General features: G+C 40.4%; 2 protein-coding genes, 1 long non-coding RNA gene and 2 pseudogenes across 20 annotated transcripts; 2 read left to right on the forward strand and 3 right to left on the reverse strand.

Moving 5' to 3' along the window:
* Nucleotides 1-22,331: 22,331 nt before the first annotated feature.
* Nucleotides 22,332-68,175, reverse strand: LOC147825118 (uncharacterized). The gene is made up of 3 exons (XR_015441408.1): nucleotides 68,010-68,175; nucleotides 32,557-32,640; nucleotides 22,332-32,227 (listed from the first exon to the last, which is right to left on the reverse strand). It is a non-coding gene; the product is annotated as an uncharacterized LOC147825118 (long non-coding RNA).
* LOC147825119 (V-type proton ATPase subunit e 1 pseudogene) lies at nucleotides 35,886-43,133 on the reverse strand (annotated as a pseudogene).
* Nsun7 (NOP2/Sun RNA methyltransferase family member 7) lies at nucleotides 67,782-109,682 on the forward strand. Of its 5 annotated transcripts, none has more exons than XM_004849814.4 (11): nucleotides 67,782-68,434; nucleotides 74,843-74,901; nucleotides 76,579-76,709; nucleotides 85,014-85,166; nucleotides 85,671-85,854; nucleotides 87,286-87,493; nucleotides 102,137-102,280; nucleotides 102,699-102,800; nucleotides 104,826-104,943; nucleotides 107,572-107,695; nucleotides 108,167-109,682. In XM_004849814.4, exons 1-11 carry the CDS (start codon nucleotides 68,122-68,124, stop codon nucleotides 108,800-108,802), a joined length of 2,172 nt encoding a protein of 723 aa, XP_004849871.2. In that variant the 5' UTR covers nucleotides 67,782-68,121; the 3' UTR covers nucleotides 108,803-109,682. The 5 variants fall into 5 exon arrangements, with proteins under 5 accessions (XP_004849871.2, XP_021118080.2, XP_021118081.2 ...); XM_021262421.2 differs by having other exon boundaries at nucleotides 68,122-68,434; nucleotides 108,170-109,682; XM_021262422.2 differs by lacking the exon at nucleotides 102,137-102,280 and having other exon boundaries at nucleotides 68,122-68,434.
* Nucleotides 109,683-111,952: 2,270 nt separating this feature from the next.
* On the reverse strand, nucleotides 111,953-458,442 carry Apbb2 (amyloid beta precursor protein binding family B member 2). Of its 14 annotated transcripts, none has more exons than XM_087187843.1 (18): nucleotides 458,309-458,391; nucleotides 425,417-425,510; nucleotides 390,583-390,736; nucleotides 303,446-303,560; nucleotides 271,706-271,775; nucleotides 261,558-262,373; nucleotides 215,694-215,902; nucleotides 207,821-207,883; nucleotides 207,342-207,427; nucleotides 207,197-207,257; nucleotides 178,848-178,994; nucleotides 176,630-176,757; nucleotides 127,994-128,108; nucleotides 125,628-125,715; nucleotides 124,896-124,979; nucleotides 123,057-123,172; nucleotides 121,273-121,452; nucleotides 111,953-115,458 (listed from the first exon to the last, which is right to left on the reverse strand). In XM_087187843.1, the coding sequence occupies exons 5-18, from the start codon at nucleotides 271,722-271,724 to the stop codon at nucleotides 115,291-115,293; spliced, it is 2,280 nt and encodes a 759-aa protein (XP_087043969.1). In that variant the 5' UTR covers nucleotides 271,725-271,775; nucleotides 303,446-303,560; nucleotides 390,583-390,736; nucleotides 425,417-425,510; nucleotides 458,309-458,391; the 3' UTR covers nucleotides 111,953-115,290. The 14 variants fall into 14 exon arrangements, with proteins under 14 accessions (XP_087043969.1, XP_087043970.1, XP_087043968.1 ...); XM_087187844.1 differs by lacking the exon at nucleotides 458,309-458,391 and adding an exon at nucleotides 454,964-455,164; XM_087187842.1 differs by lacking the exon at nucleotides 425,417-425,510 and having other exon boundaries at nucleotides 458,309-458,442.
* On the forward strand, nucleotides 325,009-325,107 carry LOC147825120 (U6 spliceosomal RNA; annotated as a pseudogene).
* Nucleotides 458,443-552,385: the final 93,943 nt, after the last annotated feature.

Here is a 552,385-nt window from a genome sequence, read left to right on the forward strand (position 1 = left end):
CTCAGGTTTAACTGCCTTATGAAGAAGTCCAGACTGCCTGACCACAGAGATTGACCACAGGGAGGAAAACAGAAGCACCTCAGCTGACAGCCAGCAGCACCATGGGAAAGGTGGCCATTTTAGAATCCATTTCCAGTCAGACTGTCCCAAGAGACACCACACAGGCCAGAGATGAGCCAAATCTGCTGATCCCTGCCCCAAATTCTGAGTCTAAAATTTTAGATCACTGATTCTTTTTATTGTGCTAAAATATATGTAACATGAAATTTACAATTTTAACCATTTCTTTGGTGTTGGGTGTGGAACCTAGTGCCTCATGCATTCTAACCACGTGTTCTACCATTGAGCTATACACCAACCCATTTTAAACATTTAGTAGCTTTAATAAATCCCATTGTTGTGCAGCCATCCCAACCATTCACCTCAGAATGCTTCTATCATACCACGCTTAAACTCTGTACTCTTTAAATGATACCTTTCTATTTTCCTCCTCCCCTGGTAATCATGGCTCTACTTTCTGTCTCTATGAATTGAAGTCAGTAAGTTTTAAGAGGGTTTGCTAAGTAGTAACATTTAACTTTACATAGATGCTAAGAATTAATAGTCTACTTTAGAATATATTAACATGCTTTTTATTTTATTTTATTTTATTTTATTTTTTAAGGAAACAGTGTCATTTATTTCAATGGCTTAAAAATGTTGATCATCCTTTTGTTTTTATTAATTAAAAAAAATTTTTAAAATATATATATTTATTGGTACATTTTAGGTATAAAACACATTTACATTGTTTATTTTTAAATTTAAAAGTTTTTATTAGTACATGTTTGCAGTACATAATGATTACAGTCATGGTGGGGAATGGGTAGATGTGCACAATACATCTCAATTTTTCTTTTCTTTCCCTTCTCCTCACTTGTTAGTTTATTGTAATTACTTTTTTTTCCCCCTTTTTTTGGTACCAGGGATCAAACTCAGGACATTGCGCTTGCAAGCCGGGCACAGTGCCACTGAGCTAAATCCCTGGCCCTTCACTTGTCAGTCTATTAAATGTCTGAATTGCAGCAGCATTAGAAACTGCCCTCCCCCCAAAAGAAACCAGCCCAGAGCTTTGGTTTTTTGTCTTTTATACATTTAATTCTACTGTGTCATAACCTACAGTATTATAGGCAAAATCATAATTGTACTTAACATTCACTTTGAAGTTGAAAGAACAGCTTTACATTTATGTATTTTTTATTTTTTTTCTTGTTCTTATGTATAATTTTTATCTTTCATAACAGCCTAGTGAAGTAGAATTCTTTCACTTTGCATTTTATGAATCAAAGGACTGGGGATCAAAGAGTTTAAGCAACTCGAGGGTCAGAGAATAGAATGAGTTGGTCTGCAGCTCTTTATTAATAAATCCTATTTGGGAAAGGAACTGGAGAAGGAATTCAGAAGACAATTTGGCAGACTGACTGGAGGAGAAGATTCAAGCCTGGACTTCAGAGAACATCTGTCCCCTGGGAAACACCCTTGTCTGTGACCACGGGAAAGTCCTTTGCTGAGACCCAATACCAACCAAGATGGTGTCCAGCACAGTGTTTCATAGGGTATGGCTGGGACCCATAGTAAGAAGCAAGGGCTAGGGATTTAGCTCAGCGGTGCTGCCACCTGCCTCACAAGCACAGGGTCCTGAGTTCAATCCCCGGTACCAATAAAAAAACAAACAACAGCAAAAAAAAAAAAAAAAGAAGAAGAAGAAGCAAATATGCTTAGCAATATTTAGGGCAGGAAGAGCATGATGAGGTAAAACAGGTACTGCCTCATGGAGTAAGGCCACAGAATCATGGCCCCCCATACAGAATGGGTTCCTAAAAAATCTTAAAAATGAAGCAGCCCAGTCAGTTGCAATAGTGAGGACCAGTGTTTTTCTGTGGACTTTATTTCAGTCCTATATATGTACACATATATCTGCCTCCATAATTGTACTGTTTGGGAATTGGATCATGGTATGAAATGCATTTCTTAGTGTGGGGGCTGGTGAAAGGACTTGCTAACCACTGACCCGGCCTACTGATCTCCCAGCTACAGGCCCTTCAAAGTGCAGAAATACCCTACAGTCTGGGGAACTCCACCCTATCCCCACACACCCTGTCAAACACAATACAGAGACAAATACTCCTTCAGCCCAGGGATTGTGATTGGAAGGCAAGTCTGGAATGGCTCACCTTGTGGCAGGTACAGTTTTGCCCCTGCACTCAGGGTGATTTCATGTCCAAGAGGCATGTGGATACCATGCCCACACCCGGGGAAACCGAGGTTCCAGTCTCAGTTCTCCATTGAACAACTCTGTGTACTTCCTTGAAATATTCCAGGCCTCCGTTCCTCCATCTGTGGAATAGAAATTATCCTTAGGTCAAGTCTTCTACCAGGCGAAGGATGCTGAGAAGGTTCATGTCCCTGCCTCCTCATTTTCTCAAGGGCAATCCTTGGGATGGGACATGGAGAGGGGAAAGTCTCTTTTTAAAAGGTAAGTCCCATTTTTTGTCTGTTTATACTTTTCCAAAGTTGATAGCGGACACACAAACACTATCTTTGAAAGATAGCTAGAGTGCCTTTCAGCCCTGAGGCAGGGGATTATCTTTAGCACCCACCCAGGTCTGATTATCCTCAGGAGCTTCACATCACCTTGGCCCCACCAATTACATAAGCAACGTAATGCTGCATGTGTGACAGTATAGTGATGGCACTTTGACCACGTATCAAATGCTGTCCCTATCTCTGAGTCATGTGTGTGAAGAAGTACTTGAAATTCCTCACGAGTTACAAGCACATAGCCATGGTGATCCTTTATACTGAGCCTGGAAAGCAGGAACTCTCTATTGTCCGAAGGATTTCAATCCTGGAGTCTATGTAGAAAGAGGGCAGCTGGGCAGTGACCACTCACAGGTCCTGGACACACACAGCAAAATCTCCTGGCAGAAGAAAGGGGGCCCACTTCCCGAAAGAATTAAAACCATCATGCCACAGGGATATATGCATACCCATGTTTATAGCAGCAGTTTGTAATAGCTAAATCTTGGAAGCAGCCCAAATGGCCATCAACAGACTAGTGGATAAAGAAGATGTGGTTTTTTTATACAATGGAGTACTACTCTGCCATAAAGAAGGATGAGCTTCAGACATTTACAGCTAAATGGATGGACCTTGAGACCATACTCTTAAGTGAAATAAATCAGACACACATGTTTGAATACCACATTGTTTCTCTGTTGTGAGAAAGCAAAAATGGAAATAAGGACTGAAATGTACAATGGATGTTGGGAAATGGGAAGAAAGTGTTCAGATGGGAAGGGGAACAAGGGAGGGGGGAGGGAGGGAGGAAGAGACAAGAAAAAAGTGAAAATAAAAGGAAAAATGAAAACAAAGCTTTTTTTTTTTGGTACCAGGGATCGAACTCAGGACCTTGTACTTGAGAGGCAAGTGGCGAAACCACTGAGCTAAATCCCTGACCCCAAAGCTTTTGTTTATAGGGAGGGGAGGGGGTCTGAGGGAGGAATGGGATAAAATAAAATAAAATATATTATAAAAAGAAAAGAAGAAAGGGGGCCCAGAGGTTGGTGGCAACCATTGTTCATTTATTTGCTTTTGCGGTGTTGGGGATCACACCCAGGGCCTCGTGCATGCTAGGCAAGCACTCTACCACTGAGCTACATCAGAAGCCTGCCATAGTTTTTTAATATATTAGAACAAAAAGTCACAGAGCCTCAGCAACCTGGCTCTGCTTTGCCTGTGTCATCCGGGAGACCAGCGCACCAAGTTTGGAGACTCCTGTTTTCAGCCCCAGTCGGGGCCCTAGAAGTGTCCCAGGCCCCTGCGCTCTTGACTGTAGGCTGAATCTGGAGCATTTCCAGCTATCCTTGGGTGAATCCAGGAGTGATGTGAACTTGGCAGCTTTGTTTGCAACTTAAGAATAGATATTGTTCCTGTCAAACAAAGAACATCCTTGTCCATTTGCATTTCAAACAAAATAATGCTATTCAGGACTGATTCAGGCAAATTCATCTTCACTGGGAAACTCCACATGTTTGTTCAGTTTCAGAACAAATTCTCAAATTGTGAGTTTGGGTATGAGAGGAATTGTTCAAATCATTTCATTTATATTTTCATATATGTTACAGAGAAATATATGTAATTTGATGGCTGACTTCTGTTCATGGTAATTTTTTTAGTAGAACTTTTCCAAACAAGAAACAATTAAATAGATTTGAATACTACCCAATTCTCTGGATATGGAAAACAATCACAAAAGGGCACAAATTTGTGTGGAAATTTTTTTTTTTGGTACCAGGGATCGAACTCGGGACTTTGCACTTGTGAGGCAGGCGGCAGAACCACTGAGCTAAATCCCTGGCCCAAGGAAAGATTTATTAAAGGCAATGAATTATACCACAAGAACGAGTGACTGTTCCTTCTCTCCCCCCAAAATAACCCCAAGCCCAGTTTATCTGAGTAAACCACGAGAAATTTAATCTTTGCCTTTACTATATGTTCAGTACATTCTGGCTGACATTTTAAACCCTGTTGAAATCTGGTTGGCTTCCAAGCACATGCAATACTAGAATGGAGAAATAGTACAGATAACTATCTCATTTCTCTCTCTCTGAAATGCTGACAATGATTCTTTGTAAAATGTCTCAGAACTCTGAAGGAAGTTATCGAAATGTTTTGCAGGAATCTGTCAAGAAGTGATTATACCATTCGGATATTCATTATACAACATGGATACTCCATCTCACAGGCTTCATGTGTTACATGATTGAAATACATGTGAAAGCCAGTGTGCAGCGTGGTCTCCCAGCTGCGGAACACAGGAGTGACCAGGAGTCAGGGTGAGAGCTCACACTCTGGGGTTTTCAGCTGCATGAGGACAGGATGATGACTGCAGGTGACCCAGGGAGAAGGACAGATGCACCCTGCTCTCCCCGCAACCAGAGGGAGCACAAACCAACCAAATAGGAGAAATCTGTACCTCTTCTGTTTCCCAGAAATCCTTGCACATGTGCTAGCCAGCACAGTCACCTGGATTTCATAGAGGAACCCAAAACCTTCTATTGGCTGTTTCTTTCTTTTCTCTTCTTTTTTTTGGTCCTGGGGATTGAACTCAGGGCCTTGCGGTTGCGAGGCAGGCAGAGGCACCACTGAGCTAAATCCCTGGCCCCTATTGGCTGTTTCTTTTCAGCTAAATTGGTTTTGCCAAATCTTTTATCCAAGCCAAGGGCCACTTTCTAAGGACTCTACCCTCTCTCCCATCCATCCCCAGCCTGCAGAAGGATCCACTGAGCTCGGAAATCCAAGGCAGGAGTGAGAAGACCACACTGTACTGTCAAAAGGTGCAGCGGGTTTAGCTAATTCTCAGAATCAACCATCCAAAGCAGCTTTAGATTTTGTTCTTTGATAAGCTTCAAGTCTTTTTAATGCAGGGAAGAAACACATAGATCATTTAATTCTACTTGCTCTAGGGTTTTGGTTTCATATTTCACCATCCCCATCCACCCTTTTCCCCAGAAGCAGTGGACCATTCTAGTAGCTTCTCTAGATATACACATGTAATGCATACTTACAAAGGACAAATGAACACCAGGGTACTGGCATCTTGCTCATACTCCTCAACAAAGATGATGACATTTTCTTTCGTAACTTATACTTTAATACATCAAAAATTTTTTTTTTGAGACAGGGTCTTGCTATGTAGTTCAGGCTGGTCTTGAACTCACTGTATAGCCTAGGCTGGCCTCAAACTCATGAAGATCCTCCTGCTTTAGCCTCCTGAGTGCTGGGACTACAGGCTTGCACCACCATACCCAGCTTTAGAGACATAACTTTAGGCACCAGGGCTGTGTGAATCTTTCTTTTTCTTGGGGTGGGGGATTCAAATAAATTAAAAGACCGATGATATTCAATATATCTGTGCCATAAAAACACATCGATAATTGAACATCTCTCAGTATGAAGGTTTCCATAGAAATGCAAAGTCCAAAAATGCATAATAGAGACTCCTTTCCTCACCTCTGTTGAGCTTTCCTTTCATTCCTGCGAAGGGAGGTCAAGGTGTCATATCACAGGGCACTGAGAGAGACCCCCGGGAAGGCTGGGTCTCTAAAGGAGCTCTGTGCACCCATAGGGCGGTAGCATTCACAGAGAGCACGCCTCCTCACGGGATCTGACTTCGCCAAAACCCTCCCGGCTGCTGTGTTGGAAAACATCTTGAGGCTGGCTTTATGCTGTGGACCACGACGGAAACCTGTTCTTTGAAGAGCTTGTGTATGACTCAGTTGCCCACGTATTTTCCAGATGGATTATAATGCTTCTCCCTAGACAGGTTTCTATCTGTTTATTCCCAGTCCTCAGATCTTTAAAATGTAAGGTCTGATCGTGTCATCATCCCTTTCCACTTCTCAGCCTAAAGCATTGAATGGCTTTCGCTTGCTCTAAGGAGAAAGCCAAACTCCTTTCCCTGACCTGAAAGGAGCTGCTGGACCTTGTCTTTGCCCACCGCCCTTCCTACTGACTTCCTGTCGCTCTCTCTGCTCCTGCCTGCGTGGGCTCTTCCTGTTCTTCCCGGAACCTGGTGCCCGACCGCTGCATCTCCCCCATCTCTTCGCGCCCATGTCTGTACTGTTCATTCCCGCATTCTCTACTGGAGGCCTCCACATATTTACTGAATTAGTTAATTCATCAACGAACTGTGCTGCATAAAGGGAAATCACTACCATTTACAGTTATTGCTTTTTAAAAAACTTTCAGAGAATTTATTTTCAAAATTTTATTTTTATTAGTGCGTGTTTGCAGTATATAATGATCACACTCATCATGAGGAGTTGGTACACGTACATAACATAGCTTAATTCTTTTTGGTCCCCCCCCCCCTTGGTCCCCTTCCCATTTGCAAAAGATGGGATCTATCTCCCTATTTCTTATTATCCATCTTTTATTTTGCTCTTTAAGGAATTCTGTTTTGAAAGAAAGCTCAGATTTTACTACTACTGAAATTCCTTTCAGTAGTATTTTAAATTATGTAAGTATACATGATATTAGTAAATTATGTGATTACATTTCATAACACCATTCCTAGGTACTATAATTCTAGTTCATTTTCACATACCATTACCTCATGATAAACTGCACGAAAAGCCTTGTTCCATGGAAGGCATGGAGGAATCTTAAGGGCATTCAGTACTCACAAGGGCAAGAGCCCTTCTAACCCATTTGCTATAAAGGGCAAAAGTATGGAGACAGTAGAAAGACCAACAGTTGCCAGAGGTTGGAGGAGATGGTTTTAAGGTAGTGAGAATACTCTGTGGGGTAATGTAACGGTGGGTACACATTATTACAGTATAGATTTGCCCAAACCAATATTACATTCAACAAGGTAAGTGAAAACTCATGCAGACTATGGGTTTTGGCTAGCACTGATGTCCAGTGTAGGCTCAAGAGTCCTAACAATGCACTGCCCTGGTGGAGGACACTGGTAACCGTGGTGATGGAGGTGTACACATGGGGTCAGGGGCCACGGAATACCTCTGTACTGCACCTTTCCCACAGGGGAGGAACGCGGTATTCCTTTTTTTTTTTTTTTTTTTTGAATGTGGTATTTCTGTGCCTTTCCCTCAACCCTGCTGTGAACCTAAAACTGCTCTAAAATTTTCTTTAATTTATAAATATGCCAGGCATGGTGATCCCTGTCCATAATCTCAGCACTCAGGAGGCTGAGGCAGGAGGATTGTCATGAGTTCAAGGTTAGCCTGGGTTACATAGTGAGTTCAAGGCCAGTTTGAATCTTACAAAACACAAAGCGCACCACAAAAAAAACCCTACTGTATATATAAATATATGTATATTTATGTAAATCTTACATATTTAATATACCATTACTTTGAAGGAACTGGATTCCTGTCTTATATAATTCAGTATTTATTCAAGGGTTTTCATGTGTTAGGCCCTTTTCAGCCCTCAGTAAATGGAATATACAAAGATCTAGACTTTGTAGTAAACAAATTCTCTTATACAGTTGCCCCTCAGTATCCATGGGGAATTGGTACCAAAATTCAAGGACACTAAAGGCTCTTATATAAAATTTATATATAGCCTACCTGGGTCCATCCATACAACATACTCTAAATCATCTCTAGATCACTTATAATACCAATATAAATGCTGTGTAAATGGTTGTTATACTTCTTATTTGGGAATGACTGCAAGAAGAAAGTCTACATGTGGTCAGTTGAGATACTCTGTTTTGTTTCCTTAGCTATTTTGTACAAGGTGTTGTTTAATGTCTGAAGGTGCAAAGCAGAGGGCAGATGCACCACTTGCAGAAGACACAATAGAGCATTGTTCCCACAGGCAACAACTCACTGCTGTGATGCCTCCATGTGCCAACCCTCCAAAGGAATGGTCCAAGAAAGCTGATAGTTAATTGATTAGGTAATTTTTTCATAATGAGAGTTTTCAACGTAAGGAGTTACACAACAAGCACATGCAAATCAATGAACTTTCTCTTATTATTTGCAAGGCAAATTAGTATAATCTGAAAAATATTTTTGCAATAAAATGTCTTCCAAACTGTCCCACATACCCAAAGAACTTCACATAGGTGTTTCTCACGTATCGGTTTCGTTTCAGCTCAAAGAAATCAGAGCCCAGCATAATTGCTTTAAGCAAGGGAAGTCCCAGGGCTTGGAGCTCAGAGTTTCTTTCCTTTTTTTTTTTTTCCTAAATCAGCGTCTTGCCATGCAGTTCAGGCTGGCCTTGAACTTGCAATGATCCTCCTGCCTCAGCCTCCCTAGTGCTGGGATTACAGGTTGTGCCACCATTCCTGGCCACCAGGGCTTCTTTTTTTTTTTTGGTACTGGGGATCGAACTCAGGACCTTGTGCTTGCAGGGCAGGTGGCAGAACCACTGAGCTAAATCCCTGGCCCCTTAGGGCTTCTATTTTTAAGACTCCTTCTTTAACTAGTATCTCCTATAGTAAAAATTTCAATAAACCATTAATCTGAAAGACAGTTCCAGCTTGCAGGCAAACTCTTGGTCACACACAGTATGACCAAAGTATAGTCAAAGTGAGCAAAACACGGAAACTTTTTTCCCCTTTTCAACTCTCATTCTACAAATGTAAAAAACTAGAAATACTAGCTAGACCTGGAGGAAATTAATGCACAGCAAACTGAACCTTTTACCTGCATGATCTCTTTCCGTGTGCCATAAATAGATACAGTTGAAATGTGGCCAGTTAGCTGAGTCACTCAGTTAGATGACTGAATTTTCCTTGAACAAATTGATTGCTTTTGTCTTCCACCGCCAGTGATGTTGCTGGTGCCATTCCTGCCTGCGTCCGTACTTCCTACTTCCGGTTTATGGTTGACGTGGCCAAAACTTTGAGACTTTTGCCAGAGTGCTTAGTGGCAAGTTTAGGGATAGAAGTGGTGGCAGCGGTGAAAGGGCAATGGCATGCAGCATGTTTTGGCTGCTCCCACAATCCAAGGCTTGGTTGAAGTGTGAAAATTTGATATCCAGAGGAACCAGCACTGGCAAAGGGCCATCCTTGTCATTCTAATCTAGTTCAGGCAGATGCTGAAAAGCTGCAGTTTCAGCTAAGTTTTCAAGTTAGTTGGCAGCAGGAATTCTCTTGTCAGGATCAGCTCTGGACTGGAGCTATTCAGGGTCTGTCAATCTGATTTTGAGATTGGCAGAGTTCCCTTCAAGGACAGGCACTTTCAATGACCACAGCAAGGCAGCCCTGCCCAGCACTCACTTCCAGTCCTGCTAACCTAAGCCCACACTTGCCATGGTCTTCATCATGTCTGCACCAGGATCTCTATTTGCTCTAAGTGGTATTTTGTGTTTTTATGTTTATTTGCTTGAACTGAACCAAAGACCTGAAGCATCCAGATCATGCACTGTAGCAGTGAGCTATACTCCCAGCCCTTTAAGTAATATTTTTAGTGGAATAAAATAAAAGTGTATATGATTTTAAAACAAACTACATTGGTACGACATTGGTCCAGTTAGCAATTTTTTAGTATCTAGTTTGCATGTGCTTGCTTATTAACACATAAAACAATAAGACTGGGTCTTAATAATTATCATAAACTTGAAGAAGCTTAAGTGATATTTCTAAGTTATCTACAATAATTGTAATGTGGTATGCAAATACCTGTGATTTCTCTTAGTGAAAAGTTTCAGGTGCATTTAATACTACTGTGGTTTCTCAACTACACTGAAAGAAATGATACATTTTATTTAGATGTGGTTGAAAATGAAAATTTTAATTTTTCATTCATGATCAGCTGGGATTCTACGGATGGACCTGGGGCCAACAGTCCCTGGAAGGTTTGAAAACAAAAAACTAAGGGAGAATTAAAGAACCAGCCACTACCTGAATGAAAATAATTCCAGGCTGGGGATGCCACCTCTTTTCTGACCATTTCACTTGCAAATCTCAGTCCTGGTTACCCAGTGGAGGAATCCTTTTGCTCTCTGTCTCCTGCCTGTCATGTTTTGCAGTATGTTCTGGTGTTTCTTGACCCTGAGTAGATCCCTTCCTAAAACAGACTTGCCATAGAAAGACAGTTAGGCAGATAGTCTACTGCAAAACTTCCCAGAAGTTTTAGGGAAAATACGGACACTTATCTTACCAATTTATGCCCATAAGTCATTCTGCTTCCAGCATCTTTAATTGTGAAAAGTCTACTTCAATTAAGAGCCTTTTGTCTCCAGCCCAATATTCTTTTATGAACCTACAGTAAGAGGTCAACATATGATGTTCTAGGAAAGCCCAGTGTTGGATGATTCAGATTGGATCACACTGAAAGTCCCAAGGATCACAATCTTAGAGTTATCTTTGATACTGGTTTTAAAAATTTTATCCTAGTAGCAGAAATGAAACAGAGTAGTAAAGAGAACTGCTGCTATCAACAGAAATAATAACAGTATTAACTACAATAATAATGTCAATTAAGTCATTATCCTCACACAATGAAAATAATGCCACAAAAGTCAAGAAGAGAGACTTTGAAGACTGTTCAGGCAATGATTCTCATTAAAATAAATTTAAAAATCTCAAATAATGGATGAGGAAAAATAATTTCATTCATATTTTTTATAAAAAAGATACTACTGTGTATTAACTCAAAAGAAATGAGAGTTTTCCTTACCAAGTCATATGAAAGTATGACTATGTAGTTACATTTATAAATGATCACTAAATATATCGGTCAGGTATTCATCACTAAGACCGAATATCTGACATACACAACTTTAAGGAGGAGATGTTTGTTTGGTTCACCAAATTCAGGATTCAGTCTATGGTTGGCTGATTCCAAGGCAAGAATGTCATGGCAGATGTGTGTGGTGAGTAAAACTGCTTAGTTCATGGCAGCTGGGAAGGAGAGAGGGCAACTGTGCCAGAAGGAACAGGCCAGGGACCAGATACAGACCCCACGTCACACCTCCGTAACCCAGCCAGACACACCCAGAAGTGTGCTTTACTAATCCCCTAGGCAGCTCCCAAGCCAATAAAGTTGACCATCCAGCTTTCCCACCCCTTGCCAACTTGACACCCAAACACATACCTAAGCCATCCTTAATCTCCAAATGGAGACAAGGTCATAATTCTGCCTAACATGACCTAATGTCCTACGTACAACCAAAACTACAATTAATCCCTTCCTCCAATGTCTCAACAGTTCTAATATTGTTCAAAAGTCCAAGTCCAATGTCTCTTCTGAGTCTCAAGGCAAACTCTTGGCTATAAACCCCTGAAAATTTTACAAGCAAGATATATATTTCCAATATACAGTGGTACAGGGCAAACATTCCCATTCTAAAAGGGAAGGATAGGAGGGTAGAAAAGAATAGAACCAAAGTAGGGCTTAAACCCAGTAGGGCAAACACTAAGGCCTACAGCTCCATATGTGGTGTCCAGAGCATGTAATGGTGAGATATGAGTCTTAAAGGGCTTGGGCAGCCCCACCCCATGGCCTTGCCATTGCAGCTCATGTAGCTTCTCTCTTGGGCTGGCTCCACTCAAAACCTCTAGCTTTCCTCAGCAGATATTCCACATTCCTGGTATCTTCAACTTCCAGGAGTCTCCACTACACCTCTGGCTTCACTCCCACAGCTTCACATATGGCCCTCTCAGGGGAACATTGCCTGGTCTCCCAGACCTTCCTTTGAAATCTGCGTGGAAGCTTCCACAACACTACAACTCTTATATTCTGTATGCCAGTAAAACCTGCATCATGTGGATGATGCCATGGTCTGCCACCAGCAAAAGCAGTAGTAAAGCCCCTTAGGCCATGGGTGCAGTGGCCTCTGAGTGCCTAGATGACTGAGCATGATGAAATGAACCCCACGGAACCAATTCCCTAAGAGGCTCTTCTTGAGTAGGAGTCCCAGGGGCTCTTTTCTCAAATGAAGGGGTTATACTTTTCCACCTCTGAGCCTGGAATGGGTGGGGTTTTGTTGTTCCCTTGGATGCCATCAAAGCATCTTTCTTGTTGTCCCAACTCAAAATACTTAGGTTTTTTCCTAATGACCCTAATCTCTTCAGCAACAACACCTCCTTTGGCCCCAACATTAGCAGGGTTCTTTTGGGGCCAAATTTTAGGTTTTTCAAATAATTCTGCTCTGCTTTTTTTTTTTTTTTTTTTGGTACTGGGACCTTGTACCTGTGAGGCAGGTGGCAGAACCACTGAGCTAAATCCCTGGCCCCTTTTTTTTTTTTTTTCAGAAATATTCTTTTTTTTGGTACTGGGGATTGAACTCAGGACCTTGTGCTTGTGAGGCAGGTGGTGGCACCACTGAGCTAAATCCCTGGCCCTGCTCTGCTTTTTTTTTTTTTTTTCACTAGTAAATATTACAATTTAATTTGGAACTTTAGCACATTCTTGTTTACTTACTCTCTTCTTTTCTCCATTTCTTTTTTTTTCTTTTTTTTAATTTTATTAAATTCTTTTATTGGTACATTGTAGGTATACAACACAATTACATTTCTGATTGGGAACTGTACCTTTACATGATGCATCTTGGTTCTTATTTTTTCCCCATTCCTAGCCCTCCCTTCACCCCCTCCACCCTTCCCTATTTACAAAGACTTTATTTCCATTTTTTCCATTTCTCATCATTTTTCCTTTCCCTTCTTTCCTTTCCCCTGCCCCTCCCACTACCCTTACCCCTTTGGACCTTTTCTTCCTATTTTGCATTATCGATTATTCATTCTAATCATTGGTACATTTTAGGTATACAGTATAATGTCATTCATCATTGGAAATTTGCACCTTTACATAATCTCTCTTGGTCCTTATTTTTCACCCTTGCCCAGCCCTCCCTTCAACCCTTCCAGTCCTCCCTATTTACAAAGATTTTGTTCCTATTTTTCCATTTTCTCATATTAATCCCATTCCCTTCTATCCTTTCCCCTAGCCCTCCCACTTCCTTCCCCTTTGCCCCTTTCCTTCCTATTTCACATTACCTATTCTACATTTAGTCCTTATTTACACTTTCAGTTTCTCACACCAGAGAAACTATTTGGTATTTACACGTGTGTCCTATTTATTTCACTTAAGAGTATTGCCTCAATGTGCATCCACTTAGCTATAAATGTCTCTAATTGCTCATTTTTTATGGCTCAGTAGTACTCCATTTTATTAAAAAACCACATTTTCTTTATCTAGTCACCAGTGGATGGGCATTTGGGCTGTTTCCAAGTTTTAGCTATCACAAACTGTGCTGCTATGAACATGGGCACACATATATCACTGTGGTATGATTCTTTTAATTCTTTGGGGAAGATCCCCAGCAGTGGAATAGCAGGGTCAAATGGGGCATCCAGTCCTAGTTCTTTGAGGAATCTCCATACTGATTTCCACAGTGCTTGCCCCAGTCTACACTCCCACCAGCAGTGGAGCAGGGTTCCTCTTTCCCCACAGCCCCACCAGCATTTGTTATTGGTTGATTTCATGATAGCAGCCATTCTTTCTGGAGTGAAGTGGAATCTCAGCATTGTTTTCATTTGCATCTCTCGAATGACCAGTGATGTTGAACATTTTTTCATGTATTTGTTTGCTATTTCTACTTCTTTGTCTGAGAAATGTCTGTTCATTTCAGATGCCCATTTTTGGATTGGGTCTTTAAATTTGGGAGGTCTGATCTTTTAAAGTTCTTTATAGATTCGAGATAGTAGACCTTTGTCTGAGGAAGAGCAGGTGAAGATTTTTTCCCACATTGTGGGTTGTCTCTTCACACTGCTGGTGGTTTCTCTTGCTGTGCAGAAGCCTTTTAATAAGAAGAGATCCCACTTGTTGATTGTTTGAGCTAGTTCACGGGCAACCAAGGTTTTGTTCATAAAATCTTTTCCTACACCGATGTCTTCAAGGGTTCTACCTAACCTCTGTTCCAACTGGTTCAGAGTTTCTATTTTAATATTTAGATCTTTAATCCATTTTGACTTTAGTTTAGTGCATGGTGAGAGATACAGGTCTAATTTTAATCTTTGGCAAGTTGAAGCCCAATTTTTCCAGCACCATTTATTAAAGAGCCTATCTTTCCTCCAGTGAGGCTGTTTGGCTCCTTTATCAAAGATGAGATGGCTGAGTGTGTCTGGCTTTGTTTCTGCATCTTCTAATCTGTTCCACTGGTCCTCAGGTCTTTTTCTTTGCTAGTAACATGCTGTTTTTATCACAGTAGCTTTGTAGTAGAGTTGCAGGTTGGAGATTGTGATACCCCCTGCCATGCCTCTGTTACCTAGAATTGCTTTTGCTATTCTGGGGTCTCTTCTTGCTCCAAATGAATTTTTGGATTGTTTTCTCAAGGTCCATGAAGTATGCTGCTGGGATCTCAATTGGAATTGCATTAAATCTATATAGCAGTTTTGGAAGTATGGCCATTTTCACTATATTAATCCTTCCTAACTGGGAGCAGGGGATGTCTTTCCATTTTCTGATATCATCTTCAATCTCTCTTTTCAGAGTGCCATAGTTTTCAGAGAAGAGGTATTTGATTTCTTTTGTTAGGATGATTCCTAGGTATTTCAGTTTTTTGGATGCTATTGTGAAAGGAATTATTTGCCCTATTTCTCTCTCAGTGAGTCTGTCATTGGTGTAGAGGAAAGCTATTGATTTTTGTGTGTTGACCTTGTAACCAGCTACTTGACTGAATTTGGTTATTAAGTCCAGAAGATTTTTGGTGGAGTTCTTGGGGTCTTCTATATAGAGTATCATGTCATCTGCAAATAATGACAATTTGACTTCTTCATTTCCTATCGTTATTCCTTTTATTTCTTTCTCTTGTCTAATTGCCGTGGCTAATGTTTCCAGAACTATATTAAACAAGAGTGGTGATAGTGGACATCCTTGTCTTGTTCCTGATTTGAGTGTGAAGGATTTCAGTTTTTGACCATTTAGTATGATATTGGCTGTTGGATTTTCATAGATGGCTTCTATCAGTTTGAGGTAGAGACCATCTATTCCAATTTTTTGTAGGGTTTTTATCATAAATGCATGTTGGATTTTGTCAAATGCTTTTTCTGCATCTATGGAGATAATCATATGGTTTTTGTCCTTGGCTCTATTGATATAGTGTATTACATTGATTGATTTGCATATATTGAACCATCCCTGCATCCCTGGGATGGATCTCACTTGATCAGGGTGTATGATCTTCTTGATGATCTGCATTCTGTTTGCCAGTATCTTATTAAGGATATTTGCATCTATGTTCATCGGTGAGATTGCCCTATAGTTCTCCTTTTCAGTTGGGTCTTTCTCTGCTTTGGGGATCAAGGTGTTGCTTGCTTCCAGGAATGAATTTGGGAATATTGCTTCCCTTTCAATTGCATTGAAGAGTTTAAACAGTAGTGGGAGCAGTTCCTCTCTCAATGTCTTGTAGAATTCAGCAGTGAAGCCATCAGGACCCAGGCTTTTCTTAGTTGATAAGTTTTTAATTACATTTTCAATTTCATTGGTTGATATTAAGTTGTTCAGCATTTTTAGGTCTTCTTTGTTCAACTTTGGTAATTCATATGTATCTAGGAATCTGTCCATTTCTTCTGTGTTGTCCATCTTATTGGCATATAGGTTCTGGAAGTAGATATTGATGATCCTCTGGATTTCTGCTGGGTCTGTTGTCATTTCACCCTTTTCATTCCTAATTGCATGGATTTGGGCCTTTTCTTTCCTTTTTCTGACAAGGTTGGCTAAAGGTTTGTCAATTTTGTTGATTCTTTTGAAGAACCAACTCTTGGCTTCATTGATTTTTTGTATCGTTCTCTTAGTCTCCATTGCATTGATTTCTCCTCTGATCTTTATAATTTCCTCCCTTGTATGAGCTCTGGGGTTGTCCTGTTCTTCTTTTTCTAGAAGCTTGAGGTGCAGCATCAAGTTGTTTAATTGGGCTTGTTCTGTTTTCCTAATATGCGTATTCACTGCTATGAATTTCCCTCGTAAGACTGCTTTCATTGTGTCCCATAGATTCTGATATGTTGCATTGTCATTGTCATTTAATTGAAGGAACTGTCTGATTTCTTCTTTAATTTCCTCTGTGACCCATTGGTTATTCAGAAGTGTGTTGTTCAATTTCCATGTGTTTATGAAATTTTTTGAGTTACTTTTGCTATGGATTCCCAATTTCATCACACTATGGTCTGATAATATACAGGAGATAACTTCAATTCCTTTGCACTTACTTAAACATGTTCTATGTGTGAGTATGTTGTATGTTTTGGAGAATGACCCATATGCAGCTGGGAAGAATGTGTATTCTGATTTTGTGGGGTGGAAGACTCTGTAAACATCTGTTCAGTTCATTTGTTCAAGAGTTCGATTGAGTTCTAGTATTTCATTACTTATTTTTAGTTTAGTTGATCTATCTATTTGTGACAGTGGGGTGTTGAGGACCCCCACTACAATTGTATTAGTGCATATATGACTTTTCATGTCCGTTAGTATTTGTTTTATATAGTTGGGTGCACTAGTGTTTGGTGCATAGATATTTATGATTGTCATCTCTTCCTCTTGGATTCTTCCCTTTACAAGGATGTAGTGTCCTTCTTCGTCTCTCTTAATCAGTGTTGGTTTGAAATCTACTTGATCTGCAAAGAGGATAGCTACTCCTGCTTTTGTTTGGGTTCCTGTCACATGGAGTATTGTTTTCCACCCTTTAACTTTCAGTCTATGAGTTTCCTTTTGAATGAAGTGTGTTTCTTGTATGCAGCATATTGTTGGATTTTGCTTCTTGACCCATTCTGCCAGTCTGTTTCTTTTGATTGGTGAGTTGAGACCATTAACATTGATGGTTATAACTGAAACATATTGACTTGTCATTGCCATGAGTTTTTCTTTTTGTTGGGTTCTCCCCCTTTCCATTTAATTTCTTGTCATGCCAGATGGGTTCATTCTGCTTTGCTTCCTGGGGTTGTGATCCTCAATGTCTGTTCCTAGGATATTGTGTAAAATTCTTTGGAGTGTTGGTTTGGTATTCACAAAGTTCCTAAGGTGCTCTTTGTCATGAAAGTATCTTATTTCTCTATCCATTTTGAAAGATAGCTTTGCAGAGTACATCAACCTTGGTTGGAGGCTGTTTTCTTTTAGGGCTTGGAATATGTCACTCCAAGCTCTTCTTGCCTTGATGGTTTGTGTTGAGAAGTCTGCTGTGATTCTGATGGGCTTTCCTTTGTATGTGATTTGTTTCTTTTCTCTGACTGCTTGGAGAACTCTGTTCTTCTGTTGTGTTTCTGGAATCTTAACAATTATATGCCTATGTGTAGATTTATTTTGATCAAGGCTATTTGGAGTCTTATATGCCTCACTTATCTGTATGTCAAGCTCTTTTCCCCTGCTTAGGAAGTTTTCTGCCATTATTTCTGTGAAGAGATTTTTTTATGTCATCTGCACTCTCTCCTGTTTCTTCATTGAGCCCAATCAGTCTTATGTTATTCTTCTTTGCATCATCTAGCAGCTGCTGGATTGATTTCTCATGTTTCCTTATAATTTTGAAGCAATTTTTCTTTTCCTGGTCATTAATTGCAATCTTATCTTCTATATCTGAAATTCTGTCCTCACATTGGCTCATTCTGCTGTGTAGACTTTCAATGGAGTTTTTCATGTCCTGGAAATCTATTTGCATCTGTTTTATGGATTCCATTTGTTTCTTATGTTGGGATTCCATCATGTTCCTGAGCTCCTCTCTGGATTTATTAATCATGTCTTGCACTAGGGGCACCATTTCTCCTGTTATCTGAGAAATTATTTCTCATTTCATTTTTTCCAGATCCCCTTTTGTTGCCAGTTCAGTGGGTCCAGGTGGTTGAGTATCAGAGTGTTCCATCTCATTTCCCTTTGGGGTTGCTGTAGGTGATCTGGAAGTCTGGTTTTGAGACTTATTTATGTGTTTTCTCATTTCAACTGGGGTGGGGGCTGTTGGCGCCTGCACAGATTACCTCCTCTGAGCTGGGAGAGGTGGGACAGGGGCTGGGAGCAGCAGTAGGGATGGTGGCCCAAAAGCCCTTTCCTGTGGGCTGGGAGCAGTGGAAGGGATGGTGGCTGGGAAGCCCCTTCCTCTGGACCAGGAGCAGTGGGATGGCAGCTCAGCAGCCCCTACCTCTGGGCTAGGAGTGGTGGGAGGGATGGTGGCCCAGAAGCCCCTTCCTCTAGGCCAGGAGCAGTGGGACAGTGGCTGAGAAGCCCTTACCTCTGGGCTGGGAGCAGCGGGACTCAGTAGTGTGGTCTGGTGGTCCGGTGTCCTCTGCATCTTTGTAGTGTGGAACCAGGTGGCTGTACAGAGGAGCAGGGGTGGGGGTCCAGTGGATTGTTGCTGGGGGGTGGGTTGATTCTGAGTGTTCCCTATGACTTGGAACCTCTGTAGGGTGTGCGCAGATCTGCCTGTCTGTAGCGGGCTTATTCTGCATGTTCTGCATGACTCGGGACCCCAGTAGGGCATGCCCCTGCTCTGCTTTTTTAAAAAACAGTTTTTTTAGACTGCAGTTCAGGTTGGCCTTGACCTCACTACATAGGCCAGTCTGATGTTGAATTTGTGACCATCTTCCTGCCTCAACCTTCCAAGTGCTGGGATTATGTGTGTATACCACCATGCCTAGATACTCCTGCTCTGTTTTTTACTCCTTATTCTCATTATACAGTTGGCCAAGAGCAGCTAGCAGTACGCATGCTGCAGCCTGAACATTGAGCTGCCTTGACATTTCTTTCACTAGATCAAAAAATGCTTTTATATAGAAAAGCTGTTGCTGCTATTGATGAATGACATACTGCTATTATTGGTCTTTTTATATAAATATAAATATATATATATATATACATATATATAATTTGAATTTTGGGGAACTTTAACTGTGCTGTCAACTTTGGAAAAAGTTATCCCAGCTTACTGTGTTGAGTTGGCATTGTACAGAAATTAACAGCCATATTGGTCTAGAAATGTTAAACTTAATTTTTTTTCCATTTGTACAGGTGTAATGCACTGTATTAAATATGTAAAGTCTTATCTACATGGGTTAGATTACAGACACTAATAAAGTATTCTTTAAATAATGAAAAAAAAGCTTTTATAATAATGACTGCCCATATAAAAGAACTTTATTCTTAAAAGATATTGATCTTGGGCCAGGGATTTAGCTCAGTGGCACCATGCCTGCCTCGCAAGCACAGGGTCCTGAGTTCGATCCCTGGTACCAATAAAAAAAAAAAGACAGAGATATTGATCTCACCTGGGGCCTTCCTTGTTCTTTGAAAATAATATACTGACTAATTTGAAAAGTTTTTTTAAAAAACTATATCAAGTTGTGCTTGATATAAACCTTGACATTTGCACTAGGTTGGCTGAATTCTGGGTATAGCTATCTAGAACGACCTTCCTTGGTCATGAAAAATGCAAATCAAAACCATGAGATACTACTGTATACCCATTAAAATGACTAGAATAAAAAAGTGGAAAATAAGTGTTGCTGAGAGTGTAGAAAAATAATAACCCACATACAGTGCTGGTGGGTATAAGATAGTGCAGTTGTTGTAGGAAACAATTAGGCAGTTCTTCAAAAAGTTAAAGATAAGTTACCATTTGACCCGGCAATTCATTCACTTTTAGGATATGCCTCAGAGAAATGAAAACATGTCCACACAAAAGTGATATGTGAATATTCTTAGCAGCATTAACCGTAATAGCCAAAAAAGTAGAAAAAAATCCATCAACTAATAAATGGACAAACTGGCATATTCATAGAATGCTATATTATTTGGCTAGAAAAAGGAATGAAGTAATGAGATATGGTATGACATAGATGAACCTTAAAAACATTATGCTAAGTGAAAGAAGACAGTCACAAAAGACCACACATTTTCTGATTCCATTTATATGAAATAGAACTGGCAAATTTACAGAGATAGGAAGTAGAATAGGGGTTGTTTAGGGCTGGAGGAGATGGGGAGGTTTTGGAGGGGGATGATAACTAAAATGCACAGCGGTTTTCCTGAGGAGGGGGAAATGATGAAAATATTCTTAAATTGATTGTGGTAAAGGTTGCACAACTCTGAGAATAAACTAAAAGCCATGAGTGGATAGACTGTATGGTAGGTGAGATATATCTCAATAAAACAGTCACACAAAAATAAAATGATTCAAATGACTCATCATAAAATCAGAGAGATGATTAGGTTCTTACGAAAAGGAGCCAAGAAAAATTCATTCACAAATTGGCATAGGAGAGAGAAGGGACGGCTTAGCAAATAATGCACTTGAAAAGCCAGTGGAACATAATCCATTAAGAGAGACCCAGTAGGCAGCAGAAATATTAATCCTTGTGTCAGGAGAGAAGTTAACACTGGCGACACACAAGTCTATACTGTAGATCCAGGGGTCATAACCTAATTAGTCAGAATTATGCATGGGTAAAATATTTGCAAGGCAGAATTTTTTAAAAATTGTGCCAAAAACATGACAAAATTTATCATCTTAACCATTTTTAAGTGTCTGTTTAATAGTGTTCAATATAGTCACATAGTTGTGCAACTCGTCTCCAAAACTTTTCATCTGGCAACACTGAAACTCTGCATGAATCAACTACTACCTATTTCCTGATATCCCCAAGACCTTAATAATCTGACTGCAGTAGACACTTCACAGAAGTGGAAAAATTGTACAATCTTTGCCTTTTTTGTGACCAGCTTATTTCATGTAACATAATGTCTTCAGGGCTTATCCATGTTGTAGCACAGGTCAGAGTTTCATTGTATTTAAAGGTTGAATAATATGCCTCTGTGTGTGTATTATCACATTTTGTTTATCTAGTCATCCACCCAGAGAAACGGGGGGGTTTCCGCTTCCATCTCTCGGTTATGGTAAATGATGCTGCTGTGGATATGGATGCACAACTGTCCATTGGAGACCCTGTTTTCAACCTTTCGTATAGACCCAGAACAGAAATTGTTGGATCACATGTGAATCATTTCTCATTTTCTGAAGAACTAACACGTTGCTTCCTGTACCAGTGACACTGGTTTACCTTCCCACCAAGACATAGCAGTTACAATTCCCTCACATCCTCATTATTACTTGTTATCTTATGGTTTTTTTGATCTGGGGGGATTGCTTTGTTTTTAAACAATAATCATCCCAATGAGTATGAGGTAACATCTCATTGTGATTTTTTTTCAGTGCTAGGGTTGAACCCAGAGACATTATACCACTGAGCTACATCCCCACGTCTTTCTATCTTTTTTTGAGACAGTGTCTCACTAAATTGCCCAGGCTGGCCCCAAACTTGTGATCCTTCTGCCTCAGCCTCCCAAGTAGGTGGAATTATAGGTGTGTGCCACCATGCCTATAACCATGCCATTTTGAACTTGATTTGCATTTCCTTGATGATTATTAATGCTGAACATCTTTAGGCTTCTTTGGAGCCCCATCAGCTGAAGTCCTCTGTCCACTTTAAATCAGGTGAGCGGCTCGAGGGCTGTTGAGGAAGTCTTCACATAATGTGCATGGACTTTGCATGGTGTGAATGGCTCGGTTTTAAACAGTCACAGAGACCTGGGTACTATGCATGAAACTGTATGTGTATATCATTTTTCCCCAGTCTTTAGTTCTCATCAGACTTATTTTCCACAATGAAAAACTGCCTTAATTTTTTGATTAGGTAAATAATGCTCATAGGGAAAAAAACTGAAAAGGATAAAATTATGTTTCCAAGCTCAGTGGCACTGTGCCTGCCTTGTAAGTACAAGGTCCTGAGTTCAATCCCTGGTACCAAAAAAACAAACAAAAAAAAGAGTAAAAGTTTTTTAAAATTATGTTTCCAGTTCTGTTGTTTGCCTATGGCTTTGTCATATTTTCTGTCATACAAAGACTGTCATTTTTGTATAGTTCAATATGTTTATCTTTTCTTTTATTCTTTTTTTTTTGTTTTGGTACCGGGGATCAAACTCAGGACCTTGCGCTTGCGAGGCAGGCGATGGAACCACTGAGCTAAATCCCCGGCCCTTGCTGATCTTTTCTTTTAGTTTCAGAGTTTTTCAGCCTAAGTGAGAAAGGAATATTCCTTCACCTTTTAGTAAAAGGCAGAAGATGAGTAGAAGAGAAACCAGAGTATGCCCTTCCCCTTCAGACTGAACATACAATAACCTAGATTTCTTTGTGTGATATCTTCTTTGTGTTTTTACATTTGAATTTTTTTTTTTTTGGTACTAGGGATGGAACTCAGGCCCTTGGGCTTGCCAGGCAGGCGGCGGAACCACTGAGCTAAATCCCTGGCCCTTACATTTGAATTTTGGATCTTCCTGGAATTTATTTTGTATTGGTATACACAGTGTTTATCGTCGCTTTTGTTGTGGTTGTTATTGTTGTTCTGTCTTACAAACAAGGTTCTGCTATGTGGCCCAGGCTGGCTTGGAACCCCTGGGCCAAGTGATTCCCCTGCCACTGCTTCCTACATCAGTGCGACTACAAGTGTGTACCACTGTGCCCCAATTTTGCATTGGTATAAAGTAGGGGTCTTTTTTCATTTCCCTCCCTCCCTCCTCCTTTCCTCTCTCTCACTCCCTCCTTCCCTCCTTCCCTTCCTTTTCTGTGTGTGTGTGTGTGTGTGTGTGTGTGTGTGTGTGTGTGTGCTGCAGATTGAACCCAGGGTGTCATGTTTGTGAAGCAAACATTTTACCACTGAGCTACATCCCCAGACCTTTAAATTTCCTTTTTTTCTAGTACTGGGGATCGAACCCAGAACCTTGGGCTTTTGAGGCAGGCAGCAGCACCACTGAGCTAAATCTCCAGCCCTCCTTTTTTTTTTTTTAATTAAAGCAAAACATTTATTGGTACATTTGAGATGCACATAATGATAACATTCACCATAAGAATTTGTACCTGTACATGACATATATTGCTTCTTTTTTTTTCCATTTCCCCCCTCCCTTTGACCCCGCTTCCCCTCCTTATATATAAAAAAGCTTTGTTTCCACTTTTCCCCTCTATTTTCTTTTCTTCTTGTCCTTTCTTTCCTTTCTCCTCCCCTCTCTCTTGTTCCCCTTCCATTTGAACACTTTTTCTTCCCATTTCCCAACATCCATTATACATTTTAGACTTTATTTCCACTTTCAGTTTCTCACACCAGAGAAACAATGTGGTATTTAAACATGTGTGTCCAATTTATTTTACTTAAGAGTATGTTCTCCAGTCGTATCCACTCAGCTATAAATGTCTGAAGCTCATCCTTCTTTATGGCAGAGTAGTACTCCCTTATATAAAAAAAGACACATCTTCTTTATCCACTTGTTAGTTGATGGGCATTTGGGCTGTTTTCAAGATTTAGCTATTATGAACTGTGCTGCTATAAACATGGGTGTGCAAATATCACTGTGGTATGATGCTTTTAATTCTTTCGGGAAGATACCAAGAAGGGGAGTAGCTGGGTCAAGTGGAACCTCCAGTTTTGGTTCTTTGAGGAATCTACACACTGATTGTACCAGTATACACTCCCACCAACAGTAGAGAAGGGTTCCTTTTTCCCCATAGCCCCTCCAGCATTTGTTATTGGTTGATTTTAAATTTCATTTTGAGATGGAGTCTTGCTGTTTCCCAGCTGGCTGCAGACTTGTGATCCTGTTGTCTCAGCCTCCAGTAGCTGGGATTATAGGTGTGCGCCACCACGCCTGGCTGGTAGCTATCTCATTTTTTATTGCAATAGTGTGTGTCTTACCATGGCATATTCACTTGCTGAGTTTGGCTCATCTTAAGCATATTTACATAGTTTCCTTCTATTCTTATTTTTCTGAGATATTTGATGTGGAGTGGCTAGTGAATTCTATCAAATAAGTTTTTAGCATTTACAGTGGTACCTCAGCTCATGAACTTAATTCTTTCCATGATTCTAGTTGCAAAGCAAATTGGATTAGAACCGAATCAAATTCAATGGTTAGGTTCAATGTTGACCTGATGGGGAAATTTTATTCAGTTATTGTCCAATTAGGTTTATGATCAGAATTGTAGACAGAATTAAGTTCTTGAACTGAAGTACCACTGTATTGCTACGATTATATTTTTCCTCTTTTAGTATATAGATGCAATAGATGTGTAATAGATTACTTGATAACAAACCATTCTTATATTTCTGCAATAAATCCTGTTAGGTTATAGAATATTGTTCTTTAACAATAAAATATTGTTAATATTTTAATTCTATTTTTTGCAACTATATTTATCAGTGAGTTTGGTTTATAGTTTTCTTTATGTTCTTGTCTTAGTCCATTTTGTGCTTCTATAACAAAATAGACTGGGTTATTTATTTTAGGGTGTTTTTTCTTCTTTTTTGAGACAGGGTCTCAGTAGGTAGTTCAGATTCGCCTTGAACTTGATACATTGCTCAGTCTGGCCTAGAACTTATGACCCTCCTGCCTCAGCCTCCTGAATGCCTTGATTCCAGGTGTGCATCACCACACCCAGCTGAGACTGGGTAATTTCTAAACAATAGAAGTTTATTTCTCACAATTCTGGAGGCCGGAAAGTGCCAGCAGGTTTGGGTACATAGTGAGTGTCTCTGGTTTCACCCTTTGGAGCAGGTGGAAGGCTATGTGGTGGAGAGCTGAACACCTAACTGATCTCCATGTGCAGCCTGTTTCAAAGGGACCTTAATCTCATTCACAAAGTAGGAGCAAAGTGACTTCTTAGGTCCCCCTTTACTACTACTCCATTGGCAACCCTTGAGCTTTGAAGGGGACACCATTTTCAAGTTTGGTATTAAAGTCTGATACGCTATCACATTTTTCCATGCTATAATTTTTTTTGTGGTGCTAGAGTTCGACCCCAGTGAGGGGTTTGTGCATGCTAGACAAGAGCTCTATCATTGAGCCATAGCCCTGGCCCCAGTGTGTGTTTCATAAAGTGGGTTAGTAGTTTCTTCTGCAAAGGTAAATAAGTTTGTTGTTGTCTTTTCTTTTAGAGCCCCAGCTGGGTAGCCATGCGGGTTTTTCTGGTGGGATTTTCTAATAGATTTCGAGTCACTTTTTCAATCTCTTCTACAGTAATTGACCTATACAGACTTACTTTTGTCAGCATCAATTTTACTTACTTGTTTTCTCATCAGGAAATCATTCCTTTCCTTGACATTTTCTAACTGTGGCTCTAGAACTGCATGAAGATGTCACTAATCATTTCCTCAATCTCTCCTGTATCTGCGGCTCTGACTCTTTTCTTACTCTTCTTTTTGTCACTTTCTGTTCCTCTGATATGTGCAAGGAGGGGGAAAGGGTTGGAGAGATATTCATTTCATTGATCTTTCTTTTTCTTTTTTAAATTTCCATTTAGACAGGGTCTAACTGGCTTCTGGGCAGGCCTCAAACTCATATCCTCCTGCCTCAGCCTCCTGACCAGAGGGGATTAGAGAAGTGTGTCACCACATTCTGCTTCATTGATCTTGTCAAAGAACCAGAATTTATTTATCTCTCCTTGATCTGTGATGCTGGGGCTAAGGTGCCTTCTACCAGTAAGTGACATCCCTAGCCTCTTCTCTGTTTTGTTTGTCTGTTTATTTTGTTTTTGTGATTCTGGAATTAAACACAGGGCCTCACCCAAGCCAGGCCAGGCTCTAATACTGAGCCAAATCCCCAGCTGCTATCTTTTCAAAAAATTTTAACTGGTTTCAGCTTTTATCTTAATTATCTTTTCCTTATTTCTTTGGTTGTTTTGTTTTCCTTTTTCTCATTTTTAAAGATAGATTCTTCATTCTTAGTTTTATTTTTATTCTTTGATGATGGTTAAGTCCACGGTAAACTTTTGTTCTTTATTTTCATAATAAATAAAGTTTACATGGTTTGGACTTATTTACGTAATTGATACCATTACATAATGTTCTTCATCTTGTTTGGTGCTTTCAATCTTAACTTTGTCTGATACTACTATTACCAGCCCCGATTTATTTTTCTGTGCATAGGCTTCTTTGATATTTTAAGCATGTTAATTATCATACACCTGAATTCATACTGCTGAATTTTACTTTTTAACCAATCTGGTAGTATTTTTTAAATGAGTACATTCAATTCATCAGATTTAGTATTCTATATTGATCAGTTTAATTTAGATTTTGGTTTATCTTATTCTCTCTTTTTTGGCAGTTTTGTAATTTTATTTCAAAGTTAGTTCTCATCCACATTCACTCTCTGGAGATTTTTGAATGAGGTACCAGGGATGTAGATTGACAACATACAGAGCTTGTTTGGTGAATCTTCATTCTCTTTACATTTTCTGGATCAACCCTACATGGACACAGTATGGGACATTGCTTATTCCTCTGGCCCTCACAGCTTCATTGAGCCTGGTATCAATTTGCACATCTGGAGCCCCATTTCTTTCTTGGATCTCCCTAAGTGCCTGAGGGGTGCGCTTCTTGAAGCCCACTCCATGGATGAGGTTGGGGTTTTTTTGTTGTTGTTTTTTTCCGCTACTAGAGATTGAACTCAGGACCCTGTGCTTGCCAGGTGGGCTCCAGCACCACTGAGCTAAATCCCCGGCCCAGTGCTTGTGAATATTGATGATGTGTCCTGCAGTCACCACCTCACTGATGGCCTAACAGCCCTTCTTGCCACCCTTTTTTTTGTGGGAGCCATTTTGCCTGGCCCAGGTTGGAAAGGAAGAGCACAAGGGATTGTGGGAGGGACTGGTTTACCTTATTCTATATTATTCAGTTGAATTTAGATTTTGGTTTCCTCTTCCTTTTGTCCTAGGTTTGTTCATTTCAACAAATTACTATACTTTTCACTTTTTCCTTTGTTAATATTTTTGTGTGTGTGTGGTACTGGAGATTGAACCCAGGCCTTCACAGGGAGCTACATCTCCAGCTCTTTTTTATTTTTTATTTTGAGACAAGGCCTCTCTAGGTTGTTCAGGTTGAGCTTGAACTTGTGATCCTCCTGCCTCAGCACTGCAGAGGACTGGAATTACAAGTGTATGCCACCACCCTAAGCTTCCCTTTGCTAATTTGAAGTATCTCTATTAAGTGTTATTTCTCTTTCTCTGCTTTCTTCTTTTTTTTAATGTGTGGATGTTTTTATTTTTTTATTTTTTTTAATTTTTAAATTTCTTTTTTCCCCATTAAGTTTATTGGTACATTTTAGGTATAAAGTACATTTACATACATCATTGGGATCTTGTACCTTTACATGACGCATCTTGGTTCTTATTTTTTTCCCCTTCCCCTGCCCTCCCTTCACCCCCTCCACCCTTCCCTATTTGCAAAGACTTTGTTTCCATTTTTTCCTTTTCTCATATTTTTTCTTTTCCTTTCTTTCCTTCCCCCTACCCCTCCCACTTCTCCTGCTCCTTTAGACCTTTACTTCCTATTACACAATATCAATTATACATTTTTAAATTACAATATCAAGACCTAGGATACATTACCACAGATTTTACAGAATTTAAAAGGATATAGAAAGCATATTTCAAAAATATGTTTTGAAATAAATTTGACAACTTCTAAGAAGTACCTTGGAAGACAAATTAATGAAACTAACTCTGGAGGAAATATCAAATTTGAATAGCACCTATTAAAGAAAGTATATTCCTAGCTTGAAAACCTACCTATATGACAACAACAGGCTCATATACATTTTAACTGATAAATTATATTGAACATTTAAAGCAGAAAAAAAAAAAGGAACACTTCTCCCCTCATTTTAGGAAATCAACATTGTGCTAATCCTAAAACTGGATAAAGATAATAGAAGAAAAAAGTATGAACATAAATAGATATTTGTTTAACAAAACAAGCTATTAGAAGTCAGATCTAGCAGGATGTAGAAAGTGGTTTTGTTATAGGGCTGGCAGTGTTGGTTCAGCATTGGAAGGAAGATCCACCCCCAAAAGTCATCATTTTAACAGAGGAAAGGAAAAAGCCATATGATTCTGTCACTAGTTGGAGAAAAAGTATTGAACTAAATTCTACAGCTATTCATGGTACAAGCTATCAGGAGACTAGAAGTAGAACAGAACCTTCTTAACAGATTAAAGACATGAACTCCATACTTCCAGTGAGAATGCCTTATATGAATGGAGAAGATACAATGCTTTCTCCTTAAGGTGGGGAACAAGGGCAGATATACTTACTCTTTATCTGTCCATTAAACTTTGAAACCTAGGCCCCACCAAAACAGTCTGGCAATAAAATGACACAATTAGGATAGGATTGGCAAGGCAGAAGCAAAATCTTTATATGTAGATGAAATGATCCTCTTCAGAGAAAATACTAAGAAATCTCTAGGAGCCCCTAGAACTTGTATTTGAATTTAGCAGGATTAGGAAACACAAAGTATATATAAAAATTCAGGTCTGTGTATACTTGCTATAAATGAAGGATTGGATATTGAAATTTAAAAGTTATGTAGGAGTACAAAGGACCTAGAAAAGTTAAAAAAAAAAGTGTTGGAAGACATTTAGTACCTAATTTTAAGGCTTCTTCTAAAGCTACAGTAATCAAGGCAGTGTTAGTGTAAGGAAAGACATACAGATCACTGGAATAAAACAGAGAGTCTAGAAATAGAACCACACATACATGGTCCACTGAGTTTTGAAAGATTATTTAACATTAGCATTTTATGCAATATAAACTCAACTCAAAAGCCGAGGAAAAGATAGTGTTTTCAGCAAATGGCACTAGGACACCTGGTATCCGTATATAAAAAATTAACCTCAACCTTTTATTTCCATACATAAAAATAACTTGAAAGGATCTACAGACCTAAATATGAAAGCTTAAAAGTATAAAACTTTAAGAAGAAATTATAAGGGAAAATGTTTATGAATTTAGGGCAGGCAAGAACTTCCTAGGATACAAAAAACATGATGTATAAAAGAAAAAATTTGATAAATGAGATTATGAAATTTAGAACTTTAAATGACATCATTAAAATGAAAAGTAGTCCTTAAACAGACCATATTTACAATGCATATAAACCATGACCAGAATATATAAAGAACTCTTACAGCTCATTAATAGACAACCCAATTAAAAAGTAAACACAAGAAGATGATAAATAGCCAGTATAGCACAAGGAAAGGTGTGCAACACTAGAATCAGAAAAATACCAGTCATGAACAATAACAAGATTGAATTATATACTCATTAGGTTGATGAAGTTAAAAGTTTTAAAAGCCTTGTCATGACTTTTTCTTTTTGTTGGATTCTTCCTCTTTGTGTTTAATTTGTCACGCCCAACAGATTCATTCTGCTGGGCTTCCTGGGGTTGTGATCCTCACTGTTTTTTCCTAGGATATTGTCTATAATTTTTTTGCATGCTGGTTTGGTATTCATGAAGTTCCTGAGGTGCTCTTTATCATGAAAGTATCTTATTTCTCCATCAATTTTGAAAGATAGTTTTGCAGGGTACATCAATCTGGGTTGGAGGCTGTTTTCCTTTAGGGCTTGAAATACATCACTCCAAGCTCTTCTTGCCTTGAGGATTTGCATTGAGAAGTCTGCTGTGATCTGATGGGCTTTCCTTTGTATATGATTTGTTTCTTTTCTCTCACTGCTTGTAGAACTTTGTTCTTCTGTTGGGTTTCTGGAATCCTAACTATTATATGCCTATGTGTAGATTTTTTTTGATCAAGGCTAGTTGGAGTCCTATATGCCTCACTTATCTGTATGTCAAGTTCTTTTCCCCTGCTTGGGAAGTTTTCTGCCAGCACTTCTGTGAACAGCTTTTTTATGTCATCTGCACTCTCTTCTGTTTCTTCATTGACTCTAATCAGTCTTATGTTATTCTTCTTCACATTGTCTAGCAGCTGCTGGATTGATTTCTCATGGTCCCTTACAATTTTAAAGCAATTTTTCTTTTCCTGGTCACTATTTGCAATCGTATCTTCTATATCTGAAATTCTGTCCTCACATTGGTTCATTCTGCTGTGTAGACTTTCAATGGAATTTTTAATCTCCTGGAAATCTGTTTGCATCTGTTTTATGGATTCCATTTGTTTCCTATGTTGGGATTCCATCATGTCCCTCAGCTCCTCTATTTTTTTATCTGTATCCTCTCTAGATTTATTAATCATGTCTTGCACTATGGGCACAATCTTTGCTGTTATCTGAGAATTATTTCTGATTTCATTTTTTTGAGATCCTCTTTTGTTGCCAGTTCAGGGAGTCCAGGTGGTTGAGTATCAGATTGTTCCATCTCGTTTCCCTTTGGGGTTGCTGTAGGTGATCTGGAAGTCTGTTTTTGAGGCTTGTTTACATGTCTTCTCATTTATGGGGGGTGGGGAGGAGGGATGCTTCTGGCACCCGTGTGGCTCACCTTCTCTGCCCTAGGAGAGTGGAATGGCGGTGGGGGAGCCTCTTCCTGGCCAATGGGATTGGCTCACCTTCTCTGCCCTAGGAGCATGGAATGGCGGCAGGGGAGCCTCTTCCTGGCCCACGGGATTTGCTCACCTTCTCTGCCTTAGTAGTGTGGAATGGCGGTGGGGGAGCTTCTTCCTGGCTGAAGGGATTGGCTCACCTTCTCTGCCCTAGGAGCATGGAATGGTGGCAGGGGAGCCTCTTCCTAGCCCATGGGATTGGCTCACCCTCTCTGCCCTGGGAACGTAGAATGGCGGTGGGGGAGCCTCTTCCTGGCTGCTGGGATTGGCTCACCTTCTCTGCCCTAGGAGTGTGGAATGGTGGCGGGGGAGCCCTTCCTGGCCGCTGGGATTGGCTCACCTTCTCTGCCCTAGGAGCATGGAATGGTGGCAGGGGAGCCTCTTCCTGGCTGATGGGATTGGCTCACCTTCTCTCTCTCTGCTTTATATATCAGCAAGATACCTTTAGTATTATCAAAAAATGTCCCTGAGAGGCAGTGTTTTCCCCACCACATGTTCTAAACCCAGGTCTACTGTTTCCAACTCCACTCCAAGCACAGACTCCTGTTCTCCCCTTCACAATGGGGTATCCGGGACTCTTCCTCCCCATCTTCCACAGATGCAAGAGCCAGGTCAGCCTCATTTTCTAATCTTCTATACAAGGTAATTAATAGGCCTAACCTCACCCATTTCCTGAAGTGACTGTAGTCTACAAAGAGCAAGCTTCTGTGACATGGAACACCACCAGCAGGGACAGGACTTGCACATGGGGTCTCAGTGGACAGTCATCAGCAAAGTGTCGCAACAGTCTCTGTGTTTCTGTCCCATGAACTAGAAGGATTCCAGCTGGGTGATTAGATCAGATCACCACTACCAGAGGCTGACTTCTCTCAGCTAAGGACATTTGTTAAACAGCAAAGGCATTTAATGGGTGATATCCTAAGCCAGCAGAATCTACTAACAACCTTGGGACACTAAATGTCCTGCTGAAGAGGAAAGTTCTGATGGGAAGGGACAGTTTTGGAGTTTTGCTTGTTGTTGTTGTTGTTTTGCTTAAATTCTTTTATTGGTGCATTTTATGTATACAATACATTTACATTTATCATTGGAAACTTGTACCTTTACATGATGTATCTTGGTTCTTATTTTTTCCCCATTCTCTGTTGACCCTTCCCTATTTACAAAGACTTGTTTCCATTTCTTTCTTGTCTCATGATGTTTTTTGTTTTTTTGAGACAGGAACTCACTTTGCAGTGCAGGCTTGCCTTGAGCTCACTATGCAGCCCAGGCTGGCCTCAGACTCTCATCAATCCTCCTGCCTCGGCCTCCTGAGTGCTGGGATCACTGGTATGCATCACTACACCTGGAAGGAAGCAACAGTTTTGAAACATGGAAAACTAAATAGCTCTAAAGAAGGTGTCTGAGAGGATGAGTTTCAATCAAGACTACGAGGGGGGCCAGGGATTTAGCTCAGTGGCACCATGTCTGCCACTCAGTGGGAGATTTAGCTCAGTGGCACCATGTCTTGAATGCACAAGGTCCTGAGTTCAATCGCCAGTACAAAAACAAAAAGACTGTGAGGGAGTAGAAAGTACCTAAAGAAATAGAATATAAAAGAAGAATCAAGGAAATCTGGGCTTTTTCATGGGTGTTGCCTCCTACCCCTGACGGTTGAGAAGTTTGTGGTGTTACCTGGTCTCACACCATGACGAAGACGCTCTTCAGTGCTCTCCAGCAGAAATACAATGAGAGCCACAAGTGTTGTAATTAAATTCTCTAAAAAATAAAAAAAGCAAAGAGAAATATATAATAAATATTACCTATATACTGTAGTTTAACATGGCCACAATATTATTTCAGCATGTCATCAACATAAAGATTATCAATGAGGTCTTTTGCATTCTTGTTTCCTTACCAAGTTCTGGCAATCTAGCCTGTGTTTCACACATGTAACACATGTCAGTTTGAACTGGTCACTGAGCATTTATGTGGTCAGTCACCACATCTGGCCAGTGGCCAGCTGATCAGATAGCTCAGCTCCATGGTGAGGATGGCAAATCCAGCATGACGCTGAGCTCTGCCGCCCCTCGTTTCCTGCGGAAATTACTGGGCTGCCCAGGCAGCCACAGTGCCCTTTCTTAGTTCTGGTGTGGTTAGTCTCATACTAGAGATTGTACAGTCTCTCTGTCAATGCTGACACCCAGGCAGAAGCTCAACCGTCACAGAAGGTCAGCTTTGGAGGGCAGAGGTTTGGTCTACTATAGGCTGGACCAAGAACAGGTACCAGTTGTGAACCAAAACCTCCAAGTCTGTGTGCTCCAATAGGCTTCTCCTGTTTTTAAGTTGATTCCCTTAGATACTTCATTATGGTAACAAAAAGCTGAGTAACAACTGGAGCATTTTGCTCACTCCCATATCCCTGCATCTACAGCAGTGCCTGGAACATAAAGGACATTTAATAGCCTTATTCAGATAGAGTGGTAGAGTTAGTGGGCACTGCTCATCTCTAACAAATTACAATTGCCTTAGAATAATTTTAAATCAAACTTAAATGTTATAAGGAGGGCATTTTCAAGATTGTAAATTAAAAGAATATTCCATTTTGAAAATTTTCTTTTCTTTTCTTTTTTTGGTTTTGTTGAGACAGGCTCTCACTATGTAGTTCAGGCAGGCCCTGAACTCACTGTGTAGCCCAGGCAGATCCTTCTGCCTCAGCCTCCCTAGAGCTGGGATTACAGGCATGGGCCACCACAACTGGCTCTTAAAAGAATATTCTAAATCAGTTTTAAAATTGAAAAGAGCCAATTTCTGTCTCTTTTTACACTCATGGTATTTCTATTGAACGAGAATTCTAACCCTTAAAAGGTTTCCTTGTAGGCATTACACCATAAAAAACCAAAGAAAATTGGCCCATAGCTATGTTTGTTACAATCCTATAAATCATATTATTTGCTGAGTATGTTATGTAGTACTATATAATAAAATCTAAACATGTTGCAGCGTTCTCTATAATTTTGTTTGTTTGTTTGTTTCAGACAGGGTCTTGCTACGTAGTTCAGGCTGGCCTTGAACTCACTATGGAACCCAGGCTGGCTTTGACCTCAAAGCAATCCTCCTGCCTCAGCCTTCTGAGTGCTGGGATTACAGGCATGTTCCACCATGCCCAGAAATTCTCTGTAATTTCAGTCTATTCCTAAGCAAGTTTCCATAAGAAATATGAGGTCAAATGAGTAGGCTTATGCACAGCAATTGACTTCAACACTTCAGGCTTCAGTCACTGCATTTTTAGGGTTTAAAAAAAGGTTCTCAAGAATTTTAATAATTATTATCATTGTCATGATTATTATAATAACTATTTATTGTGTGCTTATAATGATCTAAGAACAATGCTAAGTTTCACATACATTATCACATTAAAGCTTTTAGAATAATGTTAATAGACATTTGCTTAAAGTCATCCAGCTAGTATAAAAATAACTAGCCTTAGAATCCTGGTCTGCCTGACTTTCAAGTCTGGAATCTTGTCCATCCACCATCCTCATTTGTGTAGATGAGCATATAGTCCAACTCAAAAATTTGGTTGTCCCAGGTCACACAGCTAATAAATGACAGGACCAGAAATCCTGGGGCCATATTCTCTCCTTTATAAAACATAGTTTATGCATAAGCAAAACACAAGACATGTAATTTATTTAAGGTTTTTTAAATTATTAATTAAATTAATTTTTCTTTTTGTAACAGGGATCAAACTCAGGTCCCTACGCTTGTGCAGCAGGTGATGAAATCACTGAGCTAAATCCCCGGCCCAAACTTATTTATTTTTGTGGTGGTGGGAATCAGACCCAGGGCCTTGCACATACTAATACTGTGCTTTTATCACTGGGCTATATTCCTAGGCCAAAATAGACATATTTTTTAATCACTGAAATTAACTCTGATCTCCACAGAAAGAGAAAACTAGTGACTATTTATTTTTATTCTATTTAGCCATCAATGGCAAACTATTCAGCAGCCAGGATGGCAATTAGGAAAGGAGACCTGAGGCACTAAGCAGGGGACCTAATCATTCATCCTGGTCCCCAACTAAGCCAATGAAGAGAAGCATTAGGTGTGACAGTGGTTAGTGATTAACTGTTACTATGGCAGAGGCCCTGTAGTGTTGCTCCCAGAAGAGCCTAGAGAGCTTTGGTTGGAGCTAAGAAGCATGAAGGACAGGTTAAAAGGAAGAGAGCTGTTCTGGGCTTTTCTAGTGGTAGAAAATGTCTCCCCAGCTCCTCCAGAGGGCTCCTCCTCCCTTCTCTCCGTACCTGGGAGTCTCCAGCATCTGGCTGGCTGGGGACCAAGGCCCCAGAGTGTCCCAGCCCTGGGCATTTTCAAGCTGACCTGAGCATTCTGCTCTGGAGAGCAGCAGGTGTCCTGCCAATCTCCTAAGCCCCAACAGAACTTAGAACAATGGCCTGCTCAGTCCTGGCTGCTGTCCCCAAGGCCATTCCCTTGCATTTAAGTCTCTTTTGATTGAAGTCAGTTGAATGCTGTCTTATCCGCATTAATGGGTTTGGGCTACTTGTGGCTACAATGAAGTTTTTATGCCACACAAGCATAGAAAGCTCATTTCATTTCCTAGGTCTCACCATTCCAGTAGGTTTGTGACCTTGAAGTTTGCAATTAATTTTTGGTCAGCAAATGAGGAGAGAAAAGGAAAACTAGACACTCTCAGTGAAATATGAACTGTGTGACATGGAAAGTCTGGGGCAGGACACACGGTGACTAATAATCAATCATTAGAGGTGTGTTCATAAGTCTTAGAACAAACAGCTGTAACTGTTCCTGTAACTCCCCTTGCTGGCCACTGCGAAGAGTGACAGGAGAAAGAAAGCTGCATACTTCCTACTCCCACTCATATCTCCTTCTCTTACCTCATGTTCAAATATTTCAAGGTTAGAAAAAACAAAATACGGTGGTGGGTGGGGAGGCAAGAGCAGATGGAACCCAGGCCTACCAGGTTGGGCTCGATTCCCAGCGCTGCAAATGTTAGAAATAAAAATAAAATAAATCCGATAGCTTTGTTTTCTCTAGTTTCAGGGAGGGTCAACTATTCAAGTGGGAAATGCAGTAAGACCCTTATTAGGAGGAAGAAACATGCTCTTTCTGGTGTGCACCTCCCATGCCAGTCACCTGAACGTGCCTCATAAATGGACATAGAAGTCACAGGGACAGGACTGGCATCCAGCGTCAGGGAGGCTACGTGTACGAACCTGTGACACCCAGCTAACGGAGTTATATTCGTTGACTCTAGTACTAATTGTGATGATTGCAAATGCAAGAATGCCATCAATCCTATTACTCACTGATATGACATTTTTAATTCACAAACAAAATTCCAGTTATGGGCACATATGGAGAAATTAAAACATGGGCATGCCACTTGTCACTTAGGCAACCAAAAAGTGGCATGGTGATAAGTCCAGCAGCAACACACATTCTGAGAGCTGTACTCGTGAGGGTGCTTGGGGAGAGGGATGAAGGTGTCAGCTCTAAAAACCAACTGTCATTTGAAATTAAAGTGATGGTTCCCCTGCTGTCGAGGCTCATATTTAAACAGCAGATTTACGCTTTCTTGCAGTTCTGCCATCAACAGTCCCATCCCTAGGTCAGCTTCTAATCAAGTGGCATGAACAAAATCTGTATAATCTAAACATGAGTCTTCTCCCACCGGCTAAACTATTCAGAGAAGAAAAGCCTCTGAAAGCCACTTGGAGGTTTCACATGAAGTCTCTGAAGTTCTCCCTGTGCTACTTAGCACTTTTATGCTCTTCTAATAATGTGCAAGGCAATATCCTCAGGACAGTTACATTTCCTACTGATGAGGAAAAGTGGCCCTGTCTACTGCAGGATGCCCATGCCTGTCCACTGGATGTCCCTCAGTTAGGCGGGCAGGGCAGACCTTGCCCACTAAGATGCTGAAGACCTGCCTGTCTCTCCTTCGGCTCATGTACCCTGTGTCAACAGTAATGATTCTAGATCCTTCTGAGGATATGGGATGCTGCAACCAGTAAAGCATGACATCTAAAGGAAGGACGATGCTCCTCTGGCTTTTGAGAGTCAAATCGAGCTGGAGCTTGTAGAAGATGTGTAAGACAAGGGCTTTGTCTCTGAAGGCCACATTCTAAAAGGAGTGCTGCCACATGGGAGTTGCCAAATTGTAGAGATGAAACCAGGACAGCACAGAGACACAAAGCCTGGGGCACTGTCCCCTTGCATATCACCAGCTCCTGTCTTCACCTCTTGCCCTTTATAGTTCAGGCTCTGCAGCCGATCACTGCAGCTGCCTCTTGCAAGCAGCCTTTGTCACTCTTACCCCATCTCATCCCTCCATCACAGTTGCCAGGCAAAAGCTTGGTGCTGGGTCAAAGCACCTGTCCAAGTCTCTGCTGGGCTTGTAGAACTCACACGCCTGCAGACATGGATTCCACCAGCGTCATAGGCTCCCAATTTTGATTGGTTCCTGAAAATAATGTAGTGGTCATCTTATACTTTCCCAGGCAGCTCTGTCTCTCTGTGTGCTCTGTTTCACAGATTTCAGCTGCTTCACATCCCTCAGACCTCAGGCATCAGGTTTCGACCTGCCTGTCTAAATATACAGGGCTGTTCACACAGATGCCCCCTCATGTCCTTCCTGCTCAGGGGGCTGGTGCTCTAGGGTCAGAATACAGGGAAATGCGGTGTGTGTTTGCTAAATAGTCTCACTGTGGCTAATAATTCCAGCTATTAATGTGATGTTAGCCAGTTTGTAAATTCCTGAAATATAACTGGGGCTCCTGTGAGCTAGGAGGATCTCACTGCAGCACCCAAGGCAGGAAGCCCAGGAGTGTGAACTCATCTACAGGGGGTGGGAAGAGCGCGCTGTTGTTCTTGTCCTTCTACACTGTCATGTTCTGTCCACTGACCCCCTTTCTCCTGTATCTTCAACTTCCCTCTCTTCCTTGGTGACTTCCTTTTCTCATCAGCACTTAGGCATTAGCACTTAGGTTAACTCTGTCCAACTTTTCTTCTTCTTCCTCTTCCTCCTCCTCATTGTCCTCCTCCTCTTCTTCTTCCTCCTTCTTCCTCTTCTTCTTTGCTTTCTCCTTTTCCTCTTTCTTCTTCTTTTTTTAAGTACTAGGGATTAAACCCAGGGCCCTTGCACTGAGCTATACCCCCAGGTCTTTTTATTTTTTCTTTTAAGACAGGGTCTTGTTAAGTTGCTGTGTTATCCATGCTGGGCTCTAACTTGTGATTCTCCTGCCACAGCCTTCCAGAGTGTTGGGGTTATAGGTGTCTACCACCAAGCCCATCTGAGACTCATTTGTTTTAAGCAGAAAAATAATTTATTCCAAAAGATAGCAGATGTAAGAAATTCATCCTGAAACTATAGTTTGGTGCAAATCCACTGGGACAGATCTTTCTGAGCACAATCTCATACTGACTGCCCCACTGGAGTCTTATTTGTCTTGCAGCAGTTTTTCAACACATTTTTGATTCCTGTGTTGTGAGCTGGCAGGAGCTATCTTCCAATCCACAGATGCCATTGTGAGAGTAACAGAGTTCTGAGGGAAAAGGTGCCGTTCTGAGGGAGAAGAGTGCATATACATTCTGTAGAGTCAGCACAGCTTAAATTAGGTAGGCACATCTTTCATCAAAGTGTAAAAAAGATGAAGGAAAAAAAAGCTGTATTATACAAAAAGATCTTCAAAGATGGTGTGAACTTAGTTTAAGGCAGCTGATGTCCAAAATAGACAAGTCAAAGAAGGTGGTCTGGGTTTGGAAGTGCTTTTGCATCGAGAAGGAATTTTCTTCATGACCTCAATGACTGGGCATCATCAAGCATGTCTTCTTTCTCAAGGCCAATGACATCTCAGATACAGGTGGTTTCATTTTTTAACTGTGGTCCAAAGAGAGGGTTGAGTTGGACCAGAATTGCAATCAACCAAAAGAGGGCAGCAAATTGAACAGGTCACCAACATAGTGATGATAACTCCCCAGTTGAGACCTTTAGGAATGATGCCGGGCATGACAAAGCTGACAAAGCCCCAGAACACACTCATCACAATCAAAGGCACCATAAGGCCATGACACGCCATGATGGCCACTGGAGCTGCCAGCCCCTGCCGAGCAGCCTCACTTTTTAGACTCATTTTTTTGGTACTGAGGATCGAATTCAGGTCCTTGCACTTGCGAGGCAGGCAGCAGAACCACTGAGCTAAATCCCTGGCCCTAGACTCATTTTTTAAATAGAATTTTTTACACTGCCTCATCTTCAGGCTACTTGTCCACTTAGTGAAATCTAGGTTTCCATGGAAATTTCTAAGTTACAAACAACTTCCTTATTACTGAATTCAAAAGAAATTTTCGGTTTCTGTCCTATTGACCTCTCTCTCCTCAGCATTAGACACATTCGCCACTTGTTCCTTTCCTTAGCTCTTGTGACACAGTGATCCCAGGACTCTGCTCCTTCCTCTCAGCCACACCTCTGTCTGCTTTTCAGGCTCCACACTTCTGTGGGCTTCATACTTGTTTCTGCTGGATCCCAAGATTCCATCTCTTCTCAAACACAGCCCAGAAAATGACGAACTGTGGTAACTATTAATTTTTTCTTTCCTGGTACCAGGAATCAAACTCAGGACTCCGGGCTTGCCAAGCAGGCACAGGGCCACTGAGCTACATCCCAGCCCATGACTATTAATTTGCCACCTTTAATGGTATGAACTATATTTGTGTTTATATAACAAAATCTGTAATGAACCAGAAAATTGTACACAGTATATATGCCCTCGATGTGGTGATTTTACCTTCAGGGGAGAAAATTTAAAAGGGGTTAGAGGGAAAAAATAGAGAGAAGAAGAAAAAAGAAGAAGAAAAAAGAAGAAGAAGAAGAAGAAGAAGAGGAAGAGGAAGAAGGAGAAGGGAGGAGGAGGTGAAAGGAGGAGGAGGAGGAGGAGAAATTAGACACAAGGCTGAAGAACAAAGGAAGATAACATGAACTTTGGGAAACTGATGAAGACAGGAGAGAAAGAGAAAAGGAAGAAATAAAAACAACAACAGAACAGAACAACAGTAACTAAAAATCCAGAAATAATATTCACATTCATATAAAAACAAGAATAAACCAATCAAGAAAAAACAAAACAAAACAAAAACAGAAACAAAAAAAGAAGAGAAAAATGTCCACCTCAAAGCATATCTCTGCCTTGGTAGAGGCATTGGTAGACAGAGTGGGGAGACAGAGCCCAGATCTGTGTTGATTAATCCCAGCAAGCCAGGGTAGTTGATAATCTCAGCAAGCCCACACCTTTAGTTCCACTGAAATTCAGACTGTTTTCTGGCTGTGAGGCTGGAACCTGATTTGTTCCGCCTGCAACACTCTGTGTGCCTCCGGCTGGGTTCAACTGGGCTCCTTGACCTCCAGCCAACTTGAACTTGGTTCCACCCCACCTTGACACTGGGAGTCACTAGATGGAGCTAGCCCATAGTTACTCTGAGTTCTGAGCTCAGTTGGCCCCTCTCTTGGGGCCTCTCCTTCGGATGTCTGAACCCGAATAACTCACCAACCACTGCAGTCGGCTGTGTCCACTGCTGTATTCCACTGGTGCATTTCTCCATGGAGGCTTCTGGGGTCACCGATATTCACTGTGCATCTGCATGTTTGAGCCACCCCTCCCACGCAGTGAGTCAGGTCTCGGGTAGAAAGTGCTGCTTGCCACCTCTTTCTTCTTCTTGTTCTTGTTGTTGTTCTTCTCCTTCTCTCTTTATTCTCCCTGTGGGCTTCAATTCTCACTTCCGATCCTTACTGCCTCCTGGGGACCCACTTCCCTCCTTCTTCTTTTCCTCATGTTGCTATATTCCAATGTCTGGACACCAAATCTTGGAGAGGCTGTTTCTCTGCTGTTCACCACTCCATCATCTTCCCAGAAGTCTCTATTATCTCCCCATCTGACTTCTTCCAGGATCTCACCTCCTACTATGGCTTCAATTTCCATTTTCAGGTTGATTTCTGTGTTAGCTCTCTGTCACTATAACAAATACCTGAGCTAAACAATTTCAGAGAAGGATAGGTTTGTTTTGCCTCATGGTTTCAGAGGCTTCCATACTTGATTGCTTGGCCTGTGGTAACCAGTACATCATGGCCAGAGTACACGGTGGATGGAGAAGGCCTGCTCATCTCATGGAGGTAGGACAACAGAAAGGGACAGGAATGGGCCAGGGTCCCCAAATCCTCTTCAAGAGTGTACCCCAATGACTTAATTCCCTCCAACCAGCTCTCACCTCTTAAAGGTTCCATGACCATCCCATCACGCTATAGGATGGGGACCAGGCCTTAGTGGGATATTTCAGGTGTAAACTATAGCAATGACTCACGGGTCTATGGCCCTAGGCCAACCCTTCTCTAGAGCTTAGACATGTAGCACTCACCTCACAATCCTATTCATTTAGATAGGTTCAGAGGCAGCTCAAGCCTATTGTTTCTAGAATTGAAATCTTTCCAGATCTCTTCTCCTTCTGTAAAAGAAGACAGTGAATGGCCCCAGATATCTCATGCCACAAACTTGGAATAACCCTTGATTCCTTCTCTGATGTCTCATTCCAATTGCTTAGCTAGTTCTGATTCCACCTCCAACATACCTTTCCTCTGTCTGCCTCTCCCTGCAGGATTGCCACCACCCTGGTTGCAGGCCTTTCTCTCACCAGGATTATACTCTGTGTTTCCTAACCAATCTCCCCGCCTCACCTCGCCAGCATCCATTCTCCATTCTGCAGCAGTGCTCAGAAACTAAAGCAGATCATGGGCTTCCTCCTCTAAACCTCTTTATGGCGGTGCATTGTTTTATCACACATGTGACCTGACCCCTCATCCTGCTCTTCCTGCTTCCCACCCTGGTCCCATTGACCTAACTTTTCCCAGTTCCCTAAGTACACTGGGCACTGTTGCATCTCTGGGCCTTTGAATATACTGTTTACTTTGCCAGCATCTCAGAGCTAATGTCCTGCAGCTCCCAGCCCTCTTTCTCTGACTTACTCATTGTTAGAAGTCACTTCTCACATAGGTGCTGCTGACTCAGCTCCTCTTTGCTCATTGCATTTATCAAGCTGAACTGCAATGATTATTTTAGCTGTCAGTCTCCCGCAGAGACATTAACCTCCCCCGAAGACAGCAGTCGGGTGTGTTCTCTTCACCTTGATTTTAAATCAGCAAATCCAATCCATTAACAATCACCCTCCCCATTCTGCCCCCTCTACCTCCTGGCAACCACTAATCCACTTTTTGTCTCTGAGGAATTCAAACATACTCAGCAGCTGACAATGGGAAATACTGAGCCTGGATCTACTACTAACTTTTAAAATAAAAATATTCAGTAACTAACTGTTGTAGTCAGGATTTTGGCAAGAGAATACATTTACTAGAAAACACATCATTTATAGGATTATTTTATGATCATTATCCAAAAATTCAAATGCAAAGGAGTCCAAGAGAGATTAACTGCACACTAGAGGTCCAAAGAATCCAACTGAGGGCCTGGATTCCAGCAATTTCCCACACAAGTCCAGCTAAAGACTTAGAGTCCAAGCAATGTCTCGTGCTTGTCCATATTGAGGATGAGCACTTGGAAGGCCCAAAGGCCAGTGGTGGAAGCCAGAAAACCTATATCCGGTGAGATGAAGGATTTGTGCCGCCAATTGGAGCCAGGAAGTGATGCTCATGGTAAAGATCAGAATTCCCCCCATGAGAACAGCAGCCATTTTCAGTGACAGCAAGGCCCTAAGGTCCTACAACGATGAAAACAGACTAGTTTGCATCAGGGAAACCATCCTCAGCAAGCTTCTCCTAGAAAATCATTAGTCCTCGATCTTCCCCTCTAGTTCTCTTTTTATGGCTATTGGTAACAATCCTCAGGTGGATCCTCCACGCCCAACCACCCTGATTCAGTTCAACTGAGCATTACAAGTTGACCATTAGTTAATCCACTACACTAACGCAAGGCAAATTATTATTATTATTATTATTATTATTATTTTATTCTTAAGTTCTTTTATTGGTACATTTTAGGTATTCAATACATTTACATTTGTCATTGGATGCTTGTACCTGTACATGATGTATCTTGGTTCTCATTTTTTCCCCATTACCTGTGCGCCCTTCACTCCCTCCACCCTTCCCTATTTACATAGACTTCATTTCCTTTTTTTTTTCTTTTCTCATAATTTTTCTGTTCCCTTCTTTCCTTTCCCCTTCCCCTCCCATCACCCCTACCCCTTTGGGCTTTTCTTCCTATTTCAAATTATCAATTATTCATTTTAATCATTTTAAGCCTTATTTACACTTTCAGTTTCTCACACTAGAGAAACTATTCGGTATTTACACATGTGTATCCTACTTATTTCACTTAAGAGGATGGCCTCAATATGCATCCATTTAGCTATAAATTACTCTAGTTTCTTGTTCTTTATGGCTGAGTAGTACTCCATTTTATTTAAAAACCACATCTTTATCCAGTTTCCAGTTGATGGGCACTTGGGCTGCTTCCAAGCTTTAGCTATTACAAACTGTGCAGCTATAAACACGGGTGCACATATCAATATATGTGGTATGATTCTTTTAATTCTTTTGGGAAGATACCCAGCAGGGCAATAGCTGGGTCAACTGGGACCTCTAAGCCTAGTTCTTTGAGGTATCTCCTTACTGATTTCCACGGTGGTTGCACCAGTCTGCACTCCCACCAACAATGGAGAAGGGTTCCTTTCTCCCCACACACCCACCAGCATTTGTTATTGGTTGATTTCTTGATAGGAGCCATTCTTTCTGGGGTGAGGTGGAATCTCAGTGTTATTTTCATCTGCATCTCTCAAATGCCCAGTGATGTTGAACATTTTTTCATATATTTATTTGCTGCTTTTACTTTTTGTTCTGAGAAATGTCTGTCCATTTTTGAATTGAGTCTTTCAGTTTGGGGGGTCTGATGGTTTTCAGTTCTTTATATATTCTAGATAGTAGTCCTTTGTCTGAGGTACAGCCACTAAAAATTTTTTCCCACATTGTAGGTTGTCTCTTAGCTCTGTTGGTGGTTTCTTTTGCAGTGCAGAAGACAAGACAAATTATTAAATCCTCTTCTACCTTATTTTCCCTTACTTTAAAAGGATGCCTTCTCACTCAAAGTCCCAGGCTATAAGATGGACTACATTTTTCAATAAATCATCTGTATGCCAATTGACTTTCATACAAAACTTTGTGTAATTTGCTAGAATATATTTCCAATTATATAAGTGCTGGATTCTGAGGCTGAACCTCAGAAGGATTGCAAGTTCAAGGTCAGCCTGGCTAACATAGAAAACTGTCTCAAAAAAAAACAAAAAAAAAGGACTGAGGATATGTAGGTCAGCACTCCCTGGGTTCAATCTTCAGTACCATCCACACAAAAAAAGTACAAACAAAAATTAACATTTAAAAAACACCCACTGGGCCGGGGATTTAGCTCAGTGGTTCCATTGCCTGCCTCGCAAGCGCAAGGTCCCAAGTTCGATCCCCGGTACAAAAATAAATACATACATACATACATACATACATAAATAAATAAACATCCCCTGCCGTATTACTCAGTAGTTCATTTATTGTTTTGGTTAATTCACAGAGTTTCTAGTGATTGAATGCTCTCAGAAGGCTTTGAAAAACCTTCCATGGCAACTATAACTGTCCCACCCGTCTCTGCTTTCTAAGCCCCAAATCTTCTCTGTTTTCTCCGTATGAATTTCTCCCACTCTGATCTCAGGGAAGTTGGATTCTTGCAAGATAGATAAGGTCTAAAAATATATCTTAGAATATCATGTTGTTTCTATCCAAATCTTTTTTAACTAAAAGGCTTTTTAGGTTGTAGTTTTTTTTTCAGAACTACGTAATGAAAAATAACAGTGAAGAAATCATAGATATTATTATTATTATCATTATTATTATTATTATTATTATTATTTTTTTTTGGTACCGGGGATCAAACTAGGGATCTTGCGCTCATAACATTATTTTAAAGGAAAGATACTTGATGCCTCTCCAAGAACTTGATGCCTATTTTGTGGATTGTAGTTAGAGAGAAGGGCTAGTTAATCATTTCCTTAAAACATCATATATAATGTTAATTGAAGAGTATGAGGTACCAAATATAATGTTGAACCTTTTACTTTCGTTACCTTATTTAATCTCAGGGCAACTCAACAAGGTAGGAAATATTGTTATATTGATTTTACAGATGAGGAAGCTGAGACCTACAGATTAAATGGCTTGTCCTGGGTCATGCCTCTAGTAACTGATTATAAGCACTTAGGTTGTTCTCTGATCACAGAAGCCAGCATCCACTTGGAATATCTCGTTGATAATAGAGAAATATAAATATGTATTTGTGTGGGACCCTGAGGAACATTTGTTTGTCCTGACCATAAATTCTTTTCCTCTCAGATTGTTAATGTGGTTATCATAGGATGGACAGAGAAAGAGCTACTTAACAGCTTACCAGATTATCACAATCACTTCCTATAATTTCCTTCCTATAGTGCTAAATACACATTGCTAAACTGCCTAATTTTCATTTTTGTAATATTCAAGTTACTGGGAATTAGATGCCTAGCACATAGTAGGCACTGGCTACATATCTGTTGAACAGTCTGATGTGTTTGCCCCTCTGTGAAACTGTATCACACTCTGCCAAGGGCAGGTCCTGCAAAAAGAGAACTGTGGGATAGAGGAATCCCAAGGAACAATCAGGACTGTGATTCTATGAACCTGGGCATGTTATTTGGTCCAAAAATACATACCACAGTTGCTCCCTAACTGCTTCAGTTGCATTAGTCTTGTTTACTTAACCAGACTTCAAGCAAAGTCTGAATGATGATTGTCATTCAATTCCTTTTTTTGGGGAAGGGTATTGGGGATTGAGCTCAGGCCTCCCAAGCACACTACCATGCCTGGCTTATTTAAACTTTCGGTGAAGTCCAGTTTATCTTTTTTCTTTTGTTGCCTGTACTTTTGGGATCATATCTAAGCAATATCACCTAATACAAGGTTACAAAGGTTTATTATGTTTTCTTCTAAGGGTTTTATAATTCTGGCTCTTAAATTTGGATGTTTAATTCATTTGGGGTTAATATTTGAACATGATGCATATATTAGTGCTATAATTTGGATGTGGAATGTCCCCCAAGGCCTGTGTGTTAAAGTGTTGGTCCCCAGCTTGGTGCTATTGGAAGGTGGTGGAAACTCAGAAGTGGGGCCTAGTGGGAGGGCTTCCAGTCATTTGGGGGAAGCCCTTGAAGGGGCTGGTGGATCTCTCTCTTTCCTCTTTCTCTCTTTTGCTTCCTTACCAGGAGGTGAGCTATTTACTTTGCAATGCAATCCCTTAGTAATGTACTTCCTTGCCACAGGCCCCAAAGCACTGAGGTCCACTATTCACAGACTGAAACGTTTACCAGGGTTTTGGGCGCTGTGCCCTTCCCAGGGGTCCTTTCAAAATATTGGTCAGGAACAAAGTAGCAAGATTTTACATTTATTAAAGATATTAAAGGTAAGAAAAGAAGGGAGAAGAAGTGCTCTGCAGGGTGAGTGTGGGCCAATTAAAGTAGGAAAAGAAAAACGCTCTGCATTGTGCAGGGCGGGACACTGAGAAAGAAAGAAGGCAGTAGCCAGGAGGTCAATGGCTGCCATCTTTTATACCGCCATTCTGCCATCATATCCAGGCTGCCCTATCAAAAACCTGCTTGATCTTGTGTGGGAAGGACTGAGGATAGCATTCTCTGATTGTACCAGGTGTAAGGCTTGGAAGCTGCTCTGTGCGTGTCCTGGATCTCCAGGATTCACAGATCTCGCCTATCTATCCAGTTGCTTTGCCATATCCTGATCTCCTGCCTCAAAACTGCTAATACTGTGAGCCAAAATAAATCTTTTCTCTTTATAAATTGATTATCACAGGTATCTGTCACAGTAACAGCAAGCTAACACAACTAGCATTTAGATTTTCTGTGTATAATCATATGCTATCCACCATCATTTATACAGAGGGAATATAAGTGATTATAGATTTAGGCAGTCCAAAATGATGAATTTCAAGTATTGAAGCTTATTGGTAGGAAATTACAGCAAATACAGTCAATTTTAACAAAAAATTAATCAGAAATTGTCTTCTCTTGAGGGTATTAAGTGAAAATATAAACTTCTGTTGTATAGTACATTCAATTCAGTAATTTTCTCATAGCATTTGCATGATCTTTATCTGTATATATTTCTTCTGTAATATTTTGAGTAGTAACAGGAATTTTGATAAGCCTATAATACATTGTCACATATCTTCAGAAACAGCCAATTTTAAGTTGTTCTGTCCAAATGAAATAGAAAGAAGAAATGAGTGACATCTGAGATATTTCTTTCTTCAGAAGTTGATATTTAAAAGTTTATTAGATGCAGAGTAATGTCAAGATACCTATTCATTAGGAACACTGAACACTTTTCATGATACAGATTCAATTTGAACGTATTTTAACAATTTAACTATGTAGCTGAGAAATGGCACAGGTAGCAGCAGGATTCAAACAAAGATCAAGTTGGTTTGCCAAACAGTGGGTTACCGTGTCTCAAAAAGCCAGGCAGCTTTGTAGCAAATCCATTTAGAAGTTTTCTGAGTTTACAGTGCAAACACACAGCTCAGTTTAAAGATGAGGGCACTGTGACACGACTGGGTACAATGTATCACAGGTATAGACTCCTGTATACTTAGTATTGTTTATTTCCCAGAATCAGAATTTATAGTGATCCTGTATTAAATCCAGCTTTCTGGAGGGAAATTTACAATGATTAAAAAGGACATTCTTTTAGGTAATATTTTTTAAAACTTAATTAACAAAAATTAAAAAGGAGAGATTTTGCTTAGAGACCGAAGCAGAAGCTATCTTTAAAATTTTCAGTAAAATTAGAAAGTTTGGCTTTGGGGCATCAGTAATGTTCTAAAATATTACTGGCTTTATAATAAACCCTTCCAGAACTACACATTTCATCCTCAAAGGAAAACTCTCTTATAGCAACTTAATCATGAGAATATTTTGTTCATTCGTTTGTTTTGAGACAGGGTTTTGCTATGTCGTCCAGGCTAACCTTGAACTTTCCATGTAGCTCAAGATGGCCGGAAAATCTGACAACCCTCCTGCCTCAGCCTCCCAAATGCTGGGATTACAGGCTCCCAAATGCTGGGATTACCATGATGACTAGCAAGGGTGAGACATTTTGATACAGCACATATACAGAATCACGTGTAGCACTGTGGTTCTTTGAAGGCAGTAGTTCCCAATCATTTCTCACTGTCATTCTAGTTGAATATTGAGGATGTGTTATTAGGACATTTTTTCCATTTAGGGTGACAACAAGCTGACAAGACTGTATAGGCTTTGCTGGGGATGCTCACTCTAGGTTTTCTTGCTTCACAAAAGCTGATGAGTGTGTCTTTCCTTGGGGACTCTAAAACACTACCAGGGGACACTAACGCATGTGACCTGGGACCATACTATTCAAACTGGGGTGCAAGTGTAAGCTTCATGAGGGCCCAGGGCAATGTGCTCCTGCTATGCCTCACATCTGGACACTGTGCTGGACTTATAGAGATGAGTGAAAATGCCTGGCATAAAGTGCACTTGATGGGATTAGCAGTAGATTAGACAATGGGATTAGCAGTAGATTAGACAATGGGATTAGCAGTAGATTAGACAATGCAGAGGGACAAAGAGGGAAAAATGACCTTATGACTCAGTAAATACTTTTCTAAGCTTTGGTTTCTTCATCTCAAAATGAGAGTTGGCTCGGGATGTAGCTCTGGGGTAGAATACTTGCCTAGCATGTGTGAGGCTCTGAGTTCAGTGCCCAGCACCACGATCAATCAGTCAACCAGCCAATCAATCAATCAATCAATCTATAGAGTAATGACAGAATCTCTCCCATAGGATTATGACAAGTACTAAAAGGGTGCTATGAAGAGTCAGGGCAACAACATAGCGGTAAAGTATGTGAGTTCCAGAATTAGATCCCCAGGCTTTGAATTCCTGCTCTATATCTTAATATCTATATGACCTTAGGCTGCTTACCAATGTTTATATCTAGTAATAATACATAACTTACGGGGCGTGATGGTACATGCCTGTAATCCCAGCATTTGGGAGGCTGAAGCAGGAGGATCGCCATGAGATTTAGTCCAGGCTGGGCTTCATAGTGAGTTCAAGGCCAGGATGAACTACATATCAAAAAATGTCTCAAAAAAATAAACAAAACAAACAAACAAACAAAAAACTTTAACTCGGAGGTTTGTTGTGAGGATTGATGGTAAATAATTCTTGAAAGTGTTTGGATGTGTTTTGTACACAGGAGCTTCTCAACAGATGCTATTTATCATCATTATTTGTTATTATTATTGGCCAAATGGAACCAGCCAGGGTAAGTCAGATATTTCTTTCCTTTAAGAATTTGAAAATGGGGCTGGGGATTTAGCTCAGTGGCATCACCCCTGTCTAGCAAGTGCAAGGTCCTGAGTTCAATCCCTGGTACTGGAAAAAAAAAAAAAAAGAATTTGAAAATGACGGTGTTCTAGGAGACTAACAGTCCTCAGAAGTTTCAGTCATTTCACAGCAGTCAGCTCTGAGACTCCACCGCCTTGCTATCAGTGAGCCCTTGAGAGAGCCCCAGCTTGCTGATGATACTGTCCTTTAAGCTTTGATGTCCATGTCTAAGAGGTGTCTGAGGGAGTAGCTCTCAGCCCCGTCCACTTGGTCTGTGCATTCTATTTCTGCTAATGCCATTCTTTCTACACGTCTCTATTAGTAACGTTATAGCCTAAGTTTCAGCCCAAAGCGTTTCCACACATGCTACCATTCAATTGGGTCTTGCTTGTTCTTTAATGGTTAAGGTTTTTCATAGTTGTTATAGTACATTCTTGTCTTTCATTATCATGGCTTGCTGTCCACTGTACCTAAAATATTATTGCCATCATTTTTTGGTGGTGTTAGAGATTGAACAGAGGGTCTTTCACAAGTTATGTACAGTTTCTACCACTAAATTATATCCCCCAACCTGCCTAAATAATTTGGAGGGATAATTTGAGGCATGAATAAAAAGTCCTTTCCTCCGAAGCAGATTTACATTTGTTTTTATTAGACCCCTAGGGCCACAATCAACAGGAGACCAACTGGCCTATGACCTGAGATTCCCTAAATCCCACAAAATCTGCATGAAACCTCATTTACTTGTGGCTCACTTAACCCCTGAGAGTACAGGCCTTTGGGCTCCCAGCCTGCTGTGGGGAAGGAAGTTCTCTCCTTAGGCTTTCCTTCTTCCTTTGGCCCTGAGGTTTCATTTCTGACCTCCTTACCCAGCAGGCCACCGAGATGAAGGCTCTCATTCATTCATTCATTCAGTCAATCAAATACCCTCCACACAAAAGCAGATGCTCAGCTCTGCTTGCCTTTCTGGGCTCCCAGTTTACTTTTGATTTTAGCCTTTCAATTCTGTATATTTTGTCCGCTCTTTGAAGCCTCTGTCACCCTAAATAACAGAGGGATTGTCCAAAATGAATGAGTTTATTTCGGAGTAGCAGAGCATGGCAATGTATATATTTAAGGAGGCCAAGCAAAGGGAAATTTTAAAGCAAAAGAAGGAGGATTATGTAAGTTATTTTAAAACAACAATCCTTGGGTACAAGGGTAAATAACAAAGCCTGAGTGTTAGCACTGATGGGCAGCCATCCCTGCATGAGTACTTCTGTAAGGCTGAGGCAGGCTTTGTGCAGGCATGTGGTTCCAACAAAGCCTCTCCAGATAGTTATGACCAGACAGGCGCATGAGATGCCCCCTCCATAACAACTTCCTGCTTTTTTACCTATTTTTTGTTTGACACAAGTGACTCCATTTTGATTTTGACAACTTCCACACTTCTTCGGTTGTTTTCATATTTTTCCAGAATATGAATCCTCCCCAAAGAGTATTGATTTTAAAACCGGGCCTATCATTATGGGAAAATGTGAGTCCACCCATACCTACACCAGTTCTTTGAGAAGAAAATAGATCCAGGGCCAGGGATTTAGCTCAGTGGTTCTGCCACTGCCTGCTTCGCAAGTGCAAGGTCCTAAGTTCAATCCCCGGTGCCAAAAAAAAAAAAAAGAAAAAGAAAAATAGATGCAGAAAAAAATCAACCAGAGTTTGAGAAGAGCATTTGAAGTGGAAATAAACTTCACTGTCTGGGTGGCCAGGCAGCAGGCCCTGCAGTGTGTCTGGAGCGGCCCAGGAGGTGGGCCCAGGAGGGAGTGTGTGAACCTGGGGAGAGGAGGCCGAGGGGCTCTGGAGGGTCTCTGGGAGAAGAGAATTGTCAGTAAGGAAGCTTGTGTGTGTGTGTGTGTGTGTGTGTGTGGGTTCAGGACCGAACCCAGGGCCTTGCAAATGCCAAGCAAGCACTCTAACCCTGAGCCACATCCCCAGTCCAACAATGAAGACTTTAAATAGCAGCTATTTGTACACGGACCCTATTAAATGTTTACAAGACTAAACTTTCCATGTTGGCTTACTTCTTTAAAGCAGTCACTCTGTGACTGTGCCTCAGAAACCACTGCAGCTGATTACAGAAGAGGAAGGGAGAGAGGACACAGGATAGAAGAGAAAAGCAGAGCCACAACAGCACGGATAGGGAAGGCACATCCGGTTCCAGTAGTGCTCAGCTCCTGAGGCAAGGCAGGGCAGTTTAAAAGTTAAAGGCATCATGTCCTGTGTTCTCTAGGCGGTCACTGTCCAGTGAGGAGAGAGAACAATATGTCATCAAATAATTCACATACAATCCACATGTAGCCAAATTTTGATACAGTACCCTTTCTAAGAAGGGAAAAACCCCTTGATCTCCAGAAACCAGCTTTAAACTTGTAGCTGGTCAGCAGCTGGCCTGGAGCTCACAGCTCGGCCATTATTCTCCTATTGGAATCATCGCACAGACTCCCAACGCTGGTCAAGGTCACACTGAGATCATAAGGGAATGAGAAAAACAAGATCACTTCATATTTTATCTAAGTGCAGACAAAAACAAGGTCACTGTACAATTTATAAAATATCAAATAACTCTTCTTCCATCTAATAGGAGTCACTACTGATTTGTTTCCTTTAGAATTAGCCTCGATCTCATCTGCTGTCCCTGTGAACATTCAGGTACGCAGTCATGGGTTGTCCTTGCATGCTGACGACATTCAAGCCAGAATGGACTCTCATGTTCTTGGCCTCACCTACAACTCCCCGGACTATTACTGACAGGCAGATTAGGCAAAGGTAGCAGGCAGCTAGAGAGGCACTGGCCTGAGCCAGAGTCGGGATAACCAGGCCTTGGTTAGATAAGTAGGAGCCTGAGGTAAGAAGTTACCAAGAAGCAGGTGGACAAGTAAGTCCAGGGATGTGACAAGCGAGGTGACAGCAAGATGCTGGGTAACCACTGTGACAGCTGTCCCTACCTATCCGGAAAACGTTTTTTCCTCTCATTTTGTTCTTTTTTTTTTTACACCGGGGATTGAACTCAGGACCTTGACCTTGCAAGGCATGCACTGAGCCACTGAGCTAAATCCCCAGGTTATTTTGTTCTTTAAATAAACCACTTAGATAGGACAGAGGCCAAGAGGCACCTTCAGACACAGGCTTGCTATGTGCCTCCACTCCTCAGAGGCCCAGTTTAAGTCTGCTTGTTTTAATCTTTTGGGTTGACCTTCAGCTCTGAGCTCTGGCCACTTTTTGGAATAAAAACTCCTAGACAACAAGTGCCCTTGGCAAGTCACTTTTGGGTCCCTTTCCAACTATTGGGAGCTATTCTTCTCTTCTTAATCAACACTCCTCCTGTCTATTTCTTTGCCCTCACTTTTATTCTTTGACTTCTTGAGATATGGACCAACATCACACTGTTATAGAAACACAGCCTGAATCCAGTTCAAGGCCTTCTGACACCCTCTCAGTGAGATGTCCCACAGATCCCAATGGTGCGTGTGAATACTAAACCCAGCATGTCCAATTTTAGGTGTGTTCTGGGTGGGCTTTGGCTAGAGGGCACTGTCATTCAAATATATTCTTTAATTTAATCTCATAAGAAGAGCATAATATATAATCCACAGGTGATCTTAAAGTTACTAAAGGTTAATTTAGTTCAGAATTACAAACAAATAGTTAAAGCTGGAATTTGAATACAGGCTCTTTGAATGCTTTTCATGACTTTGAACAACTGAATACAGGGATCAAGAGAGAGAGAGAGAAAAAAAGGAAAGATGCCCAAAATGAGAAAAAAAAAGATTTTTTCTCAGTACAATTGCCACTTTGATGGAGTAATGTATCCCTCTTGAAATATTTTATAATAGAGGTTTTAAAGTCTCTGGACTTTGCAAGCAGAGGAAATCATTCAAATACAACCAAGATTTAAGAGAATATATTTTCTTATTTGTTCCATAAGCAAAATAAAATTAATCCATTAAATTGAAATCCATAGCTATGATGGAAGAAATGTCCTTTGTTGTCATCTGCCATATTTTTTCCTGTGAGAGACAAGCTTTCTGCATGCTCTCCTTTAGAATAATGTTCTTCCTTAAAACAACTGAGAAGCTCAAAGGCTATAATGGTTTCTTTTACATCAAGGAAATTTGGGGTGCCAGAAGGATGGGGTGAGAGACTTTTCACTGAATATTTTTGTATTTTTTAAAAATTGAAAACCAATGGACTGTATCGCTAATGGCAAACAGAAGGTGTAGTCAGTGGCAGAGAATGCGCTTAGTGTGCACAAGGTCCTTGACTTGATCCTCAGCAACAAAGGAAAAATGTGTAAAAATAAAATATGTGTGTATAGCTCTTTAAAGACAAGTAGAATCCGCAACTAAGGTACTGTGGAGAATGCAATGAATTTGCTTTTGGTTTTTCATTCATCAACTGTAATTGACTCAGATTGCTTAGATGTGAGTCTGTAGCAGGAGGAGAAAAATACGTAAAATAGGAAAAGGATCTCAGTTAAGAATAAACAAAGCTACATTTGATATATGCTACAGTTATGTGGATGTGAACCGAGCAATTCTAAATACTCGTGTTATCTGGATTCCTAGAAAACATTTCCTGGAAGGATTATAATTCTACATGTAATATATCAAAAATTCAAATGTAACTGGGTATCCTCTAAATTCTCTAGCAACCCTAACTATACATCCATTTAAAAAAAGATAACATCAATTTACCAGCAGATGGCGCCCCAAATCTAGTTTAGAACGCAGAAGCACGCTCAAACCTAGTAACAAATCATATTGTTTCAGGGTTTTTTTGTTTTGAGTGGTTGCATGATTAGTTTGATTTGTTTGGATTCTTTCTGGGGGGATGTAGAAATTTTTATCTAGTTATATAAAATATTGAATGTCTTCTTATCATTTTATATGACTCTTTTTCATGATCCTTAACTTCTTTTGCTCTTTTTTCCCTTCCTTTCATTTCATGCTTTTTTTGGGCAGCATTGAGATTAAACCCAGGGGCTCCTGAGCTACATCCATAGCCCTCCTCTTTTCTTTTGAGACAGGGTCTCACTAAGTTGCCCAGGCTGGCTGTGAACTTGTGATCTTCCTGGCTCAGCCTCCTGAGTAACTGGATTACAAGTGTGAGGCACACCACACCAGGCACTTTTTTCTTTTTAATTAGCACACAATAATTACAGATAGTTGTGGGGTACAGTGTGATATTCAACACATGTATATGATGTGTAATTATCAAATCAAGGTAATTAGTATTTCCATCTTCTTATCATTTCTCTGTTAGGAAACTGACTTCTTTTCTTCTAGTTCTTCTCAAATACACAAAGGTTACTGAAGACTGTAATAACCTACTGGGCAGCAGCCCGCTGGGACTTACCACTCCTGTCTAATGGCGCTGCAGTGCACATCTTTCCACCTCTGCGTGTGCACTTCCTCCTGGCCCTTCCCGGGGTTCATTGATCGCGATTCTACTCTTTTCTGCCCTGAGTAAACTTTTGTCTTGCACATCAAGGTGAGAACATTTTTTTTAAAAGATAGAGTCTCCCTATGTAGTTTACACTGGCCTTGAACTCACTATGTATCCCAGGCTGGCCTCACATTCACAGTAAACCTCACCCTCTCAAGCACTGGGGTTACAGGTGTGCCTCACCATGCCCGGCTATATTTCCACTTTTTATGTGAGTACTGTATATAAAATACAATTATATGAGGGATGGGGATTTAGCTCAGTGGTTCTGCTGCCTGTCTCACAAGCACACGTTTCCAAGTTCGATCCCCAGTACAAAAAACCCCTCAAAAAACAATCATATGTTGGATTTTTAAAAAAAACCTCTATCCTATAGTATTCATTTTTAGTTCCCTATTGATTTTTAAAAACCCTTTGAACACCATAAGGGCAGGGTGAGCAAAGTTACCCTATACTAAGAGCTTTCCTGTGTTGCAAACAAACCAGGCTGGGGTGTTCTGGTGCAGCACTATTTTCCTGCCACAAGCAGCTGGATACCTTAACTGACAAAAACATTTTAACTGGCACCATTTTACCAGATGGGTATCAAGCCTGGTGTTAGACATGAATTTATTAATCCATGTACTCACATAGCTTTAACAACTTATTTTACTCTCTTTATTGCTTCTTGCTTCTTCAATCAGGGCCTAAACACGGAGAGGAGAGCACTTTCTATCCCACATCAGGCTGTCTACGCCTCTGAAATATTTCAGTTGCACTTTGCTTGTGCTCTCTAGGGCCTCACTGTTGCTCAGCAACCTAAAGCACTTATTTCTGTTGTCTTGATTTCCTTTGACTTCTCCCTATTGGCTACAAATGCTTCTCAGTCTTTTGTTCACTCACTGATTTCTTGGTAAATAAATCATAGGCTTAAACATATCAGGAAATTACTATAAAGAATGCAGAGATTTACTGGTGTTATGTAACTAATTCATGACAACGTTAGGACTAGAAACCTGAACATCTGACTCTAGTTTCAAGATTCCCATGCTGCAGTGCCATGTGAATGAGCTGGATTCATCTGCGACCTCAGATTTTCTGAATTTTGGGGGGCTTGTTCTGAGTTTCATGTCTTTCTTCCCTCTTGGTTTGGGGGAATCACTGTTCCCTAACTAACTATTGGACTCAGATCTATAAGTGCACTGTTTTGTAAGTGGTAGGGCCAGTGCTGCTGAAGAGCTGGCAGATGACGGGAAGTGGTGTGTAGATTCAGGGTCAAACGATATTTAATCATGCAGTTAGAATGCAGCTTTAGTCAATGTTCTTTCAGTCCTCTGAAGGGGAAAAAGTCTTGTACTAAGTTTAACACTCTTCTACCATTGCCCATCTCCTTCTTCAACAAAGCACAACTACCCTCACGAGGCTTGGCACAACCTCTCCTAGCTAGAATTTAATAGTATTGTTTTGTTTTTGTTGTGGTTATTTTCATTGATGAAAAATGATGCTGATTTGCTCTTTTTTAGTTTTCTCTTTAAGTAAAATAGTAAATCTGATTTAGAATAAAACATTATGTAAATAATGTCCTAGTTACTTTCTCATCACTGGGACACAATACCTGACACTTATAACTATAAGGAAAAAAGGCTTTCTTTGGCTCACAGTTTGTAGAGGTTTTAGTCCACAGTCAGCTGGCTCCAAGGCAGGGTGGCATGGAGAACGGGCATGGCAGGGGAGAACGAGCTCATGGCAAGGCAGGCAGGAAGCAGGGTTGAGACCAAGGGAGAAGGAGGGATATAGACCAGTCCAACTCATGCCCACAGTGACCCACCTCTTCCCAGCAGGCTGCACCTCCCAACATCACACTCAGCTATAAACCCACCAGTGGACTAATCCAGTATCACACACCCATGATCCAGTCACCTCTCAAAATTCCCACCCTTGAGTGCATGAGGCTATGGGGGATCATCTAGATATAAACCATATCAAATATAAACGGTAACAAATAATAGTTTAAATGACAGTATATATGGCTAAAAGGGTTGGGGGGAATCATGAATGTAGTGCTTGAGTAATCAATCTGGGTTGACTATGGCAACCTTGCTTCTCCTAGAACACAAAGGATGATTGAGGGCCAGGATGATAACTCTCCTGAGTCCCCTTTTCCCCTTGTATCCTAGGTGACTCAAACTCTTCCTTAGTTACTATCATAATTTTTGGCTTCTAAATCTCAGAATGTTGTTTCTAATGTGCTGTCCCTGAACTGCTATGGTCTCGAGCTTTGCTCCTCTGAACATGCCTCAACCTTCAGGAATCTATGCTCTACTTTGGTCTGTTGCTTTTAAAGTAAAGGAGCTTTTCCTTCACTAAAAGTGATGATATCTTCTTTTGGCTAGTCTTTGATGGTACCATGTTGAAGAACCCACAATCATATTTTGATTTCTCCAAAGGGAGCATTTCATTATCAACTTACTGGGTTGCTTAAGTTGTTCAAGACTAGTTTCTGAAAGGACAGAGCAGAGCACATTTGAGTAATGATGCCTTTTAGCATATGCAAAGCAATCCTCCACACCAGCTCTCATGTAGCACAAGAAGGTGCTGTTCACCTACTTCTGGTGGTGCCTTCTCAGGCAACTTGGTTTATTTTTTTGCTGCTATGACAAAATATTCGAGGCTGGATAATTTGTTAAGAAAAGAGATTTATATTGGCTTTAGTTTCTGGAGGCCAGGAAATCCAACAGCGTGTCACCTGCGTGTGCTTGGCTTCTGGTGAAGGCCTCAATTTGTGTCAATTCATGGCAGATAAGTGGAAGGGAAAGAAAGGGAGTATGAGTGCAAGACAGCGAGGGGAGGTGCCAGGCTTACTCGGTAACAACCCGCACCTGTGATAACTAATGCACTCAAGGAATTATGTTAGTCCCTTCATGAGGTAGAGATCTTTGATGCAATTACCTTTTAAAAGTCCCACAGCCTCTCAACAATGTTCCACTAGGGACCAACCTCAATAGGAGTTTTGATGGGGATGAATCACATCCAAACCAGAGCACTGGGAATCTATATTCTCTTCTAGGGCAACTTTCTCCTTCCATCCTCTGGGGATGGGATAGTTCAGTGTCTGACCATCAATCCCTAATGGGCCCTTACCTACAAGTCCCTGAGGATTCTTCTACAAATCAGGTTCCTTACGGCCTGCCTTAGTGCCCCAGAGTTCAAGTTGGCTATAGCTTAAGTCTCACAATAGAACACAAGAAAAAAGTTTTTTTTCTTGTATGGGAATTGAACTCAGGACCTTGTGCTTGTGAGGCAGGCACAGTGCCATGGAGCTAAACCTCTGGCCCAGAGCACAAGTAAATTTTGTAAAATAAAAATGAATAAGAAAAAAAAAGTGCTGCAAAGAAAGCCAGCCATATAATAATTACGTATGAGACCCAGAGTTTAAATACCACAAGTTAAATTTCTTTATATTTCAAATGCTTTTTGCATTTCTGTAACAAGTGTCAGTGGTACTGGGAAGTTTTCTATGCCCAGATCAAACTGAGCCAAGTGAGTTAATATGTTTTGAATATGTACACAGCTAACATACACTACTTAGTACTCTAGTGCAAGGAATGGAAATTTACACATATTTTGGGGCTGGGAATTTAGCTTACTGGTTCCAGCGCCTGCCTTGCAAGTTCGAGTTCGATCCCTGCTACCAAAAAAAAGCAAAACAAAAACAAACAAATTTACACAGATTTCAAATACTTTATACCTTGGGAAAAGAAAAATCACGTTTTTGAGTTCTGTTGGCAGACATCTCCAACTAACTATTAATTTTCTACACCATCTCTGATTTAATGTTCTGATCATATTACAGAGTGTGACTTAAAGACTAGATTTTTTTACTACCTTGCTTTCAAGACAGTTGAATTCACACTTATCTCTATGGTTACTTTTTTTACAATGTACACTGAAATTTAATATATTCTCCTCTAGTCCTCTTCTCCAATACCTTAAGTTCACCTGAAGCCATAAACCTGATAAGGAAGCAGGATTATTCACATGATTAAAATGAATGGTAACCAAGAATTCATTTACCCACAACTATTTGCCTAAGTTCTATTTTGGGAATATAGATTATCTTATTAAATCTTGTTTCAATACAGTGAAGTGTCACTTACATGGAACTATTATATAAAAAACAAAGCTCCTCAAATCACATTTTGAAAGACAGTATTTTGCAGTTTATAGCTTTTATCTCACATTTTCTACAGATTATATCATGCATCATGTGATGCATAATAAATACATCATGAACTCCAAGACACCTTCCATATGTGTAATCTGCTGTAAAAGACAGTGATATTTTCCTAGCACCTAGAAATAAAGAGATATATAATAAAAATTAAAAGTCAATAAAGGTCTAACAAAACTATTTTACAGTGTGTGTAGAAAGATAAGGTGACTTCTGGGAAGATGGTGGAGTGGTGAACAGCAGAGAAACAGCTTCTCTGAGATTTGGTGACCAGATGCTGGAATATACCAATGTGAGGAGGAGAAGAAGGAGGGAAATGGGTTCCCAGGACCCAGCAAGGATCTGAAGTGAAAACTGAAGCCCATGGGGAGAACAAGGAGAGAGACTTCAATGAAGAAGGAGGTGGCAAGTGGCACTTTCTCTCTGAGCCCTCATTCACTGTGTGGGAAGGGTGGCTGAAACTGCAGACACACAGTGACTACTGGTGACCCCAGAGGCCTCCATGGCGAAGTGCACCAGTGGAACAGAGCAGTGGATACAGCAGAGTGCAGTGGCTGGTGAGTTATTCAGGTTCAGACCTTCCCTAGGAGAGGGCAATTAGCAGGTAGTCATTTTGGAGAGGGGCCAGTTGAGCCTGGAACTCAGAACAGCTGTGGGATGGCTCCATAAGGGTGAGGTGGAATTGAGTTCAAGTTGGCAGGAGGTCAAGAAGCCAAGTTCAAGCTGGCAGGGAGCCAAATTCAAGCTGGCAGGAGACACAGTGTGTTGCAGGCTGAAAAAATTGGGTTCCAGCCTCACAGTCAGAAACCAGCCTGACCTTCAGAACTAAAGGTGCAGGCTTGCTGGGCTTATCTACTACCCCACCATAAATTTATGGCTGGGTTGGTGGGATTGGTGAACATGGATCTGGGCTCTATGTGTCTAATTTGTCTACTAGTGACAGCAGAGATGCTCCTTAAAGTGGATTTCTTTTTCTTATATTTTTTTCTCTTCTTGTTTTTGTTTTATTTTGTTTTTCTTGATTGTTCTTGTTTTTATATAATTGTGAACATTGTTTCCAGTTTTGATGTTGTTGTTGTTCTATGTTGTTTCTGTTTTATTTCTTCCTTATCTTTTTTCCTTCTATCTTTTCACCAGTTCCCCAAAGTTTGCAGTTTGCATAATCTTCCTTTGTCCTCCAGCCTTGTTTCTAATATCCCCCTTTTCTTCTGTTTCTCTACCCCCTCCCAATCTGTTTTAAATTTTCTTCCCTGAGTGTAAAATTGTCATGCTGAGGGCATATTTACTGTATACAATTTTCTGGTTAGTTTTAGGTTTTGTTATATAACCACAGAAATAGTTCATAAAATTAAAGGTGCAAATAAATAATTACCACAGCTTGCCATTTTCTAGGTTGTGTTTGATACTAATGTTATTGCTGATTGTACTACTTTAGCCAAGGTGACATAATTGTGCTAATCAGTTGTTCTTCCTGGTACACCAAGACTGAGATTGCCTAAGAATCTTAAATAATACTATAGGCCAATGCCAAAGAACTAGGGGCTAGGCCAAGTAGGCAGCAACTTCTCATCCCCAATAAATTAAGGAGGTAGGATATTGCAACAGACTCAAAACCTCAAAGCCAACTACATCTGGAAGACACCTTTGAGAAGTAGTCATTTCCTAAGGGTTCTAAATACCAACAATAAAGCTACTCACCATAAGCAATTTACAAGCATCAACCCAGGAATTAAACTAAAAAAAAAAAAGAAAATGAGAAGACACTCAAGCAAGATATAACCCCAAACTTCCAGCTCACCAAAGGCAAACCTAGGGGACAATGAGGTGTAACAATTTGAAAGACACCAATCAGGACTCTCTGAAGCTGTAAGGGTGAAAGTAACAAAGCAGATGAATGAGGGTCTAGAAAAAATCAAATCAGACATAGTTTCACAGAGATGATGACCATAATAAAAGAGAAGATTGGTGACTCTAGAGCAGATACAGATAAAAAAATAGGGGGAGCTTAGGAAAATGAGGGAAACCATGAGCACCCAACATCAGGAAGAAGTGGAATCCATGAAACAGATTCAAATAGATACGTAGGAGATTAAGAATTCCACTGAAAGTATACACAGCAGAATGAGCCAACATGAGGACAGAATATCAGATATAGAATACAAGATTTGCAGTTAGTGATCATGAAAAGTATGATCTCTTAAAAATAGTAAGGGACCACAAAAAAAATTGAACAGCTGTTAGATGATGCAAATAAGAATAACGTAAGATTGATTGGAGTCAGTGAAAAGCAGATGATGCAAATGACATAAAAAACTTGTTCACAGAAGTAATGGTAGAAAACTTTCCAACCAGGGAAAAAGAATTTGACATACTAATAAATAAGGCAAATAGAACACCAATAAGCTGTGATAAAAAATCTATACCAAAGCATATAATTGTCAAGATTCCAGAAATTCAACACAAGAAGAGACCATTAAAAGACGTTAGAGAAAAGAAACAAATCACCTATAAAGGAAAGCCCATAAGAATCACAGCAGACTTCTCAAAACAAACCCTCAAGTCAAGGAAAGCTTTGCATGAAGTATTTCAAGCCCTAAAAGAAATCAACCTCCAACCCAAATTTATGTACCCTGCAAAACTATCTTTCAAAATTGATGGAGAAATAAGATATCTCCATGACAAAGAACATCTGAAGAAATTCATGACCACCAAACCAGCCTTCCAAAATGTTCCGAAGCACATTCTAGAAAGAGATAACAAGGACTACAGCTCCATGGACCCGAACAGAATGAATCCACCAGGCAAGCCAAGCAATTAAACAAAGGGGGAAATAAAGGGAACCAACAACAGGAAAATAATATGATGAGGATAAATCAATATATATCAATTATAACCATCAATGTAAATGACTTCTGAATTCACCAGTCAAAAAAAGAAACACACTGGCAGATTGGATCAAGAAGCAAGATCCAATAACATGCCACATGTAAGAAACATATTTGGTTTCCTTTTCCTCTGGGCTGGTGGGCTGGCTGGCGCAGTGCGCGGCAGTTGTGGCGCCTGACAGACAATGAGGGCGGCGAGGGGCGGGGCGAGAGACGCCAGAGCTGTGGGTCCCGAGGGCGGGGCGGGGCGCCAGCCATGGATAATCAGTGCACCGTACAGGTCAAGTTAGAGCTGGGACACCGAGCCCAGCTGCGCAAGAAGCCCACCACGGAGGGCTTCACCCATGACTGGATGGTGTTTGTCCGAGGCCCTGAGCAGTGCGAGATCCAGAACTTTGTGGAGAAGGTGATCTTCCAGCTGCACGACAGCTTCCCCAAGCCCAAGCGTGTGTGCAAGGAGCCCCCCTACAAAGTGGAGGAGTCGGGTTGTGCTGGCTTCATCATGCCTATTGAGGTGTACTTCAAAAACAAGATGTAGAAGACAGGAGTAGCTCAGGGTCCTGGAGGAATGGAGGATGTCCAAGTTCATCCAGGGTTCTCTTAAACTCATGCAAGTTTCAAACTTCATATAATGCCGCAAATTAAAAGTAGAGCTAGTGCACCTGGCAAAACAGACTTGTCTCCCTTCCTCAACTGACTCTAGATGAAGCAAGCACTCTGCTAAGAGGATAATATTTTACTAACTATGGAGATGGGACTCCCTATGACCATATGACCAGCAGGGACCTTGGGTCACTGAACAGTCTCTCTCCATCTTTTGTCAATTGCAGAATACAAAGTAAGACAAATTTTACATTAACTTGCACTCTGAGTGTTTATGTTTTACCATGAAAGGAGAAATTGCCTCAAAGCAAGCTTCAGTGTTTAGGAACCTGGATATTTAGCCAGTTTACTATAAAAAATCTTAAATTGCAGAAAAATATAACAATCTATGTTTGTTAAAAGCATATAAAGGACTAAATTTTACAGTTATGTGGAATTAATTTACATGATTCTGAGTCTCTGGAAATTTCGACTTCCTTAGACAAAGCAGTTGTCCCAATGACAGTGTTGCAATGGTAATTTTCTTGGACAAGGTTGAGGGAGTCAAAGTGGTGAATATTTAGAATAATATCATCATTGAGCTTGTTGGTTGGCAAGAACATACAGTGTTAGTTGTGAGTTTTCATTTTTGGAGTTATGGAAATAAAATACTATCAGTGGGTTTAGTTTGCTTAAATCAGAGTAGTGCATAAACTAAGATCAAAGTGGATTAAAGATCTAAATATTAAAACAGAAACACTAAACTTGCTGGAAGTAAGGTAGAACTCTTGAAGACATTGGCATAGGAAAAGACTTTATGAACAAAACCTCAGTAGCACGAGAACTAGCACAAAGAATCAACAACTGGGATCTCATCTTATTAAAAAGCTTCTGCACTGCAAGAGAAACCACCAACAGAGCTAAGAGACAACCTACAATGTGGGAAAAAAATTTTAGCAGCTGTACCTCAGACAAAGGACTGCTATCTAGAATATATAAAGAACTGAAAAAAATCAGACTCCTCAAATTTAAAGATCCAATTCAAAAATGGGCATCTGAAAGGAACAGACATTTCTCAGACAAGTAAAAGCAGCAAATAAGCATATGAAAAAATGTTCAACATCACTGGTCCTTCGAGAGATGCAGATGAAAACACTGAGATTCCACCTCACCCCAGAAAGAATGGCTGCTATCACGAAATCAACCAATAACAAATGCTGGCGGGGTTGTGGGGAGAAAGGAACCTTTCTCCATTGTTGGTGGGAGTGCATACTGGTGCAACCACTGTAGAAATCAGTATGGAGACACCTCAAAGAACTAGGCTTAGAGGTCCCATTTGACCCAGCTATTCCCCCGCTGGGTATTTTCTCAAAAGAATTAAAAGAATCATACCACAGCGATATAAGTGCCACACATGTTTATAGCCACACAGATTCTACTAGCTAAAGTTTGGAAACAGCCCAAATGCCCATCAACTGGAAACTGGATAAAGAAGATTTTTTTTATATATATAAAATGGAGTACTACTCAGCCATAAAGAATGAGAAACCAGAAACATTTATAGCTAAATGGATGGATATTGAGGTCATACTCTTAAGTGAAATAAATAGGACACACGTATAAAATACCAAATGGTTTCTCTGGTGTGAGAAACTGAAAGTGTAAATAAGGATTAAAATGATTAAAATGAATAATTGATAATTTGAAATAGGAAGAAAAGGTCCAAAGGGTTACAGGAAGTGGGAGGGGAAGGGGAAAGAAAGGGAGGGGAAGGGGAAAGGAAAGGAGGGAAAGGAGAAATTATGAGAAAAGGAAAAAGTGGAAACAAAGTGTTTGTAAATAGGGAAGGGAGCACAGGTACAAGCACCCAATGATAAATGTAAACATATTGTATACCTAAAATGTACCAATAAAAGAATTTAAGCAAAAAAAAAAAAAGAAACATATTTGATTCAAAAAGAAATTCATAGACTGAAAATTAAAGGATGGAAAACAATACTCCATGAGACAGGAACCTGAAAAAAAGCAGGAGTGGCTATTCTATTTGGAGACAAAGTGGATTTCAAGACAAGACTGATTAAGAGAGACAAAGGTCACTACATCTTGGTAAAGGGAACAAACAATCCAAGAGGAAGAGATGACAGTCATAATAAATACATGCACCAAGTACCGGCACACCCAACTATATAAAACAAATATTATCAGATATGAAAAATCAAATAAACACTAATGCAATTATAATGGGAGACTGCAATACCCCACTGTCACAAATAGATAGATCAACTGCACAAAATGTCAACAAAGAAATATCAGAATTGATACCAGACTTTTGAACAAGTGGACTTATTGGAAGTGTACAGAGTATTCCACCCCACATACACATTCTTATTATTATGTATATCTAAAATGTACCAATAAAGGTTTTGCTTCAAAAGAAAAAGAAAGAAGGAGACGTAATACAGATGTGTACACATATGTTTATAATAAAAATTGAAAGGTCCCAAAATATAAGTATCTCCATTCATTACTTTCTTGGGAGTAAGGTCCCTGATTGTTCTTTACATTCATATTTGATTCCCAATACTGAGTATAATGATAGGACACAGTGAGAATTTCATATATACTTGTAAAATTAATGGATGAATGCATGAATGTATGACCAACACATTAGGGGAACATGGAAGAGAATCTTGGCGTGCCAGGGATAACGGCAGTGGGTGGATTGGTGGAAGAAGAGGTCAGGGGATAGAGGTCTGTTAATTTCTTCCCATACTTCTTTCTCCTTGTTATGATTTAGATTGGATATGGCCCCAAAAGGCTCCTTGTGTTGAAAGCCTGGTTGCTGGTGGGCTTTTGGGAAGTGATTGAATCATGGGGGTTCTAACTTCTTTAGTGGATGAAATCACAATATGATGTTATTATTGGGAGGTGGTGAAAACAGGAGTACACCTAACTGAAGCGAGTGGATCATGAGAGTGTGGTCTTGGGGACTATGTCTGGTCCCTAGTCCTTTCTTCTCTGGCTCTTTCCCTTTCTTGCTTCTTCCTGGCTGCCAAGAGGTAAGCAGCTTTGCTCCTCCATACCCTTCCCTATGATGTTCTTCCTCACCTCACGTCTACAGCAATGGAACCAGCTGACCTCGGACTGAAACCTCTGAAACTGTGAGCCAAAATAAAATCTTTCTTCCTTTGTTATTTTCCGGTATTCTGTCACAGCAACAGAATGCTAACACAAACTCCCTTCTTTTATGGTAACTCATCACATTGTCCACCATCCTTTGCTGTCATGTGACTAAGTTCTGGCCAGTGGAATGTAAGCAAGAGTGATATGTGCACCTTTCATGTCTCTTCTCCAAAGGAATGGGCATGCCCTCTCTTTCCCCTTTATCTTTCTTTATTACTGGCTGGAAATAGACATGGGGATGAGCCATCTTGGACTAAGCAGAAGGGGAAATCCCTTAGCTACAGCCCCAATTAGGAGTCTAGGTCCCTGACAAATTCATGGAGGAGTACCTTTATGTGACACTATGGGGCCCAAAGTCAGGCCATGAGGAACCTTGTATGTGTAAGCATCCTTACATATGGGTAAGGTGCCTTTGGGGCCTAATGGTCAGATACTGAAACATCTTCACATGAAACAGGACTTTAGGTGAGAGATAAACTTCCATTTTGCCTAATCCCATGGTTATTTTATTGTTTGTTTTTTTTTTGGCACTGGGGATCAAACTCAGGACCTTGCACTTCCGAGGCAGGCACCAGAACCACTGAGCTAAATCCCTGGCCTCCCATGGTTATTTTAAATCTATGTTTTAGCAGCTTAATTTATAGCCTAACAAATGCAAGCACCAGGAAAGGCTTCAATATAGGTGATGTTTGTGCTGAGTTTTAAAGACTGAGTAGGAGTTTGCTAGGTAAACCAAGAGGGAAGGGTTTTCAAGACTTAAAGGTCAGCATGCATAAAGATACAAAAGTTTGGGGACTGGGTGAAGGATGCCAAGCAATGAAGATGGAAAGGGAGGCCAGGCCCAATACCGGAAGATCCTGTCCTGCTCTCTCAAAGGTTTGGATTTTACCCCGTAGCCAAGAAGCTATTGCATGGGAGGTGTGGAGGATGGAAGACTCCAATATCACAACTCATATACAAAATAACTAGGGATAACCAATCTGGTTTACAGAAGAAGGAACAGAAATTTCAGAAAGGCTGGAGGACCTTTCCAAGTTAGAGATTGAGGTGGGCTAACTATACCACTATAATATTTTCCCACTATAGTCTGTGGGCTAACTGCATCAGCCTCCCCTGGGTTACCTGCCAAAAGTGCCAACTCCCGGTCCCATTCCGGAATCCCCGAGTCAGAATCTTTGCAGATGAGTTCTAGGAATTTGCATTTTCGTGATTAAAAAATACAGTGAATGTTTAATTTTAAAATGTATTATAATAAAAGACACATTGCCTTAATCCTGCTCAAAATCCTTTCCTCGTTTCAAACACACTTATCCTTTCTTTTTTTAGAAAGGGGTACATAATGATTATAATTATTGTGGGGAGTTGGTACATGTACATAATAATCTTAATTCTTTCTCTTCCATTTTTTTTCATCCCCCGCCTCTCTCTTCTCTCCCTGTTCCTTCCAACTCTTGGCTCCCTTCCCATTTGTAAAAGCGTTAAAAATGGAAGGAATTTGCATTTTGAAACAAGGAATTCAGGGAGCTTGGTAGTTGAAAACCACTGAGTTTTACCAGACTGCTTAAAAAATACATATCTGAGCGTTTATAAACAAGACCATGCGTGGGTGGCAGCGGTTTTGAAAAGGGACCGAAGCAGGTGTCGCGACACGGGAGGGCGCGAGCCAAGCACCCGGCCCAATCTTGCAGGAGCTTCCGGTTCTGCGCCCTCCCGGCGTCCGGTTGCCCTGGAGACACGGCGTTGGCGCCACTCACGGCTGGCGACGGAGGCTGCCGCGGTCCAGGCGCGAAGGCTGCACCGCCAGGCAGGCGAGGCCCCACGGAGCGCCCCCCTCCGGCGAACCCGAGTGGACAAGGCCCGAGGCCGCGTGTTCCCTGGGAAAACCTGTACTTGAGCCAAACAGTCTTCGCGGGGCACCGCGGGGCACCGCCGCCCGCCGCCCGGGCTCCCGAGAGCCCCTGACCAACACCAGCCTCGGTGCCCCAAGTGCTGCGGCCACCCCGGGAAACATCCGCCCTCAGGGTAAGGGCGGGATCGCGGGAGCCCGAGACAGCGACACCGGTTCGGGTCCCGGCGACTGGGGGCCCCAAAGAGCCACGGCGAAAGTCGCTGTGTGGGGAGGGGGTCGTCTCCAGCGCGCCTCCACCTCCGGAAGTTTCCCTCAGGGACCTCGGTGTGGGGAGCGGGCGCAGACCAGGAAATGCCACCTCTTGGTCTCCACAACCACCGAGAGAGGTGCTGCAGCAACGCTCACTTACCGACGTCTTTTTCTCTTCGCAGAGAAGATGCTTAAAATACGAGCAAAACCCTTCCGGTACCATCTGAATTGTAACCGAAGCTTTTTGAGTTGGGACAGTCAAGGGCGCAAACATGGTGAACTCCATCAGCGAACTGGAGTTTTCTAACGACAAAAGTACCGAGGAGCTCTCCCAGGTCGCGCTCCTGCAGTTGTCAGATGACGCCGCAATCCGAGAAAAAAGTTCAGCTGGTGTCCCGGAAAAAACTGGCTACCCGGACCCCGTGTACGTGATGGCAGCGAACGTTTTTCAGGGTATTCGAAAGGAAAAGTCGCCAGAGAAAGTCATAATAAAGTACGGGAATGAACCCCTGCGGTCCTCGGCGCAGTCTGAGGATGAAACCTTCAGGCGTTTGTCCTATGAGCTGGCCTTCAGTGCCCTGAAATGTGAGTAGTACCTGCCTCAACGATCGACCTTAAAGGGTAACCTGAGAGTGTGGGCTGCAGCCCCCTGCCGCCCGCATCCCACACAGCGTTTTGTTTCTCTCCAATCGCAGTCGCTAGTTAATGGCAGCCTGCAGAGAATTCGCGGAGTTCAGTGAAACTAGCAGTTTTTACCGCGTGTTCCCCCCACCCCGTTCCTACCAGTGTTTTGTCCTTAGGTATTTGTACTGCAGTCATCAAAATGAACAAGAAACAATTTGATAAGCAGAGAGAACAGGATCCAGTGTGAGTGTGTGTGTGTGTGTGTGTCTGTGTGTGAGATTGGGGAGTGAATCTAGGGCCATGGAGCATGCTGAGCTACATCCTCAGTCCTTTTTTCGTTGTTGAGACAGGATCTCCTCATTAAGTCACTAAATTGTCCAGGCTTGGCTCAAACTTGGGATCCTCCTGCCTCAGCCTCCAGGAGTGGTGAGATTACAGGTGTTTCCCTTTCCTTATGTATTTGTTTCCATTCCCTGATTTTACACCTTGTATTTTGGTTCATGAGCTTTAACAAATAGAAATCCATTAAGGGAATGAGAAGAGAGGAACAGAGACAAAATACAAAGAAAGGATGCAAATATTCGAAAAATGAATATCAAAATTAAGCCAACCCCAGTGAAGATCATCCCACTCTTAACCCACAGCTTTGATTTGGGGAGCCAAACATGAGTAGAATTTCCCCTTCTGATTTGTCTTCTGGGTTTCAGACTCAGTGTTTGCAGTTCCCTCAGTAGTGTTTAATCTGTCAACTAGCGTGTGGAGCTGGCTTCAGGGAGTGACCAGCTGTGGTGACTATGAGGAGAGCTGTCAGAGGGCCTGGAGCAGTTTTTTTTTTGGTACCGGGGATCGAACTCTGGTCCTTGCGCTTGCGCAGCAGGCAGCGAAACCACTGAGCTAAATTCCCGGCCCTTCACAGCAGTTTTGACTTTGAACTTTAGACTAGTTTGTAAGCAGACTGAATGCATCCTGTGAGGATTACAGAAAGGCTGAATGATGAGCTTGTGGCTCCCCAAAGAGACGCTGGAGGGGTCAGCACTTCCCTGCATGCTTAGTAGGTGATGCCCGTCTTTGCACGTAGGAGGCTGGGAAAACATTGTGAGGTGATAGAACGGCCCATTCATTATTTTAAAATCATTTATTTTAGGAGTCTGCAGAGATGATGCAGCTCAACTCTGCAGTCTGGAATTTGTCTTCATAAGGAAAAATTTGAACTTCCTTTTGTCATCTCTGTGTTTTCTTCTCCTGTTGATTTTTTGCTCTTTAAAGTCTGTCTTAACTGTTTTCTGCCTCCAGTTTTATCTTTCAGATTCTGTTTCCTTTCTCACCCTCCCCTTCCCACCAACCAAAGTGTTGCCCTTTACACAACAAGTCACATTGCAGCGGTGAAATGCAGCCCGGGCAGCTGTGTCGGTTAATTGGTATTTAATGTTAACGCTAGAATTCTATAATAGCAGTTTCCCTAATAGAATATTGAATTTTATCTTTAGAAATCAATAGTGAGGCCAGGCATGATGACAGATACCTATAATCCCAGTTCCTCAGGTGGCTGAGGCAGAAGGATTGTGAATTCAAGGCCAGCGTAAGCAATTTAGTGAGACCCTGTCTCAAACTTTTTTTTTCAAACATTTTTTTAAAAGGCTGAGATGTAGCTATGTGCTAGAATGCTTGCCTACAATTCACAGGGACCCGAGTTCAAATCCCAGTGCTGGGGGTGGGGGGAAGAAAAGGAAGAAGGAAGGGAGGGAGAGATGGAGAAAGAAAGAAAATAATAAAGACCTGAATTAGTGTATATAAAATTAATGCATTAACTAGATGGTTGCATTATAGAGCTGTTTTGAGTAGACTATCTTTTTCTTCCTCTCAATTCTGTTTTCTATTTTATGAAAGGGTCTTGTGACTATCTGATCTTAATGATTCAGAAAATCCTATTCAGATAAATAATTATCATAGTCTTCACAAACCTGCCTTTCTTTGCAACATTCTTTTTGTTTGTTTGTTTGTTTGTTTTGGTACCGGGGATTGAACTTGGGACCTTGGGTTTGTGAGGCAGGCAGCGGCACCACTGAGCTAAATCCCTGTCCCCAACATTCTTTTTTATTAATTCAAACTTATAAGATAATGTTGGTTGTTTACTGGTTTAAAATATTCTTATACTATATTCATTTAAATTATCACCTCAGTAATTTTGGAATATCCAGAGAGAATAAAATAAGAATTCTGGGGGCTGGTGAAATAGCTCAGTGGTAGAGCACATTCTTAGCACTTGCCAGGCCTTGGCCTCTGTCCCTCTAGCACCACAAAATCAAAATCAAAATAATCAGAAGCCCAATGTAGTGAATTTTCCAACATAATTAAGAACCTGATTTTTTAAAATATTGGAGGCTTTTGTGCATTTTGCTTTTATCTCTGTATTATCAATGTTCTGGCAGTCCTTTCACTTGTGAGATTTTGTAAATCCACACTTGGATTATACACTTTAGGCTCAGCGAGTCAGGTTTTAGAAAGGAAAATTCCAGATTTCTTCCCTAAGGCCTTAACGAGTTATTATTGTACAAATAAAAGAATGCTTGGGTAATGGTCCTTTTTGTTTGTTTGTGAATAGGAAGTTAGAACACACTATCATATTTTTTTGGAGAAAGTAGGAGAAGGAAAAAAATAACAAAATTTCTTAAGTATACAAAAGTTAAGTATGTCCTTTTGGTTCTGTTTTATACTTTTCAGTTTTATTGTTTGTTTCTTTATTGGTGTCCATTGTGTATAAGCTCTTTTAAGCAGGGTCTACATTTATCTGATTAACTTTTTAAAGTTTTAAAAGGCTCAATATAACGTTCTTTGAAATGAAGATTGCCACTAGTCCTGCATTACCAAATAATTCCACGATCAATTTTCTGCTAAACAAGATTACTAATGAAGAAACACTTATTCCTGTTAAGTTTGACTTTTGTCAAAGAAGTGGAGTACTATGAGGTAGTTTATTTTTCAAAGAATCTTTGTGTGTTTCAAGGAATACTAAATATTTAAAAAGAAAAACTGGCAAAAATTATTTCTTGAGAAATGATTGAGCAAATAAAGAAAAGCAAAGAAAGATCCCTGAAGTTGCTGATCTTTTTCCTGGCTTAATTGTGTCTCCAGCTTCCCTAAGTATATATAGTACTTGGTAAACTCTCAGTCCCTGATCTCTGTCATTAACTGGTCATTTTGAAATCATATAACTTGTCTGTAAAAAACCTAGTAAATGCTTAACATTTACTGGTTACTTGGGACTTAGTAATTTTAGTCAAGGGATCTCAGGCTCACCCCCAGATTCAACAATTCCCTAAAAGGACTCTCAGAACTGTGTGAAACTTTTGTATTCAAGGAGCCGTATAGACACTGCTTAATTGTCTTGCTAAAGATATGTGTCAGCAGGAATGAAGTTTTACCAAACAGGGAATCTCACCCTGCTTTCTGTCTAGAATTTTTCTTGAAGTCAGTCTCATAGGCAAAGCGTGCCCATGGGGCTACCTTTGGTTACTCAGTCTCTAGCTTTTGCCCAAGTCAGGTTGTTTCTGCATGGCCCAAGGCCCCAGGCAAACAAAAACATTTTATCAGGCAAGATATTTCAAAAGCTTAGAGTTAACTCCAAGGAGCTGATGAAGGGCCAAACCTTTCTGTAGAATATGCAGAGTTTGGCCACCCTAGCCTGCTGAGTTAATTACAGACTGCATGATGATTCATTAGGGAAATGAACCTGATCAATAACTTCTTGTGCGCTGGTTGTCACCTAAGAGGTTAAAACAATTCACTTCAGTGACAATAGTAGTCCCTTATATTTGTGTAGCTCTTTATAATCCACAGAGTACTTTATTTCATTTGATATACAAGTCCTCTGAGATGAAAGATTCTCATTTTGCAGATAAAAAATATTGGAAGATTGGGAGAAGCTTAAGAGGATAGTAAATAGTGTACCTAAAGAAGCCAGCAGTGAGGCTGAAGAAAAGAAAATATCATCTGGCTGAAAGGTGGTCAAGTAACAACCTCCATCCATAATTCTGTTTTTTTTTTTTTTTTATGGTCCTACATTTTAAAATTTTCTCTGCATAATGATTGATGGCAACTTCTTTTCTCTATTATTACCCCTGCCCTCTTTTGGAGGCAGGGCCTCACTATGTAGTTCAGGCTGGCCTTGAACTCACTAGGTAGCCCAGGCTTGCATCAAGCTCACAGAGATCCTCCTGGCTCAGCCCACTGAGTGCTAGGATTACAGGCATGCACCACCACGCCTGGCACCTATTACATACTTCTGTCAAATATTTTTTCAAAAGTGTTAGTGGCTAGTCCTATTAATTTTGCCAAGAAGGCTGTTAAATAATTTTTCCAAGTTTCCCTCCACATCCTCCCACAAAACATCATGTATCTATATTTATAATTATAGGTGGGCCTTGGCATTCATGAAGTGAAGGCTCTAGAAGTCCTTTCTATGAAGGGATTATGAAAACATAATAAAGAGGGAGAGGGAGAACTTAGGGGAGAGTCAAGAGAAGAAACATCTTCCATCTTCTTTCTAGAATGGGAAGAATGACCAGATGAACTGTGAATGTTTGGGCCAGTTAGTGACATTTCTCCTTTGCATCTGAGTTTGGAACCAATTGAAAGAGATAATGGCTTTAGATCTCCAGTTAAGGGGGCTTACAAATTCTTTACTCCTGAACTAGAGATTCCCATTTAATCCAGGGTGAGCTGGGTCTCACAGACCTCTCCACCCCTGGAGTGCGTGTATATTTCCTGTGGACAAGCTGGCAGGGAGAAAGGGAGGGGGACAAATGCCCAGTTTCTTCTTCCAAATTCACTGATCGAATAAGCCCAGTTTTGCTTTCATAGGGAGTGGCGAGCAAAGGGTAGGAAGAGAGTTCACAAGGAATGGAGGTTGAATTCCATGTAGCAAACTGAAAGAATTCCCTGTAGCTTTAATTATTGGAAGGAGAGGGATAACTGGAATTATTGGGCTGAATTCTAGGATAGACAAGGTTTGCAACCTTTAAATCCTACAACCTAAATCAGACATTATTTGGCTAATTGGCTTTGTTAGAAGAACGTGAGGAAAGGCAGCAAAATATTGGGAAGAGAATGCACTTGGGTGCCACTCCTTAACATTGATATTGCTATGTGAGGATGTTATGTGAATTGTAAATATACAGAGATAATGCATTCTTTAGAATATCAGAGACACTAGTTTTGACAAGAGCCCTAGAAAACAAATGCAATGTTGGCAAAATCATGTTCTGCTTTCTGGCCCTCCATTCTGCCTCTGCTGTCCTGTCGGTGTCCAGCACCCTGTGCTCACAGCTCCATGGCCTCTGCAGTCTGTCCCGTTAGAAGCCGTTCATCCTGTGGCTGCATTTTCTGGGATTTATGATGGGAAACAATGAAGTTGGCAGGAATCTGTTTGCAAGTTGGAGGGGTGTGAAACTCTGGAGTTCATTCCACTACGAATGAAATGGGAATATTACCTTGTGCAAACATAGAGAGTGATTCTTAAAAGATTCCCTAAGAAAATTGAAATCGGTGTTACCAAATTAATCTTCTTTCTAGATTTCTCATCTCTCAAACAAAGATTAAAATTGAATGTGTATATTTCATGTAATAGGTTTTCTATGAATGCTGAATAAACTTAAGGCAGGCCTTGCTTTCTGTTTGACTGATTAAAGCATCTGCTCTGTGATGCATATCTAGTTAAGTACTTGTGTCAAAAGAGAACACTCAGAACCCTGTGGAGGTTTTCAAATATGTGCACTTGTTTCTACCTCGTACTTGTGATAAGGCATTTATTCTCCCTGCCTGGACTGTGGTTCCTACTAGATCTTTATGTGGCAACTCCTTGTCATTTAAATCTGAAATTAAATGTCATCTCAGTATCTTCATTAGTGAGTTCTACCAAATATTTAAGTTACAAATAATGCCATTCAAATTATAGACCAACATCCCTCATAAACATAGAACAAAATCCCGAAATAAAATCTTACCAATCCAATCCAGCAGTACTTAAAGTGGATAAGAAAAGAATGTTATTTAACATTATTAATTAGGTCCTCTTTAATGTTTTTGAAAGGCTATAAGTTAAAGATCAGAATTCCTTTATTCTTTGATTATTCATAGTCTTTGACTATGATTCTACATGGAATCATGGAATCATATGGCCCAGGATTCATAAAATTTATAAATATTTCATCATGTCCTTTTAATTTGTCTTTATCAAAATCAAGAATTGAGGTTTATTTTAGATAAGAAAATAAATTTATTTACTGACATTATTTAAAGTGTGTTTTGATTCCAAAGTTTTCATTTTCAGCTTTGGTATTTTTAGTAACAGGCATTTCCCTTATCTTACAGATCAAGATATTTTGGAAACTATATTAACAGACAGCTATATATTCCCAAGCACCACAATAGTAAGTAGACAACTTTTAGAATTAGCATGTCTCATTATTATTATTATTATTGTTTTGTTTTTTTGATACAGGGTCTCACTTTGTAATTCAGGCTGGCTCTGAACCCACTATGTAGGCCTGACTGGCTTCCAACTCTCAATAATCCTCCTGCCTCAGCCACCCGAGTGTTGGGATTATAGGCATGTGCCATCATATCTGGCTATCATGATTATTTTTAAAGAAAGAATTAAACAGCTTTCATGTTTAAATAGTAACTAGTTTGCTTAATGTTGAGACTTCTTCAAAATACAAACTGACAAACTGTTTCCTACTTCTAATACTTCTCACACTGACCTTTGTTCTTTCATTTTGATGAACATATCAAAATTTTCTTTTTTGAAAGGCTTATTTTTTTTTACTGGATTCCCTATATATATATATTTTAGCAGATTGACATAGTGCTTTATTTAAGCTGTCTGTACAAAGGAAAATATTGTGCATCCCTATCATATATGTGTAAAAATACTAAGGAGGTACAGTGTACAAAAACAGTTTCTTGTAGTTATTTCACATCCTTGTGGGTCATATGCTTAAGGAAAGAAACAGTTTTAGTATGACCAACAATAATAGTAATAGTTTCTTGGGTTCATAGTTGCTTCTGCTTAAAATCCTTAACCAGGTGACCGAACCTTTTGCAGATCTAATGCAAGAGCTAGCAAGGTCAAGAAATGTCACAAACTATAAAACTATGGGGAGGTAATTCAATTACCAATTTAGAGGTTTTCTTTTTATTTAAATAAATACTTTACATTTCATGCTTGCCTGTAATGCACTACCAGGAGCAAGATAAGGAAGTTCTACTGTAGACAGTACAAACAGTAGCAGCAAGTGTGCACTGAGGTGTAGTATAAAGACCCTGAAGTTAGTAAGGGAGGCTCTTACTTTTGTACTCTAGAAGAAGCAAGTGGCCCTGCAAGAACAGTCAGCTTTGAGAAGGCAGAAATCAGGTGTGGGAAATGGAAAACATTCTGGAATAATGCTATGTAATTAGTATAGAAATCAAAGCTATGAGCAACCCTTGCTAACAATCTAAGCAGAAGTGGCTGATTTCCTCCAAGATGGCTGCCTTGTGATGATGAGTCAGTCTTCATGACAGTACAAGCTGGAGTCTGCAAACTTGGAACTGTATTTGGATAGGATGATTCCTGGTTTTCAGCTGTTCTACCTGCCAGAATCCTAAACTACAGCTATGGGCAACTCAGGGAAGTTTCACAATTTCCCTTTGCACACCTTTCTGTGCTCTTAAGCCTTCATGCCAGATGACAGAGATCTGGGAGTGAGAGGGAGGGATTTTCGAAATTGAAACCAAGAACACACTTTCAGTGACACTGACAGTCTCAGAGGGGATGACTGGGCCCTGCGAATGGCTGGGGACTGAGGGCCAGCTGTGAGGAGGGGCCAGCCCCGAGCACTGTCCGCGCCCATCATTAATCTTTACAAAGTATCCTTGGGCAAGGTCATGGAAATCACTTTAAGATTCCCCTCGCCCCATATTTTGAAGACCTTTCCTATTTTCAGATTAACCAGACTGGGTAAAAATTGTCATAATCCTCCTGGTTATGAAAAGTAATGGAATATAAAATATTGCTATTAGGTATTGTTTGTATACTTTTCCTTGTATGTGTTTTTCCTTGGTAGCCAGATCATTTGAGCAGTCTTATTATTGTGATGCTGTATGATTTCCAAGATAGAAAATTTCAAACTCGTGTCCTTTCTGAAAATGAAGAGTTCATATCAGAAGTTCAAGAAGTGGAGAACCTTCTTAACAGGTAATGATAGAAGAGAAAAGGAGTTTTTATATGAAATCAATACTAGTGTTGTCATTGGTAAAATTGTGTACAATATAATGTGTAGATAAGTGTTAAAAATTTATGGAGAGGGCCGGGGATTTAGCTCAGTGATTCCGCCGCCTGCCTTGCAAGCCCAAGGTCCCGAGTTCGATCCCTGGTATCCCCCCAAAAAATTACAGAAAAATTTATGGAGAAAATATATAAAAGTTTATAAGTTTATTGAGCTCCTTGAACAGAAACAGTATTCTATTCAAAATCAAATTGCAGGGCGGGTGTTATGATGCATGCCTGTAATCCTAGCACTCAGGAGGCTGAGGCACCAGGATTGCTGAGAGTTTGAGGCTAGCTTGGCCTACATAGTGAACTCAAGGCCAGCCTGAACTACATAGTGAGATCCTGTCTCAACCCTGCCCCCCAGAAACCCCCAAAACAAAGTCAAATTGCTTTGAAAGCTTGAATTGCAAGACCCAATGTATAAGCATGTGGGGAATCATTAAAAATCCCTCATAATTTTTAGCACACACATAAATTAGACTTCATTAGAAACAGTTATTATTTGTTTTTTAAGCTTTATTTGTAGCTTTAAAAAAATCTAACATACTATATGAGAAAACCTCAACAGCAGATAATTCACTATTTTGCCAAATTGAAAAAAAATCTAGTTCAGAACATGGTGGCATGTTTTAAATTTGTTTTCTTTTTATCCTATATCAATAGAAGCCTACTATGAGGATAAAAAGTGCCTTCCTTAAAGGTTAGCTAGGAGAACTAATTCAACTAATGCATGTAAAATGTCCAGCTTAAAACCAGACCCATAAACAGTCAATAAATCATAAGTGAAAATGGTTAATAAATCATGAGTGTTATTATTTGCTGTGGTTTGAACATGTCCCCGGAATTCATGTGTTGGAAACTTGGTCCTCAGTGTGATGGGATTGGGAGGCGGGGCCTAATGGGAGGTGTTTAGGTCATGAGGGCTTTGCCTCTGTAATGATTGACACCATCATTAAAAGGGTTTTTGGGAACTGGGGTGTGGCTTAGTGGTAGAATACCTGCCTAGTAGCACCCCCTAAAAAGTGGGATGCTTTCTTGAGCATTTGCCCTTCTGCCTTCCACTATGTCATAATTTGGCAAGATGTCAGCTCCTTGGTCTTGGGCTTCCAGAACTGTGAGAAAATAAGTTTCTGTTCTTTATAAATTACTCAATCTCTAAATGTCTATTATGGCAACACAGACTAACACACTGTTGGTTATAGCTTTTGTTATTATGTTGTTGAACTTTAATAGAATGCACACACAGCAACAATGAAGATTACAGGAAAATTTTTATCTATTGAATAGTCTGACATAGTCATCTGTAGGATATCTGGTTTTATATTTTTATGGGTAATTTGAGCCATTTCATTTAAATTATTGAAAGCTGAGAATAGAGGACCCAGGTGATAGAGTAATCCTAACAGCTTTATTGAACACTTAGTATGTCTCCATCACTCTTCTAAGAAGCTCTTTATATAACAACTTTATGAGTTAGTTACTGTTAACAACCTGTAATTTTACACTGGGAAACTGAGCAGCAGGCAGATTAAAGGAGCCTACCTGAAGCCACAGAGCTAGAAATGGGAGTAGCCAGAAATCAAGCTCAGGCAGTCTAACCCCAGAGTCCATGCTTTAACCATTTAGATGCCACCACTCTTTCCACTTATAATTGTGAGGCATGGCTGAGGGACTCTGGAAGATTAAGGATATGGCTTAGGCATAGCTCCTGTCAATAATAGCCACTGGGATGGAGAAGAACAAAAGCAACTCGATAATGTGTATTTTCTGTATTGGATAAGTAGGGATCCAGCCCCTGCTTACTGTTTGGATTATGGGGAACCACCTCACTGGCCATACCCATATTGGGCAACCTGCCTCCCAGGATGGCCATACTGGATGGATGCAGAAAACTGGATGGAGCAATATGCCGTGGGACAGGTTGTGGGTTTCAGTCTTCCTGAGCATCTCTCAGGTTCTGTTTTACATGGCCCACACTTAGGACTTAACTTAGTCTCAGAGGGGCTGAGGAGAGCTGAGGTTAGGTAGAGTTAGCCAGGAAAGCCACAGGCTCTAACCAAGTGAGAAAGACCAGACTATGGTTTCATCTGCAGTACACTTGGGCTAAGGATGCTAATGAGGCAGATAGGAACAGGTCAAGCAAAGTGTATGGCTTTGGAAGACTAAGGAGCAGGAGTTGTTACTGTTTAAGTATTCCTGACACCCCAGAGTTTTCCCTTTTTCCTTAATAAACACTACACTGCTGGTCTTAACACAGATCTGGTTATATTGTTGTCAGTGCAATACTACTAGACCCATAGAGGTTAATATAATGTAGATCATACTCCAAAACTAATCAATCACATTATACTTAACTATGAAACTCAATTCATAAGATGGTATAGGAGAAATGCCTGTAGTTAGTGATTGAATTTCAGAAAACAGTAGCACACAGATAAAGCCATAGTATTTTATTCAGGAGTCTTAGTTTTCAACTAACAGAGGCCATCTTCAGTTAGTCTGAGCCAAAGTGGAAAGTGTTCTTAGGGAGATACTAACATAACTCAAGGACTCAGGAAGAGAATGAAATCAGGAACTGGAAAGATGTTAGGATTTTATTTTCCCTTCTATCTTTTTAATCTCTGCTTTCCTCTTAGTATCTACCTCATTCTCTTTTTCTCTGGACATCTGCCTTCTCTGGCCCATGTGGGAAAAGCCCCCTGCTCCCCCTAGTACCTGAGCTGATAGCTGATAGTTGTGCACTAGTTTCTTTCTTAGACTGACTTCTTACCTCCGCGTCCCAATTCTACATTCCCATGAGAGCAATTTTGATTGCCTCCATGTGGGCTAGGGCATTCTCTCAGACTGGTCCCCCAAAGCCTCTGCAAACAAGACATCTGGGAGCCACCCCTGTGGATCTTCCTGGGCTAGAGGGTGGTCACTGTTGTTCCCAGGGAGACAGCACAGCAAGCTCAGAGTATGCCTTAGTGTGTGTCTCCCCAGAGGATAAAGGCTAAGTTTAAGAGCCATGGAAGGAGTAGTTAGGAGGAAATTGAGTGATTTCCTCCTGATAAATATTGTTGTCCTTCCCACGGATTCTTCCCTTTTCTCACACTTCTAACCCAACTTGTATCTTTTGTTTCATTTATTTATGGCTCTCGCAATCAAGTCAAAATGGCGCTGTTACCATTTTTGACATATGCAAGATCTTCAGGAACCCAGTTCCTTGTATCAAATGAAGATGCCTTTTAAATACCATGTGGCTGGCTAAAAAAGACCACAGCCTCTTCTTTTCCAGTCCCTATGGGTTCCCATCAGCCCAGGGTCTGCTTCTGCTAAATAATTTGTTGAACTTGTAAAAGCAAAGAAAAAATAGAGAGGCAGCCAGGGCAGGGTGGTGCGGAAGACTGAGTGAGTCCATCCTCACAGACCATCCAGAAACTTTTGAGCCTGAAGTCTTGTGTCGTTGAGGCACCACCGTGTGCTTAGATGGCAGCCTTGTCCCCTTTCCACCCCTGCACTGCACCCTACTGTAGTTAATGCATCGAGTCCTATGACTCCAGATCAAGACGCATGCTAATCTGTCCAGTTCTCTCCTTTTCACACTCCTGTCCAGCGCCACCATAGTCTGTCACTTGTACTGCAGGGATAGCATCCTCATTGGTTTCCAAGCCTGTAACCCTTGCTTCCCACAATGCACTCCTCATGGCAGGAGGAGTGGTATTTTAAATGTGTAATTATTTGGTATAATGTGTAATTACTGGGTTGGACTTGTTCTCTTTAGAAACCTGGATAAAACACATGAGGTAAAGGTTTTAGATGTTAGACAAGAAACAGCATAGGAACTTGATACCTGAGAGGACAAAAACAAAAGTGTTGAGCTCTAGAATCATCTTGGCTTTATGCCTAGAGGCACTTTCCATGCTGCAATTCAGGAAGTGGAAAATGGCAATCAAGGGAAGTAAGAAAACAGATCAGCATTTCAGCATTTCAGTTGAGCATTTACAACTGAAATGGTCAGTTGTAATTTGCTTCCTTATTCTATTAGGTGGAAAGGTAATTTGCATTGAGTGATTTATGAATGTTAGACCAATCATGCAGCTAAATCACATCTGCTAGACATGTTGTTTTGCTTATCATTTTCAATTGTCACATTGCCCATAGTGACCTGGAGTTTCTCAGCCAAAATGGCACTTAAAAAACTTGTTGAAGAGGTTTTTCTTTTAATCTCTCATGTTTGCTCCAGTTCTTTGCTAGTTTCACTTACCTACCTAGCAAAGAGTCTGAAACTGATGTCTGTATGGTATCTGATTTTACATTTTTCAAGCAGAGAATTACCTTTGACGTTAATATTCAATTTATGCTCAAAGAGAAAAATTTCTGATGTGTTAGGCTTTAATAATGGTAGTGGTAAAGAAAAAATTTCTGACAATTCTAAAGCCTAAAAGGAGTAAAACCTATTTCATTAAAAAATAAACTATGGGAGTTGGGTATAGTGGTGCATACCTATAATCCCAGCACTCTGGGAGGCTGAGGCAGGAGGATGACAAGTTCAATCACAGCCTGGGCAACTTAGTGATTTAGTCATACCCTGTCTCTATACATACATACATACAAACGAGGGCTAGGGATGTAGCTCTGTGTGAAGGCCTTGGGTTCAATCCTCAGTACTGCAGGAAACAAATAAGCAGAAAAAGGGCTGGGGCATGTCTTGGGTAGAACCCTTGCCCCTTGCCTAGCATATGTGAGGACTTGGCTTGGATCCCTGGCTCCACACACATAGCTAAAGCTAACTAACTAAATAAATGAGGGAAAGTGCTATATTAGGATTTTTTTTTTTTTTTGCAACTGATAGATTGAAAATGAAATAATTGAACATGAGGATTCGGGCAGGGCAGTGACATAGCTCTGTGTCTGCTAACTAGAACCCCGCTCCCCATGTAGCATCAAGACTCTTGTTAGCTGTAGTCTGTGCTACAGAACTTCCCTATGATGGGAAACTTGGCTACCAACACTTAGGTTTTCCAGTACTGAGCACTAGAAACACTGGCTTGTCTTTCTGTTCTACATCAGAAACATTACTGCTCCAGTGTGCACTCATGGCCATTAGTGGTGGCCAGAGACAGTCAGTTAGGGACCCCTTGTAAGAAAATGATATGAATGGAGGCGTGGAGGGACATTTTTTTGAAAAATTTTGAAAAAAATTTTTTTTTCCTAGTACATGGTTTCAGTACATGCAGTTTATAATCATCTTGGGGAGTGGGTACATAACACAGCTTGATTCTTTTTTTAAAGTCCTCTTCCCTCTTGCCTCCCTCCTTCCTCCTCTAAATCCTCTTTCCCCATTTTCTTTCTTGTTAATATTATGAATCTTATCTCATATTTATGACATATAATGTTTACATTCATTTAGGGCAGTGGTGGTGAACCGATGGCATGTGTATTTGTTTTTCTTTTAAGACAAAAGATGTTAATGTATGAGTTGTTTTTTCTAAACTAAAACCTCAGCATTCAGGTTGAATTGCAGTGTTGGCACTTTGCAATAAGTAAGTGGTTTTTGGTTGCAGTTTGGACACTGATCTCTAAAAGGTTCGCCATCACTGATTTAGGTTATTGGGTTCCTGTATGCAGCATATCTTTATTCTACTTATTTCCCTTTAGAAGAAGGGAGTTTCTATTCCCAGAATGGACAGAGTACTTAGAGGTCAAACCAGTAGGTTGCTACAATAAGGAAGAGCAGTGAGAGTAACTTTTGGGGGCATTGTTTATAGATTTATAGATGGTACTGTGACAGACTACAGTATGTAGAGTTGGATAGTACCTACGTATAGTATAGTTTCACTTGCAGCCCACAGTGCTGTTAGTTCAGTGAGTTGATTGATAACTTCTTTACTCTCTACCTTCTATTTCCTGCAGAAAACATTCCAACATCCTATGCATGGTGTATACATTAATTTTGATCTGAGTGCTCCACCCTCTCACCACTCCGCTTAGAAAACATGCTTTGCTGTGTAACACCTCCGATTCTCTGTAGTGTTCTGCCCTCCGTGGGTCTTCTCTCTATGTCTGGAAAACTCATGCTGTCTCTACCTCTTCTCTCCTCTTGTGATCCAGAAAATTCTTGCTCCTCCTTCAGTAGTAAACTCAAGCCTCCCACTTCGAGGTCCCTTTGGGCTGATTCTGATGCACCTTTTTCTGTACATCCACTCTCTTCTTTATCTGTGTGACTGTAGCACTTGTGCTGTCATTATTTGTTTTGTGTGTAGATTTCCCACCAAATTAGAAATTACTTAAGGGTAAAAATTCTTCTTTAATCTTTATAGTTCCAGGTCTGACCACAGTACTTAGTTAATAGCAGAAAAAAAATAAACATATTAATTATAATATTTTCTTGACTAGCCTGACCTTAAGTAAATTTCCATAAGCATCTTTGTAATAGCGCTGTAAATTAGGTACTAATTCCTAGAGTTTAGAAGAGTACAATAACTTGCCTGAAGTCACATAGCTGGTAACTGGTGGAAGTAGAATTTGAACCTGAGTCATTTAATTGTAGTCTAAGTTATTGGAGGAATATACGTCATACATATATATGTGAGAGAGAGACCTGGCAGCTTTTGGACTGACGTACCATAGCTATGTGGGGGATTGTGGTGGGAAATAGATTTATGGATGGTACTGGTGAAATTGAGGCAGGAAGAGTTGGTTAAGTTAAATTATTAATATCCTAGTATATCATGATAAGGAATTTAGATTCTGTTCTGTGGTTCATGGATTTCATCTAAGATTTAAGCTTAAGAATTACACAATTATAATTTAACATTTAGAGAGAAAGCTCTGACTGTGTGTGTAATGGAGCTGTTAGTAAAAGATAATTGTTATATGAGCTGGGCATGGTGGCACATGTCTATAATCCCAACACTTAGGAGGTTGAGGCGGGAGTATCAATGTGAGTTCAAGGCCAGCTTGGGCTACATAGTGAGTTCAAGGCCAGTCTGAACTACAAAGTGACCCTGCCTCCAAAAAAAAAGATAATTGTGGTACCACATAAATTCAGTAATTCAGTCAATAGAATTTATTATGGTAAATTTGAACCACATAGGAATTTAGAAAACCTGTTTTATCAAAAAGTCTCTGTAATCCAACATCTCACAATGTATTTTCAGGACAGTATCTCACCACTTTAAATTCATTCTTTGGTGTGAATTAATGTACTATGTCATTGCTCTAACATTTAAACTAGAAACAAACAAATCTAATTTTATTATAGTCCGAAGAGGCTTAACGTATGCTAACTATTCCCTCTTTTTCCCAAGTGCTCCTATATTCTTTTTCTCTCTCTCATATCTCCTCATATATTCTGACATAAACACTTTTATGGGTAAGAAGTTCTTAGTCTATTGAGGGAGATTATCAGCATGAGAAGAAAGCAGTATTTAATAGTTGGTGCTAAGAACAGAACTGAGCCACATTGCTCCCCCTGTCCAGCTCCCAACCTTCTTTGGAACAGTTTCGCTGTCCTGCCCTCCCCAGTCAGTTCCCAGGGGATGTCCACTCCTTTCTGTTCCACACAGTGGGTGTGATTCAAGTGGTACCCAGATCCCTGGGGCAGGCATCTCTTCCTCATTTCCAGCTTACACTGGAGGTTTATTTCAGTTAAATTCCTCCTGTGAAGATACTGTAAATGTGGGTCAGGATCAAGTGCTGTGTTCTCATTTATTAGAAGTGTATTATGCTTTGCTGGTAGTATGAGCCAGTTAGTTTTCTTTGCTGCTATTTGGAACTTTGAGACATGGGCTGTTTGGAACTGGACTGGGCTTGATACAGACTCGTGAAATATCAGCACTACCATTCTATAATGCTTGCTTGCTGTGTGCTCAGCACTGCTAAGTGTCTTGCATGCAGGATTCCTAATAAATACGTTAGTAGCAGGGTAATTTGCCCACCTTTACAGATGAGGAAGAAGCTGAGAAAGGAGACTGAGTAACATTCCTGAGGTCACACAACTAGTAAGTGATAAAACCTGGATTTAACTTCAGGTTTGTCAGACTCTAATACTTGTCTTTCAATTAGCAATTGATATAAATATTTGAGGCATGTACAACTATACAGGGACAGCAAAAAACAGAAGAAAGGTGTGAAGATCATTTGGATTTCTATTTTCAGATATGACAGTTTTTTGACTTCAAAATGTAAAATGGAACTGTAGACAAATTTATTAAAATTCATCAAAAATGGATTTTCTATCTCTAGTTTTAAGACAAAATTGGCCGCAGCATTGGCAAGATGTCGAATCAAACATGATGCCCTTTCAATTTATCATATTCTGCCGGAAACAGTTAGAAAACAGGAACTGAGAGCCTCTACCCTGCCACTTTATGCTTGGATAAATACTTGTAAGATAAGGTGAGAGTTTAATCAGATTTTTAAAATAATTCATACTCCATATTTCAAGTCTCCATCTTTTAAAATGACATCATAAGAAAGATTATCTTTTTTTTTTTTTTTTTAGACAGGGTCTTGCTATGTAGTTCAGACTGGCCTTAAATTCACTATGTAGACCAGGTCTGTCTCCAACTCTCTGTGATTCTCCTGCCTCAGCCTCCTGAGTGCTGGCATGTGCTACCACACCTGGCTAGAAATATTATTTTTTTAAGGGTAGGCGACACACTAGGGGAATAATTATGGAGTTACAATTTAATTCCAGATCTTATCACCAAATTACCAAAGGTAATTGCATAATTATGTTAACTTCTCTGTTTATATTTTAACTTCTTATTGGCTAAAATTATGAGTTCCATTAGATGTAACATATTCAGTATTATTTTGGTGCAGGAAAAAGGTGTTAATGTGGAATACGTTTTAAATGTATTATATTTGTAATTACACTCTAATATTGTATATTTACAGCCCTGAAGAAGTTTATATTAATTTGAGGAAAAAAGGCTATAATGAAGTCAAATCTGTATTGCATATTGATGATAAAGTCTTTGCTGTGGACCAACATTGCTATGATGTCTTAATTTTTCCATCTCATCTGAAAAAAGATCTTATAAATATAGATCTTTTCAAAGATTATAAACTTATCTTTCAGGTAAACTACTATTTATTTTCACTGTAATTTTCAGCAATTCTACTTATTCAAAGAATCCCTTTGAACACTGTTTATATTTTTAATGTTTAATGTATTATTGTGGAGGTTATAAGGGCCAGTTGTCCCCGTGAATAAATTGATACCTCTTCAATCAGTGCTCCTTTTATATCTCGGCATCTTAGTATCACATGAAGTTGTAAACAACATATTCTTGGGCTGGGGATTTAGCTCAGTGGTTCCGCTGCCTGCCTCATAAGCGCAAGGTCCCAAGTTCGATTCCCAGTACCAAAAAAAAAAAAAAAAGAACATATTCTCCTCTCCAGACTCCTAGATGGTGGAGTTGTTTGCAGCTGAAAGGCTTTTTTATTTTCTCCTAAGGGAAGATTCAAGGGCAGCTACAATGAGACCTTTTCTTTTTTTCACTTCCAGGGAAGATACTTGTGCCATTTCACATAAGAAAAGGCAGTGCTTAATACTTCTCAGACTCTCTTTAATATAGTCTTACAGATTTGATTTGGAAGAGGTATATAATGGGGATCAGTAGGAAAAGAATGAGAGGAATAATGTGGTTTCAATAGAATGGAAAGTAGATGGTCCAAATTATTAGGTTAAATTCATTTTTATATCCTTAGATTCTAGTTCTGGCCTGAGATTCACTAAAGTTTATTCCTTCCTCACATCCACGTTCTTGGGCAGAATGTCTTACCTTATCAAGTACTGAGATCAACAGTAGGCTTATCTTCTTTTTATAATCTTTTCAAATATCATAATTTTAATCTTTCTGAGGGGTTAAATGCAATGAGGAAGAAAAATGCAAGAGCAGATGAATGTTTTTTTTTTTGTTTCTTTGAATGGCTTTTCTTGAAGGAATAAGAATGGGAGCTAAGACATTATTAATCTGTTAATCATATTTTAGTAATTTGTGTAGAACAAAATCTTTGTTATAAATATATTTAGCAGTTTTCTTTGTTAACTTTTTTTTTTTTTTTGGTACTGGGGGATCGAACTCAGGTCCTTGCACTTGTGAGGCAGGCGGCGGAACCTAAATCCCTGGCAGGAAATTAACTCAGTAATTTTTTTTTTTTTAGCGGTACCAGGGATGGAACTCAGGACCTTGCAGGACCTTACAATTGTGAGACAGGCAGCGGTACCACTGAGCTAAATCCCTGGCCTTTGTGAACTTTCTATTTTTTGGTACTGGGGATTGAACTCAGGTCCTTGCGTTTGCGAGGCAGGTGGTGGAACCACTAAGCTAAATCCCCGGCCCTGTTAACTTTTATTTAGACATATATTGAGATGTTTTAAACTAAAATAGGTTAAGTATCTCCTCAAGATCTCTACTAAGTACTTTCTTTTATCTAAAGCAAAAAGAAGTCAATTTATGTTTCTAGTCAGACCCTCTGAAATTCTAATCATACTGTTTTCTTGTAGGACAAATCTCGAAGTCTTGCTGTCCATTCTGTAAAGGCTTTATTAAATATCGATGATGATATCTTAATGGTCAATACAGGTTCATGGTACACGGTTGCCCATATGTCCATCTTAACAAGTAACAATACTTCAAAAATATTTGTATGTGGAATACAGTCACAAGCCAAGGATCCTGACTTGAACCTTTTCAAAAAAATGGGATGTAAAAGTATGTACAAAGAGATATTTGTTTGGTGATTATTGTTCTACAGGACTTAAGAAATTTAAAAATGTTTGAATTTATAATGTTTTGGGGATGTAAAATCTCTATGCTATATTCTTAGAATCCTCACTATATCAGGCTGTTCTTATTTAATGTTGGTTTAACAGCTGTAGGTTAATTAGCATGTTGGTACTTTCGAATCATCTTTAATATTTAGCTATGACATAATTTGAGGCTCAAACATGTGGTTGAAGACAAGTATCTTCATTTAATAAATAAGAATACACTCACATAAGGAGTTGATTAACAAAGATAATATCCAGACTAGAAACCAAGTCTTTTAGGCTTCTTGATTTTAAAAATGAGTATCCACTGGATCATGCAACCTAAAGACCACATTTTATTTATACACTCAGTGGGGCCCAAAGATTAAGCAAAACTTTTGACAGAGTCATAGGACCAAGGAGACAAAAAGTTGAATTCAGGAATTGACCAGTAGAAGTAGCCTGATAAATACTCAAGATTTCGCTTTTTTTTGGGGGGGGGGGTAGCGGGGATCGAACTCAGGTCCTTGTGCTTGCACAGCAGGTGGCAAAACCACTGAGCTAAATCCCCAGCCCTAAGATTTCACTTGAAGTGTAGAAGTAAACTCTGGGTGGTGATCAGTCCTCCAAAAAATTGGAGCCCAAATTGTAGTCATCTTATTCCTAATTATATTGAGATGATTTGGGACTGCTAGTGCCCTAACTAGGCCCACTTTTTGTCTGCAAGAAGCAAAAGCTAATTTTCTCTAAAAGCAAATAACACTTCAAGTTTCCAATTATCTTCTAAATTTTTCCAAATCCAGTGTTTAGCACTCAGTTAAAAAAAAATGGACAAATATTAAACTGAGACCACACTTAATCTTAGCCAGAAAGTGGTAGGTATGATTCAAGTAAAGACAAGACACTATGTAGAATCAGACCCACAGAGACTCCAGATACTGGACATATCCAATTTGGACTTTAAAATAACTATAATGTGCTAAATGCCACACTTTTACATTTCAGTGCAGAACTGGAAACTGTAATAAAAAAAAGAGCTAAAAGAAAATTCTAGAACTGAAAAAACAATATGTGAAATTAAGAAGTAAGTAGGACTTTAGTATAGCTTAGTAATAGAATGTGAAAGTACAAGGCCACGGGTTTAATCACCAGCATCAAACAAAAAGAGAAAAGAAAGAAATGGATGGATTTAACAGTAAATTAACAAGGCTAAAAGAAACAATAAGTAGACTGATGACTGGAAAAAAATATCCAGACCAAAACATGGGTAGACAAAAGAATGAATACCTTGGAAGAGGTCACAAGACACACTCAAGACTGAGTGATCCAGTGATCTCATGTGTTCCAATTGGAATCTCAAGAGAGGAAAGAGTTTCTTAGGGAATGGGAAGGGAATGATATTTGAATTTCAGGCTGGGAATTTTCCAACATAGATAAAAGACTCTAAGCCACAGGTTTAAGAAGACTTGAGAACTCTAGTAAGAATAATTGTATGGGGGCCGGTTATTTAGCTCTGGTTCCACCGCCTGCCTTGAAAGCGCAAGGTCCCGAGTTCGATCCCTGGAAAAAAAAAAGAAAGAAAAGAATAAATGTATGGGAAACATACTATGGTGTGAAGTTTTGACCCCCCCATTCATATGTTAGAATCTTAACCCCCAAGGTGATTGTATCAGGATTGGGGTTTGGGGAGGTGATTTGGTGATAAGTTCAGAGCCTTTGTGAATGAGGTTAGTGCCCTCATGAACAAGACCCAGACAGTTTAACTAGCCCCTGTCCACCATGTGAGGCCACAGCAAGAAGGGGCCAGTTATGAGAAAGTGGGCCCTCAGACACTGAGTTCCTAGTACCTTGATCTTAGCCTTCACAGCCTCCAGACCTGTGAGAAGCAAATTTCTGTTATTTATAAGCTATTCATTCTATGATATTTTGTATCCTCAATAGAGAAACATAATATCCTAGGCATATGGTAGCATAATTGCTGAAAACCAAAGGCAAAGAATAATGGTAAACAGCCAGGGACAAAGATACATCCTACCATCAATTAAATGGCAATAAAGCCAAAAACTAACTTTAACAGAAATGATTGATGCTAGAAGTCTGCTTAACTGTATCTTCATAGTGCTGGAAGAAGCTTCCAGGATAGACTTCTAATCCATAAACACAGAATGGGCAGGTGTGGTGGCCCATGCTTATAATCCCAGCATTTGGGAGGCTGAGACAGGAGGATCGTCACAAATTTGAGGCCAACCTGGGCAACATAGTGAGTTCAAGGCCAGCTTGAACTATATAGTGAGATCCTATCTTAAAAAACAGAAAAAACAAAAAAACAACAAAAAGGAAAAAATTAATTTTGGCATATATCATACATGATCACAGTTATTAGAAAATTAGTAAATGTAAATACCTGTGTAAGTAAAAACACTAGTAAACTCAATTTAGCAATATGTTAGTCAGTATATTATAAAGAAGCTGAGTTTATTCTAGGAATGCAAAGTTGGTTTAACTCTTAAAAATGAATTTGTACAATCACATTAATAGAAATATTATTGATCATCTCAATAAGTGCAATAAAGTTTAACACTTGTTCATGACATATCTGTAGCAAACACATTTGGTGAAATGTTCAGAAGCTTTCTTTCTGAACATTCTGAGGAACTGAACAAGCGTTCTTGTCATCACTGCTTACAATCAACATTTACTGGAGATCATAAGAAAAGCAAGAAAAGGGAGAAATAAAACTGTCTCTATAGATAACCTGATTATATATGGAAAATCCAAAATAATATACAACTAGAGTTAACATGGTTTTTAATTATAGTATAATCTTTTTTTTATTTTTGGGGGGTACCGGGGATCGAACTCAGGACCTTGTGCTTTTGAGGCAGGCGGCGGCACCACTGAGCTAAATCCCTGGCCCTAGAATTAACATTTTTGCAAGGTTGCTAGATACAAGGTCAGCATACAAAAATCAAATATACCAACAAAAACTTGAAAATGTTTTAAAAACAGATACCTTTTAAAATAGTATCCCAAAACATGAAATATTTAGCAGTGCTTCTAACAAAAGAGTGTAAGACCACATCAAACCATAGAATATTATTGAAAGGAAAAAGACCTGAGTAGATGGAGGAATAGACCACGTTCATGAATTGAAAGACAATCTGTCATAAAGGTGACATTTCTCTCCAAGTTACTCTACAGAAGTTCAATTCAGTCCCAATAACAATTCTAGTATTTTTTTGTGGAAATCCATTTTTTTTGGTAATACAGAGAGTCAAGCATACCCTCTGAAAATTCTGAAAATGAACAAAGTTGGAAGATTTGCTTCACTGGAAGGTTTTTTTGGTTTTAGTGAGACAGGGTCTTGCTGTGTAGTTCAGCAGGCTGGACTTGAACTCACTATGTAGCCCAGGTTGGTCTCAAACTGATGGCAGTCCTCCTGCCTCCAGCCTCCTGAGTGCTGAGATTACAGGTGTAAACCACCACACCCAGCCCTCATTGGAAGTTTTGATAAAATCTAAAATGCCACAATATTTAAGGCAGTGTGAAGGTGGGTAGATAGATCACAGGAACAGATCAGAGTACAGAAAAGACCCAGACATACAGAGTTGCTTCATTTATGACTAAAATGACACTGTAGAGTATGGAGGAAGAGATAAAAAGAACAAAAAAGGAGATGAGCTTTTTGGTAAATTTTGCTGGAAAAAAAGTGAAATTGACATTTCATAGCAATGCACTAATCTGAAATCTTTTAGAATTTATTACAGAGAAATGGGTCATGACCAGGAGGTAGGTTAAGATTTCTTAAACAATACACATAAAGTCTTAACTATAAAAGAAATGGTTGATAAATTGGGCTACAGAAAATTCTTTTAAGCCAAACTTCTAGGCATTAAAAGAGTGCAAAGAAAAACCATAGAGATGTACACAAAATGAGGAAGAGCTTTCATCAACAGTGTATGAAGAAATCTTATAAATTAACAATAAAAAAGAGATACTTCAATACAAAAATGTGTGAGAGACATGACCAGGTGTTTCACAAAAACAGATATCCAAATGCCAAACAAGGTAACTTACATAAAAAGGCAAAATCCCATTATTCATCAGAGAAGTGCAATTAAAATCACAAAAACTTGCTACTACATACCACAGCATGATTAAAATTTAAAAGACTGGCAGAGCATCTGGAATGGTCACATGCTGTGGGTGCCAATTACATTTGTATAGCCAGTTTGGAAAAGCAGTTTTATTGAGTGAAGTTGAATATATACCTGCATTATCACCCAGCCTTTCCTCCCCAGGTTTATTACCCTCTTCCCTTCCCCTAAACAAGTGTATATTCATTGTGCAATGGTGAATACTGCTGCTAAGCACCATCCAACGGAAAGGCAGGGATCTTGAATACAAGAAGCATTGTGTAGAACATTAGTAACAGTGTATGAATGACATGTTTCAACTATGGTTCTATTCAAAGCATGTTAACAGCAGATTTGTACTTGAGGTGAATGAGTGCAGAATTTATTCACATGTTTTGACTGTTGAAGAAAAACAATAGGTTTTGCCAATTTCATTGGAGTTATGTGATTGGGCTGCTTCAGTTTCCAGCTTTTTAAGAAACCTCATCAGGCCATTCCACCACTCCCAGCCCAGAGAAAGGGGCTTCTGGGGCGCCATTCCACCACTCCCTGAACAGAGGAAGGGGCCTCTAGGCTGCCATTCCACAGCTCCCAGCCCAGAGGAAGGGGCTTCTGAACTGGCATTCCACTGCTTCGAGGGCAGGGGAAGGGACATCTGGGATGGCATACCACCATTCCCAGTGCAGAGGAGGTGAGCTGCGTGGGCACCAACAGCACACCCCACTCCCACCCCGTCAAAATGAGAAGACACATAAATAAGTCTCAAAACCAGACTTCCAGATCACCTACAGCAACCACAAAGGGAAATGAGATGGAACACTCTAATACTTAACCACCTGAACTCCCTGAACTGGAAACAAAAGAGGATCTGGAAAAAATGAAATCAGAAATAATTTCTCAGACAACAGCAGAGATTATGCTCATAGTGCAAGACATGATTGATAAATCTAGAGAGGAGCTGAGGAACGTGATGGAATCCCAACATAGAAACAAATGGAATCCATAAAACAGATGCAAACAGATTTCTAGGCGATAAAAAACTCCACTGAAAGTCTACATAGCAGAATGAGCCAATGTGAGGACAGAATTTTGAATATAGAACATAAGATAGCAATTAATGACTAGGAAAAGAAAAATTGCTCAAAATTGTAAGGGAGCATGAGAAATCAATCCAACAACTGCTAGACAATGCAAAGAAGAATAACATAAGACTGATTGGAGTCAATGAAGAAAGAGCAGAGAGTGCAGATGACATAAAAAAACTGTTCAGAGAAGTAATGGCTGAAAACATCCCAAGCAGGGGAAAAGAACTTGACATACAGATAAGTGAGGCATCTAGGACTCCAACTAGCCTTGATCAAAAAAAATGTACACATAGGCATATAATTGTTAAGATGCCAGAAACCCAACAGAAGAACAAAATTCTACAAGCAGGTAGAGAAAAGAAACAAGTCACATACAAAGGAAAGCCCATCAGAATCACAGCAGACTTCCAAATGCAAACCCTCAAGGCAAGAAGAGCTTGGAGTGATGTATTCCAAGCCCTAAAAGAAAACAGCCTCCAACCCAGATTGATGTATGCTGCAAAACTATCTTTCAAAATTGATGGAGAAATAAGATACTTTCGTGACTAAGAGCACCTTAGGAACTTCATGAATACCAAACCAGCACTCCAAAAAATTTTAAACAATACCCTAGGAAAAGACAATGAGGATCACAACCCCAGGAAGCAAAGCAGAATGAATCCATCAGGCATTACAAGAAATTAAATGCAAAAGGGGAGAATCCAACAAAAAGAAAAAGTCATGACAAGGATAAGTCAATACGTTTCAGTTATAACCATCAATGTTAATGGTCTCAACTCACCAATCAAAAGAAATAGACTGGCAGAATGGGTCAAGAAGCAAAATCCAACAATATGCTGCATACAAGAAACACACTTCATTCAAAAGGAAACTCAGACTGAAAGTTAAAGGGTGGAAAACAATACTCCATGTGACGGGAACCCCAAAAAAAGCAGGAGTAGCTATCCTCTTTGCAGATCAAGTGGATTTCAAACCAACACTGATTAAAAGAGACAAAGAAGGACACTACATCCTTGTAAAGGGAACAATCCAACAGGAAGAGATGACAATCATTAATATATATGCACCAAATGCTATTGCACCCAACTATATAAAACAAATATTAACGGACATGAAAAGTCATATATACACTAATACAATAGTAGTGGGGGACCTCAATATCCCACTGTCACAAATAGATCAACTAGGCAAAAAATAAGTAATGAAATACTAGAACTCAATCGAACTCTTGAACAAATGAACTTAACAGATGTTTACAGAGTGTACAACCCCACGAAATCAGAATACACATTCTTTTCAGCTGCACATGGGTCATTCTCCAAAATGGACCACATACTCGTTCATAGAACATGTTTAAGTAAGTGCAAAGGAATTGAAGTTATCCCTTTTATATTTTCAGACAATAGTGCAATGAAATTGGAGATCAATAGCAAAATAAACCACAAGAATTTCATAAACACGTGAAAATTGAACAGCACACTTCTGAATAACCAATGGGTCACAGAGGAAATTAAAGAAGAAATCAGACAGTTCCTTCAATTAAATGACAGTACAATATATCGGAATCTATGGGACACAATAAAAGCAGTCTTACGAGGGAAATTCTTAGCAGTGAATGCTCACATTAGGAAAACAGAGCAAGCTCAATTACACAACTTGATACTGAACCTCAATCTTCTAGAAAAAGAAGAGCAGGACAAACCCAAAGCTCATACAAGGGAGGAAATTATAAAGATCAGAGGAGAAATCAATTCAATGGAGACTAAGAGAACGATACAAAAAATTAATGAAGCCAAGAGTTGGTTCTTCGAAAGAATCAACAAAATGACAAACCCTTAGCCAACCTTATCAGAAAAAGGAAAGAAAAGGCCCAAATCCATGCAATTAGGAATGAAAAGGGTGAAATTACAAGACACCCAGCAGAAATCCAGAGGATCATCAGTACATATTTCGAGAACCTATATGCCAATAAGATGGAAAACACAAAAGAAATGGACAGATTCCTAGATACATATGAATTACCAAAGTTGAACAAAGAAGATCTAAAAATTCTAAATGGCCCAATATTAATGAAATTGAAAATGTAATTAAAAATTTACCAACTAAGAAAAGCCCAGGTCCTGATGGCTTCACTGCTGAATTTTACAAGACATTTAGAGAGGAACTACTGCCACTACTGTTTAAACACTTCAATGAAATTGAAAGGGAAGCAGTACTACCAAATTTGTTCCTGCAAGCAAGCATCACCTTGATCCCCAAAGCAGAGAAACAATCAACTGAAAAAGAGAACTATAGGCCAATCTCACTGATGAACATAGATGCAAAAATCCTTAATAAGATACTGGCAAATGGAATGCAGAAGATCATCAAGAAGATCATACACTCTGACAAAGTGGAATTCATCCCAGGGATGCAGGGATTGTTCAACATATTCAAATCAATTAATGTAATACACTATATCAATAGAGCCAAGGACAAAAACCATATGATCATCTCAATAGATGCAGAAAAAGCATTTGACAAAATCCAAAATGCATTTATGATAAAAACCCTACAAAAAATTGGAATAGACAGTCTCTACCTCAATTTGATAAAAGCTATCTGTGAAAAACCAGTATCATACTAAATGGTCAAAAACTGAAATCTTTCACACTAAAATCAGGAACAAGACGAAGATGTCCACTATCACCACCCTTGTTCAATATAGTTTTGGAAACATTGGCCACAGCGATTAGAAAAGAGAAATAAAAGGAACAAAGATAGGAAATGAAGAAGTCAAATTGTCATTATTTGCAGATGACATGATACTCTATATAGAAGACCCCAAGAACTCCACCAAAAGTCTTCTAGACTTAATAACCAAATTCAGTAGAGTAGTTGGATAGGTCAACACAGAAAAATCAATAGCTTTCCTCTACACAAACAAGAGACTCACTGAGACAGAATTAGGGCAAACAATTTCTTTCACAATAGCATCCAAGAAACGGAAGTACCTAGGAATCAACCTAACAAAAGAAATCAAAGACCTCTACTCTGAAAACTATAGCACTCTTAAAAGAGAGAATGAAGAGGATATCAGAAAATGGAAAGACATCCCTTCCTCCTGAGTAGGAAGAATCAACATAGTGAAAATGGCCATACTTCCAAAACTGCTATAAAAATACAATGCAATCCCAATTGAAATCCCAGCAGCATACTTCACAGACCTGGGGAAAACTATCCAAAAATTCATTTGGAACAAGAAGAGACCTAGAATAGCAAAAGCAATATTAGGCAATAAAGACAAGGTAGGGGTTATCACAATTCCCAACTTGAAACTATACTACAAAGCTACTGTGATAAAAACAGCATGGTACTGGCAAAGAGACAGACCTGAGGACCAGTGGAACAGATTAGAAGATGCAGAAACAACTCCAGACACACTCAGCCACCTCATCTTCAGTAAAGGAGCCAAACACCCTCACTGGAGGAAAGATAGCCTCTTTAATAAATGGTGCTAGGAAAATTGGGTTTCAACTTGTCAAAGATTAAAACTAGACTTATATCTCTCACCATGCACTAAACTAAAATCAAAATGGATTAAAGATCTAAATATTCAAATAGAAACTCTGAACCAGTTGGAACAGAGGTTAGTTAGAACCCTTGAAGACATTGGTGTAGGAAAAGATTTTATGAACAAAACCTCAGTTGCCCGTGAACTAGCACAAACAATCAACAAGTGGGATCTCTTCTTACTAAAAAGCTTCTGCACAGCAAGAGAAACCACCATCAGTGTGAAGAGACAACCCACAATGTGGGAAAAAATTTTCACCTGCTGTCCCTCAGACAAAGGTCTACTATCTAGAATATATAAAGAACTTAGAAAAATCAGACCTCCCAAATTTAAAGACCCAATCCAAAAATGGGCATCTGAAGTGAACAAACATTTCTCAGACAAAGAAGTAGAAATAGCAAATAAACATATGAAAAAATATTCAACATCACTGATCATTCGAGAGATGCAGATGAAAACGACACTGAGATTCCACCTCACCCTGAAAGAATGGCTGCTATCATGAAATCAATCAATATTAAATGCTGGTGGGGCTGTGTGGAAAGAGAACCCTGCTCCACTCCTGGTGGGAGTGTAGACTGGTGCAACCACTGTGGAAATCAGTGTGGAGATACCTCAAAGAACTAGGACTGGAAGTCCCATTTGACCCAGCTATTCCCCTGCTGGGGATCTTCCCCAAAGAATTAAAAGAATCATACCGCAGTGATTTATATGCACCCATCTTCATAGCAGAACAATTTGTAATGACTAAAACTTGGAAGCAGCCCAAATGCCCATCAACTGGAGACTGGATAAAGAAAATGTGGGTTTTTTTTTTTTTTAATAAAATGGAGTACTAGTCAGCCATAAAGAATGAGAAAGTAGAGACATTTATAGCTAAATGGATGCACATTGAGGCGATACTCTTAAGTGAAATAAATAGGACACACATGTGTAAATACCAAATAGTTTCTCTAGTGTGAGAGACTGAAAGTGTAACTAAGGACTGAAGGGTATAGTAGATAATGTGAGACAGGAAGAAAAGGGGGAAAGGGGAAGGGGAAGTGGGAGGGCTAGGGGAAAGGAAAGAAGGGAATGGAATTAATATGAGAAAATGAAAAAATGGAAACAAAGTCTTTGTAAATAGGGAGGACTGGAGGGGTTGAAGGGAGGGCAGGGGAAGGGGGAAAAATAAGAACCAAGAGAGATTATATAAAGGTGCAAATTTCCAGTGATGAATGTCATTATATTGTGTACCTAAAATGTACCAATAAAATAAAAATTTAAAAAAAAGAAACCTCATCATAAATGATAAAACTGAAGTGTATAGTTATGATCTTGAGATCAAGGTTCAGAGTTCTCCATGGAAATCAGCCAGTTCTTGTGTGAAAAAAGCTCGTCAATCAAGCTCCAGCCTCAAGGTGATGTTGATTTACCTTGATGAAATTGTGCAAGCTGAGTTTGTACCCAGGAATAATGCTGAGAACTCTGAATATTATAAAGGCTTTTTGGAGCATTTAAGAAATGCATGAAGAGGGCCAGGGATTTAGCTCAGTGGTGCCATGCCTGCTTGGCAAGTGCAAGGGCCTGTGTTCGATTCCTGGTACAAAAAATCAAAACAAAAAAGAAATGTATGAAGAAAATGGCCTGAGAAATAGGCAATTGGTTTCATCCTTTATTATGATAACACCCTAGTCACACATTGCCTCTGGAACTGCAGGTTCTGTCAAAAACATTATGATGTGTCCTCACCTGATGTGGCACCATGGGTCTCTCAGTTTTCCCCGAAGTCAAAATGAACATGAAAGGTAAATATTTTCACTTGATCAAGAGATTGAGACAGCCATGACAGTGCAACTAAAACCACTTCCAGAACTGTGTCAGAAAGTGGCAAGAACAATAGAATAAATGTGTTTGAAAAAGGAGTATTTTGAGGGGGGTTAATGGCACTATCTTTTACTCTATTAAATATTTTTAAAATTTAAACATTCACCATATTTTTTTTTTTTTAGTTTTTTGAGACAGGGTCTCATTATATAGTGCAGGCTGTCCTCGAATATGTGGCAATCCTCCTGTCTCACCCTCCACAGTGCTGGGATTACAGGCATATGCTACCATGTTTGTTCGCCATACTTTTTAATCACACCAAAGCTAAATGCAGAAATATTCATAGAAGTATTATGTTATTAGCCTGTTTTCCTTTGCTATACAAAATACCAGAAGTTGGTAAAGAGGTTTATTTAGCTCACAGTCTTGGGGGTCCAAGACCATGGCACAACTGCTGGCTCTAGTGAGGGCCTTATGGTTCCATCACAACATGGCAATGGTGTAATTGTGGGAACACAGGCCAGGAGAGGTTGCACGAAGAGACAGGAAGCCAGAGACTGAAAACAGACAAGTTCCACTCTTGTAATAACCCAATCTCAGAAAGGGAGACCCTCACCAATCCCTTGAGAAGACAGTGTGCCTCTTTGGTGACATGATCACTTCCCACTGCCTTGCCTCTTAAAGATTCCACTACCTCTTAATATTGCTGCACTGGGGACAAGCTTCTAACATACAAATCCCCGGGGGATGAGCCATATCCCAACTATAGAACATTATTTGAGATAGCCTCAAAGTAAAAATAACCCAAATATCTATGCAATAGAATTCTATACAAATGGAACTATTGCCACACCTGGCAACATGAATAAATCCTACAAACATATATTATAGATTATAAGACAAAGGGTTAGTGGGATGGAAAGGAACACTATTAATGAAATAAACCAATAAAAAATCTTAATGACTTATTCATTCAACAAATATATACCAGGGTTTTGTATGCTTTGGGGGTACAGCAGTGAAGTAAAATCTCTACTCTTCTGAAGCTTACAACATATTAGGAGAGGCAACAAAACATACACCGTGAAGAAAATAGTAGGTTACAGGGGTAGAGAGTGCTGTGAAGAAGTTGCTCTTTTATTACAGCTGGTGGTCAGGAGAGGCCTTTCTGATAAACGGGTGTTGGAGAAGACTTCAGTGAAGACTTGCCTGAGTCCACATGAAGGAGAAACACATGTGGAGCATGTTCAGAGTAGTGATAGCAAAGCCCTGAGGTCATAGCCCGCTAGCAAGTTCCAAGAACAGTCAGAGGAAGGGTGGTTGGGGCAGAGTGAGTGAGAGGTGTGAGGAGGTCACAGGATGTGTTGGGACAAAAATCGGGCATTCTGTGCCAGAGGAAGGGCTTGGATCTTGGATGAGATGGGGCTGCATCACGGAACTTCTAGTGGAGGAATGACAAATGTTAGAGCATTTGGTTAGTCCGGGGGTTTGCAGAGGTGACTGCACACAGGCCAGGTGTGATACTGACTTCCCCCAGGTGGTGGTATGGAGGTTGTAACAAAGGGAAGACTGCGTCTGTCTGAACCGTGTGTTTATTAGATTGCACATGAGCTGAGGGAAGATGCAAGGGTTGGGATCAGTGAAGGCTGTTGTTTGTTCAGCTGGAAAGGTGAGGCTGCCCTTTCCCAAGATGGGAAGACTATAAGAGTTAGGTTTTGCACAGGTTAGGTGTGAGATGCCTGTTCACCACTAAGTGGCAGTGGCTATCAGGCATTTGGGTGTAGATATAAATCTGGAACTACAAGGAATCAACAACTGGGATCTTAAAAGCTTCTGCACTGCAAGAGAAACCACCAACAGAGCTAAGAGACAACCTACAATGTGGGAAAAAATTTTCAGCAACTGTACCTTAGACAAAGGACTGCTATCTAGAATATATAAAGAATTGAAAAAAATTAGACCCCTCAAATTCAAAGACCCAATTCAAAAATGGACATCTGAAATGAACAGACATTTCTCAGACAAAGAAGTAAAAGCAGCAAATAAATATATGAAAAAAGGTTCAACATCACTGGTCATTTGAGAGATGCAGATGAAAACAAGACTGAGATTCCACCTCACCCCAGAAAGAGTGGCTGCTATCAAGAAATCAACTAATAACAAATGCTGGCAGGGGTGTGGGGAGAAAGGACCCCTTCTCCATTGCTGGTGGGAGTGCAGACTGGTGCAACCACTATGGAAATCAGTGTGGAGATACCTCAAAGAACTAGGGCTAGAGGTCCCATTTGACCCAGCTATCCCCCTGCTGGGTATTTTCCCAAAAGAATTAAAAGAATCTTACCACAGTGATATATGTACACTCATGTTTATAGCTGCACAGTTCGTAATAGCGAAAGCTTGGAAGCAGCCCAAATGCCCATCAACTGGAAACTGGATAAAGAAGATGCGGTTTTTTAATAAAATGGAGTACTATTCAGCCATAAAGAACAAGAAACTAGAGACATTTATAGCTAAATGGATGCATATTGAGGCCATCCTCTTAAGTGAAATAAGTAGGACACAAATGTGTAAATACTGAATAGTTTCTCTAGTGTGAGAAACTAGGAGTGTAATTAAGGATACACATGGATGACATGGCTTAATAACATATTTCTTAGATTGTGTTTCCATCACATCGTATGACTGTATCGAAATTTAGGGAGAAGTTTGGCTTATGTGGAGTCTGCTCACTAACTGGAGTTTTTTTCCAGATCATTATTTGTTCAGTGTTGGTTTTGGGGATCTTTCTGAAACAAATCACATCCTCTGGTGTCTTGTTGGTGCTTGAGATGCTTTTCTAACTTATATGGAAAAATGTTTAAGTGCTTTTCAGTTTTGTTTTGGTTGAGTTCTACTGTATTTGAGTATTATTGTAGGTTTTTTCCCCTTGCATTGTTCTTCTTTGAATGGTTTTAATTTTTTGTATGTGTGTGTGTTTGATAATAAAGTTATTTTAAAAAAATCTGGAACTTGTCATCATGTAGATACCATTTAATGTCATGACTCTTGGAAAGAAATCCTAAGACTGACACCTGTACATGCCATTACAAAAAGGGCAGGAAGCTGAATAAGATGAATCCACAAAAGAAGAGGAATCAGGAAAAAGTGGGTTCAGAAACTGGGCCAGTTATCACTTTCTATCGCCTCTCAGCTCCAAGCCTGGCCAGCTGGCTCAGCAACATTCGCCTCTACCCTCAGAGAGCGCTGGAGAGGCTCCCCAGGACTGCTCTCCCTCCAAGTCTCCTTTATCCCTGGTGGCTGTGCAGGGTCCTGGCAGTGTCACCCAGAGGATGTTTCCTTGGTAACCTTGCCTTTCCCCCAGAGGGTTGGCCTTAAGGTAGGGGCACAGATGGTTGTAACCTAAGGGAGGCGGACACTCTGCAACAGAATGACAAGTCCTTAGAGGGATGAATAGTAATGTCTACCAGTCTGTACGGGTTCGGCACCTTAGACTGTGCCTTTTAAATGTTCTTGATACCCATTTATTTTTCTGGGAATGGTAGAATATAAAAGGGGATGAAAATGGGAGAGCATTTACAGTCTATGAAATACTACTCTATGCTTAACTACTTTGTCTTGGTGTTGACCACAAGTATATAAGGAAAGCATCCCATTTTATGCATAAGGAGATGAGGCTTACAGAGCTTAGGACACACAGGTCACAGATAATGAAGCTGGGAGTCAAACTTGAGTCTTTCTGCTTCCAAAGCCCATTTCCCCCACTGTCTCCTACTACTTCAACTTGAACCTGAAGTTCAAGATAAAAACAGTAATTTTCAATTTCAAAATCTTTCTCTCAGGTGGAGAAGGCACTTTATTGAGAAAATTCCTGCATTGACTTTGGGACATTATTAGAAAATAGTCCTCTTTTCTAACTACATTACAATGAGTATTTGTGGGGTGGAGGATTTAAAAATGAATAATACATAGATAAATTCAGATTTTAAATTAATATTTTACACTAAGTTCTGGGGTTTTTCTCCCAGATATTGAAATACTTCGTGAGACATTTGTTAACATTGAATCAAAGGACCACAGGTTACGGAAAGTTAAAGTGATCCTGCTGCTGCCTCGGTGTTCAGGAGTGGGTGTTAGTAATCCAGTAGAGTTTATTTTAAATGAACATGAAGGTAATTGTTTTAATTTCTAAATTATTAAAATTAATTGAGTATAGCCCATCAGTTTTTAGAAAATGAATTTTATTCTCTCTTTTCTGTATTCATTTCCAGATTGATTTCATTCTTTCTTCCGTGCCTAAATGACTGACATGGCTACTTGGATGACTATTTCATAGAGAGCTGAAGAAAAATACTATTAAATATTTTCTATGCTCTTTTTGAAAAACAGTACTACAACTAATCATAATTACTTTTATTAATTTTAAGTTGACATTTAATATTATCTGTTTAGTTTTGATAGGCACTTTCCATGAAAATTTTCATTAGTAGGCAAAATAATTGAAAAAATAATTGAAAAATAATGTGATAATAGTAAAGAGTACCTCACAGGAATATATTTAAAGGTATTTATTTACTTTTTAAAATTTAGATACAGATTTACTTAGAGATCTCTCCCAAGGACGCACATCAGAAGATAAACTTCAGGTTCTTGCTCAACAGCAGTATGAACAGCTAACACATGCAATGAAATGTAAGTTTGTCATTAGTACAATGTTTAGAATCTTGTTAAAATACAGCGTTAATCTTAGAAACATGAATATTTTATTATGTTAAAGTAGTGAAGCGTGAACCATAATCAAATTTTCCAGAACATTGTTTTAGTACCTTCACATAACAAAATACTTATTTTTATCAATTTAATATGTCTTTAAAACTATATGCATTATTGTTTTAAACATAAGTTAGCTGGCAAATTTAATTATCTTAGTGCTGGGGTGAAATGGTTATGCACATCTATTACTGTACATTTCATCCTTCCTGTTTCTGCCTTAGACGTCTTACTTGGTGGAATTTTTCTGCTGTCATTTTGCCTATCTGTAAGAGCTCTTCCACAGTCCAAGTTTTAATCCAGCTCTTACCTCTCATAGTGCTGAATTGAGAACAGAAAGGTGTCATTATAGATGAAGCTTCGCTCTCTTGACTTGAAGTCTGAATAACAAGGCTCATTAAGGATGACTTAGATCACTGCTTCGGTCACTCCATTTAGATTTGAGTACCATTCAGATTTTGAGTACCACTGCACTTCCACTGGTGGACATAGAAATCTAGACGTCTCTGAAGAATTATTCAACTTTCATTAGTTCTGAGTATATTTGTCAAGTACCTACACTGGGTTGGATCTTAAGCTGGGTGTTAGGCTGGTGAACGTGAATAAATCCTGACAAAGGCTCCAAGACGAGTCTGTGGATATAGATAATTCATTACATAAAGATAGACACGAGGTAGGAATATGGCACAATGGCACAGAAGAAGTTTGCCCTTTTGGTAGATGTTGGTGACACACAATCATTTGAGTGTAATAGTATGGATATGAGCTATTGAAATAAATTGGCTGGACAATCAGGAAATTGAGAACATAGCTCCCTGCCTCTGTCCTCGTTTCCTTTGCATCTCCCCTGAAACATATCATCACCTACTTCTATGTATTTCTGTCTTACTGTCTTTGTGCTGTGCTAGCCAGTGAGCTCCACATGGCGGGGATTTTTGTCTTTTTTGCTCACCCATGTATCCCACACCCTGGGACAGTACCTGGCATGTGACAGGGACTCAGTAACAATGAGCAAATATGTGAGTTGTAGGTCATGGTGGTACCTCATTTTACAGACACAAGATTTGAGACTGTAATTTTCCAAGGTTCACACAGCATTCAAGAATGGAGGGGTCGGGGATTTAGCTCAGTGGTTTTGCCGCCTGCTGAGCGAGCACAAGGACCTGAGTTTGATCCCTGGTACCAAAAAAAAAATGGAGTCCCTCACTTTTAAAATAAATTTCTCTCCTAATGATGACTTGAGCCCAGCTGCTTGATGGGTGAATCAGCAGAACCTGTAGGGTCTTATATGGAATTGACATTCTCTATTGTAATTTTGTTGGTTTATTTTTAAATTCTTTTTTATTTTCACTGGAAAGGAAAGATGATGCACAGTTTTAAACCTTCAAAGTGTACAAGTGGCTTTGTTACAATAAAACTACATGTGTTAAAAAAACCTAAAGAATGGAGTCCTTAAACCAATTAGATGATGAAACATGGAGAAATGGCTGAAAGCGTCAAGCTCATGGCAGTCTCCAGTCTATCTTTGTGTTTGTAACCAGTGGGTCACATAGACTAAATTTTCAGTCTTGTATAATCCAGTTGGATTTACTTTAATTATTGGCTTCAGACTACATCGTTAATACAATTTATGCTTTAAAGGAGAGCCATTGCAGAAATCATTCCCATCAAAACCTGGTAATGCAGCATGTTGGCACACGCCTGTGATCCCAGAACTCAAGAGGCTGAGGTAGGAAGGTTGCCATGAGTTTCAGGCCAGCTTGGGCTACATAGTGAGTTCAAGGCCAGCCTGAACTACATAGCAAGATCCTGTCTCAAAAAACCAAACGAATAAACAAACAAAAAAGCCTGGTGGTATTCATAGCAAATACATGTCTGGAAACATAGTAAATGTGCCTTGGCTTGCTAATGAGGCCATTATATTGATTCCATCTTCCTTAATTATAGTTCCTAAAGTGCAAGCAGTTGTTTACTGCACATGCTCAGTTTATCCAGAAGAAAACGAAGCTGTTGTTAAGAAAGCACTGGAATTTCAAGATTATGGGGTTAAAGTGCCACCCTACAGGTAAGAAAAGGATTCTAAACAACTTAAACATCTTTGACAGTGAAAAATGTGATTTTCTAAGTTGTATAAAGATAGTCTCTTTTCTTTTTATTAGGCTTTAATAGCCTAACTTCTTTTTACAAGTTTAGATTCTGTAGTGGCTTTGCGTGAATATCCTGGAGCTTGGAATGATCTCTCTCTCTCTCTCTCTCTCTCTCTCTCTCTCAGACAGGATCTCACTATGTAGTTCAGACTTCACGCTGGCTTTGAACTCACTGTGTAGCTCAGGTGTCCTTGAACTCAAGGTGATCTCCTGCCTTAGCCTCCCAAGTCCTGGGATTATAGTGTGCACCACCACACATGGCTTAGTGAACATTTTCTTATACATAAAAAGATTCTTCAGTTTTTGTTATTGTTAAAGGCATTTTCTCTTTGACTTGATTGGTTTCTGCATAAACTGGGTCCAAATTTCATGTGTATATATGCATGTCTCTGTAGAAGAAGAACAATAAGCACTAAACTATTGTTAGCAGGTAGATAGAGAGCTGGATGTCTATTATCTGAAGACATACATTTCTTAAGCCCTTCTAGCCTTTGGCTCCCACCAGGATAGAGGTAAACATAGCCTGGGATCTCCAGTAGCCTCAGGGTAAAACGTTACAGTGAAGTATGGAGTCAGAAAGAGCACTGTGCCTGAACCGTTGTCATCAAGGTAAAGAATAGCTTTAAGAGTAAGTGTTGCCAGTTAGCTCCTCAAGACTGACGATGGATAAGGGATTTTAAACTTCTCTTCTAGTTTTGTAACTTGGCTGTCATGCTGTGAACTCATCCTCAAATTCTTGATGTGTCTATGGTCTGCTCCCTCCTTTTAGCTTGTGATTTTCCTTTGCCATCTCACAGTGGACATGTGGATCACAGCCTCAGCTTCCTTCTTGATGACTTTCTTTGCCTAAAATTTTTTTGGGTGACTGTATGTCTTGTTCATCTCCTAAAGTTGACTGACGACTAACCTTTTTCTTCATGTTTAAATAGTTGCAAAATACATTATTTCTAGAATATTATCTTATATATGTTTAAACATATTGCTATTAAGTATAAAGATTTTCATTAATTCTTTGGATCTGTAGATTTATCTTGTTTGATTTATGGAAAAATGTTGAATTTCTTACTAATTCTTTGTCTAAACCACATTTACCTTGCAAAAAAGTCTGCCTTAATATGATTTTTTAATTTACTGATGAATTTTAAGATACATAGAAATAAAAAAGGGAAAGGAGGGAAGAAATACTCTCTTTAGAGGGAGTACTTGAGAAAAACTGTTTAAGGACCTGTGTTCTGGACTCCTCCTGACTCGTCAGTAAGCAGGAAACATGGACAGCCTCACTAATGGAGAAATGAACTTTGAATCGACAATGAAATCTCATCTTTTCTTGGATTGGTAAAGATTTACAAGTCTAATAAAACCCAGAATTTGTGAAGCTTCAGGGAAACAGATTTATAAAAATAAATATTTTGGTGGATAATTTACTAATACCAATGGGAGGGGAGGGAAGGGACGTCAGAAAGAGAGGGAAGGAGGTATGTGGTTCAGGAGCAGCTTTCTTAAAGATGTCTTGGCAAACTGCCTTGCCATGAGAAAAGAGAGCCATGTCCCAAGCTGTTCGTCTGCTTAGCATCTGGAGATTTTAACATCCCAGGACAAGGTGCTAAAACAAGCTGGGTAACACTTGTGCCTCTTTTGGCATGGTTAAACGGGAGAAGGGTATTGTGAATGGAGACAAGGGAAACGTGGACATAAAATACAGTCAGTGATATTGCCTACCTCATGGAGCCTTTCTGCAGATTGACTGAATTAATACATAACAATGTGTGGCACACTGTAAATGTTCAATAATTCTCGTCATCATTGTTATTAATATGTAAATTATATGTTCGTGTACTTTGGCACTTTTTCATAATAATAATCTTTTTCTTCATCTATTTTTGGTTGCATATTAGGGATATTGCTTTTATATAATTACAAATATGTTTAAATTGTTTATTTTTTTATATTTTAAAAATTATTTTTATCTAATACATAAAATAGTGCATATTAAGGGAGAACCATATAATGTTTCAATACATATATTCGTTATATGGCAGTTAAATATATCTGTCTCCTCAAGCATTTATTATTTCTTTATGGCAAAAACTTTCAAAATCCTTTCTTCTAGCTTTTTGAAACGTACACTGCTGTTACCTGTAGTCAGGTTCCTGTGCAGGAGCACACAGAACTTCTCCTTAACTATAATTTAGAGCCTGTTGATCAGCCCTTCCCCTTCCTTACTCCTCACGGAAATTTCACATTTTTGTGTAGATAATTATTCTTGGGCTGGGGATTTAGCTCAGTGGTTCCGCCATCTGCCCCGAAAATACATGGACCTGAGTTTGATCCCTGGTACCAAAAAAAAAAAGCTTGTTATTCTAGCATAGTTATTTAAAGATGGTGAACTTGAGAAGTATAATAAATTATGATCTAATATGAAATATTAGAGCCTTTAAGTTTTACAAAAATGATTGGGGAAACAGAATTATGTTTAGTTGCAAACTGTTTTCTTTCCCTCTGGGGGAGGAAGACTTGCTGCTGATGTCTGCTCATTTCTGTTGCAGGCTCAGTCCTCCTGTTCTCCCCCTGTGCTCCTTGAAGGAAATCCATTTGTCTACTGATAAGTTTTTCAGAATGGAACCATCTGAGATCACCAATGGTTGTTTTCTTTCTATTTTAACAAGAGAGGTAAGGAAAAGAAAAATCCCAGTTTGTGTCACACTTTCGAGTTGGGAAACAACAAAGCCCCAAAAGAAGCAGCTGGGAATGTTGAGCATTTTGCGCTGTGCTCAGTAGTGCAAGTGAAGGAGAGAGCATCATCGCTGCTTGTGAATAATCCCCATTCTTTATTCTCCTGAACGCTCCTCTTTTGCCTGCCCTCAGCTCTTGCCTCACCAAGCAGTTCATCAACATCTGGTGCATCTGCTCTATCCAAAGAAAGTAGCAGTATGATTCTTTTTACCAGGGTTATAAATGAGAGAGTTGAAATTTTAAAAAGTCATTTGCTGAGGCTTGTGATCTGTGTTAGGGACTATGGCCTAAAAACCAATTATTTTAGTATAATAAAGACACACTATTTTCCCGGAAACACTGGCCCGCGTTTCTAATACACACAGTAAGAGCCACCTCTCACGCTAACGAGTGCCTCTTCCCTTGCAGCAGGATCCATCTGAGGCTGTGTCTGTGAAAGATGTTTTGGCCCGGGCTGCAGCGAAGGGTCTGCTGGAGGGGATTGAGTTGGAAAAATCATCAAAACGGGAGAAGAAAAAGAAGAAATCAAAGACATCATTGCCCAAAGCTTCTGGTAATGATAATTGTGGCATCCAAATGAAGATCGCTGAGTTCCTGAGTGGAGAAAATAAAGCGAGCACCAATCAATCAGAGATATTAACGACAAAAGCAGCTCTTCCACAGAAAAATGTGATGCAAGTGGGTTCTTCCACCCAGATCAGAAAACCCAGCAAGCCTGCCACCAACCCTTTAATGCCCACCTTGATGAAGAAGTCCTGTCCCTCCAGGCCATGGGACCAGCAGACACAATTCAGGAGACCTCGACCGGAAGGCAAAATGGTTGCTCTAAAACCTGTGGAGATCGTTTTGCCCCCAGTGATGTTTCCATTTTCAAATTCTCAAGGGATCCGATCTCAGATGCCAGCTCCACATTTCTGTCGTTGGATTGGACCCAAGACTAGAATGCCCGGCTGCCTTCCCACCCCATTGGCATCCAGTAGAGGGGAGAAGCCGAAGGAAAACTCCCCTTCCTCCCTGCTCCGGCGTCCCCGGCCATGGCTCTGACTGCCCTGTGCTTCTCACGTAGCCAGGAACAGGTGATTTCCCTCACAGTCTGGTATTCTCGGAAGGTTAGATGTAGCTATGCAAGATGCTCATCCTTTCATCACTTAGTATTTTCTAAATGGGGTATTACCTCCTGAGAAGTCAGACAGATGAGAAACAGTACTGTAGGGCACTAAGAGAGCAGAATTCACAGATTCCAGCAGCTCAGCGCTGATCTGTTTTAGAGCTGGAGATGCCCAGTGAGCTGTTAGATCTGCCCTGCTCCTGCCTCCAGCCTGGGTTACAGCTGCCAAAGTCTCTCGGAAGGGAAGCAGTTGCTTTGAACCCTTATAGAAAGCAGCAGCGGACGCCAGGCACAGGCCCTTCCCGGCAGGTGTGGGCCACTCCTCAGTACCCAGGCAGCTCAGCTGGAGGTGAACTTTAAAAATCATGATCAAGGTTGATTTTCGCCTTCAGTATCAAACTATTCCTGAAACGGCATGATGTGAGTTTTTGTAATGGTACTGAGCTTGAGTAGGAAGTGCAGAAAGACCCGCTCACTTGGCTGAGCGTGAACTGTTTCTGGTGGGAAGAGCTTCCAGCATTTGAGTAGACTAAGCACGACCCTCCTGCCCTCCTGCCTGTTTATGCCAAACACTGTTCTGAAAAATGGCTGTGAGCAAATTTCCACCTAAATATTCCTAATTCGGAGAAAAGGGTGAAACTGTTGGACACAAGTGATACCTGTTGTTGAAGAAACCCATAAAGATTTCTGGTCCTACTCAAAGATCAGGTGATAGAGCAAAATGTATGAGCCATTTCAAATGGCATACGATGGTAATCAAACTTCGGTAAATCATTTTTTGATGCACAATTAAAATATATTGTTACACTCTGTTAATTACTTTAAATCCCATATTCCTCTTGAATCTAATTCCTAACAAATTGCCTACAAATATTACCATGATTATATTTCTGGGTCTACTTCGTTTTTTCATCACACCAACAGCAACAGTTCCACATTAAATAGAGTAAGTCTACAACTATATATCTTAACTGTTTAAAAAGAAGTTCAGACACCTCCAGTTTGAGTTTAAAGTTTTATTTCCAGAATTCAGTTGTGTAGAAGTATTAGTAAATTCCTAAATGTTCAATTCACGTGACATGGTTTTAGTGGTTAGATCTGTTTTAGTTCTTATATTTGATTTTTTGAAGTGGGGAGAATAGTGAATTTCATTTTCATAGTACTGTTTGTTTTAGCTGAAGATTTACATTTTTCAGGAAAATCTTTAAGTGAAGACTTTTTACATTTTTGTAACAGGCTTCTTATATTTTAAATTCTCGAATTATTGCTTATGATTCTACAGGATGTTTTAAATGCTCGGTTTATTTTACTAATTTTAAAATATCAGAAACTGTGTACCTCAAATTACAGCATGTGTTTCATTCTGTTATCTCCACCCAGGTCTGGTTTAGAGCACCCTATGCTGGCAGCAGGGCAGTGTAGCTTTGTTTAGCATTGTTCAGTAAAGAGCTCAAAAAAAAATTTTACCTCAAAAATCTCGTTATCCCTTCCCTACTCTCAGCCCCACCCCAGGCTGAAAAGTGTTGCATGTCTGAAAGTAGCAGGTCTGAGATTTTTATTTTCAAGTGCATTTTCTGGGTTGTATTCTGCAGTAGCCCAGGGATTATAGTGCCTGTGATTCACATCACAACTCAGAGCCATTTATTTCCAGTATCTCCTATTGTCCATCTTGGCACTAAATTATTTTTCTCTTTAGAAGTTTATGGAGATTCTGAATTAAGCTGTTCATTAACTAAGCCTGGATTTTATTCTTTGAGCATTTCTAAGGAGGTCAGGATCAGTTATTTAAAGACTTTGATAAGAGTAAAAAGGGACATATTTTTAGGATAAAAGCAAAACAAGAGAATTCCAGTAAAGAATATTGAATATTGGTCACACTGACCTTTTTCTGTGGCATTTTAGTTGTTTGAACTTTTTTTTTTTTTTTCCCCAGTACCGGGGATTGAACTCAGTACCTTGTGCTTGCCTGGCAGACACGGCACCACTGAGCTATCGCCAGCCCTTGAACTTCTTAAAGTATTGCAAAAACCTAAAATAATCAAACTATGAGTACTTAGATATTCCAATAGCACATTTGGGTTACAACTATGAAAACCTTGAAACCAAAGTGAACTTTCGTTCCTTGAGAGTCAGTGCCTCTGAAGGTGTGAGAGAGAGGATGCTGGGAGAAGCACAATGAAAAAGGGGCGGGGCTGTGTGTCAGAATTTGTCCTCTTCCGTGTGTCCAGTTACCCAGAACCACAGCCAGCTGAGTTCCCAGCTGTTTCATTTCAGATTTAGTGCCTATACATGTCTGTTCTTTGCTCTCTTTAGTTAGCTTCTTAATGAGCTTCTTGTGCAGAAAGTTTAATTCTAGAAAGACTGCTACATTGGTGACTACTTGGGCTTCTGTGTCCAGAATGCCTGCTGTCTTTCCTCATCACCAAACAAGACCCAGGTAATTACTCAAAATTTACTTTCCAGTTCTTGCCAGGTGGAAAGATGCAACCACTAATCAGAGCTGAATCTACATTACCAAAATGATTTGTAAAACATTTGATGATATAAAAATAAAATGACTAGTGTTGGGACACTTTATAGTTCTGTTTCTCATATATACAACTGAGTTGTCAAAACAATGAGCCAAGCATTTTATGCAGCTAAATTTATTCTCACAACATATTACATTTAAATATGTAGAAGTGGCCAATAGCAAAAGGGGTAAAAAAGAAAATGAAACATCCTTTAGGGGTGAACAGGCTGCTCCGGATGCCAGGGACTGCTCTCTCTGGTGTGTGTGAGGATCTTTGCCCTGAACCTGGAGTAACTTCAACTTCACTTTACCAGCTGTCAACACATGTGTAAGGCATGGTTTAGGTTAAGCCTGGCCAACCGGAGAGCTAATGTCCTGTTAAATTGAGCTAGTATTAGTTGGGGATATGTTTTCCATGTTGTTTAGGAAATCTTGTGTTGTGAAGCTCGTCAAATGAGTGTGCCATTCAAGAAAAAGAAGCTTGGAGGCTGTTGGTAAATGGCCTTGTGTATTATTAAGGTGTGCATCTTAAACTCATAATATGGATTTTAAAAAAAAGTAGCAGCGCCAACAGTTTATCATCAAGAACTTGTTTTAATGGAAATGAGTTTAATGTCCCTTCATGCAGTAAGACAGACAAAAAACGATGGCCCTAAGTACTTATGGGTGATCTCATACCCAGGGGAAAACAGGGAATGTGGATATATGTATATATCTCTAGATGACATCACACGCGTTGTGAAGGATATAAAAAGGAAGCACGGCACAGTGCTTTAGTCTACAAAGTAAAGTCCTTAGCCATAGGCATGTCGGCTATTCCCCTTGACTCGGCCAAGGGGCACGCAGACCAGGTGGCAAGACTGCGTCTAGCTAGCTGCTCTTAAAAAATAAAAGGAACTTTAAGCATTTTGCCTTTTCTTCTACATATTCCAATAGAAATGTGACTACAAATCATTACAAAACCACCATTAGGCAACGTATAGTTCACTGAGATTACTTAGGCCTGGATACACTGAGACATAATACCCAGTAAAGATAATACATTAACACAATAATGCAGTATATTTCAGTAAAAATAGAATAAATAAAATAAAAATATTTTAAGCTGTATTTAACAGGTTAATTACAAAAAATGATAAGACATACAAGGCATAGTGAACATGGCTGCCTGTTTACCAAATCACAGATATAAAGAATGCATAGGTAACTGAAGTATCACTAAGTTCTCAGGTAAAACATTGGCATCCTTTCACAAACACACACATACTTTCATACATACTTTTTGGCCATGGCAGAAAGTGTCTGAACATACTGTTTAACATAATAAATTTTACAAAATTAATCTGCATTTAGTATGCAAAGCTATTTTCAAAACAAAATATCTGCAGTACAGTTTTCAATATGTAAAGGCTATCATTCATCTTACTGCATCCTATAATTGCATATATAAATCAGTTTGCTACTTAAAGCTAGCTCAGTATTCTTGATCCTGAAAACAAACAAATGTATCCCTTAAAACATGAACAAGAGGGGCCGGGAATTTAGCTCAGTGGTTCCAGGACCTGCCTTGCAAGTGCAAGGTCCCGAGTTCAATTCCCAGTACCAAAAGAAAAAAAAAAAAAAAGAACAAGAGGGTTCTGGTAGAGATTTCCTGTAGAAAAATGGGTTGTTTAGAATATTGAAGGGTATCACACTAAAACATTTCATGGTGGAGATCAAGATGAAAGATCACTGCAACTGAATTTTGAACAGCAATTCACAGGGCACAGTAAGATTTTCATATTGCAGCAATTTCCCACAATGGCACTGGTTAGTTCAGAGAGAACAGTATGCAAGTTGGCGAGAAGCACAATGCATTTCTAAAGTAGCATCATTTCAGTTATGGCATCAGGGTGCCAGGAAACACCTCCAGCCCTGCTGTGCCCCCTCCATGGCAGGCAAAGGCCTCCCACTCGTGTTCTCTGGTGGGCAAGGGCCATCGGTGAGGAATGCCTCTACAAGGACCTCACCTCTGGAAAAGCTTAGGTTGGAACAGGCTGCACCCAATGTGGATGCCTGTCCTCTACAGCACATTTGAGGTGCGCCACAGCAACCAGCCCTGGACTGTGAGAAGACGGTGGTTTGTGAGGGATTTGATACCCCTGCCCAAGGAACACGGACAGGCTTCTCTGCTTCTGCAGGGGATTCTGGGACTGCCTGACAGTGTGTGCTTCCATGTCTGCTTGTTGTAGATGCCCAGAGTCACTGGGAAAGGTCTTCCTGATTGGGTGGAGGGGGAATAAGACAGCAAGAGCTAGGGGGTGGAGGTGTGGTCCTGTTTCTGGCCCTCACGAGCTTTGGTGAGATCTTAGGCCAATGGGTTTAGCCTCTTGGTACTTTGTATTTTATTTCTCTAGTGTGTTTAGTACCTTTTCTACCATATAAGGCTCAAATGTGATAAGGATGTGGAAACCATCTTGACAAGTACAAAACTGTGTATGAACATAAACTGTTATTTTTATAAGTGGATGTCGTAAACTTTAATTTTGACATTACAAAGTAAACAAGACTAATATTGAGATTGATCTCCTTAGCAACTTCCTTTTAAAACACTGTCAACAAGAGTCTAAATTTGAATATCTTTATAGCTGTTTTTTATCCACATAAAAAGCAGGAAAATGCTATTTTTTGGGAAACCGTTAAATAGTCCATCATTCCTACGTATACTTCACTCTGATATGAAATTTTTAAGTCTTGAGAATAAAATGGAAAAAATATAAATTTAAAAATATATCCTGTTGGATCCAACAAATTCTAATATTAAATACATAAATTCAAAGAAAGTTTCAACTAAATGTAATTTGTTGCCATGGACAATATGTAATGGACAGACAACTTTCTGGACAAAAAGCATTAGAATAAAAATGAGCCAGATGGGAAATTCTAGCAGAACATTTACCTCTAGGATGTGGACTAACAAAAATAATGTGGTGGTAGAAATCTAAAATAATAGTGTGTGACAGAGATATAAACGACATTTCCTCGACTCCAAATTGTATATTGGCTAATTATCAAACTAAGGATGAGAGGTTATGAGGAGTATTTCATCTAATGTTTGTGCAGAGAATGACCATAGTGAACTAACTATAATTCTCTAGTTGTATCGTACAATGTAAGGCAGAAGTTTGAAATATGTCCCACCCAAAATGCATTAGGATCTTGTTCATCTTTTTAAAATAATCAGTTTGGAAACCACCTGAAAAGGCTATTTTTTGTTTGATTTTAATTTCTCAAATTTAGTTTATCATTAAAGATTCACTTTTCCCCCCAACCTCCCACTGACAGTGGTAGACATGAAATGGTGTCCGCGTGTCAAAGCTCGCCAAGGAAAGCTGCCCGCTGGTTTCTACACTGACGCCAACAGCCATTTCCGTCAACCAACACGTTTGATTTTATGGAAAACTAAAACCCATCCTATCTTTACAGCAATTCAGTGGCATCCGCTCTGCAGCGACCTCCGCGTTTCCAAGGCTGAAAACGGGCAAGGCGCTGCAGGCCTGAGGCTGCTCCCGACAGATCAGCCGAGAAGCTGGGAAATGACTCTAGCAGCGTCTTCTCCAAGGACGCAGTGTTCATTTGCCAGGCGGGCGTCTTTTTCCGTGTGTGAAGCCAAGTCCACGATATGTACAATAAGAAAGGGACCTTCCACTGCTCATGATGTAACTTACAGCAAAAAAAAAAGGATTCATGCTTCTTTTCATATCACATGGTGGTGGCAAGACAGAGAACATGCTTGTCTAACACTGTTTGGGTACAGATAAACTCTCTGGAGACAAAGCATCAGCAACTGAATGGAAGGCTGGGCGCAGGTCCTTTTCTTTAGTGTAGCTCTTCAATCCTCACGGGGACGCCAGAGTCCTCAAACGTGTGCAGCTATGGCGTCTCCGAGACAGGGCGTTTCTGTTTCAAAGTGTCAATGAGGGATAAGACCCCTCGCTTTACATTGGTTGTGACTCTTCTAGTCACCGAGTCCGCTGGCGGAGGAGGTGGTCGGACTTTCTGTGAAGGTGGCCTGGCTACCAAGCACTTCTGATAGCGTAACTGAAACAAAGCAAAGAAAATATCCAAGGTAATGTTATCACACCTTATTAATAGGGCTTTAACTCTTCACCCATACAATGACTCCAGAAAGTTAACAACCTTGCTTTTACATCCAAGAGTTTATTTTTAACGTGTGTGTTTTATATTCCTCAGTAGACTTGAAGGTGTTCTGCCTCTTGCTGCCTTTCCTCCCCTCCATTCCCATCCTTGACTTGTTCTCTACCTTCACAGGCTATGACAAATACACCTCACAGTCCACAAGCCGAGGAAAACAAAAAAGGCCTCAGACAGAGGGTGTTCCCTGAATGTTCATCAGAGACGTGCACTCTGAGCAATCCTCACGGCTCCTGAGAGACAGCACGGTAGAGGGTGCAGTTTGCATCCAAGCTCCACCACTTTCTTTTTCTTCTTGGTTTTTTGAGACAGGGTCAGGGCTGGGGATTTAGCTCAGTGGTTTCACTGCCTGCTGCGCAAGCGCAAAGACCCGAGTTCGATCCCCGGTACCAAAAAAAAAAAAAAAAAAAGAGGCAGGGTCTCACTATGTAGCACAGGCTGGCCTTGAACTCATTATGTAGCCTAGGCTGGCCTCAAACTTGCAGTGATTCTGCCTCAACCTTCCAAGTGCTAGGATTACAGGTAGGTGCCATCACGCCCAGCTTCAGGCTCTACCACTTTTGAGCTGTGGATTCCAGGCAGTTATTAAATCTCCCTGACTAAATCTTCTCAACTGTGAAGTGGCTGAAGAGTGAGAGTTCTTACAGAGTGGGTTATGATTGAGCAAGGCATACTTACAGAATGCCTGAAATAGGCCTAGCAAAATGCAGTAAATGTTTGTTTCCATCCCTATTTCGTGCTTCAATAAAAAAGAATGCTGTATTAATAGATTTGGGGATCTATTTTACATTCAAGTCTAAATCCTAGTGGATTGGTTTTACAAAAACTGACAATTTCTAGGCTTCAGGAATATAAGAAAAAAAAAGCCCACTTGCTTTTGTTGGGAAGAAAAATAATTCTTCAAAATTTAGATGAAAAGTTTAAAACTTATCCAATGTTTTTTTTCTTCTAATTAAAGCACCGTGAAATACTTCCACAGCTGATTTTTAAAACTGACTTAAATACTAACAGATTCCTTGATGTAGTTATGGAGCAAGTTTATGTTACTCCTTAAGAAGCATAAGGTATCACAGTGAGACTCTAGGGAATGATGGATCACAGTGTCCCATCACACTCCACAGGCCGGAAACTGGCCCTGCCAACTTGATCATATGTAAAAGGATGATTTATTACATCTGCTCTGTGTAAGGCATCTTGCTAAGTCTGCATCATAACTCAAAACATGCACATCCAAAGCATGAATTTAGACAGGCAGGTGTGGTGACCTGAGACCCTGGAGTTGGCATTTCAAACAGTTTTGTATGCACAGCATGAATCAAAATTGCACTTAACTGACAAATTCCATAAAGGATTCCTGTGATGGTTAAGCTTGGTTATGTCAACCTGACTGGCTTGGGAGCTGCCAAGGGGATTAGTAAGGCTCACTGGGTAGTTATGGAGGCGTGGCCTTTAGTAGTCCATATGGCGCCTGGCCCCTTCCTCGCTGCTGTTGTTCCCCTGCTCTGCTTTCCGGCCACCAGGAACTGGGCAGCTTTGCTCTGACCTTCCCTTCTACCATGATGTTCTTGCCTTAAAGCCAGCCAACCACAGTCTGAATCCCCTGAAACCATGAGCTAAATGAAAGATCTCCTCCTTTAAATTGTGGGTGTTGGGTATTTGTTCCAGCAATGGGAAAGCTGACTAGTGCCATCCCTCTCTGTCTTCTTCTGAATTTCATAAGAATTTCATCAGATGAGTCTACACCACATACCTGCAACATAACACCTAAAAATTAAGTAGATTCAGAAGAATGTGTGACTAGCACATTTCAGATAGGGTAAGTTCACATACAGACATTTCAGATGGAGAATCATACAAATCTAAATCAAGAAGAGAGCCACTGTGCTAGAAAAGCTGGATTCAGGGTGGGATGGAGGGACCTTCGACTTTATCCATGTGCCTTACCCTGGGTTGGCTGAGCTACTCTGGCTGGTACACTAGTACAATTAAAATAGGAAGCAAATGAGGAAAAGCTGTTTCCAAGAGAGAAAAATGAGTCTGCAAATAAAAAACAAACTTCAACTAGTAATAAAGCTAATTATTTAATTGGCATTGTATTTAAGATGTATAATTAAAGCCTGAAAGCCATTCATTTTATGACCAAAACCATCTGCTATGATCTGCTGCAATTTCACAGGACATCTAAGTAGCCACCATCCATTTGTGCTTGACTGAAACTACCATTCTCTGCTTGCCTCAAATGGCCCTTCACCCCACCCATCCTCATCCTCACACCCGGTCGGGGTTCACCTCGCCTCCTCCATCCCACCCTGCTCAACACCCAGGCAAATGACAGTCAGGATCCTGGCGCCACTGTCCTGGGTGGGGTGTGTGTGTGTGTGTGTGTGCGTGCGCGCGCGCACCTGCACTATATCTTTAATAAGGGGCTGTGGTAAGTGGAAACTGGATCTCAGGTATAGACACCTCTACATTAAAGGTATCTTTCCAGACAAAAGTCAGTGCCTTTGCCATCTCCCACCTCATCCTTTCTCTGTCCCATCTGCTGTCTCTTTCTTTTTTTATGGCAGTGATGGGGATTGAACCTACAGCCTTCACATTGAGCTACACCTTCAGGCTTGTCTCAGAGTGCAGTGAGAGCTCTCTAATCAGGTAAAGGCCTCTTCTCTGCTCTTCACTTACCACCATTTTCTGTCAGTTTCATGCTGCAACTATGGTTGAGCATTTGCTGACTGATGGGGAAACATCACTTGGTGATTTCATCTTTGTATGAGACCCCCGTGTATGTGCCCAGACCGAGGTGGGGCAGCCGACTGGGCTGTAGACTGGACAGCAGGTTACTGTACTGAGTACAGTAGGTGATGGGCACACAATGACATCTGTGCATCGAAACACAGGCACAGTAAGAACACGGCATGCATGGTGCTGCAGGGCTGGAAGTTGTTCTGGGCGTATGTGAGTGACTGTGAAGGCCGAGGACACTACTCTTCCGTGCATAAACACTGTTATGCTGCACACTTGGCCTACACCAAATTTATTACAACTTTTTCTTCAGTAATAATATTAACCCTAACTTATTGTAACTTTTTGGTTTATAAACTCTTTTTTAAGATTAATTTTATTGGTACATTTTAGGTGTACAATATAATGACATTCATCATTGGGGATTTGTACCTTTACATAATCTGTCTGGATTCTTATTTTTTCCCCCTTCCCCTGCCCTCTCTTCAACCCCTCCATCCCTCCCTATTTACAAAGACTTTGTTTCCATTTTTTCATTTTCTCACATTCATTCCATTCTTCTTTCCTTTCCCCTACCACTCCCACTTCCCCTTCCCCTTTGTACCTTTTCTTCCTATTTCACATTATCTATTATACATTTTGATCCTTATTTACACTTTGTTTCTCACATATTTGGTATTTACACGTCTGTCCTATTTATTTAAGAGTATCGCCTCAATGTGCATCCATTTAGCTATAAATATCTCTAATTTCTCATTCTTTATGGCTGAGTAGTACTCCATCTTATAAAAAAATCCCACATTTTCTTTATCCAGTCTCCAGTTGATAGGCAATTGGGCTGTTTCCAAGTTTTAGCTATTACAACTTGTGCTGTTATGAACATGGGTGCACATATATCACTGTGGTATGATTCTTTTAATTCTTTGGGGAAGATCCCCAGCAGTGGAATAGCTGGGTCAAATGAGACTTCCAGTCCTAGTTCTTTGAGGTATCTCCATACTGATTTCCACAGTGGTTTCACCAGTCTACACTCCCACCAGCAGTGGAGCAGGGTTCCTCTTTCCCCACAGCCCCACCAGCATTTGTTATTGGTTGATTTCATGAAGCAGCCATTCTTTGTGGGCCATTCTTTGATAGCAGCCATTCTTTTCTTTTCTTTTTCTTTTTTTTTTTTTTTTAACTTTTTGACCCTTTTATAATAACCCCTAGTGTAAAACACAAATACCCTGTAGGTGTCAGGAATTTTTCAGCTTCATTATAATCTGACGGACCACTGTCATATTCATGGTCTGTTATGGGCAGAAACATCTCTGTTAGGCACACAGAGTGTACGTGTGACCCACGTCAATCTAGCCTTGCTGGCTCATCTCCCTCAGGCTAAGAAAGTATGCCAATCACTCCCATCCTAAAATGAACCAACCAGTAAACCCGGCAGTGCTGCCCTTTGATGATGGGACCTTCTGAGTCATCTACTTCCAGGGCCTCCTTTCCTCTTTCCTCTTGGTTCCTTGTCAATCCAGGGAGTCTCACACTTGTATCTGTAGCCCTTCTCACACTACAATGGGACTTCAGTTTGCGCGTCTCATACACCACGCCTAAGCTTCACAATGCAAGGGTCAAACTGAGTCAGGCTTGAGCATACTCGGGCTTGTCCAGCCCACAGATGCTGAGTGGAGAAATGTGGATGACCCAGGCCTCAAGCCCGGCCCCCTCTCTCAGGCCACGCCAGCTGTACGGCGCCTCTAGATCCTTATCCACTATGTGTCCCCAGTCTGTGATCGCGGCTTGTACTCGCCTTGCCCCTCCTCTGGATGGCTGACCAGCCTTGGAGTGGATCACTCTGTCCTCCACATGGCTGTCTTCTTTTGCCTTTTTTGCTGAAATATTCTTTTAAAAGCTAAATATGATTAATTCACTTCCCTGCTTAACAACCTGGAACTCTGGCATGACACCACGGGGCATAGACCTTTCACAACACAGACTCAGCCTCCTGCCACTTGGTCCCACAGCCCAGCTGCTATTGTTAGAATGCACCACAGGCTCAGGCTTTGGGGCTCCAGTATTCACACAGCTCTTCGCTCTGTCTTGCACTCTTCCAGTGTCTGCTGTAACAGGTGCTCAAAGGTATGTGTTCAATATGAGTGGGTATCTCTGTCTCAAATCATCTTTGAGGTGAAAGCACCCTGGCTTTGTGATCTAGAAATGGCAGCACAGGGCTGAGCCTAGGTCCTGTCACTTTCCAACTCTATGCCCTGCAGCTCATTTAAACTTGTGTGAGCCTCTGTTCTCATAAATAAACCAGGGCTAACAACTACACAACAGGGCTGTTGTAAGGACTGCCCTAGCAGATATAAAGTAAATAAAATATGTAAGGACAATGAATGTAAAACAACTATGTGAAGTAAAAACCACTCCATATATTTCTTCTTATTTCTAAAGTACTGAGCTGAATGCAGGCAGTAACAGCTCATGCATGACCAGCATTTTCTGATCACATACTGAAATTAATTTGGGATCAGGAAAGGATAATCCTCAAATCCGTATCCTTTCCAACACTACTGCAGTCTACAGAACCTGGCTCTATTTGGTCCGCTTCATTCATCCTCTTGAGATGCAATCTGCTTCTCATAATTGACTCAGTAAAGCAGGTCTTTAAAAATTCAATTTCTCTTTCTGCTTTAATTTTTTTAGGCAATACTTGAGATTGAACCCAGGCTACTGCACTGAGCTATATCTGTGGCCACTTTTTTATTTTTTATTTTGAGGCAGGATCTTGCTAATTCACCAAGTTGTCCAGGCTGAAACTGTCAATCCTGCATTGGCCTCCCAGAGTATTGGGATTACAGGTAGGACCTCCGCACCCAGCTCTCTCTTTTAAATGAGCAATTCTCCCCAAGTTTATGGTGTATGGAAGCTGAGCAGGGCAGGGAGGCTGAGCGCCTCACGGTGGCCATCACTCACCATGCAGGCGGCCTGGACTGCCTCGGACACGTTGGCGGCATTGGGTTCGCACCAGAACACATGGCACTCAAAGCGCTGGCTCCCTGTGTCCATGATGAAGGCAAATGTGTGGATGTCCTTCCCGACACCCATGAAGGACAGGAATCGCACTCGGCACTCCACCAAAACCTCCTCTTCATTCTGCAAGAAATACCATTCAGCGTTCAGTGTCACACTCCCCAGGAAGCCAGGCCACAGTCACTAAAATGTTCCTGTCTTAAACAAACCATAGAAGTCAGCAGATAAGATCTGGTATTAAAACATGGTCAGACTGAATTCAGAAAGGACCTGTGACTGTCTAGAAAGGTGGAACTGCCTAAATGTCCAGGAGGCCCTTATTACTTTGGGCATCTGCTGATATCTCATCTAGCTCTATGCTGTAATGCTGTCATGGTATGTGATGTGTGTCCCATGCTCGCCCACTGTAACCTGTGTCTGTGCGCTCAGTGTGGGGAGGAACAGTGTCACATGGCCTTCTAATATACAGTCCAACAAAGGGCGCCCAGCGGCTCAAAACCATTGTGTCCACATGAAGCGCACAGATACCAGGAGGAGAGGACTCACTGCATTGCTCTTCATCTGGCTTCTCTACCCAAGGAAACTGCACACTGAATCACATTTCTACCTAGATTCATGTGAAATAAAAAGTTGCCAAATCAACATATTTGTCAAATCATTTTTTTTCCCTTTCCACAAACTGGGATCCCTATGAGGCAGCACAAAGCGATGCCTTTGATTCATTCTTCTATAAAGGCCACATCCTTTGCAGCAATCACATGCATTTTTTGAATTAGTAAACACAGCCAGAATGTCAGTTTCAGGTCGTAATATCTTGACTTACTAAATAGTCACTCAGGTCCAAGGGGAGTGTTTAATGGGTACACTACGCTGGTCTGAGAGCTCAGGGGGGATTTCCCAGGAGAGATGTTGAAACTGGGACCTGGAAGGAGTGGCCCTGGCCAAGACACAGAGACCTAAGGGTATGGAGACATGCTGGAGTGATGGAAGAAAATCCAGCTCTGCACGCTAGATGCGCGGGCAGGTCACTGAGCACCCTAGTCTGTTCAGAGATGAACAAGCATTTCATGAAGGTGACCTGCTGGTGGGCAGGTGGAAGCACAAGCAGGCTGGTGACCTGGGGTCTCCCCAGGACAGGTCCTTCACAGGCAGAATGGGAAAGTGGTAAGGAGTCTGGAGCCAGACTGCCTCATTTTGAAGCCTGGTCCTCTACTTCCATCTGTGTAATACTAGGCAAGTTGCTAACCTCTCTGTGTGTCCATTTCCTCAGCTGATTTGGGTTGAGTTTGATGCTGTCCTCTGCCAAGATGACCAATGACCCTTCTATTGCTCCCAGAATGAACCCCTGAGACTTCCTTCACTGAGATACCTTCTGTGTCCAATCCCTGCCAACACGGCCCGGTCCACATGGAGCCCTGAGAGGAATTGGCCAGAACCCAAACCTCAGTGCCACACAGTTGCCTCCAACATATGATTTCAATCTCTTGGGCAGACGAGGAAGACAGAATCAGGAGCACCAGGATAGAAGATTCCAGGTTCAAGGGAAAGCACAGGTGAGGCAGAGATGGAGACAGAGGCCAGAGCCTTTTATGAGCCTAGGCCATGTGAATCACACCAAGTGCAGCTCCCAGGAGCTCAAGCGCTGGCTGTTTCAAGCTTCACAGAAGACCACTGCATCCAAAGCCTCACTGCAGCCCAGACAGGCCAATGTCCTGCACGACCCTCACCTTCTCACTGATGACAGTCACCGTGGCATCGGCCACATTCATGTTCACTGACGGCCAATCCTCCTTATTGGATACGGTCGTCAGACTTTCTATGGCACTGTTCAGGGTCTCCATGCCTGTGGATGGAAAAGAGGATTGAAAAAGCCCTAAAGTTGTTGATGACTCTCTAATGTGGGCCCAATCACCCCACTGACAGCCAATCCCAGGTTAATCTTTCTTTGTAGCTACAGAAGACACTTCATACTTTATTCTCATGTTTGCCCCAAAGCAAAGAAATGCCAGACTTTGCAGCAGAAAAAAGGGGCATGAGCTCCTTTGGAGATCTGGCTTGAGGTATCTTGTCTGATCAGCCAAGGCATTATAATCTCTCTCTCTCATTCTCTCCAAAGACTCCTCAGCCCGGGGGTGTGAACAGGCTGGCCTATGTCTGCACAGGGGCTTTGGGAAGGAAACCCTGCAGGAGCCAGCATCTGCTGGAGCATCCAATTATCTTGTGTCATACTTGACATCTAAACAAGGCCAGGTCTGATGGCCCCTTAACATGAACAGCATGTGCTTTTCATGGGCTCCCTTTGTTGGGTCTTCCACAGGATTTTGCCAGAGACTGGTAGAAGAAGTAACAACTTCATTGTGATATAACTCACATAGAATTCACTTAATTTAAGAGTACAAATTCAATGGTTCTTAGTATATTCACTGAGTGTAACTACCACCAAAATCAATTTTAGAACATTTTTGTCAACCCAGAAGGAAGGCCTGTACCTTTCAGGAGTTACACTCTTCCCAGGCAACCGCTTACTGCCTCTGTCTCTAGAGATTTGCCTATTCTGGATATGTCCTATAAATGCAATCACACAGCATGTGGATTTTGTGACTGACTCCTTTCACTTGGCTTAACATCTTCAAGGTTCATCCACACTGCAGCGTATTTCAGTACTTTGTTCCTTTTCACCTCCAAATAAAATTCCATTATATGGAAGCATCATGTTTTATTTAATCATTTGTCAATCTATACACATTTGGATTTGTTACCTTTTTAAAAACTATTATGAACAATGCTGCTAGGAGCATCTGTGTACAAGATATTGTGTGGACAGATGTTTTCATTCTCTGGGTAATATGTACAGAAGCAGAACTGCTGGATGAAAGGCAATTGTGTTCAGCTTTTTTATTTTGTTGGTACCAGGGACTGAACTCAGGACCTTGCACTTGTGAGGCAGGTGCCATGCCACCGAGCTAAATCCCTGGCTATGTTCCACTTTTTGAAGAACAGCCACACTGTGTGTCAAAGCAGCTGCATCATGTTCTAATGTCCTCAGTAGTGCATGGGGGTTCCGATTTCTCCCAGACTTTTCTAGCCAGGGAACGGCAACACTACCCCGGCTCTCTACAGCATGGTAGAGCTGAGTGACCCAGTTGTGCCACTGAGAGGTAAACTGGAAGCTGTGGGTGTTTCTTCTGGGTCACAGCCTCAGTCCTTGCTCCCTGCCCCCAGACAACAAGATTGGAAGCAGAACCTGGCCTTGGAGATGGAAGCCCCACTGGACAATGGCAGAGGACACCCACAGTCCTCAGCTCCCATCTCTGGATGGCTGGGTAGATTAGAAACACACACCTGTCTTGCAAAATCCCTTCATGTTAGGGTCACACATCCAATCTGCTTAGCCTGTGGTTTAAGGCTCATTGGATCAGGATTTTTCATGAGCTCTGGCTGGTGACAGCACAAGGGCTTGATTCGAGACAAGGCAAGAGAGTAACACAGTAGACCTCACCCCTCCCATAGCCTGCACTGCAGAGTGGAACACTGCAAAGTGGAAAGACAATAAAAGTTTTACGTACCAACTGGCCTGTCTACAGGTAACATGCCCAGATACTGTACGTGGAACTTCTGGACCAGCTCAGTCTTTGGTGTTGGAAAATCTACTATAGGGAACAAAAGCAATACATCTTTCTTAGTGCTTCTTGCATCCCAGTGAAAAGCAGATATCACTCCAGATCTAGAATGCCCAAAACACCATCAGTGCCTGATGGCCAGTTTCTGGATGTTGTATAAGGATATTTCTTACTCCAGACATTGGGATACTGTCAGAATCCTATCCAACTTCCACTTCAAGGCAGGGAAGCATTTGAAGGCAGCAACTGGATGTTGTCAAGGCTGCTATTGTCTCTGGTGTGCGCTAAGAAATAGCTTTGGATGCCCTATTTGTTAGGTGTGGCTGATGCCCAAAGAAAGTGTAGTCACAGGGCACAATCACAGACACAGGAAAAAGAACTGAAGAGTTCCTCAAGTAACAATCCATAATTTTTAACTTAGGCAGTTCTTGCTCCAGGGTATATATGACCTATAAAATGACTGACAATAATATTCTTTAATCTTGTCCAAGAGCAACAAAACCAACCTGCCCTTTACAGCTAACCCTACTGACACAAAATTAACTCTGCCCCGTCTCTGTGTTTGTTGAGTTCAAAATGCCTGTTAAGGAGACTTGAAACACCAGAGAGGCACCCGAGACCCTCTGGTCCTTGTCCAGGTGAAGAGCACCACAGGGAAAGGGAGATGGCCTCACCTACCTTGCAAGGGAACATCGAGATTCACGTTTGTCCTCTCCTGTAGGGAGCTGCAGGCCAGGGCTTTGGCATTCTTACGTTCAGCCATGATCTAAAGGGTAAATGAAAACCTAGCTGTGGTTCATGGTTCAGGCTCCCAAGTCTTCAGCTGGTCCAGCCAGTAAAGGGACTGAGCTGACTTCACTTCCAAGTTAATTGGCTTTGGTCTTTTCCCTGATGTCCTACCCCCATATCTCTAGGCTCCATATGCAGTTTGAGAAGTCTGCTTATTCCCTGGAGATAACAGGTGAACTGTTCATCAGACTCACAGCCCTCTACTGTCTGGAACTTACTTATTATTTGGAACTTACAGCACTCCTCAGCTGAAAACAACCCAGCAGGTAACCTCTGGTCCAGGCTGCCACTGCCCCACAGCAGTCACAGGGACACAGAGCAAGGGACCTGCCCCAGTGCTCCCAGATCTGCTATTTAGATACTCTTTTCAGGGATCTGGAGACAGAGCACATGGGTTCAAATCCCGCCAGTGCCACTTACTAGCTGTGTGACCTCGAGCAAGTCACCTGGCCTCCTGTGGTCCCTTGATCACACGTGGGGATGACTGTGGTATTCATGTCACAGAGGGCTCAGGATGTCAGCTGGGGTTGTTGTTATTCTCAAACGTTTCCCTTACTGACATCTGTACTCAAGTCCCCACCAGTTACGTGTGCTGGGGGCTCAGAGATAGGAAGAAACTCAGCGTTCAGTGACCTTAGCAGTAACCCAGCCTGCACCCCAAGCCAAGCTTTCCACTGCAGCGGAGTGAAAGTCACGTCATCCCCGAGCTCCAGGATGCCCAACTCTTGAGATCTGTGCCTGGGACTCATGCAGGAGTGCTGCTAACAGGAAAGCTGTGTGTTTCTTGGTACTTCCTCTGAACCAGGCCAGGTTCCGAGGGCTTTGCACTAGAGCCTAAGCTTCACAGGGAAGGACTTTTCCCTATTTCGGACACTGATGTCTGCCCAGTAAACAGAACAGCACTTGGTGTGCAAATGGCATCCAGCTGTATTTGTTGCATGAACGAAGGAGAAAAGTGAAAGCCAGGATGTGCGACATGCTGCCAGTGGTGTGGCCACACTCCGGTCCTGTCAGCGCGAGGATGTGAACACAGGCTGCTCTACAAGCCCTGTCCTGGGTCAAACTAGCTCAGGAGAAATCACAGGGGGATGCTAGGTAATGACAACGGGGTGATGGCAAAATCTTGCATTTAGATTCTGTCAATTAAGCGAGTTTGGGGAATGGAGAGCTTAGGATGAGGGAAGCTGATAGCCGTGTCCTGGGCATCGGGCTCACCACCAATGGAATGAACAAAAGTTGGGGGGTGGTGTGATTGCTAGGAAAGCCAAGAACCCCAACGCGGTCTTGGAGGTCAGAGGACAGAGGAACTCACCGTCCACTCCCCGCTGGCTCACTCTGGGGGGACCCAAGAGCACTCACCAGAGGAGGATGTTAGGGGCCTTCCGCAGCCATGGCACACAGCAGGGTTCCTGTGTCTGAGGCCTGCCTGGTGGACACAGCAGAGGAAGCCCTCTCTGCTGTTACCAACTGCAGTTATGTGTGTGGAGGTTCCAGGGAAAGACTTCCGGTCAGCAGAAGAAAGCACACTGTCATAGCCGAGGTGCTCAGCAAGGGAACAGACTTCTGGGAAGTCAGAGGCCCCTCCCTGGAAGTCCAGGGTCATGCTGGGGGTGGCAGTGTTGCTGTGCGGGATACTGTGCTGGAGGTGAGGGGACCGAGGCAGCGAGTGAGGGTGGACTGCTGGGGCCAGGCTGGCTGCTCTCTCTGAGATGCGGGGACTCTAGCTGAGGAAGCAGGATCTTTACCAGCATGGGCAGGGACCATGGCCTTGCCTCCCAGCTGGAGAATGAGCTTCTGTGAGCTGTCGTGGGTCACTGTCCAGTGAGTGTGTTCACGGCAGCCCCAGCTACCTGCACTTCCACACACCCCTGATGGTCTCTCTTTCCTCCTGTCCTGTTCTCTACCCGAGTTTACTCTTAGGAATGCTGTGTTCCCAAACTGCCCTTTCCCTGCTTTTCTGGGGATGCATGGCCACCACTGTACCTAACCACTTAGCCGACCTGTGTCATACAGATACAGCTCAGCCTGTGAAAGGACGCAGCTCTCCGTGTTGTGTAGAGAATGCCGCTGAGGCAACACCTGCCCACAGCAAGAGCACCTCGGCCCTCAGTGTGAGAGGGTTCTTAATGCCATGGGCCCAACAACCAGTCTGCTTCTTCCTGAATTCAACATGCAAGGCAACTCTCTGGCCCTCCCTCATCCCTCTATCTGCTCAGGCGGTGAGAAGAAAGAGAGGTGGCCCTCGCCCACCCTACCTTGGAACAGATTTCGTGGAGACTTGTGGCGATGGCTTTTGCTGGTGTGTCACATCGAAATACATGACATTTCAAAATTCTTGTGTCTTTGTCTCTTGCTACATAAGCAAAATCTCTGTGCAAACAAAAATTTATCAGGATATCAAAAAAAGGAACCTTAAAAAAAAAAAAAAAAAAAAGGAACCTTTTACCAACACAAACTCCAGTTAGAAACGTTAACGGAGCTAGCAGCCAGCATGTGAGTGGTGGACAAAGTATGCAATGATCTTCTAAAAAACAAAATTACGACAGCTAGAGAACACAGAAGCACAGTTTTATGGATATGAGGAACTGGTTTCTAAGCAACATAAGTACAATGTCCTCCAAGTCCCGTCTCTCGGACTCTTGGAATTGCTAACAACACTGAACGAACACTGGATTTTGCAGTCCATCTGGTGTAACAAACATCACAATTACCCTCAGAACACAGGCTTGGAAGAGTACAAATTGTATGAGTGACACAAAGACAAACACAGTGGTGCAGCCGAAGCAAAACAAGAGGCTCTGATGTGTGAATGGAGGACGGCCAGACCTACAGCTGCCTGTGAAAGTCGATGGGCGATCAGAGGGAGCGTGGGACACAAAGCCACAGGGGCTGGAATCCCATCAAAGGCACTGGATTTCCAGAAATGCTTCTTGCACTTGGCCTCCCAGGGAGACAGCAGCAGTGTCGCTCTACATCCTGTTAGCTCAGACTCCAGGGTGGAGCAATAGCCGCTGGATTTTGGAGTTTGGTTTACTGATGAAAAAGGATATCAACTACGGCATTACTTGGCTTCACAGAATCATACGCTACAATTAAATTTCTCCTTATTACCCCTGGAGGTCAGTGGTTCAAAGGTGAAAGTGGTCATGAAAAACAAATGCTCAGCTTTCCCATCCGGTCATGGATCACAATGACTGATCTGCGCATGACGCTGAGCCAGGATACTGTCTGCTGATGGAACTACAGATGAATTTATGTTTGAAGTATTTCTCTTAATGGAAGAATTGGCAGTCTTTTCATAGATTATGACAAGTCCTTTCCTCAAGATAGCCATGGTTTCCGCAGAAAGGTGTAAGGATCTACCACTGAGGCAAAGGATCTTTGTGAAGGTCTGGCCAGAAAAGATGTGCAGTTCAGGTGAGGGAGAGTGGATGGGAGACGGACTGCAGAGGAGCCCATTTCCTTGCCTTGCGTGTCCTGGGTGGCGCTGCAGGGGGCTTCCTAACCCAGGCTCCATGTCAGGCCATCTTGACCCACTGCCCTGTAGGTGCCTGAACCCCAGCCTGGCCACACCTGACTGGGTGTCTGCCCTGCCCATCCCCCTGGTCTAGCTCAGGTAGCACCCTCTGCACTAGAACCAGATCCCCATCTCGGCCTCCATCCCCAGTGTACCACCTGGAAATCTCCTGAACACTCCGTTCCCTTTCCAGTCCCCCAGCACTCAGCATTCTATGCAGGTCCTGGCCTCCGCCACTGTTCACACTGTCTCCACCCACCTGCCACTGCTCAGCCAAGGCTGGGCACCCCAGCCTTATGCTCACAGTGGGTCCTAGAAGGGTCCAGTCCATCTCCCTCCAGTCTGTGAAGCTCTGCGAAGAGGACTGGTTCCTCACCAGCACCTATCACAGGGTCTGGGAACGTCTGCTGACAGTGCCCCCTCCGCCCTCAAGTGCAGGCCTTGTTCCACCCATCCCTGCTTCCCACAGGGAAGGCTGGCCCTAGGGCAGAGGTGTGAATGGTTCCACGGTGGAAAGAGGAGGGCTGCATCTGGGTGAGGAGTGGGACTCAGAGTATGAGGGCTGAGCACAGCCTTGTTCCATGCTGGGTTCCTGAGACCCTCTCATCCTTGTCCCAACCACCAGCAAGGTCGCTCAGAAAGAAACAACCCACTGTTGCACACCAGGCTCAAGGGAGCCCTTGTCTTTGGTTCCCCTCCCACTGGATCTTGTTTCTGAGGTGGATCATCAAGTACCACAACAGGGTCTCACCACACACACTCTTCCTTTGACACATTCATGGTGGGGCCATACATAATTCATGTCTCACTGACAGCAGCTTGAACCACCCATGCTACATGCATGACTATCCATCCCATCGGGTGGCTTTTCATTAACTTTACTAGTAAAAAGACCCATAAAAGTGATTAGATCCATTTGTACCACCAGTGACTCAAGTTGGTGGGAAGGTGTTAAACACCTAAGTTCAGCAGCCATTTTCCTAAGGCCAAATCCTTAAAGCTCCCCATGGTCACGCACACAAAGTTCAAAAACCTTTGAATTTTAACAGTTGCAAGATTTGCCCCACCAATCTTCTGGTGTTACTCTCCAACTGAGGAGCTCTCCCTCGGCTCCATGTGGGGCTCTATGTCCACTTGTTGTGGGATCGTCCCTTTCTCAGGGACCACCGGCCCTCCCTGCACTGTCCAGAGTGGACCTACGTTCTCAGGATAGTCCACCTCCCAGGCCCTCCTGGCCCTCTGGCCCTCCTCGTCCTGCCTCCGTCTAAATGCTCACATGAACTCTGCACCGCAGAGGAAAAGTGCCCCTAAAGATGCCCCATCTCTGGTGTGACTGTACAGGTCTCAGCTGTGTCTGTCCTCGCCAAGAGACAGAAGGAAGCAGTCAGCGGGGTGGCGGATCAGGATTCAGGCAATCCAACTCTGAGTCTCATTCATGGTCCGCCTTAGAAACAAAGGTCGAGCATCCCAAATCCAAAATCCAAAAAGCAAAACTCTGAACTTCTCTGGGCACTGACACGATGCCACAGTGGAAAATTTCACACCAGGAAACTGTTTCATGGACAAAACTATTGAAAATATTTTACAAAATCACTATGTATACCAGTTATATATGAAACAAATAGGAAAGTTCCCCTTCCTAAATTATCTCATAACATACATGCAAATTATCCAAAATCTAAAAAGATAAACCCAAATCTGTAACACTTGTAGTCCCAAGCATCTTTGATAAAGGATGCTCAAACTATACAACCTTGGGCATGGAATTCAACCTCATCTTTAAGTGAGGGGGTTGAAAAACTTGATTTCCAGGGTCCCTCCCTGGCGCTGCCGTTCTCTGGTGTCAGCTTCCCAGGTCTAGCACTGCCTGTGACGCCAGCAGGCCTCAGGGTCCTGATCCTCAGGTCACCAACACAGAGGATGAACAGACCCTGCTCATCCTATCAAACTGCAGCTGTGTGTCCTCTCTTCCTTCACACGTTACCCCTTAGGCATCATTTTAAAAAGTAATATTATTAATCTTCATTTTGTGTTCGCTCTGGGAATGGCGATGCATGCCTTCAGGGTAACCATCTGGAACCCACTTCTTTCCAAAGGAGAAATTTAGAAGCCTCAGACTTGTAAGAAGAGATTTTTTTTTTCCCCTTGAAGCAGCCTTATCTTTTCCTGGTTGCTCTCAGGTACGAGGCTAATAGAGGAAAGGGGGCAGAAATCTGTGAGACCAGTAATGAACCTTCTGGAGACTTCATCTGCTTCCCAGGAAGAAGCAAGTTTTTCCTCTTTTCTGTCTTCGAGGGTCAAGAGATTTTCATGTCCCTATCTTATCCTCAAGGAACACACCCCAAGTGTCCCTAAAACAGCTGCCAGCCCCCATCGTGGAGGGTTGTGGGATGCAACAAGGAGCAGGGACGAGCTGAGGGACTTCCTGTGCCCTGTGAAATACATGGCTATCTAATCTGCTCCTTATTCAGACTGAAACCCAAATGCCTCTTAACTGCTTGCTCTCAAGTCTGTTTTTCAGTACCTGCCTTCTGAAGAAGGCTGCTGTGGCAGACACAAGGCTGACTTCCCTCCTTGCCCCAAAGGTGTTCTCGTCCTAATCCTTGGAATCTGGGAAAGGGGCCTTCCCAGACGTGCTAGGCTAAAGCTCTGAGACGGAGGTTGCTTGGATTATCTGAGTGGGCCAGTGAAATGGCAAGGGAAGGGGAGGTGCCTGCCCTGGAGGTGAAAGGGCTGAAGGGGCTGGGAGCCCAGGGAGACAGGGAAGGGAAGGGAAGGGAGGGATCTTCCCATAGAGTCTCTAGAGGGAACCAGTCCGGCTGACACTGTTGCGTTTTTAGCCTGAAAGATCCATTTTGGATCTCTGACCTCCAGAACTGTAAGAGATTAAGTCTTTGTTGGTTTACGGCACTTAAGCTTGGGATAATTTACTACAGCAGCAATAGGAAACCAATACAGCTGCCATTTGGCTCTATATTTTAACTACACCACGATATGGCAGTCAAGATTTATATTTTTTAAAATACTCAATTCAATTCACTTCTTCAACTACCCACAGCACTGTGGGTAGGGTCGCGGTGTGGCTGTGGGGATGGATGGTGTCCAGGACTCAAGTTGGTCTGTCTGCACAGCGCCTTGCGCCTAGCTAGGAGTCTGCCCCTATTCTGGACCACTCAAGCCTTGCAACATCACATGTGAACACCTGGCGTGTGGCAGACAGTCCCTTCTGGTGAAGCCAGGTGGGCTGAGGATCAGAGGACATTTGGGGGCTGCCACTGTGGTCCAGGCGAGGGAGCACGAGCCAGGTGCAGGCAGAGTCAGCTTCTGTGAGAACCAGGGAGAGGGCACTGATGGGAAAGAGGTGTTGGAAGGACGATGGTGGGACAGATAGGCGTGCGGATGAAGGAGACAATGGAAAACACCCCTGAGGTCTCTGCTAGGTCAATTGAGTGTCCCAGCGGCTGGGGTCGGGGAGGGGGACAAGTAAGGGGGAGGCGCTGGAGAGCAGCGGGAGGAAGCTGCCCATGCAGAGGGGCAGGTGGACACTTGGTCCCTGAGCTTAGGCCTGAGGTGTGGGCGGGTGACATGGATCTGGGAGGCAGCTGGAGTCACAGGAGGAGACGAGTGTGGAGGATGACAGGCTACCCAGGGCTGGGGACCTGAGGAAGGAAGACATTCAAAGGCCTCTCTGAGGCAGATGGGTCAATGAGAACGTAGAGGATGAGTGCTGGGGAAGGAGACAGGGAAGGCCCAAGAGAGGCTGAGTCCAAAGACATCGAGGAAAGGGCGGTTCTGGCAGGAGGCGAAGGTTTCCTAGGACTGAGGGATAGAGCGCTAAGAGACAAGACTTGCCATGGCACCAGCTAGGCAGGGCCCACAGCGGCTGACACTGTGTGGCGACACAGGCTGGCCAGGCAAGTGCAGGGACATTTTAGGAACCTTCACAAGGGCTCCCTGCCACCCCTACCTCTCTCCTCCTCCCATGAGGGCAGTCCTGGCTTCCACAGAGCTGAGTGTCCCAGCGTGGAGATGGCTTCCCTGCTGCTCCTAGGGGACCAGGTCCCACACACAGCCAGGCATCTTCCAGGGACCCAGGACCTCACCTACAGGGCCACACGGCACCCTAAACGGTTGCCAAGCTCTAGTCAGAACACGGTTCCTATTTTCCCAACAATTATTCTGGACACCGTCTGAGATGCTCTATCTGACACTCAGCAACAGGAGTCATTTTTGTCCTTTGTTCCAGCTCTCACCATGTGCAACACAGGACCAGGAATCATCTGCAAAAAGAGCTACTGGGCAGGTCGCCCACTGCCCACCTGTGGAGTCTCACTTCACTTGTTTCTTACAGTGATGGCAATCAAGCACTTTCCTTCCAAAATAAGGAACTGAAAGGTTTGCAGCTGTAGCTTCTTGGGTGTCCTCCTTAAACCATTAACAGAAGCAAGTGCCAGGAATCAACTACCTTTCCCCATTCGATTACTGAGCTCTTGTGTTTCCACCTTTTTTGGTTCTTGTCCATTTTTCCCCAGTAACTATTCCCCCAGAGGACCAGCCTCGAGTTCTGCCTTGGAAAAATGTCAGCAATAAGACATCTTTGACAGCCTCAAATTTCTTAATGGCAAAGAAAAAGGACCAAAGGTTGCTTTTTTTTTCTTTCTCTCACTTGTACAGCATTCTAATCCCCCTCTAGGGGCTTGATCCATCTTTATGGAATGAATGAATAAACAGTTCTTTCTTCACATGGATTGTAGTAAAGAAACAGCCAAGACAGAATAATCCACCCTTTCCCTAAATCTCTTCCCTGCCTTTTAGAGTAAGTGAAATTTGCTGATGTTTGCTTCTCCTCCAAATTTGAGAGATGGCTGTAGACCTCTTAGCTGTCATGTAGGCTGACTTCAAAGTTCCTTCTTCAGAAGCCCCAACACCTGGAATACGTAGAGTAGGGTAGGGATGTGAAATCTCATTCAAGAGGTGTCAGCCTGCCCTGTTGCTGGAAGGCTCCCAGTGAACCAAAATGTAGTTTTTCTAACTGAGAAAGTGAAACTTGCCTCCCTGCTGTCATTGCTGGCTGGATCTAGTTTTGCTTTCTGGCGAGGCCCCGAACAAGCTGACCTTGTCAGCTACAGGACAGCTCACGGAACTGGCAGTGACCCTGCTTCTGCCTGCCTGCCCTGTTAGCCTCATTCTCCACTTGCTCTCTCCACTTCTCCTCTGCTGCTATTCCTTACCCCGCCTGCACCATTTGATAACATCTTTCACATAATTCATATCTGCTCAGGTCAAATACTTGCTTTTATGCAGGGAAACTGAAGGGTGGCATAGGATAGGCATTGACAAATGGCAGTTATTATTATGAGGGAGAAGAAGAGAAAGCCCACTTTGAAATACTGTCTCCTTCTCCGTGAGGGATATTCTAATAAATGTCTGCACTCATTTGAATTGCACTGAGACTTCCTAAAATGGTCCCAATTACCCTTTCCTCCCAGCTTGTCTGTTTGTTGAAGCTGTAAGCCCCCTGAGTTGTCCCCAGCACAGTGATGGTCCCACCTGCAAACAAGGATAAAACAACAGAAAAGGGACGTGGACCGAACCAAACAGCACGTTTCTAGCCCTTTTCGACACAGGGCCCCCTCCTCTTTGTTACACCGAGGCATTCCACGTGGGATTTGGCAAGGGGCCCACAGGAGGACACAATGGACTTACAGGGCTCTGAGGCTGTACCAAAATGTGGTTAATAAGATATATAAGGCCAGGAAAAACAAATGAGTCCTGTTTCCAAGACTCTCAGCTCGTTTCTGGATTACACTCCTGATGTGGGGGCAGGAAGGACAGGGAAGAGGGAGGAAGAGCACGAGACCCCTCATCCTCCTGCATGGGCAATCCAGAATGTCTCTCTGGTGGCGTTTTTCTTGTGCATTTTACCCACTCTCACATACACCACACGTGAGCACTCCTAATCTCACAAAGCTCAGCCCCTAGCTCTTTTTCCCCTTTATAAGCTTGAGAAGATGCTGAGTTCTGAAACTCTGCGAGGCATCCCAGCAGCCCGGTAGCTGGGTACACCTTCTTCATGGGGAATTCTTTACTGGGGACTTCTGTGAGACGCACAGATTGGATAAACAGCAGATTTGACATCTGACCACCTGTAATTATCAGCATGCCTTGAGCGAACCAGCATTTATTTGTAGCCCTCTCTAGCCTAGAGGCTTACTGTTAATATTCAGAGCAACCGTCTCCCTATGAGGAGACCTGAGTACACAGAGGGTATATACTGTAACAAGAACCTGAAAATACCCTTACCAGTGACTCCTTTCCTCAGGGGAGGTAGCTCGGGGCTGCACACTCAGCCCTGGTCCTCCAGAACCACCTCCCTGTGCCATGACCTCCACAAAAGGCCTAAGTTCTCCTACTCACACCTCTGCAAGTCTGATCCTGGAAGTGTGTCTGCTGACTCCCTCTCCTTCCAAACCCCCAAGCAATGACAGCAGGTCACGGCAAGGGGGAGAAATGACAGCCAGTCTGGATGGTCAAGACACCCCAGTCAGGGGCAGGAAATTGCGGTCAACACTGGAAGAAGACTCGTCTTCATTTTCCAGCTCCCAGCCAGGCAGCGAGTTCACTTGTGCTCAACTCCCACGCAAAGACTGGCTTAGTGTCTCTTTACTTTCCCCAGCAATAACCACCATCATTCTTCCAAGGAGAAAAATCTCAAAATGCCCTTCTTCTCTCAAAAACGGAGTTTATAGGAGGTAACAGAGCTAGACAATGGCGGACCTTAAAGCTTCCAAATAGTCAAATGGGCAGGTTGACATTCAGAGCACTGGAAAAAGGCATCTGAGGTATAAATATGGCTCACTTCATGCTTTCCATGGTTCTTTGTTCTAGCTGGGAAAGGAGCAGAGGTCCATATATCTTGGCTAATAATTGATAATGAAATTGGCTCAGTGCTTCTGGCTATTAGCCTAATGCCAAAGATTACTAACAAAACTTTAGAAAATATATACGCACTAATATTAATTCTTCAAAAAGCACAAAAATCCTCCTTGTATAACATGATATGCAGCCCAAGCATTTCTATCCCATTTATTCCCTTGCACGCGGATCAGGGTATTCAGCTGTTAGTAAGCACTGAGTGATCACAGTGCTACCACACTTAACTGCTCAGCCCATCACCTTCCCCAAATAGGGTCAAACGCAGCAGGGGATTAGGGTCCCACATGAACTCCAGGCTCTGTTGTGAACAATGGAGACAAATGGTTAAACAACACAAAACAAAGTTCTGCCTGTCAAAGGCAAGGATGGCTGTGAGGACGGTGATGCGTATGGAGAAAGCAAGTGAGCTTTGCCAGACACAGAAGACACCACGAAGGGGAAGAAGTGAAAATCGGCTGGTTACCTCTCTCTGAATCCGGGAAGGCATGAAGGAACAGAACAGAAACAACACGTTAGCATTCACATGCATCCGGCAAATAACACAGCAACTCTGAGCACCAAAGGCCCATCATATTCCCAACTTTGCAGCAATTAATAGCCCTTCGGTGCTTATTTTAGCTGAACTCTATCCCCCAGAAGAGTGTATTTTGAGCCACGTTACGATGAAGCCAAGAGCTTCCAGCTGAATCTACAGAGGCAACATGTCAACTGGGGGAGGTAATCACGTTGAAAATATCACAGTCAAATACGGGAAGCTGCAGTAAACACTGGCAGAGGACTTATCTTCACTTTCCACCTCTATCTGCTCCCGATAAAAACCACACAGCAACACTGACACAGCCCAGCCTTACCTGTTCACAAGGCTTCCACATTCTGATAGAGCCACAATACGGAAATGCATCCCTGCTCTGCGCAGCAGTGGGGAGACAGGACAGAGGTAGGAAGGGCGAGAGCCAGCAGACCATAGCTCCAAGGGGAGGCGGCAGAGAAGTCCAGGGAAGAGAGGAGAGGAGCTGGGAACAGCCTGGGCTTTGGAGGTGGCACACTTTGGTTCCATCCCCAGAGCTGCAGTGGATGCAGTCCTTTAACCTCGGCCCACAGTTGGCACCGGGCCCAAGGGAAGATCCCCCAGAGGAGTGACACACATGCGTCACACAGACTGGACTGAAGAGGCGGGAGTGCAGGACAGACAATGAAGACAGGAAGAAAGCCATGGTCACAGAGGCTGCTGTCGCCTGCACCTGGCAACTGGGGTCACGGAGTGACCACTGGGGCCTACGGGGCTGAGGGCTAACATCACAGCGAGAGTGCCCTGCACGCCAGACAGCGAACCATGCAGCCGTGAAGCGGAAGGGCAGAGCCGTGCACCAGACACAGACCAGTGACCATGACACTGTTAGGTGGGGGGAAGAACCAACAAGCCCAAGCGGCAGTTACACAGTCATCTCAAGTGAAAACCAACAAGGTTGAGCATCTACTTTAATATATGCTGGGATTATAGGCATGTGGTGCCTCACTCAGGTTTAACAATTGCCCTAATTTACTGAGCTCTGGCTCTGTATGCCCCCTAATAGCAACCTGCGGGGCCAATATTACTGATTTCACTGACAAATGAGGAAACAAGTTCAGAGAGGTTGAGGAATTTGGTCAAAGTCACACAGCTAATATTGGTGAAGATGGTCTAAATACAGGCTGCAGGATTCTATTCTAGTCTTCCTCCATGTCCCTGTGATAGGTGTCTCACACTTCTACGCAGCCGTGCAGAGCCCGCTAATGGTCTGTCCCCCTGTGACAAAGCCAGAAGGTCCCTATGCACAGGTGCTTGAGGCAGGTCAGAAGACGACTTCGGCAAAGAGCTTAGGACACCTGAGGAACCAGCACCCTCCCTGCCTGGAGCACAGTGGGAGAAGAGGAGGCTGGTGTCCCAGGAGAGGCCTCAGGCTGAGGAGAGGACAGGCCCGTGCTCCTCTGGGTTGGGTACCCACCTTCTCCTTGCTCACTGAGTGTCCACTTCCTGGGCTCCCCTCTGTGCTGGGCACACTGAGCTAGAAGAGTGCCCCCGTGACAGATTCCTCCCCAGTGCAAGGAGGACAAGGACACTGGCTCAGGGCCACCATAAGAAATGTGCAGAGCACAGAAGCAATGGCCTGGATCGTGAGCGCTGTCAGCCCGAAATCATCAGGTGGGTTCAGGGTCAGCTGGGCCGTGCCGCTTGGCCCTGGAGATGACTCTGCATGGAGGGACAGTCACTGAGGGAAGGGGCTACGGCCACTCACATTTGCCGGACACCACATCCCACAGGAGGATGCAGTCACTTCCAGCTCAGGCCCCTCTCTACTTCCTCGGCCTCACATATGGAGGTTGATTCCTGGCAGGAATTCAGCTTCACAGCAAAGGGTCCAAGGGCCAGGGTTCTGTCTCAGTTCAAGCACACAGCTGTGCACCCTCGGCAGATCGTGAGCCTCCCCGAGCCCAGGCCTTCCTATCTCATCTTATTGCTATCAGAAAAAGATGTCAGCGCTTTGAGCCTGACGACAGAGAAGGGGCAGGCAGTGTTCCTGGACCAGTTCTTGGTCTATGCCAAAACCTTGAATTTCTTACTCCTAATAAAATGCCTGTCTGGTGTGTGATAAAAAGAGCCCAATAGTCCTGAGTCTAAGGACCTGAGAATACAATCTGTTCCTTTTGTGTATAGTTATGATTGTTGCCTGGGATATTTTAAATGTGACTCACTGCCATTTATTCACGTAAGGAAATAACTAATATGTGGCCACTGTGTTTCTCAAAGGCAGAACTTGGAAAAAAGATACTGTAAACTTTGAATACTGTTAGTTCTTTGGGGGTTAATAGACACTGCTTGATTTAAGTTTGAGGTGAAAACCAGTCATAAAAAGGAATTTCAGAGGATCTCTGAAATATCACTCAAAAATCCACAAGGGTCACAGACAGTGGCAGCTGCTCCGCCTAACTCAGCACCTTGCACATTTACTGGACAAAAGAAAACCATCAGCCCAAAGCTGAGCTTCTGCACAAGACAGGCCATTCTGTGAGTGCAGAGGCTAAACTTAAGAGTTAGGCACAGGCTTGCTGCCTCCTCTCTGTCCAAGATGCCAGTGGAAGAATTAAACCCCAAGATTAATTCCTCTGGCGCCACATACCCCAAGGCTGCCTGCTCAGCGTGCTCTCGGGGGCTGCTCCTTGGGAAAGTAAGTGCATGAGTAATTGGCAATGTTTCCTGCATATAAGCTGGAAGTAACAGAACTACCTGGCAAGTATAACTGGGCATCCAAACAACAGGAAATTCCTAAGAAACAATGGTGTGGTAAAGGCATGCACACCAGGACGACAAAGTCTATCGTGTCTTTCTGGGAGCGGGCACCATGGTCTCCTCCTTCCTCCCTGGCCAGGCCACCTATGTCTTGCGCAACACACAATGTTCCCTTCTGATACTGAAAACACAGCCAAGGCCTCTCCAGTGCCCTGCTCTGCTTGCAACTGTGTCTGTGGAATTCTATGATGCGTGGTCCTTTTTTCTGCATGGGGGTTGAGGGTGGAGTGGAGGAGAGCCATGGGGTTGAACCTAGGCTCTTCACAATGAGCTATATCCCCAGCCCTTTTAAAAAATGTTTTACTTTGAGATAGGGTCTAACTTGCTAAATTGCCCAAGCTAGGTTTGAACTTGTGATTCTCCTGCCTTAGTCTCCCAGAGTGCTGGGATAACAGGAATAAGCCATTATGCCTGGCTGCATGCTACTTTTTGATGTTTGTCAATGTCATGAAAATTCTTATGCTGGCTTCTGTACCTGATGGCTTATTTTTTTCCTCCAGCTTTATGTTTTTCCCCCTTTCATAACTGATAGTTTTTAGTAGTTTGCCCTTGGCGGGAGGCTGTCTTAGTCTCTTTCTTCTTCAGTTTCTTCATCTGTGAAGGCACACTAATGGAGCTCACATCCTAAGAGACCTGTAAGGATTGCATGAGTTAATTTATGGAGAACTCCTGCGTGTTGCAGGAGTGGCTTGCAGTGTAGACTTGGGCAGGTTAGGCCTGTGATCACTTTGACATAGGGGGAGGCTGGCCCTGGGGAACATTCTTAATTTGTTTTGTTTTGTTTGTTTGTTTGCTTTTTGGTACCGGGGATCCAACTTGGGACCTTCCACTTGTGAGGCAGGCGGTGGCACCACTGAGCTAAAATCCCTCACCCTCTTAATTTGTTTTGAATTATTCCATTTTTTGGAATCTGATGACAACAATCCAGAAAAAAATTTGCCCGGACTCAATTTTATACATAACTTTGAACGGCGCTGGAGCTGCAAAGTTTCATCGATCCCCAAAACTCATTCCCAGAACCCTGTGGAATCTGCACCCCACAGGTGAAGCACATCAGAACTGAAGTGAATGCTAAATTGACACAAATTTCCCATCTGGATTCCGGTGGAATTCAGAGGCTTCAGCTCAGGGAAAGGGCCTATCCTTCCCAGGACCAAAGGGCGACAGGAACACCTGCCCTGGACCGACTGTGCTTCCTTTTCCAAAGCAAGCTCCACTCCTACCTGCTTGGCCTGAAGCACCATGCAGAGCCACAGCAATTAACCAGGCACCAGGGAGTCAGAGTTCCAAGGGGGTTAAGTGTGATGCCTGTGGATTTAGAGCAGTGTAAGGTTATTGAAATTCAAGCCACGTTCTTCTAAACAAAGACCTTTCTCATGCCATTGGAAAGAAGACAATAGTTACCAGCCAGCTTGCTGGTGAGAGGAAAGAAGAACATTTAAAAACAAGCAGGGGATGAGTACTTTTTAAAAAGTCCATCTTTGAAGACAGCAAGAATTAGCAAGCCTCAGGTTTCATCTGTGCTGTATTACAGAGTAAAAACACAACACAAAATCTTGCTTCTTTGTCTGAGAGAATGGAGACAAACACACAACTTGTATTTAATTCTCAAGTGAGGGACAGCTCAAGCCAAGTCAGGGCTTCAAAGTAAAAAGTTTAGGGTAGTTTCAAAGAATAAAGTTATAAACATTATACCTAAATTGTGGAACCATGGGCTGGCTTCCTTCCCGAAAGTAGAGATGGGAAAATAAAAACCCCAGAAAGAGAGATGCCCAGAGGGTTCCTGTCTGACAGGGTACAGGAGTGTGTGAAGGCGCAGAGACTCTGATACAGAGCAGGAAGATGACAGCTCCCCAAACTGACACAAAGGCTTCCGTACAAGAAGTGCCCGAGGGCACAGCTCTGGCAGGAACAGACCTACACAAAACCCCATAAAATGGCAGCTATGGGCTGGGGCTAGCTCAGTGCCTAGAGCATCTGCCTCGTATGTACTCCAAACAAACAAACACACACACACACACACAACAACAACAAAAAAAACCCCAGCCCAACCCAACCAACCTAAAACTCCACAGTCTGCAGAATGAGGGTGAGACTGTGGTGAATTCCCTTCAACTCTATGCCTCCTGTGGACAAGCCATGCCTTACACCAGTTTCTAGGTTCCCGAGGAGACTTGGGGTGACCAGCATATGGCCACCTCTACTCCCCATTTCTTTGTGCAGCTGGAGGGAGACCAGGGTAGATACCACAAAAGGCTGATATGCTTGGCCTTCATTTGAATTTTGTTAACTTCCATCTAGGTACAAGTATTCCTGACATTCTGTACACCCAGTAGTATCTATAGGAAAGCAGCGTCAGTGCTAGCAAGACTGATGGCTACTAACATAACAATTGCTACCTGCATCTATTGAGCGCCTCTCCACAGCCTGGCTCTGCTCCTGGCACACACCAGCCATTGCCAGGCCTCAGGTACCTCGGCAGCCCTCTGCCCTGTCAGTCTTATTCCGGGGAGCATCCTGACTCTCACTGTACACAGGAGGAATCTCAGGTTCAGGGGATTGAAGTGAACCTGCTCATGCCCAAACCCAGCTACTAAACAGGCTGAGATCCTCCCTCTGCCAGGCGGTCTAGCTGGGGCCAGGTACTCCTCCCTCTAATTAGCCAGCCCTGCTGAAGACACTACTCCTCGCTGGAGAGATGGCCCAGCGCTCCCCTTCTCTCTCTGTCTACTGCTGGTGCTATCAACACTAACTTCATGCTGTTTCAGTTTAAATTCTTTCCCGTGCTCCCTGGCTTACATTCACCACCAAACTCCCAGTATCCACTAACCTGGGCTCGAAATTACACAAGTTGACCCCTGCCTTGAAGCCTTTGCACTTGCTATTCCCCAGGCCTGGAGAGCTCACTGCCCCACGACCTCCAGACTCCTTGTGATCAATGCCACCTCCAAAACACCTGGATGGATCCCCACAGGGTCAACCCTCAACCATCTAAAATCACCCTCCTTATCTGCTCAACGCCTCTCTTCTCTCCACCAAAGCAGTCAAGTATGAGCAGGGGCCTTTCTGCCTTGATCATACATGCCTGCCAGGCACAGAGGAGGCAATCAATGATCACTCTAAAAGAGTGATGAATATCTGAATAGGATAAACAAGAGGACTGCCTCCCTGTTCCTCTTCTCTTCCTGATCACAAGAGAGAGTTGGCTGGGTATCTTTTCCTCCTATTGTTGTTTGTCATGGACAGCATTTTAAAAATGACTTTAGCTCCTATTCCATTTTCATGTCATCTGAAGCAATGTCAATAAAACATATTTCATCAGAATGGGCAGGAGGCAGAGTTCTTGGAAGATCATTAATCTCCTGTGACTCTATTTGAAATCAAAGCAAATCTATACTCTGATTATCTCCAGCAGAAATGACAATGGTGATTCTAGGGCCCCTAAACTGGATTCCTCTTTGGGACATTTGTCTAATGAAAAACAAGTCCTCTGCTCCTAGAAATCAATATAGAAATTTCCCTTGTATATTAACTTCTATCAAGATTTACTAACTCCATAGATAATTTTCTTTATATCTGTAGTGCTTATTACTTGGGGAACCCAAGACAATACATCCCACAGGAGCTGAGCCAGGGGACAGCCGAGGGCCACGTCTGGAGGCACCCAGAGTACCACCCTACAGGGACATGGAATCCCCAGGAGCAGTCTTCTTGGTGTGGTGCGAAAGACTATACCTTCTTCCTCTCTAAAGACCTTAGTTTTTATAGGCAGCTAGATTCCTGTTTCAGCATTTTGTTTTTCCTTTTCAATTAAATATGATTTAAAAAAACCAAAACCCTCCGACGTTACCGCTGTACCATCTCGCTGTTACCATCCGAGTCTGCCTTCTTGTCATTCTCCATACTTGTCCATATTTGACAACTAGGATCAATACACCATCCTAAAGCAGAGGCTCACAGGTGAGATTAAAAGCTTGATCATCTGCCAGAGTTCTCTTTGGGGACTAGATTTTAGCATACCATGGAGCTAGCCAAAGTCGACTGAACCTTTTTACTTCTAAAGGACAGAAAATTGTCTGGATTCCATGCAGGTCCTTTAGACCAGGGTTAGCAGCTATGACCTGCCAGATCTGCCTTCCTGTAAGAAAAGCATCACTGCAGCACAGTGATGTCCACATGCTCAGGTGCAGGCTACGGATGCTTGCATGCTACAACCTCAGAGCTGAGTAGCTCCAACAGAGACCACACAGCCCACAAAGCCTAAAATAGTGACTATTTGGCCTTCATGGGAAAAAGCTGCAACCCCTGCTCTTGATGGTGATCTGACTCAGGCATGCAGCACACAATATGGACAAGCACTGGTTAGTTTGCGGAGCACAGTACAAAATGAAAATGCAAAGCTCCCTGTTACAAAAATTTTTATAATTTCAAGACAGTAACAGCAGAGTTTAAATCAAGTGTGGGGCCCTCTGACTGGCTCAGGTGGTGGAATAATTCTTACCAGTACTGACAAACTTCAGGATTGTCCAGAAACAATTCCACTAACTGCGTTAGTCCACCGTGTGTTACTGTAACAATATCCCAGACATTGAGTATTTTATACAGAAAAGGGGTTTATTTAGCTCATGGTTTAGAGGCCAAGAACATGGCACTGGGATCTGCTTAGCTCTCTTGAGGGCCATCTGACTATAACGCAATACAGTGGATGGCACGGTGGGATGTATGTGAGAGGAAAGGATCAGGAGAGGTGCCAGGCTCACTTATAAAAGCTGCTCTCACAGGACTTCCTTCCAGCATGAATCTCTCTGGGGCCACTGCCCCCATGACCTAGTTTCCTGGCAGTAACACCCATCTTTCAAGCTTCCACCATCTCAACACCAACATACTGGGGACCCAGCCCCAGCACACCAGCCAGTGAATCCTTGGGGTCCATACTCAAACAACAGCAACCAGGACCAAGGAGTATAAGCCTTCCCAATTGGAAAATTCTTTAGAACTAAAAGATAAGGCTGGGAATGTGGCCCAGTGGCAGCATGCTTGCCTAGCATGTACAAGGCCCAGAGTCTGATCTACAGCACCAAAGAAAAAACAAAGCAAAAACCGCTCTTTGCTTAACTGAAATCTTGCACAAATGCCTGACATGTGAAAGCATCCATATAGATCTTTGCCCCAGCCATTTCACTTCAAAAAGGTCACCAATAGGCTACGACTCTTTGAATGTTTCCAGGGGGTAGGGGAGAATGCAAAACAAAGCTGCCAGACTCCTTGAAAACAGCATTCTCAGGTAGCTTGGCAAACAGACGCGTGCTTTGACGTGACAGAATCAGGCCAACTCTGCCCCAATTTTCAACTGTGCTCTCAGCAGCTGCTTTTCTTCTATCATAATTATTTCAACTGTCATAATGTATTCATCCCCAGACAAGCTTACATGTTGTAGAGTAACCAGCCTAGGCTTCCAGATCAGAAAGGCTGGCAGCCCCATTCTTTCCGACCCCTTCCCATCTGTTCAAAACACTGTAGAAAGAATATTTTCTGCACTAGTATATTTCTTGCAAAATCAAACCAAAGTTGTTTTCAAAACCAAACTTCCCTGACAAAGATGTCATATGCTTTCAAGTTCATAATTCTGCAGCTAAAAGGAGAGGGCAGAGAATGCCCTCAGAAACTTAAGGACAGACAATCCTTCACTTACAATGGTCCCACTTGACAATTTTCCAGCTCTATGATGGTGTGAACATAATATGCTCTCAGTGGAAACTGTACTTGGAATTTTGATATTTTCCCAGGCTAGCATGGTATGCAGTATGATACTCACACTCCTTTGGGATAGTGGGCAGCAGTAGTAAACCTCGGCTCCCGGTCAACAATGCGATCACGAGGGAAAACAGCCAACGCTGCACTGTGTTGCTAAGCTAGGATGCTCAGTGGTTGGGTGTATTAAATGCATTTTCTACTCAGGGTATTTTCTTTTTTCCCCTCAGATTTTTATTAGTGCATATTGGCTGTGCAGATTAATAGGTGTCATTTTGGCAGATCTGTAGATGCACACAACATACTTTAATCATTTCTTCCCCTTCATTCTCACCCTGGTTTTACATTTGGGTGGGATATTTTCAATTTAAAATGGGCTTATTGAGATATAACTCCCTTGTAAGTCAAGGAGCACCTATATTTCATTTTTCTACCTTACACATACAGAAGACAACTTTTCTAGTTGCCAAAATGCTCAGTGAACTTCCTGCAAAGTTACTGAGGGAGTCAATTTCTGATTTGAAATACCCATCAAGCAAGTTTTATTTATGAAAGAATATCAGTTGTCAGAGGATACTACAGGCAAAATATAACTTCAACTGCAATTATCAATGGTTTCTTATAAAACCGGAAGAAGTAGAATAATTTCCTATAACTTAAGGCTTAAAATTGTCTTCTTTTCTTATTTTAACCCTTAATTTTTATGCCAGGAAAATGCTCAAAGTTCTGCTAGCCAGTTGAAAAGAAGAGTGAGGGGACTGAAGGGTGAAAATGTCTAAAAATGTCTAAATGTGTACTACATCACTGGGTCTGCCTGCTCACTCACAGTGCTAAATACATAACATAACATAAATTTAAAATGAGTGGTCTCAGTGCTTAATAACTCTGTCCTTGAACACTCATTATTTCTTTTAATATGTATTTCCAGCAGAAATAACCAACGACTCGCTCCTGGGTCACTCCCCTTCCTGCACCTTCTACAGTCAACCCTGTCAGTTCAACGTCCACCATTTTCCTGACCCACCTGTTTTTCTGCATGCCTTCTACTGTGTGATCTCTCCTGGACCAGGACTGGCTAAGTGGACCCCCGCTTTCCAATATCCATCTGCTTAGCAGCATTCCCTGAGATTTGTTTCTACTTTCTTTATGAAATAAAAGTGGATGGTGGCATTCCTTTGATTACCACTCCTCAAGAGCTTTCTATGGCAATCAAACTTTAACCTTCAACTGCAGTCCAAGAGCACTGTATGATTTTGTCCCTACCTGCCTCACCAACCCAGCACAAACCATGGGCCTCCTTGCTCCCAGCTCCGGCCACAGTGGCCTCCTCCTCACCCTTGAGCATGCAGAGCACTCCTCTTCCCTCAGACCTTGCTACTTGTTCCCCACAAGGCTGGCTTCTTTTCAGCCTTCGGGCCTAGCTCAACCATCCCAGCCTACACAGGGCTGCTTCCTGGTGGCCCCTTCCTGTCTAATCAAGCTTCAAGGAAATCAGCATAATCTACATTATCTTGTATTATCATGCTTCCTGAATTGTTTTTCTGACTTATCTCTTGCTTCTTTGAATAGGACCTTGTCTGTCTCATTCTCTTGTGACTTATTAAGGTGTCTGACACACAGTAGATGCTCCATATGTGCTAAAGAGCAAATTAACTTACAGAAGACAAATGTCAAGATAGTCATTAATTAAACCCCTCAAACAGACAATTAAATATTTTCATCTACACTGATTCATCTGCTCACTCAATAATTCAATGATTTATGGAGAACATTGTATGCCTATACCAGGTACCTAAGGAATTCAAAGGTCTAAAACTTCAAAAATGTCATATCCTGTGTTCAACATTGGCACTTAAAAAAGAACAAGTTATGCTGCTATTTAGTATGTGATCCCAAGTATTTGTGGAAAAGTTGGAACACTCAGATGAATATGAAGTTATGAGCCATCAGTCCATCCTCCAAGCTCATGAAAAATATACAGAGAATAAATAGAGGCTTTCCCACTGGGCTCCAAGTCCTTTAACGTCTTTATCTTTTAACACTCCAGAGACTATGCTCAGTCAGTGGAACATGATGAAATTCATTTTCTTGGGGGGCTGATCAGGATGATCAGGGTGAGAGTAGAAAACTGCATGACTGACAGTTTTGGCAGCAGACTAGTATTATCATGTCTAAATAAACAATGCCACTGTTCAGACTCTTTAGAACTTAGCGCTGCCCTAGACTTCTCGGCGGAGAAGACCGACTCCTGTCCAGAATAACACTGGTTTGTGTTACCACCCCCTATGTCCCCCCAAGCCCCATGCAGTGGAGGTGACCTGGGCTCCACCTGTTTGCATCTCCAGCCTTGGGCTCAGCTGACCTCCAGGATAGCAGACAGCAACAACATCCTCTTGTCTCCCCTCAGTGTCACCCACATTGCTGACCAGGAATGCTCTGGTTCAGAGCCCCGAACACAGGCCCTATCCCAGCACAGTGAGCTCCAAGAAGCAAGAAGTACCTGTTGTGCTTACCACTAATCCCCAGTGCCAGGGCCAGCAGGCAGCAGATGCTCAGTAAATGCTTGTTAAAATAAATGATCTCCACTGCTGAAAAGTTAGTACATGGCTCAAAAGCTAGTACTCTAAAATTGGCCAGTTGTTATCAAAGTGAGGTTCGCGCTGCTGAGCCAAGAATCACAGCACCGTCTTTGCAACACTGGCTGATGCTTTGTGGGAAGCCTTTTCCCATTAAGTGTTTAATTCACATTCCATTTGGAAGAACACGGTCAGAGATAACTTTCACAAAATTACAGAGTTACAGCTGGATTTCTGGAGCTGTTCTTCTAACTTCTTGAGAAAGACCTTGGGACAATTAGTAATTCCTTTCTGATAGCAAGTAAACAGATCCAAACTTCAGGGAGAAAACTTACAAACTGCTTCTGTGTCAGAGAAAGGTTGGAGGGGGGACAGACAACTTGATGGTCTAGGAAAACCCAAAAGGGAGCAAGGCAGAAATTTTCATTCATGATCCAGGTCAAAGCCAAGCTGCAGTTGCAGAGTTATAAAAAGAAGGAAAAAGACTAATGGGATTGCCTCCTCCTCCCGCCTTCTCTCATCCAAAGCAGTAATGAAGATTCACAGCTACACATTAATTAGGGGTCGATAGATGTGCCTGGATACAATTATTGGTATAGGGAAACAGATAATAGCTAGAAAGGGGACAGATTCCCTGAGAATCTAATCAAGTGTGGTAAGCAATATTTAAATTGTCACAGTTTTCTTTTTGAAAACACTACGTTTTCAACGCCAAGAGCAGGCACATGATAAGTTGGCGGTGTTTCTGCATTTTGAGAATTTGTGACATTTTCCTCATATGGAAGTCACACCAATATTCTAAAATCATGTAACTACAATTATTTGGAAATACAGTCTTCATGCACCGAAGGATATTGCTTTTAATTCAAATACTGGATTAACAAGACCCTGCAATATTTCTCAGTGCTAATTTAGAAGACACAAACGTGCACTCCCTGGGGGGCACGTGAGATGAATGCACTCTTTGATTCAATTGTACAAGGCTGGCTGTGTCAAATGCCGGGTAGAATATCAGTAGTGCACCATGGAACGGTTGGTTTCCTGCTGGGCTGGTAAATTGGGATCAAAGGACGCCTCTCTCTCATTTTACACAGTCCTCAAACTCTTCCCCCAGTCAGGGAGAAAGAGCCTCCCTCAGCCCTTCCAGCTTCCCTGCCCAAGATAGTGCAGTTAAGCGCTAACTCGGGAAAGGAGGGCGCAGCCTTTGTCCCCCGGATATCCAGGGCCACCTCGCTATATGCAACCCGGTACCTCTGAAGACACCCACAAACAAAAGCACGCAGCCCCTGCCCAACTTGCTCACCTTTGTCTCCTGGCAGGGCAGGGTACAGGCACCAGCACGCCTGAAGCAGTTGCTCAACCCAGCAGCAGAGCGCTCCTCTCTCAAGTTGGAGGGAACACATCCACGCCTCCCAGCGCAGGCCCGCCCCGCCTGAGCTGCCCGCCGCAGCCCATTGGCTGCTCGGCCTCCGGCCGCCTGCTGCTCCTGCCTGCCAGGTGCTCCCGCCAGATGTTCCCAGCTGCGAGGAGCCATGTAGGACAGTAAAGAGAAGGACGGAATCTTCCCCTTCCTGCCCACATATGCATATTTCCCTTTTTAGATTCTCAGGACTTGGAAAGTTCATTCTAACCCCACTGGGGAGAGCGGTGGGGGAGATGCTGCAGCCCACAGCCAGAAAGCCTTTGCAATGCCAAGAAAAAGCAGACAGCAGACAGGGATCCGATCCACAGCTTGATAAACCTCAGTAGCTGGATTTCAAAAGGCTGCAAAGCGTGGACAGAGCTAGAAGGTATTTCTTACCTTCCAATTGACACAAAGCACTTAACAGCAGCTCAGTTCTACACACAATTGTGATCCCTGCCTCTCTTAAAGCACCTTTAGTTTACCGCTGACTTGTAGTCAAGATCACACTCAGACTCAAACACTGTCATCTCAAGCTGACAGCCCCTTCCCCAGACACACGGAAGCCGGAAAGTGTCTAGTGGGCCAAGTGACAGCACTGTAAATGAGTGCTGGCCAGCCACTGGCCAAAACAAGAGTCTGAAAGGAACATTCAAGATCCTTTGCTGATTATATTATGTGCACTGAAAGTACTCCCTTTGCTAATTGTTTCTGGGCATGAATAAGTTATTTGATAGACCAATTAACAAAGTGAAAAAGGGAGAGGACATTAGCCATGTTTTCCGCTATTTTCAAAGCCCCACACGGTCCTTTTATAGGGATAGAAAATAGGAAATACATGTGGAAAAAAAATCAAGGGATTGTGTAACTAGATTTTTGTCTGGGTTTGGTATAATACCCCACACGTATCTGAGAAACTTTTTAATGTCCACATTTTAAAACAGGCCCAAACATCTGCTCCCATGTTCAACAATTACGAAACACCCCCTGAGTGCTAGGCTCTGTGCCAACAATATTAGATTAGGCTTTTCTGGTTAACTGTTGTCTTTCTAGAGAGTGTATGGTTTCACTCCTAGTGTATCTAAATTTAAGCCAGCAACACCTCCATTATTTACAAGAGTTATTTACAATGAACTGCTCTGGTGACCGCAAATGTTTGGAACACACCCCAGACTGGAAGTGGGGGTGAGGTGGATTTGAGGCTTGGGGCTCAGCAGCCAGAGCAGAATTGCCAAGTCTGAAGGTAGTAAGCCAGTTTCACAGGATTGCACCTGTCACCCCTTGAAAGGCCATCCCTCCTTCCTCACACACAATTCTAATAAGTTTAGTTATGTGATTCTCCACTTATAGTGGGGTGGAAGCAACAAATCAGATGGGACTGCCAGATGCCACAGGGTGACAGCACAGTATAGTAGCCGGGAGTCTACTGGCAGAGAAGTCATGCTTGACAAGTCCTGCCAATGCCACCTCCTACTGCTCTCTCAACTTGTCCTCCTCTCCAACTTCATGCCACTAGCCTGGCTCCAGCCACCATCTCTCATCAGGTGGTTACAGTCGTTTTTGAACAGTCTTCTTGCTTCCCTTCTTGTCCACAACAGGCTACATGCTCATGGCAGCCACAGAGATGCCCCTTTAAAAAAATCACAGAGATGAGCATCCATGTTCTTGCTCTGAGAACCCATGGTGGCCTCCCACGGCACTGGAATGAAGTCCGCGGTTACCTTCAGGGTTTCCAAGGCCACCTGGGATGTGGTCCTTGGCTTTCTTCTCCAGCCACTGCTGCAACCATATTCTCTCCTCTTGCTCTCTGCTGCGGTCTCATCTTCTTCCCATCTGTGCAACATGCAGGGCTACCTGCAACCCTCAGAGCCTTTGCACAAACTGTCCCTTCCTCTGAAATGCCCTTCCCTGTAATGCTTACCCGGCCATCACTCTCATCCTTCATCTTAGTCCAAATGCTGATTCCTGTGGAAAATCTTCCTGACCTGCAGCACTCTCCTTCACAGCATCACAGGTTTTTCCTTCATAGTCCTTGTTGGAACTTGGCATCATATATTCAGATGATCATCCATTTATTGCTCACTTCCTTCACTTTATGGAGAGCTTTATAAATTTCTAGTAGAGTATACTGTTGTTTGTGTAAAGAACTTAGCCTTGGTCAGAGAGAAGTGGTATTTGCCCTGGGCTTCTGGGAGGTGATCTCTAAGATCTGTGCCTGCTAGGTACACAGTTGTCTGCCTCAGAGCCTTGGGTGCTACAGCACTGGCTCCATCTCTACAGGTGCCACATGAGCCCCTGAACCGTTCAACCATCCCTACTGGTAGAGCCTCAATAAAAATTCTGGACACCCAGAATCAGATGAGCTTTCCTGGTTGACAATACTCCATGTTATTGTCACTCAGCAAAACAAAGTTATGCTGTTCACAATTCCCCAGGGAGAGGATAGCTGCAGGCTCTACACTGGGACTGGGCTGGATTCTGCCCATGGTTGACTTTAATCTGCATCCTTCCGCTGTACCAAACCATGACCATGAGTGCAGCAGTATTCAGTGAGTTCTGTGAGGACTCTAGCAAATTATCAAACCTGAGGTGGGCGATTCCTTGCTCCATTTATAGCAGTAAGCACATTTTCTGATGGACAATAAGCATGTAATACATTCACTAATCGTTAAATTTAGCAAGTTAATACTTTTTTTTTTTACTTTTTAAATGACCACGTAATTAGAATGTAATGCTTTTACAATTTAAAGAATAAATTTCCAGTTTGCAAACACCTACTTAAGAAAGAAGGTCCAGATCACTTGTTACCTCTTCCAAGAGGCTGTCCCTTCCTTCCTCAGGACTTGCATTCCTGCCTTATGTTTTCCAGCCCATCACTCTGTTTTTGCAGCAGATGCTTTTAAAGCAGGCTGAGGCCACCAACTCTGAGGCCCTAACATCAGGCGAGTACCTACACAGGGCTGGCACATAAAAGATGTTTACAGAATCAAGGCAGTTTTTTAAAAAAAGTTTAGTTTATAGAAAAAATAGGTTTGGATATATGTGAAATTCTAGTAGCTATCACAGCTCATTCCCTGATACATAAGGTAGCCATTGCCAAAGTAACTGTTATAAGGTGTTCTCTATTCTCTTTCCAAAACTAAAAATTCCTTAAGATATCTGCTTTAAAAACCTTTATAAAAAGCTTTATGAAAATATGGAAGGTCACCAAATTTTAAGTCATCCTACTTCCTAATTAGAATGACATCACAGTTTATTTGCATATTTTTAAAAAACCAAGCCATTTATCTTTCTTTCTCCCACACAAATCTAATTGAAAATTCACCCAGCATACCAATAATCTACGATGTCCCCAAGTAGCATAGAAAAATCAATTTTATTTCTCAGACCTGCATTTAAACTGGATAATAAGTGGTACAATGTGCAATAGACATAATCCAATTTCAATTTGTTCATTAGATGAGTATACACATTAAAAAAGAAAGTCATGGGATTGTCATAACAGTATTCACACTCTTAACTCATTATAGAACAAAGAATTATCATTTGCTCTTGGAAAACATGTGACTAGAAAATACATAAATATGAATTTGAACTATCCTTAAACATCACTCACAAGCCCTCTCTATTACCTCAGCCCAAGATAAAAGCAGCTTTGAACAAGAAGCCACTTCAAATTCTCCCCCAATCTAGGAGAAGGAAAGCCTGGCTGATTCCTTAAACACTGGAGACTATAGGTAAACAGCCCTCTGTATCACAGTGCACTGTCAAAGCCTCATCCAGGCCAGCGGCTCTCAAATTAGAGTGCACATAATAATAGTTAAAGTGAAGGTGCCAGGGTCTCAGCCCAAGACTCAGTAGGTCTGGAGCAGCCCCCCTTCTGACCAAACAAGGGCTGTGGAGGCAGGGGGCCTGTGGACTGGGCATTGTGGAGTCTGTCTCCAGAGAAGGGGGCTGGCACTGCATGTGGTGAAGGATGTCAAATGACAACAGAACACTGTAGCCCTTTCTGCATCCTCTGTCACACTTAGAGCCTTTGAAGGAGGCAACTATGCTTGTTTATTGGTGTCCAGCTTGGCACCGAACACTTACTAAATTCATTTGTAGCAAAATAGCATGCTCCCACACTCACACCTACATGGACACTGGGAACACTCCCCGGGGATACAATTCTGAAAGTCATACAGGACCCTAAGCTTATCAACAGAACAGGCAAGACATTTGGGCAGGATTTCCTGCCTCATGACCTTTCAAATTTCCATGTGCAAATGAATTCTCTGGGAATTGGTCAAAATGCAGATGTTGGTGCGTTAGCTCTGGGCCAGAGCTTGCATTTCTAAAAGCTCCCAGGTGATGCCCATGGTTTTATTTAGAGATCACATTTTGAATAGCATGAACCCAGATGAAACTTATCTAAATCATACTCATCCGACTATCAGCAGAAAAAAAGAAAAAAAAAAAAAAGAATTCAATTCAGATCTACAATGACCCTAGACAATCAAAGCCAAGAAGGTGTGCACAAGAGTAATATTTCCAGCTTATTTGACAGAACTGGGTCCCCAAATGTACAACTGGAGGACTCTGTAACACGTATTGTATTTGTACAAGGAAACCCCTACTGCCCCACAAAATCTGTCAGACACAGCAGAAGCGTGGCTTGCATTCACATTAGGATGTGACCTTTATCTAAAAGACCTCCAGGTTTTACTAGTGTATGTATCTTTTTAACTTAGGCCTCACAGAAAATTTGAAAAAGAAAAAAGTCTCCTGCCCAATGGCCTAGAGTTTTCCTGCTCTGCCCTATAAAACCAAAGGCTATTTATAATAAATGTGTACAACAAAAGTCTTTGTATGTGAAAGACTTCCAAGCCCTAGGCAGGCAGTGTAGCTCATTTTCTTTATGCAATATTCAGCAGACAAAACCTCCCACTAGACCAAAGACTGCAGGGCGATTCCCTGGCATTCACTGGGCTACTGCATAGAGATTCAACTTATCCCCTCCCCACCTCAGCTCCCATGTCCCCAAACTGCCAGCTGGTGGGGGCGGTGCTGAGCAAAAATCATTACCCTCTACCATTCAGAACCCTAACAGAACCAACACAAGGGTCTCTTCATGAAATGCTCAGCCCCCTCCCTACCCAGCCTTCTGGCTTTTCTCCCTCGAAGCTCAAACTGCAGAAAAGGGCAGGAACACTACAAGCTTAAGGATGAAGACAGAGTCACTCGGCAACAAGAAAGGAGGACCAAGGGGGAAGCCGGCTGTCTAGCAATTTCCACAATTACAGCTACAGAAAAAGCATGCTTGCGTTTCTGTACCACAAAGCCAAGCTTAAATTGGTACTGAATCCATGGTTGGGAAGGGGATGGCAGAGATAAGCAGGTAGAGGCTAGCAAAGTGAAGCCAAGAGACATTCTTAGGGGAAAATTGTATTTTCCTTCATCTCCTGCCTATTGATGGTCTGGCTTTGCTCTAATAATTCTGCCTTTTCCAGAATGTCATATAAATGAGATAGTATACTATATGGCTTTATGCACCTCACATCTTTCACTTAGCATAACTGTTGATTGTATCAGGAGTTCATTTCTTTTTATTGTTGAGAATTCCATTGTAAGAATGCACCATAGTTTATTCATCTATCACTGGATGGATATGTGCTTCATTCCCAGTTTGGGGCAATTGTGAGTGAAGCCAGTAATCAAAACATCAACACCTGAGGTTTTGAAAGTTTGAACAAATACTTTATCAAAGAAAATAGTTTTCATAAGCACAAAAAAGATGTTAGGAAAATGCATATTAAAACCACAAGGAGTTACCATTTTATACATTTTACAGTGCTAAACAGCAACAACAATAAAAACCCTCAAACAAAACTCTGCTAACACTGGAAAGGATGCTGAGTGGCCTACCTCTCTCTTGCTTTGCTGGTGAGGCTGCAGTGTGACTCAAAGAGCATCTGGACAGTTTCTTAAACATACGGCTAGCACACAACCTAGCAATCCCACTCCTAAGCATTTGTTCAGGAGAAGTGAAAACAGGTTCGCATAAAAAAAATCCGTGGCTATTTAGAACATTCATGGATCATGATTAATTTCCCTTTTAAGAAGTATGGGCAATTATCTTTTGATGGGTTTCCTAAAACTTTTTGGCTCATCTCACTTTTCCACATTCACAAACTGAAGCACATCAGTCATTTTTAAAAAAAATAATTAAGAGATCACAAAATAGAACCACTTCAATTTCTTGGCATTCATAAGACTTTGTGAACTTTGTGGTTGAGGCTGGGTCCCAAAGAAGTGTCGTCAGAGGAGATGACCTTATCATCACTACTTCTGGTGCCAAGAGGCACACAAAGAAACAAGCTGGAGTTCTGAGTTCTGCCTATTCTTTTTTTTTGGTACCAGGAATCAAACTCAGTACCTTGCGCTTGTGAAGCAGGCGCCGGAACCACTGAGCTAAATCCCTGGCTCTGCCTATTCTTAATGATAACCTTCTCCTTGTCTACTTTGCTTTTCCTAGGCCACCTTGTACACCCCAAAGAGATTTCAGCTTCACCAGAGAACTACAGAAATGAAAGGAGATATATTTTGAACTAGCATTTTGATCCTTTAGTGGTGAATTTAAACAAAAACATCTTTTGGGGCTGGGGATGTGGCTCAGTGACACTGAGCCTGCCTGGCAAACCCAAGGTCCCAAGTTCAATACCTGGTACAGGAAAAAAAAAATTCCCCAAAATCTTTTATTGTTGCTAGTACCCATTTGATCGTCACAATCAATTGGAAGTTCCTAATTTGAAGGGCAGTGCCATTTTAGATCAATTTTGGCATATCATCATACTGTACCTGTTTTTTTGGTACTGGGGATCGAACTCATGCACCTGTTTTTATATAAAACATTTATTTGAAACATCCATGTGGCTTTCATTTATGTCACATATAAGGCTGCATTTGCCTAACAATGACAAACTGAGTAAGTAGCAAAGACAGACAATTACCCACAAAGCCTAAAATACTCACTGTCTGGCCATGTGCAGAAAAAGTTTGCTGACTCTTGATCTAGAAGAATGGTCTTTTTTATTCATTCTATTAGCTAGTAAACACTAACACTGGGTAGCATTTCCTGTCTTCAAAGCATCATGTCATTTTAGCACCCTACTAGCCATATCGACTTGGGTATTAGTAATGACCCTTTTTACAGGCAAAAGAGGCTCAGAGGGAAAGAGTGAACTCAATTATAAGGGGTGAAGCCAAAATTTGAACCTGTCTCCTCCAAAAAAAAAAAAAATCTGCTCTTTTCACAAATAAATTGATGCAACGCCCCCTCCCACCAAGAGCAAGGTGGTCATTTAGCAAATGAGCTAAGATCAACCTGAATTTTCATCTGCTTAAATGCTACAGAGGTCACAACTAAAGTTCATGTATGAGGCTCAAGTCCTCTGAAATGATGTCCCCATTTGTCCTTATTCCTGATTGCTTAATCTACCAAAAAACTTTGTTACAACTTGCATTCCTTTTATATGTATCAGCTAATTGTGCTAATCATCTAGATTTTGTGGGACCTAAAACTCAGGACAGTATCTGCAGCCTTCTTCAAGAAAAAGAATATAAAAATATCTTCCTTTTAAAAGTTTTACAAAAATCATATGTCCTCATTTCTAGGCCTCTTCCCAAGGGTCTTGAAGAGGACTCTAAAATTTAAACTTCTTAAATTCTTTGTGCTTTATCTTTCCACCTCAATGATAGGAAACTCATATATTCCAAATTGAGTTCCCAGCAAAAAAGTGAAGCCTTGTAGCTGAATAGACTGGTTATTGAAATCTGCCACCCTCATCACCTCTCAAAGCTGCAAGACAGAGAGCAATCATGCCTATTCTTGGCAAGTTCTCTCTTCAGCCTAGGGAAGCAGTTTTTGAAGTGTGGTTCAGACAGAATTAGTATCACTTGGGAACTTAGAAATGCAAGTTCTCAGGTACCAGTCCAGACCTGCTGAGACTCAGAAGCTTGGAAGATCAGGTATAGCAGGCTGTATTTTAGACTTCCAGCTGATTCAGATGTGTGCTCCCATCTGAGCATCTTTGGTCTGCCAGACCACAGATTCTATCTTGTCCACTCTCATGACAGTTAAATTGGAATGCCAACTTGATTGGCTTCAGAGCTACCTAGAGGATTAGTAAAGCACTTCTGGGTGTGTCTGGGTGGGTCACGGAAGTGTGATTTTGATTATACACCTGGTTCTTGGCCCCTCTCTCTGACACTGTTCTGGTGGTCTGCTTCCATGAAATGAGCAGCTTTATTTGGCCAAATCCTTCTGCCAAGATTTCTGCTTGGAGCCACCCAACCATGAACTGAATCCTCTGAAACCATGAGGCAAATAAAAGCTCTCCTTTTTAAGTTGTGAGTGTTAGGCATTTCGTTCAGAAATGGGAAGACTAACACAACTCTTTTTTTTTTTTTAAGATGGAAAATTACATCATGAAAGCAAGATAATTTCTTTTAAAGAATACAATAATCCAGTGGCCAATTTTAGCAGTAAGCAGTCCCAATTTTAGAATTTCAGAAAAATATGGCATGTATACTGTTATGGTTTATATCTAGATATACCCCAAGGCCTCATGCACTCATAGGTGGGGCTTTTAGGAGGTGACTGGATCATAGGTGTGTGATACTGCATTAGTCCACTGGTGGGATTATAGCTTGGTGTGATGTTGAGAGGTGAAGCCAGGTGGCAAGAGGTGGTCACTGTGGGCGTGGGCTGGACTGACACACATACACACACACACACACACACACACACACACACACACACACATATATCCCTCTTTCTCCCTTGATCACTTACTGCTTTTTGCCTGCCATGCCATGAACTGTTTCTGCTCTGCCATGCCTGCTTTGGAACCAGCCAACTATGAACTGAAACCTCTACAAACTGTGAGCCAAAATAAACCTCTTTTCCTTTAACTTGTAGATACTAGGTATTCTGTCCTAGCAGTAAGAAAGTAACTATGGCAGGCTTAACCTAAAGGAGAGAAGTAAATTCTCAAGTTCAAAGTCTACTTTGATGACTTCTGACTGCATTGATGATAAATTAAATGAATTCATGACTTATTAATTGAATGGAAAATGTATATTTTAAAACTCCTGATATATTCAGAAGACTAAATCAGTAGTTCCAAACTCCAAATTGCCTTAGAAGTTGAAGAAATTTTCCACAAGGGAGCTAAATTACTTACCTCAAGCAAAATTTCTCATTTTTAAAGAGCAGTGGTTGGACCAAATTGGTCCTTTTAACCACCAGTCATTTTATTACTTTAGCCGCCAAGGACCTCTAATTTTAATACCCATTTTTTTATATGTATGTTGCTTCAATCTGCCCCCACACTTTTCTCTATTTACCAAAGGGATATTTAACCACTAATTAATTAATTAATTTACAGCCAGAGTCTCACTATGTAGTTCAGGCTGGCCTTGAACTCAGTATACAGCCCAGGCCTTCCTCAATTTGCAGCAATCCTTATGCTTTAGCCTCCCAAGTTCTGGGATGACAGGCGTGCACCACAACACCCAGGCACTGATCAAATTTTCAGTATAAAATAACCCGGGCTGCCTCTCAGAGTTGATATATTTCATTTCCCACTCTTAGCATTTTAGCAGGCCTGTGCAGCATACGTTGCACAAATGTGTGATTTCCCCTTGGCCTCTTCTCATTTATAAAATACAGACAATAAAACCTGCTCCTGAAGGTTATTGTGAGGATTAAAATAAAAAACAAAACAAACAGAAAAGCAAATCTAATTCAACTAGCACAGTGCGTGGCACATGGTAGGTATCTAAATATAGCAGCTGATTTTCCTTTGACACTTAGTGAAGCTGTTTGAAATTCTGCTATGAATTCTACAGGGGATACTTGCTGGCTTACCTGTCCTGTCCCCTTTCCTGGGAAATACCACTCCACCACAACCCACATGGCAACAGTGGCCTCTAGCTGGCATTTTGTATGAGGTGGGCCTCATACAGTTAATCAGATCTAAGTGGATGCCTGGCCTATGCTGGGTTATGATCTCTTCCTTCAGAAATTTAGCAAGAGACTCTAATGCTGGCAGGAAAAGAGAAGTACATGGTCATTTATTATTATATAAAAGAGTTAAGGAAAAGAATGAAACCAAGAAGAAATAAAAGGTAGGAGTATATCTTGATACTGTATCAGCACCTATACTGTTTCAGGGTTCCATAAAGTAATCAAATTGTCTCTTACTTTAAGATTGTTCAAATTGCTTTCCATTGCTTGTGACCAACGATCTTCATGTTAGCCAGTTTTCTGTTACTACAACAAAACATCTGATCATCAATTGATAAAGAGAAACCTGGCTCAGAGTTTTGGTGGTTCCGGTCCACGATTGGCTCCATTGCTGTGACCTGTGGTGAGGCAGCACATCATGGCAGAAGTGCACAGCAGAGCAAAACTGATCACCTCATGACCAAAAAGCAAGAGAGAGCCAGTGTCCCACAGTCCCCTTTCAAGGCACACCCTGTGGCCTAAAGACCTCCCACTAGGCCTCATCTCTTAAAAGTTCCCACCCCTCCCAATACCACCAAGCTAGAGACCAGCCCTTTAACACATAAGCCAAACCAAGGCAGTCTTTCAACACCTGTAACATCCATGGTGGCGCAGGCCCCTAAGTCTGAGGTCAGTCTCAACTTTAATAGCATATGACGCCAAAAGCATCCACTGCCAGGTGGTGGTGGTGGTGGGGGGGAGGGGTTCCATCCTTAGCCCACATTCAGGTAGAGACTCTGATATGTGGAGGTCCAAAAAGGAGAATGGTCTTTAGACAAAGAATTGAAATTCAGCCTGTCAGACTTGAAGATTTCTACCCATCCAAAGGCTGGTTGAAGAAGAGGTTTATGAAAGAGTTTTATGCTGGGATCTCTCACCTCACAGTTGTAAGATCCTGTTTAATTCATTTCCCCTCCTGAGCCTCAGTTTCCTCTAAAGTATACAAGACAAGGATGGCAACAATAATAGTAATAACAATAGTAATGCTTACCTAGGGTTTATCAGCAGTACACAGCAGGAAAACAATGCTCTAAATATTTGAAAGGGAGGAATTCAATAGAATGGGTGACATGGATGAAGGAAGAGTTGAAAAGCAAATGAGACAGTGAGGTGCTCAGGCACTAGCAAGAGCAGGGAGCCATTGCCACTCTGAGGCTGAAGGGAAGAGGTGGTAGAACCACAGCCCATGGGCTGGGGCTACTTGGAGAAGCCACACCATTGTTGGCTTGTGCAGAGGTAGTTGGAGCTCTGAGGAAATCCAGCTGCTGCAGGTGATGTAACCCAAAGCACAAAGGGAAGAGGTACTGTGGCTCCTCCTTCCTCCAGCACCTCCTACTTGCTGGCAAAGCCTAGAGACATTCTGCAGGGGCCAGAAGGCAGGAGTGAGGACAGGAACAGAACTGAGGTCCTAAAGACGAGGGCAAACCATGTATGTGCCAGACACTGTTCTCAACTCTTGACAAGAATCACTCATCACTCCTTGGAGGTTGGTAATGTTATTATCCAATGAGAAAACTGCATATCGAGAGGTGTAAGTAAGGAGCCCAAGAACACAAACAGTGGTACAGCTGGTTTTCAAGTCTTAAATATCTACTCGGCTCCATTCAGTGGGGTGGTAAACAAAAACAAAAGGCTGCATTGTTGCAAACACCATGTGTCTGTTGTTAAACAATGCAAATGTTTTAAAGATTTAGTATTCAAACAGTGCATTTAGGCTATTTACCCAAAGGAATGTACCCGGTGTTCTTGGTCATTCTGAACACTGCCTACCATGCATAAGCTATAAACTATGGCCCTTGTGATTCAGAATCACTTCCTAAAAGAGAGCTTTTCCTTTAAGCAGTCATGGGGTTCCAGGAAGACAATTCTCTGCTATCTTTCTTCCCTTAGCTGATAACTCATCAAGAAACTACTAAATTTCAGAGAGTGTACCATGATAAATATTCAAGAATTAACCTTTTTTTTTTTTTCAGTTCTTACCTCTCTTGCATAATAACAATTATTAACCAATGATGCTGGGGAAACTTGACAGTGTAAGGGCCTAAGGGAAGCACATTTCAATAACTACCTGTCAGCAGTCATGCTGTGATACCTCTATGTCACACTACCCTACAACCATGGCAGACATCACTAACAGATCACAGAACTAACAGATCACCAAGCCTAGTGTTGGTCACACAGTTCTTCACAAATCTGCACCATAAGCTCGTCATGTCATTATGCCAGACATGGCACTTCCCATCCTGTACTTACTATCCTGGAATAGGAAAAAAATGTTCTAAACGTAAGGCAAGTGTCTAGAGACTGCTGCATGAAGAAACTAGAGCAGAATTTTAGATTCTGAAGGGGGGTAAAGAAGATACTAAGAAATCATCAAAACTTCTGAGAAAAAAGTGGCTCTTATATTTCTTGGTTTGTACCTTTTAGTAATTACCTTGCCAATTATACAATTATTTATTTTTCTTCGGAGTCTTATTACCTAGAAAGATTTATTAATGAAAAGATTTATTACTAAATACCTAGGATTTAGGGAATACTAATATTTATTGGAATTCATGAACATTAATGTATCAGGTTCCATATACCAGTGAAAGAATACGAGGTCAATGAGTGCACCAGTCGGCCCACAGTGTCCATGTGCATCTGCTGAGATGGAGTATGACTGGATATGCTCTGTGTAACATTAGGCTCCAGTTCAAACTACAGAGAGAAAAAACATCCAAGTGTCTAAAGACTTAAGACATCACATCATGTTATACATCATTTTGGGAGAAGATACAGTTCTCCGGCAACAAACTGTTCACCCATGAAATGAAATAACCTTCTAGGAAAGGACGATAAATTATTTCACAAACATTGTGTGTTTTTAACTTCACTGGGAGAAATGGAGGAGGTACACAGCAGCCTCAGGGAGTGCAGCCTCTGCCCCCAACCACTACGCCCAACACTGTGGGCGGCCAAGGTCGGGGAGGCTGAATAGAGCAGTGCCTGGTGGGGCAGGATCTCTACTGAGGGCTCGTTAGTGCCCAGTTGCCTGTGCCAGGCCCCCTTCCATTTATAATTTCGCAAGCCAGCTGCATATAAGTTCTAAAGCTTCTGTCTCCTGCCAGAAAAGACCAAGGCACAGCAGGTATAAATTTCCCGGAGTTATGCAGTCACGGAGAGGCAGATCTCAGAATCTACCGGGACTGCATCTGACTCCAGAGATCCTTCTGGCAGACCACATCATCTGCACCACTCAGAGGGAAAGAGACCCAGGTACAGAAGACAGAGGAGCATGGCAGGCGAGAAATAACCTGGGGAGCAGCAGGGGTCTCCACCATCCTAACTGTAGCAGGCTTAACAAGGACCCCAAAAAGACCAATCCTCACCCTGGAAGCTCCAAATGCTACCTTCCAGGATAAAGGGTCACTGGAGATGTGACTAAGCTAAGGCTTCTGATGTGAGGATTATCCAAGTGGGCAGTGAATCCAGTCCTGAGTGTCCTAAGAGTCACAGAGAAATGACATGCTGGAAATGCAGAGTGGTGTGGAGATGGACTCAGAGACTGACATGCTGTGGCCTCAGTCAAGGATGCCAGCTGCAAGCAGCAGCTGGCAAAGCAAGGAATGGACCTCCTGCAGCTTCAGAGGACTGCAACCCTGCTACCACGTATTCTGCCCAGGGAGAGTGGTGTGGAACTTCTGGCCTCTAGACTGTGTGCGAATACATTCCTGCTGTTTAAGATAATGTCTGTGGTCATTTGCTACAAAAAGGCAGCTACAGGACAGGAATACACTGACCTGCTGAACACAAGCTGCGAGTTGTTGCCAGACACCCCTCAGTTTCTCTGGGACCCACATTGAGGAGACATAGCCCTGTTCTGGCCAGAGATTTGCAACTCCTTTTCTGAACCCTCCTTTGCCCTTCCCTTGTGGGGTTAATCAGCAGAAAACTGGGATGTCCACATTAACAAAACTGAGGAGGCCAAGCTTTGGTCCAGTAGTTAGAATTCAAGGTTTCAGATAGAGCTCAATCACTTTTTTTGGATTTGTTTTTGGTTTTGTTTTTTGAGACAGGGTCTTGCTATGTAGTTCAGGCTGGCCTTGAACTCAGGGTGATTCTCCTGCTTCAGCCTCTTGAACGCTGGGATTATAGGTATGCACCACTACACCACTACACCACTACACCACTACACCTGGCTTTCAACCACTTTTGAATGCAACACTGAGCAAGCCATGTAAAGTTTGCGGTCTCAGTTTTCTCATCCAAAGAAAGACAAAACATGCTGCCTGTCAGGAATTCACAGTCTAACCGGGCAGACATACACACTTGCATTGTTAAGTGACAATAAAGGGCTGAAAACACTGGGCACTATTAAAATATACAGACTGAAGAAGATGAAAGACCTCACAGGGCGTGGTGTAATGTGAATATCCAATCCTTTCCTAGGGAAAGGGTATATTTTCTCGCCTCTCAAAGTCAGGCTTGCTCATGCATCTTGCTTTGGCCAATGAAAGGTGAGCAAAAGCGGTATGCGTCACCCACTGCCAAGCAGGAATTTTAAGTGCGGTTGGAAACACTCCAGTCTAGACTGTGACTGTATCATTTGTTTGGACACAGAATGAAGACAATTAGCATGAACGTTGTGTCTCTGGCCAAACTATACGAGACTGAGCAGAAAAGGAGTTGTTTTAGGTTGGGTGAGTGTTACTGTAGCATAGCTGGCCCATGCTGACTGACAGAAAGCCTAGCAGAACAGGTGGGACTGGGACTAAGTCATAAGGACAGGGATGTCATGTAACACTTGCACAGGACTTCACAGTTATATTACAAAGTGCTTCCTGGGACTCAAGGCCCCATATAATCACTTGCCTGTTCCACTTAGTACATCCCATGAGGCCAGGGACCAGGAAGTTCTCATTTATGCCTGCATCTGGGGCCAAGCACAGTGGATGACACATGATGAGGATGAAGTGGACACTGAATGAATCCTCAGAGAGGCAGATCAGACCGTGATAGAGGAAGGAGGAAGAGAAGGAATTCCAACTTGACACTTCAAGTTAGGGATGAGAACGATCTGGTCTGGGGCCCGAAGAAAGCCAACGTTGCATCACATCACTTAAAAATATACAGGAATGAGTATGTCTAAATTGTAATTGAAAGCTGGAAAAAATTACAGTGGCCTTTTGGATGATCACAGCCTTTTCTATTTTCCTTATTCTGTAATTAGTATATTTCTTTGGTACAATTGCTAGCAGAAGGGCTCCAAGGTTAAAGAGAATTATAATTAAGAGTGACTTAAGTTTTGAAGACTTATGATGCATACCATCTTCTCTAACCCTCTCTCTTTTGAAGGACACTCTAATTTGTACCGTACAGATACATACACACATTATCTTTTATTTTACTTTCAATACTTAGTGAATTTAATAAATAGTATTAGGTTTCAACTTCCTTAATAAATATCTTCTATAGCTTTCCTTATGTCAATAAAAAAGACAAAGCAACTCTTAAGCTAGAAGTTATATAGAGATAAATCAGAACATTTCCTTTAGGCAAGAAAGGGGGATAGACATTTACTCCAGGCCACTGACTCTGTAGAGGAACTATATTAAGAAATTTCACACCACCCTTTAGATATAACACTTTTAGTAATCACTGCTTATCTTTGTAATGGGATTCCTGATGGTGGAGAAAGCTATTTTGCAAGCAAGTACCTTTAGGGCCTAGGTGATTTCTGTGACACTATTTATTATTCTCTAACTTATAATGACAACCAAAAATGTCACTTGGGTTGGTCAATAAATATTAACTGGCTGTACAGATATATTTTTAACTTTCTTGTCCTTCTAGTTACTGAAGAAGTTTACAGGAAAGAAGTAGCACTTCAAAAATGTTTTCAGATTGGTAATATTTCCCAATTACTGAACAACAGGGCAGTCAGAGAAAAACTGCCTTTTAAACATCCTCTTGGTTAATGGAACATTACAGCTGGACTTGGTTTATTTTAATGTTTTACAATAAAAGACAATATTTTATCAGGTGCTCAATTGGAAAAGTAAAATTTAAAACCAAGTAGTAGGAAGAGGAATTGATTCTATAAATTGACTAAATATTAGTTGGAATCAACCATTTCTGATTCACAAAAATGGCAATGTCATATAGTTCCATCTAAAATAATCACTGTAATGGAGAAATTAACTTGAAATTCCTTAGCAAAGAGAAAACATGACCAACTAGGCAGTTTACACTATTAACCAAATTCTCACATGAAAATTCTTTAAGATACAATATTTTCTAGACCCAAAAACTCAAAAGAAACTGGAATGTCAACTTTCCATACAAGGGTGATTGTACAACACAGTAAAAAAAGAGATCTTCAATGATATTCTCATAGGGTCATCACTTATAACTGTACTTTGTATAATGAAAGCTGTGTTCATATGAATACAATATGTTTTGGTGAAGATACAAAGGGTGAGGGGCCAAGCAAATGAAAGTCTAAAACTAGAGCTTTGTGCTAATACAACTTGGTACTATAAGGTTATCACCCAGAATCTAGAGACCAGCATTCTCCAGGTTTTTCGGAGGTGGCAGGCTCCAGAAATGCAGGTCCTCTTGCAGGTCACTGGTATGAAGCACAATGTGAGCTTCACGCTCACCGAGTATTGTGAGCAGGACAGCTCAGAGCCTTCAATAGCTTCGACCTGTGTTAGGGGCTCTCTCTGAGAGCAGAAATTGCACACAGTTGGTCCTGAAATTATTGGAACCTTTATGGAATCTTTTTCTTTAAGCACCAGTTTAAGACGCTCAGCTAAAAAACTTTCTGGGAAAGTTGGGCAAGATTGGTGTTCTTCAAACTTTGATCAATTGGTGGTCACAAATAGCATTTAAGTGAAACAAATAGAACAAGACCACAAAGGAAAAACAAAAGGCAGAACACCCAGTGAAGGTAAGTATGCTGTGTGAAATTTTTGTTAGTTATATTTGAGAATGAGACTGAATATTAAGTCATGCCATAAACTATATTTCTTATGTTATGACAAAACAATTTGAAAATCAATGACACAAAATTAAATGACTATAAAGAATGTAAGAGCCTACCTAAAGTTTTTATATAAAAAAATCTAATAACTGTTATGATTTGGATAAAAAAATGTTCTCCAAAAGGCTCAGGTGTTCAAAGAAGGGGCTTTTGGAAGGTGACCAGATTTTGCAGGGCACTAACCTCATCAGATCAACCCCATTCTGAATGTGCTGCTTAGGAAGTGGAGCCTGGTTGGAGAAAGTAGCTCAAAGTAGTTGGGGGCGTGACCTGGAAGGGGATATTCTTGCGTCTTGTTCTTTCCTCTCTTCCTTGCTCTCTGTGCTTCCTGCCTGCCATGAGATGAGCAGTTTTCTTCCACCATGCCTTTCCACCATGACATTTCTGCCTTGCTGTAAGTCTAAAATCAATGGAGCCAACCAACCATGGACTCAAACCTCTGAAATCATGAGCCTTTCTCCTCTAAGTTGTATATGTTAGGTATTTCATCCCAGCAACAGAAAAATGGCTAGTACACTTTCCTTGTAAAATCTGTTTTTATGTGAGAGGAGACATAAATAAGCATAGAGTTACACACAGCTTCCTTCACAGAAGCAAGGGTATAGGTTTCCACAGGCTGCTATTGTGTCCAGGGGAGGAAGAAAGAGCCTGTGCAACATAAGGAAACCAAGGATTCAGAAAGGGGCTTTAAGGAAAGGGAGCTGGGCAGGATCACTGAGCCTGGCCTGTCTGGGAGTTGGGAAGGAGGGCTGAGGCCTGATCTGTCACACCCTGGGTCTTGCTCCATCCTGTAAGCTTCAGAGAACAGCAACAGTCAGGATGACTTGGTTTACAGGGTGGCAGGTTTTTGAGGATGCAGAGAGACAGACAGCAGTTAAGGGTTAAGGACTGGGAGTAGAGAGACAGGTATTAACTGATTTAAAAAATCAGCTAAAAAAATATTAGCCAAAATTTGGATATAAAGCAAAAAGGGGTCTATATACTGCTCAATGTCACAGTGGACAAATATTTAACAAGCTTTCCTAAGGATTATTTAATCTCCAGCAGTGCTGCCCCACAGAAATGTAATTCAAGCCACATGAGTATTTTAAAATTTCCCTAGCAGTCACACTGCACAAAGGGAAAATGGAACAAGTGAAATTAATTCTAATATTTTATTTAATCTAATATGTCCAAAATATGACCCTGTTCACTGTGTAATTAACATAAAATATTGATATGAGATTTAAAAATCTTCCTTTTAATACAATGCCTTTGAATTCTACTCTGCATTTTACATTTTACTACACATCTCCATTCAGGCTAGCTACATTTCAAGCTCAAGGGCCCCTGTGACTTGCAGCTGCCAAACTGAACAGCCAGAGTCTAGCAAAATATTTCTTTGTGCAACTTTTTGCTAGTGATGAGGCCTCAGAATCTATGAAGTTAGCCATTAATTTATAGAACATTAATACATTTTATAAACTACAAGTAATTTCTACAACTTTCTGCTAAAAAAAAAAAAAAAAAAAAAAAAGAAGAAGAAGATAATCCCAAAGGTGAAGGTTTTTCTTGGAAGTGGAGCATCAGCCAGTTTTGTGTGTAACTTAGAGATTGATTTCAGCGCCTCCTTTTTCCTCTGCTGCTGTTGGGATTTTTGGTGAGACTTTCATTTTAACCACTGGCTGTGCCTAGGCTGGTGGGTTTGCATATGTAACTCATCCTGCTGAAGGGGCTTTCTGAGTCTTGAAGCGCAAGTGCCTCCTGGTGGCCTGGTGATCCATTCTGGAGGGTTCTCAGCCTCTCCCATGCTTCCCTTTGGTATCTTGCTGGTGTCCCCGTTCACGAGTTAAATAAAACCTTTGGCATGTACTCACTATGTATTTTTAGAAGGTATCTTAAACAACTTTATTGAGGCATCACTAACATTCATATTTCAAACACATATAAATTCTGCCAGATTCTCATTCTCATTTTCTCCCCCCCCCTTTAATTTTTACATGTTATGATTGACTCAGGGCAATATTTCCAGGAAATATTACTATGTTAATAAAGATAGTACCACTGGAGCAATGCATGGCACTTCTCTGAAAGCACTTCTGTATTTCTAACAGCACAGAGGTAACTCCCACTGCAGGAGAGATCAGGGTTCTGAGTGAACGTCCCCTCACCTCAAACCCTGATTAAGCTACAATAGTAGGACTCTCACTCCAGTATCCTTTCTCTTGATCTCTCCTAGCTCTTTAGAATTTATCCTAATTGTACACAATGAGACTTTCTGAGTTTAACCAGATGTTCTTAAATTCTTAGGTTCTTAGACACTGGACTCACCAGGAAGCCAAAAATCTCAGGACGATTACATTTGAGTTAAAAAGGTTCAAGGCAACAACTTGAGTGTAAAGAGCAGTGACCGCACATTCATTTGCAATAATATGAGGCTTTTAGCAATTCTTCAAGCACCTAATCACGGACTGGGCATCTGCAGAATTCCAGAACCCAAGAGAGGCTCTGGTTGTAGCAGTTCCAACTTCCTCTGTCCTCAGGCACTCATTCAGGGTTACAGGGGTTGTTTGGCTATTTCTCCACTAAGCCCACTCTTTCTTGTCCTGGATGCTTCGAGTGGTCCAAGAAGATGATGGTACTTTGGGGAGTGGCACAGAGAACTACTGTGGCCAAAAACACGTGATGGCCTCCCACTGCATCCACAGAGGCCCATTCTTCACCTGGCTCAGGACTCTGGAAGTACAGGAGGGAGGTTCTCCAGGGACCATCAGAAATGGCTGCTCCCTCTACACACAAGCAGCATCAAGTTCCATGCTTCACTGGCTGGTGTGCAACATGCAGAGGAGAAACTGGATGCTGAACTGAGCCAGAGTTATCAAAATGGATGACTGTCTCCATCTGCTCACCAATAGCCATGGCACTGCCATGAAAGATGTGTTTGAAAATGCCCTCCCACATGCCTCGGAGGGGAACTTTTCTTGGACCATTACTTACAATGTCTTTCCTTAAAGGTTATTCTACGCTAAAAGTATAGCAAGCATCCTGGCATTATTAATAGAAGATAAGGAAGGCACTTTTAAAGAGATAAAATATAGCCAGAGTGTAAGTCAGCAAAAGAGCCAAGTAAATCCTGATCCCCCTGCTTATTCTGGGGCTGTATTAAAAAGAAATTAGCTCCAGAGGTCAGGACAATACTGCAGCATGGGGAGAGAATTACTGTTCGCTCCCAGAAGACTTTTCTCCCTGTGGCAAGACAGCGCACACCCTAGATTAAACTTTCATCAGCCATCCTTGGAGTTCCATCAATCTTTCATTACTGTCTGGCTTGGAGACTCTTACACTAGATGTCATTAGGAAAATGTCTGCCAAACAAGGACTCACCAAATTATACCTAGGAAAAGCAGCACTGGCTGAGCAAAAATAGAGATAACTTTCAGATTAGCTCAAAAACTAAGAACCCCATTATTTCTCTATTGTCTCAAACAGACATGCCCTTTATCAGGGACAGTTTCTATCAATTTAGAAAGGAAGTCTCCTTGGAACAAAGTACTGCTGTGTCAGCTGCTGTGTGGGATAGCTAAACAAAAGAACGGCCACACTTGCTTGATCAAAATCTCATCTGCTATAGTTTGGCTCTCACATATCCTCCAAAGGTCCATATGCTGAAGGTTTGAGGTCAGTGGAGCTACTTGGAGACTGTAGGACCTTAGAAATTACACCCTCATGGAGGTAAGTGAGGTCACTGGGGTGACCTCTATGCCCTTTATGAAATGGTGAGCCAAAATAAACCTTTCCATATTTTAAGTTGATTATCTCAGGTTTTTTGTCACAGTGACGGAAAGCTGACTAATGCATCCTCCCAATGATGGACATGTTCTCTGCACTGTATAAGTGGCCTCCTCCCTTAGCCTGTGCTAATTGAATCTTAAGAATAACAAAGGAGGGGCTGGACAGGACCAGTCAGGAAAGAGAAATAGTACCAGCTTTTGAACAGAGAGAATATCACATAAAGAACTGTAACTAATGATGCAAAGGGCAAAAAGGGAATAGGAAGATGTATCATGGGGGTAGCAATTGCAAGAAGGGGCTATGACTTACAGGATTGGAAAGAGATTAGCATTATTACCTCTAGGATGATGTGTACAAATATCAGAAACAAAGGAAGGTGTAAGGTCCTCTTCCTTCTCCAATATGGTGGTCTCTGTGCTGCCCAGTCATCAGAGCCTAACAGATTCAAACCACAGAAGCAGAAACATGTTTTGCAGTCTCAGCCCTGGTACATCACAAAAGAGAGGAGGGAGCAGCGGGTTTGGAGCCGAGAACTACAATTTAATAAAAGGGGCCCAGGTCATGGGGTTGAGAAACTTGAGTTGATGTGTTTCACGCTGTGTCCGAGGCCAGTTGTTTCACTTCTTTTTTGGGAGACGTTTTGACATGGCAATTGTCTGCCTAGCCAAGGACTCTGTTTCCCAGTCCCTTGCTTCTGGCCAATGGGATGTGGACAGAGTGTGGCTCAAAGTGACGTCTGCAAGTTTCAGGTTGTCTTTAACGTGGAAACAAGTCCTTGTCCCAGAAAGCCCAGGATGATATCTGAGGGAAGGTATAGCATACACCTTGAAGGAGCCTGAGCCCGAGTGGCCCAGAGCCGCCCTGACAGAGGGTACAGCTCACTGCAGACTGCTGTGTGAGAACTAAGCTCTAGGATACAATCCAGAGGCCTTGTGAGCACATGCAGCAGTGGTACATACATGCAGCAGCGGTGCATACAGGCACCCCAAGAGCTAGAGATGAGAATGTCAAAACATTGCTCTTTCTATAACAACTTCATATTCACAGCAACCACAACATTTACCTAACTGGTCTGCATGTTTGTGATTCTACTGTTCTTTCTGTAAAGATCCAGGCCATACTATGACTCCTAGTCTGGGTTCATACTTTTCTTTTCCTTTTCTAAATAATCACTTAAACATAAAAATCATTCCTAGTTCATGGGCCATCCATAAAACAGGCCTAGGGAACACAGTTGTCAACCTCTGCTTTCAAGGCACTTACGTATTCTTCTCTCCTCATGAGGAAGCCAGGTCCTTGAGGACAGGAAAGACCGCAGCCTTCGCCAGTCTCCCTGCTGCTGCCTGCTCCAGTACGGATTTGGTACACACTGGATCCATTTCTCTCCACCTGCTGACCTTCGGTTATCTAGGCCACTGAGCAGCTCTTGTTGGGATTAAGACAGTAACTTCCACTGGGATAGGTGAAAACACCTGGAGTCTCCTCTTGCTCTGCTACAAGCTAGATGGGTCACCTCAGAAAAACCACACTCTTCTGTCCTAGTTTCCTCATCTCAAAACAGACTGAGAGCTACTGCACTTCACACTTAAAAACCTATGAAGTAAAGTTACATACATTCTGATTAAATAACCCTGGTGTTCCTCGGGACCCCTCCCCTCATAAAAAGTGTTTTCAAAAGAAACAAAACAGGCCAAATAACACTGGCAAGAAAACAAAAGCGTGGACCAAATGTGGCAAAAAGCCTCTGAACACCTGAACCAGTATCTTTTACAAAACCGGTTGGGAATATCCTAGGAGAAAAGAATATTAAATAAAATATTCCATACAACTGGGACTAATTATATTCTTCAGATAAAGTTCTGGAGATAACTGCATAAAACATTAAACCAAAGGTTAACTCTTTTGGAAATTTATAAATAACATACTACACAGAAAGATCTTATTAAAAATTGTTCAACAAAACCAGACAGGAGATGGATAAAAAAACTTCTTGGAAGGGAAAGTTTGTTATAAAGACCGTAACCATATACATAAAGAATATTACAAGGCAAGCATTCAAATGAGAAAGAAAGTGCTGGTTATTAAAATGTGCTTGTGTGTGATGGCAGCTGATGGCTCCTGCTAATTGGGAAGGAAAGTTTATCTTCATTAGAGCAGAGCCAATAGGGTCTCCAATTACAATAGTTATTTACTGAAAGTAATTCGAATTTTTCTTAATAAATAAAAACAGCTACTTGATGTTCCCACTGATTTAAATGAATGAGTTTACTAACCAGAGCAGTATTGTCCAAAGTGTTCCGTGAATAGAATTTCCATGCAGCAAAGTGCTATGGCCTGGATAAGTGTCGTATGTTAAGGGCTTGGTCCCCAGCCCATGGCACTAGAGGGAGGGCATGGGAACTTGAAGAGCTGGGATCAAGTTGCAAGTCTTCTGGTCATACAGGGACATGCCCTTGAAGGGGACACTGGAAGCCTGGTCCCTCTTCTTTTACCTCATGCTGCTTCCCAGCCAGCATAGGTGAGCAGCTTCCTCTGTCTCCGTCATCATGTGCTTCCACCCGATGTGCTACCTCCCAAAGGCCCAAAGCAATGGGGCCAATAAGCCATGGACTAAAACCTCCAAAATCATGAGCCAAGATAAACTTTTTTCTCTTTAAAACTGATTATCTCAGGTATTTTGTTATAGTAACACAAGTGGGCTAATGCAGCAAGGCTTCCAGTCAAGCCTGGATGGAGTTTGCTTAGAGGGTTCAGTGCACACTGCAGAGAGGGAGAGCCCAGGGGAAAGGGGCCCATCATGCTTTATTTAAGCCAGTATCCCAGGTGAACCCAGAACCTTTTTGTTTTCTGTCAAGGAAAGTCTACAAATATCTCACCTGGCTATTCTCCCATTGTACACTGCCCGATAATGGGATCTGAAACCCTCTGACAATTCTGCCCACCCATTTTCCTTCCTCATGGGAAGCCAAAGGGTTTAGCAGGCTCCACTGCATGTTGCTTAGTGGACACAAGGATCTCAGTGCCCCTTCCTAGAAGAGAGACACATACCTGCCTCAAGGGAAAAGGAGAGTCCTGTTAAAAGACCCCTACATTCAGTGATTACATTTGCTTTTTATTTTTTATTTATTTATTCATTTATTTGTTTATTTTTGAGACAGGGCTTCACTGTGTACTTCAGGTTGGCCCTGAACTCACTATGTACCCCACGGTGGCTTTGAACTTATGATAGTCATCCTGAGTGTTGGGATTACAACTGTGAGCTCCCACGTACAGCTACATTTGTTTGTTTTTGACACTTCTGTAAAAGATAAGCAGAAAGATGCTCCTCAGGATCTGAGTGAATATGAATAAGAACGCTGAAGCTGGAGGTCAGCGTTGGTCTCTGAAACGGGGAAGTGATGTCCTTCCCACCCACCCTTGGGATGGTGGCCTGGAAGGGCCATACAGACAATATGACTGGGGACAAGCCAGCCACCTGTCCTAGCTGTTGAGGGCAAAACCCTAGCTCTAAGACTCAGAACTCTGCATACAGCAGTACAAACAGAATGGGTCAATCTGGGGCTGCACTGGGAAATGTAAGGTCTCCGTCTGTGAGACCCAAAGGAACCAAAGCGTGGTGTGGCCAAGAAGGGAGGCAGCCCTGCTGTGCCAGGCAACAAAGCAATTGAGACAGGGTTAGGACAACACCTGAGTCAGAACTGAAGCGCCACAGAGAACCAAGAGGCTTTTGCAGCTCATCCAGGACAGTGTGGGGCATCCCCGCAGGTCACCTCCTCACTGACAGTAAACTCACTGCCTCAGAAATTTCTTCAGAGCAAATCTGCACCACTTGAAATTCTTAAGAAAATGCCAAACCCAAACACTCTCTGAAATTCTGAAGTTACATGGCTAAGGGAAGAAAGTACATTGCCTTTGCAGGGAGGTTTTGTGCCCCCAGTGCCTGGTATACACACTTTTCTTATTCATTTTAACCACATCAAGAAATCCCCTAAGAGATTCCATTTTCTCAGCAAGGAAAGTTACAAAAAAGAATGTAAAATGGGCTCATTTTCCCCAGCAAAATGAAATGCTTTTATGTTTTATTCATGCAAAGTGAAAACTTCTTTCCTTTGCTGCATTACAAACTGAATTTGCTCTTGTAAATTGCTGTATATAAGAAAAAAAGAATCAAAAGCAAAGGAAGATTTAAAAAAAGCAGGAATACAAAGGTCCTTTATAGGGAATAAAAACTCAGGGAGCCAATGGGGAGACACAGACTCTTTCCCTGGCAAACATGCTTCTCTATTTATTGCTCCAGAAGCAATGCCACTCAAGGGTCCCCCACAACCACAGAGCTTGCTGAGGCCGTGACAGCCTGCTGGGGGAACTCTGAGTATATTTCTATATTATACTTCTCTGCCAACACCAAGGAAGAATAAGTGACCTATGTTTCTGAAAATGCAGCTGAGGCGATCCTAGCTGAATTACCCCAGCATCACCGGGGGTGGGCTGTGAGGGGCTCCTCCTGCTGTGTAGGACCTCTGAACTCATTCTTGTTTGCAACAGCCTTTTATCCTCTGCCTCACATCACAGACCATCCCCGGAGCCTCCCCAGGGGCTGATTCTTCACCCTCAGTATTTCAGAAAGGAAGCCATGGAATCAGCCGTATCTCCTAAGTGTATTTTGCTTTAAAAACTCAAGGGCAAACATTCATTACACATTTTCCATGTCTCCACCACTGTGCCAATTATTATACACACACACTTGCACATATACACATGTGTTGTGCTCCCTACAATGATTATCCTTTCTCAGATGAAAGACAATGAGGGTTAGGGAGCTTGAATAATTTTCTCAACTGGGAATTTGAATAATCCTTCCAATCACATAGCATTTGGACTCATTTTAAAGTGTTGGAGTGGGCTGAAAAATCCTCATCAGTGAAATCCCCTAACAACTAAGACTTAAAAATACACAACCAGGCTTGAGGTATAGTTCAGCATTTGAGCATTTGCCTAGCATGTTCAACATCCTGGCATGTTCAAGCCTCAGCATCCAAAAACAAAAACAAAAACACCCGCACTTAACCACATTGGGTCGTACAAATCTTGGCTCCTGCCTTAAAAACAAACTGGGGGACGAGGAACCTGGCAAGTACCAAGCATCTTGTACCTAGCACCTTCCACCAAGACTAAATGTTTTCAAGGATTACCCAATGTCATCAGAGAGTGCCCTTGTGAAAGTATTCATGGGATGTCAGGGCATCAGGTCCAGGGGTACAGCGGTGCCCAGCAAGCGAACGACAGATGCATACGCAGAATCTATCCACACGTTCACCTGCAGCACCCATCCCAGTGGTCAGCACGCATCACTGTTACAATAATCTCAAAGATATACTCCGTGCCCAAGAAGGTTCATCCAATCAGCAGAGAACACTTCTCTCTTTTGTAGATTAATATTTAGCCACAGTCTTTCCTTTCTAGTTTAGAGCGTGGAGCTGAGTCTGAGGACAATCAAATGCATCAATGCCCACCGTTCATGGAGAAAGGCTGCAATGAAACAAGGCAGGACCCCTTTAGAGAGGACCAGGCAACCTGATAAAAAACCAGAATGCCCAGGAATGGACCCAGAGCCTAGGTAAACCATCTGTCATCTGGAGTTTTCACCCGCTTTTGTAATGCTCTTGTCCATTTTCAGCAAGCAATACCCATACATCGTATAGCTTGTCCTTAAATGCTAGGAGACCCTCTAAGACCTTGGGAATTGCCAAAGACTGATGATTATAATTTAAGGTTAACTGAATTTAACATAGCCCAATTACTTATCAGTGGTCTTCAAGTATGATGCCTGTGATAACTGTTGCTTAAATTATTAGTTACAATATGTTCTTGAAAATTGGGATGTTCTTGTTTCCAGGCGTCTTGGAGAACAAAAAATTCACAACACATTTACCCATTAATAATACATTTTCAGTAGAATTTCACAAAAATACACTTGGAATGCAATTTCGATATAACCAAACATTTTAAGTGTTAACAGGTTTACGTAACCCCAACCCTAGAAATTCCAGACACTCATGATTTTGTGATCTAAGGTTGGTGATTAAAGGCTGTGTGACCTTATCTTTTCAAGGAAGCCTTCCATGACGAAAATGCCACTGGGCAGGCATGTTAAGTGGCTGGGATTCAACTGATTGAAACAGAGTTGGTTAGAAGAAGACTGCAGAAAAGAGAAAGTAAAGGGGTTCAGATTGCCAGGAGAGCTGGGAATGTAGTAGAACGAAGATGACTGGGAGGAGAAACAGCAGAACTCAAAAGCAGGAGCCAGAGCTGACAAAAGGTTTCAGCTACCGAAAGCAGGAAGGGATGTGACTCGAAGGTTTCTGGGCAGGGAAACAGAGATGTGCTTTACTTTATTATATTCCTAATCAGCTTTCTGTCAAGTTTCATATTCAGCGAGGCGTTGTGAGACCACATGTCGGTATGAAGCTGAAACTGGGCCCACAGTCGGGACAGGGACAGGGACAGGGACAGAGACAGCCCTGAGACTCACCGGCCGTTGTCGCGGCCCACGCCCCACACGCGAATGCTCACGATGGGCTGGGAGTGCAGCACGGTGCGGTCCATGGGGTCCACCAGGCTGAGCATGTCGTTCTCCAGTATCAGGTACATGTCTTTGCCCTGGGATGCAACAGAAACACGCTGTCTCCCTTACGGAGGCTCCACGTCCTAACCACAATTACTGCCACCTCGGGGCATTGTTTCAGTGCCCCAAAGAGGTCTGCCCTTGGGTCAATAATTTGTTTTCCCAATAGGGAGCCATCCTTTCCAGACTAAAATATTCATCCACTCTCCCACCCCGCTAGGACCCCTACCCTTCTCTTGCTCTGAGTCCTCTGAAGTGTGTCTCCAGCTGCTTTCTAGCTGGCTCTTAGTTTTAATTATTTACAGAGCTGAATCTTTAAGAAGAAAGGCAATGTAGAGGCCTGGAGAATCTATTCTCTCACATACTCCATACATATCAGACTCTGATAAGCATTCTCTCCCACTGCCCTGGTCAGACCCTTGCAGGCATCCCGTTGGCCTTTCAGGACCTGCAGCCATGGCTTCACTCTTCCACGTTCACATCATGCCATGTCCGTGTGGTGCAGCTGGCAGCCAGCAGGCAGGGCTCTGTGACATTTCTTGGTGCTGATGGCTCACATTTATATGCCTGTGTATCCCATACACATACTCTGGGTGCTTGAAGTGTCCTGGCTCAGGAACTCTCTAAATGATCCTAGAAGAGCTTGATTTATTATTATCTCTGACTAACACGTGGGGAAACTGAGGCTGAGAGGTTAAGGGACCTGTCCGAGGTCTGACTCAGAAGCGTGCTGGGTGTTGCTGTATCACTGAGACAGGGCAGTGTCTGGGTTTCTCAGCTCTTGTGCTGCAATTCAGGTCTGGAAGCTTTGGTGTTCCATGTTCCCATAGCTGTTGGGCCTCTGAGGACAGGAGGATTATTCAACTTCATTCCTTCAATGTGCAATCCTCAGGTAGCATAAAGAGGCTTCTTGGTGGGTCTTCTCATACCAAAGGAAGACCAACCAATTGCTCTCTGGGAAAGCTCTTATTTTTTTGATACAGGGTCTCACTATGTATGTAGTCCAGGATGGCCTCAAGCTCACTGTGATCCTCCTGCCTCAGCCTCCTGAGTACTGGGATTACAGGTGTGCACCACATCCACGAGAAAGCTCTTGAGAACAATATTTGAGATTCCTATCGAAGGTTCTCAGAATGAATGCAGCTCCACTGGAAGGGTTGGGAACCTACCTCCCACAGTGAATGGATTTCCACACAGCCCAGTCTGGAAGCAAAAGTTCGCTCTCAGTTCCTGCTAACTGGACATGGACAGGGCGGAGCATCTTCATGCAACAAGCACTATGCTAAGGTCCCGTAATTTTTACAGGTCTTAAGCACAGTAGGAATATGGCTTTTCCTGCTTGATGTGACTTTTATACAAATAATGGTGTTCTTACCTATTACTTTCTTCTCTGCAATTATTTCAGCTAACATTTCAAAATGGAATCATTTTGTGGAAAGTAAGAGAGAATATATGGGCATCAATTCCACAACTCATGTACAATGTTGATTTTCAGACTATAAATAAAGGTGCACTATGAAAGGATTAACTAGTCACCTTCCAGAGTTGGGGCATCACTATTCTTTTGCAAGTATGCATGGAATATACTTTGAACTTTGGGAGGCTGTAGGCAGAAGAATGGCAAGTTTGTGCCCAGCCTGGGCAACTTAGTGAGAACTTGTCTCAGTATAAAAGCACAAATAAAAATAAAAACAGGGCTGGGGATGCAGGCCCTGGATGGTTCAACCCCCAGTACTGCCAGAGGAAAAATGAAAAAAAAAAAGAATATACTTTGAGAAAGCAGTGTGTCTTCTCTTAGGAGATGTCCCAAATAGACTGGCATACCAATTTTGCACGCAAAATTCAGAGGCTTCTGGAACCCTAAAATTCTCCCAAGGATCTTTGAGGACTGGAGGATATCAGGAGACTCTGAGAAATACTCTCATACAGGGCCTCAGTCCACAGTGGGACGTGGCAGAGCAGACAGTGGTCACACCCTGGTCACCCGGGTGTGCCGTGCGGACACTGTCTGCCTTTGTGGGGAAACATAGCCGACACACACCCAGCCCCTCGGCCCCACGTCTCATGGAGCTGCGGGAGGGGATCTGGAGGGGTCAGTCATTAATTATGTCCACATGCTACTTACCTCTCCCCAGATGCCAACTGTGTCTCGGATGTCGTTTTTGCAGTACGAAAGCTGCCTGATGCAATTGTTGACAGCCACGCTGCTTTTACCAGGGGCGAGGTCCTCCTCTGCCATCTCTACCCATCCCAGAGAGCGCACAGCAAAACACTGGAAGACAAGGCAGAGGCAGGAAATCAATCTCTGGTCCACGTCAATCCACGTCGGTTCACACCAAAACCTTGGGGCATCACCGGTATGTTTAATGCGCCTTCAATTGCCTCACTAGGTTTGATCATCTGATTTGGTTAACAAATCCTCTAATTGTTGGAAAATCAAATTATGACTCCTCTTTTGCGATGAAAGAAATGCCAGGATGATGTCCTTGCTTAATGTGTGCAGTGTGTTCAGATGTTTTCTCCTCAGATTACCAGGTGTACCATTATAGGGCCAAGTAAGGGGTATAAAAATTTTCACACTCCTGTGATCTATGATAAGGCAGGTTCTTTTTTTCAATAGTAAGAAATGCAACCCCATGAGACCTGTTAAGCATCTAGGAAAAGAAACCAAGAGAGAGAACATACATGTGGAGTGCTTTTTTGTAGTAACAACGCAACACAATGTGTAACACCCAGAAAGGGAAGAAAACGGAGAAAAAGCAACAAGTAGGCCTGAGGTGAAGCAGCACGTGTTATAGGAACGAATCCTGGAGTGCCCATGGGATACATGGTGTTGTGAGATGCCTCAGAGCACGAAGCTCACTTGCTCTCCACCCTTGAGAGGTATTTTCTCTGAGACCATGCCCCTAATTCCTTTTTCAAGTTCTATTATTCATTTTCCCCTTTCATTTAAAAAGCACTGTTTGCTTATTTGAACAAGCCTAAAACCCAAAGACGTATATGGCAAAATCCCCAGGATATGTGCGGGGTGATACAGACTACAGCCCTGTCAGGGCTGCTGGCCGGTGGGCCGGTCTGAGCTGTGGTCTCTCACCTCTCCCTGAATCCCCACGGCCCTTCTAAACTGCACATCTGTTGAAGAGATCACTTACCCAGGATAGAAGGGACAGATGAGCAGCCCTACTTTTCCTCAGGAGCCAAAGGATGGCTCCCAAAATCCAGCTTATAAAGTTTCCAAAAGTGAACTTGGAAACAGACTGAAGAAATGTAGTCAGCTGTCCTAATGTGACCAACACTGAGTCCAGTGTTATTCTCCACACTGGGAGACTGGGCACCTCTTTCCCAAATTGCTAATCACGCTTTATCAGGGACCCCCCCACTAAAATGCCAACAACAAAAGCAGCAGCCCAGTGAATTGCTGGAATGAATTGCTCCAGTCCCAGAGGCGAAGGCTGGGTAACTGCCTCAGATGTGAGCACACAGTGCCTTCTACAGATGGACCCAGGAGAGGGGGCAGTGCCTGTGGCGGGGGGAAAGGCTGTGAGAGCCCCACACAGTTCCCCTGCACACTTCAGGGATGCTGCCTGAGGGGACAAGGACATCACAGGTACCAGGCTGGCTTGTGGCTCAGACAGGGCCAGCCCTTGGTCAGAGCAGAGATGCTTGTCTGCTAGCCTGCCTGCCCCTCCTGCAGCTCCCTTCTTCAGCTCTGGGCCAGACTGTTTCTCCAGGCAGATACATCAGCCATGCCTGGATGCACACCCCCAGCCCACCTCACTGTTTATTAAAGCCTGCAGCCCCCTGGGTCTGAGCTCTGAGTAGCCACCTCCTTGACTCTGCATGAAGCAGCCCACTGGACTCTGCTACTGGCTCCCCACACAGGCCCTACCCACTCCCCTCAGCCCGCCGCTCTGACCTTGTTATTACCCTCCCATCTCCAAAAAGAAGCTGAACTCTTTTTTTTTTTTGGTACTGGGGATCAAACTTGGGTCCTTGCTCTTGCAAGGTAGGCGGTGGAACCACTGAGCTAAATCCCTGGCCCTGAACTCTCTTGATCTGGAGAACATTTATTTATATTACCCCTACTTTAATAGCAGAAAACAGGCAAACACAGTCATATCATCTGAGACTGATCCCACATCAAAGTTTACCTCACTTACCCTCACCTTCATGATAGGAAGTCAGTGTATCCACTTCAGAGTTGAGGAAACTGAGTGATGGGCAAAGCTAGTATGTGTGGGGGCCTGGGCTCCCCCAATCACTTGGTGATATGCCTCTGAGACCTTACTACAGGCACAGTGTCACATGGGGCTAGGCCTGCAAAGAAGGCTCAAAAACAGTCTACAATATGGCAACAGTTTTGAGCATCTATGGCTCAAGAGTAAGGGCAGCCTGAATTCTGGTCTTAGCTCTGTTTTGCAGATGCTGTGGCCATGGGGAAGTCATTTATTAATGTAAGTTCTCAGGTTTTTAAATTTTATTACTGTTAATATTTATATTAACAGTAATAGTTACCTCACAGGGTGGTTATGAGGAGAAAACAATACAATACAGGTAAGAGCTTGGCACACAGGAAAAACTCAATGAACACTTATTGAAGGAGCAGACATGTATAGTGCATCTAGATCTCAGCTGGAGTCAGCAAAAGGGAAACTGACAGAGGCAGAATATGTGCAGTTAGGATGACCACAAGTCTCAGTTCTCCCCCATGACCTGGTTCATGCAGGTCATTTTGGCAAAATTAAGAGCAGCCCTTTTCCTGGCAAAAATGTTCTGGGTTGGATAATGGATGATATGTGCAACTTAGAATCCCAGTGAACTCAGCCCCTGGAGTGGGCATGAGGCTGGGATGGGGTACTGTGACGTGCTGATGTGGAAAAGGTTCAAAATGGGTAGACACTGCTCTCAGCCCACATTTCAGTGCCCCTGCCAGGGTGCCTAGGACAGGCTACTGTGGGAGGGTCAAAGACTCTTAGATCCAGAAGACAGGACCATATTTCCCACTGTCTCTTGCTGCCTCTTAGAAAATCTCCAACCTGTGAATACTCACAAGAATTCATCAACAATAAGAAAGGGAAAAGATGTGCTCAGGTGGGCAGCACATGTATTTAAAAAAAGAAAAAAGAAAGGGAAAAGAATATGGCTGTCCTTTGTCCCAGTGGATTTCAACCTAAACAAACTCAAAAAAGCCTGAGTATCTTTCTTGGCTAAGAAATACGAATCATCCAACCACCCACAACACAATCAGGATATTGCTTTGTCACGATGATTAAAAAGCAAACAAATGCCCAAATTATATTCTGATTATACTGTACTTTTCTCGTGCAATACTGCAGTTGTTATTTGCTTAATTTACTTTCTGAGCTAAAAAGTGTTGCCACCATTCCCTGTGGCCAAACAAGAAGGGAACAGGTGCAGGAGGAATTCTGAGCTCCACCAAGGGGTCAGTAAAGCTTCTCCTGAAGAACAGAGCAGCTAAGAGCAACTGGAACTGCTTGGTGCTGCCCCTGAGTGGCCAGGAAGGGTTATAACCACCACCACCACCACCTCCTCTTCCTCTTCAATCAAGAGTAGCTTAGTGGAATCAGCTCTGGGAACAAACACTCATTTTAGGATATTGGAAGAGCTAAAAATATTTAATCAAATCATCTGCCTTTTAAAAACTTCTTTGAGTTCTGAAAACAAAAAATTAACATGCATTGTGATTGCTCATTCTTCAATAGCTCTTAACCCAATGGGCACCAGTTTGCTGGTGCTCCTGCCATTTTTGTTAGTTACTAGCATGTAAAGGGTGTCATGGTTGAATTAGAAGGGAGACAGGTTTGGCTTGGCTTCCTTCTTTCCCATTTGTTCTCTCTTCCCCCACACCTCCACTGAAATCAAAATCTTAGCTGGAATACATTCATCCCATTTCCAACTTTCATTTCTGAGTCCTACATATGCCTGAAGGAATCTCTTCCTAAAATATGTGTAGTGGGGCAAAACACAACACAAAGCCTTGGTTTTTATGGCCAGGGTGTTAGGTTCGAATTCCTCCATTCCAATCATGGGGTGCTCAGCCTCCACAACTCCCAAATTTATGTAGGAGAAAAGCGATGATGCTATGAGCTCACAGATATTCCACGGGAATGAGGACAGGAAAGTGGCGGGCATATTTAGGAACTCAGCTGATGTTCACTTCCTTCTCTCTGGCTCCAGAAGACTCTACCATTTCTTGCTTTGTTTTGTCCAGAGTTCCCCTTTCTCCTCTCCCCAGATGAACTCCTAAATCTGCCTCTTCTTTCCCCGGAGCTTTAATGGAGACAAGCTGGGACAATGCTGGGGGAACTCATTCCCCGACAGAAGTCAGGTGAAGGTGAGATCAGGGCTGGGAGCTGGAGAGGTACAATGCAAGATCTGCCTCCCCAGCAAGCCAGCCTGGGTACAGCACCAAAGATGGCAGCTGAGGTGCAGGCGTCACACGCCAGGTCCACTGCACACTCAGTGCTCTGTAACTGCTGAGCAAGAGGGGCACAAAGGAAATGGTGCCAGAATGGAGAGCAACACTAAATTATGGATACTGAAAAACTAAAAAAGTTCACATAGAAAAGCTAAAATTTGCTTTAATGCTACAAACGTAACCCTAATTATAGTCATTTATAGGAATAACCATTTAAGCCCAATTACTGAACAGCACAATAGCATCTGTATATTCAAGTCCATGAACATTTATCAAGTGCCTCTCTGAACCTGGAGGCCTGCAGAACTCATCACACACAGTGTACCGAGAGGCTTGTGATGGGTTATTGGCATTATTAGCAGGGACCTAGAGTTTGGCACCATGAAATAAGGGGACTCCAGTGTTGGGAGCTTATGGAAGAGTCCTTTATTCAGAGAGGAAGTGGTGGACAGCTTCCTCAAGGACAGGATCCCGTAAGATGGTAAGCATCATTCATTCACAAACATTTACGACTATGTGCCAAGTACTGGAGATGCACCAATGAACCAAATGGACCACTCTGCTCTGAGCAGTATCTCAAAAGTCTAGAAGGGGATATTCATTTGGCTGCTATGCCAAAGGCTCTGAAGCCCATCACCCTGGACTGAGACAAGGTCCCACTGTATGAAGGGAAGGGCAAGTGAGTGTAGTGGCTGGGGCTCAGGTTAGCAAGCCACTCACTGGGATCAAATCTCAGGCCAGCCACATACGAGCCTTGTGATCTGAGACAAGTCACTGAGTCCCAGGAACCTCAGTTTCCTCATCTGTTACAGCAAGGATAACAACATGGACCTCCTAGGTGGTGGCCAGGTGAAATCGGAGGGCTTCTGCTACGTAATGTGCATAAGGCCTGGCCCAAGGAGGAAGGCCAAGGAAAGGCAGCCAGTATTTTCTCTGAGTCTAGTATGTGTCTGAGTTGGGGGATGCCACTGAAAGCCAGTTATGCCAATCCGGTTTTGTTCTGGACACTTCAGGAGGAGAAGTGAGGAGGAGACACAGGGCCTGGTGAGGAGGCAGGGGCTCCGTCCTCTGCACAAGGGCTGGTTCTGTCTCCTCAGCTGACTTCCGGGGCTTTAGATAAGGATCCATAGCTGAGCGCTCACAGATGAGTTTCAGGAAGTTCTAACCAAAACTGTGTGCATGCATATTAGGGAAAGGGGCCAATGCTTCCAGCAGTTTTCCAAAGGCTATGAGAATATGAAGTACCTAAAAAGATTTCCAAGGAGATTGGATTAAGACATTATTGATGAAGACATCAAGTAAAGCGTAATGTATTGAGGTACAAAAAGCTTACTAGACAACATCAGAGTTTTTTTTGATTAATGGATGAAGAAAATGGTTAAAGGCGCTATTTAAGAAATGACCAGGAATTTGGAGATAAACAGAAATGGGCATAGGAAATAGAGAAGGAAGGAGAATGAGCTGTATAACTTCTGAGGGAGCTTGAGCTGCAAGTGGGTCCAAATGATGCATAAAGGCGAGGGGAGCCCAATACCCAGATTTTAATACAAGTATCCATTGTGGATATACACCTACCTGATATTACCTTGATGCTTCAGAAAAAGCCTGTTACAAAGAGATGACCCTCATCAGCAGAGGAATTAAAGGAGAAGGGGTATGACCCTTCCTCTGGGGAGATGCTTGGCAGAGAACATAGAAAAGCTCCTGAGTGAAGAGGAATTTAACATGAGAGAAACAAAAGCCCTGAGGAACTGGCAGACCTTCCGGGAGGACCCAAGGACTTCAGCAGGGCAGGCAACTGGGATTCAAGCCTGTCTTGCTAGATCCTAAGAACATGGTGACCCCAGCTGCTGCCCAGTTATGTAAGCTGCTCCATGGAGACCTCCACATCCGTGAGGTTGTGAGGCTGCAGTCAGGTGGAAAAGATATGAATTCCTGCTATGTGTACCTATGAAGAAGAACATTTAGAGAACTCATGCAGGGCACATGTGATTCAGTTCATGCAGAACCAGAATAACGCCCACATAGAGCACAGTCATTCCATTTGATCGCTCATGTTCTGTGATGTTTCTCTGAGAGTTAAGAACAGGCCTCTCCCCGTTCATTTCCCATAGCTACTGCAAGCATTAGAGACAGCAGCAACAGGGTCTGATTTCTGCCCAGGGCTATAGCCTTTTGACCATCTAGGATTCACCAAGACATAAAGCAGTGGGTAAGCAAAGGCCTTGATTTCAAATGACTTTCACAGAATCCCTTCTAAAAATGTGCAGCTTCTTCAAGGTCCAAAATGTCCTGGTTGGTGCCTCCCTCACAGGAAGCCTTTAGTAAATCAGAGTCTGTGGTCACTACATGCAGGCATGTAGATTACTGTCATTAAGCACATGGTTTTAAATAAAAGCAGGCTTTGCTACTGCTTTTCTGTGAAATACTGACATGCTTCCCAGGTCTGGGATATAGTAATTCTACACGGTCAGGTGTCTGGGGATTCCCTCGAGTGGTGTTTGACTCAGTTCTCCATCACAAAGGAAACAAGGAATTAGCCTGGTGAATTATTCAACATGGCAATGACCTTGGTGGCCACGGAGGACCAGAGCGCATCTCTGCCCTGTCCCCAGCACACATCAGCTGTGCCTGATGTTTCCTCAGACCGTCTGCAACATGGTGGACATTCGGGCAGAGAACAAGACACATGGCCCTTTGGGGCCCAGGGCACACTAGTGCCATTTACTTTAAGTTTCTTTTTTATTTTTCCGAGTACAACAGCCCTATTGGAAAAGTTCACTGCATGCTAGTATTTCACGGGCCCTTCCACAGAGGGTGCACTCATACTAATAGTTGATACCACCAAGCATTTCCAATGGCGCCAGGCTCTATGGGGTGAACTCTAGGTGAAACACCATTTGCAGTGTCCACCTTCTTGCCTCCTGCTCACTCACTACAGGCTGGCACACTGTGGGCAGTGATATCCAGCCTGGCTCACCTCTGCCCGAAAATCACTTACAATGACTGGTCCATGGAGACTCCTATTCATCTTCTGAGTGAGTTATCACTGTGTCATGAACAAGTTATAGAAATTTAAAAATAAGACCAGAATGTCAACTAACTAGTTTACAGAGAGGAATGCAGGTCGGTATCACTCTGACCTGACCCTAGGGTTGGCTAATGAGAAGATCGGCTCTCTGGGGAAAATCCACTCTAGGTTTTAGTCATCTGCCCACCGCAAGCTGAGCAACAAAGATGCAAGCAGAGGAGCCTGAGCCAACTTCTCAATGGCCTGGTTCTTGGAGATTCTTGGCTCGTGCCAGGGACAGGCCTCCAGACTGTGATTTACTAGAGCCATAGTTAATTGCATCAGTCACTTCCTGCCCAGGAACCAGGATGGCAGGATGAGGCCCATTTTTATCAATGGGAAATTTGAGCAAAGGTGGATTTAACAGAGAGACACAGCCCAATGTTCCCAGGTTGTTGAGGAATAAATTAAGTGCATGTGTGTATTTAAATGTAAACTTGCAGGCATTTCACTGTAGACACATGTAATCTGATGACCACACGCAACGGTCACTGGCAGTGACCAGGCAGGAGAGCACAAAACTGAGGACTGGTATTTACTTATTTATAGGTCACTTTCTGGGTGCCACATGCTTGTTAATACATACCATAGCATGTTCTCACAACAACCCTAGAAAATAGGTGCTGTGTTTCTTACTTTCTAAATCAGAAACTGAGGTGCAGAGAGCTTAGTTGTATTGCTCAAGGTCATCCAGTACATCACAGCAGAGCCTAATCCTCAGGTGGATCACTATCTGCATTTCACAGAAGAGGAAATTAGCCCTGTGGAGTTCAGCCAAGTGTCACCATTAAGGAGCAGAGCCAGCCCAAGCCTAGGGTTGATCCCACCACCCTTTGCTCTGCATTAGGTGTTCTACAAACAGGATGCTCAGCCCTTGGCTCCTGGAGACCAAGGCCCTGTATGCCACCACCCCAAAGAGGGCCCGGCACAAGTGGCACACTCAATAAACTGTCAAATGAAGGCGCTTAGGCTTGAGACAGACAGAAGTATCAAACAGGGCTGGAGTAGACCTGGCTGCATTCCTGGACCTGAACTCCCTGGCTGTGCCCTTTGGAGCTAATCATCTTCTGCATCCCTGGAGGGATAAACCTGCTCCTGCAAGCAGTAATAAGGATTCACAGGAGTGTGGACCCCCTGAGGAGGCCCAGCACAGCCCAGGGGAACAGCTGGTTTTATTCCAGCAGTAACAAAAACGTATGTAGCCTCAACTCTGAACCCTGAGCACCCAGGTTTGAATCACGCTCCAAACTTAATTCCTGAGTGACACGGGGCCAGATAATATGCTGGCCTGTGCCTCAGTTTTCTAATCTATAAAATGGAAACAGATGTAGTATTTATGTTCTAAGGAATGTTGGGATCAATAAATGGTATTGCACAACTGAAGTGCTTAGGATGGTAAGCAGCCAAAGTGCTAGCTTTTATCATTATTAGCTCCAAATTACCAACAAATCTTGATGTAAGTCATGTACAGCAATATAAAAGTCACATACAAATATTCATTTAGTCAGTAATGGGACAGGTAATGGGACTGGGTAATACGTTTGACTCCAAGTGCCGCTGTTGTAGACCAGAGGACCAGTTCTTCCAGTGAACTTATCCCTGCCTAGAACCTAATCCAGTCCTTGTCTGGCTTATCAGGAGCTCCATCTACAATAGCTGATGGGCCTCTCAAAATAGGCCCGAAAGCTGGGCGTAGTGGTGCATGCCTGTAATCCCAGCACTTGGGAGGCTGAGGCAGGAGGATTGCTGTAAATTTAAAACTGGCCTGGACTACACAGCGAGACCCTGTCTCAAAAAAACAAACAACAATAACAAAAAAATAGGCCCAAAGACTCAACTTACATTCAAGGGTCCTGGGACAGTTAGAGAGGCATTCTGAGCTCTTGCTGTAACTCAGTCCTTAATCTGGTATCTAGCTGACTAGTGATCTATACTGTGGTCACCTAGCTGGACCTAGGAGCTGGGTGCCCAAAAAGACTTCTGTGCCAATTTCCTTCCTAGGTACCAGCAGGATCTAGTCAACTCATTGCCACAATGTCACCTCCTTTGCCCCTATGTTATAATACAGACTCTGAGTTTCAGATGTCCCTGAGATATCTGGGTTCCGAGGACCCACTCATCAGGTAGGACCCTGGACACTGACCAAGCACGCTGAGCCTTTGGGGAGAATAATCCAAACTATTCCTACAAGCACCAAGAGATATGAGGCAAGTTGTATAGAACTCAATATTTGGATGAACTATTAAAAAATTCAAAAGTAAGACATTCTTTTCTTTTTGGGGTGTTGGGGCTCAAACCCAGGGCCACATGCCTATTAAGTACACACTCTACCACTAAGCTACATTCCTATGCCGGGTGGGGTGGGGTGGGGGGAACTGACTTCTTAAACCCAACACGTGGCAGTGTGATTTAGGGCATTTCTCAAATCCCTTCTTTCAAACCCCAGTCCCAGCTCCTCCCAGACAGCCTCAAAGCTGCTGGATGCCAAGAAGGACAGCTCTGAGGTATCACAAAGCATCTCCAAAAGTCATGCTCTGGGAGTGACCAAGGAAGGTCTCCTGCTGGGACAGGGAGCATGTCACACAAAGGGAAACTGGAGCGAATCTGCTGCTAGAGACTCGCACCGACCAATGCCAAGTCAGTGACAGTAAACACCAGACTCACCCCCCCTCAGAATGAGTAAGAGCCCAGGGAAGCGGAGGCCAAGAAGCTGGGCTGGCAGGATCCTGCTTCTATTCCTGCTGATAAGCAGCAGATGTCTGTGCTGCTGGGAAAGCATTCTTACTCCCTGAAAGCATGAGTGGTATTTTAGTTTTCCCCTGCAGGAGTCTTGGAAAAGACTAAGAGGCAAGTTTGCAGGTCCACATGGCCGATTTACACTACAGTTCACGTTTCTGCTATTGCAAAGCTGAGATGTGTTATCTGCGGAGTAAGCACAGAGTAAAACCATCGTGCATACCCGAACTTGGCACAAGAAGTGGGACATTTTATTCCGATAGGAGAACTAAGATGGCCACATGAGCTCCAGGGGAGAGGCGGATCCAGAGGAAGAAGCAGAGAGAGGGTGTCAGGAGGCAGGCAGGATCTGCAAGCCTGGGGAAGCGGGAAGCAGTCAGACCTGGGACACCATGGGCAGATGGGGAAGTTACACAGTTCAACCTCAGATCTAATGAGTATGTGTGCAATATTCCTATAAGCAAGACCATCATTTCAAGTAAGTTTGCCATAAGCACGCTGTCTGTGAAGCACTCTGTGAAGCAACTCAGAACATGCCTGATCCTCTCTACCCTAGAATGGGTCCTAGTAGATGACACCGCTACCAATCCTGTCACTTGGGTCTTGACTATAGTCCTTCCTCTGAATAGCTCAAGTGCAAACACATTCAATTTGCACTGTGCTATAACCCCAGCCCTTTAAAAAAAATTTTATTTTGAGATGGGGTCTTGCTAAGTCTTTAAGTTGCCCAGTCTAGGCTCAAACCTGTGATCCTCCTGCCTCAGCCTCCTAAAGCATGGGGATCATAGGCATGCATCACAATTCCTAGTTAACAAGCATCCTTTCCACGGTCCATTTAATGACACATCTTTCACATTTTGGGATTTTGGTAGCAATTGTACTTTTAAAATGGCTCTCAGGAATAATGTTAAAGTGCTGCTGAGTGCAAAAAGGCCACCACATGCCATGAAGAAAAACGTAAGTTAGCTAAGTCACTCAGGTATGTGTATATGCTGATGGCCATGCACTCAACATTAACGAATCAGTAACACATACTAAATAGGGTGAAGTGCACAAGACAAGGTTATGCATCGATCAGCTGACAAAACATGAGCTGCTAGAGGCATGTGGGAACCTAACCCATAACCTCCCCTCAGAGCAATGCTTCCAGTGCACTCTCAGTGTTGACAGAGCGGAACTCCTGTGTGGGTCAATAATCAAGAGTGGCTGTTCTTCATCGCAGAGCAAGGATGAAGGGGCCTGGGGGAGGGCAGGGGGCTTAGTGACTCCTGAGCTTTCTGGATCTTTGTGCACTGGGATGTAGGTAAGACTAGGCAGCATGAATCCTTGGGTCCTTGTCTTCATGCTGCTAATAACCGCCAGCCTTTAGGATGTCACCTGTATGCCTAGGCTGCATTTTCCTCATCTGCCAAATGAGAATGGGAAGGGGTAGCTGAGAAGAGAGAAAGGAAAAAGATCTAGACTAAAAGATCTCTCAAAACGTTTCCAAAAGCCTTGCAAATGTATTATTCTGTTCTTTCCCACTCTGGGCATCCACGTGGCTCTAGGCTGATCCTCATCCACAGGGCACATGCATACCATCAGTGTCTCCCCAATCTCACTGCTTCCCTGTCTCACTTCCTACTCAAGGGCAACTTCTCAGGGCACTTCTGCCAACTACTGAGAGCTGCAGGCCCTCCCAGCACTCCCTGGTGCTCTTTCCTGCTCGTTTTCCTCCACAGAATTTTCACCTAATGCATTATACTCCATGTGTGTATCTTGCTGTTGATCACTCTCCTCACACTGGGTCTAAATTACACTACACGAGGGCCCCTCAGCACCTGGCCTGATCGTTGTGAGGGCTCAGTGTGTTCACACAGGCAGAGGCAGAATTCTAACAATTCCTGGTACAGGCATTTACCTAAAATTCAGCTCTAATTATCATCATCACCAGGGCTCACTGTACTTTTTATTGATGGTGTATAAGAAAGGTTTTATTGCACTACTCTCCAATCTGCAACTTTTCACTAAGTGTCTAAAGTGAACTCAATAAGCTCATAATGTGTAAAGACCCAGAAGACCTCAAAAGCATGGCTGTTACCAGCCTGAAAGAGCGCTTTCCACATCTGAGTTCCAGAAGCTGACTCCTAGGACTCTACTCCCTACTCACCCAGGAAATGCATTTAACCTCAGCACAGAGGCTGAACACAGGGCTCCAGGGAACCCAGAACCCGACCACTTCATTTCACAGATGAATAAACCCAGGCCCCGAGAGCACTACCCAGGCTGCTTGCTGCTAACGAGAAGGGGTTTCTGCCCTGGGTGAGCGCAGTGGCAGGCGTGATGGGTGTCGGGAGCTAAGGTCTTTCAGTAACCACCATTCCCGTGCCTTCACGACCAGACCTTGCTGTGTCCCTCAAAGACGGAGCAGATACAATCACTCTTCTTCTGAGACACTGATGCCAACTCAGGAACTAAGAGTTTTAAGAAGCTGTTCTAAAGAATTGCTGGACACAGCAATGCCCGTAATCCCAGCACTCTGGGGGGGGGGGGGCGGTGAGCCCAGCCTGAGCAACTTAGTGACTTAGTGAGGCCCTGTCTCAAAATTTGAAAAATAGTATAGGGCTGGGGATGCAGCTCAGTATGAAGGCTCTGGGTTCAATCTCCAGTACCAGAGGGAAGAAAAAGAGCTTTAAATAACACATCCTGATTTCTTAGGGTGAATGTACGTATATGAATGATATTAAAAAGGAGACCATTTTCAGCACTACACTAGAACAAAAGCTAAAATCAAAATCCAGTGATGAGAAAGGATGTGAGGAATCCATGTATATCAGACCTGACCTGAAGACAGAAAGACAAGACAGATGGGTACAGGAAGGCACAGCGCGTGTGCCACACTGGCAAGCCTGCTTGAGAAATGCAAGCTGAGTTTCTAGGAGAGTCACTTCCCACTTGGTTCCTCAGCCTGAGTTGGCTGGGTGTGGTTGTCAGAAGGCAATTTGTGCTTCCATTTGAACAAACAGCTTTGGTCCAAGGAGACTCACAGTTGCTTTTGGTTCTGAGACGGCACCATACCTGAGTCTCAGTGTGACCATGTTTTACCGTGTGTGTGTGCACGCGCGCGCGCGTGTGTGTGTGTGTGTGTACGCATGTACACACGCACATAGACACTAGGAGAGATGCAGAGTGGGACCCATAAGAAGCCCGGTAACTCCAGAAGTTAGACACTCTTCTAAGGCTGAGCAAGACTGGCCAATCCTGAAGATCACAGAAAAATGAAAGGAGTGGGGGGTGGAGAGGACCCAGCATGCTGTAAGGCCACAGATTCCTACCAGTCCGAAAGAAGTGACTGCAAGTTCAATCCTGTCACAAAGCCTTGAGATGGTGACAATGCACAAGAAGAAAGAAGCAATCTGGTAACTGACAAAGACTTGTAGGTGGGCAGGGTGGCACTTGTGGGTGAGGAGTGGAAGATCAGGTGGGAGGAGGAAGAACTCTGGACTGCAGGTCACACCAGCTCTCAGACCCGGGCAGAGTCAGGGCAGCAGTGACTGTACTGAGCAGCCTTTGGCTCCCTACTGCCACCTGTGGGACAATGGGGACTCGGGCCACCGAGTGGGTCTGGGCAGGTGCAGGGTGCAGGGTGCAGTGGAAGCCTCCTCTCCAAACTCCTCTCCTCTTCCCCGGAACTCCCACTGCTCAACTCCTCAGGCCCTGCTACTCCATGAGTTGCCTCACCCCCAGCCAGCTCAGAACCTTGCATTTAGAGCTCATTTCACAGGTTTTGGGTCCTCTCTGCTCGACTGACAAGTCCTATCAAGGGCAAGTGATTTACCCACAGTCCCACAGCCTGGCAACCACAAACATGGGTGAGCATGGGACTCTCCCGACCTCAGCACAGTACCCCCTCCATGTCCTCCTGGGCCTCCCCACAGGCCACTCAAGGCCAGCGTCCCCATGTGTGTTCTTTTTCATATCCCACAACAGCTAGGTAATTACTGTGCCAAGTATACAGCTAGCATCTGATATCTATTAATTAATTTTTATTCCAATGAAAAGATTTAGAGTATCCAGAGAAAAGCTGCACACAGAAAAAAGGAAGCCACACAAATCCTGTCCTGTGAATTGCAAAGGAAGGTGGAAAGGATCAAGATCAATTTCCTCAGAGAAAAACCGAAAAAGTATTTGAATGAGGCTGGGCAAGGTGGCACACACCTATAATCCCAGCACTTGGGAGGCTAAGGCAGGCGGATCAGTGTGACTTTAAGGTCAACCTGGGCTACATAGTGAATTCAAGACCAGTCTGAATTACAAGCGAGACTCTGTCTCAAAAAATCAAAAAACTTAAAAATAAAACAGCAACAAAAGAAAAAAAAAGGAAAAATATTTGAATGAATGAGTGCAGGGCAAACACCAACCCAAAGCTGTCCACTTACACAAAGTCTCAACTGAGAGTTAGAGGCACTGGAATTGCAAATGACATCTGGACAGTGGTAATGCTGAATGCTTAAGGAAAAGACAGTAAAGCAAAGACTCCTCTAGCAAGGGGTCATAACCTCTTCATTCCCTCTCCTTGGAATCTTCCTGTTGCAGCAGAGATGACTGGATCAAAAGTCACAGGTCTATTCTGCTCTAGGTTATGAGGCTGAATGCAAAACACTACCTCTGGGAAACTTATCCTGGGACAACGAAGGTTTTTCAAATCGCTTTGGGAAGACTCTTTCCATCCTGAAGGAGGAGATGGAAGCTCACACTTTAGGCTTTTTTGTTTTTTCTTTTTTGGTACCGGGATTGAACTCAGGACCTTGTGCTTGCGAGGCAGGTGGCAGCACCACTGAGCTGAATCCCTGGCCCCTGAAGCTCACACTTTAGGATGTGAAAGAGGACACAGGTATGTAGTAGTAAGTCTACACAGCTTCTGCTGCTGCTGGTGGGAAAGCGGCTGTCTTTCGCTTCATCGCTCAGCTCACTTCCTGAGAGGGCCATGTTCACCTCTGGACACTCACGCCTTTCACAGGGAGAGGTCCCCAAAGAAGGCCAGAGGACTGTGATGGAATTTTTCATATAATGCTACACTAAAATATGATCTGTGCCTCGAGAACTCAGAACTTTTTGTGTCAATTTTCCCTGGATGATAACTTTTTATTAAGCTAAAAAAAGATTTTGGGGGAAATGTTTTGTAGGTGCTACATTATTTATCAACAGCCTGTCCCTTCAACAGAAAGAGTGTTTTAATGCTGTTCATGGCAGCAAGCCCGATCCTGCTGCCATCACTCATTTCCGGCTGTTCCTGTCACTCTGAAAATCAAGGAAAATGCCAGGGAGAAGGGGGTGAGCAAGGAGCACACAATCAATCTGGGCTCTCCTGTAAAATGGACAAACTTTAATCTCAATTAATAATCATATGAATCTCAGAGGACTTTTTTATTTTTTTAAGCTAGTATAAAAGCCCCAGATGTCTAAAACTCAAGTCTTATCAACCAGGACTGAGAGCAGACTGGGCTTTACCCAAAGGCCTGAGGGAGGGAAGGCTCGTGGTAGTGAACTCAGCTTCTTTTCCATTCTGGATGATTAGGAAATGTGAGTCAATGAGTATTTTACATAAATGTGCTTTAACATAAGGGACAAGGGGAACATGCATGCTCACTAAATGCCACCCATCAAAAAGCTGTCCCAAGGTGTGCTACGTCTACACAGTGAGTCAACAAACACAACCCCATCGCCACACAGGAAAGTCTCAATGCTATCATCACCATCTCCAGTCTGCAAGTTAGGTTACAACTTCCCATCTAGCTTTTGAACCGACACTGTCTACATTTTCATTAATGACCAGCAAGTCACCACACATTTTGCTTTTTGCGTTTTTCTGAGATCTGGGGAGCAAAGTTTCTGTTGCTTAACCTCAGCTGTACATATGGTAAAAAGTCACCGCGATAATAATGGTTTCCAGGCTCGGAGATAAGGGGAGGTGCTGGCCTTTCAAGATCACACAGACCTGGGCTGAGCTAAACCCACAGCACCTTCAGGGCCGGGATCCACACAGCAGCCCAACTGGCCCAAGCTCATCACGGATGACAGGACTGCCGGGAACCATCTTGTCAGAATATTGTAAAGAAGAGGTGGCTGGGCATAGAGACCCACACCTGTAATCCCAGCACTTGGGAGGCTGAGGGGGTGGATCACTGCAAGTTCAAGGCCAGCCTGAACTACAGAGTGAGTCCCTGTCTCAACAACAACAATAGCAAAAAATTTGTGGATTTGTGGAAGATAATAATTATATTTTATGTTAGGGCCAAAGAGCTATCAAAGCATCTCTAGATACCTTTGACTCGAGCCTCACAATAATGCTGCCAAGTTCCCAGACTAGGCACTAGCATTTTTACCGATGAGAAAAGTGAAGTCCAAAGAGGTTAAGTGATTTACTCAGTCACACAGCTCATCACTGACAGAACTGGGGTAGTAGGCAGGTATTCTAGCCCCTGCTTTACACTCTTTCCACTTGGATACTGCCCCACATTCCGGATGGCAACTCTGGCTGTCTTCTCTTTTGTCATCACTGAAAGCTGGCTCTGTGGGGGATGCTACTAACAAAAAACAAACACAAACCGTACACATATGAGAAACCATGTTTATCCTTCCTCTTAATCTTTAGAACAGTTGTGTGTCCTCAGGTGAAACTGAGCTTATTGCACAGAATGCCTGCCACAGCAATCCCTAGGGAATCAGAGGAGCAAACCAAGAGTGTGCTTTAAGGGGCCCAGAAAGGGATCTACACAAACAGGAAGAAGAGCCAGCAAATCAGTGCTGTGGCCCAGCAACTGAACTGCTGGGCTTCAAATCTCAGCTCCATTGTGTGCCAGCAAGGACTGGCACACAGTTGCCAGACTCTGCCTCAGCTCACTTAGGGAGAAGGAAGACAACAAAACCTCCCAGGGCTCCTGTGACAACAGCCTGCATGAGGGTCAGGCCTCCCTGCCATCATTTACAGAGGTGGCAGAGGGAGGCTGAGCTTGTTGACAGTGTTCTGAAGACAACTCTGTATATCTGAGCCCATTCACACTAAATGCTCAATGAGTAAGTGGCTCCAATCACCATTATTTTGTAACTGGGAAGAACATGGGCTTTAGTTTTATCATCCACATAACAGATCTGTGATTGCAGGAAAGTTGCTGAAGTTCTCTGAATGCCAATGTCCTCACCTGTACAATGGGAAGAACAACTCTGCCACCCATGCAGGGCTGCTGGAACACACAGACAGTTGAGCCGCTACATGTAGAGTTTCAAGCATGGGGCTAGAACTAGAGAAATGTTAGCTTCCTTCTCCATCCACCCTCTACTGCTGCCAGATGATGGTGTGGTCTACACTGAAAGAGCCTTCATTCCCTTGTTTCAGGATCTCTACCAAAACATGGCAGAGATGTATATGTGAAGCAGGAATGATGCTCTATTTGCTAAGTGACGCACTGGTGAAGAGGAGAGAAATAAGCCCTGTGTACAAATATTCGTAAGCTCTATCTAGGCTGCTATAGAGCTCATCTGAACTCATAACTCCCATGGCTCTCAGGAAAAGGGCTTTTACAGAAGCCAGATGTTCTTGGCTCCAGGTTCCATGGGCCACTTACATGAGCCCAGTTCCCAGCTTTCCTAGAGAAAATGGTCACCATTCGAACTGACCTCAGAAAAAGGGGCCCTTGGCGGGCACCTGAGTAGCCAGTCTGCTGACAGAACCAGGGATGGTAGCGGAATCTGAAGGGACACATTTCAGATCTATGCCAACAGCAAAGGGTGAATGAAACAATGTTTGGCTAGAGATCTGAGTGAAGAATGTGTTGGTTCAATAGCAAGACATGGTTTTAATGAAGTGAATTTTTGTCTGAAGATTCTTAATGCCAATTGAAATTATTTGTGTTACTGCTTAGTGAACTGATTCCAAGTCACCTTCAACAGGAAGCTACTGAAATTCCATGTTCAGTTCCAACTTATCTCTGCCTTTTTAAATCCCAGCCACACTGTAACCATCATTCTGAAATGATATTACCATTTTCTCTGCTGTATTATCGTATTCTGTTCCCCTCGCTAGGCTGTTTGATTTCATACCACCAGATGACTGGCTGACTCACTGTAGACGAGTGTGGAGAGCTCTCACTCTTGGGGTCAGTTCAGACTGAAAATCCAGAAGCCTGGCTACTAAAGCAATTTCCTCTTAAGCACTGAGCTAGAAGCAGAAGAACTCAGACCCTGCCCTTTGAGGCTTAGCTACGGGGCCTCACACTTTGAAGGGAGTGTTGTGGCAGAAAGGGATGGCTGTAGCAGTAGCTTGATAATGAAATCATCCTAATGGTCCTCTTACAGGAACTATTATCTCCTTATCAATTTTATTCACTGCAAATAAACGAGATGTTTTCATTACTATCAAAATACCAGTATCCTGTGTTCTCAGGCAACTGGTCTAAGAGAACAATGCCTGGGATGTGTTGGCGCTTTTGCAGGGAGCTTTGGAAACCCAGGTGTAGGACCCCAGGCCTTGACCAGCAGGCCTTTCCAGAGGACCAGGACCTGCTGTGGGCCTGTGGGAGGCTGCCCAGTTCTGAGACTATCCAGGGCCCAGAATTCTCTGCCAGGATTCCATGGGGCCAGGATCACACACCTGCTGCTCAGGCATGGTCAGATACCCAGGGCTGCCACGGCTGCCAGCTGCTGCCCCTCACCTCACCTGTTTCCCAACGAGTTCCTTCAGGGAAGAAGCCTGACTTTCCTTAATTTGCCTTTCCAGGCATCTGCCCACCACCAGGCCCAGCTGCCAATAGTTGGCTCACAATGCATGGTGCTCAACAGCGCCCTTCAGAACTTGGAGGCTCATACATGGTGGCCAATTCCTCAACCACTCATTTGGGCACACGTAGTGACCAGACGTTAACAAGGGAAAGGAAGCCAGGGTTCTGCCAGGAACACAGCACTGTGCTCGTGGCTGTGTTGGCCAATGAAAAGGGAAAATAGTTTTGGAAACACAAGAGCCATCCTCTGGGCTAGGAAGCGAAATCACAGCCGATCCCAGTGAGTGTCAGCACCACTTGGTGAAAATCACGTGGGCTGGGTCAGATGCCTGGCTGCGAGTCCTGGTCTTCCTCGGCCAGCTATGTGTGTCTGAGTGGCTCACTGTCTCCTTTCACTCCTCCCGAAGTGGAGAGGATCCTAATTTCTCCTGTGAGATACGCCAACCCAAAAGCCATGTAAGACAGGACAAATCTCATCCAGCCAGGCCTCTGTACATTCTCATCGTTTGCTCTGGTCCCTGGTTCCATTGTGCTCTGTTCCTTTCCTTTCCCTTCCTTCCTTTCTTTCTGTCTCTTTCCTTTCTCTGTCAGTACAAGGATTAAACACAGGGCCTTCACACTGAGTTACAACCCTAGCCTTTTTATTTTTACTTTTTACATTTTAAAGCAGGGTCTTGCTAAGTCAGTAAGTTGCCCAGGCTGGGTTCAAACTTGTGATCCTCCTGCCTCAGCCTCCCAAAGAGCTGGGATTACAGGCAAGCACCACCATGCCCAGTGTGCCCTGCTTTCTCGATGGATCCCTGTTGACATCTGCTGCCCTTCACCAAGGGCATTCACTTTGAATGACTGACACACAGCAATGACTTTGCATGTGGACTGTGCCTCCCAAAGATGATGCAGTGAAGCTCCCTGCCTGTGACCACGATGCTCTCCCATCAGAAGCTGGTGTCCCTTTCCACACCTCTTGGATCTGGATTGTGCTGTTCTGACTAGCAGAATATGGTAGATCTGAGGTAACACCATTTCTAAGAGCTTTTCTCACAGATGGGCTTATCAGGAGCCCCTTACTATCCAGAGAGCAACACTGCCAGGAGCCCAGGTCACAAGGAGAGGCCTTGGCACACGGCATACCACCTGAGGACCCTGAGCCACCAGCAGCCATCTTGGAAGTGGATCCTTCAGGCCGAGCTGCCCCCTTGTGGGTTAGAGAGGAACTACATTGCTGACTTCTCCCCTATTCCCAAACTCACAAAGTCATGAGCAAAGTAAAACTGTCTTAAACTACAAAGTTTTGATGCAATGTGTTACATAATAGAGATGAACAGATAACAGAAACAGTGTTATCCACAGTACTGGACAAATAACAGATGCACCTCATCTTAATGTATCCGCTCTGAAAAGCATTTTCTGAAAGTGAGCACACATGTATACATAAAAAACATTTTCAAAGGTTCTGTAAGTCATTTATTTAAAAGAACAGAAGCAGAGGGAGGGAGAATCACCCAATCCTGTCACAATTCAAGTATAGTCACTAGCATTGGTGCCATCCCCTTCTAGGAAACCACATGAGCCATCCCTTCACCCCACCAGGGTAGATGCCTGGTACCGCCTCCACTTAGGAAATGGCAGCTCAGCTCTTAGCACAGTGACACACTGCCTGGACCATATCGGTTCCCCTCTGCAGTGGAAATACTAATAACAGCTGATGCATCAAGACTGCTTATCCTGTGCTAAGGACTGTTCCAAGCACTCAGCGTACACAGTTATCTTATATTTATAATATATCCGCTCAGTGTTCATAATAGCTATGTGACTGTTATTATCCTCATTCTACAGGTGAGGGAACTGAGGCCACATAACTTACCCAGGGTCACCCAGATAATAACCAGCAGAGCCTGACTTTGAACACAGACGGTCTGGGTGCAGAGCCCGTGCTCTTAACCATTATACCGTACATTAAGCACGTGTGCTCCTTCAGTATTAAGCATTCAATAAATGTTTTTGATTCAATTAATGAATAAACAATGTAAATCAAATCCAAACTTCTGTCACGGATCAGAATTTCTGGAAAAATAATATAAACTACATGAATAAAAATCAATTATAAGTACTGTAAGCACCTATTACATCCCATATAAATGCTGTATCATCACAGTAATGATTATGCACTTGCTATACAGATCAGAAATAAATCTGAATGAGAAGACACTTCCTACCACTTCCTGTTTATCTATTAGTGCTAATCTCATCAGTATTCTGCTAATATAATTACTTCATGAAAATCCATGCTAATAGGAACCAAGGGAGGGCTCAGATAAATAAGGCTCAGAGATGAATGAATATTTGAATCTCCTGTTCATTCACCATTTGTTTTGGAAAGGTCCTGTGTCAAACTACTAAATGACTCGTATCAACCTCTTCCCTTTTCTCCCCATCTGGGAGAGTAAGGAGACAGGTGATGCTTTCACAAACTCCAGTGCCTGGGTAAGAGAAACCTCTATGCAGCTGAGCACCTGGTGCCAATGGCCACAGAAGAATCAGAAGGTACTATGTAGAAAGACTGGGTCGATTCCCTGCAGAAGATGCACAAAAATGATGATTATTTTGATGAGGAACCAACTTTATACAATGTGGTTATTCAAAATGTTCTCTGTAGGCCCACAGCACCATCATGACTGGATAGCTTAGTGGAAATGCAACACTTGTCCCACCCAGACTGAGTGAAAATCTTTCAAGTTTGGTAAAGTTTGAAAACCATCGCAAAGATTGGACCACATGAGTCAGGATGAAGACTTGAAGGAGTCTGTCCTCAAATAAAGACCTCCCAGTTCCCTCACCCATCCCTACCTCCAGTAACTCTGCTACTCAATCCCCCAAACCTGGGCAGCCAAAGTGATCTGAAGCCCAGGGAATCAATAGGTCAGGACAGGTGGGCATGACACTGTTCTGGCCTTGGGAGTCATATGAGTGGGAATTTGAGTACCACTTCCCACTTCCAATAGTTTATCATACTGTGTGGCAAAATAAATCATTTACTCTCTTCAAAGTATCAGTTTCTTATCTATAGTATGGGAAGGTAACTGTGATGCTTTGTGTTTATAAGAAAACTGCAGGTATGTGCCCGACTGGCACTCAGTACCTGTGGAGTGTGTGTGGGAGCCTCTGCTGCTCCTTCCTTCTCCAGGCTTGCAAGTAGATCAGACAGAACTATGTCATTTCTGGATGCTATACATCAGGATGCTACATGTCATCTAGAATCTTAAAGCTTCTTGGAACCAGAAATGGCTTCTAATATGATGACACGAGATGAGGAAGTTGAAACCCAGAGAATGTGACAGCTGAGACAATACAAGCTTTCTTACTTATTTCTTTTATTGTGTATTTCAAAGAAAATGTTCTAAAAACTGCTTCTCACAATTATCATGAAAATGATTTTGTATACACCAACTGAAAGACCATAAAATGTGGTGGTCACAGGCTCAGGAAACAGACTTTCAATGCTTCTCTGCCACTGACTGAGAAACCCCAGGACCCAGCTTTTCATCTTTAATGTCATATCCAGCTACACCAATTCTAAGATTCCAAATCCAATGTGGCCAGTTTCTCTAAAATGTAATTTTCAATGCTGTCCACCAGGTGACAGACTATCTCCTTTACAGAAATCGGAGCAGAGTTACACAAAGGAGGAAAGAACTGGTGTTTTTCAAAGCATTAACTTTTCTACAATTTGATTTTTAGTGTGAATCATGCATTTGGCCAACAATATACCACATGCAATGGGAAAAGGGCTAAATTCAGATTCTAAAGTATGAATGCGGAATGAGCCCAGGGAACCAATCGTAAAATACTGGGAATTTCAAAGTGCAAGCCACCCAAGCCTGGTAAGGAGTTACTTTCTTAACAATGAGGTACCAGAAGCAACTAGCTACATGAGGTTTGAATACACAGCAATATTTAAAGCATTTTTACCTTGGGAAAGTTACACAAAGCAGAAAAAGAAATGGTTAGAGAAAAACATTTAAGGTTACAATAGCGGATAGTTGTGAATTTAAAAGGGCACAGGAATAAATGTAATGTGGTATCCTGGATTCGATCCTGGGACAGAAAAGAGATAGGAGAAGAAAAGCTGGCAGTTAGAATGAGGTGTAGTTGGTAGTTTTGTACCAATGTTAATTTTTTAGTTTTGACAAATACACCTTGGTTCTAAATGATATAAATTAAGAAATCACTTTGTACCTTATAAATTTATATACAGTGGTGTCTTAGTTCACAAACTTAATTCTTTCCATGATGCTGGCTACAGAATTCATTCCAAGATTGTGGTTGCAACCAAATTGCAAGTACTTGCAACTGTAATTGTAAATGTTCAATGTACAATAAGAAAACACCAGGAAAGTGGGTGAAGAGGATACAGGAACTCAATAGTAGCTCTGAAACTTTTCTATAAATCTAAAATTATTCCAAAATAAAAATTGTATTTAAAAATTGTAGAAAATAAGAGGAAAGCCCAGCCAGGAAATGGTCAAAACACAGAGTATTGTGGTTTGGATCTGGATGTCCCCCAAAGCCTCTTGCGCTCAGAGGCAGGGCTTGTGGAAGGTGACTGCATCACAGGGCCCCTGCAGCTGGCCGGCTGCTAGGGGTGGTTCACTGGGGGTGCGGTTTCCCTCCCAGGCTCCCTGTCCCTTTCTGCTTCTAGGCTGCCAAGATGTGAGCAGCTTTCTTCCCCCAGGCCCTTCCACCACGCCATTCCTGCCTTGGACTCAGCTAGCCATGCAAGGCCTGAAACTTCTGAAACTGGAAGGCAAAACAAACCTCTCCTCCTTTAAGTTGTAGGTGTCAGATATTTGTCCCAGTGATGAGGAAAGGGAATAAAGACAGTTTCATGAGAAATGTCCTGTTCACTTACAATTTTGGGAAGAGGAAATTTTAGGGCTAGGGTTGTAGTTCAGTGGTATAGAAACTGCTTAGCATGCAAGAGGCCTTGAGGATGAGAAAGAAGAAAGGGGGGAGAGATGGGGGAAGGACGGAAGGAGGGGTGGAAGAATATTAGAGGGTAGTAGCTCACATGCAATAAAACTAAGACAAACAAAAATTGTGACAGAGGCTAGCATGAACTGGGACGTGGATAAGGAGGTGTACTCTAGGATATTACTGGTGGGATTGTATGCTTTCTGGAAAGCAATTTTGCAGTAACTGACAAAAGCTATAAAACTGGTAAACTTGGACCTGGTAATATCAGTTTTAGCAACCTCTACCAAAGCCATAATTTAAAAGAAAAAAAAGTGCCACCTTTTTATGAAGTTGTAGCTCTGCTGTACAGTACTGGAAACTGGCCTCATGGCTACCGGTGCCTGGACAAATTATGCTGCTATTAATTAATTAAATGGGATGTTATAATGAAATTAAGAATGACACTAAGTACTGTGGAAAGGAATATGTGAAATAATTTTTTAAGAGCTCACTACGTGCAACCCAGGACCCTAGCTTGAGTTCTAGAACAGAAAAAGGACATTAGTGGGGGGAAAATCTAGTTTCACTGTACCATACAGATGTTAGTATTAGGGAAAGTAAGTGTAAGGGCATATGGGAACTCAACCTTTCTAACTCTTCTGTACAGCCATAATTTTTTCAAAGAAAAAAGTTAAAATAAAGAGGTCATAATTACATGCAAACTTGCACACATACTGCTATCAACTACAAAATACATTTATGGCATTAAAATTAGGTAGGCTCAAAGAACATTTTTAGTTACATACTCTGCTCCTTTGGAGGAGAGACAGTGAGTGTGTGTGTCTGTGTGTGTGTGTGTGTGTGTGTGGTATCGGGAATTTTATCCAATGCCCCATGCATACTAAGCAAGCACTGTACCACCGAGCCATATCTTCAGCATTTTTTTTTTATTTGGAGGCAGAAGCCTCACTAAGTTTTTCAGGCTAGGCTTGGACTCCTCCTGCCTCAGCCTCCTCAGTAATAAATATCATTTTAAAAGAAAGACTATTTTGTTTGAGAGGCACTCGGTCCCTTGGTCCTGGCAGACAAAGAACTGTACAGAGTTACTTATTTTTTTTTTTTTTTAGAGATTTAACATGTTTTATAGGCCTAAATTATAAATTACAGAATACCAAAGTGTTGCTATATTAATTGGTGCCATCAACACAACCCTCCCCCATACTTCTTTACTACTTAAAAAAGTACCTTCTCCTCTAATTCCCAGATATGAAGCAGCCAGAATTTTCAGTAAGTTTCAGAGTTAACACCAGAAATAGGTTGTAAAGAACTGAAATTTTGTGTTGACCGAAAGACACGGGTTTCTCATTAAACTTTGTTTTAATGGGTCTCAAAATTCTGTACAGAGTTATTAAAGTAAGTAACTTACTTCTACAAAGAAGCTTGAACACCAAGAAAATGTAGGCCTTGTGCTTCTCGGCCTGAGATGCTAGCTCTGGGCCCCAGGGGAGGAATGAATGGCAAGAAGTGACACTTTCCCGCCAACCAAAGTGGGCTCATTAAAGTCAACTCTAAACCCACACTGAATTCTTCAAAACTTGTTGGAAAAGATAACTCGTTTAGGGCCATTAGATTTTGAACTACACCAAAATTGTAAAGAGCAGGCTGACTTTCTCTCCAGGGCTTCCCCTGAGCACCTCCTCTGGGGCCCGGGACCACGCAGCCAAGGAGCTACCCGGCCAGAGCCCTCTGCAGCCCACCTTCGAATGCACACCTGCCAGCCACCAACATCAGATGCTCCCCACTCCACACCCCGGCTTCCTCCTAATCCAGTCCTGCTTCGTTCATAAGCCTTTCAGAAATGATACGACTGCCGGATGGTCTGAAAAAGCCTGTGGCCCATCCGCTCTACTCACAGAGTCTAGAGTTCATCCCTGTGTCGAGTCAGAGCAGAAAGGTGGTCTATGCTGTCACAATCCCCTACCAATCTCCTTAATGTGAATCCCTCTTGGCTGTCCGTGGTGTCTCAGGGCTGACTGGGAGCCATGGCTCACTGCCACCGCCCAGCACTGGGAAAGAGCATCATGCTGTCTGTCACCAGCCCGGAAAAAGGTCAAGCTTCGAAACCCGATTTTCCTGTTAGGTACATATCACTTCCACACCACTGCAAAGTTGAGGAATTGTAAGTCGGGGACCATCTGTGATCCACAGGGCCCATTCCCACTCCCCCTCCAAATAAAACAAAACAAAAACAAAAATAAACCCACTTGTAGGTCAATTTTTGTTACTGGAAATCCTATGATCTAAAAAACTATATACTTTTCCTCTTCTGTATTTTTTCTTTTCTTTCTACATTGTTCCAGCCCAGACTGATAGACTGATTATCCCCTTATATTTTCTGTACTTCACAAAAAAAGGATTTGTTCTTGTACATATATGGGCAAAGTAGGATATAAATATAAATGATATAACATACATTTTTCTTTTTCTTACTAGACACAGCTTTGGCAATTCACGACAAACGCTGAACCTCCTTATTAACATAACAAATCCATAATAGGTGCTGGAGTAGACACACTGACAATAGAAAGGCGGCAGATAAAGAACTCAGAAAGCAATACAACTAGGAGGAAAGAAGAGGGACACCATAGCACTCACTTCGATATCACAGGAGCAGCCCTCCTCTTCCTGTCAGCACCCCACCTCCAGCACCCTCGCCCACTCTTGTCAATTTCACACACGAGGGTTCCTCAGATAGCACAGGGACAGGCTGACCTGCTGCTTCTCCCCTCCTCCCACCTCCTAGTAAAACACCTGGTAGCAAAACAAACCATCCACTGCTTGCCTTCCTGTTTTACTGCATCCATTGCCTTCCATAAAACTTAGCTTCAAAGGCCTGCATGTGAGCAGCAGCCCAAGGGTTTGTTGCCAATGCTACAGCTCTAGAGTGACCGCCCCCCTCCCACCATCATCCTCTCCAGGTGTGCCCAGAATGAAGCTGAGTCCCCAGGAGCAGTAGAGACTCCACAGAGATCCCTGGGATGCTCAGAGAACAGGTGCCAAGGTTTCAAACTTGCATGGTGATCCCCACTTATCTATTAGTAACCTGTATGCTATTTTATTCACAGGCACAGATCTGCTTTGGGATTCAGAACAAATCTCCGTGGCACAGTAAGGAAGCATTCCCTTCTCTCTGTGGCACAGGAGTGAGTAGTAGGGAGAGGAGGGTATAGTGACACTCCATCGTGGTGAGTACCAAGACCAGCAATATCATGTGTAAATGAGGGAAATACGCAAAATGAAAATCTGAGTGCCCCTTGTTCACAAAGCAGGAAAACAAGTAAAACATAAAGCTTTCCCGTGTCTCCTGCGTTCTCTTTCTTGACCTGCTAAGGTGCTTTTGCACTGAGAGTTCATGCTACCCTCCCTCAGAGTGTGGAGAGTGAATACAAACCCCACAGGTGCCCAGGGCCCTGGCCAGGCCCTGCTGTACACAGGTTACCAGCTGTTGGACAGGTGCACCACATGCTGGCCTGGGGTGAGGAAATGGAGCTGGGAATCCCTATTCCTGTGGGCCCATCACCCTGGCCCATGACTCATAGGTGCCTGGCAGTGTACTCTGACATCCAGTTGGGACACACTAGGCTCCTAGATTGGAAGGAGGTTCACCACATGATCACCTGATGGATACTCGGGAGTGCTGCCAGTCCAGGCTGGGCTGGCCACTCCCATGCCCCATCCTGAGACCGTGGGGTGGACACTTGCCCCCAAACAGCCCCATGTGCATGGCCAGGCCCCAGTGGGAATGGAAAGCAGGAGGAGATGCTGAGCAGTGACAGAGATGGGAAGGTCCAGCAGGGTGCCAATGGGCCAGGAAGGACCACCCAGGTGCCATGGGCCAAGAACCACCCAGCTAGGCAGGGAGTGGCAGGATGTCCTGCAAGCCAGGGCTCCAACCCCTGGTGCTCGCTCCATTATCCCACTGGATTACAGTTATAAAACATAAATTCAAGTCAAATAATTAAAAATTTCAAGAGAGTGACTACGTAGCACTAAACCCCACGCAAGGGACCCATCTGAGCATGTGGCGGCCAACAACCGTGCTGGTTACAAGCCGAAGATGGTTTCCCACCAACCCCAGAAGTAAAACACAGATGCCAGCCTTCCCTTTTTGTTATAAAACAGCACCTCCAACTCATTTTACCTTGCAGAGGCTGCTCTAGCAGAGGAGGGAGCAGAGTTTCACACCTGCCTGTTCAGTCGCCCCTCCCATGGCTCTGCAAGAGAACTGATGCAGTGAGGTACAAGTTGTCTTGATGGTTACAGAAATATCTCAAACCTAACTTGGCTTAGGGATTTTCTTAAAGTGTCTGGGAGATTAAGAAAGAGAGAGGATCAAGGGTTAATTACTTATTAAGTGGCTCTGGGTTGATGGTTTGTTAAAAACTGGGCCATTATCCAAAGTCATTACTTTAGTGCAAGAATATAATAATCTGGTTGCTGAAAGCATGAGTTTTACAAACCTTGGCTTCTGGGTCACTGTTGATACTACAAGAATCATCATCGTCAGCATGAGGGGCATTTCTAGAACGAAAAACAAGAAACTGGTCTTAGAATTCTATGGCAAAGAGCAAAAGCCACATGCTTGGGGTGTTTCCAGCATCCTACCTGAGTTTCAAAGATGCATAGCGTAGTGTTGCTCCTTCAAATTCTTTTAAACTAGGATCTGGGTTAACTGTGGCTGCATGCAAATCCTAAAGGAAAACAGATCCTTGTTAATGTACAATAAGGGGAGGGGGCTCCTTCCATTGCCTCAAATATCAAAGGGGAGCAAAGGCCCCAGCAGAGGTGGAGAATGTGTGGGAGCTTAGGCAGGAAAAGGCATGCAAGGGCTGCTGGAGGCTGATTCAGTGCACAAGCGCCTGCCCTCACAGGACAACAGGGGACCTGGGGCGATCAGCTTCAAGTCATTCACAGTGGGATACCGAAATGGGCAACACAAGTGTGAGCCACACGCCCCCAGCAAGAAGCCCCATCACTCCGTCCCTGCAGAAGGCACAATATTCACGAAGGAGAAAAATAGACAGCCACAGCCATGCAGAAAGGAACAAAATATTAAAGGATCTAAAATCTGACAATATACTTGCCTTCCAAATGTCACTATTAATCTTTCCCCCATTCAGAACAGCAAAATCACTCCATGGCTGTTTCTAGACATATAATTATTCACATAGGGAAAAAGCACATTGATTTAACGGAAAAAGGGAGAAAAAGAAAAAAAACACACAAGACACTGTTGTTAGCATTGATATTCACAGGGTGGGTTAGGGAACAAATTAACTCTAACAGCAACTTGTTAAGCTCGCTCTCTCTAAGACTAGATTATTACCTGAAGATGGGGCAGGGAGAGAGATGGTACTTTCACTACTTACCACAACAAGTGACTTAACATTGTTAGAAGAAGACAGTGAAATTATTTGTTAAATGTAGTCTTAAAAGCAAACCAAAGCTTCCAAGCATTAAATCCCTAGCATACCTATTCCATAGGAAACCCCCCCCCGCCATCAAATACAAGGGTTTTCTAGAGATGAGGGTGAAAGAGGGATGACACAGTGCTGTTTGGAAACTGGGGCAATGCTCTTCTTGAAGGGCACAACAATCTGGCTAAGGACAAGTTACTGTCACTTAAAGAAAAAGACAATGAGAGGGAGAGATTAGTAAGAGGTAGAGAAGGACATCGACACATTGCTGAAATTTATTTAACCCAGCTAAAAAGGTTCCCAACAATGTAAGGTAAATTTCCCTAATTCATAAGCAGCTCCATTACTTTGCCACACAAGCCTCTTTAGAGATTAATATCTGGGAACAAAATGATTTCCTAAACATAATCACAAAAGCATGGAGCCTTCCCGCATAGAAAAGGTCTTGGCAATAGATCTTTGCATCTAAACAACTCCCTCCATCCGAGGGACAAAGAGGGGATGTCTTTTCTTTCTGTTATACCAAGGGAATATTCCAATTTTCTTCATCTAATATTTGCAAAAATAAATGAAATTAATAAAACTCTAGGATGGTCTACTGACTTTTTAGGCAAGTGTCTTTTCTTTGGCAATAAAGCAACAAAGGGAAGTTTTCAACTAAATAGCTTTTCAGCCAAAGGTCTTTGAAAATGAGAAGTAAATGCTGACCTAGAACCTTCATTCACATTTATATAATTTGTAAGCTGCTAAGAGCAGATGAACGGAAGTTCCAACATCCCAGGTGTGAAAAGATGCATCTATTTGATGAGGCAAAAGCATCCAGGAATGAGATCCCGTATTACTACCAGACAGGTGGGGCTTGCTCTCTTCCTTGGGCACCTGAACTGCAGTGTTCAAAATACAAAAGAACTCCGATCACTACACTTATTTTTAAAAAGAATTTCTTTTAATGACTAAAAGGGATGGAATGCTGCCCAACCCCCACCTCTCTCCCCTAAAGCAGGGTTAGGCCTGTTTAAAGGGCAGACTAGCCTGTTAGTTCAGAGGATCTGGGAGCCCACAACATGGGGGTGGGGTCTTGGGCATGCGTGTTTCCTAAGGAAGAGATGCCTATTGTGTTTTCAGAGGGCTCAATGACCAGAGAAAAGCTTTATAATCGCCACTGTAGTGGTTCTAACAAGGGCTCACGATAAATATCTAAAATATCAAGTACAAAATAAATTATCAAGTTAGAATTTCTTTTAAAGCAGAAAATAAGCCAGTCTGGCTCAAAATTGTCACCCTTGTTTTGCAAGTGGGCAACATTTGTTTTTCATTTAGGTTGAACTCTGAAAAAGGCTATGAGATAATGAATAAGGGACACTTGAGATAATGTGTATATAAACATTTAAAGAAAAGGAGGGGTGTCTAAAAAAGAAATCTGAAATGAGGAATCATTCAAGAGGGGCTCTTTGCTGGGTGAAAGAACAGCATTTTCGATGACCAGAGTCCAGAAAAGCTTTAGCACTTAATGAAAACAGGTCTCTGTGTGCATGTGTGATTTTTTACTTTTTTAAATATATATGCTCCTTGGACACAAGAGTCTCTGTAAAGTGAAAGCTGATCACAGTTTTAGGACTATCTGCACCCAGCCCAGATGTTATGGAACATGAGTTGGCTTGTGTTATGGCCACCTTCCAACAATCACCTTTTACAGATTTAGATAAACAGAGGTCCTACACAGGTATTTTGCAAAACCTTACAATAACATGGGCACTCCTAAGGAGATGTTTTATTTATTTATTTATTTTGGTACTGGCGATTGAACTCGGGACCTTGAGCTTGTGAAGCAGGCACCAGAACCACTGAGCTAAATCCTGGGCCCCAGGAGATGTTTCACTATAAAACTCAAGTAAGGAAAAATGTAAACTGGCATTATGTATGTTATGACTGGGCTACAGATCTTTTTTTCCCTCCTATATTTAAGAACATTCATTTATATCAAAGACGAAAAATTTTCTCCCTAATATAAGTGACCATAATTCCTTTTCTTTTTTGTAATGCAAGTCAATAAAGGACAAAAACACTGTGTCTTAAATTTTAAAGCTACACCATCTAAGAGTCACCTAATTGTTTTTAAGGGAGAATAATTTTTACATGCAGTTAATAATTTTAGCTAATAGTTTTTTTTTTTAATCCACAAGAGATTCTTTTTGGTTCTACAGAATGTGTAGCCACCCTGACCTGTAGTCTTGGTAGTAGGGTGGGAGAGATAAAGGAAGAGAGAAAGAGAAAGCAGTAAAAGACAACACCCAGGGAGTAGGGCAGCAGTGGACAGAGACCATCTTCCCTGGGCAACAACCTTCCAACTGCTGACCTTCTAGGGCACGATGCCCAAGCCCTATACAGCCAAGCCATGCTCTGGTGCCAGAGTTGTCCCTGGGGACACAGTTGCCTCGTGCTTGTCCTGATCTGGCCCAGGGTGCAGCAGCCCTTACTCTGAATACGGCCATCAAGCTGAGTTGTGGGAAAGCCCTGGAGCCTCAGCACTGAGAGCAGTATATCTGGCATGTGTGGGAAGGTGGCCCAGTGCCTGGAACATGGCGCCCTTCATCACCCTTCAGCACCACACAAAGACCCTGCGAGCATGGACCCACTAAGGAAGCCATCGGATAATCTAGGTTTCTGAGGACAGCCTCTTCCATATTTCTCTTCTGGGTTCTTAGAAAGCAATTCCACAAATTATACAAAAATTATGTATTACCCTGCCAGAAAAGGCTAACATCAGGGGTAGTCCTTGACAATGCTGATGAAGTGTTCGTGAGGTGTCTCAGTGGCTGGGAAGTCCCTGTGAGGGAATTTTCTTTTGGCTATGCTATGGTATGAATGCAGCCTCCAAAAGGCATGTGAGAAACAGCCCTTAGTGCAGCAGTGTAGGGAGGTGGGGCTTACAGAAGCTGGTTACATCATGAGGCTTCTGCCCCCATGAATGGACTGATGTCAATTAATAAAGGGCTGAGGCTGTATGTTCATTCTCTTCTCTCAGCTCACAAGATGATGCACCAAGAAGGCCTCTGCCAGTGCGGTCCCTTGAGCTTACACTCCCAGCCTTGATAAACATATGCCCATAGATTTCTGTTCACCTGGTGTCTGCTGTAGTCTGTTATTGGAGCACAAAGCAAACTTTCTTCGGATGCTAAGAAAGTCTCTGTGAAGTGGTATAAAAATGCAAACCAGAAGTGGAGACAGAAGGGCAGAACCCAAGAAGAAGTAGAGAGAGAGGAAACCACTGGCATATTCTGCAGTGGCCTAGACAGAGGCTTCACCTCTTCATCACCGCATCATCTCTGTGTGCACCTCTGCAGCTCAAAAGCCAGCACAGCCCGAGGAAAAGCCAGGGCCCCCATCCTACTAACTCTGCTGTCCTCTGCTGTGTGGCCTTGGTTCCCTCATACATAAACAAGGCCAAGAAGACCTCCCCTCTGAGGGGGGACACAGCAAGGTAATGGTGGTCGCTCTTAGCACAGGAACTGGCTGCCCAAAGGTGCCCCACAGATGACAGTGTCCTTGTCGTCTACTCTTTCTTTCCATGCAGGAAACAGAGTTTGATGCTTATGAAGTGTTCGAATCATACTTTTTCATCCTGTCTCATCAAGACTTGGGCCTGGACAAGTGTGGCCTCAATGGAAATGGCATAAAACCTGGGATATGGAAATGTAAGGAATGGGCAGGCAGCATGACAGTGCTTTGTACTGTTCTATGTGCACATCTTTTCCTTTTTGAAGCACTCTCTGTGTTTTTCATGGATGCAACACTATTAGAAGAGTATAGTACTCTCCTTTATCCTTGGTTTTGCTTTCTGCAGGTTCAGTTACCTGCGCTCAACTACACACCAACAATATTAAATGGGAAATAACAGAAATAAACAACTCATACATTTTAAATTGTACCTCATTCTGAGTGGCATGATGAAATCTCATGCCAGCCTTCTCCATCCTTCCTGGGAAGTTAAGGCATCCTTTGTCCAGCATATGCACACTGTATATAATCTCTACCTGTCAGTAACTTAGTAGCATTCCTGGTGACCCCTGTCATGCTGGTGCAGTACACAACTGGTGTGGCACTACCTAGGATTTTATGAGGACACTATGGGGTCTTAGGATGTATCCCTAGCAGATATTGTATAGCATTATGGTTTCTCATACAAACACAACTCAGAATTCTTTTAAAAAATAAGAACGATAAATAGACTGACAAAGGCTATTAAAAAGCGCAATTAAATTTGTCTCCATGAGCACCAAGACATCTAGGGGTCTTGGGCTGGCTCTGCTGCTACAGCAAACCCACTAACAGGGTCCTCAGTTATAAGGCTGGCTTCTCCTTCATTCAGCACACATCTCATGAACTTCACCATGTACCAGCAACCACGCTAGGGCTGGGGAAGCAAGATGAGTGCACTGGGTCCCAAGCCCCCAAGGAGCCTTCTGGAGGGAGACTGACATGCCCAAATAATGATGCTATGAAAGGATGTGACAGAAATAAAGAGCATCCAGAGTACAGAGGTGAAAGCAATAGTTTTTGAAAAGAGATGCTGGGTGATGAAGTGATACATACTGCTGTCATACTCAGCATCAAATCCCCGGAACAGCTGTGTAAAGGCATATCCCAAAGCCCTGCTCCCAGAGCATCTGCCTCAGTGGCCTGAGATGGAACCAAAAAATCAGTATATTTTACAAGCTGGTTGCCACCAGCTCACTCACTAGGCCCTTCTCCAAGTTTCTCTCTCTATCTCTAAAATGCCATGATTACTTGAGTGAGTCCAGAAGTTCAGTGAATGGTCTTTTCCACTGTTGTCTGATGTCTAAGTGGACATGGAAACACAGAGGTTCTAAGGCAATTATGTTTTGCCCCTCCTGGAAAGGCAGCTGTTCGGGGCATAGAGACCATGAGTACCTCAACAAGACAAGAGTCATTTATGGTCCCAGTTCTGAGAATCAATTCACCTGCCCTAACTCCAGACCCACTTTTTTCTACACTCTCTTCTTGAGGAACTCCAAAATACCTTCACTTGAAAGACTGCAGGATTTTGCCATAAGCCAATAGTTATTCATGAAAATATTTTGTGTGGCTCTTTCTTTACTCTAAAATTCAATATCCAAGTAATTTGGAACAAATAAATGGTTTAGGGGAAGGATTACTGTGTGCCAAATTTCAACAGCAAATGTTTCCTGGCCAGTTTATAAACTTTCAAAAAGACTGCTGGCATGTGCAGGGGAAAACATTACCCACTGCGCTTAACACTTCCCAAGTGAACTTTGGAATGTGAAATGTAAAATTTTCAAACTGTAAGGAAGCCTTCAGTCTTAAATTTTTGTGGAGTCAACAGATTTGGCAATTATTTACTTGATTTTTTTTTTCAAGCCAGCTCAGGAAAAGGGTGAATAAAATATGCATTTTTAACATGACACATTACAGGTTTCTTCTCGTCCTTAACATTTTGCTTTCTGTCAAGTTTCAAAATTAGTTGAAATAGATTCTATTTAGGGATCAAAGAAATGGTGTTAGAGAAATAATCATTTTTCTTCAGCTGTCATTTGCACCTGAGACACTGTTATTAAGAGAAGTCATTTTCTAGAAAGCTTTGCATACTGCACAGCCTTCCCTTGGCAGGAGACGAAGAGCTAAGCCTCTTCATGTATTTTGTGAAGCTCAGGATGGAAGTTGGGGTCAACAGACCTGAATTCAATGTTGACTAGCTCTGTGATCTAATGCACACTCCTTAACCTCTCTGTGTCTGTGTTCTCAGTACTCCTGGGACAGGAACCATGCCTCAAAGGTAGTCTAGCCTCCTTACCTCAGGGACAAAGGGAGACAGAGTAGACCGAAACCTAGAGTAGGATGAATGAACTCTGAATCCAGTGCCAGTGCTACCTCTGGTCACTGACCTCTCTATGCCTCAGTTTCCCCATTGGTAACATATGGATGCTGGTACCAGGTGACTCTTTGCTACCCTGGCATTCTCCAGTTGTAGGATATTCGGTGAACACAATTAAAGGATTGGGATAAGGGAACAAAGTTCTAGATGGAGAAACACTCTAACAGAGATACTGAGAAAAGTAATGCCCAGGTAAGGAGAACAAGTCTGCCTGGGTTGAGAACAGAGGTTGGTCCTGGCCAGCTCCCCTCTTGGGTGACCCCTGTGGTACAGGAGGAAGCCAAGGGTACATCTGGGCTGCAACAGCATGAGATTCCCCTCCATGCCAAGCTCCTCGAGGACTGGGGCTGTGTCAGTTTATCTTTATCCCCCAGTACATGTAACCCAAGATGAATCAATCACTAAATGGAAATTGCCAAGAGAGCAGAAATATTATGCTTCAATAAAAACATTATCAAAATTATCTAGTAATAAGCATCAAAATCCTATGTATGTGGTGCAATGGTATGAAGAGTATGCTGGATGATCAGAGCAAAGTACAGACCAACCAAGGTCCTGGTTTTACCCATGAGGTTTTAGCTCTCTGACCCATCACTTTGAAGACAGGAGCTAAGGCCGCAGCCGATGTGGTGACCTGTAACAGTAGGAATGTGATTTCACAGTAGGTCTCACTGCTTCCCAGAGAAGAATAAGTAAGTAATCAAAGAGTTAAAATAAGATGCTGTCTACTTTTAAAGATAGGAAGTGTGCTAACAGTTGCAAATAGAGATGCCTTGCAGGTTAGAGATGCAGCTCCAATGGACTTCATGTCCTCAAATTGAAGGGAAATGGAGATTTCTACAGAACAAACACTATCATCAGAAAAAGGCAGAAATGCCCGGGTAATAGAGAAACTACTTTTCTAAAAAAAAAAAAAAATCACTTGTGACTTTTCCCAACTAAAATTCTCTTAAATATCCTGTTATTAGAATTTACAAAGGTTCACTGCAGGAGTCTTCATATTGCTATATACCATAATGGAATATTTCAATGCCTCAATTCTTTGTTTAAACATCCAGATTTCTTCCTCAGGGACAACACAAATTTATGCTGCTAATTATTTCTAAAATAATGTCACTTCTGCTAAATAAACAGATTCTTTTAAAATAGAAATTTAGCATTTAAGGGCTCTCAAGGGTTATTCTTGCAGACACTTCTCCATGCTAGCAAACGAACCCAAGGCTAATAAGATACATGGTAATTATAACATGCCTGGTCCAGAGACATTCTTCTGCATGTAAATATTTTATTGAGCTAGCACCATGAAATGGTACCTGCAGAATAAATTACCGCCTCTAGGAACCCTAAGGGGATCTTAACTACTTCTCATTAATCAGTTCCTCTTGATTTCTGTACCTAGAACGATGTTTCAAGAGACCAAAAGCCATTAAAAGTGAAAACACCCCTGAAAGATGGATATTAACACTATGTACCAAAAGGAAGCATTACTGATATTTCAAATGCAACATGCATGAGAGTCAAAAAGCTTACCTCAATGACCTGTTAGAGCAGAAGCAACTAGTCTAAAGAGAAATCACAAGTTACATCTACTCTAGTAAAAGCTGGTAAAAAGACATTCCATTTTACCTCATTCTCTGGGGTGGGAGATGGCGTTACAGAACTAAGAGACCCTTTCCTAGAACCCTGAAGATCCGCTGGGATGGAGACAGGCCGTTCCCACTGAGTTGTTCCTGTTGGGATGTGCCAGTAATAGGTACCAGCGATGTCACTGATTCTTTTCCAGCCAGGCGGAAGATCCGGATCTGTGTGAAATGAGTGATCACTCCAGATATCTGCTGAGAAATGGAAAAAAGAAAAGGTTTTATTAAAAGAAGAAAAGAGCCTTCCAATTTTAGTATCAATCACTTGGCGAACGTTACAGGCACAGTCTAAATGAGACAAATTTAACCATCCTGTGGATACAAGATATGGTACAAGGGTGATGAAGAAAAGAACAAAACAAGGAAAGAACTGGAAAGGCAGGTTGAAACTTGGAATATGGACATAAAGGCCTCATTATCAAGTCACCCTATATCTCCAAGAACCTGATGAAAAAGCTAATACATGAACCAGAATCAACTACCCATACAAATTTCACATGGTTATACATAGAATCTACTAGATCCCTTTGTCAATTAGTAAGATTTATTGACTAGCATCACATATCACCCCCAGCTATGAGTACAGATAATTTTCTGTAACCACTTTCTATAAATGAATATTTATATCTTTCATGTATTTTAATGACATTTCCTATTTGACTGTAAACATCTACAAAGTAGTAATGTCTTTTCTAATGTTCTAGAATTCTAAACTGCACACAGAAAATTCCCAGGGAAAACAAACTGGAAAGGTCTTGGAATTTAATAAGGGGCCAGACTGATTCTAAGAATAGGCTAGAAATGTAATATATGTACAGTGATGGTTGTGAGACACAAAAGAGAACAGTGGAGACTACAGCAAAAAAGCAAGCATTCAAAATCCAAAGGCATCTGAATTGCACTGTGGGTACCAAATAAAACACATCCATTGGACAATTTCAGTCACATCTGGTCTATATCAATATTTTCTGTTTACTGAATAACTAGTTCCTTTTAAAAATCTTACTTTTGGCCTTCTTTGAATTGAATATGAAACAGATGAAAGTGCTAGAGAAGAGAGGCAATAGAAAAAAATTTCCTACTTGCAGAGGTATCAGAGAAGATTCACAAGCAGCTGTAGCAACAGAGCCAGAAAGAAAAACTTAAACTTGAAGTCTTATCCTGAGCATCACTTTATTCTAAGGGTTCGGCCTTTTTCTATGTGGCCATATAAAAAGCGATCAGATTGCTTTACTGCAATTCAAATGAGAACATGTGTGGGCCTTGATCTGTGCAAATGTCACTGTATCATGTGGGCAGGCGTCACTGAGCTGCTATAGCCACAAGAAGAAAAAGAGGCACAAACAAAGAGGCTGATTAAGACCATGGGCACAGATGTGCATTCATGCAGTTGTCTGGCATCCCAGCATCCACTTTTCTCATTTAAATCTGCCAGAGGCAAAATTGCCACTAGTCTCAAATTATGATGAAAATCCCCCCCACAGAAAAATTAAGCATGATTCTATAATTTCAAGTTAACTAAATTTTGCAGAAACAACTCTAACTACATGTGTTTATGCTCCTGTTTCCTGTCCCTTTTTGAGGAGGTGGAAGGGTCATTTTTTCTGCTGTTTTGTTCTCAGCATCTCAACTGGGACAGGAGAGGTAAAATACATGGTTTAGGAATTAAGTTGGAGAAAGCACTAGCAAGTGGGTTCCTTTACCCCATTCTAGTGCTCGTACAGAAGGAGTTCTGGAGCTACAGAAAGGATGCACAGAAGAAGCTCCTAGTTACCATTTCTGGGGTAAGGAGGTCCTAGGGCTGAGCTGCCTTTACGGGTGGGGCATTAGCATGTGTGAAGAATACCTGCATGCACCATCAGCATATGAAATCACGCCAGATCAAAGGCAAGTGCATTTCAGGTTTGGCTGCCTGGGGAGGTAGCTTGAGGGTAGCAAGAGAGGGGCTTCATGCTGGCTGGCAGGAACTGGACTGTTCTGTTTTGAACCAAACCTACCCACTTTTATCTGGCTCATATGCTAAATTTATGCTGAGATTTTGTTGGAATAACAAAATCCGCAGAAAGCCCCCAGGATATTTAAAAACACCTCAAGTCACAATATAATAGATATCTTTACTTATCTATCAGTGCAGCAAAAATTAAAAAGTATTGTAATTTCAATTATTAGCAGGCATTTAAAAACAATGAGAACTTGTATACACTGCTCACAGAAGGGTAGAGATAATCACTTTGAAAAAAAATAGGAGTGTAAAACTGAAGGTATCTCTATGACCCAGCAAGTCCACACACAGAATACACCCTAGAGAGCTGATGTGTTGCACAGTCATAAGAATATGATTAAAGCAGCCAAAACCTCAAAATGAGCCAAACAATCATTTACAGCAGAATGAATAAATAAATTACAGCAGAATAAATAAATAACAAAAATGAGCCAAGTACAGGTGCACACAACAATACGGATGAATTTCACAAATACATCACTGATGAAACGAAGGAAAACAAAAGAGAACATATGCGCTACATTTCCATTCATATAAAGTTTAAGAGCTAAATTACATTATTTAGGGATATAGACATAGACGGTAAAAGAAATAGAAAACTATAAAGAAATGCAAGGATGCAGCTGCACAGAAAACACAGACTAACAAATATCTGAAAGTAGGGGTTGAGAGAGAAGAGAGTTGATCAGAGAAGGCATATCCGGGGCTTCTGTGGTATAAGAAATGTTTTCTTTCGACTTTGGTGGTGGTGACATGCATGTTCACTTTGTAATTATTTGTTAAACTATATGTTTATTCCCTCCCTCCCTTGTTTCCCTTCCTTCTTTTTTCTTTCCTTTGCTCTCTCTCTCTCTCTCTCTCTCTCTCTCTCTCTCTCTCTCTCTCTCTCTCTCTCACACACACACACACACACACACACACACACACAGATAAAGTGAAAAATATTTCATAATTTGGGTCTGGGGCCTTCCTTAGAAAAAACAATTCCCCTCTCATAAAGGACAGAACATTTTCATACATTGTCACAATTCATGCTCACATCAATCCCAGCTGGAAGGCAAGGCTGGGTCCAGGACTGACAGGGCTGATGCCCAAGGGCCATTCCGCTGCTCTGACATTATAAAAGCTACTGACAATAAAGGGACACTGAGGCTGGCCAGGCATAGCACACATCCTTCAGTGCAGGGGCATAAGGGGCATTCACAGCTGCCTTATGAAGGAGGAGCCACTGTTAACCCATTTCTAAGACTTGGAGAAGGCAGCAAATACGTTTAAAGCCAAGGAGGAAAACTGTGTCCTGAAGTAGCAATTGATTTTACTTCTTCAGAGACCTTAAAAACAACCACAATGGACAGCTTGGGAAAAAAATAAAATGTGCAAATAGGAATGAAGACAAAACCAAAGCAAAGCAATGACTGCAAGGCTCAACCTATAAGTCCAGCAGCTGACCTCACCAAGGTCAAGTAGGTATTAAATGATGGCCCCAATCCACCCTGGCGCTCTGGGTCCAGTGACATAGGTACACTTCCACTTCAGGCTGTTACGCATGGTCCTCCTTCATGTGCCTCTCTCCCTGGTTCTGCTCCCATAAAACAGGCCAGGCTCTGCAGCTGGCCAGGGCTTGGCAAAGCCCTCTAGCTGGAAGCTGAGAGACCAGGTCTACCCTCAGGCACACTGTGGAGACTGATCCCCTTCTGCTTCTCCTCTTTCTCTCCCAACCAAGCTTTCACTGAAGATGCTTCCTTCCAGTTTCTGGTCTGCAGTCATCACTGCATCTCACTGAAGGCGCTGTCTCTTGCTGACTAGGATCAGTGGTGGTGGGAGCCACAGGTATCCTTTCAAGTGGCTCTGCAGCCCTTCCTTGTTTTGTGCTTTTTATTTTTTTATTTTTTGGGGGGCGGGAACAGGAAGCAGAGCCTGGAAGTCAGAGAGTAAAAATAGCAAGGCTGAGGGCCTCTTGTGCCTCGAGCCTCTCGGGCCAAAAGCAATACTCTGTGGGAACAAGGGCCTCATCTGTGAGCAGCAAGAACCCACCCACTGCAGCCACCCTGAGCACCAGCTCTGAGGACCTAGCTCTACCCTGGCTTCCTCCAGAGTCTGCTGGCTGGATAGCTTGGGTGAGGACCAAATTTGCCTCAATCTCTCTCTCCCAGGACTCCAAAGGTTCACACGGAAACTAATTAGCATCCAGCAGCTCTGGAAATTTCCTGTGCTGCTGCAGAGGGCACAGGAAGGAGGACTGGGTGAGCTGGGAGTCTGTATTTAGCAAGGTCGGTAGTGCAGAGCATGAAGATTTATTTCCCTCTTGTCTCAGAACGGCATCACTCCCTTCTTCAGTGTGCAAGGCCCAGGGCAGGAAGACGAAGATGGATTAATGCGTTCCACAAGTATTTCCTGTCCACTTTGGGCCAGGCTCAGTTTCTGAGTTGGGGATGCAGAGGTAATCAGGACAGACAGGGCCCTGCACACATGGCAGTGGGGAGGGATCCATTAGCATCAGTCACCTGGCAGGCTGGGGCCATCCCCAGAATTTCTGGCTCAGTATGTCTACAGAGGGCCTAAGAATTTACATTTCTTTCTTTCTTTTTTTTTTGGTACCAGGGATTGAACTCAGGACCTTGTGCTTTCGAGGAAGGTGGTGGAACCACTGAGCTAAATCCCCAGCCCAAGAATTTACATTTCTAATAGTTTTGCTGGTCCAGGAAAGTGCAAAAGGCAGTCACTTTTCTCCATCAAACTCCATCTAACTACTGGGTACAGAATAAAAAATATGAAGTGTATATGCAATTACTCACTGATGCATCTATCATTCTTTCATCCTCCTGTACTGAAGACTTTCAATCCACACCAAGCATTATCTAGAAGCTGGGAATACAGCAATGGATGCAAGAGGTTTACAGGCAATGTGATCAGTCACGTCTAGGGACCAGGTGAGCTGTCTAAACTAGATGGGAAACAACTAGATGGGCCTGCTTTGGCAAGGGACATGGAACAGCACTCCTGGAGGAGGGAACAAGTGCAGAGGTCACTTGGCAGGAAACGGCCTCTGGAGTCGGGGTCAGTGGCTTGGAATTCCCCACCACTTACTCACCACTTAGTTCATGTTTTCTAGACCCAGATTGTCATTGTCAGAATACAGTAAATGAGGCTTTTGATTTCCTCCATTTTGTCATCAACTTTTGAAGACAACAGCATGAAGTGAGGACTTTAGGTCTAGAAGGCTAACAACAGATTGCTGAAAGTTCCAAGCACCAAACACAGGCTCTATATCAGTGGATATGAAACTGTTCTTTGCCAAAGCAACTGGCAGAAACAGGGATCATGGTAAAAGGGAATGAACCCCCAAAGTACCAGAATCTGGGAACTCCCAAATCCTTCCCAGCCTGCTGGAGTGGAGGGAAGCTCACTAAAACAGTTTCAAAGCCTTTATATCCTTGATACATCTATCACAGCCCGAGAAAAATTACACTCTGTACTCAATTGAGCTTTCTTGTGGAAGGATTATTTCAACAGTTGTAATAAATCCCTTAACAGTTTTGGGAGTGTTAATGTCCTACCACTTTTCTCTACATTTTCCTTTATGAACTTAACATTAAGATTTCTGGGGCCGGGGATTTAGCTCAGTGGTTTCACCGCCTGCTGCGCAAGTGCAAGGACCCAAGTTCAATTCCCAGTACCAAAAAAAAAATTTCTGGATGTCCTTGAAATAGGGAGCTATTTGTAGCTGAGGGTTTTTTTGTTGAAGCTGAGTAAATATTCCAAGAATTCATACTCAGATGGTCCTTAAATTTGGGCCTTTGACCAAAACATGCTTTGTATATCTTCATCAGTTATTTTGGCACAAGAGCACCACAGAATTCCTCAATTTAAACTCACTGTAAGCACAGCCTTGGTAAGGCCTACTGTACATCATTTTTCACAAGGCCACATTACTATCAGGTACAGGAGCTCTGCTGCTGGTGGCAGCACCTACCTCCCTCATAGGTATGGGACAAAGAACCTAGCAAAGAATGGGCCCACTGTAACTAATTATTTTAGAAGTGTTTATTTTCATTAGCTAATAATTGCTTCTTTCAAACGTGGCTTTGGGGAAGAACACTCTAATACAAAGCTGGTTCTTTTGGGTGCTGAGCCCTGTGCACACTTCAGCACACGCATCCCAATGAGCCACATTCCAGCCCTACAACACTTTCTTGAACTGCATCAACCATGGTGCATCTTTTCATTAAAATAGATGAGATTTCTGAGAGTGTAAAATGACCAAACTTTTATATTAAAAAGATAATTTTTACTTGAATCAAGAAAACTAGATGACAGCACTAGCTACTGCCGCGTCCGTTTAGAAATGGCGGGTCATATGAGGACACACTATTTGAGTATGGTGCCTTTTTAATCAGCATGTGGCTGTTTCATGTCACGTGGTTGAGTCTTTAGAGAAGCAGAAATGAAGTTAAAACAAAGTAGTTTAACTGCTTTATATTTAAACCATTCTTCTGAGACTGCTTTGACTCTACCTCCTGTTCTCAGAAAGCAGGCAGATAGGAAATGACCCGATGTCAGTGGAAGAGAAAAGGGAAATTATGCTTCTCTACTCTCAGACTGTTAATCAAAATCAAAACAAAATACAACCAGGGGAACTGTAGAGATAAGCTTAAAAACTAAAAGTACAAAATGCAAGTAGCTAAATATTACTCAGAAGGAAAATCTGTATTTGTAAATACCCACCCATCTGTCCAAACACGTACATGTGAATATAGGAAACTGAGTTTTAATCATATGACTGAGTTACAGAATATTTTATCAGGAAGTCTAATTCTAAGTACTTGAACACACAATACAACATATATATATATATATATTTTTTTCTTACTAGTTATGAAAGAAGATTAAAGTCTTGAGATGATATGAAATATAACCTAATATGATTTCCATTTCTGGTAAGTATAAAGTATAACAGCATAATTTACAACTACTATAGAGATGCCTCAGGCCTAAAGGACCCCTAAGCCCCTCTTTAAAAAAAAAAAAAAACCTCGCCAAGAGCAGAAATTTAGCCAGGTGTAGTGGTACACACCGGTAATCACAGTAATGAGGGCGACTGAGGCAGGAGGGTCACAAGTTTGAGTCCTGTCTGGGTAAATCAATGAGTTAGCAAGACTGTCTCAAAATATTTTTTAAGAAGGGTTGGGGATGTAGCACAGTGGCAGAGCACCCCAAAGTCTGGTCCCCAGTACATCCCCCTGCCCAAAAGCAATAATAACAACTTAAAATTTGAGTGAATATTCATATTTTACTTGTGAAGACTGTTGCAGAAAAACTGCATGAAGACTACCCTCCAGAATCCAAAGCCTAAGGATGATAATGAATAAACCAGCAATCTGGAGATAATTTTTTTTCTTTTGGCGGGGGGGGGGGGTACCGGGGATCAAACCCAGGACCTTGCGCTTGCAAAGCAGGCAGCGGAACCACTGAGCCAAATCCCGGGCCCCTGGGGATAATTTTTTTAAAACTTTAACATTTAGATAAAATGGCCAGGGAGGCTGTATTATATTTTTATGAAGTTGTTTGCCTATACTTCTCACTGGTGACTGGCAGCAATATATCTTGTTCAATAGTAGGCAGGATTATTTAGGTTTAGTAGGAAGACCAACAAATCAGGCATTCAATTCTTGCTTTCAGAAAAGTCTGGATATTTAGTGCCTAGTCCTAAATACAATATTCAAGGAAGATTTATGATTATGTGGAAATTAAGCGAAGAGTAACTGAAAACATCATTCAGAGAATGTGTCCAGCTGCCACATCCTCCACCCACCCAGCAATGCAATTTCATTTTATTATTATTTCATAGTGAGCAGCAGGGGGAAAGGAGACAATACAACCCTGGGAATGAATCTTTCTTTGGCTTCCACACAATTAAATAGATAGAATTACAACCAGCAATACACTCCTTCAAGGTGGACAGGCTTGAAGGTATATTAAATAGAGTAAATTTTCTTTTCCATTATTTTGGCAGGGTCTTCAATGCTCTTTTCTCTTTCAGCTGGAGTGGTTGGGCCAGTACACAGCTGCAATGACCACAAGATGGAAGTTGTTCCAGAGGTAGCCTTAATCAACTCCAAGGCCATCATTATTCTACCTAATGGCATGCCAGGACTTGACTTCCCATCCATGTTAAATATTTAAAGATAACAATACACAGTGTAATAAGTGTTACTGTTCTCTTATTATTTGGTTATGAAAATTTTTAATAAAATAATAAGAAAATGATAAAATAAATATTACAATAAAAGATGATTATTGAGAATCTAGGAAATAAATAGATACAGCATTCAATGACAAGCTGGCCTTTGATCAGCACATTTTAAAAACTAGCTGGGCCTGGTGGTATGTACCTGTAATCCCAGCCTTTAGGAGGTTGAGCCAGGGGGACTGCAAGTTCCAGGTAAGCCTAGACTACAGAGCAAGATCCTACCTAAAAAAAAAAAGGCAGTCAACTAAAGTGGGTGCTAATGACCTTTAAATTCAAAATCTGTATGTGGGAATATTACATACTATACTTCCACAGATTAAAATGCATATATATTGTGTTTACAGGCCCTTCCAGTGCACTATATAATACTTTTACAGCACTAATTAACCTTATCTGATCCCACAAAATCTTGCAAAAGAGGCAGAGGAAACATTATTCCCACTTTACAGGTAAAGAACAGAGTTCAGCAATGGTAAATAATTTGATGAAAGTTAGGAAAAACCTCAGTGTAAGTCTGTTGTGCAACCATCGCTAAGTGCATTTTAAAGGTTAAGTGCCCTTTTAAGAAATCAGCAGAACTGAAATAAATTGTTCAGACTGCCATAGTGGTTAGTAGAAAGGCTTCAGTATTTGATGTGATATGGGATTTTAGCCTATGGATGGGGAAGTAAAGCACAGAGAAAAACTTTTTTTCTGAGATTAAGTTTTAAAAACACATTTAAAAGGATCAGGGTGAAAGTTGTTTTCTATGACTCTTCTGAGACATTTTATTTCCACCTAAATGAAAGTATTCAAAAGTATCTGAAACAGCTTTCATAAAAATATATATTTCAACCAATAAAATATCACGAGAATAGAGCCATGGAGTTGAGAAAAAAGTTTAATTTCTTGCTCAAAAAATTTACAAATCATGCTAATCTAATAAAAGAAGTTCATCCAAAGAAAGAGGAGGAGAGGAGAGGGGAGGGGAGGGGAGGGGAGGGGAGGGGGGGAGGGGAGGGGAGGGGAGGGGGGAGGGGAGGGGAGAGGACAGGACATTTTCCTCAGCTCCAATTCTAAGAAATTAGTATGTGGGAAAGAGCTTTGGAAGTAGAAAGGCAACAACTGCTAGTGAAAATTACACATTGAATCTTGGTGGTTTTATTCTGTAAATCTTGTTCTAAGTTATAATCATATTATAAAACAAGTAATTAAGTATAAACATTCTTTTATACAATAATATCAAATGGACAAGCCATTTGGTGCTTTCCTTTTGTCTGTGAGAAACTTAGTGTCTGGGATCTCATAAATAAGGTACTTGTAGCAGATATTTCAAGATATTTATCAATATCCAATTTCTTCTTTCATGGGAATATAACTTGTGGAGCAAACATGACCAGATCTCCAATTTCCCAGCCTCCTCTGCAACTAGATGTGGCCACGCAGGAAACATTTCAACTGCTGAGGTGTTAAGCTCAAGGACTATCTGGCAATTCCCAAGAACCAGGCACACTTTCTGCTGCACCCTAGAACAAAGATGCTGCTATGACCATGAGGAGCCACACACAGGCTGTACCCTAGGGCACCAGAGAAACAAGGCAGAAGAAATTTGGTTCCTGAGGTTTTTGTGGAGCAAAGCCATCATATCAATGGACTGCTACTATAAGGCATCTATGAGAAAGAGAAAAATATTTCTATAGTAATAAATAACAGTTTAAATATTATGAAACTGAACTCCATTCCTAGTATCTGGGAAAGAAACAGCTTCTAATGGATTTGCCTTGCAATCTCAGATTCAAACCCAAACCTCTATCTAAATGATAGAAGAAACCTAGTCTCCAAATTTTCAACTTGTCAAGCACTCCTCTAAAACATCATATTGCTAGAATAAAACTTCATCAGTTATTATTCATTCATTTTCCACCACCCACCAATCTAGGCATCTTAACCTCACTTTCAAACATTGTCAAATATACGTGTAGGCAATATGTCACATCTCATTTTTCACAAACCTTAAAAAGTATCTATCAACCAATCACAAGCAAAATCCAGTCATTCATTCTGTTCTAGGTTTTTAACTCTTAGATCTATACCATTCTCTTCCCTCAGCCCCTATAATTCTAAATCAAGAAAGAAAAGAAAAGCTTCTCTGGGAGAAAAAAAAAAAAAGATAAAATAAATTAGCTGTCACACACCTGTGGAATAGCTCTTTTTCTTTCCAGCAATAAGAGTGGCATGTGGAGCTTTGAGGATATTGACAGAAAAGAAACAGGGGTATCTGTGGATCCCATCTGCCAAGAATGCACGTGTAGAAAGTGTCATTTTTTTTTACTCAAAATAGAATCTAGCACATATAATTTTAGATAACCGAGCCAAAATTCCAGGAAAGAACAACTAACTGGAAGAATTATTTTCAAAGCTCTCAAACAATAAATTAGTGTTCGGAGTTTAGAAAGACTTAATTTTCTGAAAAAGATGCGATGTAGAACTATTTGGTTTTTAAGTTATAAGTCCTCAAGAGCGAAAGTTAAAAAAAAGTCTCATGCAGATGCTATTAATTATAAATTAGACAGTTCTAAGTTTCTTAAAGCAAAGCTTTGTTCCTCTTTTTAATGTAATCAACAAAGGTTTCACCAAAATGTCTCACATAGCATGGACAGTTTCTAAATGTAAGTGAATGTAGTTGGGAGTGGCCTGCCTCTTCTTATTTAATTCTCAGAAATTACAACAGGCTGCATAGGCAATATCTATATGAATGGGAGCTACAGGAAAGAGGTGGATAAAGAGGGAAAGGAAGAAAGAAGGAAAATAGGAAGTGGAGTAGAGAAAGTCATTTACCAACAAGGATTCTGTTTGCTAAATCCGAGTCCTACTTTCCTATAACATTCAAAAAGGAAATAAAATCACTGTTTGCTGTTTTTTATTCATCCACAAATGTACTAATTAACCCACTAGGCCTAAAATTCAAGCCATGATAAAATTATCTTCCTACATAAAAAATGTACTTGATGTACTAAAGACTTCTAATCTGCAGGGTATCTGGGGAGAATTTCGATTTATTGTACTACAGAAATAGTTGTCGGGACAGGGTTTTTTCCCTTCATCTCAAAATCTGTTTTCCACTTGTGAAAACCCTGATTTATATACAGTTTTTGTCCTGAGTTAGTTCCATTTCCTTCTTTCTAGATCAACAGATGGTTCATTTCCAAGTGTAAATGATGGTCTATTTGTTCTTGAACCCTGAAATGTTCTAGGCCACTTCCCCCCTCTATACTCTCCATTGCTTCCTCTATGAAAAATTACTATAAATGAAAGGCCTTTGAGAGAAGACTGCTCATCATACACAAATGATTCTTAGGTCTCAGATGTGGTTACAAAGGAACAATTTTGGAAGCAAATGAATCAGGCGCAGTATCAAAGTCGTCCTGGTTGCACACAAAACAGGCAGGCATGAGTGAGGACCAAGTATACGGCTATGTGGAGAACCTGGTCCTACACAGCTGTTTGTGCTTCCTTCTCATAGAAACAAACTATCTTCCTGTGTTACAGACGTGCTCTGATAAATGAACTGAGAGAATTTTTAACCCCTCTTTAAAAAATACAATGATAGGAAGTTCCTAACCATGAAACCAGGAGCAGAAAGGAATTGAGTGGAAGAAAAAAAAAAATCAAAATTTTCTGTTCACTTTGAAAAAACAAACAGAATAAACTACTATTAGAAGCAAGAGTTCATTTTCAGCATAAATTTTCCATGGTTTTTTTTTTCCTTTTAGAGTGATACCTGTTTTTATCTTCCCACTTTCTGCTTCAGTGACTAATTCATTTAAAAGCTACATTCTGCTCTGCTGATAGAGGAAGAACTGCAAAGTTTCTTACTGTGAATAAAGGTTTCATACACTTGTACTTGGCTCAAGATTTTGGCAGGTCATCCTGGAAAAGCTTGACTTTTTCTAGGCCACTGGATCTATTTTAGAAACATACATACAAAAGTTAAATTGGCAAGCTACCCCTAAAAAGAATAAGCCATAACTTGATTCAACTATGCATCAAAAGAAAGAATCTGATTCAACCAATAATCATGATGCTATATTTTTCACTGAACAAAACTATATAAAATTATATACATAAATCCACCAATAAAAATAAGAGGAATCATTTTTTGCCTCCAAAACATATAAACAATATATTCCCTATGAAACAGACAGTTCCATTAGAGAACACATGTGAGAGTGTTCCTCACATGATTACCTGTGCTTTTGGGGGAAAGGAGGCAACCTAGAAGCCTATCACTCTCTAAGTGGAAAGATAAAATGGGCTGGATTCATATGGGAAAGTATCATGCAACAGTTCTTAAAAAAAAGAATTGGATGTACAAATAGTATTTAGACAGGTCTTTAAAATATAGTACATAGGGCCGGGGATTTAGCTCAGTGGTTTCAACACTTGCTACACAAGCATAAGGACCGAAGTTCGATCCCTGGTACAGAAAAAAAAAAAAGTAGTACATGGAAAAAAAGATCTTTTAAGTAAATTTAGCAAATAGCCCCAAAACTATAACATACATTATAAGTATATGTTTTTCCCCCAATACCTGGGTCTCGCTAATTTGCCCAGAGTGGGCTTGAACTTATGATCCTCCTGCCTCAGCCTCCCAGAGTGATGGAATTCTGGGTATGCACCAACATACTTGGCTGCAAGTATACTTTTGAATAAAAAAGTTAAATATTAAACACAGTAGAATGGTTCCCTATGGGTAGACAGAATGAAAGTGAAGGGAGTAATGGGATAAATTACTAAGTACATAAAAGAAGAGATGTTTTGCATAGATCAGTGATGAAAATTTACCATGAATCTACCATAGCATATGATTAACTCAAATACCTACAACTGAGGTCCAAAACAAACTCACTTTTTACATTTACATATTTCCCTTAACAATAAAATCATCAAAAATACAGACATTGTTAGGCACCTACAGAAGTGATTCAGAGCTCTGAAAAGCCTTAAATTCTAGTGTTGTGTTATTCCATTTGGGAGTCATTAGCCCCATGGGGCTTCTGAGCACATGAAATGTATCAAGTCCAAGCTGAGAGGTGCCGACTCCATAATGATGCTAGTGAGAAAGTCTATGGAGTGGAAGGGTTTTTTTTTGTTTTTTGTTTTTTTTTGCAGGGCTCCAAACATTCATGCATTTAGATTTTATTACACAGATATCAAAATGCTTTCAAAAGTTTTGAACAGAAGAATCTATATGTTCTGAGACAACTATGATGATGATTATTATCACTGACAACATAGAGGATTGATGAGCTGCTGTTGTATTTGTGTAAAAATTATGTATCATAACACATGTTCAAAAACTGTATGGCAATAATAGAAGTAAAAAGATAGAGTCCAAATAAGATATAATTACAAATTCTACATCCCTATTTAATTTAGCTCTCAATACAAATTAGTGATTAAAAACCCAGGCACTGGCTATTTGAAAGAGTCTTTCCTCACAGCGTGTAACTGTTGTCATGACAACATGGCTTACAGCTATATCTCTGTGAACCAGCACATGTTTAAAGAAAAAGAATGAGAATCAATCAGATTAAATACAGAACACACTGATCAGTTCTGAAATATAAAGGGAACATGTTTCAACCTAAGGTCAACCACTATAACCTCTTTCAGATCCCCTTAGGTACTAGAGCAGGATGGGCTGGTGTGTTCAATATAATTGTGCTTAACATATAATAATAACACACACTTAAGTTCTACCTGCCAGCCCTGTAGTTAGCTGCTTTATCAAAACATTTCCTGCAAGGAAATGCTGATATTATCCTAAGCCTGCCTAAATCAGATGTCTCCTTTCTCCTGCCTTGTCCCTTCTAAAGGCTTGTAGTCTTGTTAGGAACAAATGTCCTGATTCAGAGAAGACCCATCATTCTAAAGAGGTCCTTTATCTTTCCTACCCTCCCAAATTATCTAAATGTTGGACAACATCATAAAAACTTTATAAATTAATATGCAGATTCTCTGAAAACTGGTAATTGCTCACAAAGAAGAGCCACAAATAGGTGAGGATTTGATTCAAAGTTTATAAACTTGAATCAATTTCCTAAGTTTTTCCATGCATTGGATTTTCATTTAACATTGCCATCTCTCCCCCTCCACCTTTCTTGAGCCAAAGGAATTTAAACTAACTGGAGCATGTGTTTGTTTTAAGATTGAAGTTAGCCTTATGCCTCCGCTCCACTTCAGCAATGGTCTTGTCAATGGGACCAGAATATCCCAACACCAAGGGCTAGACTCAGAGTGAGTCTCATGCTAGGAGGCACTTAAATGTATGAGTATCTGGGTTGTCACAGTGATCTGGGACATCAGGTAAGCTAAATAACCTTCTTAGCAGGGGTAACCAACTGTCCTGGTTTCCTGGGACTTAGCCAGCTTTAGCACTAACAGTCCCACATTCTGAGAAATCCTGCAGTCTCAGGTTAACTGTCACCTAATCCTAGCACAAATGAAAGATTGTCCCTTGACAAACACTGGACAGCTTTGAGTAGTAAATATGCATTTGCCTTTATGTTCTCTAAGAATTCTCTGTGGTTTAATAACTTACCAATCCCTTTTGACTGTGTTATTTATTTACAGTTCATATCTCAAAGGGAAAGCAATTTTTCTTATATTTACTCCTCATCTCAAAGTTCCAAGCATGGGTGAACCCTCCAGCTAGCTTCTGTGAGCATAATTCCTATACCCAAGCTATGACACATCTTATAGGTCAGTATATTTCTACCAACTAATGAACTCTAGCAAAATCTAACCGTAGGGGGCTATTAACACAGTTCTTCCTTATGAGATTCAAATTCTGGGAAGAAGGAAAAAACTATTTCTAAAAATCTAGTCTGATTATTTTTGAGAAAATATTCTTATTATTGAGAAATAGACTACTGACTTTTAAAATTTATTTTATTATTCTTTTTTAACAAATGGCCCCAGCAATAAGGCCCTGGGGAAGCGGGAGGGAGGAAGTGAGCCTCCACCCGCAACCCTTCCCCACCCAGACTGCTGACTTTAAAACCTGCTTTCTCTTATCTCTGATGTCCTTCAACTTTTTTTTACAAATAATTTTCTCCATTCCTTTTAAGCTGACAAGGCATTTTATACTACTGACATGTGTAAAAACCAAATTCTCTACTTACTCATTCAAATAAAGGATGCAATAATTGGAGGTCTCTAAGGAATATATTATACATTTTTATGGAGAAAAAGTGAGGCTTTCTGTGGGAAAATGGCTAACGCAGCTGCTTTCCATTCTCTTTAAATTTCCTCATTCTGAGGCTATTAGAAACACGACTGCTCATGGATTCTGCCGTATTTTTCCTAGAAATGTTTTCCTTATATGGTTATCAAAAGTAGGACTGGTTTGCTCTTTAACAATGGTCTTTTGGAGACTCCCAAAAGTTAACATTACAAATTTAACACTAGAAAACAACAAAAGCTCAGAGAAGGGGGAAAGCCTCTAATAGAACTGCTTCTTCTGACAAATTTTGAGTCTTAATCTGATCAGAGGCAGTAGAAATTTTGTTTAATCATTAAAATTAGTAAACGCATTCCCCTAAATTCTTGGTCTGAATTCAAGCCATTGATTTAGACAAGGAAAGACTACAGTGCACAACGCATCCTTTCACGTTCAGATTTGAGCTTTAACTTAGCATCAAGGCATCCCTAGGGGACAATCAGTACAGAAGAACTGGGAGCAGACAAACCAAAGGATAATACTATTCAGTTTCAATCTCTAATACTGAATATAAGTGTTCTCAACAAGAAACAAAACTCCCAAAATAAAACTCTAGACTTGAACAAATTACAGACCATTTTGCCTTAACATGCTTACTTGTTTTTGGTAAAAGATTAATATAAACAATGGTTTAAAATTGCAAAATTCCTAATATATTTAATTTGCCCAATTTTACATATTTCAAGGCACACTAATTTCAGAAACTTCTAGAGAATAAATACAAGCCACTCATCCCCTCATTAACTCATTCAGGAACACCTGCCAGGGGTGGCATCAGCCAAGTGTTAGAAAGAATACTGAGACCCCCTTCTCCAGTGATGGCAAACGTTTTATAGAGTGTCCAAACTGCAACCCAAAACCCACTTATGTATTGCAAAGTGTCAACACTGCAATTAAACCCGAATACTGAGGTTTTAGTTTAGAAAAAACAACTCGTACATTAACATCTTTTGTCTTAAAAGAAAAACAAATGACACATGTGCCATAGGTTCACCACCGCTGGACTCCCTCATGAAGCTTGCAGTCCATAGGGGGTGGCATCTAATTAGTCGTTTCCAGTCTCGAAGAGTGTTCTGAGTAAAGTACAGAGACCCAAGGGCATTTCATCCCAGGTTGATACAGTTGATGCCCACTAAATTAAATTCTATGAGGGGAAGGCCAAAGTCAGCTCTGCTCGGTGCTTGTCCCAGAGCATGCCCAGGACCTGGCATCACAGTAGGTAGAATTTGTTAAATGAATTCCATAACCTTGAATCTTGGACTGCAACATTAACATTTGTTGGCAGCCTAAATCCACAAAGTATTTGTTAAGGACACTGGAGTGTACACTACAACGTTAGACACTAGATTCTTTCCTTCTAAGAATGGCATCTGCCCTTTATCCTGAATGAGGATATTCTCCAGTTCAGATCTACTCTCCTCCCTCTCCACCATGGGATACCATGTATACCTAGAAGCTAAACTACATTGTACATCACTGAGTTCCCACAGCAGGGTCATCCAGTGAGGGGCTCAGCAGGCCATCAGCGTATGGGAGGAGAAGGAAATCAGCATGCTCATTCCCGAGCTCACTCTGCCTCATGGGTCAGCTGGGGGGGCTGGAAGTCAGGGGCCAGTCTAGCTCTTCTTGGGTCCAGGATAATTACCTGGCATGGCTGGGGAAAGCTCTCATGACTGCCCCATCCCTGGAGCTTCTTCTTAATCCTGGCCTCACTCCTGTGACCTCTTTACGCTTTCTTCGGTGACCCCATTGGAGTGAACACCCACTTTGCTCTAGGTCCCTGACTTATACAGAAATTACTATAGTTGTACTCATTTCCTAGGCTGCTTGTGTTACTCTTCTTGCTGTCGAGACAAATTAACCAGCACCCAAAGTTAAAGGGGGAAAGGTTTGTTTAGCTCACAGTTTGTAGAGGTTTCAGTCCATAATCAGCTGGCTCCAAGGCAGGCTGGCTTGGCACAGGGGCTTCACAGAGAATAGTTCATGGCAGCCACAAGGCAGCAAAAGCAATGAGGGACCTTACAGTGTCTTTCTGCCCCTTTTATCTTACCCAGACTACTGGGATTAGGGTGGTGCCAAACCAATCAGTGTACTGGTTTAGTAATCACACATCCTTAATCCCAGCATCACACACTCTAGATTCAGCCACCTCTGGAAAAGCCCTATGACTACATGAAGCTTTGGGGAGGACACCCAGACACAAACCGTTAACACTGCTGTCTGTGACAAAGTCTCACAAACTGAGTGGATTAAAACAGCAGAGAGCTACGGTTTGACAGTTGTAAAGGGCAGACATAAAAACAAAGGTGTTAGCAGGGCCGCACTCCCTTCCGAGCCTCATGGGGAGACTCTTTCCCGGCTGCGCTGGCTTGTGATCCCCCAGACATTCCCTGGTTTGTGGCATCACCACTCCAACCTCTGTCCCTACCTTTTCACCACCATCTTCCTCTGCCTCCAGTACAGGGCCGAGGAGACATTTATTTCTGGTTTCACAAGAGGCTTCTGCCCTTGTTTCAGCTTCTACTCACTGATTAGTTCTCTCCCCACCCCTGTCTCTACACCATGGTGTTTTTCTGTGTGAAACAGTAATCACCACTAATTTTGTCTAATTATATGTTTAATTACTGTCTGACTTCTGCAATAGAATTTAGGCTCCTCGAGGCTAAAAAGCTCACAGGGGTATCTTTAGCACCATATGTGCTACATGTATGCTAAATGTTATTAATAAATTATTGCAAGGGAGGGGATGGGGAGAGGTCGATCAATGATATTAAGTTCTATTTAGAACAAGTTTTGGCATGCTGTTGTATAATAGCGTTACTACAAACAATGATACTCTACTATGTGTTTCACAAAGCCAGGCAATAGGGGTTTCAACATAAAGAAGTGATAAATATTTGATGAGAAATCTGTTTATTCTGATTTAAACATTATGTAATGTATACAAGTATTGAAACATCACATGGTACTCCCTATATATGCACATTTTCTAAGTTTCAGCTAAAAAGTAAATTTAGTAATAATAAAATATTTTCCTTCTTCAACATTTATGAGTCCTTGCTGTTCTGGGCCTAGGAAACTCCCTATATGCTTTAGCTCTTATACTTGACCTAGAAGGGAAAGCATTATGCCTTCCAAGAGGTCTCTTGAACAAAGCAAAAAAAACCTTTCAGGTAATTAAGGGGTTTGAATGCAGTAAGAAAAGAAAAAAAAACTCTACTTTCTCCAAAAAAACCCTGTTCTTTCCTAAAACAGAGAATAACTCCTTACTTATTTCTTATTTCAAGACTTGGATGACTCTAGTTTTAGGGACTTTCGTGAATACCTTCATTCTTATTTAATTCAAACCAGTAAATTTCAGTTACTCAAAAGACTTTTTTAAAATGAATTTTTATCACTCCTTCAGGACAACATTATTAGGAAAACCATCAGCAGTAATAAGATTTACACAAACTCATAAAATATTAATAGTGTTAAAAGCTATTTTTGTTTCACATAAAACCATTATTATTCCTCTCCTATAAAGTTCAGTGCTACAGAGTTAACCATACATAGAAACTTTACTAAAATTATAATTTAATTTCAAATGATTATTTCGAGCTGGAAAAATCCAACAGCATTGAATAAAAAAATTTCAATTTCACATTAGCAAATCAGTACCAATTTTTAAATGATGCTTATTTTAATTCTGTGTGAAATATATAATTTTCTGTAAACTCTAAATTGGATAATTAATGAAATTCAGTTTAAGAATTAGCTAAAATGAGTCTGCCATTGTGGCGTACATTTGTAATCCCAGCACTCTAGGAGGCAGAAGCAGGAGGATTATAGTCTAGGCAATTCACTCAGACCCCATCCCAAAATAAAAAAATAACAAAGAGCTGGAGATGCAACTCAGTGCAAAAGCCCTGGGTTCAATCTCCAGTACCAGGGCCAGGAAGTAAAAATTAGCCAGGGTGCTAGTTCTTGATCTGACACCAGGGGGCAGACGTTTTGTTTTAACATGAAGTTAGGCTAAGGTATTCTACATCCTTTGGGTCAGGGACCGAACACGTTTGGGAATCATATTTGGATAGACATTCCCAAGTTTTAAAAAGTGGAAAAGTGTCTCCAGATTACACAGCTGTGATCAGAGTCCCTGACCACCAACATGCACTGAACTTAGTAGGTAACGTCATTCTATTAGGTGGTGGGTCCCTGTCTCCAGTCCTGGGGCTCAAGAGCTTCCAGCCTGGAGGCAGAGGTGAACATCTGTAGATACTCATTCAAGTAACTAAAGGGCCGAAATGGTTATGACCCCCAGGAAGACACTGATGGGACCACACCATCCCTGGCCACAAGAAGCCTCATTCTAATGAGGATGTGAGTTGTTTCGTGTAAGGCAGACTATAAAAAGCAGTCCATGCTGCAGGGCTCGAGAGGGCCTGATGCAGCCAGGGGCACACAGCAAGAGGCTCCCAGGCAGAAGCAGTGGCCCAATGACTGAGACTCTTGTGTGAACAGGATAGAGATGCTCTCCTTTGTCCTGTAACCAAGTGCTGCATAAGATGTAGGGAAGGACAGGTAGAAATAGCCTATGGCTGCACTGTCTCCCTGACTTTGAGGATGGAGCCCATAAACATGCCCTGATGGAGATCTGTGCCCCAAGCCAGATCAGCAAGCAGCCCTCTGCTTCACCCCAAAACAGGCAGCTCAGAGGCTGGACCAAGTCATACACGCCAGCGAAGGACACTCAGCTCCTACTTGACCACAGTTACAGTGTCCATGCTGGCACAGAGTTTATATTTGTATTTGGTAACAGTCACTTTTCAAGATAAGTGAATCTGTCCACTAGAAAGGTCATTTAATGAGACTGGAGGAGAGCAAGCTTGACTACAGACCACTGTGGAAAAACAGTTGTTGATGAAAAGATTTCACTCTAGAAGAAACAGAAAAATATTCAATCGTATTTATAATTGGCTTGGTATTTTTTTAAGCTACCAAGCATTGCTGAATATCCTTCTTGGGGAAAAAATGCGGAAAATTATTTAATGGTATCAACCCAACAGTCAACTGCCAAAAAGGGTTTTTTTTTTTTTGAGGGTAGTTGTATTATATGAACTTTCTCTGGTTCCTATCCCCACCCTTGGCTCTACAAGTCCTTGATTGTATGAGTCATCATGAAAATTAATTAAGATTTTATGCTGGCAAATAAAAAACAAAAATCTCATTTTAGCCAAGATTCCATTTCACTTGGTAATAAATTCATACATACATTAGAAGAAAAGTGTTCTAAGTCAAGACAATAATGGGATACAAAGAAAATTGTTTATTAAAGTCAACAAGCTCTAGATTTATAAAGAAAGAGTACTTGGGCCATATATTTTTTTCAAAAAATATTAAGAGATAGACAGGAAGATAAAGGACAGAAAGGCCCTGGCAGAGAGCAAGGACATTCCCAGTCTTTCTCTGCTCTGTGACCCTGGGGCATCTTCCACTGGGATAGTTTCCCACCTGCACTGTAAGTGTGGTCACCAGATGAGCTATATGGTTTTCTAGCACTCTCTGGTTTTAATTTCTGTTTAACAACAATTCTCAGAAAAGTTTCAGCTTAGAATGTACACAATTGGGCCGGAGATTTAGCTCAGTGGTTTTGCCGCCTGCTGCATAAGCGCAAGGACCTGAGTTCGATCTCTGGTACCAAAAAAGAAAAAAAAAAAAGAATGTACACAATTAACTAGACAGCTCTAGAAATTAATATTAATATTTTTATAGTTTCTATCCAATTAAAAATAAAGACTTGATGTCCAACAGAGAATACACAACTTTGGACATATAGGAGGCTGAATTCTAAGATAGTGCTAAGATTCCTGCCTCCTGATATACATGTTCTGAATAGCTCTTGAGTATGGGCAATACCTATGAATATCGTCCTGTGATTATGCTACATTGTAAGATGAAGGGATTTTGCATAGTTAATCAAGGCCCCTAATCAGTTGCCTTTGAGTTCACGAAAAGAGAGAAGATCCTTGGTGGGCCTAATCTAATGAGGCAACCCCGCAAAGGGGAGAAACAGTGGTAGATACTCCCTTGCTAGCCTTAAAGATGCAAGCTGCCCTGTTTAATAAGAGGAGAAGCCCACAAGGTGACAATGAGCAGCAGCCTTAGGAGGTGACCTAAAGCAAGAAAACTGGGACCTTGGTCGCATAACCCCAAGGAAATGAATTCTGACAACCACAAGTGAGCTTGTAAGAAGATTACAAGCCTCAGATGAGCCCTGGCTAGCACCCTGACTTAGCCTGGTGAGACCTGCAACAGAATGCAGCTACTCTGCACTTGGAATCCTGACACTCGGAAACTATGGATATCATTTTATGACTCTACTCCTTGATAATTTGTTATGCAGCAACCCAAAACTGACATAAGACACCTAGAATTTTGGGACAAAACTAGGAGCTATTTCCCTATTCTCCCCACTTGCTGGGCCTTTCTTAAGTATTTTCTAGGCCACAGTCTCCTAGAAAGTACTTTGTCTCCTCATTATTTCTTCTGCTTCTATTCTGAATTCATTTGTTCTTCTACAACCCCGGCATCAGGGAACAGTAGTCAACATGCTGTGGGCAAGAGTGAAAACAAAAATATCCACCTGTGGTCCATGAGGGGCAGAGCAGAGCCAATGAGTGTGCAATCAGGGTATGACCATTTGCCTCAAAGAGGCAAAATACCAAGAAGGAGAATGTTTGGGATAGTGTCAGAAACAGAAGAAATTACAGCCCTATGATTAAGCAAACCTCTTTCCCATTTTGTGCAATCCAATAGACTGTGTCTGTGCTCTCATAGCTTAGCGGCTGCAACTGGGTACAATATGGAATTCAAATCATGTGGCTTTGGGAACAAGAACTGAAAAAGGCCATAGGAAATGTCCAAATTTACTACTTTCTAAACTAATGCTTTTTCTCAAGTTTATCCAGCCCCCTGTCTCTTTCTGTGACAAGAGAGATGGAAGGATCACCTGTATCACATTCACTAGGAATTCTTGTTAACAAGGGAGCCTCCTGGGCCTAACAAGGATGGTCTTCGTCACTTTCCTGATCGCTGAGACACAGTACTCAAAACCCACAGTTTAAAGGAGAAAAGGTGTCAGGCCACAGTCAGCTGGCTCCAGAGCAGAACAGCATGGCACAGGAGCATGGTGGAGGAGTAGCTGCTTATGGCATGGCAGTGGGAAAGCAGAGAGTGAAGGTAGAAACTGGGTAGGAGATAACCTTTTATGCCACATCCCCAATGACTCCCCTCTTCAGACCAGAGCCCTTCACCTCACAGCAAGTCTGCTATGAGCCCCTATAATCCATAACCTTTCAACAAGCCCTGCCTATGATCACATGAGATTTTAGGGGAACATCTAGATATAAATTTCCAAGGGATGAGGACCAGGGAAGGTACACTTTAACATCCTGCATTTCTGCACACTAAATATGTAAACCAACAATCTACCTTGGTCAATTCCATCCTTTATAGATGAGGCTAATAAGGTCTATAGTGCCATGGTTAGCAAACAAGAAACTTAGAATCTATTGACATTGATCAGGAAGCTGAAAATGAATCAGTGTTGCTTCATTTTCCATACAAGTATTCTCCTCCATTAGTACAGATAATTAAGCATTGAAGACAAAATAACTTTGTAGTCACAGCAACATGTAAACACATTAGGAAAAAATATTCACTTCAAAAAGGTCTAAAATCAGCTCATGCTGGCTTCCTGTGTGGTCTCTGCTCCCTACAATAAGACCATGAAGATGATGCGTAGATGTCCCTACTTGCTCCACTGCAGCCATGTAATTCTTCCACTAAAGCAGTCACATTATTTGAGATTTTGCTTCTCTCACAGACAGAACAAGCAACAAAGCAGACTCTGTCTTAAAACACCCATCAACTTCACTCAATTTCCAACCACACTACTTTTATAGGCTCACCTGTGTCCCTTCAAGAATAGTATATTAAAGCCCTCATCCGAGTACCATAGAATGTGGGAGGTAGGGCCTATGGAGAGGCAGGTAAGGTGAGCCCAATGGGAGCCCAATCTAATAGGAGTGGTGTCTTATGAGAAGGAGAAGTCATATTGTACTGAGTTATCAAGGTCCATTACAGCAGTATTATTCTTAGGAGAAAAGCAGAATTTTTCAGAAGTTTATAAAAAAGATCCCAGGATCTACACAGGTTCCAACAGTAAATGGGAGGCAGCTGTGACCAAGACTGGTCTTTTTAGGTTAGTATTGATTTCATTATCCTGCAAAACCACTTCAGCTATATTGAATTTCATGTTCAATATATTGATTGACTAATCCACAAACTTTAAAAAAAAAGAAGACAAAAATCAGGACAATGTTAGCCATTATTAGAAGCAGATTTCCTACCAGATAAACTGAAAATGAAGTGTTATTCTTTTCATTCCATTGAAATTTCACCACACTGAATCTCTAAGTAATAAAACAATAAAAATATAATCCCATAAAGCTAATTTGAGTAAAGCTGAGAGATGAATATCAGTAATTTCTGGAAAGTTAAGCAAAGTAAGATTTCTAGATATAAGTCAAACTGTGTGAGAAAAATGTCACTAATACTGATTACAAGTCTTCAGGTCCAGTTTATATTTCATTATGGTAAGAGGCACTTTACCTCGAATGAAAGCATATGACTAGAATTGCTGATTCACATTAACTTGAGCATAGACTTTTTCTGCTTGAGTAATTTAGTAAATCGTCCTTGAGAAGAAATCAGTGACACATGAAGGAGAAAACAGAAGTTCTGTAATGGATTCTAGTATGAAAAGCTCCAAGCACCATGGGTCACAATTTCCAAACTTCAAATCCTGGACCACAGGAAAGGCAAAAATATCTCTTCAAGCTACTGCATCAACTCAAAACTGCTTGTTGGTTCTATTTATGATTCCTCTGCCAAGCTAACAAAACAAGGTTGAAAAAAAAAAAGAGTTCTAAAGAAATCCAGAAGCAAGATAGAACCATGAAGACTGTCCATGATAGACTACTTATGATCTCTCACTGTGACTGCTCACTCCCCTCTCAACTCCTCTGCCACCAGCATCCTCTGGGTTCAGAGCTACAGTTCTCAGCAGGTGCCTAGTCCTCTTCACAGGACCCCCAGATCAGCACCCTGTTCCTTCTAAGCAAGGCCAACAGCTTCATGTGTAAACAAGAATTTAATTAATTAGCCCAACTAGAATCAGATTTTTGTGTGGGAGAATACAACCACCTCTCCCGTACACATTCCCTGGATACCACCCTGCTAAAGCTCCACATGTAAATGGACTTAACACCTTCCTGGCTGCCTAAGCTGGAAAAAGGCAGCTCAGAAAGGTGCATGCACCACTGAACTGCTTCTGGTTTGAAAGACACTGATGCATGGTCTGCCTCATTCTATTCAAGAGACAATATCTGGAAGCAAGAGGCATTTGGACTACAGATCTATTGTATTAATCCATCACCCACGATTGCCACTTAAATACCAAAATACTTCCCACATCCCTCTTCCAAGCACCAAAGAAATGATTCAAAAAGAAGACCTTTAAAGTGTTTGCACAAACACGGAGGGCAGAAAAGACAAATAATGAGAAATTATTAAGATTAAATTTAGGAGATAAAAATTCTTCCCAAGCTTCTTAACTATCAATAACCCCAAAGGAGCAGGGCAGAATGGTGGAAATTGATTTTGTGAAAGGCTATTAAACAGTGCTGTTCTCATCAGAAAGGCTCTCCCCTTTTAACTGTAATCAATAATTTAAAGCAAAGCCAAAATGACTGAGAAAACTTTTTTGCATGGTATAGGAGTAAAATTAAATTAGTGTCTCCCAAGAAATTATTACTCTTAAGAGAATCATTAGGTATACATTTTAACTCTTTTCCACACTTTTCCATTTTACTCTTTAAAAGGAAGAGCTCAAAGTTAAGCAATATGACACCAAGTATATGTATCAAAATAATACATTTATGTATTTTTATTATTTAGATATTTGATTTCCTGTCAAAATTTAAATGATTGACTTGGAGTTTGCCAGGGACCCAACATACTTTAGAACCCGGCAATATAATTGCAAAAGGTTCTCTGGTTCCTCAGTTCAGCAACTTTTTAAATCTAAAGTTAAAAAGAAATCATCAGGAAACTAAGATAGTTTGACTACAAATTGCACAGAACCTGTTCTTTGTTTTAATGTGCCTTGTCTCTTTAGGTATTGATTTTTAAGCCCTAAATGATAAGATGGTCTGTTTAATATTTCAGAAGATCTTTTTTTTTTTAGATCTGACATTTCAATCTAATGATTAACTCTTTGAAATGTTTTAAAAATTAGTTATCTTTTCTGCAAAATGAAGGAGTGGAAGTGAGTTAGTGTGCCTAACTCACTCTCTTACATAGGACCGGAGAATTCCCATGGTGTTTCTGGTGAATAACTACAAAATGGAAAAAGTAGAAGAGTGTTAGGGAATAGGTATGTACCATCACACTAGTAATTGCCCCTGCTTCTATGACTCTTTTAGCTGTGAATCATTCTATCAGCTAGGATTCATCCTAAACATATTCTGAATGACCACCTCTCTATGATGCAACAGAAGGGAGAGCAGAATAGATAAAATCTAAGGTCCCTTCAAATGCTAAGATTCTATCTCTTTCCACTCTGTTACAATGAGACTTTACATTCAGACATTACTGTTCATCAAATAAAATCAATATCTCCAAACCTCAGTTTCCCTGTCTGAAAAATAGGAACATTCACAAGCAGGATTACTTTGAAAAATGAATAGGATAATGGATGTGAACAGTGTTTATGTGGTGGGTGAGAAACAAATGGTCACCATGACTAAGTGACTGGGCCCCAAAGATAATTCAAAGCCAGTTCCAACATAAGGCTTTCAAAGCCATATTTCAGTGCAACACACACACACACACACACACACACACACACACACACAATCCCAACAGCTACAGAACCAGACCAGACCCAAGACATGTTATTTCCACTGCACTTGTGCTGAAAGCCCTGATTTTGATATATACTGTGTTTGAATTCAAGTGAACTAAAGCTTAATTCTTCCGAACAACCCCATCCTTTTGTTTTGAAATGACATGCTTACAATTAATATTGTACTGAATGCTTAATAAGGAATTTTCTTCTGCTACCCAAAGTCTTTTTTTTTCCTAGATTTTTAAAGGTTCATGTAGTGGGTGAGAGACGAATGGATTTTTCAGTGGGGTAAAGTTGGTAATGTACCTCCCACTTCTCTCTATTTATGGATGCACAGTATTATCAGTTAGGTGATCAGGACTACTTGTCTTGGAGTCTCAAAGGAGGCAGCTATCCCACAAGCCCTTGTCTTCTCCTATATTTTTTCAGGGACCCAAGGCAGAGGGAAAGCCAAGCAAAGCTCAGAGAAGATGCTTTTCCCCCTAACTACCTATTGATGTACACACTTTTATTAGAGTGGATGTAATTAAAAAAATGCCTTCCACAAGTGGATGCTTCTCTGCAGGAAGGGTACATTTCCTGGAAGCAAAACCAAAATCTCTCCATCTAAAAAATCTATGCGTCCCAAAATTATGGCTCACCACCTCCACTTCGCTTTTTATAAAAACAATGTGCAGATGAGGATAGTGGAAATCAATAAACACAAGAGTTTTTAATTTCCCTTGAGTGGAATAGAAAGTACATTTTTCCCCAAGGCCATCCCAAATGTGTCAGTTTTTCAAACTAGCTACATATTAACTTTGTTAATTTGCTTGTTTGATTATTTATTCTTTACTGTGTTCCAATAAACAATTTATAGTAACTTAACAGAGGTGCACGCATTGCACAGACTACTGTACTATGAAACCTACGGGATCTTGATCTCTGTTACATGCGCTTTGGGGTGATCAGTATCACCTGAGCTTCATCAGAAGGGGGAATGTGTGTGCTCCAAGGGATGGTGTCACAGGTGCCACATTCACAGGTTAAACATCATGCAGCCTGGCTTTCTAAGCCAATGGCACCAGAGATAGCAATCTTTGGGGACTCAGGAAACACAAATTCTGGCCTCAAAGTGACCTTCGGTGGACTGTCCAATTGGAAAAGAAGAAAAAGATTATGAGTAGGAGGAGAAGACGGAAGGAGGAGACAACAACCTACAAAATGCTAGAACTATGCCATCGAAGAAGGGTCCAAAAGGTGGCTTGAGTGCCAAAAGTAGAGGCAGACTCTCTCCCCTCTGTTCTCCCTTCACAACTCAGAAATACCAAACAATGAGACAGACCCAGGCATGAATCCTGATCCTTTCAGTCACTTAGCTATACAATAACTAGCTTTGGTTCTTACAGCTTCCTAAACCTCACCAACCTTCTTTTTAAAATATAAACTTTAAAAAGCCCCATTTATCTGGTAGCATTGTGGTGAAGATTAAATTCCATCGTGCTTGGACAGAACCTAACACACAGTAGGCATTCAAAAAATAGTTACCATTGTCACTCCCCTAAAGTGAGTACTGTCAGCATTTTACAAATGAAGAAAGTGACTCTCTGAAAGGTTAATGAATGATTCCCAACTTCAACCCCATAATGGAAATATGTAGAGAGCTTTAATAAAGAGTGTGACACCAAAGCTTTAAAAAAATATAGTGCTGCAGTCACAAACCTGTCAAAGGAGAGTCTATAGTAGGAATATCTAAGCACAGATAATTTTTTAAAGTTATCCAGAAAATTATAATGTATACTCTGAGTGAGAACAGCCAGGCTGAATCTATGGCCAAGGGCAATCCCAAGTTTTTCTTCTTGTAACCAATCAACTATTCATCCACCATAAGTCTTTGGCCTGCCTCCTATACCAGTGATCAGCAGGTGCTAGGATACAGATCCATAAAATCTACTTTAATGCAAATTTCATTCTGTTGGCTCTAAACTAATACCTTAGACCAGTGATGGCAAACCTTTTAGAGCTTTCAATGATACAAACAGCCCACTGTGGCACTCATGCCACAGGTTCACCACCACTGACTTAGACCAATGTCAATACCAAATCAAAACAATCTCCAGTGAACATCACTAAATTATTCAGGAAACAACATAAAATGAAAGTAGGGAAAGAAGGATGACTGGCTCTGCCATATACCAGGAACATACTTTACACGCATACATATATACACATGTACAAACATAAATACACACTTTGCACACATTTTGGCAAATATACTTTCATGTATTATTAGCTCATTCAGTCATCACAAGAATCATTTGAAGAAGGTAATATGAGCCTATTTTTAAAATGGGAAAACTGAGGCTTGGAGATGCTTAATATCTTGCCTAAGGACATAGAGAAACTAAGCAGCAAATACAACATTCAAAACCCAGGTATTTGACTCAAAATCACTCTTTTCCCACTCTATCACTGGAATGTAGTTAGAGAGTAAGAAACAGATTTTCTATCATGATCCAGTAAATACACATGTTATTTATATTATTATTTATAATATATATTATTTAATAATATATTATCTACTATATTTTATTTATATTATTTCAAACAATAATACTTAGCTTAAAACTGGTAACTTTGTGTTGTTGCTGCTCAACATCATGGGACACTCCAGTTGTAGCAGGTGTCTAACCTGAAAAGTGTTCTTTTTTTTTTTTTTTTTTTTTTTTATACTGGAGATCGAACTTGGGTCCTTGAGCTTGTGCAGCAGGCGGCGAAACCACTGAGCTAAATCCTCAGCCCTGAAAAGTGTTCTATTGTGTGTGTGTAAGAGCCAAAATGAAAGGCACTTGTGCTATAACCATTAGGATAGATGGATGGATGGATGAGAGGAAGGGAGGAAGGGAGAGAAGGAGAATTTAGGAGACAGCTCAGCATTTCCAGAGCCTATTGTTCCAAGCCTTTCAAATTTCCAGAAAGCTCCTGACAGAGCTGCTATAACATCATGGGGCAATGCTTCACCTCAAAGGAATCCAGCCCAAATAAGCCATCATGTAGGATGGGTGGTGGTCCAAGGGCACCCATCTGAGTAAAGTAATACAGACTAAGCTGCTATATATTTCATCCCAGCAGACATTCATCACTTCAGAAACTATGTTTCATTAGATTTCACCAAACTCTACGTAGCCCCTTCTTTTCCTCTCCCATCAGGCGAAGCAAAGATGGGTTCAGCTTGTGGAGGTATAAACTGTATTTATGGAGAAAAGTAGAGGAAAAAGGATGTAAATAATGCTTGAATAACAGGGGATGGTGGGGAACTTGGCTGATTGTAGACTTCTGGTCATTTTGGATTGGGCTTTGACTTTTAAATTTCTTGTTTTGCTTCTTGGCATTGATAAAGAGTCCTCTAGAAAATGTCACGTATTTTAAAGCCTCTGTAACTCTTTTTACATTAACATAGTCTACCCTTAAGTTTATGAATAACTTTCAGAACACTGTAGATGATGTTTCAGAGTAACAGACACTAAGTGATCCCGTTATATACAATGCCCATGGAGTCCTAATTATCGCAATTTCCCCCTGCTAATTTTTAGCCTAGAGTTTGAAGTGAGGCGATGCTGTTGTTTGTTTTTGGCAAGTAAACAAAGAAGCAAAAAGTATAGACAAGCTCTAGGCTTTTTAACTCCTCTTACCAAAGAAGATATACTTACTAATTTACAGCTTTAACAATCAGCTTTAACAACCTATTCTAATAAAACACAGCACTTTAAATACAATAGAAGGGCCCAACCAAAGCAGATTTTATATCAGAATTTGAACTGCACTTCTCCAGCTTGGTGTGTGGAAAACCCCCTTAAGGATTAGTTAAAATGCAGGTTTCAGAGACTTTACTCCCAGGTCTGAATCTACAGGGCCTCCGAGAGCCCGGGCATCCACATTTTAAAAACACCCAGGTCAGTGGTGGTGAATCCATGGCACGCATACCTCAGCCAGCTGTTTGTTATTATTGAAAACTCTACAAGATTCACCATCACTGACCTAGGTGATTCAGATGCAAGTAGACCACAGCTTAGTAATGCTACAATGAGATTTCCTCCAAACTTGTAAATGATGGAATAAGATAAACACAAGTCACAGATAAACTATAGTCATTCATATTTGGGTACTGGGGAGACATTTTCTCAAAATGAACAAGGTATGTCTGTTACTTTAAAAAATGACACTATTTGTCACCAATGATAAAATTTGAAGGCAAATATCAGAATTTGGGAAAACTTGATTCTGCCACTCTGAGCTTGACAGCTTCCCAGTAAGACTATTCTGATGAGATGGATTAACAAATGTCATGTTTTCACACTATATAAAGATATGCATCAATACTTGGAAGATCTTCATAGCTCACTGAAGACATATTTACCAAATAACCAATACATGATGTTAAAATATTATCTATGGAGAAGCACCCATTGAAAATGTATGACAGCCCAATAGATTCTGATATAACATAGACTACAAAAAAGTTTATTATTATGGTTTCAGATTCTACACTGTAGCTAACCTTTAAGAAACTACCAATTATGGAGTTTTGATATGTCCTAAACATAAAAGAAGATCTGCAATTACCTGAAAGGCTACTAAAATATTCCTCTCTTTTCCACTCACATGTCTGTATGAGGCTGATAGGATTTTCTTCATCTACTTCTACCAAAACAATTTATCAAGATATACTAAGGATAGAAGCAGATAAGAGAACCCAATTACCTTCAATTAAACCATCCATTAAAAAGATTTTTTTTTTCAATTGTACTGTACTTTTTCAAAAGGTAGGCAACAGGAATTTGGGTTTTTGCGATAAAGAAATGATAAATGATAAGAAACCTGGAGCTCAGAGGTAAGAAAGTGATGGAGAGGGAATGAGCCAGGACCTCTGACTTTAAACTCCTGAAAGTGGTAAAGCTGTAAGAGAGTTAAAAGAATTTAGAAAATCTTGAGGACGGAGGCTGTGAGCTCTTTCCTGGAAAGATTGTCCCTCAATCTTGTCCAGAGCAGAGGAGCTCAGTTCCTTGCACATATTAGGAGCTCAGTCAGCATTTGATGATTGAAAATATGTCAACAGAGTAAGGCTAACCTATCATCTCTATTAAAAGCAGTATAAAAGCACATAGTCTAGATTTTTACCAATCCAATATCTTACATTTAAAGATACGCGGACTCAAGTGAAAATGCTTCTCTGAGGTACACATTCTCTCACTCAGAGTCCTTGTTACATGGCATATTGGAGAAAAATTAAGAGGTGACACAGGGATAAGATGGTCACTAAAAGATGACAACCACTCTGAAATCCTGCAAAAAGATGGTGCATGTTCTGGGAAAAGAAGGGAAATACAGAAGGTCATGGAGTATCTCACTTTTCCACAGTGAGCACAAGATGAATAGGAATGCTGGTCAAAGAGCCTCCTATAGGAAAACAAAGCTGGAACTGGAAGAGTTAGCCCATTACTTTGAAGTGCTTCTAGCAGCTTCTATGAGCACGTACTGGAGTGCCCAGCCTTCAACTCAACTTCCTCTGCTCTATCTCCCATCAGTCCCTCCCCACTGGCTTGGAGTTAGGGGGGTCACTGCAGACCTCTTGCTTTCTATCAATTCTACATGGAATTCAGACCACATGTTCTACTAGAACAGTGGATGTGAATCTGTGGCACACATGCCCCAGCAGGCTGTTTGCTATCATTGAAAGCTCTAAAAGGTTTGCAATCACTGTCCTAGAACATGCCAAGAAATGGTTGTAAAAGCTTATGTTATGACATTCTGTATGTCTATTAGGGATTAAATAGGCTTCCCCAACCCAGGTATCTTGTATAGCTTAATCATCACAAATACAATTAAGTGTATGGGGAAAAAAAATATCCTGGTAACAAACAACAGACCAAAATCAGCTTCCCAGATAAGCCATTTGTACAAGGAGATCTACCTTTATAACAACCCAGTTGTACCAACCAATTCAGTGCAGTTCTATTTGAAAAATTCACCAAATAACACTGAGGGAGAAAAATATCAGCTAATAATGTCTCTAATGACACTAAAAAAATTCTTGTGAGGATGTGATTCATCCATATTCAAGTACAATCTATAGAAAGCTAAACTAAAACAAAGAAAAAAAAACAAAAGTTCACACTTGGTAAATACCAGCGGTTCTTTTAGGTTCCAACACCGAAGTTGGGGTCCTCTCATTCTCTTACCTTCTGACCATTCCACATGGAAGGCTAACCATATGATTCTCTAACAGGATTTGATTATTCCAGTCAAAGCTACCCAAATATAGGCTTTTATTTCATTGTTTTGCATCCCAAGATTCTAATAAGGTAGGGGTGTGTGTGTGTGTGTGTGTGTGTGTGTGTGTGTGTGTGTGTGTGTACTAAGGGTTGGGGATGGGCATATAATTCAGTGGTACAGAGTGTGTTTAACATGCACAAGGCCTGCATTTGTGCAAAAGAAAACAGGTCCCTAGCACCCCTCCAAGAAAGGTAATTTCTTATTTACTGTTACATTTATGAAAGTGAACTGGGCATATTAACTGAGTCAGACTTAAGGCACAAAATTTATGAACCACCCACATCTTAGCTTTGGAAAAGCTAATGTTTTCCTTCTTTTAACCAGAATAACAGATGGAGAACTCTGAGAAGTCATCTAAAGATGTCTTTGGAAATTTCAAGCATGTTTTGCTTAACAGTTCATGTCACACTTTACGATTCTACCAGAAGGCCTAGGACTGAGACTAGGATGACAATGATTAAAAGAAGTCTGTAGATCCAAGTGTGTTGTCACTGTGGCATTAGCTTGCAGGCAGCTGTAAGAGGAAGATCAACATTAGCTGGTTCTTTCTGCCACAGCAGTCCCCTGTGTACATGATGGGTCCACTGACAGTTGGAACAGGGGACCAATCATGAGCTCAGTGGCTGGAGCTGGAGAAGCAGGATTGATCTAACAAAGACTCTCGTCTCTAGCATTTGTACTCACAGTGATGAGATTTCGGAATTTACAAGAAGGTCAAGAGAACCATCACTTCTTGTAAAATTTCTCAACTTCTAAGCATCAGCACCCAACCCAATATTTTCTAAAACACTGTCTATTGAACGAAGCATTGTTCAAGGTTGCTTTCCATCATAAAGTAGACTAGGTACTTCACTTCAGGGAGCAAAAAAGTGAGCACAGCGAGGTGAGAGGCAGCACTCGTGCAGTCTGGGAGTGTACACAGGACAGCAGTTATATTACAGGTGGACTGAGAAAAGGCCACAGAGGCTACAGAGCCATGAGCGAAAGAGGCAGAGAATCACACACTGCCTGTGGACTATCCAGTGATACCTGTCTCAGAAGCTTTCATAGCATCGTACTGCCATGTTAGGTCACATATTTTCTTGCTATTCTGCATAGCTTTGTAAGTTTGGTAAGTAATAAATGTCTCTTAAACTAAGAAAAGAACATAGCTATTACTGATACTTCTCTCTGCTACAGTTTGGCTATGGTTTGTCCCCCTGAAATCATACTGTAGTTTAATCCCCCTAGTTACATATTATCAGTATTAAAAGGGCAGAAATTATTCCAACTCTAGTGTTTAAAGGTGGGGCCTTCAGATAGTCATTAAGGGAAGTCATAAAGGAGGGTCTCCATGATTGAATCCTGGTGGGAAGGAGGAAGTACCAGACAGGCAGACACAGACACATGTCTGTTGTCCCAGGATGTCCTGCATTGCCTCAAGACTCTGGAAGCAAGAAGGCCATCACCAGATGCAGCCTTTACACTCTACACTTTCAGAACAATCAGCTAAAATAAACCTCATTTCTTTATAAAGTATTCTGCCTCTGCTATTTCACTTTAGTAATAAAAAGCTGACTGTTACACTGCCTCTTAATATTTGCTCAAAAGGAGTGACCCATTTCCATATGTCAAGTTCCTGAACTGTCCCATCCTTCAGGGCTGGGAAATGTTAGCTTTGCTACATCTTCATCAAGTTTTTCTGCCTTTTTTACTCACAGTGCTCTAGATTCTTCTGGCCCTTTTCTGGGTCCACTTCAAATACATCTGCTGTCCTGTGCACACTTAGACTGCTAGACTTTTGCCACCATTCATCTCATGGTACGCACCCCAATTTCTTTATAATGAAAGGCAACCCAAAACTTTTTTTTTTAAAGACAGAATCTCACTAAGTTGCCCAGGCTGGGCTTGAACTTATGATCCTCTTACCTCAGAGCCTTTCACAATGCCAGGATTACAGGTGTGCATCTCCATGCCCTTCACAACCATCTTAAACATTCATTGGAATAGAACTTTCCCAAAATCCTAAATAGAACAAAATTTTTTCTATTTCTATTTTCCTACACCGATGTCTTTAAGAACTCGACCTAACCTCTGTTCCAACTGGTTCAGAGTTTCTATTTGAATATTTAGATCTTTAATCCATTTTGATTTTAGTTTAGTGCATGGTGAGAGATATAGGTCTAGTTTTAATCTTTGGCAAGTTGAAGCCCAATTTTTTCAGCACCATTTATTAAAGAGGCTATCTTTCCTCCAGTGAGGGTGTTTGGCTCCTTTGTCGAAGATGAGATGGCTGAGTGTGTCTGGCTTTGTTTCTGCATCTTCTAATCTGTTCCACTGGTCCTCAAGTCTGTTTCTTTGCCAGTACCATGCTGTTTTTATCACAGTAGCTTTGTAGTAGAGTTGCAGGTTGGGGATTGTGATACCCCGTGCCATGTCTCTGTCACCTAGAATTGCTTTCACTATTCTGGGTCTCTTCTTGCTCCAAATGAATTTTTGGATTGTTTTCTTAAGGTCCATGAAGTATGCTGCTGGGATCTCAATTGGAATTGCATTAAATCTATATAGCAGTTTTGGAAGTATGGCCATTTTCACTCTATTGATCCTTGCTACCCAGGAGCAGGGGATGTCTGTCCATTTTCTGATATCATCTTCAATCTCTCTTTTCAGAGTGCCATAGTTTTCAGAGCAGAGGTCTTTGATTTCTTTCGTTAGGTTGATTCCTAGGTATTTCAGTTTTTTGGATGCTATTGTGAAAGGAATTATTTGCCCTATTTCTCTCTCAGTGAGTCTGTCATTGGTGTAGAGGAAAGCTATTGATTTTTGTGTGTTGACCTTGTAACCAGCTACTTGACTGAATTTGGTTATTAAGTCTAGAAGACTTTTGGTGGAGTTCTTGGGGTCTTCTATATAGAGTATCATGTCATCTGCAAATAATGACAATTTGACTTCTTCATTTCCTATCTTTATTCCTTTTATTTCTTTCTCTTGTCTGCTTGCCGTGGCTAATGTTTCCAGAACTATAATGAACAAGAGTGGTGATAGTGGACATCCTTGTCTTGTTCCTGATTTGAGTGTGAAGGATTTCAGTTTTTGACCATTTAGTAGGATATTGGCAGTTGTCTTTTCATAGATGGCTTCTATCAGTTTGAGGTAGAGACCATCTATTCCAAATTTTTGTAGGGTTTTTATCATAAATGCATGTTGGATTTTGTCAAATGCTTTTTCTGCATCTAAGGAGATAATCATATGGTTTTTGTCCTTGGCTCTATTGATATAGTGTATTACATTGATTGATTTGCGTATATTGAACCATCCCTGCATCCCTGGGATGAATCCCACTTGATCAGGGTGGATGATCTTCTTGATGATCTTCTGCATTCTGTTTGCCAGTATCTTATTAAGGATTTTTGCATCTATGTTCATTAGTGAGATTGGCCTATAGTTCTCTTTTTCAGTTGGGTCTTTCTCTGCTTTGGGGATCAAGGTGATGCTTGCTTCCAGGAAGGAAGTTGGGAGTATTGCTTCCCTTTCAATTTCATTGAAGAGTTTAAACAGTAGTGGCAGCAGTTCCTCTCTAAATGTCTTGTAGAATTCAGCAGTGAAGCCATCAGGGCCCGGGCTTTTCTTAATTGATAAGTTTTTAATTACATTTTCAATTTCATTGGTTGATATTGCGTTGTTCAGAATTTTTAGGTCTTCTTCATTCAACTTTGGTAATTCATATGTATCTAGGAATCTGTCCATTTCTTCTGTGTTGTCCATCTTATTGGCGTATAGGTTCTGGAAGTAGGTATTGAAGATCATCTGGATTTCTGCTGGGTCTGTTGTAGTTTGACCCTTTTCATTCCTAATTGCATGGATTTGGGCCTTTTTCCTTTTTCTGACAAGCTTGACTAAAGGTTTCTCAATTTTGTTGATTCTTTCAAAGAACCAACTCTTGGCTTCATTGAATTTTTGTATCGTTCTCTTAGTCTCCATTGCATTGATTTCTCCTCTGATCTTTATAATTTCTTCCCTTGTATGAGCTTTGGAGTTGTCTTGCTCTTCTTTTTCTAGAAGCTTGAGGTTCAGCATCAGGTTGTTTAATTGGGCTCCTTCTGTTTTCCTAACATGAGTATTCACTGCTATGAATTTCCCTTGTAAGACTGCTTTCATTGTGTCCCATAGATTCCGATATGTTGCATTGTCGTTGTCATTTAATTGAAGGAACTGTCTGATTTCTTCTTTAATTTCCTCTGTGACCCATTGGTTAGTCAGAAGTGTGTGGTTCAATTTCCACGTGCTTATGAAATTTTTTGAGTTTCTTTTGCTGTGGATCTCCAATTTCATCACTCTATGGTCTGATAATATACAGGGGATAACTTCAATTCCTTTGCATTTACTTAAACATGTTCTATGTGTGAGTATGTGGTCTATTTTTGAGAATGACCCATGTGCAGCTGAGAAGAATGTGTACTCTGATTTTGTGGGGTGGAAGACTCTGTAAACATCTGTTAAGTTCATTTGTTCAAGAGTTCAATTGAGTTCTAGTATTTCAGTACTTATTTTTAGTCTAGTTGATTTATCTATTTGTGACAGTGGGGTGTTGAGGTCCCCCACTACAATTGTATTAGTGCATATATGACTTTTCATGTCTGTTAGTATTTGTTTTATATAGTTGGGTGCACTCGTGTTTGGTGCATAGATATTTATGATTGTCATCTCTTCCTCTTGGATTCTTCCCTTTACAAGGATGTAGTGTCCTTCTTCATCTCTCTTAATTAGTGTTGGTTTGAAATCTACTTGATCTGCCAAGAGGATAGCTACTCCTGCTTTTTTTTGGGTTCCTGGCGCATGGAGTATTGTTTTCCACCCTTTAACTTTCAGTCTGTGAGTTTCCTTTTGAATGAAGTGTGTTTCTTGTATGCAGCATAGTGCTGGATTTTGCTTCTTGACCCATTCTGCCAGTCTATTTCTTTTGATTGGTGAATTGAGACCATTAACGTTGATGGTTATAACTGAAACGTATTGACTTGTCATTGTCATGACTTTTTCTTTTTGTTGGGTTCTCCCCCTTTACATTTAATTTCTTGTCATGACAGATGGGTTCATTCCGCTTTGCTTCCTGGGGTTGTGATCCTCAATGTCTGTTCCTAGGCTATTGTGTAAACTTCTTTGGAGTGCTGGTTTGGTATTCATGAAGTTCCTAAGGTGCTCTTTGTCATGAAAGTATCTTATTTCTCCATCCATTTTGAAAGATAGTTTTGTAGGGTACATCAATCTGGGTTGGAGGCTGTTTTCTTTTAGGGCTTGGAATATGTCACTCCAAGCTCTTCTTGCCTTGATGGTTTGTGTTGAGAAGTCTGCTGTGATTCTGATGGGCTTTCCTTTGTCTGTGATTTGTTTCTTTTCTCTGACTGCTTGGAGAACTCTGTTCTTCTGTTGTGTTTCTGGAATCTTAACAATTATATGCCTATGTGTAGATTTTTTTTTGATCAAGGCTATTTGGAGTCCTATATGCCTCACTTATCTGTATGTCAAGCTCTTTTCCCCTGCTTGGGAAGCTTTCTGCCATTATTTCTGTGAAGAGAGTTTTTATGTCATCTCCACTCTCTCCTGTTTCTTCATTGAGCCCAATCAGTCTTATGTTATTCTTCTTTGCATCATCTAGCAGCTGCTGGATTGATTTCTCATGTTCCCTTATAATTTTGAAGCAATTTTTCTTTTCCTGGTCACTAATTGCAATCTTATCTTCTATATCTGAAATTCTGTCCTCACACTGGCTCATTCTGCTGTGTAGACTTTCAGTGGAGTTTTTCATCTCCTGGAAATCTATTTGCATCTGTTTTATGGATTCCATTTTTTTCTTATGTTGGGGTTCCATCATGTTCCTCAGCTCCTCTCTAGATTTATTAATCATGTCTTGAACTAAGGGCATAATTTCTCCTGTTATCTGAGAAATTATTTCTGATTTCATTTTTTCCAGATCCCCTTTTGTTGCCAGTTCAGTGGGTCCAGGTGGTTGAGTATCAGAGGGTTCCATCTCATTTCCCTTTGGGGTTGCTGTAGGTGATGTGGAAGTCTGGTTTTGAGACTTATTTATGTGTTTTCTCATTTCGACTGGGGTGGGGGGCTGTTAGCGCCTGCACGGATTACCTCCTCTGAGCTGGCTGAGGTGGGACAGGGGCCGGGAGCAGCGGTAGGGATGGTGACCCAAAAGCCCTTTCCTGTGGGCTGGGAGCAGCCGGAGGGATGGTGGCCGGGAAACCCCTTCCTCTGGGCCAGGAGCAGCGGGACAGAAGGTGGCCCAAAAGCCCCTTCCTCTGGGCTGGGAGCAGCGGGAGGGTGACCGGGAAGCCCCTTCCTCTGGACCAGGAGCAGTGGGACGATGGCTCAGAAGCCCCTACCTCTAGGCCGGGAACAGTGGGACTCAGTACCTTGGTCTGGTGGTCTGGTGTCCTCTGCGCCTTGGTAATGTGGAATCAGGTGGCTGCCTGTCTGCAGTGGGGTGATTCGTTGTCTTCCGCATGACTCAGGACCTCGGTAGGGCGTGCACAGACCTGCCTGTCTGCAGCGGGCTGATTTGGCGTCTTCTGCGTGACTCAGGACCTCGGTAGGGCGTGCAGAGACCTGCCTGTCTGCAGCGGGCTGATTCGGCGTGTGTTGTGCGCGATTGGGGACCTCAGCAGGGTGTGGGCAGACCTGCCTGTCTCGGGATCTCTTCTTATTAAAAAGCTTCTGCACAGCAAGAGAAACCACCAGCAGTGTGAAGAGACAACCCACAATGTGGGAAAAAATCTTCACCTGCTCTTCCTCAGACAAACGTCTACTATCTAGAATCTATAAAGAACTTCAAAAGATCAGACCTCCCAAATTTAAAGACCCAATCGATAAATGGGCATCTGAAATGAACAGACATTTCTCAGACAAAGAAGTAGAAATAGCAAATAAATACATGAAAAAATGTTCAACATCACTGGTTATTCAAGAGATGCAAATGAAAACAATGCTGAGATTCCACTTCACTCCAGAAAGAATGGCTGCTATCATGAAATCAACCAATAACAAATGCTGGCAGGGCTCTGGGGAAAGAGGAACCCTGCTCCACTGATGGTGGGAGTGCTGACTGGTGCAAGCACTGTGGAAATCAGTATGGAGATACCTCAAAGAACTAGGACTGGAAGTCCCATTTGACCCCGCTATTCCACTGCTGGGGATCTTCCCCAAAGAATTAAAAGAATCATACCACAGTGATATATGTGCACCCATGTTCATAGCAGCACAGTTTGTAATAGCTAAAACTTGGAAATAGCCCAAATACCCATCAACTGGAGACTGGCTAAAGAAAATGTGGTTTTTTAATAAAATGGAGCACTACTCAGCCATAAAAAATGAGAAATTAGAGACATTTATAGCTAAGTGGATGCACATTGAGGCAATACTCTTAAGTGAAATAAATAAGACACACATGTGTAAATACCAAATAGTTTCTCTGGTGTGAGAAACTGAAAGTGTAAATAAGGACTAAATGTATAATAGGTCATGTGAAATAGGAAGGAAAGGGGCAAAGGGGAAGGAAGTGGGAGGGCTGGGGAAAGGATAGAAGGGAATGGGATTAATATGAGAAAATGGAAAAATAGGAACAAAATCTTTGTAAATAGGGAGGACTGAAGGGGTTGAAGGGAGGGCTGGGCAAGGGTGAAAAATAAGAACCAAGAGAGACTATGTAAAGGTGCAAATTTCCAATGATGAATGTCTTATATTGTATACCTAAAATGTACCAATGATTAGAATGAATAATCGATAATGTAAAATAGGAAGAAAAGGTCCAAAGGGGTAGGGGTAGTGGGAGGGGCAGGGGAAAGGAAAGAAGGGAAAGGAAAAAATGATGAGAAATGGAAAAAATGGAAATAAAGTCTTTGTAAATAGGGAAGGGTAGAGGGCGTGAAGGGAGGGCTAGGAATGGGGAAAAAATAAGAACCAAGATGCATTATATAAAGGTACAATTCCCAATGAGAAATGTAATTGTGTGTATACCTACAATGTACCAATAAAAGAATTGAATACAAAGAAAAAAAAAGATTTAAGATCATGCCTGTAATCCCAGCACTGTAGGAGGCTGAGGCAGGAGGATCGTAAGTTCAAGCTCAGCCCAGGCAACTTAGCAAAACAATGTCTCAAAATTTAAAAATGGAAGGGGGCTAGAGATGTAGCTCAGTACAAAGGACTTGGGTTCAATTTCCTGTACCACACACACACACAGATTTAAGATAAAATGGCCTACACAACACATCAGAGATATTTGGGGGCATGTAGATGGCCTCTGTTATTGATCTTGACTTATTTACTAAGCTCATCTGTGATATACTGGAAACTGACAATACAAAGATGAACCACTCCTTCCCCTTCTGATGCAGAACGTCTTAACTAAAATCAGAGGCTAAAACATAAACATTTCATAATTAAAAATAAACATTTTTATCATACCACTGTACTGATAATCATTGCTAATTACCACTAATATTTATTCTTGCCATCTGCTACTTATTATTTTAAGAGCTCTCTGAAGATGCTCTGGTAACCTTTAAAGGTAGGTTTATGTGAACTGCCTGTCTGTGGAGAGCTGGGATTTAAATTCAGGAAGTTGACTAAAGCCCACCCTCTTTCTACCTTAATGGAGTATTAGGCCCACTGCTGCACCATCTGGACTGGATTCTGTGTAAAATCCTGCTTTTGCACACTTTAGCACTGAACCTAACTCTGAAATCGCTATTAACTGAGGTTCATCTCAGGCTCAGAGGGTGTAGTTCAGTGGTAGAGCATCTGCAAGGTCTCTCTCTCTCTCTCTCACACACACACACACACACACACACACACACACACACACACACACACTCAGTGTCACAGTCTGTGTCTCTAATTTTGTGAAGCCCACATAAAACCTAACTTACAATTTGGTACCCTGAAGGCTTCAAAATAATCCATCAATCAAAAGTCTTCATGAAGCATACATGGTATATCAAACAATTAAAAGAGGAACCACATAGGTGTGATCAGCACGTACTTATCTGAGACACTATGCTTACCTCAGAGGGAACAATCCACTGACAAAATCCCAACTAGGTTCACAGTTCTCACTTTGAAGTTCCAAGATGATGCAACACTGTGTTTTAGAACTAGGGTCAAGGCATTCTCTAACTTTCCTAAACTCCTGTGGAATGCTTTTTTTATTCTTTCCTTTTTTTTTTTTAAATAGCTTTTTGTTTTCTCAAAGGACAGACTACATAGGAAGAAAAGAGCAGCACCGTATTGTAGACAAGACTGATTGGTAAAAATGTCAGTGAAAAGCTGGAGGGGGCAATTCAGAAGAAAGGGAAATAGAAAGTAGTCAATTCTGGGTTAGGCAATACATTTTGTTTTATAAATAGCACTCTAACTTGGAATGGATGCCCCTAAGGTAGAAATGAGTCTATTCCAATTTTCTAGGCTCCTAAAGCATAACCTACAATCAAAAGATAACTGTGCCCTGATTTCATTATGAAACACACTCTACTGTGGTAAGTATTTAGCTAACACATAGCAAACAGGCAAAGGTACATTTTTACATATATACCATGGCACTGCACACCAGTATCTTAAAAATATTTACTCTTATTATTTAACAGTTAATATTTATTATATATACACTATGTGAAATATACAATTAGTACTTTCACCATTACAAATGAAACATACAATGTTACTTTAAACTGACTGTGATCATTTAAAATAGTAACAGTATGCCTCATTGAAAAGATGAAATAAAAGAAATACTGATGCTGAAAAACTGCTTATCTCATTCACCACTCTATGCTGTGTTCACTACCTGAAACTCTGAAATGTGATTGTGAAGAGATTTCATTTCAGTAGGTGCACACAACTGGCTCTAAAGAAATTCCAAAAGTATTAATATTCAATTATTAACAATTTCATTTCAATTCTTAATAATTTGGCTTCTATATGCTTTCAAAAATGTGATCTTGAGTCATAGCTCATACATTCTTTGGAGTATGTTTGATTCAAAACTGTCAATACTAGTGATTCATCAAGGGCCACCTCTATACTGTCATCCTTACTCTAAATGCAAAGGTCTTTGAAATCAACTTTGAGAACAAAAACTAAACGCATCTTCCCAACTTGTCAGCCAACTCTAATCCATTTCACATTATGTGCTAAGTGCTATCCTGGGTTTAGTGGAGAAACCCAGCAGAAATAATACCAGGGCACAGAGCAAATGTGTGGTCAACATTTGTGACATCCTGGAGAGAAAGTCAAAGGCATATTTCAAGAGTCACAGAGGGTGGAGTGAGATGTACGTTTGCAGATTAAACTTTGCCCTCTCTGTGGGCCCTTACTGACACCAGCACTCAAGAAGCCCAAGGGTGAGGTAATCATTAAATAACTCATGGAGCTGGCACATGGTAGCAGAGGATGAAAAATACTTGAAAAGGAATGAAATACAAAAATCCATTATTCTATAAAATACACTCTTAAGTGTAGGCAAAGCATGAAATAATCTACTTTGAGTAATTTCTCTTGCTTTAACTTTTTATGATGGAAATTTTTTGTTTGTTTGTTTGGGACTGGGGATCAAACTCAGGACCTTGCACTTGTGAGGCAGACAGCAGCACCACTGAACTAAATCCCCAGCCTATTATGGAAAACTTTAACCATGAACAATTAGAGAGAAAAGAATCATAAACGCTCATGAACCCATAATTCAGTTTTAACAATTAGCAATTATAAGTAATTTTGTTTCTTTTTTTTACTCCTACTTCTATTATTTTAGAGGAAATCCCATACAGACTATTAGTTGTGTTAGTGTATATAGTCATCCCTTGCTATCTATAGGGGCATAGGTTCCAGGACCCTTATTGAACATCCCAAATCCAAGATATTCAAGTTCCTTACATAAAATGATACAGTACTTGTATATAAACTATACATATCCTCCCATATACTTGAAATAATCTCTAGATTGCTTATAATACCAAATACAGTATAAATGTTATATAAATAGATATTACACTATATTATTTAGAGAATGATAAGAAAACAAAGTCTATACATGCTCAGGGAAGATGCAATTTTTTCCACCAAATACTGCTGATCAGCATTTGGCTGAATCCACAAAGGCAGAATCTGTGGCTACACAGCGCCAAGTATATTATCTATTACACTGTTACTGTATATGTATTAGTATATGTTTTTACCTCTGAAAGATAATGACTTACAGAATTTGAATAAATTTTTAAATTTATTATAAATATGGATACTTGCCTAAAATGTTTTATATGGAGATACCTGCAGACCCCCCAAAAGTTAGCAGTGATTTTGGGAATAAGGCCTATGATGAGGGGCAAGGGAGCTTTCACTGTTCATTTAATATCTTCCAGTTAATTTAAAATTTAACTGCAAGAGGCCATCTCCCACTGGAAGAGCAGCAGGAAGGCTGCCATGACCAGAAGAAGTCAGTGAGGTCTCAGTGGATGGCTCTGCAAATAAGAGGTGGAATTTTGCTCGAAGAGGCCCACAGAATAGCTGATGTAGATTGACACCCTAGCAGGGAGCAATGTCCATCAGGTACAGGATATGAATTCTCTAAATGGATAAAAATAACAGAGAGTTGTGGACTCAGTGACATTACTAAACATAATTATGGTTCCAATGACATGCAGGGCAGACACTTAGGAGATGAAAAGACAGCTCAAAATTCTGCCGCCACCCCAGCTACAGTCAGCTGATGAAAGCTGTCACTCAAAGACTGGGACCTTAAAGGGCGATTCAAAAACACTTCTTTATAAAAACACGTTAATAGTTTCACTCTCTCCTCTTTTTTATGTTAATTTCTTGTAATTTATCTAGTTTATAGGTTGAAAATTTATTTCCTTTGCTTTCTCTCTATTCTGCATTTTTGATACATCTGTCTCATATTAACAAAGCCCTGGGACCCACGAGGGTGGCTCCTGGGCTACCTTTCTGAGTCTGCTCACACTGAACTCATGTACAGCACAGACCTCTCCATCTTTCAATCTTCTCCCATTAGTACAGTAGGGATAATGAGAAAATGAGATTAAAAGTAGCTGACCTGTTCTTTTCTGTCACAATGTAATACCCCAACAAATAAAGATATTACAAATACACACAAATATATCAAAGACCAATCTCAATTAGACTAGTTAAAATCTTAAACTTCTATATGTATTTTATAAGAAATATCATTTTCTCACTTTCAAATATCACCTAAACAGGCTATAAAATATTCCTTAGTAAAAGTCAAAAGGGAAATTTCTGTTAAGGAACACACTTCTTTCTTTTTTTTTTTTTGGTACCGGGGATTGAACTCAGGTCCTTCTGCTTGCAAAGCATGCGGCGGAACCACTGAGCTAGATCCCCGGCCCAAGGAACAAACTTCTAATGTTTTTAACTTTTCATTAGCTTGAACATAAATAAATTTTCTTGTTATTATGGTTTTGGTGGCATTGGGAATTAAGTGCAAGGCCTTTACACTGAGCTACATCCCCAACTCTTTTAATTTTTATTTTGAGACAGGATCTCACTAAGTTGCTAAGTTGCCCAGGCTGGAGGACTTCTGCCTCTGTCTCCCAGGGTGCTAGAATTACAGGTGTGCACCACCCTGCCCAGCAAATAAGTTCTTTAAAATAGCTGAGAATTTTTAAATAGCTGGTTGTCTTAATCAGGTTATATCCTGCCTGGCAACTGTTTTATCAATATTTAATAAAATGTGATATCTGTAGAGAGTATACAGAAAGTTTATCTAAGCTCTGGTAGCATAATTTCTATATCAGTGATATACTTAACCAAGAACCTATTTCTTCCATAGAAGTGCTTACCAAAACAAACAACTTATGATCTAAAATGAAACTAATCTAGGATGTAGCTGAAGACTAATGATATTTTCCATATAAACTGCCCAATTTTGCCCTAAGAAGCTCTTGTTTCTCTCTGCCTAGTAATAGACATTTGTGGTCAGTTGAAAGATTTGCTGACGGATAGCTGGAAGCATGAAAACCATGTGCCACTGAGGCTCCCCCTTTCCCAGGGTACCTGCTTCATCTGGGGAGCTGGGGGAGGCACTGTCATGGGACAGTGTTGTCCAGCTTGACTCCTCATCACTTGGGGCCAGGTTCTGGATCCGGTGGAGCGCACAGTCGGTTTTGGCCCCCGTTTTTGGGTGATCCTTCTTGGTCTCTGGGCTGGATGACACGGTGGCCACCTGGCCATCTTCTGGACTGGACTGGGGTTTGTTTGGTTTCTGCAGTAGCAAGTCTCCATTCCCAATGATGGCAGGAGCCTGGCCCTGGCCTGGCTGGACCTTCTCTTCCCCAGGCCCTTGGTGGTTACCCAGGTCCTGCTCCTGCTCTCGGGTTGAGGTTTCCAGGTCTGCATAGTAATTGAGGAAGCTCTTAGTTCTTCTGGGCTGGGAGGGTACAATCTCACAGCCCAAGGGCTCCTGGGCACAGGGCTCTTTACCCTCTAACTTCTCAGAAGTTATGTTGATTACTGCCGCAGGGCTGATGTTTTTGTTGGGGTCTTGCTGCCCTTGCTCTGCAGCCTTCCGGAGCTGGTTCTCCCCATTTTTCACCAGCTTGATGTTGGCAGAGCCATTTCCCAGCAGGGGCTGTGCTGCGGGATCGGAGAGGCCCATTGCCGCCTGGATGTTAGTTAGTGCATATTTTTTCCTGCATTTGGGAGGTGTGCTGTTCTTGGTGTCCGAGTGTTTTATTTCAGCATTCAACAGTTCATTATGAGAGGAACGGAGATTAAGGGTGTTCGGTGGTGTGGCTGGGCTGTTGCAATTTGCGATGTCTGTGGTTCCGCTGCTGGCCATAAACACTGCCAAGGTGTCGACACTCGAGTCACCTGGAAAAAGAGAAAATCTGTTGTTAGATGCTTACCATATTAAACAACTTAGCGTAGAGTGTGAGCCACATTTTTATACAGAAAGTTGAATGAATAAATGCCTCTATGGCATGATATATTCTTCTAGAGTTGACCCATTTTCTTTATTTCACAATTTGTTCATGTGGTAAGTAGGAGCAAATAAAGGGATTAATGTGAATACATTATACTCAAAAGTCAACATAGAAAAGCTAAGACATCGGAGGGTTGAAATTTTACTTGGAATAAAAAAGCATTTCTCTTTTGAATTCATATAAAAGTATTTCCTTCTAATTGCTGGTCTTCATTTATTATAACCTTGAAAATCATCCCCTTTACAAATATTTATGACACGTTTTTATTCTGTAGTTCCTTCTCAACAACAACAAAACTGCTCAAAATTCCTTGGGGGCTCCAGCTTAATTAACCTGAAATGACATTGTTCAATGATGTTCCATACATCCAAGGTAACTTTTCTCATCCTTGTTTAGAAATTGTATTGTAAATGCCTGGAAAACCAAACCTTTATTTGAGTTTGTTAATGTCTCTGTGAACATTTTTAACCTGGGCTCAGTGTTTACACTCAACAGAAATTCTGAAGAAATGGTTCAATTTCTCAAGAACACACACAAACATAACTATTACTAATAATACAGCACTGAGCCCTGGGCTACTACAACATGCTACAGCCCCCAAAGGAGTCTGAACAGATTTTACTGAATTAAAATACAGACTCAGCTGTTTGAAGTCATTCTGTGCCACTGCAGAACTCCTAGGAAACTATCTGACAGTTGCATTTATCTCAAATATTGTTTGCACCACCAGTGATTTATTCCATATGTCCCTTGCCAAGAAGAACGAAAGGTTTCTCATAGTAGAAAGAAATAAAATTCAACTGTAAGAATTCCTAAGGTTTCAGATTTCTCAGTCCATGAGCAATGAGTGATATTTCTTATCTGATCCTTTGCCCTCCACAGAGACTTGGGTGATTTGCACATCAGCAGCAGAGGAACTAGAGTACAGCTTCTGACACTCTTGAAACTGTATTCTGACAAATCCCTCTTCCTCCCCTAGGCAAGGGGGATCTCCATAGGAGAAGAGGGCAAGAGTCTCCTCTGGTTTAGGAGCTTAGTGGTATCTCTGTATCATTAAACACACAGGTTTGGAAATTTTAGGTAAGAGTTACTCATTCTAGAATTCTTGTGCTTCCAGGAAGCTAGGCAATGTCTATGTACTCTAGGCAACAGCCACATTTGTAACAGAAGGGCCATGGGCCATGAGACAGTTCAGGGCTAGAACCCGAAGTAGTTAGACTTTGGGTCTCATTCTTTAAAGTTATTGTTTATAAGGATTCCTGCTTACACAGCACTCCCTTGAGCTCTTGGGCCTCATTTTACAGGTATAGAGAATGAATGTTTCTTGCTTTGAAACAACATTCTGACAAGTAAATTTTTAAAAAACTGTTTTATGGACTGCTTCATTGCTACTACTACCATTTTATGGAAACCATACATTTCAGTTTATAATTCAATGTCATTCAAGAATAGGATTTGATATGAGTAGGCTCCACCTCAAACCCATATAAAGTTTTTTCTGAGACACATATCTGCAGCATAGATATACAAGAGAAAGTTGTTTGTACACTCTTATTTAGAGTGACGTTATGAGAAAGGAGAAACATGTCAGGCTCCTAAGAGGCATGAAAAATTATTCTAAGTCTGTTTATGATTGTAGGTAGTATATTATAGCAATGTTATTAGGGAGAAATTTTTATTTACTTTGTAAGCACAAATATTTTGAGAGATAGTAACTCAGAATCTATAGGTGATTTTAATATTCAAACAGCTGGATGGGACAGATTAAAAACATTTAGCCAGGTTCACAAGCCCTTGGGATCCCACTGCCCTCTCCATATGCTAGAAATCATGACAGAGTGAGGACAGGAGAGAGGCTGAGTTAGAAGAGAAGCATCCAATACAAATCAGATGTGCAAACACAGCTCCGTACATGCTGTTTTTATATATCAAAGCCTGAACACAGTGGTTATGTCTTAAATATTAAACACGGGTATTACTGGGAGGCAAAATTAAGGGTTCCTTCCTAGAACTAAAGCAGCCAAGCTAATCCCATGAAGTGTACAGTGGCCTCCAGGAGTTTATACATCAGCAAGGAAGTCCTCTGGGGTCAAAAAGGTCAGAAGCTAGAGGTCAGCAGAGTCCTAGAAAACTCCAGGCTGCAGGAAGGAGGGCCTGTATATGAGAAGCAATGTCATGAAAGTTAAGAGCATAGAGCCCAGGGTCAGAGAGATACAGGCTCAAGAGCTGTCCCAGTTACTTGATAGCAGAGTGATCTAGGACACCTGGCCTCTAGTTTCCTTTATTGGAAAAATGGGTCCACTAATAGCACTTGGTTGATGTTAGGATTAAAATGAAAACTGTCTGCAGAAAGCTCAGCATAGTATATAACCATAAATCTGAGCTCCCCTCATTTCTTTGTACACAAGTGAAAGAGCACAGGGCTGCCTGCCAAAGCTCCCAAATTAACCACCTCTCTCCTGGGTCTGTTTTTGGGAGAGAGGTGGTGTTTTAGACAGGGTCTCAATCTGTAGTTCAGGCTGGCCTCAAACTCATGGTGATCTTCTACCTCAGCCTCCTGAGTGAAGGGATTATAGGCCTGTACCACTACACCAGGCTTCCTCCTGGCTCTAAGTGATAGAAATGCTCTAATGCAGAGATACAAAGAGTAAGTGCACTAACAAGAAAAGACAAAGAAGCTGGGTCTATGAGAATCTCATTAAGAAAAAAAATAACATTTCTCAAGTTTAAGAGGGAGGAGGCTTGCGTATTATTTATTTTCAGTAGTAGGGACTACACCCAGGGCCTTCTCACTGAGCTAGATCCCAGTTCTTTTTATTTTTTAATTTGAGACAAGATCTTGCTAAGTTTCCCAGGCTGGGCTCAAACTTGTGATCTTTCTGCTTCAGGAAGTGCTAGGATTCCAGGTGTGCTCTACCATGCCTGGCTGCATTTCTATTAAATGAAAGAGAATCTTGTAATGTCAGTTTAAGCTCTCTAATATTTAGCCATTTTCCTTAGAATCAAAAAGCCTAAGAAATACAACCAAACTCTTTTAATACAACAGACAAGTTACTTAAACTCCCCATTTCTCTGCTGCACAGTGGAGATAAGAGTAGCTACATCTCATGGAGCTTTGCTGAAGGCTTTTTAAAAGAAATGACTGTCAAACATCTAACCTAATGGCTGGCATATTACAAGAGCTCAAACCATGTTAGGGATTACTATTATTTTATAGCTCTCTCCTTCCCTGCATATTTCTCTCTGCAGAAGACATGCAATAAAGTCAGAGAAATCTACCAGGGTGGTGGGATGTCTTTCCTCCTCTGAGTTGCAGAGGATCTAAAGGGAAGAGTGGGAGAGTTTGTTATGGTGTCTCTGTAAGGGAGTCTCAGGTGTTCAGAGTTGGGGCTTTTAGAAGGTGACTGGATCAGGGGAGCACTGTGCTTATCAGTAAATGAGCCCATTGATATGTTCATAGATGAATGTGCTGTTAGGATGTGGAGCCTGGCTGTAGGAGGTGGGTCACTGGAGTGTGCCTTTGGAGGGAATATCTCTTGCTTTATCTCTGCTTCCTGGTTTCCAGGGCTTGAGCAACTTTCCTCCAACAGGTCCTTCTGCCATGCCATTTCTGCCTTGGAACCAGCTGACTATGGAATGAACCCCCTGAAACTGTGAGCCAAAATAAACCTTTTCTCCTTTAAGTTGTATAGGTAAGGTATTTGGTCTTGGTAATGAAAAGCTAACTAGTACACTAAATCAAAGAACATTTAGTCTAACACAGTGGTACCTTGGTTTATGGAGTCAATTCTCTCCGTGATTTGGTTTGCAAACTGAACCAGACTAGAACTAAATCAAATTTCCCCATGAGGTCAACATTGAACCTAACCACTAAATTTGATTCAGTTCTTGTCCAACTTGGTTTGTGACCAGAATCAAGTTCATGAACTGAGGTACCACTGTACTTCTATAAATTAGAGAGACAGGGAAAGTTAAATCTACTTAAACATAAGCTGGACTCTCACTGACAATGCATGGCATTTTCACTTTTGCAGATTCCCAATTTAGAAACCTCAGCATAGCCCTTCATGAGTTATCTCATCAGTCTGTCAATTTTACTAAAAATGTTTCCCCACTAATTCAAGTTCCCTCTTCTCACCTGTTCTGTGCCTACTCTCAGGCCTTCAGCCCTTATTCTAGGCTTCCTTATGGATAGCACTAGTATAAAAATTCTCTCTAACTCCATCTACTCTGATATACTTTGCCCTCCTTAACCAAAAAATCTGAAATACTAGAAAATCTGAAACTTTCCCAGATCCTACATGATATCACTAGTGGACAATTCCACATCTGACCTCGTGTGACCAGTTGTAGTCAAAATGTAGGTACACTAAACATATACAAATTGCTCTCAGGCTACATGTATGTGGTAAATTTGGAAGATAAATAAACACTGTGATTTATATATATATGCAAACATATCCAAATCAGAAACATTTCTAATCCCAAGCATTTTAATGAAGGGATGTGTGTGTGTGTGTGTATATATATTTATATATTTCCACACACACACATACACATATACGCACACATCCACACAAGTCTATTCTTTTTTTTTTTTTGGTACCGGGGATCGAACTTGGGACCTTGCGCTTGTGAGGCAGGCGGTGGCACCACTGAGCTAAGTCCCCGGCCCCACACCCCAACAAGTTTATTCTTTAGAAGAACTGCCAGTTCATTTCATAAAGTGGCCCCACTATTTTACACTCCCATCCAGCAGTGTGTGAGGATTCCAGTTTCTCCACATCCTTTTCAACACCTGCTATTGTCTTGCTTTTTTTTAAATTATAGCCACCTTAGTTGACATGAAATGGTATCTCACTGTGTTTTTCATTTGCATTTCCCTTTCTTTTTTACATTCCCAGAATTTCCAGTTCATTATACAAAGTCTGGCATAGAAGAACACTCAATATATGTTTATTTACTAATTCATTCATTCATTAAATATTTCTCAAACACCTATTATATGCCATGCTTTTTCCTCAAGGGCAGAAACACAACAGGGAACAAAATAAGCAAAATGGGTGAGCAATGAATAAGCAAAATGCAGGTAACCATGGGGGCTGACCTTTATTACAGGGGTAGCTCTCCTCCTTTATTTGTCAGGTGAAAGGGTCTCCAGTGATTCTGCCACTACCTCCACACCTGTGAGGAGTGTTTTGAGTGTGTTTTGAGTGTGACTCATGAAGATCCAATCTCAACTCAAAGGGATCAACTATCCCAAGTAGGTGTAGGTTTAGATAGAACAGTGTGACTAAACAAATACTGTTGCTGTCATTGCTCTTGTGCATGCCCAATGGAGAAACATCTATTATACCCTGGCATTTGTTCCCCCCTTTTCAGTGAACAGCTCTACAGTTTTTCTTGGGGGAATCAGCTTTTCCCCACACCCATTCACTCATTTAACAGATTTAAAAATTTTTTTTTGCACTACCATGTGCCAGAAATGCTTCTAAGTGCTGAGGATACAGCAATGAACAAAACTGACTCAAAAAAATATCTCCTCTAGTGGAGATATTCTAGGGGTCCAGCCCATGTCGTTTAGGCAAAGATAGCAAATCCCATGGCTCAGGCTGGTTTGAGAGCCAATCATGAGGCCTTCACTGGAATTACGAGAAGCAATTTCTTTTCTCTCCTAAACTAGAAGATGCAATCTTTGTGCCTCAGGAGTCACCACGAAGAGACAACCTTGCCCAAGTAAAAATCTAACAAGGAAACAGAGCCGAGACAGAGAGTGAGGGAGTCCTAATGGCACTGTTTGAGTCCCCGAAATAAGTCCTGGCTGAATATAACAGCCCTGGACTTCTCCCAGCAAACAGACTGACATTTATTGATCTTGCTGAAGGCCACTTTGACCTACGTTTGCTCTTTTATGCAATTAAAAGAGTCCTGGTTAATACACCAAGTATTTTTTTATGGAGCCTAAACAATGTTAGGTAGGGCAATGTCACTTTAATTTCACACAGCTCTTCTCAAAGCCAGCAGCAAAGGCCCCAGCCCAGGTGCAGCCAGGCAGACCCTCCCCTCTGATGCCATGCGAGCAGAACTTGTGCTGCATCCTATAGTGAGGCAGCTTCCCCTCCTCTCCTCATCTCTTCCCTGAGACCTCCGGCCTCTGTCAAAGAAACAGCTTGTCAGGAATGACAGGAAACTCTGCTCTCTTCAGTAATCAGCAGCTCTCCCTCTGCTCTCATGCTTATAAAATTGGAAAGAGGTTGACAAATGAGCTCAAAGAAGCCCAAACTTTGCTCCGTTATTGAATGAAATGTCACATTTTCTTCATTATTACTCCTCTGCTATACAATTTTACTTCTACCGAGGAGTTAAGAGCAAAACTTCTGTCCTAAGAAATCCTGCCTTTTGAACCAGACCTCAAAGTATTAAGGTAATGAAAGAAACTCAGAGTTTTCTCCTCCTTTTAGGAAGAAAAGCAAAAGAAAGCTGTTTCCTGAAATTACTCAGGAAAGCAAACCTCCATGTGATAAGACTGATAAGAACTTATCTGTGAACAAGAGGCAAAAGTTATTAGAAGGCAGCTTGGGCCATAGGGTCGGGGAAATCACAGAAGTAGAACTGTGCAAATTTCTAGAGCTGGGAGAGCAACTTCGTGGGTCTACAAGAAAAGGAGTGATCTCAACAGAGATCAAGAGATTCGAGAGAGATGGAGCAAATACTTTTCTTTAAGAAACTCAAGTCAGATCTTAATTAGCTCTCTTTATCCACTCCATGATGTATACACATTTCCAATAATATGCTGTATACACTAAATATATACAACTTTTATTTCTCAATGATAGAAACAAATCTGAAATGTTAGTGAGAAAGATTCTGTTATTCCCATAACAGTTATTCCATGTTATGGTTTGTATCTGGAAGTCCCCCATAACCTCATGCACTCATAGGTGGAGCTTTGGGGAGGTACTGGATCATGGGTGTGTGATACTGGATTAGTCCACTGATGGCTTTATACCTAGGTGGGACGTTGAGAGGTGAAACCTGGTGGCAAGAGGTGGGACAATGGGGATGTGGCCCAGAATGGGGTGCGTGTGTGTGTGTGTGCCTTTCTCCCTTGATCTTGGCCCTGCCTCTCATTGCCTTGCCATGAGCTTTTTCTCCTCTGCCATGCTGTCCTGCCTTGGAGCCAGCCAACTGACTATGGATTGAAACCCCTCCAAACTGTGACCTAAAATAAACCTCTCTTCCTTTAAGTTCTGGGTGTTGGGTATTGTGTCCCAGCAACAAGAGAATACCAAAGACATTCCCCAAATTCACAGTGTCTGAAGGATCTTATAAGCACATGGCATGAATGCTGAGGATGGAGGTTCAGGGAAGGCTTCACATGAAGAGCTGAGTTGGGTCTTGAAGGAAGGTAGGAATTCACCTGTAGACAAGGAAGTTAAGGCACTTTTCCCAGACAGGAGAGCCTGGTGTTCTAACATCACACTCAGCAGATGTGATGATTGGTTACTTTGGAAATATGAAATATAATCTGTGGCTCAAATAAGAAGAGAGATTTTTAAAAATAGTAACCTTGGGAAACTATATGTTTATTTCAAGGATATTTTTTGTGCTCCTCATTTCTAAGGGGTTCTTGCCCTTTAGAAAAGCTTTAATGCCTTCTGAAGATGACTATTTTAGTAGAACCCTATGCTTTCTTTTTGCTTGCTTGCATTTGTTTTTTTGAGACAGCATCTTGCTATGTAGCCCAGGGGCTCTCAAACTCACAGTGATCTTCCTTCCTCAGCTTCCTAAGTGCTGGGATTACAAGAGTGTGCTACACACCAAGCAAAACTCCAGAGACCTTTATGGCCAAGTCTGGTGAATACAGTCAATAGTAAAGCTTGGAAACACTGGGACAATGCATGTTTTCTTGAGTAACTGAAAATCTGAAGCTTACGTCAATTCCCAAAGAAGAAAAAAAATTCAGCATTAAACAGCAGAATCCTTAAAATAAGGTAATTGACTATGTTGTGGGCAAGGGGGCAAAGATCTATTCGGAAGGGATTCCTGAGTTATACCTTGAAGGGTTGACAGGTATTTTGCAGGCAGATGATTGTTTAAACTTTGGTAGGTTCAACTTTTAAAAAGCTCCTTGCAGTCACAGCTTCCAAGAGTTCAAAAATGTGTTTGAAGGCATATTTTATCCCAGCTACTAGTCTGCTTCTTCCCTCAGGAGTTGGCATTCAAGTTTTTTAGTAACATGATAACACAGACTAAGATAGTCCACTGAAATAAAAATACTGCTTTCCTTATAAAATTCATGACCTATTATATCACTGCATGATACTAGTAGCTGTTATTTGAAATTCACGCTGGATAACCGTTTCAGTATCTCATGTAATGACTGCAAAATAATTTGAATACCTTCAAAAAGAACGAATATATCAGCAGAGCAAAACACAGCAACAATAAGAAATTTCTAGAATTATTTGACTGCCTCCATTTAGAGGAAAACTCATCATTTTATATATTGGTCAGCCTTATTCTATTAATGTTTCAATACAGAATCTACTTTCAATGTAACATAAGATTTTAAAGGATCTCTAAAGGGAATTGTTCTCAACATTTAAAAAATAATTTTAAAGGATGCATATATTTGCACTGAGTTTCTAACATTAACATACGTATTCAAATATATATATATATATATTTATAAAGAAAATCTATCCCTTTCCCAAATCATCACAATATGATTAGATGTCTCTAAGAATTAGCTATAATTCCTGCTTTTCCTCATAAACTTTGGTTTGTTACATTGTTTTTCACTTTTTTTTTTTTTGGTAGTAGTGGAGGCCTGAAATTAATCAGGATTGGATCCAAGGAGACTACTGAATTGGGAAATTCTATTCTAGACAAACCCTACAATATAAGTAGTTGTTTACGGAGTCTCAGAACACTAGCACTCATCTCTTTGTTCCTATTTCAATAATTCTTATGCTATAATGTACAATGCTAGAAGGTAAAATTTGAGTTTTAATTTCCTGAAATATTTTTACATAATGATATGCATAGTCATGCAATTATTACAAAATGATCAACTACTTCTTCTACCTTATTTTAAAAATTCTTTTTTCTATTACTTAGTAAAGAACAGTGAAAACCAAAAGCAGATTATGTATCTTATAAAATTTTAATATTCAACTGTTTCGCTACATTGAAATATGTAAAAACATATCTAACCTGGAAGTACTTCTGACATGGATCACTGGGCGTCAGCCAATGGTGCAGGAAATACGTTATAGTTTGCAATCTAAAAAAAAGGAATCAGTTGAGAAATTAAAACCCCAAGTAACAAACCATAAAGGGGGGAAAAAAAGCATAGCATTAAAAAAATCCTTCCAAAAGCTGTTTAAAATGCTAAACACATTATAGTAGGTTATGTACAAATTTTTATTTATAATTAGTCACACCACTTTTAACTCTAATTTGAATTTCTACATAACCACATTTCTCACCAACATTTATTGAGATTTCTTTTCCTAGGCTAGGCTTAGCTTGTCTCTCTCAAGTTTCTCACGCTTTTTCTGACATACAATATTCATAAACCACTAAAAGAAAAAAAATGCATTTTGCTACATAAAAGTTAAACCTTCTGTTTAGAAAAAAATGATTTTAAACACAGCAAAGACAAAACCAAAGTGGAAAAAAATTATCATTACAGATGGCATAAAAGGGCTATTTTCCTTTATATAGAAAGAATTTCTTCAGATCATTAAGAAAATGTAAGAATAAACCTATAGGAAAATAAGCAAAAGTTAGGAACAATAAGCATAAATAAGTAGCCTTACTTGAAACTAAACAAAATGCAAATTAAATACACGGACTAATTGGTTTTCCTATATCAGACTACAAAGATTGATAAGCTTGATAACACAATCTAAAGAAGGGAAACAAAGAATTTTCAAACCTTGCTGGTAGGAGTAAAAACTCTTTGGAGGGCCATTTACAAGTATCTGAGAAAATTTAAAATGCATGGAACTCCACAACCTAGCAATTTCACTTTTAAGAATTAATTTTACTGACAAACTCATATGGATTCTATTTTCCTATAATCAAAACACCAGTAATGATCTAACTGCTGTTCAGTGGACATCTGGCTCATGAAATTATGATACTTCTATGCAATGGAGTGCTACGCCATAATCAAGAAATGAAGTGAATCTGTGTGCACTGACATGAAAGAAAAGGGCTTTAAGACATTGATGAGAGGGGACTAACACACATAGCGCAGCATGATCTAAGAGGAGTAAAAATGGTAAAAGCCTGTACATGTGTGCACAGGCAGGCACACACACATACGATTTACACAGAAAATTTCTCAATGGAATAGTAACAATCTAGAAACAGTGGTAAACTGTCAGTCTACCAAATTAGAGACACAAGGAAAACTAAAAATAGACGTGATTTTCAATGAGTCTGTATCAGAAATGCCACTTAGAATGATAATCTATTACATGAGGTTAAATGCAGACACTGTATGACTCCATGTATATAAGGTACCGAAATAGGAAGAACTTCTCCGAGTCAGGGTAGTGGTGTGGTGGGCATGGAGAGGAAGAAGAAGCAGCAGCAGAGCAGCTGCAGGGATGCTAGTCATGGTGAACTGATTCTGTGAAGGATGTGAAAATTCAGCAAGCTGCGCCCTTACATGCACCTTTCTGTATGCGTAGTCCAGTTCCATGAAAAGTTACAAGAAAAAGTCAAATGCTAGAGGTTTTCTAAAGCATAATTCAAATTGGAAAACTATTATGTTTTCAAAGGCTCTCAATCCTAATCTAACCTTTCCAAACTAGTAGCCTTTAATGGGCATTACTTTGAACTTTATGATTCAGATAATGACCTGACAACCCGGTGTGCTGGCTCACAATCCATTTTTAATTATATTTTCACATATTGTGGGTAGGGCTCATTACTCTGGTATAATTAAAGGGGTGAGTTTATTTTAAACTGTTGAAAAACACCACGACATGCCTCCTCTATGCACATTTGTTTTTGCCCTATGCCCTTTCTCAGCTTCTTAATTTCACAGTTGTTTTCCTTTTTTTAAAAATCATCAGTGTACCTTAAAATGTAAGCAGAATGACAGAAAGGAAGTGGTAAAGTTAAGAAAATGAATACAAATAAAGCAGAGTTCAAGGCCAAGAAAGGGTATACTTACTTGAGTTTTTTTTGACAAGGCTTAAACAAAAGATAAGAACAGGTATATTTGTCAGTGTACGTACTTCTTAAAATATCCCTGTTTCTCTGATCTGAACCAAATTCCATCCTCTGTAAAGTTAGAAATCAGGCACTTTTCTGATCACTTCACTTTATGAATGGGGCCCTGGGCTATTATCTGACCCGTATGTATCCAGTGTTCACCCTGTACTGTGCACTATGTTAGCAGCGGGGTCACGACATTACCCTCTCTCAGGGGAGAAAGTGAAATTTGAAATTTAAGTTGCAATTTGAAGACTAAATGAGGTTTAGATAGGAAAAACATTTATTAAATACCTACTTCATGTATGTTATTTCCTGGCCCTGGGGATTAAGAACAAAAATACAGAGCTGTTTTCCTCCCTCAGCACTTACACCCCTGATGAATGAATAAATCAGCTTCTGAGAAGAATTTAGTGGCATAGACTAATTTTACCTAACAATAACCTAGGAAAATAGAAAAGCACTCAGAAAATAGGAGAACTCCAAAATGTATAGTTTCAATAATAAAATCTATCCAGTGTGGTGGCACCTGCCTACAATCCCAGCACTCGGAGGCTGAGGCAGTACGACCGAAAGCTCAAGCCAAGCCTGGGCAACTTAGAAAGACCCTGTCTCAAAACTAAGAAAAGGCCTGGAGATGTAGCTCAGTGTGAAGACCCTGGATTCAGTCCCCAGTTTGGGGGAGAAAAACGAAATAAAACAAGAATCATCTACAGCTATGCTGTCCAATACAGCAGATACTAGTAGCAACACTGAGTTATTGAGCACCACCAAGGAACTTACTTCTCTATTTTACTTAACTATAAATAATTTAAATATAAATTCATAGCTGGCCACACCTATAATCCCAGAACTCCAGGAGGCTAAGGCAGGAGATTACATGTTCGAGCCCACCCTGAATAACTTAGCAACTTGGTGAGACCCTGTCTCAAGTAAAATACTAAGTAGGGCTGGGGGTTGTAGCTCAGGATGAAGCCTGGGTTCTATTTCCAGTGTCATTGATAGATAGACAGATAGACAGACAGACAGACAATAGGTAGGCAATAGACTGATACTCGATTCACTAGAAAATATTTAAACTTGGAACTTCTTGGGTGGGTGAATCTATTTTTTCAACTCTAAATTTCATGAAATCTAAATACAGATCAAGTATTTCCAAGGAACATTTTGCATCTGAGTTCACAGCTAAGAGTATAAAATGCACACTGCTTTTGAAGACTTCACATGGGAAAAAGGTAAAACATCTCATTAATCTTTAAATATTGAATACATGTTGCAATAATATTTTGGATATACTGAGTTCAATGACACACTGTTCAAATTAATTTCATGTGGTTTTTTAAAAAGTGATACTAGAAATTTCAATCTATATATGTAGGTTGCATTATATTTTTATTGGAGAACTACTAATCCAGAGAATGCAGGCAGAGTCCAAAACTTCACCTTAATGAAAATATTACCTACCTTTCCCATAAAAGTAAAGACTAACTGAAATGTTACCTCAGCTGTAATGTTAGAGATTTTGACAGCATTCAAAGCAAGTGTCCTTCTTCCCATAAAAATCACATTCTGAGGTCAAAAAGTTTTGTAGTAAGAATACAGTTGGAACTTTAGATGAAGCATAAAATTACCCAAGTGCAAAAGTCTAGCAATCATGCTTTCCCTTCCAGCACTGTTTTGTGTATCCCTTTAATGAAACTCCATTATGTGGATACACCTTGTGATAGGGCGTGAGAAATGTCCAAGAGGACCACAGAGAGCACCCACAATCAGAAATCACAAAAACATTATTAAACAAATAAATGAGAGAATAAGTACATATAACACTTCTATTTTGGTTCAGTACAAGACGCTATGTATTTTTAAAAGATTCCAATAAAAATCTGCTTTACTTGTCTTTCCTGGATACAGGCAAACAAGCCTAATAAATACACCTCACCAATCAAGTTCTCAACATGAGCCCACCAGGACTCATCCCGGACAGTCATTAGATGCCTGTCTATGTGTAGGATCCCTGCTAGCACCACAGCTAACATGCAGAGACGTGTGTCCTACTCACAGCTCAGATATCATGATGCGCATTGCTGTCTTTAATATCAACTGCAAAATGCTGAACAACTCTTAGAAAACTCCAAAAGAATATTAAACAAATTACCTTTCAATTAGAAGGAGTTTTCACTTCTGGAATATATATATAGTAGATATTAAAATCATCTGAAACACTTTATGTTTAGAACTTCTAGGCTCATATAGTTATATGCATGTGGTTCACCACTATTTGGTGGGGTGTTTGGAAACTGCAGAGTATGACACTGCTGTATAAAATGGTCCTGGTACTGTAAGACACCTATCATCCCTGCTTTCCATCCCAAAGCTGTAAGTAGAGAGTCCTCTTTTGTACTCCCTAGGAGTTCTGGCCATTCCCACACTAGAACATTAGGAAATTGGCCCAGACTTCTCTTTCTCTTCTGAACTCATTCATCCCTTAAGTCTCACACAATCTTGAGCCAATATTTAATCTTTGAGAGCCTCTTCACTTTTCTTGTTCAACTGTAAATTGTAATTATCAATCTGACAGTTACTATGAGTATCAAATGAGGATCACACATTGCTTGCTTGCTTTCCTTAGTAGCTAGCACATCCTAAGCATTCATAAATACTAGGTGCTATTGCTACTGTTCAAATTTTCTTACAAATATGATCTCTTTTCTCAACTAGGTTTCTCAGCTTTCTGAAACAATGTGTGGAAGTATCATGGAGGTCTTTGTACTCCCAGTGTAAGTACTCAATAAACTCTGATCACCCGTATCTTGTCTTCTTTCCCTGCCATGTCCTGACTTCTTGCAAAAATGTTCACAAACAGCAGTCTGAGTCCAAGAACGGAGCTAAGAACTGCAATTATAATGGAAATGTTCCTTCTGCCACTACTGAAATCATCACTATAACCTGCCAAGCACAGGAAGAGCTGTCCAAAACTTCTTGGTGTATATTTGCTCTCGAAAATCTGCAGGATTGTACAAGTTGATAAATACTTTGAGAGTAGATACTGCATGCAAGGATTAGGCCTATCTACATATACATACTGATTCCATCTTAAAGTTTTAAACATTTTCCCCTAAATAAATTCATCTCTATTTCAAGATCTGTAAAACGGAGCAGTAACATCATACCTAACAGTGTATTTACGGAGCACATATGTGCCGAGCATTGAGCCAAGTAGGTACTTTGTAAGATTTATCTCACTTATCACTTCTAGCAAAATCTTATGAAAGGAGTACTATTATGATGTCAATTTCACAAATGGAGAAATGCAGGCACATTAGGCAACCTGTCCAAAGTCACACCTGAGGCAAGAGATAGAGCTGGTGTTGGGGTCGCCATCTGTTTACCTCCAAAGACCAGATGCATGACCACCATGATGAGTCCATCACGACTTCCTTTGCTCAAAGCTGACTCAGCCCCAACTGATTAATGCTGCAAGACAATTCTCACTACATTATTAGAGTTCTTTCAGAGTTTATGTTCAACATTCTGATATATAGGTAAATTAAAAACAACTGCTGCCAAGCAAAGCCTGAGTATACTTTCTCCTTACAGCTTAAGAGAGCGAATACAACTGAAAGCAACCGTATAAAAATTTCACTCACTCTGAAAATTGGTTCTAAAGTCAGCAAATGAAGCAAAACTCAAAAAACAGATAAATTTACTTTTTAAAAACCTTTTAAATAGCCTGCTTATACAATACACACAGTTTCACTTACATAACTAAAATGCATATAATTTTTGTAATGTACAAATAATGGATAAGTATGTGTATATAGAAAATTTAAGATATTTTTCCACAGAGGAGGCATACACCCTATATCTACATACAATATTGTGCTCTATGGGAATAAACTTGAATTTCTTAAGTTTAGTGGCATTGACCATTCCTAGTAATAAATTCCTGGCCATCTACATACATGGGTACTACATACTTGCTGCTGTTTAGAATCTCTGTCCTGGGAGATCCTAAATCAATCACTTACATAATTTAAAATAGAGAGAAAAATGTATAATAGTAAGTAAACATGGAGAAATTAACATATCTCTATACATTAACCAAAAACACTGAAGTATATGGACTTGTGATTCTGGTTCTTTATTAATGTTCTCCACACCAGATTTCTAGACAACTAATTCTAAGAACACTATCAGATAGAAAAATATACTAGGTATGCACAGACAGAAAAATGACTGTTTCTAAAATGTATCCCAGGAGAAAGCACCAACAACTGGAAATATTTTGAAGCCACATCATTAAATGTAGAGTTTTCTATTTAAAAGTTACTGTTATAACCATGAACCAGAAATTTTTTAAATGAGGCAAAAGATTCATGCTTCCCCCACAAATATACTTGATCCTCACTTTCCATATTCCAAAGGCATTCCACCTGCAGTTTCCAAATGACAGCAATGTTTAATACATCTAAGACACTTTGATTTAAAATATGTTCCTGGAGAGCTGGGGAGGACTGATTGCATTAATGGTGCCAATCAACAGCCTCTCTTTATCCTCGTCCTCTGCTCTTTAATTTTGCAGTCCCTTTTCACTAGCTCTGCGCTCGGCTATGTGACTTGCTCTGGTCACTAGGATGTTAGTAAATGGGTGACACAGAAGCTCAGAAACTATGGGCCCCGTTCCATACACCTGCTGTGCCAAGCCCAGGGGAATATGCCCAGGCTTGCCTGTTGGAAGGCTGTTGGAGACTCGGGTAGGAGACCTGCGTCCTCTTGCCCGTGGCCATCTCAGGCCAGCAAAAGCCAAGCAGCCACAGCACACCAGCTGCAAAGCTCGCAGACCTATAGACTGCACATGCAGCAGATCTCAGTCATAGAGAGAGCCCAACAGAGACTTGGCAGAATCGCTCAGCCTTCCTGAAGGCACTGATAGCTATTTTTTTTCCCACTGATCTGGACATTCTATTTTTTTATCATTAAGTTTATTTGATGTTATTTAATAAGTTATTGAGTTAATGATAAGTTTATAATGTGAGCACATTCATCATACGGAATTTATACCTGTACATGATATATCTTGATTCATATTTTTTCCCATTCCTCTCCCCTCCCTTTAACCTCCTTCCTCTTCTTATTTATAAGAGCTTTATTTCCATTTTATCTTTCATGTCTCCTTTTATGTTTTGTTGTTTCCTTTTCCTTTTTCTCTCTTCTCTTCCTTGCACATCTTTCTATTTGAACATTTTCTTTCTATATTACAATATCTATTATATATTTTGGTCCTTATTTACACTTTATTCTTGGGTTTTTTGTTTTTTGGTACTGGGGATCAAACTCAGGACCTTGTGCTTGTGAGGCAGACGGCGGAACCACTGAGCTAAATCCCCAGTCCCTTATTTACACTTTAAATTTCTCACAGAGAAACAATGTGATATTTACACACATGTGTCCAATTTATTTCCTTTATATTCTATTATCTATTTAACTAAAAATGTCTCAAGCTTACCATTCTTTATGGTTGAGTAGTACTCCACTGTATAAAAAAAACCACATCATCTTTATCCATTCATTAGTTGATGGGCATTTGGGATGTTTCCAAGATTTAGCTATTATCAACTGTGCTGCTATGAACATAGGAGTGCATGTATCACTGTTGTATGATGTTTCTAATTCTTTTGGAAGATACGAGAAGGGGGGTAGCTGGGTCAAATGAAACTTCTAGTCTTAGTTCTTTGAGGTATCTCCACACTGATTCTCACAGTGGTTGCACTAGTCTACACTCCCACCAACAGTGGAGAATTGTTCCTTTTCCACCACAGCCCTGCTAGCATTTGTTATTGGTTGATTTCTTGAGATTAGCCATTCTTTCTGGGGTGAGGTGGAATCTTAGCATTGTTTTCATTTGCATCTCTTGAATGACCAGTGATGTGAAACATTTTTTCATATATTTATTTGCCATTTATATTTCTTCAACTGAGAAGTGTGTATTCATCTCAGATGCTCATTTTTGGACTGGGTCTTTAAATTTGGGGAGGGAATTTTTTAGTTCTTTATATACTCTAGATAGTAGTTCTTTGAGGAAGAGCTGGCAAAATTTTCTCACAGTGTGGGTTGTCTTTGCACTTTATTGGTGGTTTCTTTTGCTGTGCAAAAGCTTTTTAATAAGATGAAATCCCAATTGTTGATTCTTTGTAATATTTCCCATGTGATTGGGTTTTGCTCATAAAGTCTTTGCCTACACCTATGTCTTCAAATGTTCTACCTACTCTCTCTTCCAGCAGATTTAGTGTTTCTGTTTTAATATTTAGATCTTTGATCCATTTTGATTTTAGTTCAGTGCATGGTGAGAGTCATGGGTCTAGTTTTAGTCTTTGGCAAGTAGCCAGTTTTTCCAGCACCCTTTATTAAAGAGGCTATCTGTCTTCCGGTGAAGGTGTTTGGCCCCTTTGTCAAAGACAAAGGTGCCTAAGTGTGTTTGCAGTTGTTTCTGCATCTTCTTCTCTGTTCCATTGATTCTTGGGTCCTTTTTTTTTTTGCCAGTACCATGCTGTTTTTATCACAGTAGCTCTGTAGTATAATTTCAGGTGAGGGATTGTAATGCCCTCTCCCTTGCTTTTGTTGCCCAGAACTGTTTTTGCTATTGTAGGTCTCGTCTGGTTCCAAATGATTTTCAGAATGTTTACTACAATTCTGTCAGATATGCTGTTGAAATTTTAATCAGGATTGCATTAAATCTGTATGACAATTCTGAAAGTATGACCATTTTCATTGTATTGGTTCTTTCTACTCAAGAACAAAGATATCTTTCCATTTTTTAATATCTTCTTGGATCTCCTCTTTCATAGTACTGTAGTTTTCCATGTAAAGGTCTTTCACTTCCTTCATTAGATTGATTCTTAGGTCAATTTTGTCAGATACAGGAAATCTTGGCTCATATTTTCTTTCCTTTGAGTACCTTAAATATATTATTCCATTTTCTTTTGGTATAAAGAGTTTCTGTCCAAAATCCTAAGAGCAATTTAATTTTCTGTGGCTATTTCTGTTTATCTAGATGCCCAAAGGATTTTCTCTTTTTTTCCTTTTTCTTTCTTTTATTTTTTAATCCAACAGCTTTACTAAAAGTGTTGTGGATGGGTTGTTCTAAATTCATATTCTAGAATACATGATTTTTTTCTATGTCTGACTTTTTTTTTTTTTGGTATGAACTCAGGACCTTGCACTTGCAAGGCAGGCAGCAGCACCACTGAGCTAAATCCCTGGCCCAATACATGATTTTTTTGAGATGTAGTTTTCTAATCATTTTTATAGGAAATTTTCCTTTAAGTATATTTGTACCATTTTCCTGCTTTAGTTTTCTTCTCCTATTACATGTACATTGGGTCTGCTTTGCCTATGTTTAATATTGTCATTTTTTTCCAAATTTTACTTCTTTATCCACTTTCTTTTGATTTTTAACTTTTCCTTTTCACCCTTTATTTCTGTGAGGGCAATGTTTGTGATATTTATTTGATATTGTGCTCCTTTTAACTTAGGATTTGCTTCTAAAATGATTTTTTTTTTTTTGGTACCGGAGATCAAACTCAGGTCCTTGCGCTTGTGCAGCAGGCAGCGAAACCACTGAGCTAAATCCCTGGCCCTAAAATTATTTTTTTTAAGTCTCTAATTCTCTCAAGCTCTATCATTGAGTTTTCCTAACTCAAATTTATGCTGTTCCTTCATCTCTTGTATAATTTTATAATGTTTTAATAGTATATTGGAATAGTCTTAATTTTTATTTTTTGTTTTGAGCATGTCCTTTCGCCATGTTTTCACTGTCTAGAGAGATCTTTTTCCCATTAAGTTTATTGGTACATTTTAGGTATAAAATGCAGTTACATTCACCACTGGGATCTTGTACCTTTACATGACATATCTTGGTTCTTATTTTTTTCCCATTCCTCTGCCCTCCCTTCACCCCCTCCACGCTTCCCTATTTACAAAGACTTTGTTTCCATTTTTTTCCTTTTCTCATATTTTTTTCTTTTCCCTTCTTTCCTTTCCCCTTCCCCTCCCACTTCCCCTACTCCTTTAGACCTTTTCTTCCTCTTACACAATATCAATTATACATTTTTTTTTAATTTATAATATCAAGATTTAGAGGACATTACCGCAGATTTAACAGAATTTAAAAGGATATAGAAAGCATATTACAAAAATCTTTTTTGAAATAAATTTGACAACTTCTATGAAGTACCTTGGAAGACAAGTTAATGAAACTGACTCTGTAAGAAATATAAAATTTGAATAGCGCCTATTAAAGAAAGTATATTCCTAGCTTGAAAACCTACCTGTATGAGAACAACAGGCTCATATACATTTTATTTATTTATTTATTTTTGGTATAGAGGGATTTTTTAATAGGAAGTTTATATGCAATTACATGCAATGTAACCTTGTTAGTGCCTAGAACTTTTACAAAATTTCACATATATATTTAATTTATACAGTCTACTGTATTTAGTGTCTTTTCCTCTCTTGGTGACAGCAAGGACTGTTTTATTCATCTATATATTCCTGGTATCTGGCACCTGGCATATAGCAAACGTTCCATAAACAGATACTAAAGTAATGAATAGAAAAGCTCACTGCAGTGGTAATAGTGGTAATCTCTGGATGGCAGGATATTTTAAAAAATGGCTCCTTGATATTTTATTTGCTGTTAATTTGCCTATATTTTTAAGAAATATAGGCATGAAAACATTTTATATTTAGAGCCAGTTATTTTTAATTAAAAAAATAAAAGTTTATACATGAAGCTAGGTGTGTATATACTATATATCTTTTTTAAAAAGAAAGAAGCCCTCCTCCCTCTCTTCCACCCATCACATTCGTCTCCTACTCATAAACACAAAGCTCTGGCATAAAAGGAGGTGATAAAGCTAACATTTACTAAGGAAGACTGGGTCGAGTTTGTGAAAAGGAAGACAGCAACCACTCATCTGCTTTCCATGCTGCATTGACAGATTATACTTTGTAGCTCAGAAAACACATTAAAAGGACTTCTCATGGTGAGAGGGAGGGATTAAAACAGCAAAGAACGCTGTAGTGACAGTTTGGCACTAAATGGGAAGTGGCTCCCAGTCCCTGCAACAATTCATAGAACAAAGAAAACATCTCTTCATAAAATCCACACTCCAAGACATCCCACATACACCACTGAGAAACATCGCAGGCAGTGATTCAAAAGCGCCAAACAGAACAATTCCAAACAAGAATGAGATGAAGCCATAATTGGCTTAACTGGGCCTTCATATATGTCTTAGAGAAAACATAAGATAAAAACTGCCTCATAAAGCAGATGGTTTCACCAATTCTTTTTCTTCTTCTTCTTCCTCCTATTCCTCCTCCTCCCCCTCCTCCCCCTCCTCCCCCTTCTTCTTCTTCAACCAAGATAATTAAAAGAAACTAAAGGAAGAATCTTACTAAATTGGCCAAGGAAAATTCTTTCCTCTGAAGTAGAAGGTATGCATTTTTAAAGAAAAGATGTTAGGCTTCCCTGTGAGCCTGGCAGGTTATTAGAAGGCCTGCATCAGAAAGAGGAAGCCATCCCAAGGACAACTGCTTTGAGCACAAGGGACACTCTGGCAGCTCCATTACCAGATTGGGACAGATGGCCTGGGGTAACTAAGGCTTGCTAAAGAGTTTAAGATAAACTCAATATTCACTACTTTGTGAGAACAAATGAAATGAGAAAAGTCTCTATAACACAGGCTGTAAGTGTAAAACTGTTGGTCTAAATGTAATTTTGTTTAAATGACTCTGTTGCCAAATATAAAAGTCCCAGCTGGGTACCATGGCACATGCCTAAAACCCAGTACTCTGAGAGGCTGAGGCAGGAGATCAGAAGTTTGAGTCCTACCTAGGCAAGTTAGTGAAACCCTGTCTCAAAATAAAAAAGGGGCTGGGTGTGTAGCCCAGTGAAAAGGCCCTGGGTTCAATCCCTGGTACAATCAATCAATCAGTCCAGTCCCCCTTCACAGCATCACTGTGAATTTAAAATTGGGGAAAGGGAATAAAGGTCTGGGTATTTTGGACTCAATAAAGAAGAAACTATGTCTACTTAAGTTCTCCTCCAAGCTCTTTTTGAGGGAAAGGAAAGGCAGTTAAAAATATACACCAAAGACAACTCAAAAGAGTCCATGCTAGATTGTTGACTATGACCATGAAAGGAGCCACGGTTTTTTATGGTCCTGGCCAATATTTGCCCAGAGTGCATTGCCCTAAGACATCACCACTTTTTGTTTGCCTAATTGGGACTGAGTTGCTAACCAAAGCCCAAGGGGCTAGAGCCTGGGTAATGTTAAGAAGCTAAAACATGTTGAGGGCTTCCTCTGGACTAAACGCAGTGTACACACTCTCGGTTCTTACACAAATCTTGGGGGAGAGGTGCCAGATTTTCCTCATTTCACACAGAAGGACACCAAGCTTTAGAGAGGTGACCGCTGCCTCTTCCAGGAAATGGAAAGCAGGATGGAGCTGGTGAAATGGAGACTCCAAAGACCTCACTTGCAGAGCTGATCTCCCTCCCTCCCTCCCTCCCTCTCAAGGTGAGCCTCATAAGCAAGGAATTTGGAAATGGCTGCTCTCCACACATACTACGCAGCCACACAGAGCTGTCCTCCTGGCTTCCCTTTTGTTATCCCTGGATTGCTCTTTCCCCTTACATTCTTGAAGTCCTTTGGACTTCTCTTGATGCTCCTAACATCACTTCCTCAATTGCTCTCTATGAAAACCAAATCCATTTTAAGTCTCAAAAATTATGATGAAACCCCACTTCACTAAGTATATGAGTCATTCCTGATTTCACCATATAGTGGTTTAGAAGACATCTGGCAGTTTCTTAATGATAATAATTTCTAAAATACATATCACATATTGACTAATTTACCAGGCACTGTGTTAAAACTTCCTATACATTAACCATTTCAATCCTCATTTCAATCCCTCTGATGAGGGAACTATTATTATCCCCATTCTATAGATGAGGTAACTGACAGCAAGCTACTAAATACTATCTGAAGCCACAGATCTAGCAGGTGGTGAAGCTAATTTGTTTCAAATCTCTCTGAATTTCAGTTCTCTCATCTTGAAAATAAGAATAATATGGGGCCAGGGATTTAGCTCAGTGGTGCCACCGCCTGCCTCATAACCACAAGGTCCTGAGTTCGATCTCCGGTACAAAAAAGAAAAGAAAAATAGTATTTACCTCACATGGTTATCATGCTCAAATAGAGTACATATAAGCAATTAAACACAATTCTTAGACTTCTCTTCCCTCCCGGGATTTCTGGGCTCCTTCCAAGGTACAATCCAGAAATTTTTAATTAAAACAGTGAGATAAATTTACTTAGTATTCTTTCAGACATATATCATTTATCTGTCCTACACCCCTTTTGAAAAAATATCACCATTCTGTTTTACAGATGAGAGATCTGGGAACTTGGGCATAGGAATTCTGGTGGGGACCAACCATATTCCCTTTCCAGTAGTTATTAAGGGTTTAGGGACAGGTTTCCAGTACCTTTCATCTTTCCCATGCCTTTATGCATAGAACACTCAATGGCTGTACAAAGTCCATGAGTAATCAGTGTTTATGTAACTTCCAACAGTACCTCTTCCTAAGAAATCAAGATTGAACACCATAATCAGAGGCCGCCCCATAAAAAGTGCCATCACATCTATTTACCAACCCTCCTCAATTAGTAACTCTTCTGACATGCCAGAAAGACAGAAGGAAAAGAGAGAAAGGTTGGAAGGAAGGGGAAAAGGTGGGGGGAGAAAGGAAGCAAAAAAGAAACAGAAGAAAATGTCCTCAATTGCAGAAATGGTAATAAAACATAAGCCCAAACTGCAAAGTTCATGTTCTCTCATCACTTTCAGGACTTTTTCGACAAACCTATCAGCTACTTATCCTGGAACTGCCCCCATCCCTTCCCAGCCTGGCTTTGGAGGTGTCAGAGAAGACGTGCCTGGCCAGGACTGTAGACCACAAGAAGGCAGGAAGAAGGAAGAAAACCGCTCCCAGTCTTGACTGATAGCCGTGGCCTCACCAGGAACAGGGTGTTTCTATCAACACAGGATACACATTCACAAAGAACTCCAAGGCCTCCTCAGCTGCCAGCCACAATCAGCTTTCCTCATCCAAACTTCTGTGGAAATCAAGAATCTCCACCAAGGAAGTTGAGCCCTTAAATGCACAGCCACTCCTCCTCCTGCTCTCACTCCTGATTTTCCAGCAGGGACAAAGAAAAGCCACCTCGGGCTCTCAGTCACAGACTAAAAAAAAAACCTGCTAAAACTTGCAGGCCCCACCTCACCAAGACAAATGATCTGGGAGGGTCCCCAATGCTGAGAAGTCTTTGGCACACTTGTGGGCATCTTTTCCTCATCTCCCCTGGACTCCCAGGTTAAGAGCCAGTGCACTAGCTGGTCATAAACAGGGCTCTTCAAAAATAAATCATCACCCTCCCAACAAATCTCCTTCTCTCCTATCCTAAATCAGCTAGGGGACAGTCAGGAAATATCTCCAGCATCTCTGACCCCATCACTCCCGGCCTCCCATGACCAGCTGGGGACCAGGTCCCATCAATCCATCCTCCAAAGCCACTAACTGAAATCCTCTCCCTTCATTTCCACTGCCACCATCTAGATCAAGGTGAGCTTTCATTAACTGTCCCAGAGCCCTTCGATCCATCTTCTGCTCACCAGCCTGCGCTCAAGCGGCTCCACCTGCCCACTCCTCTCCTGTGGATCCATCTTCTTACAGAAACCTAGCACTGCTGTCATTCCCAGATGTACACACTCCAGCTGGGCTCTGATGCTGACCACCTGGGCTTGAACTCCATCTCCACTACTTCCTAGAAGCATATCTTCCTCAGTTTCTTCAGGAGTGAAAGGGAGACAAGAGCACCTACACAAAAGGCCCCTTGTGGGAACTGAATAGGTGAGTGCATGTACAGCACTCAAAAGGGTGGTGACACACGATAGGTGCCATGTAAGTCACCAACATCATTATTTTAAGAACTCCTAATTGGTTATCACTACCAAAATCCCACCTCCCTAATGAGCTCTTAGGACCTTCTTCGTCTGGCTCACCTAGCCCCAAGTCGCTTCTCATCTGTAGATACGCACACTGTTCGTCTACCGTCTGATTCCAAAGGGTTGGGGTCAGGCTCCTTGCACCTTACCAAATGCACCGACATCTCCCGCTCACATGTGCATTCCATTTGCTGTGAGTGGGATGCCTGGCTTTGCCCAGTGCTGCCAACCCTCACCAGCTCTCCAGGATGAGCTCCAACTCTGACCCCCTGTAAGGCATCAGCATCCCAAATCCCAGTGGACAGCACCAAAGATGGAAAGCACCTAGTTTCTGTGGTCTTGGTCACACCTGTCCAGTGGCTGCTTCCTGCTCTGCCTCAGACAAATGCCCCATCCTATGGGGAAAATGAGGCAGTCAGAATGACTTAGAAAGTGTTCTTGAGAAGTTCCCTGGGGTGATGGTGTTTCTCCTTCCCTTGGAACAGTCTTTTTATTAAAGAAAAAGGTGCCAAAAGTAACCAAACATATCTTTATTTTTTAAATGAATAACTAAAATTGCTCTAGATCTCAAGTTCCAAGACTAAGATTAAAAGGGAGATTTTACTGGATGATACCTAGAGTCCCTTTCTTTTTACAATTTGGCACCTCTGTGACTTACGGTCCTTCTTTCCTAAGGACTAGAGATCAATTTTCATTTCATACCTACACTCTCTCTAAGATGCATGTCACAGAGCCATGCATACCTTCCAGGTGGAAAACAATCCTCCACGTATTACCATCAAAAGTCCAAGACAGTAAAAAAGGCAAACTGAATTATTTTCCACTACCCTTCAACTCAGCAACTGAGAACCACAATATTTTCCCCCATAATAAATGTACAGATGAGCCCCCACACTTCTTAAAGCTTGAAGCTTGGCCCACATGAAGTTTGAAGAGAGGCAGAAAAATTAATAATATCATTACTCTGAAACCCAATAAAGCCTGTTGAAGCTTTACATTTTCAAGAAAGCCGACTATGCTATTACCCTTAGTGCTGCTATGGTTTCCTATAAAGCCATAAATACACACAATGTAGTTCACCAGAAAACTGACTAAGGTTGTCATAAAAAAGACCATAAGGAAGATACTGCCCATGAAGTATGGCTCCATGGTACTTGCTACAGCAACTTCATACCGACAAGTTCATTTATTTTGAAAATTACATTTCTAAGTCTACACCTCATCACTTTCAAGTGAGAATAACTTTTAATGCAAGTTAGAATCTTCTTTTCAGAGTCATTTTCATACAGGCTAAAGGTCATACCAAAGATCAAGGACATTTATGAGGCTATCACAGCACACAGTGAAAGGCTCATAACATCTGGATCTTCAGAGCTGCTTCATTTTAGCATTGTGTTAGTTTTAAGAATCAGAAAGCCTACCTAAGAGGAGATTCAACAAATGCAAAGGAATTCTTAGAGCTGCTGGTGGCTAAATAGTAAGAAGGTTTGAACAGACATCTCTGTGAGGCACTTCCCTTTTCCTTCATGCTTGTCACCTCATGGTGACATGATGGCTTCTATATATTCAAACATCTCATCAGCATTCAAGGCAGAAAAAAGGGAAAAGCAATGAAGGGCACTCACTGATGGGCTAATTTGTCAGATTTGGTCAGGACAGTAAATGCTTTCCCAGAAACCCCAACCCCATCCCCATGGACTTATTCTCAGGTCTCCCTGGCCATAATCAAATCACATGCCACACTATTTACAGGGGATGCTGGGAAAATTGGAGCTCAGGATTTGTGTTTGGCTTAGACCATCAACATCCACTGTTCAAGTCTGATTATCATCCACCTTGAATTAAACTGAGGTTCTACTAGCAAAAGTGAAAAAGATTATGGGTACTGAGTGGGCAACTGAATATGTCTGTTTTGAGTTCTCATCTCTTGAAGAAGAAAATCATCCAATAAATAAAGAAGATATAGTATTTCCAAAATGCTTTCTACTGCCCATATTGTATCAAAAACACATATACCTATAAAGTATTATTTTATGAATTCTAATGCCTATAACAACAAACAGAAATAGTTTAACTTTTAAGTTCACATGCTCTGGCTTTCCTCTCTACACAGACACATACAAAGTGGCAGCCACACGGCTAACAGGTTGGTGTGAAGTCTTGTTGCTGTGAATCCGGATCACAACCAAACACTAAGAAGCTTTGCCTAAGGTAAACATCACTGCCTGGGCAGAAAGATTATGCCAGCTGCAATTCAAATGTTTAGTGTACAAGAGGGTGAGCCTCCTAGACATACTGCTTCTGTAATATTTTCCGTCTGCTCTCACCCATCTCCCTGCCCCTTCCGGATCAGACAGACAATTCCATTAGCATCCTGAGCCTCACGTCAGACCCAGCCGACCTACTCAGTCTTTAGTGGCAGCCCACTCCCTGCTTTTAGAGAACAATTCACACTCTTTACCAAAGACTTTATATATGATTTGGCCCTTCCTTCTTCTCCAACCTCAACTGCCACCCCATTTCGATTCTCTTGCCCTGGACCAAGCTTTCCATGCCTCTTTACAGGCTGGGCTTTCCCCATGCTTCCAATCACAGCGCAGTCACTCCTTCAGCAAGACCACCATGGTCATCCAGTGTCACATGGGCCCCACCCAATAACCCTCCAGCACACCAATCCCTCCACAGCACACACCACAACCCGTAATCCTCTTCTCTGCAGGAAAGTGTCCTACTGTCTGCCTCCATCATCAGACTGAATGGGAATCCCCAGAAAGAAGGGCCTTTCTCCCCTTCTCACTGCCCTCCCTCAGCACCCAGCACACATGGTAAGAGCTCTAGACAGTCGGTGCCTCCATCCTGGTTCTAAGACCTGCTTGATGTACTTGACCTCCAGCTCCCCTCTGTATTACTAACATCTCCAGTGGTCACCAAATGGTCACTGCATCCCCAAGACCTGCCCTACTGCAATCCTGATCTCAGAAGATCCTCCCTCCTACATGTTTTTCTAGCACATCACCCCCCTCATTCCTCTCAGATCTACTGAAGCAGGAACACAGTGGTTCAGAGCACAGGGGGAGCCACAGCCTGAGTTCAAGTCCCAGCCCTATCACTTTCTGTAGAGTCTTAAACAAGCTACTTGTCTTTCTGTGCTTCAACTGTAACTGAGTAATAGTAACCTTTATGTCACAGGGTTGATGTGAGGATGAAAATAAAACATACAAAGTACTTAGAACAGTGCCTGGCTGTGTAAGTACTAGTCACTAATAATAATAATAATAATGATAATAATAATAACAACAAGATGATGATGATGATGATGAGGATGATGATGTGTGCTCTTTGTTTTCACCAGGAGATGAACTCCCCTGGAGTTTTCCCATTTGACCCAGTGTGTTAGTTCCCTCCATCGTATCCATTCTGTGTGCTTTTCAAATATCATCCCAGGCACCTGCAATCCCACATCTGATCTCCAACTACATGATCTGAATCACACTCACACCCTGACCACTGTGTTCTATTACAGGAAAATGCTCTGCAAATCTGTTTTTTCTCCTTGATCCTCAACGGCTATACCATCTTTATTAACCTTCCTCTCCTCTAATTTGAATCCTGAAATCCTAATTTGAATCTCCTCAACTCATAATTTGAATCTAAAAAATACAATTACTATCTTTGGTCATAATGACAGAGGAAGAGGAAAACATAAGCATAGTGAAGGAAACATGTAACTCTTCCCAACCCTCCAGAGATACCCGCATAGAATCAGTACAGCAGGTGCAGTATCATCTATTGTTCAGCTCTGATCATTCTCCAGCCTAAGCTCCACCTTTTCCTCAAACAGAAAAAGGGGAGGCCTCCTTAACCTTGACCCTGCAGTGTGAGAACAGTGATCTCAAAATCAGAAAGCCTCTACCTCTTGATGTTCAAAAACAACAGGAAATCCTCTTTATTCCAATCAAGTTCTAGTCACAAGGATGGGATGGTTGCAGGTATTTATGATTTCCAGAGGAAGCCAAGTCATGCTGGACTTATTGAAATCAAGTTCCAAAGAAATGTGTAATTTAATCTCTCTGGGGAAGTTTCTTGTACCCAGGGAGACAGGGATCAATTTTTTCCCCACAACTGGACACTCCCAAGGAAGAATACAGGAGAGAAAACAAATGGAACCCCATGGGCTTAAGTTATTTTGTATAAAATCAAAAGAGAAGAACTGATTAAAAAGTCTAGATGTTGTTTTAACAAAGTATTCTCTATGGAATATTCTAGTGCATGCTTGTTATTTTCTTAGTATATATTCATAACAGAAAGGTCTGGAAAGTTCAGGGGCCAACAATAAACTGACCTATTGTGTGACTCTGAAATAAATCAGGTCATTCCTTTCTGAATTCTATCAGATTCATTCTGTAAGGATTTTTGTGGCTTTCATTCAGGTCATCAGAGTTCACTTCCCCTGAGAACAATTTCAGGTTTGCATAAATAGGCAAGTATCCAAGAAACAAGAAAAAAATAAGTCTATTTTCTCTGGTTTGAAAACTGTTTCCTATTTTTCTGCTTTCCCTTCTCAAAACTGGGCTCAGAGGATAGATGGATCTCAGCTCTGGGTGTCGGGCTGGGGTATTTCCTCTTTGCACCCATTTAGCAGGAGGTACTCTGGCCACTTCCCAAATGGCAGCACATTCTTCTCAACTCTTTCAAAGCTTGTCCTCAGGCACAGAAGGGACAAATTCTATTCCAGCCTTGCCATCCAAATCCTCTCCACATGTGGTATGGGGAAAAGGCTGTTCAAGAACCCGGAACAGTTGGTAGTTACCCCAAACCAGTTGCCACAAGGCCTGCAGGTACACACTCCATGCACCAGCTCCTTCAGAATGAGAAGTCTGTTATGGAAGGAAAAGGAAGCTGCGTGTAGCTCCCTCCACAGACTATTTCCCAGGGTCTCCTTCTGCAACAAAAGCAAACGCAAAGTGGGCTCCTTTCCAGCAGTTCCAACTCCTACTACTGAACTCACTATGGGGCTTCTCGGCTCTGTGGCTGGGCAGGTGGTCTTGGGGATTAGTTTCTTATCTCTCTCTCTCCTCTCAATTTATTTTCTCTCTTCAGAGAAATGTAAATACAGTGAAATGCCCTTCTTTCCTAGTGTTAATATTAACATATAACTGTGTTTACTAGACATATGAAAACAAGGTACTATATTAATGAAGACCTAAAAATAATGGCTGTAGAAAGGCCTCAGACAGAATGAATTTCACCTGCCAGGTAACAATCCAGAAGAACCTAAAAGCAATTCTGAGACATGGACAGAAGGTGAGCTCTGAGTAAAAAGGTGTCCGAGGATGAGACTTCATGTCACTGCACTGTGACAGCATGGTTACTCAGGTACATGGCAGCTCAGCAGAAGAATCTAAGGAACACCCACTCACTCAGTTCATATTTAATGCTTACTATGTTTAAAATTCTGTGGAAATCAAAGATTACAATCTGGTGCCTCCTAGGTTTTACAGTTCCTTCGTTAGCCTGGTGATAATGATACAGTCAATATGGTAAACCAAAGAAAACAGAGGATTCTGCCTGCTTCAAAGATATAGGCAAAGTGAAGAAGAGAAAACTAAAAACTGTTTAAATACAAAGAAAAATTCCAAATCATGAGAAATAAACCCTTGATCTGGAATGGAGGATGGAACTCAAAAGTCAGATGAGAAAGCACTGAAACATTCAAAACTTAGAAGGCTGTTAGAGCAAGACAGAGTCTTAGCACTTTGGGGCTAAGATTCTGATGAGCCCCAGAGAAGGAGTATGCCTGACCCACAGGAAATCCAAATGTCAGGACTTCTCCCTCAGGCTTGAAGGTATGCCACCCAAATACAAGTCAATCCAGGGAGTAACAGGTCCCCGGGCCAAAAAAAAAAAAAAAGACAAACTCTAGAAGCAACAACATCATGTGGCCCTAACTAAGACAAATGAGAAACTTCCCTAGGTCTGCAAAGTCCTACTCCCATAGGACTCCCACATGTCAAACAGCTCCCACTGCAGAGGCCCTCATAGTCACAGCAGACTACCGAGCATGAATTCAAGCTCCCAGAAGACACTCGGCCAGTGCAAGTGTCAAAGCCAAGCTCCAACTAGTAAGCAGTCTAAACAAGACTTCAGAAGTATAATTAAGTAACTGGAAAAAAGCAAAGCTGGAACAGTAGGAAGTATATCAAGTAGGGGTGGGGAGGCGCTAGTAAAAATTCCAAACATGAAAGAAAGTAGAAAGGAAGGTAAAAAGAGAGACACATCTCACTGAAATGAAAACCTCAATGGCCATGCAAGATCAATCTATAAAAATCCATTCTGTTTCAATACAATGTAGTGAACAATTTGAAAAGGAAATAATTTTTTAAAATTACATCATTTACAATGGCATCAAGAATATTTACAAGATTGTACACTGAAAACTACAAAATATCAGTGAAAGAAATTAAAGAAGACATAAGTAAATGGAAAGATAGTGTTTATGACTTAAAAACGTAATATTATTAAGATGCCAATACTTCCCCAAACGATCTAGAAAATACTCCTCATTAAAATATATCTGACTTTTTGATAAATTAACTAGCTGATTATAAAATGGTAAAGAATAATCTTTTTATCTAATAATGCTGGGACAACTGGATATACAATGGTGAATTTAGACAGTTGCCTCAGATTATATTCAAAACTTAAATGAATCAATATTTAAATGTAAGAGCTGAAAATATAAAATTCTGAGGAAAAAAATCTTCAACACCTTGGATTAGGCAATGATTTCTTCTATATAACATCAAAAGAAAAGATAGCCAAAGGAGAAAAGCAGAAAAATTACAAACTTATACTCAGAAAGACATAATAGAGCAAAAAGAGTCCATTGAATAGGGAAAAATGCAAATCATATCTGATAAGAGGCTAGTATAAAGAAGAAATGAAGAATTCTTACACTCTAACAATAAAAGATAAAACCCAATTTCACAATAAATCAAGGATTTGAATAGATATTTCTCTAAAAAAGATAAATATCAAATATCCAATGAATACTTGAAAAGATGCTCAACATCGTAAGTTATAAGGGAAATACAAATAAAACCTACTGTGAGATACAACTAGATGGTTGTAACCCAAAACACAAACAAGATGTCTGGCACAGATGTAGAGAGAAATTGGAACCCTGATATATTATTGTAAAGGGGTCTGTTACGGCTTTTACCTAGATGCCCCAGCCCCAGCCTTGTGCACTTAAAGGTGGGGCTTGTAGGAGGTGGCTGGATCTAAGGTGTATGAGTATGGATTATGGGCATGTGATAACTGGATTAGCCAACTGATTGGATTACTGCATAGTTCTGGGTGTGGCTAAATGTATTTACCTTGGGTAAATTCACCCTGGGTGTGGGGAGCACCAACCAATAGACTTGTAGTCTGCATGGAATATAAAGGGACAGAATGAAGCTAGGATCACTCCTTGCTGCCTTCTTCCTACCACAGCACAAACTATTTCTCCTCTTCAATGCTCCTCTGCCATGCCACCCTGACTTGGGGCAAGCTGACTATGGACTGAAACCTCTACAAACTATGAGCTAAAATACACCCTTCTTCTTTTTAACTCGTGGGTATCAGGTATTTTATTCCAGCAACAAGAAAGTAACTAAGACAGGATTCAAATGCTTTGTAAAACATTTTAGTAGCTTCTCAAAAAGTTAAACATAAAATTACCATGGTCCAGCAATTAGTTATACTCCCAGTAAATATCCCCCCAAAATTAAAATATCTGTCCACATAAAAAACTTGTACAGGAATGTTCACAGCTACATTGTGCATAATGGTAAAAAGTGGAAACAACTCAAATATCCATAAACTGATAAATGGATAAACTAAATGTGGTGTATGCCTATAACACGGAATGTTATTTGGCAATAAAAAATTAAGTATCAACACATACTACAACATGAGTGAACTTTGAAAACATGCTAAGTGACATAAGGTAACATGCTATATGATTCTTTTTATATGAAATTATCAGAATAGGTGAATCCATAGAGAAAAAAACTAGATTCATGGTTTCCTAGGGAAAAAGAATGTGGAGGGAGAGCTAATGATGGGTACAAGACTTCTTTTTGGAGTAATGAAAAAGTCCTGGAATTAGATAGTGGTGATGGTCCACAACTCTGTGAGTAGATTAACCACCGCTGAACTTTACAATTTAAGGGGTGAATTTTATTGTAAGCTTTACATGTCACAGAGTATCACAATGGGCAACCTAAGTAAGACTAGAAATAGACAAAGAGCAAAGTCATGTATTAGAAGACAGCTTATGCAGAGACTGTAATGTCTCAGTGAACAGAATTTGCCCCCATAGAAGTGAGAGATCTATCAACACAACAGTGCTGTGGGGCCTCCTCATGTTCTCCTTCTACTATAATCTGCCTCTTATTCCCACCATGCAATGAGAAGTCCTACACTCTTGTCTAGAGAGCCATAGCAATTTAGATGGGGGTTATTTGTTCATTTTATGGAGGGACTAAGATTTCTCTAAGTAAACACAAATACAGTACGAGTGTGAGGGTATGGGTGTGTGTGTGTATATAAGTTCCTATAAGAGCAAAGAGTTAACAGTAAACAGATAATAAAAGTTCAGGTTGGGAAGAAAAAGATAAGTACAATAGGCTGAGTAATTCCTCCAGGATCTCTGCATGCTAATTCCTGGAACCTATGAGTGCAACCTTACAGGGGCAAAATGGTCTCTGCAGATGTGGACTCCTGAGCCTCCAGAAGGAACTAGGCCTGCTGACTCACTGGTCTTATAACTGAGAGGACTCATGTGTTCTAAGACAACACATTTGTGTTGTTTTAAGTCACTCAATTTCCAGTATTTTATAACAGCAGCAATAGGAGGACTCTGAACAGGAAGACTTTGCAATTCAACCTGGACAGAAATACACGAATATGACACCAAAACATATCAGAGCATTGAAACTTCCTCCCAGTTTATACAGGACATTGAATTCTCCCCTTTTCAATGCCGAGTTAAGTATTCAAACAAGTATTTATTTATTCATTCATTCAATATGTATTTATTAAGTACTTATTATAGGTCAGGCCCTGTATTTTAATTAGATTCATAATGGTTATTCAGAACTTTTGTATCAGAAGCATTTACACAATTTCACCAGGAAATGAGTGCTAACAACCGTCTAGCAAACTACAAAACCAAAACAGCATCTAAAAGCATTTTTATTTTTGTCACTGCTATTACATACTCACATAAATGGCCTGTATCTACTTGGCTGTGATCATCTCATGTAAATGCTCTTTGTCGTCACCTATTTGTGGATATTTTAAGTAGTTAAAATCCCAAGGTTAAACACTACTTCACTATCCATTAATTTTCTGATTTCTACGTCTTGAATACATTTGCTGCCTTTGACTTGGTTCTCCCTAGAGCCAAGCCTCACTTACAATTCTCTCTCTAGTAAGCACATGTAATAGAATTTTTTTTAAATTAGAAGCTTCCTAACTACCAGCCAGTCTGGCTCCTTAGTTTACAGATGTTCAATGACTAGCATATAGCCCTGAGCCCAGGAATAGTAGGGCTAGAACCAGAATCCCAGGCCAGGGGCTCTCCCACAATCACAGGCTGCCTGCTCCAGAGTCCCAAGTTCTAGGCCTGAGGGCTCTGTCTCATTTTAATTAACCCTCCCAAGCTATTGCCAAATGCAAAGCCCGGACGACTTGTCTCTTCAAAAAGACTGTTAGCATGAAACCAATCTAAGCCAGACCCTATGAGAATAAATTACTCTATCAACAAAAGTCAAACTGACATTTTTCACATTGGCTCACACATTTAATGTCGCTGAATCTGAGCAGATAAAAAGATGTGAAGCCTCAATTTTAGGGAAAAGAAAATGCAAACTATGCAAACACCAAATGTTTTGCCTGCCATTCCTGAAAGTGTTTGTTTTTCTCTCGTTTCCAGTGTAGGAGGAGATGGCTATTCCTCACACAGGGATGCTGGAACCAAGGGGAATAAAACCTTTCCTGAAGGCATCTGCACACACAATGCAGCATCTTCAGACTGTTCAAGCAAACCCTTCAGCTCAGCAATTTCACTCCTAGACTTTTTTTAAGGAAAAAAAGAAGAGTTCCCACCAGTCATTAATCTAGAAGGACAGCAAAAGACTGGCAATCGTCCCCTAAACATTAAACGACGGATGACTGTTAATTATTGGTATAGCCACGCAAGGTAATGAAGTATAAACTAACATATTAAAAGAGGATTAATAATATCAGGAAGCGCTATAATGAAATAAGCAATCAAAAAGCATGTGATAAAACAAGATGTACCATTTGATCAGAATAATGGTTAATAAAAATGTACAATGCATACACATACACACAAAGATTGTAAAGATACATGCAAAATGTTATGGATTTTTTTGTGATTTTGCTATTTGCACATCTTCTAAAATAAACAGATTTTCTGTGTTATTCTTAAAATCCACTGCCTTTAACTTTTCCCAACTCTCACATATACTCTTCATTTATATATTCTGTTTCTAAAACCCTGACAACTCACTGGCCACAGGTGCTGATCGCTGCATCTGGGTGGTACTGCGGGCTGCCTGCTGTACTGGGCACATCAGCCCAGAGAGTCCTCTCTTGGGGACCATGTCCTATTCTGGCTATTCTGCACAGGGTGATCCATTTGAGCTGTTAGCAATCTTGAGCATGGCTCTCAGGATCCTAGTTTTAACTCAAAAATCCAAGCATGTCCTCAAACCTAGCAAGTACAGAACGTTGCCCTGGCCTAAGACCCCAGGTTCTGCCCAAGCTCACCGGCCATTCATTCACTCAATATATGTTTATTGTATCATGGGGTCTCTAGGGCAGTGCTTTTGAACTGGGAGTTGAGACCAATGTAGGAAAGGTGGAAATCTGTTAGTGTCCTGACCAGCAGTTTGTAACCAGGATAAAAGTTCCTCCTTCCCTCAAGGGGAATCAGCCTCCCTCTGGAATGTCACATAAATCATTCCCACCACAGGCCATGGCTGCTTTAAGTCACCATGAAAGTAAATGAACTGGTTGGAAAGATATTTATGGGGCTGGGGTGTGTGGCTCAGTGGCAGAATATGTGCTTAACATGTGCAAGGCCCTGGGTTTGATCTCCAGCATTTTAAAAGGAAAAGTATAACACACTGCAGAGTAAATAGATGGGATCATCCTGTTGTTAACAAAGACAGAATAGATATGTTAAGAGACACTATTTAAGGCATAAAAAAGTGATTGAAAGTATATAAAAAAAGTTATTTCTGGTCTTTTAAGGTTGTGAGAACTTATTCTCTCTTTTCATTAATTTCTTAATTTTCTATATGGAAGATGTATTACTCATATGCTCTTAAAGTGCTGTTAAGCATTCCTGTATTTATTATTCTTCCTATATGAAGTGTCCCCCTAGGCCAGTGAGAGAGAGCCTATGGCACAAGTGCCACAGCTGGCACACAGCCATGTCACCTCCACATCACACCAGCAGAGGAGCATTTAATTGCAGTGTTGACGTTTTGCGATAAATAAGTGGGTTTTGGGTTGCAGTTTGAGCATTTGGTCTCTAAGAGTTTCGGCATCACTCAACTAGACATATGGAATTGAGTCTGGCTGTGCTCTCTGGAATGTCTGCCTATGTATCTAGCAGGCCTCTACAGTGAATATCAGGCCTAAGGAGTGCTGTTCGGCTCTGTTGAAAAGCAGAAGGCAGGGCTGGGGATTTGGCTCAGTGGCACTGCACCTGCCTCATAAGCACAAGGTCCTGAGTTCAATCCCGAGTACTGAAAAAATAAGAAAAAAAGAAAAGCAGGAGGGAGCAGAATTCTGAATGTCTCACTAGCATGAACTTTAGGTTGGAAGTCTCACTGATGGCACAGGTTTGTTCTGCTATTTAAAGAGAAAGCTTTGGACTCACCCTTTCCTTGGCTCTCCTCTCCCTGTAGAAGTGAATGAGAGAAGAGTGCATAATGTGCAGGTGATAAGTGCAATCAGCTAGAGCTCTTAGTGTGTGGGTACAGACAAGCTTCAGGAAATAGGTTCTGGCTATGCTCTCTGGAATGCCTATCTGCAATACTAATTTTCAGAGTGTATATCAGGCCTCTATAGTGAATAGCAATTTGGCCTAAGAAGGACTATTCAACTTCGTTGAAAAGCAGGGGAAGCAGAGTTCTGACTAGCGTGAACTCTAGGTTAGAAGTCTGATAACACAGACTCGTTTTCCTGTTTGAAAGGAAGGTTGCAGATTTGCATTTTACTTGGCCCTCCATTTTCCATTAAAGTGAATGGATGAAGAGGGCATGTAGTGCAGTTGGTAACTAAAAACAGCTAGAACTCTCAGTGTTTGGGCATCCAGTGGTGGCAAACCTATAGCACACATGCTGCAGCTGACATGCAGACCCCTCTGTTGCCACATGAGCTGTTGACACACAAGCCATGTTGCCCCTGCTTCGCTCCAATAGTTGAACATTCAGGTTTAATTGCAGTGTTGACACTTTGAGATAAATAAGTGGGTTTGGGGTTGCAGTTTGGGCTTTCAATGTCTAAAAGTTTCATCATCATTGTCCTATGGTCTTCAAGTTGTCTGTGGTCACTATGTTTAGTTGGATAAGAGAAGAAACACAAGAAAGACATCAGGATTTTTTTTCCTGAATCTTACAGGACTATAGGACTATCATTACCAAAAGCCAACTCAGCAAAAGCAGGCTAGGTTTCTGTCACCTAAATAAGTGACTGCCAGGACAAGAGAGACACTGGTGAGAGAAAAGAATCAAAGATGGGGAAGGGGCAAAAACTCTCAGGTTATTGTTTGAAGACTTAGTGTTCCTCATCTGTAAGACAGGGACAATAAGAGCTTTTCAACTAGGTAAGCTTTCAAAGCTTACCTAGTTGAAGTGAAAAACTTCCAGTAAATACAGGCGGTGTACTGTGGGGAAGTACAGTACCTCAAACAAAACCTTCACCTTTCATCAGTGAGGACGAGAAGCTTAGGAGAGAAGGCAAAGGAAGTACTCCTATGCCTGCTGCTGTTTAAACTTTCTAAATGACAATTTCTGAAGTGTAGAAAGAAAGCAAACATCCACTGTGTGTGGAAAAGAGAGGCAGGAAGAGAACAGGGTGGCTAGCAGCACAGGGGCTGGAGCCTTGGGTCCCCTCCGTAGCACTGGCCTGGACAGGTTCTGTGAGTGAGGCGCCTTTTGAAAATGGTTATGATCCGGTCCCACCCCAAGGTCCACAGTGACGTAAAAACCTGAGCATCTACCATAGATGAAACACTGTCCTGCTCACACAGGAGGTGGGAAATGACAAAGATTTTAATATTGAAGTTCAAAGTATTCATACACATACACATACGCACATACACATGCACATGTCAAAACTAAGGAGTAATTTGGGACGGAAGGAGTAATTCTGGACACACTTGGAGAGAACTGAATGTTTTAAATCAAGCTGCAGGAGCCCATGCTTCTGGCTGGGAAACCAGGGAAGCTCTCTAGGAAAGAAAACAACTTTGCTATGCACCCTACAGCCAGAACAGGATTTTAGCAGGTTAGCAAGGGATGGATCTATTCTCTGGAGACAGAACAGCATGAACATGATGGCACTGAGACCTGGAGGCCGAGTGTGTGCCACAACATGTCAAATGAACATTGATAAAATAAATGAGCACTAACAAATAATCATAAGCATGGTTATTAGTAATGAGTATGGAAGAAAACGTGGAAAACTCAAGTGCAAGTGACCTTGTGAACTAGTGGGGATACCTTAGACATTTTCAGGAAGGTGGCGGCATAATGAGAAGTGTTCTGCAGTTGGCTTGATGTGACCACTATTCTGGGCCACTTGTGCAAACCAAAGGTCTGCCAACCACTGCAACACTCCAGATCCTGACAACCAAGGTCAGATCAGTGGCTGCAGTCTTGCAAAGGAATCCAGAGGTAAAAGTAAAACTCCAATCTGACACATGAGCCTCAAAAACAATCCAGAGCACAGCAGTATGTACTGCCAACACTTCACTAATGGTTCTGACCACACTTGATGATAAAATATAAACTCTATAGAGTTTTTTTTGTTTTTTTGGGTTTTTTTCTGAAATAGTTTCCCTTCTCCAGGGAACAGCTGAGAAACAGGCCTGGCACAGAGGCTCTTGAGTCATCTTAGCTTTCTTGTCTTACATGACAGTGGACAGAGCCACTGCAATGAATGTCTCCTATAGCAAAGAGTGACCCCCCTACACACACAGAACATCAGCTGCAGGTTATGATGAGCAAACCTTATTGAATAATCAGGAGAAATGAGGTGCAGAGGAGGGAGGGGAAATGGGAAACAAGCCATACAAAATAAATGATGGTGGACTAAGGATCAATAGTACTGAAAGACATCAAGAGCTGGAAACCAGAAAAGGGTGGCACTACCTTCTAGTTCCAGGGAAGGTCGCCTCATGCAAGATGTTATACAAACATGCATCCCCTGGAAAGGCAGCCAGTTCTCCTCCTTCCCACCCAAAAATGGCACCAGTGACTTGCTCAGGTGAGGCCTACGGCAGCAATCTGAGGGCTCCTGATCTCAGTAAGGGTAAGGTGAAGATAGTCTTCTATAAAGCACTTGATCAGAAAGAAGTTGGTAACAAAAAAGAGCTTCCTTACAGCTCCTGGACAGCACAGGCCTGTGCGGCTCAGTCTTGAGATCTGGAAAGGGACCAGCTGGTGGGTGCAAATCATCATGTCCACAGATGTGAATTCTCCAGATAAGCTCATTCCATCCACTCCAACAGCCCACATATTAGGATTTTAACCATTTAAAAGAAAAAGTTCCTCCAAATATCTTACAATGAATGATGTGAAATTAGCATTTTTGTAGGTCAAATACTAAAACATTACTAGGGTCAGTGGCAAGGCACACTTCCCAGCTTTTCTCTAGAGCAGGGTGCACAGCTTTATTCTTAAAAGGATCACAGATAGTTTAGACTCTGAGGGGCAAAAGAGAAAACATAGAGTATGAAGGTACTTATATAACCATTTAAAATGTTGCCATTATAAAGTCCATCCTCAGCTCCTACAAAAACAGGTATTGGCTAGTTTATCAACTTTTGTTTCACAGGAGTTAAGTGTAAACTGTATTCTGAGGATATTCATTCTAGAACTTGCTAAATTTTATGTAAAGCAGTAATGACAACCTTGAAGATAAAGTACATGTACACTGCCAACCTTGATGCTGGCAGTCTGAATTCCCGTTCTGTTGCCAGCAATTTCTTCCCATTGCCACTACTTTTAACTATTTTATTTGATAAACAACTGTCTGGATAAGGGCTTGAAAGTGGATCTAACTTTTCTAGGAAGAAAAAACTGAGCTTTAGAAGGAAATGGGACTGAAAGGTAAGCATGAATAAATATAACTACAAAAGGGGTGTGGGAGCAAGAGCATTGCAGGCAATGACCCCAAACACATCTCAATTTGAAGCCAGAATTTCAGAGGGCCCAAATGGAAGTGACAAAGTAAATGACTATCTACACACCTGTCCCAAAGCTTCAAGACTAAAGGAAGCAAAAAGTAAGTCTGAGACAAACTGCCCTCTCTATAAATAAAAGCAGATCATTAAATAAAAAATGCTCCCGTCCCAGGTGTGGTGGCTCATGCCTGAAATCCCACCACTTGCGAGGCTGAGGCAGGAGGTTCACTGTGAGTTCCAGGCCAGCCTGGGCTACATAGTGAGTTCAAGGCCAGCCTGGACTACATAGTGAGACTGTATCTCAAAAAAAAAAAAAAAAAAGGGCTCACTTTTTCTCCTCAGTTAATCAGAGTAAAGACAAATAGCAGAGGAAAGCAACTGTAGCAGTTCCCAGAAGACTGCTAGAAAAACTTAAGTGTTGTGACACACAGAAAGTCATCACCAAGAAGCCTGCAAAGGTTTCCTCCTTTGGGGAACATTAGGGACTAAGAGCCAGGGCCTCTCCCTCTAGTGTACATGAATCAGAGACTTGCTCACAGGACATCTCTTCTGGGTCCGTGAATCTTTTCATTTCAAAGAAATTAAAGCAATCATTGGGATTTTTTTAAATTTATGGCACTACTATTGTAATATATATTTTCATGAAAAAGATTTTTTTTTTTAAAGAAAGCTTGTTTATGAGTGAATGCATTGAAACAGAAAAAGGGAATGGCTGATCTTCTAATCTTAGAGAGCCCTTGATTATAACAATACTAATTTAGATAACATTTCTCATCATTCAGTATTAAAAACTTATCCTACAGCAGGATGTAGACGACCCTGTTAGAGAAGAGTGCCCAAACTGCAACCCAAAGCTCACTTATTTATTGCAAAGTGCCAATGCTGCAATTAAACCTGAATACTGAGGTTTTAGTTTAGAAAAAACAGCTCATACATTAACATCTTTTCTCTTAAAAGAAAAACAAATAACACCCATGCCATAGGTTCTCCACCACTGCCCTAGGGTAATCCACGCTTCTGCATTTCTCAGTGCTTTCATTCATATCTTTTACCTCTTCACCAGTTCAGTATCCTACAATATTCTATGAAGAGAAGAGAAGAGAAGACAAGACAAGACAAGACAAGCGAGCATAGGATCCCATACGTACATGAGCTGCCTAGATGACAGGGAGCCTCCAGGTACCATCTGCCCATAGTGACAGTCAGCACATTAGCAGGGGCCTCAGCAGCTCCCAAGTACTCAGGAAATAGTGAGATGGTTAGCTGTAGTGGGAGGAGACAAAAAAAAAAAAAAGGTAGAAACAGAACAGAGACTTAGAATAATGATTGCATTCTTCATTAAAATGCTAATGATGACCACAAATTTCTAGATAACCATGTTTATGAATTATTCATAGTCACAGAGGAGATAAAGTTCCCTTGTCACTGCAGGCTGGCAAGGAGCTTGCTGGTGGTTAGCATGTGGCCCCTGAAGTCAGTGTGACAGAGATGCAGGTCACTGCGTGTCCCTCAATGAGGGCTGGCCGGTCTCCCCCATATTCCACTGGTGCTTTTTCATCTCATTCTTCCTTAATGTCAAGGGGAAACATTAGTCTGGCTCTCTGTTATGACACCTGAGCTAATGTCCCGTAACATTCTAAAAGCTTGAAAGGAGAGAAGGAAAATTTCTGTACTGGAGAGGCAACATGTCAAATTGCTTCTAAAAAAAAGTTTTTCACTGAAGTATAAGATAAATATGAGAAGGGCATTCACACACCTACAGCTGGATGGCTCAATGAAATTTCCTAAGCTGAACACTAGTGCAAAGAGGAAATTTTCTGCAGGGCAGAAGTCCTTTCATGCTCCCTTCTAATCCTCTGAAATTTTTGCCCATTTTTGTGAACATCAAATTGACTTACTGTCATTATTCATGTTTCACTTATAAACAATGCTGAAAATGTGCTATATGTCAAGCATTGTGCTGAGCACCTGAGCTACAAAGATGAATAAGGCACTATCTCTATCTGGAAGGAAAGAAAAGGCTAGTGGGACCAAGGGACATACATAAACTGACCCCACAGGAAAGCTCAAGGAAAGTAATTAACTTGAGGTTCATGTCAAGCAGGGACATCTAGCCCTGAAATGGAGAGGTCAGGGAAGGTTTCCAGGAAAAAGGGATGCTTAGCACATGCTAAGGTTGGACTGGAGAGTTAGTGGAGCTGCAGTGGGAGACACAACAATGGAAAGGCCAGAGGTAAGCAACTAGGTGGCACAGCTTGCCATTCCCGGCCTCTTTCCAGGGGGAGGCCAGGGAAGAGGCCCAGGGCCAAACCGCAGCCTTTCTCATCTATCAGAGAACTGTGCCTTTGTCCTGGCTGCAGACAGCCACAGATGGGTCAGACGTGGGATTCAGCAGTCTTACTCTTTCCAGATGGATCTGAAGAGAGCAGAGTGCAGGTAGGGAAAAAAAGTAAGGCAGTCATCTGGTTGTTACGACCATTCCAAGAGGGAAGGCAGGATGGCAATGAGCGCTGCACACGCAGGTGAGGAAAGGGAGAAAAGAACTGATATTTCAAAACCTCCATAACCTAAAAGTAGGACAGACTGGTCAACTACATGTGTGTGGATGTACTGACCACTGAGGCAGAGAAGAAAGGAGAAGAAATAGGAAGAGATGAAGTGTAGTGTGAGGCACCAGAAATCAGGATGCAGAGATTCAGATGGGAATTGCCAGGTATCTTTGAGTATGAATAACACTTGGGAAAGTTTGAGCAAAACATAAAGGCAAGAAGTGATTATTATATGGAGAACAGCACAGACTATGTGAGTTGGGGACATCCCTGAAGGAACATGGGCAGAGTTAGAAGACTGCAGGATTAGTACTAAGAGCAATACCCTAGAGGACACAAGCAATGACAGAACTGGCAGAGGAAAAAGATCTTTTGAAGAAAGTCAAGAAAGAATGTCAGAGAAGTACTGTGGCACTTATGATAAATATACCTTTAGGTGTGACATTTAAGAAATCACTGGTCACCTTGATCGAGTGCTGTTTTAGAGAAGTGGAGGAGGCAGAGACAATGGAATTGACAGAGCAAGTGGAAGAGCAGAGGAAGGAGAGTGGAGGGCTTTGGGAAAGCCTAAGTGCTAACAGAAGGACATGGTGTAGGGTGAAGAAATCAGTTGAGAGGGAAAGGCTGAGAGCACCAGAGGGAGGAGATAACAATGAATTCGATCTCAAAAGAGGCAGAGGAAAAGATCAGTAGGAGAGATCAAGAGGCTGGCCTTGAAGAAGGAGGAGAATCCACAACTCTCTGATATTAGAAGGAGCTTGGTAAAGATAAATTTGGTTATGGTACATATGCAATTAACAGAATTGGGATGTTCGGGGTGAGAGAACCAATGACATCAACATTCTTGGAAAGAGATGGCAAGGCTCTCTGCTGAAAATGAGGTTACATGTAAATAGTTTGAGGATACAGATCTTGAAATTCTTGGTCTCTGGCATGCTAAACCCACAAAATCTAAGCAGTCTGATTCTGTTTTAAGGAAAACAAACACGGGCCAGTACACATCAAAGTGGAAAAGGGCCTTTGTGCGGTAAACATGCCCATGGTAAAACTTAAAAGAGTGTCAATAGTAGTATATAAACAAAAGATTTAGAAGAAGGCTCCTGCTAATGCGACCTTTCCAATGGTTTGCATATAGTATCATCAGCCAAAATCATTGTCCACTATCCTATGAGGCTTCCTGATATGTTCCAATTCAAAGATCCTCCTAGTATGACTATACTAACAAACAAAAAAGGAGAAGCAGACACTGGCACGTAGGGGACAATGGAGTTGGCAGCAGACTTCCTAGCATGGTGCCTCTTAAGATTGAAGCTAAACCTTCCTACCTCAAGCTGCTGCACACTTTCCACCCAGGGTCTTAGCAAATCCAGAAATGGGGCAAAGTGACCTCACTCGAGGAATGTATCCCAGTAATGGCTAAAGTAGTACCTTAGAAACCTAATGCAGTGGAAAATACCTTGAAAAGCACTTTGATATTGTCCAGGTAGCCTTTGTGATCCCCAAAACCCTGGGTTTGCCTCATTGTTTATCTCTTCTGCAGTGAATGAGATCTCTGGAACTTGATAGCTTTTTAGAACCATATTATTCTCATTGTAGTCAGCCAGGATTGAGAAGGTTCCAAAAGCATCAGATGTCTCCCAACTGAATCATTCATCTTTGTAACCCAGGGGCTAAGATACAGTAAGCAGTCAATAAATGTGTAATAAACCAAAAAAACAGCATAAGTAAAGAATTTTCACAACTAAGACATAAAGAAGCCAATTAAACGGTGAGAACATAAGTACCCTTCCTATATCTTCCTTTCCTGCTCTAATTAACTCAAAGCAAAGCTGAAAATTGGATTCAACTGCATTTATTTTTCACAGAAGAAAATCTTTATAAATAAATATTGCATTCAGTAAAAGGTTTCAGAAATTATGAAAAACAGAATGCCCCTTAAACGGGAAAACAGGTGTATAGGAACACTGTGAGCATACACAGAAGCAAGACCGCAGACTTTACATCTGTCTGCCTTCTTTGTTCTCCCCGTGGAGGACAGGACTTCATTACTTTAGCCGCATGGTGCCTCTCCTCCCAGATGCTAATGTACACAGCTGCATGCTTCGCTTTAACCCATCAGGCAGCAAGATAAAGCGTAATGGGATCATAAAAGCCTTGCTTCCTCAAAACTTCACCTCAGTTATAAGCCTATGTTTTTGCCCTATTATATACTTTTTTATTATCTACCGGTTCATTTCTTTTAACACATAAGCTCTGAGATGATCATACCGAATACATTTAATATATTACATAGTCGCTCACTGTAGTATTTGTCTGGAAACAACTTTAATAATAAGCTTTCCAAAACTAAGAAAGAATTGTGTTTTTTTAAGTTGTATGTATTGTGTGATATTTTTCTGAACAATAAATAACTTGATCCTGAAAAGATCAAATGTGATTCTGCCCACCTGATCAGCAATACCTAGAGAAGGAAACAAATCTTTGAGATTACCATTCCTTTTCCTACTATTCAGAATGTTAAGAAACCAAGATAAATAATATGCTATTCACTTGAATGCAAGCCATCAAGGGGAGGAAGGGAATACATTTGCCAGTCCACAAAGTGTTTAGTGTGCAGCTTTTTAATTACTATGTTTATGGTACTTTGTATAATATATTCACCACCACAAATGCTCTACAAGGTTATTAATCCTCAACAAATATATTAATGCTTCCCTCCTCTCCTACAAACTCTTATTATGCTGATGTGGAGCAAAAATGTCAAGAATTCTCTCCAAAATAAACATTTCATGTCAACAGTTACTAGTTTCTACTATCCTCATTTAACTATTTCTAATATCTCCACTTAAGTATTTGGTCCTATTGACTTAAAAGATGAATTTTTAAAAATGGCTTTGCTTATTCCAATTTGTCTTTTTTTTTTTTTGGTACCAGGGATTGAACTCAGGACCTTGCACTTGCAAGGCAGGCGCTGGAACCACTGAGCTAAATCCCCAGCCCTACAATTTGTTTTTTAATATGACAGGTGGTGTGAGTTACTAAGAAGCTTGCTTTTCCTCTTCAAAAATAATATATTCATTAGCTCCATAAATTATTATACTCTGCATCATTCTCCTGGTACGATACAGTATAATTTCTGTTTTAGAAATCTCAAGAATAAAACATAGAGAATGATCAAGATTTTCATAGTTGAAGGACTACCCATCTAAGTGTTACATGGGTTTAATTTCAACCATAGTGGATTAATTTTGTTTCTAAAAGGAGAATTGGGAATATGATTAATCTTTGGTGACACAGAATCATTAATAAGACTATCGATTATTTGGCTGTGTTGGATCATGGGAATACTAATTCCAAGGAGAAGGAGCAGGACCAGCAGTTCCTAGGTCAGAACCTGGTTTCTACCACCATAAAGTGGGCTGAATGGGGAGTTCCTATGACAAAAAAGGGGGCCCTGAGAATCCAAAGGAAGAGACTGCTGAAGTTCCAACACCAAGAAAGTACAGTTTGATTTTCTTATATCTCATTATTTTATTTGGTTTCCAAAATCATAGCTGACTTGAAAAAGGAAAAGGTCAGTACTCAGATGAGATGCAACACTTCAGGGCAAAGGAGAAGCAAAGGTGACTTAGTTACAGGGCCAGGTGCAGAGCCAAGACGATCCAGAGATTTAGGGTTAAGACGGACTTTATGTATGTACTCCTGGTAAGCGGACTTTTCCTGCCTATGAAAGGCCAGGTGTAAGACAGCTGTTCTCAGAACCTTCTGGGGCACAGACAGCCGTCTGTCCCTCTGCTTAAAGCCCAATGGCTGCCTGGCTTGGGGGGGTATTTTGTCTGCCTTTCAGTTTGGCTTTCTCCTCTCCTTTACCCTGAAGAGTTGCACCTCATCTTTGTCAGGATGTCAACCTTTCCTTTCTTCAAGTCAGTTATGGTTTTGGAAACCAAATAAAATAATAAAGTATAAGAGGACTAAACTTACATCTCCAGATTTGGCCTGAAGGACACAGATTCTTAACATACTGGGGCTGTTGGCATACTGTTTTTTATTATTTCTTGGTTCTTCAAGAATTTAAAAATTATTCCTTAACCAAAACATATTTGAAATCACTTTGTACAAATAAAGCCCTGCCTAAAACCTGCCCTGGGGTTGTTATTTGTAAGTGACCACTGTCACTTTGACAAGGACTTTTTTGAGAAATCCAATCTGCAGAATCTCTAGAAACACAGTAGAAACAGTTCTTCTAAGGTGAACTGTCTCTAAAAAGTGGAGGAACAAACTCAGAACCTGGGGAGAGGAGGTTACTTTGTCACTGCTAAGTGGCTGTGGGCAAGTCAGTTAGCCTTTGAGGCTTCATCTGTAAAATGGGCTCCTGATACCTACTTTCCAAAGGCATGAGTGAGTACAAAATGAAAGGCCCAGAAGAGCTAAACAAATACAAATTAAACCTTAAGTGGAAACATAGTACATAATCCTTATGACACACAGATCTTTACTTACAGCTGGGAAGGCCACAGCTAGTGGTTTCTGACTTTCACTACCTTATGTGATAAAATTATTTTTCCATATTATTTTTGACAAAATAGTCCTTTGGCTAATAAATAAAATGGCCTTAACTGCTTGAATAGAACATACAAGTAGTACTTCATTTCCACATTTAAAAAAAGAAAACCAATTAGAATATAAAATTCCCCATTACATCTTTCCCACTGTTTCTTCCATAGTAACTTATCCAATCCAAGTTACTTCTTTTCTTTTCCCATTTTTATTTAGTATTGTTGTGAATCCTTTTTTTTTTGGTACCGGGGATCAAACTCAGGTCCTTGCGCTTGCAAGGCAGGCGGCGGAACCACTGAGCTAAATCCTCCGCCCTTGAATCCTTTTTCTCACTTTAAATTTAACCCTTGCAATAACAGTAATTAGAATCTATATATTTTTTAAAAGTCTATAAGCCACCTTCATATTTCCCTTAAATGAATTCTATTGTCTTCTCTTTAATTTCTCCTGCCTCACTTTCAGAAACACAAGCAGAACTTTCTAAAATCACTAAAGCAGCGCAAAACAGACCATACAATATTTCAGAGTTGTCTAAAGGAGCCACTTAAAGTATCCCTGATTTGTGACACATCCAACTCTTCTTGCAAATAATTATTTTCTCCCTGATAATGATCTCTTGAAGTTAAGATACAATGAGAAATGTGCACATCCATCTCCCAAAACAAATTAAAGTGAGACAGGTAAATAAATCCCTTTAAGAATTATCAGCAAAAATAAAAAAAACAAAAGGAGTAGGAGGTAAAATTTTGCAGAAAGAAAAAAGAATAAAGTTATTATTACTTTAGCTTCCAAGAAAATTTCTATCTTACCAGAGCTATTTTTCCCCAAGCTCTGCATTAAATAATCTGATCATGGCCAGGGATTTAGCTAAGGGGTTCCAGCACCTGCCTCACAAGCGCAAGGTCCCGAGAGTTCGATCCCCGGTACCAAAAAAAAGTCTGACCATAAAATCTGTAAAAGCCACAAGGGATGTGGCCACCTCATTAGAAAAGATGATCATTTGAGCTATGATAATGAGCACCTATAAAAGAGTATCTGTTTTTGGTTTTAAGGACAGAAGTACTTCCTGCCTGTTGCTCAGAGGCAGTGACATGTCTAGTAAGCTTTAGCACAAAACAGATGCCCCAGATCACAATGACGACAGGAGCCTTCACATAGAAATATTTCCTGCCAGAACTTCTGCAGACTCTCAATCTGCATTTATCAAGAAAGAACATGAGGTATCTAAAACAGAAAAATATCAATTCTACTATATGAAGGTAAATATTGCTTTAACAAGAGGATTCTATAAGCTCTAGATTGGAAATCAGATCAGATTCTCATGCTCATTCAAACCCTGTAGGATACAAAAACCTTTAAAATTTGAATTGGCTGCACTTTTGTTTTACAATGGTGAATAAAGCCCAAAGTAACTGTACAGTAATCCTCAGTACACCTTCATAATATATTAAACTTTGTAAAACAATTGTTATTCTAAAAGTGGAGTTCTGATGAAAGAGACAAGTTGGAAGAAAGATGCTATTTGGGGCCGATTCTGCTGTGGTATTTATGTATTCAATGATGTGAGCCTTCAGAACATTGTAAGACCTGCATTTTGCAAGAGATAAGTCTGAGTAATTTTACCACAGGAACAGGAAAGATGTCAGGATCCTGCACTCTTCCACAGAACTGTAGAGATGACTCATGGAAGCTCCATTCCCCGCAGAACACAACTGGGGCCACTGGACACGGTGGCTACTAGAAAACAATGTTCTTGCCACCCAAATCACAACTCAAAGTGCTAGGAAATCTTAAAAAAAGACTGATCCACCTGGGTTTTACAGTTGTGGAAAGAGCCAGGGATGGAGGCCATATTTTCGTAATGTTAGAAATGTGACATTAGGGTTGTGATTGGGTTTGAAGTCAGATTTGGAATTTACAGAGTTAACTGAGCTTTTTTTCCTATTATTTATTCAAACCTAGAATAGGCAACACTATTTAATTCATTTTGACACTGAAAGTAACAATCTGAATAAAACTGAAAAGAAATGGGTAACCAAATTAACTCTTCTTTAAGGCCTAGACAACCATGTATCCACACTGAACCAAATCTCAAAAGTTGATTAATGAGGCTTTTCAGTTACATGTGGGAGATTATAATCATGCCCTTATCTCCATTCTCTCCTAATGCTCCACTAAATGACATGAAGTGAGGGGAAGACAGAAACTCAGAAGAAGCCATAGAATGGAAACAAACAAAATTCATAAAAATAACTTCTGGAAAATAGAAAGCAGTTAGACCTTTAAGGAGTGAATTTTCAAAGCAAGTACACAAAAAGCTTATAAGAGATTTGTAAATGTCTACAGACTGAATTGTCAGGAAGTAACCAGCCTGGATGCACCGGAACCTTAGGAAAGTCAAGGGAAGGCACAGTTACCCTTGAAATGGGGTGGTGAGGTGGAGGCAAGGTGGAGGGGTCAGTGGACACTAAAGATCACCTGGAAATCCTCTTAAGGACTCAATCGCCATTTCCTTCCTTAGCTGGGAAGCCTGCTAACTGCCCCTCTTCCTAGGCCAGCAGAGGAGAGTTTGCTCACGCCAAGGTTAGACCTCAGATAATTTGGACTCGGGACATTAGGAGCAGTGGCAGTGTCACACTGAGAGGGAGGATAGAGTGAAAATCTGCTCTCTGAACAAAGAGCCCCAGGACCCTTCCCTGGCTGGATTCTCTGGCCAGATATGAGACTGAAAGACTTTTTTGGAGAAATTACCCAGCCCAAGAGAAAAAGATTTATAGTTATCACAACTGGGGGCAGGGGCCCCTCTGGGATAAGGATGACCAGTCAACAAGCCTTGCTCTGGTTTAGATCTAGAATATCTCCCCAAAATCTCATGGATTCAGAGGTGGGGCTTTGGAAGGTGACTGGATCGCTGGGTACCATACTCATCAACGGGCAAATCACTGGTCGGTTCATGACTAAAAGTGCTCTCAGGAGGTGGGGCCTGGGTGGAGGTGGGTCACTGGGGGCATGACCCAGAAGGGGTGTGGGCTTGTTCCTGGCTCCTGCTTCCTTGTTCTCTGCTTCATGGCTACCATGGGTTGAGAAGTTTTCCACTGCCATGGCAACCATGGACTGAATCTCCTGAGGCACAGGCCAAATTAAACCTCTTCTCCTTTAGGCTGTGGGTGTTGGGCACTTTGTCCCAGAGACAGGAAAGTGACTGATATACTCAACATACATAAGAATGAATAAGTAGTAAAAAAAAAAAAAAAAAAAACCAGCAGGGAGTGGTGATGTACACCTTTAATTCCAGCACAATGGAAGACTGAGGCAGGAGGATTGCAAGATGTTTCAGCCCAGCCTGTGCAACAAAGTGAGGCCCGGTTTAAAAATAAATAAATAGGCTGCAGACAGGCAGGTCTGTACACGCCCTACCGAGGTCCTGAGTCTCGAGGAAGACACCGAATCACCCCACTGCAGACAGGCAGATATGCCCATGCCCTACCTAGGTCCTGAGTCGCACAGAACACACCGAATCAGCCCTTTGCAGACAGGCAGGCCTGTGCACGCCCTACTGAGGTCCTGGGTCCTGCGGAAGACACCAAATCACGCCGCTGCAGACAGGCAGCCACCTAATTCCAAACCACGAAGACACAGAGGACACCAGACCACCAAACCAAGGTACTGAGTCCCACTGTTCCCGGTCCACAGGTAGGGGCTTCTGAGCCGCTGTCCCACTGCTCCTGATCCAGAGGAAGGGGCTTCCCATTCAACATCCCTCCCGCTGGTCCCAGCCCAGAGGAAAGGGCTTTTGGGCCACCTTCTGTCCCACTGCTCCTGGCCCAGAGGAAGGGGCTTCCGGGCCACCATCCCTCCCACTGCTCCTGGCCCAGAGGGAGGACCTTCTGAGCCAACATCCTCACTGCTCCTGGTCCAAAGGAAGGGGCTTCCCGTTCAACATCCCTCCCGCTGCTCCCAGCCCAGAGGAAAGGGCTTTGGGGCCACCTTCTGTCCCGCTGCTCCTGGCCCAGAGGAAGGGGCTTCCGGGCCACCATCCCTCCCACTGCTCCCGGCCCAGAGGGAGGGCCTTCTGAGCCAACATCCTCACTGCTCCTGGTCCAAAGGAAGGGGTTTCCCGGCCACCATCCCTCCGGCTGCTCCCAGCCCACAGGGAAGGGCTTTTGGGTCACCATCCTTACCGCTGCTCCCGGCCCCTGTCCCACCTCACCTAGCTCAGAGGAAGTAATCTGTGCAGTCGCTAACAGCCCCCCGCCCAAGTTGAAATGAGAAAACATGTAAATAAGTCTCAAAACCATACTTCCAGATCACCTACAGCAACCCCAAAGGGAAATGAGATGGAACACTCTGATGCTCAACCACCTGGACCCACTGAACTGGCAACAAAAGGGGATCTGGAAAAAATGAAATCAGAAATAATTTCTCAGATAACAGGAGAAATTCTGGCCCTAGTGCAAGACATGATTAATAAATCTAGACAGGAGCTGAGGAACATGATGGAATCCCAACATAAGAAACAAATGGAATCCATAAAACAGACGCAAATAGATTTCCAGAACATGAAAAACTCCATTGAAAGTCTACACAGCAGAATGACCCAATGTGAGGACAGAATTTCAGATATAGAAGATAAGATTGCAATTAGTGACCAGGAAAAGAAAAATTGCTTCAAAATTATAAGGGAACATGAGAAATCAATCCAGCAGCTGCTAGATGATGCAAAAAAGAATAACATAAGACAGATTGGGCTCAATGAAGAAAAAGGAGAGAGTGCAGATGACATAAAAAATCTCTTCACAGAAATAATGGCAGAAAACTTCCCAAGCAGGGGAAAAGAGCTTGACATACAGATAACTGAGGCATATAGGACTCCAAATAGCCTTGATCAAAAAAAATCTACACATAGGCATATAATTGTTAAGATTCCAGAAACACAACAGAAGAACAAAATTCTCCAAGCAGTCAGAGAAAAGAAACAAATCACATACAAAGGAAAGCCCATCAGAATCACAGCAGACTTCTCAACACAAACCATCAAGGCAAGAAGAGCTTGGAGTGACATATTCCAAGCCCTAAAAGAAAACAGCCTCCAACCCAGATTGATGTACCCTGCAAAACTATCTTTCAAAATGGATGGAGAAATAGGATACTTTCATGACAAAGAGCACCTTAGGAACTTCATGAATACCAAACCAGCACTCCAAAGAATTTTACACAATAGCCTAGGAACAGACGTTGAGGATCACAACCCCAGGAAGCAAAGCAGAATGAACCCATCTGGCATGACAAGAAATTAAATGGAAAGAGGAGAACCCAACAAAAAGAAAAAGTCATGTCAATGACAAGTCAATACGTTTCACTTATAACCATCAATGTTAATGGTCTCAATTCACCAATCAAAAGAAATAGACTGGCAGAATGGGTCAAGAAGCAAAATCCAACAATATGCTGCATACAAGAAACACACTTCATTCAAAAGGAAACTCATAGACTGAAAGTTAAAGGGTGGAAAACCAAACTCCATGCAACAGGAACCCGAAAAAAAGCAGAAGTAGCTAGCCTCTTGGCAGATCAAGTAGATTTCAAACCAACACTGATTAAGAGAGATGAAGAAGGACACTACATCCTTGTAAAGGGAAGAATCCAAGAGGAAGAGATGACAATCATAAATATCTATGCACCAACACTAGTGCACCCAACTATATAAAACAAATACTAATGGACATGAAAAGTCATATATGCATTAATACAATTGTAGTGGGGGACCTCAACACCCCACTGTCACAAATAGATAGATCAACTAGACTAAAAATGAGTAATGAAATACTAGAACTCAATCGAACTCTTGAACAAATGAACTTAACACATGTTTACAGAGTCTTCCACCCCACAAAATCAGAATACACATTCTTCTCAGGTGCACATGGGTCATTCTCAAAAATAGACCACATATTCACACATACAACATGTTTAAGTAAGTGCAAAGGAATTGAAGTTATCCCCTGTATATTATCAGACCATAGTGCAATGAAATTGGAGATCCATAGCAAAAGAAACTCAAAAAATTTCATAAACACATGGAAATTGAACCACACACTTCTGACTAACCAATGGGTCACAGAGGAAATTAAAGAAGAAATCAGACAGTTCCTTCAATTAAATGACAAGGACAATACAACATATCAGAATCTATGGGACACAATGAAAGCAGTCTTACGAGGGAAATTCATAGCATTGAATAAGCATATTAGGAAACAAAACGAGCCCTATTAAACAACCTGATGCTGAACCTCAAGCTTCTAGAAAAAGAAGAGCAGGATAACCCCAAAGCTCATAGAAGGGAGGAAATTATAAAGATCAGAGGAGAAATCAATGCAATGGAGACTAAGAGAACGATACAAAAATTCAATGAAGACAAGAGTTGGTTCTTCAAAAGAATCAACAAAATTGACAAATCTTTAGCCAACCTTGTCAGAAAAAGGAAAGAAAAGGCCCAAATCCATGCAATTAAGAATGAAAAGGGTGAAACTACAACAGACCCAGCAGAAATCCAGATGATCATCAATACCTACTTCCAGAACCTATACGCCAATAAGATGGACAACACAGAAGAAATGGACAGATTCCTAGATACATATGAATTACCAAAGTTGAATGAAGAAGACCTAAAAATTCTGAACAACCCAATATCAACCAAGGAAATGGAAAATGTAATTAAAAACTTATCAACTAAGAAAAGCCCGGGCCCTGATGGCTTCACTGCTGAATTCTACAAGACATTGAGAGAGGAACTGCTCCCACTACTGTTTAAACTCTTCAGTGAAATTGAAAGGGAAGCAATACTCCCAAATTCCTTCCTGGAAGCAAGCATCACCTTGATCCCCAAAGCAGAGAAAGACCCAACCGAAAAAGAGAATTATAGGCCAATCTCACTAATGAACATAGATGCAAAAATCCTTAATAAGATACTGGCAAACAGAATGCAGAAGATCATCAAGAAGATCATGCACCCTGATCAAGTGAGATTCATCCCAGGGATGCAGGGATGGTTCAATATACGCAAATCAATCAATGTAATACACTATATCAATAGAGCCAAGGACAAAAACCATATGATTATCTCCATAGATGCAGAAAAAGCATTTGACAAAATCCAACATGCATTTATGATAAAAACCCTACAAAAAGTTGGAATAGATGGTCTCTACCTCAAACTGATAGAAGCCATCTATGAAAAGACAACTGCCAATATCCTACTAAATGGTCAAAAACTGAAATCCTTCACACTCAAATCAGGAACAAGACAAGGATGTCCACTATCACCACTCTTGTTCAATATAGTTCTGGAAACATTAGCCATAGCAATTAGACAAGAGAAAGAAATAAAAGGAACAAAGATAGGTAATGAAGAAGTCAAATTGTCATTATTTGCAGATGACATGATACTCTATATAGAAGACCCCAAGAACTCCACCAAAAGTCTTTTAGACTTAATAACCAAATTCAGTCAAGTAGCTGGTTACAAGGTCAACACACAAAAATCAATAGCTTTCCTCTACACGAAGAATAGCCTCACTGAGAGAGAAATAGGGCAAATAATTCCTTTCACAATAGCATCCAAAAAACGGAAATACCTAGGAATCAACCTAATGAAAGAAATCAAAGACCTCTTCTCTGAAAACTATGGCACTCTGAAAAGAGAGATTGAAGATGATATCAGAAAATGGACAGACATCCCCTGCTCCCAGTTAGGAAGGATTAATATAGTGAAAATGGCCATACTTCCAAAACTGCTATATAGATTTAATGCAATTCCAATTGAGATCCCAGCAGCATACTTCACAGACCTCGAGAAAACAATCCAAAAATTCATTTGGAGCAAGAAGAGACCCCAGAATAGCAAAAGCAATTCTAGGTAACAGAGACATGGCAGGGGGTATCACAATCCCCAACCTGCAACTCTACTACAAAGCTACTGTGATAAAAAACAGCATGGTACTGGCAAAGAAACAGACTTGAGGACCAGTGGAACAGATTCGAAGATGCAGAAACAAAGCCAGACACACTCAGCCATCTCATCTTCAATAAAGGAGCCAAACATCCTCACTGGAGGAAAGATAGCCTCTTTAATAAATGGTGCTGAAAAAATTGGGCTTCAACTTGCCAAAGATTAAAACTAGACCTATATCTCTCACCATGCACTAAACTAAAATCAAAATGGATTAAAGATCTAAATATTAAAATAGAAACTCTGAGCCAGTTGGAACAGAGGTTAGGTAGAACCCTTGAAGACATCGATGTAGGAAAAGATTTTATGAACAAAACCTCAGTTGCCCGTGAACTATCACAAACAATCAACAAATGGGATCTCTTCTTATTAAAAAGCTTCTGCACAGCAAGAGAAACCACCAGCAGTGTGAAGAGACAACCCACAATGTGGGAAAAAATCTTCACCTGCTCTTCCTCAGACAAACGTCTACTATCTAGAATCTATAAAGAACATCAAAAGATCAGACCTCCCAAATTTAAAGACCCAATCCAAAAATGGGCATCTGAAATGAACAGACATTTCTCAGAAAAAGAAGTCAAAATAGCAAATAAATACATGAAAAACTGTTCAACATCACTGGTCATTCAAGAGATGCAAATGAAAACAATGCTGAGATTCCACTTCACTCCAGAAAGAATGGCTGCTATCATGAAATCAACCAATAACAAATGCTGGCGGGGCTGTGGGGAAAGAGGAACCCTGCTCCACTGATGCTGGGAGTGTAGACTGGTGCAACCACTGTGGAAATCAGTATGGAGATACCTCAAAGAACTAGGACTGGAAGTCCCATTTGACCCTGCTATTCCACTGCTGGGGATCTTCCCCAAAGAATTAAAAGAATCATACCACAGTGATATATGTGCACCCATGTTCATAGCAGCGCAGTTTGTAATAGCTAAAACTTGGAAACAGCCCAAATGCCCATCAACTGGAGACTGGATAATGAAAATGTGGGGTTTTTTTTATAAAATGGAGTACTACTCAGCCCTAAAAAATGAGAAATTAGAGACATTTATAGCTAAGTGGATGCACATTGAGGCAATACTCTTAAGTGAAATAAATAGGACACACATGTGTAAATACCGAATAGTTTCTCTGGTGTGAGAAACTGAAAGTGTAAATAAGGACTAAATGTATAATAGGTGATGTGAAATAGGAAGAAAAGGGGCAAAGGGGAAGGAAGTGGGAGGGCTAGGGGAAAGGATAGAAGGGAATGGGATTAATATGAGAAAATGGAAAAATAGGAACAAAATCTTTGTAAATAGGGAGGAATGGAGGGGTTGAAGGGAGGGCTGGGCAAGGGTGAAAAATAAGAACCAAGAGAGACTATGTAAAGGTGCAACTTTCCAATGATGGATGTCATTATATTGTATACCTAAAATGTACCAATGATTAGAATGAATAATTGATAATGTAAAATAGGAAGAAAAGGTCCAAAGGGGTAGGGGTAGTGGGAGGGGCAGGGGAAAGTAAGAAGGGAAAGGAAAAAATGATGAGAAATGGAAAAAATGGAAATAAATTCTTTGTAAATAGGGAAGGGTGGAGGGCGTGAAGGGAGGGCTAGGAATGGGGAAAAAATAAGAACCAAGATGCATTATGTAAAGGTACAATTCCCAATGAGAAATGTAATTGTGTTGTATACCTACAATGTACCAATAAAAAAATTTAATACAAAAAAAATAAATGAAAAATATAAATAAATAAATAAATAAATAAATAAAAAAGGCTAGAGATGTAACTCCGTAGTAGAGCACCCCTAGGCTCAATCCCCAGTACAAAACAAGAATATATGGTACAAGAAAAACTAAAATCATAGTATGCTGTACAGGTGAATTGTGAAACATGATTAACAGTGAAAACAAATTGAGATATAGCTGTCTTGATGAGTAGATAGATAGGAAGGAAAGGAAAATAAAAGAGCCAAACCTTTATCTGCCTTAATAGGAACTCAATGTTTAATGCTTAAAATTGAAAAAAAATTAAAATATCAACATAAACATATCAATTTGCTATATGGAAGTAAATACCAGAAGAGTTAAATGAGCTGAAAATAGTTGCTTCTGAAACGAAACAGCAATGTAAATAAGTGGGGCAAGAAGGTGCCAGCTACATTTATGTATTACTGTAATTAAAAACTGAATTTTTAAAAGGGTAGAAACCAACCTGGTGCAGTGGTACATGCCTGCAGCCCCAACTCCTCAGGAGGCCTACACAGGAGGACTGCTTAAGCCCACGAGTTCAAGACCAGCCTGGGTAACACAGTGAGGCATTATCTTAACACACACACACACACACACACACACACACACACACACACACGAAATATATATAGTCCATCCAACTGTACAAGATATACTGATGTGAAATTACATTTTTTACCATAAACAGGGCAATAGATAAATCTTAATTTGCTCCTCCTAATTAATCACATTATTAAAATTTAAGTCAAAGAATTTTATCTTATTACTTTAAGATTGGTAAAATATGCTGGCATTGTTACAACACTAGCTTTAGTTAGCACATGGTAAAAGCGTCTCTGGACATCAGTGCATAAGGAAGAATGGGTCATCTTCACTGTCACAGTTCATTAACTGCAGCTTCAGATGGATACGTATCTTGGCCTTTGTAGTCACCTCTCTTTCTACCAGAGCCCATACTACAGCTTCTAATGAGTTTTATCCATATGGGGGAGGATAGGTAATGTCTAACATCTAATCCCCTTTCTTGTATATGAGAACCTTGTCATCAGTTGAGTTTCAATGAGAGGCACACTTTTCAATATAGAAGTAAAAATGGCTGGACATTCACCTCCCAAGTCCCCAGCTAAGACAATAGGCACATGACTTAGCCTTGGCCAATCCTGAATCTACAGCTAGAGATATAGAGGCAGCAGCAGAAAAATAATGATCATGGGTGAAGGAAGGGGCAACAGTGGTAAATGCCCAGAGGCAGCAAAGGCTGAAGTGACAGAATTGGCACAGAATATCTGGTCACAATGGGGTAGTAAATATGAACACCAATCTCCAGTGTTCAGTGGCAGCTCTATCTTATATGAAACTTACTCTACTGTAGGACTCTGCCTGTGGTGTCTCTACTTGTTTCTGCCCTTTGCTCGGCTTCTGGTCATTCCAGAACCTGCCCAATATCTTCTAAATAACTTATTTCTCTGCTTAAATCCCTGTTTCTATCTGAGAACCCTAGTTGATATTACTGCCCCAGGATACATGGGTAGAGAAAGGTGACTGTCTTCTGAAGTGAAGAATGAAATGCTTATGGTTCTTAAGATCTCAAAGCAGAACTCAGTACATTTTCTCATAGAGGAATATGGGGGAGGTTATGTTTTAAGATACAAATAAAATTGTTTCTGGAATTTTATAGCTCAAAAAAGGTTTTGGTTAAATTCATCTACTATTTGCAGCATTATATCTTTTGCATATTTCATTTAACACATTCAAAGTTCTCAGCCACTCACCGGCTATACACAAAGCACTGGGAACAAATCTTGTTAATTAGGGCTGCCACTGTTTATAGCTGGCCAGAAACTCACACTCACAATTCCTACTACTATGAGTGGGCAGAAGAGCTGTGGGTGAGGAAGAACAGTTTTCTTTGTCTTTCTCCTTACACATAGCTTTCTGCAAGATGAGGCAGTTTGAAAATCAGTGGTCAAGAACTACACATGATGATGAAAATGCAAACCAAGGCAAAGATTTATATTTCACCATAAAGACATCAATTTTGCTGAAAAGCTGCATCCATCAGTTCAGGGCATTGCAGCATACTTAGCTCCAAGTCTGAGGATGCTGAACCTAGGCAATTTATCTGCATATGTCTCAGGCTAACCACACAAATTTTGCAGACAAAGCTACAAGTTAAGATAGATAGCGCAGAACACACTGTTGATTTGACCAAAAGGGCTTCATAAGAGGGTAAAATGCATTAATGGCATTAATAGAAATGAGAGTGCAAAGAACGCATCTCTCTGTGGTACCCCACGGTCTCTGAGAACTAAGGAAGTCTTGCATGACAAAGAACAGTTAACTTTTGTTAGTTTTACACAACACGACCATACATACCCTATAGAGGGGGCTTATGAAATAAATGCAAAACTTGATGCATACATATAATTTTCCTTCCTGTGGTGTTATTTCATAAAGATCTGCCAAAAGATCAATCTCACAGTCACAGAAGTCAGGTTATAAACCACCATGGGGGGAAATTTATTTTATTTCAGTTAGCAATGTAAATGCTACTTCAAATCCCATCAATTAGCAGACTGTTTTTACTACATATTCTTCTGCACAGTCAGGTCCCTTGGACTATCTAATAGTGGCTGACACAAGAGTTTCAAGTTTTCAAGTGAGTTACGTGGTGCTCACACAGTGTTTTGAAAAGCTGAGGTAAATTTATCTCCTAGATTTCACCCATCCCATTTCTTCTGGAGATCACAATGGGACGGTGACTCCACAGTGATATGTGTGAGCACCACAGCTCTGTAAAGAACATGACACAATTCTGCTATTTAGGTTTCGGAGATGAAAAGAGAAGAGGGAGCATGGAATGGGGTGGGAGTGCAAGGAAACCACTCTCCAAAGTTATTTATAACAGCACATTTTTGAGAAATTTTAAAATGAATCAGGCTTTTTCACATACAATTATAAAGAAGAAAAATTCACAGCTAGCTAATGACCTCTCAGTGGTGGAACTCTAAATGGTTATTTTCAAAACAGATTCACTGTACCAAAGCCTGTATTAATACTTAATTATATAGAAATATTTTCTCCCTCTCTGAAGCTTAAGAGATTCTTCTAAAATTCATAAAGTTGTTTTATTTTGTCCTGTGAGAGGTCTACTTTCAAGCATCATTAGTAGCAGAATTTTAAACTGTCACCATAATAATCTCTATTGGATTATATAATCTCTCATACGTGTTTTCTTAATCTGAAATTTCAACTAAAAAAAAAAGACAAGATAATATTAAACTGGCACTAATTTCACCAACATTATAAAATGTAAACAACAGTCAAATGAAGTACCATGAAAAGTACAAAATGGTGAAATAATATCTTTCATTTAGAGAAAAAAGCAATGGAAGTCAAATGAATCATCTACTACCTTCAACACAGCTGTCTGTGGTATAAGTAAACCAGGAAAGAGGCAGGCGACAGACACAGCTTCTGGCAACAGGAGGCTCAGTATGTTGAACAGCCATGACACATGGAATTCTGGAGGGTCACTGAACCATACACCTCACAGAACCCAGGTTAGGACATGAAGGAAAAGGCTAGGTCTGATGGAGGCAAATAAACCTATTACACACTGTTTGGTTGTTTTTTTTGGGGGGGGGTTGAGACCAGGTCTTGCTGTAATTACCCAGGCTGACCTCGAACCTGTGCTCAAAGTCTCCTCCTACTTCAGCCTCCTGCATAGCTGGGACTATAGGCATATGTCACTATACCTACCTCATAATACATTTTTAAGATTTTTTTGAACATGAGATACCCGTACCTCATCATATCTTAAAAGATAACTAAAGGATGCCAATCAACAAGTCAATTTTAAGCAACTGGGGAGCCTTATCTTTCCAGCACCCCATATCACCCTGTAGTAAGTATTTTTGACAAGTCTATGAATCTCCCAATAGGCTGTCAAATATCAAAGGCAGACAAAAGCCCTATTAAACTTTGAATGTCTGGCTCTTGGCATCTACCAAATACATAATGATCCAATGTATTGTAGCTAGACAGGTGAATGAAAGAACAATTGAACAGTACTATAATAGTAGCTATTTATTTAGTGATTTATCTAAATATAAAAGTTGGCCCTTGGCAATAAAACACAGTTCAGGTGGCTTCTACAAAAGTTATATTTCATAAAGAAAATGGTCAAAATTAACAATAAAATTTTATAGGAAACAAGTATTCCTATTTTCAAATAGGAAAAATGGCAGCAAAACTTTCAATGGCTGGGAAACATCAGTTGCATTATGGTCACATACTGGATAGATTATGGAGCTTTTAAAAATTACATACAAGAAGAACTGCAGCAAAGAAAAATTAAAATATAACAGTAAAAAATAAGAGAAGCAAAATAGGACATATACTAGAACTACCAAATGACCATGTATACATATTTTAAAAAGGACTGTAATGAAATACAAAAAAACACTTAAGTACATTGGGGTAGAGCTTACAGGTGATTTTTCTTCATTCTAAGCATCTGTGAAACGATTACATTGTCATTTACAGGCTCTACTGTAAAAGCAGAATGTTCACAGTAAGATTCTAGTAGTAATTATTACAATGATCATTCATAGCAACTTATTTCATCAAATCTAACTGCTATTTTTTGTTGTTGTTGTTTGTTTGTTTGAGACAGGGTCTTGCTTTGTAGTTAGGCTGGCCTTGAATTCACTATGTAGCCCAGGCTGGCCTCAAACTTGCAGCAATCCTCCTGCCTCAGCCTCCCAAGTGCTGAGATTATAGGCGTGCACCACCAGGCATGGCTCTAATTGCTACTGACTGAAAGATGCACCACTATTTTATGAACTAAAGAATAAAATAAAAAATGTTGGCAATAACAGTTGTAAAACAGTAGCAATTGCAAGATACATCAAATTTCAAAAATGCTAAAATGTGAAAAGATGTCAAATCAAGGAAATGAAATATATACTATAAATTAGTTGTATAAGAAATATCTTGCTCATTCAGTGAGTGATCATTAATAGTAATCAGATACACACCAGAGAAACTATTCGGTATTTATACATGTGTGTCCTACTAAATGTATAATAGGTAATGTGAAATAAGAAGAAAAGGGGCAAAGGGGAAGGAAGTGGGAGGGCTAGGGGAAAGGATAGAAGGGAATGGGATTAATATGAGAAAATGGAAAAATAGGAACAAAATCTTTGTAAATAGGGAGGCCTGGAGGGGTTGAACGGAGGGCTGGGCAAGGGTGAAAAATAAGAATCAAGAGAGACTATGTAAAGGTGCAAATTTCCAATGATGAATGTCATTATATTGTATACCTAAAATGTACCAATGATTAGAATGAATAATCGATAATGCAAAATAGGAAGAAAAGGTCCAAAGGGGTAGGGTTAGTGGGAGGGGCAAGGGAAAGGAAAGAAGGGAAAGGAAAAATGATGAGAAATGGAAAAAATGGAAATAAAGTCTTTGTAAATAGGGAAGGGTGGAGGGCGTGAAGGGAGGGCTAAGAATGGGGAAAAAATAAGAACCAAGATGCATTATGTAAAGGTACAATTCCCAATGAGAAATGTAATTGTGTTGTATACCTACAGTGTACCAACAAAAGAATTTAATTAAAAAAAATAGTAATCAGATAACAACAAATGAATAAACCTATGCAAACTCTGATTGCAGTCTCTTAAAGAAATAAGTGACTTGATTCACAAATAGAAACTACAGGTAAGTTTTGGGATAATGAAAGAAACAAGGACATTGCACTATGTAAGGCAGGACTTCTTCATGCTTCTGAGATAAAATGTATACAGTCCAATAGAATTAAGGAAAAGGATTATCAAGAAGAAATTAAAGTGCTTGCTTTGGCAGCACATATAAATCAGTATACTACAGAAAGGATTAGCATAGCTTATACACAAGTATGACACAAGTTTAAAGTAGTCCATATTTTTAATTCAAATACAAGGCACACTTGTATCACATAACCATTGAAATAAATATAATTATTATTTGTCATTCAAATAATTTTTTAAAAAATAAAATATAAGGCTGTGGATATAGCTCAGTGGTAAAGCACCTGCCTAGCATGTGCTAGGCCCTGCATCTGATCCCCAGTATGGCAAAATAATTTTTTAATTAAATTAAATATAGTTAGAATTTTTGATTGCAAACATTATAGTGGAGGAAGAAGATAAGAAATTAAAGTAATTGAAGTCTCCTGAATAGAGCTGTCAACTTCTGCATGTAAGAAGTTAAGAAATTGTTTTGAGTGGCACACCCTTGTAACACTGAAACTACCTGTGGCTGATAATCTCAAAGAAAGTCACTTGATGAATTACAGTAATGCCAAAAGTTTTACTTAGGGGAGTAGGCTGAGGAGAGATTATGATTTATAAAATCAAAATTTTTGAGCAAAACTAGTTCATTCGTTTTTGTTTTTTTTCTTGGTACCTGGGATCAAACTTATGACCTTGAGAGGCAGGTGCAGTGCCACTGAGCTAAATCCCCGGCCCTACGAAATCAGAAATTTTAATGCATTGATCCCCTAACTTTTCCTTCCTAAATTCATCCATTTCTATGAATATTATTGACTTTTCATTTTATATAATAATAAAAATTAATCTCACCTGAACTTTTAACAGTTCAGTATGAAGAAAAATATAAGAAACTTTCCAGTTGAGAATCAAATCGTGAGACATTTCATTAACTACCCATGAGAAACATATAATACAACAAATTATAAGAATGAACTACAATGCACAGAGTGGCCCAGGTACAACTCAAGAAGAAGGAAAAAAAAAAAAGGCAGAGACATTCAAGTTTATTACTTTAAAGTAATTGTTATTTAAACCCTTCACATACCCAGATATGTACAGCAGAGGTGCCTTTTTCACTGCCAAACTAAAAAATATAGTACAGAAGTCCAATACAAAACTAATCTATAATATCAATTTGTTTAGTGAAATGATGATTTGTATGTAAGAGTCACAAAAGTCAACCTCCAGGAAAAGTCAACAAAACTGAGCTGGTTCTTTGAAAAGATCAGTAACATTGAAAAATCTCCAGTTAGACTAAGAAAAAGAGAGAAAAAACTGCAATAACTAAAATCAGAAATGAAAGAAAGAACATGACTATTGATTGTACCGAAATAAAAAGGATTATTGGAGAACAAAATTAAATGCCAAGAAGAAGGTGGATACCCTAGACGCACTGGACAAATTTCTAAAAGCACACACCCTACCAAGACTGTGTCATGAAGAAATGGAAAATCTGAACATATCTATAAATGAAAAGGAGACTGATTGAATTAACCTATATCCAGCTCAAGCTCTTCTAAAATACTGAAAAGGAGGGAAAACCTCTAAACTCCATCTGTGAGAACAGCTCCACTCTGGTCATTTCTGGCATGTGTTGGGCAGGGGGTGTTGTGTGTACGTGCATGTGCACTGGTGCTGGGGACTGAATCCAGGCCTTGAGCAAGCCAGGCAAGTGCTCTATCACTGAGCGATACCCCCTACCCTCTTACAAACACTGAGGCAAAAAGATCCTCTACAAAACACTAGTAAACCAAATGCAACAGCATATTAAAAGGATTATACACCAGGACCATGTAGGACTTATTCTTGGAATGCAAAGATGATTCAATATATGAAAATCAATCAATGTAATATATCACATTAACAGAAAGGAGAAAAATCCCACATGATCATCTCAATTGATGTTAAAAAAACCATGTAACAAAATTCAGTGACTTCTCATGAGAAAAATGTGCAACAAAATAGGAATAGAAGGAAACTGTCAATATAATGAAGCCATTCATGAAAAGCTCATAGTTAATATTATACTCAATGATAAATGACTGGAAGTTTTTCTTCTAAGATCAGGAAAAAGACCAGAGTTATTCTAAGGCCTTCTTAGAAAGAACAAGTACTCAACTAGAAAGAAGTAAGCTTATCTCTGTTTGCAGATGACATGATCTCATATGTAGAAAATATTAGACACATAAACATGCACACACCTGTTAGAATAAGTAAATTCAGCAAAGTTCAGGATACAAAATCAACACAAAAAATCAGTTGCATGCCTATATACTCACAATGAATAAATGAAAAAATGAATTAAAATAACAAATACATTTATATTAGTGTCTAAAAGAATAAAATACTTATTACCAAATAAATAAAATACCAAAAAATAAAATAAAGTAAAAATAAATAGACATCTTGAGTTCATAAATAAAACCATGGTTCTTTTTTTTTTTTTTTTGGTACCAGAGATTGAACTCGGGACCTTGTACTTGCAAGGCAGGTGCCAGAACCACTGAGCTAAATCCCTGGCCCAAAACCATGGTTCTTTATTGTTAAGAGGTCAGTACTACCCAAACAATATATAGATTCAATGCAATTCTTATTAAAACTGCAATGATGCTTTTTGCAGTAGAAAGTCTACATGCATTTTCTCTTTTAATAAATGTTAAGGTTATCAATAATTCCTTATATAGAACCTATAAGGGAATATATTCAACATCACAACCCAGAAATAACTAAAATTCATTTGCATAAACAGAAGATTCTACATTTTATTTTTTTATTTTTTGAGACAGGGTTTCACTATGTAGTTCAGGCTGGCCTTGAACTCACTATGTAGCCCAAGCTGGCCTCGAACTCAAGGTGATCCTCCTGCATCAGCCTCCCGAGTGCTGGAATTACAAGTGTGCGCCACCATGCCTGGCCTCTACATTTTAAATAGAAATGGTATCCTCACTAATATTCAGGCCTACAATGGGCCACACTCATAGGGGAGATTTTCTGAGCTGGTCCTGTCATCAAAAAACAGGTCTGGCATTGCACTTCAAAAGTACATCAGGAGAGTATCATAGTATTAAATAATGGGCAGAATGGCCTTTTCCAGAGACAGATGCCTGGGTCTCCACAAAATAGCTACAGTCACTAGCCAAGTCGATGTTAAGAAGGGTAATCACCATCAGCAGATATGGACAAAGTGAAGCTGTTCAACAAATTATACTAGGTACTTTTAGGAGTTATCATAAGTCAGTGGTGGTGAACCTATAGCATGTATGCTGCAGCGGGCTGTTCATATCACTGAAAGCTCTAAAAGGTTCACCATCACTGATACTTAGACTTCTTGATTGACGAGGATCTTAAAAATCATGTTACAGTGAAACTCAGTTAATAACTAAGAAAATGAGTATCCCCAGGAAGAAAGTCTGATGTGTCCTAGGTCACATCAGTAGGCAGCAAAACCAAGACCAGAACTCAAGTTTCCTGTGTTCCCTGACTTTCTCCAATAAAACTCCTAAAGTTTGAGAGTATCTCCTTAATCTGCTAGTAGAGAAAATCCACATGACATAACTTCTTGAAGATTCTTCACCACATCGGTAAATGTCCAATATGGTTAAACTAAGTTACCTCTGCCCTAGGATTGGATAGGGAGCTTTTGTATTAGTAAGAGGCTTTTTGATGGCTGTGGCTGTTGCCATCCCCTCCATGTGGAAAGGGGTGAGATCTGGACCTCTCACTGTCAGTTATCCAGGGAAGAGACAGATTCTGAGATAAGAAATGGAAACTGGCAAGGAAACACTTGGAAGAAGGAAAAAAGAAAACCTCCATCCCACCCCCATCTTCCAGGGCCTGGGTCTCTTTGATGTCTGGATTCCATGTCTACTTGTGCTAACCGCAGCCACTCCTGGAGGTGGAGGCCTGGTGGCCTGGCCCTGACAGGCAGCTCTGTAGGGGCCCACTAAGGATGGGTCTAGGCCTGTCATCTTCTGTAGTCAATTTTATGGGACTCTCAGAGTTTTGGTAGAAGTCATAAATTCCATCTTCTGTAGGGAATTAAAGACATGTTTCCAGATGAGGGGTGAGATGGAAAATAAGAACACAGAGCTCCCACAGAGCTATCACAATGCTGGCAGAAATGAGTACCAAGATCCCCAAAAGGAAAGAAAACCTTTGGGACATGACTCAAGGCATGACGTCCGGGCCCACTTTGTCATCAAAGATGATTCTGTTCCTGATTATTTCAGAGGAGGGGGCATTAATTTAACCAAGAGATCCAAAGGGTTACCTTGCAAAACACCATACATTAAACAAAGACTGCTAGACACTGACGACACAGGCTGACACTCAGGGGCAGATGCCATGATGACCATGTGGAATGTTTACAATCAGCAGCCATTCTCATTGCCAGACACTGGTTGCTAATTGTTTTGACTCTCACTCTCCCAACATCTCCCCATATTCGGCACAGTATTTGCTACTGATGACTGAGCCAGGGAAAACACTACCTTTTGTGTTATATGCTTAGTGTTTATCCTAGATTTAGGAATTAATAAACATCCTGTTCATAAACTAAGTAGTATACATATTGTATAGGCTAGAAAATTGAGGCTCAGAGAAAAAACTCGCAGATGGCAAGTGAAAAAGCTAGAATTTAATATCAAAATGAACAGAATTTTAGCATTTTTTTAGAAATAGTCCTCCTCTTCTGGAAGTCTACCCTTTGAAAGATAATCTTACAGGGCATAAGTAACTATAGGACCTCAAGGTAAATTCATCATGGTCTTATAAAACATTAATATGGAAAAGACTGATCAGAGGCATGGTTTTAATTCTACACCTAACGTCTCAGCTACAATATTGTGAAGCATTACTTGCCCATCAAAAGCTTTTACAAATATTCATATGACAAAACACTAGTTAGGTTTTTTCAAATCCATGTATATGAACTATATGCATATCAATTTAACCCCACTTATTAAGAAAAAACCCCAACATATATTCTGTTAATATTCCTGGAGTCCCAATGTGAATATCTCATTTGATTAAAATATCACCACCTGTTTATACCTAGATGTTCCCCTAAAGCCTCATGCACTCATAGGTAGAGCTTTCGGAAGGTAACTGGATCATGGGGCAATATAGCTTACTTGCTGTAGGAGGTAGGTCTGATCGGAGGAGGCAGGTCACTGTGGGTGTGGCCTGGAAGGGTATATCTCCCTCCTCAAGTTCTCCCTTATCTCTCTCTCTGCTTCCTGTCCTCCATGTGCCTCTGCCATGGAGCCAGCCGACCATGCAAGGACTTGAGACTACTGAAATGTGAGCCAAAATAAATCTCTCCCCCTTAAGTTGTGGGTATCAGGTATCTGCCCCAGCAACAAGGAAAGTGGACTAAGACACCACCATTTTCACCAAAAAAAATCCTAAATTTAACAGAAGATTTAAGGAAAAAAATACAAATTTAAGAATTTTCCCTCCAGGCATTTCTTTAAGCCTGAAAAAAAACACAAAACACTGCTGTAAGAAATTATTTCTTTTACTTTCTACTTAGAAAAACTTTTAATGCATCTGAATTAAATTACCATTGGTGTGGAAATACTGAAAGTCTAAATCAAAACTAGTGATAAAGATTTTCTCAGCAGCTGGTGGAGATTCCTTAAACACTATCTATCCCTTGTCCTGTTAAGTGTCCTGTTAAGTGTTAACCGTTAAGTGCCCTTCTCATGTGGCTATGCCAGCAACTAGTTGTAATTAGAGTTCATTTTGTTGACAGCAACTGATTTCTCTCTACATTTGACTTTTTTAACTACTTTTCTTTTTCTCTATTCAATGAGACATGAGACATTAGTCTAATATGTCATTGCACCAATACCGCATTCACAATAATTCATCAAAGCACTCCAAATGCTATAAAGATTTTTTTAAAGACAAACAATGCTACAAAATTCCTTTATTTGTGGGGCAGCAATTTAGTTTATCATCCAAACTAGAACACTTTTTTTACTGAAAGGGTATTATCAAAAATTATATCAGAACAGCAGGCACAGGTAGGATTGTGCCAGCAAACTGAACCTAACTATTCAGTATGGTCACTGTACTAATAATATTAAGGAACCAAATCTACGCTTCAAAGCTGAAAGTCTCAAAAGAATGAAACAAAGACCCATGGTGAAGAAGGGGATACATATGTTCATACGTGTGTGGGAAATCAGAAGGGCCACATCAGAAGGTCAGAAGATACCTGTGGTCTCTCTGAAGTTCCAAAATCCAGTGGCGCTTCCACATTATCTGAGCACTGCCCCTCCTCCCCTAATTACGGAAACAGTTCGTACATTGAATGATGTCCTGTGTTTTCTTTGCTTCTTTGCTTCTTTGTTGGTTTAATGCTACCCTCTCACTCCTCTTTGATACGACCTCAACTTATCCACCTACATGTGAGTTTCCTTTCTCCTGTCTTTACTTCTCATCACTGAACCAATAAAACAGAGGTAGTGGGTACTTGCTATGTAGCAGGGACTATGCTAAATTACCGCCTACATAAAAAGGGAAATGCAAAGCTGAATCAGGCACAGTTGTTGCCAGGTAGTCGTCCAAAATGTTTGTTTGCAAACTTTATTTAAAATTCAATACAGTTTCACTCCAATCTCCACTTTTATGCATGCCCTCAATAGCTCATAAAAGAAAGACAACTATAAAGTATTCTAGTGATCACTTCTCTTTTTCACAAACCAATGAGGGGGAAAAAAACCACTTAACTTTTGTTAAGGTGTCAAATTTTTACATCTTAAAAAACTTACTATTCAAGTTTTTCCAACCAAGACATGAAAGCCTTTTGGGGAAGCAACATATCACACACTCTTTCTTGAATTCCTATTTCCTTCTGCAAGCTAGTGAAGAACTATGTCAAGTTCTAGCCTAGGCCTGAGCAACTTAAGAACTTAGTGAGAGCCTGTGTCAAAATAAAAAATAAAGGCCCTGGGTTCAATCCCTAGTACCACACACACACCACACCATACACACACACACACACACACACACACACACACACACACACACACACATACACACGGTGAATAAATCAGAGGCTTGTAGTTAACTGTTTTTTCATTCCAACTCCTCAAAATCTATGTTTCATTGATTATTTCCTCTCAAAAGGCAGCCCCAAGCCAGGCAAGATGGTCCATGCCTGTAATCCCTGCATTCTGGGAGGCTACGGCTGGAGGACTGGAAGTTTGAGCCCAGCCTGGGCTAGCGAGACTCTTTCTTGAAATAAAAAATGGGGTGGCGGTGGGGAGATTGTGGGTCAGTGTGAAAGTTCTGAGTTTAATCCCCAATACCTCAACATTAAAAAAAAAAAAAACAAAGGCAACCCCAATAAAAGCTTTGATTCAACCAAAAAACCAGATCAGATCCCCAGCCACTTATATCACTTACATTTTTCTTATCTATAAAATAAGACAGAGTTCACAAGGCTTATGGTATTTATTTGTGAGCTTCGAAACAATTGTGTAAGGAGCCAGACAGAAACACACTAAATGTTTGCTGAATGAAATGAATTGCCATTCTGTTCTGTTGTAGTTCCAGATCAAAATGTAACTACTATCCAAATCTCATTTGTCAAAGCTGATCTTCATTCAAGTCAACAGATAAGGCATCAAGTGCTTTAATACACAAGTAGTCTGTCTGCTGTTAAACATCAAAGGAAGAGTTTAATATCCGCCTTTAAATGCAGGAAAACAACAATTAGTGTGCAAGTAAAAGAGAAAAGTATATAATTCAATCTTACTTTCCTTACCAAAGTATCAGAGTATTAAGGGATTACCAGTTTACATCAGGCTGAAGCTTTTTTGCAAGAATCACACAACAAAGGAAAGCAACCTAGAACTGATTTGGAAACTCCACATTTATTGACAGCTCCTGCTTTTCATGGTCAAGAATACACAGGCCATTTGCCTTTAAAGTTCAAAACTAAGGCGCCACAGATTCAAGACTAAGATTTGGTCTACAGTGTTTTCATCCAACTGTGCTTGCGCTCCCAGCAATACAAGATGGAAAACTTCACACCCTGGAGCTCTGTGCAACTCTAAATTTATTTTAAGAAAGCCAGGCATGGTAGTGCACACCTGTAATCCCATGTCTCTGGGAGGCTAAGGCAGAAAGATTACAAATTTTAACCCAGCCTAGGCACTTTACTAACCTAGCAAGATGTTGTCTCAAAATAAAAATCAAAAAGGGCTCAGGATGTAGCTTAGTCCAAAGACCCATGGGGGCAGGGGGGGGGCCTTCAATCCCCAGTACCACACACCAAAAAAATAATTTTTGGAAGAAAATAAAATATCCCAAGCCTAGCTTTGCTTTTGCAATCCAGCAGTGTTTTAAAAGCCCCACTCTGCAGGTATTTCTCTCTTCCTTCTGGCCAGGCAATAGCCACCAGGAATAAGACTGTGCGTTCTATTTCTGGAACACCTGAACTCAGTCTTCTGAGGCTCTGAGAGCTATTTAGAGGTACTTACCTTCCTCCTTTCCTTTCCAGTAACAGTGGCAGAGACAACCTCTGACCCTCTCCCTAGGGTTTGGTTTACTTGCTCAGCTCAGAACTGCTCCCACGGAAGATAAAAGAAACCCCAGAGTGTTCTAAAGCCCAGAAGCAGTGTTGATCTCAAATAACATTTTCCATTTTCTTAAAAAGCCATTGCTTTCTACTCTACATGAAGCAAAGCTCAAATGACAACCTTAGAGTTTACAGGAGTAGAAGCAATAGCTACAAGAGAACGTGAATTCTACTTAAAAACAACAAAGGGTTACCCTGGGATAAGTGTGACGATAATACTACTGCATGAAATACATCAAATTCCATCCTACAAACTAGCACCCAAGGATACCTGAGGCCGGTCATTGTGCTGCACACGTACAATGCCAGCTACTCAGAAGGCTGAGGCAAGAGGATGGAGTTCGAGACCAGCCTGAGCTACATAGTGAGACCCTGTCCCAAAGGGATAATGAGACTCTATCCCCTAAAACAGGGTATCTGAGTGAAAGTGGCTCACATTTGGATGAGGACTTTTTTTTCTTTACATTCCCAACAAACTAAGTATACAAATGTATTAGCACAACTTATTTAATTATACAGTACAGTGTGAGCTAAGAAACGTTCTACTAGAAGAAACTATACATTATATGTACATGAGTTTCTATATATATATCAATGTAATACGTATTTAACTTTACTCTATTTGGTCATTTAACATGTAGAAGCAGACACATAAAGTTTAAGAAAATATAATAGGAGATAAAAATTTAAAGGTTATAAGATTCTATTCCTAACGTATTTTGAGGTTTATGGGGCAATAAATACTACTGAATTTTAATAGTCCAACACTCCATTTAAGAACATCGAGTCTGTGGTTTTCCACATAGTATAGGCTAAATAAATGGTTTTTTTCCTTTTCTTATTTATTCAAAATAAGCCGACCAACATAAGCAAGTTAAGTCTTTGATTTGCAAAGAAGAAGATAACTCTTAGACAATCCCTAATATCATAACTTTCAAATTTAGAGGAAGAATGGGAGATAGGAGGGACAGAAATGTGGGAAGGAAAAAAATAAAGAATTGTAATTCACTCTTGACATTAAGTCAGTACGCTTCTTCCCAAAGAAAAACAAGAGAGAGTTGTGCTTGTTATGTAAAAATAATGGTGGCAAAAACCCCCCTGCATTTTTATTGAATTCCTATTATGTGCAGGCACTTTGCTAACTCCTGAGGGTAGAGTTATGAATTTACTTACACAGTTTTTCTCTGAATGAACAGACTGTCCAAAGGCTGAGAGATAAGATATTAAACTATACCATGGTGCTCAGGGATGGGGATGGGAGCAGGATATTCAGGAGTTTAGGGGAGGAGGAGAACACCTAAAGTGAGCCTGAAGGAATGAGAAAAGACATCCAGGTGAGGACAAAATAGACAGGAAAAACATTCCAGATAAGATCAAAAAATCAAAGGTCACAGCAAAGACCAGAAATAAAAAAAGAGGAGAGAGAAGGTAAGAGGATTCCGTTTGGGATATAGAGTCTGATGCACCCCAATGAAGGTGTCCAGCTTGAAGCCAGATGTGTGGGGCTGAAGTTAGGGCTGACCTGGGATGGAGGTATAGATGTGAGAGATGGGAAGTGAGAGTTTAAAAATGTGAGAGCTAATTAAACCAGTCAGGGAGGATATGTAACATATCAGACTAGGGGACACACACACACACACACAAGTTAAGGAATGGACAAAGGAAAATAAACCCAAAGAAGGAGAGAAAACAAATGGAAAGGTCCAAAGCAGACTCAAGAAAGTCTAGCATGTAGAAAACCAAGACACAGAATTGAAATCAAGATGTGTTTATGTAGATAAATTTGAGATTAAAACATCTCATGGTGACAGAAGCAACCATATCACTTTGTGAACAAAAAACTTTTCTTCTTTGTCAGGATAATTTCATTGGCTTGAGATATTTGGTCTGGCAGTATTTCATGCTATGTGTCTTTGAAAGATTTACTTCTTAGACATTGATACACCTAGTCTACAGTGTCTGAAAATGACTTTGTCACCCTCCCTAGCAGCACCAACCCAGCTAGAACCAAAGGAAGGGGGTAGGGTGGCATGGAGAGGGCACATTGCAGGGTCACGGGGAAGGTCTACGGACCTGTGCCTTTCCAGGATGGGAAGCATAGTGAGCAGACCCCCAAGGATCCCCACACAGTGGGTAACTTGAGCCTATGGTGCCCGTCACGGCTTGTTCCCCAGGTGCCCTCACTCTACCCCCACAGCTGGCTCAGGAGTAGTCCACTCCTGTTGCCAGGAACTGAACATTCTAGGCCAGTACTCTGAGGCAATTGCTGCAGCCGCCTTGTGCCATGAAGTGGCCAAACATGACAGGTCTTTTGATCCTTCTCTTATTTTTATGGAGGGCTTTTTGCTCCCTTAAAAGCCGGCTTCCAGTGAGGAGAGAAAAACAGCTCACTCTTCAGCTTGTAGAGCTCATTCAGAAAAATATCAACTCCTGGACAAAGTCAACTTCAAAAAGAGCAGGAAGCCACAGGTCTCAAGGAAGCCCACCTGGAAGAGGTCAGGGAAGCACAGCATTGGGAGGCAGCCTACAGGAAGGTGGCCAGGGACAGAGGGCAAACATTGAGGGCAGATACCCTTTCTCCTCAAGGAACGCAAAGAATATCAATCAAGGTGTTTTTAACAACAGCCATCAAGGATTGCAAAGATTTCCAACAGGATCTGGACCCTAGCAGAGGAATCAAAGTTGCTCACATCTGAAGTAGCTGAAGCCAAGGACACCCTGTTTCACATCAACAATGAACAGTTCCAGGGAGCAATGACTGATGCTCTGAATGAAAATTCCCAGCCTCAGGAAAGCCAGGCACAGCTCTTACAGGAAGCTCAAAGGTGGAACAAATGAGCAAATTCACCTCACAGAACACGATTCTCCAAGACTCCCAGGCTCAAGCAGAACAACTGCTCTGAGAGAAAGGAAAGCACACCAAGGCTCTGACTGAGCACCTGCTCACCACCATGAAAGGCTGGGCTGCGGGGCCAGAGAAGACACTGCACAGGCTGGGAACTTGCAGTGAGAAATGAAGAGCCAACTGGAATATGGTCCTGGCTCACATCACTGGCCAAAAGGACCTTAGGAGAAACTGGTCTACAGTGCTGTTAAAATGCTTCCTTAAAAACCATGGAAGGAGAAAGAAACCAACTTTGCCCTCAATTCTCTGAAGCAGACCAAACCAAGGAAGCACTGACAGTCTATGCAACATCTCTAGACTCAGCAAGCATCATGGCAATCCTCAAACACATAGTTTCAAAGGGAGTGCTAGAAGCCTCGGCAGCAGCTCAGAGTGACGGCTGAAGTTCACCAACACCCAGTCCTGAGATGCCACAGGAAGCTGAGCCTGGAGGCAAAATCCCGGTCAGAGCAGGAGGAGAAACTGCCCACACAGGAGGAGATGGGAAGCCACGGCGCTGAAGAGCTGGAGACCTACAGAAAGCGAGCCCAAGATCTGGAAGAGGAATGGGAGAGGACTATTCATTTCCACCAAAGGCAGATGACCTTCCTGCAGGGAGAAGCCATGAGAACTAGGTGGCAGCTCCCACCGCTGAGAGACCTCAGCAATTTCAGGAGAGAAGATGCCTGTGACAGACAAAACCTCAAGACAGTAGAGCTGAAATCTCCCCTTTTGGCAAAGATCCTGCCACACTCAGTGTTGCAAAGAGCACATCTGGTAAAGAGCGTTCCCCAGGCAGTCCCTCTCAGGGTTGGCCTACATCTGCAAGATCTGTTCACCCTCACCCTCCTCCAACGCTGTGCCACCAGGATGCTCAGCTTCACCTCCAGCAGGACGAGGAAGCCCATCCAGAGGCTCTTTAAATGGGCCTCATTCATCTCTGCCTGCCCAAAGCCAAGCCTCAGCTCAGGCCTTTACTCCTCCAACCCTTCCTCCAGGTGGAGCTCCACGGTTTCCAATGCTCTAAGGGGCCAGGTCCTGAGATGTCCCCCACCTCTTTTGCTTTCTCCAGGAAACAAGGACAAAGCATCTCCACATCATTGGCCACCCAGTTATCTTGGCCACAGCTTTGATCCTCCTTCATGAGTCCTTTTGACAGTCTCTTTCATTTTCAGTGGAAGTGACTGCTGTCGCTTCCATGTTATACTTCTCTTTCTCAAGAATAGTATTTAGTAAATAAAGGTCGCTTCCATGTTATACTTCTGCTCTTTCTCAGAATAGTATTTAGTAAATAAAGAGGATTTAAATATGAAAAACTGGAGGTGCTCAGATCCTAAGTCTTTACTAAATATGTTAATAAAAAGGGACAAAGTGTACATTTCACCAAGTATGGAGTAATAAGCCCCACATGGAAGTCTCCTTCTGCCTTTGTGCAAGCGAGTAGTTTCAAGAACTACCAATCTGATTTCAGTTTTGGGGTCTCCGTCATAACACTCCCTTTATCTACCGGGCATATGCAAAATCTTACCTAAGAAACAGGAAAGGAAGGGAGGAATTCTATTAACTTTCTGCCTTGGTGCACTGAGGCTTTCTCCAGTTGGTTCTCAGGCCTCCAGGAAACATCCCTAGCTAAAAGCTGCCCTGCCAGGTGCAGTAAGAAATGGTGGGCACTGTCTGAGGCTGCCTGCTTCTCAGTCCTCGAGGGTCAGGAGAATCAGAAATGTCAAGGCGACAAAACTGGACTGTAAGAGACATGAGATGTAACAATTCTCATTGTACATACGGTTTTATATGTAGGCATGCAGTCAGCAGTCCAACTACGATACAATACCTAAGCTTAAAAAAAAACCTAACCATTCCTTAAAATTGAATTCTATGGCCATTCTGGACGCTGCACTGATAAACAAGATTGGTTTAAAATTATCCACATGACAAAATGGATAACATTTATTTGCTTTTATTGACTTAGTGTAATGGTGGTTTTGCTTAATATACTAAAAAAGAAAAGTAGTATATTATTCCTAGTTTTTACCAGAGGCTTACCAACATATGCTGAGATCTAGGACGTACACAGCGCTATTTAAAACTTTGAGAAGGGTTTCCATTTAAGAGTACAAACAGGGCTGAGGATTTAGCTCAGTGGCACCATGCCTGCCCCACAAGTACAAGGTCCTGAGTTCAATCCCCAGTACAAAAATAAAAAAAGTAGAAACAACTCAGAAAACAATAGACAAAGTGGCAATTTCACAATAGATTAATAATGTATATGTGTTTCATCTTTAGTGAATATTTCTGTATCCTCAGTATGTTAGATAGAATATGATTAAAATCTGAAAATACTGATTTGGAAACAAATATTTGAAAGGTTACCAAAATTGTGTAACTTTTTCATAAAAGCATGGAATCTGTAATCTTCAGCTGTAAAAATGTAAATGATACAAGGAAAGTACAAGGAAGTAAGAAGGACATGAAAAATGAAGAAGAGATAATGTCTAAAATTTATTAGTTCAGAAAAAGAAAGGTAGCACTTCAGGTGCTTGCATTCCCAGGGACAAGAAGTGATGTCAGGGACTCTGAGCTGTGAAGTTCCCATGGAACTACTCTGAGCTCACAGGTAGAAGAGGTTTCTAGATGAGTCCGGTGAGGTGGTGATTCCTGGGTGATCCCTGTCCTCCCAGTGTTCTCTTCCATAGAAGGGAGTGGCTAAGGGAACACAGCCAGGCCTGGGGAAGTGACCCTGTCATCACCCACTTTTCATGGGGGGCACCAACCAATCAAAAGAGCAGCTGTGAACACCAAGCATGGTAAGAGATGTGGGTTCAGGAGGAACGTTGCCTAGGGAACATAATGACCTGTTGCCTAGGAGCAGAAACATTTCCAAGTGGCTGCTTCTAGGGAGGGGCTGGGGAGAAGGAACAGGGCAGGAAACGGTTATTTTTCATAAGCCTTCCATAGCAGATATTTTTCCAAAAGGTTAACTGTGATACAAATTCATAACTAGGAATTTTTTAAACTACATGATTTTATTAACATCAAAGGTATGATTTTCTGACAATGATTCTCTGGTATCATTTTTAAATGTTTGAAACCATCACTACCTAACATTACTTTAAACTAGTAAGTGCTGCTATAATTGAGGGCATGGTACTCTTTATTTACCCATCCTCCTGAAGTAGGTAGGAATACCGAAAAAAGCACTCTATTCAAAATAGCCTTCATTAACAAAGATAAATGTTCTAACCATCATTTAGTACAAAGGATGATTATTAATCTCAGATATGCAATTCTTAGGCAGGCATGGTGGCACAGCACTCAAAGGCTGAGGCAGGAGTATCTCCATGAGTTTTAGCCTGGACTATAAAATGACTTGAAGGCCAAACCAAAGAACATAGTAAGACCTTATCTAAAAGTTAAAAAAAAAAAAAAAGTAATTCTACATATCTGATGTTTTGGTTAGCTGACAGTATGATTTGATTCTCAAAAATCCAATTCTGGTTCTCTCAATACTCAACTTCCACCTGTCAAAAATCCTATGGTCACATTCACAGAGCGAGGCTCAGCTTTGCCAGTGACCTGTCAATGGACAGAGTCAGAGACCACGGCTTTCCCTGCCCTGTCACACCTTCCCACAGCCATGACAATGACACCACCCCTTCCACTTGATTCCTCCTAAAATGGAGTCTCGTGCACTTTGTTCAGGGCTTTATCACTAGCACGAACTCAGCAAGTCAGTAACACACAGTGACTCCTATCTCTCCAGAATCATCTTGTTCTCCTGCCCTGCCAAGATGAAAAGGAAATTCCAGACCCACCGCTTGCTTAGAAGACCCGCTAGGAGGGAGGCTGAGCATGCTCAGTCAGGGTTAGGAGAGAAGCCAAGCTACTCCAGAGGAAGAGCACGGGGCGGCCGGGAGGAATCCCTGTGGCCTTCCAGGTGATCACTGTGATCCTCCACAAATCTGCCAAGTGGCTGGCTCTTGAAAGACTCCTCCCCCTCTCTTCGGTTCACTGGCATCTGATGGCCCAAAAAGAAAGTCTGTCAGAATTTACAGCACGGTGTTTTCCACAGGTTTCCGAACAATTCTCATGTCCACGACATGCAGTAATGTGGGACCAGGCCGGGTCTGGTGGGATCCCTCAGGAAGGCTCGAGCTGGGTCCTTTCCTTCCTTCCATGTGGCTCTTGCTCCTCCCCCTCACTGATCTGCCACGTGGAGAGTGGTGGACATGGAGGCCTCGGCTCCTAGGAGACCTGAACAAATGTTGATTCTGGCTTTAAAACTCTAATCTCTCTAAAAGCAAGGACAGACATCATACAACTGTGAACAATGAACTTCTAACAGAATGAGGCACATATCAGTTGCTCAACAAATACCTATATTGGCTTGATAAGTAAACCAAAAATTGAGAAAGCATACGCACTTTGTATCTCCCTAACTGTGGGCTGCAATCTGCTCCATATTCAAATTGTCTATCAAACGTACCTTCTGTACCCATCATTTCATCTGGTGTTCGGAGTTTCTTGGGAGGAAGATGTGGGTAGACTCCTCATGAAGATGGCTAGGCAGAAGTGTATGTCACCTGCATTCTTGCCATACAACAAAAGGACCAAAGAAGGCAGAAAGCTTCCCACACAGTACCTGTCAGCTAATGGTATAATTACGAACATGTATTTAGCCCCATGACCCTACTACTTACAGAATATGCCTATTATATTAAACACTGTAGAGATTATAAAAGATGAAACCTATTCTGTTTTCAGATTTAAAAACCTGTATCATTTATTTCACATATTTATACTCCTTTCTGAAAGCAAAGATGGCCTCAAATAAAACAAAATGCTAACATACAATTGTTTTTCTTTCACAAAAAAAAGATACTGGAGGTAAATATTTATTAGCATGTTATATGCATTAAATAGGATAATGAAATAGAAGTTATTATTTTTACTTCTTTTAAAATATATGCATGGTTTGCCACCTGCCTTGCAAGAGCAAGGTCCTGAGTTTGATTCCCAGTACCAAAACAAAAACAAAAACAAAAAACATATGCATGGTTAATTTTTTGAAGGTGAATCTATATTTTGTCACGTTACAGACTCAATTTTCCAGAAATCTACCTCAAATAAATATGATACTGAAACGAAGACATTCAAAACACCTATGCAATTAAAAAAAGAATGAAGGTAAAGGAGACAATGAGGTTAAAAAGCTGTGGTGATTTTGGGGCAGTTCTAAATTTTTTCTAAAACTATGTTTGGCTTCCCATAAGAAGCCACCAGCTAAGGATCTTTTACAGTTTTCAAAGTACTGCCAGAAATATTCTCTTCTGATTTTAATAAATTTCAGAAAGGAATTCTCTCTCTGCCCCTGTTAACATCCACATAACTAGTGTTTCAGGATGAGAATTATGTGCAGCATGCCGCTGCACTGTAACCTCTTCCTTCCTTTTTTGTTGTTGCTGTCATTCCTTTGGGTTTGTTTTTAATCTTAAGGGTAAGCTATGAATATCCTTCCGTGCATATAAATATTCATTTATATATCAACCTTAGTAAGCAGAGGTTTCTTTGCCAGAGTCCCTCTGGGAGCACAAAGGATGTCTTTAGCTTATTACTGTAAACAAAAGACCCACAGAGCTTTGCCTCTACAAAATGGAAACATAACTTTAACAAAGCCACAGTGTACCCAAAGGGGAATATTTTGGTAAAATGGAAAGGAAATATTTCACTAGAGACTATATTAAATTTTAAAGAAATAGTAAATTATTTGAAGGGCAGTTTAAGTAGTTTATATTCCGAGGCTAAGTTATAATGCCAATATAAACACCCCCACAAATATCTGGATCCTGAAGCTCAGAGAATTAATCTTTTGTCCTTTTTTTTACATGTCTGTGTATGAGCTGTGTCTTCCAACAAAATCCTCTTTTAAATATCTTTCCAAGATGGAGTAACAACTACAACACAAAGGATTCCCTTTATTTTAAGATCCATATGTGATTAAAAGACAGCAGAATTCAACTAAATAAGTTCCTTTATATTTAAAATTCCAACAATATTTCACTACTGTAAATATTTCACTGTAATGAAAAATTATTTTGGTGAAAAATTTCAAAGCCTTTGTTTTCAACAGATTTCTATTTAAGCAGGCTTGACAGCCCTCAGATAGGATATCCATGTGTACATGCTGCACATGTATGTACGGATACACAAATAAGTTCCCAACAACCTTCATAATTGAAGATCCTTGTTATTATTACAAAAAATGCATAATTAGAATTACAATTAAATTTAGAGTAAATATAACAAAAAAAGTCTGTAAAATCTGATCTTACTATTTAACATTTGTATAGAACTTCCAGGGTAAAGTTCTTTTCTGCCTTGCTCTCTTAAACATGTTTTGACTAGCTGATTTATACTGCCAGACATGGAGAGAAGCGGTAAGACACAATAAGGCATACCATGCTTAAAAAACTATCTAGTATTTTAATGAAAAAACTTTCTATTATCCATGATATTGTTTCTGGAACATGCCAGAAAGGAGATACACATCTGTGTGTGCATGTCTGAGCACAGTTTGTTTTGTTTTATCCTTACAAGCATTTGGTCCTTCATACATCCAGGTGGCTTCCACAAAAACGTAGATTGATTTGATTATGCTTAAGACCCATTTTACTTTTTTAAAAAAATTAGGGAATAAAAAGAATAAAGCTGTGTTGTGTGCACACACCAACTCCCCATAATGAATGTAATCATTATGTACTGCAAATATGGACCAATAAAAATTTTTAAATTTTTTTTTAAAAATCAGGGAATAAAATTGAACAGGTGCTCCCATGCAATTTTTTCTAACACACAGCAAAAATATTCATCCAGGTATTTCCATTAGAATGTCTTAAAGTACTTCAAAAAAGCGTACTGAAAAAAACAGGACTTGGGGGTGTGGCTCAATGGTACAGCACTTGCCTAGCATGCATAAGACCTGGATTCAATCTCCAGCCCAGTGAAAAATGACCCAAAAAAGTTGTAAAGCAATGAAACTCAGAGGTACATCAATTCTTCCAAGACCAAGCTATGAGATATTTATTAGATCAGCAAGCTACATCTTGCTTTCCTTTCCAGACTAAAAAAGAACCAAGCAGATTTCATTCTTAGTCTATTAATATCTAGAATAAAGTACCCCCCCAAAATAGTATGTCTAGAATAATACCTAAAATAAAGTGGCCCCCTGCAAAATAAAAAGGCCCAATCAAAACATGGGCAACTGAAATGAGGAGACAATCCTCAAAATAAGAATAGCCAATAGGTACATGAAAAAAATGTTCAGAATCTTTGACCATTAGAGAATTGCAAATCAAAACTACACTGAGATTCCATCTTATTCCAGAAAGAATGGCCACTGTCAGGAACTCAAAAACTGGTGAGGCTGTGGGGAAATTGGAGCCCTTCTATCTTGTTGGTGGGAATGTAAACTAGTACAATCACTATGAAAATCAGCATGAAGATTTCTCAAAAAACTAAAACTAGAAATTCCATTTGACCCAGCGATACCTCTTTTGGTTATCTCAAAAGAGTTAAAAAAATCATATTATAGTAATACATAAATACCTATGTTTATAGTATCACAACTCATAAGAGCTAAATTTAGAAGTGGCCTACTATCCATTAACAGATGAATGGATACAGAAAATGTGGTGGATATACATAACGGAGCACTAATCTGCCATAAAGAAGGACATTTGAGTTATTTGTAGGATAGACCTTGAGCCCATAATGCTAAGTGAAATAAATCACAGAAAGTTAAGTACACTTCCCTTATATGAAAAACCTAAAGTATAAATAACTAAAAGAGCACCACCATGCCTGGATTTACACAATTATCCTTATAATTTAACTCATCAACTGCAAATGTGATAAAGATCCCAATGGGGACTCACTGTATCTATGAAACCCAAAAGAATTGCCTAATCTCTTGAAAGTTTTAAAAAAAGGTCTCCTGGGTCCTCTTCCATACTACAAATCCATTAAAGCTTATAAGGATTACTAAGCCAGGAATGAAAGAATATAGAAATATCACAGACTTATTTCAACTTTCAGAGAAAATTATAACAGAATTTTAAAATACAAGTTAAAACTTACTTTTCCCAGATCTTTGGTACAAAGCTCAGAAGGCAAGCTCCCATTTTCCCCACAAAGTCTGTTAATTAACAATCACCCAAGGAGGTCAGGCAACCCCAAAATATCTAGAAATTGTGTAAGACAAAAATTTAAAATTCAAAATGAGATTAGAAATTAAAAACCGAAATAGCTTATTGCTATTCAGAGTATCTCTGCATAATTAAAACAAAGATCTCATTGGAATACCTAAATAATGAGATACATAAGCAATTTTTCTTTCATAATATACTAACAAGGCTTTCTAAATCTAGGTGGCATTTTGATCTGTCATCTTATTAAAGTTCCTAAAGTAGTAACTTGCAAGCTTCTTGGCAACCGCTCATGGTAAAAATGTCTTTCTCAGGCAGTCATAAAAAGGAACTGAGGGAGGATCTGGACTTCTAATTATACTGTGGCTTGGGAGGGAAGGAAGGTCTTCTGCAATCACATTTGCTGGCTCCCTCCCCCCTAAGATGAGCTCATCTTATAAACACAGAAGTGGTTGTAAACAGAAGTGAACAAAGACAACCTAAAGAAAATTATCAACAACCTCTAAATACTCTTCCCAGGACGAAACTAACACACTTCACTCTGTAGGTGGGAAAGTGAACAGATGTTTGTGTTAATTTTTTTCTAAAATAGAAAATCTGGAAATTTTGGATGATTAATAACCTCACTTAAAACATCAGTTGTTTATCCCAACAATCCTGCAAATGGATGCATAAAAAAAGTTTTTGAGAAGTAAAAACAGATGCCACAGTTAACTTATAACCTAAGTCTGCACCCCTTGGACTTTTCCATTCTGCGCCTTACATTAGATGAATTCTAAGAAGTATAGTAAACTCATTTGCAAGCCACAAGAGATAGAAAAATCAGCCCATTAGAAAGATGCAGGAAGCACTGTTACAGCAAGCAGTTATAACTAAAAAGCAGACAAGAACCCCATGAACACCAGTAACCACCATTTTTTATTAGTGTCATTATTATTGCCAACATTTATACAGTACCGTCAGATTGTTTCTAAGTGTTTTAGTGTATTAATTCTACTTAATACTCTACATTCTAGCTCTCCCCTGGACATCACTATATAACTGCACAGCACATTCAGTTCCACTCTAATGCCAGTGTGTATTCCAAGGGAACAATTTGAGCATAACTCAAATTTCATGTTTGATATGCATTCATCCCAAGAAACACAAGGTAATCACAGGAAACTGCTTCCAAGCTGTATCAGTTCCACAAGAACAAACAGGACCAATGCCTCAAACATCCACCAGTGACCTCTGCTGAGTCACACCCACCCATGCTGAGTGTCCTAACGCTCAGTCTGATTTCAGGTAACCTGTCGTCCCCCAACTCCACAGTAATTTAGAAGTTGCGATCTTTCATGGCATCAGTTCACAAGCAGACATCAGGACTCTTTCAAGGCAAGGAACCATATTTACTGTATTATTTATGTATTTCTTACTGATTTGCTTAAAACTGTGCTGCAGTTTTTGTTCAGTTCTCGTTTTCCTTTTTAAATATGGCCCTGATGGTCTTTTGTATCCTCACGTCTATTTTTTCCATAAATACTATGAGTTTTACTGTATTATTTGCATAGGACGGTCATTTTTAGGACCATATATATTATGCTTTAGCAACTGACCATATTATAATTAGGATTTATATGAATATGATGTATCCAGAAGGGATTATATTGTGATTTTTCATATTTTACCATGTTTTAGAAAACAGCAAAATATGTAATATAATTTTAGAAAATTTTTTATTTGAAATGTTACCAAAATGAACACTTAAGGGTGAGTTTCACTTGTGGGAAAAATGTATTTATAAGAAGCTGCTTAATGATGTTAGAGGAATGAAGTATTATTGCATCGCCCTGGATAGATCAATACGGTGGTGTTATAAGACAGCTTAACTGTAATTGCTGGAAGGAAAAACTGAATGGAATTGCTTTTCACGCCTTAAAATTAATAAACTGAAAAAACTCTGACTTTGAATTTTCTTTTAAATTTTATAAGATATGCTTAAAAATACATACCAGAGTTTTCTAATATAATACAACATACATATCTATCAATGGATAAAGTTTTTAAATGTGTAAAACATTTCCTAAAATGGGAAAATATTCATAGGATGTATTTCTTGGAAAACCAAACAATAAAGCAATATTGCTTAAAAATCATCCCCATTTTGTTTAAAAGTATCTTTAACTAGAAAAAAAACATAGAAGGGAAAAATATAAACATTTAAAACCTGCGAATTGCAGATGGTAAAATTAGAGTGATTTTCAATTTCTTTATATTTTGCATTTGGTGGGAAAATCCTTATTTCCAGTTTAACTTTACATGTAAGTCCGGCCCAGCACCAAGGAATACATGAAGTTTCTTTGTCAATGACAGGTGTAAGTAGGTCAGTCATGTGGCCAAATCTTTGTATTTTCTATCTCATCATTCAAGGACAATTACAGTCCCAACAGGAATGTTTAAAGTATATAAATCCATCACAGAGGCTAAAATATAATTTCCTGTCACTGGATAAAAGTTATGGATTTAGTAAAATGCAGATGAAAGATTTTTAATTATATAATTGTACCCAAGATGTCTTAATGTCAGAAAGAAATTTTATTCTGAACTAAGAAAGTATGTTCTGGATAAAGCTCCCTTCAATAAGACGAAAATTAGACATACGCAATGGGTTTGTGCATGGAGATAAATGTCTAACTTAAGGAGCTCTAAAGAGAAAGAAAAGACAGATTGTTTTATAACCTCCAAAAGACCTTGATTTGTTTTAAAAATTTCCCCAAAACAACAAAACTTGATTCTGAAAATAATCCAGAAACTGGGTGTTGAGGGGACACGGGAATCAAGGACCAATTTGGGACAACTGGTTACCACACATCTGAGTTCACTCACCTGTACATAGCTATCAGCACATTTAGATGATGTGGCCCTGTTCAGTTTAGCCTCTGTGATATGGGATAGTTGTGATAGTTGCTCTAATATGATCCCCATCCTCAAGTATGTGCCAGATAGTAGAAGTCAGTGATCACGTTTATGTAGGAAGATCATGAAACTAGAAAGTATCTTTAATAATGTACACATGTGAATAATCATATCCTTGCTGTTCAAAGAAGAGATATACTAAGTAGTATTGTTACTATTGTTTTAACTTGCAAAAATGCTGACATAGATGAAAAACCCTAATGTTTCTGATCTGCTTTTATATTTTTAACCTTTTATACAGGTTTCCTGTCAAGTTACTAGCTCCATGTTTTGTTTAAATAATGGAAGAGGCAAAATAACATTTTGACTGTACATGTGTGTATATAGATCTCTCTCTAGACATATATGCGTGTACACACACACACACAAGAGAGATCTTAAAAGAGATATTAAGTTCCAGAAAAATTAGTCAGTCCAAGGTCAAGATCTTCAGAAATTCTATCATTAAGTCTATGGCCACCCTACCCTGAATGCGCTGGAATTCATCTGATCTTAGAAGCTATATAGGGTCAAGCCTGGTTAATACTTAGGAGAAATTCTATCACATAGCAAATGCACATTGATTATCTGAAAAATAATTTCTAATTTCTTGGCTTCTGTGTCTCACAAGTTGCTGCCTAAAATGTTGCATATGTGTACCTTACTAATTCACAACTGAATATTATAATCAGCAAAGAAATTCAAATATTACATCCAGTTATGAATATTCAAAATAAAAACTATGAATTTTAATTTTTGGAAGTGATGCTGAAATATACATCCCTCTACACATACCTTGTACTGAACATACAGAGTACTTAGAGACTCTTGGTGTGGGACCTACAGGCCTTAAACTGCTTTAAGAATTAGTATGTACAGCCAGGGATTTAGCTCAGTGGTTCCGCCGCCTGCCTTGCAGGCACAAGGTCCTGAGTTCGATCTCTGGTAGCAAAAAAAAAAAAGAATAAGTATATGCATAGCCCAGGAGAACTGTTTTCTTACCATTACTGGATATAAAAAAGGGGGGGTGGCAACTAATTTTCAGAGTCTAAGGTATTTTCTCGGACTTTCTAGCTACTCCCCTAAGCAGAATTCTGATCAAACTGGTCGTTGTCAGCACTACCTCATTTCTCATTTTTCATCCCTTTGCCAACTGTAGTCCAAAGCCCCAGACCTCCACTCTGGCTGGAACTTCTTTCACTGGTCCTTTTCTTCCAACATCTAATGCTAATGCTGCCATGGGAACAATCTGAGTTGAAAGTGCTGGGGAAGATCTAAAGGAATGATTAATCTTTAAAGTTCTCTGGATTACGTTCATTTTTTAAAATTTAACTATCCAGATCTTGGTTGCTAACTATTTTTTCTCACTGGAGAAATAGTTGGGTCCACACTAGGATAAGAAAAGCATAAAATAAGCCCAGAATATCTTACTATGCCAAAAAGTGACTAAAGACTCAAATATTAATGCAGACATGACAAAAGGGACATAGGAGCTGCCTTGAAGGGGCTCCTCCTGGGCAAATGTAGGACAGTTTGAACAAGAAAGAATGGTATTGATGAGTTACAATGCTTTGAATAAAAAAGAAACATAAATCCAATGGTATTCATAACAAAAGGGGTGGGTAGAAGCTCTCCTTTATAAAGTAGCCTAGCTAATAAACATCAAAAGAATAGGAGAAGAAAATGGCACTTTGCAACCACCAAGGCACTAATTGGTTTGGTCAATGATCATTAATGGGTACTAAAACCATTACTGAAAGAGCTGTACAATAGGATACTCGCACAGTCTCAGAGTATCACCCCACAGATTACTTATCATTTACCTAGGGGAAAGGGTAGCCTTATGGAGAGCTCGAAAAGACCACTTCATCCAAGTGATGCCTGGCGTAATCAATTACAGGCCAAACACATATCTTCACAGGCACTATGTAACACAGTCTGCCAAGCATGCCTAATCTGCGTGGAATCATAAGATACCCATGAAACAATTCAGATTGTAATATATATTACAGGACAGATATCCTCATATCTTCAAATTAGAGCACCACGAACAATAAAAACAAAACAAAAACTGCTCTAGATTAAAGAAAATTGTCTCTTTAAGAGATGAAATGCAGGGTTGGGGGATTTAGCTCAGTGGTGCCACAGCCTGCCTCACAATCACAAGGTCCTGAGTTTGATCCTGGTACCAAAAAGAGAGAGAGAGAGAGAGAGAGAGAGAGAGAGAGAGAGAATGCAATAAATGATTGTCCATGAATCTTGGGTGTGGAAACAAGGTTACAAAATACATTATTAGGATAACTAGTGAAATCAGAACATGTATTCAAATATTATCTATATATTAGTGATGATAACAGTATCATAGCTCATGTGGAGAGTATTTTTCAACTTAGGAGATACATATTGAAGTACCTAAGGCTAACAGGTCATAAGCTCTACAACTAACTCAAATGGTTTAGTAAATTTTTAAAATATTAAATTTGTGTGTGTATGTGCATGTGCTCGTGTGTAGACATATAAAGAGATAGACACAGGTATAGAGAAACAGGAAGAAACAGAGATAAAGCAAATTTGGCAAAATGTCAACATTTTATGTGGCAAGCTAGCCCTAACCTATAAAAACCAGTAACCTTGGTTACCTGTAGGTTATACCCATCCCATATAAAGTTAGAACATAATGGAGCTTACAGTAGAAAGGAAACTGACACAAACAGTAATGTAATTTCTTTGATGTTGAGTAGTCTGTTGTTCAAAAACTTTTTTTCCAATTCTGTCTCTCTCCTGAAGCAATTAATGGTCCTTCTTTGGGAGGAAGAATTTGAGAAAAAAAATTCCAACAGAGAGGATGTGAGTGGGTAAAAATTAGCAATTAGACAAGTTCAGCTGTTCTCCACACATTCTGAGAAGAGGTAGGTCTTAAAATGAAAAAAACCCCACCTTCACATGCTAGGTGGTCATCTCCAAGTAGCCAGAGAGAGTCCCTTTTCAAGATTTACTCTAGCCGAACATCCTGCCCAGGAAGGCTGGGGACTTCATTCTCTGTCCACTCCGTATTGAGCCTTGAACAAGGGTATCATCCATATACCTCCAGGGAGGCAAACATCCAGCCCAGACCTACAGCTTTTAGCAGCTGTCTTAAACCAAATCCATCTCATCACACTGACCCCTTGTCTCTACCACCACTTTTCTTTGCTTACCCAATTTCAAACGGTAGCTTCACCTTCCACTTCTCTCTGCCTGATGGCCCATTCTTCATACTTTCTTTCTCACCTGTATCCTCAGTGCAACATAAGCCACAAGGCCTCACATATTCTGGGTCAAAACAATATTTTCTCTATATTTCCTCAATGTTTTCCATCCATTACACGCACCTGCCACTTTTGAAATAATTTTGCCACATATGGGATTCCACACTCACTGAAGTGAGACTTTTATGATATTATCTCACTTTAAAAAACACTATAATCTTGTGAAATCATTTTGTCCCTATTTTATAGAAGATAGAGATGCTCATACAGGTGAAATAACTTGTCCAAAAGTCATAGAGCTATAAAGCTGTTATTCAGATTATGGTCATCTGTTTCTACCCTAATACCAAAGGATATTTACAGTTTTAAATATTGTCTTCTGTCCTTTAACCCAGCATGAGTCCTTGAAAGAAAGGATTTGTTTTAGCCATTTTGCACTTATGCTAGAACCTGGCAAGACTAAGTCATGTGCACTGATTTGTATTTCTAGATTCCATTCAGAGACCATCTTTTTTCTGATCTCCCCGTGTCCCTCATCCTTGCCATCCATATGCTTCTACTGCAATACATACAAAGCTGAACTCTGGGTCTCCGGCTGCCCCTGTATGCCTGGCACACTGTAGGCACTTAACGTTTACTAAGTGAAATGGTTATATGTGAGGCACTCAGATTTCTCAACAGGGACACTATGCCTTGTTAAGAAATCTGACCACCTTTTTATCTTTATCACATACTCAGGAAAATTATTTTAGCAAAGAATGACAGGGAGGAAATCGAGGACAGAGAGCACAGATTTTGGCTGCTGGGTCCTCTATTCACCTGTTTCCTTGGTAGAACATGTTCTAGAGCACTGCTTCCAAATTTTAATGTCTAGGTAAGAGTGCTCCATTCAAATTATGATTCAGTATGTCTGGAGTAGAGCCTGTGAGTCTGTATTTCTAACAGGCTTCCAAGACCCATGAACCACATTTTTAAGTAGCAAAGCATTCTAGACAGTTATAGTGAAATAATGCCCTTTAAAAAAATATAACCAATAAATTAAAACTAGAATAAGTTCACACAATTTTAGTGCTAGTTGTCTCTAGATTCCTTCATTCTGCTTTTCTATAATTTCCAAGTATACTATGACTATTGCTGGTGGATATAAAAATTGTAAGTGCTATCTATACACATGCACAACAATGCAATATTTGGGTATTTCCATTCTGTATGGCTACATCTTTACTTAAGGAATAAATAAACTTAAAAGGACTAAACTGGATAAATAATATGTTGGTGAAATTTAACTATTCCCTCTCTTCTCAGTTTAATGTGCAAATTAACATCAAATAGCAATTACACTTAACAGGCAGTTACCATCACAAGTTTTGTTTCTCTCAGGTTCCTTTACCTTGAAAGAAAGAAAAAGAATCCATTCAGTTGAATGTGATAAAAGGCAAACCAAGTTAAGGATAGAAAGAAAAACAAGCAGGCACTAAACTGAACCTCTTCCGAGTGGGTCAACAGAGCTACAGGGAAGTCAAAAGGGAGTGAAGTGCTTTTCTCACAGCAGAGGTGGGATGGGATGGGCCCACAACAAGGGCAGATGGGGTAAAGTAAGGCAGAGTTCACTGTGCAGCTGCAGGTGAGGAGCAGAAAAACAATCCTCTCCAAAGCAAAGCAAGAAGAGATGATCACATGCACATTTTCAAGAAAACATTTCCAAAGCACACAACTCCACTTTAGTGGAGCTCCAATGGATGCCAGGTTATATTTCTTGAGTTGTAAAAGCTACAGCCCTCGCCGTTGAGCAATTCATATCCACTCGAATGCCTACAGAAAATCCAGACACTCTGGGCCCCAGCTGTCTATGACACAGGGAGGGCCAAAAACAGAGAAGGACATGGGCTGGGGATTTAGCTCAGTGGTTCTGCTGCTTGCCTCCCTAGTGTAAGGTCCTGAGTTCGATCCCTGGTACAAATAAAAAAAAAAAAAAACAGAGAAGGAGCCCAGCCATGGCATAAGCCAGGCTCTCCTGGTTGAAGCAAGACTCACAGGCCTCTGCAGGCTTTGTCTCCACCACCTTCCCATCCCAGATCAGTTTCTCACCATAGGTTTTGGGTCCTTAGGCTAGGATTCCACCCATAATTCTAAAAGATTTTTTTTTTTTGGCCTTAAGAAAGACTGTGAAACTCACTGTGAAATTCCACACAAGGGCTGGAACCTAATCCAGAAGGCTTATAAATACAATAAAGCCAAAAATCATTTCTGCAGTGTCAGCTGGGTGCTGTCAAGGATGTGGTTTCATATCTATGAAGCTGGGGAGTACTAGACATTGGACTCAACAGAAAACAATGTGTCAGTGTATCTATTGAATTCTGTTAGTCTACCACTGGATTACTCGAGACAAGTAAGTATTATTAAAATTGTGATCAGCTGAGATTTCAAAGCCAACATCAAAGTCATCATCTTCCTGAGGGAAAAATCAGAATTTTTTTGGATTTCTTTCACTGAAATTCATATTGTTTTTATTCCAAATTACACTGGTGTTAGACAGGGAAGAAACTGGGGAAAACACCACAATCTTCCCAGGGCTGTACAGCCCTGTAAGTTTTAATATCTTAGTTAGAATTCTATAATAAGAGACATACAAGTCATGGCAACCAAACACAATGCAATGCACAGCCTTTCGCCCAGATTCTGGTTCAAAATTTTGTTGTTGTTGTTGTTTTGTTTTTTTGGTACCAGGGATTGAACTTGGGTCCTTGTGCTTGCAGGGCAAGCAGCAGAACCACTGGGCTAAATCCCCGGCCCCTAACATTTTTTTTAAGACATAAAGACTAAGGGGCCAAATTTGGGAAATTTGACTATGAATATTAAATATTATTTGGAGACTATTAATTTTGATGGGTCTGACAATGATATCATGTTTCCATAAGCAGTTTCCTTATATTTTGGATATGCATTCCGGTATGTTTTATCATGATATCTACAATTTATTTTTTAAAATGTAGATTTTTCAGCAAAAAAATATAGATTTATATACAGAAAATAAGAAAAATGGTAATAAATGAAATTAGATGGGAGTTATTTGGGTATGCATTGTATTATTTCATTTTTTTCTATAACACTATGTATCCAGCAACAATTGGTCCACATGAAGGGATAAAGTGGTGACTGAAAAAGGACAGTTTTTGGCCCAGGGTCAAAACTAAAGAAATCTAGACAAATTACAGACTTTGGTTAATAATAGCATATTGGTATCAGTCCATTAGTTATAACAAATGTACCAGATTAATGCAAGCTATTACTAAGGGTAAATCAGTACTCTCTGGACTATACTCTTCATTTTTCTGTAAATCTAAACTATTTTTAAATAAATAAAATCTGCTTTAAAAAAACCACAACTGTGAGATCAGTTTTCCTGATTTTCTCATAAAGAAAGTCTTAAAGCAATTCCAAAGAGTGGCCTGGTCATCTTTAGCAAATAGGATTGTACCAGAACACACAGATGTGTGTTCCCTATTTGGGAAATGATTTTGAACTAGCATGTGTGGCATGTGTTTTCTAAGCTTACTCTCATACATTCATACTACTCTTCCCCTCATACAATGGTAAGATGGTTCAGACTCCAAATTCTCCAGCCTCCCTCTTTTTAATCAAAAATGACATGAAGTCAGACCAGAATTCACTAAAATCCATGACTTCTGACTTTGCTGTTACTGGAATCCTTGAAGACCTGGGTCTGTGCCGCCTGTATTTTTCCTCCTCCAGCCAGAAGATAGGATCCGTCTCTCCGTATAATTTTGCTTTTGATTTACAATGGAATCATATCTCCAAAAAGTCGTCGTAAGTCAAAAATACTATATGTTGAGGGTACATTTAATACACCTGTCCTACTGAACATCATAGCTTAGCAACACTGGCCACTGTCCCTTATGACCTCCTGGTCAGTTCACTGCTGCTACCCAGGATCCTGAGACGGTGCCCTACCATATTTCTAGCTGGAGAAAAGATCCAAATTCAAAATTCAAAGTACATCTTTTATTGAATGTATATCACTTTCATACCATCATAAAGTCAAAAAATTCTAAGTTGAACCATTTTAGGTCAGGGGTTCTCACTCTACAGACCACAGATTCATTCCTGCATCTGAAGAGAGCAAAATTACATAAACCAACTTAGGACCAGGACACTAGATCACCTATGCCTACAGCCTGCCATGTTAACCCAGTGCCTCCCACGCAGTGTGAGGTCCCCAATTCCAACAGTCCATGACCCCAGAATGCCCCCTTACTGTGAGTCTGGCTCACGGGTAAAAGCTATGAAACAAAAACACATTATGTTCTGGCTCTTCAAAACTTATAGAAAACTTAAGGAGACTTTCTCTTAAAATAAAATAATGTTTAAATTTTACACTCTGGCTGAAAACCATAAACAGAAAGAGAAAGAACTATCCCTCTCTGCCAAAGGTCCTCATCCAGGCCTTCAACATTAGGCCAAGACCATTTAAGCAATGCACCATAATTCTTGGTTTTCGGACAGATTCCAGAAAAGGTGGACAATAAAAATGAATTTTACTATCCATAAAGCTTTGATTCTTCTCAAAGGCATCATTAGGCCTAAAATTGGCTTTTGCATATTTCTCTTTCTTTCGACTTATTGGCTAAATTGATCATTTTGTTATTAGATCCTTTGAACCTCAGACTCTAAATCAAATGAAAAGTCAAATATTTTTAAAGGACTAAATCATTTTTTTTAAATAATCAGCTCTGTTGATGGTACAAAAATATAAAGCTCTTGACTGTCACAGAGACCACTAACTAACTCAGAGTACTCACTGCTTGGGCACCAGGACATCATAAAAGTTGCTGAAATAAGCAGACTCCTGAACGGCACTTCTGTGTCTTTACAGAGTTAATATGTCCAATGGTGGGAAATGAAAAACATTTGGGATTGAAGTAGCTAAAATTCAATGCTTGCTTTGTTGGTTTTTAACCAGAAAAACCAAAACTGAATATACTTCAATAAGGTTTTAGATTTCCCCTTCACTCTGTATTTTTCCCCCTGTGCTCAACTGTAAAAGATGCTTTGTTTAAAATAAAAATGTTAGCTCTACCACCAGTAACACATGTGTTCTAGTCTTTTTTAATCAGGAATTTAAAAATGGGGTGTACAGAGCTAGTACCTAAACTTTCCTTATATGTATATCCAATAGCATATATTACAGAGCAAAACACAGAAATCATGAGAAACTTCCTCAAATTTTATAGTTAATGAATGGTTCAGGTGCCCTGGTTAGGAAAGTATTCACAGAATACTCGGGGTAGGGGAACTCAGGCATGTTTGTTTGAATATGTTCATATGTGTATCCTGTAGTATGTTTTGGGTAGGAATGGGTTGGGGGAGGGCAAGCACAGAGATCTGGAATCCAGATAAAAATATTGAAGTGTCTCCAAGATGGAATCTTCCATTTGCCCTTTCACTCTCCCAGCCTGTTGTGTGCTGGGGCGCTGACCCATTTCATAGCTGGTCCTCTTACTCACTGGCTTCCAGCTAGTTTCGGCCAATGGGGGCTCCCAGAAGAGGACCAGAGGAAAGAGAAGGGATCCCTCCATGGAGGGTCCCCTGGATCCTGTCAGGTGGCCCTGCACACAGAGCTCTGGGTCTACCTCCCTCCCTCATCAGGCCCAGCAGTTGGAGTTTTGATGCCACCAGCCCCAGGACATGGCGCCATCCTTTGCAGCTACTCACTTCCTGTTCCCAGTGTGAATGTGCCATCTGTTTCCTGAAGGTGCCCTGCCCGATGTGGAGCACTAAAACCTTTGAACATTCACCTCACAAGATCTTATCCTGTAATTATTATTGATTCCAGTTTTACAACAGCTTTATATCAATTATGTCAAAGAAGAGTAAAATATTCCAAGACATTTTAAGGCTAACTGTTTAAACTAGAGTATTGACTTTTTGTTTTGTTTTGTTCTGGGTATTTTTTTTTAATCTATCAAATGTCATTATCTGCAATAAATCACACACTATAGACAATATTTTATACCTTAAGTGGTCCTTTTAGAACTGCTGAGTCAGATCAAGTCAGGTCTCTGCTCAAAACTCTCTCATCTGTCTTGGAATAAGAGTCCTCCTTCTGCCCTGCAATGCCCTACAGAACCTGTCCCTCACTCTGCTCCTGTTTTGTTTTGCTTTGCCTCTGCATCACTCTTCCTCACTCTGCTCATCCTGCTCTTGCCTCAAAGGCAGATTTCCTGTTTCTAAAAACAAGCCACCTGGCTCCACCTGAGGGCCTCAGGCCATGGTAGTTCCCTCCACCTGGAAGGCTGCCTCCTGGAATCTCACTCACTGCTTCTGGGTAACCTACAACTGCTCCAGGAAGCCTTAGCCCAAGAAACCTTAGGCAGACCTCTCTTTTCCCCAACTCTCTCTCTCCTTGTTTTCTTTTCATTGTGCCTACTATCTACTAAATGTGTGACCCATCTCCTCCCATCAGTAAGTACAATCCAACAGAGGAACCTCATCTATTAGGACACTATCCATCCTCACAGTCTGAAGCAGGCAGTGGCAGTCAACACTTGCTCAATACTTGCAGAAATAAATGAGTTGATTAGGAAAAAATAAAAAGAACTGCAGCCTGCTTTCTTAATGACTGCAGCCAAATGTCCTGTGGTCAAGAAGATATTCAGGGCCATCTTTTGGAGGTGCTACTGATGGGATACTGTTTAAACTAAAAGATGTGTTTACGGAATGGCCTGTCACTCCACAGGAGGATCTTCCACATTGCACAGTAAAACCAGCACTGTAGACAGAACACAGTCAAAAATATGATTAAATTCAAACAACTGTTTAAATCAGAGCTGTGAAGATTTTCTGTACAGGCTAGATGGTAAATATCTTACACTTCAAGCGCCACAGTCTCTATCATGACTACTTGACTCTGCTGCTACTGCCTGAAAGCATCACACACAACACAAAACTGGGTGATGCTGCTGTGTCTCAGTAAGCTTTATTTATGGTCACTGAAATACGCATTTCATACAATTTTCAGGTGTCAAGAAATTAGCCTTTTTAAAAAAAAACATTTAAAATTGAGAAAACTATCATAGGCTTCATGGGCCCTCCTCCCCCTAGTGGCTGAGATTGAACCTGGCACCTTTGCACTGAGTTACATCCCCAGCCCTTTTTTGTTTTTTATTTTGATACAGGGTGCAGCTACATTTTCCTGCTAGGCTCAAACTTGGGATCCTCCTGCATGAATCTCCCAGATTCTAGGATTATAGCTATGTACCACCATGCCTACATTCTGGGGCCATTTAAAAAACTGGTAACAAAGGCCGGGGATTTAGCTCAGTGGTTCCACCGTCTGCCTTGCAAGCGCAAAGTCCCGAGTTCAATCCCCCATACCAAAAACACAAGTAACAAGCCATCATTTCTAAAGACGGCTTTTTTTTGTCTGTAGATAAAATACCTCTGATCTATGAGTCTGACAAATATTCTACAACTAATTAAACATGAAATAATTATGTTGGTTAAAAAATAATAATCTACACTAAGTGTGGCAGCACGTGCCTATAAAGCAAGCACTCCAGGAGTCTGAGGCAGGAGGACTGCAAGTTTGAGTCCAGCCTGGTCAACTTAGTGACTGAGACCTTGTCTCAAAACAAAAAGGGGCTTTGGATATAGCTGAGTGCGAAGGCTTTGGGCTCAATCCTCAGTACCGTGAATAATAATAATAAAAAGAAGCTGGAAGAATAATTTATTTGGGTAAACGAGCATCCCTGACTCACTCAACTAAGACTATCTTTCCACTCAGATTTTGGTCATCTTCTCATATAAGCTCTGTTAGGAACTTTTTCCTGATCTAGTGAAGTTTGGTGACAGAATTCCACCCTACTCCTTTCTGTACCAGAAATGGGAACAATAACAAAACTTTAGAAGAAAAGAGGGTCTTTTCTCAGCTTTTGGGCAAGAAAGATTCCAACATAATGTTTCATGACTAAGTATGCAATGCATTGCTTACACTTTGCTCTCAAGTACTTTTAAACACACCCTGTTGTGTGGGCCCTGGAATGAGAACCATTTTGATTGCAGATGCTGCTGGAATTCAAGGTCATCTGTCCCCAGGAGCTATAAAATTAGCTGCAAAAGCCAGCTCAGGTGAAGGCACAGCCAAAAAAGGTACTTTATAACTTGAAGCAAAATATTTTAAATTATACTCAATTATAATATGTCTCTTCTCTCTTACATAATAGCAACATGTGAAAAGATGGAATTTAAAGAAGCCCTCTACATAGTATTACTCAGAAGAGTCAAGTACACATAGAAGAGACGGGTAATAAACATCAAACATGTCTATTGACTCTAAATAAACAAGAGAAAAGGAGAACACTTAGCCTTAGGTCTCCAAATATTTTAAATATCCTGATGTTGGGTGTCCCAACAACAAGATCAAGAAAGAATTCTAGAGGAAAGTTCTCAATATTTATGCCTCTCATTTTCTCTAAGCCTGGGAGACACGGATCAAAACCACAATTTACTATAACCTAATTAACTGCAGGCTGTACTTGCCCTACCCATTTTGAAAGCAGATCTATTGGAATGTGAAATGAAAAATTTTAAAGTTCTTTGAAAGCCTGCTAAGTGATCTGGTTCTTGAAGAATTTCCAAGTAAATCAAATCTGAATAAACAGCCCAGAGGAAGTCAATGCCAATGGCTTTCCAACTCTTATTGTAAATGACACACCCTACAGGTCTACTGTGAAACCTGGATTCAATTAAGCTTTCTTGAATTCAGGGCTGCCAGGGTTGGTTTCCCAAGAAAGCAGACTTGGTATCTCATGCACACAGTCCAGTGCACACCAAAGGCAGTGTCCACAAACACCGGCTGCCTCACAGGACTCTGATCCATTCTGCTGAGATGGGGCTGTTTTGCATAAATGCAAGCTGAAGCAGCCAGATACAGAAAGCTCAGCTTCCTCTCACACTCTTAATTGAGTTCCTGAGCAAAACAGTAATGCTGATAAGACAGGCAGGTCCAAGCAGAAATGATCAGAAATGAATGAATGAGGAATCATGACTGTGGTTGTCTGGTGATCCTGTGAGCATTCAAATGGATGCAGCCTTCTTAAGAACCCAGAGTTCACTGAAGAGTCCTCTTCCTGACTTCTGAGGGGCTGTGAGGCTGAAACTGGTGGTGGTGAATACGTCTGACTTCCTGCTTGCATTAGGCTGGTTTCTCCTAAGGCCTCTCTCCTTGGCTTGGAGATGGCTATCTTCTCCCTGTTTCTTCACATCAACTTCCCACTGTCCAAGTCTGGATCCAATCTCTTCTTTGAACACATCTGTCATTCTGGTTTAAGACCCACCTTAATGACCGTTAACATAATTTGAAGTGAATTACCACCTAAAAGACCCCAATTCGAAATACACTCCCACTGTGAAGTTATGACTTCAACCTATGAATGGGTTGGGTGGGATTCAACCCAAAACACTGTTGGAACCACTGTCATGGTAAAGCTCTATCTCCACTTACTCTTATCAGTGCCATGAGTCTAGACTCAATACACCAAGAACTTGGTTCTTACTTCTTTTAAAATTAACTATCTTAACGCCTGCCCTACCGAGGTCCCCAGTCGAGTGGACCACGCCGAATCAGCCGGCTGCAGACAGGCAGGTCTGGCCATGCGCTACCAAGGTTCCAAGTCACACGGAAGACGCCTAATCAGCCCGCACCCCGGCAACAATCCACTGGACCCCCAATCCCGCTCGTCTGTACAGCCACCTGGTTCCACACTACAAAGACACAGAGGACACCGGACCACCAGACCACAGTATTGAGTCCCACTGTTCCTGGCCCAGAGGTAGGGGCTTCTGACACATCGTCCCACTGCTCCTGGTCCAGAGGAAGGGGCTTGCCAGCCACCATCCCTCCCGCTGCTCCCAGCCCAGAGGATAGGGCTTTTGGGCCGCCTTCTGTCCCACTGCTCCTGGCCCAGAGGAAGGGGCTCCCGGGCCACCATCCCTCCCACCACTCCCAGCCCAGACGTAGGGGCTGCTGAGCCGCCTTTCCACTGCTCCTGGACCAGAGGAAGGGGCTTCCCAGCCACTAACCCTCCCGCTGTTCCCAGCTCACAGGAAAGGGCTTTTGGGCCACCATACCTACTGCTGCTCCCGGCCCCTGTCCCACCTCTCCCAGTTCAGAAGAGGTAATCCGTGCAGGTGTCAACAGCCCCCACCCCAGTTGAAATGAGAAAACACGTAAATAAGTCTCAAAACCAGACTTCCAGATCACCTACAGCAACGCCAAAGGGAAATGAGATGGAACACTCTGATACTCAACCACCTGGACTCACTGAACTGGCAACAAAAGGGGATCTGGAAAAAATGAAATCAGAAATAATTTCTCAGATAACAGGAGAAATTGTGCCCCTAGTGCAAGACATGATTAATAAATCTAGAGAGGAGTTCAGGAACATGATGGAATCCCAACATAGGAAACAAATGGAATCCATAAAACAGATGCAAATAGATTTCCAGGACATGAAAAACTCCACTGAAAGTCTACATAGCAGAATGAGCCAATGTGAGGACAGAATTGAAGATATAGAAGACAAGATTGCAATTAATGACCAGGAAAAGAAAAACTGCTTCAAAATTATAAGGGAACATGAGAAACCAATCCAGCAGCTGCTAGATGATGCAAAGAAGAATAACATAAGACTGACTGGAGTCAATGAAGAAACAGGAGAGCGTGCACATGACATAAAAAAAATCTCTTCACAGAAATAATGGCAGAAAACTTCCCAAGCAGGGGAAAAGAGCTTGACATACAGATAACTGAGGCATATAGGACTCCAAATAGCCTTGATCAAAAAAAATCTACACATAGGCATATAATTGTTAAGATTCCAGAAACTCAACAGAAGAACAAAGTTCTACAAGCAGTGAGAGAAAAGAAACAAATCACATACAAAGGAAAGCCCATCAGAATCACAGCAGACTTCTCAACACAAACCATCAAGGCAAGAAGAGCTTGGAGTGACATATTCCAAGCCCTAAAAGAAAACAGCCTCCAACCCAGATTGATGTACCCTGCAAAACTATCTTTCAAAATGGATGGAGAAATAAGATACTTTCATGACAAAGAGCACCTTAGGAACTTTGTGAATACCAAACCAGCACTCCAAAGAATTTTACACAATATCCTAGGAACAGATATTGAGGATCACAACCCCAGGAAGCAAAGCAGAATGAACCCATCTGGCATGACAAGAAATTAAATGGAAAGGGGGAGAACCCAACAAAAAGAAAAAGTCATGGCAATGGCAAGTCCATACGTTTCAGTTATAACCATCAATGTTAATGGTCTCAATTCACCAATCAAAAGAAATAGACTGGCAGAATGGGTCAAGAAGCAAAATCCAACAATATGCTGCATACAAGAAACACACTTCATTCAAAAGTAAACACACAGACTGAAAGTTAAAGGGTGGAAAACCAAACTCCATGCAACAGGAACCCGAAAAAAAGCAGGAGTAGCTATCCTCTTGGCAGATCAAGTAGATTTCAAATCAATACTGATTAAGAGAGATGAAGAAGGACACTACATCCTGGTAAAGGGAAGAATCCAAGAGGAAGAGATGACAATCATAAATATCTATGCACCAAACACTAGTGCACCCAACTATATAAAATAAATACTAATGGACATGAAAAGTCATATATGCACTAATACAATTGTAGTGGGGGACCTCAACACCCCACTGTCACAAATAGATAGATCAACTAGACTAAAAATAAGTAAGGAAATACTAGAACTCAATCGAACTCTTGAACAAATGAACTGAACAGATGTTTACAGAGTCTTCCACCCCACAAAATCAGAATACACATTCTTCTCAGCTGCACATGGGTCATTCTCCAAAATGGACCACATACTCACACACAGAACATATTTAAGTAAGTGCAAAGGAATTGAAGTTATCCCCTGTATATTATCAGACCATAGTGCGATGAAATTGGAGATCCATAGCAAAAGAAACTCAAAAAATTTCATAAACACGTGGAAATTGAACAACACACTTCTGAATAACCAATGAGTCACAGAGGAAATTAAACAAGAAATCAGACAGTTCCTTCAATTAAATGACAATGACAATACAACATATCGGAATCTATGGGACACAATGAAAGCAGTCTTATGAGGGAAATTCACAGCAGTGAATATGCATATTAGGAAAACAGAATGAGCCCAATTAAACAACCTGATGCTGAACCTCAAGCTTCTAGAAAAAGAAGAGCAGGACAACCCCAAAGCTCATACAAGGGAGGGAATTATAAAGATCAGAGGAGAAATCAATGCAATGGAGACTAAGAGAACGATACAAAAAAAAATCAATGAAGCCAAGAGTTGGTTCTTTGAAACAATCAACAAAATTGAGAAACCCTTAGCCAACCTTCTCATAAAAAGGAAAGAAAAGGCCCAAATCCATGCAATTAGGAATGAAAAGGGTGAAATGACAACAGACCCAGCAGAAATCCACAGGATCATCAATACCTACTTCCAGAACCTATACGCCAGTAAGATGGACAACACAGAAGAAATGGACAGATTCCTAGATACATATGATTTACCAAAGTTGAATGAAGAAGACCTAAAAATTCTGAACAACCCAATATCAACCAATGAAATGGAAAATGTAACTAAAAACTTATCAACTAAGAAAAGCCCGGGCCCTGATGGCTTCACTGCTGAATTCTACAAGACATTTAGAGAGGAACTGCTGCCACTACTGTTTAAACTCTTCAATGAAATTGAAAGGGAAGCAATACTCCCAACTTCATTCCTGGAAGCAAGCATCACCTTGATCCCCAAAGCAGAAAGAGACCCAACTGAAAAAGAGAACTATAGGCCAATCTCACTAATGAACATAGATGCAAAAATCCTTAATAAGATAATGGCAAACAGAATGCAGAAGATCATCAAGAAGATCATACACCCTGATCAAGTGGGATTCATCCCAGGGATGCAGGGATGGTTCAATATACGAAAATCAATCAATGTAATACACTATATCAATAGAGCCAAGGACAAATATCATATGATTATCTCCTTAGATGCAGAAAAAGCATTTGACATAATCCAACATGCATTTATGATAAAAACCCTACAAAAAGTTGGAATAGATGGTCTCTACCTCAAACTGATAGAAGCCATCTATGAAAAGACAACTGCCAATATCCTACTAAATGGTCAAAAACTGAAATCCTTCACACTAAAATCAGGAACAAGACAAGGATGTCCACTATCACCACTCTTGTTCAATATAGTTCTGGAAACATTAGCCACGGCAATTAGACAAGAGAAAGAAATAAAAGGAATAAAGATAGGTAATGAAGAAGTCAAATTGTCATTATTTGCAGATGACATGATACTCTATATAGAAGACCCCAAGAACTCCACCAAAAGTCTTCTAGACTTAATAACCAAATTCAGTCAAGTAGCTGGTTACAAGGTCAACACACAAAAATCAATAGCTTTCCTCTACACCAATGACAGACTCACTGAGAGAGAAATAGGGCAAATAATTCCTTTCACAATAGCATCCAAAAAACTGAAATACCTAGGAATCAACCTAACGAAAGAAATCAAAGACCTCTGCTCTGAAAACTATGGCACTCTGAAAAGAGAGATTGAAGATGATATCAGAAAATGGACAGACATCCCCTGCTCCTGGGTAGCAAGGATCAATAGAGTGAAAATGGCCATACTTCCAAAACTGCTATATAGATTTAATGCAATTCCAATTGAGATCCCAGCAGCATACTTCATGGACCTTGAGAAAACAATCCAAAAATTCATTTGGAGCAAGAAGAGACCCAGAATAGTGAAAGCAATTCTAGGTAACAGAGACATGGCAGGGGGTATCACAACCCCCTACCTGCAACTCTACTACAAAGCTACTGTGATAAAAACAGCATGGTACTGGCAAAGAAACAGACCTGAGGATCAGTGGAACAGATTAGAAGATGCAGAAACAACGCCAGACACACTCAGCCATCTCATCTTCGACAAAGGAGGCAAACACCCTCACTGGACGAAAGATAGCCTCTTTAATAAATGGTGCTGGAAAAACTGGGCTTCAACTTGCCAAAGATTAAAACTAGACCTATATCTCTCACCATGCACTAAACTAAAATCAAAATGGATTAAAGATCTAAATATTAAAATAGAAACTCTGAACTAGTTGGAACAGAGGTTAGGTCGAGTTCTTAAAGACATCGGTGTAGGAAAAAATTTTATGAACAAAACCTCAGTTGCCCGTGAACTATCACAAACAATCAACAAATGGGATCTCTTCTTATTAAAAGGCTTCTGCACAGCAAGAGAAACCACCAGCAGTGTGAACAGACAACCCACAATGTGGGAAAAAATCTTCACCTGCTCTTCCTCAGACAAAGGTCTACTATCTCCAATCTATAAAGAACTTCAAAAGATCAGACCTCCCAAATTTAAAGACCCAATCCAAAAATGGGCATCTGAAATGAACAGACATTTCTCAGAAAAAGAAGTAGAAATAGCAAATAAATACATGAAAAAATGTTCAACATTACTGGTCATTCGAGAGATGCAAATGAAAACAACACTGAGATTCCACTTCACTCCAGAAAGAATGGCTGCTATCATGAAATCAACCAATAACAAATGCTGGCGGGGCTGTGGGGAAAGAGGAACCCTGCTCCATTGCTGGTGGGAGTACAGACTGGTGCAAGCACTGTGTAAATCAGTATGCAGATACCTCAAAGAACTAGGATTGGAAGTCCCATTTGACCCCGCTATTCCACTGCTGGGGATCTTCCCCAAAGAATTAAAAGAATCATACCACAGTGATATATGTGCACTCATGTTCATAGCAGCGCAGTTTGTAATAGCTAAAGCTTAGAAACAGCCCAAATGCCCATCAACTGGAGACTGGATAAAGAAAATGTGTTTTTTTAATAAAATGGAGTACGACTCAGCCATAAAAAATGAGAAATTAGAGACATTTATAGCTAAGTGGATGCACATTGAGGCAATACTCTTAAGTGAAATAAATAGGACACACATGTGTAAATACCGAATAGTTTCTCTGGTGTGAGAAACTGAAAGTGTAAATAAGGACTAAATGTATAACAGGTCATGTGAAATAGGAAGAAAAGGGGCAAAGGGGAAGGAAGTGGGAGGGCTAGGGGTAAGGATAGAAAGGAATGGGATTAGTATGAGAAAATGGAAAAATAGGAACAAAATCTTTGTAAATAGGGAGGAATGGAGGGGTTGAAGGGAGGGCTGGGCAAGGGTGAAAAATAAGAACCAAGAGAGACTATGTAAAGGTGCAAATTTCCAATGATGAATGTCATTATATTGTATACCTAATATGTCCCAATGATTAGAATGAATAATCGATAATGCAAAATAGGAAGAAAAGGTCCAAAGGGGTAGGGTCAGTGGGAGGGGCAGGGAAAGGAAAGAAGGGAAAGGAAAAATGATGAGAAATGGAAAAAATGGAAATAAAGTCTTTGTAAATAGGGAACGGTGGAGGGGGTGAAGGGAGGGCTAGGAATGGGGAAAAAATAAGAACCAAGATGCATCATGTAAAGCTACAATTCCCAATGAGAAATGTAATTGTGTTGTGTACCTACAATGTACCAATAAAAGAATTTAATAAATAAAATAAATAAAATAAAATAAACTATCTTTCTTTTATGATAAAAAGACGTTATAGATAGATGAGTTAGGTAGAAATATTATAGGCAGTTAGATAGGGCTACGTCCTTTAGAGGGTCAGGAGAAAGGTGAAACACACCACGGCAGCAACCAGAGACACACTGGCTTAAAACTAGGCCTCAAGATAAAGACTAGATGACCAGACCTTCACACTCCCTCAAAGAACAAACACTGGGCCTAATGAAGTCTAGATAGACATCAACCACCCCGGTGGGTGACCAGAGACCTCTGGACCCACCACTTCCTAGGACAATCTTTGTTCTTTCCATCCATGCTTGTTATGTGACTTGTTTCCCAATTGGACCACTATTACCTAAGTGACTACACTTGTAACTTTATTGTTCATGGCTGTGGCCCACATTGTACTCCCGGGGGTTTTACCCTACAAAACTCCTCTGTAAAGCAGGGTCACCGCCTACCCACTCAGGACCCCTCCTGCCCCTCAAGAGCTTTCCTATCAATAAATATCTTCCTACTCTTAACCTCCATTGTTCCTAGGATTCATTCTTTGAATTCTAGAGAACAAGAACTCAGCGTATCATCCAGTTAACACGTTGGAAGATATAATATTTCATATTTCATCTCCGATATTATTTCCTGCAACAATATTAGATACTGCGATGTCCCATCACTACTCTGATTTTGACTTTAAAAAAAAACAAAAAACGCAAAATGCCTATTTCACTGCCTTTACCAAATCCATCTATTATGATTGGGGATACCCAAGGGGTGTAAGCACTTGTTGCTAGACCACATTTTATAAGCATCTGCAGTACAACAAGGATCCAACACAAGGAAACACCAGAGTACCTGCTTGACGTTCGTCATTAAGTAAGGCAAGTGTATAACACTTATTTCCCACCTGCTTTTTCATACAATCATTCACTTCTCTGCAGGAAGGATTGCCTTTTGCTGTATTAATCTGAACTGCCAGTTCCCAAAGTCATACTGGGTTCAACAAATGATAACACTATCAGAGATCAAGACTTCTTTCAAAATACTTCCTCTCCTGACTTCCCTGGTTGGAATACGCGTGTCTCCAGACTCTTGGCCTCCCAAATACAAACCTTTTAAGCTATTTTATATTTTTCATTCTCTTTCACCTTCATTTAAGGACCTCTGATCAGCATTCCCTAGCCCTGCCTCCTCCTCTCTTTTTTTTCCTAATACAGACAACATAATCACCACTTATCTACCCAGAAGCCTGAGCTATGGGCCACACCATCCACATTCCCCATCGTCTGCCAGATTCTGTTAGTCCTGACCTGGTTTCCCTCCTCAGTCTCTTCTGGTCTCTCTATTCCCACTAAGGTAATCCTGATCTTTTTTTTTTTTTCAATTTACATCATATCCTCTCTAGAAGATGAAATCCATTAAGCAGCAACAGTTATCCACTCCCTCGTGAATTGCCACCACCTAACAAATTACTTGGCACACAGTAAGAAATAAATAAATGTAGGAAGCCAAGACCTCTGAACACTGTATCTAGATCCCTGCCAACCTCGTCCCACTTTCCACTTCCAGCCTTGTCTTCATGGCTCCCCAGGACTCACACCTCCAGACAAGACAGGTGGCTCACTTTTCCTAGAACCTCTGGAGCTCTTTCTGCCTCCAGGCTGGCCTTAACGCTGCCTTCTACTTGAAAGGACATCGCCTCCCCTACCTGGGTGCTTGCAAAGTCCAAATCAACATTCTAGAACTGGCTCAAAAAAGAACACCTACCTGCCCTTTTACTTGTGCTTCCAGAGAACTTTGAATACACTGCATTAGATCAACACACTTCATTTTCCTGCCTGTCACCCCCACTGGACCATGTGGTCTAAGGACAGGGCTTGAGTCTTTTTGTAAAGCCTGTCAACGTCTGATACGTAAATCTCAAGGGCCTCTTGAAAGCCACTTATTTGTCCCTCCAACAAATATTTATAGAGCACCCACTCCTCATGGGGCAGTATTCTAGGAGGCCTAGATACACCTAAGAGCAAAAACAAAAATCCCTGCCATTTAGCATTGAGATTTATTTATAAGCTTATTTGTTGCCTGGCACGGTGATACATGCCTGTAATTCCAGCACTTGGGAGGCTGAGGCAGGAGTTGGAGGCCAGTCTGAGCTACACAGTGAGACTGTCTCAAGAAACAATACTAAAAGATTTATATAAATTCCTCTTGGAACTTAAATTCAGTGAGAGAGTGAATAACTTGAATAGAAGCAAAGAATGCAGTGTGTTAGAAGGGGATAAATTGTGTAAAAAGAAGCAGAGAATAAGAGAGATGTGAGGAAGAGGAACAGGAAGGTTTGAAATTTTCAATACATCGGTCAAAGTAGGTTGCAATGAGACAGTAACATTTAAGCAAAGATTTAAATAAGAGAAATAATTACTCACATGTGTATCTGTGGGAAGAGAGCACAGGAAGAAGATACAGTCAGTGCAAAGGCTCTGAGGCAGAAATATGCCCAGTGTGTCCAAAGGCTAATGTGGCTGGAACAAAGTTTGTGATGGGGAGAACATGGGATGAGGTTGGAGAGGAAAGCAGGGGCATCATCAGGGCCATATCAGGCAGCCATGAGGACTTCATCTTACCATGAGGAGAGAAGAGGAGGAACACTGACAATCCTGAAAGGAGAAGCGTCCCGCCCCAGCATTAACAGGCTCACTGCACTGAGAGTGGGTATAGAAGAGCAGGGAGAACCAGGACAGGCAGCCATCCAGGCCAAACAGAACAGCAGCTGGGCCTGACAGCGATGGTCTAGTCACTTAGGGTTTTTGACAGACTGGACCTTAGAAATATGTCTGTGTTTCTTCCTTGTCACCTCCTAAGACCCGGCTTAGATCCTTTTCCTCATTCCCGCATGGCTGTGAGAGCCCAGACATTGTGTTCTTGTTCTCATTCATTCTCATTCATCTCCTCTCCTCCTCTCCTCTTTCCTCCTCTCCCCTCTTCTTCCCCCTTCCCCACTAGGATGAATCCATGGCTAGACAAGTGCTCTACCACCAAGCTATATCCCTAGCCCTCTTAAAAATTTGTATTTTGAGACAGGATCTCACTAAGTCACCTGGGCTGGCTGTAAACTTTCGATCTTCCTGCCCTAGCCTCCGGAGCAGCTGGGATCACAGCCCTGTGCTATCACACCCACCCCACTCTCAGCTCTCTCCCCTCCTCCACCCTGTGAACATCAGTAGGCAGGGTGTTGCTCACAGTGGCTCTCCAGAGCAGACCTGCTCTGGCCCTCTACTGAGGACAGTCCCCTGCCTCCATACTTCAGGCCCCTTCTGCCTGACCACCTCAGCTCTCTGCCAGCTCTCCCATGTCTCCATGGCCCTTTAGACTCTTTAAGTTTCACTGCAGACTCTGCCTCCATTATGATGTCTTCCCCAGACCATCTGGCTCACAACTTCTGCCTCCTCTGGGATTCTGGGGCCTTTGCCACCCACACCATCTATTTGAGCCCCTCAACTATTCCGGGTCCTACTTGCCCAACTGCCTTTTACCTCCCTAGAAAGAAAGTAGCATCTAGGGGCCTGAGCTATGGATTTAGCTCAGTGGTTCTGCCGCCTGCCTCAAAAGCTCAAGGACCTGAGTTCGATTCCCATTACCCAAAAAAAAAGAAAGCAGCATCTCTTCCTTCTCAGGCCCTGTAACTCAACTGCACACAATTCAATAACACTTAACTCACAAAGGACATCACCACCAAGGATTCAAAAATACAATGTTTTAATTATCTTTAATGTGTTGCCAACACTGGGATATTGACAGTGGTCACATAAAACTCCCAACTTCTGTCTTGTATGGAAGCCCTAGAAGACCATGCTACACTAGACTTTCATTGCTCAGTAGCCAAAGCAAGGTGTCTGAATGGTGGGTGTGCTCTTTTTTCCCCCTCTGTGCCCCAGTTCACTTGTTTACTTTTTCTTTTGGCTCCCTATAGCATTTGAGTTTGCAATTCATGAAAAAGGTACTGGCCACCTCAAATTTTTAAATTATCAGATTCTTCTGGGAACTGCCTAGTTACTGAAGATATTATGTTTTTCTGGTTCATGATATCAACTACCAATGATACTATTCTGGGATCTTCCATATTATAAACAACCAATTACACACAAACACACACACACATATACAAACATCTACATACATATGTATTTTGGAAATATCTCCTTAATCTCCCTAAGAGATTACAATTCCTACACCTGATTCAAATACCCTGAAATATGGGGGGGCTATAATTCTGGTATAACTAGGGTTAATAGGGCCAGAGGGCAGTACAGAAGTCTAAAGAAAAACAAGGCATAAATAAATATTTTTGAGTCAGTTGATCTATTTATTAAACCATTTTAAGAAAAAAAAACTGAAGTTCTTCTGATACGATAAGACTTACATCACTTCTTGATTTTTTAAAATGAAATACCAAGCATTATATATTGAAATATGGATAAAGAGGTCAAACCGTGGAGGATGTCACCATGTCTACACTCTAAAGAGAAACTGTCGTGTTGGAATCTATTATTAACTTTCAGTGTAGAAAGTAAGGTTAAAGGAGGTAAATCACACCACAGAAAAACAAGTACACCAGTTACCAAACAAGTCTACCAAAAGTTAAAGAATTAGGCAGGTATTACTATGGGAAGAGTTGAGGGGACTCATCTCCTTTGACCTATGACCTTTGTCCAGGGCTTTTAATTAAGAGAAAAGTAATATCTGGACACAGAAGTCAAAAGCTATTTAGAAGTCCCACTGGCTTTATCTGTGCATCAGTCATTACTTCAAGTCCAAACAGGCAGGCCTTTCTTACCAAACAGCTCTCCTGATTAACAATCAGAGTGAGGAGACTCCCGTGGCCCACTGCAGCCTTGCAGTCTGAAAAGCAAGCACAGCTCAGGCCAAAGCTCCTTTTAAAGCAAACAAACTGAGCATAAAGGTACATATACCTTCAGACACACTTCAGCACCATGGCATTCTCTATCCCTCAGGGCACATTCAGTAAATATCTTCTTCTTTAATATTTCTCAACACAGTGTTTCAACTAAGAAGCTTTCCAGGGAATGTTTGCTGGCTTCACACATACTTCGCCACTCTTCATGCAAAAATTACCTCCTTCCTCTGCACTCACAGAGGACAAGAAAGACTGACAAATCAACATTAAGAAAAAATATGCAGTGCTTCTGGAAATATCTCATAGGGTTTTATAAAATAAAATACATTAAAACTTAACAAAGCAAAATACTCCATGGTTACACTGTTTGGCTTGCTCCCATTTTGTTTTATTTTTGAAAAAAGAAAATAAATAAGTGGATATGGTTAACAAATTCAAATAATACAGAAAATGCAGAAAAAGAAACATTTTCCAGTGCATCAATGGTTGTAATATGTATATACCAGCACACGTATCTTTTTTTAAAAAATAAGACAAAAAGGACTGGTATTTGCTCAACTCTATAAAACATTTTTTCATTGAGAGTGTGTGTGTGTGTGTGTGTGTGTGTGTATCTTACAAATCCCTGCAACCCAGCACACATGCTGAGCTACTTCATTCTTTACAAACATGATTTATCTTATAGAAATAACGTTGGCACACTTTTATGTGAACATATTTATGAAATTTCTGGTAGATTTAAGCTTTTAAATACATCACCAAACTGCTTTCCAATCATGTCTATTTTAGAACATAATTGGATCTCAAACCTTAGTCTCTTTTCTGCATATATTACAAGTATCACAGCTGATCTGCTCTGTCTCAAACTTCAATGAAGCCACAGCGAACTAGGCCAAGCCCTTCTCAACAACACAGGCTCAATGAACCAAATCAGAAACGGCTTACAACAAAGCTGGAGGCTGTCAAACAAGGCTCTGCAAAGGGTTCTGTACAGCTCACCTTTTACTGTGGCAGTTTCTACACTCTTCACCTAAAAGGCAAGCATAACTACAAGAAAAAAAAGAGGCTTTAACATCTGCTACACACTTCACTATCAATTGAAAACAGTAGGAAAGCAGTACATAATCAAGAGCCTCAAACTATCAGTCCCTTGCCACTGTTAAAATCTATCCAGTTCCCAAAGCAATCAGTACGAAGAAGCTTGAAGGTTTCAAAAAAAGGTGGGCAGGGTGGGAATAACAGGGAGACAAAAATGTTCCTTCCTTCTCTAAGTAGCTAGTTTGGAGTGTCTCATTCCACTAACACACAAAACCCTTGGATAACTTGCAGCAAATTAATGAACTGCAGGGGGGCCACACCTGCTATGAAACTTAGGACAACTTCCCAAACAGGCCCTACATTTTTCTTTCCACCTTTCAGGGTCTGATTTTTCTTGGGTAAAAATATCTGAAACACAGGTGTGGTGGTGCAAGCCTGTAATCCCAGCTTCCTAGGAGGCTGAGGTAGGAGGACTGCAAGTTACAGCCCAGCCTGGAAAATTTAGGAAAATAAAAAGGGTTAGGGATATAGCTCACCAAGAGAGAACTAACTTCCCTAGCATGTGTGAGGCCCTGGATTCAATCCCAGTTCTCTCTCCCCTCTCTCATATAGATGGATGGATGGACGGAGGGATGAATGGATGGGAAAAAAGCCCTTATCCACTGACACCAAAATACCTTCTCCTAATTTATAAAAAAATAACAAAATGCCACCTCTCTCATGTTAAGCTATTGCATTCGTATTTACCACTATCCCTTTGGAAATTCAAAAGCATTCTATTCGTATGGTGCTTTGGGTCTTTAAAATGAAGGACATCCAAAAAGAAATACATGGAGAGCCAATTCCAGCATGAAGGTGGTGAGGCTTCTGGGCCAATGTACCACTGCCCCCAGCACTGAAGAGCAGAGCCACCCTCAGAGCCAACGAGGAGCTTTAGGGCCACAGTACCACCACACCCACCGCCACCATACCACTGTCCCCAGTGCCCAGAAGAAGAGCCACTCCGAGCCCTGAGGAGGGGAGCTTTCTGGGCCACCATACCACCACCCCCAGCACTGAGGAGGAGACTCCCTGCACCTCCCAGCAGCACACACCACTCCCCCACCCCCGAAATAACAAGACGTGTAAACAAGTCTCAAAACCAGACTTCAAGATCACCTAAAGCAACCACTAAGGGAAATGAGAAGGAATAATCTGATACTCAATCACCTGGACTCCCTGAACTGGCAGCAAAACAGGATCTGGAAAAAATGAAATGAGAAATAATTTCTCAGATAACAGCTGAGATTGTGTCCATAGTGCAAGACATGATTAATAAATCTGGAGAGGACACAGATTTAAAAAAACAGAGGAGCTGAGGAACATGAGGGAATCGTAACATAGAAAACAAATGGAATCCATAAACAGATGCAAACAGATTTCCAGATTAAAAAGTTTTGAAAGTTTATGAAACAGAATGAACCCATGTGAGGACAGAATTTCAGATATAGAAGAAAAGATTGCAATTAGTGAACAGGAAAAGAAAAATTTCTTTAAAATAGTAAGGGACCATGAGAAATCAATCCAGCAGCTGCTAGACAATGCAAAGAAGAATAACATAAGACTGATTGGAGTCAATGAAGAAACAGGAGAGAGTGCAGACAACATAAAAAAACTGCTCACTGAAGTGACAGCAGGAAATTTCCCAAGCAGGGGAAAAGAACTTGACATACAGATAAGTGAGGCATATAGGACTCCAATTAGCCTTGAACAAAAAAAATCTACACATAGGCATATAATATTTAGGATTCCAGAAACCCAAAAGAAGAACAAAATTCTACAAGCAGTTAGAGAAAAGAAACAAATCACATACAAAGGAAAGCCCATCAGAAAGCCCATCACAGCAGACTTCTTAATGCAAATGCACAAGACAAAAAGAGCTTCGAGTGATGTATTTCAAACCCTAAAGGAAAACAACCTCCAACCCATATTGATATACCCTGCAAAACTATCTGTCAAAATTGATGGAGAAATAAGATACTTTCATGGAAAAGAGCACCTTAGGAACTTCATGAATACCAAACTAGCACCGCAAAGAATTTTAGACAATATCCTAGGAAAAGACAATGAGGATCACAACCCCAAGAAGCCCAGCAGAAGGAATCCATCGGGCACGATGAGAAATTAAACAAAAAAGGGGAAGAATCCAACAAAAAGAAAGAGTCATGACAAGGATGAGTCAATACGTATCAGTTATAACCATCAATGTTAACAGTCTCAATTCACCAATCAAAACAAATAGACTGACAGAATGGGTCAAGAAGCAAGATCCAAAAATATGCTGCATACAAGAACCACAAATCAAAAAGACACTCATAGACTGAAAGTTAAAGGGTGGAAAACAATACTCCATGAAACAGGAACCCCCAAAAAAGCAGAAGTAGCTATCTTCTTTGCAGATTCAACACTGATTAAGGGAGGCAAAGAAGGACACTATATCCTTGTAAAGGGAACAATCCAAGAGGAAGAGATGACAATTATAAACATATATACACCAAACACTAGTGCACCCAACTATATAAAACAAATACTAATGGACATGAAAAATCATATAAGCACTAATACAATAGTACTGGGGGACCTCAACACCCCACTGTCACAAATACATGGATCAACTAGGAAAAAAAAAAAGCAACAAAATACTAGAACTCAGTCAAACCCTTGAACAAATGAACTAAACAGATGTTTACAGTGTTCCACCCCACAAAATCAAAATACACATTCTCTTCAGCTGCACTAGGGTCGTTCTCCAAAGCAGACCACATACTCGCTTATGGAACATGTTTAAGAAAGTGCAAAGGAACTTAAGTTATCACCTGTATATTATCAGACCATAGCGCCATGAAATTGGAGATCAATAGAAAAGAAACTGCAAGAATTTCATAAACACATGGAAATTGAACAACACACTTCTGAATAACCAATGGGTCACAGAGGAAATTGAAGAAGGAATCAGACATTTCCTACAATTAAATGACAATGACATATCGGAAAATATGAGACACAATGAAAGCAGCCTTATGTGGGAAATTCATACCAGTGAACACTCATATTAGGAAAACAGAGCAAACCCAATTAAACAACCTGATGCTGAAACTCAAGCTTCTAGAAAAAGAGCAGGATAAATCCAAAGCTCATATAAGGGAGGAAATTATAAAGATCAGAGGAGAAATCAATGCAATAGAGACTAAGAGAACGATACAAAAAAATCAATGAAGCCAAGAGCTGGTTGTTCGAAAGAATAAAAAAAATTGACAAGCCCTTAGCCAAGCCTATCAGAAAAAGGAAAGAAAAGGCCCAAACCATGCAATTAGGAATGAAGAGGATGAAATTACATTGGACCCAGCAGAAATCCAAAAGATCATCAATACCTACTTCGAGAACCTATATGCCCATAAAATGGAAAACACAGAACAAATGGACAGATTCCTAGGTAAATATGAATTACCGAAGTTGAACAAATAAGACCTAAAAATTCTAAATAACTAAATATCAATCAATGAAATTGAAAACGTAATTAAAAACTTACCAACTAAGAAAAGCCTGGGCCCTATGGCTTCACTGCTGAATTCCATAAGACATTTAGAGAGGAACTACTGCCACTACTCTTTAAACTCTTCAATGAAATTGAAAGGGAAGCATTACTCCTGAATTCATTCCTGGAAGCAAGCATCATGTTGATCCCCAAAGCAGAAAGAGACCCAACCGAAAAAGAGAACTATAAGCCAATCTCACTATTGAACATAGATGCAAAAATCCTTAAGATACTGACAAATAGAATCCAGAAGATCATCAAGAAGATCCCACAGCCTGACCAAGTGGGATTCATCCCAGGGATGCAGGGATGGTTCAACATACACAAATCAATAAATGCAATACACTATATCAATAGAGCCAAGGACAAAAACCATATGATCATCTCAATAGATACAGAAAAAGCATTTGACAGAATCCAATATGCATTGATGATAAAAACGGCACAATAAATTGGAATAGACGGTCTCTACCTCAATTTGATAAAAACCATCTAGTAAAACCAACAGACAGTATCATACAAAATGGTCAAACACTGAAATCCTTCACACTAAAATCAGGAACAAGACAAGGATGTCCACTATCACCACTCCTGTTCAATATAGTTTCGGAAACACTAGCCACAGCAATTACACAAGAGAAAGAAATAAAAGGAATAAGGATAGGAAACAAAGAAGTCAAAGTGTCATCATTTGCAGATGACATGATACTCTTTATAGAAGACCCTAAGAACTCCACCAAAAGTCTACTAGACTTAATAACCAAATTCAGTAAAGTAGCTGGACACAAGGTCAACACACAAAAATCAACAGCTTTCCTCTATACTAACAACAGACTCACTGAAAGAGAAATAGGGCAAACAATAGTATCCAAAAAACTGAAATAACTAGGAATCAACAAAACAAAATAAATCAATGACTTCTTCTCTGAAAACTATAGCACTCTGAAAAGAGAGATTGAAGATGATATCAGAAAATGGAAAGACATCCCTTGCTCCTGGGTAGGAAGAATCAACATAGTGAAAATGGCCATACTTTCAAAACTGCTATATAGTTTCAATGCAATCCCAATTGAAATCCCAGCAGCATACTTCATGGACCTTGAGAAAACAATCCAAAAATTCATTTGGAGCAAGAAGAGACCTAGAATAGCAAAAGCAATTCTAGGCAAGAGAGACATGGCAGGGGGCATCACAACCCCCAACTTGAAACTATACCTATACTACAAAGCTACTGTGATACAAACAGCATGGTACTGGCAAAGAAACAGACCTGAGGACCAGTGGAAAACATTAGAAGATGCAGAAACAACTCCAGACACACTCAGCCACCTCATCTTCAAAAAAAGGAGCCAAACACCCTCACTGGAGGAAAGATAGCCTATTTAATAAATGGTGCTGGACAAATAAATATAAGAAAAAATGTTCAACATCACTGGTCATTCGAGAAATCCAGATGAAAACAACACTGAGATTCCACCTCACCCCAGAAAGAATGGCCGCTATCATGAAATCAACCAATAACAAATGTTGGTGGGGGGGTGTGGGGAAAAAGGAACCCTTCTCCATTGTTGATGCGAGTGCAGGCTGGTACAACCACTGTGGAAATCAGTATGGAGATACCTCAAAGAACTAGGACTAGAGATCCCATTTGAGCCAGCTATTCCCCTGGTGGGTATCTTCCCAAAAGAATTGAGAATCATACTACAGTAATATATGTGCACCCACATTTGTAGCAGCACAGTTTTTAATAGCTAAAGCTTGGAAACAGCCCAAGTGCCCATCAACTGGAAACTGGATAAAGAAGATGTGTTTTGTTTATAAAATGGAGTACTACTCAACCATAAAGAATGAGAAACTAGAGACATTTATAGCTAAATGGATGCATATTGAGATCATACTCTTAAGTGAAATAAATAGGACACACATTTGTAAATACCAAATAGTTTCTCTAGTGTGACAAACTGAAAATGTAAATAAGGGTTAAAATGATTAAAATGAATAATTGATAATTTGAAATTGGTAGAAAAGGTCCAAAGGGATAGAGGTGATAGGAGGGGAAGGGGAAAGGAAAGAAGGGAAAGGAAAAATTATGAGAAAAGAAAAAAAAAATGGAATGAAGTTTATGTAAGTAGGGAAGGGTGGAGTGGGTGAAGGGAGCACAGGGAATGGAGAAAAAGTGAGAACCAAGATACATCATGTACAGGTACAAGCACCCAATGATAAATGTAAACGTATTGTATACCTAAAATGTACCAATAAAAGAATTTAAGAAAAAAAAATGTTTTAAATGGTGCTGGAAAAGTTGGATTTCAATTTGCCAAGGATTAAAACTAGACCTATATCTCTCACCATGCACTAAACTAAAATTGAAATGGATTAAAGATCTAAATATTAAAACAGAAACGCTGAACCGGTTGGAACAGCGGTTAGGTAGAACTCCTGAAGACACTGGTATAGGAAAAGGTTTTATGAACAAAACCTCAGTTGCCTGTGAACTAACATAAACAAGCAACAAGTGGGATTTATTAAAAAGCTTCTTGGGTCATCGCACGAGCTCGGCCAGGCTGGCCCGGCCCTATCCGACCCGACCCGGGCGATGCAGGAGTCACCAGGCGATGGAGGTCGGGGAAAGGGTTGGCAGGCTCTTCCTGTTCCTTCTCAGGATTCCGGAGTCAACAGGAAACCCATTTGCCTGACACTTAAACAAAAGGAGGAGGAACCCATCCCGGGCAGGGCTTGGGGGATGAAGAGACAGCTGTGGCTGAGGACTCGGGCGAGCTTGATGAGGAGGTGAACTGAGCCTCCGCCACCGCTGCACGCCCTGGCGCTGGCTCTCCTCTTGCTCAAGAATCTGGCCCTCCTGGAGCACAATGGATTTACAGAGGTACCTGTCACTCATACATACGCATTGGTCCAGGCCCGCAGAATGGACTACACCAAGAGTGAACCTCAGTGTTAACCGTGGTCTGGTGGGGACAAAAGTTGCAGCAGTGTGGGTCCATCAGTTGTAACAAGTGTAGCACTCTGTAAGGAATGATGAGGGAGGATCTATGCATGTGAGGGCAGGGAGTGCGCCGTACTGTCAGCTAAATTTTGTTGTGAATCCAGAGCCTCGCTTCAAAATACAGTAGTCTAATCACCAGGGAGGCTGAGGCATGAGGATCACGAGTTCAGGACCAGTTTGCTTGAGCTGCACTGCATGGGAACTCTGTCTCAAAATAAACATCAAAAAAATGACTCGCAAGCAGGAATCTAACAGCAGGACTTATAGGTTATCAAGAATAGTCAGAACTTTTCTGAACACATGGAAAGGAAACCTAACTAAAACCAAGTTAAGGAAAAGAAGAAATTCATGAGCTCACAAAACTGAAACATTCAGGTTCATAACTGACATCTGCTGTGGTTTAATCCAGGGACTCAAATGATGTCATCAGATATGTAGGGCACACTGCTGCTCCCAGTGCAGAGTAGGAGGTTTCCAGGCCACTGTAACACCACTCCCAGCACAGAGGAGGTGAGCCGAATGAGCGCCTGCAGCAACCCCCACTTCATCAAAATGAGAAGACAGGTCAACAAGCCTCAAACCAGACTTCCAGATCACCTACAGCAACCCCAAACGGAAACAAGATGGAACAATATGATATGCAACCAGCTGAACTCCCTGAACTGTCAACAAAGGAGGATCTGGAAAAAATGAAATCAGAAATAACTTCTCAGATAACAGGAGAGATTGTGCCCATAGTGCAAGACATGATTAATAAATCTAGAGAGGACACAGATTAAAAAAAAAAAACAACACAAAAAAAATTAAAAATAAGTAAACCTAAAAATGAAGCCTAACACAGTGGCACACGCCTGGGAGGCTCAAGCAGGAGGATCATAAATTCAATCTCAACCTATATAATTCAGCAATTTAGTAAGATCCTGTCTCCAAAAATAAATAAAATAAAGGACTGAGGATGTAGCTCAATGCGAAGCCCCTGGGTTCAATCCTTAGTACTGAAAAATAAATAAATAAAGCTTAATTCTTTAAAGTAATAAATAGGACTGGAAGGATAGCTCAGTGGTCAAACACTTTCCTGGCATGTGCATGGTCCTGGGTTCAGTCCCCAGAATGGCAAAAGATAAATGAATGACCAAGAGATGGGGGGCCGTATAAAGAATTAAGATGTATATGCACCCAAGCCCTGTGATGAATGTAATCATGTGTATTTCACACATGTGCTAATAAAAATTTAAAAATTAAAAAAAAAAAAGCTTCTGCACACCAAGAGAAACCACCAGCAGTGTGAAGAGACAACCCACAATGTGGGAAAAAATTTTCACCTGCTGTTCCTTAGACAAAGGTCTACTATCTAGAATCTATAAAGAACTTAAAAAAATCAGACCTCCCAAATTTAAAGACCCAATCTGAAAATGGGCATCTGAAATGAACAGACATTTCTCAGGCAAAGAAGTAGAAATAGTAAATAAGTACATGAAAAAATGCTCAACATCACTGGTCATTTGAGAGATGCAAATGAAAACAATGCTGAGATTCCACTTCACTCCAGAAAGAATGGCTGCTATCATGAAATCAACCAATAACAAATGCTGGCGGGGCTGTGGGGAAAGAGAACACTGCTCCAGTGCTGGTGGGAGTGCAGACTGGTGCAACCACTGCGGAAATCAGTATGGAAATACCTTAAAGAACTAGGACTGAAAGTTCCATTTGACCCAGCTCTTCCCGTGCTGGGTGTCTTCCCTAAAGAATTAAAAGAATCATACCACAGCGATGTATCTGAACCCATGTTCATCACAGCAGTTTGTAATAGGTAAAACTTGGAAACACCCCAAATGCCCATCAACTGGAGACTGGATAAAGAAAATATGGTTTTTTTTAATAAAATGGAGTACGACTCAGCCATAAAAAATGAGAAATTAGAGACATTTATTGCTAAATGGATGCACATTGAGGCGATACTCTTTAAGTGAAATAAACAGGACACACATGCATAAATACCGAATAGTTTCTCTAGTGTGAGAAACTGAAAGTGTAAATAAGGACTAAAAGGTATAGTAGATAACATAAAATAGGAAGAAAAGGGGTAAAGGGGAAGGGGAAGTGGGAGGGGTAGGGGAAAGGAAAGAAGGGAATGGAATTAATATGAGAAAATGAAAAACTGGAAACAAAGTCTTTGTAAATAGGGAGGGATGGAGGGGTTGAAGGGAGGGCAGGGGAAGGGGGAAAAAATAAGAACCAAGAGAGAATATGTAAAGGTGCAAATTTCCAATGATGAATGTCATTACATTGTATACCTAAAATGTACCAATAAAATTAATTTTAAAAAGGAGATACATGGAGAGAGTTTACTATATCTCAACCATTTTACAGGTAGTGCTTTTATTTATACTAGTATGTTATAGAGTCTGAGGGGAAAATATCTAGATTCAAATTTAAATGAGTAGCTGTAAGATTTGAACAAATCATTTGATTTCTCTATCCTGACCTTCTTTAGCTATAAGACAGGATAATGCTTGTCTCTCACACATGGTTATTGTAAGGAAGAGATGAAGTCCGTGACCCTCTCCCTCAGTTTTCCATCCAAAGCTGAGTAAGAGCATAAGTACACAGCACACTGCACATGCTCAAGAAAAATGCTACTTTCCCCAGCAGGCTTGGATTCTGGCAGTCTCCCCCATGAGGAACACTATATCCTGTTTCTTCCAGCAATGACCACAGCAGCCTTCCACATGAGATGCACTGCCCCATTCACTTAGAATTTCACTGAAGTAAAGAGAACTAATTTCAGTGTCCCTTATCAGTCAAAATAGTCCCTTATCAGTCAAAATAGTCCCTTTTTCAGCCTGCTGAAAAGCAGCAGTCTTTCTTAACCCTATCCTAGAATCAAAAATCAAGGGCCTAAAGTTGGGGTTAGAATTTCAAATGTTTTATTTCTGAGACAAATCTTTGGTAAAGTCACTAATTCCTGTCTGACTTTCCTAGGTACTTTGACACTTTAACCAGACACCAGAAAGGAACCATTACAGTAATAAAACCAAAACTAACAATCACATCTATCATAAAAGCTTCCTCAATATAACCTCCCTTATGAAAACATCAAGGAACAGTTACTACGATTCTAAATCTGCCTTCAAAGGCCTCAGCTATCTGATGATTACAGTAAAAACTGTTTTCCTTTCGTCTACAAAAGGGTACAGTGGGAACACTGCACAGAGCATATTCTAATGCAAGCTAGCTGATGTTGACACTCAGTTTTTATAAATCACTGGTTTCAAAACTGTCTATATAAAAACATTTAATGGGCTATTTCTGTTTACTGGTGAAACTGGGTATAAATACTTATTTGGGCAGATAATAAAATTTAAAAATTTTAATAAAATTTTAATGAATGTAGATTTTATTTGGACAGTGTAATCAAATTAAATGTTTTATTCATCACAGATCAGTATGGGACTGAGAAAGAACTGCTTGTTCTTGTATCAGTAATTACATTAAAGTATATAACAATTGACTATATGTCACATATGGTATTTTTGAAGGCTTTTAAAGGAAATCTATATTTCATAGATTACTTAACATAAAAATATAGAGACAACTGAAATATCAAAGATGTAATATTCCAAACTCAATTAATATAATTATAAGCTTCTTCATTACAGATTGACACAAAAATGTGTTCTCTACTCACGAAAACAAGTTTCAGACACATTATTTTTTATTGGTACACTTTTTTGGGGGAGGGGGGATACCAGAGATCGAACTCAGGACCCTGTGGTTGCAAGGCAGGTGCAGTGCCACTGAGCTAAATCTCCCTGGCCCTTACTGGCACCCTTTTAATATGCATAAGATCACATTCATTGTAGGGAATTTGTACCTGTACATGATACATCTTGATTCTTTTTTTCCCATCCCCCTCCCCTCCTTTCAACCCTTCTTCCTTACTTATAAAGCTTTGTTTCCATTTTTTTCCTTTTATTCTCTTTTTCCTTGTCCCTTTCTTCGCTTCTCCTGGCCTCCTCCCTTGTTCCCCTTCCCATTTGAACATTTTTTTTCCTACTTCCCAATATCTGTCATCCATTTTGGTCCTTATTTGCACTTTCAGTTTCTCACAAGAGAAACAGCACAGTGTTTAAACATGTGTGTCCAATTTATTTCACTTAAAGTATGGTCTCAACATATATCTATTTACCTAAAAATGTCTCAAGTTATCTTTCTTTATGGCAGAGTAGTACTCCACTGTATATGAAAACCACATACCATCCTGAATGCCCCCACTCTCATCAGACGTACTATTTTCATACTAGCCTAGCAAATGGTTTATCTGATTTCACTTCATTTATGATCAGACAATAAGACAGAGCCTCACAAATGTAACTATACCATAACTTGAACTATTCTATTATTCTTTTTTATTTTTCTTTTTCTAGTACTGAGAATTGAACCCAGGGCCTCACACATACTAGGCCAGTGCCCCACCACTGAACTACGATCCCCAGCCCTCAATCATTCTGAACCCCTACCTTCAGTCAGCAAAAGGCTCTATTCAAAGTAAAGCACAGTGAAGAGGTTACCCTCATCCAGGCATATTGTTTCAGCTCCCCCAAAAAAACTAAGACTAGGCCAGGGATGTAGCTCAATGGCACCGTGCCTGCCTGGCAAGAACAAGGTCCTGAGTTCCATTCCCAACACTGGGAAGAAAAAAACAAAGAACATTATACTACACTCCTCAGAGCCATTCTGTGAGTAGGTCATGAAGATGTTTCTACATGTGCTTCTCACCAAGAGAAAAAAAGAATTAAAAAAAGATTAAGAAAGATTTAAAGGAGTTCCCAGGTTGATAGATTTATGACGCCTATTTCAGGGAATCCTAGGGATACCAATGAGAACTTACTTATGACTTTTTCTTCTAAATGAATGCTACAAAGAATAATTCCACATTGCCTCTACACATGTATTTTTCTAAGTAACACTGCAAGCCAAAGGACTGCCTGGAAAGCAATGGGGCTAGGTAACAAGCATGTCAGTGCCCGTCAAGCTGGTCTACCCATGTTGAAATGTGAAGATTACAAAGAAAGCAGGAAGCTGGCTGTGGAGCTGCATACCTATAATCCCAGCACTCTGGGAGGCTGAGGAAGGAGGATCACAAGTTCAAGCCCACTCTGGACAACTTAGCAAGACTGTGTTTCAAAAATCACTCAATCAATCATCAATCAGAAGAAAAGCTGGGTGCTGTAGCTCAGTGTGAAGACCCTGAGTTTAATCCCCAGTACACATCCCCTAAAAAAAGCAAGCAGAAACCAGGCAGATAAGCCATCCTACAGAACTGAGGCCTCAATAAGACATGGTTTGACATAATGGAACTATAGTAAACATGCTCCACATCTGAAAGTATGATTTTAATCCCCAATTGAAACCCAGTAGAATTAGCTTTTTAGCTATATGCCAGAAAAAGAAAATGTCTCTGAATTTCACCAGGACCAAATTTAGATTTTTTTTTTACATTAAAAACAAAAGCAATGCCCCAAACAAAATTATAACTTTACTAGAAAACAAAACCGTCAAACCAGAATCCAGACATTACAATAAAGCAATAACTTTTAACACTTTCTTTTCAATCTTCACATTCAGAAGTTTTATATAATTCTAACTAAAGAAGAGATAAATTTGCAGTCTTTCACGTTTTCATAGTAGTCTACTGAGATCCATACTAATGTAGTAAAAAGACAAAAACAGATATAAGTTTAAAAATAGATAAATTTTAATTGTATCTGAAATTTTTCCAATTTTCATAAAACATTTAGAACTACATACTATGCTACCAAACCCAAGACATTTTAATTCATAGATTTCTCTATTTAGTAAAATAACAGTTTTGTGAAATTTATCTTTTTCTGAATGAGATGCAACTCATATCACCATGAACAAAAATTCCTGAAATAATACACTTGACTTATAAATCCTTCAGTTAGTAGTTACTGACAATGATTATGACAGAGGTAATGAAAAATTCAATCAGTTTTATTCAGATGGAGAGTGGGCATAAAAATGTTTATTTCCTTTTTGAAAAACAAAGCATTGCTTAGATTTAAAGTAGCATAGAGTTGCAGCTCCCCCTCAGTGCAGAGTGCACGCTTAGCACGAGCAAGGACCCAGATTCAATCTCCAGCAACAAGAAAATGAATAAAGTAATACAGTAATAAAGAATAAGCATCTAGACTAGACTGAAAGTAATACAGTGATAAACGAAAGAATAAGTATCCAGACTGTACATTGTCTTCTACCATTTTAAGCTTTCTTAATTATCAGAAAGAGAAATTGCCATAGACTAGTACTTAAAAGCACAAAAAAGGAGAGGAAAGATAATAATTTTTTTAAAGAGATGTATGGCAAATAAAGTCTGTTTCTTGAACAATCTTTTTCATAGAAAAAATGCATGCTAAATGCTAACTGCAGTGTGGTACTAGTGTAAGGACAGTTATGTAAATCAAAGGAACAGAACTGAGAGTCTAGGTATAAGCCTTTATCTTTATGGACATGTGATTTTCTACAAAAGTACCATGAAATCAGTAGATAATGAATAGTTTTATGTTTATCAGCAATGGTGTTGGTATGGAACATGAAAAAGAAATTAAAATAAAATGAACTTTGTGAGCTTTCATTAGGCAAAGAGCTTTTAGAAACATCACAATAGTAAGTTTTAAAAGAAAAAAGAGATAAATTGAACTTCATTACAATTAAAAACTTTTGTACCTCAAAGGACCCCATTAAGAAAAGAAGTTTACTGAAAAAAAATGAAAAGAAATTTACACACACACACACACAATTTCCTATATTGACAAAATTTAATATTAATCTAAATTTACATTATTTCATTATGGAGAAAAACAACAGCATAAAAAAATGAAAATGACAAGACCAAAGACTGGCAGAAAGCAGGTGCAAATTAGATATCTAATAAAGGACTTATATCCAGAGTACAGATACAGAGCAAAATAACCCTATATAATAATAGGCAAAAAATTTGCATAGGGATTTCTTCAAAGAAAATATAGGAATGCCTAAAAAGTACTTGACTGAACAGGGGTGGTGGCACACACCTGTAATCCCAGTAGTCTCAAAGCTGGGGCAAGAGGATAGGAAATTTAAGCCCAGCCTGGGAAACTTGCCAACTCAGTAATTCAGTGACTGTGTCTCAAAAATAAAAAAGGTCTGGACATGTATGTCCATGCAATCTCAAAGCAAAAGAACACAGAGTAAATAGGAACTGAATTTCATAATTGTCATTGTTTGTCTTTATCAAAAATCTACATAATGGAATGATTTCATAAGAAACTCCAAAGTGCACAATTTTGTATTTCTCATATCACAATCAAGTTTTCAAATAACTGCCAAAAAACAATGATAACATCCAGATTGGGCAAGAAATAAATCTAACAGTAGAGGATACAATCTGTTATACAGAAAATATTAAGGAAGTCACATGTATAGTAAAAAAATTATCAGTACTTGTATGAACAAGTTCAACATAGTTGGAGGAAACAAGGTCATTATATAAAAATCAATTGCATTTCTATGGACTAGCAATGAAAAACCCAAAAATGAAATTAAGAAAACAATTTCATTTGTAAAGGCATCAAAAAGAAAAAAAAATACTTAGGAATAAACTGAACAATGAAGTACAAGACTTATACCTTGAAAACAATGCAGCACTGTTGAAAAATATTAAAGACCTAAGGAAATGAAAACACATCTCATGTTCATGGATTAGAACTCTTGATATTGAGGTTCAATGCAATACCTATCAAAAAGCTGGTTCAACATTCAAAATTAAATTAATGTAATCTATAATTTAAGAAACTAAAGAAAAATCATATGAACATATCAATACTTGCAAAAAAAATTTGAAAAAATCCAATACTTTTTCATAAAAACTAGGACTAGAGGGGAACTTCCTCAACTTAATAAAGAATGTCTTTATAGCTAACATCACACTTAACAATAAGAAATCCAAATGAATTTAAAACTTCCATACAAAAACTCACAAAGAAATGTTCATAGCAGCTTTATTCATAATTACCAAAGCTTGGAGACAAGTAAGATGTTTCTTCAAAAGGTGAATGAATAAGTAAACCATGGAATAAGCATACAAAGAAGTACTATTAAGTACTGCAAAAAAATCAGCTGTCAAGCTATGAAAGGACAGAGGAGTCTTTTCTTTTTTTTAAATTCTTTTATTGGTACATTGTAGGTATACAACACAATTACATTTCTCATTGGGAATGGTATCTTTACATAATGCATCTTGGTTCTTATTTTTTCCCCATTCCTAGCTCTCCCTTCACCCCCTCCGCCCTTCCCTATTTACAAAGACTTTATTTCCATTTTTTCCATTTCTCATCATTTTTCCTTTCACTTCTTTCCTTTCCCCTGACCCTCCCACTACCCCTATCCCTTTGGACCTTTTCTTCCTATTTTACATTATCAATTATTCATTCTAATCATTGGTACATTTTAGGTATACAATATAATGACATTCATCATTGGAAATTTGCACCTTTACATAGTCTCTCTTGGTTCTTATTTTTCACCCTTGCTCAGCCCTCCCTTCAACCCCTCCATTCCTCCCTATTTACAAAGATTTTGTTCCTATTTTTCCATTTTCTCATATTAATCCCATTCCCTTCTATCCTTTCCCCTAGCCCTCCCACTTTCTTTCCCTTTGCCCCTTTTCTTCCTATTTCACATTACCTATTATACATTTAGTCCTTATTTACACTTTCAGTTTCTCACACCAGAGAAATTATTCCGTATTTATTCATGTGAGGACAGAGGAATCTTAAATGAACTTTGCTAAATGAAAAAAGCACATCTCAAAAGACTCCATAGTATATGATTCTAATTATATGACATTTTGAGGAGTAAAACTATAGAGATGGTAAAATCAGGGGTTCAGGAGAAGGTAGGAAGGGATGACTAGGTAGGACACTGGGATTTTTAGGACAGTGAAACTATTTTGTATGATATTACATTATGATATATTTGTATGATAAATTTATACTATGATACATAGTTGTATGATATATCATACAAAAATCTGTGTTACTATTGAAAATATTTTTCAACACCCATAGAATATATAACATAGAGTGAACCCAATATAAACTATGAACCTCAATTAATATGTCAAACTGGCTCACTGATTATAACAAACGTGTCACATTAATGCAAGATAGCAATAATAGGAGAAATCTGCAGCAGGAGTTATATGGAAACTGTCTGTACATTCTGCCCTATGTTTCTATAATCTAAACTCCCCCAAAGTCTTATAAGTTTAAATTGAGCAAATTATGTTAATTATAAAAATTAAATAATAATAATAATAAAGAGTAACAGTCACAAGAGGAAATAAAGCTTCAATATTCCCTGGCACAGTTGGAATTTCACTGAACACAAAGCCAACTGAGGTTTTGATGAGAACAATGGCTGTTACTGTCTGGTGTTAAAATAAACTCTGGACAGCTTTCTGATAACCTCTCATTTGGCTGCTCCTGAAACAATTGTATTTACAGTAAATAACAAGATTCTACTACTGGTGATGCCCTGAAATTATCTTCCTTATCTGCAATTTGCTTTAACTATAGGCTTTGGAAAGGCTTCTTTCTTTATACTCAAAAAGTAACTGAATTAAATGGATCTAAAAATGTTTCTGAAACCAAAGCCCCATTTCTCCTTTGCTGGTGCTTTCTGCTATTCTCTCCACTGCCCAGCAGAATGCAGAGTTTCACCTCTTCTCCCACAGAGCCTTGCTCTACCTCTAGTGATACACTGCCATGCTCCTTGTCAGCTACCCAAGGATGTACCAAGCCATTTCCTACACCATTAGCCTCCAAAGACAGGGACTAAGCCACGATCATTTCTGCACTGAGCTCTCACACCTAGATGCTACTGTAAATCAGGAAGTTTGGAATGTAAGTGATACGGTTACCTAACTAACCTGCCAGGAAAGTGAAATGGGAAATGCTGCTGTATGCTAAAATGGGGGTCAAATTTGTGCACATATATGTGTGAGCATACGTCTACATGAGTATATAAATGAACATGTGAATGCATATGTATGTTTGCATATATATGTGCATTTGTATCTGGGCATTTGTATGCATGTGCTGTACTTATCTGTGTATATGTAATTGGGTTCATGTGTATGGGGGTCCCTCCCATTTCACCTCCTTTCCTCCATCTCCCTGCTCTGATTTCTTCTATGCTGACTTAATTCTCAGAAAGTCTTTCCCTCTGGCTGGAGATATAGCTCAGTGGTAGGGCACTTGCCTAGCATGCACAAGGGCCCTGGGTTCAATTCCGCACATACACACAAAATTGCCACTAGCAGCTCCAGCTTAACAAACTCACAAAAAAGGAAAACAAACTCTCTTTTCAATAGTTTCCACAACAGTACTGAAGTAAGTACCGTGGGGTCCCTCTATTAACTGACCATTGTGAACATCACTGGTCAGGCTATGTCACATGCCCAGGACTGAGTCAGTGGAGTCACCACCACCTCTAACTACATAGACTGACAACGAAGCAAGGGTAGCTTCCCAGGGAAAATGTGGGTGATTTATTAAAAGAAATGGGAAAGAGATGCTGGGCAGCCAAGGTCAACAGACAGTCACCACTTCATTGGCTCTCAAAGCCTGCTGGCTCGCTCCTTCCCACTGAGTACTTCTTAACTGCCTTTTATGAATCAGGCCAAGTTATCCACTGAATAGCCAAGAGAAATTATCTACAATGCCTGACCCTGTACAATATACTTTCTCAAAATGAGTTATTTTCCACCTTACTGCCACCTATGGGGTTATTGATGCTGTTTCATTCTCCTGGTTCACAGTGAGCCTATTTTGCATTTATTTAAATCCCTATTATATTCAGGGCCTTTCTCTTCCCTTGCCTTATATGAGTATCTTAATGCCAAATGCACACACTGCTGAAAAAGAACGTTTCAGTAGCTTTTGGTTTGGGGAAAATAAGTACTTAAAACCTTGCCAAGCAAACAAAGTATGCACAGCCAGAAGTACCCCCTCAGAAATGACCCAACCTTCTCAGTGTGAAAACATAAATAAGCACAACTCTCTGAAAATCCCAGCACAACCCCACCCCCTCCCCCTGGGGCAAACATGGCTTTCTCTCCAAATACGATCACTGAGGCTGTTATGGGTGACCTCTGCTTGTGGCTTTTGCAATTTGTGCTGAAGATCCTCCTTCTCTGAGAGAGGAAAAGATGAAAGACAGGATGGACAGAGGAGAGGAGAAGAAGAGAAGGAAAGGAAGACAACAATATACCCTACAAAGAAATCTGTGAGGATACACCACTGACAGGATGCTAAGAATCTCCCAAACAACTCCAGATAATTACTTGGGGTTGTCTCAAAAATACTAATGGAAGAGACAAAACAACTTTTCCCTATCTGACCCAGTGAACTTTAGCCAGCCTTTCTTATGTTTATACCAACCTTTTTGCTGAAGTTGTCGTCTGTCTCAGTGTTTCACAGGAGCTTTCTTTTATGGATTTTCCACCCAGCAAATGTTTCTGTTCCACGGCTAGGCAGATCCAACCACAGCATGCTTGGCTAGAGACTGCAGCAGCTCACCCAGGGCAGCTCCAACCTGGAGAGCAAAGGCCAGAAGCCATTATAAGGATTCATATTCACAAACTGTTTCTTTCTCCAGGGCACATAGTTGGCAGGATAACATCAAGCACCTTCCAAATATTTAAAATCATTGATGAACAGAGACAACAGCTTATAAGGTACTCTAAAGACAAGTCAGGCCTATTCCGAGAGGAGGGCTTAAGTATTTAATCATTACTGAAAAGGTACGGCCACACGACTGTGTTCCGTTTGGGGAAAATTTAAAAGCCAGATGTTTTAATTAACCATGGAAAACACAAGCTACAACTAAAATTTCATGAACATAGTGATCTGCCCCATGGAAAACCACAGGAATGTTCTGGCAGGGCTTAGTCTGAATTCTTGGGACACAGAGGCCTGCAGTCATTCCCCTTAGGAACTCAAACAGAAAATTAACTTGCTCAATATGGCTAAAAGTAAAATGAGACCCAGATTTAATCTTAATCAAACATGAAAACATTTTAAGACTTCAAAGGACGCCACCAAGAGACACAGGAGTAGGGGCCATGAAAAAATTCTAATGTGGTTCAGGATTTAGAACTGTACTCACAATGCAGTGCAAATGGCCTAACAGAATATTTTACAGGCTACACAATCCAAAGGAGAAATTAATCTTTCATTTCCTAATAGAGGAAATTATATATAAAACCAATACTCAGCAAGTAAATCATAAATATTATCAAATGTATAATCTATCTGGGCAAAAGGAATCCTCTAACCTTCCTGCTGCCAAACTACATCCAGACCCACACTAGTTACCATGCTTCAGCCTGAGCGCTCAGAGCATCCAGAAAAACAGCCTAAAAGCAACTTATGCTCACTGATGCTGCAACTAGTAATATTGACACAGAAAAACTCAAATGAGGGATGCTTATGAAAAGAATTAGTGAACAATAAGAGCTAACAGATTAAGAAGTCTTCATCTGTTAAATATAGTAATATTTATGACACTATCTATAGAGGCTAAATATTGAAAGCCTATTCAAGAGGGAACAGGACAAATGTTATTTTCAGATACTGATCTTCAATTCTAGTTCTGTAAATCAAAACAGCCCTCATTGCAAATGTGCCAAATATAATATTACGTTAATCTCTACCTTCAGTCCCCAAAATCACCTGAAAAGAAAGCAGCAAGAAAAAGATATCAATATGAACACTGTGATCACAATTCTGTTCCACTGTGTATATAACCTAAAGGCACCAAAGTGTAAATAACAGCATTTCTGGAAGCTACTTAAGTTTCCTTTTTGGCATTTTCCAAGTTTTCTATAATTAATATATAGTGCTCATACAATACGAATTTTTAAATTAGGGTTTTTTAAAGAGTATGAGAATATAAAACAAAAATGGGACATCTATGCTATATCATTAGCCTTATCCATAGGTTGCCTCTTACTTGAGTAAGAGAGCTAATAAATTAAGAAGTGTTCACTTATCTAAACTCATTATGGGCTGAGTATCCCTAATCCAAAGAATCGAAAATCTAAAACACTCCAAAATACAAAGCTTTTTGAATGCCACCATGACAGGACAAGTGAAAAATTCCAAACTATGAAATACTGTTTCATATACAAAATTATCTGAAATATTGTGTAAAATAATCTTCAAGCCCACTGATGAATTTTGTATTCAGATTTGAGTCCCATCCCCAAGATATTTCCATATGTATATGCAAACATTCAAAAGTCCAAAAAATTCTGCAATCTGAAATATTTCTGGTCTCAAGCGTTAAGGGACACTTGATTTATAAGTTCTTAATTTATAAGTTCACACTTAAGTATGTAGTAACATGTTCAAGGCTGAAAACACAGCAATTTCCTAGAAATGCAAACATTTTTCTTTTTTAGTGTGGAAACTGGCCACAGAGAGAACATCTCATCCAAACTTCTCGATCACTGGCTATGCAACACACTATCACTTAATTAAGAGAGCATCTCCTGGGGTTACTTAATGGTTTCACAGGTACAGGGCTCTTACCAACCGCTGCCACACGCACTTCTGATGCTCTTGGCATCCCAAGAAATACAAAGCACAAGTGGAAACTTAATGCTGGAAGTCCTGACAATCTCTTACTCCAAGAAGCCCAGGCCCAAAGAGTCAAAATGCTTCTCCCTTAGCCATATAGTCAGGAAGCAGGGATGTGAGTCGGGATTATCTGCCTTCATTCCAACCAAGTGCTCTTTCCACGACTACAATGTCTCAGCAAGCACCCTTGGATCACAACATATACTGTATTAAATTCATATCAGCTAAACCAGAAGAATGACAGAAATCTGTTCCACTATAAATGAAATGTCTGCAGAAAAATAAAGTGAAGACTCAACTTCAGGCTACACAACAACAACAACAACAACAGGGCTCTGTCCAGAATGTGTCCAGGGAAAGAAACAATGGTTGCACTGTGTGCTGGTAGCAGGTGTTCTCAACAGAAACTGCCTATCATGCCGAAAGTTCTGGTCCTAGTCCCTCTGGCCCTTTTGATAACAGAACAATCCCCCTGCTTAAAGTGGGACAAAAGATTTTCCACAAATAAAACTACACCTGTGCCAAATCACCTGCAAAAGACCTGAAAGATGCATGCTTATCTGTTTTAGAAATAAATAATTTATGGCATCAAGACCTGGCTGCTTACTTCAAAAATGACCCACGTCTTAAGGGAAAGATATGAGTGGTTTTGAAAATTAACAAGTCACTAAGAATGAAAATAAATAATCCAAATGTTCCACATCTTATGTTTCATACAACCTTAGAGAACAAACAGGTGTTTTTCTTTTCTTCCTAATTATTTCTTTGAAACAGTGCTTACTTCAGCCTCTTTCTTAGTTTCTACCTAGAGTGTCTATGCCACTCCAATGAGAAACCTCAGAGTCTCATAAAGTGTGACCAACCTGACAAGCAAGAGACCAAAGAGGACAGATGGCAACGACAAACTCGGAAAGCTTTCCTGAAAGGCCTTTATTGAGCTCACTTCTCGTCACCCCGTCCCTACTGTGCAGCACCAAAACGAAGGCATGAACTGTGAAGCTGCTAGTAATAATAAAAAGAAAGCCACACCAGAGATGATGTGATCCAGCTTTGTAAGAGCCCAAGCAAACACAATGGCTTTGTCCTGCCACAAGTGAGAAGGCCGGCACTAGATGAAAAAGAAAATGCTTTCTTTCCACCCCAAACCGCTCCTAAAATCCTGTCTTAGTTACTTTCCTCTCGTAGCTGACAAAATACCTGACAGCTGAAGTTCAAGGGGGGAAGGATTATTTAGCTCAGAGTTTCTACAAATTTCAGTTCATAATCGGCTGGCTCCAAGGCAGGTGGCATGCCAGACAGGCAGAAGGTAGCAAAAGAAACAAGGGGACCTTAACAGTGTCTTCTGTCCCTTTTATCCCATCCGGACTACTTAAGGTGGGTAGCACTCACACCCTACTCCTAGTACCCTTGAGCCTAGCATTGCACCATGAATCAATTCAAGCATCACACACTCTAGATCCACCCACCTCAGAAAAGCCTCACCTATGACTGCTTGAGGCTTGGGGCGGGGGGTCATCTAGACATAAGCCATAACATTCTGCCCCTGGATCCCCAAAGACTCATGCACATCCCTTTATGTAAAAGGCATTTAGTTCATCTCTAAGAGCTGCCAAAGTCCTAACAGTTTCAGCATTGCTGAAAAGTCCAACTCTACATCTCCTCTGAAGTTTAAAGTGAACTCTTAGTTGTAAGCCCCCATACAAATGATGACAGTTAAACACTTACAATGGCACAAGATAAACATTCTCATTCCAAAAGGTACAAGTGGGAGAATACAAAGGAATGGGAAGAAAGCAAGTCCAAAATCCAACAGCGCAAACATTAAGTCCTATAGTTCCATATGGAGCATCTGAGGAAATCTGTGGCAAGATGTGAACTCCAAAGGACTTAGGTGGTGCCGCCCCTATAGCACTGCCAGTGGTTGTGGCTCCCATGGCTTCTCTCTGGGGCCAGCTCTGCTTCCTCCTTGTAGTTTTCCTCAGACAATCCACATTTCTGTTTTCCAAATTTCTGGGGTCTCCAATGCACCTTTAGCTTCACACTCACAGCTCCGTGCACTGTCCTTTCAGGGCACACTGCCTGGCCTCCCAGGCCTCCTTCTGAACCTGGGTGGAAGCCCTCTTGACCCCACAACTCTTTCATCCTGCCAGCACCTAAAACCAGCACCTTGTGGGTGGCGCCAAGGTCTGCTTTGAGCTGGAGCAGTAACCAGGCTTCCTTCTCTTGGCTGCAGGGGTCCTGTGCCTATGAACCAAATCTGGGGGACAATTTCCCTAGGCTGTTGCCATTCTGGATCACCGTGCTCTGGGGCTCTCTTCTCAAAGCAAAGTCTTTCACTTTCGCCATTCTGAGGCTGCAAAGAGTGAGTCCTGTTGCTTCTTGTGATGCCCTCAGGCTATCTTTTCTCTTCTCCTGTTCCTTCTCAACAATCCAGATCTCCTCAGTTCTATTTTTGCAGTCCACAGCTTTACTGGAGCTTCCTTTCTGGCCAGACTCAAAATGTTTTAAATCATTCTGCTGGGCTCTTTGGTTTTGATTCTCAATATAAATCTGGCTAAAAGCCCCCAACAGCAGCCATGCCATGGCCTCAACATTAGACTACCTTGAAATTTCTTCTGCAAGATTATAATCCACCACCTTTAATCTCTGTCACAGGCAAAGTATCTGGCCATGAGGAAAGTGCAGATAAACTTTCTGCCAAGCCATAACACACATTCATATCATCTAGAATCCAACAGCCAATGTAGTCCTTCTTCCCAGCAGAAACCTCCTGAGCCTGCTCTTTATGAGCAGCATTTCTATCAGCAGTCTGGTCTTCTGAACTCTGACCAGAATCTCCCATCAAGTATGACCTCAGGTGCTCTAGTTCTACATTTTCAGCTGGCATCTCCAAACCTTTCCTAACTCTTTCCCTTTCTAGGAGCACAGCTCCAAAGGCTCCTAAACCACATGACCAGGTAGTCATAGCAACAACTCTGTACCAAATTCCATCTTAGTTTCTTTCCTCTCATAGCTGAGACAAAATACCTGACACCCAAAGTTAAAGGGGGAAAGGGTGATTTAGCTCAGACATTCTAGAAGTTTCAGTCTATAATCAGCTGGCTCCAAGGCAGGCAGACAGGTAGAAGGTGGCAAAAGCAAGGGGCTTTAACAATGTCTTTCTGCCCCTTTTCTCTCTTCCAGACTACTTAGGGTGGGTAGCAGTCACAATCTTAATCCTAGTGCCCTTGAGCCTAGCACTGCACCATAAATCAATTCCAGTGTCAAACATTATAGATCCAGCCACCTCCAAAAAAGCCTCACCTATGACTTCACGAGGCTTTGGGGGAACATCTAGACACAAGCTGTAACAAATTCACACCTTATATTTCCATGCCAAGATCCTAGGGGGAACACAGTATTAGCACCTATTTATTTCCATCTATCTTTCAGTTCTAATACTAAAAGTTAATGTCCAAAGTGGGCAAAAGGAATTAGAGTCTCTCTGGTATTTCCCAATGAAATCAGAGCTTCATGGGGAGTATTAGTCACATAACTCTTTAAAGTCATTTGTAGATAATAACAGTAAGTTTAAATTTAGCACTGATAGAATGAGCTGTGACTTATCAGCCACAAGCTAGACAGATCTTGCTGAAGTCACAACATTATCTTACGTAATAGAAGACTAAATAGAAATTCAATGAGATTCATAGATTTTGAAATATTTCATTACGTGGAACCTTGGCAGTGTGTCATTCAGCCTTCAGCTCCAGCGAATGGCTTTAGCAAAATGTGTACCATGATACTGCCATCTTTCAGAAACCTTAAGTGTTTGACCAGCAATTTTTTTCCATAGTCTATTGGCTTTGGCTTCTACTTCTTGAGCATCATTCTGGAAATATCAGCCAAGCAATTCAACACTGCTGAAATTTCTACCTCAAAATGACCTCATAAAACAGGGCAAGAAATACTATTTTGAAGAATATTTTTCTCACGGCTGTGAAATTTTGACTTTAACACTTAGATCCTTAATATTAACAAATTTATATCTTAAAATATTTGGGAGACAGGAGAGTACAAATTGTTTAAAAGAATGAAGGCCAGTCTAAAAGTAAAAATTTTCCCCAAAAGAGTGTATCATAAGTTTCCATTTCAGGTAAGGGGAAAAAAAAAACTGTATTGTGAATACCCAAACTGGTACCCAAAAAGTTTGTGGCTGATAAGGAGACACAGCAGTTTGGAAAATACTTCACACAATGACTTTCCCCAGCACAAACTCAAGTAAACAGAAAGTCAGCAGGGGAGGAAAGAAATTAATGTTCACTAAGTGTCAAAGGCTGTTGTGGAACAGAAGGTGAAGAAATCAACAGATTCAGAGGTTGCAGTTTGTAACCCGAGGCTTTCTGATTGCAAACCTAGCCTCTTTATTCTTTGTTCTATCACTTGTCAGACTGAGAAGGCACCATCAGCCACCTTCATGGAGTTGTCCATTGCTGAAGCCAATCAGGAAAGCATTATAGAAATATAAGGCATTATGTGTTCATCTAACAAACACTTACTAAGAAACTACACACTGTCAGAAGTGGGACTGTGGATACAAAGGTGAGCACAGGAAACCCAGCTCCTCCCAGGGCAGGGCATCTTCATTAAGAGATGCTGAGATCTGGTAGGAGGCATCAGGGGTGGTGGGGACAAGCACACAGCATCTGATCAGCCTACCCAAAAAATATCAAGTGGTGTCACCTTTACACCAAGTCTGTAACAAAGTTTATCAGTGAAAAGTGATAGGTGTGGTTGTTAGTTCTGGTTGTTTTACTGTTAGGTCATTCATTTGGAACGTTTTTATTGAGCAATCACTATGTCCCAGGGACTTGGAACTAAAAAAGTTTCCATCTAATGTAGCTGATATTCCAGTCATTCTTCATCCACATGAAATATAAATGTATGTGCTAAATACACATACACAGCCATACTGCTTCTGCTGCAATATAATCGTTTTTATAACCAAAGTCTCCACACACAAAGGTTAAAAAGACCATTCTAACTGATCTAAAAGCAGTAAACATTTTATTTCTTATTTTAATCTCCAGGCCACATTTTACCATATACCAAATAATTGCCACTATATGGAAGGTACTCTTAGGTTGGAAGGATTAGCATCTATGTGATTTTTGGCACGAAGCAGAACATTCTCCCACATTTCTCCCCTAAGGAAAAGAACACATGCTGGAATCTATCCAACAACAATCTCAGTTTTAACAAGGGGAATATCAGTTATTTTAGAAGCATTTCCTACAGATATTTTTTTAAAGTATAAAAAAAGTTGAATTATTTACTTTAGAAACTAAACTCAAGTTTAATTTCAACATGCCAAACGACTGTTTTTGCAAAGTCTCTATTTTTAAAAAAATCTGTTTTATTTAATGTTTTTTAAAGTCCTGAGAACTAGGCTGTCCAGCACATAGTCAACCCTGCTGTCCAGAAATTTAAACTCGGAAGGCAGGAGAGGGGCTGGTGAAGTACAAGAAAGAGAAAGGAAGCTATGGGAGTGAAGATCCACGAATTAATCTCTGGGACCAATAACTTTAAAACCCACACACTCAACAAACACTCAGAGCCAATGTTCAAATGCATGTTCAAGGTAGAGAGTAATGTTCAGATAAAAGCAGCCAAAATGCTACTCACATCCAGAGCAAGGGTTTCCAAACCCTGGGCTCCTGGGAAGAATACAAAGCTCAAGTTCTCTGACAGAGCAGGTCTGGACAGTGCATAGGAATCTATAGTTCTTTAACGGTCCCCAAATGGTGCTGATGCACAACCAGAGATATTCACTTATTTACCATTTTTATAAGTATTTGAATTTTTAAAATAACACAGGCCTATTTTGCTAAGTGCTTTCCATTAATCCTCATGTCTGTCCTGTGCTAGGAATTACTATTATGCCTGTTCTTAAATGAGAAAACTTGAGGTGTGGAGGGGTCAAATAACTTGATTGGTGTGATATGCCTTTTAAATCAAGGGCCTGAGCTTTTAATCCAGCTATCTGCTGCATTTTCTTAGCACTCTGTTCTGGTGAACTTCATCAAGCAGTCTCTTTTCTACTGTATTCTAAGGCTGTCGTGTGACTACTCATCTTAATAATATACTATAAGCATTAAGCTTTTTAATATAGAAAGTAAAAAGTAATAGAAAGTAAATCCCAAAGCTCAAGAGTAAATTGTGTAATTTAAGAGGAAGCTGTGAAAATCCTATACTAAGTGTAGTTTATTTAGAGTATTGGTCATATCTGCTGTTCTTTTAACTACTTCCCAACCTAAGAGGTGAAGATACAGGACTGTGAGAGAAAGCCTGTCTAGCATGTATGAAGCCATAGGTTCGAGAAAGGGGTGGAATGTGGGGGATTCAGAGACTTAAGATGAGTAAAATGTATGCGAATCTGAGGGAATAAATGTTAGACCTTCACTTAGAAGGAAGCTGGACACAGTATATAGCATGGATCATTAGAAATTATTGCCAAGGCTAAGACCTATTCACACGCCCATCCTTTGGTAGTGTGATTCTTCTAGCTATATTTTCCTACTACTACTGCAACTACTCTAATGTGCCAATTATTCATCTCCCTGAGACTGAGTCCAAATACCATCTCCTTAACGACACTTTCCCTTTATGTCTTTCAATACTTCTATCAAAAGGAGCAGGCCGATGTTTATTTCAGTGATACACATCTCTGGGCATCCCGCCTCCTCCCACTCTAGTCTCAGGTTGCTTGAGTACTTTCTGGTTCTTCTCTACCTCTCAGGAAGCTCTCTTCAGAGTCTATTTTGGGCTCCTTTCTACCTGACCAAAAGATGCTCAAAAAGCTCCATCCCAACCCTCCTCACCATTCATCCAAACCTTTCCAGTGTCTTCAACCACACAGCTTGTATCAGCTGCCAAGTGCATTCTGGTGAACCCCATCCACCCATGCATCCACCAAAACTCTACTGAGATGTCCCATACACTGAGCACTGTGCCTGTCCCCAGGCCAGACTGCGCTCCTTAGCTCTCACCCCATGCTCCATCCGTTCCTAGAGAAACATTTTTCCCATTTTCATGCAGGCCATACTGAAATGTATCTTATAAAAAATAGTATCTTAATTTTTGGCAAAGTTTTTCTTAAATACTTAAAAATAAAACAAATGAATGACAGCATCTTACTGTCCACACACCGCAGAGGCCATCTCGGTGCCCCTTCCCTCCCCTGCTCTGCCCAGTGCTGCCCCAAACTCTTACAATGATGGAAATGCTCCACGACTGTGAATTAGACACAGCAGCCATGAGCCACGTGTGCCTTGAAAGGTGACTGGCATGTGTGAGGGATGGCTCTTTTAACTTTGTCAAGTTTAATGAATGGAATTTACGCATGGGTTACCAACTTCTGTGCTATTTCCTTTTGCATCTCAGCCCTCCTTCAAGGAATCACTTTCTTCTCGCTGAAACGTGTCCATAAGGAGTCTTCCTAGGAAAGGTCTGCTGTGGTAATACTAGGTTCGATTTTTTCCAAAAGTGTATTTTGCCTTTTCCTTGAATGATAGTCTTGCTGGCATATAATTGGCAGTATTTTCTTTTAATATTCTGAAGACGGCTTTTTATTCCAGCTTCCATTGTTGTTGTTGAGATATCAGCTCGCAGTTTATTACTTCTTATATCCAATGCATCTGTTCTTTCAAGGGGTTTTAAAGATCAACTTTATTTTTTAAATTTTCCCTATGTCTAGAAGTAGAATTTTTATTATCATTATTATTTTTTTTTTGGTACCGGCGATCGAACTCGGGTCCTTGTGCTTGTGAGGCAGGCGGTAGAACCACTGAGATAAATCCCCAGCCCCTTATTATCATTATTTATTCTTATTGGTGCTTTCTTTATCTGCTTGTATGTTACATAAAGAGAAGCACTGATCATTTATGTCTTTCTGGGGCTCTGAAGAAATCTCATTGTAGTTTTTCTGTCCTTCAGCCACACTTCCATCCTTTTCTTTTCATCTCTATATTACATTTTTCATTTTTTCAAACCCTTTTTCAGGTTCATTAATTCCCTCTTCAACTGTTTCTAGTCTGTTTAATATTTCAACAAATACAGTACTTTCCTTGGGTTTTGTTTTTTCCCAAATCTGCCTGATCAATTTTTTACAACTTCATGTTATTTCTACTTATTTGTGATCACATATTTTATTTCTTAAAATACTGCAAACATTGCTATTTATATCCAGTATCAGATAATTCTAGTATCTAAAGTCCTTAGGGTTCTAAATCTGTTTCAGGCTTTGGGTTGTTTTGTTTTGTTGTTCCTACTGACTCTCAGTCCTGTAGCTTATTTTCAAGTAGGACTGGAGATTTTTGATTCTAAACTTATTTGGTAATTTTTAGGAGAAATGGGGGGAGGGTACTTTCTTCCAGAAAGGACTTTTAGTTGCTCCGGCCAGAAGCCAAAGGACCCTCTACCTGGGGCTGCTATGGCTCCAGTTTCCATCCAGTGGAAGGCAGGATCTTCTAACTGTGCTACTGACCTCAGGCTTAGCCTGCAACTACTGGGGTAACATTACCATTTGGTCTTGAGGCAATCTGCCTTTTGTGTTTGCCTACACACAAAGCTCCCAGATTTGGTTTCACCTTACTCTGATGGTTAGTCAATCTCAATGAAAGGAGAGACATTAGAGATGTCTTAGTTGCTCTATTCCCAGAAATGCTCTAAAAATGTTTTACCCTGGGCTAGGATTTGGCTCAGTGGTGCCTGCGCCTGCCTTGCAAGTGCAAGGACCTGAGTTTGATCCCTGGTACCAAAAAAAAAGTTTTATCCAGAATACAGTGGGGAAGTGTATTACAGCATCCACCCGACCATATTGCTAGAAACCTAAGCAAAACTAGTCTTGAACTAATCATCTTCCCCCAAAACCCTCTTTTCCTCTTTTGTTCTATATTTTAAAAGCAGTATCATTCACTCTCACTCAAAATTATAGGTACCCAATAACCCTTCTTTCCTCTACTACCCCATGTAAAACTAAGGCACCAAGTCCTAACTTCTTGTTGATCAAAAGTAGGTCTATATTTGTTTCTGATCTTGGCACTACTGGTGTACTTTTAATCATCAAGGTCAAATAAAAATAAATGAGGCAAAATTAAAGTCTGAATCATGCATTCAGCTAAAAGAAGGTGCTTTATACGAAGGAAGCTAAGACTCCAGGAATGTGGACAGAGAGGTTGGCTTCACAGGGATCTCTGAAGAACTAGCACTTCAGCTCCAAGAAACAGTCACATTTTCAGGGGTTTCATTTTGGTCAAACAAAATTATCTGTCATGATAAATTAATACTAACTTGAACTTTAATGGTTTTGTCGGTTTGAATTTACTCTATAAACTTGCCATTGTTTTTATAGTGCTATAAGAGCTAGGAGCATAAGGAGTTTAGCCCTAGTTTTATGTTCAGCCATGTTTAAGCTACTTCACAACAAAAATATTACTGAAGATGTGTGAGATATTTTCTCCTTTAAATAAAGAGGTCCACAAACTACTAGGATTTACAGAACATTGGTCTTTATACACTTTGCCCCCTTTGATACATTCACCATTCTCTCCATAAATGAATAGAGAGAAAGAGAACACAGTAGTGCAAGAAAGAAATCATTTGCTAAACTCCCAATCTCTCCTTGGTCCTCTCACTGCCTGAATTATGTCCTGACCCAGGAGCCTTCAGAGGCAGCAAGGGAGGTGGTGCCCAATGTTCGAGATGACCAGACACAGTGCTCGGCCCAGCTCTTACCTTTTCCCACTTCTATGAGAACTTACAAAATGACACAAATGGACCTGGCAACAGGACAAAAAATAAAATATCTCCAACAAAAGGCAGTCCTTGCCTTAAGAAGTCCATTTCCTGGTTGAATTTCAATCACCGGAATTTGGAATTCAGGATTGTTTTTTTGAATGAGCACAAGAAACACCCAATTATTTATTTTTAACTTCTATTTTTCTTATTCTTTAGGGACTGTCATTCCTTCCACCTCCAGTGACTTCACTTTCAAGTCCCACTGCCAAGATAAAACTTTCTTTCTCCAACATATTTGCTCATATGTCAGTATCTTATAGTATTTCTCTTCCCATGGGGTCCAACTCCATCAGAACCAGGAGGGAAGTCACAGCACATCCACGTCATCCCTTCCTGGACCAAGGGGACCTCTAGGCCCACACAGAGTCACAGATGATAGCAAAGACAGTACCAGCTCCACTTGGTCTTGCCACCCCGGCCAACTCTGTAACTCATTTTAAATCACAAGTAATTTGAAGAAGACTTAAAATGAATGAATTTGGTCATCATTTTTTAAAAAACTAGTCATGAAATTTGTCATTTTGCTAATAACTAATTAGGGTTATCTCTAGTGTATAAACCATAGCTTATGTTTCAATAACAATTGAATGAAAATTTCTCATATTCTATGTTTTGTTTTGTTTTTTTGAGACAGAGTCTCGCTATGTAGCAGTCTGGCCTTGAACTTACTATGTACCCTAGCCTGGCCTCAAACTTAAAGCAGTCCTCTACCTCAGCCTCCCAAGTGCTGGGATTACAGGCACGTGCCACCATGCCCAGCTTCATATTCTGAAACATAATTCTAGGATTCTTATGGGGAAGTCTGTTGTTTTGTTTTTTAAAACTAGATTACTATACATTAGGGGGGTGGGGCAAGTGGCAACATTACAAGCACAGCGATTACAATGCTGATTTCTACAGTTTACTTGATGGGCAACAATGATCTACTCGTTTTTAAAAAATGAAGCAAACTTTTGTACTAATTCTACCTAATCAAGAAAGTATGACAAAGAAAGTAGAAGAAGGAAGAAGAAAAAGAATCAAAAAGCTGTATTACCCAGACAGATGAAACAGACACACAGACGCGGTGTTACCCTTGAAGCATGTGGAAAAATGGCTTTCATCGAATAACATTCCTGAAGTCTGACCTAGTGAATTATGCTGAGAGCTGCTGCAGAGAATTTTTTAAGCCAACTCAAAGCAGAAAGGGAACTACCACTCATATACAGGTGAAATCAAGTCACAGGCTAGAGCAAGGTTTAGCAGATGTCAGGTCCTCAAGCAATATCTGTTTAATTATGAAGCAACTTCTATGTTAGCTGAAAATCCATTTAACCACAGAAGTGAAATCATAATTAATACAATCGAATTTTATTTCCCCCCGTGTTTGTTTCCTCAGGGCATCTATGATGGCTGAATTGGAAATGGAATCGTAAGTATTATAACAACATTTGTTGGAAAGCTCATCATATATTTTAGTAATTAATAAATTTATGGATATGGTTTTATTCTTTTCAGACCTTTTCAAAGAAACCTAACATCCATAAAATAACATACACCGTCCACCTTAAACCAACTAATGTTTGCAATGTTTGCTCTTAAAATTCAGCATTTAACTTGTTTCCTCCTCTATAACACAGGGAACGTAACAGCCTCCTTCCAGTGGAGTAGGACTTAGGAATGAAGTATTATAAAGCCCTTAGCACAGTGCCCAGCACATAGCAAATGGCCATTTGTACTGTTTTTATGGTCTACTGTGTTTGCCTGAGGGCTCCACAATTTTCTAGTTTGGTCAGGCAGAGCCCAAGCCAGTTTTCCCCAGACTACTTTATACTCTGCTTCAGGCTCCATGGAGCTCTGCTGTCCTCCACTTAACGCCAGGCTTGCTACTGCTCCAGGCCCATGCAGCTGGCTTCTGTGCCCTTCCAAGATGAAATGAGAACCCTTCTCAGGCTTTCTAAAAGGGAGAAGCACCGATGGATCCTTGTGATACAGGACAAGAAGCCAAAGAAACTAACCCCAAAATTTCACCCTCATAGCAAGCCAATCCCAAACCCTTTACCTACAAGTGGGAGAGTGGACAGAGCTAGTGTGAGAGGCTGGGTTGTAAATGCACTCCAGCACCCACCGAGATAGCAGCACACAAGCTGCTCTGCTGCCTGCACCTTCCTGAAATCTCCACCAGGCCAGATGTGCCAGAAACAATGTAGAGTCAGTGGCAGTGGAAGCTACCAGTCCTTACCAAGTTTCCACGGCCCTTAGACAACAGTTACAGACTCCAAAGTCCATTTCCAAGTAATCTTACCTGTAACAGAGAGGGCTGGATGTTAATAGGGACAAAGATACTGACTCTAGAGCCAGACCACCTGAGTTCAAAGTCTGGCTCCATCCTATTCTTTTTGCTTTTTGTTTTTCCATCTTATTCTGTGTTACTTGGCCATGTCCTGCAGGAGGGGCATAATGATACCACCTAACTCAGAAGGGTGTTGTGAGAACTGAACAAGTTAGTGTTTAGAGAAGAACCCAAGCTAGTCTTTATCATTATTGTGAAAGCACCACATCTACTTCTTATTAGTGAGTCTCTTCCTCTCTTCAGAGGAAAGAACTCCAGTATCCCTAAGAGGCTATTCCCAAATTGAAGTTCTATCAATGGGATCACACTGTAGACACACTAAGAAGTCAATCTGGTTTGCCGAAAGTAGTGGCTCCAAGGTAGAGTGGCATCAAGAACATGTGGGAAGCTTTTCCAAAAGGTCTAGGCAGCAAGTCTGGTTTGGGGTTCAGAATGTGTATTTTGAGAAAGCAGTGTCACTGTAACATCCCCCCAGAGGGGAGAATCATTGGCTGAAATCAAGTGCCAACTGTGTAAGACAAGCCTTTCTGGGAGGGTGAGGTGGTTCAGGGATGCTCACAGAATGCCTCTGCAAGCTGCCTGGTACTGCCTGAAATTCCTGTAGCAGAGGCTTTCTACCGCAGAAGTCAGAGCCACACTTCAAACCAGAAGAGGACCTAATAATGACTGAGCACCCAGGGCACACCAGGTCCATCATATGTCCTTTCCTCATGGTCACCCCTGGTCCAGTGACTGTATGGAAGGGGAAACGGGGAGCAGAGATTCCCCAACAGAGCTGAGAGTCCATCCTAGGTATCTGCCACTGTGCCACTCTGCCTCCCAGTTGGTAACACGGCTACAAATGAAGGGCAAAGGAACTGAGGGAAACAGGAGCTGCAATGCTCTGAAAGAAAGAGATTAACAGAAAGTCAGATAAAAAATAATTACCTCCAAAAAACTACACTTCTATGAAGCTCAAATAATACCACACTATACACAGTAATACCACTTAACATTTACTGAATGTAACTGGTGCCAAAAATACATTTATCCCACAACCTCATAGACATGGGTATTATCATTCTCATTTTTTCAGATGAGAAATCTAAGAAAAATGTAAAAATTAACATGCCCGAAGACCAGTTTGTGAGTGGAAATAAAAATCCATAATTCACTAACCTATCAAATCTTGCAGAGGTAGTACTTTTTCCCTTATTAGGAAATTTTCATGGACTGTGAAGTACCTTAAAGCCACATAAAAAATAAAGAGATACGGATAATCTATAAACTGGAGTTTCTTCCCTGGAATAAATAAGAAAAGCTTATAAACATGGTTTTAGCTTAATGAATTAAAAATAAACAGAAGCATCCAAAAGAAATGAAGGCAATCAAGAAATAACATTTCCTCAAAGGAAAGAGGAAAACAATAGGCTGAAGGAAGAAAGAAAAAAAAGACAGGAAGGAGGAAAGGAGGGAGGCAGAGATGGATCACAGAATGCTGCTTTGTTGGCGCTAGAGAAACAATGCTATTGGGAAACTTCAAGGATGAAAACCAAGGCCAACAATGTGACTCAGACAGCAGGAACTCAATGGCCCAGGCCAGGCAGGCCCCTGTACATGACGGATGGGGCTCACAGGTGCTGCCGGCCTGGCCAAGGAGGACAAGATCCTGGGTTCACCAAGCCTGCAGAGGAAATCACAGCAGCCCCTCTGCCAATTAAGGAATTCATCAGAGCTCTGAGGAACACCATGCATGTTCCCATTTCCCCTTCTTGCAATACAAGAGCTTTACCAGACATTCCTTCTTAAGGGAGGGCATATCTTTGTTAAGATTAGGACAGACAGACAACTTGTCTCCACAGAATGCACTCTAGTCATCAATTTGGATGCCAAAGAAGACTTTAGGAAACTAAATATGGCAGCAGAAATTACCTCAACTTAGGAGATCTGTGTTCCAGATCTCCAGTGGCTCCAGCCCTAATGCTCTGCCTAGGAGAACCCCTCTGCAACTCGGATCACCAGCATCCAAGAGAAGGGCGGCACAGAATGGCCTCCTCTAAGGCTATGCTCTGTGACTAACTCTTCTCAAGTTGCCCTGGTCCCCTTTTCCATCCTAAGGATTGTGTGCTTCTAGTCCAAAGGCAGGGTGAGGCAGAAGGAGGAAGAAACTGAGGATGACAAATGCACTTAAACCTCAACCAGCTTTACAATAACTGGAAACCCAAAATATAACTAAAGCTAACAGAGCCACTGAAAATGATGCCTACCATTTACTGAGCCATTACTACATGTTGGACCTGTTTGAAGTACTTCACATTTATCAGTTCATTTGATCTTCTCAAGAAATCTCCAAGAAAGGAGGTGGGTTAAGGGGCATAGCCAGGTGGCACAGCTGTGGTCCAGTGAGACTTGAACCTGGCCTCCAGAGCCAGAGCTCTAAATCGTGACACATGTACTGTGGGGTTAAGATCACCCAACTACCACAAAGCGCTGCTTCTTTGCTTTTGACTGAAATTTTATCAACTCAAACTGAAAATACGTATTACAGAACAGTGCCAGTTTAGAACTATGGTATAACAAATACACAGCTTGAGTGAAAATATGACTTTCACAGATGTTAATCCTTGATTCTAAAATCTCCCTCCCTATGCCCAAGCCCAAAGTCTTAGTCAAAAGTACCTGTCTCTGCAAGGTAACCACTGGCAGTGAGGATCCCACCCAGGTAACTCATTTACTCAAGGTAAAGGCCCAGAAATATTAAATGAGTGGCTCAGGTAAGCAAAGAGAACACCAGGACTAGGGTTCTAGCCTCCAAATTCCAATTTAAAGTTCCTATATATTCCTTAAAAATAAGACCCATGATCTATCCCTTATTTTATGCTTTTTACCTCTTGTTATAGAAACTTTAAAACACAGTCAAAAGTAGTTTAAAAAATGAATGAACCCCATAAACCCATCATCCAACTTTAACAATTATCAATTCATGACAAATCTTGTTTTATCTCCACACCCACCTACTCTTCCAGCCCACTCCCACCAGGTGGTTTCAAAGTAAATCCTGGATACCACATCCTCTCATCCACACTCATGTTCATATATAACTGTGTTGGTCAACTTTCTGTCACTGTAACAAAATACCTGAGATAATCAACTTATAAAGAGAGGTTTATTTTGGCTTATAAATGTGGAGGTTCCAGTCCATGATCAGTTGGCTCTGTTGCTTCTGGGCCTGTGGTGAGGTGGGACATCATGGGGGGATCACATGGAGGAGCAAAACTGCTCACCTCACGGCCAAGAAGCAAAAGAGAATGAGGAAGAGGCTAAGGGCTCCACTGTCCCCTTCAAGACACACCCCCTGTAAACCAAAGGCTTTCCACCAAGGTTCCACATCTTAAAGGTTCCACCACTGCCCAATATCACCACCCTGGGGACAGAGCCTTTCACATATGGGCCTTTGTTGCCAATGAAGAGGCAAACTATAGCAAATTCTTAAACAGTTACACTTTTCACTTCAAATACTCTAAAGCATGACCACACTAGCATTATCACACCCATAAAAATGAATATTTAACATCAATTATCTGATCAGTGTTCAAATTTCCTCAATTTTGTTTTTTTACAGTTTGCTAAATCAGAACTTGTATCAAGTCTGCAACAGTTAATATATTTATTAAATCTCTTTTGATCTCTTGGTTCCCTTTTCATCTCCCTGATTTCCTTTTTTCCTAACAATTTAGTCACTGACAAAATTAGGTCAGTTTCCTATAGTGTTTTCCACAGTTTGGATATAGCTGAGCTTTCTTTTTATCTCCCCACAATGCCCTGTACTATACCTTGCCAAAAGAGTATGCTTGGATTTACCCACATGCATTGCTTTCTTTTCTATGTCTGTCTGTTTGTCTGTATGTCTCTAGCTATTTCTCTTAAATAAATAAATGGCAAATCCCATTATGTGTTGACTTAATTCAATGAAAACTTACTAAGCATCAATAAGGGCAGGGTTTATGGAATACCAAGATGAATAAGACATGCTCCTTATCTCTGGGAGGACACAATTCAATGAGGATGATGAGCTCTACAATATTAATTCAAGTAAGACAGACAGGAACTGAGAAGGCTCTAGAAGAATTTCCAGGATGAGGAGAGACTTTGAAAAAGATAGATTGGGCCTACATGGAACAAAGCGCAGTAAGACATAAAGGATACCTTGGGCAATGTTAACAAGGTGAGACTGTTCCTGGCATACTTCAAATTGACAGCAGCCTTGGTGAGTAAAAGATTTCATAGGGAAAGAACAGGGTAGTGAAAGACTCTGAATATCTGCTTAGGGATTTGAGATGGGTCAAGCATGCCTGAGCAGGGTATAGCAGTAGATCTGTATTACAGAGTCAGCAGCACCTCTAAAAATGCATTCGAGATGGGGAATCCAGTTACCATTCTGATAATCCAACCGATGGGGCCTGAACTAGGCCCATGGGAATGACCAATGAGAGAAGGAAGTGACATGGTTTGTCAACTAAATACCTCAGGCCAGAAGGCAACAAGAATAACACATCCTGAAAGCTGATTTGCAGCTCTGAGAGAAGGGAGATAATTTCTTCAAAGAAAAGATAAATTATTTCTATAGGACTTGCTCTGGTTTGAATGTGTCCCCAAAATTGACAGCTTAGAAAATTACCCCAATGCAACAGTGTTTGGAGGTAGGGCATAACAAGAGGTAATCAGACCATGAAATCCCTGCCTCATGAATTTATGTCACTACCTCAGAAATGGGTTAGTTATCATGAGAGTTCAAGCCAAGTGTTCAAAAGAGTTCAAGCCAAGTGCTGTGGCACAGCCCTGTAATCCCAGCACTCTAGGAGGCTGATACAGGAATACTACAAATTCAATCCCAGCCTGGGCAACTTAGCAACAGCAAGACTCTTTCTCAAAATTTAAAGGGAGTAGGGTGTTCTAGGAATGTAGCTCAGTGCAAAATTCTGAATCCAATCCCCAGTACCACACACAGACACACACAGACACACAGACACACACACACACACACACACACACACACACACACACGAGTTCAGTCCTCTCAACTCTTATTTTCTTGCCTGTCTTCCTTCTGACATGGGATGACAAACACAAAGGGGCCTTTATCAGATGCTGGTGCTATGCTCTTTGACTCCTCAGCCTTTAGAACTATGAGCCAAGTAAATTTCTGTTCATTATAAATTAGCCAGTCTCAGGTATTCTATTATAGCAGCACAAAACAGACTAAGACAGTACCTCAAGAAAATACACTTTTCAGATGATAAGTGAATGTCTAAAGGTTCTGTCAACAGTTGGACTGAACATCTGGGACATCATGATTTTAAATGCAACAGACCCTAAAGAACATCAAACCAATTAACCTTCTTAAATTTAGTCAAAAAGTGAGTTTAGGAGAAAATTGTATTTTCCAGTTTAATTCTCCCTCCAAAAAAAGAGAAAAGAAATTCATGCCTAAAAACTTGAGATCACCACCCCCAAAACTTCAAGTGCTACATGTCCATCACTTTGTAATAAATCCACATCAAACAGAAATATGCTCTAATGTTTCAAACACAAGGAGCGTGGGAGGAAGAAAATGAGTTGTAAAGAAAAGGTTAGACGAAGTTCCATACTGTACTGGGATAAAAATGCAAGCAGTGCTTAAGTAACTACAATCTCAGGCTCTAAATTCATAACCAATTGTGAGTGTGCACAAAATATGATCAGAAGTTTAGAACTATAAATTTCCAAGACACTGATAGAGGGCACAAAACAAAACTTTTTTTCTTAAAGAAGATCCCAAGACACATAAATTCCATTTTATCTAATTACAGAACCATAATAGTTTCTCTTTGTACCAGACAGCATAAACCCAATTAAGTGTTTAACAGATACTTTCTGTGTTAAGACCCTTGGAAAATTAAAAGACAGGGGCCAGGGATTTAGCTCAGTGGTTCCAGCACCTGCCTCAAAAGCGCAAGGTCCCAAGTTCAATCCCCGGTACCAAAAAAAAAAAAAAGAATTTGAAAATTAAAAGACAAATCAAAACAAATAAACCCTACAGAATTAAGATTGGCAGAAAAAGTAAAATAATATCACTTCTTAAAGGTTAACTTTTAAACAAGTAAGAGCTGTTTTATCCTCTGGACTTCAAATCTTATATTACACTGGCTTTAATGCTCACACAAAAAATAAATCCCACATGTTTTTAAAATCAGCAGAGGGTTCAAATTTAGATGCTTAGAACTATTCCTAAGCAATCTCTCAAAACATGGCTTTTATAGGGGGCTAAATTATATCCAGGCATTTATGTACATATCAAGGCTAACATACTGTCCAGCTTCTAGGAGTATTTCTGCATTTTCATTTCCTTCAATTTTTTATTTTACAGAGGATTTTAAGTGAGTGTATTTTCCCTTCAGCTCCATTTTCAGAGTTTCACCATGAATGTAATAAGCCCCTTCCCCAAAACAATGACTCTCTAACACTTCTCCTACAACAAAACTGATTTTTTTAATTTGCCTATCTGAGATATTTACAAGACAACTATGTAGAGGAGACGGTTTGAAATTTGGAATCCAGAAGTCCCAGAACCATTTTTAGCAGTGCAGCATCACTTATCTGTTTCCTCCCTGCACATTAGGGTCCGAAGAGCACCCATCTCTCAGGAATGTTATGTGGGCTATCTGTGACTCTCCAATTTCAACTCAAATTGGGTGTCCTGTAGTTCAACCCCATCCTGATGCCAGTTTCCTGAAGGACAGTCATCTCTCATGAGTATCTTTTCATGGTTGCTTCAATGGCCTGAACAGATTCAAAATATTTACAGCAGTTATCTGTCAAATAAAAACATTACAGCATATCCTCATCTACTTTACTCACCAGGTCTGACACCGTGCAACTTCCGGCTTCCCCCTAAAGTCAAAATGAGGATGAAAGGTAAATGTTTTTAATCAATCCAGGACACTGAGGCAGCCACGACAGCACAAGTAAAGACATTTATGAAAGATTTCCTGAACTGCTTCAGAAAGTGGCAAGAATGATGGGATAAGTGTGTTTGAAGTGAGGGAGGATTCTGAAAGGGATTAATGGCAGTGTGTCTTACTGAAATAATTTTTAAAAATTAAATGCTCATCATATTTTTCAATCATACCTTGTATATTTTTCTTATTTTGTTTTGCTAGTAATTCACTTATATTTTCCAAAACACTGATCTCCATTGGTTAAGAATTTTTTAAAAATGCCTTCCTTCAGATGGCTTGAGCAACACTGCCTTAAACATCTGAAGAGAATTTGAGCCACACTTCAAGTTGAACCTAAGCTCAACTCACAATCTCTACTGTTTAGTTAGGTGAGCCAATAGATACCCTTTGATGCTTAAACTTGAGTTGAATTTCCTGCCACTCACAATCACAACTATTCTAATTGATACAGGAAATGAACCATCAGACCAAAGTAAAGTGAGGGAGAGGACAAGATGGAAGTAAGATACAGCAGAGGCAAAGGAGCAGAGAACTCCAGTCATTATATACAGTTCCATATGAAACTGAAGAAAAAAAGCCATTCAAAGACATATAATCACAAAAAGACTTTCCACAGACTGTAATTAAACAACCACCTTGGGGAGTTTTCCTTCCTTTAAATGTGATCCTAGGCACACACTTCATTGTTCACTCATCTCAGCAACTGCCACCTTTGAGCCAAATGATTATCATCAAGCAAATGTCACACAGTGGGTAGTGATTTCATTTCCCCAAATTGTTGTCAAAGCTTTGCATACTAAAGCTTCCAAAAAGGAAAACCGGAAAAATGACAATTTAGAGGTGGGGGAAAAAAAAAGAGTTCTTTCAAAGCAGCAGCCTGTGGAATGGAGAAATCCTTCTCTAAAATGCCTCCATCTAACATTCTCCAAACTGTAATCATTTCAACCATTGGCTTTCATGGAATTTATGCTAAAATTTGGCTAATTTACTTTTATGCTGTTTTAACAGGATGTATTCCAAAAAGGAATAGGAAAAATAAAAGGAAAGAAAATATTACCGTAGGTTTTAAAAATAATAATGATAACTAGAAATAGAAAGAATAAGAATGAAGAATGAACTTTAAGAAAAATGTTCACTAGTCTTATTTGTTTTATTAATCTAAGAATCCTAAAACAGAATAAGGTCACTTTAAATTAAAAATCTATTTATGCAAGATGCATTATGTAAAGGTACAATTCCCAATGAGAAATGTAATTGTGTTGTATACCTACAATGTACCAATAAAAGAATTTAATACAAAAAAAAAAATCTATTTATGGCCCAGGGATTTAGCTCAGTGGTTTCGCTGCTTGCTTGCTGAGTTCAATCCCCAGTCCCAAAATTTAAAAAAATTTTTTTAAAAATCTATTTATAATAGGTAGGGTAAGCAAGCCTTGGGGGCGGGGGGAATTCCCATCCTAAATAATCATTTCAAGGCCAGAGAACTCCTAAACTCTCGTTGTTTGTATACCTCAATCTCTGGTGGCCCCAGTCACAGGCTGAGGAGAGGGCAACATAATCCCATGTTGGAGAAACTTCAGCCTAGACAACTATATCCTATCCATCTTCAAGGAAGACCAAGTGAAAACAGAAAGATGATTGGTGCTGAGATGCACAAAACATCACTTCCATGGTATTTGTAACAAAAATGCAACACATTTATTCAACCATGAGGAAACTACCAAAAAATTCAAATTAGTGGTATTCTACAAAATAACTTGTCAGTACTCTTTTGAAGTGACAAGGTTTTGAAAGACAGAGTGAGGCACTGTCTCAAACAAAGGGAGACAAGGTAACGACTAAATACAACAGATAATCCTGGATTGCATTACAGAACAGGAAAAGAACATTACAGGACAGTTACTGGCAAAATTTGAGTAAGATCTATAGTTGAAGTATTATATTGATGTTAACTTCCTGATTTTAGTAACCGTGCAATGATTACATAATATGTTAATATTTAGAAAATCTGAATGAAAAGTACAGGGAAATTCTTTGTACCGTTTTTTACTACTTTTTTTGAAAGCCTAAAAATTTCAAAATGCAAAGTCAAAAACAGTAAAAAATTTTAAAGTAAATAAAGAAAATTGTATAGGCCAACACAAAGGAAGCCCAAACAGGTAGAATGCAGGCATTAACCTGTACAACGTTCAACAATGTCCAGCTGACTAAACACCCAGCCCACTGGCAGATCTGTAGAGATGGCCCTTAAGAAGATGTGCCCAATTCACCCCATCAGACTCACAGCTTCCTGTGTAGATCTGCCTCTGGAACTCATGTCTATGCCCCTCTTCTACAGCAGACTTCACTCCAACATTAACCATCTGGCATTTCAGTTGACAAGAGTCTCTTGTGACTCGGCTTAACAAGAACATACCCCCCAGAGTCCAATCACTTTATAAATGTGCTGAGAAAAGCACTGATTTTTCCAGGTTATCAAAACTGGAAGCCATACTCCTGGACTGTGGTCATAAGAGCTTCTTGCTCAGCATGCCCTACCTACAAAGACATTATTTTATTCCATGATTTCTTGCAACAATAACAGATGCCCCCTCCCCAAATCTAAATAAAGAAAAAAACCTGTAATCAAAGTACAGTCTCCTAAGAAAGCAGGAAAAGGTACAGTAGAAGACTTTGAATCTTGTTGAATAAACAGAATGATGGAAGACAAAACCAGGGCTAAGACCCAAACTCACACAACTCAATAAAAGGTTTAGCAGGGCTGGAGATTTAGCTCAGTGGTGTCGCCACCTACCTCACAAGTGCAAGGTCCTGAGTTCAATCCCCAGTACCAAAAAGAAAAGAAAAAAAAAAGGTTTAGCAGATTGTTTGAACAGAGTACCATTTTGTAAGGCTCAGGAGGTCCTGTATCCAGTGACCCAGAACCAGCCTTACTAAACATAAATCTATCCATGTCTTTCCTCTACTTCAAATCCTTTAGCAGTTTCCCATTGCATTTGAAACAAAAGGCCAACATCCTGGTGGTAGCCTGGTATCCTGGCTCCTTCTACAGCTCCAACACCTCCCAGCATCCTCCCCCTTTCACAGAACAGTCCCTGAGCCAGCCCTGATCATCACTTCAAAGGCTCCATGCAAACCTCACCCATTGCCCCCTACACATAAACTTCAGCCTTGCTTCCTTCTGTCAATATTTTCTCAGATTTCAGCTAAATATTATTCAATTTATAAAGGCTTCCCTGACCAACCTTGGGAATAGATAAGCACTCTCTGATTCACATTCTCATAGCATCCTACTTCATAGAACCTATCATCATTTCTAACTACAAATCTGTAAGGTTCTTGGTCTACCCCTATTAAACTAGGAATATCGGAGAGCAAAGACTAAGTAAGGCATGTGAGCAGAGAGCATCACACCCCAATGCCGAGTCTCACACTGTACACTTCACATAATGGGAGAAGATCGTGCCCACACTGTGGCTTGAAATAAAGTATGTAGAGCTTACCAATACAGTAAGCACTAGGTACGTGAAAGCTTCTACAGTTCTACCAAAATGCCTTTCCTGTAAGTGTGCTTGAAACTTACCACCACTTTTTCTCTCATCTGATGGAGGAGAAAAAAGTAAGCTTGCCAAATGATGCTGAGTTGTCGTTTTTTCAATGATACTTTTGACTGTCAAGTCAGCTCATTTTAGGATACGTATTGAAAAACTTCAGATTGCAAGGTGTAACATCAAGAAAGGAAAATGCTTCTAAAATTAACACATTATACTTCTTTCACTCTGAGATAAATTTATATTCATCATCAGTACATTTTCAGTTTTCTCTACAGCGTTCACTGCCACCTTGTCTTTCAAAGTCTTGGTTTTATCACTACAAGGACATTTGGTCCCTTTTTCAAACACCAAAGACTTTCTTAATAACTTTCATGACAATTTCAACTATGGCTAACAATTCATCTGCTTCCGTGACATACCTGCTTCTCTCTCAACTACGAGCTAATAAAAGCAAGACAAATCAACACTAGCATAAGTAGTCCTTGCTCAAAAAGAATTATTTTTAACATTTGTTAAAAAGTTAAAAGGTAGTTTAAGGGCCAATGATTTAGCTCAGTGGCACTGCACCTGCCTTGCAAGCGCAAGATTCTAAGTTCGATCCCTGGTAGAAAAAAAAAAAAAGGTAGTTTAAAATTTTAAAAATAAGGACTAAAACTTAAGTAAAAATAAGAAACTAAAATTCCTAAATCTTGTTTTTCAAAAGGGTATGTTTCACTGGCAGCAGCTAAATTCTTCTGGGCCTGGGCAAAGGAAAATTAAATCAAATGCTAAAACGAAGAGGTAACTAGATAGATTCCTATTGACCAGGGGAGATATCGGTTCCTTAGCAGAAAACTATTCTTTACAGAACCTGGCTCTAGAAAATGCCTCCAGGCCAGATAATGGTTATAAGCCAGATATATGATATATAGAGCAATATCTAGCAGCTACATGCAAAGCCCAGTGGGTAATTCCAAGATAGAGGAAAGCATGCTCCTTATCCTCATTAATTATAGGATTCAGAGATGCATAACATAAACAAGCACACATATATCTGGTACTGTGGTTTTTAATCTTTTTTTTTTTTCAGTACCAGGGATCAAACTGAGGACCTTGCACTTGCGAGGCAGGCACAGTGCCACTGAGCTAAATTCCCGGCCCTTTAATCTTTTTTAGTCAGAGAATCTTCATGAAAGCCAAGAACCTTTTTGAGGAGTACCAAAACAAGTGGGGTCTGGGGCCAGGGATTTAGCTCAGTGGTTCTGCCGCCTGCCATGCAAGCGCAAGGTTCCGAGTTTGATCCCTGGTACCCAAAAAAAACCAACTGGGATCTCTTAACTAATTCTGTTTAACCATCCTGCTAGATTAACTAGCACATCCAGTACCTTTTATAGACTATAATGCCTGATGTTTGAGCACACACAATTAACAGGAGACTCTATCTGAGTACAGGACTACTGCAAGTGTGGCCCACAAATGGGTGCCAGTCTGCTGACTGTTTGGTATCAGATGCCCATGAAGTAAGTACAAAAATGGAAAGTGAACATTTAGAAATGTATGGAGCAGTTTTATAGACATGACTACATCATTAAAATATATGAGCAGCAGACTCACATCACTGACCAGTCCAGTAAACTGATCTTGTCAGGTAAGTCACATGTGATTCCAGCCATTTCCTACTGGTCACATGACCACAAGTGACAACTGGAGGTCTGTCACATATAATTTGAAAGTATTAAAACTGGTAGTCCATTTTATACACTGAATCAGTGTCATTTAAATCTAATCATGGATTTATAGGATCAATTATTGTAATTTCCTACTGTAGAAGGACTGAAGATGAATTTTGATGCCACAACATCACTTACTTCATTTTGTAGAACAAATAAGGAGTATCCTGAGCTTGCTGTAGTTGTTTTTAAAATGTTTTTAATCATTGTCATCAATAGTCCCTTGTAAGATCAGCTCCTCCACCATGAATGTTATTAAAACTAAACCAGAAACAGTTTAGATACACATTTTACTGTATCCCTAAGACAAGCTGTCACCATCCCAGCCTGGAGCAGACAAGTTAACAAGCAAGAAGTAAATTAATTTGTAAAATAAAAACTTTAAATATTGAAATGTATGGAGTTTGTTCAAAGTATACACAGAGATATTTAACAGAGAATCATCATTTCACTTATAACTTTCTGTTTAGTTATAAGTGGGATACTTTTTCCATTTTTATAGAAATTGCCTGTGGTTTTTATGTGAATTGCCTATTTATGCCTTCTTTCAAAGAACATGTACAGATTTGGGGTTTTTTTCTTATGTTTGTTCTAAGTACAATTTACTGAAGTATTTTCTGTTGTTTCTAAAATTAAGTTTAAAATTACTATTGTATTTTATGTCTTATTTATTTATTTTTATGTCCATGCTAGATTAAAAAAAGAAAGACTAAATCTTCACTACACATAGGTTGAGAAGCAGGCACGTTTCCCACCAATCACACTGTATCGTTCCTAGGATGGAAGGATGTGTTTATTCCTAATGTTTTTATGTCAGTTATTCAGAAAACAACTTAATTATATATAAATACAGTAAATTTTATATAAATACATACAATGTGAGTTCAGAAAAATTAATGTTCTATGAAAATAAAGTCAAATTATTGAATGATTTGGAATAATTCAATAAAAGTAAACCACTAGAATAATTGCTATTATATTCAGGGTGAGGCAGAAATGACAATGGATTGAAAGACGAATCAGAGAAATCTAGAGGATTCTACAATCAGCATATTTCACAAATATCTTAAAGTTCTTACAGCCCTTTAAGCAATCCAAATTGAAAGCCATGCATCACGGGTGTAGTTTACATGTAAAAAACAGCATGAAAACCACTTATCAGTCCCTGGCCCTATATTAGAAATTAGCAAACATATGTTTGAGTTTAAAATAAAATGTTTCAGATATGAATGTAACATTTTTACATTTCTCCATCTTAAATAACTGACCAGCTGCTGGTATGACAACTCCAGATAAGAGCGCTTTATATTGCAAACATAAAATTCTATATAGAATATTCAAGAGATTCTGGCCTCCTATTACTGAGACATAAATGGTAGGTGATAAAACAGGGACAAAATACAATGTATGGAAAGACTCACACCAACTGTAGAAAAGCATAAGGAGTCCAAAAAGAGATGGTAACAAAATAAAGGAAATAAAACAATTTGTGAAATTGCAAGCTTATGTCTCTTTCTTAGTAACATTATATCCACAGCTGATTCCTGAAGAGAATGTCCCTTTTAGCAGTTAACAGCATTAACCAAATTAAAGCAGAGCCCTCAGGGATAAACTCAGTTAAAACAGACAAAAAGCATCATTTTTCCTGGCAGAGCCCAAAGGTCATAAAAAAGCAGAACCTAAAAGTAGTATATAAAAAGTCCCTTATGAGATACTGCAAAACATTTTCTCTTACTATTGCTATGAAAAATGTTAGTGATTCTGAGCCATAACCCAAACCAAACCAGAGCCAAGGGTTTAGTTTAATTCTGAATTCAGGCTTTTTATAGTTTATAAATGTGCCCATAATTTGAAGTTTTAATTTGGGGTTAAGAAAATTAAGCCAAACAAATGAAAAGTATAATAGTAAGATAAGGGAAATTAACATACAAAGGCTTATTTCATAAAGCCATGTTCTGGTTGGCAAAAACTAAAATTGTAGGTGGAAAATGTTTAAGATCTTATTAATACTTAAATTATAAACTTATTTGCAACTAATCCAGAGTTCATCCTGTCCCCACTTTTAGAACTTCGATTTAACTGAGCTAACACAAAATTTCAGTGTCAATTATATTTCACAAAGACAACAGAATGGCAATAACACATGGTACAAAACACACACAAGAGCTGGGGGTGTGTGTCAGTGGTACAGCACTTGCTTAGCATAGGCAAGGCCCTGGTTTCCAACCCTAACACTGCCAAGCGCATGCATGCATGTACGTGCACGCGTGCACACACACACACACACACACACAGCAGAAGAGTGTGACAGTGAGGTGCTGTACAAGGACTAAACAGGTAGTGGGGGAACTGGGAAGACAAGCAGACGTTCTGGGGCCTGGTCACTGGTTCTGGCTCTGCCAATAATTAGCACGAGGGTCCTGTGGAAGTAGCTCACCTTTCATTTGGGGTCCCCACCTACACACTCAAGGAATCACTTTTCCTATAAACCACAGCTCCTCTACACTCAAAGATTCTACCGCCCTAGACTAAACTCACAGCTGACACTCGACTGAAGCTTCTCTGGGCAGTGGAAGGTGGGATGCTTGCTGCCTCTGCTGAGTAAGTTATTCTGGTTACGAAATGAAAGAAAAAATGGGAAGAAATGCAGCCCAGAAGGCAATGTCAGGGACACATGCTTTCACTGCAAAATGCAAACTGCAAAACAACTTTTAAAAGTATCTTGGACCTTAAAATGAACTTTACCCCTAACTTTTTAATAAAACTTTAATTTACAAAGCTAGAAGAAGAAATTGTACAGTACAGAGACAAAAGGATTCAAAGTGGTCATTTAAAGATTGCTTTACTGCTTATACAAGGTTAAAGTATTTGTGTTAAGTGAAAAGGTCATAATGCAGCAATGAAGAGCACAACCTGGAGGGATGCGAGGGCCTACGTCCCACTTACTAACTGTGCATCCTAGCAAGTTGCAGTTTCCTCGTCTATAAAACAAAGATAATATGATCTCAACCCTTCATGTGGTTGTTGAGAGTTAATATGTACAAAGCACTATGTGCAAGGTCCCTGGCACATAAAAGAACCTACATTGGTGTTTGCTAACATTTTATGTTAAACAAATTGATGTTTAAGTAAAAACAGATGTTCACTAATATACCCAGTGAAACCATGTAAACATCAAGACCCCCAAAGCTTCACCTAAAAGCATCAACATCAAACAAGAACAGGTTGAATATCCCTCCCTAAACAGGCCGAGCCATGGTGCCCAAAAAGTACTGGATTGTGAAGCATTTCAGATTTTAGATTTTTGGATTAGGCAAGCTCAACCAGCAGTCTATGCACATATTAAAAATAAAAATAAAAGATCTGAAACATTTCTGGTCGCAAGTATTTCAGTTAAGGGATACTCAACCTGTAAAACTTTAAGGCAGTTCTATGGTTTTATATACGACCATTTGCTCAGACTCCAATCCTTCTTCAGTCTAGTGTAACAGGTTAATGCTCAAAGCGAGGCTGGATTTAAGGCACTCCCTACTAAGAACCTCCGAGTCTACATAATCTATAGAATAAACTTCAAACCCCATGGCTGAGCTCTATCCCTATCCGGGCTAGAATGAGCCTCTAGCACCTTGTATCTCATAGTACTTAAAACAGTTTCTAAGTCTAAGTCTGAGCAATTGCTTGATTAGCATCTTTCTCACCCGGTGGATAAGATCTCATTTTACCCACACTGAACTGCCACCACACACATGTCGGGTAAAGGCATCTCATCTTCCATCAGGCTTACTCCACCACCTAGTACTCTCATAGAACTTTTCTCCTCTGAGCCTCACAGTAAGGCTTCAGGGAAGGCAAAGTATGTGAGAAAACCAAGGCCTGAGTTCACTGAGTCAACCAAGGTCACATTCTCAGGAAATGGCACAGAACCAAGTGTGGTTAACTCCTAGTCTGGGGTTCCTCCCAAAACACTCCCATACCTAAGTCAAATCTAAAACAAATACTCAGGCCTCAGGCTGGTCTTGTATTTTTTAGCCTCTGAAGTTTTCACTGTTCCTTCTACCCACCGAGAACTGCCTCCTTCATACCTCTCTCCCGCATCTCAACCATTAAACAAGTATTTATTGAGAATTGTGATTGATCAGCAAACCCTCCTTCTTCCTTCAGTGCCCAACACTGTGTCGAACATCTGCCTCTTCTAATGCAGGGACATTCATTCATTTACTCAACAAAGACTCTTCTTGTATGGACATTTGTTTGCTATATCAATACTAAAATGGACACTTGCTAAATGGCCGCCATGTTCAGATGGGGTTTGTCCTGCAGGGGTTCATGCCATGGAAGGTTCTTAGGTCATTTGAGGTGCTGCCCCTGGAAGTCATTAAGCCAGTGCTCATGGTACCCTCACAAAAATGAGTTATTATCAAGAGTTATTATCATGGGGCCACTAATCCCCGGATCCAGCTCTAGTTCCTTGCATCATGTGATTGCTCCCTCTCCCACGTTCTTGCTGCTGGTCTGTCCCAAGGTCCTCACCAGAGCACAGCTAATGCCAGCACCATGGCTGAAACCTCCAGAACTGTAATCTAAATAAACCTGTTTTAATTGTAAGGTTACCCAGCCTCTAGTACTTCATCAGTATCAAAAAGTAGAGTAATACAGTACTATACTGTATTGTCTGAGGATTCAATGAGATCTGTGCAGTTAGGATACTGGTGTTCTAGCAGTCTGAAAAACGAAGTTTCTAGAAAATAATACCAATGTCAATTAACCTCCTTAAAAAAGCAACACAGCTGCCATTCACACAGCCTGAGCTATCTGAGGTACCTCAACTAAGAAGTAAAGAAAAAGGGGCCGGGGATTTAGCTCAGTGGTTCCAGCGCCTGTCTCACAAGTGCAAGGTCCCGAGTTCGATCCCTGGCACCAAAAAAAAAAAAAGAAGTAAAGAAAGAACTAGTATCCATCAAAAGAAAATAAATCATATTATATACCAAGACTTTTGTGTAATATGACAGTAACTTCATTTAACTATTTTCTCAAACTCTAATCGTTATTATAAGTCATAGCAATTTATATAACAATTAAAAGAGAATATACTCAATTTATGAACCATCATGGGATTTAGATTAGTGGTTCCGCTGCCTGCCTAGAAAGCGCAAGGTACCAAGTTCGATCCCTGGTACCAAATAAATAAACAAATTCACACAACAATATCCACAAATTATCCTTAGATCTACTCTACCAAAATGGTTTCTATCCATTAGGTCTATTAAGTAGTTAACATTCCTTCTCAAACTTGTCACCTCAAGGCACACACAATTAAAATGGAAACAACAGATTCCGGGATCTCCTGCCTCTGGATTACCAGAACAGAACCACAACTCCAAAAGCAACAGCAGTAAGCCTGCAACAATCCTCATGAAATATAGTATCAATTAAATGGTGGTGGAAGAAACGTAATGCAGAGTAACTGCCATATTAACATTCCCTGAAGATAAATCACCAAAGACTTTAAACAAGCAAAAAATCTATGAATATTTAACACAGCTGACTTTATTTAAAATTTCCCAGACATACAGTAATGTGAAAAATACAAAGGGTTAAGAATGCTACATTAAATTAGAATTCAAAACTGAAGAAGACAGCTGCCTGGGAATCATTCTTATCTTGGAAATAACACCCTTTTAAAGCCCCTGGGCAAGCACACAGAACAGTATTTGACAATATGTTAACTCATTACAGGATTGAATAGAAACAATCCCCAATGTGTCCTTTTCCTTTCATATCTAAACTTCAATGCTTAATTTAAGAGGCCATTCTCAGATAAGACAAAAAGGGAATTGTAAGAACAAAGCATCCCTTGGAATGGTCAGAAGCCATTTGTGTCCCTGGGGTGAGGAACGTCCATCAGCAGAAGGTAGCTGTCCAGTTCCTACCTCACTATCTGCTGCAGGAAGGCAGCTGCTTTATCCAATTCGCTCTCCTGGATCTGGAATGGGGCAGTTAAGCCAGCGCAAATATTTCCTTGTATCTTCCACTGGGCCAGACAGACCTCCCCAAGGCCACCTGAGACTCCCTGAGCCCCACCAGTCTGTAAGTCCAGCACAGGAGCTGGCCAACCTCTAGGAGCCTCATGACTGAATGCTTCCTTTGGACTGAATTTCCAGCTCTTCTCACTGAGCCCTTTAATTTCACTTCCATTTTTGTCTTCCCTGGACCATTCGGCACTCCTTTGAAAGCAATGAACCCATCGCCTATAATCCCAGCACTCTAGGAGGCCAAGGCAGGAGAACTTCCACAAGTTCAAGGCCACCCTAAGCTATACAGTGAGTTCAAGGCCAGCCTGAACTACACAGTGAGACCCTGCCTCAAAAAACCAAAAAAGGAAAAGCAATGAATCCTTGAGAGAGCAAAAGAGCCTTTCATCTCATCGTAATAATCACCTTTGTTCAGATCCATTCTGAGTTAACAGAACAGGTGCATTCTTAAATAGGTGCCCTCTATCCAAAGAGGAAGGACATCAGTGATCAAATCTAATTATATCATTTCATTAAAATTTTATTTTCAAACCTAATATGGCCTTGTAGAAACAATGTATCTAATATCTCCTTTGTAACACTGTACAAGTCTCTCTGAAATTCACCCACATTCACTTAGAGCTTTTTCTAAATGTTTCTGTAGGAGCCACTAAGAGAAAACAGGGAGGCTACAGCTCAAAAGTTTCACTCCTTTGGTTTCACTGCACTCTTTCAGTTGCCTTGTGGGTCTTCTACTCCCTTATCCCATGGACTAGGATAATGAGAGGAGATGAAACTCAAGTGTGTTGATTATACTTTACTCATAACTCTTGATTTTAAGATACATGAAGGAGGAAATGAACTTCGGCTAAAATGGTTTCTGGATGTAAATGATCCTGAGAGCTAATTATGTACAATTTGTTCATTTTCTTTATCCATGAATGTGAATACCAGATAAAATTTCTTTTTAGGTCAAATACCTCTTCCCTTATGACTCCATAACTAATGCTATATAACCCTAGTGCTCCCTTACTCCTCAAGAACGCAGTACTATTATACCATTCTGGTAGAAAGAAAGGAGCTAACACTTGTTGGAGAGACTAGCATAACATTAATACTTTGCAGGAAGTTATCACTGCTGGGTAGAATGAAAGTTCAATAACCCTGTAAAGGAAAAGGGGAACCTGAAAAGTACTTGAAGATCCATTCCAAAGTTATAGAAAAGTTCCCAAAGATTTTTCCATCTGCAGCATCCTAGGTACCAAGATCTCTGGGATGAGCATGGGATCGCATCCCCAGCAAGCAGAGTCAAAAAGCTAGTCAAAATCAAGAGCTCTTTATATTTAAATTCTCTACTTGGTCTCCTCTCCTTGAGTTCACTCCAATCAGGGTTGCACTGCTCTCATCCCATCAAAACTGGTTGTCAAAGTCACCAATGACCTCCATGTTGCCAAAACCAATGGTCAATCTGAACCCTCATCCTACTGGATGGTTATCTTACAACACATTAAATACATGCCTTCGAAGACCTCCTTTCTCTGGATTTTCTTCCTACCTCAAAGACCACTCCTTCTCAGGTCTTCTTTTCCAGTCACCTCTCATCTCCCCCGACCCTTCCTAGGCAGTCTCTACCTGTACCTGTCTAGTAACAGAGTCAAGTTACACTTCAGCCCCTGAATCCAACTGATGCACTTTAACACGGCCACTATCTGTCACAAGGCAAAAGGAGCACGCACTACTACAACAAAACTATGTGAAAGCTCTCTGAAACACACCTGTATGTTGAATTTGAATTTGGAGAGTCTTGAAAGTAATGTGTACAAAGTTCCTGAGGTTCACTTGTTTTCTTGATACCCCCAGTACTTCTCCCTAACACTTTAAAACCCCAAGTTCTACCAAAAGGGTTTCAGCTCTTTTAAGGTAGGAAAGATACCTTATACTCTTCAATCATTTTGCAACATCTTACATGTTAATGTTTAATTCCCATTAAAGAGAAACTCTACTTTGCATTTTATCATCATAAATCATCATTATTGTCTGTACCTTATACTGTATCAAGCCTCACTCAAAATATTATTTTTTCTTAGAGAACTCTTTCATTTTATCATAACACTTTGCATTCAGCTCTGATAAGTGATTTAAAATATATTTTCAATGTCCTAAAGTTGACTTCTCAGATCCAAATAAAGCTGACTTCTATGAGGACAAGTACCTCATGCCAATGTAAGAATGTGAGGTCTGGGCCAGGGATTTAGCTCAGCGGTGCCACGGCCTGCCTCGAAAGCACACGGTCCTGAGTTTGACCCCTGGTACAAAAAAAAAAAAAAAAAGAATGAGAGGTCTGACTATAAAGTAATAAAGCTGGGAGTTTTGTGCATATTTGGTATATAGAATCACTTTCATCTTTTTATACATCATTCCATGATGAGATTCTGTGTAAAAACTGTAAACTCATGCCAACACCACAAAAAAAATCATCCCCAAACTACAGCTACTATCACTTCACTGATGTGTAACCGCTCTACAACACTATAACACAAATGGACTCAGAATATGATCTGTGTGTTTACAACATAGGAATGTCTTACATAGATGTACCCAAAATATTTTATAACCATAAATATGAATAGCAGAGTCTTCCCAGGCAGACCTATCTAATTTCATCAGCTTTCTGAAATTACATCTTTCACCAAATCAGCCTCAGGGCACAAGTGCAATAAGATAACATTAATTAAAATACATAAAACCATCCAGGAGTGGCAAGGAGTATACTACATTTTTTTTAAAGGGCAGAAATGAAACTAAAAATAGTAATCACTATTTCACCAGCTTAAAAAGCTAGGTCTTACATAGTGCCTGAAGCTACAATTCTAGACTTTCTCCAACGTAGGATAATAATTAGTATGCTATTCACTCATCTGGTATGCACCTAACTTTGCAGGGTTCTGTGTGCATGCGCACTCTGCAACCAAATGCTTAACTTGTCTGCTGTTTGCCTTTACACAGAACCCAAGAAGTTCTAAAGTATACCATCTCAACCCTTACCACTGCGCCCACAGTGGCAACGTACAGAACAGTGAAGATTCTATTTAATCACAAAGACACCCCCATTATTGTCACTGCCGAAGTTCAAATCTCTTCACTTGGAAACAAATTATTGCTGACCATAAATAAAGCATCATCATTAGTATTATTACTAATTATCATCACTGTCTTAGCACTGACATGATCTCACTGGTATTCAGAGGACCCTACCAAACAGGTATCGACTGAAAATTTTGCTCAAGGCCATACAAGGAGGAAATGATGAAACCAGCCCTGGACTTTAAATACCATGAACTGGAGGGTACAACATATCCTTTGATAATTATTATGAATGTAAACAAACGCTCAAGGTTCATAGAAACAGCCCAACCTCATCTCTAAAATTCATAGCTTCAGCACATGCATAAGAATCGTATGAATCATCAATGTGAGAATGCTATTTTGGATTTTTTATTTGAGTTTAATTCAAGTATTAGCATCCAAATAACCATAGCAGAAATGAAATCAGGTGAAAGATAAGCTTCAACTAGAATTTTCTTTCTCCTGGTGAAATGAAGACATAATAAAACAGAATCTCAGGTAATAGAAGGCAGCAGTCCCTTACTTTCCAAATAACATACTAAAATATAACACCTATTAAAATGATGGGATTTCAGGTGATTTTTAAAAATTACTTTTTATACTTCATTATATATTGTGCTTTCTACTATATTCTGTACCATAAATAACATGAAAAGAGATAATAAGGGTCTTTTAATTTAAGGAAACAAACAATAACAATATAGTTGTACCAATAGACAATTATTCTCTATAAAATGTATGAACTACTGATTCAAGTTGAGAGCCTGTCAAGAGAAATCATATACAAAAAGGATAAAATTGAATTTAATGACTATGTGCTGTGAAGTCAAAGTGGTTGATTATACGAGACAAAGCCATCAAGTATTGTCCACATCACCCTGGACAAGTTATTCAGCACCTCAGAAACCCCATTTCCTCACTTATAAAAGGAGAATATTGTAATATTACCTATTTAACAGTCACTGTAAGAATTAAATGACAAACATAACTATATACATATATATATTCATAAACTCTAAAGTGTCATCCAAAAGTTTATTATTAACAATCAAGATTTTTAAAATCTAAACTGAATGATCCTTTGATAATACTCTCATTCATTTCTATAACATGAAATTATCTGCTCATAGCTTAGCATGTTATACAATTCCAATCTTCCTGTAATGGCAAGACATAAATTGATCCATGTATATTTTTTCCTCAATGATATCCTCAACAGAATGAAAAGTCATTACTCTTTACCTCTTTCTAGTATTTACACAAAGGAGTTTAGAATTTACAACCAGTTTTAGAGTTCCATTCAATTCACATTAAAGTGCCTATAAACCATGATGGGTACTTTTTTTCTGGTACCAGGGATCAAACTCAGAACCTTGGGCTTTTGCGAGGCAGGTGGCAGAATCACTGAGCTAAATCTGTGGCCCGTGTGATGGGTACTTTTAATTATGCATCTTTATATTCTAGGGGGAACATTTGGGGGATGGCCTCTAGAAAAGAAAATCTAAGAGCCAAAAAAAAAAACAACAACAACAAAAACTAATGACAGTCAATTAGCAGGCTTTGCTATCAACAAGGTAAGAAAAAAAAAAAAGACATTTTCATAGAGGTAAAAAGAAAATAAGTTCTAGGGCCATGTCAGAAAAATGTCTATTCCTGTTATAACTGCCCTGTAAAAGAAAGGAATCTTAAAGGGCAGGAGGGTTTCCAGCTTTGGTATCTATTACAGACTGAATGTTTGTGCCCTGCTCCTGATTTGGGTGCCAAAATTCTAACCTCCAATGCAATGGCAATAGGAAATGGGGTGTTGGGAAAGGATTAGATCATGAGAGTGGCACCCTCAAGAATGGTATTAGTGCCCTTATTTTAAAAAATACTAATAATAATCAGAACACTCTTTTTTGTGTTATGTGAAGACACAGTGAGAAGACAATCATCTGTCAACTAAGAAAGCAGGGCCTTAATCTGCAGGTGCCTTGATCTTGGACTTCTCAGAAAACAGATAAACCAAACACACCAAAATAAATGTTGTTTAAGTCACCCAGTCTATGGCACTTTGGTTACAGCAGTGTGAACAAGCTAAAAGAGGACCTGTAAAGATGGCAGTGTTTCCGCTAACTATGGCAGGGAACACAAGGAGTTGTATGACACACACAGCTGATGGGAACGTGAACTGGGACAACCACTTTGAAGACCATGTGAAAGTGAAACAACCTATCTATGCCCTGCAACTCAGCAATCCTGGTTCTAAAAATATACCTAAGAAATCCATGCATGTCCACCAAACGCATACATATAGGAAGGTTCATAGCACATTATTCCAAAAATAATATATTATGAAAAACACAGCCAAAAATCAGGAAATTTATGATCTGTCAACTATAATGTGGATGAGCTAAATATATTCAATAATAAAATATTACACAAGATAGAAAAGAATGAACAATTGCTACTTATAGCATGGATGAGAGCACAGAAGACAGTCAATGAGAAGAGCACACACTGTAGTTCAAAAGAGGGAAAATTCATCTTCAGTGATAAAGAGATGAGGGCCTAGAAGGGGATAGGAGGAAAGCTGCAGGAGGCATGAAAATGTTCTCCACCCTGGGTAATGGCCACACAGGTAAATATATATGGAAAAACACATAAAATTATGCACTTCAGATTTTACATATATGAATAAATAGCATTTTTCTAGCCCTGCAGCATTATAATGATGGCAAATCTCCTTTCCAATGCAGCAAGCTGATCACTGTTCACAGTCTCACTTCAAAAATCAAGCAATAAAACATCTCAACAAACCAGTCCTCAGGAAAAGTAAATATACATATGAGAAAGAGACTGGTCCTGGTCTACTTCATCAAGCACCTTCATCAGAAGTGGTGGACTAGTTTTCATTAGTTCTGCTGTTTTCAGATCGTCTCTGAGAAGAATCTTCCTTTTTATAAACGATAAAGCAATTGAGCCAATAAAAAAAAGGAACTCTTTCCTGGATCAATTTAACTCTCCCTAGGGAGGAGCTTGGCAGGGTGCCAATGGTGCCAAGTCACATCAAAGAGGTCACAGGTCCTGTGCTAACAGTAGCCTTTCCCATCTCAGGATGTAGAATGCCCACTCTGATAAAATACGCCACTCACAAACCCAGACAACTGGGGAGGAAGAGACTGGAAAACATACACCACATTATTTTCCTCTTTTGTCCACTTGAGCCAATAAACAGCTTTATCTCCCTCTTAACATCTGTGTGTGTAACATGATCAAGCCATGTGGCTGGATAATGAATAATCTGCAATAGCATAATTCTTCCACTCAACTTGGAATCCACTAACAACAGCAACAGCTATTAAAACTCTTTTTAAAGATTATTTCTATGCATTCATTTTTTTGTTTCTCCTCTCAATCTTCCTCCAAAAAAAAAAGGTAAAAAGAGATAGTTCTACATAGTCAACTAATTTTCAACCAGGGCACCAAGAGGACACAATGGAGAAATATAGTCTCTTCAATAAAAGGTGATGGGAAAACTGGATTCCCACAGGCAAAAGAATGACAGTGGGTCTTTATTTGACACTATGCACAAAAATCAACTCAAAATGGATCAAAAATCTAACACAGATGTGAAACCTAAAACTTTTTTTAAATAACTTTATTATCAAACACACACACATACAAAAACTTAAAACCATTCAAAAAAGAACAATGCAAGGGAAAAAAAAAACAATAATATTCAGATACAGTAGAACTCAACCAAAACAAAACTGAAAAGCACTTAAACATTTTTCCATAAAACTTAAAAAAGCATCTCAAGCACCAACAAGACACCAGAGGATGTGATTTGTTTCAGAAAGATCCCCAAAACCAACATTGAACAAATAATGATCTGGAAAAAAAAACTCCAGTTAGTTAACAGACTCCACATAAGTCAAGCTTCTCCCTAATTTAAATTTCAATACAGTCATATGACACGCGATGGAAACACAATCCCAGAAATATATTAGGCCATTTCATCCGTGTGTATCCTTAATTCCATTTTCAGTTTCTCACACTAGAGAAAATATTTGGTATTTACACATGTGTGCCCTATTTATTTCACTTAAGAAGATGGCCTCAATATGCATCCATTTAGCTATAAATGACTCTAGTTTCTCATTTTTGATGGCTGAGTAGTATTCCATTTTATTTTTAAAAACCCACATTTTCTTGATCCAGTCTCCAGTTGATGGGCATTTGGGCTGTTTCCAAGCTTTCGCTATTACGAACTATGCAGCTATGAACATGGGTGCACATATATCACTGTGGTAAGATTCTTTTAATTCTTTTGGGAAGATACCCAGCAGGGGAATAGCTGAGTCAAATGGGACCTCTAGTCCTAATTCTTTGAGGTATCTCCATACTGATTTCCACAGTGGTTGCACCAGTCTGCAGTCCCACCAACAATGGAGAAGGGTTCCTTTCTCCCCACAACCCTGCCAGCATTTGATATTAGATGAATTCTTAATAGGAGCCATTCTTTCTGGGGTGAGGTGGAATCTCAGTCTTGTTTTCATCTGCATCTCTCGAATAACCAGTGATGTTGAACACTTTTTCATATATTTATTTGCTGCTTTTACTTCTTTGTCTGAAAAATGTCTGTTCATTTCAGATGCCCATTTTTGAACTGGGTCTTTGAATTTGGGGTTCTGATTTTTTTCAGTTCTTTACATATTCTAGATAGTGGTTCTTTGTCTAAGGTACAGTTGCTGAAAATTTTTTCCCACATTGTAGGTTGTCTCTTAGCTCTGTTGGTGATTTCTCTTGCAGTGCAGAAGCTTTTTAATTAAGATGAGATCCCAGTTGTTGATTCTTTGTGCAAGTTCCCATGCGGCTGAGGTTTTGTTCATAAAGTCTTTTCCTATGCCAATGTCTTCAAGAGTTCTACCTAACTTATCTTATAGCAAATTTAGTGTTTCTGTCCTGATATTTAAATCTTTAATCCACTTTGATCCTAATTTAGTGCATGGTGATAGGTATGGGTCTAGTTTTAATCTTTGGCAGGTTGTAATACAGTTTTTTCAACACCATTTATTAAACAGCCTATCTTTCCTCCAATGAGGGTGGTTGGCTCCTTTGCGAAAAACAAAGATGAGGTGGCTGAGCATATCTGTAGTTGTTTCTGCATCTTCTAATCTATTCCACTGATCCTCAGGTCTGTTTCTTTGCCAATACCATGCTGTTTTTATCACAGTAGCTTTGTAGTATAGTTTCAAGTTGGGGATTGTAATACCCCCAGCCATATCTCTGTTGCCTAAAATTTCTTTCGCTATTCTAGGTCTCTTCCGGTGCCAAATTAATTTTCTGATTGTTTTCTCTAGTTCTGTGAAATATATTGTTGGAATTTCAATCGGCATTGCATTAAACCTATATAATAGTTTTGGAAGTATGGCTATTTTCACTATATTGGTTCTTCCTATCCAGGAACAAGGGATGTCTTTCCAGAAACCTAAAATTTTTAGACAAGAACATAAAAGCTCCTTGTTATTGGCCCAGTAATGATTTTTTTGGATATCACACCAAAAGCTCAGGTTACTAAATCATGAGTAAATGGGAATACATTAAATTTAAAAGTTTCTGTACAGCAAAGGTCACAATCAACAAAATGAAACTGCAACCTATTGACTGGAGAAAGTATTTGCAAATCAAATAATTGACAAAGAGTAAATATCCAAAATCTATAAAGAATTCATACAACTTAATAGTAGAACAAATAAATCCTTTTAAAAAAGAATAAATGTCTTGAATAGACAGCCAACAGGTGTACAAATCAAAATCAGGAAAATACAAATCAAAATACAAATCAAAACTACTATAAGATATCACCTCACATCCATTAGAATGGCATTTTTAAAAATCAAAAGATAACAAATGTTGGCAAGGGTGTGGAGAAAAGGGAACCCTTGGACAACGTTATTGGGGATGTAGCTTGTTGCAGCCATTATGAAAAACAATGTGGAGGTTCTTAAAGAAACTATAAATACAAGTTAAACATCCCTAAGTCAAAAATCTGAACTCTGAATGTTCCAAGATCTGAACCAATTTGAATGCTGACATGACATGACATAGTGGAAAGTCCATACCTGACCTCATGTGATGGTTCACAGACAAACACAGGTACACTAAAAATATCAAACAGAACTACCTGAAGGCTATGTGTATAAAGTATATATGAAACAGAAGAAATTGTTTACTCAATTGGTATATAATCCACAAGACTTTAGATATAATCCACAAGATATCTTATTATGAATATACAAATACTCCAAAATAAAGTAAATCCAAAACCAAGCATTTCAGGTAAGAGACCACCTGCAGAACTGTTGTATAACCTAGCAATCCCTCTTCTGGCCATATAACCAAAGGAAATAAAATCACCAGTTTGTGAAGATATATGCACTCCTAAATTTGCAGCAATCATTATTCACAATAGTCGACATACAGAAATAACCTAAGCATCTACCAACAAATGGTAAAGAAACCAGGTATGTTTCTTCCATACATGATGGAATGTGATTCAGCCTTAAAAAAAAAAGGGGCTCCCACCATTTGCTGCAGCACAGATGATACCAGAAGACATCATGCTAAGTGAAATAAGCCAGACACTAAGAAAGTTACTGCACAATCTCATATGCATGTGGAACGTTAAAAATAAAGTCAAAAACAGGAAAGAAAAGTGGTTACCAAAAGTGAAGAGTGATGGGGGGAGGAAATGGGAAAATGTAGGTTTCACATTATAAAGTAGCAGACATGTAGTATGAGCAAGCCTAGAGACCCTAGGTGGCCCACATCCATCAAGGGCCCAGCTCCTAATAGCACATTCAGGTACTGAACTCAACCATGCCTGAATCCAGTGATGAGTACAGCACCTCCATGATCCAATCACCCTCCAAACACATGAGGCTTTGGGGGGATTTTTTTTCTCTAACCCTAACAGGGTACTTGGATTAAAACAATGAACACTGTTCTTTGCACATATTCTTGCACTACTTCCATAAACTTCACACTCTTATCATCCTAACTTTGTTAACTAAATGTATTTCAAAGCTCTTACAAAATGTTTCAAAAACAAGCGAATGTCTCATTGATAGTGATTATTCCATCCAGATATTCAAACTCAATTGTTGCAGATGAATACCTAAATAGAACTTAACATCTTTCTATAACAGATTGAGTATTGGACAAAGATTCAATAATTGATTTTCATGCCTCAAGACATTCACCTGGAATTTGTTCTCAATGAACACTTAAGGTTTTCTGGCTAAGAAACCAGACTTAACATTTTAAAAAACAAAACTAATTGAACTCTAGTCTCAGTCCAATTACTTTATAAACTAAAATCATTTAACTTCAATATTCCTTTCTAGATAACCAAAGTGTACTTATTTGAATACTTACTTATTTGAATATTTTCAAATCATTTTTGTCCTCCAACTAACTTACCAGTAAAAGAGAAGATGATGAAGAACTGGGGAAAAGAACAAATTGAAGCGGTATATACTATAGGATAGGGCCTCTTGGGCACTTTCTGTATGTTATCTCCCACAAGACTCCCAACAACCTTGTAAGGTGGGAATCAGTGCCTAGTTTGTGAATGAACCAAACTGAGCTAGGTTTGGTCAAGATCAGGTGACTTGTACACACAGACAATTAGTGACAGCTAGGATTTGAAGCAAGGACTAGAGGGCACCAAAGCCCCCATCCGTACCCTACACTGTGGTACTCCCACTGGCATTCCTCAGCTCCCTACTTGTGAACCTGGGATTCCCCAAGGCTACTTTCATCAGCAAGCTTAACACACTCCCAGTGGTGGCTACAGTTTTCTGCGTCATTACTTCTGCAGGTCTCCTTGCACCCAGCAGGATACCGGACCACTACGGCTGCCAGGACAGCAAGTATCTGAAAAATGTACCCCAGCCTTGGGTAGAGTGGAGGAGTCAGAGCTGGGGGAAAGAGATAGAACACCCAGGTGTGCACAAAGCGGGAAGGTGGAGTATGCACATGATTAGTGACACAAATAAAAATAGAACTAACACAACAATGGGAAAGAGAAGGCACACTTGAAAAATCCAGAGCATTTCTTTGCTAATGGGTAGTTGCTACTCTTTAGAATACAATGTATATTTGAAATGATTTTGTTAGAGAGAAATGTATAGGTATGCAAATACATATTAATACATACATTTGAAAGGTTATTCGGACTCCTGTTAACAATGAGATCTCCAAGTTAAGTGGAAGAGAGAGGGGACATGTGTACTTAGTACTTAAAACCATCCTCTCTATTGAGAAATAAATAAGATAAAGCCTAAGAAATTCTCATTAAGTTTTTAATGATAATTACTATAGTTTAATGTAGATCTTACTTTTTAGGTTAAATTTACTTTTGATTTACCCACCTGGTCACACATTTCTCTTGAAATACACTTCACTTGCCTTCCAGATATTACACATCCACCTTGGTGGCCCCAAGTCTCAGGGCTCCTTGCTGGCTCTTCCTCAACTCTCCCCACCCTGACCAGGGTGGCCAGGGCTCTTGAGCGTGGTCTCTACCTTCACTCCCTCCCTGGGTGACTGTCACACCAAGCCTCCAGTTTCAGCTCAGTCCTCTCCCCTGAGCTCAGGCTCACAGATCTGCCTCATCTTCTGCTCCTCTAGGATGTTGGTTAAACATCTCAAGTGTTCAAGCCCAAGGCTAAACTCCCCACCAAACCCTGCTCCACCCTGCATTGATTCAGATCAGCCTCCAACTAAAGTCTGCAGAATCCTCCTTCACTCTCTGTCACACCCCACATCCAACTCAAACCCTCTGGGCTCTGCTTTGAAAATATATTCAGCACCCAGTAGTTTCTCAACACACCTACTCTACCACCTTTGTCCAAGTCTCCACCATCTCTCAAAGCAGATGACAGCTTGAATCTCTGCACCAACCTCCCTGCTTCTCCCAGCAGCCCTAAGACTTCTTCTCACCACAGCCACCAGATGACCTTTGCAAAAGGGCTTCACATCTTCCTCAGTGACCTTAACAGCTCTCCAAGCAACGTCACTACCTTTACCTGATTCCAGCTACTCCTCCCACTCCTCACCCTCCTCCTGGAGGACCTGGCCCCGGCATGCCCAGCCAAGGCACCCGCCCTCACCCCTTTGGTGAGGTCTTCTGTCCCCACCCCCACCCGCATTCCATCACCACATCCAGCTGTTCAGCACAGCACTGAGCATTTTGCAACGTCAATCATGCATCCAGGCTGGTTACTGTCTAGTCCTGACACTGGCTTCTAGCTGCACAGATGTCTGTTGTGTCCACTTCTATTTCCCCAGCACCTCACCAGCCCTTGCTAAATACATGCTGGATAAATAGATAACCCCAGTCCAGCCACTTCCTATCACCAACATTTTAAACTAATATAGGGCCAGGTATTTAGCTCAGTGGCACTGCGCCCGCCTCACAAGTGCAAGGTCGTGAGTTCGATCCCTGGTACCAAAAAACAAAACAAACAAATAGATAAAAAACAAATAATATAATAAAAAGCAAGTCCATGATAACCATTATGCTGCTTCTATCCTGCATTGTCCAGACCACTTCTAACTGAGCAACTCCTAGGAGCCTCAATCATCTCCAGTCCTCTGCAGGCCTCAGTTCCCATGCAGTTGAGAAGGGCCTGGCTTTTTCTTTCCTTTTCTTTTCTTGTTTGCAAGTTCGAGGAGTCCCAGAAGGTTCTATCCCAAGTGTTAACAATTATTTTCTCCAAATGTGGAAATTTCTAGTGATGCATACTTTTGATTCTCTTTTTGCCTGTGTCTTGTCATAAGGAATACATTTTCTCCAACAATATACTTCACAGAACTAAAGAAAACAATCCAAAAATTCATTTGGAACCATAAGAGACCTAGAATAGCTAAAGCAATTCTAAGCAACAGAGACATGGCTGGGGATATCACAATCCCCAACTTGAAACTATACTACAAAGCTACTGTGATAAAAATCAGCATGGTACTGGCAAAGGAACAGACCTGAGGATCAGTGGAATAGATTAGAAGATGCAGAAACAACTCCAGACATGCTCAGCCACCTCATCTTTGACAAAGGAGCCAACCACCCTCACTGGAGGAAAGATAGCCTATTTAATAAATGGTCTTGGAAAAACTGGATTTCAACCTGTCAGAAATTAAAACTAGACCCATACCTATCACTGCGCACTAAACTAAGATCGAAGTGTATTAAAGATCTAAATATTAAGTCAGAAACACTAAACTTGCTGGAAGATAAGTTAGGTAGAACTCTTGAAGACATTGGCATAGGAAAAGACTTTATGCACAAAACCTCAGCAGCACGGGAACAAGCAGAAAGAATCAACAACTGGGATCTCATCTTATTAAAAAGCTTCTGCACTGCAAAAGAAACCACCAACAGAGCTAAGAGACAACCTACAATATGGGAAAAAAATTTTAGCAGCTGTACCTCAAAGGACTACTATCTAGAATATATAAAGAATTGAAAAAAATCAGACGCCCCAAATTCAAAGACCCAATTCAAAAATGGGCATCTGAAATCAACAGACATTTCTCAGACAAAGAAGTAAAAGCAGGAAATAAATATGTGAAAAAATGTTCAACATCACTGGTTATTCGAGAGATGCAGATGAAAACAAGACTGAGATTCCACCTCGCTCCAGAAAGAATGGCTGCTATCAAGAAATCAACCAATAACAAATGCTGGCGGAGGTGTGGGGAGAAAGGAACCCTTCTCCATTGCTGATGGGAGTACAGACTGCTGCAACCACTGTGGAAATCAGTATGGAGATACCTCAAAGAACTAGGACTAGAGGTCCCATTTGACCCAGCTATTCCCCTGCTGAGTATCTCCCCAAACGAACTGAAAGAATCATACCACAGTGATATATGTGCACCCATGTCCATAGTGGCACAGTATGTAATAGTTAAAGCTTGGAAGCAGCCCAGATGCCCATCAACTGGAGACTGGATAAAGAAAATGTGTTTTGTTTTGTTTTGTTTTTTTCATAAGGAGTACATTTTCCATTCATGATCAAAAGGACCATAATTGGAAGACTCATCCCTTAAAAAATAAAAATAAAATTAGATGGGAACATGGCCAAAATCAGGCATTTGCAATCATGGCTCTAAAATGTGTGCCCAAGGAATCCCAAGGCCACATGAGCCCTTCCACCTCTGAACACATGCTGGCTGGGGTGGCAACACCAGGTTCAGGACACAGAACGATGTCACTACATAATTTGAAGACAATTAACAACAAAACAGAACCACATTTAAATTAATCACTTAAAGATACAGGTGGTTTACCAGATTTAAAAACAAAATCATGTTGACTCAACAGGCTGGTTTTTTATTTTGTCTAATCAGCAATCTGTACACAGCTTTGTGCCAATGTCTGGCCTATTTTAATACTTTTTTCCCTCTATTTAAACAATGCACACTATGTTTTTTCACTTCCTATGCTCAAATGTAAAAGAGTGCATGGAACTGAGGGTGCTGCATTTATCCAAGTCCACAGGAAACACTGAATTCAACTACGAGCATTAAGTGGGGCTTCTTAACCTTTGTCCTCTGATATAGCAAAGACAAGAGTAATCAAAGCCAGTATTTTTGAGGACTAACTTTTGCAAAGCACTTCAAGTCATATTCATTTAATCCTCCCAAAGCAAGTTATCCCTACTTAAAAAATAAAAATATAGAGGCACAGAGAAATCAAGAAAGGAGCAAAAGGTCACACAGCAATAAGTGGCAGGATGTGAATGAATCCTGGCTCCAGGACCCATTCTTTTACACCACTGTAGTCACTATCTCTTGAGTGACTGCTGGATGTCTTCTGTATTTGGAGATGCTGCTTTCACTGGCCTCTACTGCTCTATTCCTCCCTTGCTGCCTGGCAAACTACTACTCAGCCTTCAAAATCCCATTTTAAGGAAATCTTTCCTGATGCTCCCAAAAGAATTAATCATGCTCTACTTTCTATCCTGTATTTTTTGTTGATGAGCTATTTCAATAACAGGTAAAAAAAATAAATCTCTGCTGATTATTATGAGTTCTATGTGGAAAACAGCTGCATTCTAACTCATGCCTGAATTAATAAATACCAAAACAAAGAACTTACAAATTTGAGACCTTCTGGCTGATTCATATAACAATATGACAACAGTCATTAAGTACTTAGGATTGTAGGCACTTTAAGTATTTCAGCTCACTGATCCTTACAATAATCCTATGATGGACGGCACCAGTCTGGTCACCATTTTGCAGGCATGGAGGCAAGAAAGTTAAAACTGTTGTCCCCATTCACAACCAGTGAATGAACCAGAATTCATTCTAGTGAGAACCAGAATTTGAACATGGGCCCCATGCCTCCCCCTCATGCTCACTGCCTCTGCAGTACGTATGTCTCCGAGGTCCAGGAGAAAGGCTGGAACTAGCTCTGGCCATACAGATGCCATACAGACACATCTTTCTTCCTTCTTCCCATCAACAGAGGGGATGATCACCTGAAGGACTTACAAGGATAGGGTACTATCCACTTGGGTCACTATGGCTGCACCAACAAGAACACAAGGTGCAAAACACAGAGAAATCTTCTCTCACAGGGCTGGGTGCTCCAAATCTGCAATCAAGGTGTTTGCAGGGCACGCCTCCTCCAAAACCTCCAGGGAAAGCCCCCTTCTTGCTCTTCCAGGGTCTGGTGGCCCTGGCATCCCAGGCTCTGCCTCCATCTCCATACAGCCATGCACCTGCTGAGTCTGTGTCTCTGTCCTTCCGGGGCCTCCCCTTGTGTGCGTGACAACACATTCAGGGCCCTCCTACTCCAGAGTGACCTCACCTTAACTCGATTACATCTGCAAAAAACCCATTTCCTAAGAAGGTCACACTCACAGATATCAGAAATTAGGACTTCCAGGTAATTGTCTTTGGTGAAATATAATTAAACCTATAACAAATACCTTATATAAAAATGACTCCAGAGATATAGATAAGTGACTCAGTTTCTCTCATCGGTCAACCTGGGATGAAAGATTTGCCACTTCTCCAAATAAATGAGGGGTTAAAGGTTTGAGGTTTCAAGGGTTTCCTTACACACAAGCTAATAAGAACACAATCAAAATGTAAACATACTTTAAATAAATGAGAAACTTTATCATAAGAAAACAAGTATCTCCCTAGAAGGGAAGCCAGTTGAAATATCAAAAAATTCAAAGTGAAATACTTATAACCTGCTTACCTTCTTCTCATGCTGCTTATTTATCATGTGCCTCATTTCTCCCACTAAGGCAACTTCTTCAAATTTTGACCAGTGAACAATAATGAAATATCTTATCGTCACAACCCGTACTTGGTTTTTAAAACTATTAGTGATTCTTGGGGTCTACAGCTAAGAGATTACACATACACTTTATATTTTTTCATTTATTGGCTCTGTTTTGTCCATTGAGATATTTTATGTGTATATATTACATCCCTGGACAAAGAACTCCAGGGTTTCCCCTCTTGTGTGTCTCCATCTTGCTTCTAATGGTGTCAGTATAAGGAAGCCAAACAGACAGGATGGAAGCAGACTACTGTGCTACCAAATCTGGGACCCATCACTCCACACTTGTCTAGCCTCCCTCTGAGGTCCACGACAAGTTTCCCAGTTCTGTGATCCTCTGTGATTTCAAAGTCACCAATATGCCCATGCTTTATCACCATTCTTAGAAACTGGAGGACAACTTTGGGGCACCATCTAAGAACCTCTATGATACTGCAGCAGCTCTCAGGGGCATCAGCCAGGGCATCGTTGGCAAGAAAAGAGCAACAGCTCAAGTTTTTATTAACCTGGTAAACACTAATCTTTCAAGAAAAATGTAAATAGAAGTACACAATTATTCAAATTCTTCCTAATGACAGGTGCCCCATCCTTCCAGAGGCTCATGGCACACTCGAGCATCTGCTTTTCACCAACTGTACTGCACCCATCTATGCGGCAGGAGAAACATCATTCTCCAGACACTGGCCTCTGGCTTGCTCCGTATGCCAAGGAAGCAACCAGAAATCCCCAAAACAGACCAATTCAGACTTTGGCCCTTTAAACACATTTGGGGAATTCTGCGGCATTAATAATTAGTTGTCAGTCAACCCACTGCTCAGGGCTTGCCTTTGAAATGACTTTGTGAGCTAACATCATAGATAATGAATCAAATGAATCCATGAGACCTGCATCACCTGAATGATAAGAAGCACCACATAAGTTCCACTTAAATATCAAAATAAAACACTCAAGGGCAGGGGATTTAGCTCAGTGGTTCTGCCACCTGCCTTGTAAGCGCAAGGATCCGAGTTCAATTCCCAGTACCAAAAAAATATATATATATAACCCTCAAGGGGCCAGGGATTTAGCTCAGTGGTGCCGCAGCCTGCCTTGCAAGAGCAAGGGCCTGAGTTCGATCCCCAGTATAAACAAACAAACAAACAAAAAAAAAAAAAAAAATATATATATATATATATATATATATATGAATGATACTCAAATCCACATGGATCATGGTACATCGTTGGGTAAACATAATCAAATGCTTGGCTTGAAATTAGATCTGTATTCCTGTATTCCGTCAATTATCCTGACCCAAACAAAAGAAGAAGTACTAGGAGGTTTTTCCAGAGGACATTTCAACTGTTTTGGAAGAAATTAAATGGCCTATATTTTCTTTTTTAAAATAAAGTTACTGCCTTATTCTACAAAATAACCACAATTAACATGGAATAATTCAACAAGGAAAATTCTACTATACTAGTATTCTACATTAAAATGCAATTTTCAGACTAATATATTTACAGAATATTTTGAGACTGTCAGTTGCTCTCCCCTGGTGGCTGGAGCTCATCGTCTGAAATTACACTGAGCACAATCTCAGGACAGAATGCTCAGTGATTACAGAAATACCTGATTTGTTCCTAAAGAAAACAGGAAAATACCAGTTATATTCTTTAAATCTACAAATTGTGCAGAAATTTTCTTTGTTTCAAAAGCAATCAGAAAAAAATGCAAAGCAGCTACAGTTACTACCAAACAGTTACTGCTTCCAAAATTATCTTTCTCACCATGGTCAGTGCTTAGACACTAATCTCCTGGGGAATTCCTGATTTTGCAATGGAATAGCTCTTGTGTCTTAGGAAAATGTTACGTGTGCGTGTGTGTGTGTCTGTCTGTCTGTGTGTCTGGATGTTCCCATTGAGTCCCTTTCCCTTGGAAGCTCTGTCCCCATAATCCTTCTTCCTTCCAGCTCCCCATCTCCTTTGCTGTGGGCCCTTGGACAATCTTGGTAAGCCTCAGCTTCTGCATCAGTATTGGAGAATTGGACCACATCTCTCTCATAGAGACACAGATAATCCATGGTGAGCAGTCATCAGAGCAACAGCTGTCTCACAATAAGTGCTCAATAAATGTGCACCCTTATAACTCCTCTAGGGTCCTGTTACAGGTGAGGAAAAGGACTTGTTCAGGGTTACGACAGGATCAAATGTGACCCAGTATCAAAGCTTCCAGGCCACAAACCTTCCAAGCCTGTCCAATTCTAGTATGTGGTATTAAACATACAGAGGACAGTCATCTACATTCTCTGAAGATAATAAAAGGGAGAGTAACCACCAAAACCATGTAATTCAATAAAAAGCATATTATAAAGCTTTCTCCCTCACCATTTTTAAAGATCTACATTTTTAAAATGTATTAATCCTAAATAATATGTAAGGGTTTTTTACAAAGGACTATTTTCTGTAGGATAATAACAAATATGGTGTTAATTTAGAAGGTTTCTTCATCCTAATGACCATTTCAACAACAGGATATCAAGAAAGTAAGTATCTTGAGCACTACTCTATAGCAAGCATTTTCACGTGGTACCACAGAAATCCCTCCCAACAGCACAGCCAGGTAAGAATGTACATCAATATTTTACAGGTGGAGAAACTGTGGCCCAGAAAGAAGTCACTTAACCCAGGACACCCACAGACATTCACCTACCCCAGAGGAGGACTTGAATTTAAACCCAGATCCACCTGCATCAGAAGCCCTTGCTTTCTTTAGAGCAACGTGGATCAAATTTAGGCTTCCTAAACACTTGGCTTTAGAGATATACTCAACAAAGTGAGAAAGGTATCACATTTTTTGAGGATGTTCCAATAGCAGTTCATTTTAACCAAATTAGTTCTCCAGAGAGATCAGTAATAAACATGGCCAAAAAGATGCCCCGCTGAAGTCAAACCCAATTCACAGTTTCAAGCTAGTCTAGATGAGTGTCAGTTTCATGCCAAAAGAACCTTTCAAAAGACAAGAACTTGGGGTCAAGTTCAGGTGAGTGGCACCTGTCCTTCCCCAGCTCCTGGGCCAGGTGCCCTCGCCAACCCTTGGAGCTGCCAGTTCAGCAGCTCGAGGCCTGAACATGCTTCCTAGAGTTTCAGTCCAGGCCAAATTAATTCCTCCTTGGACTTTTACCTCTTTCACCATTTTTTAAGTGTGCAGTTCTATGGTATTTTAAGTACATTCACATTGTTGTGCAACAGTCACCACCATCCATCTTCTACACTTGTCTTCCCCATCTGAAACCCTGTACCCATTAAACAACAGCTTCCCATTACCCCTGGCCCCAACCCCTGGCAAATAACATTCTACTTTCTGTCTCTGCGAAGTTAGTCTACATACTGCATCTAAGTGGAACCATACAGTATTTGTTCTTTTCTGACTGGTTTACGTCTCTTAGCACAATTCCCCCTCTCTTATTCCCAGTTAGTCTCCTTCTAAAAACATCCTGAATGTTCATCCTTTAGATGAAACAGAAATGAATAAATGAGAATTTCACATAATCCTATCAGGATATAAAAGCACTAAGGATGCTTAAGAAGGAAGGAAAGAGAGTCACATTCCAAGAAACCAGACTATTTTCCTACCTATCCATCCTTCCTTAATCTATGCAAATGAAGTTTACACCATCACATCACACTGTAACATTCGATGGTAGCATCACATCACATTCTTTAACTTAACCATCTATCAAAATGATGCACTGCCAAGCCTTTCAAAAATTAACTTTCAAGGAAAACTACAGATGCATTAATGAAAACCTGTACTCATCAAGCTCTCCTACTACACTGATAAGGTAAAACTGCCATAAGTGTCATTCTGATAAAAAGACACTGCTCTTGGCAAGATGGTACTGTATTAACAGTTGGTCTGCAGAAAGCTTGCAACGCCTTCACAAATGTTCATATAGAAAGAAATGTTAAGGAAAAATTTATATAAACCCTGACACAGCCACTATTATCCCTCCCAATAGAAAAACAGCATAACAGCTTCTAATGAAAATCCTGTTTTCTTTACAGGAAATAAAGATAATAATGCCACAAATCAACATTCTCCTCTGGTTTTTGTTTTTTTATTGGTTTTTCTTGCAATCCACACATTCTCGGAACCAAGAGGGAAAAAAGATAAAAATTCAATAAGACACTTCATCTTATTTTTGTTTCATACATCTAGTTGCAGCTTGTAAAATAACAGCAGGATCTAGTACTAGTAAAGGAAAATGATTCAATCTAAAATAAAACTCAAGTCAGCAGGAGATGACTTTGATCATGAGACAATGATACTTACGTTGACGGAATGCAAGACTTCCTTTATTTATTTTAGTAGAAATAACCTCAAGTTCTAGAAAAACAGTATTTTTAGAAAATCACACTGATCCAATTGCTAAGTCTCATGAATAAGAGCAGTGAGTGCAGTGAGTGTGAATTTGTTGCACCACTGCTCATATATTTTCTGCTTAAATCACTGGAATTCCTTTTACATAAATGTAGGATGCTTTTCCTTCTGAGCTTTGGGACATGGTGACCCTGCCCCTAGTAATAGTATCCAACATACTCATCATTCATGCTAGATTTCCTGTCTCTTTAGAGAGGGCACAAACACTATAAAAATACAGTATTTCAACCAGGGGGACCAGAAAGCACCAACCACTCCATATCTGAGGTTCATGTTCCTAAAACTAGAAGGAACCTCCAGGGGCCCCACTCCTACTCCCCCGCCCCCTGTGTGGACTGTTTCTCGAGCTGTGCAGTCTGTCTCTAGCTCCTTTCACCCACTTTGCAGCCAAGCCCCCCTTCATCCATCTGGAAAATGCCCCAAGCAGTACGGGGAAGGGGCTTTCTCACATCCCTGACAACTAGGCCAAATGCTCTTTTGCTCTCTTATCTATTCTACTTTAACAAATGTTACTTTCAAAGAGACTCACTCTGGGCTGCTTTGCAAATGAAAATTTTCAGTGTTTGTCCCATCTTGTCCCTTTCCTAGCTTGCTGTGCCATACAAGAACCATCAAGAAAATAAATAAATAACATAAAGATATCAAAGAACAAATCTCTTCACAAAGACAGACCTAGTTTACCTGCTCTGACTTCAGGAAGGACCAAAACTAAAACATGCATCAATTGAAAGTAACCCTAAAAGCCCATACATTAAAGTTGTGATTAAGATCCCAAAACATCAGCAAAAAGCCAGGATAGTGTTAACCAATTCTGACTATAAATTCATTTCTCTCAAGCCTAATGCTCATTTTTAGCAAATCCAACAGGTCTCTTGTCTTTCCCCTACCTTCACTTAGGGTCAGCTGACATCCAAAGCAATGTCTGTATACCCTAAAGAAGATAGAATGAAGTTATAATTTGAATAATTCAAGTCCAAAATCACTACCTGTTAAATAAAGGTAAAGCAATGTGTAGAAACACTTTTAAGACCCACATGACACTAGACAGTGATGGTGAACCTTTTAGAGCTTTCAATGATATAAACAGCCTTCTGCAGCACACATGCCATAGGTTCAACACCACTGCACTAGAATCAGGTCTTCCTCACACACAGCATATAAGCAAAGACCTCTTGGGCTCTAAACACCATTTATCATTGGGCCCAAACCACTGGAACTGATCAGTTGAACACAGGGCCTGAGAAAAACCAACACGAGAGGCTAAAAGATCTTGCAACCCTCTGCAAAGACCAGGCCCTGTCCTGGGTGACAATGTGTCATTCCAGGGACATTCCAAGTGTGGGTTCCACACCAGCATCATCATCATCATCACCTAGGAAACTATTAGAAATGCAAATTTTCATCAAGCCATACCATAAGCCAACAAAATCAGAAACTCTGGGGCCCAGCAGGATGAATGTTCACAAGCGATTTGGATCCATATTGAGGTAGACAATGATAAGGCTACTTCCCAAAGGACCAAAAGTTACACAGATAAAAAATAGATAGTAGGCATGAGTACAGGTAACAGGAGCAGAGGATAAATGCCCAGAGCCAGGGAAAAGCTGGCATGCTGTAAGAAGAGTGGAGCACAGGCCCAGGGCATCAGATGGAGAGCGGATCATGAAAGTGTTAGGTTCAGTGCCAAGAAGAGTGGACTTCCCCCTGAGGACAATAAGGAGCCTCTGAAGGAGGGGACGGACGTGCCCTGACCTGCAGAGGACTGCAGAAGATCACCTTGGATGCAGTACAGAAAAGAAACAGAAAGTAGCCATGGTAAAGGCAACTACAAACTCTGAGGTGAGAAGTAGCAGTGGTGGGAAGGAAAGCAGAAGCGTACTGCCAGGAATGGCAGGGCTCCACACAGGAGCAGGAGCTCGAGCGCCATGGTGCCTTAGACAACTGCAAAATGCAGGTGTCGGGCACAGGTGCACTACAGAACAGGCCAAGCTGCTCTCCTGCCTCCCCTAAGCCTTGTGAACACACCCTCCAGCTCAGTAGGGGTAGCGCTGGCCTGGGAAGCGCCAAGTGCTTCTCCAGTAACACCCACTGCATGGTAATCTGTTCTCTCGCTGCGAGCTGTTCTCTCTAGACTGAGAGCTCCAAGCAGGCAGTGGCATCCTGGTCAGTTTTCATGTGCTGCATCTGGAACAGTGCCCAGCTGTCAAGAAGCCAAACTGAATGAATGCAGCAGGACAAGCCAGATCGCCACTGGAGGCCACTGCTCTCATTCAGGGGAGAGATGACAGTGTCTTGGAGAAGGAATCAGGAAAACAAAGGAAATGAACTTCTTAATTTCTCTGAGTCTGTCAATACCACCCAAAACACTGGATGGAACTTTCCAAGTCAATCACGTAATGAAAATTTAATGGTAAATTTGAACTGCGGAATAGTTTACACAAAAGCTTAACTCCCCATGGAATGACAGAAGGAACCACAGTGAACACCTTAACATAAGAAAATAAGACACAGTTCTAAGCCACAGAGAGACTGCCATCTAATTGATATTACAAGGTGGGCTTCTTTTGTTTTTGGAATAACTGCAAAGCCTCAAAGCAGAGGATGGAGACGTTTCAAATCTCACTGACATCGTCTACATCTTTGCTTTGATTTTTAGAAATGATTCCTGGCAGGCAGATAATGTTGTGACCCAATTACAGGGTATTTTGGAAGTAGTAGGTACCTAAAGGGAGGTGGGGCGGGTAGGCGTTGAGGGAAGAGCTGCAAACAGGCGCTACCACCTGCCGCTCAATCTCAATCTCGGAATTTTACAGAGTGGGGAGCGTGACAATCAGGAAGTAATGCAACATCTTCCCTGACCTGCTTCCCATTTTCTCACCATTCCCAAAATAGAGCTAAGGAAAATCAGAAATATAATTCTCAGCCCTCTGGAGAAGGCTCAGTAAGGGCATAAATTTGGGTCTCCAGGGAAAAAAAGGATGAAAAGTATGGCTATTGAAAACCCTAGACTCAAGAGGTAGAACAGCAGGAAAATAAAACCACCGGACACAAAGGAACCAGAGAAACACCACAACAGTGGCCAATTCTTACCCCAAAGTACACAGTACTACAAGCTCAGCTGCCCTGGATTCTCCAAATGCAAACTCTTTAGATCAAAAGGTAAAGTTTTCTTTAAAACTAAAAATAACGATGGTTAAGGTCTTGCTTCATGCCAAGTATTGTTTTGACCCCTTACCATGTATTAACTCATGAAAAACAACTGCCATATTTTACAGGCACCATTAGTATTGCTATTTGCAGATAAGGAAACTGAGGCACTGTGTGATTCTGTTGTCCAAGTAGAATTTTGTGATCTATGGCCATGCAGCTATTAATTGCAGAGCTGTATTATGACCTGAAGAATCTGGTTCTTAATCACCAAAGCTGTATACTTCCCAAGAGGACTATTGTGTGTATGCACTGTAGGATGTGTAGCAGCATCTTGGTCTCTATCTGCAAATGCCAGCAGTTATCTTTCCACAGCCATGACAAAGTATCTCCAGACATTGCCAAGTAAGCCCTGAAAGGCAAACTGCCTCCTTTCAGAACCAGTGCTTAGAGATTTGAAAGCCAAATCCCTAAATCCCTCACAGGAGTGGTAAATCCCAACTGTTGAGTAGAAGGAACAGGCTACAAGAATTCCACTGAGTCAAGAAAGGACGGGAACAGAGATGGCTGGAGGGCTTTCTGCAGTGGAGATTTTGCACTTGAGTCAGTTGCCATGACTCCTCTTCCACGAAGCCTCCCTGCCCTTGCAGAATGAGGTCAGCTCCCTTCCTCTCCACTCTCACAAGGCCTCACTCACATGCCTCTACTGCAGCTCCTCAGCAACTCTACTGCAGCCCTGGGACATTCCTCTCTGTCTTCCTGACACAGTGCCTGGCATGAACTATGTACTCAATAAACATTTGCTGAACAAAGGAATGAACAAATGAGGCTGAGGCTCCTGGGTGTCATCAAATGAATGTGTCTCTTCAATAATGACCTGGAAAAGGCACGAATAAAAGTTGGCTCCTGGGTAAAGTACGAGAGTTCTGCTCAGATAACTTGAAGATTCTAAGGCTGCATAAGTGCTTCCCAAGGTATCTACACATCCGAGTCCACTGAGAGTTCTGATCATGTCTCAGCTCTGTCTACAAATTTAATTGTAAAATGAATCAATCAACCCAAAGAAAACTAACTCATGGTAAGGAAATTCTAACTTACTACTATCTACAAACAGGACTGCTAGCAAATTGGTATATTCAATGTCACAGATCAACTGTCTTGTCCAAGACAAAAGACTACTGGAGAAACCAAATAAGGATCAGAAGGTAAGACTAGAGCAAGCATCAAAGAGCAAACAGGAGGCTTCCAGGGAGAACCCCCATCATCGAGCATGATGGGGTCCTCTCTCTAGATCCAACACTGGGGCAGCCAGGAGGAAGTCTCAGGCCAGCCATGGGGCTTCCAGAGAAGCCCTGCCAGCCTCCTCAGAGGCCTCCGTCTCCCAACACTGCATCACAATTAGCATGTGAAAACTAATCAGATTCCTCTGTATTTTATGACAGAAAGATTCTAGACTAGAGTCTGCCCAGAGAGATTCAACAGGGCGATCCTTAATTTCAGGGATATCTGTAAATTTTATTTGGATCTCACAATTCAATCTGCATTCAGATTGAAAATATACATCAGGGCCACAATGTAGAAGAAAGAGCTCCACCACTAACTAGAAAAATTCTGGATAAATGTCTATTTTGAAAATGGACAAAAGGAGAAATTTTCACCTTTTCCCCAAATGCTGAATATGAGAAAGTTCATGGTATGGTGGAAATAATTCGACTACAGGATTTGTTTTGGGGCTAGGCGAGGCTTTTAACTTTTCTGAGTCATGGCTTGTCTCCTCTCCTTCAAAATGAGAGATTAAGGGTATTGATGTGCTTCTTGCATAGTATCAGGCACATAGTTGGCCCTTAATTAACAAATGTTACTTCTCATCCTGTCAGTTGCTTGGCAACCCATAGGCTCCTCAGCACTGATGACAGTTTGGGGACAAGCACCATTGTTCTCTGTGCTACCTTAGTAAAAAGCTCCTCAGTTTTCTTATCTCTATAATAGGAACAGTACCCTTTTTTTTGGTAAGATTAATAATGAAGTTCTTACCACAAATAGCTCTACAATAACATTAATGTTATTACGATCTATGAGATATAGATACAACTAAGCACAGATTTTTGACATGTTATCAGAAAACGCATCATTTACTTTCTTAAGCTACTACTTAAAACTTGGAAATAATTTTTTTCTTTTTTCATTCTCTCCCTATCCCCCAAAAGCAACCAAAACTAAAGGTGAATAATAGCAATTCCACAGGCAAATTATTCTTACGCTTCTTCTAGCTATTCTGGGCTCACATTGGAGGGGATGGTATTGGAGAACCCCATACGAAGCTAGCTACGACACAACTCTTGGTTTTAGGGCTTTGAACACAACAGCATTTCCTAGAAGCACAATTCTGAATTGCTAAGCATGTTGTTTTGGCAGAAAGAAGCCAGCATACAAAGACATAAATGCCAAGATACATCTCCATGCCTGCCTGTTGAAATTCATACTTCAATCATTTGCCCCTTCTGCTATCTGAGACCCTCATTTTTCATCTTGCACTTTTCTTGTCATCCTTAGGCTGTAATTCAAAAACACCCTTTCCCAGGGCGTTTTCAAAATTAGCTACTTTGCAGCTCCTGGGACTCTGAGTCTCTTGCCAGAACTCTGCATTCCTAGAAGGCCCAGGGGCCCCAGCAGCCCACCCACAAGCTCCACACTTTGGCCTGCACTCCAGTACTCAACTCAATCCCACGGGGCAGACTCTCTGCATCTAAGGCCCAGATTCTCAGACTTACCAATTTCACGGACCATTAAGCTGCCAAATGAAAATATTCCCATCACTTCATAAAAGAACCTTACCAAAAATCAGATAGGTATAATCTCAGAAAAGGACACACCTTTTTATTTGAACTCTAATGAAATAGTCACTACATCATCATCATCGTTATAAGGACAATGAAAACTTCATCAGGCAATGGCCCTGAGGCTAGCACTGTGCTTTTCCTATATCTTTTATACTTTGTAGCAACTACTAGTTACTTTTTATACAATGTAGAAATTAAGATCTGATATATATGACAGCAATTTTGAAAATGCCACATCCTCTAACCCTGGCAAAGCCACGGCTGCCTTCTTCAACAATGGCATTCCCCTTTACTCTGAAAATCCCCTCCAATCTCATTCTCCTGAATGTATGCTTTTACTTTTAGCTCAGTTCCAAAACTCCAGTTTTTTAGTTTAAAGAAAAAAACCACTCTTCCTCCCACCCAAAGCATTCCTGAAGCACACTTGCCAGTAGAATGCTACTTCAAAAGCTTCAGGTCCTAGCAGATAAAATTTTGCAACATTTATATAAGAGGAAAAGGACAAAGTGGTTAATTTTAGTTACAACCACTGTCTAATCATTAGCTAACACTAATGAAGAACCCTAATCCATATATCCATACCATCTGTTTTTTCCATGTTCTCTCATCTTTGTCCCTGTGAATCTGGACATTTTATGCACCAATAAATTATACAATGGGATTTTTTTCTGTATAAAAATAATGCATGTCCATTACAGAAGATTCAGATTCAAGCATTATGGAAATCGATAATGTACAAAGAGGATATCTTCTATAACTACTCCCAAAGACCTCCAAAGCTTTTTAACTGATCCAGGCATCCTAGTTCTTGCCAAGTGACAATGAGTTGACTTCCCCTCCCCTAATCATCATATATCTATCCCCCCTATCTTACAGCTCTCAGCTACTGTTTGGAATTATTGTCCCACTCCTAACAGGGCTCCAGGAATCCTGGAGCCTGTCACTGTCCATTTGTTAATTATTTAAAAGAGTTAAGAACTCCGGCTACTCCTCACCTTACTCCTTAAAGGTTAATCAGGCTAAGTACTGTGAGCATCCCTAAAGCAGTGTGCACTGAAAACACCAAATAGGGTTGGTTTCCTTTGCTCCCAGCCCCAACGTCATAACCTAGGGGTAAGGAGGGAGGGGTTGGTAATCCTCCTGAGGATATCAGAGAGATGCACTCACCAACCACTGGCACATGCCCAACCAATTCAGCGATCATGCTAACACTGAGGGAGAATGATGATCTTATTCCAGAGACCAAGTGCTGCACTTCGTCTCCCCTCAGAAGATGCTATAAAGGTGCCAAATCCCATTCAGGTATAGTGCCGTGTGCCTGTAATCCCAGCACTCTGGAAGGCAAGAGGATAGCAAATTCAAGCCCAGCCTGGGTAACTTAGCAACTCTGTGAGACCCTGCCTCAAAGTAGGAAATAAAAAAGTGCTAATGATGTAGCTCAGTGTAAAGACCCTGAGTTCAATTCTCATTATCACCCCCCGAAAAGTTTCAAATGTCAAATATGTTTTACCCAAATCTAAACAATGCCTTATCTCCTGCACAGACTTGCAGGGCCACATAGAGTTAATTTTATGAGAGCCAGTTTATAGCAAATGGAAACTACAAGGTGGCTAGGAATTGGCCCAAAAAGGGAGAATACTGGGCAAAGCAGTACCAACAGGATAAATTTGGGAAACACAGAATCACCTAGGCTCTAAATGAAGTCCTCCCTCCCCAAATAGCTGCATCACAGACCTCTGGACTGGGCCAAGAAGGACTGGACAGGTACCCAGAGCATACATTCTACTGCAACACTCACTTTACAGATGGGAAAACTGAGGCCAGAAAAGTGAACTGACTTTTCCAACATCATGCACTGCATAAAAGGAACAAAGAAGTGGAACCCAGGAGTCAAGTCTTTGGAGCCTCTGGTTGGTGGTCTCAAATGGCACCAGACCCTTAATTACACAGTCATTGCCACTGGCATTTCAGCTGAGAGACATGCCACCAACACTTACCAGAATCCAGTATATGCACTAATGACACATTAATATTGAAGTGGCAATCTGGGTTTATTTTCCTTACATTTACTTTTATTTGCTGGTAGTACAACATTGCTGAAAATAAACGAACACAAAACGGTTTTTAAAATATGGATGAACACTTCTTAAAAACATTCAAATCATGCTCGCTTCAGCAGCATATATACTAAAGCATTGAAATCATTTGAAGACGCTGTTCCAATCAAATCTAATCCTAAATAACAAATCAAAGGTGTTTTGCAAGAGAATGCTTACTGAATAATAATGGAACCCATTGAAAATAGTTTCCTACCAGATAAAACTTAGAAATCTAACCTAAGTTAGAATCAAAAAAAAAGTGTTGAGCCTTCAGAGCTGTTCTTGGGCAGCTGATAGTTATGTGAAGATGCTGAGAGTGTAAGATATGTGAAGATAAAGAGAGTGTATGTAAAGAGCTTAGCATCAGTCCTGACACATAATAAGCATTGAATGGATGCCAGTTTCTTTACCCCAGGAAAGAAAAGTATCACTCACATACCTAATTATAATTTATTGCAATACTTTCTTAATAATCTGTCCTACACCACTGGAAAAGTTAAGATGTTATGTCATAAGGATACCGACTATCCCTGAAATGTAACTGAAAAAGTATGGAGACATAATGTTCCACTTGCCTTAGATGATAAATTTAGATATCCAGTAATCAGGGTAATCAATATAACACTATTTCTAGTAACATGGTGGGGCTTTCCAACATTAATTCTTGCTGTAACAGAAAAAGAATTCAATGTTTGTTGTTGTTTCTCTGGTGGCAAGAACAGAAGTCATCAAAAAGTTAAAACATAGCACAAAATGTAACAGTTTTAAAATACTTTATGTTAGCACATATGGATCTATGTAATGTGTAATAGTCTTTTCCCCAAATAATGTTGTAGTCAGCATTCATATTACTCTAGCTAAGAGTAAAATGCTACTCAGTTACATTTTAGCTTATCAAGATTTCAACCACCACTTTATAAGTGTCAGAAAGCAGGGTCCTTCTAGCTCTTCAGAGGTGAATTAATTCAGTTAAAGATATCCACTTGAAGAAAGAATAAAAGTAAAAATAAGCACCTTCCCTAGGAAAGGATCTCCACCTAAGAGTCCTTTCTCAGACTCTGTCCAATATCAAGGGACATATAATTACATTCTCCGTTATGGGGACTTTTGGGGGTTATCTAGTGCATCCATGACAAAAGGACAGCAATAGAAATTTGGCAATAGGGCCGGGGATTTAGCTCAGTGGTTCTGGCGCCTGCCTTGCAAGCGCAAGGTCCCAAGTTTGATCCCCGGTACCAAAAAAAAAAAAAAAAGAAAGAAAGAAATCTGGCAAGGGTGGTGTCTTCCTCCTGGAGAATGTCCCATAGTGCACTACTGCCACCTGTGCTCTCTTGCATTCCCCCAGGATGGAAGATCCCCATTCTCATGACAAATGTCTTCCTTTCAAAAGGATGCCATTTCTAGGGTTCTGTAAGTTCTGACAACTGTTGAACAAATATTGCTTTCAAGCTACAAACTGAAAGATATCTAGGTTCGTAAAGAAATCCCCTTTCGAGGGTTGTCCTTGAAAGACCAGCAGCACAAATTCAGATAGTCATTATCTTGGCCATCTGAGAACAAGATTTGAAGTAAAAATTCATGACAGGAAAAAAGAAATGCACAGATTTAAGACAGCAAAATGCAAAACAATGTATCAGATGCCTGTTTGTTCTTAAATCAGTAAAATATGAAAACAAATGACAAAACAATGCCAGCTTCACAAAGTTTACTCATTTCTTGGAATTCAGATGCCACTACTCATATCCTGTTAGGTGTTTTACTTAAGTCATCAGGCATAATGTACAGCCAATGCCCGAGGAGGTCCTTAAAACTCCCCTCTAAGAACCCATTCCTATCGCAGCTGCCCACACTGACCTAATTTTCCTTTCAATTTCGGCCCTCTCTGGCCAATCTATCCAAAATCGCTGGTGACAGTCGTGGCTCTAAGCTGCGAAGAACTTGACTCCAAAACTGTCCCAACTCAAGGTCTGATTTCTCAGACAAATTTTTAATCCAAGTCCCACGCCCCCTCAGCCTCTGACCTTCGGTTCTTGATTTCATTCTACGCTGGGACCACCTTTTATTGTTTCTGTGGAACTCCGCATCCCTCCCTCTGTCCAGTCCTGTTTTCGTCGCGCAAATGTCATTCCTGGCGTCCAGCCCTCCATTCCTCCCGGCGGGCAGCCGAGGGGCTTTCAGAACCCAGGGGCCCGCTTTTCTGACTCGGCCCCCTTCGCACAGCCATTTTCTAGTTAAAATGCTCTCTCTGCCTACGAAAGGGGAATGAACTTTTTTCCTTTTCATCTCTAGGCACCGAGTCTCTGAAACCCCCAGAGAAGCCAGTCCCGACTCCAACTCCCCGACAGGAGCGCGCAGCCTCCGGGGAGGGAGCGCCCAGCCGCACCGCGGAGGCTGGTGCCAGGGCCAGGGGGTGTGCGCTCCTCGCCGCCCGCGCCCACCCTCGCCACCGCTCCGCAGCCCCCACCCGGGCGCGCCCCCTGCTACCCTGGCTCCCCCACGCCAGGCCAAGCCAAGCCCGGACTGTTGCGAGACAGAGGGCGCCGGGAAGCGGGCGCGATGGGAGTCAGGAGGGAGCCAGCAGTCGCCGCGCCACCGGCCCTGCAGCGCGGGCGCAGGACGCACGGACTCCACAGCGGGCGCCCGCTGCAGATGCGGCTGCGGCTGGGCGGGCGGCAGTGACCGCGCAGCCCGGGCACCGGGTAGAAGACAGCAGTCTCTCCCCGGGCCGCTCCTGAGTCCGCGGCAAAGGCCAGGAGAGAAGTAGGGCTCACCGGCGGTGCGCGCGGCAATCGCCTCGTTCGGCTCTGGTCCTCCCCTCCCCGGCGCGCCCGGATCAGCTGCAGGAACAGCGCGCGAGCTTCCTACTTAGACCAGCACGGGCTCCGGCGACTGAGCATGCCCAGTGGCCCTCCGCGAGTCCCGCGCAGGGAGCGGCGCCGGCGAGATTCCGCCTCTCCTGGCTCTGGCGGCGGCTGCGCGAGGAAAGGCTGGAGGGGCCTGGCGGAGCGGGGGCCGAGCCGAGCTAGGCGGGGCCGGGGGCGGGGGCCGGCGGAGGGGGCGGACCGCGCTCCCACGGCGACCCCTGCAGGTGGAGGCAGCGGAGCCCGCTGCGCGCACGCTCTCCAGGTCGCCAAGGAAGACCGCGGGGACGCAGTGGGTGCCTGCCCGGGTGAGACCCCATGGCTGGGGTCGCGGTGCAGCCCTGGTGTTCACTTCATGTGGCCTGGCGTCAATCTGCACCAAAAGGCAGTTGGGTAACCTTTTCCCTGGTTTGTCTTTTCCCCCACACGTCTGCTGTCCTTACAATGGGAAAAATGTCCCCAGATGAGCGCTGTCCACACCCACCCAGCCTGGGGAAAGTTAGTGGACGAGACCCACTCCTCACTGCCTTCTTACCTGCTACCGCCAGGGTTCTACTCCCCGCCCCCAATCGCACGCCACGCCTGAAAAATCAGTGAGAGGACGCCTGGGGAAAAACACACCTGCAGAAAGGAAAAACAATTTCCTTTCCACTCCCAGGAGTTTATCTATAACCTAATCTGTGAGCAGGCAAGCAAGGCCCCGATAAGAGTGGATACTCAATAAACGGCAAGCAATGCTCTGCCCCGGGCTCTGAATGACTCCCTGAAGGATGTGTAGTGTTGTGCTTTCCGAGGTAGCGGTCGTCAAACTGGAGCCTGGGTCAGAACCTCCCGCAGGGCGTGCTGGACAGACCGCGGGGTCCCCCTTCGTGTAGCGGGGCTGCTGTTCTAAGGAGTGCACCTTGGGAACTCTGTATGTACACAGGCAGCTCTACCTACCAGCCCCTTAGGAAAGATAATCCTGAAAGTAAATGAATTGTAACAACAAAGTAACGGCTCCTTTTTATCCTCTTACTCACATCTCCAAAATGCACTTTCCTCCAATAAGCTGATTCTCCATCCTTCCTTATTCATGTGCGAAATCAATGTAGTGGAAGTGGGCATTATTTGATTTCTTCGTATGCCATGAATTTATTAAGGGTCCACAAGGTCTTGTACCAGGCCTTGGGATAGAAGTGGATTAAGGAGCCCAGCCTCTGCCTTCCTGGCGTTCCCGTTCCTAGTCCAGCACGGCGACAGACATCCATCTAGTTATTTCCAACGTGGAACGCGCGAGGAGGGAGACGTGCAGGTGCTGATGGTGCAAAAGGGGACCCCGATGCAGGTTCGGAGAGGGGATGCTAGCCACGTTGGGGGGGGCTTCTTTACGGAAAAAGGGTTTCCGGCTTTCGCACCCTATAACTTATTTTATGAACCAGCATTTCCCTCAGACTCAGCTCAAGGCCTTCTATGAGAGAAACAGCACTGCCCAGAAAAATCTGTGAATCTATGAAAGCGCTGTCTTGGAACCGAGTCCCAGCACCGGAGGACCGGCCTAATGAGCCTGTGGAGCAGCATAGCGGATGGCCACAATTTAGTCAAGTCACTTGGGAAAAACACGGACTCTGCTCAGAAAGCCGTATGGGTCTGTGCTGCGTCCTTGAGACGCAGAGAGAAGAGGAAATTTGCCCAAAACCACCCCGCCCGTCATTAGAGACCCGCTGGCTTTCGTGCGAGTCCTCTTCCAGCGCACTCTATTCCCTCGGACTCCACCGACCCCCGCGGATCCCCGGAGCCCCACCCTGTCACCCCCTTTTCTCGGGGTTCCAGGGAGGGCGTGGAGCCCGCGACCCGAAGAAAAAGCCGCTGTGGAGTCGGCGGCGGGGCGGGGCGGGGCGGGGCGGGGCGGGGCGGCGCGCAGGCGCACTGGGCGCCAGGTTGGGCCGAGGCTGCGCCGGGCTCCACACCTGATGCAATCAGCCTTCCGGAAACGCGTCCGGCCGCCGCGCGACCCCGCTCTGGCCGCGCACCGCCCCCTAGGTCCCTGGCGCGGGCGACGCGCTGTGTTCCCAGGGGATCGGGACGTCACCTTCTGGACTAGCAAAGTCCCTGGGCGCCCCGGGTTCGACGCGGAAACGCCCCCGAGCGTTCTGCTGCAGCTGGAGGAAACTCCCTTAATGAGTCCAGAGAGGATGGGCGGGGGCTCGGGGCAGGCTTTCACCCTCCTTCACTTCCTCCCTTCCTTCGTCCTCCGCCGATGCACATTTTCTTTCCCTCTCCTTGGAAAAGACGTTTCTGGCAATCGCAGTTTTGAGGCAGTGTGGAGAGGGCTCCCTGAGACCCTCTTTGCTGAATATGGAACCGCACGCTAGCTCTGCTGCGTAAAACCTTGCACAGCGCAGGCATTTTATAAATAGGTAATTGGTTCCTCTATAAAATCGTTTCTCATTTTACCACTTCATGCAATTTTGATACGTTGTTTTTCCCTTAATGCTGACTCACCCATGAATTGTTTTCTAAGGAAATTAAAATTCCAAGACTAGTCTAAGAGCGTGTTTTATAAAGCATGGAAGTAAACGCTGTGAACAGCATATAAAAATTACTTGAGTCTTGAGGCCTAAACTCTTCCTAAATCCCTAGGGGGATGGGGGGAGGGGGCAGTCTCAAGGACTTTAGTGGAAAGAACACTTGAGTGACCATTACAAAATCAAGTCTAGATCAGTTCTTAGATTTTTACAGAGGACATTCACCTCTCTGGCGCAGACATACATAACTTAGACAAATCAGGGACAGGACTGGCACTAGAATCTGGATTTTTCGAAACTAATGGAGACAACAATGCACAACTATATTAAAAACGCTGTCCTTTAATCTGAAGGTTACCAAGTACCAAATTGGTGGCACCAAAGGGGATCCTATTACTTGTTCCTATTTGTGAAGTCTCTAGTCTTTAAATAGTCCTTGATCAACCTATCAGACCGCTCCTAAGATACCAATCAAAGTGATAGGAAGTTCTGCAAAACTATAAGACATCAGGAAATCTTTTGGGCCAGCGCTTAAAGCCTCTCGTGTTTTTATTTGATCGCACGGTATATGAACTGTTTGTGGTTTAACCAAGAGACTTTAATGATCACAACAAAATAGTGAGGTCATTATTTGCTTTGGTCATGTTTTAAAATGTTTTAACAATATAGAAATCAAAAGGAAATTTAAAAATAGCTGCAAAACTCACTCTTACAATAGGATAATAGCTTAAAAATAACGTTAGTACTTTACCTTTTTATCCTGATGAATGCGTACTTCTTTTTAGGGATGTTCTGACATTTAGAGATCTAGGAGGATATCTTCTACTTCAGCAAATATAGAGTAGAGTAAATGTCAAAACAGGTGCAAAGTACAAACTCATCACAAGGTGCTGGTTATAGAATAGCTAACTACTGTTTAACATGTGCCAGAGACTGGCTAAGTATTTTACTTTTAATCCTCACAACTATTTTACTGTTTAATTCCTGTTTTACCCATGGGGAAAGTGGGGTTTGAGAATGTGAAGTCTGAAAGAAGACTGAGTTTGGTGGCAGATGTAAGATTTGAACCCAAGCAGGTTTCCTGGAGCTTGTGCTCTTCAATAACATTCTATAGAGAAAATGATTATGATTTTTTGTTTCATATAAGAAAATGGAGTACTGCTTTTACCTCCAAGGATAAAATCTGGCAAAATAAGTCAGTGGTCCACACTATGAAAGATTCCTGTTAACAAATTATGGTCTGCAGTCTTAGAACCAATCTTGCCCACAGATAGGAGGCAGATGATCAAATAGCTAGTGATTTTTCAGGGTGCCAACCAGACCCTTTTGTCAATGACTTCTGTGACTGGCTGGCTCTTCTAGTCCCAAATTGTCTGATGTAGTAGTCACTCATCACGTACACATATTTAATTTGAAATTAATTAAAATCAATCAAATAACACTTCAGTTCCTCAATCATGCTAACCACATTTCATGTGCTCAATAGTCCCACAGGCTATTGACTACTGTATTGGACAAAACAAATATAAAGTATTCCTAGTATTGCAGAAAATTGTGTTAGACAATGCTGCTCTGGCCCTCAAGGACCTCAGTTTTCTTCATCTGAAAACATGGATAATCAAAGTATGTACATCTTAGTGTTTGTTACCAAAGTATGTGTAGTAATGCTCATAAAGGTCATAACAATCTGCCTAGCTCATAGAATTATACTATGTGACTAATTGCGCATCTTATCCTTTTGTCCTTGGGATCTTTTTTAGCATTTTAAATAAATTTTTATTTAAATTTTTTTCTATTTCACATTTGCATTCAATTTTACATTAAATATAAAGTATTTTATTACAGACCTATGTCATATTCATTAAACAAAATTTAGGAAATACAGATAATAAACCCAAAAGACTAATTTATCTATTTTTTGAGACACCTCTTGGTTATAAGGAAAAGAAACTCATTCTCATTAATTTTTTCAAAGGAAAGTAAAGTAAGAGAGGATTATCAGGTAGCTCTCTGCATTGACCCAGAGATGGAGACAGATACAGAAAAGGATCAGGATCCATGGAAGACTGGCAGCAGGTAACACAGATGAGGCACGCACAGTGTGCCACTGATGGCACCACCGACTAATCCCGAGCTTTTTCATTTTAACCTTGCCTCTCCCTACTCAAGGTCGTCGGTAGAAGCACCAGAGTGGCTGAGCCCAGTCATGCCCTAGCAGGGAGACAGAGAGGAGTGTTTGCCTCCCTTCGGATTTCACAGTAGGAGATCAAGCTCACAATGGGAGCTTGATCAACCCAAACTCACACAGTGGGAGATTCCCCAAAAATAGGAAAAGGGAGGACATTAGCCCCTCTCCCATTCACCACCACCCCCCCATGCTTTGTCCCTACTTGCTCACTCACTGGCAGATAGCATGCGCTTCCATGCTTTGGTGATTTTTTGCTTATGCTATTGCTGTGTCTAGAATATGCTTCCTGCTTTACACATTGCCTCCTCCTACCTCCTTTACCTTGTCCTCTTTTCAAAATCACACTCTGCCTTCAGATTCTTCCTTGAATCTACCACCCAGGTTAATTGCTCACTTTTCAATTCCAGAGCATGTCATACACTTTTGTAGCACTTCATACATCCAGGTAGATATGTCATTCTTTTTGTGTTTTGTTTTGGGTTTTTTTGGTACTGGAGATCAAACTCAGGACCTTGCGCTTGTGAGGCAGCCGTGGTGCCACTGAGCTAAATTTCCAACCTGATATGTCATTCTTTGTTGCTCTATTATAGACTCCTATTTCCAGTCTCACCACATAGAAGATAGTTAATAAATATCTATTTAATGAATCAAGGGAAGAAGAAAGGAAATTAGATTTTCTGGTACTATACTAAGCAATTTAGAAACACTAACTCAGTTTTTCCTCAAATAGCATGTATTAACATTTTATTCCAGAGTAAACTGGAGCCAGAAGAGTTAAATTACTTTCCAAAAGTCACACAGCTATTTAAGGACAAAGGCAGAATTTAAACATGCCAGTCTTACTCCAGGTAATACTGTGAGCTCTTAATAAGATGTTATGCTGCACACAGATTTTTGGTTCTTTTTAAACTCTCTTGGTGAGAAGAGAATGCTAATTAAATGTTTCTGTAAATTTTTGCTATTGAAAAGAACACTTAGCAGTTTTCATAAATACTTATTCCATGGTTCCAGAACAATGGTGATGGGTTGTTCTATAGAAGAATTCATTAACTAAGTGAGGATAAAAGCACATAGTGAAATTTATCACTCTTTCTCTGCCCTCACCCCAGGTTACCAGGAGTTGTTACTATAGACACCGGCATGTTATTGAAATGGCTCTGGCTACACAGAATTTATGTTCTTATGCTCAGGGCAGTCTCCATCTCTGGTTATATGATATCCTCTCACCCCTCCTGGAATCCTTGTTTTGCTTATCATCAGACAGCAGAAATTTGAGTCCAAAGTACCCATGTGCATGGTGTCTCACAGTTAATCCTCTGCACAGATAAGGGCAGGAATTTAAACCTTATGAATGGAGGGAAACCATCATTTTTGTATTCAAAGGGTATAATATAAATAACACCATCCAATATAGAAAAATGCTCAGTTTTAAATTTATACAAATGTAATTAAATAGGAAGGGGAGATCTGAAGTGGAAACCACGAGAGAAAAGACATTTAAAAAGAACTGGAAATCATTCACAAGTGAAAATGCTTTACTCATACAAGATAAACAAGAAATAAACTCCTAATTTGCAAAGCGATCGATAGTCCCCTTGTTCAAACAAGGAGTTTACAGTCTCCTTTCTCTCTTTGTCCCTGTCAAATATCTTCTACTTTAAAGTGCCTCATTACAAGGGCTGCAGAAACAGAAAAGAAGAGGAAGATAGAGGGAAAGACCTAAAGATCTCTTTGGTTTTTAAGAGATCACTGTAACAAGTGAACATTTGTCATTAGATTAAGTGAAAGCTAGCTCCTTAGAAATAGCACAAAAACTGAATTCGGGGAGAAAAGGGCATTAGTATAGGAAAAAGAAGTGTGATTAAAAGTAATAGTACAGAATTAATACTCAACATAAAAGTTAGATATTAAAAAAAGATTCAATTAGATAAAAGAAAAGACTTCAAAGAGATATAACAAGTATTCCATCTCTTGACACATTTAAAATTAACCTGGACAAAGAAGTAGAATATATTTTGTAGAAAGAAATCCTTTCCAACAAGCTGGTAGATTAATTCTAATTGATTTTTCCACCTTTAATTTCTTTGACTCTCTGAAATGCTATTCATAGAAGACAAATGAGTTTTCTTTGAGGTTGAATTTTCTGTCTTTATTTTAATCAAATGAGATATGATTTCTCATGAAAATAGTTTCCAAGTTAATGACTTCGCAAGTAATAATTCTAAGTCCTATTTAGACAATAAAATTTTAAAATCAAAGTAACAGCATTAGGGCCGGGGATTTAGCTCAGTGGTTCTGCTGCCTGCCTTGCAAGCACAAAGTTCTGAGTTCAATCCCCAGTACAAAAAAAAAAAAAGCAAAATTTATAGCATTAGTAAACATGATAAATCGCAACCTATTTTCTTCCACCCTACACTAGCTATAGTCATGGAATAATGTTCTCAAGGAGTGAAGGTGGAGGGTATAGCACAAAAACACAAAAAGCAGAGCAGGCCACCATATTCTATCACTTTTTATTTTTTGTTCTGGGATCATATCCTGTCTAGAAAGTTATCAGTGAGAGAAAAACATTTAGTTCCGTTGAAATTGTATCAAAGAATGTACTATTAGATCAGGCAACATATTTGAAGACCTAAGATATGATATCATGTACATGTTATTTATTGTGAGAAAATAGTTAGAAATGACCTACAAAATACTATGCCTGGTGTCTGAATTTTCTTTGTACTTTGTTTAGGATAAGAGGAAACACTAGGTAAAACAGGAGGTAGACCTCTGTGATGGGCATAGCATACATACTTTGATGAGTGTTACCGTTTTTCTGTGCATGAAAACATGACTGAAAATTATTTTTTTCTTTTCGGCATTACTGAGAATTAAACCCAGGATTGAACCCAGTCTCATTCAGTCACTAAATTACCCAGGCTGGGCTGGAACTTGTAATCTTGCCTCAGCAACCCAGAATGTTGGGGTACATCACCACACCCAGCTGAAAAAACATTTTTTTGATTAAGAAAATCTTTGTTACGCCTAAGTCATAAAGATGTTTTCCCTATTCTGATACGTTTTAACCTTTGTATATTTTTACATGTTGTGAGATAGGGATAAATTTTTTTTTTAATTTTTTTTTCCTGTTAAGTTTATTGGTATATTTTCGGTATAAAATACAGTTACATTCCGAGGGATAAAATTTTATGAGTAGAAATGTAACCATTCTTATGCAAGGTATTTTATAATCCTTCCATTTACCATTAGCCTATCATTTCACCACTATTATATATCCATTTCCCACTGGTCTGTTCCTTTTCATGCATTAGTTTTCTATTAGAATGTTAATCTATACTTTTAAAATTTCTACATATTTATAATAGTTTTGGATATCTGGTAGAGTGGGCCTGCCTTCTTTGTCCTGCTTCACAAGGATGTCTTTATTCTTCTTTCACAATACCTCTTCCAGATAAAATTTGTAATAAATATATCCATTGTGAGGAAATTTTTCAGAACTCTATTACATTAAATATAGATTAAAAAGAAGTGACATCTTTATTGAATCATCCCATATACAAAGATAGTATATTTCTATTTCTTCAGGTCTTCTTTATTTTAACAAATACATCTACTACATCTACTAAACTGTAAGTCTATGAAAGCCTATATAACATTTTAAGTTTGAAAATGGTACTGGCTTGACCCTTTACATTGCCCTAAATCTGCTGCTGTCTTTCTGGATGACATGAAAACCCTGTACAGAAGGCCTTCACTCTCACTTTATTTTGGAAAAAGTCAGTGAGAGGATGGACTCAGTCAAGCACGGTGTCTTTGTCAAAGTGACTGGTGTTTGTATAAATCCCGGATAGTTTAGGATAGTAGTCCAAATATTAGGTTTTAGCTCACAGTGCCTCATAAATTTGCTCAGGTTTGCAAGTGAAAGGAAGGAAAGGAAAAAAGGGGGAAAAGGAAAAGGAAAAAGAAAAAAAAACTAACTCTTTTCACTGATTTGTTCAACCCACTTCCATTTAATAATCTCTACAGAAACCACTAAAAGAAGACAGATAAAAATAGCCAAAAATACACTATAGAAAGCTAAATAGACAATGGAAGAGGATTCTTAAAATTCAAAGGGATATAGGAAAGGGAGAAAAAAAGATTTTAAAAAATGGGAAACGATTAGAAAATAAACGTGTACTTAAATCAACCACATTAATTAGTACATTAACTATAAGTGGGCTAAACACTATAATTAAAAGATAGAGAGTCTCAGCTTGGCTAAAAAAAATAAAGGCCTAATTATAAGGTATCTGCAAAACAAAGCCATTTTAAATATAATACTACAAGTAAAATAAAAAGATGAAAAGAAGATATATGATAAAACACTAGTCAAATATCATTGGTTTGGTAGGCCTGCTATAACAAACTACCACAAACTAGATTGTTTAAACAACAAAAAACTAATTTTTTACACTATAAGATTAAAGTGCCAGCCAGATTGGTTTCCCCAAAGGCTTCTTTCCTTGGTTTGTAGACACAAGCCTTCCTATGTTTCTTCTTAAGATTTGCTTTAAAAGACTTCAGTGAATGGAAGTGAGAGTGATGAATGACACCATATAGCAGAATCTTAATAGCTATTGACTATAATCCATGTAATGAGCACAGTGGAATTTGTACTTTATTCCCTGTAAACTCTAATATGTGCTTGCAATTTTAGAAATAAAAGTGCTTCTGTTTTGAATTGCAAGGCAACTGAAAATGAGTTAAGGTATATACCATAATTATAGGCTGGAATATTTAACATTGGTAAGATAGCAATGGTTTGTACATTGTCCTATAGAGTCAATGCAGTCTCAACCAAAATCCTGGCATGCTTGTTTAAATAAGTCGACAAGCTAATTTTGTGTGTGTGTGTGTGTGTGTGTGGTACCGGGGATCTTTGCGCTTGCGCAGCAGGCAGCGAAACCACTGAGCTAAATCCCCGGCCCCTAATTTTAAAATGTATATAGAAAGACAAAGTGCTGAAAATAATATCTGAAGCAGCCACTTTCACATTTTAGATTTTCATAAGGCAGCACCCTCTTCCAGGCACCAATATTTGTTTTAGTTATGCATTCCTGTGTAACAAATTACCCCTTAAAGCTGAAAACCACAAACATTTATTCTTTCACCATTTCTGTGGATCAGATGTCTGGAAGTATCTTAACTAGGTCCTTTGGATCATCCCAAGGGATGTGACTGTAGTCACGCTGCTACCTGGAACTACAGTTATCTCAAGGCTGGGGACAATCTGATTCCTCACTCACATCATAGTTGGTATCCTTAATTGCTCACTGGCTCTTGGCCAGAGACCTTAACTCATTTTCACATAAGTCACCTGAGCATCTTGAAGACAGTACAACTGGATCCTTCCAGAGCAAGTGGTCCAAGAAGGAGTGCATGTGGTTGCATGTGTGTGTGAGAGAGAGAGATCATGAGAGGGAGGGAGGGAGGGAGAGAGAGAGAGAGAGAGAGAATGCAGTATGGATCTGGAATATTCCTTGAAGTCTCACATGTTATAAGCTTGGTCCCCAGCCTGTGGCACTATAGTGGATCCTTTAAGGGGAGGAGCCTAGTGGGAGGGCTTAGTCCCTGTGGTGATGCCCTCAAAGGGTGTGGGACCCTGGTCTCTTCCTCTTTCTCCTTTGCATCCCAGTTGTGAGGTGAAGGGCTTTTCCTGCACCACATGCTTCTGCCATTACATGCTGCCTACCACAGATCCAAAAGCAATGTGCCATTCGTGGACTAGAAACACTGAAATCATGAACCAAATTAAACTTTTCCTCCCTATGGTGATTTATCTTGAGTATTTGTTACAATACAAGAAAGCTGACTAACACAGAGGGCAAGACAGAAGATACAGCATCTTTTAGGGGTTTTTTTTTTCATTTCTGTGAAAATACTACTTAAAAATTGATGCACTTTTATCAAAATCATGGTTTTTGTGAAAGAATAGTTTTTACATTTTTATGAGAGAATTCTAAGACTTTATTTTAGATAAAGTGATAGCACAATAAAAATAAGTAAAGTATTTTGTTTTTGGCACCGGGGATCCAACTCAGGTCCTTGTGCTTGCGCAACAGGCAGCAAAACCACTGAGATAAATCTCTGGCCAAGTAAAGTGTTTTGAGTATTATGATGTCCCCTGCACTTTACAGGCATAGAGGTTAGGAGCATGGTCTTCAGCAAACACCAACAGAATTTGCATGTCCACATATTGGTTATGTGACATTGGACACTTATTTAGCTTCTCTGTGCTTCATTTTCATCATCTATAAAATGAGACAATAGTATTCACCTTGTAGTGTTGTCAAAATTAAATGGGTCATATTACATGGAATGCGCAGAACAACGGCTGGCATGTAGTAAGTACTGTTATAAGAGTTAGCTAATATTTGTATTAGGTAGCAAACCCTCACCTTGTTTTGTTTGTTTGCTACTAGAAATTGAACCCAAGACCTTTGCACCAAGTTACATCCTCAGCTTTTTTCAAAAAAAATTTTTTTTCTTAAGTTTTGAGACAAGGTCTTATTAAATTGTTATGTTTTCCAGGCTGGACTAGAACTTGTGATCCTCCTGTCTCAGCCTCCCAGAGTATTAGGATTACAGGAGTTCAACACCACACCCAGCATCTCTCCTCATTTAATACCCAAGACACCCCCCCCCCCAGGTAAGAATAGTTATTATTTGGCTTCAGAGGTAAGGCCATTGAGCTTCAGAGATGAAAGCTACGTGATTTGCCTAAATGTACACAACTGAAAGCTGCAGAACTGGGTTCTAATGCAATTCTCTGGCCAGAGGTTGTTTTTGTAAAAGTCCCAGATGTGGGTAGAGAAAGATAAAAAGTTAAGGAAGAATTTGGGTTAGTTAAATCATTGACAACTGTAAGTTTTCAGAAGTAATTTTAAAAGAATAGTGAAATACACCCCCTCCCCAATTTAACAGCATTTGTTGTGGTAAGAATGACTCTCAAATCAGGCAGGCCTCAGGAGAGATTCAGAGAACTCCTTCATAGACCTTACAGGAAGTCAGTATAAAATATCAGACCACAGAAAATCTGTCCAAAGCAGGAAGAATAATGAAGAAGAAAAAAGTCATTTGAGAAGCTAACACACATCACTGCTTCACCAATTTTTCTGTGGTACTTTTTCTATGTGCCTTTTCTAGGGTACCAAGTTAGAGTATTTCTGGATTATTTGTGCTTTTAGATACATATCTTCCAGTCAGGGCATGGTAGATATTAAATATTCCAGTTCTTCTCCTTCTCCTTCTCCTTCTCTTTCTCCTTCTTCTTCTTCTTTTCTCCTTCTTCTTCTTCTTCTCCTTCTTCTTCTTCTTCTTCTTCTTCTTTCTTCTTCTTCTTCTTCTTCTTCTTCTTCTTCTTCTTCTTTTCGAATATGTTTTAAAAGTGCATTTTCTACCCCTTCTAAGTCAAGCATGGCCATATGGCTTGTTTCATTCAATGAAACTTGGGTAGAAATGATGTGTGTCACTACCAGGTGGAAACGGTAAGAGCCAGTGCACCTTTGGCTCATATCAAGGTTATATCTCCACCAGCTCTGATCCAGGAGAGACCACAGTAAGTACAGCCTCCCACGTCTTTCTGTGGACCTGGATGAGTGGCTGGTATGCCAGGGCTGTTTCAAACTGTTCCAGAATCACGGAAAATGCACAGAGACGCAGAAGTTGGGTAAAATAAAAATTTACTTGCGAGCAGGCAGGACTGTCAGAAACTGGTCTGGTTGGAGTCCGCGCACTGTGTTCTTTGTCCATCACCTTTTATGCTTTTGTCAGTCATTATCTCATCCCTAGTGGTCTTTGTTAAGTAAATAAAGTTCCAATTCCTGTTTAATGGTTTGACACAGGTGGTTTCTGTCACTGATTACAGTCCTGAACACTTGACAGTTAAGGCACATACATCACAAGTTTGTTCAAGGATTCCCACTTTGTTCTTCAGAGTTAGGATGTTATCTATAGTGGAGCTACAGATCAAAGGAGCTATATAACCTTCACCTTAAACAACAAAAGCAATGGGCTAAGGTAAGTTTTTAAAGGGATATACTACCTATTTTGCTTTCACAACTACTTTAATAGCTAATCTGCTAACCTTACTTTAAAATTTTTCCCTATCAAAACCACTGAGGTGTTTGGAACTGTTTATCACCTGTTACCAAAGAGTGACACATCTTTCAATGGCTTCAAATCTTTTTCTTTCCTTTTTCAGAATGGTGACATCTGAGAAACTAATTCAGAAGACAACATTTTGTGGAACTCTGTTATGAGTTCAGAAGGTGTTTTCCAAAGCTACCTATAGCTAGCCTTTAGCAGGCTGTGAACTGGTTTTATACACCCCTGGAGTTCAAACCATTCTCATTCCCAAGGAAAGCCTCTTTGCCGGTGAGACTCCTGCACTGTGTCAGCTGTCCTGAAACCTAAGCTACCAAATGTTAGCAGAACTTAAAGAAAACCAACCCTGAACATGACTATATTAGATTGGTAGAGTTCCTGTTGGATTATCCAATGGATATTATACAGGATATTATAGTTATCAGAAAACAAATACACAGGCTTTTGCTTTCAGTGTTTAAAAAACCCCAACAAAACAGAAAACAGTATTTGAAATATTTACACCAGTCAATTTCGAACACTTAGCCAAAAGCAAAAACAAAAGGCTATATTTGCTTTTTAAGAATACCATATTTAAGAAATCTCATCTCTGTTTCAGAAGATCAACTTCGCTTGCACAGGAATGGATGTAGCCAGGCATGGTGGTGCATGCCTATAATCCCAGCACTCTAGGAAGCTGAGGCAGGAGAACTGTAAGTTTGAATCCAGCTTGGACAACTTAATGGCTTAGTAAGCCCCTGTCTCAAATACAAAGAGCTGAAGAGCCAAGGATTTAGCTCAGTAGCACTGCACCTGGTTTGCAAGCACAAGGTCCTGAGTTCAATCCCCGGTACCAGAAAAATAAATAAATAAATAGATAGATAGATAGATAGATAGTTGGAGGTGTAGTACAGTGTGAAGGTACTAGTAACAATCCCCATTACCACACACACAGGCATGTGCATGTGCACATACACACACAAAGAATTTTAAAAAATGGATACTACAGGCATATACAATGAGATACAAAGCAGAGATCACTTTTAATAAGTAACTTGACAAAGTTACTAAGTAACCATTATTTTTTCCATGGTTCTGTTAATATTAATTACAGAAATTTGAAGTAGACAACAATAACACATTCTGCTCATATGTGAAGCATAACATACATGAACATTGAAGCCGTATTATAGAAAATAGACATTATAAAAGCAAAGGGAAAGTAAATAATATGAACAAGAATACAAAGAAAAGGTTTAAACAGGAGATTCAGAGAATGAAGATACTTTTTTTTATAGTGATACTAAGGATTGAACCCAGAGTCTTTGCACTGAGTTACATTGCCGGCCCTTTAAAAATTTTATTTATTTATTTATTTATTATTTTGAGACAGTGTCTCACTATGTCACCTAGGCTGCTCAACCTGCAATCCTACTGCCTCAGCATCCAGCCTGAAGAATATTTTTTCAAAAGCAAAATGTGTGAAAATGATTGCAGTGCAATCAATGATTATTGACTGATAGGCATCGATTAGTTTTGCAATATTTTACCTCCTGTAAGGTTATCTATATACCAGTTACATATGTACACGAGAAAACTTACCAGTCTCAAAGTGCAGTATTTCTCATTTTCTCTTTCTCTTTCTGTCCATATCCACACAAAGCTGTTCTCAATTTCCTCAGCCTAAAAGCTATCCGTAAGTGTAAAATATAATTTCACTTGAAACAAAACTTCAAGAAAAACATTTTCTGAAACTTTGCTGTAATATGAAAATAATCATTGCAGAAATGATCCCCATTCTCCCAATAGGTTTACTTATTTCAGGAACAGGGAAGGGAGAAGGTTTCCTCCTCTCAACCTCCCAAGGCCAATTCCTATAGGGCAATCCCCCAGGCCATGGTTGAGATTCTTGTCATTTAGTCCTAAGTGCCTTGGTAGCAGCATCCATTTAATAAACACATATGAGTATCTACTATGTACTATTTGGTGAGTTGGCCATTGTGCTATTTGACCTACCATACCAAAAGAATTAATTTATCAGAGGGCTAGGGATTTAGCTCAGTGGTTCTGGCGCCTGCTGCACAAGTGCAAGGACCCGAGTTCAATCCCTATTACCAAAAAAACCCCAAAACTTATCAGAGTGTTAAAAAGGCACAAGTCTAAGGAAATGAAGAGAACATCAGAAAATGAAAATGTATCTCCTGTTCCTGGATAGGTAAAACCAATATAGTCAAAATAACCATCCTTCCAAAATTGATAACAAGATTTAACATAATCTCAATCAAAATTCCAATAGCATTCTTCACAGAACTGGAGAAAACAATCCTAAAAGTCATATGGAACCAGAAGACATCCAGAATTGAAAAAACAATCCTAGGTGACGAGCAAAGAGGTCACAATCTCAGACCTGAAGTTATAAATTACAAAGCTACTGTGATAAAAGCTGCATGGTACTGGCACAAAAACGGGAGGATCAATGGAACAGAATAGAGAGTGCAGAAACAAACTCCAAGTACATTCAACTATTTGATCTTCGTCAAATGAGCCAAAAACACATACTGGAGGAAAGACAGCCTTTTTAATAAATGGTGCTGGGGAAACTGGCTATCCACATGCAGAAGATTAAATCTAGGTCCATCTCTTGCTATGCACTAAACTAAAATAAAAATGGATCACAGATCTCAATGTTAAAACAAAAACAGTTAATCTGCTGGAAGACATAGTAGGTAAAACTCTTGAAGTCACAGATGTAGGAAAGGACTTTCTGAATAGAACACCAGTTGTACAGGAAATAGTTTCAAGAATCAACAAATAGGGTCATGTCAAATTAAAAAGTTTCTGCACAACAAAGGAATCCAGCAACAGAGTGAAGAGACAACTACAGAATGGAAAAGGATTTTTGCCAGCCATTCCTCAGACAGAGGACTAACATCTAGAATATATAAAGAACAAAAAAAATTAGACTCTCCCCAAAATAACAGACCCAAGCAAAAACGGACAAGTGAAATGAATAGACACTTCTCAGAAGAAGTACAAATGGCCAATAAATACATGAAAAAATGTTCAACATTACTAACCATTAGAGAAATGCAAATTAAAATAGCACTGAGATTCTATTTTATTCCAGAAAGAATAGCCATCATCAAGAAATCAAATAATAACAAATGCTGGAGAGGCTGTGAGGAAAAAGGGACCTTTCTACAGTGTTGGTGGGAATGTAAACTAGTAAACCACAAAGGAAATCAGTGTGAAGATTACTAAAACAAACCCCTGAAACTAGAAATTCAATTTGACCCAGCTGTTCCCCTTCTATGTATCTTCCCGGAAGAGTTAAAGTACAGTGATATTTGCATACTTATTATTTATAGCAGCTCAATTCATAATAGCTACACCTTGGAAGTAGACTATATATCCATCAACACATGAATGGTTAAAAATGTGGTATTTATACACAATGGAGTACTACTCTGCCATAAAGAAAGATACATTTGAGTCATTTGTAGGAATATGGATGCACCTTGAGACCATAATGTTAAGTGAAATAAATCAGACACACAAGGTTAAATATTGCATGGTTTCTCTTATATGAAAAACCAAAAGTATAAATAAAGAGCAAAATAAAAGATAATAGGAGACAGATCTTTCTCAAAGAGGAAGGGGATCAAGAAATGGAGGCAGGGGAAGAATAGGGGACAAAAAAGGAATTAAGATATGTTGTGTACGTGTACCAGCTTTCCACAAGGAATATACACATTATGTACCACACAATGCACCAATAAAATAATTTTTTTAAAGAAAGCACAAGCCATTATCAGGCTCATCCCTGGGCCTCTATTATGGGTTGACTTGTGTCCCTTCCCAAAAGACATGTTGAAGTCCTAACCCAGAACCTCAAAATATGACCTGTTTGCCAATAGAGTCACAGAGTATAATTAGTTACGATGAGGACATCCTGGAGTAGGGGGGCCCCTAATCCAATGTAACTGGTGTCCTTGTAAAAAAACAGCCATGTGAAAACACAGTGAATGTGATGTGAAGTGAAGGCAAAGACTGGGCTGCTATATCTACAAGGACACCAAAGATTACCCACTGTCAACAGGAGCTAAAAGATAGGCAGGGACAGACTTTCCTTCACACCACTTAGAAGGAACCCACCTGCTGGCACTTTGAAGTACTAATGTCCAGTACTGTAAAGGAATAAAGTTTTATTGTTTTGAGCCATGCAGTTTGTGTGCTTTTTGACTGCAGCCCCAGGAAGCAAATATACTACTCTATTTCAAATAAATACCTCTATAAATAACTAACAATTATGCAGGAAATTTTTTATTAACATTGATATTTCCAAACTTCAGAGATTATCAGAGGTATCAAAGACAAAATTAAGTAAAGTCTGAAAAATTCTTGCAAAATGTTATCATCCTTCTCTGTGGTGACACATTGATGATAATAAAAACATCCCTAGATGCAAAGAATTATTTTATGTCCATTTATTTCAGTATTGATTCTGTAACAATATGTAGAATGAACGGCAAATCTGACAAGAACCCTCGAATGTGATTTGCTGTAACGAGACACAAGAAACATCTCAAGTTCTGGAGTGACATCTCCCACAGGGATCGGCCTCATACGATCTTCTGTATTTAAAATATAATTAATGCTGATTCCAGGGCTTGGGGGAAGAGGGAATAGGGATCCATTGGTTCATGAGTACAGAGCTTCAGCTTCACAAGATGAAAAGAGTTCTGGAGATAGATGGTAGAGTTGTTGCATAGTACAAATACTGTACTTAGTGCCATTGAATTGTATAGTTAAATTGGTTAAGATGGTAAATTTTGTTATGTGTATTTTACCACCACATAAAAATAAAAGTTTAAGAAGTAAGCCATATTGGGAAAAAGGAGAGGGAGGGAGGGAGGGAGAGAGAGAGAGGAAGGGAAGGGAGGGGACGGGAAGAGAGGAAGGGAAGGGAAGAGAGAAAGAAAGAGAGAGAGAGAATAGGTCCATTTTTCATTGCTATAATGAATATCCAAAACTGGGTGCTCATAGAGAAAAGAGGTTTATTTATCCCACAGTTTGGGAGGCGAAAGTCCACACCACATGGCTGCAGCTCTGGTGGGGCTCTCTGCACCACCTCATGATGGACAGCACCACAGCAGTGAGCATGTGTGTGAGAGGGAACAATTACATGCCCAGAGAAAGTGATTCAGGCTTTTATAACAATTTTCTCTTGTAAGAACTACCTTTAATGTCTTCTAAGGACGGCGCCCCCAGTGACCTGAGGACCTCCTCCTAGCATCACCTCTTAAGTGTTGCACTACCCTTCAACACCATCATACTGGGGACCAAGCTTCCAACACGTGGCCCTCAGGGACATACTCTACCACAGGTTTAGAGTTCATACAATACTCCATGAGCTTGTTACCCAGTAAGTCTCACTTTCTCATTGGGGTTGAAGAGTAGAAAGAATCTTATTAAAGCTGGCCCATTAGTAGTCAGGGTACTTTGAGTTACAGGGCCAGGGCAGGACAGAGGAAAGAAGGGTTGCGATGGTCCAGGAGTAAGTAGGTAATGATTTGGACTAGTAGAGTGAGAGGAGAGCATCAGAACTAGGTTTTCCTCCAGCTCCATATCCTGTCTCTCTGTTTCTACCTGGGCTGAATCACTGTTTGGCCAGGCCTTCCCACAGTGACCTGAGCATTTTCAGACCTGCATTCACCTGACCAGTTATCCCATCAGTTCTGGCCAGAGTCCCTGAACTTAAGAGTCTGACCCAGATCTCTTGCTCATTCTAAAGCTAAAAGAGCAGGGAATGAGGGAGTCCAGACTCATGAGGCCAAATCCCTGGGTACTGGTGAGGGTGCCCCCCTCCCAAAATGATGTGCTGTTAACAGAGAGGGTGAAGACTGAGAAGGCAAAAACAAGAGACATCCACTGTATGAACCAATCAGATGTCCTCTAAAATTACTGGGGGATAATTACTTTTATCTTAGCAAACAGCTTCAACCCTCATGCCAGTAAACGTCTCACTTGCTGATAACTACAGATGTGTCCATTTCTCTTAAAATGGACAAAAGTTGACCGACAGTAAAAGAACAAAGAAGAAAATGAAAATGAGTATCTTTTAAAAACTGGAGTCTAGATCACATTCGCTAAATAAGGTTAGTAAGGTAGCTTCCTATTCCCCAATCCTCTGCTCCAACAAGGGGAGGCAGTGTGAATGAAGCCAGTTCAGTAATGATTTTGTTAAGAAAATATTATTCTTTTAAAAAAATTTTTTTGGTACTGGGGATTGAACTCAGGTCCTTGCGATTTCGAGGCAGGCAGTGGAACCACTGAGCTAAATCCCCAGCCCTTGTTAAGAAAATAGACAAGTAATAGGAAGAAAAGGGGCAAAGGGAAAGGGGAAGTGGGAGGCATAGGGGAAAGGAAAGAAGGGAATGGAATTAATATGAGAAAATGAAAAAATGGAAACAAAGTCTTTGTAAATAGGGAGGGATGGAGGGGTGGAAGGGAGGGCAGGGGAAGGGGGAAAAATAAGAACCAAGAGAGTATGTAAAGGTGCAAATTTCCAATGATGAATGTCATTATATTGTACACCTAAAATGTACCAATAAAATAAAATTTAAAAAAAGGAAAATAGACAAGTAGCCAGGCATGATGGCGCGTACCTATAATTGCAACACTAGGGAAGCTGAGGCAGGAGGATCACCACCAGTTCCAGCCCAGCCTGGGGTACATAGTGAATTCAAGGCCAGCCTGAACTACATAGCAAGATCCTGCTCAAAAAATTTTAAATAAAAAACAAAAAAGTAACTAACAAGTCTACTGATCAGAAATGGTAGAAGTTATGATGATTACGCGGAAGTCTCTGGGATCAGAAACCAGGAAGTAAAAAACAGAGCTCTTCAAACTGGGGAGCATGGAGCCCTGAGGCCACAGACAAGCAGGTAAGATTTGCCAACAGGTGCAGTATCATGAATATGTGAAAGAGCCTTAGTTTCCACACATATTTTTTCCTGATAGTCAGCCTGTAATGTGCAGGTGACAGGCTGGACCTTCTCTCCATTCTCACTGCAGGAGAATCACACACCTCTCTTGCACATAAGCCTAACTCTGGTGCTTTGCCTTGAGTGTGAAACAAATGGCATTAAGTGAAGGAAGCTCCAATTCAACATCCTGCCAACAGTGCTGAGGTAGCAAAGACTGCAAAGACTGGATTGTTTGATAAGCTTGGTGATTGCCAGTTCTTTCATCTAACAGAACTGAAGGTAGACAGAATGCAGCTGTCAGCTGACAGCCAATGGGGATGCAATTTTTATGATTTCTAGTGTATAACTTAGAAGACATATAAAAAATGTAGCAATAGTGTTGCAACAAAATTCCCTCCACTCCCATCTGTTCTTTTTTACGTGAACAAGGTTTTCCCTTATTCTTCTATTTTTAATGCTGAAAATAGGAATAGAAGTGCTGGGTGCAGTGTCACATGCCTGTGATCTCAGCTACTCAGGAGGCTGAGGCAGGAGGATCTTAAGTTTGAAGGCAGGCTGGGCAATTTAGCAAGATTCTGCCTTCAAAATAAAATATTAGAAGGGTGGCTTGGCATGGTGGAACATGGCTGTAATCTCAGCACTCTGGGAGGCTGAAGGAGGAAGATTGCAAGGTGAAGCCCAGCCTATGCAAATTAGTGATACTCTGTCTCAAAATTTTAAAAAGGTGAGGATATAACCAATGTGAAGACTCTGAGTTCAATTCTCAGTGCCTAAACAAACAAACAGGGGCGGGAATGTAACTCTGGTAGAACACATCTGGGTTTGATCCCACATGAAAAAAAAAAAAGAATGAATGTTAAAGCTTGTTTCAATAGTTATAATAATAATAAAGCTTCTAACAATAGCAATAGCTTTATTCATCCATAAATAAATTAATTTTTAAAATGTAGCCTCATTCATCCTATTAAGCGAGGTGCTTTCAATAAAATCCTTTTGTGTCTATTGAATAGCTACCCATAAATCTATAATATTTTGATTAATTATGTACTGGTACTAATAATAACTCACACTAGAAGACATTTTAAAATATTTAAAGACTTAGGCTACTGGAAATAAAAATAAAGCTTAATTTCAGAATATGTGTGCATGTATATCTGTTGCAACAAATTATGCTAGAATGACCAATAGAAGACTTTCAGGAATAAAAAGACATTACAGTTGGGTAAAGTTTTCTGTGAGAAAAGAGAATGGAAATATGAGATGAAGAACCAAAAGGAACCATATAAAATTTCCAACTGTTAATGAACAGCTGACTTAAGCATTTAAAAAATACATATGGTGGGTATCCAATTGCCATGGTATTTAATTCCACTGGATACATTTATAAGAGTGACACTTCATCAATGTGTTAACTGCACCCCAAATAAATAAATTTTAGATGCCAATCTAAAACCATGTGTCAGGCTATATAGTTTATGGGCCATGCTGGCCCAATTGTGAAGGACACTGATTGTTAGTGAGAGACTCTAAAAGGGAAAGCAGGTACTCAGGCAATGAGTGAGCTCCCAGTCAGCCCACAGATCAGTGTTTAGGAGGTGGTCATGGAGAAAAGGTCCAGAGGGGTCAAATTCCCAGGGAAGAGCCGGGCTGACTTCCAAACCTGAGTCAGCATCTTCATTTTTAGGCCTGGAAACTTGATTGGGTCAGAATATCTTGGAAGAAGCGTAACCACACTCACAGATATTTATCAATTTATAGTAAGAACTGCAACAATCACAACCACCATACTGTGTTAGAAGCCAAATTACAACCAGAAGGTCACTTCCTAGGTCCAGCAGGAGCAGAAAAAGGGACAGGTATGGTGTACAGCTGAGGCAGTGACAGCCTACTGCATCCTCTCTTTGAGTCCCCGGCCACAGGTGGTGAGGACTCTGGCCTGAGTCAGCTAAGTCTGGCTTGAGCCAGGCCTAGGAGGGATCCTGCCAGTTTCTAGCCCTTGGGACTTCTTTGTCTTTGCTAGGCCATGGCTTCTCAGAGCCATTAAATGGGAGTACTAAGAGCTTTTAAAAAATAATCCCAAATTAGTCTGATTTGAACTAAAGTTCACCTCAAGTGAACATTTGGGCACCCCATTCCTCAGTCACACACTCACAGGCAAAATCTTGGCTTTCTTCCAACATAAGATGAATTACATTGTTTTATGTGTATTTTTCTTGTTTATCATGTACATTGTCATTTCCAAATTTTTGTAGAAGTTGGGATGGTGTTATCCACGTATTATCTATGAAATGTGTAATTAGGGTGGATGCAGTGATACTTGCCTGTAATCCCAGCACTCTGGGAGGCTGAGACAGGAGGATGGTGAGATCAAGCCCAGCCTGGGTAACTTAGTGATCTAGCAAAATCCTGTTTCAAAATAAAAAATAAAAAGGGGAGGTGATATAGCCCAGTGTGAAGACCCTGGGTTCAATCCCCAGTATGAAGGGGAAACAAGCAATTATAAAATTAACATAGAAGAAAATTGAGCATATTTATTATTCAAAATAACTGTGAGTTGAGATCACTCATGGTGCCCTGCACTGATTGCAGCTACTTTAATGACAACTGGCTAAGAAGGAAGCTAAATTAATTCAGATGACATTATTGAGCACCAATGGAGACTTTGCTATTGAGACTTTATATGTAAGCACTATGTCTGATTCGTGGAAAAAATGCACAATCAAGGAATAACAGGAGCACAGTAGAGGGGAACAAGGGACAGGTTTCACAGGTGAGACCCTCCATCTTGAAGCAGAGTAGAAATTTACTGGGAAGAGGCAAGGAATATCCATTTAATATTGAAGCAAATAAAAATATTGAGGGACCTGTTCAAAGACCTGCACTTCATCTGTAGAGAATGCTAAAAGCTCACTATTTTTAGCACACAGAGTTTGGGTAGGGAATAGTAGGGAAATGAAGGGAGTTTGGGGTTTTACAATTTGCAATGGGGCTGTAAGAATAGGATTTCATGCTGATTGGACCTGTGGGTGAGCAGGAAGTAGCATCTATCATAGACATTTTAGGATGATATCCAGGGGCCAGAGAATAGGCTATAAAATACCAAAATTTAGGAACCTACTACTGGAGTGAAATTTCTAAGAGTCCAGAGGCTGGGCTATGTTACAATATCCCTTCCAAGGTCAAGAAAAGTTTGCTGTATAGGGCCCATTCTAATTAATAAGAGAAAAGCAGAATACCCTGGGAAGTTAGAGTATTTTGGAGGCAACATACCTATTTAAGATTGCTACTTTGACCCATTTACCTAACAATGCAAAAGCTTCTTTGTTTTGAATGGGATACACAGAAAGAGATGACTTTGCAATGGGTCTAGCTGCTGTGAAAGCTGCTTTGCCTCATGGGCTGTTAGGCCAAATCTTATGTAGATCTCATGGTGATCCAAGTACCTGGGACAGATAGAGACACTGCATGGAGCCTTGGACTGGCTCCTCAATTCAGACCTTGTGGATGTGGGAGCAAAGTTACACCATTCCCTGTGGATAACTATTTTCCTTTCAAGAAATAGTTCCTGGTTTGTTATTGAGCCCCAGTAAAAACTAAACTATTCAAAATGAGATGCTCTTCATGCTGTTGGTGTTAAGCCACAGTGATGTATAGCAGTGCTCCTTCATCACATGGAAGCGGGTTGCCAAGGCTACATTCTAGAAGGTTCTGGAGGCACAATAAATTGTGTGAACAAGTGACTCAGGTCTGCATGGCTTCTTTTCTTGCTATGTTTCTTCAGCTGATGCTTATGGCCAATGGGAAATGGAAAAAGTCATAAATACAAACAATGATGATGATCTTTTGCAGAAACAAAGACATAATACTTATGAATATTTCTTCCTTACTTCCATAGGCATATATTTGCAAGTATATTCACCAGTTCATTTGGTTCTTTCCTGTCCCATTTCTGTACAATCTAACATAATGTGTGCATAGAACTTAACCTTACACTTTGGGATTCAAGTCCCAGACTATCAAAAAGGGGCTTAACTCGGCTAGAAGCAGAATAAATATAACTCTAATACAGATGCAGTGGAATTTTGTGTTTTCAGTTGTTTGAGAAGTAGAAGCATCATGTTAAGTAAAAGCAGGGGATTTTTTTCCTTGTTTTTATTTGGAAGCTAAATATGTTTAGATGAACAACTGAGAATGGAACCTAGGCCCTCTACCATACGCTCACTGCAAAGTCTATGGAAGAAACAGACCTCACCTTGAACTCCCTTTTCACAGTCCACTTCAGTGGTCACATATTCTTGGCTTCTTGGATTTCCCCCCAAGCTCTGCCTTTCTTCTGTCATGCCTGTGCTTTAGGAGAACTGGTTAGTGATTATCTGATGCTACAAAACCATTCCAGAGATTCACTTCCTCAGCTGCTCTCATGTTTGGATAAGATCTAATTCCTATAATAATTCCTTATCCCACAACACTCATAGTGGTTCTACTTCCCTGACTGAACCCTGACTGATACCAGGATATTCAAGCCAAGAGCTGAAGGAGGCAAGAGGTTAGTTATGTGGCTGCCTTGGGAAGAGCATTCCAGGCAAAGGAAACAGCACATGCAAAGGCCCTGACGTGTGAGCATGACTGAGAAAACCAGGGTGGCTGAGTCCTGTTAGTGAGGAGAGAGTAGGAAGAGATGAGACCAGAGAGGTAATGGGGAAAAGAGGCAAGAGCATGGAGAGCCTTGTAGATAATGGAAAGTGCTCTAGATTTTCCCAGTGTCAGATGGGAAGCCATGGGAGGGCCAAAGTGGATCTGACTTAACCTTTGCAAGGGCTCATTCTTGCTGCTCTATTGAGAGTAGACTGCAGGGAGCAGATGAGGGCAGAGCCAGAAGATGAATTAAAAATTTAATCCAGTAATCCAGATGAGGAATGTTGCTGACATCTGGAGAGTGCCAGCAGTTCATCTTCATAGAAGCAGTACGTGATTCTGGTAAGAATTTGCTTCAAGGGCCATATCTGGGACCACTATCCTTGGATTTATAGGTCACCGATTCCTCCTGGCCTGTATCTCACATAGCATCTCAGCAGACCAGGGCCCCATTTTGCAGCAAAGGAGATGTTTGAGTGAGGTCAAGACCAAGGGATTCACTGACTGTATCTCAAGCCTGCTGGAGCATTCAAACAGCATGCCAGGCCCCATAGACAACAACTGGCTGGCCCCGGCTGCTTGCTTTGTCTCAAAGGAAAGCCAAGTCTGCAGCTTCTTCATGCTCCAGCGCTCTCCCCCTACAGAATTGACCAAGGTCAAACTCTACCTGGACCACATCCTGGTGAAGCCTTATTTTGCTTCCTTCCTTTCCTTAAAACCCTTTCCTTCCTGGAAAGTATTCTATCAACAAGTCAGGGTGCACTGCCTTCCTCTATCTCATCTGCTTCTGTAGAACCTGACCCAAGACAACCAACAATAAGGAAAAGTCCCTGAGAGCCGGAGCATCCAGACACTGCGCCACAGGCCCCCACACAGGCCGCATTCCTGCTTGGGACAAAGGACCTTCCCTGATCCTTTGTGACTTGACAGACCCTAAGGGTTGGGAGTCACCCTCTGTTCCTCAGCCTGGGTTTTTATATCCTGAGAATTTAAACCGTATTCCAGGAGTTAAACTCGTGTCCACCTGGAGTGACAGATACGCTAAGAAACTTACGGGAAATAATTTATATTGGAACCAATGCATTTCTATCATGAAGTAGAGTACAAAACAGGCAAACATGTTTTATAGAACCCAAAACCTCAAAAGGCACATCTTTCTTGGGTAGGTAGCTGAGGACTCCAGGGCTCAAGGTTCTGTTGCTGTAAGGGGTACGTGAATGGGAATGCCCGAGCAGCATGGACAAAGTTGGTGGTGGGTTTCTTCTTTCTTACTCTTTTCCAGTACTAGGAATTGAACCAAGTGCCTTTACACTGGGGTACACCTCCAGCCCTGTTTTTATTTTTGAGACAGGGTCTCACGAAGTCACTAAATTGCCCATGCTTGGCTCAAACTTGTGATCCTCCTGCCTCAGCCTCCCAGAGTGGTGTGATTATAGGCATGCACCAAATGGCCAGCTAGTGATGGGGACAGGGAAACAAGCTCTTTCTAGACAAAGCAAGAATAGAAGGAGCTGACCTAGAGCAAGCCTAGGTCTTCACGGTCCCATGAAACCATCCTATAATGGTTTTAGCTTTTCTTGTTCTAAATAACCACCATGCTTGAGGGCTCCCTTCCTATTTGCTAAACTTTGGACGTGCATGAATTTCTTTTCTTTTTTTTTTGGTGCTGGGGATCAAACTCAGATCCTTGCGCTTGTGAGGAAGGTGGTAGAACCACTGAGCTAAATCCCCGGCCCCAGTTTCTTTAATCTCAGCAGCACTCTGTGAGGTGGGTACATTTTACTTATGGGAAAAGCGAGATTTGGGGAGTGGGGTTAACTTTGCCAATATCATTGAAAAATAGAGGGTATCCTCATCTCTTTCCACATCTGTGTCTTCTCTGCTTTGCACTCACAGTATGTGGGACATACAAAAATAGCAAAATCCAGGAAGTTGGTATCTCTAGAATAAAGTGTCACTGAAGTCAGAAAGAGCTGAGAGCGGGCCTGAATTAGGACCTTTCACTTCCTACCTCTTACCCTAATGTTCATGTTACACTCCTGTTTTCTTGATTTCATGGTTTGTAGTTGAAGATTTTTAAAAAAACCTTTGCCTTCTTTGTCTTACCGTGCTGTTTATATTCCTCTCTTATCATTTGTATGAATTTTGCCCTAGGTATAAGCTCTTTGGCTTGGCATGCTATATAAAAACAAACCAACCAGCAAATAAATAAAAGATAATATCAGAGACATTGAAAAATACCAGAGAACGAACAGGTTTCACAAGTATAGAAGACATAAAAATCTCTTTGTAAAGGTTACATTTTGTTTATTTCTTTATTTAAAAATTGCCAAGTTCCATGTACCTAGTTCATCTGCCTCTAAAAAGAAGATTTAAATGCTGTTTCAAGGTCTCATAAATACAAGTCCAAATCTATAACCTGGAATTTTTCAGGAGGATTGAGTTTGACTTATCTCCCTCCCAATATCATCACTGAAAAATTGTTTAGTACTGTACTTCCCTATTCCTTGGCTGAGTTGGCTGGGCATAAATCTAAGAAGATGAGGTTTATATAGCCAGACTCTAAAGATGATTTCTGTTCCTTTCTGGCTTACATTTTTTATAAATATGGCTCATGTATCAATTTTGTACATATTGACATATTTCCTCAGAGTATTTGTGCTTGCATTTTGTGATATGGGAGTTATCAGTGTCTCGTATCCCCTTAAATACATTACCGCAGTGGTTACAGAATATTATTTTTCACAGGTTAGTTAATTGAAATCTTCAGAAGATTTGTCAAAGCATATGGTTTCTGACATTCAACTTGACATTCACAGAGCACAATAGTTGTACACAACTAAAATCATTTTTTAAAACATAAGGTGTAAAAATACTGTGAACGTTTTTTATGCCTTTCTGAAAAGTATTCAATAATTTCAATACATTTCTCAGGGAATCATTTTATTGCTTGATATAAATTGCTTTCTGTTTTTTAAAACTTTATCTTCAATATATAAATAACTTCTAACCCACTAGTGAAACTTTTCAGGTATGACACAGGCATTTAAGGTAAAACTAATGTAACCTCTTAGGCACAAAGGCATCCTATGTGTCTAATAAATACACTGATTAGATATCAGGTAGTAACATGTGACACCTTTAGAGATTCATAAACCAAACATTTTTTACTGCTTTTCATGGTTATCCTGGTAGTCTAAGCCACCAAGAGTATAATTAAGTGGTAATGAAAGTGACAATGAGAATTTGGGGTAAATGAATACTTTCTGTTTTATTTTTGTGGTGCTGGGATTAAGTCTAAGACCTTGCACATGCTAGGCAGGAGCTTTACCACTGAGCTTTATCCCTAGCCCCATAAGCAAATACTTTAAAAGAGAAAACTGAAGAAAAATGTAAACAAAGAAAAGGAGGAAGGGAGGGAAGAAGAAAGAAAGGAAAGGAGAGTGAAGGAAGGAAAACCTAAACTGACAAATGGCTCTTTTCAACTTCAGTCAGGCGTCTTCCTAAGGAGAACAATAATTCAAGGGAAATCAAAACCAGTCTCTAAAGGAATTGATTTTGAAGCAAACTGTTGACGGAAGCTTCTACCAAAACATCCTACACAGGCTCATCTGTGTGAGGCCAACTGCAAGGTCAAACGAATGGCTGGGACTTTAAAGTACAGTCTTAGTGAAATCTAAAATGAGTCATAGGCTCTTTCCAGTAGCCACAAAAATAACCAAGAGCCATGCGGCATAGTGAGTTTTGTCCTACTTTGGCCTCTTGCTGGCATTATAACTTTGGACAATTCATTTAGCCATTCAAAGCTTCACTTTTAACACACAGAGGCGACAGGCAGAACTGGGTTGGAATCCCAGGTCCATCTCTTATTCCGGTATGATTTTAGGGAAGTTACATAACTTCTATGAACCTATTTCTTCAATCATAAGATGTGAGTAAAATCCAACCAAAGCTCAAAAAAGGTATGTTGTTCCATCTATATAAAAACTCTTGAAAATGCAAACTAATCTATAGCAACAGAAAATAGATCAGTGGTTGTTTCGGGGCCTGAGAAGGGTGGAAAGAAAAAATTACAAAGGGATAGAAGGAAACTCCCATGGTAGTAGATATGTCTGTGATCCTGATTTGATGATGATTTCCCAGGTATATACACACCTCAAACTTATCAAAGTATATTAAACATTCCAAATGTTTATTGTATGTCAATTATACCTTTTTTAAAAGTCAGAGAATTAAATGAGATTTTATGTGTAAAATAATTCTGTATTAGAATATGACAAAAGTAAGGCTTCAGAAATACAGGTTCTTCTCTCCTGCCCTATTTATGTCACAGGACTGTTTCAAATGGTACCATACTTCATAAACACCTGCATTATAAACACTGGAGTCTCTTCAGCAACTCTGTGGCTTGATAAATATTTTCAAAGAAAAATATCAGACAATATGCAAATAGCTCCGTGGCTTACTTAGGATGCTATTTCTGTCAAATCTTTATTAGAGCTGTAGTTTACATTGTTGGATTCACAGTATGTAGGACTTTATGTTACCTTTTCACATGACTTATTATAAATATATCTGCATATTATTTATTAATTAATTTATTAATTTTTACAGTGCTAAGGATTGAACCCAGAACCTCGCACACACTAGGCCAATGGCTCTACCACTGCGCTCCATCCCCAGCCCTACCTGTTAATTTTAAACGACTGCCTCATGTGTGCCAGGCATGAGTTCTGGATTTTGAAGGTAGAAGTGCCAGGGTTTAGCGACAGATTGAATTTGGGGTGTGAGAGAAGAGGACTCAGGGATGACACTGCAGTTTTGACCTGAGCAATTACAAGTCTGATGAAGCTGACATTTTCCCAGACAGGAGGGATGTGTGAAGGGTAGATTTAGAGGAGGAAGTGAGGAATTCAGTTTTGAGGACAAGTTAAGTGTTAACATCAAAATAGAGATGTGAAGTGGGCAGTAGACACAAGATCAAGGGCCATTTCAGCGGGAGATAGAAATTTGGGAGCCTCCAGCATAAAGATGGTATTTAAAACGTGAGTGGGATGAGATCTCTAGGGGCATGAGTACAAAGAACAGAAAAGTTTCAAGAGCTGAGTTAAGCAAGTTATCTAATGTCTGTAGAGATCCTGGAGTTGAGAAAAAATCAGCAAAGGTGACAGAAAAGGAGTGTCCCTGAGGAGGAAGGAGATCTAGGAGTGTGGACAATTGTGTAAGAGAAGGTAAAAAGCGAACTCTTGCAGCCAAGGGTGGCTCTGGATTAGAGCGGATTCACACGATGGCAGCAGATAAGGATTTCACCTAAGAAACTATACAAATGGCAATATGCATAGAAAAAGATGCTCAACACCATTAGTCAGCATAGAAATACAAGTTGAAACAAGGATACTTTACACCCTTGAGGATGGCTACAATCAAAAGAAAAATAAAAATGGTGAGAATGTGGGAAAATTGGAAACTTCATACACTGCTGGGGAAATGTGAAAGGGTGTAGCATTTTGGCAGTTCCTCAAAAAGTTAAACATTGAGTTACCATGTGATCCAGCAATTCAACTCCCAGAAATATACCCAGAAAAGATGGAAACATATGTCCACACATGAATGTTCACAGCAACATTATTCATAATAGCCAAAAGCTGGGAAAAAACAAATGCCTAGCTTTTAGCAAAAAACGATGAGACATGGAAAAAAACAAGCAAGTATGATGAATACATGGGAAGAAAGCAATCCGTACAAAATGTCCCAGAGGAATTCTGGATGTTAGATTTACTAGAGAAGGACTTTAAATCAGGTATTTTTTAAAAAAAATAATGTCAAAGAATTAAAGAAAACTATTTCTTAAATAAGAACCAAGAAAGACTATGTAAAGGCGCAAATTTCCAATGATGAATGTCATTACATTGTATACCTAAAATGTACCAATGATTAGAAGGAATAATCGATAATGTAAAATAGGAAGAAAAGGTCCAAAGGGGTAGGGGTAGTGGGAGGGGCAGGGGAAAGGAAAGAAGGGAAAGGAAAAAATGATGAGAAATGGAAAAAATGGAAATAAAGTCTTTGTAAATAGGGAAGAGTGGAGGGCATGAAGGGAGGGCTAGGAATGGGGAAAAAATAAGAACCAAGATGCATTATGTAAAGGTCCAATTCCCAATGAGAAATGTAATTGTGTTGTATACCTACAATGTACCAATAAAATAATTTAATACAAAAAAAGAAAGAAAACTATTTTTTAACAACTAAAGAAAGTATGAGGGTGAAGTCTCCTTTAATAGGGAATGTCAATGAAGAGACAGAACTTATAAAAATGAAGAAAAGTGAATGAATTTTTGAGTTACAAAGTGCGATAACTGAAACATGCCTACCCTAGAAACCAGATTCTACCCTCTCTACAGGATTTGGAGTTACTGTGTGCTTAGCGAATTTTCACAACAAATTCTTAGCCAGGCGTGGTGGTGCACACCTGTGATCCCAGCACTCGGAGACTGAGGCAGGAAGATCACCAAGAGTTTGAGTCCAGCCTGGACTACATAGTGAGTTCAGGGCCAGCCTGAACTACAAAGGGAGACCCTGCCTCAAAAAACCAATCCAAACGAAACAAATCAGAACAAATTTTTTCACTATATTCTTTATTGCATGTAGTCCCGAAGTCTCTACTTGGTCAACTAATATTTGGACAAAGATTTTTCTTTGGCCAAGGATGTAGTTCATTGGTAGAGCACTTGCCCAGTATTTCAAGGCCCTGTGTTGGGTTCTCAATACTGGGGGGAGAGAGAGAGAGAGAGAGAGAGAGAGAGAGAGAGAGAGAGAGAGAGAGAGAGAGAGAGAGAGACAGACAGACAGACAGGGAGAGAGAGAGAGTTAGTTTTCAATAGAAGAGTTTCCTTAATGGCCTAGAACCAATACATTTCTGAGGGTAGTTGAGGAAGAAATCAAAACTGTCTAAACAGTCCCTTCCTGCTTGGGAAGAGTTTCCAGAGCTGAGTGCTTAGAGCCTTGTCACATTTTGCTGAGCATGGACACAGCTAAACACATGCACATGGCTTTCTAGACTCCTGGAACACACCATATCTCTTTTTTTTTTTTTTGGTACCAAGGAGCGAATTCAGGACCCTGCGCTTGTGAGAGGCAGGTGGTGGCACCACTGAGCTAAATCCCCGGCCCTCAAGTGTGATTTTACAGGAAAACAGAAGTTTACTTGCTCTTATGAAGGAATGAATTTGGGGTATCCTTAGTCTGCCATTTCCTTTATGTTACCCAGTAGTTGCTATTTTATCTTTGGGGGAATACTTTTTGTAAGAATGGAGTTATCTGTTCTTTGAGTGTTGATAAGATTGTTATAAATCCATCTAAGTCTCTGTGTTTCTTCATTAAAACATTTTTAATTGCTACTTTATTTTCTTTCACAGTAGAGGCTTTCTACTTTTTTCTAGGTATTTGAAAATTTTTTTCTAAGCTTTAATTTATTGGTGTAAAATTATTCATAGTACTTATTTAAAAATCTATAATATATGTGATTGTTCTATTTTACAACCTTAATATTGTTTATTTGTGTATAATTTCCTTTTTCCATGAATTCTGTCAGGTGATTGTCTAATTAGTATTTTTTAAAAGTTAACTTTTGTTTCTTTTTTTTATATTAAATTCTTTTATTGATACATTGTAGGTATACAACACAATTACATTTCTCATTGGGAATTGTACCTTTATATAATGCATCTTGGTTCTTATTTTTTCCCCATTCCTAGCCCTCCCTTCATGCCCTCCACCCTTCCCTATTTACAAAGACTTTATTTCCATTTTTTCCATTTCTCATCATTTTTTCCTTTCCCTTCTTTCCTTTCCCCTGCCCCTCCCACTACCCCTACCCCTTTTCTTCCTATTTTACATCATTGATTATTCATTCTAATCATTGGTACATTTTAGGTATACAATATAATGACATTCATCATTGGAAATTTGCACCTTTACATATTCTCTCTTGGTTCTTATTTTTCACCCTTGCCCAGCCCTCCCTTCAACCCCTCCAGTCCTCCCTATTTACAAAGATTTTGTTCCTATTTTTCCATTTTCATACCAGTTGGAACGGAGGTTAGGTAGAGCTCTTAAAGACATTGGTGTAGGAAAAGATTTTATGAACAAAACCTCAGTTGCCTGTGAACAAGCACAAACAATCAACAAATGGGATCTCTTCTTATTAAAAAGCTTCTGCACAGCAAGAGAAACCACCAGCAGTGTGAAGAGACAACCTACAATGTGGGAAAAAATCTTCACCTGCTCTTCCTCAGACAAAGGTCTACTATCTTGAATCTACAAAGAACTTAAAAAGATCAGACCTCCCAAATTTAAAGACCCAATCCAAAAGTGGGCATCTGAAATGAACAGACATTTCTCACACAAAGAAGTAGAAATAGCAAATAAATACATGAAAAAATGTTCAACCTCACTGGTCATTCCAGAGATGCAAATGAAAACAACGCTGAGATTCCACTTCACTCCAGAAAGAATGGCTGCTATCATGAAATCAACCAATAACAAATGCTGGCAGGGCTGTGGGGAAAGAGGAACCTTGCTACACTGCTGGTGGGAGTGTAGACTGGGGCAAGCACTGTGGAAATCAGTATGGAGATACCTCAAAGAACTAGGACTGGAAGTCCCATTTGACCCCGCTATTCCACTGCTGGGGATCTTCCCCAAAGAATTAAAAGAATCATACCACAGTGATATATGTGTGCCCATGTTCATAGCAGCGCAGTTTATAATAGCTAAAACTTGGCAACAGCTCAAATGCCCATCAACTAGAGACTGGATAAAGAAAATGCGTTTTTTTTTATAAAATGGAGTACTACTCAGCCATAAAAAATGAGCAATTAGAGACATTTATAGCTAAGTGGATGCACATTGAGGCAATATTCTTAAGTGAAATAAATAGGACACACATGTGTAAATACCGAATAGTTTCTCTGGTGTGAGAAACTGAAAGTGTAAATAAGGACTAAATGTATAATAGGTAATGTGAAATAGGAAGAAAAGGGGCAAAGGGGAAGGAAGTGGGAGGGCTAGGGGAAAGGATAGAAGGGAATGGGATTAATATAACTTTTGTTTCCTAATGATCTCTAATATATTTTACTATATGACCCTATTTGGTCATATTATCTACTTTCTGTACTTGCCTTTAGTTTATTTTGTTGTTCTTTTTCTAATTTCTTAAGTCGAATGCTTTGTTCATTTTCCACACTTCTGAGTATTTAATGTTATGAAAATTTAAAAATACTTCTTTAATTGTACCTCACAAATATTGATAATTCAAATTTATTATTACTTAGTACTAAAGATTTTCAAATTTCTCAAAATAATAGAAGTAGTACTACCATTTGATCCAGCAGTCCAACTACTGGGTTCACATCCAGAGGAAATGGAGTCATATGTCAAAAAGACACATGCACGCCCACATTTATTGCTGCACTATCCACAATAGCTGAGAAGTGAAAAAAACTAAGAATCTGACAACTGATGAGTAGATAAAGAAAACATGAGACATATACACAATGGAATACTATTCAGCCATAAAAAGATGGAATTTTGTCATTTGCAATAACATGGATGGAGCTGGGGATCATTATGTTCTCCTGAAATAAGCCAGATGTGGGTACAGTTTTATATATGTCCAAAGGATTAAGATCGTTAATTATGGGATCAATTAAAAAATTTTAATGTTCTATATGTCAGGAACTCAACTGGGCTGGGGAGGGACACAGAGCTGACAAGTGTCAGAGTAGTGACAAACCAAAACTAAGAATTAAGTTATCTGTGATGTGCAAGAGGCTGAACTAGACAAAGGACTGACACTCTCCCCATCCCTGTCCATTTTCTCCATGAACTGCACACTTGTGGAGGGTCAGGTGGGTCAATACAAGTGTGAAGATCCTCTTGCTTTTGAGGGAGCCCCAAACAAAAAGGGAGCCCCAAACCAAGGATTCCAGCAGCTTTATGGGTCCTGAAGCTGGAGTGAAGCCTAAGGGGCTGGAAGTGGAGAAGCACTTCCGGGGTGGGGGGTTAATATGGCAACTTTTATGCTATGTGATTTTACTATGATAAAGATTTTTTTTAACTCACAGACATTTTTATATTTCTTGCTCTAAAGAAAGTGAACCCAGGTGGCAGCAAAATAGGCAGGCTGCATCCTCTGGGAATCCTGTAGGAATCCTTAGGATACAGGGGTTCTTCAAGGGCTCCCAAATCTACTATTCCAGCTCACAAGTCTGTCATGAACTCCAATCTATATCTGCAATTGCAGTGACCAAGTGTTTCCAATCTCTCCTTTCCATAAGGAGGCCTAAGCAACAGAGGTGGCTAAAAATGAAGCGATGGTCAGTGATTGTCAGTCATACTTAAAGAAGACTGTGCCCAAGGCCTCCACAAGGAGGCTCAGCAAGGGAGCCACTGGGGCAGTGAATGCAAATACCAAAGAGCATTCCTGGCCAGGGTGCCTCCATCCTTGACCCCACTCAGCTCAAGGCTGCAGTGCACTGCCAGTGCCCAGTGTGCTGGAGGAAGGCAGCCTTCTTGCTGGGCCTGCCAGGTGATTGGCTGTGGGCAGGCCTGAAAAATCTCCCTGAGTTTCTAACTATAAGGTCTATTTGATTGGCAAATAACTGAGAGGTTGGATATGGAGATGGTGGGTTGATCTGTTTACTGTGTGGTCCTGTCAATGTTTGCTTTACACATTTGAGGCCACTCCATACAGTTTTAGAATTGTTATATCTTCCTGGTGAATTTAAAATGTAATCATAATGATGCCATATATCTCTAGTGATATTTTAGGCTTAAAACTCTGTTATGCTGACATTAATATAACAACCCCAGGTTTTCTGTTTATTGTTTTTTCTGAAAAAATTTCCTCTTCATTTTACTTTTCATCTTCCCAAATCCTTATGTGTGAGGCATGTCTCAAAAAATAGCACATATCTAGGTTTTCAAAATCCAATTTGAAGAGTGGGGATATAGTGTAGTGGTAGAAAGGTTGTCCAACACAAGTGAGAGCCTCAATCTTCAGTACTAAAAACTTTAAAAATTTAATAAAACATCTAAGTTTAGTCCAGTTACATTTAACATGATTTTTACTGGGGCCTTTTCTTTTTTCTTTTTTTTTGGTACCTGGGATCAAACCCAGAACCTTGTGCCTCGAGGTAGGCGCTGTGCCACTGAGCTAAATCCCTGCCCTATTGGGGCTTTTTCTACTATTTTACTTTTTAATTCCTGTTTGTCCTGGATTATCTATTTTTTTTAATGTTGCCTTTGGAGGAGGGGTTGGCTATATTTTTTCCCTTATTCCAGTTATCGTGAATTGTTTGGATTTATACACTTATTCCTTTATCCATTATTCTTAAAATATTACTTTGAGTATTTGACTTAACTAAGTATAAGATTAAATGATTTCTTAACCTTGCCCAAATAATAAGGGGAATTTTGAATATTTTGACTCTCAACATATTATTAGTATTATCTTTAAACTACTCCTTTGAATTATATATTATTAACATACACAAATAATATCTATGTACATACTTTCACAGAATGTTGTTTTAATACTTCTTTTTCCTTACACCATCTACTACATCCTTTTTTTCTTCCATTATAATTAATTAAAGAAGTTTTAGAAATTTCTTTTGTTCAGGGCTCTTGGTAGTAAACCTGGTTCCTGTTTAACATAAAGATTTTGTCACCTTTGTTTAAAATAGTTTTTCTGGATTCATAATTCAAGGAAGCAGTTATTTTCCCTCAGTGTTCCGGAGATGTTTTCTGGCTGGTTTCTGGCTTTTTGGTTGCTGTTGAGACTGAGGTAGATTCCATTTGTGCTTTCTTTAGGGCTGATTCTAAAAATCTCTTTGCTTTTCATATTTTATAGTTTCACTACTAACATTAAGCATCAATTCCTTTTTAATTTTCATTTTTGAGATACAAGGTGTTTTTCTAACTTGTGCTTTTTGAGACATAATGTGGATTTCTTTTTATTTTTTTCTTCTTGTGATACAATATGCTTCCCATTGTCCTTTGTGATTGCTTCCCTGTTTTGACGGGAGTTCAGAGGCTCCGTCCCGGTCAGTTAGAGACAAGGGCAGTTTTCAAGAAGTGGAGGCTGCTGGAAAAAAATTAATAGCTTTTTTTTTAAAACAACAGAAAATAACTCAATATCTGCTTCCAACACAATGATGGCTGACCTAGGGAGAGTTTTCTACTCAAATGATCAGTACTAGAAGGGACATATGAAGAAATGACTCTGTAAACTCCTTAGGGATAATAGATTTATGGATTGGGTAGGACTTTCTCCCCATTTTAACTTGTCCATATGTGTGTGTATTGTTTTAATTGCTTCATACACCATTTTAAGAGCATTGAAGCCAAATAACCAGATAAAATCACAAATTAGACATCTATATATTGATTTATTTGCTCTGAGGATTCAAAAAAATGATTAGTTGGGTCTTAAAACTCAATAGTATAGTCAAAGAAGTATTTTTCACTAGTATGTTTATAGATTAAAATTTTCTTGCCTAGCATGGGGGGACATGCCTGTGATCCTAGCACTCTGGGAAACTGAGGCGAAAGGGTTCCAAGTTCAAGCCCACTCTTGGCAACCTAGTGACTTAGCAAGACCCTGACCCAAGGAAAAAATTAAAAATGACTGGAGTGTAGTTCAGTATGAAGGTCTTGGGTTCAGTTGTCAATAACACCCCACCACCACACACACACAAATTACTGCTTATCATATTTCTCATGTACTCATCTTATAAAAGAAAATATGTAACAGCTCCTGAAGCACACTTCAGAAACCAACTTTAAGTAGAAATCTTGTTTATTATATCCTTATGACATAAAATCAGACTAAAATTAGTGATTTAGAAAGTACAGTAGTCTCTTTTTATGTATTTTTTCTACATATGCATACCTATGAGAAAGTTTAATTTATAAATCAGGCACAGTAAGAGATTAATAGCAAAAACTAATAGTAAAATGCAACAATTGTAACAATGTACTGTAATAAAAGTCATATGTGTATGTTCTTTCAAATATTTTATTATATATATATATTTTACAGTTAATCAAAACCTCTAAAAGAGAAACATCTGGGATAAAGGGAGACTATTGCAAACATAACCCAAAATTTTATGCAAATGGATATAGAGATTTCTTATTTTCTGCTGCTTGTGGCTCTCGGTATTCTGGAATGAGAAGAAACTTCAAAGTTCATCTAATTCTCATTCAACTGTTATGGAAAGTGAGATGGAAAAAAGTTAATGAATCTCCCTGTGTCCACATCACTGAGGGCTGACATAGGCCCAACAAAGGCCTCTTTATCTCCAGTTTTATGACTCCACAAGAACCGTAGGGCAGGGTCTAGATTTCACTTGTGCCAAGTGCACCTTTCATTATCTGCCACCATTGTTGTTATGTTTCTCCTGCACCCTTAGCCTCTCTGTGTTCCTTAGGAATGTAAGACATTTTTCTTTCATTGTGGACAGTGTATACTGCTAGCTATCCTGTACACAAGTTAATTGGGAAGAGCCTAATTAAAAAGATCTAGTATTTCTATGTTTCTGAAATATGCATATTTTCCATTTTTAAACATTTTAAAATGAGAAGGGGACATTAAATGTACTCACCCCCACTAAAGGAACTCTTAAATTAATGATTCATCTTAAAACTGATGAAGTTATAAAAATCTAGGAAACATGGTCTATGCCTTATGTCTGTCATTTGCCATCTCTGCCCCCAATCTGGTTTAGCATAGTGCAGGCACACAGTAGGTGCTCAAAATTATTTGTTGGACAAATTTATGAAGGTGAAATTCAACAAGAACTTGTACTCTCCCCCCTCACATTTATCTTGTTCTTCCTCCAGATACACTCGTGACAACTGAGTTAATGAGCTGCTTTTAGGAAACAGGAGGAAAATTGACTTTACCGTGGGAACCAAGTGCAGCATTTTCTTTGCATTATATATCATTTTTATTGCACTATTTTTAAACTTAAAATATCTGGATGTCAGGACCTTATATCTGGAGAAGCATTATTGACTAAAGAACTGCCAAGTAAGTTTAAAAGTATTGAGGAAGTACTCTGTAAATAATTAATGTTGTGCTAATTATAAATTTCAACTAGACTCTTAAATCTCAAGGTGAATCATGCTCATCAGAGAGTTGACCCACTGTGACCCTGGAGATAGTGGAAGTCATTGAACTTCTTTCTTTTCTGTAGCAGAGCTTAAACCACTTTTCTAGCAGTAATGACTAAGATTGTAGTGCTGGACCTCAGATAGGAGGCAGACAGGAAGGCAGGAGAGTTGGATGTGCACAGGCTTTTGGTGGGACGTACTATAGATTGAACCCAGGAGCACTCTACCATTGAGCTACATTTCCACACTTTTAAATTTTGAGACAGGGTCTCACTAAGTTGCCTGGGCTGGCTTTAAACTTCCGATCCTCCTGCCTCAGCCTCCCAAGTAGCTAGAATCACAAGCATGTACCACCACACTGGGCTGTACAGAGATTTTTATATTAGACAAAGCTGGTTTAAACCCTGAGTTAGACACTTAGTAGCCATGTAACTTTTAGCAAGTTAAATAGCTTCTTTGAGGCCTCAGTTTACTTATCTGCAAAATCCAGTTAGAAGAATGGATATCAGAGGCTAATGTGAGGATTCAGTAGGGATAACACATACGATGTTGTTTAAAATGAATAATTGATAATTTGAAATAGGAAGAAAAGGTCCAAAGGGGTAGGGGTGGTGGGAGGGGAAGAGGAAAGGAAAGAAGGGAAAGGAAAAATTATGAGAAAAGAAAAAAATGGAAACGAAGTCTATGTAAATAGGGAAGGGTGGAGGGGGTGAAAGGCACACAGGTAATGAGGAAAAAATAAGAACCAAGATACATCATGTACAGGTACAAGCACCCAATGATAAACGTAAACGTATTGTATACCTAAAATGTACCAATAAAAGAATTTAAGGGAAAAAAAAGGTAATCTTTCCTTACCTTTTTTCTTGAATCACTTCTTACTTCAGATCAAAATATTCCTCAAAATATATGGACAGCATGCCTTCATAAATACATTTCATATTCTACCCATTCAACTAATAAGAGCAAGAGTCTTTTGTCATTATAGCAGAGTTATCTTATCAGGATTTGCGAATGACTCCTATGATTTTTGCCATATTCACAAAGATCAAAAATGTTATTTACTTAGTGTAGTTTAGGCAGCCAAAGATTTAATATCTGAGAAATCATAATGTTCTAATTATATACACAAAAAAGAACACACTTACAATGTTTATAATCAAGGTTGGGAATGTAAACTAGTACCACCACTTTGGGAATCAGTGTGGAGATTAGTCAAAAACTAAAGCTACAAATTCCATTTGACCTAGCTATTCCCCTTCTAGGTATCTTCCCAAAAGAGTTAAAGACATCATATTACAGTGATACATGCCTACTCATGTTTATAGCAGCACAATAGCACTTAGATCTTGGAAGCAGCCTATAGGTCAATTAACAGATGAATTAGATAAAGAAAATGTGATATTTACACACAATGGAATATGACTCTGCCATAAAGAAAAATAAGCTTAAGTCATTTGTAGAAAAATGGATGAACCATGAGAGTATAATGTTAAGTGAAATAAATCAGACCCACAAGCTTAAATACTGTGTAGTTTTTCTTATTTGAGAAACTCCAAAGTATAAATAAAGACTAAAATAAAAGATAGGTAATAGGAAAGAAAAAGATACATCTTTTTGAAATGGGAAGGAGATCATGGATGAAGGGAAGGGCCAGGGATGTAGCTCAGCAGTGCCATGCCTACCTGGCAAGTACAAGGTTCTGAGTGCTGGGGGTGGGGAGGATGAAGGGAAGGGGAGAAAAAGAAAGGAAAGGGGATGAGAAAAGGAGTTAAGATGTGTTATGTAAGGTACCAACTCCACACAAGGAATTTAAACATTATGTGCTGCAAATATGTACAAAAAAGACAAATATTACTACACGTTTGTGATTCACTAAAATTTTCTCACCTGCCATATTTGTGTGCATGTTACTACATGATAAATTCAGCAGATAGATTCCAGGAGCTTTTATATATGCGTAAAGACTTGAAAGGGGCAGGGATTTAGCTCAGTGGCTCTGCGCTTGCCTTGTAAACTCAAGGTCCTGAGTTTGATCCCTGGTACCCCCCCCCCCCAAAAGAATTGCAAGCACAGAATCTAAATGAAAAGTGAAAAGCAGCTACATTTATTGATGATTATGAGAAGTTGTGCTCAGGGCAAGTCCATGCTAACAAAAATAAGTCATGAACAGAAAAGTGGTGCTGAGATGACAGGAAAGCAAAAGCACTGCACACACAACACAGCACACTAGACACAGATAAATCAGGCTTTTGGAATTTAAAGGATATTCACTTCAGCCCAGGTGCCTTTCCCTGAGTCTTTAGGAATGATTGACAGGGTGTTGTGTCATCTCAGGGACTCTCTACATGCATGTTTGTCCCAGAATTCACTCTGATCTTAACTACATACATGCTATGCAGTGCATATTCATGAACATTTAATAAGGTTTGAGTGGGTTGAAGGTGACTGAAGGTTAGTCTAGGAGATCCAACTTACATGTGCTCCCACCTAGAGTGTCAGAGATTATCTGAGTTTTTGTTATTTTTTTCTAACCTCTTTTAGGGCATTAGAAGGAAGAATGGTCCTAGGGTACTGTTTAACTTTAAATGGGTAGAAGCTAATGATTTCTTCAACTCCATTGCTTTTATCTGCCCTATATGCAGCATATCAGTACAAGATTCCAAAACTACTCCTGGTATTTTAAGACAGGGATATAGTGCAACAAATCCAGTATTTATACAACCACTGGAAGACCTGGGAAGTAAACTTGGGGCTGAGTCTTCAGGATTGGCTACCATAAACTGAAGAATTGACCTAACACAGACTAAACAGACATCTCTGCCTGAACCTTTATAGTGATGCTCGCATTGTTCACAGAAGCACAGAAGAAAGCTGTCTGAGAGCTTTTGTCTCCACATTTGGGACCCATTAACTCCTTAGGGAGAAAGGGGTTAGGCTACTTGGTGGCCTTACCTAGACCTTTGACTCCCATGAGGTAAGGGTGGAACTTTTCCCCAAGCAAAGTTCCCTTAGCCACCCAGTTGAGCCCCTTGATGGCTCAACCTGTGCAATGGAGCTAATTGGGAAAATTATCTCTTGCATTTATTTTGATGTCATTTATTTATTTTACTGTCTTTGGTTGCAAAAGACTTTAGTGCTTTGTTTAAGGCAGTAGAGATGGAAATCATTTTATTTTTTTAAAGAGGTATCTGTCATGCATGGCCTGAATGAGACCTCCGTAGCAACCATGCTGTTCTCTGAAAACAACAGACTACTCTTAGTAAATAGGACAGACAGTGATAAAGAAAATGTAAGATAGAATACACAATCTTCCTGATGCCAAGAAGTTCAGTGATTGTCTGCACACCTGTGCTGACCATCCTTGGACCCTCAGTCATAACCATTCCTTATGATCACAGCCCCTTCTTAAACCTTATATAAACTTAATTTCTCTCCCAGCTAGCTGCTGATGTTTCTTTCTCTTGATGTAAGCCCATCCATGCATGGATGGAATAAATTTGGCTCTTTCTAGCTAGCTGCTGAAATCTACCCTCATTTTAGTCCCTGTTCACACATGGATAGGAATAAAGCTTTTTCTCACACCAACCCTGTTTTCGAGTGGCCTCTCACATGCTGTATATAGCAGTATCCACTATGACCATGGAGAATGCACCTTGTTTCAGAGGACTAGACACTGCAAGCAAAAGATACAAAACAAAGCTGGGCATCATGGCACACACCCATAATGCCAGTACTCTGGGAGTAGTAGGCAATTTAGCAACTTAGATCTTGTCTCAAAATTAAAAATTGAAAAGGGGCTGAGGAAAGTAGCTCAGTATGAAAGTCTTGGGTTCAACATTCAGTACTGGGGGGAAAAACACCCCAACACATCATGATCTAGATGTTTCCCTAACCCCCTAATCTCTCTTTTCTTTGCCCAAGACTCACTACCTCAAGTGCTTCATTTTCCAAGTTGAATTAGGGATAGCTCTTCTGTTTCCTTTGCTTAACACTTTTCATCAAATTTATCCTTGTTTCGGGGATATATTTGAGCAGAAATCAACCAGAAGTGCTTTTTGTTTTTTGATATTACATATGGTCAGCTTCCATGAGATTCATTATTCCTGTATCCATTACTAGTTACTACAGAGGACCCTATTATTTTCAATGCATTAGCAATGAAAAAAGTACAGTGGATATTCTTAATGTCAATTCTAACTAAAGTTCCATAGAAAAGCAAGCCATACAAAGAACTCAGTCTCAAGAGATTAGATCTTACTAGTCTTAAGAGTCTAGATCCTCAGGTATTTAAAAATTAGGATAACTTCCCCCAATTCTTACTCTGGCTATACCTGGAATATGGAGACTGGTCCAATCAGATGTACACATGAGATTGCCTTAACCTACAGTGAGTGTTGTATTTCAAATGCTTCATTAAATGTTATAAACTGCAATTTGAGGGACAAAGAATTAGAACAATTATTTGCATTTCAGCAAAAAAGTACCTATATTTTGTCTTGAGTGATAAAAATGGGAGAAAGTTAACCTACATGGTCTAGGAGGAAGACTAAGTGCTAGAGAAGGGAGTTTATCACTACAGGCTAAATAAAAAACAGAAGTAGAGGGGATATGATATACTGGTTTAGGTAAACAAGCTCTGTAGTTAGCCTTCTTGTATTTGGGTCACTGAATGACTTTCAGGACAGTACTTCATCTTTCTAAGTCTATTTTCCCAGCTATAAAATGGGGACCATGACATTACCATTCTCATAGGGCTATTATTAGAATTTCTAGTGCCTGGGATGTAGAAAGTGTTCAGGAACTTCCTTCAATCTATAGCATAGGAAGGAAATCAGCAAACAATTTCTCCAATAAATAATTATAAAACTAAACAAAATTGCCATATATATATATATATATATAGAGAGAGAGAGAGAGAGAGAGAGAGAGAGAGAGAGAGAGGGAGACCAGGGATCAAACTCAGGACCTTGCACTTGCGAGGCAGGTGATGGAACCACCGAGCTAAATCTCCAGCCCCCCAAAATATTTTTTAGACAGGGTCTTACTATGTAGTTCAGGCTGTCCTTGAATTGATTATGTAGCCCAGGCTGGCCTTGAACTTGTGCTGATCCTACTGCCTCAGCCTACCAAGTGCTGGGATTACCTGGCATCAAAAATTTCACACCTGGGATCAAAAATTTCATTTTTAACCAGCACAGCAAAGTGCAACTTTAAAAGCTAGATTTTTTTTCCTTTAGGGACAAAAGGCTTCTCCAAACTTCTTCAGACCTAGGGCATAAACTGCCACCCTCATCTTTCCTTAATCTAGATGAATGAATAAAATGTGTAGATGCTGATACCAGAATTTCAAAGTCCAGTTTCATTTTTACAGGGAAGTGATACTACGGAATAGATCCAATAGATAGATCCAGATAGATAGATTCTTGTGTAAAACAAGCAAAGAATTGCAAACATACATCCAATGGCAAAGAAAAGCAGCTACATTTATTGAAGATTATCAGAAGATGTGCTCAAGGAAGGTCCATGCTGACAAAAATGTGGCATGAACAGAAAAGTGGTGCCAGAATGACAGGAAAGCAAAAAGCACACAAGAAAGAGATAAATCAGGCTTTCAAAATGTAAAGGATGTGCACCCCAGCCCAGGTGTATCTCACTGGGTCTCCGAGGTGAGATTGACAGGAATCTTTGGTAGGGTGCTGAGTCATCTCAGAGGGTTTCAAGAGCATGCATGTCTCAGAATTCATTTTGATTAAATCACATGTATGAGATGCAGTCCATATTTAGGAACCTTTAGTAAAGTTCGAGTGGCAAAAAGGTTTCTGAACATTAGCTAGGAGAACTAACACGCATGTACTCTTGCCTAGAGCTTCAGAGGTTTCCTGGGTCTTTATTATTTTACATTTTATCTCTCTTAGAACAATGGAAGGAGAACTGGCCCTGAGGTGTTGCACAAACTAAAGTGTGTGGAGAGGAGTGGCTTCCCAGCCCTCATTGTGCTGCCTGTATTAGAAGGAAGAGAGAAGTTTGGGTCCAGGAAAAGATGGAACTAGCCTGAACGTGTCTATTGTCTCATTGTATTCCCTCTGCCCACTGTTCCTTGCTATGAAAGATGCTAACATATCTTTACTTGGTGAGATGGTGATTTGAGTGATGAGGCCCCTTTAACTCCTCAAAGCTAGTTTTGAATAAATCCTTTTTCCTTCTTACCAGAATAAATGGCATTCTTTAATTTGGTCAGTGATGAACCCAAGTGGCCAGTTACAATTTTAGGGCTCTAAAACTCAACTGAAGGCAAAAACAAATAAGGAATGCGTGTGCATGGCAGGTGTGCATGCACACACACACACACACACACACACACACACCCTGCACACTGCTGGCCTCTGGTTAGAATAATGGTGTCTGTAGCATTCTTTTGTATTCATTCTCAGGGATACTCCCCACCCCCTACCCCTGTTTGGTCAGCACATTAGTTTGACAAGGGTGGAACTGGCCTTGAAAAACAGAAGACAAGGTGGGACTTGATGTGGAGTGGAGGGTGGGAAATCTATGCCCAGTAAAATCTATGTCTTTGGCTTGGAAAAAACTGAGCATGCAGTCTCAGTTAGGTGAGCAGCGATCAGGGGACCATCTAAAAATTTTAAAGGAAGCTCTTGGAAATGTCATTGAGGACTTGGACAAGCCTTCCTACTTGAATGTGTGGGCACTTGGCTCCTGTACACGTGTAGGAGACACCTGAGGAGGCCTAGGGAAAAAAATCCAAGGCAGACTTGAAAACTCCCCAAATTTGGAATACACTCCCCCAAACACAAATCCACAACAAAACATGGAAACCTTACAGGCTGTAGGTACTACAGCATAATCTCTGATCAACATTGACTGATCCTTCACTGTGAGATATAGAATGATCTTTATGAAATTAAGCAACAAAGGAAATAAAGAATTAAAACAAAATGACTGGAGACATAGCTCAGGGGCAGAAGAATATACTTTTACCATGTTGGAGGTGCTGCTTTTGATCTAAAAACCAGAACTAAAAATGACTTTTAGCTAGGTTTCAGAAATATAAAAAACATTTCTATGTACTACCTATGAACAATCTGAAAATTAAAGGAAGAAAACAGTTTTACAATGACATCGAAACCATAAAATACCTTAAAATAAATTTAACAAAGGCTGTGAAAACTACAAAATATTACTGAAAGAATTTTTAAAAATCCAAATAGAGGGCCGGGGATTTAGCTCAGTGGTTCCACCACCTGCCTCACAAGCACAAGTTCCCGAGTTTGATCCCCGGCACAAAAAAAAAAAAAAAAAAAATCCAAGTAGAAAGGCAGAACAAAAAGGCAGGGAAATAGACACTCCAGTGATTTGTCTCTTTACAGAAACATCAATTTAATGAAACTACTTTCACAAGATCTAAGGAAATCAGGTAAGGGATCACAGTGCCCAGCTTTGGCATAATAGCAGTAAAAGACTTTTGAGAGGGAGCAGTTATGGACATACATGTTTTGGGCTTGGAACACAGTGCCATGCCTGCCACAGTGAATGCCAGTACTGGACAGAGCCACACAGCTCATGCCTCCAGGATACTGTGCATGAACAGAACCTCTAGCTTGTCATATCTTGGTGACCAAGGGACTGCATCCACCACCCCTACATGATAGCACAGTCCAGAGAATGACATTAAGAGAATGTTACATAGGAGTGAGCACAGAACATTGCTGGAATTCATTGCTTGGCTGGTAAAATCCAATGTGAAGAAGATCCCAGTGCTTACAGGCCAGTATCTACAGATGGAGCCTCTAGATCCACTTCAAACCCAGCTGGATACCTGAGGCCTTGATGAGATGTATTTTGGTTTTTTTGTTTTTTAAAAAAAATTTATGTATTTATTGGTACATTTTAGGTAAACAATACATTTACATTTATCATTGGGTGTTTGTACCTGAACATGATGTATCTTAGTTCTTATTTTTTCTCCCACTACCTGTGCACCCTTCACCCCCTTCACCCTTTCCCATTTACACAGACTTTGATTCCATTTTTTTTTCTTTTTCATAATTTTTCCTTTCCCTTCTTCCCTTTCCCCTTCCCCTCCCACCACCCCCAAACCCTTGGACCTTTTCCTATTTCAAATTATCAATTATTCATTTTAATCATTTTCATCCTTATTTACACTTTCAGTTTCTCACTTTAGAGAAACTATTCAGTATTTACACGTTTGTCCTATTTATTTCACTTAAGAGGATGGCCTCAATATGCATCCATTTAGCTATAAATGTCGCTAGTTTCTCATTCTTTATGGCTGAGTAGTACTCCATTTTATAAAAAACCCACATCTTCTTTATCCAGTTTCCAGTCAATGGACACTTGGGCTGTTTCCAAGCTTTAGCTATTACAAACTGTGCTGCTATAAACATAGGTGCACATATATCACTGTGGTATGATTCTTTTAATTCTTTGGGGAAGATTCCCAGTAGGAAAATAGCTGAGTCAAATGAGACCTGTAGTCCTAGTTCTTTGAGGTATCAATGAGATGTTTTTTGTGTTCTGGCCAACATTACCTCCAGCTGGCTACAAGGGATTTGAGTCACAAGTAATACCATAATAACAAGCAGGATATAGCAACATGAGCTTTGGATTTGTCTCTATATGGCTGGTCTTGGTGTGCTGAGGGCTCTAGGTATGACCCACTATTGTAGCATTGGTGGCCACAGGACTCCCCATCCTATTACTCCCCAAACTTCAGAGAATACAAAATGGAGAGTCATTGTCCACATGGGGAAGGAAGAGAAAAGTAGGCAAGGGTTGTTTTAGAACCTCAGTCTGGACTTTCCATTGTGAGCACAGTGCTAGGGAGAATCCTGTGGTGCCTGATGACAAACCAGTGACTGTGGATGAGTGCACATCTTGCACTGGCCCCAGGTGGAGGCTTGCGAAATGGAAACATCTTTTCAGACACTTCCATAGTCTGTTCTGAACAACATACCAACTGCAGATTTGAAACAAACTTGGGCTTGGTATACTCTCTAGTGCTAAAATAGTGACAACACACCAATAGCAGATTCAAGGCAAACCTAGACTTAGGGAGCCATCTAGTGTTCAAATGGCCACAGTGACCACAGGATCAGAGATCATAAGCAGCCTGTTTAAAATTATTGGGACAGAAACAAACAAAGCCAGATTACAATGAGTGAAATAAATATCAAACCCTTCAACATGAAGATGTCATCATATGCCAATAGACATCAAGAACTTTAAGGGAATCATGAACTTTTTCCAATCGAAAAAAGAGGGTGCCAGAAACTGACCATGAAGAAATTGATATCTATGAAATCTTAGAGAATTTAAAATAACTGTTTTAAGGAAACTTAATGAAATCCAACAAAATACAGAGAAATAATTCAGTACTCTATTAGTGGTACTTAGCAGAGAGAAGTAACTTTTTAAAAATACTGAGAAATATAGTAAATTAAGTGAAAGCCACATTATAAACCATCAATAACAAATTATATAAAAGAGAAGAAAGATCAGTGGGCTCAAAAACAGGCTATTTGAAAATGACACAGGTAGAGGAGAAAAAAGAAGAAAGAAGAAAGTAGAATGAAGAAAGCTTACAGAAACTTTAGGACAACATTAAAAGAGCAAATATAAAGGTCATTGAAGTTCAAAAGTGATAATGCCAAAAGAGTAGAAAGTTTATTGAAAGAGATAATATAAAAAACACCCCAAACCTAGAGAAGGATACAACTTTATAGATATAGTAAAGTCAAAGGTAACTGGTCAGATTCAATTCAAGCAAGTCTACCCAAGACATATTATAATCAAGCTCTCAAAGATTTAAGACAAAGAGAAGATTTTGAAATCAGCAAAAGAAAAGAAACAAACAATACATAAGAGCTTTCTAATTCACCTGATAGCAGACTTCTTAGCAGAAACCTTTAAGCCAAGAGAGAATGTATGAGATATTCACAGGGCTGAAAGAAACGAACTGCTAACAAGAATACTCTAGTCAGCAAAGCTATTCTTTAAAAATGAAGGAGAGATAAAGATGTCCCTACACGAGGGGGCCAGGGATTTAGCTCAGTGGTTTCGGTGCCTGCTGAGCGAGTGCAAGGACAGGAGTTTGATCCCCGATACCAAAAAGATGTCCCTACACAAAAACTGAGAGAATTATCACCACCTGACAGACATGTCCTACAAGAAATAATTTTTTTAAAAAAATTCTTTTATCGGTACATTTTAGGTATACAATACATTTACATTTATCATTGGGTGCTTATACCTGTACATGATGTATCTTGGTTCTTATTTTTTCCTCATTACCTGTGTGCCCTTCATCCCCTCCACCCTTCCCTATTTACATAGATTTTGTTTCCATTTTTTTCTTTTCTCACAATTTTCCCTTTCCCTTTTTCCTACAAGAAATACTTTAAGCTGAGACACTAATGAATATGAAGAAAACATCAGAAGGTATAAAAATCACTGGTAAAAGTAGCTATACAGACAATATTGTAAATACTGTGTGTAAACCATTTTTATATTTAATATTAGGACTAAAAATGAAAAAAGATTAGTAATAGTTACATTAGTATGTTGAGTATGAAATATAAAATGATATAAAATGGGAATAAAATATTCAAAATAGGGAAGCAATGGAGTACAAATATAGAGGTTTCATTTTTGTCTTGTTTTTGTTTAAATTGTTTTGGAATACTGGGGATTGAACCTAGAGACTTTGCACTAAGCTACATCCCCAGTCCTTTTTTTATTTTTAATTTTGATACAAGGTGTTGCTAAATCATTAAGTTGCCCAGGCTGAGCTTAAATTTGCAAACCTCCTGGCTCAGTCTCCCAGAATGTTGAGATTACAGGCATTCATCACCATGCTCAGAGTTTTTTTTTTGGTACTGGGGATCGAACTCGAGTCCTTGTGCTTGCACAGCAGGCAGTGAAACCACTGAGCTAAATCCCCAGCCCATGCTCAGAGTTTTAAAAATTAATATAATTAATTATTTCCTTTTTTTTTTGGTACCAGGGATCGAACTCAGGACCTTGCACTTGCTAGGCAGGTGGCATAACCACTGAGCTAAATCCCCGGCCCCTATTTTCTTCTCTTTACAATCAATGTTCATTTATTATTTTAAAGTAATTTGTTATAATAAAAAGATGATCTGTGTAAGCCTCACAGTAACCATACAACCTGTAATAGACTCTCCAAAAGTAAGGAATATGGAATCAAAATGTGCAAAGAGAGAAAGTCACTTAACCACAAAGAAAGGCTATAAGAGAGGGAGAAAAAGGGTAAGTACGTGCAGATCCCAGTGAGAAGAAGCCTGCATGGATCAGAGCAGCCTGTGTGCACAGTTCCCAGTCAGGGCTCCATCCAGACACTAGCAGTTTGGGCCCAGAGCCCAGCCAAAGGCCTGCCTGGAAAACAGCTACACAGGCATGCAGGCTACAGCCAGAGGCCTGCTTCGATACCATCGATAAATGTGCACAGGCCCCAACAAGAAGCCCACTCAGAAATCACTGATGCGGGTGCACAGCCCCCAGCCAAAGGCCCTCCCAGACAACAGCTATGCAGATGGGCAGGCCCCAGCCAGACACATGCCCATTTTAACTGCGTGCAGGCCCCAGCCAGAAGCTCACCCAGACAACAGGGCAGTGCAGGGATCCAGAAGGCCACCATTCTGAACCCAGGAATTGGCTCAGTGGTGAGCAGCAGAGAGAAGGCCTCTCTGAGACTTGCTGAGAATTGAAGTCCATTGGGTGAGTAAAAAGTTGCCTCAACAAAGGCATGCCAGGCTGCATCTATTGAAATGAGAAGACATGTCAACAAGATTCAGAACCAAACTTCCAGATCACATAAGGGAACTGGAAGGGGCAACAAGATGGAACAATCTGATACTCAACCACCTGGACTCCCTGAACTAGCAATGAAAGAGGATCTGGAAAAAATGAAATCAGAAATGATTTCTCAGATAACATAGAGATTGTGTCCGTAGTAAAACACATGACTAATAACTCTAGAGCAGACACAGATAAAAAAAATAGAGGAGCTGAGGAGGATGATGGAATCCCAGCATAGGGAACAAATGGAATCCATAAAACAGATGCAAACAGATATCCAGGAGATTAAAAACTCCATTGAAAGTTCAAGTAGCAGAATGAGCCAATGTGAGGACAGAATATGAGATATAAAAGACAGGATTGCAATTAGACCAGGAAAAGAAAAATTTCTTAAAAATAGTAAGGGACCATAAGAAATCAATCCAGCAGCTGCTAGATGGTGCAAAAAAGAATAGCATAAGACTGATCAGAGGCAATGAAGAAACAGGAGATAATGCAAACCACATAAAGAAATGATTCACAGAAGTAATGGCAGAAAACTTCCCAAGCACAGGAAAAGAATTTGACAATCAGATAAGTGAAGCATGTAGGTCTCCAACTAGCTGTAATAAAAAAAAACTACACATGGTCATATAATAGTTAAGATTCCAGAAACCCAGCAGAAGATTAAAACCTATAAGCAGTTAGAGAAAAGAAACAAATCACATACGAAGGAAAGCCCATCAGAATCACAGCAGACTTCTCAATGCAAACCCTCAAGTCAGGAAGAGCCTGAGTGATGTATTTCAAGCCCTGAAAGAAAATAACCTCCAACCCAGATTGATGTACCCTGCAAAACTCTTTCAAAATTGATGGAGAAATAAGATACTTTCATAACAAAGAACACCTAAGGAACTTCAGGAATACCAAACCAGCACTCCAAAAAATTTAAAACACTATACTAGGAAAAGACAATTAGGATCACAACCCCAGGAAGCCCAGCAGAATGAACTCATCAGGCAAAACAAGAAATTAAATGCAAAGGGGGAGAATCCAACAACAGGAAAAGGTCATGACAAGGATAAGTCAATGCATATTAGTTATAACCACCAATGTTAATGGTCTCAATTCACCAATCAAAAGAAATAGACTGGCAGAATGGGTCAAGAAACAAGATCCAACAATATGCTGTATATAAGAAACACACTTAATTCAAAAAGAAACTTATAGATTGAAAGTTAAAGGGTGTGAAACAATACTCCATGTGACAAGAACCCAATGAAAAGCAGAAGTAGCTATCCTCTTTGCAGATCAAATGGATTTCAAACCAACACTAATTAAGAGAGACAAAGATGGATACTATATTCTTGTAAAGGGAACAATCCAAGAGGAAGAGATGACAATTATAAATATATATGCACCAAATACTAGTGTGCCCAACTATATAAAGCAAATACTAATGGACATGAAAAATCAAATAAACACTAATACAATAGTAATGGGGAACCTCAATGCCCCACCATCACAAATAGATCAATTAGACAAAAAATAAACAATGAAATACTAGAACTCAATCAAACTCTTGACCAAATGGAATTAACAGATGTTTACAGAGTGTTCCACTCCACAAAATCAGAAAACACATTCTTTTCAGCTGCACGTGGGTCATTCTCCAAAATAGACCATGTACTTGCTCATAGAACATGTTTAAGTAAGTGCAGAGGAATTGAAGTTATACCCTGCATATTTTTTTCTGTTAGGTTCTTTGGTACATTTTTGGTAAACAATATAGTTACATTCATCATTGGGATCTTGAACATGACTACATGATGTGTCTTGTACATGATTGTGTCTTGATGTGTCTTGTACATGATTACATGATGTGTCTTACATGATGTGTCTTGTATCTTATTTTTTCCCCATTCCCCTGCCCTCCTTTCACCCCCTCCACCCTTCCCTCTTTATAAAGACTTTGTTTCCATTTTTTCCTTTTCTTATATTTTTTCTTTTCCCTCCTTTCCTTTCCTCTACCCCTCCCACTTCCCCTAAGCCTTTAGACCTTGTCTTCCTATTTCACATTATCAATTATATATTTTGATCCTTATATACACTTTTAGTTTTTCACACCAGAGAAACTATTAAGTATTTACACAAGTGTGTCCTATTTATTTCACTTAAGAGCTTCACCTCAATGTGCATCCATTTAGCTATAAATGTCTCTAATTTCTCATTCTTTATGGCTGAATAGTACTCCATTTTAGAAAAAAACCACATCTTTTTTATCCAGTCTCCAGTTGATAGACAATTGGGCTGTTTCCAAGTTTTAGCTATTAGAAACTGTTGTGCTATGGACATGGGTGCACATATATCGCTGTGGTATGATTCTTTTTATTCTTTTGGGAAGATACTTAGAAGAGGAATAGCTAGGCCAAATGGGACCTCTAATCCTTGTTTTCTGAGGCATCTCCATACTGATTTCCACAGTGGTTGCACCAGTCTACACTCCCACCAACAATGGAGAAGGGTTCCTTTCTTCCCACAACCACACCAGCATTTGTTATTGGTTGATTTCATTATAGCAGCCATTCTTTCTGGGATGAGGTGGAATCTCAGCATTGTTTTCATCTGCATCTTTCAAATGACTAGTGATGTTGAACACTTTTTCATATGTTTATTTGCTATTTCTACTTCTTTGTCTGAGAAATGTCTGTTCATTTCAGATGCCCATTTTTGAATTGGGTCTTTATATTTTGGGGGTCAGATTTTTTTGTATTCTTTATATATTCTAGATAGTAGTCCTTTGCCTGAGGAACAGCTGATAAAAATTTTTTCCCACATTGTAGGTTGTCTCTTAGCTCTGTTGGTGGTTTCTCTTGCAGGGCAGAAGCTTTTTAATAAGATGAGATCCCACTTGTTGAATCTTTGTGTTAGATCCTGTGCTACTGAGGTTTTGTTCATAGAGTCTTTTCTTTTGCCAATGTCTTTGAGAGTTGTACCTAGCTTATCTTCCAGCAAGTATAGTGTTTCTGTTTTAATATTTAGATCTGTAATCTACTTTGATTTTAGTTTAGTTCATGGTGATAGATATGGGTCTACTTTTAATCTTTGGCAATGTCAAATCCAGTTTTTCCAACACCATTTATTAAAGAGGCTATCTTTCCTCCAATGATGGTGGTTGGCTCCTTTGTCAAAGATGAGGTGGCTGAGTGTGTCTGGAGTTGTTTCTGCATCTTCTAATCTATTCCACTGATCCTTGGGTCCGTTTCTTTGCCAGTACCATGCTGTTTTTATCACAGTGGCTTTGCAGTATAGTTTCAAGTTGGGGATTGTGATACCCTCTGTCATGTCTCTGTTGCATAGAATTGCTTTTGCTATTGTAGTTCTCTCTGGTTCCAAATAAAGTTTTGGATTGTTTTCTCTAGTTCTTGGAAGCATACTGTTGGGATTTCAATTGAGATTGCATTGAATCTAGATAGCAGTTTTGGAAGTATGGTCATTTTCACTATATTTGTTCTTCCTACCCAGGAACAGGGGATGTGTTTCCATTTTCTCATATCCTCTTCCATCTCTTTTAAAAAATATATATATTTATTGTTACATTTTAGGTATAAAATACATTTACATTTATCATTGGGTGTTTGTACCTGAACATGATGCTTCTTAGTTCTTATTTTTTCTCCCATTACCTGTGCACCCTTCACCTGCTCCACCCTTCCCTATCTACGCAGAGTTTGATTCCATTTTTTTCTCATAATTTTTTTCTTTCCCTTCTTCCCTTTCCCCTTTGCCTTCCACCATCCCCAAACCCTTGGACCTTTTCTTATTTCAAATTATCAATTATTCATTTTAATCATTTTCATCCTTATTTACACTTTCAGTTTCTCACACTAGAGAAACTATTCTGTATTTACACATGTGTGTCCTATTTATTTCACTTAAGAGGATGGCCTCAATATGCATCCATTTAGCTATAAATGCCTCTAGTCTCATTCTTTATGGCTGAGTAGTACTCCATTTTATAAAAAAACCACATCTCTTTTATCCAGTTTCCAGTTGATTGGCACTTGCGCTGTTTCCAAGCTTTAGCTATTACAAACTGTGCCACTACAAACATAGGTGCACATATATCACTGTGGTATGATTCTTTTAATTCTTTGGGGAAGATTCCCAGTAGGGGAATAGCTGGGTCAAATGGGACCTCCAGCCTTAGTTCTTTGAGGAATCTCCATACTGATTTCCACAGTGGTTGCACCAATCTATATTCCCACCAACAATGGAGAAGGATTCCTTTCTCTCCACGCCCCTGCCAGCATTTGTTATTGGTTGATTTCTTGATAGCAGCCATTCCTTGTGGGGTGAGGTGGAATCTCAGTGTTGTTTTCATCTGCATCTCTTGAATGACCAGTTATGTTGAACATTTTTTCATATGTTTATTTGCTGCTTTTACTTCTTTGTGTGAGAAATGCCTGTTCATTTCAGATGTCCATTTTTGAAATGGGTCTTTGAATTTGGGGGGCCTGATTTTTTTCAATTCTTTATATATTCTAGATAGTAGCCCTTTGTCTGAGTTACAGCTGCTAAAATTTTTTTCCCATATTGTAGGTTGTCTGTTAGCTCTGTTGGTGGTTTCTGTTGCAGTGCAGAAGTTTTTTAATAAGATGAAATCCCCATTGTTGATTCTTTCTGCTAGTTCCCATGCTACCGAGGTTTTGTTCATAAAGTCTTTTCCTATGCCAGTATCTTCAAGAGTTCTACCTAACTTATCTTCCAGCAAGTTTAGTGTTTCTGTTTTAATATTTAGATCTTTAATCCACTTCGATCTTAGTTTAGTGCATGGTGATAGATATGGGTCTAGTTTTAATCTTTGGCAGGTTGAAATCCAGTTTTTCCAGCACCATTTATTAAATAGGCTATCTTTCTTCCAATAAGGTTGGTTGGCTCCTTTGTCAAAGATGAGGTGACTGAGTATGTCTGGAGTTGTTTCTGCATCTTCTAATCTATTCTACTGATCTTCGGGTCTGTTTCTTTGCCAGTACCATGCTGTTTTTATCACAGTAGCTTTGTAGTATAGTTTCAAGTTGGGGATTGTGATTCCCCCAGCCATGTCTCTGTTGCCTAGAATTGCTTTTGCTATTCTAGGTTTCTTCTGTTTCCAAATGAATTTTTGGATTGTTTTCTCTAGTTCTATGAAGTATATTGTTGGAATTTCAATCGGTATTGTATTGAATCTATATAGTAGTTTTGGAAGTATGGCCATTTTCACTATATTGGTTCTTCCTACCCAGGAACAAGGGCTATCTTTCCATTTTCTTTTCTTTTCTTTTTTTTTTTTTTTTGGTACCAGAGATTGAACTCAGGTGCTTGTGCTTGCGCAGCAGGTGGCAGAACCACTGAGCTAAATCCCCAGCCCATCTTTCCATTTTCTTATATCCTCTTCAATCTCCTTCTTCAGAGTGCTGTAGTTTTCAGTGTAGAGATCTTTTGCTTCCTTTGTTAGGTTGATTCCTAGATATTTCATTTTTTTAGATGCTATTGTAAAAGGAATTATTTCCCAAATTTCTCTCTCAATGGATCTGCTATTTGCGTATAAAAAGGCTATTGTTTTTTGAGTGTTGATCTTGTATCCAGCTACTCTACTGAATCTGTCAATTAGGTCTAGAAGACTTTTGACTGAGTTTTTTGGGTCTTCTATGTAAAGTATCATATCATCAGCAAATAATGACAGTTTCACTTCTTCCTTTCCTATCTTGATTCCTTTTATTTCTTTCTCTTGTCTAATTCCTATGGCTAATGTTTCCAGAACAATATTGAACAGGAGTGGTGATAGTGGGCATCCTTGTCTTGTTCCTGATTTTAGTGTGAAAGTTTTAAGTTTTTGACCATTTAGTATGATGTTGGTGTTGGTTTTTCATAGATAGCCTCAATCAGGTTGAGATAAAGACCTCCTATTCCAATTTTCTGTAGGATTTTTATCATGAATGGGTATTGGATTTTGTCAAATGCTTTTTCTGCATCTATTGAGATGATCATGTGGTTTTTGTCCTTGACTCTGTTAATATAGTGTATTACATTTATTGATTTACAGATGTTGAACCATTGTTGCATCCTTGGGATAAATCCAACTTGGTCAGGGTGTATGATCTTCTTGATGACACTTTGTATTCTGTATGCCAGTATCTTGTTGAGGATTTTTGCATCTATGTTCATTAGGGAGATTGGTCTGTAGTTCTCTTTTTGGGTTGGGTCTTTCCCTGGTTTTGGAATCAAAGTAACACTTGCTTCCAGGAATGGATTTGGAAGCCTTGATTCCCTTTCAATTTCCTTGATGAGTTTAAGGAGTAATGGTGATAGTTCTTCTTTAAATGTCTTGTAGAATTCAGCAGTGAAGCCATCAGGACCTGGGCTTTTCTTTGTTAGGAAGTTTTTTTATTACATTTTCAATTTCACTCATTGTAATTGGGGTGTTTAGAATTTCTATATCTTCTTCGTTTAATTTTGGCAATTTATATGTATCTAGGAATCTGTCCATTTCTTCTGTGTTTTCCGTTTTATTAGAGTACAGGTTCTCAAAGTAGGTATTGATGATTCTCTGGATTTCTACTGGATCTGTTGTGACTTCACCTTTTTCATTCTTAATTGCATGTATTTGAGCCTTTTCTTTCCTTTTTTTGATAAGGTTGGCTAAAGGTTTATCGATTTTATTTATTCTTTCAAAAAACCAACTCTTTGATTCATTGATTTTTTTGTATCATTCTCTTAGTCTCCATTGCATTGATTTCTGCTCGGATCTTTATAATTTCCTTTCTTGTAAAAGCTTTGGGTTTTCTGTGCTCTTCTTTTTCTAGGAGGTTGAGGTTCTGCATTAGATTATTTATCTCAATTTTCTCTGTTTTCCTAATATGGGCATTCACTGCTATGAATTTCCCATGTACAGCTGCTTTCATTGTGTCCCACAGATTCCTGTATGTTGTACTGACATTTTCATTTACTGGTAGAAACTGTCTGATTTCTTCTTTAATTTCCTCTGTCACCCATTGGTTGTTCAGGAGGGTGTTGTTCAATTTCCATGTGTATGTGGGTATTTTGTGGTTTCTTATGTTATTGATCTCCAATTGTATTGCACTATGGTCGGATAATATACAGGGGATAACTTCAATTCTTTTACATTTACTTAGATATGTCCTATGAGGTAGCATGTGATCTGTTTTGGAGAATGACCCATGTGCAGCTGAAAAGAATGTGTATTCTGATTTTGGGGGGTGGAACACTCTGTAAACATCCATTAAGTCCATTTGTTCAATAGCTTCGTTTAGTTCTAGAATTTCATTGTTAATTTTTTTCCTAGTTGATCGGTCTATTTGTGATAGAGGGGTGTTGAGGTCCCCCACTACAATTGTATTAGTGCTTATTTGGTTTTTCATGTCCATTAATATTTGTTTTGTATAGTTGGGGGCATTTGTATTTGGTGCATATATATTTAGGATTGTCATCTCTTCTTCTTGGATTGTTCCTTTCACAAGGATGTAGTGACCATCTTTGTCTCTCTTAATTAGTTTTGGTTTGAAATCTACTTTGTGTGCAAATAAGATTGCTACGCCTGCTTTTTTCTGGGTTCCTGTTGCGTGGAGAACTGTTTTCTATCCTTTTACTTTCAGTCTATGGATTTCCTTTTGAGTTAGGTGTGTTTCTTTATATGGCTTATTTCTGGGTTTTGCTTCTTAATCCATTCTGTCAGTCTATTTCTTTTGATTGGTGAATTGAGGCCATTAACATTGATAGTTATAATTGACAGATATTGACTCATGCTTGTCATGATGTTTTACTGTTGTTGGCTCTTTTATTTCTTATTTTCCTCCCTTTCTCTTTAGTGTCTTTCCTTGTGTGGTACCTTCTCTCTGCTGGGCCTCATGGAGTTGTGATCTTCATTGTCTTTTTCTAGGATATTGCTTAAAATTGTTTAGAGTGCTGATTTGGTGTTCATGAAATTTCTCAGGTGTTCTTTGTCATGGAAGTATCTAATTTCCCCATCGATTTTGAAAGATAATTTTGCTGGATACAACAGTCTAGGTTGGAAGTTTTTTTTCTTTTAGGGCTTGAAATACTTCACTCCAGGCTCTCCTTGATTTGAGGGTTTGTGTTGAGAAATCTACCGTGATTCTGATGGGCTTTCCTTTGTAGGTGATTTGTTTCTTTTCTCTAACTGCCTGTAGAATTTTGTTCTTCTGTTGGGTTTTTGGGATCTTGACTATTATATGTCTAGGTGTAGATTTTCTTTGGTCATGGCTGGATGGAGTTCTATATGCCTCACTTATCTGTATGTCCAACTCTCTACCTCTGTCTGGGAAGTTATTTACTATTATTTCTGTGAACAGTTTTTTTATGTCTGTTGTACTTTCTCCTGTTTTTTCATGGACTCCTCTGAGTCTTATGTTATTCTTCTTTGTATCGTCTAGCAGCTGTTGGACTGATTTCTCATGGTCCCTTACTATCTTTAAGAAATCTCTGTTTTCATGGTCCTTAACCCCAATCCTGTCTTCTATATCTGATATTCTGTCTTCAGATTCTCTTAGTCTGCTCTGCATGCTTTCAATGGAGTTTTTAATCTCCAGAATGTCTGTTTGAATCTGTTTCATGGATTCCATTTCTTTCTTATGCTGGGCATTCATGGCTTCTAGCATGTTCCTGATCTCATCTATTTTCTTATCTGTTTCTGCTCTAGAGCTTCTAATCATGTCTTTCACTCTGCTCACCATGTCTGTATTTATCTGGGAGATTATTTCTGTTTTGAAATTTTCTAGAGCCTCACGCATCTGCTTTGTTACTTCCTGTGCTCTCAGTTCAGGGTGTCCAAGTGGTTGCTTATCAGAGTTTTCCACCTCATTTCCCCCAGAATTTCCTTTTTGTGGCATGGAAGCCTGCATTTGTGCCTTGCTTAATTGTCTTCTCATTTTAGTTTTTGGTACTGTCCTTGATTTAATTCCTGGGTTGATATTTCAAGATTGCTTAATGTAGGTATCTTTGTTGCTTGTGTTTTGAACCCTTGTGGAATGATTGCTTTTCAGAGGTGTCTTCTAGATATGGCTTGTGTTTTTGGGTTTTGAGACTCTAATGACTCTGAAGCTGTTATATTTTTCTTATACCAGGAAGCAAAACTAATTAGATCAATCACAACATGTTAGCCCAAATGACATAGTCAGCAATACCATAGCATCAAGCGCAGTTTAGAAAATGACAATTTGTGGTAGTTATTAATCACTTTTAACTATGTGAGTTAAATTAAAACCAAGGACCAACCCCACATAAGTTTATAATGAATAAACTCTTCAATATAGCATCTTTCCCCTTCAGGGTGGGGAGCTAAAAGGAGTTGGGGAGGGAGGGACAGGTAGAAAGAACAGGTAAGATTAGCAGTGAGGCCAGAAGACACAGAAAGATCACACAAACTCTAAGAATTTGTGTGTTTTTTTGTATTAAATTCTTTTATTGGTACATTGTAGGTATACAACACAATTACATTTCTCATTGGGAATTGGACCTTTACATAATACATCTTGATTCTTATTTTTTCCCCATTCCTAGCCCTCCCTTCACGTCCTCCACCCTTCCCTATTTACAAAGACTTTATTTCCATTTTTTCCATTTCTCATCATTTTTTCCTTTCCCTTCTTTCCTTTCCCCTGCCCCTCCCACTACCCCTACCCCTTTGGACCTTTTCTTCCTATTTTACATTATCAATTATTCATTCTAATCATTGGTACATTTTAGGTATACAACATAATGACATTCATCATTGGAAATTTGCACCTTTACATAGTCTCTCTTGGTTCTTATTTTTCACCTGTGCCCAGCCCTCCCTTCAATCCCTCCATTCCTCCCTATTTACAAGGATTTTGTTCCTATTTTTCCATTTTCCCATATTAATCCCATTCCTTTCTATCCTTTCCCCTAAACCTCCCACTTCCTTCCCCTTTGCCCCTTTTCTTCCTATTTCACATTACCTATTATACATTTAGTCCTTATTTACACTTTCAGTTTCTCACACCAGAGAAACTATTTGGTATTTACACATGTGTGTCCTATTTATTTCACTTAAGAGTATTGCCTCAATGTGCATCTACTTAGCTATAAATGTCTCTAATTTCTTATTTTTTTATGGCTGAGTAGTACTCCATTTTATTAAAAAAACCACATTTTCTTTATCCAGTCTCCAGTTGATGGGCATTTGGGCTGTTTCCAAGTTTTAGCTATTACAAACTGTGCTGCTATGAACATGGGTGCACATATATCACTGTGGTATGATTCTTTTAATTCTTTGGAGAAGATCCCCAGCAGTGAAATAGCGGGGTCAAATGGAACTTCCAGTCCTAGTTCTTTGAGGTATCTCCATACTGATTTCCACAGTGCTTGCACCAGTCTACACTCCCATCAGCAGTGGAGCAGGGTTCCTCTTTCCCCACAGCCCCACCAGCATTTGTTATTGGTTGATTTCATGATAGCAGCCATTCTTTCTGGAGTGAAGTGGAATCTCAGCGTTGTTTTCATTTGCATCTCTCAAATGACAAGTGATGTTGAACATTTTTTCATGTATTTATTTGCTATTTCTACTTCTTTTTCTGAGAAATGTCTGTTCATTTCAGATGCCCATTTTTGGATTGGGTCTTTAAATTTGGGAGGTCTGATCTTTTAAAGTTCTTTATAGATTCGAGATAGTAGACCTTTGTCTGAGGAAGAGCAGGTGAAGATTTTTTCCCACATTGTGGGTTGTCTCTTCACACTGCTGGTGGTTTCTCTTGCTGTGCAGAAGCCTTTTAATAAGAAGAGATCCCACTTGTTGATTGTTTGAGCTAGTTCACGGGCAACCAAGGTTTTGTTCATAAAATCTTTTCCTACACCGATGTCTTCAAGGGTTCTACCTAACCTCTGTTCCAACTGGTTCAGAGTTTCTATTTGAATATTTAGATCTTTAATCCATTTTAATTTTAGTTTAGTGCATGGTGAGAGATATAGGTCTAGTTTTAATCTTTGGCAAGATGAAGCCCAATTTTTCCAGCACCATTTATTAAAGAGGCTATCTTTCCTCCAGTGAGGGTGTTTGGCTCCTTTGTCGAAGATAAGATGGCTGAGTGTGTCTGGCATTGTTTCTGCATCTTCTACTCTGTCCCACTGGTCCTCAGGTCTGTTTCTTTGCCAGTACCATGCTGTTTTTATCACAGTAGCTTTGTAGTAGAGTTGCAGGTTGGGGACTGTGATATCCCCTGCCATGTCTCTGTTACCTAGAATTGCTTTTGCTCTTCTGGGTCTCTTCTTGCTCCAAATGAATTTTTGGATTGTTTTCTCGAGGTCTATGAAGTATACTGCTGGGATCTCAATTGGAATTGCATTAAATCTATGTAGCAGTTTTGGAAGTATGGCCATTTTCACTCTATTAATCCTTCCTACCCAGGAGCAGGGGATGTCTGTCCATTTTCTGATATCATCTTCAATCTCTCTTTTCAGAGTGCCATAGTTTTCAGAGAAGAGGTCTTTGATTTCTTTTGTTAGGTTGATTCCTAGGTATTTCAGTTTTTTGGATGCTATTGTGAAAGGAATTATTTGCCCTATTTCTCTCTCAGTGAGGCTATTCTTCGTGTAGAGGAAAGCTATTGATTTTTGTGTGTTGACCTTGTAACCAGCTACTTGACTGAATTTGGTTATTAAGTCTAGAAGACTTTTGGTGGAGTTCTTGGGGTCTTCTATATAGAGTATCATGTCATCTGCAAATAATGACAATTTGACTTCTTCATTTCCTATCTTTATTCCTTTTATTTCTTCCTCTTGTCTAATTGCCATGGCTAATATTTCCAGAACTATATTGAACAAGAGTGGTGATAGTGGACATCCTTGTCTTGTTCCTGATTTGAGTGTGAAGGATTTCAGTTTTTGACCATTTAGTATGATATTGGCTGTTGGATTTTCATAGATGGCTTCTATCAGTTTGAGGTAGAGACCATCTATTCCAAATTTTTGTAGGGTTTTTATCATAAATGCATGTTGGATTTTGTCAAATGCTTTTTCTGCATCTATGGAGATAATCATATGGTTTTTGTCCTTGGCTCTATTGATATAGTGTATTACATTGATTGATTTTCATGTATTGAACCATCCCTGCATCCCTGGGATGAATCCCACTTGATCAGGGTGGATGATCTTCTTGATGATCTTCTGCATTCTGTTTGCCATATCTTATTAAGGATTTTTGCATCTATGTTCATTAGTGAGATTGGCCTATAGTTCTCCTTTTCAGTTGGGTCTTTCTCTGCTTTGGGGATCAAGGTGATGCTTGCTTCCAGGAATGAATTTGGGAGTATTGCTTCCCTTTCAATTTCACTGAAGACTTTAAACAGTAGTGGCAGCAGTTCCTCTCTAAATGTCTTGTAGAATTCAGCAGTGAAGCCATCAGGGCCCAGGCTTTTCTTAGTTGATAAGTTTTTAATTACATTTTCAATTTCATTGGTTGATATTGGGTTGTTCAGAATTTTTAGGTCTTCTTCATTCAACTTTGGTAATTCGTATGTATCTAGGAATCTGTCCATTTCTTCTGTGTTGTCCATCCTATTGGCGTATAGGTTCTGGAAGTAGGTATTGATGATCATCTGGATTTCTGCTGGGTCTGTTGTCATTTCACCCTTTTCATTCCTAACTGCATGGATTTGGGCCTTTTCTTTCCTTTTTCTGATAAGGTTGGCTAAGGGTTTGTCAATTTTGTTGATTCTTTTGAAGAACCAACTCTTGGCTTCATTGAATTTTTGTATCATTCTCTTAGTCTCCATTGCATTGATTTCTCCTCTGATCTTTATAATTCCCTCCCTTGTATGAGCTTTGGGGTTGTCCTGCTCTTCTTTTTCTAGAAGCTTGAGGTTCAGCATCAGGTTTTTTAATTGGGCTCATTCTGTTTTCCTAATATGCATATTCACTGCTATGAATTTCCCTCATAAGACTGCTTTCATTGTGTCCCATAGATTCCGATATGTTGTATTGTCATTGTCATTTAATTGAAGGAACTGTCTGATTTCTTGTTTAATTTCCTCTGTGACTCATTGGTTATTCAGAAGTGTGTTGTTCAATTTCCATGTGTTTATGAACTTTTTTGAGTTTCTTTTGCTATGGATCTCCAATTTCATTGCACTATGGTCTGATAATGTACAGGGGATAACTTCAATTCCTTTGCACTTACTTACACATGTTCTATGTGTGAGTATGTGGTCTATTTTGGAGAATGACCCATGTGCAGCTGAGAAGAATGTGTATTCTGATTTTGTGGGGTGGAAGACTCTGTAAACATCTGTTAAGTTCATTTGTTCAAGAGTTCGATTGAGTTCTAATATTTCATTACTTATTTTTAGTCTAGTTGATCTATCTATTTGTGACAGTGGGGTGTTGAGGTCCCCCACTACAATTGTATTAGTGCATATATGACTTTTCATGTCCATTAGTATTTGTTTTATATAGTTGGGTGCACTAGTGTTTGGTGCATAGATATTTATGATTGTCATCTCTTCCTCTTGGATTCTTCCCTTTACAAGGATGTAGTGTCCTTCTTCATCTCTCTTAATCAGTGTTGGTTTGAAATCTACTTGATCTGCCAAGAGGATAGCTACTCCTGCTTCTTTCTGGGTTCCTGTCGCATGGAGTATTGTTTTCCACCCTTTAACTTTCAGTCTATGAGTTTCCTTTTGAATGAAGTGTGTTTCTTGTATACAGCATATTGTTGGATTTAGCTTCTTGACCCATTCTGCCAGTCTATTTCTTTTGATTGGTGAATTGAGACCATTAACATTGATGGTTATAACTGAAATGTATTGACTTGTCATTGCCATGACTTTTTCTTTTTGTTGTGTTCTCCCCCTTTCCATTTAATTTCTTGTCATGCCAGATGGGTTCATTCTGCTTTGTTTCCTGGGGTTGTGATCCTCAATGTCTGTTCCTAGGCTATTGTGTATAATTCTTTGGAGTGCTGGTTTGGAATTCATGAAGTTCCTAAGGTGCTCTTTGTCATGAAAGTATCTTATTTCTCCATCCATTTTGAAAGATAGTTTTGTAGGGTACATCAGTCTGGGTTGGAGCCTGTTTTCTTTTAGGGCTTGAAATATGTCACTCCAAGCTCTTCTTGCCTTGATGGTTTGTGTTGAGAAGTCTGCTGTGATTCTGATGGGCTTTCCTTTGTATGTGATTTGTTTCTTTTCTCTGACTGCTTGCAGAACTTTATTCTTCTGTTGTGTCTCTGGAATCTTAACAATTATGTGCCTATGTGTAGATTTCTTTTGATCAAGGCTATTTGGAGTCCTATATGCCTCACTTATCTGTATGTCAAGCTCTTTTCCCCTGCTTGGGAAATTTTCTGCCATTATTTCTGTGAAGAGGTTTTTTATGTCATCTCCACTCTCTCCTGTTTCTTCATTGACTCCAATCAGTCTTATGTTATTCATCTTTGCATCATCTAGCAGCTGCTGGATTGATTTCTCATGTTCCCTTATAATTTTGAAGCAATTTTTCTTTTCCTGGTCACTAATTGCAATCTTATCTTCTATATCTGAAATTCTGTCCTCACATTGGCTCATTCTGCTGTGTAGACTTTCAGTGAAGTTTTTCATGCCCTGGAAATCTATTTGCATCTGTTTTATGGATTCTATTTGTTTCTTATGTTGGGATTCCATCATGTTCCTCAGCTCCTCTCTAGATTTATTAATCATGTCTTGCACTAGGGACACAATTTCTCCTGTTATCTGAGAAATTATTTCTGATTTCTTTTTTGTCAGATCCCCTTTTGTTGCCAGTTCAGTGGGTCCAGGTGGTTGAGTATCAGAGTGTTCCATCTCATTTCCCTTTGGGGTTGCTCTAGGTGATTGGAAGTCTGGTTTTGAGACTTATTTACATGTTTTCTCATTTCGACTGGGGCAGGGGGCTGTTAGCACCTGTACAGATTACCTCCTCTGAGATGGGTGAGGTGGAACAGGGGCCAGGAGCAGCGGTAGGGATGGTGACCCAAAAGCCCTTTCCTGTGGGCTGGGAGCAGCCGGAGGGATGGTGTCTGGGAAACCCCTTCCTCTGGACAAGGAGCAGTGGGATGGTGGTTCAGAAGCCCCTTCCTCTGGGCCAGGAGCAGCGGGAGAAAAGGTGGCCCAAAAGCCCTTTCCTCTGGGCTGGGAGCAGCGGGAGGGATGGTGACTGGGAAGCCCCTTCCTCTGGACCAGGAGCAGTGGGACTCAGTACCTTGGTCTGGTGGTCTGGCGTCGTCTGTGTCTTTGTAGTGTGGAATCATGTGGCTGCCTGTTTGCAGCGGGGTGATTCGGTGTCTTCCACGGGACTCAGGACCTTGGTAGTGCATGCACAGACCTGCCTGTCTGCAGCAGGCTGATTCAGCATGTGTTCCACATGACTGGGGACCTTGGTAAGGTGTGGGCAGACCTGCCTGTCTTCAGCAGGGTGATTAGGCGTCTTCTGGTCTTCCGCGCGACTTAGGACCTTGGTAGGGCATGCACAGACCTCCTGGTCTGCAGCGGGCTCCTAAGAATTTGTTAAAGGCAAGAGAAAATGGCAGAATGAAAGAACAAAGATGTGAATAGAATCACCTAACAGCAACAGGGAGGCTAGATACCAAATTTACTTTCCTGTAACCCTAATGATAATCAAGAGAAGGAAAAAGAGAAGAAAAGAACAGTAAGGGAGAAATCCGAATTCAGTGCAGAAAGGAACAAATGGGGAGATGAGGGGCAATGTGGGACAGTGAGAGAATGAGAGAGAGAGAGAGAGAGAGAGAGAGAGAGAGAGAGAGAGAGAGAGAGAGAGAAGATAAAAGAAAGAAAAAACTTTGAAGAGTAGAAAAAAAGTAAAAATTAAGAATTAAAAATAAGAAAAAAAATTTCTTTTTTGCAAATAGGAATAGAAATTATGGGCCTCCTTCAGGGTATGTCTCTGTTGTCACAGTAGGCAACGTAGGAATCCCTGTGCATATACAAGTCAATGAGTCTCAGCAAGCCAGCAGCAGACCAAGTACAATGGTCTGATGTGACTTTATTGTAGAGGTTCTCTTTACTTTTCTGCTGAGCTTCAGTTTTCTTCCAGGAGCCTGAGAAGCCCTCTTTCTGTTACTAACTTCTGCTTTATCTTGTGACGCTCAGGACAAGGGTCTTTATAATCTCCTGTGCCTCTGTAGTGTGGGACCAGGTAGCAGAAAAGCCAGAAGGTAGGCGGCGCACGGGGGGGGGGGGGGCGGGGAGGGAGTGACTGGTGGACCTCACCATGCCATGGGCGTTGCCCGGGAGGGCCGCAGGAGCTTCAAGCTGCTCGTCTTGTCTCACGGGGCGGGCCGGTCGCCGCAGCAGTTTAGAGAGCGTCGGGTGGGGGTGGAGCTGCAAGACGCTCCATCTCTTTTTTGAAACTGCTATACTTCTCAATGTAGAGGTCTTTTGCTCCCTTCATTAGATTGATTCCTAGATATTTCATTTTGGGGGGATGGTATTGTGAAAGGAATTGTTTCCCTCATTTATCTCTCAGTGAGTCTGTTATTTGTGTACAAGAAGGCTATTGATTTGTGAGTGCTGATTTTGTATCCGGCTCCTCTACTGAATCTGTCAGTTAAATCTAAAAGTCTTTTGATGGAGTTTTTTGGGTCTTCTATGTAGAGTATCATATCATCAGCAAATAATGACAATTTAGCTTCTTCCTTTCCTATCTTTGTTCCTTTTATTTCTTTCTCTTTTCTAATTGCCGTGGCTAATGTTTCCAGAACAATATTGAACAGGAGTGGTGATAGTGGACCTCCTTGTCTTGTTCTTGATTTTAGCGTGAAAGTTTTCAGTTTTTGACCATTTAGTATGATGTTCGTGTTGGTTTTTCATAGATAGCCTTTATCAGGTTGATAAAGACCTTCTATTCCAATTTTCTGTAGGGTTTTTTTTTTATCATGAATGGGTTTTGAATTTTGTTGAACGGTTGTTCTGCATCTATTGAGGTGATCATACGGTTTTTGTCCTTGACTCTGTTAATATAGTGTATTACATTTACTGATTTATGTATGTTAACCCATCCTTGCATCCCTGGGATAAATCCAGCTTAATCAGGGTGCATAATCTTTTTGATGACCCTCTGTATACTGGGTCTGCCAGTATCTTATTGAGGATTTTTGCATCTATGTTCATTAGGGAGATTGGCCTGTAGTTCTCTTTTTTGGTTGGGTCTTTCCCTGGTTTTGGAACCACAGTAACACTTGCTTCCAGGAATGAATTTGGTAGTATTGTGCCAGGAGCAATGCTACATAATTTTGGGGAAAAAAATCATTTGATTAGGCCTAGTTCTCCTGCCTACAGATCAGCCACGGTATTTGGAAACATAATTCCATTTTGGCCTCTGGTAACAACTGAGACCTCAATGATCCAGTAATGCTATGATGCTCCAGGACCAGATTACACCAGCTGAAGACATCCTGGGAGGAACAAAATCTTTATCTGCATAGTTCCTCATTGATCTAGGAATTCCACTGCTCTCCAGTCATCTGTTAACATTTGTCTCTCCTGAAGCACTGAATTCTCTGACTGGAGTCATTTGTTATATTTGTTTCTCCTGATGTACTGAATAAAAGGTGCAGCAAGCTTGGGGGCTTTCATCTTTGCTGCCCAGAGCAGCACTGCTCAGGCCCAAAGCCCAGCTTCTTCTCAAAGTCTCATTTTTTCTACCTTTCCTGTATAATAAGTTAATTCGCCTTGTGCTGCCATGGCTCCCAGGAGACTAGGACTTACTGCAGAGGTTCTAGTAAGGTCCTCTTTCCCTGTTCCCTACATTTGGCACCTAACATGGATGTGAATCAGATCCAGGGGTGAACTCACCTGTGAGACAAACTCAGAGTAAAAGAGACAGCATATGGCTCTCCCAGGATGATTTCTGGACTTGGCCAAGGGACATTGGTGGTGTGTCCAGCTGGGAGTAGTTTTCTATCTTTACATAGTTATAAATATGGGTCAGTCTTTGTCATCAGAGCAGCATAACTTTGCCAAATTGCTTAAGTCACTGTTAAAGCAAGCTATGTATCCGGTACTGAAGGATGCTGTGATAGATTTGTTAAAAGGCATACAAATGTACATCCCATCTTTTCCCCGGGAAGGGACAACTAACTTAATAGCATGAAAATGTGTAGGTACTGTTCTCCATGAGGCCCAAAGAAGAGCTGATCCCCCCCCCCCCAACACTACCCACTTGGGCGTTAGTCCATTCTGCTCTCAAGTTCTCAGTCAATTCAGGAGACCTCGGCTACCCCTCCCCCAACCCACCCTTCTGCCCATGCTTCCCCTTGTTCGGCTTCTTCCCCTGTTTGCTTTCATCTCACCTTGGCTTCAGCTCCACCACCACAGCAGGCTAAGGAGTACTCTAATTCAGTAGCTCCTCAGCCTCCTCGGGGGTCTCAGAAGGTCTTGATCCTCTTCTGAAGCCCACTTCTGGGGCCACTCCCTATTGCCATACCCTGCATAAGGCTATGACATTGAGCAAGGTGGTTGGAGACCCTTTGTGCTTTCCTATTTCAATTTTGCCTGATCCTGAGAACTCAGAGGTGGACATGTATGTTCATGCCTCATTTGATTTTAATATCCTAAAGGACCTCAGGCAGAGCATGCTAACTAATGGCATCCAAGGCCCCTATACAGTGGGCTTGTTGGACAATGTACTTCAGACTTATTCTCTGGTTCTGCATGATGTTTTTCACCTTGCAAAAAACGTTCCTGTCCCCCACTCAGTATCTCCACTTTGAGGTGGAACTGTGTTCATTGATCAGGGAAAGGCTCATAAAAATGCTCAGTTATGAGAAGTTACTATTGATATGTACCAGGCATGAGTGACTTTTTGGGTTTAAGCAGGCAAGCCCGTTGCCCAGCGTTACACTTTCACCAGCTAGAGGACCTCCTTCAGAGGGCTTGGGCTTCTGTGCCAGTTGATGGTGCACCAACGCAATCTTTTACTCAAATCATGCAAGGGCCATTGGAAACTTACACAGAATTTGTAGCAAGATTACAACAAACTGTTAGGAGACAGATTGCTAATTCCCAGGCAGCAGACATCCTGATTTTACAGCTAGCCTGTGAAAATGCTAATATGGATTGCAAACAGGCAATAAATCCTGTTCACTCCTCTAAAGATCTTGGAGCATATATTAAGTCATGCCAAAATATTGGGTCTCCTTTATACAATTCGGCTCTGATGGCTCAAGCCATCTCCCAATATTTACATGGTACACACAGTGATTTAAAATGTTTTAATTGTGGATAATCAGGGCATCTCAGAAAAAACTGCAAAATGAAAGTGGCTTTACAAGCAGACCCAGAGCCACTGAGTCAGGCATCCAGAGAAAATAAGTTACCGCCTGGCCCTTGCCTTCGCTGTTGAAAAGGCATTCACTGGGCTAAAGATTGCTGCTCCAAATATGATAAGGATGGCACATTGCTGCCAGAAAAATAGGAATTGGGCCCAGGAAATTATAGAAGATCATGGCCAGGGGGCTCCAGGCCCCCTGAGTCAGTGGTCCCTGGTTCAGACTGGTGCACAAGTACAAAATCAGATGGCATGGGTGTCTGGAGGGACATTTCTTCCCTGATCAGGGGAACACTCGGGAGCTTAGGAGTAGATCTTCCTGCTGCTCAGAGAGTTCACCTGCTCGGAGGTGAGACTCCAGTATCTGTCCCCACAGGAATTCATGGACCCCCACCCCCTGGAACAATTGGTTTGAAACTTGGAAAATTCTAATTTTGAAAGGCATTGCTGTTATTCAGGGTATTGTTGATTCTGATTGTAACTCTGAATTGTGCATTCCTGTTAGTTCCACAGGATTTTGGGTAATAGAACAAGGAGACTATAGTGCACAGTTGTTGCTGTTGCCTAAACCAAAATTAAATAATGTTAGCTTTAAAAATTCCTGAGAGGACACTCAGCCAGGAATTCCTCAAGAAGAGGTTTATTTCACCCAAGAGATTTCCAAAAACTGACCCATGTGCAAAATTAAATTGAATGAAAAATTCTTTACAGGGCTGATAGACAAGGGTGAGATGTGTCCATGAGTGGCACATGTTTTTGGCCATCATCTTAGGGCAAATAAACAACTAAAACATCTCTAGTAGGCCTTGGTACCCCCCAAAAAGTTTTGCAAAGCTCCATTTGCCTGCCTCATGAAGGGCCTGATGGTCAATTGGGATATATTTGTCTTTACATAACTCTCATACATGTAAATTTATGGGGCAGAGATTTAGTGGAAGAATGGAGAGTCATAGTGACTACTTTGCCCCCTGAAACCTCACTGGGTCAAAAAATGATGTCTAAAATGTGATATGAACTGGAAATAGAATTAGGCAAGCAACTTCAGAGTGGAATGGAGCCTATAGAACAGCAACAGAAAAATAATCACCTTGGAATTGGATAAGATAAAAAAATGTTTAGTTGGGGTTATTGAAGAAGTTTCTCTGCCCAAAGCAGCTTTGCCTTTACAATGGAAATTGAATGACCCCATTTAGGTTAATCAGTGGCCCCTAACACACGAGAAACTAACCATTTTAGAGCAACTTATATTAGAACAACTTAACAAAGGGCATTTAAAACCATCCATGAGCCCTTGGAACACACCCATTTTTATTATTCCCAAAAGGTCAGGGAAATGGCATTTGCCTCAAAATATATGGGCAGTTAATAACAGGCTCATTCCAATGAAGGTGTTGCAACCTGGCTTACCAAACCCAGTGGCAATTCCCCAGAAGTGGCCACTTATAGATTTAGAAGACTGATTTTTCAACATTTCTTTGTGACCAACTGACCGACCTCGATTTGCCTTTTGTTGGATTAGGCCTAAAATAGTGATAGCAAATTTTTAATTGCTGAATTTATATGAAATATCACAGGGAGCTTCTGATCTTAATTGCCCTCAAAGATTAACTCCAGAGGCACAAAAGGAGTTACAATTAATAGAACAAAGCATACATAACTGGCAGATTTTTCTTATCAACTCTAACTATCCAGTTCATTTGTTTGTGATTAACACACCCCATTCACCTACAGGTTTAATAGGACAATGGTATGAAAAACAGGTCTTTCCCATTGGATGGTGGATTTTGTCTAACCAGTTAGTGGAATCTCTACAATTATATCTAGAGAAAATTGCAAAAATAGTTTTCTTGGGACATAATCGAATGCGACAATTATTTGGTGCTGATCCTCATTTCATCATTATCCCAAGCAATAAGGCTCAAATGCAGGTGCTGCTACAAACTGCTTTGTATTGCCAAGTAGCCTTTACAGATTTCACTGGACAGATAATTATCATCCTAGTAATCCTCTGTTTCAGCTTTTTCCACAACATGAATTTATTCTCCCCAAGGTTACTCAATTTCAGCCATTGCAAGGTGCCTCAACCTATTTCACCAAGGGCTCCTCTCAGGGCCAAGTAGCGATTTGGAACTCTTCCTTTAGGTACATGTTGCCTACACCTGGTCTCTCTGTGCAGCAGTCAGAGTTGCTAGCCATTTTATTTGTGATTGAAAACTTCCCTTCCCAACCTCTTAATATTTTAAGTGATTCCTCTTATGCAGTTTGCTTGACTCAAAGACTGGAAGGAGCTATGGTCTATTCTACCTTAGAACCTAAATTATTAAACTTGTTTTTAAAATTACAAAAAGCCATATATCAAAAAATTTCTCCTGCCTTAATAACTTGGGGGAGAGAATTTTGCCTGTGTGTTGACAGATATGAATGAAACCTTGTGGCTGCCCTCTTGGAATGTGCAATCATCGGTCATGCTGGTGGAACCACCAACATCTCAGAGGCCAAGGATAGCACCCCCGCTGAGAGCGATGAGCTAGCTGCACCTGAGTGACCCACCTCACCCGCGATGACCAACAAATCCATGGTGAGGTTCAGGATTGAGATGATGCCTCCAGAGGGAGAATAAATATAGATTGATGGTAAAGAAAAGAAAAAAATAGGGGGGAGGGTAACTTAAAAATGTTCTTTATGGTTGGGTATTTAGCTCAGTGGTGCTGCTGCCTGCCTGGAAAGTGCAACATTCTAAGTTGGATCCCTGGTACAAAAAATTTTTTTTTTACATTTACAGACATAAAAGCACTTTTATTCCTTCTGATTCTAAAGAGATCTCTGTTAGTTGACCTACAAAAAGCTCTGATCAGTCTTACGTACAATTATAAACCTAAAAATCATAAAAGGGATATTATAATTCAATTTGGCCAAATATATTTGAGTGCACTCTAGTTTTATAAATTGTCTTATATGTTTGTCTGTTGTCTGTTTGTCCATTTGTACAGTTGAGTTCAATTTTTTTCTCTTTTCTTTTTCACCTTGTGAAAAATTTTTTTCTTTTTCTTCTCTTTCTCAGAGGATATTCACCTATTATTAAATTGGCTTACAGATAAATGTTATTAAGTTACAGGCATACGCTTCTTCCCCCAGGTTGCTAACTGATCAAAGTGACATCAAGATTTATTTTACAAAAGTAATGTGTATTATCCTTTACTTACAATAAACAAATTGCAATAAGCAGTTATAATATATATATATATATATATATATATATATATATACTTGTTTGTCAAAGTAAATAGAGACCATTGGTACTCCCTTTTGTGAATAAAGAAGTGGCTGCCCAGAAAATAATTATTCTGGTCTTAATTCACTAAAGGGATCCCCGGTAATTTTCATAACCTTATGGGAGACACACCCTAACAAGTATTGTCTAAATATGTTATCATAAAACATTTACATTGGTTAAATTCTAAATATGTTATTGTGACATGTCTACATTGGTCATCTTCAAAAGATTAATTTCTGTGGCATAAACAAAAAAGTGTTATTAGAAAGATGCTTTTGGTAGCAAACAACATTGAAGAACATAAGGTTTTATATAGTTGTGATATTTATTACTGCTCCTTTTCTGGTGTACAAAATGTATTAATGCCCTCTAATTGTACAGGTCTTCCAACATATTGTTTATGGTAATAACCTTTTGATTCAGATATTTGCCCTTCTCTTATGCTCCAGCCACCTATGATAATAGGCACACTTGTAGGCTGATATATTTTCCTTAGATGACATCCTGTAAAAAAATAGCTACTTAGGGATTCAATCACTAGAACAACCATATTGGCAATAATAACAGTCTTTTAACTGTATTTTTATTCCAAACTGCTTAATATCCAGGTAAAATTATGATAGTTGAGTTCATTACTCCTCTTACAATGCTAATGTTATTAATCTTCTCTTCTGGGTGTTCAACAACCAAAGTTTAGATACCATAACTAAAAAATTATCTGGGCTAAGATGACAGTCAATATTTTGATCCTAGCCCTCCAAGGTCAACAACAACGACGACAAGATTCAGGGCATGAGGAAACCTTCTCCAAGATCCTGCATCTTTGGTGAGACACCCAACCTCCTGAGCCAGGGAGGTTGCTGAACACCAAAACAGTAAGATCCAACAAAAAGTGTGCCAAAGGAATGTTGCCTGGAGGAAAAAAATGTCCTATGATTTCACAGAAAGCAACATGGTAGAGCAAGGCAGTGACATATCCTGGTGGCTGACCCTGACAGAGGAGCTAAGAGGGTCTATGAATGGTTCCAAGACAGTGTCTGAAGAGGCTTAATTGACCTTGTAAGATAGCAAGAGATTAATTTTATTTAATATAGGTCTTATCGCAACTTGGTCTTACACACCCAGTAGAAAAGTATAACTGAAGATAATATTTATTTGAATTCAACAAGAGTTTTAAGTTTTTTAGCCAACATTATTTTTAAAAAATATTAAAATTTTAATCCTTTTACAGTCCAAGTTAAGAGAAATTATGCTTATTATAGACAACTAAGCCAGTCAAACACACTATAGAACCTCACAATATATAGGGACAAGCCATTGTTGGATGTGCTCACTTTCCTAAAAACACCCTCACATAAAACAAAAAGAAAGGCAATATGTCAGGAGCAATGCTACATAATTTTGGGGAAAAATCATTTGATTAGGCCTAGTTCTCCTGCCTACGGGCCAGCTATGTCATTTTGAGACATAATTCCATTTTGGCCTCTAGTCAAGCTGAGAACTCAATGATCCAGTGATGCTGTGATGCTCCAGGACCAGATTACACCAGCTGAAGACATCCTGGGAGGAACAAAATCTTTATCTGCATAGTTCCTCATTGATCTAGGAATTCCGCTGCTTTCCAATAATCTGTTACATTTGTTTCTCCCAATGTACTGAACTCTCTATCCGATGTACTGAACTCTGTCTGGAGTCATGTGCTACATTTGTTTCTCTCAATGTACTGAATAAAGGGTGCAGTGAGCTCTGGGGGCTTTTGTCTTTGCCACCCAGAGCAGCACTGATCAGGCCCAAAGTTCAGCTTCTTCTCAAAACCTCATTTTTTTTACCTTTTCTGTATAATAAGTTAATTCACTGTGTGCTGCCATGGCTCCCAGGAGACTAGGGCTTACTGCAGAGGTTCTAGTAACATCCCCTTTCCTTGTTCTCTACAGTATTGCTTCCCTTTCAGTTTCATTGAAGAGTTTAAACAGTAGTGGCAATAGTTCTTCTCTAAATGTCTTATAGAATTCAGCAGTGAAGCCATCAGGACCCAGGCTTTTCTTTGTTGGTAAAATTTTAATTATGTTTTCAATTTCACTGATTGTAAATGGGGTATTTAGAATTTTTATATCTTCTTTGTTCAACTTTGGTAATTCATATGTATCTAGGAATCTGTCCACTTCTTTGTTTTCCATTTTATTAGAGTGCAGGTTTTTGAAGTAGGTATTGATGATCCTCTGGATTTCTGCTGGTTCTGTTGTGACTTCATCTTTTTCATTCCTGATTGTATGGATTCTTTCCTTTCTTTCACAAGGTTGGCTAAAGGTTTATTGATTTTATTTATTCTTTCAAAAAAACCAACTCTTCAATTCGGTGATTTTTTTGTATCATTCTCTTAGTCTCCATTGCATTGATTTCTGCTCTGATCTTTACAATTTTCTCCCTTGTATGACATTTGGGTTTGTCTTCCTCTCCTTTTACTAAGTGCTTAAGGTTCAGTATTAGGTTGTTTATTTGAGCTCACTCTGTTTTCCTAGTATGGGCATTCACTGCTATGAATTTCCCTCATAGTACTGCTTTCATTATGTTCCATAGATTCCTGTACATTGTATTGGCATTATCATTTAATTATAGAAACTGTCTAATTTGTTCTTTAATTTTCTTTGTGACCCATTGGTTGTTTAGGAGAGTGTTATTCAATTTCCATGTGTTTATGAAGTTCTTTTGGTTTGTTATGCTATTGATCTCCAGTTTAATTCACTATGGTCTGATAATATACATGGGATAACTTCAATTTCTTTGCATTTATTTTAACATGTTCTATGAGCTAGCGTGTTGTCTATTTTTGTCAATGACCCGTGTACAACTGAAAAGATGTATATTCTGATTTTGTGGGGTAGAACACTCTGTAGACATCTATTAAGTCCATTTGTTGAAAATCTTGGTTCAGTTCTAGTATTTCATTGTTGATTTTTTTGTCTAGATGATCTGTCTATTTGTGATAGTGGGGTATTGAGGTCCCCCACTACAATTGTATTAGTGCTTATTTGGTTTTTCATGTCCATTAATATTTCTTTTGTATAGTTGGGGGCATTAGGACTTGGTGTATATATATTTATGATTGTCATCTCTTCCTTTTGGATTGTTCCCTTTACAATGATGTAGTGACCTTCTTTGTCTCTCTTAATTAGTTTTGGTTTGAAATACACTTTGTCTGCAAATAAGATAGCTACCCCTGCTTTTTTCCGGGTTCCTGTCATGTGAAGAACTGTTTTCCATCCTTTTACTTTCAGTCTATGAATTTCTTTTTGAACTAGGTGAGTTTCTTGTATACAGCATATTGTTGGATTTTGGTTCTTAATCCATTTTACCAGTCTATTTCTTTTAATTGGTGAATTGAGGCCATTAGCATTTATGGGTAAAGGTGGAGGGGTGAAGGGTGCACAGGTAATGGGAAAAAAAAAGAACCAAGATACATCATGTACAGGTACAAGCACCCAATGATAAATGTAAATGTATTGTATACCTAAAATGTACCAATAAAAGAATTTAAGGGAAAAAATTGATGGGTATAACTGATCTGTATCAACTTATTGTTGTCATGTTATTTTCCTGTTGTTGGCTCTTTTATTTTTTTTTTCCCTCTCTCCTTTTAATTTCTTGCCTTGCCTGCTGAACTTGCTCTGTTGGGCCTCATGGATTTGTGACCTTCATTGTCTTTTTCTAGGATATAGTTTAGAATTTTTTGAAGTTCTGTTTTGTATTCATGAAATTTCTGAGGAGCTCTTATTGCAGATAGGTAAGTTAATTAGATATCTTGTGTGCAGTTAGACAGGACCAGCCCTCCAGGAGCCAACACAGCAAGAAGCCCACTTGAGGACAATCAAGACATATTCACTGAAGGCCAGAATTGTAAAAGGAGAGAAACTACACATCCTTGTGCTTCCCCTGGGGATACTGCACTTGATCTTAGCCAAAAGGCCGAGAAGTGATCCCTTGGGGATAAACAGCAGTGATTGATAATCTAAATAGGTATCAATCACCTGGGTGGGGGGGTCAAGGTCTTAACCCAGCCTTTCCAGGAAATATCCCTGACCCCTACCCTTACTGAAAATCCTGGTATGCTTGCTACATGACTTGATCCCCCATTTGCCCCCCATTTAATTAATATTACCTGGTGACTGTACTTGTATTCTAACTGGTTGGTCATGGTTTTGTCCCACCTCATGTCCACCTTGGGTCTTATAGTTTTGTCCCACTTTGTACCCACCTCACCACATGGCTTTGCTGTATAAAACATCTTTGAAAATTGGGGTGAGAGGGCAACCCACTTTCTGGTCCACCTTCTCTCTGTCTTAGGCAGAAGCTTTCCTTCTCCCAATAAATTTTTCTTACTTTTAACCTCTGTTGTTCCGAGAATTCATTTTTCAATGTTAGAGAACATGAACTTGTGTTTTGTATATCTAGCAGGTTTGGGGGTTACATCTTTTCCCCCTATATCATTCTTTGTCATGGAAGTATCTTATTTCCCCATTAATTTTTTTTTGTACCAGGGATCAAACTTGGGTCCTTGTGCTTGCACAGCAGGTGGCAAAACCACTGAGCTAAATCCCTGGCCCCACCATCAATTTTGAAAGATAGTTTTGCAGTCTTGGTTGGAAGTTGTTTTCTTTTAGGGCTTGAAATACCTTATTCCAGGCTCTCCTTGACTTGAGGGTTTGTGTTGAAAAGTGTATTGTGATTCTGATGGGCTTTCCTTTGTATGTGATTTGTTTCTTTTCTCTGTTTGTAGTATTTTATTCTTCTGTTAGGTTTCCAGGATTTTGATCATTATATGTCTAGTTGTAGATTTTTTTTGATCATGGCTAGTTGGAGTTCTATATGACTCAATTATCTGTATGTCAAATCCTTTCACTCTGTTTGGGAAATTTTCTGTCATTAATTCTGTGAACAGGTTTTTTTTATGTCATTTGTACTTTCTCCTGATTTTTTGTGGACTCCTATCAGTTTTCTATTATTCTTCTTTGCATCATCTAGGAGCTGTTGGATCAATTTCTCATTGTCACTTACTATTTTTAAGAGATCTCTCTTTTCATGGTCATTGACCATCATCCTGTCTTCTGTATCTGACATTCTGTCTTCACATTGGCTCATTCTGCTGTGAATACTTTTAATAGAGTTTTTAATCTCCTGTATATCTGTTTGAATCTGTTTCATCAATTCCATTTCTTTCCTATGTTGGGCATTCATGGTTTCCATTTCTTTCCTATGCTGGGCATTCATGGCTTCCATCATGGTCCTGAGCTCATTTATTTTTTTTTATCTTTTTCTGATCTAGAGTCTCTAATCATGTCTTTCATTTTGCTCACCATCTCTGTATTTATCTGGGAAATTATTTCTGTTTTGAATTTTTCTAGAGCCTCATTCATCTGTTTTGTTACTTCCTGTGCTATCAGTTCAGGGTGTCCAGATAATTGATTATCAGACTTTTCCACCTCCTTTGCCAGAATTTGCCTTTGGTGAGCTGGAAGTCTGGATTTGCACCTTGTTTCGATATCTTCTCATTTCTATTTTTGTTGTTGGTACTATTTTTGGTTTAATTCCTGGGTTGATACTTCAGTGTTGCTTATTGTAAGTATCTTTGTTGCTTGTATTTAGAACCCTTATGGAGTGATTGCTTCTCAGAGGTATCTTCCAGATATAGCTGATCTTTAGGTTTTGAGTTTCTAATGACTCTTAGGCAATCTCATTTTCAGTTTCAGGCAGTCTCAGTTTCCAGGAAGGGCAACTGATTAGATCAATTATAACATCTAAGCCCAAGCAATATAATCAGCAACAATAGCATCAAGCACAGCTTAGAAAATGACAATTTGTGGTAGTTATTGATCTATCACCTTTAAACGTATGAATTAAATCAAAATTGAAGACCAGTCCAAAATATGTTTATAATGAATAAACCCTTCTTTACCCTTTGGGATGGGGACTTAGAAGGAGGGAGGGATAGATAGGTAGAAGAATAGGGAAAAGTTAGAAGTGAGGCCATAGGGCACAAAAAGATCACACAAACTCTAGGAACTTGTTGAAGACAAAAGGAAAAGACAGAATGAAAGACCAGAGACAAGAACAGAACAACCTAACTGCAATGGGGAAGCTAGAAAATGAATTCACTTTCCTTTAAAACTAATGACAATCAAAAGAAGGAAAAAGAGAGAACAAAAGAAAAAAAGAAATCTGAATTATGACAGGAACAGGAATAAAAAGGGAGAGAGAAGAAGAACAATGTGGCAGAGAGACAGAGAGAGTGAGAGCCTGAGAGAGTGAGAGAGAGAGAGAGAGAGAGAGAGAGAGAGAGAAGAAAGGAAAAAAGAAAAGGAAGAAAGAAAAAAAGAAATTTGAAAAGAAGAAAAAATTTTTAAAAATTAAAAATAAGAGAAAAAATAACTTTCAAAATAAAAAATAAAAATGAAGGGCCTCCTTCAGGAGACTGTCTCTGCTGTCACAATTGACAACATGGGCAACAGTGTGCAGATCTAAATCAATCAGTATCAGCAGGCTGTTGAGCAGTGCCCTGAGATTCAGGCTGACTTCTGGCTGCAAGGCCAAATTTGAGCTGCCTGACCTCCTGCTGGGTTGAATTCTGTAAGGTTCTGTTGCACATTCCAGCTGCCCTTCCCCTGAAGATAGTCCAGGTTCCAATGGGAGGTGGCGATCCCTCCAACTTACCAACTATGGTGCTGTGCCTTTATTGCAGAGATTTTCTTCACTTTTCCAGTGGACCTCAATTTTCATCAAGGAGTCTCAGAGAGACCCTCTTTCTGTTGTTCACTTGTGCTCTATCTTCTGGAGCTAGAACAATGGCCTTTATGACCCCCTGCACCTCTGTGGTGTAGATCCAGGCACCGGTGCAGCCCAGCGGCCAGAATTGGAGGGCAGGGTGGTGATGCTGCTAGCAGCCATGCAGCTCAGCTCCTCAGCTCCTCCTCTTATCCCTTGTATATTATCAGACCATAGGGCAATGACATTGGAGATCCATAGCAAAAGAAACTACAAGAATTTCATAAACACATGGAAATTGAACAACACACTTCTGAATCACCAATGGGTCACAGAGGAAATTAAAGAAGAAATCAGACAGTTTTTATAATTAAATGACAATCCCAATACAATATATCAGAATCTATGGGACACAATGAAAGCACTCTCACAGGGAAATTCATAGCAGTGAATACTCAAATGAGGAAAACAGAATGAGCTCAAATAAACAAGTGAATGCTGAACCTCAAGGTTCTAGAAAAAGAAGAGCAGGACAACCCAAATCACATACAAGGGAGGAAACTATAAAGATCAGAGGAGAAACCAATGCAATGGAGACTAAGAGAATGATACATAAAATCAATGAAGGAAAGAGTTGGTTCTTCAAGAGAATAAACAAAACTGACAAACCCTTAGCCAACCCTATCAAAAAAAGGAAAGAAAAGGACCAAATCCATGCAATTAGGAATGAAACGGGTGAAATTCCACTCTTGTTCAATATAGTTCTGGAAACATTAGCCACGGCAATTAGACAAGAGAAAGAAATAAAAGGAATAAAGATAGGAAATGAAGAAGTCAAATTGTCATTATTTGCAGATGACATGATACTCTATATAGAAGACCCCAAGAACTCCACCAAAAGTCCTCTAGACTTAATAACAAAATTCAGTCAAGTAGCTGGTTACAAGGTCAACACACAAAAATCAATAGCTTTCCTCTACACAAAGGACAGACTCACTGAGAGAGAAATAGGGCAAATAATTCCTTTCACAATAGCATCCAAAAAACTGAAATACCTAGGAATCAACCTAACGAAAGAAATCAAAGACCTCTTCTCTGAAAACTATGGCACTCTGAAAAGAGAGATTGAAGATGATATCAGAAAATGGACAGACATCCCCTGCTCCTGGGTAGGAAGGATTAATAGAGTGAAAATGGCCATACTTCCAAAACTGCTATATAGATTTAATGCAATTCCAATTGAGATCCCAGCAGCATACTTCATGGATCTTGAGAAAACAATCCAAAAATTCATTTGGAACAAGAAGAGACCCAGAATAGCAAAAGCAATTCTAGGTAACAGAGACATGGCAGGGGGTATCACAATCCCAAACCTGCAACTCTACTACAAAGCTACTGTGATAAAAACAGCATGGTACTGGCAAAGAAACAGACCTGAGGACCAATGGAACAGATTAGAAGATGCAGAAACAAAGCCAGACACACTCAGCCATCTCATCTTCGATAAAGGAGCCAAACACCCTCACTGGAGGAAAGATAGCCTCTTTAATAAGTGGTGCTGGAAAAATTGGGCTTCAACTTGCCAAAGATTAAAACTAGACCTATATCTCTCGCCATGCACTAAACTAAAATCAAAATGGATTAAAGATCTAAATATTCAAATAGAAACTCTGAACCAGTTGGAACAGGTCTACTATCTCAAATCTATAAAGAACTTCAAAAGATCAGACCTCCCAAATTTAAAAACCCAATCCAAAAATGGGCATCTGAAATGAACAGACATTTCTCAGACAAAGAAGTACAAATAGCAAATAAATACATGAAAAAATGTTCAACATCACTTGTCATTTGAGAGATGCAAATGAAAACAACGCTGGGATTCCACCTCACTCCAGAAAGAATGGCTGCTATCATGAAATCAACCAATAACAAATGTTGGCGGGGCCGTGGGGGAAAGAGGAACCCTGCTCCATTGCTGGTGGGAGTGCAGACTGGTGCAAGCACTGTGGAAATCAGTATGGAGATACCTCAAGAACTAGGACTGGAAGTTCCATTTGACTCCGCTATTCCACTGCTGGGGATCTTCCCCAAAGAATTAAAAGAATCATACGACAGTGATATATGTGCACCCATGTTCAATAGCAGCACAGTTTGTAATAGCTAAAACTTGGGAACAGCCCAAATGCCCATCAACTGGAGACTGGATAAAGAAAATGTGGATTTTTTATAAAATGGAGTACTACTCAGCCATAAAAAATGAGAAATTAGAGACATTTATAGCTAAGTGGATGCACACTGAGGTGATACTCTTAAGTGAAATAAATAGGACACACATGAATAAATAATGAATAGTTTCTCTGGTGTGAGAAACTGAAAGTGTAAATAAGGACTAAATGTATAATAGGTAATGTGAAATAGGAAGAAAAGGGGCAAAGGGGAAGGAAGTGGGAGGGCTGGGGAAAGGATAGAAGGGAATGGGATTAATATGAGAAAATGGAAAAATAGGAACAAAATCTTTGTAAATAGGGAGGAATGGAGGGATTGAAGGGAGGGCTGGGCACAGGTGAAAAATAAGAACCAAGAGAGACTATGTAAAGGTGTAAATTTCCAATGATGAATGTCAGTATATTGTATACCTAAAATGTACCAATGATTAGAATGAATAATCGATAATGCAAAATAGGAAGAAAAGGTCCAAAGGGGTAGGGGTAGTGGGAGGTGCAGGGGAAAGGAAAGAAGTGAAAGAAAAAATGATGAGAAATGGAAAAAATGGAAATAAAGTCTTTGTAAATAGGTAAGGGTGGAGGGGGTGAAGGGAGGGCTAGGAATGGGAAAAAAATAAGAACCAAGATGCATTATGTAAAGGTCCAATTACCAATGAGAAATGTAATTTTGTTGTATACCTAAAATGTACCAATAAATGAATTTAACAAAAAAATATAAAATAAAAGGGTGAAATTAAAATGGACCCAGTAGAATTCCAGAGGATCATCAATACCTACTTCAAGAACCTACATGCCAATAAGATGGAAATCACAAAAAGAAATGGACAGATTCCTAGATACATATGAATTACCAAAGTTGAACGAAGAAGACCTAAAATTTCTAAACAACCCAATATCAATTGGCAAAATTGAAAACATAACTAAACTTTTAGCAACAAAGAAATGCCTATGTCCTGATGGCTTCACTGCTGAATTCTACAAGACATTTAGAGAAGAACTATTGCCAGTACTGTTTAAACTTTTTAATGAAATTGAAAGGGAAGCAATATTCCCAAATTCAATCCTGGAAGCAAGCATCACCTTGAACCCAAAAGCAGAGAAAGAACCAACTGAAGAGAACTAATTATAGGCCAATCTCCCTAATGAACATAGATGCAAAAATCCTCAATAAGATATTGGAAAACAGAATGCAGAAGATCATTAAGAAGATCATACACCCTGACCAAATTGGATTCATCCCAGAGATGCCAGATGGTTCAACATACGCAAATCAATAAGTGTAACACACTATATTAATGGAGCCAAGGACAAACACCATATAATCATCGCAATAGATCCAGAAAAACCATTCAACAAAACTCAAAACCAATTCATGATAAAAACTCTACAGAAAATTGGAATAGATGGTCTGTATCATAACCTGATAAAAACCATCTATGGAAAACCAAGAGCCAACATCATACTAAATGGTCAAAAACTGAAATCCTTCACACTAAAATCAGGAACAAGACAAAGATGTCCACTATCACCACTCCTGTTCAATATAGTTTTGGAAACATTAGCCAGAGCAATTAAACAAGAGAAAGAAATAAAAGGAATAAAGATAGGAAACAAAGAAGTTAAATTTCATTATTTGCAGACCATATGATACTCTATATAGAAGACCCCAAGAACTCCACCAAAAGTCCTCTAGACATACTAACCAAATTCAGTAGAGTAGCTGGATACAAGTTCAACACACACAAATCAATAGCTTTCCTGTACACAAACAGCAGATTCACTGAAAGAGGAACTGGAGAAACAACTCCCTTTACAATAGCATCAAAAAAAGTGAAATATCTAGGAATCAACCTAATGAAAGAAATCAAAGACCTCTACTCTGAAATCTAAAACACATTGAAAAAAGATAAAAGAGGATATCAGAAAATGGAAAGACATCCCTTCCTCCTGGGTAGGAAGAGCTAGTATAGTGAAAATGGCCATACTTCCAAAACTGCTATATAGATTAAGTATAATCCTGATGGAAATTCCAACAGCATACTTTGTAGACCTTGAGAAAACAATCCAAAAATTCATTTGGAACAAGAGACCTAGAATAGCAAAGCAATTCTAGGCAACAAAGACAAGGTAGGGGGTATCACAATCTCCAACTTGAAACTATACTACAAAGCTACTGTGATACAAACAGCATGGTACTGGCAAAGAAACAGACCTAAGGACCAATGGAACAGATTAGAAGATCCAGAAACAATTCCAGACTTACTAAGCTACCTTATCTTTGACAAAAGAGCCAAACACCCTCACTGGAGGAAAGATAGCCTCTTTAATAAGTGGTGCTGGAAAAATTGGGTTTCTGGTTGCCAAAGATTAAAACTAGACCCATATCTCTCACCATGCACTAAACTAAAATAGAAATGCATTTAAAGAGCTAAATATTAAAACAGAAACACTAAACTAGCTGGAGGAGAGGTTAGGTATAACTCTTGAAGACATTGGCATAGGAAAAGGTTTCATGAACCAAACCTCAGTCACTCATGAACTAGCACAAAGAATCAACAAGTGGTATCTCTTCTTATTAAAATGATTCTGCACTGCAAGAGAAACCACTAACAGAGCTAAGAGACGACCTGCAATGTGGGAAAATTTTTTTACCACCTGTTCCTCAGACAAAGGTCTACTATCTAGAATATATAAAGAACACAAAAAAATCAGACCTCCCAAATATAAAGACCCAATCCAAAAATGTGCATCTGGAATAAACAGATGTTTCTCAGACAAAGAAGTAAAAGCAGCAAATAAACATATGAAAAAATGTTTAACATCACTGGTCATTCGAAAGATGCAGATGAAAACAATGCTGCAATTCCACCTCACCCCAGAAAGAATGGCTGCTATGAAGAAACCAACCAATGACAAATCCTGGCAGGGCTGAGTAGAAAAAGGATCCCTTCTTCATTGTGGGTGAGAGTGCAGACTGTTGCAATCACTGTGTAAATCAGTATAGAGATACCTCAAAAAACTAGGATTAGAGGTCCTATTTGACCTAGCTATTCCTCTGCTGGGTATCTTCTCAAAAGAATTAAAAGTATCATACCTCAGTGATATATGTGCACCCATGTTCATAGCAGCAAAGTTTATCATAGCTAAAACTTGGAAACAGCCCAGTAGCCCATCAACTGGAGATTGGATAAAGAAAATGTGTTTTTATAAAAAATGTAGTACTACTCAGCTATAAAAAATGAGAAACTAGAGATATTTATAGCTAAACGGGTGTGCATTGAGGCAATACTCTTAGGGAAATAAGTAGGTCACACATGTGCAAATACCAAATAGTTTCTCTTGTGTGAGAAACTGAAAGTGTAAATAAGGATCAAAATGTTTAATAGATAATGTGAAGTAGGAAGTAAATGCTCAAAGCAGAAGGTTAAGAGGGAGGGGTTGGGAAAAGGAATAAATAGGAGAAAAGGAAAAAATGGAAACAAAGTCTCTGCCAATAGGGAGGGGTGGTGGGGTTGAACAGAGGGCAGGTTAATGGAGAAATAAATAAGAACCACAATATATATTAAACACCCAATAATGAATGTCAGGCCTGGGGATTTAGGTCAGTGGTTCCACCGCCTGCCTCGCAAGCATAAGGACCCGAGTTTGATCCCTGGTACCAAAAAAAAAAAAAAAAAAAAGACATCCAATAATGAATGTCAGTATATTATGTACCTAAAATGTACCAATAAAATTAATTTTAAAAAACAGAAACAAAGAACTACAAAAACTCTAGCAAATAAGTAATGAAATGACAGTAGTAAGATATTATCTATTAATAGTTCTTTAAATGTAAATGAATTAAACTCTCCAATTAAAATACATAGTAACTGAATGGACAAAAAAAAGACTGACTATATGCTGCTTTATAAGAATTCATTTCACCTCTATAGATATGCATAGATTGAAAGTGAAGGGTTAGCTGGGGTTTAGCTCAGTGGCATCACTCCTACCTGGCAAGCTCAATATCCTGAATTCGGTTTCTGGTACTGAAAAAAAAAAGTGAAGGATTTGAAAAAGATATTCTGAGCAGATGGAATCTAAAAGACAGCAGGAGCAAGAATAGCCATACTTATACAAGATATAGTAGATTTTAAATCAAAAGTAATCAAAATGGACAAAGAGGGTCATTGTAAAATTATAAAAGGATTAACTAGCAAGAGGAAATAATAATAATAAATATATACATGATAATATCAGGGCACACAAACATATACAGCAAATGTTAATAATTATATAGCGAGATGTACTCCAATACAATAATACTACTAATAATTATTTAGTGAGATGTACTCCAATACAATAATATAATAACACCACACTTTCATGAGGTGGACAGATCATCCAGGCATAAAATCAACAAAGAAACAGCAGAGTTAAACTGCACCCTAGACCAAATAGTCTAAGACATTTACAAAACATTCTCTCCAACAACTGTAGAACACACATTCCTCTCTCATCAGCACATTAGTATTCTTCAGACAGAGCATATGCTAGGCCACAAAACAAGTCTCAACAAATTTTTAAAACCTGAAAGGATTATCAATTATCTTTTCTAACCCCAATGCAATAAACTAGAAGTCAACTAACAAGAAAAACTCAGAATTATACAAGTACCTGAAAATTAGGCAATGTGGGTCTGAATGACCAATGGATTAATGAAATTATTAAGAAGGAAATTACAGAATTTCTTGAAACAAATTATACTGGAAACACAACCTATGCAATAGAGCAAAAGCAATACTAAGAGGAAAGTTAATAGCAATCAATGCCTACCTCAAATAAGCAGAAAGATGTCAAATAAACATTATCATTCAACGTTAAGGCAATAGAAAATAAGAGCAAACCAAACCCAATATTGGAAAGTAATAGTAAAGATCAGAGCACAAACGAAAATGACCCCCAAAAATCAACAAAATGAAGATTTAGTTTTTTGAAAAGATAAACAACGTTGACAAACTCTTGCTGAGACTAAGAAAGAAAAGAAAGGTGATTCAAATATAATCAGAGATGAACAAGGAAACATTATAAGTGACACTACAGAAATACAACAGATTATTAAAAACATTATAAAGAACTATATGCCAATAAACTTAATAACCTAGAACAAATGCTTGACACATATACCTTATCAACATTGATCCATGAAAAAATAGAAAATCTGAATACCAATAATGAAAAATAAACTTGAGTAAGTAATTAAAAGTCTCCCATCAAGGAAAAGCCTAGAACTAGATGGCTGCTCTGTTTATCACTACAATGAAATGCCTGACATAGGCTACCTATGGAGAAAGAGAAGTTGATTTAACCCACATTTTGGATGGTCAAAGTCCAAAATGGCATATAGAGGCTCTATGCTGAGGGAGTCCTGAGCTGCATCTCCTTGTGACACAGATAATAATGGCAGGAGCATGAATGGGAGCTAGCAAGTGATTGATTACATTTTGAACCAGGAACAGAGAGGATGGAAGGAGCTGAGCTGTTCATTCTCCTACCCTTTCACAAAAACCATCAAAGAGGTCACCTGAAAACTATCAAGGTGGGCTGGGGATTTAGCTCAATAGTGCCACACCTGCCTCACAAGTGCAAGGTCCTGAGTTCAATCCCCGGTACCGGAAAACAAAACAAAACACTATCAAGGTTCCCATGAGAAATATATCACATGCCCAATGACCCAAGAACCTTCCACTAGTCTATCTCCCACATGTTCTACCACCTCCTAATACCACCTCCTAATACCACCACCCTGCACACCGAGCTTTCAAATACAATGGACTTTTAGGGGACACTTAAACCATATCCAAATCATAGCAGCTTCACTGCTGAATTCTACCAAATATTTAAAGAAGAACTGATACCAATTCCTCTCAATTTATCCAAAAAATTGAAAAGGAGAGAAGTTTCCCAGCATCACTGTCGTAGCAAAACCAGACAAAGACACAACAAAGATGAACACAGATACAAAAATCCTCAACAAAATACAGCAAGCCAAACCCAACAGCACATTTAAAAGATTATTTCCCACAATTAAGTGGGATTCATCATAGGGATACAAGGATGGTTCAACACATCCAAATCAATAAACATGATACACTACCTCAACAAAATGGAGGACAAAAACCATACAATCATCTCAGTAGACACAGGAAAAGCATTTGATAAAATTCAACATTTTGAGCTGAGAGTATAGCTTAATGGTAGAGGGCTTGCCTATCATGCATAAGGCCTTGGGTTCAATCCTAAGAAACCTACACACACACACACACACACACACACACACACACACACACTTAAAAAAATAATTCACATCCCTTCATGAGAAAAACTGAACAAATTAGGTACAGAAGGAACATTTTTAACATAATAAATGCCATATACAACAAGTCCCTGGTTAACATTATACTAAATTGTGGAAAAGCAAAAGCTTTCTAAGATCTGAGCCAGAACAAGGGTGCCTACTTTCATTATTTCTATGTAGCATAGGCAGTCTTAGCCAAAGCAACTAGGCAATAGGAAAAAACAAATCTAAATTGGAAAGGAAAACTCAAATTATCAATATTTTCAAATAATGTGCTGTTATAGAAAACCCCAAAGAATCATCCAAAAACTCTTAGTATGAATTCGGCAAAGTTGCAGATACAAAATCAACATCCAAAAATCATAGCGTTGCTATACATCAATAATGAAAGAGATTAAGAAATATCACTTATAATATCTACAAAATATTCCCATCATAAATTTAATCAAAGAAGTGAAAGATTTCTACAATGGAAAATACACATTGCATATTATAACAGTGATGAAAGAAATTAAGGACACGAAGAAATGAAAAGACATCCGATGTTAATGGATTAAAAATATCAACATTGTTAAAACACCCACATTACCCAAAGTACTCTACAGACTTTATGCAATTTTTTTTACTGAAATACCAATGATATTCTTTACAATACAAAAAAACCACCCTAAAATTAATAGGAAACCATAACAAGCCCCAAATAGTGAAAGCAATCTTTTTTTTTTTTTGTACCTGGGATCGAACTCAGGACTTTGAGCTTGTGAGGCAGGCAGGGGAACCACTGAGCTAAATCACAGCCCAAGTCAAAGCAGTCTTGAACAAAAAGAACAAAGCAGTAGACAGTACACATCTAACTTCAAAATATACTGCAAGGCTTTTGTGGTCAAAACAGTGTGATTGACCAGGGATTTAGCTCAGTGGCACCGAACCTGCCTCAAAAGTGCAAGGTCCTGAATTCAACCCCCAGTACCAAAAGAAAAAACAAAACAACAACAAAAAAACCCAGCATGGTATTATAAAAGAACTGGATACATAGACCAATGCAACAGAATAGAGAACTAAGAAGTAAACTCAAATATTTTCAGTCAACTGATCTTTTTTTTTGGTACCAGGGATCAAGCTCAGGTCCTTGAGCTTGTGAGGCAGGCAGCTGAACCACTGAGCTAAATCCCTGGCCCTTAGTAAAATGATCCTTGACAAAGGCATTGCCATGGTTTGATAGGTGTCCCATGTGTTAAAGGCTTGGTTTCCAGACTGTGGTACTATTGGGAGTGTGAAACTTTTAAAAGGTGGAGCTTAGTGGGAGGTTTTACTGTAATTGTGGGCATTTCTTTCAAGGGAATATTGGGACCCTGGGCCCTTTCATCCTTTTTCATGCCCAGCCATGAGACAACCAGGCCTCCTCTGTCACAAATTCCTGCCATGATGCACTATGCTGCCATAGGCCCAAAGCAACAGGATCAGTCTTTCATAGACTGAATCTCCCCTGTGGGCCAAAACGAGCCTTTCCTCTTTTTAAGTTGATTTATCTCAGGTATTTGTTACAAGGCTGGCTGGGCATGGACTGAAACCTCAACTGTGAGCCAAAACAAATCTCTTCTTTCTTTAAGTTGATTTATCTCTGGTAATTGTTACAGTGCAAAAAGCTGACTACCAAAGGTACTAAGAGCACAGGCTAGGGGAAGGACAGTCTCTTCAACATCAATTACTGGGAAAATTGGACATTCACATGAAGAAGAATGAAACCAGACCACTATTTCTCACCATATTCAAGCATAAACTGTAAATGGATTAAAGACTTCGATGTAAGACCTGAAACTATGAAACTACGAAAAGAAAGCACACAGAAGGAATGCTTCTGCATATTGAAATGGGCAAGGATCTTTTGAATAAGACTTCAAAAAGCACAGGAAACAAAAGCAAAGATAAACAAATGGAATTACGTTAAACTACAAAGCTGATGCACAGCAAAAAAAAAAAAAAAAATCAACAGTATGAAGAGACAAACTACAGGGGCCGGGGATTTAGCTCAGTGGTTCCACTGCCTGCCTCACAAGCATAAGGACCTGAGTTTGATTCTGATACCAAAAAAAAAATCCTCTAGATAACCTACACAATGGGACAAAATATTTATAATACATCTGATAAGGGGTTAATAGTTACACTATATAAGGAACTAAATTTCATAGCAAATAAGTAAACAAACAATCCGATTTAAAAATGGGAAATAGACCTAAATAGAAATTTCTTAAAAGAAGACATACAAATGGCTAACAGAAACTTGTAAAAGTGTCTAACATCACTAATCATCAGAAAAATGCAAATCAAAACCATAGTAAGATATCACTTTACTCTAGTTAGAATGGATATTATCAGAACACACACTTGTAATTCCAGCATTTGGGAAGCTGAGGTAGGAGGACTGCCAGGAGTTCAAGGCCAGTGTGAGCTATATATTTAGTTCAAGGCCATCTTGAACTATGTAGTGAGATCCTGTCTAAAAAAAAAAAATAAAGACAAAGATAACAAATACTGGCCAGGATGTGGAGGCAAGGGAACACTTATGTACTGATGGTGAGAGTGTAAATTAGTACAGTCATTGTGGAAAACAATATATTGAGTCCTCAAAAAATTAAAAATAAAACTACCATAGGATGCAGCAACATCAGTGCTGAGTATATATCCCAAAGGAAATGGAATCAGTATGTCAGAGACATCTGCTAGTCCATGTTTATTTTATGTATTTTTAATGGTTAAGGAATGTAAACAACTTAAGTTTATATCAGCTGATGATGCAGAAAATACATCATATAACCACTGTTCAGCCATAAAAAGGATGATAATCTGTCATTTCTAAAATGCAGAATGAACTGAAAGATATTATGTTAAGTGAAATAAGCCAGGCACTAAAAGGCACCATTTGACCTCACTCCTATGTGGGTGCTAAAAAATAGTTGATCTCGTGGAAGTTGAGAGCAGAATAGTGGCAACTAAGGGCTGAAGAGAGGAAGAGGATGTGCAAAGGCTGGACACTGCCAGGAAGGTACATTTAGAGAAGTGATTTAAGTCCTGGTGTACTATTTTGCACTGTACAGTGATATAGTGATAATATACTGTACATTTTGTTTAAAAAGCTAGTAGAAAGGTTTTTGAATGTTTTCACCATGAAGAAATTATAAGTGTTTAAGGAGATTTGAACATTATACAACATATACATGTTACCCAGTAAATATGTACAACTTTTATGTTTCAACTTAAAAATAAATAAAAGTAAAAGTAGAAAAAGATCTAAATAAATGAAAGACATTCTGTGATCATGGCCAGGGAGACTTAATATGGTTAAGATGGCAATTCAATCCCTATTAATACCCCAAAAGGCTTTTCTGGTAGAAATTAAAAAGCCGATCCTAAAATGTATATGGAAATTCAAAGGACCTAGATAGTTAAAGCAATTTTTAAAAAGGAAAAACAAAGTTGATGAATTCATATTACTTGATTTTAAAACTTTTTATAAAGTCATAGTAATCAAGACAGAAAGTAATGAAGATAGATGATTAAGTAAAATGGAATTAAGAGTCTAGAAATAAATCATTACATTTATCATCAAAAATTTTTTTTTCCTGTGCTAGGGATCAAACCTAGGGCCTCTTGTATGCTAGGCAAGTGCTCTATCACTAAGGTACACGCCAGCCCTAGTCAAAAGATTTTTTTACAAGTTGCCAAGATAATTAATTTGATAGAACATAATCTTTTAAACAAATGGTGCAGGTATGATTGAATATACATATGCAAAAGAAGAACTTAAACTTTTACTTTACATCATGCACAAAAATTATCTCAAAATGCATCACAGGCCTAAATGAAAAGTTAAAGTACTAAAATTTCATAAAGAAAACATAGGAGAAAATCTTTGTAGTCTTGGATTAGGCAAACATTTTGAAATGAGCCATAAAAGAAAAACTTAATGAAGTAGACTTCATCAAAATTAAATCTTTTGTTCTTCAAAAAACACTAGATAGAAAATAAAGTCATCCTGGGCCAGGGATTTAGCTCAGTAGTTCTGCTGCCTGACTCGAAAATGCAAGGTCTTGAGTTTGATCCCCAGTACAAAAAAAAAAAAAAAAGAGTTCAGGGCCAGCCTGAACTGTAAGCAAGAGCCTGTATCCAAAAAACCAAAGAAAAAAGAAAATAAAGTCAAAGACTAGAAGACAATGTTGGAAAATCATATATCTGATAAATATTGCTATCCAAGCTACGTAGAAACTTTATAATGCAGTAATAATATTTTTAAAAACTCACTAAAAGTAGGCATAAGATTTGAATAGACATTTCATCAAAGAATATTTGAGTGATGAATAAGAAGATGCCCAACATCATAAATAGGCAAGAAAGTACAAATGAAATCACAATGAGATACCGTTACATACACACTGTACAGGCTGACAATCGCAGGAGTGGCAAAAATGGAGAGAAATTCTGATTCTTGTACATTTCTAATGGGAATGTAAAGTAGTACAACCACATGAGAAAATGATCTGATACTGTCTTAAAAGATTAAACACAGTCACCTTTCAACTCAACATTTCTTCTTCTGGAGACTGAAGACAAAAACTCTGTCCACATAAAGATTTATACAGAAACATTCATAATAGTAATATACAGAATGGCCAAATACTAGAAGCAATGCATACATCCATCAGCCAATGAATGGATGACAAAATGTGATGCAGCTATACAATGGAATACTACCTAGCATAAAAAAGAACTGAGTTCTGATAATGCTAAAATACAAATGAACTTCAGAAATATTTTCTAAAAGCTAGACATGAAAGGCTACATATTACATTATTACATGTTGTAAATGGTTCAGAACAGGCAAATCTATGGAGTTAGGAAACATCAGTAGTTGGTTGCGTTAGGAGAGGAGATAAACTACAAAAGAGCAAGACGTAACTTTAAGGAATAACAGAAATATTCTAAAACTAGACCATGGTGACGATTACACTGTACTACAAAGCACCAAATTGGAGACTTATAGGCATGAGTTTTTGGTATGTAAATTGTACAGAGTGCAGACTGCCTGCAGTAACATTTTAGTTCTCATGATTTATATAATTATAACTTTTCTGACCTTCATTTTCCTTTTCCTTTTCTCTTTTATTTCTTTTAAAAACCCTTTTTAATTTTTCAGTATTGGAGACGTACCCAAAGCTTCACACCAAGCTAAATCCCTACCTCTGTTAGATTGAGACAGGGTCTCACTAAGTTGCCCAGGCTGACCTCAAACCTGTCATCCTTTAGCATCAGCCTCCCATGTAGCTGGGAATACACAGGTGAGCCTCCACACTTTCTGACTTTCTAGGTACACTTTTTATTTTCCTTTTCCATGCTCATGGAACACATGATTAATCTATCACAGATTTTTGTCCATGCCCCCTATCCCCCCAGGGACCCAGAAGCTTTCTCAAGGCACCACTCTAGGAACTCACTATGACGAAAATTAAATTAATGTTTCACTCTTGGTAGAGGTGAAGATTGTATTAGCTTTATATTCAAATTGTTTACATTTCTAAAATGTTTGAATCCTTTTCTTATATGTTGCTCACAAAGCCAAGTATTATACCCCATTAATGCACATTTAATTGATTTTTCAAGTGTTTTTCCTTCTGATCTTTATGTACTGTATTTAATTTTAAACAGTTCTAATATGTTGTGATTTGTTTTCACTTGATATTTTTCATATTACATACTTTTGTAACTATACAAAGAAAAGAGTTAAATAAAGGTTAACTGTAATTGACATCAGAGTTTTACACATATCTGTATTAAATTTTAACAGCTTTATTGAGATACATTAACCCACTTAAAGTATTTGAGTATATTCAGAGTTATGTGACCACCCCCAAAACTCTCTATTAAATTTAATCACTTTAACTTATTTTTCTAAATTTCATAGTTCAGACGTTTAGATAATTTATTCTCTATGGCCTGCACAAACTTTGCCTCTGTCATCTAATAAAGTGGCACAGGACGGGGTTAAAATTATTGTTGGGTAACTAAAGGTTGTGGTAACTCCATTCAGCAAAACTTGACTTTTTTTTTCCCTTCGGTACCTGGAATCAAACTCAGGACCTTGCGCTTGTGAGGCAAGTGTGGTGTCACTGAGCTAAATCCCCGGCCGTTAAAACTTGACTTTTTAAAAGGGATAATTAATTAAATAAGCTAGAAAATTAGAAAACCACTTCAATTGTAACAGCCACCCACACCAACCCTGGCAACATGAGGAATACAAGAACAGGGTTCTGCTTGTCCACCCAGCTAGTAACCCTCAAAAGAAAGGAAGATACGTGCCAGCTGGCGTAACTGTTCCAAAGGCCACAAATTATGGCACAAAATTTTTTCTAAGAGCCACAAATTATGATTCCTAGAATTTGGCTAATGAGTAATAGAAAATCTCCTGGTCTACAGTTTCAACATCACATTTCCGCTCACCATTCACTTTTTTTTAAAGAGAAGGATAAGATTTATTTGTGTCTTGACATTTCCTTATAAGCAGGGAGTTCTTTTATTCACTGTTCTAATGCTTCCTGGCACACAACAGGCTAAAAAAAATACATATTTACATGTATATACTTATACACATACATGTATATTTATAGTGAATGAATATGTCCATTTGTATATAGTGAATGAATATACTGTATATATTGAGTGGATGAATATATATGATATACACATATCTTCAATAAAGATTTTTGGTAGTGATTTCATGACTGTTCCTACTAGTTATTGTGGCAATAATTGTAGCTTAAATATCCCATCCTTTAGGCCCTTTAGGATGCCTTCCTGATCCCTCCACTAAGTTAGGCACTCCTAATCTCTGCTCCCTTTCACATGATTATTACTAATAAAAGGAATGTTTCTGGTTTATTTATTGTGTTTGCTTTACATACCCAATTCCAAACTCAGTGCCCAGCAGAATAGATGTTTACTCAATATTTGTTGAGTAAATGAATAAATGAAGTAAACTGGGGATGTATTTTTGTTTCTGTGGACAGGAAAGGATGCATTCAAGGTAACCAGGTGCTCTTATATTATCTATTCACCTGTCTTGTATCTTTTTTGAAGCTTTATTGAGATAGATTTCTTTTTTTTAAATTTTAATTAATTTTATCGGTAATTTTAGGTATATAATATAATGACATTCATCATTGGAAATTTGCACCTTTACATAATCCATCTTGGTTCTTACTTTTTTACCATTCCCCTGCCCTCCCTTCAACACCTCCATCCCTCCCTATTTACAAAGACTTTGTTTCCATTTTTCATTTTCTCATATTCCACTCCCTTCTTTCCTTTCCCCTACCCTTCCCACTTCCCCTTCCCCTTTGGCCCTTTTCTTCCTATTTCACACTATTATACCTTTTAGTCCTTATTTACACTTTCAGTCTCTCACACTAGAGAAACTATTTGGTATTTACACATGTGTGTCCTATTTATTTCACTTAAGAGTATCGCCTCAATACAGATCCATTTAGCTATAAATGTCTCTAATTTCTCATTTTTTATGGCTGAGTAGTACTCCATTTTATTAAAAAAAAAAAACAAACCACATTTTCTTTATCCAGTCTCCAGTTGATGGGCATTTGGGCTGTTTCCAAGTTTTAGCTATTACAAACTGTGCTGCTGTGAACATGGGTGCACATATATCACTGTGGTATGATTCTTTTAATTCTTTGGGGAAGATCCCCAGCAGGGGAATAGCAGGGTCAAATGGGACTTCCAGTCCTAGCTGAGGTATCTCCATACTGATTTCCACAGTGGTTGCACCAGTCTACACTCCCACCAGCAGTGGAGCAGTGTTGCTCTTTCCCCACAGCCCTGCCAGCATTTATTGGTTGATTTCATGATAGCAGCCATTCTTTCTGGAGTGAGGCAGAATCTCAGTGTTGTTTTCATTTGCATGAAATAGGATTCTTACACCATAAAATTCATCCATTAAGTTCTTCTTGCTAATGCTTTCTTCCCTCTCATTTTGTGTATGAAGGTAATTCTTTCTTGGGGGTTGGCGGTCCAGACATAGAATGTTTTGGAATCTTGGGTGGAGAATTGGCTCTGAAAGCCCAATTTACCAGGGTTTTTCAATTGCGACTTTCTTTGAGCCTCAGATTCTGATTGGTAAAACTGCACTAATAGTGAGTCTTCATTGGATCCTGTATGCATTAAATGAGATGACACAAGTAAGATTCACCGAAGAGGCAGTAACTTTAAAAAATGCTCATTCCTTCCCCTCTCTCTGTTATCCGTTAACCCTGGATCCCCAAAACAGCAAGGCTGTTCATCATCCTTATTTTGTTCTGAGCGTACTGGTAAAATACCCAACCGTTTTGCTTCTTTAGTATTTCTGCAAGCCCCATTTCATTCTGCGGTGTAGCTTGCTCGGCACAATTGGTACAAACTTGGTCCCTTTTTGTTTATCCTCAGCATATGCTTTTTCTCTCTTTTGAATATGCGGGGATCAACAGAGTGTTTAACAGGGCTTTTTCAGCTGCCATTGCCTTTCTTCACTGGGAGCAGTGTGAGCTCAGAATCTTATTCAAAGTCTTCTGCTCTCTGAATCACAGCCTCTCCTCAAAAGCATGCGTATCTTTCTCCTGTATCTGCTTCCTAAAGTCTCCGACCGCCTGCCTTCTCGGTCGGTCTCGTATCACAGTCACATCCCCAGTCACTTCCTCCAAACCGTCCAATTCTTCCCTGGGAGTCACATTACATCCGCATTATTAATGCAATATCGTTATACACCAGGTTTGCTTTATTCTAGGCGATCAATTACAAAGGAACCTCGATACTGGCTTTAATGTAACATGGAGGATGGAATGTTTAAGGTTAAGTGCAAACTGCTGCGAGATTTGGGAGACATTTATATTAAATATATAC

Source organism: Heterocephalus glaber, unplaced genomic scaffold (assembly GCF_053883595.1).
Source record: "Heterocephalus glaber isolate CG9 unplaced genomic scaffold, H.glaber_assembly_v1.0 deba00001509, whole genome shotgun sequence".
NCBI classification, from domain to species: Eukaryota; Metazoa; Chordata; class Mammalia; order Rodentia; family Bathyergidae; genus Heterocephalus; species Heterocephalus glaber.

Coding starts and splice junctions, on each gene's coding strand:
- Nsun7 (XM_004849814.4), top strand. CDS start 68,122: ATGGTGAACTCCATCAGCGAACTGGAGTTTTCTAACGACAAAAGTACC. Junction 76,710..85,013: donor GTGGAGAACCTTCTTAACAG/GTAATGATAGAA, acceptor TTCTATCTCTAG/TTTTAAGACAAAATTGGCCG. Junction 102,801..104,825: donor GCTAACACATGCAATGAAAT/GTAAGTTTGTCA, acceptor CCTTAATTATAG/TTCCTAAAGTGCAAGCAGTT.
- Apbb2 (XM_087187842.1), bottom strand. Junction 176,758..178,847: donor CAGTTGGCATCTGGGGAGAG/GTAAGTAGCATG, acceptor GTTGCATCCCAG/GGCAAAGACATGTACCTGAT. Junction 124,980..125,627: donor TCTCGATGTTCCCTTGCAAG/GTAGGTGAGGCC, acceptor TGTTCCCTATAG/TAGATTTTCCAACACCAAAG.